Here is a 459,171-nt window from a genome sequence, read left to right on the forward strand (position 1 = left end):
CCTTCAATTGGGCCAGCTGGCGGTGAATCGAGGAAGTACAGTACATACTGACGAAACTAAAATGAGCTCTAACATGGAAATTAAGCGTTTCCGGACACATGTCCACATAACATCTTTTCTTTATTTGGGTGTGAGGAATGTTTCCTGAAAGTTTGGCCGTACCTTTTTTAACACCCTGTATACGCTAGCTGCCGGCTGTGACGTCACCGGTGCCCGTGACATTGCCATATATGGGCACGTTTTGAGTCGGCGTTCGATGTTCCCTCTTCAACCGCGCGATCGCTGGATCCAACGCAGCGTTGAGCTGTAAGCCACCGTCTCTATTCCGGGTGTTTGCGGTAATTTTTATTTCAATAGCTTCCTTTATTAAACTGTCCCAGAAGCCTTTAGTGCGAGCCACGACAGAGGTATCGTCAAATTTTACGTGGTGACCGTTTTCTAACGCATGCTCAGCTAACGCAGATTTCTTTGGATAGCGTAGGCGATAATACCTCTCATGTTCTTTCCTGCGTTCTTCCACAGTATGCACTGTTTGTCCGATGTACTTCGGTATTTCGTAGACTCCAGGTGTTCTGAGACCTACTACAATCTTCAGGCCTCCAACGAAAATCCGTCAATTACTGAGACCAGTTAAAGACGCAGTAGGTCTCAGAACACCTGGAGTCTACGAAATACCTTGTGAGTGTGGCCAGAGCTACATCGGACAAACAGCGCGTACTGTGGAACAACGCAGGAAAGAACATGAGAGGTATTATCGCCTGCGCTATCCAGAGAAATCTGCATTGGCTGAGCACGCGTTAGAAAACGGTCACCACATAAAATTTGACGATACCTCTGTCGTGCCTCGCACTAATGGCTTCTGGGACAGTTTAATAAAGGAAGAGATTGAAATGAAAATTACCGCAAACACCCGGAATAGAGACGGTGGCTTGCAGCTCAGTGCTGCGTGGGATCCAGCGATCGCGCGGTTGAAGAGGGCACAGCGAACGCCGACTCAAAACAAATATACGTAGCGTGACCTAATCTCAATATGCACGCAAAACGTTATTTATTATTAATGGAAATTTTACGCTCTTTTTCAATGAATAAAAACGTAACGTAACCTGCAACTAACCCAGTGGCAATATAGAGCATGGAATGATTTCTTTTCCAAGAAAATTAATCTAATTTTACACGGAAAGAATGAATGGTACAAACATCTGTGTATTACTGAAATAATTGCAAAGAAATTCTTTAACTTATCTCTGTAAGAGCTGAGTTACTTTTAATCCTTTGAATTCGCTGAAAATATTTGAAACCAGAGGTTAAGCCTCACTTAAGCACTGCGGTGTTAAATCGCTGAATAATTTTCTCAATAAGAAAATATTAACTAACTTAAATATTGAAAACTGACTGTAAAAATTAATTAAAGCACTTAGAATTATTGTTTCGTACACGTAATGGGGACTCAGCGCCACCGAAACAGTCGAAGCCAGATGGACAGTGGACGGCAATATTATTATTATCTTTAAATAAATTTCGCCGGCCGCGGTGGTCTAGCGGTTCTAGGCGCTCAGTCCGGAACCGCGCGACTGCTACGGTCGCAGGTTCGAATCCTGCCTCGGGCATGGATGTGTGTGATGTCCTTAGGTTAGTTAGGTTTAAGTAGTTCTAAGTTCTAGGGGACTGATGACCACAGATGTTAAGTCCCATAGTGCTCAGAGCCATTTGAACCATTTTTAAATAAATTTCACGTGGCGGGAGAGGTATTTTTGAAAGGAAACATAAGATACTTTCAGTTGACAATATATTGTAACTTTAAAGCTCATACAGACAGCTAGTTATACATACATCGATCCACAGGAGAAAGAGAACAAACAGGCGAAAGACAGAGAACAAACAGGGGCGAGCAACATGGCTCTTGTTTATATACGAGGGTTGGAACTTCAATAGTGGCAACCATTTATTTACAGCTCATACAAAATAGATACGTGTCTCAAAGTTTTCCTGACCTTCTAAGTAGTCACCAGCATTGTGTATAACCCGCTGGCAGCGAAGTGGAAGTCGTAGGATACTCTTAGCAGTGCCAGCTGTGTTGACAGTTCGAGCGGCGCGGTCTATTGCCAGACGAATTTGTGGAAGTTCTGAAGCGAATGCCGTGAAGTGTTTCCTTCAGTGTAGAAATCGGGTTGACCTCATGAGGGCTTAAGTCAGGGGAGTGCAGTAGGTGGTATAGCACTTAGCAGCCCCATCAGACAAACATATCAGTAACAGTTTGCACTGTACGTGCTTGAGCATTGTCCTGCAAAATGGTGGTCAGGTCTTGGAGAAAGTGTCATCACTTCTGTCTCTATGCTGTTCATTTTTGGAACACAGCGTACGACCTGCTTAGAAGTGATGACACTTTCTGCAGGACCTGACCATCATTTTGCAGGACAATACTCAAGCACGTACAGTGCAAGCTGTTACTGATTTGTTTGACTGATGGGACTGCTAAGTACTATACCACCTGACTTAAGCCCTCGTGATTTCAACTCGAATTCTAAACTGAAGGTAACACTTCACGGCATTCGCTTCAGAACTGTTACAAATTCGTCTCGCAATAGACCGCGCCGCTCGAACTGTCAACACAACTGGCACTGCTAAGACTATCCTACGACTTCTACATCGCTGGTAACGGCCTATACATAATGCTGATGACTAAATTGATGGTCGGTAAGATTTTGAAACACGTATCTATTTTGTACGATCTGTAACTAAATAGTTGCCGCTATTAAAGTTCCAACTCTCGTATTTTAGACTTGAAGTTCCATGCTTTCATTGAACGTATTGAACTGTCGTTTTTTTTATCCTTGCGATTAATGGAAAATATTTTCCATATTTGTCACAAAATATTATCAGACTCGTCGAAACGACTCATAATATTACAAGCATAATTTTCTTGTTTCGCATTATATTCATATCGGTTGAATAAATCGCGTCATAATTAGATGGGCTGTTAAGTGACGCCACAGTGAGCAAGGCCATATGTAGAATCTCTAAATCCAGGCTGAACCTGTGGTGCGGGCACTACCAGGTGAAATTATGTGTAGGTTTGTGTGAGTACAACGTAGAAATGCTAATCATCTATGGACAATGTGCTAAATTAGTGTGCTGCATGTACCCGTATTATAAATAAGAAAACATTATTGCTATTACTGTTCTACTAACTTACATTCTCCATACATGAGTAGCAGTCTACCTTCTCCTCGTTGGTGTACATCGTATTCACACAATCTTCCAACTGAAGATGGTTGACTTAATGTGAGGGGGCGTGCATTTCTCATGTTTGTTTACTGTCAGCTCCCGCAAGTATACGAGCTAGAGTACGTCGAGTACCCACACTGTCGGCTAGTATAGGGCAGCCAAAGTCAGTTTTGTTTTAACGTGTCCAATAACGCCATGTTTATCGTCTGCCTCAGCAGCTGCGGGGTCAGCGCCACAGACTGCTAACTGGAGGGGACGGGTTCGATTCCCGGCCAGGTTGGAGATTTCCTCCTCTCGGCGATTGCGTATTGTGTTGTCCTTATCTTCATGTTGTCATAACTGACGTGAAAAATCACCTGCATGGCATCACATGACCAGTCAGAGCCTATGTAACTTCGCACCAGGGTACGCTTTGACTCTAATAAATATTCTGAAGTGTCGAAACTCACTGTCGTATCGTCTTTCCACTGTTGGGGTGGCTGTATGATCACGTACCGGAAGCCAGTGAAATTTTAAAAAATCGTGTTTACGTGCATGGTAAATTGTCACACGTTTCTGAAAAGGTCTTGAGCAGAGGAAGTGGAGTACCGAATGATGTCCTGCTCTTCATATCTTCGTAACGAACGACGTTACAAGAAAGCCAGACATGTTGGTTAATGTCCCCCTGGTAACTAAACAACATTTGCTTGATACATTTTTTTTTTTTTTTTTTGCTTCAGGACAAGAAATGTTACTTGGGATGGGCAAGATAAATGGGACACGTATTGCAGTCGCTGACGTTATTCGAACCTCAATTCTTGCTACATTCATCTAGGCATTACAAATAATAATGAGAATGTGATCGAAAACTAATCTGTTTAATAGATAACAAGAAAAAGGCGTTTTAATTTGTAAAACGAATGACTAGTCTCTTTACTTATTCGGTATGGTAAATGCTACGTTCTTCCAGTTCAGACACAGTGGTTCACATGGCTCTGAGCACTATGGGACTTAACATCTATGGTCATCAGTCCCCTAGAACTTAGAACTACATAAACCTAACTAACCTAAGGACATCACACAACACCCAGTCATCACCAGGCAGAGAAAATCCCTGACCCAGACACAGTGCCAATGGCAAATGGTGTAAGTAAAGCGTAGGTGGTTTGCATATACTGTACATCAAAAAGGTCAGCTCCGTCGCATTACCTGCCGAGATCTGATGACCTGCAATACCGACAGCCAGAGGAAAAGCGGCTATCGCCTTGCTGGTTCAAGGACAAGTCCACAGCTATTGCAGCTGTAGGAGCAGTCGGGCAGGTAAGGGAATGTTTGAGGAACCACAGCCGGAGTCGTAGGTCCGTGCTGAGTGGTGGTGACGCGTCAGGACTGCAGGGCTGGTGACAGGCGGGGGGCATTGTCTGATCGTGCCAGATAACACCTCGCGTCAAGCAATTCAGAGCAGACACTTTCTCCTCTTTGCCCCTCTTCCCTCTCCCTCGTTCTAAAGGTTACATGTAGCCTGGCACCGTCCGATACATCACGCGCTCGAATCTTAAACATGCATTGCAAAACATGGCGATCAGCGTATAATGTCAACAACTGCTGGAAGGTGTTATTCGCTGTGAAAGTTCACTGTTAATTTGACTAAAATTTATCTTCTTCGGAATGTTCATTTCGCTGAAAAGTCATTATATAATATACGGGGTGTTCATAAAGTCTCTCCGCAGTGCCGTATGATTGTTCGCCTGCCTGGGTAACTTCCCTTCAAGTGGACTCTCCCAACATTCCACTGTTTCGTTTATCTCAGCCAGCGTCAGTAGTATCGTTGGTGTGTGTCGTTATGTGTTGACGTGAACGTTTTAGTTCCTTTGTTCGTTTGTTTCGTTTTTGTCACTGTTAAAATGCTAACAATTGAAGAATGTGTGTTCAAAGCTGGCGATAAATACATAGTTTCAGTTCGTCAAACATTTAATTCAGTTTTCCCGGAGACAACACTCCCACATCGCGATACTGTGCGAGATTTGATTAACAAACATCGAAGTACGGGTTCAATGACAGATGCACCGAGAAGTGGTCGTCTTAGCGTTTTGTCTGAGGATAAACTACTCGATATTTCCGATAAAATGTCCATGGGTCCGAACAAGCCAGTAAGAAAACTCGCCCGGGAAATGGATTTTAGTGTCGGAACGGCCCACACAGCTGTAAGGAAAAAATTTGAACTTTTCCCATACAAAGTGACAGTCGTACAAGAACTGAAAGATACTGATCATGGCAAGAGACTGCATTATTGTCAATGGTTCAAAAATTTCGTTCAACAAAATGGAAGGGATATTCTAAATGAAACGTTTTTCACTGATGAGGCGTGGTTTCATTTATCTGGGTACATAAACTTTCAAAATTCTCGTATGTGGAGTACTGCAAATCCATTGTGTATTCATGACAAACAACTTCATTCTGTGAAAATAGGAGTTTGGATTGCAATTTCTAGACGTCGGATCGAAGGTCCCATATTTTTCAACGAAACAATAAACTCGCAACGATACTGCAGTGATATTCTGTACCCATTCATAGGAAAACTTGTGTTAAGTGAAATACTGAGCGGTTATTTTCAACAAGATGGTGCAACTGCGCATACAGCTCGCGTTTCAATGTCCCTGCGTGCTGATGTTTTTGGTAATCGCATAATTTCACAGGGACTTTGACCTCCACGATCGCCTGACCTAACACCACCTGACTTTTTCTTCTGCGGTGCAGCGAAAGCAACCGTCTATAAAAACCGTCCAATATCCATAGATGAATTGAAAACTGCAATATCCACTTTCACTGCTTCTGTTACAGAAGAAATGTTACAGCTTGTGTTTGGAGACATGATTAGACGAACTGAATTGTGTATTCAACAACAGGGGGACACTTTCAACATTTAATGTGAAAATTGTAAGTAAAAATGAATATTGAATAACTTGTATTTCACTGAGTTTCATTTCGGTATATTCACTGCGGCATACGGCACGCGCGGCTAACAATCATACGGAACTGCGGAGAGACTTTTAGAACAACCCGTATATTTAATATATATTATGTATAATAGATAAATATTTGAGCAGCAATCAATGGATCGTGGCTTAACTTACAAAGTATTGAGCAGAAATAAGTTTTTTCTGGTAAATGTTTCCGCCATATTTTGTTTAGAATGTTTCTGGTTGTCTGGAACTCGCGGCAGCGCATCTTTCATGCGGATAATTTTTAACGCTCTGGCTCTCAGCGTACAGCTTTTCGCTGGTTCATGTGCTTGATGTTTTACCTCGCTACAAAGTATCTTGCTTCCTGCAAAAGCGAAGTTGTACTGTGATCCAATCTTTAGTCGTCATATACACCTGAACTTCACGGTTCTAACATTCAGACGTTTCGAATGCGTAACCTTACGTCATAGAAGCACCGTTGGGCAGTGTTCATCACAACACCATGGGTTTCATCTAGGAAGTTTTATGAAATAATCTATGTCATAGATAAATGTATACATTTTGTTCGTACAGTATTACAACGTAGATTGCCTAGTGAGTGAGACGGTGCGCCATTTAGGTGAAGCGACCGAGTATTATACGAGGGTTGTCCAAAAAGTAAGTTCCGATCGGACGCGAAATGGAAACCACTGGGAAAATCCGGTAAAGCTTTGCTCAGATGTGTTGGGCAGTGTCTCTAGTATGCCCGTCGATCGTGTCACGTCGCTCTTTTAGTTCTGAGTGAACAGTGAGCACGTAAAGATGCGTAAGGAATACCGTCTCCCGCAAAGTATGAGTGCGCGGTTAGAGATTTCGCCTGTGTTACGCAGCCCACATAACACAACTGTCGAGCAGTTCCTTCTTCATACCAATTCTCGGCCGCATACTGCAGGGGTAATGAACACGCTACTGCAGCGTTTCCGATGAGAAGTGTTTGATCACCCACAATACAGTCCGTAATTGGCTCCCACTGAGTCTCATCTCTGCTCACAAGAACCGCTGGTTATGAAGACAAAATTTTTCCACGGACAACGAGCTGCAGACCAGTGCAGATAACTGGCCGAAAGCACAGGCGGCTGCTTTCTATGTCGAGGATATTGGAAGGTTGAAACAACACTATGACAGAACTCGAAGTTGGAGCGGCGACTATGTTGAGAAGTAGGTGGAAGGTGTGGAGTTATTGTTAGATTTATTTGTTTTCGTCAGGTTGATTTAAAGTCTTTAATTTAATATTCTGTTGCAAATAAAACGTTTCTGGTTTTCACTGTGGTTTCCATTTCGCGACCGATTGGAACTTACTTTCTGAACAACCCTCGTATATCTGATGGAAGGATGCGTTAGAGAGACGAGTAGACGTCTTTTCGGGGAGATTTCACGCCTTAATATCGATTATGTCATACAAACAGTAGACCAAACTCCGTAAGGTTCCTTACACAACCTTTTGGTACGCATTAGGCATTGCCAGTTATCGCTCTCTCGATCCTATTTTTCAGAGGGTGTGTGTGTGTGTGTGTCTGTGTGTGTGTGTGTAACTGACACTGTGCACCATGTCATGGATCAAATGATCGTTGTGGGCAAAGTAGCTTGTCAATCAAAAGAGTGTTGCGGGCGAAGTAATTTGCTTATCAAAACATTGTTGTGGGCAAAGTAACTTGCCTGTCAAACCGCGGTGTGGGGAAGTAAATTATCCATCAAAATAGCGTTGAGATTACAGTAGGCCGTCAGAGTGACCGAGCGGTTCTAGGCGCTTCAGTCTGGAACCGCGCGACCGCTACGGTCGCATGTTCGAATCCTGCCTGGGGCATGGATGTGTGTGATGTCCTTAGGTTAGTTCGGTTTAAGTTCTAGGGGACTGATGACCTCAGATATTAAGTCCCATAGTGTTCAGAGCCTTTTGAACCATTTTTTGAGATTAAAGTAACTTAAAAATGTATAAAATGGTCCCTCTATCTCTCTGAAAGGCTACATAAAGTGCAATAACACTCCATTGCAAGTTCTTGGCCCCACATAATATTCTGTCAAGGAGTCGCACTTCGGAAATGAATGTAATAGTAACACTAAATATGGTTAATTGTGACCCAGACGTAGCACTAACACCAACATATGTTATAGGAGTTTCCTTGCAATGAAAATATTGTTGCAGTTGCTTGTAGAAACATACCTGTTGTGCAGCGTAAGCTGCCTGTGCAACAGTTTTTTCAATATTTTGAAGTTTCCAATATTTACTCCTAGCACGCCGTTAAACGTCTTTGGCTCTGCTGTTTGCAGCGAAGTCTCACCACCGATTTGATTGGTCTCGCACGCACATAGCCCGTCTGGACAGCCTCTTTCTCAGTTATGCACTTTGCATTGATAATCAAATACGTGCCGCCAGCTCATCGGAAAGCTTCGTTGTGACCTTCTTATTGCTATAAAATGGTTTTGCATTACGGGTTGCGCAATGCTCGTTTCGTGAATACTGGCGACTTCAACGATCGCACAGAAAGGAAACCCGAAATTGAGCTAGAGTCGTATGTACGTCTGCCAGAAATTCTGTAAAACACATCAGCAAGAATTAATGTAAGAGTTAGCGAAACAGCGAATCAAGTGCAAACAGTCTGATGCCGTTTTGCGTTTTTTTTCTCAACTACATTTATATTTGAAACGATCAAAATTCGATAGGGATAACCATAAATTACGCTACAAGCACGTAGACTGCCGAACGCTTCGTGCACTTGCGAGTGGTGTAATACGCATCCAGTTGGCGTAGGTTCGCTGCGGCAGTGATGCTGGGCGACAGGAATGTTGTCTCTGCAACCGGCACATTAGAGCCTACAGCCGCGCCTCATGAAAAGTCAAGTGTGCGGCGTGTAGGCGCTGATGGAAACGTGCGGCGTGCTGCAACCACTGAAATGGCTGCATGCCGAACCTACACTCGGCCATTGTTAAACGGTCTTTTCAGGCAGGGAGATTAATGAGGAACAGTAGCAAAATGCTCGGAACAGGCAAGGTGAAATATTCTCGTCCTAACGAAACGCCACAAGTGTAAAGTGGTCATGGTGGTAAAGGCCACTCATTTGCCAGTCACCCTAAGTAAATATGGTTTCCTCTGCCATCCTCCTGTCTAACCTCACTCGACTTCGTTTCCACTTGGGAGATTGCGGTTCCGAGTCGTGACATTCGTATTATTTCAAGTTTCTACTTTCCAAGAACTGAGTTCATTTGGCCTTGGCAGGAAAGTACGAGTAGATCAAGCGCCGTGCACTCGCCTCTCCCACACGGGTTTTTGCTCAAGACATCACAGGTTGGAGTCTCAGTACTTTTGTTGGTTTCGCACTATAGTGTGATTTTTACATATTTCGCGTATTGCGCATAGATCGAAAATTACTTGATTCCAAGTTGTTCGGTGGAGCTCTTGTGTACTGAGCAGACTGTAACACGGTGTTGCCTTCGCAATTTAAACGGAAACAGCTGCGCGTAGCACCTTTCGCTATTTCGTTTAATTTCGGTAGTTTATCAAATTATTTTCTGCAGTTTACTGATATAATTCAGTCGTGTCTCGAAGTGTAACTCTAGATCACTTGCGCCTTTCACAGAGTACAGGCGCTGAGTGCTGCTCATGTACAGCAGTAATTTATACAACACTTTTACTTTCCTATTACCGAGATAACGTTTAAGTGCCTTTTAAGCATAGTTTCAGCGCGCATGTTACATTGAATTAAAATAATAATAGAATTCTAACTGTGACTTGACATCATGTAGGGTGGCAGTCACGTTTAAGGAGGTGGACAACGTCCTAAATTCGAAGCAACAAGCAACAAAGATTGCATAGCAGCCGTGCTCGACGCTGTAGAAAATATCATCAACAACGAAAACAATAATACGCCTACCAGTAGGCCCTTAGCTATCGGAGAAATTATCTACTATAACGTTGGAAGCTGAAGAAGTGAATTAAAATTTGTGCTAAGGCTGGGACTCGAACCCGGGTCTTCTTGCCCTTTTTTTTTTTTTTTTTTTTTTTTTTTTTTTTTTTTTTTTTTTTTGGTCGTAGCGGACGCCACATGACATCCGTAGAAGTTCGTTGTTGATCCTTTCTCTCTGTTTTCTTATTACAGACACCAGCCAGCGCTCTTACCGAATACGCTTTATATATATATATATATATATATATATATATATATATATATATACCGGTGGGGGCTCGGGGGGCAAAGTGGGCATGGGTCGAAACCTGAGGCCTGGCCAAAGTGTCTCCCTCACCACCACCGAGCCTGTGGTGCTTAGGGAAGTGGGAGAAACAGGAATCAACAGTAGTGGAAGGCGTTGTTATTTATTTATTTGCATGTGTTTTTGTAATATTCACTAATAGCATGAAATTATGGGAACACATATGCGAAAGAGAAAAGATAAATTCTAGGTAAAGAAAAAGAAAGGAAAAAGGAAAAGCAAAAAGAAATAAAATCCGCGCAATCTGCGACGCGCTCTCCCATCCGCGGAGGTCAGAAGTAGAATAGATCGTAGGCGGTTGAAACTCAGACACCGCCGGGGAAGGAGCCAGGCACCCCCCAACTCAGTGGAGGTCTAACAAGAACCGCTCGAAGATAGTTAGCAAATAATGTTCGGTAACGTGGCGTGTTTTCGAGAGCTGCATGGGCTGTTCGTAAATAGGTCCAGTAGTCGAGGCGGGATTTAGGTCCCTCATTAAAGAGATAAGCGACCGCCCACCCTTTGACCCACGTAATAGCATGACATTTGGCGACGGGAAAATGTCGGTCCTCCGGGCATAGAAACATTCGAGGCTCGACTGTGTCTGGTGGCACCCGGAGATAGCAAGCAATGATTTGCTGCACGAAGCGCCATACATCGTGCGATGAGGCGCATATCAGACGGTGTTCATCAGTGTCCAGTTGCTGGCAAAGGAGACAAAGAGGGGATTCTGACAAGCCAATGTTGTGCAGGCGCTGCTTCGTGGCAAATTTCCTGTTGACTATGTGATACCACAGTGCCCGGACGTTCGTAGGGAGGAAGGGCTGGTGGACGGTAGTCCACACTATGGGCCACTGGATGGTGTTTGGTCTCCATCACATTCCGGGGAACACAGCGCAGCAACAGGCTGTAAAAATCCTTAGTCCTAGGTGGGCGTGTATCTGGGAGACTGGTATGTATGTAACTGTAGTCGACGAAAAAGGTCGAAATATGGGACAAATGAGGCACGATATGGCCGACAGACACTGGTAGACGCTGAGCTACTGCGCCGGCTACGTACTAGGCAGGTATGCTGACCATTACACCACCACAGAATTATGGTCAACATAGCTGCACGAACTACCCAAGTCAAATACCCTCCCCAACACAAACTCCAATATTGTCACTGCTACCAGGACTCTTCGACATTGGAATAGCACCCCAGCATTGTACGTAATGGGCAAGACTTGGGTTCGAGTCCAGGCCACAACACAAACTTTAATTCACTTCTTCAGTTTCCAGCGTTATCGTAGATTAATTACAGACTTAAATGTCTCAGGAAAAATTTAATATAAGATCTATACGATCACTTGTAATACAGCACTTCCCCATTACGTCCAATGCTGGGGTGCTATTACAATGTCGGAGAGCCCTGGTAATAATGACAATATAAGGGGAGAAGTGAATTGGAGTTTGTGTTGGGGATGGCATTTGAATTCGTGCAGCCATCTTGACGATAATGCTGTGCTAGTGTAATGATCAGCGTATCTGCCTACTAAGCAAGGAGACCCGCGTTCGAGTCCTGGCCACAGCACAAATTTTAATTCACTTCTTTAGCTTCCAACGTTATCATAGATAATTTACAAACTTAAATGTCTCAGGGAAAATTTAATGTAAGCAGAAATTATCATTTAGTAGCGAGAGAGGCAAACGCAAAAACGATTACTGTCGGAACAAGAAGACACTGGAAATCCCAGTAGATCAGACAGAGTACAGTGTCTATCTGAAAGACGTACTGACCACGACAGGACAAAAACTCCCTCAGTTAACAGCAGCACATTAACTAGTACAGTCGCAAATACTCATTTTTGAAACTGTATGAAAGGGAGGCAGTGAGACAGGTTTGTAGCCTATCCCCGATGTTATTCAATCTCTATATTAAGCAAGCAGTAAAGGAAACAAAAGAAAAATTCGGAGTGGGTATTAAAATCCATGGAGAAGAAATAAAAACTTTGAGGTTCGCCGATGACATTGTAATTCCGTCAGAGACAGCAGAGGACCTGGAAGAGCAGCTGAACGGAATGGACAGTGTCTTGAAAGGAGGATATAAGATGAACATCAACAAAAGAAAAACTAGGATAATGGAATGTAGTTGAATTAAGTCGGGTGATGCTGAGGGAATTAGATTAGGAAATGAGACACTTAAAGTACTAAATGAGTTTTGCTATTTTGGGAGCAAAATAACTAATGATGGTCGAAATAGGGAGGATATAAAATGTAGGCTGCCAATGGCAGGGAAAGTGTTTCCGAAGAAGAGAAATTTTGTTAACATAGAGTGAGATTTGGGTGTCAGGAAGTCGTTTCTGAAAGTATTTTGTATGGAGTGTACCCATGTATGGAAGTGAAACGTGGACGATAAATAGTTTGGACAAGAAGAGAATAGAAGCTTTCGAAATGTGGTGCTACAGAAGAATGCTGACGATTAGATGGGTAGGTCACATAATTAATGAGGTACTGATTAGAATTGGGGAGAAGAGAAATTTGTGGTACAACTTGACTAGAAGAAGGGACCGGTTGGTAGGACATGTTCTGAGGCATCAAGGGATCACCAATTTAGTATTGGATGGCAGCGTGGAGGGTAAAAATCGTAGAGGGACACAAGAGATGAATACACTAAACAGATTGAAAACGATGTAGGTTGCAGTACGTACTGGGAGAGGAAGAAGCTTGCACAGGATAGCTGCATCAACCAGTCTCTGGACTGAAGACCACAGCATGATAATGTACAGATTTCATATTTCAATAGTGCCGCTTGACCGAATAGGGAGAGAGTAAACCTATGCGATCCACAAAGCTATTTTTTTAATACGGGTAGCTCAGAAGAATTGACAAGTGCATTTCCGTGCGTGGGCGTGGGATTGCGATTAGCCCTTTCCGGTTTTAGGGGCGTACATGTGGTTGGTAAGAACTGGTTACATACCAAACAGTGTATCCATTAGCTAGCTACAGGTGGTGGTTGGAAGATGTGCACTTGGCGAGGTGTAATTGAAGCCAATAAATTACATTTGGCGCTGTCGAAGCTTGAAGTGTGACGGTTCTCTACTCGGGTTGGTGCTGGATCCTAAAATCAACGTGACTCGATATTCTGTCAGTCAACCTGCCCGCCATCTCCAGGAGACACGCTGCTGCTACTGCCGAGTTCTTCTGAGAAGGCGGGAAGCTGCCGTCCTGCGTAGGCCCTCGTACCGTACAAGGCGCATGCGCCGCCCACCATAGATTCTCCCCCAAGGTTGGCTTGTGGCGCAGCTCTTTGTAGAACACCGGCGCCAGAGACGTGTCGCACTCGGAGACTATCGTCAAACACTCGGACCGACTGCACCAAATAATGTTGTGTATTTATGCGAGATAGTATATGGTGTCACGTGTGCGGTACGAAGACCCTCGTCTCTGTTAAGGAAGCAAGTGAAATTAGGTTGGCAGACAACTTGACAATTTGTTTTAAATTGAAAATGAAACTCCTCTAGCTGTATATAAGATTTAATATTTATTTGGCTACCAGTTTCGTCGTTGCGTAAACGTCATCTTCTGGCCCTATATAAAACATCATACATAAAACAAACAATGTGAGAGATCAGTAGTCTATGTGCTATTGTACAAATTAAATATATTATAAACATATTATATAAAGTCTGTGTAAGTTATATGTTTTGTCAATCATGAAATGAAGACCCGGTCTGGATTGCGGTTGTCCATATACAGGTATGTATACTCCGCCTAATGTCGGCCCCCTCTGGCATTACTGCACACCTCATTGTTTTATTCCCCTTTTTAAGTTTTGATACGATGGTAATGACCAATGTTTGACTTAATAAGTATAGCAATATACATTTGCATTTGGTGAGAGAGACATGCATAGATAACTGGTGTGTCGTTGTAGGTGAGAAGTACTTACCCACTTCTCTACAGGAGGTGCCGAAGGCGAGAACACGTTGCTACATTATACACATGAAGTCGCATGTCACAGTACTTCTTTCAATATGTCTTCATCTCTGTATATGTCGCTATGATTACGACTACGACAAATGTACCCGTACATACGTCCACTTTGTTAGACCATTCCGTCTTTTGCTCCCTCGGTCACTATTTACTAGTCTAACGTCACCCCCTCCCCCAGATTAGATTACCTGCCGTTTTGCTCGATCTCAACCATTTTTTACATAAGTCTACTCGCACAACGCAACCCTAGCTTTCTAGTATACAGTTTACATGTGTTTTATGTAAATAGCACTGGTTTTCCCACCCACCTTTCACTATTTATAAACAGTGGAATCATGCCTTACATATGTCTGATTGGCAATGCATTTTTTCCTTCTTGTTAGTTAAATTGTGAACACAAAGAAGTGTTTAGGGTATCATTATTCGCTTGTAACACAATTTTAGTACTGTTTCATGCATGTATTATTATCCCTAAGAGTAACTGTTTGTCACATAGACTTATATATACCCCCACTTTCTTCAAATATCAGGTATTGATATGTAATGGAAATAACCGTGTATGTAGAACCTCATTTGTACTCGTTTATACCATGTAAATTGCTAATGTCAAGGTAAATTGCATCTTAATGAAAATGAACGAAATGTAACTACTTTAAATGAAGTCATCCTTTATATAATATGTTTATAATATATTTAATTTGTACAATAGCACATAGACTACTGATGTCTCACATTGTTTGTTTTATGTATGGTGTGTTATATAGGGCCTGAAGTTGAGATTGACGCAACGTCGAAGCTAGTAGCCAAATAAATATGAAATCTTAAATGCAGCTGGAGGAGTTTCATTTTCAATAAAAAAAATTATACCAGCTGATGTCCCACCATCATCAAATTTAGATATGGATATACGAAGAACTCGATAAATAGAATGACAAGTTTTGCTCTTAGCAGGACGTGGAACCTTGTACTATCTTCACATCAAAACACAACATTCTATGGCGCAGATGGCCCGAGTGCTTGGTGATAGACTTTGAATGTGATACATCTTTGGCAGCAGTGTTCTACTATGCCCTGCGTTTGTGGTGGGCAGCGTTTGCGTCGAGTACGGTACAGGAGCCTGTATAGGACTCTGGCTTCCAACCTTGGAACCACTTTTCAGCGGGACTCGCAGCAGAAGCGTCTCTTACGAAGATGGCAGACAGGTGGATCTCTGAAATACCGATCCATGCTGACTTTAGGACACGAGAGATTACTAAGAATTATTACGCCGGAAAAGCCTACCCAGTCACTTTTAAGTGTGGCGTTTTTGTGTTTATTTTGACCTGTTTGCTTTCAATTCTGTTCCTGTTTGCTCTACGCGAACAACAAGTTGCCAGTAATCACCTGGAGGCTTGCAACTGGCTATTAACCACTGCAGTGGAAATAGAAAGCAAGGCTGACGACCTTCACTTACACTGGTTGTGATAGCGTAGCTGTGCGTACACTGGCACTCAGGTTCTCTGAAAGTCTGTGGCAGGTCATCAGCTTTACTGAGCATATCCGTAAACAAATTTCACATACTTCCGTCTGAGATATATTATCCTAGAATTTAAGTAAAAGCAGTTCCCAGCCACTCGTTCTGACCAAAGTTTACGGGATGTGTTTCCTTTGTTGTAAGGCAGATTCGGCAACTGTGAATCCCTTTACCAGCCCCCCCCCCCTTCCCCCCAATTGGGATTCCTTCTACTCCAATACCAGTTTTCTCGGTACTTGGCCCAAAAGTCTCTGACTCTCTTCCATTAGCAGTAGAGTACGAAAAACTTTAGAAAAAGTGTGTATCAGTGGTGATATAATTCTATTGCATTCGCCAGTCCTTTCATAAATCCGTGATGGACTGCCATCACAGGATCTATTCCAGATCGATTGCTTCTTAAAAAAACTTCTTTTACACCATATTCAAAAATTCTGCATGATGAAAGTTACTTCCGATGTAGCATAACACACACTTTGTGCTACTACACAAAATAGCTTGAAATTATCCGCCCCTTTCAATATAAATCTTTTTAGTAATATTTGTTTATTAGCTTTCTTCGTGTGGTTCAAGTTTTCGTATTCTTGTAGAAATTAACACCAGCTTCAGTACATGTGTTGGAAGTCAGAACCACCTCTTATATGCAGTGACGTAATAGGATTGTGATGTATAGCTTCCATGAGGTAGCGCTGCAAAGCTTGATGGGCGAACGCTGCTCATCTTAACTTTCACACTTTTGTGTAGAAGCCTTTCGAAACCATTATTGTATTTCATCGAAGCACGAAGGCAAAATACCTCCATTCTGGACAGTACATTTACTTAAAAGTTGATGTTTTAATTATAGTGAATTAACTAAAACATCGATAACTCTTGTAATTCTTAGCCTAAGCAAAATCTAATTTCAGTGTAGTAATCCTCTGATCGAACGAAATCATTTGATATACGTCGTAACATTGTTTCGGATTTTTATTTTGGCATTTCTTCTGCGATTTTCTTTTCTGTGTGCTTTAGCCCTTCCACTCCCTTTCAGCCTGGTTGAGTTAATATACTAAAAACACGATTTGCATGCGAACGCCAAAACGCAGTTCGTAAGCGACTCAGATTGTCATTCGGATACATTAAATTATCTATATGTCACTTGGATGCACTAAACTATCTATATAATTAACATTGCTTAAAATTACTTGAAACTTGATTCGATTCATAGGACACATCGTTATTTCTGACTTCATGTGAGTGAATGAAGTAGTAGTAGGAGTTGAGGGGGGAATCCTGGCACGCTACTGGCGGGCGTAGCTTACACGACAGCAGACGTCCGTATTTTTCGAGAATGATGCTACGTTATTTTGCCTAAGTCTGATGCAGCGAAATGGTAGAGTGAAATTCATTAGACTGTTTTTATTTTGAAAGCCAAATAAAGAAATGTCACAATCTTTTTTCGTTGTTTGTAAAGCTGAAAAATAAAATATAGGTACGCTACGTGATCAAAAGTATATGGGTAGCTATTGGTGTACATTAATGTGGGGTGCGTCCACACTTAGTCTTTGTAACGGCTTGAACTCTACGTGGGGCACTTTCAGTGAGGAGTCATAATATCTACGGAGGAGTCGCAGTTTCTCTTTCTCAACAGCCAAAACCAGAAAAGGCTATATGCTGGGGTCTGGAGCAAAGGCGACGTTCTAACTCATCTCAAACGTGTTTCATTGGGTTCAGGCACAGACCACAGTACTAGAGTGGCAAAATCGCTCTGAGCATTATGGGACTTAACTTCTGACGTCATCAGTCCCCTAGAACTTAGAATTACTTAAACCTAACTAACCTAAGGACATCACACACATCCATGCCCGAGGCAGGATTCGAACCTGCAACCGTAGCGGTCGCGCAGTTCCAGACAGTAGCGCCTAGAACCGCTCGGCCACCCCGGCCGGTTAGACTGGCCATGACGTAGGTTTTACTGAAGCCTGACGTTTGGTGAGGTAAGATGGCGGCGTCTGAAAGTTTGTGAGTGGTCCTCACAAGATTTTCTGAAACGAAATGGCGTTGTAAGCTTTACAAGGAGATTTAAAGATTTTCTACTGTTGAGCAAATATTTGCGTACTAGTTGAGTTTAATACATATAGTGTAGAATCGTGTTATGAGAAGAGCAACAAGTTACATATATACACGTTTAGAGCAGACTGTAGTTTTCGTAAAACCACTCAAATGAACAAAGACACGAACGACAAAGAGCACGTACTATTTATAGGAGCACTTTCATAACGGGCATACTGTTCGAAGAAAAGCCAAAGTTTATCAAAACTAGTTAAAAGTGCGTCATTAGACTACGTCTGTTAATGTTAGATTATTAGACCTCCTAAAACATACATAAACTATTTAAATACTATCGTTATTTCGGATAATATTCTCTTTGGTAGAGTAGAGACTCCTGATGAAAGCTATCCCACGTGTGCCAGTGACAAGGACTCCACAGTAAATGCGCCAAGGAAATCTAATACTCTTTTCGCAGTGGTGGGGCGTGAGGATGGCGGTAATGTGTCGTCGAAACTAGTCGTGTGTGACAATAAAGACGTCTCAAGATACAGCTGTGGTGGTACTTTTTCTCATATACAGAGTGTAAATTTTAAGTTGACAAACCAGAATAATTCTAAAAATACGCTTCGCACGAAAAAATGTGTACTATTCAAAGTTGATTATTTTCGAGGGGGCGGGAGGTAACTTTAAATTTCAAATGGGAACCCCCAACTTTTTCTGCAGAATCAGATTGTACATAAAAAACTACGTACATTTAGTCTCAAACATTTGTTTTGATTTTTTGTAATTGGCTCTGTAATTCAAGAAAATCAATGTTCTCATTTCTGCGTGGAATATGGTTACGGATAAGTAAAAAATGCTTATTTACTTCGTAAATTTTCATTCACTAAAACTAAAACTCTCCCTCTTTTGACAAACTGCCTATTGGCTTCTGTCTCGGGTTCTTCGGCCGACGTTCATCTAATGATTTTTCTGACGTTTCGCCAGCACGAGTGGCTGGCATTGTCAAAGCTTCACCCTCCATTGCCGGTGGTGAACTCTCCCTCTTTTCCCATAGGGTGACGTTTGAGAGAGAGGAATTAGAGTTTTACAAATGTTGACCCAAATATTAATTTTTCCCGCAGATTCGGATAAGCTTTGTTTGTTTCGTGGTCATGAGGCCACACAACTTTTAATTATCAAGCAAATCATATGTCTAGCTAACTAACATCCTACTTACTAACGAGTGAACTCATTAACTAACAGAGTAAACAAAGTAAAAGACTAACTGAGGAAAAGACTAACCCACTCGCTAGATAAAGATGAACGTATTCCCGTTTAAGATTTGGTGGTCCTGAAGAGGAACGATTGGTTTCGTTTTAGCGAATCAAAATTTACGAAGTAAATAAGTATTTTTTATTTATCCTTAACCATTTTCCACGCACAAATGAGAACATGGATTTTCTTGAATCGCAGCGCCAACTACCAAGAATCAAAACAAATTTATAAGACAAAATGTACGTAGTTTTTTTTTTGTAGAAATTCATTCTGCAATAAAAAATGGGGGTTCCCATTTGAAATTTTAAAGTTGCCTCCCGCCCCACACCCAGGGGCGGGCTAATTTTAGCTCCAGCAGAATACCTCATCGAAAATAATCAACTTTGTATTCTACACATTTTTCGTGTGAAGCTTATTTTTCGAGTTATTCTGGTTTGTCAACTTAAAATTTTCACCCTGTATATCATCAGCTGAAGTCCCTCGTCGCGAATGAGAGTTGGCGCTGCGCCACGGAAGCTCCGTGGAGGAGACGAACGAACGCATGAGTAGTCGCGTTCGCCTTCGGCTGCCAGCTCTGAGCTCGTGGACCGGTGTCGGCGTCGTCCCGGCGGCGGCGGGCGTCGACCCCTTGGCCCGCGACGCAGGCGGCCGACCAGCCGCTGCACCACTTGCTCCTCTTCCCCCCCCCCCCCCCCCCCCACACTCGTGTATCAGCGAGCCAGAGCGACTGAGGCACGCTTTACAAGAAAGACGCCCTGGTCAAAACCGACCAGTCGTTGCGCGTGCGTGTCACGTGCTCGCGCGTGAATCAGCCGCCAGCCAAGTTGCGAGCGGAGAAGAGACGTCAACGATCACCTGTCTGTGCTGAGTGTGGAGTTCTCAACTCTCGAATGTGCTGCAGGTGGCGCAGGCGCAGATCCAAAGGGCCGTGGCGTTGTGTGCCAACATCCGAAATGAACCTATTCCCACCGAACTCATTGCTGTTATAGTAACCGATTTCCTATTTTTGTCTGTTCTTAAAATTTATTTTGTCCTTTGCTTTGTTTTCAACAAGAAAGACGAAACATCTGAAAACACAAAGGTCTTTACGTTTTACTGTACCTTGACAAAGAAAAAAGCCTTTGTACATTTCAGAAAGTTAGTAGATAAACACGTGTGAACGAAAATTGTTTCAGTAGAGAAAAAAAATCAGAGAAAAATGTTATATGGGATAACGTAAAACGACGTTATTTATTTCCAAGTATTGTTTGATATTACACTACTGGTGATTAAAACTGCTACACCACGAAGATGACGTGCTACGGACGCGAAATTTAACGGACAGGAAGATGATGCTGTGACATGCAAATGATCAGCTTTTCAGAGCATTCACACGAGGTTGGCGCCGGTGGCGACACCTACAACGTGCTGACATGAGGAAAGTTTCCAATCGATTTCTCAAAGACAGCAGTTGACCGTCGTTGCATAGTGAAACGTTGTTGCGATGCCTCGTGTAAGGAGGAGAAATGCGTACCATCACGTTTCCGACTTTGACAAAGGTCGGATTGTAGCCTATCACGATTGCGGATTATCGTATCGCGACATTGCTGCTCGCGTTCGTCGAGATCCAACGACTGTTAGCAGAATATGGAATCGGTGGGTTCAGGAGGGTAATACGGAACGCCGTGCTGGATCCCAACGGCCTCGTATCACTAACAGTCGAGATGACAGGCATCTTATCCGCATGGCAGTCACGGAGCGTGCAGCCACGTCTCGATCCCTGAGTCAACAGATGGGGACGTTTGCAAGACAACAACCATGTGCACGAACAGTTCGACGACGTTTGCAGCAGCATGGACTATCAGCTCGGAGACCGTGGGTGCTGTTACCCTTGACGCTGCATCACAGACAGGAGCGCCTGCGATGGTGTACTCAACGACGAACCAGGGTGTACGAATGGCAAAACGTCATTTTTTCGGATGAATCCAGGTTCTGTTTACAGCATCATGATGGTCGCACCCTTCTTTGGCTTCATGGCGGTGAACGCACATTGGAAGCGTGTATTCGTCATCGCCATTCTGGCGTATGACCAGCCGTGATGGTATGGGGTGCTATTGGTTACACGTCTCGGTCACCTCTCCTTCGCATTGATGGCACTTTGGACAGTGGACGTTACATTTCAGATGTGGCTCTACCCTCCATTCGATCCCTGCGAAACCCTACATTTCAGCAGGATAATGCACGACCGCATATTGCAGGTCCTGTACGGGCCTTACATAAATTGTTCGACTGCTGCCCTGGCCAGCACTTTCCCCAGATCTGTCACAAATTGAAAACGTCTGGTCAATGGTGGCCGAGCAACTGGATCGTCACAATACGCTAGTCACTACTCTTTATGAACTGTGGTATCGTGTTGAAGCTGCATGGGCAGCTGTACCTGTACACGCGATCCAAGCTCTGTTTGACTCAATGCCCAGGCGTATCAAGGCCATTATTACGGCCAGAGCTGGTTATTCTGGGAACTGATTTCTCAGGTTATATGCATCCAAATTGCGTGAAAATATAATCACATGTTAGTTCTAGTATAATATGAATTCCGGTTTATCATCTGCATTTCTTCTTGGTGTAACAGTTTTAATGGCCAGTAGTGTAATAAAATATCCTCTGGTTTCAAGACTCGTCAGGTGGTTAACTGCCCACAAGCTTTCGGCAAAGACTTCCAACGTTAAACAGACCAACGGCTTCTGCGATAGCGTAATAAACTAGGCGATAGAGATTAAATTGTCGTTCAACACCCTCAGTGACGGCGGTGGATTGCAGCTCATTACGGCCTGGGTCCTGTGATTGGGATATTGAAGCGGATGCGGCGGTTGCTCCTCTAAAAGATTACCATATATGGAGCGGGAATCAGCATCAGTGACGTCACTGGCGACGGCGCGGCAGTATAAGCGCGGCAGTGGCACCCACACGACAATCGACCACTTGACAATGGCAGAGGACGTCTATGCCGAAGGTGGGCGGTTACCTACGTGACGCGGCTTGAAACCTAAGAATACTGTATTTTAAAAATCAGATTTAACAGTACGTAGTACGTCTACAACGAACGTCTAAATATAAATTCCAGCAAGAAAGCATATTGCAGCGTCGCCATTACACGTAAGAACATCTGACTATGGCAATATCCAATTATGAGCTCATTGTTTTTTAGGCAGTAAGACTCCTATAAGAAATAGTGTAACTGGTGTATCATTTCCCCCTCCCCCCTACTTCGTTTTTCGTCTCCTTCCCCCCTTTTCTTTCCCATCATCTGTCCAGGTTCCCCCCGTCTGCCCTCTGCTGTAGTATGTCATATTTGTGCCAACTTTTTAGTGCAGTATTCAAGTGAGTGTTCAGTGTTGTGCGTCTTTCCAAAGTGTTGCGAAGAGAAATCATGCTGTCGCTGGGTGTGAATTTTATATCTCTTGCAAACAGAAACCAGACTGTCGCCGTGTTTTTTAATTGTCTATTATTTTACCTGTCTGCGTCCTGTGTATTTTATTAGCATCATCAACCCTTTGTTTTATGTTTAAGTTCCACAATTTTCCCCCATTTTACCATTTAAGTTACCGAATTTATAGCCTGCTTTTATTATTTATTATCTTCATCTTTTTAAAACAAATTGCCGGCCTGTGTGGGCGAGCGGTTCTAGGCGCTTCAGTCTGGAAGCGCGCGACCGCTACGGTCGCAGGTTCGAATCCTGCCCCGGGCATGGACGTGTGTGATGTCCTTAGGTTAGTTAGGTTTAACTAGTTCTAAGTTATAGGGGACTGATGACCTCAGATGTTAAGTCCCATAGTGCTCAGAGCCATTTGAACCATTTTTTTAAAACAAATTCTGTAGGCTGAAGAGCGGCGTACTAAGCTGCTGCCTGCCCGCCCCCTTCGGGGGGAATCAAAACTCGATGAAGGAAAAAAAAGTGTATCATTATCATGTGTGTGTGTGTGTGTGTGTGTGTGTGTGTGTGTGTGTGTGTGAACTCCTAAGGGACAAAACTGCTGACGTCATCGCTCCATAGTCTTCCGCACTACTTAAACTAACTTACGGTAAGAACAACACACACACCCATGTCCGGCGGGAGGGGCCACGCAGTCCGTGACATGGCGCCTCGAACCGCGTGGCCACTGCGCACTGCTGTCATTATTGTAATCATGTCTCTGGCTTGTAGTTCACCGAGAGGCATTGACTGGCGTGGAAGCATTCTATTTTGAGCACAGTGTTATTTATAGGGTTTTAGTTTGGAACCAATAAATCCCCCGTCCCCAATTCTTCAAAGAATGGGACTCCCTGAGCAGAAAACAGGTTTCTGATGCACAGAATATCTAATAGTAGATCAATAAACATAAAACTGGCAGTATATTTACAAAGTGCGGCCGATATATATATATATATATATATATGCAGCCAATATTATTATAGATAGGTACGTCGATATATTTTTCGTCTGTATATCGATTGTATCGATTGTTTACCTCGATGTATCGAGAGCGAATAATGATGGTTATAAATATTCATATATCGGATTCCCGATATTCTTAACAATATCAACAGTGCTACTGACAACACACGTCATTTTGGCACTGATGTGTAATCGAAAACGACCACTCGTGACGAGAGAGTCTGAGTACAGGTATGAACCGCCAGAGGCGCTGCAGCAGACTTAGTTAACAATGAATAGTTACATGGGAGAAGAGAGCCGCTCTCGTAAAAAGAGCTGTCTCCGCGGCGCGAGCTGGTCTTGTCTCGGTCATTCTGGGGAATAAACGGCTTGGCCAGAGGGCTCTAACGCTCGCTGTTCGCGATCTTGCAGGATGCGCGGCTGCGGGGTAGCGAGAAACTTGTGAGTCGAGTACGAGAACTCACGAGCGGCGCGAATCAAGCATACTAGCAGAGGTAGGCAGATGGGCCAAGCGTGGCAATGTATCACGTGTAATGCAAACTGTACGCATTGTAACTAGGCGTACACGTTAATGAATATATTAGTTCGTCATCTCAGTAACGTGACGTTTGAATTTTCTTCCCCTTTTCCTTACAAACATCTAAGTAGCAGAAAACAGCGACACGTTTCTTTCGTTGAGCAAATGCCCGGAAGCAAAATTTTCATGCACTAAAATTACACTCAATTTGTGTGGTTCAAATGGCTCTGAGCACTATGGGACTCAACTGCTGAGGTCATTAGTCCCCTAGAACTTAGAACTAGTTAAACCTAACTAACCTAAGGACATCACAAACATCCATGCCCGAGGCAGGATTCGAACCTGCGACCGTAGCTTTCTTGCGGTTCCAGACTGCAGCGCCTTTAACCGCACGGCCACTTCGGCCGGCAATTTGTGTGGGTACTTCATGACTGTGTAATGGAAAGAATGATGTTCGGTTAGATGTGACATATGGGTAGCCTCCGCATCCCCCTCTTTGACTCTGAACGTATTGATTTCAGCGAGTGTCAGAGTTTAAAAACTACTTCCCATCTCTTTCTCTTGCGACTTCAAAATAATGAAGCAAATGTTTGGAAAGTGGAGGGCGAGAAAAGAAGCAATGACGAAAATATTACGCCGATTATTTAGATCATTGTCTCGAACTGACACTTTCTGGACAGAACGTTGACCGGTTCGGCATAGCGAACTGCTGCTTACGACCCAGTACGTTGTACGATCTGTGTTCGTGGTCCGTGTCATCAGCTTGTCGGCAGTCCCTGTGGCCATTATTGCCTGTAGGTGAATCCTGATAACGCCGCTGCTTCTTTGTTCAAGCAGCTCCTCATCTGTTTGTCAAAACGGCTTGGTGCACCTAGTACATCTCAAAAAATTCTGACGAGGTACCGAGAATCGAACGTCTGGCGTTCCGCACCTATGGCAATGTCACTAATCATGCGACTACAGAGGCGACAGTCCTGAGGTAAATACGGAATATATATATACACTCCTGGAAATTGAAATAAGAACACCGTGAATTCATTGCCCCAGGAAGGGGAAACTTTATTGACACATTCCTGGGGTCAGATACATCACATGATCACACTGATAGAACCACAGGCACATAGACACAGGCAACAGAGCATGCACAATGTCGGCACTAGTACAGTGTATATCCACCTTTCGCAGCAATGCAGGCTGCTATTCTCCCATGGAGACGATCGTAGAGATGCTGGATGTAGTCCTGTGGAACGGCTTGCCATGCCATTTCCACCTGGCGCCTCAGTTGGACCAGCGTTCGTGCTGGACGTGCAGACCGCGTGAGACGACGCTTCATCCAGTCCCAAACTTGCTCAATGGGGGACAGATCCGGAGATCTTGCTGGCCAGGGTAGTTGACTTACACCTTCTAGAGCACGTTGGGTGGCACGGGATACATGCGGACGTGCATTGTCCTGTTGGAACAGCAAGTTCCCTTGCCGGTCTAGGAATGGTAGGACGATGGGTTCGATGACGGTTTGGATGTACCGTGCACTATTCAGTGTCCCCTCGACGATCACCAGTGGTGTACGGCCAGTGTAGGAGATCGCTCCCCACACCATGATGCCGGGTGTTGGCCCTGTGTGCCTCGGTCGTATGCAGTCCTGATTGTGGCGCTCACCTGCACGGCGCCAAACACGCATACGACCATCATTGGCACCAAGGCAGAAGCGACTCTCATCGCTGAAGACGACACGTCTCCATTCGTCCCTCCATTCACGCCTGTCGCGACACCACTGGAGGCGGGCTGCACGATGTTGGGGCGTGAGCGGAAGACGGCCTAACGGTGTGCGGGGCCGTAGCCCAGCTTCATGGAGGCGGTTGCGAATGGTCCTCGCCGATACCCCAGGAGCAACAGTGTCCCTAATTTGCTGGGAAGTGGCGGTGCGGTCCCCTACGGCACTGCGTAGGATCCTACGGTCTTGGCGTGCATCCGTGCGTCGCTGCGGTCCGGTCGCAGGTCGACGGGCACGTGCATCTTCCGCCGACCACTGGCGACAACATCGATGTACTGTGGAGACCTCACGCCCCACGTGTTGAGCAATTCGGCAGTACGTCCACCCGGCCTCCCGCATGCCCACTATACGCCCTCGCTCAAAGTCCGTCAACTGCACATACGGTTCACGTCCACGCTGTCGCGGCATGCTACCAGTGTTAAAGACTGCGATGGAGCTCCGTATGCCACGGCAAAGTGGCTGACACTGACGGCGGCGGTGCACAAATGCTGCGCAGCTAGCGCCATTCGACGGCCAACACCGCGGTTCCTGGTGTGTCCGCTGTGCCGTGCGTGTGATCATTGCTTGTACAGCCCTCTCGCAGTGTCCGGAGCAAGAATGGTGGGTCTGACACACCGGTGTCAATGTGTTCTTTTTTCCATTTCCAGGAATATATATATATATATATATATATATATATATATATATATATATATATATATATTGTTATCAAAATTTATTTTTCATTCGAGCGTCCGTTTTAATCATTTTCAGGACGATATCTGACGATATTCGCTAAACTTCGTCCGCAATTGAGCCTTTCCGCTCGCTGTGGCACAGCTATAACTTAAATCAGACGATGAACGACATAAAGCCATCTACAATTTTAGCACAGCACTGTTAATAAAGTGTGATGGGTGTGAAAATAAACTTACGCACTCTCATTTCATTTGGTTGTCAGACTGAACGAGGAAACCGTAGAGAAAATGCGGTAACATTGCCTTGGGCACCTCATTCGTGTAACATTCCCTGAAATCGAACAACCGGTTCATTGTTCAAGGGTTTAATGACATTAGTCGCATTTGCGCATTGAGATGAATCAATGGTAACAGGTGAAAATTTCCACCAGACACTATCTCGAACCAGCTCGGCCATCCGAGCATGCTTCTCGTTCCACCAAAACTCGCACTCTGTTACACACCACTGACCAAGGAGCTCCTACCAATGAACCCCTTACCTGCAGTTCCCGATTCTCATAAGAGATCCAGGTTGGTGTGCATCTTTGTTGTGCACTTTGTCGTCGTCACCTTACATACATACACGGTGATCCAGCTGCCTCTACCTATGCGTGTTTTATGCAACCCGCAATGCCTTCATAAACCACGTACGAGATTTCTATACTCTCTCGTTCGCAATGCTCAAACTACTCCATTATTCCTAAAGAAAAAATGTACAGGACCTTTTTGTAGGAAATTTAATGTATTTAAATTTTGCACAGTGATAAGTTACTGCTGGAAGCCACAGTTTTCGAGTTATTCAAGAAAAACATCTTTGAAAGTCTTTTTAGTGCATTTTTCATGAATAATTCGGAGACTATGGCCTCTATCCCGATACAAAATGTAACTACATTTACTTTCACAAGCCGCGACATGGTTGCGAACTGAACAGTGACCTGAATGAAGAATAAATTTCCTTTAATTCACGTCTATGGTTACGAATTTTGCCGGCCGTGGTGGCCGAGCGATTCTAGGCGCTTCAGCTGGAACCGCGCGACCGCTACGGTCGCAGGTTCAAATCCTGCCTCGGGCACGGATGTGTTTGATATCCTTAGGTTAGTTAGGTTTAAGCAGTTCTAAGTTCTAGGGGACTGGTGACCTCAGATGTTAAGTCCCATAGTGCTTAGAGCCATTTGAACCATTTGTCACAAATTTCTTGTTGTCAGACTACTGGTTTCGGTCTATAATGACCATCTTCAGATCTCTTTTATAAAAAAACATGTTCTAGTATATTGGAGCCATATTGGCATCGTGAGATGCTAATGTGTTTAGCATTTGACGATGCCACTATGGCTCCAGTGTATTAGGAAAATGTGTTAACTGCTAAGGTCGTCAGTCCCTAAGCTTACACACTACTTAACCTAAATTATCTTAAGGACAAACACACACACCCATGCCCGAGGTAGGACTCGCACCTCCGCCGGGATCAGCCGCACAGGTGTGTTAGGACATGTTTTTATAAAATAGATCTGAAGATGGTTATTGTATACCGAAACCGGTAATCTGATGACAAAAATTTTATGACCGTACACATCAGTTAAAGGAAATTTAACTACATTATATTTCCTACAAAAAAAGTCCTGTTTATTTATTCTGAAGGATTAATAGTTTGCATGAAGTTAGGGAGAGAATATGAAAAACTTGCTCGTGGTATTTGAAGGCGTTCTGGGGTGCATAAAACTCGCGTGTAGCGGCAGGTAAATCACTGTATGTAACAAATAGCTCGAAATTACCACAGTTCGATCTGCTTCGGCTTATTTCGGGTCTTTTTAGTAGAAAGTAGACCCTTGCCACTGTATACGAAACCGGTATTCTGATGACAAAAAAATTGTGACCATAGACGTGAAGAATAGGAAATTTTACATTATATTTCCTACAAAAAAGTCCTGTTCATTTATTCTGTAGGAATAACAGTTTGCATGAAGTGAGGGAGAGAATATGAAAACCTCACTCGTGGTATTTGAAGGCGTTCGGAGTTGCATAGAACTCGCGTGTAGCGGCAGGTAAATCACACTATATAACAAATAGTTCGAAATAATCACAGTTCGATCTACTTTGGCTTATTTGGAGTCTTTCCAGCAGAAAGTAGTCCCTTGCGATGACTTTCGTAGAGCGCCTTCCTTCGCCATCACAACTCTCGATTATCAATGAGTTTTACAGTGGGAGCTACTAACAATCCTATCACAACAAAGGGCAAAATTTAATAATGATTGTGGTGTTGCTCACGCTGCTAAATACTGCATTTTCGGGCAACAACAAAGTTATTATTTGGCTGGTGTCATTAGAGCACAGTTAATAAAGTCATTTCATGTAATAATGAATAAACTAGGCACTCATCTTTTCGTGTTTCCCACGCTGGTCTCGTTGTAAAATAATGGCTCAATCGTCGATAATGTAGGTGGTGATGATTACAAGCTCGGATGCAAAGAGGCCTAGGTTTTATTCTGCGATATTCAAAAGTTTTATAGATGTGTTTCACAAACCATTCTTGAAGATTACACTTCTGCAGGACAATGGTGATGTAAAAAAGTAATCAGCACTTCGAATTTAAGTTACACTTCTTTTTTATTACTTTTGCTGCAATATCACGTAACACACAAAACATCACTTCACAATACAAAACATACTTTAAAACATCTTCCTCACTGTTGAAGTTCACATTTTATAAACTGGCTACAATATGCGTCTTTCCAACATGACGTCCAAGACTTGACTCTCTCAAGGTCCGACTCTCTAACTAACTGACCGCTTGCGCGCCGAAAAATCAAGAGTTACAAGTACATCAAAGATCATAGTGACAAAAGAAAGAATACACATACGAATAATATCATTGCAATATAAACATATCGATATATCAAAGTACCTCTACATTAATGAAATCAAATCTGAGTGTTGTCTCAGAAATATGTTAACTACTTTACACAAATACAGTAGAATATTGCTGGTATCGAGAGGTTCAGGTGAGCTGCCGTAATGATTACGTAATTCAAGTACCATTACAAGCTCCTCTTGCTCCTTTGCACCTCACATATCACGGCCGCGAGTTTGCGACAGGGCGGCGACGGTCTTATGAGCGTGTCTGAAAGGCGCAGCCTTCACCGAGCTTTGCACCCGTCGAAACCGCGGTCTTCCTCGGGCTGGTGTACCAGTGGGTGCAGTGGACAGTGTTTGGCAGGAGGGGGAGTTACGGGTGGCTGTGCTGTGCGGTACGCCACCGCTGGCCAGGCCGGCCCTTGACCCCGGCGTGCCGCACATGCCTGTGACGTCAGCACCAGACGGCGGCCATCTCCCGCGCCGCCCCGGCAGCCAAACCGGACCGCACAGTAGCGGCCAGCGCCGGCGAGCTGGCGTGTGCCCGTAGTGCAGTGCCGATGCCGCATTAGCGTGGGACGCTGGTAGGCGACACGAGAGGCATCGGGGCGGCTGCAGTGGCCGCGCGGAGATCCTGCAGCTGTGTCTCACGCCTGGAATACTGGCGTGTTGCTCGTAGCGCCGTACACTGTATACCTGTCACGAACAGACGACACGATTCGTAAAAATTAGACAACTTAATAACTCAACCGTTGTAAGCAGGAGGCCTTCTTCTGATCGGGGAGAACTCACTAATGGAGTTCCACAAGGCTCAGCCTTAGGTCCACTATCGTTTCCGATACATGTAGACGACACTCCATCTCATATACATAACTGGCCATTAAAATTGCTGCACCAAGAAGAAATGCAGATGATAAACGGGTATTCATTGGACCAATATACACTCCTGGAAATTGAAATAAGAACACCGTGAATTCATTGTCCCAGGAAGGGGAAACTTTATTGACACATTCCTGGGGTCAGATACATCACATGGTCACACCGACAGAACCACAGGCACATAGACACAGGCAACAGAGCATGCACAATGTCGGCACTAGTACAGTGTATATCCACCTTTCGCAGCAATGCAGGCTGCTATTCTCCCATGGAGACGATCGTAGAGATGCTGGATGTAGTCCTGTGGAACGGCTTGCCATGCCATTTCCACCTGGCGCCTCAGTTGGACCAGCGTTCGTGTTGGACGTGCAGACCGCGTGAGACGACGCTTCATCCAGTCCCAAACATGCTCAATGGGGGACAGATCCGGAGATCTTGGTGGCCAGGGTAGTTGACTTACACCTTCTAGAGCACGTTGGGTGGCACGGGATACATGCGGACGTGCATTGTCCTGTTGGAACAGCAAGTTCCCTTGCCGGTCTAGGAATGGTAGAACGATGGGTTCGATGACGGTTTGGATGTACCGTGCACTATTCAGTGTCCCCTCGACGATCACCAGTGGTGTACGGCCAGTGTAGGAGATCGCTCCCCACACCATGATGCCGGGTGTTGGCCCTGTGTGCCTCGGTCGTATGCAGTCCTGATTGTGGCGCTCACCTGCACGGCGCCAAACACGCATACGACCATCATTGGCACCAAGGCAGAAGCGACTCTCATCGCTGAAGACGACACGTCTCCATTCGTCCCTCCATTCACGCCTGTCGCGACACCACTGGAGGCGGGCTGCACGATGTTGGGGCGTGAGCGGAAGACGGCCTAACGGTGTGCGGGACCGTAGCCCAGCTTCATGGAGACGGTTGCGAATGGTCCTCGCCGATACCCCAGGAGCAACAGTGTCCCTAATTTGCTGGGAAGTGGCGGTGCGGTCCCCTACGGCACTGCGTAGGATCCTACGGTCTTGGCGTGCATCCGTGCGTCGCTGCGGTCCGGTCCCAGGTCGACGGGCACGTGCACCTTCCGCCGACCACTGGCGACAACATCGATGTACTGTGGAGACCTCACGCCCCACGTGTTGAGCAATTCGGCGGTACGTCCACCCGGCCTCCCGCATGCCCACTATACGCCCTCGCTCAAAGTCCGTCAACTGCACATTCGGTTCACGTCCACGCTGTCGCGGCATGCTACCAGTGTTAAAGACTGCGATGGAGCTCCGTATGCCACGGCAAACTGGCTGACACTGACGGCGGCGGTGCACAAATACTGCGCAGCTAGCGCCATTCGACGGCCAACACCGCGGTTCCTGGTGTGTCCGCTGTGCCGTGCGTGTGATCATTGCTTGTACAGCCCTCTCGCAGTGTCCGGAGCAAGTATGGTGGGTCTGACACACCGGTGTCAATGTGTTCTTTTTTCCATTTCCAGGAGTGTATTATACTAGAACTGACATGTGATTACATTTTCACGCAATTTGGCTGCATAGATCCTGAGAAATCAGTACCCAGAACAACCACCGCTGGCCGTAATAACGGTCTTGATATGCCTGGGCATTGAGTCAAACAGAGCTTGGTTGGCGTGTACAGGTATAGCTGCCCATGCAGCTTCAACGCGATACCACAGTTCATCAAGAGTAGTGACTGGCGTATTGTGACGAGCCAGTTGCTCGGCCACCATTGACCAGACGTTCTCGGTTGGTGAGAGATCTGGAGAATGTGCTGGCCAGGGCAGCAGTCGAACATTTACTGGATCCAGAAAAGCCCGTACAGGACCTGCAATATGCGGTCGTGCATTATCCTGCTGAAATGTATGGTTTCGCAGGGATCGAATGAACGGTAGAGCCACGGGTCATAACACATCTGAAATGTAGCGTCCACTGTTCAGATTGCCGTCAATGCGAACAAGAGGTGACCGAGACGTGTAACCAGTGGCACCCCATACCATCACGCCGGGTGATACGCCAGTATGGCGAAGACGAATACACGCTTCCAATGTGCGTTCACCGCGATGTCGCCAAACACGGATGCGAGCAACATGATGCTGTAAACAGAACCTGGATTCATCCGAAAAAATGACGTTTTTCCATTCGAGCACCCAGGTTCGTCGTTGAGTACACCATCGCCGGTTCTCCTGTCTGTGATGCAGCTTAAAGGGTAACCGCAGCCGTGGTCTCCGAGCTGATAGTGCATGCTGCTGCAAACATCGTCGAACTGTTCGTGCAGATGGTTGTTGTCTTACAAACGTCCTCATCTGTTTGCCTCAGGAATCGAGACGTGTCTGCACGATCCGTTACAGCCACGCGGATAAGATGCCTGTCATCTCGACTGCTAGTGGTACGAGGCCGTTGGGATCCAGCACCGCGTTCCGTATCACCCTCCTGAACCCACCGATTCCATATTCAGCTAACAGTCATTGGATCTCGACCAACGCGAGCAGTAATGTCGCGATACGATAAACCGCAATCTCTATAGGCTACAATCCGACCTTTATCCAAGTCGGAAACGTGATGGTACGCATTTCTCCTCCTTACAGGAGGCATCACAAGAACGTTTCACCAGGCAACGCCGGGCAACTGCTGTTTGTGTATGAGAAATCGGCTGGAAACTTTCCTCATGTCAGCACGTTGTAGGTGTCGTCACCGGCGCCAACCTTGTGTGAATGATCTGAAAAGCTAATCATTTGCATATCACAGAATCTTCTTCCTGTCGGTTAAATTTCGCGTCTGTAGCACGTCATCTTCGTGGTGTAGCAATTTTAATGGCCAGTAGCGTACAATAAGCAGGATTACATCATTTTGGAGACGACCAAAACATACAAAACACCATCAGACTAAATGGTAAATAATGTTCTTAAAAGAATGATTGACTAGTTTTCTGCAGATGGTCTCATCCTCAGTGCCAAAAAGGCACAACAAATTCTGTTGGACACTTCCACAGGTGCTGCATCAATGATAAGTGTAACAAATGGTGAGGAATTGATAACTAAGGTGGAAACTTCAAAAATTGTGGGGTGTCCATATTTATCAGAATGTAAGCGGGAACAAAAATATATTCTGAAAATCATACAACTACATAGTTCAGTCACCAGATGCACTCAGAATCACTGCAAATCTTGGGAAGGGTGAAATCAGTAATTTACTACTATGTTGTTGTGGTCTTCAGTCCAGAGTTTGGTTTGATGCAGCTCTCCATGCTACTCTATCCTGTGCAACCCTTTTCATCTCCGAGTAACTACTGCAACCTACATCCTTCTGAATCTACTTACTGTATTCATCTCTTGGTCTCCCTTTACGATTTTTACCCACCACGCTTCCCTCCAGTACTAAACTGGTGATCCCTTGGTGCCTCAGAGTGTGTCCTACCAACCGGTCCCCTCTTCTAGTCAAGATGTGCCCCAAATTTCTCTTCTCCACAAATCTGTTCAGTGCCTCCTCATTAGTTACGTGATCTACCCATCTAATCTTCAGCATTCTTCTGTAGCACCACATTTCAAAAGCTTCTCTTCTATTCTTGCCTACACTGTTTATCGTCCGTGTTTCATTTCCGTACATGGCTACATTCCACACAAATTTTTTCATAAAAGACTTCCTGACGCTTAAATCTATACCCGATGTTAACAAATTTCTCTTCTTCAGAAATGCTTTTCTTGTAACTGCCATCTACATTTTATATCCTCTCTACTTCATCATCACTTATCATACTACTCAAATAGCAAAACTCATCTACTACTTTAAGTGTCTCATTTCCTTATCTAATTCCCTCAGCATCACCTTATTTAATTCGATTACATTCCATTATCCTCGTTTTGGTTTTGTGGATATTCATCGTATATCCTCCTTTCAAGACACTGTCCATTTCGTTTCACTGCTCTTTCAAGTCCTTTACTGTCTCTGAGAGAATTACAATGTCATCGGCAAACCCCAAAGTTTTTATTTCTTCTCTGTAGACTTTAATCCCTACTCCAAATTTTTCTTTTGTTTCCTTTACTGTTTGCTCTATATACAGATTGAATAACACCGAGGATAGGCTACAACCCTGTCTCATTCCCTTTTTAATCACTGCTCCCCTTTCGTGCCCCTCGACTTTTATAACTGCCACCTGATTTCTGTACAAATTGTAAATAGCCTTTCGCTCCCTGTATTTTACCCCTCCTGCCTCTAGTATTTGAAAGAGAGTATTCCAGTCAACGTTGTCAAAAGCTTTCTCTAAATCTATTTAACATACTTTTTGTATTTTCTTTCAGAAGCGTCATACGGAATAATGTTCTGGGGTACATCATCTATAAGAAAGAAGATCGTCACTACTCAAAAACGTTCATTAATAATAAATAATATGTCGTGCCCACCCACGATCATCTTGCAGACATCTTTGAAGAAGTTAGATATTTGACTTGTGATTTACGGTATATTTAGCCTCTCTTGAAGTTTATTGTAAATAACCCACTACACTTCTAAACGAACAATGATATAGGGCACAAGTACACTACCGGAAATAAAAATAATATTAATGATTCCACATCAAGTTTGCCTTAGCGCAAAGAGGGGTGCACAATGGTGCCACCAAAATTTTTGATCATTTACCCAATGATAAAAAATGACTGACAGACATAAAAACTACTTTGGAAAATAAACTGAAAAAAAGTTCTCCTTGACAATCCGTCCTATTTTTTGTAATGTGTAAAAGTTGGTAGGTCGGAATTTCTACTTGAAATCTGTACTTTTTTAAATAATAAATGGAAGAAAATGAATCTTGTAAATTATCGACAGGTAGCCATACGAATATGTAATGCGCATACGAAATGACTCCCTGTCGCTCCAAATCCTTACAATTATTCGAAAAATTATCCATAGAAAACGAAACTAACTTTCTTGACTGTCGATTTCGTTGTCACAGTGACCCTTCTCGGTCCATAGAAGACGTATTTAACCGTACATTCCACAAATGCGTTATTTAGTCATTCTTAAAGTGCATAGCATGTGTTATGACAGTTATGTACTTTCACATACTGGAGCTATAGCAGTACACTAGGCATTAAGGTTGTTCCAGGCGCGTAAATGTGAAGAGGTTCATCCATCACGGAGGCGGCGGCACATCACGTCTGCACTCTGACGCTGACTGTGAACAAGTGGGCTCGTGTACCAGCACCAAAACCGTTGGCCTGTCTTCTGCGATTGGCTTCAGAGAATCTCTTGCTCTGACCCCTCCCAGGTCACAAACACAGGTTCTGCCATAGATATGCTCCTCCCCTAGCAACGACACAATTTTTTTTTTCTGTTAAGTTTACTGGTCAGGTCGATCTTGGACGAGGCCTGACAAGAAACTCCTTGAGTGCGAGGTCGCAAGTTCAGTGTTTAGTAAGGCTCATTTGAAAGTGATGTGCATCAGGAGAGCGACAGAAAATGAGTGTCCGGAAGGTGCAGAAATCACTTATCAGACATCTTCGACATTCAAGAAATGTTCAAAGCAAACCGTTCACTTGCACCATGAACACCGAATGAAAAATGGCGCGCCGCAGCAATCGCATAGGTTCGTTCCATCAAGATCATAGGCGAAGACGGAAAAAATAAAGACCTAAAGGATGAATTTGTCGAATGGTTCAGATGGTATGAACTGCAACGTCACACAGTTTTCAGGAGGGTGGTATGATTTTTGTTGGCAAACCAGGAATTAAAAAGCATGTTATTTTGACCAGTTATTGGTCAAAAACAGTACTCAAACCATAGTTGTAGTTCTCTTACGCCCAATTTCCCACTCTTGCTAGCTGTGAGGAAAATAGATCACAAACACGAGAAAGCTCACCTCCAATTCTCGCAGCACAATGAATAACTTTCCAGCTAATTTACCATCTAGATTAACAGTCGGCATAATTGTATACGAATGCGTTAAGGCACTGGTATTAGTTGATCTTGATACAACGCTCTAGGTACCTTTAATTTGCAGGTTTCCTTTCATATACATTTTCTCTTGAACTCGCGACTCGTCGAAGTTGAAAACAAATTCCTTACTGGACGATGGGATAAATTTGTTTCTCATCTACAAATTTTCGGACCGATTCTGCAGCTCGCTGTGCATCGCCATGTTGACGCTTTGTTTGAAATTTTGTTGTTTTACGCCTTTCAGTTCTGTAGCACTTTCAGAAGTTGTGCAACCATCCGCTGCTTCCCTTGAAATCACTGTAATCTATTTCCCTAGCAACTGGATGAGCATAACATAGTACATCACTATCGTACACGTCCTGTGTTTGAAACGCACAAACACCAGTTTTTGTAACACGAGCGCCTTGTGCTCGCATGAATATACGTAGTTTTTCTTATGCGCAACATGGTCGTATTGATGCGAACTTACTCGAAATCAGTTCGTAATTGTTGTTTTACTATGCTGCGGATGGTCTTCCATGTACGAAATTATGTTTAGTACCCGCTCCTTGTGCTTTCCAAACGGTTCACTGGAGACGGGATTTGTGGCCCCCTGTCCGACAAGGGTGATGAACTACATACGTGGCTCGACACCTGTTTCGGTATGATTGTCACTTAATAAGCACGTACCATCATCAGCCGGCCGCTGTGGCCGAGCGGTTCTAGGCGCTTCAGTCCGGAACCGTGCTGCTGCTGCTGCGGTTCTAATCCTGCCTCGGGCACGGATGCGAGTGGTAGGTTAGTAGTTCTAAGTCTAGGGGACTGATGACCTCAGATGTTAAGTCCCGTAGTGCTTAGAGCCATTTGAACCATTTTTTGTACCATCATGTACATTGTCCGTACAGTCGAGCGTATACGACACCACGAATTCCACTGACTCATTTTGTAGAAACGCTAATATTTCATGTGTTCCTTCTTTCTCCTCATGATGTCCTCGCCATTGGATACCTCCAGTCCCGCCCGCTGTTGCCATGAGCAGCCAATAATGTGGTTTTATAGTAGACAGTATGTGGGGCCTCGAATACCGTAAACGTTGTTGTCGTCTTCCGACCTCGCATTCAAGTCTTCCCTGTGAGACTGACAATAGCTCTGTCTTGTTCGCCGAATTCCAGGTTCACTGCATCGCTCTCGCCTCCTGTCCCGAGAAGTTAACATCGTTCAACGTTTTCCCAACACGCGACCATGAGCCAAGTGCCGCTAATACACTATTTGTGCCAAAGTTCCGAGAATTTTTATATTCCTGGCGCAAGCGACGTCAGAACAGAAACTACAGGCTTCATCTAACAACTGTAAGCCGGCCGGAGTGGCCGTGCGGTTCTAGGCGCTACAGTCTGGAGCCGAGCGAACGCTACAGTTGCGGGTTCGAATCCTGCCTCGGGCATGGATGTGTGTGATGTCCTTAGGTTTGTTAGGTTTAAGTAGTTTTAAGTTCTAGGTGACTGATGACCTCAGAAGTTAAGTCGCTTAGTGCTCAGAGCCATTTGAACCATTTAACAACTGTAAACAACAGATGTGCATTCAACCAGTCAGTTATGAGCAGGCCGTGGTGTGTCTTATTGCGTCAGAAATCGCAGTGGAGCAATACCTCTAAGTCAAATCTTCAAGACATTTTCGAGAATGATCTGAAGAAGAGAAAAATATGCGAAGAGTCCGTCCAGCACACCTTGACTCCCGTACAAGGACGACGAAGCGTCGGCGCCTGCCGCGAGCTGATTCAAATGCGATACGCAGACAATTCTTTTCAGGAAAAATTCGTCACAGGTGACGAGAGTTCGTGTTATGAATACAACCTACTACAAAACAACCAAGTGCAGAAATGCAGATGACCGTCCGAAGCTTTGATGGCGTAACGGACACGCAAGCAGATGTGATGCGCGAGTTGAACAACATTCAAGAAAAGGACTTCACGCGACAGTTGTACGTGGTTTTTATGCACGTTATGACTATTCAAGCGGCTAAAGGTGGGGGGGGGGGGGAGAGACTATGTAGAACACGTGGTGCATTACAACCACCGTCTTTGTGGTACTCTCTTTTTTTTTTCTTACATATGTCTCGATACTTCTTGGAGTGACAGGGTATGTATCGCGTTGTTTTTCTGCCATCGCCCTTCCTCACGCCATTGACAGATTAAAAAAATGCATCCAAAAATATCAAAATTACTTCTCCAGCTTAATGGTGTCGAATGAAATATTCGTATCACTGCAGATTAGTTTTACAAAACTTCTTTATCTCAGAATATTATTACATCTGCTGTCAAAACATAAATATTTTTTAGGTGTGTTAATAGGGAGATCGGATGTATGGCAGCTTTTCGAAAGAGTGGAAGGCCAAAAACAAGCTATTTGTATTTTGTGTGGGTGCTCGTGTGGCACAGGTGGAGTAACTTTTAATCTCCACAGTTATTTAAAACGACGCCACAATAAATGTTGTAAAGATGGCTCAAATGGCTCTGAACACTATGGGACTTAACTTCTAAGGTCATCAGTCCCCTAGAACTTAGAACTACTTAAACCTAACTAACCTAAGGACATCACACACATCCATGCCTGAGGCAGGATTCGAACCTGCGACCGTAGCGGTCGCGCTGTTCCAGACTGTAGCGCCTAGAACCCCTAGGCCACGAGACTTGATCTTCGAAAAGGAAACAACGTACATGAAACTTTCTGAAAATCATACGCAATATTTTCATTTGGGGAGACCACCATGCTTTCGATTCCTGCGTCTCGGTTGTCAATAGCGGTGTGATAAGCCGCTGTTCGCTATTTTATGTGTGCGTAGCTACTGCCCATCAAAGTGAAAATAAATTATCAATATGTCTAGCCTATGATAAAGAATGTAAATTGACGCAGATTCCTCGGCCTATATGGGGGAATTGGAGGCAGCGGCACTAGCTGCGTGCCCGCTGTTTGAAATCCCTCGCTCCCTGTTCAGAATACAACGGAGTACCACAATTTGCACAGGCAACGGTGGACATTTTTCTGGAATGCGCGTTGTAATAGTCCCGTATCAAAAGCCACAGATATCACGTTTATTGTAAATGTTGTATGTCAACATTAATATTGAATTAATAATGCATGGCAGCGAAACTTGGTAGATACGCTAATGCGTTAATGCAGACCCGATTTACGCTAGAGACACGATCAGTTTCAATAATGGCCACCAGGTGCAAATCTGGCACTGTGTACTGTTTATAATGACGGTATGACATCCATCCACTCATTTGACAATCCATAACGTGAGTCAACAGTATGGCGCTGTTAGTGAAACTGGTTTTTGTGAACGGCAGCAATTACAGTGCTGCATCGAGGGGGTATCGCCGACTGAAAGGTCTGAAAAGAGGCCCGATGTCAGTAAATAGTTTAAGATGATAGTGAAAAACACAAAATTTTCGCATAGCTTTGTATCAGCGGATTTTTGGTTTTTACGTCTTCACCGCGGTATCGTTCACTTCATATGAGCCAATATCGGATAGTGCATTTATCTCAGCATAACCTGTTTTATTACGCTATGCCACTACGCTTTCTATTGGCGGACGACGTTAAGACAATTATCAAAACGTCTGCTGTCTCCCAGATGGCATATGCCGTCGTCTTTCCAGGTGTACTACACTACTGGCCATTAAAATTGCTACGCCACGAAGATGACATGCTACAGACGAGAAATTTAACCGACAGGAAGAAGATGCTGTGATACGCATTTCAGAGCATTCACAGAAGGTTGGCGCTGGTGGCGGCACCTACAACGTGCTGACATGAGGAAACTTTCCAACCGATTTCTCATACTCAAACAGCAGTTGACCGGCGTTGCCTGGTGAAACGTTCTTGTGATGCCTCGTGTAAGGAGGAGAAATGCGTACCATCACGTTTCTGACTTTGATAAAGGTAGGATTGTAGCCAATCGTGATTGCGGTTTATCGTATCGCGACATTGCTGCTCGCGTAGGTCGAGATCCAATGACTGTTAGCAGAATATGGAATCGGTTGGTTCAGGAGGGTGATACGGAACGCCGTGCTGGATCCCAATCGCCTCGTATCACTAGCAGTCGAGATGACAGGCATTTTATCCGCATGGCTGTAACGGATCGTGCAGCCACGTCTGGATCCCTGGGTCAACAGCTGGGGACGTTTGCAAGACAACAACCATCTGCACGAACAATTCGACGACGTTTGCAGCAGCATGGACTATCAGCTCTGAGACCATGGCTGCGGTTACCCTTGACGCTGCATCACAGACAGGAACGTCTGCGATGGTGCACTAAATGATGAACTTGGGTGCACGAATGGCAAAACGTCATTTTTCGGATGAATCCAGGTTTTGTTTACAGCATCATGGTGGTCTAATCCGCGTGTATTCGTCATCGCCATACCGGCGTATCACCCGGCGTGATGGTATGAGGTGCCATTGGTTACACGTCTCGGTCACCTCTTGTTCGCATTGACGGCACTTTGAACAGTGGACGTTGCATTTCAGATGTGTTACGACCCGTGTCTCTACCCTTCATTCGATCCCTGCGAAAGCCTACATTTCAGCAGGATAATGCACGACCGCACGTTGCAGGTCCTGTACGGGCCTTTATGGATACAGAAAATGTTCGACTGCTGCCCTGGCCAGCACATTGGCCAGATCTCTCACCAATTGAAAACGTCTGGTCAATGGTGGCCGAGCAACTGGCTCGTCACAATACGCCAGTCACTACTCATGATTAACTTTGGTATCGTGTAGAAGCTGCATGGACAGCTGTACCTGTACACGCCATCCGAGCTCTGTTTGACTCAATGCCCAGGCGTATCTAGGCCGTTATTGCGGCGAGAGGCGGTTGTTCTGGGTACTGATTTCTCAGGATCTATGCACCCAAATTGCGTGAAAATGTAATCACATGTCAATTTTAATATAATATATCTTTCCAATGAATACCCGTTTATCATCTGCATTTCTTCTTGGTGTAGCAATTTTAATGGCCAGTAGTGCACATTTATCTTCGTATAACCAGTTTTATTACACTATGCCACTTTCTATTGGCGGACGACGTTCAGACAATTATCATCTGCTGTCTCCCAGGTGGCATATGCCGTCGTCTTTCTAGGTGTACTACTGTAATCTTTTCGCCGGCAGTGTAATAGAGAAACGGTATCTTCTTATAGACACGAGTGCGTTCTTCAAATTACAGGGGTATTTCGATCGTATAAAGCGAACACAATCCTGCGTGTTAAGAGGGAGAGTGAAAAAATGGTCTGTTAGGAACCGCACAGCAGTTGCTGCTAGGGCGACAGTGCGCGCCTACGCACCCACAACGTCGCCCGCTTCCACGCTAAACTGTACTCGGCTTCAGTGGCTCTGTTGTTCCGGTGCAGCTATCTATGTTCAGTGTGAGCGTCTGGGCCGCGACCGCAGCCACGCCCGTCGTTGGCTGCGGGGTGCGGCGAGAGCAGCTGCGGGCTGGCGCGGCCGACGGATGACCTTTCTCCGCCTGCAGCTCCGCTAGCGACCCAAGGCCGCTCTCTGCAGTCGCGGGGAGCGTGCGAGCGCCGCTATCTCGCCTGACAGCTATGATTCCTACCGCCCACCGGCTCGGCATCGCAAGTGAGCTGACGTCTGGTGTGGCAGATACATGGCTGTGGCGTGGCACGTGTGCGTCGTTCGAGAAATAAATTTGGCGTTACTGACTTGGTGCCATGTCTTCTTCAATCGATGATGGTGCTTGGCTTCAGTCAACTTAATTACACTGACGTGAAGGGGAAAAGAATCATGGGATAGCTATATGCACGTATACAGATGGCGATAATATCGCGTAAACAATATATAAAAAGGAGTGAACACATGGTGTGTCGTGGGGCGATCACTCTGTTTTTAAAATAACTGAAAAGCCACAATCGCTTCAATATCGTTTACTAGATGACCTGTTTCAGCACTCTGAAGGTGCCATCATCGGGTCTGTGAAGGTATAACATAACAGGTTTGAGGGAGGGCTTACATGAGTTAACTATATACTCATGTAAGCCCTCCTTGAGGACTGTTATGTTATACCTTCACAGATCCGATGATGGCAACTTCAGAGTGCTGAAACCGGTCATCTAGTAAACGATATTGAAGCGATCGTGACTTTTCAGTTATTTTAAATATATAAAACGGCAGCGCATTGGCGGAGCTGTCAGTTGTAGTCAGGTAAAGTGTAAATATCGCGTGACTAGGGCCTCCCGTCGGGTAGACCGTTCGCCGGGTGCAAGTCTTTCGATCTGACGCCACTTGTGCGACTTGCGCGTCGATGGGGATGGACAACACAACACCCAGTCCCTGGGAGTCGAAAATCTCCGATCCAGCCGGGAATCGAACCCGGGCCCTTAGGATTGACATTCTGTCGCGCTGACCACTCACCTACCGGGGGCGGACTGTAGTCAGCTGAGTCATGTGAAAAGGTTTTCGACCCGATTATGGCTGCACGAGGGGAATTAACACACTTTGAACGCGGATTGGTAGTAGCTGGAGGCATGGGACATTCCATTTCGGAAATCGTTAGAGAATTCAACATTCCGAGATCCACAGTGTCGAGAGTGTGCCGAGAATAACAAATTACAGGCTTTACCTCTCTCACCGTCGACAACGCTGTGGCCTTGACTTAAGGGGACCACACTGTGGTTCAGGTCGAAAAAAAATCGATTTTCGGTTTTCATCATATTTAGATAGATTAAGGTTTCATTTAAGTACTCTGAAAAGGATTCTGCTGAAAAAAATTTTTTTTTTAGCATTTAAAGAGCATTTTCGTACCTCCTGTGTTTATGCGCCACGCCCACTTTTCTGTCACCCACTGTCAACCCACCCACTGTCAACTCTAAGCCATATGGAGATGCCATTATTAGCAAAATAGAATGTGTCGGTCATGTTCAAAAACGTTTGGGAACAAGGCTGAGAAAACTAACGATGTGAGAGGAAAAAAATTGGAAAATTGTTGACCGGACAGGGTCGGTTAACTAAAGCTGAAATAGAAAACTTGCTGGTATACTATGAGCAGGCAATAAGAGGATATAAAGAAAATCTGGAGGCAATGAAGAGAGATGTTTGGGCCATATTCTTCCTTACGTTCTCTACTGATGATAAGCCATGTCACGTATTGTGCCCATGAGGAGAAAATTCGTGGTGCAAATACAATAGGGCTCAGACAACTGGAGAATCTTATTCTCACCAGCATTCTGTTCCTGCTGCTGTTATTACAGCAATTAAACCTATTTTCAGAGACTTGGCTCATCCTGACCTGCTAAGGAAATGTCTGCATGGGCAGACACAGAACCCAGATGACTGTTTCAACAGCATAATTTGGAACCACCTTCCTAAAACTGTATTTGTAGGCATGCATACAATGAAACTAGTAGTTCATGATGCTGTTATTACATTCAGTTGTGGTAATATTGGAACATGTTGGGTACTGAAAAAGCTGGGAATTAATCCTGGTGAAAATATGATCACTGGGCTGAAACACTGCGATAAAATGGGGATAGCTGATGCAGACAGGTCTGCATTTACTAATATGGCCAAGAAAGTAAGACAAACATCCAGGAAGGTGAAGAAGAAGCTGGAAGACCTGCTAGAGACCAAAGAAGGGCCATCATATGCAGCAGGACAGTTTTAATTGACTGTAAGTAACGAATTTCAAAAGTTTTTTCTTTAAAGTCAGTTTCCCGCAAATTAAAATTTTCAGTACATGTTGTTGTTGTGGTCTTCAGTCCTGAGACTGGTTTGATGCAGCTCCCCATGCTACTCTATCCTGTGCAAGCTTCTTCATCTCCCAGTACCTACTGCAACCTACATCCTTCTGAATCTGCCTAGTGTATTCATCTCTTGGTCTCCCTCTACGATTTTTAGCCTCCACACTGCCCTCCAATACTAAATTTGAGATCCCTTGATGCCTCAGAACATGTACTACCAACCGATCCCTTCTTCTGGTCAAGCTGTGCCACAAACTTCTCTTCTCCCCAATCCTATTCAATACTTCCTCATTAGTTATGTGATCTACCCATCTAATCTTCAGCATTCTTCTGTAGCACCACATTTCGAAAGCTTCCATTCTCTTCTTGTCCAAACTATTTATCGTCCATGTTTCACTTCCATACATGGCTACACTCCATACAAGTACTTTCAGAAATGACTTCCTGACACTTAAATCTATACTCGATGTTAACAAATTTCTCTTCTTCAGAAACGATTTCCTTGCCATTGCCAGTCTACATTTTATATCCTCTCTACTTCGACCATCATCAGTTATTTTGCTCCCCAAATAGCAAAACTCCTTTACTACTTTAAGTGTCTCATTTCCTAATCTAATTCCCTCAGCATCACCCGACTTAATTCGACTACATTCCATTATCCTCGTTTTGCTTTTGTTGATGTTCATCTTATATCCTCCTTTCAAGACGCTATCCATTCCATTCAACTGCTCTTCCAAGTCCTTAGCTGTCTCTGACAGAATTACAATGTCATCGGCGAACCTCAAAGTTTTTATTTCTTCTCCATGGATTTTAATACCTACTCCGAATTTTTCTTTTGTTTCCTTTACTGCTTGCACAATATACAGATTGAATAACATCGGGGAGAGGCTACAACCCTGTCTTACGGCCTTCCCAACAACTGCTTCCCTTTCATGTCCCTCGACTCTTATAACTGCCATCTGGTTTCTTTACAAATTGTAAATAGCCTTTCGCGCCCTGTATTTTACCCCTGCCACCTTTAGAATTTGAAAAAGAGTATTTCAATCAACATTGTCAAAAGCTTTCTATAAGTCTACAAATGCTAGAAACGTAGGTTTGCCTTTCCTTAATCTTTCTTCTAAGATAAGTCGTAAGGTCAGTATTGCCTCACGTGTTCCAACATTTCTGCGGAATCCAAACTGATCTTCCCAGAGGTTGGCTTCTACTAGTTTTTTCCATTCGTCTGTAAAGAATTCGCGTTAGTATTTTGCAGCTGTGACTTATTAAACTGATAGTTCGGTAATTTTCACATCTGTCAACACCTGCTTTCTTTGGGATTGGAATTATTATATTATTCTTGAAGTCTGAGGGTACTTCGCCTGTTTCATACATCTTGCTCACCAGATGGTAGAGTTTTGTCAGGACTGGCTCTCCCAAGGCCGTCAGTAGTTCCAATGGAATGTTGTCTACTCCGGGGGCCTTGTTTCGACTCGGGTCTTTCAGTGCTCTGTCAAATTCTTCACGCAGTATCGTATCTCCCATTTCATCTTCATCTACATCCTCTTCCATTTCCATAATATTGTCCTCAAGTACATCGCCCTTGTATAGACCCTCTATATACTCCTTCCACCTTTCTGCTCTCCCTTCTTTGCTTGGAACTGGGTTTCCATCTGAGCTCTTGATATTCATACAAGTCGTTCTCTTATCTCCAAAGGTCTCTTTAATTTTCCTGTAGACAGTATCAATTTTACCCCTACATTTCAGTACATATGCCCCATTATATCAGAAACTATCGTAGATAAGTGAATGAAATTTTCAGAGACTCTGTATAACATATAAAGCCACCTCTGGTTCTACATTCATTAATATTCCCCCATTAGGAAGTTAACAAAAAATATTTTCTGCAGAAAAACTTAATATTTTTTGTTAATAAATTTAAAAAAACTATTTCTTAAAAACTGTAAAATGGATAAAGTTGATTTTAGTACAGTTGACTCTATTAGCATTTTGTAACATACAGTAAAAATATTAAGGTCCTGAATCAAATAGTTTTTTCAGAAATACTAAATTAACATGGGTTAGATAGGCAGGGTGTGGTCCCCTTAAGGACTGAGAGCAGCTGCGTTTGCGTAGAGTTGTCAGCTCTAACAGAGAAGCAACACTGCGTGAAATAACTGCAGAAATGAATGTGGGACGTACGGCGAACCTTTCCGTCAGGACAGTGCGGCGAAATATCGCGTTCATGGGCAAAGGCAGCAGACGTCCGACGCGAGAGCCTTTGCTAAAAGCACGACATCGCCCGCAGCACATCACCTGATTTCGTGACAATATCGGTCGAAGCCTAGACAACTGGAAAGCAGTGGCCTGGTCAAATGAGTCCCGATTTCGGTTGGTAAGAGTTGATGGTAGCGTTCGAATGTGGCGCATACATACCCCTATGACGCCATGGACCCAAGTGGTCAACAAGCCACTGTGCAAGCTGGTGGCGGCTCCATAATGGCTTGGGCTGTGTTTACGCGGAATGAACTGGTTCCTCTGGTCCAGATGAACCGATCGTTGATTGGAAATGGTTATGTTTGGTTACTTGGAGACCATTTGCAGCCGTTCAAAGAACGCCATTTCTGTTGGTGACAATGCGCCATTTCACCAGGCCACAATTGTTCGCGATTGATTTGAAGAACATTCTGGAGAATTCGAGCGAATGATTTGGGCACCCAGATCGCCCGACATAAATCACATAGAACGTTTATACGACATAATCGAGGGATCAGTTCGCGTATAAGATCCTGCACCAGCAACACTTTCGTAGTTATGGACGCCTATAGAGGCAGCATGGCTAAGTATTTCTGCAGGACTTCCATCGACTTGCAGAGCCCATGACATGTCGAGTTGCTGTACTGCCCCAGGAAAAATGAGGTCCGACACGATATTAGGAGGTATCCTATTACTCTTTGTCACCTCGATGTAATGAATGTGAATCAACAAGTATAAAACACTCTCTAAGTCCATCTTTGTAGAGATGGTGTAAGATGGCAAGAACTATGCCCCTTACATGAAGTCATTAAAGATCACCTAACTCAAATTTGAGCGAACAGTAGGGCTGAACAAAATGACTGACAAGGCACAATGCATCTTGTAGAGGGTATAGTATGGACGTATTGGAATAATTAATGTCGGGTGATGGTTTTAAAGTAATTCACACGACATGAAAACTTTGTGGAAACGAGTCGATTTACTGGACGCTAGTTTACCCCAGGGAAGCATTTAGAGTCGACCATGGCCGGCTGGGGAACGGCGAAGGGAAGCGACAATAGGCTTATTTGGGCAGCTCAAGCACTGAGAAAGCGGTATCGCGGCGCGGCCTCCAGTCGCCTTAAGATGAGTGACAGTGAGTGGGTGGTTGACCCTGACTCCATGCTGGTGTACCGGGAAACAGACGGAGAACTTGTAGGCCTGTTGATAAATGTCCGTCGTCCTGTCTTCTGTGAAACATGCGAGAAAGCCGCGCAAAGCTACAGTGGAGCGGTCAACAGAGGTCAAAATATGCGTGTTCGTGACTATAGCAACTTCACGCTGAATTCACAGTCCGCAGAGTCTGAAGCAAATCAGGTGAAGAGCGATAGAATGAAATACGCCAGCCTCCGACGGGAATGTAGGACCAAGGAATTTGAAGTACTCTCCTGGGAGTCAGAATTCCGGAAAACTTGGTGTTGTGCAGACGCTAACCTTGATGGGTGGCCTGGCAGGAGCTAAATAACAGAAGTTGAGAGGAAGGGAAATTTTGTAGGAATTTATTCACTTCCCAGAGCAGGCATTGGTTGGCACTGGCAAGTGACGCATAATTAATGCGACTTGCGCTGCAATTGGCGTAAGTGATTTTGCTGGAGGGGAAACCGAGGCGAAGAGCGGACTGTGAGGAGTCTCCGTAGAGGTCTTTGGTTCCCGGCTTGCCTAGAGTGCGGATGTGGCGTTCTTTCTTCACCTTGCCAGAGAAAGAGTGAGCATCTCTGCAGTTTAGGACGTAGCAAACGGAACGATTGCTTGGAGATAGGAAGTTTTGGTTCAGCTATGTACTGAGCAAGATAGCTAGGAGTGAATAGAGGAGCGCAGCCTTGCAGCACCACGAGGTCGGCCGACGTCCACATAACGACGCCGCTCCGCCATGCTGTATTCGGTGATATTGCGCCCGCTCCGGCCACTGATTAATTCGTTGGATCACGTCGGCAAAGTTTCCACGAGGGTTTCATGGACCGTGTATTGTAGAATTCTTCTCGCACTTCGCATTACGCCTGGGTCAGTTGATAGGAATTAATTTTGAGTTATCGCACTTTACTCCACGCAAACGCAATTTATTACCACTGCCCGATAGGAGAGTCTTGTAATGTGATGATTGAAGGTCGGGAGTTAAAATAAATTTGTGCTAATCGAATGCATCTGTTTTCAGTCAAGTAGTTGAAATCCCAAGTCACTTCCTTAATTAATTTTATGTTCAACATTTGCATCTGGTGTTCAATAGCTGAATACAACATCAATGTGCACCCCTTTTTAATTAAAAGTGATCAATTCTGAATAAATTAATGTCAACACTGCCACCGCAGTTCAGTCAGGAGTCACAGGGCCATATTACTTTTTTGCGTTATCCGATATTGCGGCAGTTTTGCACTCTCTGTTGATCTGTTAGTCAATTAGTTGGGGGAACACACCCCAAAACCAGCTAAGTGACGGGTGGGGTGTTACAATGGTTGTGGACCTCAACTGTTCAGTATAGAATGTTGACTCAAAACACCTTTCAGCCGTCTAAATCTCCATCACGCCATTTTTAAGTGTAAAAGATGTCGGGTACATCCTTGTTCCTCTCCTTTTGTCTTGTACCCTTTTCCTACAGAGTCGGCATTGTTCTGCGGGGTTGAGGCCCAGTGTTATTTACAGTTGTTGGATGGACGCTCTTCCTGACGCCATCATCCCCGCCCCGCCCCCTCCCACCCACCGGGACGCAATCACCCAAATTTGAAATATATGCTTCGTAAAGGGAGATAATTACGGGGTTTCGAAAAACTACAAGGACGTCCCGAATGCAGTCACAGATCTGTCCGATTCTCAGTAAGCTCGTATTTTCTTTGTTAATGGACGGTGCGGAACTTTTCCAAATGATCGTGCCTCCCGCAGAACGTTTAGTATTTCGTCACCCGATAACAGTCAACATTTGCCATGCGCCGGGTGTCATCTATGTTTCCTCCAGCAGTTTCAGTTTTCCGACAGTTTTTGTGCCTAGAGATTACATGCAACGCGAATATTAGTATTCTACTAGTGTGATTTGTTTTATTTTTTTGTCACCTTGTTCAGAATCTTTTTTTATGACGCACCTTCTAGGTGGTAAAAGTTACAGGTGTCTTGACAATATTGCCGATTATTTACTTTGTATGGAAATTAATCAGAGACTTTGTATTAAATTTTGCTATAAGGACGGAATAAAGCACAGCAAACTTTTAGATTTGTTATGTACAGCTTTTGGAGAGTCAGCTACGAGTATAATAACGTTTTACGAGTGGTATAGGCGTTTCGAAGTAGACAGTGAAGACGTTGAAGAAGCCCTGGACGCAACAGCACCTCATCGGCCGATGAAACCGTGGAAAAACTGAAGAAAATGATTATGAATTATCGCCGGCCTGGGTGGCCAAGCGGTTCTAGGCGCTACAGTCTGGAACCGCGCGACCGCTACGGTCGCAGGTTCGATTCCTGCCTCGAGCATGGATGTGTGTGATGTCCTTAGGTTAGTTAGGTTTAAGTAGTTCTAAGTTCTAGGGGACTGATGACCTCAGAAGTTAAGTCCCATAGTGCTTAGAGCCATTTGAACCATTATGAAGTATCGCTGATTTATAATAACGGAAGCCGCTAATGATGTTGGTATAGAAACTGCATCATACCACGAAATTTTTGGTATGTTCTCGCTAGCAAACGTGTAACAGCAAACTTTGTTCCACAACTATCGAATTTAGAACAAAAACAGTAGCGATGCAGGTTGTTCATGAGTCGCTAGACAAAGTCACCAACGATTCAGAACTACTGAAACGTGTCATAAAAGATGATGAAATACGAGTCCGCAGATATAGTGTCGAAATAAGGCTCAACTGTCCAAGCATTCTGGATCGCCAAGAAGGAATGAAGCTCACGATGTGGGGACAGATGTGAAAGTTACGCTCGCTGCGTTCTTCGATTTTAACGGCGCCCTGTACCTTGAGTTCTTGCCACGAGGTCGAACGTTCAGTTAGGAGTACCACTTAAATGTTCAACGCCGTTTGAGGGCAGCAGTCAGAAACAAAGGCGCTTTCCTTTTTGGCGATACTATTTGTGGTTTTCGCGTTACAATAACGTACCACCTCACACTTCGCTCCTCGTTCGTGAATTCTTGTCCAAAATCAGTAACCTACTTCAATGACGGCCCAGCCTCCATGCTTGCCACACAAAGCCCCATGATACATTTTTTTGATCCCAGAAATAAGGAAACATTAAAGGGCTATCGTTTTCGAAACCAGACGTCAATTTCAAAATTCATCACTGAGATATTTGTATGTATTTAGTAGCGAAAATTGCATGAACTTGTACTTACAGTTTTCTTATGGTCCATTTATGCAGAGTCTCACATAGGTACAACATCACTAACAACTTTCAGTGCACCGTACACATCGGGAATATCTTACGTAAACAAACAGTTACAAAGATGTTTTTAGATGTAGTTGACAGAGATAATGTTACAGGTCCTCCACAGATATGCTTTTGTGCAGAAGGTATTTAATTAATTTCCCTTCATTCACGTGTATGGTCACAAACGTTTTTGTTATCAGACTACCGGTTTCGATCTATAATGACCATCTTAAGACCTAGTTTATAAAAACATGCCCTAATATGTTTTAATTATAAAACAGGTCTGAAGATAGTCATTATAGACCGAAACTGGTAGTCTGACGGCAAAAAGGTTTGTTACCATACACGTGAAGCAAAGGAAATTTATTCTATATGGGGGCCACAGTTCAGTGCACGACCATGACGCAGCTTGTCCAGAATTATGAGTCTTAACAATATCGATTACAATTTGCGTAAATCGTTTGACTGTTCAGAGACGTCACTAAACCCGCCAAAAGAAGTAAACAACAATTCATGAGCAGCGCCTATCAGAAAGAGGGGATCCGACAGCCGCTCAGTTCCAGTCATTCCACTAGGAAGGAGTTACACGGCTCATGTTGTCTGTAGTTAAACCATGCCCAGACGGCCAATACCGCGGTTCGATCACGTCCGCATTGTTGCTTTGTGCCAGAAAGGGCTCTCAACAAGGGAAGTCTCCAGGCGTCTCGGAGTGAACCAAAGCGATATTGTTCGGACATGGAGGAGATACAGAGAGACATGAACTGTCGATGACATGCCTCACTCAGGCCACCCGATGGCTACTACTGCAGTGAATGACCGCTACCTACGTATTATGGCTCGGAGGAACCCTGACAGCAATGCCACCATGTTGAATAATGCTCTTCGTCCAGCCACAGGACGTCATGTTACGACTCAAACTGTGTGCAATAGGTTGCATGATGCGGAACTTTGCTCCCGACGTCCATGGCGGGGTCCATCTTTGCAGCCACGACACCATGCAGCGCGGTACAAATGGGCCGAACGTCATGCCGAATGGACCGCTCAGGATTGGCATCACGTTCTCTTCGCCGATGAGTGTCGCAGATGCCTTCAACCAGACAATTGTCGGAGACGTGTATGGAAGCATACTGAACTCCTTAGACACACTGTCCAGTGAGTGCAGCAAGGTGGAGGTTCCCTGCTGTGTCGGGGCGGCATTATGTGGGGCCGACGTACGCCGCTGGTGGTCATGGAAGGCGCCGTAACAGCTGTGCGAACGTGGATGCCATCCTCCCACCGATTGTTCATGTCGGTAGAATATTGGCGAGGCATTCGTCTTCATGGACGACAGTTCGCGCCTCCATCGTGCACATCTTGTTAATTATCTCCTTCAGGATAACGACATCGCTCGACTAGAGTGGCTCAAAAATGGTTCAAATAGCTCTGAACACTGTGGTACTTAACATCTCAGGTCATCAGTCCCCTACAACTTAGAACTACTTAAACCTAACAAACCTAAGGACATCACACACACATCCATGCCCGAGGCAGGATTAGAACCTGCGACCGTAGCGGTCGCGCGGTTCCGGACTGGAGCCTCTAGAACAGCTCGGCCACACCGGCCGGCACTAGAGTGGGCAGCATGTTCTCCAGACATGAACCCTATCGAACATGCCTGGGATAGATTGAAAAGGGCTGTTTATGGACGATGTGAACCACCAGCCACTCTGAGAGATCTACGCCGAATCGCCGTTGAGGAGTGGGACAATCTGGACCGGCATGCCGTGATGAACTTGCGGATAATATGCCACGACGAATACAGGCATACATCAATGCTAGAGGACGTGCTACTGGGTATTGGAGATACCGGTGTGTACAGCAATCTCGACCACCACCTCTGAAGGTCTCGCTGTTTGGTGGTACAACATGCCATGTGTGGTTTTCATGAGCAATAAAAAGGGCGGAAATGTCAATGTTGATCTCTATTTCAATTTTCTGTACAGGTTCCGCAACTCTTGGAACCGAGCTGATGCCAAATTTTTTTTTTTATGTGTGTAGCTTTATTAAGTACATTGTCGAAGCATCTAAAGAAATTCACCGGTCCATTTTCAAGTTTTTCGTTCACCCTTTCGTCTTCGTATTTTATGCAATGTGTATATATCTGTAGTTCCTCTAACAAACCCATTTCATGCCCTTTACTTAGTCGGTGGAATTCTTCGACATTTTGCTCTACTTTTCCACATGGGTGTCCTCTGTTGTGTATGTGTGTAGCTATTGCTGATGTTGTGCGTCTGTTCCGTGCTTAGGCTTTAACGTTCTCTGTGTAGCTGGTGTTGAAATTTCGGCCTGTTTGTCGTAGGTAGATCATGGAGCATTCCTGGCGTTTTACTTCGTATATTCCAGAGTCTGAGTGTGGGTCACGATCACACTTTATTGGAGGGTAAAAATCGCAGATGGAGACCAAGAGATGAATACACTAAGCAGAATAAGAAGGCTGTAGGTTGCAGTAAGTACTGGGAGATGAAGAAGCTTGCACAGGATATAGAGTAGCATGGAGAGCTGCATCAAACCAGTCTCAGGACTGAAGACCACAACAACATGGTAAAGTCAACAAAACGCAGCAGAATCTCACACATGTAAAACATTACGAAAAAAGTGTCATAGTACAAAGAAATATACACTTGAAAATGGGAATCATTTCCCGAAACGTATCGTGTAATACATGAATAAAAGAAAATCGTGACTGGTAGCAGAAAATTATTTATAAACAAATGGCTTTGAGCACTATGGGACTTAACTTCTCAGGTCATCAGTCCCCTAGAACTTAGAACTACTTAAACCTAACCAATCTAAGGACATCACTCACATCCATGCCCGAGGCAGGATTCGAACCTGCGACCGTAGCGGTCGCGCGGTTTCAGATTTATAAACAAAGCCAATGTTCTCACAATCGCAGGATTTTTTTAAAAAAACATTAAAAAAAACATTTTTTTTAAAAAACAACATTTATTATAATGGACACAATCAGATCATCACTGAGAGCTGGAAGCTACCCATAACTTCGAGTTCCAGAAGTGTTTCGTGGATTAGAAAACGGGCTGGCTAAATATATAATAATTAATGGTGTCTACTGTACACGAATGAATGAAATTCTTTTAACAAATCCCCGTTTTTTTTACACATGGCACGTCTCGACGTCGTGCATTCCAAAAAATGTCTCCGAAACTCGGCCGAGAAGTCGTCGAACACCATCTGCGGTGGCCTTTTCGCGACCCGCGGGACGCTACCTAAGCCGTGCCCTTCCTTCCCGTGTAACGCGAGCCTACCGGCGCGCCGGCGAGGTTGGCAGCGCGCGCGCGTGTCCCCGCAGTTGGCCAGCCTGCTTGCCCGCCGCCGCGGCCGTCAGTGTTGCGGGGTCGTCGCCAGCGGCCGCACCTGGGTTCAGTCCTCCTCTGCGCTGCTCGCATCGCCCCAGCCCGGCTCACGTAAGTCGTGTGTGCTGCCCTTTGTCTGGACGTCCTCCTTGCTGGGAGCGTTCAGTACTGTTCACATGTTACGGCACCACCGCGGACTCGCATACGATTACTTTTAGAGGGGGAAGGCGGCTTAGAAAAAGTTAAAACTCACTCGAGGCTGCAGTGTGTAGAGTGCTAAAATTTATAGTCGTAATGAATACTAATCATCTCGATATCGAAGCTCCATCGACGGCCGTGTTTTGCAGACTAAATTATAGTGATTCAGTGCCGATTAATATTCAAACAACTGTTGCTTATAAATGCCCGAACATGTTTCAGCGTCATTGTGTCATCTTCGGGGGATAGTTTCGTTCAGTTCTGTAAAATAAAACCTTGTTTCAAGTACTAATTATTCTAACGAAATTTGTGCTCATAACAATTTATGTCTTTTGTGGTTATTACCTTATTCTCCACATCATACCGGTAGCTTTTCATCTGTAACTAAATCAAGTTACTCTCACTTTAAACGTAATTTTGTTGCGCGAAAATATTTCTCAACTAAGTTCCTGATTACTTGCAGTTATTTTCGAACTATACGTCATGATCTGCACGCTCTTCTGCATAATACTAATGAACACTGCTTGATAATTAGCAGTTAAATAACTAGTACGACTTTTAATGATTTAAACAATAAAATTCTGCACCATTACCTTTTTCACGCATAGTACGACGCGTTTCAGAAATTTATTAACATTTTTCTGCTATACCGTCCACATTAGTCGGGAGACGTAATTCTCAATGACAATCAAGTTAGTGAAACGATTAATTTCTTCAAATGTTTCTCTTGTATACAATATCTGTAGTAAATCCGCAGATATGTTCATTGCATCATACGTTCTCCACGTATTTGAAACAAAATAGTATTAAGTAGAATATAAAGCATGACTATTAAATTGAACAGAAATTTTTGTTACTGAGAGAAGTTATACGTGGCAATTTAATGTAAATACAGACGTAATCCACTAAAACAGAACACCTCTAATTGCTGCACTGCATTCCCCCATCACTTTGTCGTGTTAAGGTTTGAAACCAACATCACAGTCATGAACAGAGAACAAAAGTCAGAGTTTCTGTCATTAACCCGCTATACGAAGTGGCGCTGACATTTGCAGTTTTTCTTATTTATAGCAGAAATTAATCATTAATTTTAACAACTGAACAACTTTTGTATTAGTATTACGCCTTTAACAACACAGTTAACTTAATTTGTCCGATATTCCCGTTATTAATGGAACGGTTATCGTTTTTACATTCGGCCAGGTGAAAGGGTAACGAAAAGTTTGAAACATTGCATTGACAGCTTTTTTTTATTTTCATTTTACAAACACAGTGATTTCCAGTATTTGTTCCACAGAAGTAGAAGACTTTATACCACCTTGGCAGGAAGCATTTAGTTTTCTGACGATGTTTCAACAGTATGTGTAAAATGTTTTATTATGCTTTTACAAGAAATGATATCCTTTTATGTCCACAATGGCAAGTTTCTACACAAAATAAGCGTTTATGTTTTATGACTGTTGTCATTCTCCTGGAAGCAATATTGTCACAATATCTTCGTTCCATGTTATGATTTTATGTCAAGCAAGCAGTGTGAGTAGTGCTTTGCGTGTGTGTGGCTTTCTGCGGAATTATGGAGGCACAATGCTTGTAAGCAGCCACACAAGAAATACTCTTTCCAACATTAGTGTCTAAAAGTTCCAGGATTTACGCCTTCCATAAAGAGACAACTACAAGGCAAGGGAAGGAAAACAATACACATGCAGGTGTCACGTTCAATGCTAACTTGGAAATGGGAATACACTTTTGGAAAGGCGTCGTACTATGCATGAAAAAGTAACTGTCGCAGTCGTTTATTATTGAAGCATTACTGACGTAGTTGCAGACCTTCGGAAATTATCGATTATGATGAATGAAATTAAAGCACTTATTTAATTTACAGGTTGCATCAAAACTGAAATTTCTGTTGTATCCGACAAATTATTTTCAATATAAATACGCCAAAAAACAGCTGCTGTAGCTGAGGATAAAAACTGCCATAGAAGTTTAGTATTAAATGTTAGAGGCTACATAAAACCTACATTTGAAATTAATTAAAATCTTTTGTCAAATTTCTGTGGTGATGCTTACGCTTCAGTAAAACAATTTAAATTTAATATTCAATGAACGTTGGGGCACATTGTGATGGAACAGCTCATTCTCACCAACACATCAGGTAATTTCACAAAACGCAGACAAAACTTCTAATGTTTCTAGAAAACTTACCAACTACTAAATATTTCAAATTCATCTCTTATATTCTTTCTCATCGCAGATACTAATCATATGCCAGCAAAATTGATTTCACTCTACTATTGAATCCGCAAATAAATATGTATGGTAAAGTGCCGTTATCGAGGAGACAAATTGGACGATGTAACTGTTTCGTTGACACGCCAGGTAATTACTGACTAGATGTGGATTGAGAACTGAGATTTCCTGTTCTTACGATGGGTTTCGTGGTGCTCCACCTGAAAGTTTATTCCTCTCTTGACGGCGAAGTACTTTGCCAAGAAAGCAGATCGGTGTATTTGGCCGAAGTGCTGTGTTATCAGCGTCGAGTTTATGTTTGTCTTACAGGTGTAAAAATACTGGGCCATGCTGACGGAGGGGTTAGGAAGGGGGGAGGAGGCGAAGCCCTTTCCAGTCCCTCTTCCCCGATATTTGCATCTGTAGTTACTGACGGTATGCCGAAATGCTGTTATTACCATCCCACTCCACACGAAGTGGCTTTCACTCCTCTTCTGCTGGAGTAGTACAAAGAGGGACGCCACGTCATCTGCATGGGGAGAAACTGCAATGGGAATCCCTCAGGGTTCGATCTTTGGACAGTTACTGTTCTTGCTTTATCTTAGTGATCTACTGTTTTAGTTGAATAAGGAGGCAGAATTAGCCTTGCTTGCAGATGGTACAAGCACTGTTGCGAAGACGAACAAAGAATCATCAACAGAGGAGATAGTTAGGTTTTGGTTAAGTTACTGTCTGGTTTTGTAGAAATTGGTGCTTTACACTATATGATCAAGTTCACCTTCTATTAAGCTTGTATATGAAAAAAGTAATAATAAATAGTGCTGAAAGTTGTTAAGTTTGAGTAAAGATGAAAATTGAAGCTGGAGAAAAAGATATAGTAGGAATGCTGAAACGTTTAATTTCGGTTACTTGTGTCTGAAGAATAACTTTGGGGGTGTAGAAGTTAGTAAGTTAACTACTTTCACATATTTTAATTCACTGATATTTTATGGGATAATGCTCTGGAATAACTCCTGACTTTGCCAAGAAGTATTCATTGCACAAAAGAAGATAATGAGAATTATGTATAGGGTTGGCATACATACATCGTCTTTAAGCAAGTGGGAACACCCACAGCCTCGCATTGTATTTATCCACTTATTAAATTAGTGATCAATCATCCATTTTCTCTGAGAGTAACAGACATACTTACAAATACAATAGTATAAGGAGAATAATGACTCCAACCTTGGCACGGAAAGGGATGAAATATGCAGCCTTCAAACTCTTTGACAATCTAATATAATTTCTGACAGACATAGAGGAATTCTAGAATGGGAATAATAAGTTGTTTATACAGAAAAGAAATTGTAAATGGACAGCTTGTTGCCATATAAATATGTTCACTTTTTTTACAATATGCGTTCTGTGTTTGCTCCGTTGACACGCTGCACATCATAACGTTTGTCGTGACTACAGTCAATGGAAGACGTAGCCAACTAAACCAATTAACTTCCTTTTTAAATGTTGCGTTGTGGTTCTAAATGTTTTACTGTTATATCTTGATTGGAATATCCTTGAAAAGTGCAAGAAGTCTTATTTATGCCAGACACGATCCGATCTGTTTTAAAACAACAGCAGGGTATAGAAAACACTGGCATCTGTTGATGCAGACACAACGACTGCTGTAATAAGTGTTCAGACAGAACCGCCCAGGTTGCGAGTATTTTGATTTATTTAGCCAGTTACGCCCAACTGACGAGAGCGTCCTCAGATATTGTGTAGATAATGGTGCCGAGCGGCTCTGAAAACCTCCTGCGTGTCGCCACTAGGTAATGAATACCTGAGGATGTTCGCTCTGATTATCAAAACTAGGCGAATAAATCAAATGACAACAGGACCTGTGGCGGTTAGTTAGTTATTTACACGTTCCATAGATGATTTGAACAATTTTTTCAGCAGAATAATGTGGAACGAGTCAAATTACCGGATGTGTATACACCATTAGTTTCAATGGATGCCTACATGCTGGCCATTTACAAGTTCCTAAATGCCACACTGGCCTAAGTTTAACATTAAAGAACATATCAATTTTCAGTCCTACTCATGCAGCTACATTTAAAACCAGTTTTCTTAACAACCTACCAGTTTTTAAATAAAGTACCTGTATGGAATAAACGGAGTTGTCCAGAAGAAATGATTTTAGATACATTTAAAACTTGTTTTACTACCTGTCTGGTATTTTATGTCATTCGGAAAACAACCACAAATTCTTGTTGATGCATACTGATTTCCTCTAAGAGTCACTGTAAGCTTTAATAACGAACGATAAAGGTTTTTTTTTTCCTGGTGTTATAGGTCTGGCTATCGCTATTCTAATATCATGAAATTTATTAGCAAATATGCTTGGTGAACCAGAATTCCACCACCAAATTGTCAGACGCGTTAATGTGGACCAAAACAAGTAAAAAAGTGCAGTAAACATGGGTTCTAAAATGCATACCATAAGAACGATGAGCACTTATTGAGCAGAGGTGGTGTGTTTTGCAGTAGCGAGATGAACAAGTGTTCATAGCTCTTAATGTATGCATTTTACAGCACAGATTTAGTGGACTTTCTAATTTTGGTCCACATTACCACTTCTCAAAATATGGAAAACAAAGGGCTTTTAATAGAATATGTTGTCTCACAGTGGCGAAGGTATGCATTTTAGAGCCAAAATTTATTAGAAATTTTGTTGTTGTTGTTATTGTCCATTTTACCACCTCTGAAAATTTGTGGTTGGAGTTCTGATACACCCTGTATGTGTTGCGAATTTGCAGTTTAAATGCCTAACTCCTTGGAGAGATAGCTACAAGATGACTGCAGGTGAATACTAAATATTATTCTTGTTGCTAGATTTAGTATAATAGATACTTCATTTTTAAGTGATAACTTAGCTCAGAAAATTGTTCCATAACACATTATTGAGTAAAGACTAGCAATTATACCAAGAGAAAAAGATGTTGAACTTATTTATTTCCTAGATTAGCAATTATTTCCTAGATCAGCAATTACACGAACAGCAAAAGTTACTGAACTCAATGATTCTTCCATTTTTTTGTCGATAGAAATTTGGAACATTCTGTCCTATTTACTAACTGATGTTCTGTTGCTCACATCAATTGTTGGTAGGACTCTTTATTTGTTGCACATAACTGAATATGAAGAGTTTTCTCAAAATTAAGGTAAAGTCCATTTTTCATGGAACCACTTAATAATTCAGTGAAAAATACCGTTAACAATTTTTTTTGTTGAATTTTCTAAAATGAGATTTATTATAACACTAGTATTGTTTAAAAAAGTACAGAATGTAAAGCAGACGGTCATTAAGATGTACGAGGTGCATTCAAGTTCTAAGGCCTCCGATTTTTTTCTAATTAACTACTCACCCGAAATCGATGAAACTGGTGTTACTTCTCGACGTAATCGTCCTGCAGACGTACACATTTTTCACAACGCTGACGCCATGATTCCATGGCAGCGGCGAAGGCTTCTTCAGGAGTCTGTTTTGACCACTGGAAAATCGCTGAGGCAATAGCAGCACGGCTGGTGAATGTGTGGCCACGGAGAGTGTCTTTCATTGTTGGAAAAAGCCAAAAGTCACTAGGAGCTAGGTCAGGTGAGTAGGGAGCATGAGGAATCACTTCAAAGTTGTTATCATGAAGAAACTGTTGCGTAACGTTAGCTCGATGTGCGGGTGCGTTGTCTTGGTGAAACAGCACACGCGCAGCCCTTCCCGGACGTTTTTGTTGCAGTGCAGGAAGGAATTTGTTCTTCAAAACATTTTCGTAGGATGCACCTGTTACCGTAGTGTCCTTTGCAACGCAATGGGTAAGGATTACGCCCTCGCTGTCCCAGAACATGGACACAATCATTTTTTCAGCACTGGCAGTTACCCGAAATTTTTTTGGTGGCAGTGAATCTGTGTGCTTCCATTGAGCTGACTGGGGCTTTGTTTCTGGATTGAAAAATGGCATCCACGTCTCATCCATTGTCACAACCGACGAAAAGAAAGTCCCATTCATGCTGTCGTTGCGCGTCAACATTGCTTGGCAACATGCCACACGGGCAGCCATGTGGTCGTCCGTCAGCATTCGTGGCACCCACCTGGATGACACTTTTCGCATTTTCAGGTCGTCATGCAGGAGTGTGCACAGAACCCACAGAAATGCCAAATCTGGAGGCGATCTGTTCAACAGTCATTCAGCGATCCCCCAAAACAATTCTCTCCACTTTGTCTATCATGTCGTCAGACCGGCTTGTGCGAGCCCGAGATTGTTTCGGTTTGTTGTCACACGATGTTCTGCCTTCATTAAACTTTCGCACCAACGAACACACTTTCGACACATCCATAACTCCATCACCACATGTGTCCTTCAACTGTTGATGAATTTCAATTGGTTTAACACCACACAAATTCAGAAAACGAATGATTGCACGCTGTTCAAGTAAGGAAAGCGTCGCCATTTTAAGTATTTAAAACAGTTCTCATTCTCGCCACTGCTGGTAAAATTCCATCTGCCGTACGGTGCTGCCATCTCTGGGACGTATTGACAATGAATGCGGCCTCATTTTAAAACAATGTGCATGTTTCTATCTCTTTCCAGTCCGGAGAAAAAAAATCGGAGGCCTTAGAACTTGAATGCACCTCGTAGAAGGAATATGAGTAGACCCAAAATTGAACCCTGTGGGACTCCCTTCGTGATTTCCCTGTGGCTACTAAAATTTTCTCTTCTTCCAACATTGTTTGATTTATTCAGCAAAAGTTGTTAAGTATGCTCGCAAAAAGTTGTTTGTAAAGCCAACAGTTCCACAAAAGTTAAGTTTCTCTAACAGAGTATCAGGATCTACACCATCATACGCCTTGAAAAGACCACAAAAATACAAACTGACAGTAATATATAATATTTTAGGCTTGTAATATTTGGCGAGTGAGTATATAATAAACATTCCTAGGCGAGAGTCGCTTTTGGAATTGAACTGTGATGTGTTGAGTAAATTGTTTCTACCTAAGTGTGGGTGTTTTATTGAGTAAACTATTTTTTGGAATGTTATGAAAAAAGATGCCAATAAGGAAACTGGATGATGATTGTTTAAGTCTTTCTTATTAAGAGATTTAACAGTGACATGTTTTAATTTGTCTGGAAGAAAACCTGGTGCCAAACATTACCCATTTTACTGAGTACATTATTCAGTAAGTTGGAACAACTGTTTACATTTCTGTTTGAAATCCCGTCAACACCGTGTTAGTTTTTCTTTACGAGAACTTTACCATCGGTAATGAATAGTTAGATTTTCGTTTTGCTAATATCGCTATAATATGTAACGGAAGACACGTTCATCAACAGCTCGTCAATTGATAGCATTAGACAACTCGAAAGCTCTGCAGTTAGAGTTTCGCTCTACTACAACTACAGTTCGGTAGTTTTGGTAGCCTACATAAATGACGTAGTAAATTGTTGGATTACCGGTAGGATTGGTAAGAGGGAAAATGCGACCTTCGTGTTTTTTTTGTTTGTTTTGTTATTTGTTTTGCGCTTAATTAAAATCACACATCATTCAGTGTTAGTCCATTTTGTATTTTACATCCCTACAGAATATAAACTGCATTTTATACAAATTAGTTGCTCACATAACTTCTGCATTTTAATGTAATAAAAGCAATTAGTTTTGATGCAAATACAGTTTACATGCGCAAACTAAGAAAAATACTTATAACTATTGTTGTTATTTTGTACTCCGAAGAACGTTGTTCACCGTGATCAAAGGCATGAGTTTCCTGTTGTTACTGATAAACGCGAAAGCTATTTATGGATAACAGAAACATGTTTTATATAGGTTCGACGAAGTATTGAAGCGATTTTTGATATATTTTTGTTTTCCGCCCCCTTTTTTCTAAATTTTTACCTTTTTATTGAGAAAATAGCGTTTTCTAGCGCTATATGACAAACCTGTATTGTCGTCTGTATTTTTACTGCGACGTTCTTTTGTTTCACGTTACAGATCAACAACTTTCGAATAAAACCTGAATTAAACATTGGCAGTTTCAGTTTTCCTATAAATACTGTTTGTTCTTAACTGGCAGACAGGACGATAAATGTGTAGAACAAAAATGTTCTGCAGGTTACCCGGCCCTTTATGTATCCCCATTCACTTTGCAGACAGTTCACAGCTTCCGGTTTTTAGGGTAATTCAGTAAGATACTAATCGCATACATAAAGAAAGTGATCGTTGTGAGGTAACGACCGATAGGTATGCGTCACACACAAAGTTTAGGTGAGGCAGCTACGACCGTAACCCTTTCAGACCTCAATTTTCTTCTGGAGGAAGAAAAATTTTTCTTCATTTCTTCAGTTTCAACATTTCGCCTTAAGGGAAATTTTTCTTTGTGCTGTAATGCTCTTAGATTTTCTTAATGATTTTAGATGCAAGATTTATATAAAAATATGTATCCGTTTTCAAAATATGCTTTCTACATTTCGCTTCTTTTTATGGATCAAAATAACTAATTTTGAAATATCCACTGTTGTAGTAAATAAAGTGTCAATAATTATCAAGCAAAATAAAAATAATAATGTTCATTTATACAGTGGAATTTACACTAAAGAGGCAAATAAACTGATACACGCAAAAGTGCCGCAGCATGACGTGGCATGGACTGGACTAATGTCTGAAGCAGTGCTGCAGGGAACTGACGCCATGAAACCTGCAAGGCTGTCTATAAATCCGTAAGAGTGCGAGGGGGTGGAGACCTCTTCTGAACGGCACGTTGCAAGACGTCCCAGATGCTCAACAACGTTCATGTCTGAGGAGTTTGATGGCCAGCGGAAGCGTTTAAACTCAGAAGAGTGTTCCTGGAGCCATTCTGTAGCAATTCTGGACGTGTGATGTGTTGCATTGTCCTTCTGGAATTGCCCAAATCCGTCGTAATGCACAATGGACATGAATGGATGCACGTGATCAGACAGGATGCTTACGTACGTGTCACCTGACACAGTCGTATCTAGGCGTAACATGGGTCCAATATCACTCCAACTGCACATGCTCCACACCATTACAGAGCCTCCACCAGCTTGAACAGTGCCCTGCTGACATGCAGGGTCCATGGATTCATGAAGTTGTCTCCATATCCGTACACGTCCATCCGCTCGTTACGATTTGAAGCGAGACTCGTCCGACCTGGCAACATGTTTCCAGTCATCAACAGTCCATTGTCGGTGTTAACTGGCCCAGGTGAGGTGTAAAGCTTTGTGTCGTGCAGTCGTCTAGGGTACGCGGATGGGCCTTCGGCTCCGAAAGCCCACATCGATGATGTTTCGTTGAACGATTCGCGCGCTGCCACTTGCTGATGGCCCAGATTTGAAATTTACAGCAATTTGTGGAAGGGTTGCACTTCCGTCACGTTGAACGATTCTCTTCAGTCGTCGTTGGTCCTGTTCCTGCAGGATCTTTTTTCAGGCGGCAGCTACATCGGAGATTTGGTGTTTTACCGAATTCCTGATATTTACGGTACACTCGTGAATTGGTCGTACGGGAAAATCCCCACTTCATCACTGCCTGGGAGATACTGTGTGCAATCGCTCGTGCGCCGACTATAATATCACGTTCAAACTCACTTAAATCTTGATAACCTGCCATTGTAGCAGCAGTAACGGATCTAACAACTGCTCCAGACACTTGTCGTCTTATACAGGCGTTGCCGACTGTAACAGCATATTCTGCCTGTTTACATATCTCTGTTTTTGAATACGCTTGGCTATACCTGTTTCTTTAGAACTTCAGTTTAACTGTCCGCCCCCGGTAGTTGAGTGGACAGCCGGCACGGTAGCTCAGCGTGTTCGGTCAGAGGGTTGCGTGCTCTCTGTAAAAAAAAAAAAAAAAAAAAAAAATGAATCAAGGAACAAACGATCAATTTGAACGGATGTCTTGTGACATCCGCCCCGACGAAACGCAACGAACTGTGGTGTCACCGCCAGACACCACACTTGCTAGGTGGTAGCTTTAAATCGGCCGCGGTCCATTAGTACATGTCGGACCCGCGTGTCGCCACTGTCAGTGATCGCAGACCGAGCGCCACCACACGGCAGGTCTCGAGAGACGGACTAGGACTCGCCCCAGTTGTACGGACGACTTAGCTAGCGATGCACACTGACGAAGCCTCACTCATTTGCAGAGCCGATAGTTAGAATAGCCTTCAGCTAAGTCAATGGCTACGACCTAGCAAGGCGCCATTAACATTACATAGCTCGTATCTAAAGAGTCTCACTTGTATCGTCAAGAGCGATGTACCACAAGGATAGATTAAAGTTAAGTATTCCACGAGCTACGTACTTTTCTTTATAGCATTCATTACGTATCCTGTTTCAGACCTATCTACTAGCCTGCGTGAGTTAACGCGTGCCTTTCGGCTACTTCCGAGTGGCGTGGCTGTCTTGTTACGCCACAACACGAACTATATCGAACAAAATGAGTTGTTGTTGATGTTGTTGATGTTGTTGTAGTCTTCAGTCCTGAGACTGGTTTGATGCAGCTCTCCATGCAACTCTATCCTGTGCAAGCTTCTTCATCTCCCAGTACTTACTGTAACCTACATCCTTCTGAATCTGCCTAGTGTATTCATCTCTTGGTCTCCCTCTACGATTTTTACCCTCCACGCTGCCCTCCAATGCTAAATTTGTGATCCCTTGATGCCTCAAAACATTTCCTACCAACTGGTCCCTTCTTCTTGTCAAGTTGTGCCACAAACTCCTCTTCTCCCCAATTCTATTCAATACCTCCTCATTAGTTATGTGATCTACCTATCTAATCTTCAGCATTCTTCTGTAGCACCACATTTCGAAAGCTTCTTTTCTCTTCTTGTCCAAACTATTTATCGTCCATGTTTCTCTTCCATACATAGCTACACTCCATATAAATACTTTCAGAAACGACTTCCTGACACTTAAATCTATACTCGATGTTGACAAATTTCTCTTCTTCAGAAACGCTTTCCTTGCCATTGCCAGGCTACATTTTATATCCTCTCTACTTCGACCATCATCAGTTATTTTGCTCTCCAAATAGCAAAACTCCTTTACTACTTTAAGTGTCTCATTTCCTAATCTAATTCCCTCAGCATCACCCGATTTAATTAGACTACATTCCATTGTCCTTGTTTTGCTTTTGTTGATGTTCATCTTATATCCTCCTTCCAAGACACTGTCCATTCCGTCCAACTGCTCTTCCAAGTCCTTTGCCGTCTCTGACAGAATTACAATGTCATCGGCGAACCTCAACGTTTTCATTTCCTCTCCATGGACTTTAATACCTACTCCGAATTTTTCTTTTGTTTCCTTTACTGCTTGCTCAATATACAGATTGAATAGCATCGGGGACAAGCTACAACCCTGTCTCACTCCCTTCCCAACCACTGCTTCCCTTTCATGCCCCTCAGCTCTTATAACTGCCATCTGGTTTCTGTACAAATTGTAAATAGCCTTTCGCTCCCTGTATTTTACCCCTGCCACCTTTAGAATTTGAAAAAGAGTATTCCAGTCAACATTGTCAAAAGCTTTCTATAAGTCTACAAATGCTAGAAATGTAGGTTTGCCTTTCCTTAATCTTTCTTCTAAGATAAGTCGTAAGGTCAGTATTGCCTCACGTGTTCCAGTGTTTCTACGGAATCCAAACTGATCTTCCCCGAGGTCCGCTTCTACCAGTTTTTCCATTCGTCTGTAAAGAATTCGCGTTAGTATTTTGCAGCTGTGACTTATTAAACTAATAGTTCGGTAATTTTCACATCTGTCAACACCTGCTTTCTTTGGGATTGGAATTATTATATTATTCTTGAAGTCTGAGGGTATTTCGCCTGTTTCATACATCTTGCTCACCGGATGGTAGAGTTTTGTCAGGACTGGCTCTCCCAGGGCCGTCACTAGTTCCAATGGAATGTTGTCTACTCCTGGGGCCTTGTTTCGACTCAGGTCTTTCAGTGCTCTTGTCAAATTGTTCACGCAGTATCTTATCTCCCATTTCGTCTTCATCTACATCCTCTTCCGTTTCTATAATATTGTCCTCAAGTATATCGCCCTTGTATAGACCCTCTAGGTACTCCTTCCATCTTTCTGCTTTCCCTTCTTTGCTTAGAACTGGGTTTCCATCTGAGCTCTTGATATTCATACAAGTGGCTCTCTTTTCTCCAAAGGTCTCTTTAATTTTCCTGTAGGCAGTATCTATCTTACCCCTCGTGAGATAAGCCTCTACATCCTTACATTTGTCCTCTAGCCATCCCTGCTTAGCCATTTTGCACTTCCTGTCGATCTCATTTTTGAGACGTTTGTATTCCCTTTTGCCTGCTTCATTTACTGCGTTTTTGTATTTTCTCCTTTCATCAATTAAATTCAATATTTCTTCTGCTATCCAAGGATTTCTACTAGCCCTCGTCTTTTTACCTACTTGATCCTCTGCTGCCTTCACCACTTCATCCCTCAGAGCTACCCATTCTTCTTCTACTGTATTTCTTTCCCCCATTCCTGTCAATTGTTCCCTTATGCTCTCCCTGAAACTCTGTACAATCTCTGGTTTAGTCAGTTTATCCAGGTCCCATCTCCTTAAATTCCCACCTTTTTGCAGTTTCTTCAGTTTTAATCGACAGTTCATAACCAATAGATTGTGGTCAGAGTCCACATCTGACCCTGGAAATGTCTTACAATTTAAAACCTGGGTCCTAAATCTCTGTCTTACCATTATATAATCTGTCTGATACCTTCTAGTATCTCCAGGATTCTTCCATGTGTACAACCTTCTTTTATTATTCTTGAACCAAGTGTTAGCTATGATTAAGTTATGCTCTGTGCAAAATTCTACCAGATGGCTTCCTCTTTCGTTTCTCTCCCCCAAACCATATTCATCCACTATGTTTCCTTCTCTCCCTTTTCCTACTGTCGAATTCCAGTCGGCCATGAGTATTAGATTTACGTCTCCCTTCACTACCTGGGGGACTGATGACCATAGATGTTAAGTCCCATAGTGCTCAGAGCCAGCCTTCACTACCTGAATAATTTCTTTTATGTCATCATACATTTCATCAAAATTCTTCATCTGCAGAGCTAGTTGGCATATAAACTTGTACTACTGTAGTAGGCATGGGCTTCGTGTCTATATTAGCCACAATGATGCGTTCACTATGCTGTTTGTAGTAGCTTAACCGCATTCCTATTTTTTTATTCAGTATTAAACCTACTCCTGCAAAATGAGTAAAAAAAATGTGGTCAGCGTGACAGACTGTAAATCCTTAGGGTTCAAATGGTTCAAATGGCTCTGAGCACTATGGGACTCAACTGCTGAGGTCATTAGTCCCCTAGAACTTAGAACTACTTAAACCTAACTAACCTAAGTACATCACAAACACCCATGCCCGAGGCAGGATTCGAACCTGCGACCGTAGCGGTCTTGCGGTTCCAGACTGCAGCGCCTTTAACCGCACGGCCACTTCGGCCGGCGTAAATCCTTAGGGCCCGGGTTCGTTTCCCGGCTGGGTCGGAGATTTTCTCCGCTCAGGGACTGGGTGTTGTGTTGTCCTAATCATCATCATTTCATCCCCATCGACGCGTAGGTCGCCGAAGTAGCGTCAACTCGAAAGACCTGCATCAGGCGAACGGTCTACGCGACGGGAGGTCCTAGCCACACGACATTTTCTTCTTTTTTTTTAGTGTAACCAACCAACCATTTGCATGTATTCTGGCGGTCATAAGGAGCTGGGCAATGCTATCTTGACTTGCTGATAGGCGCTGCAGTCATGGACTGTGCGGCTGATCCCGGCGGAGGTTCGAGTTCTCCCTCGGGTGTGTGTGTTTGTCCTTAGGATAATTTGGGTTAAGTAGTGTGTAAGCTTAGGGACTGATGACCTTAGCAGTTAAGTCCCATAAAATTTCACACACATTTGAACATTTTTTTTAACTTGTTGATATTTTTATAGTGAAACGGAATAGTCAGCAGCACTTGTACTTGACAAAAAGGTGGAACATTCAGAAATGTTTACATGAGGTTTCGACTCTGGAAAAATATGTCGGTAAAATTTAATGTACACAGCTGTAGTCTGTGGGTCTGCAAGGGTTAACTGACCATATCTACTAGGAAAGCTGTCGTAGTCTGTGCTTATATTTGGTAGCCTACGGGAGCTTACGGTAGTTTTACAAGTCCACGTGCATTGATGCGAGTAGTGCCTCGCAGAACAGACGTCAGGAGGTGTAAGGAGACGGCGAGGCAAGTGCTTCAGAAAAGCCGGGAAACGGCCCGGGAGGAATAAAGGCGTACTGCTAAAGTGGTCGTAACCGAGCCGGCCGAGACGAAGCCGCGTGTCCCGGCGCACAGAGAACTGCTGCTGTGGCGGGCGCGGAATAAAACTGGCTTTGTGTCCCCGCGAGGGCGGCAGCCCGGCACATCGCGGCCGCTCGCCCGCTATCTCTGCCGGCAGGCTGCTCTTCTGGCTCTCAGCCGCGCCTTTGTAGTCCTCTGCAGGCTGCGAGCGCGTGACCTTTACTCGGCCGATAGTGCAAGTCGGCGTGCAGTGAACTTTTGTAAATCGGGCGGCAATGGATCGCGCGCATGACCGATTTATGGATCGGTGGGGCGCGAAATGTGGGAAAACAGAGGACGAAGAAATGAAACGGTTAGAAACTCCAGAAAAGTGGTCATGCAAGAGAGTGTTGAAGGTCAAAAGTTTCAAATGACTCTGAGCACTATGGGACTCAACTGCTGAGGTCATAAGTCCCCTAGAACTTAGAACTACTTAAACCTCACTAACCTAAGGACACCACACACATCCATGCCCGAGGCAGGATTCGAACCCGCGACCGTAGCGGTCGCGCGGTTCCGGACTGTAGCGCCTAGAACCGCTTGGCCACTCGGGCCGGCGTTGAAGGTCAGATGGATTGACCAAGTAAGGAGCGGAAAGGTCTTGCAATGAGTGAACGAGGACAAAAACAAAACAAAAAAAAGTTTCTGAGTGCGTATTTCGGGTCTGTACAGTAGATTTTTTCGTGAAAATATCAGGATAAAATCGTGACAAGTGTTTCGTATTAATATGTAATTTAACTATGAATCTACACTGAAGCGCTTAAACCGCTCGGCCACAGCGGCCGGCGCTGTTCATAATCCGAACGATCAATTCGTCTCTTATGCTCAATTTTTGTTTGTGGACCCCGACAATGAACCATCCCCAGAGAGTAAGATCTATTGCCGGTAAGGTCTGAGGATCTTAGTGACCAAGAATCGTGAGCATTTCTGCCGATATGCCTTCCAAGCACGTTAGGTTTAGATGACGTGTCACTTGGCGGGTGAAACATGCAGGTGATCTGTGACGCTGGAAGGACGTAACCATCTTTGTAGGCAGAGGAATCTCTTTCAATAAAAAATGGTTCAAATGGCTCTGATCACTGTGGGACTTAACATCTATGGTCATCAGTCCCATAGAACTTAGAACTACTTAAACCTAACTAACCTAAGGACATCACACAACACCCAATCATCACGAGGCAGAGAAAATCCCTGACCCCGCCGGGAATCGAACCCGGGAACCCGGGCGCGGGAAGCGAGAACGCTACCGCACGACCACGAGCTGCTGACACTCTTTCAATAACGCTGGAAGCGCGTTTTCAAGGATTTCTAGGTAATGGGGTGTAAGATGATGCGGTAACGCAACAGGCCTAGTCAACTCGTACCGCACCACATATTCACACAGAAACGTCCTTTAAAACGTGTCACCGCAAAGGTATTTGGGCTTCAGTGGGAAAATTGGCCAACAAATCGCAATCGCAGCTGAAATAGTCAGCTATGTAAACTCATGCACAACTTCAAAACTTGTACTACAAAATTAAAACCGATAAATAAACGCGTAGCAATTGGAGTATCAACACGTGAAATGAAAACTGTAACTGAGAAAAATTGGACAGATGTTATATGGAATGTTTTATTCGAATCAGTCTCTTCTACCACCAACTACAATACTTACTATATCTCTTGAAACATGTCGAGTAAATGAATAATCCTGTTCTGTTATGCATAACGAAGTCGGGGGCGATACCCTCTTAAGTAGTACGAGTATGCATTGACACACTTCATAGCGAGCTGTTACTTGAACAAAAGCAGAAATTGCGATCGTAAATTTAAAAAAAAGTAGTCGCACTGAATACGTTGTTAATTCTGAACTACTATAGAACTGTGGACTGAAGTACGAGTAAAGAGAAATATCAGTTGAAATTCGCCATTTACTTCACCCACATTTGCGCCTATGTGAACTTTCAACTCGATGTTATGTGAATTGGTGGTGGAGGCGGGCGAAAGGAAAGGAAAGAAACTCATGACGTCAGCCGCAACGGGACATTATGCGGAATCAGAGACGCCGAGTGAAAATGTTTGTCGGACCGGGATTCGAACCCTGGATCCCGTCCATGTCCTTCATGCTCACTGCTCTGAGATTCCCGCAGGAGGTCGAACGTAACTGTGCATGCGCAATGAAGATGGTGGTTTCATAGTCCATCGAGGTGACTCAATTACATGAATGCGTGGTGTCTGTTCAGTGGGACATGCCTGAAAGAACAGACACCACACGTTCATATAATTTCCCTGTGGTCTCTCTGTATGTTGTTTACCTACAGATATTTGTGTGACGTCACTGTCTCCCATTGGCACTCATTGTGGTCAAAGGTTATTCCGTTTTTAAGTTCCGTGAAATGCACAAAGGCACGGAATCGACTGGTCGCCAATATTTCCACCACACCAATCTTTTTGCGACGATCTACTGTAATCGAATATAAATCAGATTACTTTCGGATAACGCCCACTGGTACATACCCGTGTAGTATGCGAAAATTCTGACGTTCGATTTAGTTCTCCTCCGTAAGACGTTAATATACGAACGTGTTACGTGACCGGTGACGTCACCGTAGCTCTTATCTGGTGTACAAAATTACTTCGCGGCTTTGGATGACAATCCAACGCGGTAAATTTGCGACGTTCTTGCTGTCTACAGCCGCAAACCTTGTTGGACCTCCAGTATGAACAAATTTCCTGGAGTGCGCTCCAATGTGGCAATGATTGAAAGTTTTTCGGAACTCGGCAAACACCGACTGTAGCCGCCGCCGCGGCAGAAAGCGCCGAGGATCGCCCCCCGCGCGCGTCCGAACGATTCGGAAAGGAACACTTTCACTAGAGACAAAGAAACGTGAGAAACACTTTCTGTGCAACTCGTAAGCGGCGAGAATGAGGTCGTCAGGCAGTATCCAGTTTGTCTTTCAGCGTGTGGCTAATCCTCCGCTGGCGCTGTACTAACTGTGGGTTCCACCAACACAGTCCGGTGTGTACCGAGTCCACAGTTTTCATGGTTTCCACTCATCTCGTAATGTTTCCAGTCCACCTCAAGCCGACAATATACGGGGTGTACATACAGTCCAGGAACACTTTCAATTATTTATTGCACAAGAACCAAACACTGACCGGATGTCATACATACGTCATTTTGAAGAGAAACCCTGAAAGGGTTTTTTTTTTCATGTATGCCGCCACAGCTTAGTTTGGTAATTTACCGATATTCACCGCTAGTCGCAAACATAGCGAGTTCAGGTACGGAGCGAGCTTTCTGTGTGTTGGGGTTCGACAAAAACAAGTGTGCTACAGCTGTTCGACGGATGTTTAGAACCAAGTTCGGTAAGAAGGCACCAACAAGGGAGGGCATTTACCATTGGCACAACAAATTCGTTACGACGGGTTGCTTGTGCCCGGCAAAGAGAAGCGGACGTCCCAGTGTGAGTGAACTGAATGTTGAGGGCGTACGAGAGACATTCATAAGGAGTCCAAAGAAATCGGTGCGTCGTGCTTACCGTGAACTCGAAATGGCTCCAATGACACTGTGGAAAATCTGCATCTACATCTACATGGATACTCTGCAAATCACATTTAAGTGCCTGGCAGAGTGTTCATCGAACAGCCTTTACATTTCTCTATTATTCTAATGTCGTGTAGTACACGGAAAGAATGAACACCTATATGTTTCCGTACGAGCTCTGATTTCCCTTATTTTATCGTGTTGATCGTTCCTCCCTATGTAGGTCGGTGTCAACAAAATATTTTCGCATTCGGAGGAGAAAGTTGGTGATTGGAATTTCGTGACAAGATTCCGTCGCAACGAAAAACGCATTTCTTTTAATGATGTGCAGTCCAAATCCTGTATCAGTTCTGTGACACTCTCCTCCATATTTCGCGATAATACAAAACGTGCTGCCTTTCTTTGAACTTTTTCTATGTTGTCCGTCAGTTCTATTTGGTAAGGATCCTGTGGTGTCACCGCCAGACACCACACTTGCTAGGTGGTAGCTTAAATCGGCCGCGGTCCATTAGTACATGTGGGACCCGCGTGTCGCCACTGTCAGGATCGCAGACCGAGCGCCACCACAAGGCAGGTCTGGAGAGACGTACTAGCACTCGACCCAGTTGTACGACGACGTTGCTAGCGACTACACTGACGAAGCCTTTCTCTCATTTGCCGAGAGACTGTTAGAATAGCCTTCAGCTAAGTTAATGGCTACGACCTAGCAAGGCGCCATTTGTACCATTGCGTGTATCTCAAGATAGTCTCACTTGTCTCATCAAGATTGGTGTATACCAAAGGACGATATAAAAGTTAAGTGTTCTAGTAGCTACGTCCTTTTCTTTATCACATTCATCACGAATCCTGTTCCAGACTTCGCGCCAGTCGGCGTGTGTGTACGTGTGCCCTTTCGGCTACCCGTCACTGTGGACTGGTTGCCTTGTCAGTCCACTACAGATCCCACACCGTGCAGCAGTATTCTAAAAGAGAACGGACAAGCGTAGTGTAGGCGGTCTTCTTAGTAGGTCTGTTACATTTTCTAAGTGTCCTGTCAATAAAACGCAGTCTTTGGTTAGCCTTCTCCACAACATTTTCTGTGTGTTCCTTCAAATTTAAGTTGTTCGTAATAGCAATACCTAGGTATTTAGTTGAATTTACGGCTTTTAGATTAGACTGATTTATTGTGCAAACGAAGTTAAACGAGTTCCTTTTAGCACTCATGTAGATGACCTCACTCTTTTCGTTATTTAGGGTCAACTGCCACTTTTCGCACCATTCAGATATCCTGCTACAAGCTCCGGTAGAGAATACGGGAACCGACTGCCACAGTCGACGATGCCATACTGGGACGGGTATGGTAAGAACTCTATTACCGTAGTGACGTGTGCCGGGTCACTCATGGTTCGTGTATCGAATGTTTGTAAAAAAACTTTCAGAGTTTCTCTTCGAAATTCAATACGTATGACATTTGCAAAATGTTTAGTTCTTGTGCAATAAATAATTAAAAGCGTTGCGGGACTTTATGTACACCCTGTATTATCGCACCTCCTGCAATGTTACGACGAGATAGAACTTCTTAATGAGGAGCCCACTGCCGCAGTGTTTTCCATTACACTTGTGGCCACGATTGATTATTTGTACGCGTCCGATGTTTTATAAACTAAACTCCGTTCGAACAGGCCTTGAAGGCTCAACACTACCGACCGGCCGCCGTGTCATCCTCAGCCCACAGGCGTCACTGGATGCGGATATGGAGTGGAATGTGGTCAGCACACCGCTCTCCCGGCCTAATGTCAGTTTAGAGACCGGAGCCGCTACTTCTCAATTAGGTAGCTCCTTAGCTTGACTCACGAGGGCTGAGTGCACCCCGCTTGCGAACAGCGCTTGGCAGACTGAAACGTCCCCTTTGAACAATTATACAAGACTGTGCTTAAACTGACGCACAATATTTTTAGCGCAACGCAATCTGACTTTCAATAATCTCTACAAGAGAATGGCCCTGACTAACATTAACCTGTACTTTTCACAAATCACTTACCTCACAAAAATGTTGGTTACTCCCACTACTGCAATAGAACAAGCGCCACTACTGCCAGCTAAATAAAAGATTCAAACTATGGAAGGCACTAACTACTGATAGGGATAGTTAGCAAATGAAAGATATTAATAGAGAACAACCAATGTATTTACCTCAATAGTCATCTCATATATATATATATATATATATATATATATATATATATATATATATATATATATATATATATATATATATATATGTGTGATGACTATTGAGGTAAACACATTGGTTGTTCTCTATTATATATATATATATATCTCAGTTCATGACAAATTTCAAAACTCCGCCATCTCTCTCCCCACATCCACCTCTGCTGGCGGCTCACCTCCAACTGCCCAACGCTACGCGCTGTTCACAGCCAGCTGCCTAACACTACAATGGCGAGTATTACAACAATGCAAAGCAGCCACAGACTGCACACAGCACAGCCAGTGATTTTCATACAGAGGTGGCGTTACCAAAAAAAACCTAAACAGCCTACTTACATAGCCCCCATGCTCCCCACAAAAAAATTTTACAAATTGGTTTGGGCAGTGGCCAATACAGATTTGAAAAATTTTTTCATAATTACAATAACAAAGAAATCAAATGCACACACTTATTGATACAATGTTGGTCAAAAGCTAAAATTTTCTCACAGTCCATAAAGATAGTCCTGATCGTCTGCCTAACACTACAATGGCGAGTATTACAACAATGCAAAGCAGCCACAGACTGCACACAGCACAGCCAGTGATTTTCATACAGAGGTGGCGTTAGCAAAAAAAACCTAAAGAGCCTACTTACAGGACCGGATGGTCACTCACCCTGGTGCCGGCCCAACCCGACAGCGCTTAACTTCGGTGACCTGACGGCAACCAGTGTTACTACTACGACAAGGCCGTTGGCTACGATATTTTATAGGCACCACAAAACTGTGCCGATGTGATTCGGAATGAACGTTTGATAATTATCAAAGACAATGCTTATTGGATTCTGCGACAGTACAGAGAGTAAAAAATGTTCTCATTATGTAAAGCAGGATGCGTGGTAAACGAATACAGCGGACTTTAGGAAACGTACAGAAGTAGCTTATAACAAAAACACACACTTTGTCGGTGCAAGTAGTTTCTTCACGAGCAACACATTCCTTAAATGATAAAAGCGCATCCCAGTCTGCGATCGACTCGAACCAGTGTCGCCAATAGGAATTGTATTAGGCACACTGCAGTCAGATCGTAAGCCGCCACGTCCCGCTCACTACAGCTGACGTCTGCCGCGTAGACAACATCCCAAAAACTACACCAACAACGGATCCCGCCAGTACGTCTGTTATGGTGATACTCGTTTCAAATAGAATAACCTGGGAAGGTTGGACACTGAGAGAGTCCCGAAACGTCCCCTTGAATAACCTAGTACTGGAAGAAGATTAAATAGTCATCCCGTGAAAATACGGTCTGAAATCCGAAGTGTGAACAGTCTACAATCACCATGTAGAGAAAGTCTCAAGAGAGGATTTCGTTGCAGGCAGAAGATTAATGAAGAAAGGAACTTTCTTGACTATCTCCCCTGAAGTTCTTTAAAAAAATGTTCAAATGTGTGTGAAATCTTATGGGACTTAACTGCTAAGGTCATCAGTCCCTAAGCTTACATACTACTTAACCTAAATTATCCTAAGGACAAACACACACAGCCATGCCCGAGGTAGGACTCGAGCCTCCGTCGGGACCACCCGCACAGTCCATGACTGCAGCGCCTGAGACCGCTCGGCTAATCCCGCGAGGCAGTTCTTTAAAAGGAGCGTGGATAAAATTCGTCATATTACTGGATTTCGGAAGTGAAGGGGAAAGGATATGGTGTCCTTTATTTGTTGAAAGTTGTTGTTGTCGTGTTAGTCTGAAGATTACGGTAGCGTACATCCCACCTGAACCTGCTTATTGTGTTCGTCCCCCTTTACAATTTTTACCTCTCAAACTTCCCTCCGATACCAAACTAACAATTCCTTGATGCCTCAGAATGTGCGCTGTCGATCAGTCACCCCTTTTACTTAAGCTGTGCAATGAATTTCTTTTCTCCCCAGTTCGATTCAGTTCCTCCTCATGAGTTACGCTATCTACTCATTTAGTCTGTAGCACCACATAGCGATAGCTTCTGTTCTCTTTTTGTCTGAACTACGTATCATCCATGTTTCACTTCCGTAGAAGTGTGCACTGCAGACAGATACCTTCAGAAGAGACTTAGGTCTTAACTAATTCATCTTTTCTTTCCAGGACTGTTTTCCTTGCTCTTATCAGTCTAAATTTTATATCCTCTCTCATTTCGGTCATCTGTTATGCTGCTGCCAAAATAGCGAAACTCGTCTGCCGCTTTTAGTTTATCATTTAATTCCCTCAGCACCGCCTGATTTTATTCGACTACATTCCATTACCCTTGTTTTATTTTTGTTGATGCTCACCTTATATAACCTCCTATCAAGACACTGTCCATTCCGTTTAACCGCACTTCCAAGCCCTTTGCAGACTGTGACATCGGCAACCCTCGATGTTGTGGCGTAACAAGCTAGCTACGCCACACTGAAGTAGCCGAAAGGGCACGCGTCACACACACGCCGACTGGCGTTAACTCTGAAACAGGATACGTGATGAAAGCTATAAAGAAAAGAACGGAGCTTCTCGTATACTTAACTTTTATTCACTTCTGCGGTACATCGCTCTTGATAATACAAGTGAGACTCTCTCCAGATATGGTTAATGGCGCCTTGCTAGGTCGTAGCCATGGACTTAGCTGAAGGCTATTCTAACGGTCTCTCGGCAAATGAGAGAAAGGCTTCGTACGGGTAGTCGCTAGCAATGTCGTTCGTACAACTGGGGCGAGTGCTAGTACGTCTCTCGAGACCTGCCTTGTGGTGGCGCTCGGTCTGCGATCCTGACAGTGGCGACACGCGGGTCCGACATGTACTAATGGACCGCGGCCGATTTAAGCTACCACCTAGCAAGTGTGGTGTCTGGCGGTGACACCACACTCGAAGTTTTCGTTTCTTCTCCCAGAACTTTAATTCCTTCTCCAAATTTTTCTTTCGTTTCCTTTACGGCTTGCTCAATGTACATAGTGTCCGCCCCCGGTAGCTGAACGGTCAGTGTGACAGATTGTCCATCCTCTGGGCCCGGGTTCGATTCCCGGCTGGGACGGGGAATTTTCTCCGCCCAGGGACTGGGTGTTGCGCTGTCGTCATCCTATCATCCTCATCGACTGGAGGTCGCCGAAGTGGCGTCAAATTCAAAGACAGGCACCCGGCGAACGGTCTGCCCGACGGGAGGTCCCAACCATACGAATAAATAAGTGTACACAGTGGGTGCAGCCCCGTCTCCCTAGTGCGAGGTGGAATTTTATTGTCCTACAGTGGCGAGTCATTTGTTGTGAGGCGGTGGCGGTGCCGGTCCCACGGTTAGGAACTTGAGTCGCGCCTTCCCTTCTGCGGAAGTGTTTGTTCCGCGCGGCTGGGCAGCACGCGGCCGCACTCTTCCCTTATGCTGGAACTACTACTGGCGGCCTAGGAGATGGACAGTCAGTAACTGCCGAAGTGGCTCAGGTTGGTGGCCCGCTGCACTGTCAACATGCCGTCTCGTTACTTTGTTCTGACGACAGGCGCCTGCCCATTTAGCACGTACCTTCCACGAACTGTAATTTTTGCGGCATTCATTTTGGTATACATTCCTGCCAATGTGTGAGAATGAGAGCGATCTGCAGTGTAATGAAGTCAGAAGAAAATCTTAAAAATGCCAGGGTCGCTTGTAAATCGACGCTATCTCCTCCATACGCGATACATAGACGATACATAACACAAATGGACGAGATTACACTGATAAGCCAAAACATTATGACCACCGCCCACCGCGACGTTGCATGTCACTGGCATGTGACACGGTAACCAAAGGATGTACAGTACTGGCCATTAAAATTGCTACACCACGAAGATGACGTGCTACAGACCCGAAATTTAACCGACAAGAAGAAGATTCTGTGATATGCAAATGATTAGCTTTTCAGAGCATTCACACATAGTTGACGCCGGTGGCGACACCTACAACGTGCTGACATGAGGAAAGCTTCCAACCGATTTCTCATACACAAACAGCAGTTGACCGGCGTTGCCTGGTGAAACGTCGATGTGATGCCTCGTGTATGGAGGAGAAATGCGTACCATCACGTTTCCGACTTTGATAAAGGTCGGATTGTAGCCTGTTGCGCTTGCGGTTTATCGTATCGCAACATTGCTGCTCGCGTTGGTCGAGATCCAATGACTGTTAGCTGAATATGGAATCGGTGGGTTCAGGAGGGTAATACGGAACGCCGTGCTGGATCGCAACGGCCTCGTATCACTAGCAGTCGAGATGACAGGCATCTTATCCGCATGGCTGTAACGTATCGTGCAGCCACGTCTGGATCCCTGGGTCAACAGCTGGGGACGTTTCCAAGACAACAACCATCTGCGCGAACAGTTCGACGACGTTTGCAGCAGCAAGGACTATCAGCTAGGAGACCATGGCTGCGGTGGCCCTTGACGCTGCATCACAGACAGGGGCGCCTGCGATGGTGTACTCAACGACGAACCTGGGTGCACGAATGGCAAAATGTCATTTTTTCCGATGAATCCAGGTTCTGTTTACAGCATCATGATGGTCGAACCCGTGTTTGGCGACATCGCAGTGAACGCACATTGGAAGCGTGTATTCGTCATCGCCATACTGGCTTATCACCCGGCGTGGTAGTATGGGGTGCCACTGTTTACACGTCTCGGTCATCTATTGTTCGCATTGACGGCACTTTGAACAGTGGACGTTACATTCCAGATGGACAGCACATTCTCCAGATCTCTCACCAACTGAAAACGTCTGGTCAATGGTGGTCGAGCAACTGGCTCGTCACAATACGCCAGTCACTACTCTTGATGAACTGTGGTATCGTGTTGAAGGTGCATGGGCAGCTATACCTGTATATGCCATCCAAGCTCTGTTTGACTCAATGCCCAGGCGTATCAAGGCCGTTATTACGGCCAGAGGTGGTTGTTCTGGGTACTGATTTCTCAAGATCTATGCACCCAAATTGCGTGAAAACGTAATCACATGGCAGTTCTAGTGTAATATATTTGTCCAATGAATACTCATTTATCATCTGCATTTCTTCTTGGTGTAGCAATTTTAATGCCCAGTAGTGTAAGTGGAGCAGGCACGGAAGGGGGGCCACCCTAGCGAAGATATGGCTGCAAATTGTGAAATCCGTTGAGATAAGCTGTAACCTTCCCGAATAAATAAAACAAACATAAAATTAAATTTGGTTAGTTAAATTCTGACGTATTAAAACTGATAAATCTTAACTCATGAAAAACTGATAAACCTCGACGTAAGCAGCGCTGCGCAACGGCCCTGTGAAATCAACCTGAATCTGTCCATGAGAAATAAACTGAAAAATTCTTACCTCGTGATGGTGTCGCCGGATAACGCTGTCCACATGTCCCAGAAAATATTAGAAACAGGCTCCCAGGTAGATGCAATTTTCCTTGACTTCCGGAAGGCGTTCGATACAGTTCCGCACTGTCGCCTGATAAACAAAGTAAGAGCCTACAGAATATCAGTCCAGCTGTGTGGCTGGATTGAAGAGTTTTTAGCAAACAGAACATAGAGCATGTTGTTCTCAATGGAGAGACGTCTACAGACGTTAAAGTAACCTCTGGCGTGCCACAGGGGAGTGTTATGGGAACATTGCTTTCCACAATATATATAAATGACCTAGTAGATAGTGTCGGAAGTTCCATGCGGCTTTTTGGGGATGATGCTGTAGCATAAGAGAAGTTGCAGCATTAGAAAATTACAGCGAAATGCAGGAAGAAATGCAGCGGATAGGCACTTGGTGCAGGGAGTGGCGACTGACACTTAAGATAGACAAATGTAATGTACTGCGAATACATAGAAAGAAGGATCCTTTATTGTATGATTATATGGTAGCGGAACCAACACTGGTAGCAATTAATTCAGTAAAATATCTGGGAGTATGCGTACGGAACGATTTGAAGTGGAATGATCATATAAAATTAATTGTTGGTAAGGCGGGTGCCAGGTTGAGATTCACTGGGAGAGTCCTTAGAAAATGTAGTCCATCAACAAATGAGGTGGCTTACAAAACACTCGTTCGACCTATACTTCAGTATTGCTCATCGGTGTGGGATCCGTACCAGGTCGGGTTGACAGAGGAGATAGAGAAGAGCGGCGCGTTTCGTCACAGGGTTATTTGGTAAGCGTGATAGCGTTACGGAGATGTTTAGCAAACTCAAGTGGCAGACTCTGCAAGAGAGGCGCTCTGCATCGCGGTGTAGCTTGCTGTCCAGGTTTCGAGAGGGTACGTTTCTGGATGAGGTATCGAATATATTGCTTCCCTCTACTTATACCTTCCGAGGAGATCACGAGTGTAAAATTAGAGAGATCTGAGCGCGCACGGAGGCTTTCCGGCATTCGTTCTTCCCGCGAACCACACGCGACTGGAACAGGAAAAGGAGGTAATGACAGTGGCACGTAAAGTGTCCCCCCCCCCCCCCCCACCGGCCACACACTGTTGGGTGGCTTGCGGAGTAATGTAGATGTAGATATATCTGCTCGTAAATGGCACAGCTTAATGCAATGCTGGCGTATCTACTGATGCTGGATGACATTTGTCTGAGATCTGAATTACGAGAAGAACTGACTTTAGTTAGTTACACAGCTGCACAGCTGGTCGTCTGATTTCTAAAGAGCACATGTCTATGATCTGACAAAAATTCTGGAATATTTTAATTTAGATAAATGACTGGATCGGGACTGGCAATGACTTAACGGAAAATTATAGTTGACTCGTAAAACCAATTATATTCTGAAAATTTTTTACGTTGTTGATAAAGATCTACAATCCATTACACGGGAAAATTGAATACATCACAAATCTTGGTCAACCTGTGCTGACGAATCAGAAAAGAAAAGATTGAAACAAATTGATATTAACGTCCCAGACAAGTGACTTAACTACGTGCATACCAATAAAAATAATAAAATTTACCTCACAATAGGTGGTTGATTTAATTACACTGTTGATTTCATTATATTAACAATTATTCATTTGTTAATCATCATCTCATTCCATGCTATCATTTAGCTCTGCGGCTGATCACAATTATTATTCAGTTCCATTTAATAAAATTTTACAATTTGTTCTGCACTGTGACTTTAACAGATACTAACTATAAGCTGCCCTGCACCAGCGACAGACTACAACTACACTGTAGCAGCGAGCGACTCCAACTGCGGCAGAGACTGCTCTGACCTGCGACTCTATTGCAGCTCTCTTTTGACAGGGGCAAAGATATTTCATGTCTCGGGCAGCGCCTGTGAGTTGTCGTTCTAGCATGTGAGCAATAAATCGAGATTACATTTGCTCCAGTATGGTGGTGAATCCCTTACAAAGCGACTACGACAAAGGGCAGATTATTATGACGCAGTGCCTGTGAAGGAGTATTTCGAAAACGGCGAAGCTGGTCGATTTTTCACGTGCTACTGTTTTGACCATGTACGGAAAGGGCAGAAGGACAGTGAAACAAGCAGTAGACGCTAAATGCTTGACGTCCACGACTCCTCACGGAGGTTTGTCTGCTTTGCAAAGGGGGGTAGAGGGTGATTTGTAACATCTCTGCCGAAAGAGCACAATGCTGGTGCACGCACGAGTGTTTCGGAGCACACCGATCATCGTAGGAGCTCCGCTGCACACCATCCCTAAGTGCTTACATGTAGACCCGACGACATCGGCCGTTACGATTGCAGTGGGCAGGAGTTCATCGGGTTTCGACTGTCGAGCAATTGAAACGTGTCCGCCCCGATAGCTGAATGATCAGCGTGACGGACTGCTCCCTAAGGGGCCCGGGTTCGACTCCCGGCTGGGTCGGGGATTTTCTCCGCTCAGGCACTGGGTGTTGTGTTGTCTTCATCATCATTTCATCCCCATCCGGCGCGTAGGTCGCCCAATGTGGCGTCGAATGTAATAAGACCTGCACCAGGAAAATTAAAGAGACCTTTGGAGAGAAGAGAACCACTTGTATGAATATCAAGAGCTCAGATGGCAACCCAGTTCTAAGCAAAGAAGGGAAGGCAGAAAGGTGGAAGGAGTATATAGAGGGTCTATACAAGGGCGATGTACTTGAGGACAATATTATGGAAATGGAAGAGGATGTAGATGAAGACGAAATGGGAGATAAGATACTGCGTGAAGAGTTTGACAGAGCACTGAAAGACCTGAGTCGAAACAAGGCCCCCGGAGTAGACAACATTCCATTGGAACTACTGACGGCCTTGGGAGAGCCAGTCCTGACAAAACTCTACCATCTGGTGAGCAAAATGTATGAGACAGACGAAATACCCTCAGACTTCAAAAAGAATATAATAATTCCAATCCCAAAGAAAGCAGGTGTTGACAGATGTGAAAATTACCGAACTATCAGTTTAATAAGTCACAGCTACAAAATACTAACGCGAATTCTTTACAGACGAATGGAAAAACATAGAGGCCGACCACGGGGAAGATCAGTTTGGATTCCGTAGAAATGTTGGAACACGTGAGGCAATACTGACCCTATGACATCTTAGAAGAAGGAATAAGGAAAGGTAAACCTATGATTCTAGCATTTGTAGACTTAGAGAAAGGTTTTGACAATGTTGACTGGAATACTCTCTTTCAAATTCTAAAGGTGGCAGGGGTAAAATACAGGGAGCGAAAGGCTATTTACAATTTGTACAGAAACCAGATGGCAGTTATAATAGTGGAGGGGCATGAAAGGGAAGCAGTGGTTGGGAAGGGAGTGAGACAGGGTTGTAGCCTCTCCCCGATGTTATTCAATCTGTATATTGAGCAAGCAGTAAGGGAAACAAAAGAAAAATTCGGAGTAGGTATTAAAATTCATGGAGAAGAAATAAAAACTTTGAGGTTCGCCGATGACATTGTAATTCTGTCAGAGACAGCAGAAGACTTGGTAGAGCAGTTGAACGGAATGGACAGTGTCTTGAAAGGAGGATATAAGATGAACATCAACAAAAGCAAAACGAGGCAAATGGAATGTAGTCAAATTAAATCGGGTGATGCTGAGGGAATTAGATTAGGAAATGAGACACTTAAAGTAGTAAAGGAGTTTTGCTATTTAGGGAGTAAAATAACTGATGATGGTCGAAGTAGAGAGGATATAAAATGTAGACTGGCAATGGGAAGGAAAGCGTTTCTGAAGAAGAGAAATTTGTTAACATCGAGTATAGATTTAAGTGTCAGGAAGTCGAGTATTTGTATGGAGTGTAGCCATGTATGGAAGTGAAACATGGACGATAAATAGTTTGGACAAGAAGAGAATAGAAGCTTTCGAAATGTGGTGCTACAGAAGAATGCTGAAGATTAGATGGGTAGATCAGATAACTAATGAGGAGGTATTGAATAGAATTGGGGAGAAGAGAAGTTTGTGGCACAACTTGACAAAAAGAAGGGACCGGTTGGTAGGACATGTTTTGAGGCATCAAGGGATCACAAATTTAGCATTGGAGGGCAGCGTGGAGGGTAAGAATCGTAGAGGGAGACCAAGAGATGAATACACTAAGCAGATTCAGAAGGATGTAGGTTGCAGTAAGTACTGGGAGATGAAGAAGCTTGCACAGGATAGAGTAGCATGGAGAGCTGCATCAAACCAGTCTCAGGACTGAAGACCACAACAACAAGGCGGCCGGACTTGCCCCGTAAGGTGCCTCCCGGGCCAATGACGCCAAACGCTCATTTCCAGTGGAAACGTGTGGGCTCTTTGAGTGAATGACATGTTTGTTACACTAGTTCGCTGGTCGTCTCCACAAACACCATCATCGAGGTGAACGGCGGCTGGAAGCGTGCAACGCGCCACGGACGCAGGTTGATGGGAGTATTACTGCGCTGTGGGACACATTCTCCTGCGTTTGCATGCGGCCTGTGATAGTAACCTAAGACAGACTGACAGCTGCGAACCACCTGCATTCCTTCATGCTTGATGTCTTCTCCGACTCATCTTTCAGCAGTATAATTGTCCGTGTCTCGGAGTCGGAACCATGCTACAGTGGTTTGAGGCACTTCATAGTGAATTCGCCTCATGTAGATCCTTTGGAACCTATTTGGGTCGCTATCGGGCGTCATCACAGCGTACGCAAATTAGCGGCCCATTATTTTTCGCGATTTACATGACTTTTGCGTCGACATCTAATGCCACATACCTCCACAAACCAACTAACAAATTATCGGATCCCTGATACGCAGAATCAGTGATGTATCTCGTTCCACAGACGGACAAACAAGCTATTGAGCAGATGGTCATAATGTTTTGGCTCAATAGTATATGTGAATTTGTAGAGCATCAGATCCAAAGATGGTAATGAAGCTTTGCCGAAATCGGTATCGCAATAAATGCTTTACTAGCGACCTTGGCTTTTTGAAGTCCTTCATCTTCCGAGTGTATTCATTTCGGTATTGTGGCTCCGCTCATATATCGTTATCCGATCCGCATGTGGACGTCGTGCCCACTTAGCCGTGACTTCGCCTCTCTGACAAGAGATAATTTGCAGGTGGCATCGTAACTTCCAGGGTGTCGCAGTGAGTCGACAACGGCTTTGGCGCTGGTCATCAGGTATCTAATTCTGTTGTCGCTGAAAAAGATCTTTTTAATGGCCACGCGACGATCGGTGACTTCCTGCTCGTGTGGAAGAAGATCGGTTGTTGCGCCTCTTCGTTACTGTCGCTCTTCCTCTTCGCACAAATATCTTTCCGATAGCTTCTTTGCTGCAACTGTTATGTGTGAAGGTAGTACACAGCTTATGAGGCTGCAGTTCAAAATTGTCAGCATCCCAGGTTTGGTGAGTCCTCACATAACATGAGCTAAGTGGTCTACGACCCAGAAGAACTTCGGGTTCTGTTGGTTCAAATGGTTCAAATGGCTCTGAGCACTATGGGACTTAAAATATGATGTCATCAGTCCCTTATAACGTAGAACTATTTAAACCTAACCAACCTAAGGACATCACACACATCCATGCCCGAGGCAGGATTCGAACCTGCGACCACCGGCGCTCTGTTGGTGGTGTGATAAAAAGGTACAGTCAAGTGTTTTGGATAGCCCTTAGGTTAGGGACTATTTGTATACCCAACAGAAGGATCGTCTTAGTGTGACAATCCTACCGTACAGGGTCAAAGTATGAATATTACACACTTCCTCCTGCTTAAGCAAATGGAGAAAATCGGTTGGTTCTCTTTGCGTTTGATGTTGTCTACAGTGGGCTTTATGGCACTTATGTAGACATATTAGTTCATGGGCGCTTCTTCGGAAAACCGTAAAAAAGTATTTTTTATTATTTTTTCACCGTCACGAGCGGACGAAGACCCAGCCGAATATCCCAAGACGGCTATGCACAGCAAGTGGCTGAAATTGTTACGGTGTGTACCAAAGATCCCGATCTCAAACTAACTTGAAAATTTTCTCGATATCTTTATCCTTTTACAAGATAAAGAGGTTCAAAGTTACGCTACTACTACACGTAAAATCCTGTATGAAGCGAAATCTAAATAATAAATAACTGCAGCAAATAATTACTCAAATTTTAACGTTACACTCTCTAGGCATTTATCTAAAAGAGTCATCTCCTCATTTTCAAACGTCTTTTATCCGTTATCGAGAACAGCCCCAGAAGTGTTTTTTGGTTACGAAAACCCAGTGATGGATTCCGAGACTGCTATGCACAGCAAATTGCTGTAATTTTTGCAGTGTATTCCTAAGGTCTCCATCTCGAATAACCTTGAAAATTTTCTTCATATTTGTAGACGTTTCCGAGACCAGAGGTTCGTAGTGTCCCTAGCTGCACACACAAAATACGGAAGTAAAATCCGGTGTGAGGCGAAAACGTAGTTCATGCAGTGACATAGCACGGATAAATATGCTGCAAATTTCTCCGTTATCATCTGGGATCCCCATGTTGTAGTTCTGAAGCATATGCAAAACTTTTTTGCGCGTTAAGTCCTCTGTAATGTGTAATATTAGTTTTATGTTATTTCAGTTTCATATAAGTAAACTATGTAAATTTTTCTGGCCAGTACATTTCTTCTCACGCCAAAATTATTGGGAAAATTTTTAAAGGTGCTGAGGAAGGTAGCACGAGGCAGTTGGTACCCCACTTTTCACACACTCTTTAAATAAATAGGAACATATCAGCATTATTGGTACCCCACTTTTCACGCAGTGTTTAAATAAATAGGAACATATGAGCATTTTTTGTGTTTCGATACGAGCATTTTTCCGCTGGTACACTGATGAGGCAAAATATTATGACCACTGCCCACGTCGTGAGTCAGTGCCGCCTGCTTTCTCTGCGGACACGTCAGCACAGACGAATGGGGGGAGTCATTCTAGCGGCGATGTGGGCCGCAAATGGGGAAAAACCTCTGATTCTGACTAAAGCGCCTTTGACCGAGGACAGATTGTCATGTTCCGGCGCGTGAGAACGAGAATTTCGAAAACGATGGAGATACATGGCAGGTCAGGCGCCAGAGCGTTACCTGTGTACGCCAGAAAACTCGCCACTTTCTCACTCTATCTTAGCAAAGGTATATTTACTCGTTCTGATTACATTTTAGGTGGCCTCTCGCAGCCTACTCTATACGCGAGGGCTGTACAGTGGAAGAAACTTGTCCAGAATACTTTCGGAAGGCGAGAGGTTGAGAGGCAGTGTTACAGGAGAACGTGGAAGATTAAATGCGGAGATTGGATAAATAACAGCGAGTTACTAAATCGTGTCGGGGAGAAAACAAATACGAGTAAGGGGCAGAAGGTGAAAGAGTGGGTGAGCTGATGGGAAACGTGCTGAGACATCAAGTAATAGTTAATATGGTACTACAGAGAAGTATGAGGGCTACTATTTGTAGCGGCAGACCAAGGTTTGAGTACAGTAAGCAAGACCGTGTTAATGAAGGCGCAGTAGTTCTCCAGAGATGAGCACACTTCGTCAGGATGGAGGAGCGTGCAGACCTGCAGCACACCAGAAGACCACAACAACATCTTATCTAAGTCACGTAAAGCAGGGGTTTGTTATCAAAATATGCTGCAGAATCCACGACTTCGCCGGCCGTTGTGGCCGAGCGGTTCTAGGCGCTTTGGTCCGGAACCGCGCTACTGCTACGGTCGCAGGTTCGAATCCTGCCTCGGGCGTGGATATGTGTGATGTCCTTAGGTTAGTTAGGTTTAAGTAGTTCTAAGTCTAGGGGACTGATGACCTCAGATGTTAAGTCCCATAGTGCTCAGAGCCATTTGAACCATTTTCCACGACTTCACCCTTAATTCCATAGTTTTATGCGAACAGATTGTACTGTTGCTGCAGTAGACCCATCGACTGCAAAGTCATAAGGTGGTTCAAAAAATGGCTCTGAGCACTATGGGACTCGACTGCTGTGGTCATAAGTCCCCTAGAACTTAGAACTACTTAAACCGAACTAACCTAAGGACATCACACACATCCATGCCCGAGGCAGGATTCGAACCTGCGACCGTAGCAGTCGCACGGTTCCGGACTGCGCGCCTAGAACCGCGAGACCACCGCGGCCGGCTCATAAGGTGGTTCCATCTTCTATGACAGGGTGCGTCCGTGAGATTTGTATGTACCAGGCTGGAGCGATAAGTTTGCCAGTGACGTACAGCAAGCAGCAACATGTGTTTTCCAGAGTGGACTTTTTACAACATATTGCCCACTCCACTCCGTCTAACGAGAAACATTCCAAATAAGTTTTTTTTCGTTTGCCCTCGTAAAATATATTCATTTGAAACTCTACCTAACATTCGTTTACAGCACACATAATGCATTGATTAGACCACAACGTGTAGCACTTGCACCCAACGTTCCCAGTAATTTGTTGGATGCATTCCAGTCTCTGCCTTCCCCTACAGTTTTTAGCCTTACGGCTCCCTCTAGTGCAAAGTAACTTATTCGCTGATGTCATAATACATGTCCCATCATTCTGTCCCTCCTTCTTGTTAATGTTTTCCACGTGTTCCTGACCTCATCAATTCTGCGGAGTACTTCCTCACTCCTTATGTTATCTGTTCAACTAATTTCCAACATTCTCCCATAGCACCACATTTGAAACATTTCCATTCTCTTTTTTTACCTCAGCCATGATTCACTTTCATACATTCATCTGCTCTGAACTTACATTCTCAAATTTTCTTCTTCAAATTAAGGCCGATGTTTGAAAGTAGAAGTCTGTTCGTCACGAATGCCCTCCTTTTCTGTGCTAGTCTGCCTTTTACGTCCTCCTTGCCTCGTTCGTTATGCGTTATTTTGCTCCCAAGGTAGCAGAATTCCTTTTGATGTTAAGTTTATTGCTTCTCTCATTTTTACTTCTTCTCGTTACTTTTGTTTTCATACGGCTTACTCTAAATCCATAGTGTGTGCTCACTAGACTGTTGATTCCGTACAACAGGTCCTGTTAATTCTTTCTCTCTTCCCTAAGGATAGAAATCTTACCAGCGGACCTGATCATTGATATCCATTCACCGTGAATTTTAATTCAGCTCCTGAACCTGCCTTTTACTTCCGTCATCGTTTCTTCGATGTATATCTTAAGCTGTAGGGACGACAGACTGACTCTCTGTGTTATGCATTTTCTAATCCGAGTACTTTCTTCTTGGTCTTCCATTCTTATTGTTCCCATTCGGTTCTTGTACAAGTAGCATATTATCCTCATTTACCTAGCGCTTACATCTACACTCCTGGAAATGGAAAAAAGAACACATTGACACAGGTGTGTCAGACCCACCATACTTGCTCCGGACACTGCGAGAGGGCTGTACAAGCAATGATCACACGCACGGCACAGCGGACACACCAGGAACCGCGGTGTTGGCCGTCGAATGGCGCTAGCTGCGCAGCATTTGTGCACCGCCGCCGTCAGTGTCAGCCAGTTTGCCGTGGCATACGGAGCTCCATCGCAGTCTTTAACACTGGTAGCATGCCGCGACAGCGTGGACGTGAACCGTATGTGCAGTTGACGGACTTTGAGCGAGGGCGTATAGTGGGCATGCGGGAGGCCGGGTGGACGTACCGCCGAATTGCTCAACACGTGGGGCGTGAGGTCTCCACAGTACATCGATGTTGTCGCCAGTGGTCGGCGGAAGGTGCACGTGCCCGTCGACCTGGGACCGGACCGCGGCGACGCACGGATGCACGCCAAGACCGTAGGATCCTACGCAGTGCCGTAGGGGACCGCACCGCCACTTCCCAGCAAATTAGGGACACTGTTGCTCCTGGGGTATCGGCGAGGACCATTCGCAACCGTCTCCATGAAGCTGGGCTACGGTCCCGCACACCGTTAGGCCGTCTTCCGCTCACGCCCCAACATCGTGCAGCCCGCCTCCAGTGGTGTCGCGACAGGCGTGAATGGAGGTACGAATGGAGACGTGTCGTCTTCAGCGATGAGAGTCGCTTCTGCCTTGGTGCCAATGATGGTCGTATGCGTGTTTGGCGCCGTGCAGGTGAGCGCCACAATCAGGACTGCATACGACCGAGGCACACAGGGCCAACACCCGGCATCATGGTGTGGGGAGCGATCTCCTACACTGGCCGTACACCACTGGTGATCGTCGAGGGGACACTGAATAGTGCACGGTACATCCAAACCGTCATCGAACCCATCGTTCTACCATTCCTAGACCGGCAAGGGAACTTGCTGTTCCAACAGGACAATGCACGTCCGCATGTATCCCGTGCCACCCAACGTGCTCTAGAAGGTGTAAGTCAACTACCCTGGCCAGCAAGATCTCCGGATCTGTCCCCCATTGAGCATGTTTGGGACTGGATGAAGCGTCGTCTCACGCGGTCTGCACGTCCAGCACGAACGCTGGTCCAACTGAGGCGCCAGGTGGAAATGGCATGGCAAGCCGTTCCACAGGACTACATCCAGCATCTCTACGATCGTCTCCATGGGAGAATAGCAGCCTGCATTGCTGCGAAAGGTGGATATACACTGTACTAGTGCCGACATTGTGCATGCTCTGTTGCCTGTGTCTATGTGCCTGTGGTTCTGTCAGTGTGATCATGTGATGTATCTGACCCCAGGAATGTGTCAATAAATTTTCCCCTTCCTGGGACAATGTATTCACGGTGTTCTTATTTCAATTTCCAGGAGTGTATTTTCCTGAGAATTCCGAAATCTTTCTACTTTTTACATTGTCAAACGCTTTTTCTAGGTCGACAAATCGTATGAACGTGTCTTAATCTTTCTTAAGTCTTGCTTCCATTATCAATCGGCACGTCAAAACAGCCTCCCTGATGCCTTCACATTTCCTAAAGACAAACTGATCGTCATCTAAAACATCCTTAATTTTCTATACTATTCTTCTGTATATTATTCATGTCGGCAGCTTGACTGCATTAGCTGTTAAAACTGACTGTGCGACAGCTGTCACACTTATCTGCCCGTGCTATCTTCGGGATTGTGTGGCTGATATTTCTGTTTATGTCTGGTGGTACATCTCTAATGTGACAGATTCTACAAACCATCTGGAGTAGCGTGATTGTCATTACCGTCAATTATTTCAGAAATTCAGAGAAACTGTTACCTACACCTTGTTCGATCGCACGTCTTTAAGAGCTCCATTAAAGTCTGACTGTTGTACTGGATCCCCTATGTCTTTCTTATCGACAGCCATTTCTTCTTCCATCTCGTCAGCAGTCACTTGTAGATACCTTCGATATGCATTTCCTATGTGTCCGCTCCCTCTTCTGCGTTTAACAGTGGAATCCGTCTTGCAATCTTAACGATATCGCTTTTGCTTTTAATTTCACAAAAGGTTGTTTTGACAGTTGCTTGATGAAAGAAGGAAGTACAAAAATATTCAGGAAAATTCAGTAATACAGAAATGCAAGTCGCCGAGAAATGAAATAAATAAGGAATGCAGGGAAGCTAACACGAAATGTCTGCATGAAAAATGTGAAGAAATAGAAAAAGAAATGGTTGTCGTAAGAACTGACTCAGCATGTACGGAAGACAAAATAACCTTCGGTGAAATTAAAAGCAAGAGTGGAAACTTAAGAGTGCATCGAGAATTCCACCGTTAAATGCAGAGGAAAGAGCGGATAGGTGGGAATAGCACATTGAAGGCCTCTATGAGGGAGAAGATTTATCTAATGTGACAGAAGAAACAGGTGACGATTTAGAAGCGAAAGAGGAATTAGTATTAGAATTTCAGTGCTTTGGAGAATTTAACATGAAATAAGGCAGAAGGGATAGATAACATCCTATCAAAATTTCTAAAATCATTGGCGGAAGTGGCACATCCACACAATTCCGAAGTCTGCAAGAGCTGACAAGTGCGAGAATTATCCACAATCAGCTTAACAGCCCATGCATCCAAGTTACAAGAATACTATGAACAAGGATGGAAAAGAAAATTGACGATGTATCAGAATACGATCAGTTTGGCCTTTAGGAAAGGTAAAGGCACCAGATAGGCAATTCTGACGTTGCGGTTGATAATAGAAGAAAGACTAAAGAAATATCGAGACACGTTCATAGGATCTGTCGAACTGGAAAAAGCGTTAGACAGTGTACAGTGGTGCAAGATGATGGATGTAGTCTTTCGCTCCTGCTGTTCAATCTGTACATCGAAGAAGCAATGATGGTAATGAAAGAAAGGTTCAGGAGCGGAATTAAAATTTAGAGTGAAAGGGTATCAATGATACGATTCGCTGATGGCATTGCTATCCTGAGTGAAAGTGAGGAACAATTACATGATCGTCTGAACGAAATGAATAATCTAATGACTACGGGATACGGATAGAGAGTAAGTCGAAGAAAGACGAAAGTAATGAGAAGTAGCAGAAATGAGAACAGCGAGAAACTTAAAATCAGGATTGATAAGTAGATGAAGGAGTTATACAATACAGGCAGCAAAATAATCAACGACGGGCGCAGCATAGAGGACATCAAAAGCAGACCAGCTCTGGCAAAAGAGAAGTCTATTAATATCAACCACAGGCCTTAATTTGAGAAAGAAATTTTTTGTACGTTTGAAGAACAGCACTGTATGGTAGTGAAACATGGACTGTGGGAAAACCGCAACGGAAACGAATCGAAGCATTTGAGAGGTGGTGCACAGACGAATGTCGAAAATTATGTGGACTGATAACGTAAGGATTGAGGAAGTTCTACGCAGAATCGGAGAGGAAAGGAATACGTGGAAAACACCGACAAGGAGAAGGGAGGACAGAGTGATAGGATATCTGTTAAGACGTCAGGGTGTGACTTCCATGGTACTAGAAGGAAGCTGTAGAGGAGGACAGAGATTGGAATATGTCCAGCAAATGGTTGAGGACGTAGGTTTCAATTGCTACCCCTGAGATGAAGAGGTTGTCACAGGAGGGGAATTCCAGGCGGGGAGCGTCAAAAGGAGTCAGAAGACTGATGGCTCAAAAAAAAAAAAAAAAAAAAAAAAAATGCTGTATCAGTCCATCTGACAGCCACTTCGTTCTCGATTTCTTCGCGTTTTTGCTGCAGGCATTCGCCTGGGCTTCCCTGTATTTTAGATTAGTAGACTGAGAAACGGTGGAAGGGGGTGAAAGCTTGTAAGTGCGCTGTAGGCTACATTAACCGCAGAGGAGCGCAGAACCTGCCGGCTGTTACGACACGCGCGTGGGCTGCTCATTGGCAAACACCTCCCTCGGCGCCCGTCATTTAGGCCCACACTGCACCTCCTCAGCTTAATGTCGCCGTTATCCGCTTACCGACCGAGGACACGGAGTTCTTAGGAAAGCGGACGCCACATTCTTTCAGAACCGAGCCACAGATATAGTATGTAGCAGTATAATCCAACGGTAAAAGTTCTCCTCGAGAGAAGACAGATACTGTTCAGAGTATTCTCCTAGAGAAGCTAAAGTATTGTATCAGAGATTATGTTATTAACTCTGTTTGAAACGCAGGGAGTATACACAGCGACCAGAATCTTTAGAGTGGCAATTAGTCACGTGTGCTGTACCACAGGGATCAATATTGTGACCGCTCTTTTTCTTGTCATATACGAGGGTCACTCCAAAAGAAATGCACGCTATTTTTGTAAAAATACAGTTTTCATTCTGCATGTGTGAAAGTTTTACAGTGTGTAGATACATCCTTCCCGCTTGTTTTCAAACTTAGTTCAACCCGTTCCCGTGAGTGGCGCCGTCACAGCATGTCTTCAAGATGGCTACTACACTTGACGTTCGTCAGCAGCAACGTGCTGTCATAGAATTCCTGTGCTGTGAAAACGAGACAGTGGGAAACATCCACAAAAGGTTGAAAAAGGTGTATGGAGATGCTGCTGTCGATCGCAGTACAGTTAGTCGGTGGCATGCAGGTTACTTAATGAAAGCGGGCACGGCAATACTGAGGACTGTCCTCGCAGCGGCAGGCGTCGTACTGCACACACTCCACACAATGTGCAGAGAATTAACGAATTGGTGACTGCTGACAGACACATCACAGTGAACGAATTGTCACGGTACATTGGGATAGGGGAAGGAAGTGTTTGCAGAATACTGGAAGTGTTGCCGTTAAAAAAGGTTTGTGCCCGGTGGATTCCCAGGATGTTGATAGTGGCTCACACAGAAACAAGAAAAACGGTATGCAGCGAACTCTTGGAACAGTACGAGAATGGTGCAGATGAATTTCTTGGAAGAACTGTGACACGTGATACAACATGGCTCCATCATTTTTCACCAGAGACGAAGAGGCAATCAATGGAGTGGCATCATGCAAATTCACCCAAGAAAAAAAAATTCAAAACCACACCTTGTGCTGGAAAAGTTATGGCTACGGTGTTTTTCGATTCCGAAGGACTCTTGCTTGCGCACTTCATGCCGAGTGGAACCACCATAAATTCTGATGCATATGTGACGACATTGAAGAAACTTCAAGCTCGACTGAGTCGTGTTCGACCACATCGGCAAAAACAGGATGTTTTGCTGTTGCACGACAATGCACGGCCACATGTCAGTCAATAAACCATGGAAGCGATCACAAAACTCGGATGGACAACACTGAAACACCCGCCTTACAGTCCTGACCTAGTTCCATGTGACTATCATCTCTTTGGAAAACTAAAAGACTCTCTTCGTGGAACAAGGTTTGAAGATGATGACTCCCTTGTGCACGCTGCCATACAGTGGCTCCAGCAGGTTGAACCAGAATTTTACCGTGCGTGTATACAGGCGCTGGTTCCAAGATGGCGTAAGGCAGTTGAGAGGGATGGAAATTATGTGGAGAAATGAAAATATTGTTCCTAAAGGATGTATCTACACACTGTAAAACTTTCAAACATGTAGAGTAAAAGATGGATTTTTTAAAAAAAATAGTGTGCATTTCGTTTGGAGTGAAACCTCGTATAAATGATCTTCCATCCCACATCTAAGAAGCAGAAAGTGTTCTCTGTGCTGACGACGTAAATATTATCATCAAACCTAGTGGAGTATCTTTGACATTTGAAAATGTAAATAATATTTTCTTGAAAGTTAATTACTGATTCTCTGCAAATAGACCGTCATTCAATATAGATAAAACGTAATACACGCAATTCAGTGCTGCAGAAAGCCTATTACGTGTTTATATTGACGAGGACCTGAACTGGAAGTAAAATATTACATATATTCTCAAGCATCTTATCTCTGCATCTTTTGCGTGCGAATGTTAAAAAGTTGACTCATTTTTTATATTTGCATACAACAATGACTTCACGATATCACATTCTGGGGTAATTCTTCATAGTGAGTAAAGGATCTGTTGCACAGGAGTGAGAAGCACGGACAATGTGGAGCCCACTTTAAAACCTTTTGTAGATAGCTCATGAGAATGTTGGTCATACTAGCAACAGAATTACAGCACATTTACCGCCAATCTGTTACAGATTGAAAAAAGTAGCCTTTCCTTCTTTTGCCGTTTCTTCTACAGGGTCGGCATTGTTATATCGTATTTGGCAGTGTCGGTGGCATCTGGTTGCCGGATGTTCTTTCTGACACCACCACCGACCCCGGGAAGGAATCTGGGCCGCCCCGTCTGTCTGCGTCCAACGTAGCTCTCATGGTCACGTGTGCTAACAGTTGCTAGGTGTTTGCGTAGTGCTCATTTGAGACGGGACGTGTGAACCAGCGCGTTTATTTTTATTTATTTATTTTAAATTTTTTTTGTATTGGCTTTCGGGACGAGCTCATACTGCCATCTCAACAATGGAGATATGATTCTGTTGTTTGGTTTGGCAATGCAGAGTATATATGAGTTTAAGTCGTAACCTGGTATGATGTTACGTAGGCCTGAGAAAGGACAGATTCGGATATAAAACAAATTATAGATCCGCAGTATGCTGAAAGGAGTAAAAGGCTGGTATTTACCTACTTGGATGTGGAAAACCGCCCAAAAACCACGTCCAGCGCTCTCGGCGATCCGGAAGGGTAGTTCGAAAACAACATTAACATTCGTAAATATAGTACTAGAAGGAGAAATGATTTACGCTGTCCATCATCAGCCTTAGTGTGGCACAGAAAGGCGTGACGTATTCAGCCATAAAAATCTTCGGACAAGAAGTTACTTCTCCAGGAAAGTGTGATAGGACCGCTGTTACTCTCTACATACATAAATGATTTGGCGGAGAGGGTGGGCAGCAATCTCTGGCTATTTGCTAATGATGCCGTCGTGTATGGTAAGTTGTCGAAGTTGAGTGACTGTAGGAAGATACAAGGCGAATTAGACAAAATTTCCTGTCGGTGTGATGAGTGGCAGCTAGCCATAATTGTGGAAAACTGTAAGTTAATGCGGGTGAGTAGGAAGAACAAACCTGTAATGTTCGGATGCAGCATTGGTAGTGTCCTATTTGACGCAATCAAGTCGTATAAGTATCTGGGCGAAACGTTGCAAAGCGCATGTGAGAACTGTGGTAAGGAAGGCGCTGGTCGACTTCGGTTTATTGGGAGAATTTTAGGAAAGTATGGTTCACCTCTAAAGGAGGCTGAATATAGGACGCTGGTGCGACCTACTCTTAAGTACTGCTCGCGTGTTTGGGATCCGTACCAGGTCGGATTGAAGGAAGGCGTCGAATCAGTTCAGAGGCGGGCTGCAAGATTTGTTTCCGGAAGGGTCGAACAACACATAGGTGTTACGGAGATCGGGAACTCAAATGAGAATCTCTGGAAGGAAGGCGACGTTGCTTTGAGAAGCACTGTTGAGAAAAACTTAGAAAACCGGCATTTGAAGCTCACTTCCGTACGATTCTACTGCCGCCAACATACATTGCGAGTAAGGACCGCGGAGATAATATACGAGAAATTAGGGCTCATACGGAGGCATATACACTCCTGGAAATTGAAATAAGAACACCGTGAATTCATTGTCCCAGGAAGGGGAAACTTTATTGACACATTCCTGGGGTCAGATACATCACATGATCACACTGACAGAACCACAGGCACATAGACACAGGCAACAGAGCATCCACAATGTCGGCACTAGTACAGTGTATATCCACCTTTCGCAGCAATGCAGGCTGCTATTCTCCCATGGAGACGATCGTAGAGATGCTGGATGTAGTCCTGTGGAACGGCTTGCCATGCCATTTCCACCTGGCGCCTCAGTTGGACCAGCGTTCGTGCTGGACGTACAGACCGCGTGAGACGACGCTTCATCCAGTCCCAAACATGCTCAATGGGGGACAGATCCGGAGATCTTGCTGGCCAGGCTAGTTGACTTACACCTTCTAGAGCACGTTGGGTGGCACGGGATACATGCGGACGTGCATTGTCCTGTTGGAACAGCAAGTTCCCTTGCCGGTCTAGGAATGGTAGAACGATGGGTTCGATGACGGTTTGAATGTACCGTGCACTATTCAGTGTCCCCTCGACGATCACCAGTGGTGTACGGCCAGTGTAGGAGATCGCTCCCCACACCATGATGCCGGGTGTTGGCCCTGTGTGCCTCGGTCGTATGCAGTCCTGATTGTGGCGCTCACCTGCACGGCGCCAAACACGCATACGACCATCATTGGCACCAAGGCAGAAGCGACTCTCATCGCTGAAGACGACACGTCTCCATTCGTCCCTCCATTCACGCCTGTCGCGACACCACTGGAGGCGGGCTGCACGATGTTGGGGCGTGAGCGGAAGGCGGCCTAACGGTGTGCGGGACCGTAGCCCAGCTTCATGGAGACGGTTGCGAATGGTCCTCGCCGATACCCCAGGAGCAACAGTGTCCCTAATTTGCTGGGAAGTGGCGGTGCGGTCCCCTACGGCACTGCGTAGGATCCTACGGTCTTGGCGTGCATCCGTGCGTCGCTGCGGTCCGGTCCCAGGTCGACGGGCACGTGCACCTTCCGCCGACCACTGGCGACAACATCGATGTACTGTGGAGACCTCACGCCCCACGTGTTGAGCAATTCGGCGGTACGTCCACCCGGCCTCCCGCATGCCCACTATACGCCCTCGCTCAAAGTCCGTCAACTGCACATACGGTTCACGTCCACGCTGTCGCGGCATGCTACCAGTGTTAAAGACTGCGATGGAGCTCCGTATGCCACGGCAAACTGGCTGACACTGACGGCGGCGGTGCACAAATGCTGCGCAGCTAGCGCCATTCGACGGCCAACACCGCGGGTCCTGGTGTGTCCGCTGTGCCGTGCGTGTGATCATTGCTTGTACAGCCCTCTCGCAGTGTCCGGAGCAAGTATGGTGGGTCTGACACACCGGTGTCAATGTGTTCTTTTTTCCATTTCCAGGAGTGTAGATTGTCGTTTTTCCCTCGCCCTGTTTGCGAGTGGAACAGGAGCGGAAATGCCAAGTAGCGGTACAGGGTACCCTCCACAACGCACCGTACGGTGGCTTATGGAGTATCTAGAATCGCACCAAAGAGTATTGGCACAACTGCATTTTAGTGGTTGTAGGTTAAACGAAACATATGTTCCAGAACAGAACCCAGACACGTGCCACCTTACATTACATAGGTTACAAATATGTGCAAATCACCTGTCCGTAAAGTAACATACAGTGGTATGTTACTGCATCCATAATGTATTGGCACACGCTTATGAATCGGACAGTGTGTTCGTTTTCTTCATTGATGTTCACCTTCTAATAGCTATTGTGCATCCCTTTAGCATCTATAACAGCACGTAAACGCCTAGGAATGCTTTGTATTAAATTCCGGGTGATATCGGGGGTAATTTTCTACCATTCCTCCAGGAGCAATTTCTCCAAGTCGTTTTTACCGGACGACGCCTTTTTCTGACTTGTGTGTCAAGATGGGACCACAGGTTCTCAGTGGGGTTCAAAGGGCTCTCAGGTGGTGTTAGAACCCTTCTGGGGGCATTGTACAGTAACCACTCCCGGGTTTTCACGACGGTATGTTTTGGGTCGTTGTCTTACTGTAAATGAAACATCCCAGTAAGCCCCCATGTCTGTGCACTAGCGTGCAAATTACTTCGCAACGCGTCGATGTATCTCATATGATCCATTGTACCGTGGGTTACAGCTGTATTTCCAACGCCGGAAGCTGCCGTACAGCCCCAGACCACGATACCGCCCCCACCGTGTTTGACTGTGGGATGCATGTGTTTGATGTCGAGGTGTGTATTCGGCTTGCGCCGAACTTTCGTTGTTGGATCAAATCCGAAGACAATGAACTTCGATTCGTCGCTAAATATCACAGTGTTCCAAAACTCCATCGGCTTGCTGATGTAGTCCTTGGCAAACTGCAGGCGTTTCTGCCCGTTAATTTCCGATATGTTTGGCTTTTTCCTGGGAGAACGTCCATGCATGTCAGCCTCATTTAACACATTTCGTATAGTTTGAACACTAACCGTGTCATCGGACGTTGTCTGAACAACCTCAGCAAAAGCTGCTGCACTTGTAGCAAGTTCCTTCCGAGCAAGTGCGATGATACGGCGACGCTCTCTGGTTGTAAGCACTTTTGGACGTCCAGGACGATACTTATTCACTGTTGCTCCAGTCTGTTTATATTTATGAATGATGGCTCGTACCGTGGTGTAGCTAACAGACGCCTCTGCTCCGATTTGTCGATAGCTTCTCCCTTTTGAATGGAGCAATACCACTCTCTCACGCAACGCCACTGAATGTTCCTTCTTCTTCGGCCCCATGCTGACCACTGTTGCGCGATACAGCAACGTACTAGCGACTGCGCCATCGACAGTATCTATTGCGTCAGCAGATGGCGTTCCGGTACCTGAAAACTCAACAACATACCTAGAAGCCACGCTCTGTGCCAATACTTATTGTGTGCAGAAGAGATACATGTTTGCCCTTAAGGGGCTCCGGAAAGGCTCAAAATCATGAAAAGTTCAATTTTTACTTTTTTGCGTTTTCTGAATCTGCAGACTATTACCTTTTAATAGATATACAATTTATTCAATTCCGAAGACTACAACTATTTTTAAAATTTTTTTGAAATGTGTTCTACATGGGCGTGACCCACTGTGGCGCTGTTAAACTGCTGTCAAATGGTGTTATTATTAACGTCCGTGTTCATCAGGTACATTTTAGTGATGTGAGATAAAGTATGTGTTGTGGCTAACCTGTGATGGTTCAATATATATCGCTGGTGTGATTGTCGATCGTTTCATGTTTATTTACTCTGTCGTTATCTCGAAAATATTCGTAATTAATTCTGTTTCTTGAGTCTCTGTTTTGTTGAAGTATAATAATGAGTAAAAGTAAAGTTATTAGAAATGCTCTGAAGGCTTTTAAGAAAAGGAGAAATGTTGGAAAGCCAAAGGTATTTAGAAATATGGGAATGAAGATAGGTTCTAACAAGGTACGAGCGATGCTTGCTTTAGACAAGGAACGCCTTCGGGCTGCAGACAGGGCTGTAAAGAGTCTAGAAATACAAGCAAGAGTAAACAGGAGGAGGAACAAGAGGAAACTGGAGGAGTTTGCAGAGGATGAAGATAATCCATCCTATGGACCTGGAATGCACTAAAAAGTTAATTCAATCTTTGTCGCTCGATTCTCAAAACTTTTATTTTCTCATACTAATTACATGTTTTCTAAGGATCTTCCAAACATATTTGTTTCAAACTTTCAGTAAATGTTACACAGTACCTTCTGCATAATTTAACACAGCCTTTTTCCAAAAAACTGTATATTTTTGAATATATAAATAAAAAATTGCAAAAAAAATGTTGTGAATTTTCATTACAATTGAAAAAAAAATCATCTTTAATAACTGAACTAAAATTTTGTAAAATCCCTGTGTTAAGTTGTAGCCCATATTCCAATAAATAATCTGTAAAAAGTTCAACTTCCTACCTCAAATACTTTGTGAGGAAAGATGTAATTTATCAGCGTTATTTTAACATTGCAAGTATAGGGCGTTCCGGAGCCCCTTAACACTGCATTTCTTTGTTAATGGTAGGCACTGTGGGCAGAATAGTAATGTCTGGTATGTGAGGTAGCACGTACAAGTGCTGAGTACCGGAAGGTGCGGCGTTTGTAACCAGCAACGATAAATACGCACGAGTGCCAATACTTTTTGGTGCGATTGTATCTAGCTGTAGATGCAGAACAACAACATGTATCATATGTTTGTTCCGTTGATACGATCCACATTGTAACATCTATGGTGAATACGACGTGTGAAACACGTACGAGACTACCAAGGCGTCTGGAAGCATCTGCCCGCTGAACGTCGTCCGCTCCGCGTCGCGTCGTGTCGCGGGCAACCGCCTCCTCCGCCGCCGCCACCCCCGCCCCCACCGCCCCCGCATTGTCTGCGTGCGGCAGACCGTGGCCGCGACTGCACACAGCAGGGCCCCCAGGCTCACTTCTGTACGCGCCGTGCGTAACAGAACCGTACCCACAGACTTTCTGAGGCTGTGGCGGCTGTCTCAAGGAACGAACTGAGGATGCGAAATCATTGCCGCAGACGTCATCCATCGCTGCAGAAAGCGAAGCTAGGGCAGCACACTGACGACAGGTCATCGCTGTTATAGAGCGGCGAAAGTAGGAGGTCAAGAAAGCCGCAATACGCTTGAGCAATATTTATGACAGGGACGCGTCAATTACACACCTGCCGTTACAGCGAATATGGCGGCGCTCGACGATGTGGAACTCGCTTTTATGGCGACTGAGTTGCTTGCTTTGCAGAACACTCTCGGACTTGCTACGCCCGTTCTGCACGATTTCTGTTAAAGTTTCTGTGAATATTTCATGGTGGCATAGGTTCCTAAACTAGGGTTGTGTTTGAACTAGAGCTGTTCGAACAATTTACTTCACAGTTCGGGAAATCTCGGTTCCTTTCGCTCTTTTGATAGGCCTGCCATCTAGTGACTTTTGTTGGTACCAACACAAGGACCTGACATTGCGTTTTTAATGCACTGTGGATTTTAACAATAAAAATCACTAAAACACAGACTGAAATATATTCTAGGATGTAGGTCGTGCATAACAAAGGCAACTAATAAATAAATGAAAGATTTCAATCATAATTCTGTGCAATTCTCGAGCTTCCGCTCGTCCCGCGATCTAGTGATTTCTGATGGTACTATTTCCCAGACCATTCCGTTGTAATTTATTCTCGCGATAAAATTACAGTCACTTTATTACGATAAATTTTGGTTGTTCGGTATTTAATTCTTGATTAGTTGTCTTGAGTGTCGCCGTCTTGTTTTTCAAACTAATTAAAATGTGGTAAAGTTTTTATCTGATATTGTAATTTATAAACTGGGATTGAATTGCTCGTTTGCAACTTGCTTCATGAAGCATTACTGCTTGTCATAATGAAATAAAGTATCATGCTAGGTTCACCCAAGCAGTACTTCTTTGCAGGAAAACATTTTGGGCTTTGTTACCTTTACTTAAATCGGCATAAATGTTTACATGTACGTACGTACTTTGTTTAAACATAATAGAAGTTTGCGCAGTGGTAGAATTTAATGCTATTTCCACCACTGCATCACGAAATTGTAAAAATTATGCAGTCATAGTTTATTGTTGTGGCAAGTTCGTAGTTTCTTGCGTATCCCTTTCATTCGCGCGACGCGAGTCAAATGTCACGTCGGCAAATCTTGATGCCGTTCAAACGCGAGCGTCGTTTGTCCAGCCCCATCTTAAAGCTCAACAACAACTAATTATAAATTTGTTCGCTTGTATTTGCGCGCACAACGGCCTGATTGGCTAAGATCAATGCCAATTAACCCGGAAACGGCGCAGCGTATCGAATTTTTGTTTCATTACATCTATATGGAGACCCTACAAATCACACTTAAGTGCCTGGCAAAGGGTTCATCGAATCACCTTCACAATAATTCACTATTATTCCAATCTCGAAGAGCTATATCTTTCAATGCTCTGATTTCCCTTATTTTATTATGATGATCGTTTCTCCCTATGTAGGTCGGCGTCATGTAAATATTTTTGCGTTCGGAGGAGAAAGTTGGTGATTGAAATTTCGTATGAAGATTCCGCCGCAACGAAAAACGCCTTTGTTCTAATGGTGTCCGTCTTAAATCCTGTATCATGCATGTCGGTGACACTCACTCCCCTATTTCACGATAATACAAAACATGCTACTCTTCTTTGAACTTTCTCGATGTTCTCCTGTAATGATCTCACACTACGCAGCAGTACTCCAAAAGAGGACGGACAAACGTACTGCAGACAGTCTCTTTAGTAGTTCTATTAAATTTTCTATGTGCCACGTCAATAAAACGCCGTCTTGCATTTGCCGTCCCCACAACATTATCTATGTGTTCTTTTGAATTTATATTGTTCGTAAAATACAGGGAGCGAAAGGCTATTTACAATTTGTACAGAAACCAGATGGCAGTTAAAAGAGTCGAGGGACATGAAAGGGAAGCAGTGGTTGGGAAGGGAGTAGGACAGGGTTGTAGCCTCTCCCCGATTTTATTCAATCTGTATATTGAGCAAGCAGTAAAGGAAACAAAAGAAAAATTCGGAGTAGGAATTAAAATCCATTGAGAAGAAATAAAAACTTAAGGTTCGCCGATAACGTTGTAATTCTGTCAGAGACAGCAAAGGACCTGGAAGAGCAGTTGAACGGAATGGACAGTGTCTTGAAAGGAGGATATAAGATGAACATCAGCAAAAGCAAAACGAGGATAATGGAATGTAGTCGAATTAAGTCGGGTGATGCTGAGGGAATTAGATTAGGAAATGAGACACTTAAAGTAGTATAGGAGTTTTGCTATTTGCGGAACAAAATAACTGATGATGGTCGGAGAGGATATAAAATGTAGACTGGCAATGGCAAGGAAAGCGTTTCAGAAGAAGAGAAATTTGTTAGCATCGAGATTTAAGCATCAGGAAGTCGTTTCTGAAAGTATATATATGGAGTGTAGCCATATATGGAAGTGAAACATGGACGATAAATAGTTTGGACAAGAAGATTGGATGCGTAGATCACACAACTAATGAGAAGGTATCGAATAGAAGTGGGGAGAAGAGGAGTTTGTGGCACAACTTGACTAGAAGAAGGGATCGGTTGGTAGGACATGTTCTGAGGCATCAAGGGATCACCAACTTAGTATTGGAGGGCAGCGTGGAGGGTAAAAATCATAGAGGGAGACCAAGAGATGAATACACTAAGCAGATTCAGAAGGATGTAGGTTGCAGTAGGTACTGGGGATGAAGAAGCTTGCACAGGATAGAGTAGCATGGAGAGCTGCATCTAACCAGTCTCAGGACTTAAGACCACCACAACAACAACAACAACAACAATAACACTGTTCGTAATTGTAACTCCTAGGTATAGTTGAATTTACGACCTTTAGCGTAGATTGCTTTATCGTTTAACCGAAGTTTAACAGATTGCTTTTAGCAGTCATGTTGATGACTTCACACTTTTCATTATTTAGGGTCACTTGCCAATTTTCGCACTATTCAGATATCTTTTCTAAATCTTCTGATGAGGTTACCAGACGATACGCGACCGCATCATCTGCAATCTTAGCAATTATTTCCCAGCACGACCTACCCTTGAACACCCTACACTGTTTCTGACCACCTTTGTGTGAAGACCACGGCGCGGGCGTTGGCCAGGCAGGTACATCTGTGTATAGAAGTGCCGTCTATTGAGAATCAGGATGGAACAAGGCGAACATTCACCACTGTGCCATTTGTCTGTTAGACGCGTTCACGTGACGTCACCGACTTGCGTGTGCTTCGGACTTCACTGCGGAGGTCGGGAAAGAAAAATAACGAGATGTAGTGCGGTTTTTGACTGCGGAGGAAGTGTTAGGAAGTGAGATTCAGTACCGATAGTTTGCTGCGTATGACGAACACAGTACATCACGAGCGCGTGTGTTTGCGTGGAATAAACGATTTCGGGAAAGCACGATGTTAAAGACAGCAGTTGACTAGTCGTGCCACTATGTCTTTTGTCACTGCTGCGGTGGGCGCTGCCGTCAGAAATGACTGACGGCGGACGGTGGAAGACATTTGGCTCATCTTGGGCATGAGTCATACAGTACCGCTCACTCCACCATGACAGAGCCTCTGAAGTCCCGGGAAATGTGTGCAGATCGTGTTCCCCACAGCCAGACGGAGAAGCAGAATTTGGACAGATTGTATACATCACTGCAACACCTGGAACGTTGTCGCGATGAAAAATATCGTCTCCTGTCCGTAATGTCGCGGGAGGTGAAACATGGCGTCATCGTTTTGAGCCAGAGAGCAAGCGTCAGAGACAGTAGCTTGGAGTTTCAGGAACACGGCGCCATAATTAATGCACTGCGGCACGTGGATACGTGACGGTCAGCATAATTCTGCCACAGTATAATGTCCACCCACATGTTGCCGAGCTTGTTTTGACTAAGCTGCAGAATTAAAATTGAGACAAATGAGGCCTCGGTCACAAGTTTTTAGTCTTCAGGTTTCAACACTTCTAGGAGTGCCTTCATCGGAACTTAGACATTTAAAGTGGGCTATGACATAATTACAAATTTATGGGAAGAAAAAAAAAATTTATATAAAAAAGTGTAAGTTCTGACTAGCAATACAAGACAGAGACAGTACTTACATGTCACGTACAAAATAAATAACAGGCCAGAACATAGTCACAAAATATTTAAAAGGAGTGTGTGAAGGCGAGTCTCTGAGGGCTGCTCCTAACCGTACAGCCACAGTATAAATTCTGATGAAGGCACTCTTAGAAGTGTTGTAACCTGGTTAATAAGACTAAAAAATTGTGAGCGAGGGCTCATTTTTTTTTCAATTTTAATTTATAAGCGGTCACTGAACCAAGCAGCAATGTTCCACATCTACATGGATACTCTTCAAATCACATTTAAGTGCCTGGCAGAGACTTCATCGAACCACCTTCACAATTCTCTATTATTCCAATCTCGTATAGCGCGCGCAAAGAATGAACACCTATATCTTTCCGTACGAGCACCCTTATTTTATCGTGGTGGTCGTTTCTCCCTATGTAGGTCGGTGTCAACAAAATATTTTCGCATTCGGAGAAGAAAGTTGGTGACTGGAATTTCGTGAGAACCTTCCGTGGCAACGAAAAATGCCTTTCTTTTAATGATTTCCAGCCCAAATCCTGTATCATTTCTGTGACACTCTCTCCCATATTTCGCGCTAATACAAAACGTGCTGCCCTTCTTTGAACTTTTTCGATGTACTCCGTCAGTCCTATCTGGTAAGGTTCCCACACCGCGCAGCAGTATTCTAAAAGAGGACGGACAAGCGTAGTGTAGGCAGTCTCCTTAGAAGGTCTGTTACATTTTCTAAGTGTCCTCCGAATAAAACTCAGTATTTGGTTAACCTTCCCCACAACATTTCCTATGTGTTCCTTCCAATTTAAGTTGTTCGTAATTATAATACCTAGGTATTTAATTGATTTTGCAGCTTTTAGATTAGACTGATTTATCGTGTAACCTAAGTTTAACGAATTCCTTTTAGCATTCATGTGGATGACCTCACACTTTTCGTTATTTAGGGTGAACGGCCAATTTTCGCACCATTCACATATCTTTCCTAAATCGTTTTGCAGTTTGTTTTGATCTTATGATGACATTACTAGTCGATATACGATAGTTTCATCTGCAAAGAATCTAAGACCGCTGCTCAGATTGTCTCAAAAAATGGCTCTGAGCACTATGGGACTTAACATCTGTGGTCATCAGTCCCCTAGAACTTAGAACTACTTAAACCTAACTAACCTAAGGACATCACACACATCCATGCCCGAGGCAGGATTCGAACCTGCGACCGTAGCAGTCGCGCGGTTCCGGACTGAGCGCCTAGAACCGCGAGATCACCGCGGCCGGCTCAGATTGTCTCCCAAACCGTTTATATAGAGAAGGAACAGCAAAGGGCCTATAACACTACCTTGGGGAACGCCAGAAATCACTTCTGTTTCACTCGATGACTTTCCGTCAGTTACTACGAACTGTGACCTCTCTGACAGGAAATCACATAACTGAGACGATATTCCATAAGCACGCAATTTCACTTCAAACCGCTTGTGTGGTACAGTGTCAATAGCCTTCCGGAAATCCAGAAACACGGAATCGATCTGAAATTTCTTGTCAATAGCAGCCGACACTTCATATGATTAAAGAGCTAGTTGTGTTACACAGCAACGATGTTTTCTAAACCCCTGTTGACTGTGTGTCAATAGACAATTTTCTTCGAGGTAATTCATAATGTCTGAACACAATATATGTTCCAAAATCCTGCTGCACATCGACGTTGACAATATGGGCTTGTAATTTAGTGGATTACTCCTGCTACCTTTCTTGAATATTGGTGTGACCTGTGCAACTTTCCAGTCTTTGGGTACGGATCTTTCGTCGAGTGAACGGTTATATATGATTGTTAAATATTGAGCTAATGGATCAGCATACTCCGAAAGGAACCTAATTGGTATAAAGTCTGGACCAGAAGACTTGTTTTTATTAAGTGATTTAAGTTGCTTCACTACTCCGAGGATATTTACTTCTACGTTACTCATGTTGGCAGCTGTTATCGATTCGAATTCTGGAATATTTACTTCTTTTGGGAATGCATTTCGGAAGGCTTTGTTTAGTAACTCTGCTTTGGCAGCACTATCTTCGATAGTATTTCGATTGCTATCGCGCAGAGAAGGCATTGATTGTTTCTTGCCGCTAACATGCTTCACATACGACTAGAGTCTCTTTGGATTTTCTGACAGGTTTCGAGACTAAGTTTCGTTGTGGAAACTATTATAGGCATCTCGCATTGAAGTCCGCGCTAAATTTCGAGCTTCTGTAGAAGATCGCCAATCTTGTGGATTTTGCGTCTGTTTAAATATGGCATATTTGTTTCGTTGTTTATGCGACAGTGTTCTAACCCGTTTTGTGTACCAAGGAGGATCAGCTCCGTAGTTTGTTTGGTATAAATCTCTCAATTACTACCTATACTATTTCTTTGAATTAAAGCCTCAGTTCAAAACTTTATGTTGCAGAAGTTTCGATGGGAAGCCCTTACACATCGTGCACGCAGTCCCGATCTCCCCCTGTCCGATTTCCATATTTTCGGAGGCCCTCGAGAAAGAGATTCGTGGCTGTCAGTGTGCTTCGGACGAAAAGATGCACGCATGGGTAGACTCGCGGTTCCGTAATAATCGCAAACATTTCTCGATGAAGGCATTGGTCGTCTTGTCTCACAGTGGGATAAATGTATTAACAGTTGTGGCGATTACTTTTGAAATAATAAATAGTTTACTCACCTTTTTCCCATCTGTCTCGTTTTCATTTGAATGCTCCCTCTATATTCTTCTGTCAGCAACATTTCGTCGTATTCAGACCACTCCATCTCTCACGCAACTCGTGCTAACAACCAAAACAGACTAGACAGCAGACGAATGCTTTCTGTGCTGCTATGGAAGTAGTGGAGGGGAGGCGAAATTCCTTTGATGGTTCGTAAAAGATAACAAAACAGCAGAAGGCGAGCGGATATTAGCGAATGCGAACGGAACGCGACCGAATGCGGTCCGCTTGCGCTCGCCTTGCGTTTACACCAAAGACAATTCTCGTCCGCTTGTGTTCGTTTCTGTGTAAACCAGGCCTGATGCGTCCGCTCTTACAACAGCACAGGGACATAGAGATGGCAGAGGCGGCAGCGTTGCAAACTGATCTAAAAAAAGGAAAAAAAAGATGTGTGGTGTACCGTCGCCTTCTCACCGGACATGGTACTCAACGTGCAACGTGCTGACGTGCTGTCCACCGTGCTGTTGAACGCTCGTACGCGATCCGGCTTGTTCACACGGTGCGTATATAGTCACGCGATCCTATGCGACTGCATTGCGCTCCTACGGCAGTCGGGTGCTCCAAATGAACAAGCAAAAATCAGGCTTTCACTTTGTCAACGACACGACGAGAACCTCCCCGCGATTACGTCTGTGATGAAGGCTCGTACTTTTGATGTAGTTTACACACATTTTCCTTCCTTAAGTGCATCTATCGATGTACACAACTCATCCTGTGCCAAAAACAGCCGTAATGCTCTCTCCATGGAAACGGGAAGCGACCGCCATGTAACGTAGGCCGGCCGCGGTGGTCTAGCGGTTCTAGGCGCTCAGTCAGGAACCGCGCGACTGCTACGGTCGCAGGTTCGAATCCTGCCTCGGGCATGGATGTGTGTGATGTCCTTAGGTTAGTTAGGTTTAAGTAGTTCTAAGCTCTAGGGGACTTATGACCACAGATGTTGAGTCCCATAGTGCTCAGAGCCATTTGAACCATTTTTTTGTAACGTAGGTCGCATTTTTCTGCTTCATTCCTCTACATTCGAATGCGCGTTCAGAGTATCTGACGTACTTGATAATAATCTGCCAGGACGTTTCATATCAGCGCACATTCCGCTGAAAAGTGAAAAATTCATTCTATATCCTTGATATTGTTCCTCACAATCGGAATGACTTTTAACTTCCCTCTTATTAAACTGAAGTTAAATTATTGACTGAATAATATCTAGTTACTTGAACGGAAATTTCGTTTCTCCAAAATTTTAACACAACACCCCCAGATATATTTAATTCCTAATGGAATTCTCAAGTCTATAAAACAAAATGATTAGACAGTTACAGTTCATAATCATATTGCCTCTCGATGTCGAAGTCAGCAATTAGAATAAAATCTCTATGGCTCTGAAGAATTCCGGCGATCGTCTACTCTGAAAATTCTTAAAAGAGCCAGAGGCACAATCATACGCCGTGGGGAAGCCGTCTTTGGTGCTATGAGGTACTCACTCTGCAGCATAGGGATCAGTGGCCAAGTTGTGAATTAAATTCGATTTAAGTCCAGAAATCAATCTCTCAAAATAGAGCATAAACGACCGCGGTGCAGGCTTTACTGATTTCCTGGGATACAAAGTTCCCTACGAGGTCCGATACACCAAATAATGTTCCGAGCCACAGACAAGGGAAAAGTTAAAATAATCAAAGAATTAAACGTACCTTTGCCATTCATGAAATTATATTTTTCCGTAAATGATCTTCATAGCTACATTTCAGGATAAATCATCCTCTTGTATGAGATGAAACGTTATCATAATTAATCTAATTACATTACATATTCAAAATGGCGTTGATTACATTTCCGATGCGATCCACGTGCACAATTGCTACATCAGATGTACACGTTATGTTCCACATTATATACAAAGAGTTTTCGTAATAAGTCTTTTGTCCATGTAGATCACTTGGGCAGTTACGCATAAACATTTGCGCTAAAAGAGAAAAAGCGACGGAAATAGGATGATAGTACAGACTCTGCAACATGAGTTTTGCACGCAATGACGCAGAGAGTCTTCACAGAGCATGTTGACGTTAGAATGCACGACCCAATTTTGAGGGCAGCTTTAGATTCAAGGAGAGCAGACAAAACCTATCCAAGATATACGTTGCCTGTTGGAAATGGCACTCAAATTTGCACCTGTAAAATCAAAATTTCAGTACCGTGTTGCTCCTCCGCCTGCCTTTTACTACGGCTGGATCGTCCTTGGCCTACTACCGGCAAGACCGTCGACACTTTGCTGAACAAGCCCGTCCATTCGTCGTTGGCGATGCTCATTAGGCCATGTTGTGTGCATGCGCCATCGGGTGAGTCGTAACAGATAATGTTAAAGAAGATCCATCTCGTTAGGTACCTCAGGACAGTCCATTCGGTTGACGCGGTGAGTGCAGAACTCTCGGATGTTCTCCTGAAACACGAACCATCTCCGAAATGTTAACTGCTAGGGCTGGAGGGGATTAGCGATGAACTTATCATCAAAATTGGAGCAGACGAAGTGAAGGTATTGTACTACCTCGGAAACAACATACGACGGACGAAGCAAGGAGGAGACAAGATATTGACTAGCATAAGAAAGAGGCGCTTTCGTGAAAAAAATAAAGTCTGCTACTATCATATATAGACCGCAATTTGAGCAAGAAATTTGCGAGGATGGACGTTTGCATGACAGCATTGCACGGTTGTGAATCGTGAACCGTGTGGAAAATCGGAAAAGAAGAGAAACGAAGCGTTTGATATACGTTGGTATGGCAGGATTTTGAAAATTTGGTGGAGTCATAAGATTAAAAAATGGTGAGGTTCCCCGCAGAATGAGTCAAGAAAGAACATATCGAAAACATGGTAGAATGATAAGACATGTGGTAAAAATTGGGGAATAACTTGCCAGGTAGGTGGGGAAATTGTGGAGATTAAAACGTTAGGCGAAGAGAGAGACTGGCAAATATCCAACAAGTAACTGAGGACGTAGGGTGAAGGTCCTTCTCTGAGATGAAGAGGTTGGCGCAAGAGCGGAATTCGTCGCGGACTGCAGCAAAGCACAAGGCTAATGACAAAAAAAGTCTGGACTACAGGTAGGACGATTCTGTCCGCATACTGCGCGCAGTTCAGTGTGACCTCGGTAACGATTAGAGGCGTCACACTCACGTACTGATTTGTCGCGCCGCTCCCTGAATAATTTACTCCCCTGTGACCACCTCTTCATCTCGCAATAGCCCTCGCATCCATTGTCGTCAATTATTTGTTGGATATATTCCATTCTCCGTCAGTTTCTACACTCTAGAACTCTTTCAAGTACTGTGCAAGCTATTCCCTGATGTCCTGTCATCCTGTCCCTTCTGTCAGTGTTTTCCACGATACTCTCCTCGTTGTTTCTGCAGAGAACCTCCTCATTCCTTATCGTACCAGCCCACCAAATTTTCAGCATTCTTCTGTGGCATTGAAACGCTTCCAGTCTCTTCGGGTTTTCCCACATTCCAATATTCACTTCCACGCAATGTTGTGCTTCAGACGTACATTCTCAGAAATATCTCCTTCACATTATGGCCATGTCCGATACCAGTAGACTTTTCTTGTGCAGGAATGCCATCTTTGTGTGTACTAGCGTGCTTTTTTGTTTCGTCCGCCACGGAAATTTTGCTTCCGAGGTAGCAAACTTGCTTAACTTCGTCTACTTTTTGATCATCAATTGTGATGTCCAGTTTCTGCTACTTTCACGATTTTCCTGTTTTTTTATTTAGTCTCAGTCCATAGCCCGTTGCCAGTATACCGTTCGTGCCATTCGGTAGAACCTGCAGTTCTTTATCACATACAGTGTGCTTAGCGGTATCATCAGCGAATATTACCATTGATATCCTTTCAGCCTGAATTTTAATCCCATTCCTAAAATTTTCTTGAACAGTGGGGGGTGGGGGGGAAGGACTAAGTGTTTGCCTTACACCCCTTTTAATCCTAATGTTTGTCTCTCGGTCTTCCATTCTTATAATCTCCTCCTGGTTCTTGCAACTACTGTATATTATTTGTCTTTCGATTAAGCTTATACTTGTTTCTATAAGGATTCATGTTGCACATGTAACCTTGTCGATTACTTTCTCTAATGCCACTAATCATATTCTGGAGGTTATAGCGTGGGTGGCTCGTGCATGTTTGTCTAGCGATCGGCCAGCCACGTACGTGACATGGTCTTTCAATCACTACATTGTTTTGTCTACACTGAAGTGACAGAAGACATGGGATAGCGTTATGCACGTCTACAGGTGGCGGTAGTATCGTGTACATAAGGTATAAAGCGCGGTCCGCAGCTCTTGGTCGTGCGGTAGCGATCTCGCTTCCCACGGCCGGGTTCCCGGGTTCGATTCCCGGCGGGGTCAGGGATTTTCTCTGCCTCGTGATGACTGGGTGTTGTGTGCTGTCCTTAGGTTAGTTAGGTTTAAGTAATTCTAACAAGAGAACCTCCCAATCGCACCCCCCTCAGATTTAGCTATAAGTTGGAACAGTGGATAGGTCTTGAAAAACTGAACACAGATCAATCGAGAAGACAGGAAGAAGTTGTGTGGAACTATGAAAAAAATTAGCAAAATATACGAACTCAGAAGTCCACGCAACATATGCAACTTCATTCAAGGGTAACATGCAGCCAGGAGCGCCGTGGTCTTGTGGTTAGCGTGAGTAGCTGCGGAACAGGAGGTCCACTGTTCAAGTCCTCCCCCGAGTGAAAAATTTACTTTCTTTATTTTCGCAAAGTTATGATCTGTCCGTTCGTTCATTGACGTCTCTGTTCACTGTAATAAGTTTTTTTGCGACCGCACCGCAAAACCGTGCGATTAGTAGACGAAAGGACGTGCCTCTCCAATGGGAACCGAAAACATTTCATCGCAAGGTCATAGATCAACCGATTCCTCCACAGGAAAACACGTCTGATATATTCTATACGATACTGTTGACGGCATGTGCGTCACATGACAGTAATATGTTGTCGACCCACCTAACTTGCACACTTGGCGAATGGGTAAAAAGATTCTTCTACCTTGCGCGATTTAGGTTTTCTTGTGGATGTGATTATCACTCCCAAAAAAGTGATCGCATCGGACGGACAGACGGACAGATAATAACTGTCTGAAAACAAAAATTAAAATTTTCAGCCGCGGGAAGACTTGAACCGTTGACCTCTTATTCCGCAGCTACTCACGCTAAGCACAAGACCACGGCGCTCCTGGCCGCATGTTACCCTTGAAGTTGCATATGTTGCACGTGGTCTACTCATTTTGTATATTTTGCTAATTTTTTTCATAGTTCCACACAACTTCTTCCTGTTTTCTCGATTGATCTGTGTTCAGTTTTTCAAGGCCTATCCACTCTGCCAACTTAAAACTAAATCTGAGGGGGGTGCGATGGGGAGGTTCCCTTGTAAGTTCTAGGGGACTGATGACCATAGATGTTAAGTCCCATAGTGCTCAGAGCCATTTGAACCATTTTTTTATAAAGGGCGGCGAAACGTGGTGTTAACAGGCTTTGACAAAGGACGACCGACGCGAGTGCCGTTGCTAACAGCAAGACATCGCCTGCAGCACCTCGTGACCGTAATAGTTGCACCCTAGACGACTGGAAAACGTGGCCTGGTCACATGAGTCCTGACTTCACGTGGTAAGAGCTGGTGGTAGGATTCGAGTGTGTCTCAACCCCACGAAGCCACGGACCCAGGTTGTCAACAAGGCGCTGTGCAAGCTGGTGGTACATCCGTAGAGGTGTGGGCTGTGTTTGCATGGAATGAACTGCGTCCTCTGATCCAGCTGAACCGGTCGTTGACTGGAAATGGTTATCTTCGGGTACTTTCGTCGATTTGCAGCCTTTCATTGTCTTCAAGTTGCCAAACAGAGGTGGAATTTTTGTGGGTGACAGTACGCTATGTCAGCAAACCACAATTGGTCGCAACTGGTTTGAAGAACTTCCTTGACAGTTCGAGCGAATGATTTGGCCCCCCAGATCGGCCGACGTGAATTCCATCGAACATTTATGGAACATCATCAAGAGGTCACTTCGTGTACAACATCCTACGTCGGCATCATTTTCCCTATTACGGATCGCTATAAAGGCAGGATGGCTCAATATTTCTGCAGGGGACTTCCAGCAACTTGTTGAGTTCATACCACGTCGAGTTTTTGCACTCCGCCGGTGAAAAGAAGGTCCGACACGATATTAGTGTGTATCCCGTGTTTTTTGTCACGTCATTGTATCCGTGTTTAAAGCTTAAGTTTTAAGAATTGAAATAGGTACGTGGGTGTTTAAATTTGTACGAAACTACTTTATTTTTTATTTCAGTATACATTTTTTTTAGCTTTAAGCCACTTCAACGACAGTCATTACAGTTTAATACGGGTGCTAAAGACTTTTAATGTTATGTGTGCCTCACTGCTAGTTTTTCTTTAATTTGTGCCTGATTTTATTCTGAGAAGCTCAGTAATGTATGTAAATACCGTAAATGTAAATGTGATACACTTGAAGTGAAGTGAAGCGCAGCTGGACAGCAAAAAAGTCTAGCGCGCAATCCCCGCAAAGATAGTATTAGAGAATCTTTGAGTATGGACTCTAAAAAAAGACAATTGATTTATTAAAAAAAAGAGGACTGTTGATCTGTATCTTGTGGAAAGAGGGCGTGTTGCTGGGCCGTCGCTCAGAAGGTATTGTTACATTTAATGAAAATTGATACTTTAGTGATAAAACCGAGTACAGTGTGTGTAAGAGTTGCCAAACATTTATGTATACAAATTTTCTGGACGTGAAGAATAGAAATATCTTGTTTTTGGAAAAGGAGGGCCGGCCGCGGTGGTCTCGCGGTTCTAGGCGCGCAGTCCGGAACCTTGCGACTGCTACGGTCGCAGGTTCGAATCCTGCCTCGGGCATGGATGTGTGTGATGTCCTTAGGTTAGTTGGGTTTAAGTAGTTCTAAGTTCTAGGGGACTGATAACCACAGCAGTTGAGTCCCATAGTCCTCAGAGCCATTTGAACCATTTTTGGAAAAGGAGGTGAACATTGTCATCGCCGTCTATCAATCGACAGAATTTAATTGGATAATGTTCTCGTACAGTAGTATGGTGGCCGCTGAACTCCACTGATCAATTTTGATGTAGCAGGATGTGTAGTTTGAAGGATGTTTCTGTGCCAAGAAATCTCCTTTTCTCACGTAAAGCAGATTGCTGTTTGATTTTATTTACTTACAACAGTGGTCCCTTATGTATTAAAAGCTACGAAAACTTGGGCTCAAAGCTATCCGCAATACGGCCAAGTAACTAACAGAGTCGTATTTTAAGCCTTAAAGAACAATAACTTCCTCAAAATTGTAATACGTCACCAACTAGTGCAGAAGCTGATGATTCAAGGAGGCAGCAACCAAAAATCAGGTAACAGTTACGAGTTAAAGTAAAAATCTCAATCAAAAATCAATCTGTCTCTCTCTCCGAACACATATATAAATATTCATATTATTAAGATAAAAGTCATTTTATAGACTTAGGCGCCGTGCGCCCAAACAATGACATCGTCATCATCATCATCATTATCGTACAGGTAATCAGTTTAGCAGACAACCTTTGTACGTAGGGCAAGTACAATCTCTTATTTACCTGATCAGTATGTCAGGGCACGCGGCCACGTTCTTTGGCCGCGAATCCGTATAGACCGGAGAAGCGGAATGCCGTCTTTTGGCTGTGTTTCGTTATGACTGACAACGACTGTTAGGTAATCAAGTTCCGAGCTTTTCCGCTCCAGCGTTTTAGTCATATACGTTCACCTGAAGATGAGACTTTCAGCGCCACGAAACCGGCAGCGATCCAGTAATAAAGGACTAAATACATATGAAACGGCTAATAATAGACTAGGATAATCAGTTGAGGATCGGTAGCGAACACAAGGCGCGAGACGCGCTGTACACACGGAGAGGCGGTGTCTGCCGGCGCGGGGCTGAGGTTGCGGAACAGCCAGCCGTGTGGTTATGGTAATGGCGGCTGCGATCTGCAGGGCGTGCCCCGCCGCGCCGCCGCGGCGCGCTTTGCATGCAAACTGCCGCGGATAGCGGGACGGCACGGCCGGGCGGGGCGCCCGCCACCTCGCCGCGGTTGGCAGCCCTGGCAGCGGCGGAGACAGCCGAGCAGCGCAGCGCGGCGAGGCGTCGCGCCGAGTCGCCGGCGCTGCTCACTTTCTCAAGGTCCCGCCGCTGCCGCTGCCAGCTGCATTCTTCCGCGAGGTCACGGGTTCGAATCCGGGCGGGCGGCCTCCCCTCCCTTCCCTCCCCCCACCCCTTCCCTCTCCCACTTTCTCGGCTCCTGCTGTAGGCCGCCTGCCGAGCAGTCCCGCTTACGTAGCGCCCCACCACTCCAGTTCTCAGAAGCGCTCGACTTTCCGCGGAGCCTCCCCCAGATCGCGCGGTTACGTCCCTTCTCCGCTCTGCCGCACTTCTAAACTATGACCTATATCCATTCAATCATACTCTTTATTTTTTCTCCGGCCTAAAGCTGATGGTCCATTATTTCCCAGATCCTTGTCCTTCGATTGTGACTAGTGCCTCTAAGGCGGGCTTTGGTGAGGTTGGCACTAAGACGATACCATAAATTATACAATATGGCTGTTGACAAACTATCGATGTATCAGTACTTCTTTAAAACGTTTAGACATATCGATATCGAAATATCAGTGTCGAGTGCCAATATTTTCGTGTTGTATTATATTTTTCCGCCATTTTCGGTAAATCATTGAAATTGTCCTTTTGAAATTCTAGTAGAACATAATTTTACCTCCACTGTGTGAAGGAGCCTTACTACTTTTTGACCTTTAATGACGTTCAGTCTTTCTCTTTGACTGTGAAGTATAGATGCCACAGATAAGTCGATTTGCACTGCGAGTTGGCGGTGTGAATGCAATAACAAATATCCGATGTGAGCCGGCGTAGGTGACCGAGCGGTTTTAGGCGCTTCAATCTGGAACCACGTCACCGCTACGGTCGCAGGTTCGAATCCTGCCTCGGGCGTGGATGTGTGTGATATCCTTAGGTTAGTTAGGTTTAAGTAGTTCTAAGTTCTAGGGGACTGATGACCTCAGATGTTAACTCCCATAGTGCTCAGAGCCATTTGAACCATTTATGTGACGGAACCGAACGACGCACCCATCAGACACCTGTTACTGTCCACTTGCATGCAGTGACCATTGTTAGCAATGTTGTTATGGCCAAGCGTGAAAGTGCATCGTTTTCCTTTCAGTTCTTGCTGTAAGGCGGTTAAGCAGGCTGCTAGCTTGTTGACGTACAGAATATGTAGTAACAAATCTATACTTAAATATAGAGACACGTGTTGGTGTCTAGGCTCTAGCTACCGAAGTGCACCTCCCCTAGTGCTCTGCGGCCGTTATCAGAGGAGCCCTCACCACCCCCATGTTCCCGGGTCATCTGCGCGGAATTTGCAGGTACGGGCTAAGTTGCGAGGGCTGTTCAAAGATTAACATCCGACTGGCTATTAAAAGTAAACAAATGCACGTAGCTTCGTGGCACTTACGTGATTGGAAAAGGAGACTTTGAAGGTCATGTTGCGTCCGTCAGCTGCCTTTTGCATTCGTCAGCGCGTAAGCGGCAAGCGATTCGAATGGGCGCTGTTATTGCGTACTCTGCCGGTAGCAATGCCCATTTTGTCATTCACCTCCTGCAAGTAGCAGTCAGTGCTGACGAGATTCGCCGTCTATTGTGTCGTGTGTGTGGGGGGGAATGAAGTTATGAGTCATGGTGTCGTGATGGAGTGCTACAGAAAATACAAGACTGGTCGCGCAGGCGTGCGTCATGAAAATGGTCGCGGAGGACATTTAGATGTAAAAGATGAAAACGTGCAACATGGCGAAGTCATCATGTGACGCATCGGTTCACAGTTTCCGAACTCTGAAAAGGTACTTCGGTGTTTTAGAACAACCTTCTTTTACATTCTCACAAAGAGGTTAGCTTATCATAAGGTTTGTGCATGGTGGGTACCAAAATATGTAACCGATGCGCACAAAACTGAAAGAATGGGTTCGGCTTTGACAGTCCTTCGGCACTACCATGAAGGGGAAACGACGTAGTGTATAACCATGTTGATTCGTGGACGTAAGCTTCTCTGTCTCCAGAAAAATTCTCTTCAAACTGAGAATATGTTCAAGGATTCTGCAGCAAATCGAAGTAATCACGTGGCCTTTTTTTATTTTTTTTTTGTCCTATTCTGTCCAGGTTTTGAAGCGAGTTGGCTCACTGTGGGCCGGGCGAAAGAATGCGTACTTGTCGCATTTGTGCCTCGTTGTTTCCTCCAATTTCCATTAGCAGTCTGCTACGATGCCCGCGTGTACACTACTGGACATTAAAATTGCTACACCACGAAGATGACGTGCTACAGACGCGAAATTTAACCGACAGGAAGAAGATGCTGTGATATGCAGATGATTAGCTTTTCAGAGCTTTCACACAAGGTTGGCGCCAGTGGTGACACCTACAACGTGCTGACATGAGGAAAGTGTCCAACAGATATCTCATACACAAACAGCAGTTGACCGGCGTTGCCTGGTGAAACGTTTTTGTGATACCTCGTGTAAGGAGGAGAAATGCGTACCATCACGTTTCCGACTTTGATAAAGGTCGGATTGTAGCCTATCGCTATTGCGGTTTATCGTATCACGACATTGCTGCTCGCGTTGGTCGAAATCCAATGACTGTTAGCAGAATATGGAATCGGTGGGTTCAGGAGGGTAATACGGAACGCCGCGCTGGATCGCAACGGCCTCGTATCACTAGCAGTCGAGATGACAGGCATCTTATCCGCATGGCTGTAACGGATCGTGCAGCCACGTCTCGATCCCTGAGTCAACAAATGGGGACGTTTGCAAGACAACAACCATCTGTACGAACAGTTCGACGACGTTTGCAGCAGCATGGACTGTCAGCTCGGAGACCACGGCTGCGGTTACCCTTGACGGTGCATCACAGACAGGAGCGCCTACGACGGTGTACTCAACGACGAACGTGGGTGCACGAATGGCAAAACGTCATTTTCTCGGACGAATCCCGGTTCTGTTTGCAGCATCATGACGGTCGCATCCGTGTTTGGCGACATCGCGGTGAACGCACATTGGAAGCGTGTATTCGTCATCGCCACACTGGCGTATCACCCGGTGTGTTGGTAAGGGGGGGCCATTGGTTACACGTCTCGGTCACCTCTTGTTCGCATTGAAGACACTTTGCTCAGTGGACGTTACATTTCAGATGTGTTACGACCCGTGGCTCTACTGTTCATTCGATGGCTGCGAAGCCCTACATTTCACCAAGATAATGCACATCCGCATGTTGCATGTCCTGTACGGGCGTTTCTGGATACAGATAATGTTCGAGTGCTGCCCTGGCCAGATCTCTGACCAATTGAAAACGTCTGGTCAATGGTGGCCGAGCAACAGGCTCGTCACAATACGCCAGTAACTATTCTTGATGAAGTGTAGTATCGTGTTGAAGCTGCATGGGCAGCTGTACTTGTACACGCCATCCAAGCTCTGTTTGACTCAATGCCCAGGCGTATGAAGGCCGTTATTACGGCCAGAGGTGGTTGTTCTGGATACTGTTTTCTCAGGATCTATGCACCCAAATTGCGTGAAAATGTAATCACATGTCAGTTCTAGTATAATATATTTGTCCAATGAATACCCGTTTATCATCTGCATTTGGTGTAGCAATTTTAATGGCCAGTAATGTATAACCATGCTGATTCGTTGACGTTAGCTTCTCAGTCTCCAGAAAAATTCTCTTCAAACTGAGAATATGTTCAAGGATTCTGCAGCAAATCGAAGTAATCACCTGGCAATTTTTTTTTTTTTTTGTCCTGTTCTGTGCAGGTTTTGAAGCGAGTTGGCTCAATCTGCGACGGGCGAAAGAATGCGGACTTGTTGCATTTGTGCCTCGTTGTTTCCTCCAATTTCCATTAGCAGTAGTAGTATATGAAGTATTTGTTAGTGCAGCGGAGCTGGCGCTCGCTGTCACCGCAGTGTCTCCTCTGGCTACGCTGTCAGCAGGAGGTGCGCAGGTTGTGGATGTCCGCCACCTGTGGCTGCCGTTCTCCGTGCGCCGCCTCCAGTCCGCTGGCAGAGCACCTCTGGCGTGCGCGGACTCGCTAACGCCCGCCGCCTCTTCCGCAGTGGCAGCCGCCAGCTCTGGTGCGCATGCGCCAGCAGCGGTCTGCCAACCCGGGCCGAACGTCCCGCACGTATCGCGCTGACGGCTCCTGGTTTCGCTTCAGTGGGGGAGGCTGAAAAAAATAAGCACTCTGTCATCAGGCCACAAGTGGCCCATCGGGACCATCCGACCGCCGTCTCATCCTCACAAGGGAACCTCCCTATCGGTCCCCCCTCAGATTTAGCTATACGTTGGCACAGTGGATAGGCCTTGCGAAACTGAACACAGATCAATCGAGAAAACAGGAAGAAGTTGTGTGGAACTGTGAAAAAAATAAGCAAAATATACAAACTGAGTAGTCCATGCGCAAGATAGGCAACATCAAGGATAATCTGAGCTCAGGAGCGCCGTAGTCCCGTGGTTAGCGTGAGCAGCTGCGGAACGACAAGTCCTTGGTTCAAGTCTTCCCTCGAGTGAAAAGTTTAATTTTTTTATATTTTCGGTTTATGTGACAAACTCTTATGTTTTCAATGTTTTCATCACTTTTTTGGAAGTGATTATCACATCCACAAGAAAACCTAAATCGGGCAAGGTAGAAGAATCTTTTTACCCATTCGCCAAGTGTACAAGTTAGGTGGGTTGACAACATATTCCTGTCATGTGACGCACATGCCGTCACCAGTGTCGTATAGAATATATCATACGTGTTTACCTGTGGGGAATCGGTTGACCTATGACCTTGCGATCAAATGCTTTCGGTTCCCATTGGAGAGGCACGTCCTTTCGTCTACTAATCGCACGGTTTTGCGGTGCGGTCGCAAAACACAGACACTTATTGCAGTGAACAGAGACGCCAATGAACGAACGGACAGATCATAACTTTGCGAAAATAAAGAACGTACACTTTTCACTCGAGGGAAGACTTGAACCAAGGATCTCTCGTTCCGTAGCTGCTCACGCTAACCACGGGACCACGGCGCTCCCGAGCTCACACTATCCTTGATGTTGTCTGTCTTGCACATGGACTACTTAGTTTGTGTATTTTGCTTATTTTTTTCATAGTTCCACACAACGTCTTCCTGTTTTCTCGACTTATCTGTGTTCAGTTTTTCAAGGCCTATCCACTGTGCCAACTTACAACTAAATCTGAGGGGGGTGCGATGGGAAGGTTCCCTTGTCAGTAGAGGATGCGGATAGGAGGGGCGTGTGGTCAGCACACTGCTCTCCCGGTCGTTGTGATGGTTTTCTTTGACCGGAGCCGCTACTATTCGGTCGAGTAGCTCCTCAGTTGCCATCACGAGGCTGAGTGCACCCCGAAAAATGCCAACAGCACATCGCGGCCCGGATCCAAGTGCCGGCCACGCCCGACAGCGCTTAACTTCGGTGATCTCACGGAAACTGGTGTATCCACTGCGGCAGTGCCGTTGTCCCTGAGGGAGTCTGAGGCAGTTTCTTACTGCCTCCTCTACCACAACCAAACATGACTGGGGTGCCCAGGATTTTAATTGGAGTAACAATGTCAAAAATCAGCTGAGCTGAGAAAGGAACTCACCCCCCCCCCCCCCTCCCGTCAGATTTAGTGGTAAGAAGGCCCAGTGAAAAACTGAACACAGGAAGAAGGCGTACTGAACTGTGAGAAAGAGAAGCAAAATTGAAACAGTCCACTATTCGAATGGAAGTGCAACATCAAGCGAATTCAAGAACCATGGCTTGGCAGTCGTGTGGTCACAGTGTTGGACGGCAAAGCGGCAGATCCTTGCTCGAATCTCCTAGTGCCATTTTTTCATTTTGCTTGATGCAATAATTTACCAACAGCCGTATGTATTGTAGAAATTTATTTTATGAACTTCTTATGTGCTACCAGTTTCGGCATTACATTGAAGCCATATTCGGGCCCTTGTACAATGAGTAGACCAAATGTACTATTATAAAAAATATAGAACGTACGTTAACAGTTGACAGGTATCATGTTAACTATGTAAGTGGCTTCTCCTCCGTCTCCCCCCCCCCCCCCCCTCTATCTCTGCCATCGCTCTGCGCGCAGTAGGCCTGCGTTGTGATTTGTGATGACATCAGGCTGTCAGAGAGATGAAGTTGCCGACCCACAACTTTCCACGTCAAGGTGTTGCGGAAACATTTTCACAGTCGTTCGAGTTGGGTTTAGCTGTTGTCCGGAGTGGCCTTGGAGGATGCTGCGGGTAGCATAAGGCGCGCGTAATTCGGCTCCAGAGCGAATACTTCAAGGTCCAGGCCTTGTGCAGACTTAAACGCTGCGGAGTTTCATTCATACGTTGCGGTTAAAATGCAGACAAAACTTGCCGTATTTGACACGTGTAGATCGCGAGCCGTATGCGGTGCTACAGCGATTCCACCGCTGTTCCGACACTCTGCTAGCCATGGTTCCTTTCTTCTGATCCTCAGCATGAATAAACTATTTAATCTTCAACAGTTACACTATGTAGCCTTCAACATTTAGACTATTTGCCCACCAAAAATTACAAAAACGTTTTTGACACATAACTGAACAAGTTACTTTAAAGCATATAAACAATATTTCTTCACTGTTAGGAAAAAAAGTAAAAGCTTCTGCATTTCTAAACAAGAACTGATAAATAAACATTTCTCTACAAGAACATTTACAAAGAAATTTGTAAAATCACTACTGTTTGAGATACAAACAAATTCATAATTACCCACTAAAATGGGGATTGTACATTCTCTGTATGTCTGAGGTTATATTTTAAAATCACTGACTACAATAAATCTTATCAGACATTTAAGAACAGCCTGTTCATTCCTTATAAGAAGACGTGTGGTCCGTCTGCTCACTGGCTATGTGCCTCATTCAACGGTAGCTCTGTGTATTGTTCCGTAAGCCACGATCTGTAAAGTATCCAGATCACTGTATGACATAAAGAAGCAAATGGTACGGGATCCCAAACGATTGAGATTGCTTAGCAACTCGCGCAGAACATCCACAGTAAAAAATCAACCTACATAAGTGCAAATATCATCAATACACCACTGTAAAAAGACTTCAAGCGCTATATCCAAGAGAACGTACTGTTTTAACCAGAGAAGAAGAAACGGAGAAAATACAGAAGAAGGAAAGGAACATTCTTCGAAAAATTCTGGGAACAAAAACAGATCAGTATGGGAAATAAATACAACTTTCAGTTGCAGTTTGAGAAAAAAGTGTCACTATCTTCGGAAATAAAGGATGGAGAAAAGCATAGTAACTAAACGATATTCCGATATTTCTACAGTAAAAAAGGGAAGAATGGGTCAACGAACTCAAACGTACCTATAAAAATGAATATTGGTAAATAAAATATCTGAAATAGAGAAAACATTAGAACTAAAAATTAAGAAGTTAAAGTGTTTTCAAGAGAAAGAAGAAAAGCCAGCGCAGAGGAATCTACTACGAGGATAAAACGTTTTGAACTAAAGTTAACTTTACTTAAATGATACCAACACCCTCTTCTGTAAATATCACCGTACATGAACAACTGAAAAGGGGGCTAGCTATGGAGATTTCGCACCGCAGAAAGTGCAGTCGTAGAGGAACTTATCCTTAAACTGGAGGAAAAAGGAACAATACGTTTAGTGGAACATATCCAAGCCTCATTCACTTTGCCAATAACACTGTGTACATTAGCAAAATCTCGTAAATTTTCTTCTTCGCTATAATTTGTTTCTGGTGATTATTGAATGCTTTAAGCAGTTGTTAAATGACTGCATATGACACATAAGAGTTTAATATTCATTCAGATTATTGTTAGCAAAGACACTAGATGATCTGATTGCTTGCAATGAATTACTTGTATTTGGAATTAAAACACAGTTCAGTAAAGCTACATAGGCTATAAGCATCCTAACAAGAGTCCAATAGTGGTAATTTATACTAACACAGATGACTAATAATCGAGTGAATATCTTGACAGGTCAACCATGATTGGCTGAATGAATGAACTGACATAGGGTACTAGCTGCTGACTGGCAGATCTGCACATGTCTTTACACACGTACACTAATCTATACACATCTCCTTACATCTCCACAACTGTCCACACGTCTCTGCACAACTCCACACAACCCCATACACCATTACAGATCTCCATGTGCCACCACACATCTCTATTCGTACATCTCAACAATTCACCATGCATCTTCACATACCTCCACATACCTCCTCACACCTCCACACAGCTTCACACACCTCCACATACCACACATCTCCACAACTCTCCACACATCTCCACAGGTACCTGGATATGTCGAAAATCTTCACACACCTCGGTGCTTCTTCACACGCCTCGACAAGTCTGCACACATCTCCTCACTTCACTACACGTCTCTACACATCATTGCACATCTACGCAAACCATCACACATCTCAACACAATACCACACATCACTACACGTCTCGAAATGTCTCCACGCATCCTTACATGTCGCCGTACATCTCTATCAGTCTTCATATTCCTACACAAGTCTACACACGTCTCCTTACATCTCCACAACTGTCCACACGTCTCTGCACAACTCCACACAACCCCATACACCATTACAGATCTCCATGTGCCACCACACATCTCTATTTGTACATCTCAACAATTCACCATGCATCTTCACATGCCTCCACACAGCTTCTCACACCTCCACACAGCTTCACACACCTCCACATACCACACATCTCCACAACTCTCCACACATCTCCACAGGTACCTGGATATGTCCAAAATCTTCACACACCTCGGTGCTTCTTCACACGACTCGACAAGTCTGCACACATCTCCTCACTTCACTACACGTCTCTACACATCATTGCACATCTACCCAAACCATCACACATCTCGACACAATACCACACATCACTACACGTCTCGAAATGTCTCCACGCATCCTTACATGTCGCCGTACATCTCTATCAGTCTTCATATTCCTACACAAGTCTATACACATCTCCACAACTGTCCACACGTCTCTGCACAACTCCACACAACCCCATACACCATTACAGATCTCCATGTGCCACCACACATCTCTATTCGTACATCTCAACAATTCACCATGCATCTTCACATACCTCCACATACCTCCTCACACCTCCACACAGCTTCACACACCTCCACATACCACACATCTCCACAACTCTCCACACATCTCCACAGGTACCTGGATATGTCCAAAATCTTCACACACCTCGGTGCTTCTTCACACGACTCGACAAGTCTGCACACATCTCTTCACTTCACTACACGTCTCTACACATCACCACACATCTACACAAACCATCACACATCTCGACACAATACCACACATCACTACACTTCTCGAAATGTCTCCACGCATCCTTACATGTCGCCGTACATCTCCACAAGTCTCCATATTTCTGCAAAAGTCTTCACACATCACCGTACGTCTTCGTACATCAGCACACCTTCTCTCTTGTCCTCTACTCTCGTGTCTCCGCCATTCCTCCGTCCTTCCCTGGGAGCGCTGCAGAAGAGATTCAGAGTGACGGCGAACGCAGAGAGAGCAGGGCAGAGGCGCTGCCGGGGTCAAGGGCGCGCCGGCCGCCGGTCAGCGCTCGGCAGCACTCTCCAGGCACTCACTGGAGCCAGCGGCCGGGCTGCGCTGCCGCCTCCAGAGCCGCGGTTTCGCTTTCTTGGGCGCCCGCTCCCACTCACAGCTGCAGCTGCAGGTGCTGGGAAAGCGTGCACAGATCGATCTTCTCCGCTCCAGCGAGTGCGCGAGTTGCCTCCCGCCACGAAATTGCAGTACTTACACGGCTGCGAAAAACTTACGGACGACAGTTACTTTCACATGATGTGTCAATGCTGAGTAACTTAACACCATCAACCTCGGACTGTCCGCAGACAGAACTCCTACAGTATAGTACAGAAGGCAACTAAAAGAAATACGCGAGAACTGATACACTAATTCCCATTAACATTGCTACACCACGAAGATGACCTGCTACAGACGCGACATTTAACCGACAGGAAGAAGATTCTGTGATATGCAAATGATTAACTTTTCAGAACATTCACACAAGGTTGGCGCCGGTGGCGACACCTACGAAGTGCTGACATGAGGAGAGTTTCCAACCGATTTCTCATACACAAACAGCAGTTGACCGGCGTTGCCTGGTGAAACGTTGTTGTGATGCCTCGTGTGAGAGAAGAAATGCGTACCATCACGTTTCCGACTTTGATAAAGGTCGGATTGTAGCCTATCGCAATTGCGGATTATCGTATCGCGACATTGCTGCTCACGTTGGTCGAGATCCAGTGACTGTTAGCAGAATATGGAATCGGTGGGTTCAGGTGAGTAATATGGAACGCCGTGCTGGATCCCTACGGCCTCGTATCACCATCAGTCGAGATGACAGGCATCTTATCCGCATGGCTGTAACGGATCGTGCAGCCACGTCTCGATCCCTGAGTCAACAGATGGGGACGTTTGCAAGACAACAACCATCTGCACGAACAGTTCGACGACGTTTGCAGCAGCATGGACTATCAGCTCGGAGACAATGGCTGCGGTTGCCCTTGAGGCTGCATCACAGACAGGAGTGCCTGCGATGGTGTACTCAACGACGAACCTGGGTGCACGAATGCCAAAACGTAATTTTTTCGGATGAATCCAGGCTCTGTTTACAGCATCATGATGGTCGCATCCGTGTTTGGCGACATCGCGGTGAACGCACATTGGAAGCGTGTATTCGTCATCGCCATACTGGCGTATCACCCGGCGTGATGTTATGGGGAGCCATTGGTTACACGTCTCGGTCACCTCTTGTTCGCATTGACGGCACTTTGAACAGTGGACGTTACATTTCAGATGTGTTACGACCCGTGGCTCTACCCTTCATTCGATTCCTGTGAAACCCTACATTTCAGCAGGATAATGCACGACCGCATGTTGCAGGTCCTGTACGGGCCTTTCTGGATACAAAACATGTTCGACTGCTGCCCTGGCCAGCACATTGTCCAGATATCTGACCAATTGAAAACGTCTGGTCAATGGTGGCCGAGCAACTGGATCGTCACAATACACCAGTCACTACTCTTGATGAACTGTGGTGTCGTATCGAAGCTGCATGGGCAGCTGCACCTGTACACGCCATCCAAGCTCTGTTTGACTCAATGCCCAGGCGTATCAAGGCCGTTATTACGGCCAGATGTGGGTGTTCTCGGTACTGATTCCTCAGGATCAATGCACCCAAATTGCGTGAAAATGTAATCACATGTTAGTTCTAGTATAATATATTTGTCCAATGAATACCCGTTTATCATCTGCATTTCTACTTGGTGTAGCAATTTTAATGGCCAGTAGTGTATTTATGTTCAAATAAAGTAATTACACTGCATTCAGCGCGATTAGTGATTGTTCCCTGGACATTACAAAGGCGGGACATGGTTTTTGGTAGGGTGTGTGATCACCACCAACGTGCTCCTAAGCTGACCAACAGGTTGACAAAGAGTTTTCGTGGTTCGGCGTTCCATTTGTCCACCCACACGGTTGATCCTTGGGGACGTGCTGCAGTATACCTCTCAAGGGGTGGGGGGTGGGGGGGTGGGGGGGATGGGCAGGCCAGTTTATTCGCCGAATATCCTAAGATCTCCTCCACCAGTGCTGTTAGACGCGATCGTGCATCACAATGAAGTCTCAACTGGGGAAGAAGTTACTAATTGGATTGGCAACCAATGCTGTACAGTCGCAGTAAAGCCATGAGATGTTCAATTGACACTTTTATTAGAAAATGTTACGCGTTTCGGGATTACACCCATCTTCAGACATCACAAACTTCAACTCCTTCCTAACCAACCAGGCGTACAACCTTGACAAGTCAAAGATAGTGTCGAATAACATATGACTGCGATAGTGTCAAGGTTGTACGCCTGGTTGGTTAGGAAGGAGTTGAAGTTTACGATGTCTGAAGATGAGTGTAATCCCGAAACGCGTAGCATGTTCTAATAAGAGTCAGTTGAACATCTCATGACTTTATTGCGATTGTGCAGCATTGGTTGCCAATTATTAACATAAAAATGATCGCAGGCCTCAGACGGGATTTTATGTCCTGTATATCATGGGGAAGAAGTGCCGTCTCAAAATAACGTTGAGCGTTGATGGTACTGACCATGACACCTCGACTGCCAAAACGATCGTGTTCGACAATGTTGGACGTGCCCTCATATGAGAGACTGGAACAAGTAATGCACTGAGGATCATTGTCGAGACCGCTACAGTCGCAGGTTCGAATCCTGCCTCGGGCATGGATGTGTGTGATGTCCTTAGGTTAGTTAGGTTTAAGTAGTTCTAAGTTCTAGGGGACTGATGACCTCAGATGTTAAGTCCCATAGTACTCAGAGCCATTTTGAACCATCATTGTCGAACGTGATCGTTTCATTGGTCCAGGTGTGCTGGTGTTGGGGAGACATGCTGTGGCATGGTCGTACTGACCTCTAAATCTCTGAACACGGTAGTCACTGGTCGATGTTAATGTGACACGGTACTCTTTCCACATGTGTGTCTCTCCAGGGATGCATGCATTCGTTCCCACTTCTCCCCCCCCCCCCCCCCTCACTTCGTTGTTATGGATTACACTGCGTGACCGCATCGAAGTGCGCAGGTGGGGGAATTCGGCGAATTGACTACCCTGCCTGTTACCCTGGCTTATATCCCATCGAACACATGTAGGATGCGCTGGGGAGGTGTATTGCACCACGTCCGTATGCACTAATGACCACGTAGCAGTTGTCAAAAATGGTTCAAATGGCTCTGAGCACTATGGGACTTAACATCTAAGGTCATCAGTCCCCTAGACTTAGAACTGCTTAAACCTAACTAACCTAAGGACATCATACACATCCATGCTCGAGGCAAGATTCGAAACTGCGACCGTAGCAGCAGCGCGGTTCCGGACAGAAGCGCCTAGAACCGCTCGGCCACAGCGGCCAGCTAAAAGTAATGCTAGAGGAGGATGTCCCGTTCAACTATTCTGTGGCAGTTTATTCTACGTATCGTCGAGGTTTCACCGAGCTATGTTGCTTGATAGTGACGTATCGTGCGAAAGTTACTTTACCGAGCGAGGTGGCGGAGATGACTCGCATTCGAGAGGACGACGGTTCAATCCCGCTTCCGATCATCCTGATTTAGGTTTTCCGTGATTTCCCTAAATCACTTCAGGCAAATGTCGGAATGGTTCCTTTGAAAGGGCATGGCTGGCTTCCTTCCCCTGTCCTTCCCTAATCCGATGGGACCAATGATCTCGCTGTTTGGTCTCCTCCTCCAAACCACCCAACCAACAGAAGTGACTTTCGTCCTTAAGTTTTGTAGACCATTGTCCTTAATTTGTAGACGGTGCTTCCGAGACAGTGCTACAAACTTCTGTGAATTACAGAGAAGCAGAAATGAATCCATTTCAGCTGGGGAACTCTCGTACGCGAACTACGGAATCTATCGTTTTATACGAAAATGAGAACATTTCGCATTTATCGTTGGTTGGCTGGTTTGGGGAAGGAGACCAGACAGCGTGGTCATTGGTCTCATCGGATTAGGGAAGGATGGGGAAGGAAGTCGGCCGTGCCCTTTCAGAGGAACCATCCTGGCATTTACCTGGAGTGATTTAGGGAAATCACGGAAAACCTAAATCTGGATGGTCGGACGCGGGATTGAACCGCCGTCCTCCCGAATGCGAGTCCAGTGTCTAACCACTGCGCCACCTCGCTCGGTATTTATCGTTGGTCCACTGGCATTCATACAAATCCAAGTGGACACATTTTTCTAATGATTTTATTTATCCGCGCGACTGGCACAAGGTATTACATTCACACGGTCGTTAAGGGGAGGTTTACTATCTTTGGCTCGAAAAAAGCATATTTTTTGAGATTTTTTTCTCGGGATGTGTTATAGATATCAATGTCAAATTTGGTCAAAATGTTTATTGATATTTTATCTACAAACTGAAATTTTTTCGACCGGAAATGTCGAAGAGCAAAGGCGGAAGTGCCGTCGGGACGAAACAAAATTTAGATGTAGACCTCCACGCGCGGTATGTCACAGGTCAGCCGGCTGGTCTAAAATCAAAACTGAGTTGACGTTAGCGAAGTATTCTTTAGGAGTTGTACCTCGCTTAAGTTATATGGACTATAGGAAACAAAATGGCGGCCATTTGAAGAAAAATAGGATTTTTTTATCGATTTTTCGACTGCGTCGGCCAAGTAAAAATATTTATAGTTGATGGATCGGAATAAAAGTGGTACAACTCCTAGACAATATAGTTAGCTTTGTCAGAAACGAAGAATCATGCCAATCGGTTCAGTAGATTTGAAGTTACCATACCGCGCGATAAAAAAACGTCATTTCAAGAAAAACGACTACATGTATAAATGCAATATTATGCAACGTACTTTCAATATGCTATTCTGGGTCCATAAGATAGTCCTTCCTGTTCCTCATAGAGGGCGTTCTGCTCGATCTGGGCCATCCTGCGCTGCTCCAGAGCCGCTCGTAAGGCCGGTGACAAGCGGTTTTCGGGCGCTCGAAACCGGTGGTCGTCCGAATGCTTGGCGAACTGCATTGAATAATGTCCCAGGTTGACGTCCATAGTTGTCATGATCTTCAGAATTGCTGAATACCCTTCGTTGAAGCTGCTAGCTGCCAGGAAAGTTGCAATCTCCCCACAGTCTTCGCACCAGAATGCAAATGCTTGGGGGCTAACTTCCAAACACACGCGTTCAAACTTTCATTTGAATTTTGTATGTTTCCTCCCAAGCACCGCTACAATAACTCGTCCTCCGAAAGAAAAACAATGGGGCGTGAGAAATGCCGATTTCAGGCAGGTGCATTTTTTTGTTCAACCGCGAATAACAAACATTTCCGTTCCGTATTCGGAAAAACCGTTTCAGGGGTGGATTCTAAACACTTTTTTTGGATCCAAAAATGCAGTTTAAAAAAAATCGATTTTTTGAACCAAAAGATAGTAAACTTCCCCTTAAAAGTGACGCCGTAACACAAAATTATTCAGACGATGTCTCAGGCAACGGGAAGTCTCACCGTGATGTTTCACGTCACAGAAGGAACCGAGTGTCGTCAAATCAGGTGAACCAGCTGCCTGGAAAAAAGCACTTCCTCTTCTTCTCCGACGTGTTGAGTTGTATCTGCATGGGCGCGGCGAATGCAGTTGCAAATCTAGTCCGATCCACGTTAAGCTGGTAAAACGTTCGTTCAGTGTCTGTGCGAAACTGTGTCGAATCGCTTTCGGAAGTGAAGGGACGCGTCGTCAACATGGCCGCCGTTGTCTGCAGCGCCCTGGACGTCACGGACGAAGAGACCTAGCCGCGTTTCGCGCGATCTCTGTTTACCAAATGCGCGTTGATTTCTACAAAGATTTTCGTTCTTCTGTCTGGTGTCGCATTAAATTTTTTTCGGGCTGACACCGTTTACACAATCCGGAAAGCGAAACTGCAAGTGTGTGACGGAACACCGGAGAACATGATCATTACGATTGCGGGGCGCGTTTTACACGGCCGATTACGCATGGAGGGCGCGCGTCACGCACTTGCATGTAGAGCAGGAGACGAGCGCACGTAACGCTGGGTCAGCGATGCCGGTGAGTGTGCGATTCTAACAGCCTGAGTATACTGCAAACTGCGCGTAATTCCTTGACGAAGAAAAGGCGTACACTGTACGTAAACAATAGCGTAAATAGGTAAACGTTTTGTAATTGAAATGTTTTCAAGATTTTAAACATGGCTGAAACAGCAACTGTTGAAATTCTTCACGGTAAATGATGACAGCCAAAACAGTTGCGGGATAAAGATTTATTCAAATTCTTGACCACGGTTTCGGTATATACAGGGTGTTACAAAAAGGTACGGCCAAACTTTCAGGAAACATACCTCACACACAAAGAAAGAAAATATGTTATGTGGACATGTGTCCGGAAACGCTTACTTTCCATGTTAGAGCTCATTTTATTACTTCTCTTCAAATCACATTAATCATGGAATGGAAACACAGCAACAGAACGTACCAGCGTGACTTCAAACACTTTGTTACAGGAAATGTTCAAAATGTCCTCCGTTAGCGAGGATACGTGCATCCACCCTCCGTCGCATGGAATCCCTGATGCGCTGATGCAGCCCTGGAGAATGGCGTATTGTATCACTGCCGTCCACAATACGAGCACGAAGAATCTCTACATTTGGTACAGGGATTGCGTAGACAAGAGCTTTCAAATGCACCCATAAATGAAAGTCAAAGTCTCTACATTTGGTACCGGGGTTGCGTAGACAAGAGCTTTCAAATGCCCCCATAAATGAAAGTCAAGAGGATTGAGGTCAGGAGAGCGTGGAGGCCATGGAATTGGTCCGCCTCTACCAATCCATCTGTCACCGAATCTGTTGTTGAGAAGCGTACGAACACTTCGACTGAAATGTGCAGGACCTCCATCGTGCATGAACCACATGTTGTGTCGTACTTGTAAAGGCACATGTTCTAGCAGCACAGGTAGAGTATCCCGTATGAAATCATGGCGGTGAATCGAGGAAGTACAGTACGTACTGACGAAACTAAAATGAGCTCTAACATGGAAATTAAGCGTTTCCGGACACATGTCCACATAACATCTTTTCTTTATTTGTGTGAGGAATGTTTCCTGAAAGTCTGGCCGTACCTTTTTGTAACACCTTGTATAAATATACCTTCATCAGAAGTAAAATATCTAAAATTACATCCTGCAACGGAGAATAATAAAACGACGTCTTTGGCACAATTGTTTTATTAATATCCATTGCAGGATGTAATTTTAGATATTTTACCTCTGATGAAGGTATATTTATATATACCGAAACCGTGGTCAAGAATTTTAATACATCTTTATCCTCCAGCCCGCATCTCGTGGTCGTGCGGTAGCGTTCTCGCTTCCCACGCACGGGTTCCCGGGTTCGATTCCCGGCGGGGTCAGGGATTTTCTCTGCCTCGTGGTGGCTGGGTGTTGTGTGCTGTCCTTAGATTCGTTAGGTTTAAGTAGTTCTAAGTTCTAGGGGACTGATGACCACAGCAGTTGAGTCCCATAGTGCTCAGAGCCATTTGAACCATCTTTATCCTGCAACTGTTTTGGCTGTCATCATTTACCGTGATGAAATGTTTTCAAAAAAGAGAAGAAGTCAGATTTATTGAACGAAAACGTAGTTTTCGATATTATTTTTTGACTTAAGAATGAAAAAGATATAGTAAAAAAACCGCTCTTTAATGCTTTCTAAAACTCATTACTTAATTTGAATGAAATCGTTCGCGACTGCACTATTTTATAAAACATTCTCGGACTTCTTGCCACGTCATTTCAGGGTGAAACCTCGAGCTTTCGAGGATTTCCTCCATTATCCTCGTCAGGAACAACTGACTTTCTAAACTGTTTTTTTTTTCATTGTTATTTCAGTTCTTCACAACGGGAGCAGGCTTGCAGAAGACAAAAACTGCTCTTCAGCCAAAGGTTAGAAAAACTGTACTTAGAATGGTTAAAACTTATAAAAAGGTGACAAAAAGAGATGATTTTGTTAAAAATAATAGGTAGCGTATAGTGACGATTTTTACAGAAAAATGAGTGACAATAAACGAGGATTTATATACATAGATGAAAATACTGATGGTTTTTAAAATTCGTTTGACGATTTTATATTACAGCTAAGATACAGAATGAGATTTTCACTCTACAGCGGAGTGTGCGCTGATATGAAGCTTCCTGACAGATTAAAACTGTGTGCCGAACCATGACTGAACTCGGGACCTTTGCCTTTCGCGGGCAAGTGCTCTACCAACTGAGCTACCCAACCACGAATCACGAACCGTCCTCACAGCTTCAATTCTGCCAGTGCCTCGACTCCTACCTTCCAAACTTCATAGAAGCTCTTCTGCGAACCTTGCAGAACTAGCACTCCTGGAAGAAAGAATATTGCGGAGACATGACTTAGCCACAGCCTAGGGATGTTTACAGAATGAGATTTTCACTCTGAAGCGGAGTGTGCGCTGATATGAAACTTCCTGGCAGATTAAAACTGTGTGCCGGACCGAGACTCGAACTCGGGACCTTCGCCTTTCGCGGGCAAGGTTCGCAGAAGAGCTTCTGTGAAGTTTGGAAGGTAGGAGACGAGGTACTGGCAGAATTGAAGCTGTGAGGACGGGTCGTCAGTCGTGCTTGGGTAGTTCAGTTGGTAGAGTACTTGCCCGCGAAGGGCAAAGGTCCCGAGTTCGAGTCTTGGTCCGGCACACAGTTTTAATCTGTCAGGAAGTTTCAGTTAAAATACAGTCACAGATGGTGTCAGCGTCTGCGTTGGTGCCGGCACCGCTCCTGAAGGAACGTAAACATTGCAACCAATATCTCTGCCTCTTCTCTGAATCGAGAGCTCAGTTCCATTTATCACTAAGGTTATATCTGATGTCACGATTAAAGTTTTTCAGACACATTCTTATTTCTAAACGCTCTTTAATTACACAAGGCCAGTATGTAGGAGCCTGGGATATAACTATTGTTTCGTCAAACTGTATTTTATGTGTGTTTCGTCAAACACTATGTCGTCTTTGTTTGTAAGGCGGTGCTAGAAACTGAGCGTTTCTCCAGTTCTCGATTTGCAATGTGGCGTTGATATTCTGGGCAGCGGCCGGAAACGGCACGGATGGATTGACCGATGTAACTGCTTCCGCATTCACGAGGGATGTTACAAATCCCAGGGATCCTTCTTTATCTAGCCCTCCCAAGACTCTGCCTATTTCTCTGCATGTAGCGCCGCAGAAAGGAATGCATACAATGGGTGGCCCTCATCACGTGAGTGTTCAACATTTTCACGTTTTCTTTTCTCGTATATTGCCCGCATCTCGTGGTCGTGCGGTAGCGTTCTCGCTTCCCACGCCCGGGTTCCCGGGCTCGATTCCCGGCGGGGTCAGGGATTTTCTCTGCCTCGTGATGGCTGGGTGTTGTGTGCTGTCCTTAGATTCGTTAGGTTTAAGTAGTTCTAAGTTCTAGGGGACTGATGACCATAGTGCTCAGAGCCATTTGAACCATTTTTTTTTCTCGTATAACGTTGACGCCCTATCACGTGAATCGTATCCTTTCTTTTGGAACACGCATTTCAGATGATTAATTTCGGGATCCAAGTGGTCCTCATCAGTTTTTGCTCATTGTACCAATGTTTTAATACTGCTCTCTGGTCGCCAAGATATAAATCAGTCTGCGTCGACTTGCGGTACGGTGAGTGACAGACTCGTCCATCCGACTTCGGTTGTACCAAAACATCTATAAATGGCTGCATTCCTTCTTTCTCTGTCACGACAGTGAACTGAACGTGTGGGTGTCTGGTGTTCATATGTTTACGGAAGCGCTCAAGAGCTTCTACTCATCGTAGCCAGACCACATAAACGTGTAGTCAATATTACGTCCGCAGCGTTATGTAGTTACCACCAGTCAAAAGTCGCCTATGGACTTAAGTAGGCCACCAGAGCAGCAGTTTAGACAAGTCAGTTGCTCCTGACGAAGACGATGGACATAATCGACGAAAGCTCGAGGTTTTACCCTGAACTGACGCGACTAAGAGGCCGAGAGAGTTTAATACAATTTTTTAATTGTCCGCACTAGGACTGATGATATTTCTAAAAATGGTGGGAATCCGATATATCGATATTTAAAAAAAGGTAACTGTCGTCTCTCGATATAGCGATATACGGAATCATTATATCGACATTCGACGGAAAAGATATCGACGTCCCGGTTCATATAATATTGGCTTCACATTGTAAATATACTGTGGATTTTAGAGCTGTATTTTTGAGTATTGATTTATTATTAGATATACTGTAAATCAACAAACTAGCAGCCTGTCTATCCTCCTTAGAGCAAGAATTGAAAGGAAAACTATGCAATAACTACTTGATAACAATGGTAACTGGATGTAAGTGGCACAATAAAAGGTATCCGATAGCTCCGTCGTTCTGTTTCATCACGTATCGGATTTTTCTGGAACGCTTTATTTCGACTTCCCTGTCCTTTCTTTTTCTGCCAACGCCAGCGACCTAGCAGTTTCCATGTCAAAATTGAGTCCTGAAACTAAACGTTGCAGTTTCTGTTGGTAGCACCGAGCGCCAATTACGTCAGCATTTACCCTTACATGTGTCCGTCCACCACAAGGACCAACGCTGTCATTTAGATTTTAGTTCATCAATTCCAGCAGCTGTTTTTGAAGAATACCAGTGTGAAGAAATGGCACACTACTTCGTCAAAAATTGTTTTTTGACTCAAACCCCCCCCCCCCTCCCCGTCACCAGTGCAATCGGACTTCTTTTGTGCCACATATGCTTGCTTAACTCCTGGACGTGTTGAAAGCTCAAAAAGTAGTAAGACTCCTTCGCACAGTGTAAGTAAAATTATGTTCTGCTACAGTGTCAAAAGAGCAACTTTAAAAAAAAATGGGTCTAAGCACTATGGGACTTAACCCTCTATTGCCCAAATTATTATTTCCTGTAGAAAAAAAATATTTATATGCACAGAATGTTAGAGAATAATGTATTTAACACATATCAGGTGAATTTTTGTTTTTGAAAAAAATTATTTTTTAAAAATAGTTCTGTGACTCTGAGGTCACAGTGGGCAGTTACATTGTTTGTGTATAAAGCAGCCATATTGTAACACTCAAGTCACACTGGTCAAGAAAGAAATAACGATCCTAATGCGAAATATAACGATAAAATTTGACGTGACTTCAGAGTCACGGTGGGCAGTAGAGGGTTAACATCTGAGGTCATCAGTCCCCTAGACTTAGAACTACTTAAACCTAACTAACCCAAGGACATCACATGCATGCCCGAGGCAGGATTCGAACCTGCGACCGTATCGGTCGCGCGGCTCCAGACTGTAGCGCCTAGAACCGCTTGGCTACTACGGCCGGCTAAATCCTCAGTAGTGGAGAATTTGCCATCCGATTTTTTCGAGGACTTCCGCTATGAATTTCGCTCTGGTCATACATAAACTCTATCGCCATTGTTACTTCCTTCATTTTGTTACTACAACTTTCTGGAAAAACTATGGTCTCTCATAACCTCACATCCTCCGTTCGGGTGCCCAAATGGCACAGCAGATAGCCCACTGAACACACGAAATTTTGGTGTAAATGCGTAAATGAAAACAACCACTCCTGACAGACGAGATTCTTATCAGTAGATAAGCCAAGGGTGCTGCAGTAGGCTCACTTGTCGCGATTACTCGATCGATACAAGAAAGTTGCATGAGAGAACTCGATGGATCACGCGCCATTTGGTAAAGAGACTGCCTACTTTAAAATCATGTGCCGCACCACATGGAGGATGGCTTGTAACGAATAACTTCGTGGCTCCACCCGTGTGCTCATCAGGCGGCTGTTGTGTCCGCCTGAACCAGTATCCGGGGGCAGGATGTGTTCTACGGGATAGGGGTCGTCTACCGGTCTGTCCTTAATACTCCTAAATGGGTTCTGGCCGGAGCCGACATGGCAAGCGTTTGTGGTTTCCCACGACGGTCAGTCATTTTGGATACCTATCGCAGGCCCTGATCGTGATTGGCTGGAAGGCCTAAATGTTAATTAATTTCCTGGAGTGGTTTGGGATCTCCGAAATGGCGGACACTGCTAACAACCCTCGAGGTTACAGGTTGTGTCGTGTATTCTCTGGGGCAGAGGTAGTATTCTAAACTGAGGTTTTGAAGACAATAGCTGATGATCTTGAGTGAATAGCAAGTAATTTTTCCGATACTAGACGTCTACTGGAATCGAAAATGAGTTTGCGTGGCCACTTATCGATTTTTTAGACGAGCGTTGTTTTTAAATGCCCGGTAGGTAGAGTCCTTGCATTAGATCGCAAAGCCAATAGCTAGTTCGACGCTGGTGTTCCACTTAACGGAACGAACTTGACCAGGTTAAATTGAAACAAACAAATTCCATTGGTTTCCTTGGAAATCAGAGAATTCTCAGCTTGTGAGGCTTTTACGTTCATTAACATATAACTGGCTCTGAGCACTATGGGACTCAACTGCTGTGGTCATAAGTCCCCTAGAACTTAGAACTACTTAAACCTAACTAACCTAAGGACAGCACACAACACCCAGCCATCACGAGGCAGAGAAAATCCCTGACCCCGCCGGGAATCGAACCCGGGAACCCGGGCGTGGGAAGCGAGAACGCTACCGCACGACCACGAGATGCGGGCTTAACATATAACTGCCAGCCTGTTTAATTACTTGGAGGTAATCGGTGGCAATTGGTAGGAGCTGGAGGTATAGGAACTGTAAGCGGTATACATGTTCCAGCCGAGTGGTCGGATCTTGAAATATTACTGAAAGTAACTGCATAGTTAAAGTGCTGTTGTATGTGTGTGTTCAAATGAGTGTGAATTCTTAAGGGACCAAACTACTGAGGTCATCGGTCGCTAGACTTACACACTGCTTAAACGAAGTTATGCTAAAAACAACACACACACCCATGCCCAAGGGAGGACTCGAACCTCCGGCGGGAGGGGTCGCGCAATCCGTGACATGGCGCCTTAGACTGCGCGGCCTAAATTGCTGTTGATTATTGACGTTGGAGTACTGAGAGGTTTAACCCTGTCTCGTGGATCAAGGCGTGGTTCTCCGTCCGAACAGGCGTCGGATGGTCCAACGGTACCGACCGACCGCTTCGTCATGCTGAGCCGACAGGCTTCACTGGATGCGGATATGGTGGGGCATATGCTCAGTACACCGATCTGCCGGCCGTACGTCAGTTGTGGTGACAGGAGCCGCTACTTCTCAGTCAAGTAGCTCCTCAATTGGTATCATAAGGGCTGAGTGCACCCCGCTTACCAAACACTGCTCGGAATACCCGAACGGTCACCCATCCAAGTGCTACCCTAGCCCGACAGCACTTAACTTCCGTGTTCTGGCGGGAACGGGTGTTACGACTGCGGCAAGGCCGTTGGGAAAGCGAGGTTGGCGACCTTAATTTGGACTTTTGATACTGTATCAGCGCGAAGAATTAATCCGGATCCGGTAGTAAACGTTTCCGATTAAATCGGCGGCGTCGTGTCAGCGCACGTCACGTCTGCACGAGTGCGTGGATTCTAGCGTGAGTGACGTCACACGACGCCACGGCAGCTCCGAGGCACTTTCCAAGGAGCGTTTCAGCGCTTTTACTGAGATGCTCTTTGGGAGCTGCAGGTGGGGCCCATGACCTGCCCGTTGTCTCGGATACGCGGCTGCCTGAGCCCCGATGGCTTTAATTACGACCCTTGTAGGGGGGAGAGGAGGGGGGGCAGTTCGGACGTCACACTCCAGTATCCAGGATACCGGGGACCAGTTACAGCGCGGTTTTGTCGCTACACCAGCAAAAGGCTGCCGCCAGAAGGAATGTGAGGCTGGCACGGCATACCGCGGGCGGTCTACTTGCGAAGCGGAACACGGAGCGGGCCCGGCTGCCCGCTTCTGGCCAGGGAAAGCTGGCCGCTGGTTGCGCCCTCAGCCGCCAGAGGGCAGCGGCGCGGCCGGGCCGCGTCTGCGGCTGTGCGCGGCGGGCGGCCGGCCCGCCAGTCAGTACTGCCTGCGATGCGAGCGCTGGCGCCAGCATGCTGCCGCTGCCTCTGCCGCGATCACTGGCGCGCCACCACCACCCGCAGCAGCAGCAGCCGCAGCCGCGCGTCGTCTCCCTGCAGCGCAAGAGGGCGCCAGGTGAGCCTCAGCAGTTGCAGACCCCACGTGGGCGCCCGGGAGCCACGCGCTCGCGCTGTATGACGCGGGCCTCCCTGGTTTCACCGACGCGGTCCCATCGAGTGCGCTAACGCCGCTGTTTTTCTTTATTAAACCCCAAAAAAGCCATCATGCACGAAAGATTTACTAGTCACAATCGACTACTCCGGTGCCTGCCCATTATTCGCCACGCCGCGCTTGGGTCGGTGACGTCAGTAACCATTGCTTGTACCGAGTGTTGATTTCTAAAACACTATGATCAAGGCTGCGCATGCGCGAAAACTGGTCTAGTGGTGTCCTCTGGTACCATCGGAAGTTTCGGTGCGTTTCCTCGTGTGATACTGATGGAGTTTGTCTCTGCGTGTCCTAATTGTTTACCTTGTTTTCGTGACACATTGAGAAGGCTGCACGAGGGTTTGACATTTTTCCTCCGGGTGTTCTACAAAACACACAAAATACCTGAAAAAATTGGTTTCAAACATCGCTGAAGAGAAAAAGCTTGCACTGAGGGTATATAAGGACGTAAATAGGTAAAAGTATTGAAGAAAAATTGTGACAGCAGTGAAGAAGTTCTGCTATTTTGAAGGAGTAGTTTTGGATGTTACATGGCACATAAAAAGAAAACGAGACAGAAATGATAAAGTAAAAAGCCGCTATGTACTGCCTTCCGAACAGTGTTTCGTGAGTTTGTATGTATTTTCTCGAGTAAATAAATGTTTTTCGTGTTTGGATAACACCATTACTATTCTTTCAGTTTTGAACAGTGTGGAGGATTTACCACACAACTTTGTTGATAAGTTTTCAACTTTTTTTAACCAGTTCGGTCCCTCACAGCCTCACTTTGACAGAAGACAGGACGCAGTTTTGGCGTCCAAACAGAAAGGACCACTCTTCACAAGACAGTCGCAGTACAAGAGCGCTGTGGCAGACCCACTTGTTGCCGGTAGTTGCCTGAGTAAACAAAGTCGTCTGTATAAAAGGGGCTTTGTACTGAATACTTTACTTTTCAATCAACTGCTCACGGCAAGTGAGTCTGAAGCAGCGACCGTGACGCATTATTCCTGTACTGAGTTTTGCCTGTCAGGACTCGTCTTTTTTCACTCCTATTGCGTCGCGCTGTGAGGGGTATTTGCTGTGCAGTTTGGCGCCTGAACCATGACAGTGGGGTTAGTGAGGGACGCTCCTTATAAAACGTCGGAACAAAGCGACTTTTATGAAGAAACTAGCAATGATAGTAGGCTTTATTAATGACGAAAGCAGCCGGCCGCTGTGGTCGAGCGGTTCTAGGCGCTTCAGTCCGGAACCACGAGGCTGCTACGGTCGCAGTTTCGAATCCTGCCTCGGGCAAGGATGTGTGTTATGTCCTTAAGTTAGTTAGGGGACTGATGATCTCAGCTTGTAAGTCCCACAGTGCTTAGAGCTGTTTGAACCATTTGAATGACCAAAGCGTAGTTCGTAGTCCATGTCGTTCTATGAGAAATCTTCAACACTGTTGAGAACTGAAACAATAGAAAAGGTACCGTAAAAGGAGTCGTCGAAACATTTCAGAACAGTATGTATTTGCCCGAGAAAATACATACATACAAACACAGCAATACTGACAAAGCAGGACGTAGCACCTCCATGTTTTGCTTTCTTTCTCAGTGCCAAAAAGAAAAAATCAAAAACCATTTTCCCCTTCAACAAAGCTGACTTTTTGACTGTGTAACCTATATACATTTAAAAAACTGTTTTGTCTGTTTATGCACGTTGTAGACCTCTTCTTCCTGCAGGTAGTGTAAAAGCTGCATTACTTCAATCGATTTCCTGCGTCAGGACACTCGTAGGAAAAATAGTCAAGCCCTCAAAATAGTCACGCCCTCGTGCAACCTTCGTCGTGTGTTACGAAAACGTAGAAGTGAAAGGACAAAATTCATGAATAGCTTGAGGCAGGAGATGGTCAATATTAATAAAGGAAATAAATTTCCTGTGTGTGTCAGCGATCAATGTGAACTCGAAAGTTATTTGACGCCACGATTAGGCATAGTTTTTTAATACTGACGGTGAACCCTTGTTTTGCAAATTCTGAGCTTTTCGACGAACGATGCCAGAGTAATAAAGAAATTTCATTAAGCGATCTAGACGCTTTTGGTCATAAAAAATTAGTTGCTTAGCTTGCGATATGAAGAGACGACACCATCGCCCCCGTTCCTATGCATGCACATTCTTCAGCGCACTCTGGGCTTTAGAACTCTACTCTCGACACAATCGATGCATCACTGACGTGACCGACCCGTTCGCGCCTTTGTTGACGGCTGATATGTGCAGCATGCCCGCCATCTGAACGATAAAGTCGCTCGTGTAAAGCGGGACTAAGGCCAGTGCGTATTGCGCGTGGAGTAATGTTGTCAGCAAGGCTGACAGACACACGAAGGCAAGCAGGCCTGCTGTGTGTCGAGGTATGTTCACACTATCGTCTCTACTTTTCGCATTTGTACGGATGACGGGTCATTTCACCCCACTTGAATCCCACTTGCGAATGTCACGTGATAAAAACGATTTCCGATGCCGCTGTGCACAACAACTTCCCCACACTTAATGTCGTGCTCATCTCGTGAGAAATGAATATGCCCCTGATTCGTTCTGGAGTGTGGGTTCATCTACATCTACAGGGTGTTTCAAAAATGACCGGTATATTTGAAACGGCAATAAAAACAAAACGAGCAGCGATAGAAATACACCGTTTGTTGCAATATGCTTGGGACAACAGTACATTTTCAGGCGGACAAACTTTCGAAATTACAGTAGTTACAATTTTCAACAACAGATGGCGCTGCAAGTGATGTGAAAGATATAGAAGACAACGCAGTCTGTGGGTGTGCCATTCTGTACGTCGTCTTTCTGCTGTAAGCGTGTGCAGTTCACAACGTGCAAGTGTGCTGTAGACAACATGGTTTATTCCTTAGAACAGAGGATTTTTCTGGTGTTGGAATTCCACCGCCTAGAACACAGTGTTGTTGCAACAAGACGAAGTTTTCAACGGAGGTTTAATGTAACCAAAGGACCGAAAAGCGATACAATAAAGGATCTGTTTGAAAAATTTCAACGGACTGGGAACGTGACGGATGAACGTGCTGGAAAGGTAGGGCGACCGCGTACGGCAACCACAGAGGGCAACGCGCAGCTAGTGCAGCAGGTGATCCAACAGCGGCCTCGGGTTTCCGTTCGCCGTGTTGCAGCTGCGGTCCAAATGACGCCAACGTCCACGTATCGTCTCATGCGCCAGAGTTTACACCTCTATCCATACAAAATTCAAACGCGGCAACCCCTCAGCGCCGCTACCATTGCTGCACGAGAGACATTCGCTAACGATATAGTGCACAGGATTGATGACGGCGATATGCATGTGGGCAGCATTTGGTTTACTGACGAAGCTTATTTTTACCTGGACGGCTTCGTCAATAAACAGAACTGGCGCATATGGGGAACCGAAAAGCCCCATGTTGCAGTCCCATCGTTCCTGCATCCTCAAAAAGTACTGGTCTGGGCCGCCATTTCTTCCAAAGGAATCATTGGCCCATTTTTCAGATCCGAAACGATTACTGCATCACGCTATCTGGACATTCTTCGTGAATTTGTGGCGGTACAAACTGCCTTAGACGACACTGCGAACACCTCGTGGTTTATGCAAGATGGTGCCCGGCCACATCGCACGGCCGACGTCTTTAATTTCCTGAATGAATATTTCGATGATCGTGTGATTGCTTTGGGTTATCCGAAACATACAGGAGGCGGCGTGGATTGGCCTCCCTATTCGCCAGACATGAACCCCTGTGACTTCTTTCTGTGGGGACACGTGAAAGACCAGGTGTACCGCCAGAATCCAGAAACAATTGAACAGCTGAAGCAGTACATCTCATCTGCATGTGAAGCCATTCCGCCAGACACGTTGTCAAAGGTTTCGGGTAATTTCATTCAGAGACTACGCCATATTATTGCTACGCATGGTGGATATGTGGAAAATATCGTACTATAGAGTTTCCCAGACCGCAGCGCCATCTGTTGTTGAAAATTGTAACTACTGTAATTTCGAAAGTTTGTCTGCCTGAAAATGTACTGTTGTCCCAAGCATATTGCAACAAACGGTGTATTTCTATCGCTGCTCGTTTAGTTTTTATTGCCGTTTCAAATATACCGGTCATTTTTGAAACACCCTGTACATACATACTGCTCAAGCAACCGTATGATGCGTGCCTGAGATTACCCTGTACCACTGCTTGTCATTTCCCCTCCTGTTCCGCTCGAAAGTAGAGTGAGGGAAAAACGACTGCTTGTAGGCGTCTATGCGAGACCTAATTTCTCGTATCTTATCTTCATGGTCCTTACGCGCACTGTGTGTTAGCGGCAGTAGAATCGTTTGGCAGTCAGCTTCAAATGGCGGTTCTTTAAATTTTCTCAATAGTGTTTCTGGAAAAGAACGGCACCTTGCCTCCAGGGGTTCCAATTTCAGTTCCCGAAGCATCACCGTAAACTTACGTGTTGTTCGAGCTTACCGGTAACAAATCCAGCAGCCCGCCTCTGAACTGCTTCGATGCCTTCCTACAATCGGACCTGGTACGGATCCCGAACACTCGAGAAGTAGTCAAGAAATTCTCCCTATATACCAAAGTCGAGCATTCGCCTTCCCTGCCAAAGTTCTCACATGTTCGTTCCACCCCCTATCGCTTTGCAGCGCTACGCCCAGATATTTCAACGACTCGACTGTATCAAACAGGACACTATCAATACTGTATCCGAACATTACAGGGTTGTTCTTCCTACTCATCCGCATTAACTTACGAGTTTCCACGTTTAGGGCTAGATGCCATTCATCACACCAAACGGAAATTTTGTCTACGCCGTCTTTCAGAAACTTGAGATTTACAAGGGTCTGCAAAATGCACGCCGTTTTCCTTGTAGTGTTTCCCAGTCGAGTTCTCTGAGCATTTCCATGAGTCTTTCTTGCTGACTCGACGAAGCTGTGTGACGAGCAGTGCGACACTTTCTTGAATCTTATCCGAGTAGGCGTATATTTAGGATTCGATTTTTCTTTGGAGGGGCTAACGTTTGTTATCACCACCCCGCACGTTAGGTTAAGTTAGCCACCACCCCCCCCCTCTCCCCCACAGTGACCCGCTGGAAATACGTATACTACTGTATTTTATATAGTTTGTTTACACCAGTCTTTAATAGACCTAAATCTGCTCGGCATAACTTCGAAGAAATTGGAGTTCAAATAAATATGTCGTCTGAAAAGCATTTTTCTATATACGAGGTGTGGCTGGAAAAAAACCGGACTAGTACTGGTGAAACAATAAAACGAATGCAATAAGGCTGAAAGTCGCGTGGCCTGTCACGTGACTCTCGCTCCGCCTACTGCTCGAGTTTCATCTGCCTCCTGCACTCAGTCTGCCCGTGGCGTCTGTTTTAAGTAGTTGACGTTTTGTCTGTGCGTCGGAAAATGTTGAGTGTACAGAAAGAACAGCGTGTTAACATCAAATTTTGTTTCAAACTAGGAAAATCTGCAAGTGAAACGTTTGTAATGTTACAACAAGTGTAAGGCGATGATTGTTTATCGCGAACACAAGTGTTTGAGTGGTTTAAACGATTTAAAGATGGTCGCGAAGACACCAGTGATGACACTCGCACTGGCAGACCATTGTCAGCAAAAACTGATGCAAACATTGAAAAAATCGGTAAACTTGTTCGACACTTTCCTTGTCAACTCCTGTTAACTCAGACACTGCTCTGATTGTTAAACGGCGATCTTGTCGAACAAGTTTACCGACTTTTTCAATGTTTGCATCAGTTTTTGCTGACAATGGTCTGCCAGTGCGAGTGTCATCACTGGTGTCTTCGCGGCCATCTTTAAATCGTTTAAACCACTCAAACACTTGTGTTCGCGATAAACAATCATCGCCGTACACTTGTTGTAACATTACAAACGTTTCACTTGCAGATTTTCCTAGTTTGAAACAAAATTTGATGTTAACACGCTGTTCTTTCTGTACACTCAACATTTTCCGACGCACAGACAAAACGTCAACTACTTAAAACAGACGCCACGGGCAGACAGAGTGCAGGAGGCAGATGAAACTCGAGCAGTAGGCGGAGCGAGGGTCACGTGACAGGCCACGCGACTTTCAGCCTTATTGCATTCGTTTTATTGTTTCACCAGTACTAGTCCGGTTTTTTTCTAGCCACACCTCGTATTGGTGAAGTAGCAGTGTCAAACACTCGTTTTAAGACCTATAAAAGTAACAAACCTTCACAGCTTTTGACAACTTCATAATTTATACGGTACAGAAACGAAGGGTGGACTCACCATTGTCCGTCAGTGTTTCACTCCGTCGTTATGAGGTACTGTACACAGATCTGAAGTTATGTAAACTCTGTATCTTTCTATATTGGCCACTTACATTCTGGAAAGTTAGCATTTATGTGATTTCTCCTTAGCGGAGTATTTTCCTCTCCTGTCTTCCCTGGAGGAGTGGGAGGAGGAGGTTAGTGTTTAACGTCCCGTAGACAACGGTGTCACTAGAGACGGAGCACAAGCTCAGATTAGGGAAGGAAATCGGCCGTGCCCTTAGAAAGGTACGATCCCGGATTATGCATGAAGTGATTTAGGGAAATCACAGGATGGCCGGACGCGTGTTTGAACCGTCGTCCTCCAGAATGCGAGTCCAGTGTGCTAACCACTGCGCCACCTCGCTCGGTTTCTGTTTTGCCTACCCTCAACTGCCTGTAGTTTGCTGGTAACAGTATGGACTCACGAACCGTGTCAGATTTGTTGTTGGGAACAAGTGTGATCATCCTGTGAATGTAAAACTATGAACGCTTTTGTGAAATGTTGTTTTGGGGGTGGGGGGTGTCGTGACAGCCATAAGCCTCAAGCCCCCCCTCCCCAGTCCCTTCCGTTGTATTCGCGGCTGTATTCAAGTTTTGTGTCCAAATTACTGAACAACCAGGACAATAATCTTTTTATTAAAAATGAAACTCCTCCAGCTGTACTTAAGATTTTATATTTACTTGGCTACTAGTTTCGAGGTTGCGTCAAGGCCATCTTCAGGCCCGTACACTTTGATGAAATCAGTTGGGTGCGGCTCAGTCTAGAAGTCCACGGTGAGACCGACACGTGCTCCACATGGATGCTGCCCGCCATCCATATGGAGCACGTGTTGGTCTCACCGCGGACTTGTAGATTGAGCCACACACAGCTGATTTCATCAAAGTGTGCGGGCCTGAAGATGGCGTTGACGCAACGTCGAAACTAGTAGCCAAGTAAATACACTCCTGGAAATTGAAATAAGAACACCGTGAATTCATTGTCCCAGGAAGGGGAAACTTTATTGACACATTCCTGGGGTCAGATACATCACATGATCACACAGACAGAATCACAGGCACATAGACACAGGCAACAGAGCATGCACAATGTCGGCACTAGTACAGTGTATATCCACCTTTCGCAGCAATGCAGGCTGCTATTCTCCCATGGAGACGATCGTAGAGATGCTGGATGTAGTCCTGTGGAACGGCTTGCCATGCCATTTCCACCTGGCGCCTCAGTTGGACCAGCGTTCGTGCTGGACGTGCAGACCGTGTGAGGCGACACTTCATCCAGTCCCAAACATGCTCAATGGGGGACAGATCCGGCCAGGCCAGGGTAGTTGACTTACACCTTCTAGAGCACGTTGGGTGGCACGGGATACATGCGGACGTGCATTGTCCTGTTGGAACAGCAAGTTCCCTTGCCGGTCTAGGAATGGTAGAACGATGGGTTCGATGACTGTTTGGATGTACCGTGCACTATTCAGTGTCCCCTCGACGATCACCAGTGGTGTACGGCCAGTGTAGGAGATCGCTCCCCACACCATGATGCCGGGTGTTGGCCCTGTGTGCCTCGGTCGTATGCAGTCCTGATTGTGGCGCTCACCTGCACGGCGCCAAACACGCATACGACCATCATTGGCACCAAGGCAGAAGCGACTCTCATCTCTGAAGACGACACGTCTCCATTCGTCCCTCCATTCACGCCTGTCGCGACACCACTGGAGGCGGGCTGCACGATGTTGGGGCGTGAGCGGAAGACGGCCTAACGGTGTGCGGGACCGTAGCCCAGCTTCATGGAGACGGTTGCGAATGGTCCTCGCCGATACCCCAGGAGCAACAGTGTCCCTAATTTGCTGGGAAGTGGCGGTGCGGTCCCCTACGGCACTGCGTAGGATCCTACGGTCTTGGCGTGCATCCGTGCGTCGCTGCGGTCCGGTCCCAGGTCGACGGGCACGTGCACCTTCCGCCGACCACTGGCGACAACATCGATGTACTGTGGAGACCTCACGCCCCACGTGTTGAGCAATTCGGCGGTACGTGCACCCGGCCTCCCGCATGCCCACTATACGCCCTCGCTCAAAGTCCGTCAACTGCACATACGGTTCACGTCCACGCTGTCGCGGCATGCTACCAGTGTTAAAGACTGCGATGGAGCTCCGTATGCCACGGCAAACTGGCTGACACTGACGGCGGCGGTGCACAAATGCTGCGCAGCTAGCGCCATTCGACGGCCAACACCGCGGTTCCTGGTGTGTCCGCTGTGCCGTGCGTGTGATCATTGCTTGTACAGCCCTCTCGCAGTGTCCGGAGCAAGTATGGTGGGTCTGACACACCGGTGTCAATGTGTTCTTTTTTCCATTTCCAGGAGTGAATAAAATCTTAAGTACAGCTGGAGGAGTTTCATTTTTAATAAAAATTACACTAGCTGTGTCCCAACTTCATCCAATTTAAAGATTGATGTACGAAGGAAAATAATCAGTTAACATCATAAGGAAACCTTGTTCAAGAAAAGATATTTACTGGTCTTAAACATAGAAGAAATCGTGACTTTTAGATGTTACGATAAGGGATGAACGGGGTAAATATTAAACAGGCAGGCAAAGTTAGTGATGACTGGGAAATAATTGTGTGTAATACGTCTATCAGAATCGTGCACGAAGCACATCTTAAAGACGCGTTTACACCTGTGCGCCTTGCGTCTAGTCGCCGTAAGAATATAGCTTGTCCCACACGCAATCGGAGTCACGCGTGTAGGTGCATTCCTTTTCCTCAGTACGTGCGTGCGAGTGATTCCATTCACACCTGTGTTCTCACTGGGCGTCCCTACTTCCGTGTTGGGTGCAAGCTGCAGCCGCGCGGCGGCTCACGCGTGTAAACGCACCTTGACTCTTGTACATCTGCGGCATCCATCCGGGAACAAGTGCGTGAACTCCCTGTTGTCATCTTGTACCACTGGTTGGAGAGTCGCAGCAGCAGGACTAGGAAATTACCGTCCCATGCGTAGGCTGGCGACACAAGCGGCTGCGTTTGAAATAGTGCCCTGCCTGGCAAACATGGCCTGCTGACTAACGGCGCCGCATTGTGCTGAGTGACGGATCTCGGTTCTGCCCTACCTCACACAATCATCGCCGGCGACCTGGGAAAAGTTCCATTCTTACGGTGTTTCGAAGAGGCGCAGGGGTGTTATTGCTGGCGTCATGGCACCGGGACCCGTCGTCAATGAGTTCATGCCACGTTAAATAAATAACTGTCGTGTGACTAGGGCTTCCAGTCGTGTAGACCGTTCGCCGGGTGCAAGTCTTTCGATTTCACGCCAGTTCGGCGACTTGCGCGTCGATGGGGATGAAATGATGATGATTAGGGCAACGCAACACCTAGTCCTAAGAGGAGAAAATCTCCGACCTAACCGGGAATCGGACCCGGGCCCTTAGACTGACATTCTGTCGCGCTGACCACTCAACTACCGGGGGCGGACCACGCCACGATGAGAGATGCGGACGGCACAGACGCTCATCCGGACGTCCTGCGTCCTCGTGTGTTGCCTCTCATGCGACAGTATGGTGGGGCCAATTTTCAGTAGGATAATGCTCGACCAGACATGGGACGCGTCTGCGTGAACAGTCTGTGTGATGTTGAGGTATTCCCGTCTCCAGCAAGACTGTCCCCGATAGGTTTAAGGAACACGTGGGGAACAAGCTCGGACAGAAACACAGCCTCGGTACCAGTATATATGGCAAGCCTGTTGATATTTTTAAAAATACCGGAAATCCGATATATCGATACTTAGAAAGTACCGGCATACCGCCCTGACATATCGATAAAAGTATCGATACATCAGTGAAATAATATCGACGTACTGGCCCATAAAAATATCAACTACACATTGTGAATATACTGCCGGTTTCAGAGCTCTATATTTAGGTATTGATTTAATATTAGATATTCTATACATCAGCTACATCGGTTCCCGTGAGATCACCGAAGTTAAGCGCTGTCGGGCGTGGTCGGCACTTGGATGGGTGACTATCCAGGCCGTCATGCGCTGTTGCCATTTTTCGGGGTGCACTCAGCCTCGTGATGCCAATTGAGAAGCTACTCGACCGAATAGTAGCGGCTTCGGTCAAGAATACCATCTTACGACCGGAGAGCGGTGTACTGACCCCACACCCCTACTATCCGCATCCTCCACCGAGGATGACATGGCGGTCGGATGGTCCCGGTAGGCCACTCGTGGCCTGAAGACGGAATGCTTTGAGCGCTATACATCAGCAATCTAGTAGCCTGACTATCCCCCTTAGAGCAAGAATTGAAAGGAAAAAACGATGCACGTTCACGCTTGGCGATAACAACATTGCCAGCAATTGTAACTGCACGTAAGTTGCTGAATAAAAGATGTCCGATGGGTCCATCGTTCGATTTCGTCACATATCGGATTTTTCCGGAACACTTCATGTGAACTTACCTGTTTCTTCACTTCTGCAAACGGCAGGGAACTAGCAGTTGCCGCTCCGTATTAGCCGAGCGGTGTGAGGGGCTGCAGTCATGGACTGCGCGGCTGGTCCCGGCGGAAGTTCGAGTCCTCCCTCGGGCATGGGTGTTTGTGTTTGTCCTTAGGATAATTTACGTTAAGTAGTGTGTAAGCTTAGGGACTGATGACCTTAGCAGTTAAGTCCCATAAGATTTCACACACACAACTAGCAGTTGCGCGGTGAAGCTAAAAGTTGCTGTTTTTGTTGGAAACGCCGAGCGCCGATTACGTCAACACTTCCCACCGCAAAGACCACTGTTGTCATTCATATTTTTGTTCATAATTTTCAGCAGCTGTTTTGAAGAATGCCGATGCTGAGAAATAGCATACTAGTTGTGTAAAATTGGTTTTTAACGCAACTGGTGTTCTGTTTCTTCACATCGGAAATCTTGTTATTCCTTTCACACCGCCACCACCAGCGCCTCCTCCCCCAGTGCAGTCGGACTACTTGTTTTGTCCCACCTATACTTGCTTCACACATTCAAAGAGAAAGATAGGATGTGATGAAAGCTCAAAAAGTAGTAAGACTCCTCTACACAGTAAAACTATATTCCACTACAATTTCAAAAGAACAACTTTTGCTCAGACGTTTTAAACCATGGTGTTATTAGATGTATTCCATATAACTTTCTGTTCTGATGAAGATTGCCCTAGTGCAATAGAAACCGTGGTCAGTTTACTGATTTTTGAGCAACCGAAGTGGCTGTAATACGTCCCGTAATTAAATAGCGTACGATTGCTGGATCACAGCTAATTAAATGTATGAAATTTCAAGAACAGTTTCAAATATTTGTAGAAAATTGTCAAAAAATGTAATATAAAATATATAACGGCACTCGATAATACTATTTTGATTTTGAGATGTCGATATATCGGTAAAAGGTATCACCAAAATTATCGATACTTTTTGGAAAACATTTCGGTATGTCGATATATACGTATTTATTCAACAGCCCTAATCCAGAGTATAGAGAGTTAGTTACAATAGTCGTAGGCTACCTTGCCTGAGGAGACGATACAAACCGAATCACTGCATCCATCCAGCCCAGACGGGGTGCAACGTCACACTAGCAAGTGTGATTATACTGCCAAATTCCGTGTAAAATAAACTCCGTTTCGTAATCTCTGAACAAACGCCACCTGTACTCTGTACCCGCAAAGTTTCACTTAGTTTTCTCCACCGTTTGTGGATGCTTCGCAGTGTCAGCCAGTGGCTGTGTTGAGTATAAGCAAGCGAGGCAGAGCTTTGGAGAGCGGCTTGTCGCTGTGGGCCGCTAGCGAGCCCTCCACCGGCTGCCAGCAATGCGGCCAGAGGCTCGCGTTCCCGCGTCCTTGGGCCGTGGGAAAGGCGTCCACGCCTTCGCTTTGTTCCTTGCCGGAGGCGGTCCGAAACGCATACCGCTTGCTTTCTGACCTACCAATGAAACCATCTACAACAGCCGCCTTTTACGTTTTTGCGTTAAACCTTTTTCTTATACAAACAGTGCTAACAGTCTGACGTGAAGTCTCTTGAGGTGTGCGCTTATTTTTACGTAAGTTGAAGGTTGTATCTGTGCTATGGTGGACGCTATAAAAATACGTGTAAGTCACAGGTTGCGTAGTGACTATGTTATTCGACGACGCGTTTCGATTTATACACACGTAAAAAAAGTTTTACATTACCTCGCTTCCGAGAGTTCCGGAACGTGTACAGAAAATTGGAGTAGAGATAAACTTCATTTCCGCCCTTTTTATTGCTCATGTAAACCACACATTGGATATCGTACCACCATACAGCGAGACATCCAGAGGTGGTGGTCCAGATTGGTGTACACACCGGTACCTCTAATACCCAGTAGCACGTCTTCTTTCATTGATGCATACCAGTATACGTCGTGGCATACTATTCAAAAGTTCATCAAGGAACTGTTGGTCCGGATTGTCCCACTCCTCAACGGCGATTCGCCGTAGATGCATCGGAGTGGTTGGTAGGTCACGTCGTCCATAAACAGCACTTTTCACTTCAAAATGGTTCAAATGGCTCTGAGCACTATGGGACTTAACATCTGTGGTCATCAGTCCCCTAGAACTTAGAACTACTTAAACCTAACTAACCTAAGGACATCCATGCCCGAAGCAGGATTCGAACCTGCGACCGTAGCGGTCGCGCGGTTCCGGACTGAGCGCCTAGAACCGCTAGACCACCGCGGCCGGCTAGTCCTTTTCACTCTATCCCAGCTAAGTTCGATAGGGTTCATGTATGGAGAACATGCTGGCCACTCTATCCGAGCGATGTCGTTATCCTGAAGGAAGTCATTCACAAGATGTGCACGATGGGGGCGCGCATTGTCGTCCATGAAGACGAATACCTCGTCTATATGCTGCCGATAAGGTTGCACTGTCGGTCGGAGGGTGGCATTCACGTATCGTACAGCCGTTACGGCTCCTTCCATGACCACCAGCGGCTTACGTCGGCCCCACATAATGCCACCCTAGGGAACCTTCACCTTGCAGCACTCGCTGGACAGTGTGTCTAAGGCGTTCAGCCTGGCCAGGTTGCCTCCAAACACGTCTCCGACGATTTTCTTGTTGAAGGCATCTGCGACACTCATCGGTGAAAAGAACGTGATGCCAATCCTGAGCGGTCCATTCTGCATGTTCTTGAGCCCATCTCTACCGCGGTGCAAGGTGTCATGGTTGCAAAGATGGACTTCGCCATTGACGTCGGGAGTGAAGTTGCGCATCATGCAGCCTATTGCGCACACCTTGAGTCTTAACACGACGTCCTGTAGCTGCAAGAAAAGCATTATTTAACATGGTGGCGTTGCTGTCAGGGTTCCTCCGAGCCATAATCCGTAGGTAGCGGTCATCCAGTGCAGTAGTAGCCCTTTGGCGGCCTGAGCGAGGCATGCCATCGACTGTTCCTGTCTCTCTGTATCTCCTCCATGTCCGAACAACTTCGCATTGGTTCCAGAATGAGATTTTCACTCTGCAGCGTAGTGTGCGCTGATATGAAACTTCCTGGCAGATTAGAACCGTGTGCGGGACCGAGACTCGAAATTGGGACCTTTGCCTTCGCGGGCAAGTGCTATACCATCTGAGCTATGGGGGACTGATGACCTTAGCTGTTTAGTCCCCCTTAAACATCCCAACAACCACCACCATCTGAGCTACCCAAGCACGATTCACGCCCCGTCCTCACAGCTTTACTTCTGCCAGTATCGGTTTTAATCTGCCATGAAGTTTCATCGCTTTGTTTCACTCCGAGTCGCGTGGACACTTCTCTTGTTGAAAGCCCTTCCTAGCACCAAGTAACAATGCTGACGCGATCGAACCGCGGTATTGACGGTCTAGGCACGGTTGAACTACAGATAACACGAGCCATGTACATCCTTCCAGGAGGAATGACTGGAACTGATCGGCTGTCAGCCCCCCTCCGTCTAATAGGCGCTGCTCATGCATGGTTGTTTACATCTTTCGGAGGGTTTAGTGACATCTCTGAACGTCAGAGTGGGTGTGTCTGTGATACAATATCCACAGTCAACGTCTAGGAACCGGGTGGATTCAATACTAAAAATGGTTCAAATGGCTCTGAGCACTATGGGACTCAACTGCTGTGGTCATCAGTCCCCTAGAACTTAGAACTACTTAAACCTAACTAACCTAAGGACATCACACACATCCATGCCCAAGGCAGGATTCGAACCTGCGACCGTAGCAGTCGCACGGTTCCGGACTGTGCGCCTAGAACCGCGAGACCACCCCGGCCGGCTGGATTCAAAACTTTTTTTAATTTGTGTACATCAGATTAATCAAAGTTAAGAAGAACACGTCATACATAGGTATGGAGTCAAATATCTTAACCATAAGACAGTGTGAGTGTCTTATAGCTAGGATATTTGATTCCACACCTTTGTATGTATGACGTGTTCTCCTTAACCTTGATTAACCTGATCAAGTATAAATTGAAACGCGTCATTAAAGAACATAGTCTCCACGTAGCTTGTGACCTACATGTATTTTTTATGGCGTCCACCATGCGCTGTGGAGGAAGAAATGGTCAGCTGCGTAAAATTCAAAATTCAGATTCGTTGGCGCGCGGGGTAGCCTGCGGTCTAGGGCGTCTCGAACCGGTTCGCGCGGCTACGCCTGCCGGAGCTTCGAGTCCTCCCTCGGGCATGGGTGTGTGTGTTGTTCCTTTGTGTAAGTTAGTTTAAGTTAGATTGAGTAGTGTGTAAGCCTTGGGGCCGATGATCTCATCACTTTGGTCCCATAGGAACTTACCACAACTTTTCCAAATTTTTTTCGGATTCGTTCGTAATGTGCATTGCTGCGAAAGGGAGGGAAAAAGTTGTAATGCAAATAATGTTGTAAGAACTAAAATACGGAACATAACCTTAAACTCGGGCTAGTAATATCTTGAACCTCAGAGACATACTTTTTAAGAATGGTACAATTTGTGCACCCACTGATACAGACTACAGATTCCTAATTTTGAGAATGCGGGCTTTTTCGGCGAATCTCTATTATAAAGTCTTCTCTTGTTGACAGCCGAGTCAATGCGTTGTTGTCCGCCAACGTTTCAGCAAGTTTCTCACTTGCCGACTCCAGGCGAAATACCCGACACTTCGCTTGAAGATGGCAAGTAAGAAACTTGCTGGAATGTTGCCGGAGAACAATGCATTGATTAGGCTGTCAACCCGAGAACATTTTATCGTGGATTCCAAATTTGTAGTACTTGCAGGTGTTTAGAAGATTATATGTAGAACAACATCCTACAGTCTAGGACGACGTTGTTTAAAGAATTTTGTAGCTTGTTGTTTAGGCTGTAGTAATTGAAAATCTGAAAACTGGTGTAGTTTAGACATCTCTTCTCTATTTGGCCTGCCATAATAATGTGTAACTTGCTTTTTGAAGCCCACTTGTATGTATGAAAGGGGTTTTTAGACTTTCTTTCCCGTCTCGTTTCTCTCTTTCTCGTGGTGCCATGCCTATTTTGTATCTTTATTAATATGGATTTATTAATATGGGTGGGGGGGGGGGGGTGCGTTGCATGAAATAATTGTAGATCTCTTCTGGAAATCCACTCGCAGTAACCCTTCAGCCAACCTGCTGCATTTACAACAGCTGCTTACTCCGCGCCCTCGTATTTCGTCAATAGCAGAGGTAGATGGATGAATTGTCTGCTGAGTTATCGTCTACATCTATATCTACATTTATACTCCGCATGCCACCCAACGGTGTGTGGCGGAAGGCACTTCACGTGCCACTGTCATTACCTCCCTTTCCTGTTCCAGTCGCGTATGTTTCGCGGGAAGAACGATTGCCGGAAAGCCTCCGTGCGCGCTCGAATCTCTCTAATTTTACATTCGTGATCTCCTCGGGAGGTATAAGTAGGGGGAAGCAATAAATTCGATACCTCATCCAGAAACCCATCCTCTCGAATCCTGCACAGCAAGCTACACCGCGATGCAGACCGCCTCTCTTGCAGAGTCTGCCACTTGAGTTTGCTAAACATCTCCGTAATGCTATCACGCTTACCAAATAATCCTGCGACGAAACGCGCCGCTCTTCTTTGGATCTTCTCTATCTCCTTTGTCATCCCGACCTGGTACGGATCCCACACTGATGAGTGTGTATAGTATAGGTCGAACGAGTGTTTTGTAAGCCACCTCCTTTGTTGATGGACTACATTTTCTGTGGACTCTCCCAATGAATCTCAACCCGTCACCCGGCTTACCAACAATTAATTTTATATGATCATTCGACTTCAGATCGTTCCGTACGCATACTCCCAGATATTTCACAGAAGTATCTGCTACAAGTGTTTGTTCCGCTATCATATAATCATACAATAAAGGATCCTGTGTCGGGACTCTCAGACCAGCGCTTGTCTAGCCTCGCCTGTCCGGTGTTTCTCATTCTGTTATTTCACTGGTAAACAAACAAGAGCAGGAAAACCACACGTGGTCTGCTACTAGATACATCGCTAAGCGTCCTTCCCGGTGGGGCGGAAACCCACTTCCTCACTCCATTGCTGGCAGCTTGCCGGAGCGTGCGTTCCAGGCTACCGCGCACACACTTCCCAACGAAGAAACGATCACCGTAGGACTACACATATCGTCGGAGAAAAGCGTTCTTACCCGAAAATGTTACCTGAAATCAAAGGCTTTCCCTTTTCAACGTTAACACTGGGAACGGCAGCAGTGAACGAGAACGGTGGAAAATCATCGCCGGCCGCTGTGACCAAGCGGTTCTAGGCCCTTCAGTCCGGAACCGCGCTGCTGCTACGGTCGTTGGTTCGAATCCTGCCTCGGGCATGGATGTGTGTGATGTGCTTAGGTTGGTTAGGTTTAAGTAGTTCTAAGTCTAGGGGACTGATGACCTCAGATGTTAAGTCCCATAGTGCTCAGAGCCGTTTGAACCATTTTTTATGAACAGAAACTCAGAAAGCTCTTTATCATACCTTTTCATATGTGCTCGACACGCCCGCCTTGCGATGCACGACATTCAAATTGTTTTCACATCGCAGCGAGCATGCCTTGAATTACAGCTTCCACAGTTGCTCTTATGCGACTTCTCAATTCATTCACTGTTGTTGGTAACGGAGCCACATAAACAGAGTCTTTTATAACCCCGCACAAGAAATAATCACATGCAGTCAGGTCTTGTGGTGTTGGAAGCAAATAACGTAAGGCTAAAACATTTGGTCCAGTTCAACCGATCTATCGTTCAGTAATCATTTGATTTAAAAATTCCCGCGCTTCCAGCGCACACTCCTGTACCTAGCGGGATCCATGTGAAACTCTAGAGTTTGCTCTCTCCAACAGTACGTTGTTCACGCACATATCTCAAATAACATCATAGTTATGATATTTTTAAAACTGATGATTCTTTTTGATACACTCCATATTAATAGACATCCTTGAGTCCTTCCATCCAAAATCGTTGCAGTACGGGTCACAGGAAAAGCATAACTTTGAGTAACTATTAAGAATAGCTTCCGTGGGGAAGTTAGTAGAGCGTTCGATCGTCGTATCAGCAATACTGGGTTCTAACACTTATGCGTAGAAGTGTTATATCGAAGCCGGCCGTTTTCGCCGAGCGGTTCTAGGCGCTTCAGTCCAGAACCGCGCTGCTGCTACGGTCGTAGGTTCGAATCCTGCCTCGGGCATGGATGTGTGTGATGTCCTTTGGTAGTTTTAAGTATAGGGGACTGATGACCTCAGATGTCAAGTTCCATAGTGCTTAGAGTCATTTGAACCAATTGAAAATCATCCTGACTCCGACTTAATCCAGTCAGATAGAGTGCGAAAACTCTTTCTGCTTTCGCCACCACCCATTTCTCGAAATCACGGAAAACCTAAAGCGGGATGGGCGGACGAGTCCTCGCGGAGCATGTCACCCTGTTAAACCGGCTGAGGGAATAAAGCAAGTTGGGGCGGTGAGGCGAAACAAAGCGAATATAACCTTCCCCCCAGCACCGTTCGAACTGAGCTGCACAAACTTGTTTTGTGCCTGCACGTCAGTGTTGCCTGCGTTATGCATGCTGTAGGTTGAAAACTCTTTGCAGATGGAGTTTTAAAGAAGGAGCTACAGTTGATCTTCAGACAACATTAAAAGAGCTTCCTTATGCTACTGGCCTTAATCTGATTTCTGCAGATTGCTGCTGCTGGACTGAATAAACTATGCTACGAATCTGGTCTCAAAATTTCGAAGCAAGAAACTAAAACCATGTCTTTTATAGATAAACACCAAGCTCAGATAAAGAAACAATTGTTACAGAGCCGGCCGCAGTGGCCATGCGGTTCTAGGCGCTACAGTCTGGAACCGTGCGACCGCTACGGTCGCAGGTTCGAATCCTGCCTCGGGCATCGATGTGTGTGATGTCCTTAGGTTAGTTAGGTTTAAGTAGGGGACTGATGACCAAAGTAGTTAAGTCCCATAGTGCTCAGAGCCATTTGAACCATTTTGAATCGTTACAGAACAAGTAAAACACTTCATATACCTTGGCTGTGCGGCCGGCCGCGGTGGTCTCGCGGTTCTAGGCGCGCAGTCCGGAATCGTGCGACCGCTACGGTCGCAGGTTCGAATCCTGCCTCGGGCATGGATGTGTGTGATGTCCTTAGGTTAGTTAGGTTTAAGTAGTTCTAAGTTCTTGGGGACTGATGACCACAGCAGTTGAGTCCCATAGTGCTCAGAGCCATTTGAACCATTTGAACCTTGGCTGTGCTATAACGTATCGTGTTAAAGATGTACAAAATGAAGCAAATAAGATTCGTAGTATTTGCCGAACACTGAGGAGATATTAAACGAAGTAATGCTCTCACATAAACGCAATTAAACTTTCTGAAGACAGTTTCTGTACCAACAATTAGAGAGGCAAATAGCGAGAAATTAAAAAAAAAACTAAAATCCGTCCGAACAGGCCATGAAGGCCCAACGGCACCGACCGGCCGCCGTGTTATCCTTAGCCCATAGGCGTAACTGATTGCGGATATGGAGAGACATGTGGTCAGCACACCGCTCTCCCGGCCGTATGTCAGTTTACGAAACCGGAGCCGCTACTTCTCAATTAAGTAGCTTCTCAGTTGGCCTCACAAGGGCTGAGTGCAGCCCGCTTGCCAACAGCGCTCGGCTGACTGGATGGTCACCCATCCAAGTGCTAGACAGCCCGACAGCGCTAAACTTCGGTGATCTGACGGGAACCGGTGTTACCACTGTGGCAAGGTCGTTGGGTAAATGGTTCAAATGGCTCTAAGCTAGGGTGTCCATTCGTCCCGTTTTTCCCGGGACAGTCCCGTTTTTTACCAAAATGTCCCGCTGACCCGAAAGTTTTTTTGGGGACGCTCAAATGTCCCGTTTTTTTATGATTCCTCTTGGCTAGAGTATTTTACGCTACTAGTTGTTTGACTTGCTATTAACTGCGCAATTATTTACGCTAGGAAGCTTGTGATGACTTTCAGCATACTCCAAACATGTGCAGAACTGTCAAAAATCGCAAGTAATTTTAAACACACTATAGGTTACGAATAACAACGAAGATTCTTCTCTTCTAAATCGATCCACTGAATCCGTCCTTTCGGTCCAGACATACTCTACACCACTGATACGTGCTCTCTGGCTTTCGCCGCCACACTGTCAATGTTTTGCACTGTGCAATCACTGTTTCATTATGCCAAAACGAAGTGTAATTTTAACAGCAATATAAAAAGCGAGTTTCATTTTACCACTGGTAGTGAAGAAACTGTAGAATGTACATAGTGCTGATCAAAATTTGCTATTGGTCGTGGCGGAAGATCTGACATTGTGAATCACATTAAGACGAAGAAACATCGCATGAGTGATCAAACGAAAAGAGCAAATAAATGCGTGAGTGACTACTATGTAAACTTAAAATCAGTAACAGAAATGGACAGGCAGTTGGCAGCACAAGAAGCTACGTTTGCATACCACAGTGCAATGCATAACCATAGCTTTAAAGTCAATGGACTGTACTGCAGCAGTTGTTAAAAAACTTTTCAACCCTAAATTCACATGTGGACACACAAAATGTAATGCAGTCATTTCAAATGTTATTGCGCCGTATACAGCTCAGCAGGTTTTAAATGAACTGAAAAGTGCTCGATTCATTTCTGTAATGATTGATACATCGAATCATCTGAAGTTGGTTCCTCTCCTTATCAGGTATTTTCAGCCTGAAAATGGCATCACGGTGAAAGTGCTCGGATTGGTTAATTTAGCTGGAGAAACTTCAGATTTACTTCAGTATTATGTGCTGGAGGTTTTAAAGAAATATAATTTTGAGGGAAAGGTGATTGCAGTTTCTGCAGACAACACTAACACCAATTTGGGTGGTAAGCAGAGGAAAGGAAAAAACAATTTGTTCTATAAACTGCAACAGAACACAGTGAATAATATAGTTGTGTTGGATGTCCAGCACATGTGGTGCACAATTCCTTACAAACTGGCTCAGATTGCCTACCCATCGACTGCCAATTAATTGTAAACAAAATCTACCAGCATTTCCACATATATACAGTAAGGGTTGAATCTCTGAAGTCATTCTGTAAGTTTACTGAAACTGAATACAAAACTGTACTTGGGCACAGCAAGACAAGGTGGCTATCTCTGCTACCAGCATTGGAAAGAATTGTAAAGACGTTTCCTGCTTTGAAATCATGTTTCATTTCCTTTGATAAGTGTCCTGTCATCCTTAAACAATTCTTTGATAACCCTGTGTCTATTGTTCTTCTACAATTTCTTGTTAGCCAGCTAAAACCTTTCTCCACAACAATTAAATGTATTGAGAAACAATAAATCACAATAGTGGAAGTTTATCAAGTAATAAACAAATTATTGGGCAAATTACAATGTAGAAAATCTGAAAGATTTCTCACATCCTTTGTACATGAGACTCTAAGAAAACTGGAAGAAGAGGATGAAATTACTGTAGAACAATTTCATATTTATGCTGACATCTTCTATGACTCTTGCATTGAGTATATTAAAGAATGTTGTTTACCATTTCTCACACCTTTTAAAGCATTTGACCGGGTTAATACTGAAAAGGAGCAGCTACAGTGGAAGGATATTCAGGACTGTTGTGTTTTTGTTAAAAGTATTGTACCAGATTTTCCTGTTGATCAAGACGAACTGTTCGATGAATTTTCATGTGCACAGAACTTCATAAAAAGTGAAGAAGGAGGCAAAGAAAGTGTTAGTGCAACGTGGTGTAAAATATTTGCTTATTTCAAAAGTAAAAACGTTAATATGAAAAACATGATTCATTTGGTGGAGTTTTGTCTGGCAATTCCTGGGGCAAATGCTGCTGTGGAACGTGTTTTTTCGTTAGTGAACTCTTTGTGGTCAGATGAAAAAAACAGAATGAAAGTTGAAACAGTGAGGGCCTTGCTCATTGTCAAAACACACTTTAATGGTGTATCGTGTAATGACTTTTATGATACAATTTCAAACGAAGATGCACTTCTTGATAAAAAAGTACATAAAAGTGAAAAGTACGGTGATAGTGTGGCAGAATAATTGTAAAAAGTGATCTGGGAACATCTGAGTGCACTTTGTAAAGGTAAACTTGTATGTGTATTTAATTTAGTCAATACAATATTTATGTCCCGTTTTTTTTTCTTCATTGTCCCAGGTTTTTCTCTAATTTATTTGAAATGTCCCCTTTTACAATGAAAATGAAATGGACACCCTACTCTAAACACTATGGGACTTAATATCTGTCATCAGTCCCGTAGACTTAGAACTACTGAAACCTAACTAACCTAAGAACATCACACACATCCATTCCCGAGGCAGGGTTCGAACTTGGTTACGTAGCAGCAGCGCTGTTCCGAACTGAAGCGCCTAGAACCGCTCGGTCACAACGGGCGGCGGTCGTTGGTAAATAACGACAAATGCGTATATGTAATACAGTGATAAGGTTTTCAAGAAGTGTTCAAGGAAGGTAACAGAACAGACACAATAGGAGTACTGATTTCCGCAGTGAACTAAACATGAAGCGTAAAAGGAAAATGAGAAGAAAATAAGAGCAGGTAGACTGAACATACAGGTTGGAGAGTCACCGATAGATGTATATGACGACTTCAAGTCGAGCCCCAGGGAAATGTGTTGGGAACCTTGCTGTTAATGTTGTGTATTATCGACCAGGCATGTTATATTAACCGTAACGTCAGATTTTTGCAGATGTGACAGACGCAGAGATAAACCTGCTTCTCGCCCTCGCTTAAACCTACCGGTCATGGGGTTTGTCAAGTCGTGCACTACGCACCTCCCAAAATAAATAAGTACATATACATTTTTATTTAGAGAGAGAGAGAGTATTACGATAGTCTGACAAACAAGTAAAAAAGGAATTAATGTACTCTTGATAACATTGTATGTTATTTTCACTGTTTATGGTTAAAACGGCTCCGAGCACTATGGGACTTAACATCTGAGGTCATCAGTCCCCTAGACATAGAACTACTTAAACCTAACTAACCTAAGGACATAACACACACCCATTTCCGAGGCAGGATTCGAACCTGCGACCGTAGCAGTCGCGCTGTTCCGGACTGAAGCGCCTTTAACCGCTCGGTCACTCCGGCCGTCGCTGGATTCGAACCTGCGACCGTAGCAGCCACGTGGTTCCGGACTGAAGCACCTATAACTCTCGGCCACAGCGGCCGGCCACTGTTTATACTTAGCTACTAGTACTCCATCTCCATCTTAGTTCATAGCAACTGTGTGTAATATACACATGATTGAAGAAAGAAGGCCGGCCGTGGTGGCCGAGCGGTTCTTGGCGCTACAGTCTGGAACCGCGTGACCGCTACGGTCGCAGGTTCGAATCCTGCCTCGGGCATGGATGTGTGTGATGTCCTTAGGTTAGTTAGGTTTAAGTAGTTCTAAGTTCTAGGGGACTGATGACGACAGAAGTGGCGCAGTGGTAAGACACTGGACTCGCATTCGGGAGGACGACGGTTCAATCCCGCGTCCGGCCATCCTGATTTAGGTTTTCCGTGATTTCCCTAAATCACTCCAGGCAAATGCCGGGATGGTTCCTCTGAAAGGGCACGGCCGACTTCCTTCCCCATCCTTCCCTAATCCGATGAGACCGATGACCACGCTGTCTGGTCTCCTTCCCCAAAACCAACCAACCAACCAACGACAGAAGTTAAGTCCCATAGTGCTCAGAGCCATTTTAACCATTTTTGAAGAAAGAAGACGGTGACCACTGAAAAGTATTTGTTTTTCTAGTACTGCTGATCAGTGCGATCAAAGCATCCACATAACTAATATTCCGAATCCGTGTATTAAAATAACTCGTTTTTGTAAGTGATCCATGGTACGTCTGTAGGTAATATTTTGATTAATGTGAGCGGTTACTGCCACTGAGGGATCTTTGACCGTCTATGATCCATTTATCTCAATGAGGCACAGGCCCGGGTTATTAATCAGTCCCAGGCAGAAACAGACGGGGGGTGGGGGCTACTGCAGTTGACGAGCCAGAGTGGCGCAGCCGCTGGGCCGCCGTGACGTCAGACTTGTGACGTGGCGGGGTCCCCGGCGCTCACTGATCACTGCTCGGCTTCAGCTGGGGTCGCCGCCTCACGCCCTCTGGGGCGTAAATACAACGTAATGGACGCTTCCTCCCGCCGCAGCTGCAAGCAGCCACCGGTCAAGTAGGGCACTGGCGGTGCCTGCCTCCCAGCTAAGCCCGCACGGTCGCTAACACCTCACAAAAACAACAGGAACTCAGAGCTACGTGCGTGGTCCAAGTTACGTCACACTTACACGCGCTTTTCCATTTCTGCTCAGCTAGATCCAGTCCACGGCGCAACTTTGTTATTTCTTATACACACAGCGGTACTAGATCCATGTAGACCCTGATCCACAATGGACGAAAGTGCCATCTTCGATTTCATCAAAAAACTGGAAAATGTTTCTTATTTAGCAAAGCAACCGTCCTCCAAGCTTCAGCTTGTTACCGCTATGGGAATAGTCTTCATAATATTTTCCTGTTTGCTATTTTCTTTGTCCTCTAGTTTCGAAAAAACAATTGCTTCATTCTTATGAAGAGGTAAGAGAAGGCGGTAGGACATTTACTCGACAGAACAAATGTTTTTAAATGCGAACATTTTAGGTTCGGCTTTACCGTGACTGTTATTGACATTAAATGAAACAACAAGTTTACTGTTACCAGTCGCCGTTTTATTTATTTCCATGACGCGTTTCAAAGGTGTAAACCTCCATCATCGGCTGGGTTTACATTAGGTAGTATGACATTTGTGTGTGTGTGTGTGTGTGTGTGTGTGTGTGTGTGTGTGTGTGTGTGTTGTGTTATGATTTTTTGGAGGAACTTGTGGCACTGCCTAGTGGAGAAACAATACACTATTTCAGAACATGGTTTTGGATTTATTCTGACAAAAAATTAAACTGATATCTAATGGTAAACATAAAATAAGTAAAATAGAGTACCTCCAGTGCTCACGTTACATGTATACTGTCACATTTGTAAACAAATATGGCGTCTGGAATCTGCTGGGTGCAAGGTTCGTATAGCAGAAGAGAAGACATAATCGCAAAGTACGAAGAATATACATCGTAAAAATATTATTGCAGAATAATTATTTAAAGAATTTGGAGGTGTTTGTTTTGAGGTGTCGAATATATGTGTGTGTAGTTCAGGTGGCTTATAAATCCGATTTTGACAATTTAAAATAGCTTAACCTTCGTACTCGGTTATACAATCAGGTGAAATGTTAAAATGGCTTAAACTTCATACTTGTTAATAACAATCAGAACAAATCCAAAACGATGTTCCGAAATACCGGCAACGGCATTGCCGCAGTGAATACACCGGTTCCCGTAAGATCACCGAAGTTAAGCCCTGTCGGGCGTGGTCGGCACTTGGATGGGTGACCATCCAAGCGGCCATGCGCTGTTGCCATTTTTCGGGTGCACTCAGCCTCGTGATGCCAAATGAGGAGCTACTCGACCGAATAGTAGCGGCTTCCGTCAAGAATACCATCGTAACGGCCGGAAGAACGGTGTGCCGACCCCACGCCCCTCCTATCCGCATCCTCCTCTGAGGATAACACGGCGTTCGGATGGTCCCGGTAGGAAGTCATTTCAACCATCTGAGGATGTCACCAGAACAGTTCCATGTTGTTCGTGAAAGTACAATTAAAGACACACACACATTCACGAAACAATTGAATGCAGAAAACTGAGAATGTTGGTAACACTTACAAAAGACACAGTGCTTTTTTTATCTTCCAATATAGTGTCTTGTTTCTCCACTAGGCAGTGCCGCAAGTTCCTCCAAAAAATCGTAACACAACACACACACACACACACACACACACACACACACACACACACACACACACACACACAAATGTCTTACTAACTAATGTAAACCCAACCGATGATGGAGATTTAAACCTTTGAAACACGTCGTAAACTTGTTGTTTCATGTACTGAACAAATGATTATTATTGCAATTTTTAATTTCAGATTGTTACTGAAAGGGATTCTTATTCGAGTGTCACATCTCAAGAAATGCTCACTAAAATCATTAAATGAGTTCGTAAATTGAATGTGATTATAGGAGACTGTAATTTTCCTTCTAGGGACAAGCTCACGAACTAATACTGTGGCTTTTTTCTGATAATATTATATTTGTAAACAAATTGACGAGAAAATGCTGAGAATGTTATGATGCTGAAAGAATGGACACATTAAACATGTTCTTGTGATACAAGTAGTTTTCATTGCAGCTAATTTATTATCACACTCCGTCGATTTCTTTCCCGCAACGATTACGACCGAGTCGCCTTGCTCGTGAAGGTTGACGCGAGTCCTGATAGCCTCTAGTACGCATGGAAACCGAGTTTAAACGAACAAAATACGAAACTTTCGGTGCTAGCTCTTGACGAACATGTCCTCGCCTCTGTATGCCGGAACCACCAGACAATGGCTTAAAAGCAGGACCATCCTATAATCGGTCTGCAAATTTAAAGACCTGGGGTCGTACATACAGAGGGACGGAGGACTGGAAAGCGAGATACAACACCGAACAAATTGCGGTTGGAACAACTGGAGAAAAATGAATGGAGTGCTGTGTGACAAGAAGGTGAACATTGGGTTGAAAGGGAAAGTGTACAAGTCGATGGTAAGGCCTGCTATGATATACGGGGCAGAGACATGGGTCCGCAGCTCGCGGTCGTGCGGTAGCGTTCTCGCTTCCCACGCCCGGGTTCGATTCCCGGCGAGGTCAGGGATTTTCTCTGCCTCGTGATGACTGGGTGTTGTGTGCTGTCCTTAGGTTAGCTAGGTTTAAGTAGTTCTAAGTTCTAGGGGACTGATGACCATAGATGTTAAGTCCCATAGTGCTCAGAGCCATTTTTGCAGAGACATGGCCAATCACAGTAGCCCAGGAAAGGAAGATGGAAGTGGCGGAAATGAGGATGCTGAGGTGGATGTGTGGGGTAACAAGGAAGGACAGGATTAGAAATGAATTTGTTAGAGGAGCGGTGAAAGTGGGACCTATGGGGAAAAAGATACAAGGTGGTACGGACACCTGCAGAGAAAAGGGGGAAGAGTATATCGGAAACAGAGTTGAAGAGATAAAGATTGAAGGAGCGGGAAGGATAAGATATCCGGGGACCTAAGGGAGAAAGAATGGAAAAAGGAAGAGGCAATGGATTGAGTACTATGGAGGAGAAGGATCCAGAAGAGCAACGCCGACCCTACTTGACGTGGGACAAGGCGACGATAAAGAAAGAGAGAAAGAAAGAAAGATTACAGTCCTGGTGAAATCAGCGTTTTGGCCTTCAACAAGCGGCAAGTATTGTTGCCGTCCGTGTCCGTTGTGTTTCGATCTTCCGGACAAATGTCCCGGGTCTGCGCGCTTAGCAGGACAGAGCGTGGTCACAGACAGCTACTCGGCCGCTCCGGAAGTCGGCGTCTCGCTAATTAACAGCCCCAGGGCTGCACAAGGCGATGGCTGGCGACGCCTGCATCACAGATCCCCGCCAGCTGTCGATGGCCGGTGTCTGCTGTCTGCGAGTCGGAGCGCGAAACTATGAGCACACGGCCTGTCGACAAAACGCGAATAGCCACTCGCTCGCACCACGTGCCTCCCTAGGGTAGGACTGTAACACGGCTAGATTTTGTACCAAACGTATCCGGTATTGTGGAGACGCATACCCGTTACAACCATTCGTTACTATTCACTTTCGTTGCTGAAATCATCACCCAGTTTTTTTTTTATTTTTATTTTTTGTGGACTCTTTGGTTCAAATGGCTGTGAGCACTGTGGGACTTAAAATCTGATGTCGTCCGTCCCATAGAACTTAGGTTTAAGTACCTAACTAACCTAAGGACATCACACACATCCATGCCCGAGGCAGGATTCGAACCTGCGATCGTAGCGGTTGCGCGGTTCCAGACTGAAGCGACTAGAACCGCTCGTTTGTGGACCCTCCTCTGACTTTAGTTTACACGGTGATATTAGGTTAAATTCATTTAGTGAAAGTGGTTTAGGATATGGCTGGAGACAATGTACACTTCGGTTTCGTTTCGTGAGTGCCGTTTCAGGTCTGAAATGAAAGTTTTGGCAGCTGCACGACTTGTGACGCAATAAATGCTTGTCTGCCTGAAATCTCTGCATAAGAAAAGGAATAAGAGACCAGAATGTGTGTTCGTGATTTGGATAAAAAGTAGGTCAGCTTCGTTCCTGATCGGTCTTACTAAAATAAATTATTGTGGAAGACGCGTGAAGTCGTTTCAGCAAAAAAAATGTTCAAATCTGTGTGAAATCTTATGGGACTTAACTGCTAAGGTCATCAGTCCCTAAGCTTACACACTACTTAACCTAAATTATCCTAAGGACAGACACCCATGCCCGAGGGAGGACTCGAACCTCCGCCGGGACCAGCAGCACAGTCCATGACTGCAGCGCCTGAGACCACTCGGCTAATCCCGCGCGGTCACGTTTCAGCTATCTGAGGATGTCACCAGAACAGTTCCATGTTGTTCGTGAAATAACAATTAAACACACACACACACACACACACATTCACAAAACAATTGAATGCAGAAAACTGAGAATGTTGGTAACAGAAGAACAAATGAAACTCACTATTCAAAAGATGGCAGTTACAGTGATGTGTAACGTAAACAGTGAAGTGAAAGTAAACTGTAAGATGTCCACCTGGTTGCCAGATGAGAAAAAGCACTTTGCTTGCAAGCAATGAATTAGAAGTTACCTGTAAGTACCTTTCCATTCCATAAATAAAACGTTAAGGAACTGTTTTTAAATCTATAACCTAGATGTGAAACCATAACCTATGTGTAAAAATGGGCAAATCATGTAATATTTCAGAACACGCACTGAAGATGCCTTGTAAAAAAGGCAACAAGCGTCTGGGTGCATAAATAAAAAATAAAAATTTCGATGTGCAGCATACAAAGAAGATATTTTCTTTGAAACAACTGAAATTTACACTACTGGCCATTAAAATTGCTACACCAGAAGAAATGCAGATGATAAACGGGTATTCATTGGACAAATATATTACACTAGCAGTGACATGTGATTACATTTTCACGCAATTTGGGTGCATAGACCCTGAGAAATCAACACCCAGAACAACCACCTCTAGCCGTAAGAACGGCCTTGATACGCCTGGGCATTGAGTCAGACAGAGCTTGGATGGTGTGTACAGGTACAGTTGCCCATGAAGCTTCAACACGATACCCCATCTCTTGACTCAGGGATCGAGACGTGGCTACACGATCCGTTACAGCCATGTGGATAAGATGCCTCTCATCTCGACTGCTAGTGATACGAGGCCATTGGTATCCAACACGGCGTTCCGTATTACCCTCCTGAACCTGATACGAGGCCATTGGTATCCAACACGGCGTTCCGTATTACCCTCCCGAACCCACCGATTCCATATTCTGCTAATAGTCATTGGATCTCGACCAACGCGAGCACCAATGTCGCGATACGATAAACCGCAATCGCGATAGGCTACAATCCGACCTTTATTAAAGTCGGAAACGTGATGGTATGCATTTCTCCTCCTTACACGAGGCATCACAACAACGTTTCACCAGGCAACGTCGGTCAACTACAGTTTGTGTATGAGAAATCGGTTGGAAACTTTCGTCATGTCAGTTCGTTGTAGGTGTCGCCACCGGCGCCAGCCTTGTGTGAATGCTCTGAAAAGCTAATCATTTGCATATCACGGCATCTTCTTCCTGTCGGTAAAATTTCGCGTCTGTAGCACGTCATCGTCGTGGTGTAGCAATTTTAATGGCCAGTAGTGTAAATTAAAAAGAGCTGGCGCCGCGCACGTTTGGAACACATTGTGAAATCTGCCGGAGAGGAAGACCAGGACATGGATTTTAATAATACACGAGTGCTAGACAAAGGAAGTAACATTTACAGAAAGCGAGACCAGGAAGCAGTTTGGAATTTCTAAGAATGCAATTTCAGTAGAGATGACGGCTACAGTCTTCCGGCTTCGTGGCTGCCCTCTGTCAAGGAAATACGAGGGCCATTCCGAAAGTAAGGTCCGATCGGTCACGAAATGGAAACGACTATGAAAATCCGATAAAGCTTTGCACAGATGTGTTGGGTAGTGTCTCTAGTATAACCCCAGTTAGCATCACGTCGCTCTTCTCATTTCTGAGCTCGCAGTGAGTGCGTAAAGATGTCTAGACAATAGTGTCTGCCGCCAAGTACGGGGGCCTGGTGAGAAATTTCCCCTGAAGCTATGCAGCTAACATTACATAACTGTCGTGCTGTTTCGTCTTCAAGACAATTCTCAGCCGCATTCTGCAGGGGCAATGAAGATGCTCCTGCATCGTTTTCAAATGGAAATGTGAGATTACCCACAATACAGCCCGTAATTGTCTCCCTCTGAGTTTCAGCTCAGGTCACATGAACCGCTGGTTATGAAGACAACATTTCGGCACAAGACAACGAGCCGTAGGCCAGCGTAGAGAATTGGCGGAGAGCACTGGCGGCTGCCTTCTATAGCGAGGGTATGGGAAAGTTGGTACAACGCTACGATACACGTCTAAGTCGGGTCGGCGACTATGGAGATAAGTAGCTGCAAGGTGTATCTAACTGTTGCAAATAAAACATTTTTGATTTTTACCGTGGTTTCCATTTCGCGACCTATCGGACCTTACTTTCGGAATAGCCCTCGTATCTACCGAGGGACGGCCCACGAGAAACGTCAACGATTAGCAAGCCAGCTGGGCCGCACGACAGCAGTAGTATTTTGATAGCAATTTATTTATTTGACTTTCACCATCTCCTGTCACACTTACACAGTGATGTCGGCTTACCAGTGGTAACCTGAAGAATATTACGCTAAAACTCGTTCGCTAAAGCGCAGGAGCCAGCCGTTGTGGCCGAGCGGTTCTAGGCGCTTCAATCCGGAACCGCGCTGCTGCTACGGTCGCAGGTTCGAATCCTTCCTTGGGCATGGATGTGTGTGATGTCCTCAGGTTAGCTACGTTTAAGTAGTTCTAAGTCTAGGGGAGTGATGACCTCAGATGTTAGGTCCCATAGTGCTCAGAGCCATTTGACGCATTTGAAAAGCGCAGGAGAACATCATTTTACAAGGCACTGGTTTCCGACAGTGTTCGGTGACCACCCGAAAGGTGTTTAACTAGATGCCAGGAGGCAGGTCGAACGTCGAGGCTAGAAGTTTGATGAGGAGTCTGTGGCGGCTTAATCGCCCATAAGATTTTATCTGCAAGGAGAAAGCCTTCGGGCTTATACTATGAATTTTCTGCCAACCAGTGCTGTAACCGCAAGTTGATAGTCGCTATGCTACACTCCTGGAAATTGAAATAAGAACACCGTGAATTCATTGTCCCAGGAAGGGGAAACTTTATTGACACATTCCTGGGGTCAGATACATCACATGATCACACTGACAGAACCACAGGCACATAGACACAGGCAACAGACCATGCACAATGTCGGCACTAGTACAGTGTATATCCACCTTTCGCAGCAATGCAGGCTGCTATTCTCCCATGGAGACGATCGTAGAGATGCTGGATGTAGTCCTGTGGACCAGCGTTCGTGCTGGACGTGCAGACCGCGTGAGACGACGCTTCATCCAGTCCCAAACATGCTCAATGGGGGACAGATCCGGAGATCTTGCTGGCCAGGGTAGTTGCCTTACACCTTCTAGAGCACGTTGGGTGGCACGGCATACATGCGGACGTGCATTGTCCTGTTGGAACAGCAAGTTCCCTTGCCGGTCTAGGAATGGTAGAACGATGGGTTCGATGACGGTTTGGATGTACCGTGCACTATTCAGTGTCCCCTCGACGATCACCAGTGGTGTACGGCCAGTGTAGGAGATCGCTCCCCACACCATGATGCCGGGTGTTGGCCCTGTGTGCCTCGGTCGTATGCAGTCCTGATTGTGGCGCTCACCTGCACGGCGCCAAACACGCATACGACCATCATTGGCACCAAGGCAGAAGCGACTCTCATCGCTGAAGACGACACGTCTCCATTCGTCCCTCCATTCACGCCTGTCGCGACACCACTGGAGGCGGGCTGCACGATGTTGGGGCGTGAGCGGAAGACGGCCTAACGGTGTGCGGGACCGTAGCCCAGCTTCATGGAGACGGTTGCGAATGGTCCTCGCCGATACCCCAGGAGCAACAGTGTCCCTAATTTGCTGGGAAGTGGCGGTGCGGTCCCCTACGGCACTGCGTAGGATCCTACGGTCTTGGCGTGCATCCGTGCGTCGCTGCGGTCCGGTCCCAGGTCGACGGGCACGTGCACCTTCCGCCGACCACTGGCGACAACATCGATGTACTGTGGAGACCTCACGCCCCACGTGTTGAGCAATTCGGCGGTACGTCCACCCGGCCTCCCGCATGCCCACTATACGCCCTCGCTCAAAGTCCGTCAACTGCACATACGGTTCACGTCCACGCTGTCGCGGCATGCTACCAGTGTTAAAGACTGCGATGGAGCTCCGTATGCCACGGCAAACTGGCTGACACTGACGGCGGCGGTGCACAAATGCTGCGCAGCTAGCGCCATTCGACGGCCAACACCGCGGTTCCTGGTGTGTCCGCTGTGCTGTGCGTGTGATCATTGCTTGTACAGCCCTCTCGCAGTGTCCGGAGCAAGTATGGTGGATCTGACACACCGGTGTCAATGTGTTCTTTTTTCCATTTCCACGAGTGTAGAATCCTTTTGCCTTTCTACAGTTCCTTTTGCTTGCGTGCTAATGTACAGAAATGTTCCCACTGCCATCAAGGGACACGCAATGAGGTCACGTGGCAGCCCGGAAACTCTCTGCCGAGTCCACTGGAAACCTAAACTTAGCACGCTGCCGAAGCCGATGCTTGCGACCGGAAACTCCTCCCACACGCATCGCTAACCCACGGAAAAAGCTGCCGAGCTGTGCATGGCTGATGTTCCGTACCATCTGTCAGGCCGACTTTTCTTAACCCCCCGGATTGAAGCACCGTTTGGTTAGCCGTTTCTAGGTAACCCTGTTGTGTGAAGGCACAGAAACGCTTTGTTAACTGACGACTGAAGGGTTTGGCTTTTTATTATTCGTGTCAGAACCATCAATGCAAAGGTAAACAAAAAAGAAATTACAGAATGCATAAAACCACTTAACCCTTCCAGCACCAATTTTATTTCTGTGAGAAAGACGTTAATGTCAAGTTATTTTAACTAACTATACCCGGTGAACTTCGTTATGCCTCTGAATATCTTTATATGTCATAGCTGACCCGGCAAACGTTCTTTTGCCATATAAATTGTCTCTAGTCTATGAGAATAATGTATACGTGTAACACAACGCATACCTGGCGAACTTCGTTCCGCCTCTGATAATCTTTATATGTTATAGCTGACCCGGCAAACGTTTAGCCATATAAATTATCTCTAGTCTATAGGAATAATGTATACGTGTAACACAATGTGTACGTGTAACACAATAGCTGTTGTTGGCGGGAGCTCGTGACACAAACAACAATAATGGCCGAAAACTGTGTATGGAGTGAGAAAAGGCTTTGGGGGAAGTCCGGCAGTATCGGCCACTTTTAGTTCTAGCGTTTCTACCGTAGTTCGCGCGGATTTAACAATTGCAGCTGATACACGGCTCTTCCATGAGCATACAAACATAGCGGCAATTTCGTCTCGAAACGTGTTCGCCAGCGTTATGAATAAGGCCAAGCGCACACGCATCGATTTTTATCGTACGTAAAAATATTGTACGATTAAATTCTTTTAGAGGAACAAAGGAGAGCATAGGAACTTGTTTGTTCCACTAAAAGAATTTGATCGTACGATATATTTCCTTACGGTAAAAATCGATGCGTGTGTGCTAGGCCTAAATGTCGGTTTGGCGAATGATGCGTGCTACCTGGTTAAACTACTCGGTCTAGTTACGTCGATTCAAAGAGGGATATTCGAGTCGTTGCTTTTGGTGCGTTTTCTTCAATTATCTATCGAATAGTGAAAAACTATCACCAGTAGACACCTGTCGGGGATAACTGATCAAGTGATTATTGATCAGTTAGCGACTGGGGTTGAAAATTATTAAATTACTAAAATCGCTATTACAAAATACGGGTTGGTGGTAGAAGGGTGCATATTTAGGGTTGCGTGTATTTTGTAATGCCACATCATAAAAAAATGAAAAGTTCTGTCCAAAAAATAAGAAAAAAATTTTGGGGGAGACCACCCTTTATCACTTAGGGGTATGAAAAATAGATTACGAACGATTGTCAGACCTACCGCATATACATGTAAAATTTCATCAGAATTGATCGAACCGTTTCGGAGGAGTATGGCAACTAACACTGTGACATGAAAGTTTTATATACACTCCTGGAAATTGAAATAAGAACACCGTGAATTCATTGTCCCAGGAAGGGGAAACTTTATTGACACATTCCTGGGGTCAGATATATCACATGATCACACTGACAGAACCACAGGCACATAGACACAGGCAACAGAGCATGCACAATGTCGGCACTAGTACAGTGTATATCCACCTTTCGCAGCAATGCAGGCTGCTATTCTCCCATGGAGACGATCGTAGAGATGCTGGATGTAGTCCTGTGGAACGGCTTGCCATGCCATTTCCACCTGGCGCCTCAGTTGGACCAGCGTTCGTGCTGGACGTGCAGACCGCGTGAGACGACGCTTCATCCAGTCCCAAACATGCTCAATGGGGGACAGATCCGGAGATCTTGCTGGCCAGGGTAGTTGACTTACACCTTCTAGAGCACATTGGGTGGCACGGGATACATGCGGACGTGCATTGTCCTGTTGGAACAGCAAGTTCCCTTGCCGGTCTAGGAATGGTAGAACGATGGGTTCGATGACGGTTTGGATGTACCGTGCACTATTCAGTGTCCCCTCGACGATCACCAGTGGTGTACGGCCAGTGTAGGAGATCGCTCCCCACACCATGATGCCGGGTGTTGGCCCTGTGTGCCTCGGTCGTATGCAGTCCTGATTGTGGCGCTCACCTGCACGGCGCCAAACACGCATACGACCATCATTGGCACCAAGGCAGAAGCGACTCTCATCGCTGAAGACGACACGTCTCCATTCGTCCCTCCATTCACGCCTGTCGCGACACCACTGGAGGCGGGCTGCACGATGTTGGGGCGTGAGCGGAAGACGGCCTAACGGTGTGCGGGACCGTAGCCCAGCTTCATGGAGACGGTTGCGAATGGTCCTCGCCGATACCCCAGGAGCAACAGTGTCCCTAATTTGCTGGGAAGTGGCGGTGCGGTCCCCTACGGCACTGCGTAGGATCCTACGGTCTTGGCGTGCATCCGTGCGTCGCTGCGGTCCGGTCCCAGGTCGACGGGCACGTGCACCTTCCGCCGACCACTGGCGACAACATCGATGCACTGTGGAGACCTCACGCCCCACGTGTTGAGCAATTCGGCGGTACGTCCACCCGGCCTCCCGCATTTCCACTATACGCCCTCGCTCAAAGTCCGTCAACTGCACATACGGTTCACGTCCACGCTGTCGCGGCATGCTACCAGTGTTAAAGACTGCGATGGAGCTCCGTATGCCACGGCAAACTGGCTGACACTGACGGCGGCGGTGCACAAATGCTGCGCAGCTAGCGCCATTCGACGGCCAACACCGCGGGTCCTGGTGTGTCCGCTGTGCCGTGCGTGTGATCATTGCTTGTACAGCCCTCTCGCAGTGTCAGGAGCAAGTATGGTGGGTCTGACACACCGGTGTCAATGTGTTCTTTTTTCCATTTCCAGGAGTGTATACGGACAAGGATGTCGCAATCAGAAGCAATAATATGAAAAGGTATTTCTCGCCGTTTCGTTTTCCAACGCGGTGAGGGGTGGGACACGCAGCATTATTTACGAGTCTCAGGAGATGACTGCGCAGAAACTACAAGACGTACGGGAAAGAGACACACGTCAGTGGGCAGTGTGTGTCTCCAAGTTTGTAATGCACGTTACAGGTTCTCAGCATGGACGCCGACGGTGGCTAGGCGAACGTCAATACGTGCGTGCAGCGTACTGGCACGAATTGGCCGAGAAGGCGCTACCGCAGCCCGCTTTGCAAATCTGTTCGTCGGGTTGTGTATCTGCAGGCGCGAACTAATTCGATGCCACAATACACAACGTAGCGGAACAGAGCAGAGGGTTAGCGATGAACTTTGAAGACAGCACAACCGACAGGTGGAAGGTGCAATAACGAGAATTTTGCAAACCGTTAACAGGTTTCCCTTTACAAGTGGGACATTGGTTTATAGGTAAACATGCAGCAAGTTCCCACAAGTTCTCTAATAAAGTATCGTGGGAGGCGTACGTTCCCGTGGTAGTGATGCTGTTAAGGTAGACATGTTTGTATGTAAGTGCAAGGTAGACTTCTCGACGAATAGGGGGAAACCGAAGAGCAGTTGGGGAACCTCCTGAAGCAGATCTGGCAGCACAAAGAGCGGTCCACGGTTCGCACTTCTACGCAGTGGTCGTTGACATTGGCGACTGCAAGTCCCCGTGTTGGGAGATTTCATCTAGAGCTGCCGATTGCAGAGCGAACGTGATTCTGGACACGCAACAGAGTTCACTTCTCTTAGCCTCCATGCTCATTTCGTAGAGGCTTGTACATTCCACGTTTCCATTCTCGCTTTGGAAAGAGTAATTTGCAATGTGTTGCTGCTTTTCTCAAAGATTTTTCTGGGTTTCAGTGTATGGACGGTTAGTGGATAATGCTGTAATGGAGGACACGTATTGGTGACCAAGTCTGTTCTGTAGCAACCTCACGGCGGATGTCTGGGGAATCTCCTAGCCATCCAGCAATAATTACCGACCACTTTGACGTGGGGAGACTTGTACCAGAGAGGAGGCATGTATTCTGCTGCTGAGTAGCGTACTAATAAGGCCATCGTTCTCGAAGGTCGTGACTTATAGAGCCCGATGTACAACCTGTTATCTCCTAATAACGCTGTTCCTGGCTTCCGCTTTCAGCCTTGCCTTACTTTTGGTCTTTATTTAACGCTTACAAGAATAACGCCGCCACTACCCTCTCTTACATCTAACGAGGCGTTCTACGCGTTCTACACTCATAAATGAAGGGTAATTGCAGAATATGGTGCCACACAACGTGGGACTACACAAAACTGGCGCTAATAGCATAGGCACATAGGGAGCACACACGATACAGAACTGTAAGTCCACGGTATTGGTGATAAGTTGAGAAAACCGTCCCGAAACACATGCGCTACAAAACGCCACTGTTTCCTGTGCATGTACCGCGACATCAGTATGGGATATGATCACCATGCACACGTACACAGGCCGTACAACGGGTTGGCATACTCTGGATCAGGTGGTCGAGCAGCTGCTGGGGAATAGCCTCCTATGCTTGCACCAGTGCCTGTCGGAGCTCCTGAAGTGTCGTAGGTGTTTGAAGACGTGCAGCGATATGTCGACAGAGAGCATCCCAGACGTGCACGAAGGTCTGGAGAACAGGCAGACCACTCCATTCGCCTAGTATCTCCTGTTTTAAGGTACTCCTCCATGATGGCAGTTCGGTGGGGCCGTGCGTTGTTATCCATCAGGAGGAAGGTGGGACCCACTGCACCTTTAAAAAGGCGGACATACTGGTGCAAAATGACGTCCCGATACATCTGACCTGTTACAGTTCCTCTGTCAAAGGCATGCAGGACTGTACGTGTACCAATCATAATCCCACACCAATCCCAATCCACACCATCAAACCAAGACCTCCATACAGGCCCCTCTCAAGGACATTAGGGGGTTGGTATCTGGTTCTTGGTTCACGCCAAATGAAAACCAGGTGAGAATGACTGTTCAGACTATACCTGGACTCGTCCGTGAACATAACCTGGGACCACTGTTCCAATGAGCATGTACTGTGTTCTGGACACCAGGTCTTACGGGCTCTCCTGTGACCAGGGGTCAGTGGAATGCACCTTGCAGGTCACCGGGCGAATAAACCATGTCTGTTCAGTCGTCTGTAGACTGTGTGTCAAGAGAAAACTGTTCCAGTGGCTGCGGTAAGGTCCGGAGCAAAGCTACCTCCAGTACCCCGTGGCCGTCTGCGGGCACTGATGGTGAGCTATCGGTCTTCTTGTGGTGTTGTACACTGTGGACGTCCCGTAAAGTAGCGCCTGGTCTCGTCTGCTGGAATCGTTGCCATAATCTTGAGATCACACGTTGTGGCACACAGAGGGCCCGTGCTACGACTTGCTGTTTTTGACCAGCCTCCAGTCGCCCTAGTATTATACCCCTCAAAAGATCATCAATATGTGAGCCATTTTCAACACACAACCACCATTAGCACGTCTGAAAACGTCTGCACACTTACTCGTTGCGCCGTACTCTGACATGCACCAACATTCCTCTGCGTATGTGGACTGCTGCCAGCGCCACCGTGCGACGACCGCAGGTCAAATGCACCGCATGGTCATACCTCGAGGTGATCTAAACCTGCAAACCGCCCATCAGAGCGTTGTTTAACCATGTATCAGCATTAACCTTAATTTATGAACATGATTGTAGATCAGGGCTTCACAACATACGTGCTCGCGGAGCAAGCTGTGAGCAGCAAGGCGCGAGCACGGAGCAGCGCGACCACGCTACCCCCACTACCGGACCAGAGCGGAGAGTGGGGAAAGTCACGTGGGGCACACAACAGCTGCCGCCAGTCAATGTAAATCCGCGGCCACCTGCAGGGATATCACTCACGAATTATTACTGCGACAAATGAAACAAATAAAGGAGAACGTACACATGCCACATAATTTTACTAGCTTAGTGTATGCCTCTACATTCGCATTAATTTGTGAACTGTTACACAATAAAAGGTGTCACTGAAGTGTGGGATTCTCGGTGATCTTGTACTTTTTGCCCTTTACAATTGCATCTATGTTCGGATTAATTGTTCTTGTGCATTTTAGGCGCAGCGTGCAGTTTAAATTTCGATCAGACAATGCGTTTCTCAGGCGTGTCTTGTTACATTTCATCACAGAGAACAGTTGTTCACAAACACACGTGGAACCGAACATTGATATTATTGTAGCCGCCAGTTTGTGCAAACGAGGAAATCTATCCTGAGGGAAGTGTCTGTAGAATTCCAAAATGTTTTTCTTGTTCTGAAATTAGTCTCTGAATTCTCTGTCACACTGCAGGTCAATAATTTCTTGCTGCAGCTCAGGACGAATCTCTTAAATATTCGCTGAATATGGAGAGAACAGATCAAAATCACTGTCTAGTGCTGTCAGATCTTGAAAGCGCCGATGAACTAAACTATGTGAATAACGTTCACAGTCTTTGTGAACATCTTGCATGGATGATAATTTAGGTTCAAATGGCTCTAAGCACTATGGGACTCAACTGCTGAGGTCATAAGTCCCCTAGAACTTAGAACTACTTAAACCTAACTAACCTAAGAACATCACAAACATCCATGCCCGAGGCAGGATTCGAACCTGCGACCGTAGCGGTCACGCGGTTCCAAACTGTAGCGCCAGAACCGCTCGGCCACCAGCGGCCGGCGATAATTTAGGAAAATGAGCTATGTTTCCTATTTCGAGCTGACTCAACCAAAGTGTCAATTTCATTTTAAAAGCTCGTATTCGATATATGAAATGAGTAATTAGCAGATCTTTACCTTGTAGTAAAATGTTCAAAGCATTCAGATGGCTAGTTAAATCTGCTAAGAACGCGAGATCACATTCAAACGTGCGCGCGCATTTCCCCTCCCTCCCCTCCCTCCCTACTCCGCGACCTTGCACCTGCTCGCGAGCACGTGCCTGAGCAGACGCGAGTACTCGGGCTCAAAACCGGCCAGTTGTTAAGCCCTGGTGTAGATCTAATATGCAACATTGTACAACATTTAGAAATAATTTTAGAGCAGAAAGAAAAGAGAAACACAGCTTACATTCGATCATAGCGAGTAAACTTACGAGAACGTAGATTTCATTTCGCTGGTAGCAGTAGACGTGAGAGAAGGGCAGCAAGAGGGAGAGAAAGAGAAACGTGGTATACACAGTTAATGAAGGTAGGGGCAAAGAAAGTTGCGTGATTGATGGAGGAACAGGGGAGAAAGAAGCGTAACAGAGAAGATGGGAGCATTTGCTTTACCGCTCGACGTATTGAAACGTGACGCGTTAATTTTGAGGGAAAATTTGTGGGAGTGACATCTTCTTCTTAAAGGCAGCAGAGCACAGAATTGTGCGCAGAGTGCTCTGTTGCGTGTAAACAGAGACGGCAGCAACGGAGAAAGAATTTGCTAATGTGTTTGTTTTATGGGTGGAGACACTTAGGGAACAAGATAAGAGAGACTTTGTGTTTGGACTGTGACGAGATGACAGGCATTTAATCTCTGACGCAGGGTACTGTGGTGCATGCGCACTCAGCAGCCTCTGAAATGGACACAGCCTAACTTGTCTGGCCGCCATCAACCTATCTGGGAGCATAAGCCAATGAAATAGATGGGCGTTGCAGACGTAACGCGCACAAGCGTTCACGGTTACTTCTAACCGTCTAGTGTTCTCTCACCGCTCGTGCCGTATTGGATTACGTCGCAATAATGAGAATTCGTTAGAAACTGTTTCAAGGAATAGAGGCAAGCGGAAGTGGTCCTGCATGCTCATCCATACACCCAATTTCTTCATTATGTTTTGATAAGGTATTGGTACACAATAGAGAAGAATAGAATTATTCCCGGAATTCAGAACTTTCTAGTTTATGATGAGATACTAAAGTTAGCTGGGGCTTTTTCACATGTAGTTTTGAGTCCCAGGCGATCGGGCAGCCCAGGGAATGAACTGGTTGACTGGCTAGAGAAGCAGATAGTCATCCCCCATGACCTTTCATGGTTCCAGCTGCAAATATGCGATTCTACATCAAACCACTCTTTGCCCAAAAGTGTAAAGATATCTGGAGCGCAACTGCTCTTAGTAATAAACTGCGCACAATCAAGGAGACTACCGCGGTTTGGCGCTCTTCCTCCCGCTCCTCTCTCAAGGATTCCACTGTCCTATGCCGTCTACGCATCGGTAATACCAGACTCTCCCATGGTTTTCTCCTGCGTATCGGGCCACCACCGCAATGTGACTGTGGCGCCAGATTGACGGTATCCCATATAAGTTTCCTTTAATTTACATCTATGATCACAATTGTTTCTGTTTAACAGATTACCGGTTTCGGTCTTTAATGACCATCATCAGATCTGTCTCATAAAATCAAAGTCCTAATGCACTGCAGCCATAGTGGCACAGTCAACTATTAAATGCGGAATCAGCACCAGCATCGTGACTTATACATATGATGTGATTTGTATGTATTGACGATGCCGGTGCTGATTCCGCATTTAATAGTTGACTATGCCACTATGGCTGCAGTGCATTAGGACTTTGATTTTATGAGACAGATCTGATGATGGTCATTAAAGACCGAAACCGGTAATCTGTTAAACAGAAAAAATTGTGAACGTAGACGGAAATTAAAGGAAACTTATTACATATACGGGTCCTGTGTTTTTTCGCGACGATGTCACAGCTTGTGAGGTATCCCATATATTGGTGGACTCTCCCCTTCTTTTGGCCCTTCGTATTAAGTATAGCTTTCCAGATTCCTTATCTTTAACATTAATAGACGATTCGCGGGTGGTTGACCTGGTCCTCAGTTTCCTCCGTGAAAGTGGTTCAAATCGCTGTGAGCACTATGGGACTTAACTGCTGTGGTCATCAGTCCCCTAGAACTACGAACTACTTAAACCTAACTAACCTAAGGACACCACACACGTCCATGCCCGAGGCAGGATTCGAACCTGCGACCGGAGCGGTCGCGCGGTTCCAGACTGAAGCGCCTAGAACCGTGAAAGTGGTTTTTATTTTCAGGTATAAAGTTTTGCTTTACTCCTGGAGCAGGGTGGTTGTGGTTGAAGCCTTTTCTTCATGTTTTCTCGGTCTGGGTCCCATGACCACTCCCCCATGCAAAGACTGCTCTTTTATCCCTCTGTTTTTCCAGTTTTTAGATTTGGTCTACCCTTTTATGCCTTCTGCTGTGTGTGTTTTAAGATCCTCGTTTTATAGATTGAGCCCTGTGACTGGATCCGTCCACTTTTAGCGGGCGCTCTCTCTTCCGCGAGTAACCTTGGAATCGCGGGACTGATGACCTCGTCGTTTAGTCCCACAACTCCACCTCAATTAATCAGTCAATCAATTGTCTTGGCGATGGCAGTGTTGAAAAATTTCGGGTCTGGCTGTCCTGTAGTTCTGCGAGGTCATCGCCATAGAAATAATACTTACAGGAGGACACAACCGACCAGATATAAAGATAGAAGGAAAATAGTAGAGGTCCCAGGAAAGACACTTGTGGCACTACTGTGCTATGGCCGGTTATTTGAGTGCACGTCGGTCAGGACGGGCGAGGAAGAGGGGGGAGGAGAAGACTGGTGTTTAACAGTGCGTCTACAACGAGGTCCTTGGATCCGTAGCACAAGCTCGGATAAGGTGAGCCTGGAGAAGGAAAACGGCCGTTCTGTTTCGAAGGAACCATCCCGGCATTTGCCTTTTTTTTAAACGTATATAAACTTTTATTTACATTTTCAACAATTACATACACACATACAGGGTGAGTCACCTAACGTTACCGCTGGATATATTTCGTAAACCACATCAAATACTGACGAACCGATTCCACAGACCGAACGTGAGGAGAGGGGCTAGTGTAATTGTTTAATACAAACCATACAAAAATGCACGGAAGTATGTTTTTTAACACAAACCTACGTTTTTTTAAATGGAACTCCGTTAGTTTTGTTAGCACATCAGAACATATAAACAAATACGTAATCAGTGCCGTTTGTTGCATTGTAAAATGTTAATTACATCCGGAGATATTGTAACCTAAAGTTGACGCTTGAGTACCATTCCTCTATTTTCGAAAAGGATAGGACAGTCATGTCATTTTTCGTATGCGATCCTGGAAACGGCTTTTTGTTATAAGAGATCAACAAAGCTCACCTATTTGCTTAATTTTCCAGTTTCCTTGCACAGATATTTAAGTTATTCGATGTTATTTTCGTTTATTGATAGTAGAATTTTCATGTAGTTGTATTAAAAAAGTATATTGCAGCATCATTAATTTTGCTGCTTTCTATCATAGTACTTCAGTTGGGGTATTATTGAAGCTAATCATGTGAAAGAGTGTACAGTCTTGTACCATGAAAGCAAGGGAGAGGATGTTGATATGGGTGGCCAGTATCCTCTTTGCACAACACAAATCCATACGTGGATTAACACGGTTCTTTATTTACATGAACTGTATGTTTTTGCTTAACTGGAATAGAGTCCATGAGTTGTGGTACAAGCTCTTCAGCCATTGTCCTCTTGCAGACAGTATCGGTTATCTTGCTATTACAGTAATCTGATCCCACTGTGTATTGTCGTAGCCTAAGCTCACTCTGTGAATGAATGACAGACGACAAACTGGAATGATTCAGTGAGTCAGTGACTGAGATAGTGGCTGAGTCCCCATCGGTCAGTGGCGGCGGCCTAAATACTTGCGGTCGAGAGGGCGTTGGCGGCGTGGTGCTTACGAGCCTGTCTCTGGTCTCTCTCGTGATGGGCGCGCTTGATCGACCGCCTATTATCGATCTTTGCATTACCTCTTTGCTGAAGGGTGTGCTGGTGACAGCTTACGCCAGCACAAAGAGAACCACAATAGTGATTAAAAACAAACTGTGAAACAAGATAATTTTAAAAATCGGAGTATGTATGAACATATATACACTATCTGATCAAAAATATCTGGACACCCCCAAAAAGATACGTTTTCCATATTAGGTGCATTGTGCTGCCTCCTACTGCCAGGTACTCCATATCAGCGACCTGTCATTAGACATCGTGAGATAGCAGAAAGTGACGCTCCGCGGAACTGACGGACTTCGAACGTGGTCAGGTGATTGGGTGTCAATTGTCATACGTCTGTACGCGAGATTTCCACACTCCTAAACATCCCTAGGTCCACTGTTTCTGATGTGAGAATGAAGTGAAGGGACACGTACAGCACAAAAGCGTACAGGCCGACCTCGTCTGTTGACTGACAGAGACAGCCGGCAGTTGAAGAGGTTCGTAACGTGTAATAGGCAGACATCTATCCATACCATCACACAGGAATTCCAAACTGCATCAGGATCCACTGCAAGTACTATGACAGTTAGGCGGGAGGACAGAAAAAAAATTCATGGTCGAGTAACTGCTCATATGTCACATATCACGCCGGTAAATGCCAAACGACGCCTCACTTGGTGCAACAAATGTGAACACTGGACGATTGAACAGTGGAGAAACTGTGTGTGAAGTGACGAATCACGGTACACAGTGTGGCGATCCGATGGCAGGGTGTGGTTGTGACGAATGACCGGTGAACATAATCTGCCAGTGTAATGCCAACAGTAAAATTCGGAGGCGGTAGTGATATGGTGTGGTCTGTTTTTCATGGAGGGGGCTTGCCCTCCTTGTTGTTTTGCGTGACATTATCTCAACACAAGCCTACATTGATGTTTTAAGCACCTTCTTGCTTCCCACTCTTGAAGAGCAACTCGGGGATGGCGATTGTATCTTTAAACACGATCGAGCACCTGTTCAAAATTCACGGCCCGTGGCGGAGTGGTGAGACGACAATAACATCCCTGTAATGGACTGGCCTGCCCAGAGTCCTGACCTGAAACCTATATAACACCTTAAGGGGTAAGGAATGAGGAGGTTCTACGCAGAATCTGAGAGGAAAGGAATATGTGGAAAACACTGATAAGGAGAAGGGACAGGATGAGGAGAAGGGACAGGATGATAGGACATCTGCTAAGACATGAGGGAATGACTTCCATGGTACTACAGGGAGCTGTAGAGGGCAAAAACTGTAGAGGAAGACAGAGATTGGAATACGTCAAGCAAATAATTGAGGACGTAGGTTGCAAGTGCTACTCTGAGATGAAGAGGTTAGCACAGGGGGAGGGGGGGGGGGGGTGTTTTGGAACGGCGACTTCGTGCCAGGCCGCAGTGGCCGACATCGATACCTCTCCTCAGTGCAGCACTCCGTGAAGAATGGGTTCTGTTCTCCAAGAAATCTTCCAGCACCTGATTGAACGTATGCCTGCGAGAGTGGAAGCTGTCATCAAGGATAAGGGTGGGCCAACTCCATATTGAATTCCAGATTATGCCGAGGGTGCCACGAACTTGTAATTCATTTCAAGACAGGTGTCCGGATACTTTTGATGACGTAGTGTATATGCATAGTTAAGGCATTCTGTAAGGTGTTCTATAGGACTCAGGTCAGGACTCGGGGCAGGCCAATCCATTACAGGGATATTACTGTCGTGTATCCACTCCGCCACAGGCCGTGCTTTATGAACAGGTGCTCGATCGTGTTGAAAGATACAATCGCCATCCGAGAATTGCTCTTCAGAAATATAGATGTGAACTTGAGGTGAGCAAGTGATTTAGGGAAATCGACGAAAGCCCAAATCAGGATGGTGGTACGCGGGTCTGAACCGTCGTCCTCAAGAACGCTAGTCCAGTGTTCTAACCGCAGCGCCATCCTGCTCGCTCGGTGGATGGACAAGGACGTATCTGCCGGTAGCTGGGGCCGTGCCGTGCCGGTCAGAGCGAGGGCGAGCAGCTGGTCAGCGTTTGAGGTCAGCGCGCTTCCCGCGGAGACTGCCAGATGAGAGAAAACGCGACCCCGTTCTGTGCCGTCTCTCTCTGTGTGCAGTGCTGGCCGGCAGTCCAGCGAGCGGCCCCCTGCGTCACGTGGGCGTCCTTGTAACGGGACCAGGCCGCGGCGTGTGGCGTACTGCACTGTAGCGCACCGCACGCCAAATGGCGCTCCGCTGCACTCCACAGCTCCCTGCCTGCCTCGCCTTCAGTAGCGGCTCCTGCTCCTGTGTTACACTTCTGACTCCGCGGCGTCTTCTGCTCTGCCGCGCGCTGTGCTGCTATCCTGCCTGCCACACGCAGCGTTTTACGACTTTGTGGTCATCAGTCTTCTGACTGGTTTGATGCGATTGGCCACGAACTCCTCTCCTGTGCTAGCCTCTTCATCTCAGAGTAGCGCTTCCAACCTACGTCCTCAATTATTTGCACACGCGGCTGCTACAATCGCAGGTTCGAATCCTGCCTCGGGCACGGATGTGTGTGATGTCCTTAGGTTAGTTAGGTTTAAGTAGTTCTAAGTTCTAGGGGACTGATGACCTCAGCTGTTAAGTCCCATAGCGCTCAGAGCCATTTGAACCATTTTTACTTCTGTTATCAAGCGCAACGTCAGAATTGCCTCTCTACTGCCTTTACCTTTTAAAGCCTAATTGATGATCATGTAGCAGATCCTCGACGATACATTTCACGTTATCCTTTAATTAATATTCAAGTTTGTAAGTGACTTATGCTTCACCACTACCGTTGCATATCTGTACGGTACACGACGTCTTGTGGCTGCACGAAAAGTGTGGTGTCACCGCCAGACACCACACTTGCTAAGTGGTAGCTTTAAATCGGCCGCGGTCCATTAGTACATGTCGGACCCGCGTGTCGCCACTGTCAGTGATCGCAGACCGAGCGCCACCACACGGCAGGTCTCGAGAGACTTACTAGCACTCGCCCCAGTTGTACGGACGACGTAGCTAGCGATGCACACTGACGAAGCCTCGCTCATTTGCAGAGCCGAGAGTTAGAATAGCCTTCAGCTAAGTCAGTGGGTACGACCTAGCAAGGCGCCATTAGCATTACATAGCTTGTATCTAAAGAGTCTCACTTGTATCGTCAAGAGCGATGTACCACAAGGATGGATTAAAGTTAAGTATTCCAGGAGCTACGTACTTTTCTTTATAGTATTCATTACGTATCCTGTTTCAGACCTATCTACTAGCCTGCGTGAGTTAACGCGTGCCTTTCGGCTACTGCCGAGTGGCGTGGCTGTCTTGTTACGCCACAACAAAAAGCATTATTCAAAATGGTGGCGTTGCTGTCAGAGTTCCTCCAACCCATAATCCGTAGACAGTGGTCATCCACTGCAGTAGTAGTCCTTGGGCGGCCTGAGCGAGGCATATCATCGACAGTCTCACTGTATCTCCTCCATGTCCGAGCAACAACACTTTAGTTCACTCCCAGACGCCCGGACACTTCCCTTGTTGTGAGCCTTTCCTGGCACAAAGTAACAATGCGGACGCGATTGAACCGTGGTATTGACGGTCTACTCATGGTTGAGCTACAGACAACACGAGCCGTGTACCTCCTTCCTAGTGGAGTGACTGGAAATGATCGTCTTATACGCGCTGCTCATGCATAGTTGTTTACATCTTTGGGCGGGTTTAGTGACATCTCTGAACGTCAAAGGGAGTGTGTCCGTGATAAAATATCCACAGTCAAAGTCTATCTTCACGAGCTCTGGGAACTGGAGTGATGCAAAACTGTTTTGCTGTGTGTATTATGATTTGTTGTATCTGCAGACACTGGACACTGGTGCCCAGAATTAAAGCAACAAACGGAATTTTTGCAAGGTTGCGTTTGTTTTGCCGCAAAACACTATAAACAGTTGATAATATAGTCAAAACGATGTAGTGAATACAGAATGTAAACAATTGCTACATGCATAACGGAAGACAAAAATGGTCTTCGTTTTTTTCCAACTTTACATACTTGCACATTCATTCCGAGAACTGGTTAATAGCCGGTCGGGGTGGCCAAGCGGTTCTAGGCGCTACAGTCTGGAACGGCGCGACCGCTACGGTCGCAGGTTCGAATCCTGCCTCGGGCGTGGATGTATGTGATGTCCTTAGGTCAGTTAGGTTAAAGTAGTTCTAAGTTCTGGGGGACCGATGACCTCAGAAGTGAAGTCCCATGGTGCTTAGAGCCATTTGAACTGGTTAATACGCTCTGTATGGGGTGTGACCACCTCTGGCAGCAATATAGGCCAGACAACGACGGGGCATGCCGCAAATGATGTCATCAATCTCAGGCTGAGGTAGTAACGCCCATTCTTCCTGCGGCGCTTCTCGAGAGTCTTGGAGAGTAGTTGGTGGATGCTGACGTGATGCACCCCGTCTCCCAAAGGCACCCCAGACATGCTCCATGCAATTTAAATCGAGAAAACGAGCAAGTCGCGCCATACGCGCAAAATTTACCGTTTCCAAGAAAACATCAACCACCCATTCTCTACGACGTCGAGCACTATCGTCCATTAGTACGAAGTCTGGGCCCTTAGCGCCTCGCAACAACCGCACATGAGGTCCCAAGATCTCGTCACATTACCTGACACCAGTTAAACCTTGCCGGTTCACCCACACAATTTCATGAAGGGGTGTTAGAATGGTCACTATAATCCCCAGCCCCACCGTTAGGGACCCTCCTCGATATCGTTCACACACACTTCACGCGATCAGGCCCAGAGGACCGCGCGCCACCACACTTAGAGCTCTCCATCCGTCTCTGTCTTCTGCTATCTGCCTGCAGTTTTCCGTGACTCCCAGCTGCAACAGGTCTTCTCTCACTCCATCGATCCACCTCTTTCTAGGTCTTCCCACTGGTCTGCTGCCTGACGGGATCCAGTCCATTGTGATTTTGGGCCATCTTGTTGCCTCCATTCTAACAACATGTCCAGCCCATTGCAGTCTTTTGCTTCTCATCACTCCCAAGATGTTAGGCTCCTTGTACAGCTCTTCTAATTCAATGTTATGGCGTCTTCTCCATTCTCCAGTAGTCTGATCTCTGACTGGTGCAAATATTTTCCTGAGGACTTTCCTTTCAAATGTTATCAGTCGCTTAAGGTCTTGTTTTCGAGTGCTCCAGGTTTGAGAACCATAAAGTACTACTGGCATTATTAATGTCTTATACAACCGTAGCTTTAGTTGTTGCGAGACACTTCTACATTTTAATATAGGGGCTAGAGAGTGATAGTATCTGTTTCCCGCCTGCAGTCCTGCTTTTATCTCTGCTTCAGTTGATGTTACTTCTGTAAAAAATGATCCAAGGTATTTGAACTCTTCCACATGTTTATACCTGGTGTTGTTCACAATTAAATCTTGAGAGTTCTGGATCTTTCTTCCTATGGTCATATACTCTGTCTTTTCAGAGCTAATTTGTAGACCGATCCTAGCTGCCAATAACTCCAAGGTCTGGATACTTCTCTTCAGATCTTCTTCTGTGCATGCTAATAGTGCAATGTCGTCTGCATAGGCCAGATATGTAATGTGTTCATTACCAATTTGAATGCCCATTATGTTTTCTTTGTTGAAATCCCGCATTACCTTCTCAAGTTCTGTTTTCAAAATGTTTAGGTCCCGAAATCGTGTTCCTCGTTCCCTCCAGATGCGAATCCGTCTTCACAGCAAACCGGGACTCATCCGTAAAGAGACTATTGGCCCACTGTTCGACCGTCAAGGTGACATGTTGACGGCTCCACTCTAGACATTCCCTTCTGTGAAGACATGTCAGGGATACACATACATCACATCTCCGACAACGAAGGACACTCTGCCAAACCTTCTGTACACCGTTTGCCTCTATACAACACGTGCAGTGGATGCTGCGAGGTCAGATGCCAGCTGCAGTGCAGTACTAAGGCGTTACCGTCGTGCCAAATAACAGTCCTCTCTTCTGACGTCACACGTGGTCGGCCCTGCCCTTGTCTTCGAGATACTGTTCCGGTCTCTACAAACTATCGCCACATCCGAGAAACAACAGAAAGATTCACTTTAAGCTATCGGGCCACATCAGATTGCTTCCAGATTTCCTGTGGGCCTTTTCTTCAGAGAGCCTGGTAGGCCACTTCTCTATTCCATAATGCTCCGCCTATGTGTACACAGCGATTGTGGATGTGGGGGTATCCGGCGAACACTACCCTGTTTGGTGGGTGCCCTGACTTCATCGTTGGCGTGGTTGCCCGATGACTGGACTGCCATCTTCCGTGCAGAACACGATCGTACACACATCTGTTGGCAGTTTGTATGAGTATATCGTGAATTAGACACAGAACGGGGAAATAGCGGTTTTTTGCTATAATTGTGATATACAGGACATAAAATCCCGTCTGAGGCCTGCGATCGTTTTTATGTTAATTATTGGCAACCAATGCAGTGCAGTGTTATTCGACTCTTTCTTTGAGTTGTCAAGGCTGTACGCCTGGTTGATTAGGAAGGAGTTGAAGTTTGTGATGTCTGAAGATGGGTGTAATCCCGAAACGCGTAACACGTTCTAATAAAAGAGTCAAATGAACGTCTCATAACTTTATTGCGATTGTACAGCATTGGTTGATAATTATTGCTATAATTTTGGAAACCACTGTGTATCGGAGTGTATAGCTAAAGGAAGTCCTCGTTACAGCGGCCAAGGCATTACACTACCAAACTTCTAGTCCATATTCGATTCTTGGTTGTGGTTTTATTTGATTCGATGTCTTCTTCGGAGTGTCCGATAATATTCTGCTGATGGGACTGCCCTTCTTTCCTTTTTTTGAAGTAAAGGACGTGGTGTAGGTAGATAGGACTTTCGTAGATGGTGATGCTCAGCAGACATACACAGTGAAAGTACGCTACTGGCCATTAAAATTGCTACACCACGAAGATGACGTGCTACAGACGCGACATTTAACGGACAGGAAGAAGATGCTGTGATATACAAATGATTAGCTTTTCACAGCATTCACACAAGGTTGGCGCCGGTGGCGACACCTACAACGTACTGACATGAGGAAAGTTTCCAACCCATTTCTCATAGACAAACAGTAGTTGACCGGCGTTGCCTGGTGAAACGTTTTTGTGATGCCTCGTGTAAGGAGGAGAAATGCGTACCATCACGTTTCCGACTTTGATAAAGGTCGGATTGTAGCCTATCGCGATTGCGGTTTATCGTATTGTGACATTGCTGCTCGCGTAGGTCGAGATCCAATGACTGTTAGCAGAATACGGAATCGGTGGGTTCAGGAGGGTAATGCGGAACGCCGTGCTGGATCGCAACGGCCTCGTATCACTAGCAGTCGAGATGACACGCATCTTATCCGCATGGCTGTAACGGATCGTGCAGCCACATCTCGATACGTGAGTCAACAGATGGGGACGTTTGCAAGACAACAACCATCTGCACGAACAGTTCGACGACGTTTGCAGCAGCATGGACTATCAGCTCGGAGACCATGGCTGCGGTTATCCTTGACAGTGCATCACAGACAGGAGCCGCTGCGATGGTGTACCCAACGACGAACCTGGGTGCAAGAATGGCAAAAAATTTTTTCGGATGAATCGAGGTTCTGTTTACAGCACCATGATGGTCGCATCCGTGTTTGGCGACATCGCGGTGAACGCACATTGGAAGCGTGTATTCGTCATCGCCATACTGGCGTATCACCCGACGTGATGGTATGGGGTGCCGTTGGTTACACGTCTCGGTCACCTCTTGTTCTCATTAACGGCACTTTGAACAGTGCACGTTACATTTCAGATGTGTTACGACCCGTGGCTCTACCCTTCATTCGTTCCCTGCGATACCCTATCAGCAGGATAATGCACGACCGCATGTTGCAATTCCTGTACGGGCCTTTCTGGATACAGAAAATGTTCGATTGCTGCCCTGGCTAGCACATTCTCCAGATCTCTCACCAACTGAAAACGTCTGGTCAATGGTGGCCGAGCAACTGGCTGGTCACAATACGCCAGTCAATACTCTTGATTACCTGTGGTATCGTGTTGAAGCTGCATGGGCAGCTGTACCTGTACACGCCATCCAAGCTCTGTTTGACTCAATGCCCAGGCGTATCAAGGCCGTTATTACGGCCAGAGGTGGTTGTTATGCGTACTGATTTCTCAGGATCTATGGACTCAAATTGCGTGAAAATGTAATCACATGTCAGTTCTAGTATAATATATTTGTCCAATGAATACCCGTTTATCATCTGCATTTCTTCTTGGTGTAGCAATTTTAATGGCCAGTAGTGTAATGCCATCGAAATTTGCCTCTCTTTGTCGACATGTGAGGTTCACTTTTTCCAACAGGAAAAAAATTCTGGTAGTTTTTCAGCATAGCAGTATTAGCCAACTCTGTCTGCTCAGTAAGGAGATGGTGTGGGGAGCAGCTTTACTGCTTGTTTCCATTTCTTGTAATAGATTGACAGTGGCTTTTTCATCTTATTCTCAATGTTTATTGAACTCAGAAAAATCACTGAAGAACCACCGAAATTTCGTCTGTGAGTTCCGGTTTAGCTTGTACTGACTACACAAGGCTATTCAGTGAGCCACTCAAAGATGCTGCCGTGGCGTATTCTTGGGAAGAAACGGGAGCACCGCTTCGCCCGCTTGCGGGATGCGTCCTCCGCAGAGCTGCGAGAGAGGCGGGGTCTGTTAAGGAGGCGAAGCCAGAGAGAGTGGAAGGAAGCGGCCTGTGACGTCGGCTGCCGGGAAAGGGGCCACTGGGACCTCGGCGGCGCCGCTTCCGGACCGCAGCGGCAGAAGAAGCGGGCGCCGGCGGCCGGGCCCCGAGGTTGGCACTCCTGGCCGCGACGCCAAGGTCGCGCCTTAATACGGAGCGCCGCGCCGCGTCGGCCGGCCGCTCTGACCTTGCCTGGCCTGCCATCTGCACTGCGGGGATTACCGGCACCTACTATTCGCGACATCCTCACCCACTGGTGGCAGTCTTGCTGCTGGGGTCTTGCTGGTCCCGTCTGACGCCAGCTTGGCTGGTTGGGCGACCTGATGGAAGGGACCGAACGGCGAGGTCATCGGTCCCGTCGGATTAGGAAAGAGTCGGGAAGGAGATCGGCCGTGCCCTTTCGAAGGAACCGTCCCGGCATTAACCTGAAGCGATTTAGGGAAATCACGAAAAAGCTAAACGGGGTTTGAACCGTCGTCCTCCCGCCAGCTTCGTCTGACAGCGTGTCCAAACTGTCAGGCGGGGAACGCGAGTTTTATGCTCAGTCACTGTGACTCATTAGTGTGTTTCGAATCGATAATGAAGTGTTCACTTTATGTTGAGAAACACACACACACACAAAAAACCGTTTCTGTATGTCCATCTTTCCAGAGATGGTTGCGGGAATCGGCTGTTCAGTACAGAATGTCACATCAAACACCATACAGGCATCTAATTTCCAAACTGTTATTTTATTGGGCTACCAGTTTCGACGATATATTACACCATCTTCAGGCCCCTTCATCAAATGGTTCAAATGACTCTAAGCACTATGGGACTTAACATCTGAGGTCATCAGTATCCTAAACTTAGAACTACTTAAACCTAACTAACCTAAGACATCACTCACGTCCATGACCGAGGCAGGATTCGAACGTGCCACCGTAGCGGTCGCGCGGTTTCAGGCTGAAGCGTCTAGAACCGCTCGGCCACAGCGACCGGCAGAAATAAGCAGAACGGTGTCAGTGGCAGTAGCTCACGCAACACATTCTGTTAGTATATTAACGTTTGGTGAATCTGTTCTTCCACACACGCGAAATGCGGGACCGTGATAGACATTATGTAATTTGAAGGTGGATGGGAAGAAAGGGAATGGAAGGGGAGGAACTGACGGTATAAGCTGCATTTGGGGTTTATGCGGAAATAGCGGCGACGCGTGAAAATGCGTGCCGGATCGGGACTCGAACCCAGGATCTTCTGTGTACTATGCAGTTGCGTTAACCACTCCCTCTCCTGGACACAGTATTTATCGCGAATGCGCGGACCATCTCCGGACGCCTCTCGGCCGAGTCACTTTCCTACCCAGCGCCACCTGTGCGCAGTCCTTGTCCGTGTGTTCCGTGCTCGCTAATTTTCGATACCCGCTGCGGGTCGAACGTAATGTCCCTCGGCACTGAACGTAGTGGATTCGTTGCCGATCGAGGCGAATTAGCTTTGGGAATGTGTGGTATCTTTTCTTTCGGACATGTCCGAAACAAGAGACACCACAAATTCGTATACGACTTTGTTGTTAAAATCCAGCGGCGGCGAAATGGAATTGTGTATGAAGTAAAAGCACCGGTTTGCGCCATGAGAAGCGGCGGAAACATCCGAAAACGCGTTCTGGGCGGAGTACGATACGTGCACCTCGTACCCCCCCCCCACCACCACCACCTCCACTCCCACCTTCCACTCACGAATTTCTCCCCCCCCCCCCCTCCCACCACCACCGCCCACGAATTTCTCCCGCGGTCCGCATTGGAAACAATCGCGGGTCGGCGGTCCGCCAGTTGAGCACCTGCGCGATATCTCCGGTGTACCGAAGAAATCAGCGATCATTTTCTTGGGACCGGTTCGCGAACGAACCACGTTTCTTGATTCCGGTTCATCTTGGAACAAACCAGTTGCTGGTTGCTTCTTAGTTTCAGACTCGTTGAAATATACCCAAGTTTGGCCTCCTGTTAAGGTGTTGTGTACGGATTCGTATTTCCTTCACACAGCTCATCATCATCGTCATCATCTACATCTACATCTACATCCATACTCCGCAAGCCACCTGACGGTGTGTGGCGGAGGGTACCTTGAGTACCTCTATCGGTTCTCCCTTCTATTCCAGTCTCGTATTGTTCGTGGAAAGAAGGATTGTCGGTATGCCTCTGTGTGGGCTCTAATCTCTCTGATTTTATCCTCCTGGTCTCTTCGCGAGATATACGTAGGAGGGAGCAATATACTGCTTGACTCTTCGGTGAAGGTATGTTCTCGAAACTTCAACAAAAGCCCGTACCGAGCTACTGAGCGTCTCTCCTGCAGAGTCTTCCACTGGAGTTTATCTATCATCTCCGTAACGCTTTGGCGATTACTAAATGATCCTGTAACGAAGCGCGCTGCTCTCCGTTGGATCTTCTCTATCTCTTCTATCAACCCTATCTGGTACGGATCCCACACCGCTGAGCAGTATTCAGGTAGTGGGCGAACAAGCGTACTGTAACCTACTTCCTTTGTTTTCGGATTGCATTTTCTTAGAATTCTTCCAATGAATCTCAGTCTGCCATCTGCTTTACCGACGATCAACTTTACATGGTCATTCCATTTTAAATCACTCCAAATGCGTTCCATCGACATCATCATCATCGTATTTCCTCGGTCGAAGTTTTTGAGCATTCACTTACGCGAAACGACACGTGCGCTGCTTTCTCACACCTGCGTCACGCTGAATGCCGTGGTGGACCTCTTGAGTCGTGCTGTGCACGGTATCGATGTTTTGTGCAATAACACAGATTTTGGTGGACCTTCACAAAATACTCCTGCGAGAGGAGCTTAATCACAGCGAAATTCTGCAAGCCCACGGTTCAAAATGGTTCAAATAGCTCTCAGCACTATGGGACTTAACATCTGTGGTCATCAGTCCCCTAGAACTTAGAACTACTTAAACCTAACTAACCTAAGGACAGCACTCAACACCCAATCTTCACGAGGCGCTGCAGTAAGACATCTCAACATCTCAGTCTAGTAGTTGTTTGCGAAGATTTTCACATTAACCTTGAGATGTCGAGTCGCGGAAATCAAATTACGTTGATTAAATAGTTTACTGAATGCCTTGTAGGCCAAGGCATTGACAGGAGTTGATGTAATGTGTCGGCGCTCTACCCTGCAATAAGACTCTTTACGAAGTGATTTTCCTGCCGAGGCGACGCCAAAGGAGGCGACTTGTCCGTTTGACGCTCACCAGTTTGTTTGATGGCTGTCATGAGACGTCCTTAGGGAATAAAACAGAGTGGTGGCATTGTTCCTGGAGACGCGTTTCTCTCGCAGCGGTTGGTCGTGGCGACGAATCCGCCCTAGTGAAGCACTCACGATAGAGCTAAAAGTGAAATTGAATGGCATGGCTACGATGGAAAGCATTGAGCTGTCTTCCGGTGAACGTTAACGTGAGGGTCACATATGACGCCGACCAAATGCACACACGAACCGCCTACCCGACGAAGATGCTGTACTAAGGCTGTAGATAAAATATCGATATTTCACTCTAAAGAACATCGATATACATCGGTGACAATTATTTCACCGACATATCGAAATGCCAATATCGAATGCCGTTATTTTTATTTTATATTTTTTCGCGATTTTCGGTAACATTTGAAATTGTTCTTTTGAAATTGTAGTAGAAGATAATTTTACTTTCACTGTGTGAAGGAGTCTTACTACTTTTTGAACTTTCGTCACGTACAGTCTTTCTCTTTGACTGTGTGGAGCTAGTATAGGTGGCACAAAGAAGTAGTTCAACTGCACAGGGAGAGGGGGGGGCGGAGGGGGTGAATGGAATAACAAGATATCTGATGTGAAGAAATACCTCAACAGCTGCGTTAAAAAACAGTTTTTAATGCAACTAGTGTGCTATTTCTTCACATCGCCATTCTTCAGAAACAGTTGCTGAAAATGATGAATAAAAATTTAAGTGACGAGTTTGGTCTTTGCGACGGGTGCAGACGTGTGACAGGAAATGCTCACGTAATCAGAGCTCGGATCTACCAGCAGAGGCTGCAACGTTTGGCTTCGCCACGCAGTTTTCCTACATTACCATGAAGAAAGATTTTTTTTCGACATGCAGCCAATGACAAATTAAGAAACTAAAGTATGGCAGGTTAACTGGGATGAAATACTGCGTAACAGAGCACCATGTACACAACAGTCGACCGAAAAAGGATTGTAACACAAGCTTTTCATCTGCACCAAGTCCCGTTATTAACGTACAAATTTTCAGATGAACTGTTTTTCTTTCAATATATTTAAATATACAACACTATTTACAATTGCAGCCGATGTTTTTCTAGGCCGACATCTCGATACTTGTTTCTTCCTTATATCGATTCTTTGTCGATTAATCGAGGAAAGATGTATCTACCTCCTGATACTTTTATAAGTATCGACAGTTCTATGTTGTACCCACTCCAGTTGTACGCGAACATCGATAATCAACTGAAGTGTGTGAAACGTATTATATGCCAAGGAACAGCTTATCCAGGAAGACACCAACATCTTGCTGAAATTGCTCGATTTCCACGACGTGTAATTAACACTCTTTGTAGCGTACCAGGGAAGGAAGATTACGGTTTAACGCTCTGTTTACAGCCAGGTTATTAGAGATGAAGCCCGGATGAGGGAAGGACAGAGAAGGAAATTGATAGTGCCCTGTACAGACGAACCATCTCGGCATTTACCTGGAGCCATTAGGGAAATCATGGAAAACCTAAATGTGGATGGCTGGATGCGGATATGAACCGTCGTCCTTCCGAATGCGGGTCCTGTGGCATATTAAATCATGTTAATCATGTTCGACAGGTCATAAAAGCATGGGCGTCTCGCAGGTGGACAAACGTCAAAGACGACGATAAAGTGACTTAAACTTCCTGGCAGATTAAAAATGTGCCCGACCGAGACTCGAACTCGGGACCTTTGCCTTTCGCGAGCAAGTGCTCTACCATCTGAGCTACCGAAGCACGACTCACGCCCGGTCTCACAGCTTTACTTCACCAGTATCTCGTCTCCTACCTTCCAAACTTTACAGAAGCTCTCCTGCAAACCTTGCAGAACTAGCACTCCTGAAAGAAGTTTCATATCAGCGCACACTCCGCTGCAGAGTGAAAATCTCATTCTGGAAACATCCCCCAGGCTGTGGCTAAGCCATGTCTCCGCAGTATCCTTTCTTTCAGGAGTGCTAGTTCTGCAAGGTTTGCAGGAGAGCTTCTGCAAAGTTCGGAAGGTAGGAGACGAGATACTGGCAGAAGTAAAGCTGTGAGACCGGGCGTGAGTCGTGCTTCGGTAGCTCAGATGGTAGAGCACTTGCCCGCGAAAGGCAAAGCTCCCGAGTTCGAGTCTCGGTCGGGCACACAGTTTTAATCTGCCAGGAAGTTTCATATCAGCGCACACTCCGCTGCAGAGTGAAAATCTCATTCTGTAAACATCCCCCAGGCTGTGGCTAAGCCATGTCTCCGCAATATCCTTTCTTTCAGGAGTGCTAGTTCTGCAAGGTTTGCAGGAGAACTTCTGTAAAGTTTTGGAAGGTAGGAGACGAAATACTGGCAGAAGTAAAGCTGTGAGACCGGGCGTGAGTCGTGCTTCGGTAGCAGTCTGTTTCGGCCGGTGAGCGGCGAGGACGTCTTGTTTACGTCCCGTCCGCAGAGTCGCGAGCGCGCGTAGTTTGTTTACTTCCTCGCCGCAGCTAATACTCGCGTCCGTTTACACCGAGTCGCCATGGCTCATTCGTACAGAAAAGCTACCATCAAGATCAGCTTCCAGCCCGACTACGCACGACCACGAGCCTTTGAAGTCGAACGATTCATCCGTGACGAAGTTCAAATACCAACACAGCACATCATCGGTATCCACCTATCCATCACAAGTAGCGTCGTTTACGTCAAGATGATCGATGACGAGTTATGTCACGCAGTTGTGAACAGATGCGCGAACACTCTCAAGTTCAAACACTCCGATGGTCACATCGGAGAGGTTACTGTTGACCATGCTGGACTAGGATTACGCACACTAAGAGTCTTCGAACTCCCTTTCGAAGTACCACCGGACGTCGTTACCTCAGCTTTCCGCCCTTATGGGACGGTAATTAGCCACGTGGGCGAAAAATGGAACACCTTCGAGACGTACCAGGTTCTCAACGGCGTCCGACAAGTGAAAACTGAATTAAAGAAACATGTGCCGTCCTACTTAGTCATAGGTGGCTGTCGAGCAATAGTAATGTACGACGGACAACCTCGTACTTGTTCTGGTTGCGGCCAGGAGGGTCATGTGCGCTCGGCGTGTATTCAACGTCGGGTTACACAACTTCCATTGCATGACACGACACCACCTCCTACGCTCACGGCCCTCCCCCTCAATTACGCAGAGGTGACACGATCGACCGTCATGACAGACGACAACCTCCCCGGAAGACAGAAAGCGTTAGAATGCGCACCTGTCGCCGGTCCTGGATTGACCAACCCCATTATGGTGTCTGCAGAGGTTGAAGAACACCGCCCATCGACTCCACATGAAGATTCGGACGAGAGAATGGAACTCGACGCTAGGGTTGTACCGACCTCTGCCTTTATACCTGAGGGGGATGCTATACGGGAACCACAAACTCTTTCGGACACAGAAACCCACGTCCGCAAACAAAGGTCACCGAGAAAACATACAAAGCGACGTCGCACACCCTCAGACGACTGCCTCCAGCGGACGTCTTCTCCAGTTGACGACCGGACGGCCGACGAAACGACGAGGAAAATGGATGACACGAAATCGCCCTCACCTGTCACTTTGTCTGATTTTGACAAACCCGATTCCGCTCTCTCGTACAAACGGATGGCCAGCACAGCGCCCGCCGTTGGTACGCAACCGGAAACAACTGCGGATTCACCCTCAGTCACTCAGCCCACAAGTGTTCTACCGCAGCCACCGTTAACTTACGGACCTTGGGCGGATGACATTGAAGACGATTCTACGCCCCTTGTGGTGGACGAGGAGAGAGTTCTCTCCCCTCCCACACCTCGGCCCCTCCCGAGTAGCAACAGATGATGGCGCGGACGCGGCCAGAAGATCACAGGCCCCACCTTTTACGGCGACACTGACGGCGGCCCCCACCGCAGGAGACGATCTACAGACCTATCGCTTAACGACCATCAACATTAACACCATTCGGACACGTACGAAGTTGTCGCTGCTCCAAGACATGCTCAATGCAGCAGACGTTGACATTGTCTTTCTCCAAGAAGTCTTCGTCGCCGATTTCCCGGGTATGTATGGTTATACGGCTCATGTGTCCCACGCCTCGCCAACTAACAGTGGAGTTGCAATTCTCCTCAGAGAGTGCCTCGAGGCGGACGAAGTCCGATATCTCCCCGACGCTAGAGGAATGGCCGTAACGGTGCAAGGCGTCCGGCTTATCAGTGTGTACGCCCCTTCCGGAACGAATCGCCGTCGTGACCGATCGCTCTTCTTCGCAGAAGGAATAGCACCGCTTTTTCAGAGCAGGCACGATGACTTGATATTAGGGGGCGATTTCAATTGCACCCAAGCACCTAAAGATCAGCTGCCACGCCATTCACCGTGCCCCGAACTTGGGACACTCATCGGCGATCTCCAGCTGGTAGATACATGGGAACATGTCCGAGGAAATAGACCGGGATACACCCATTTCACGAGTCACTCGTCTAGTCGCATCGATAGGATTTACGTCTCCCGTTCTCTCGCGGCAACGGTGAATGACGCGGAGGTGTGGCCAGTAACCTTTTCTGATCACGAGGCCTATATATGTGCCGTCACCCTTCGTCGCCAACGGGTGTGGCGCAGCCGACATCCCTGGAAATTAAACCTTGCTCATCTCGCTTCTCCGGATTGTCGACGCGCCATCGAAGACACGTGGAGTTTGCGCGTCCGCCGCCTCCCAACGTATCCTACGTCGATTAGTTGGTGGTTAACCTGCGCCAAGCCGGCCCTACGGCGAACCTTTATTACGTATGGTCGTGAGACTGCTGCTTGGAAGCGGCAGACCTTTGATTTTTATTTCACCGTCCTTCGCGAATGCGCCTCCTTGCCACCCACACCGGAACGACAGTTGACAGTTCAGCGTGCGAAAGCACAGATCGTAGCCCATATGCGCCGACACCTCGAAGGGACGATCGTCCGAGCGCGAACACAAGACAGACTCGCAACGGAACGACCCACCATGTACTACGTCATCCGAGAACGTACACTGCGAAGACGGGCGCTGATACATGCCGTCACCTCTGAGGACGGCCGTCATCACACCACACAATGCAATATTGCTGCAGCCTTCTTCGACCATTACGCACGACTTTATTCTGCTCAATGTTCCGACCCGACGACGGTGACAGCAGTCTCACAACTGGTTTACGGCATTGTCCCACAGGATTTACAAACTGAATTATTGATCGACATTACGGAAGACGAAGTTATCGACACCATCGGTAAATGAGCGGCGAATAAGTCTCCTGGCCCCGACCGGCTCCCTGTGGAGTTTTATAGAACTTTCCAGTATTTACTGGCTCCCAAGTAAACAGACAACTGTCGGAAGCTTATGTCCCCCGTGGTGCCGCTCCCTGCGATCTTCGTAGAAGGAATAATTATACCGGTTCACAAACCTAAAGGTGGGGCTCGAATACAAGATTACCGCCCGCTAACACTCGTCAACTGCGACATGAAGATATTCACCAGACTATTAGCAAACCGTCTACGACCGACCCTACCTTACGTCATCTCGCCAGATCAGACTTCCCTAGGGGGTGTCAACAACATCCACACAGCACTGTGTCGATACCGTGACTTAATAGCCCTAGCCAGGGCACGCCGCATCCCGGGAGCGCTGGCATCACTAGATTTTAGCCAAGCTTTTGATCGAGTGGATCACGTGTACCTAACGTCTGTTCTCCAGCACATGCAGTACCCACAGCAATTCACAGACGTCGTGATGCGCCTCCTCCGAGGGGCGACTTCCAGAGTGCTCGTTAACGGGCGTCTCTCGCAGTCCCTCCCGATCTTCCGCTCCGTGCGTCAAGGCTGCCCCTTGTCGACGTTACTATATGCTCTGGCACTGGAACCGCTCCTCTGTGGCCTCCGTCAACGCCTCACCGGTCTTACCCTACGTGACGTCACATTTCGCTGTACAGCATATGCAGACGACCTGGTTCTCGTGTTCCGCAATCGCGACGGTGTCAACAGAGCACTAGAATGGATTACCGCGTACGGTGTGGCTTCGGGCAGCTGTCTCAACGTCGCCAAATCGGTCGCCATGGCCATAGGAGACGGGTTGACCCCAGCGTGTGTCGAACCCCTACAGCTTCGTGGCGCTATCAAATGTCTCGGAATAGAGTTTCACGACGACATACGGCGCACTGCGGCTCTTAACTACCGCCGCTTATTACAGCAAATTCTGGTCCAGATCTTCAACCTTCGTCTGCGGACCCTCGACATTCTACAAAGGACACACTTCGTCAATGTTTACCTCGCCTCGCGCCTTTCACACATAGCGTGTGTTCTTCCAATACCGTTACTGATGGCTCGACGTCTATTAGCGGCATTCGGAGCCTACGTCAGTACAGGCATGCTCTTCAGAGTCAGTTATGAGTCACTGACCCTTCCCCCAGAAAGGGGAGGTCTTGGTCTAGTCCATGTCCTCGACAGAGCTGTGGCCCTGTATGTCAGCTCACACATGAAGCTGTGGCGCCACCACCCGGAAAGTTTGACAGGTTTGCTGTTGGAGTCCCTAGCTCCGCCCTCCCTTATGCCCCCACTGACGACGCAAGACATACCCCCACCCTTCTACTACTTCGGGAACTTTTACATTGAACACAGCTATGTCCGTATCGCAGTACCACCGACGAAACAGGCGTCGGCGCGGGATGTATATCATGTCCTACAGCAGAGGCGCCCACCAAACATCGTGGAGACCAAAAGCCCTCAGGTTAATTGAAAGGTGGTGTGGAAGACGATTCACACGGTTCCACTGGACACTGCCGTCCGCTCCACATGGTACATCACAGTCAATGGTAAACAGATCACCCGATCACGCCTCCACAAGGTAAACATGGCGGAATCGCCTCTCTGCGTAGACTGCGGGATACCAGACACGGACGAACACCGTCTCACATGTGGCGCGGCAGAAGACGTATGGCGCTTGGTGCGACAAATTTTGTCGTATTTTCTACGAGTGACTCCGGAACACATTACACCTCGGTTTCTACTATTTCCGGATCAACAGTATTTCCCGCGCGCCAAGACCAACGCTGTCACGTGGATCCGTGCGTATGCGGTACACTGCTTATTTCACGATGGACCTAAAGATGTATTCGACTTTTGGAACTACCTACAAGAACGTCATTGCAAGATCGTACGGAACCCAAAATACAGACAGTATTTTTCTAATTACTTAGGGAGTGCCCTACGCGACCCTCCACGCAGCTGGATCATCAACAGGTAGGAGAAGACACCCATTGAGTGAGCTGACAAGACTAAGTTCGATTCTCGGTGTAATAACATGATATACGTGAAGACGTACCTGGATGATGAAGCGTAAGGAGAGTAGCGACACACCCTTCTGCATCCTGTATGAAGCACTTTTTTTTTCGTTTTCCCCATATACATTACCTCGGTATATGAACGTGCCGAGATATTGTTTTCTTTTTCTCAGAGCACGATGCGGTGCTAGATACATTTATTTTTGTTGTGGTATAAAGTAAAACAACATTAAGAATGTATTAAAAACAGTAAATAAAAATAAATAAATAAATAATAATTCCCACAAAAGATTTCCCCTTCCCATCCCTGATTCCTTGATTCCTTGACGGACGAGGGGGACACTGTGACCAGGCCTCGGGTTACGGCCCCTGATCGCTCTGCCTTCCCCGCCCTCCCTCACCTTCTATTAAAAAAATAATAATAAAAAAAAAGCGCCGTGGGAAAAAAAACAAAAAAAAACGTAGCTCAGATGGTAGAGCACTTGCCCGCGAAAGGCAAAGGTCCCGAGTTCGAGTCTCGGTCGGGCACACAATTTTAATCTGCCAGGAAGTTTCATATCAGCACACACTCCGCTGCAGAGTGAAAATCTCATTCTGGAAACATCCCCCAGGCTGTGGCTAAGCCATGTCTCCGCAATATCCTTTCTTTCAGGAGTGCTAGTTCTGCAAGGTTTGCAGGAGAGCTTCTGTAAAGTTTTGGAAGGTAGGAGACGAGATACTGGCAGAAGTAAAGCTGTGAGACCGGGCGTGAGTCGTGCTTCGGTAGCTCAGATGGTAAAGCACTTGCCCGCGAAAGGCAAAGCTCCCGAGTTCGAGTCTCGGTCGGGCACACAGTTTTAATCTGCTAGGAAGTTTCAAATCAGCGCACACTCCGCTGCAGAGTGAAAATCTCATTCTGGAAAGTGACTTACAGTTATGAAATATTGCCCGCATCTCGTGGTCGTGCGGTAGCGTTCTCGCTTCCCACGCCCGGGTTCCCGGGTTCGATTCCCGGCGGGGTCAGGGATTTTCTCTGCCTCGTGATGGCTGGGTGTTGTGTGCTGTCCTTAGGTTAGTTAGGTTTAAGTAGTTCTAAGTTCTAGGGGACTGATGACCATAGATGTTAAGTCCCATAGTGCTCAGAGCCATTTTATGAAATATTAAAATGAAAATGCTCGAGATTTTTAGGACCGTTAATGAGATACTCTTCAATACATGTAAATTACACCGTATTACCGGCAACACATTTAACATCGTGCAGCAGGTTTCTCATGAGGTGTGTATACCTGGTATCTGGCTCAATTCGATACTAATGCTGTACTCCTAATCCATTAGTAGATTTTGCACTGAGTGCTGCTATTGCAATCAAACAGTTTTTACCTTGAGAGAAAAAGAATACAGATAACACGGAAGGACATTCGGCTCTGTCTGTAAATATCGGCGTCGCTTTCCCCTCGGTGTATCCAAGCTGCGATTTCTTTCCTCCTATAGAATAGGAAAACTGTATCTCTGTCACACTGCAAACTACCTGTCCTTTTCTCATCCATTCCTATTTCTGTTTTCTCCCTTCCATCTCATCTGCTAATCTTACCTCATTACCTCCCGCACTTCCTCCGACCTGTCAATTTCCTCTGACCACTGACTGTTTCTGTACTGTTGTCATACGTTTCTGTCAAACGTCGTTACTTATATTCGACAAGGATACAATGAAGATATTGCTTAATGCAGCATTAATAAGACTGACATCTCTTAAATTCCTATATTGTCATTACCGTCATTTTTATTCCACCTGTTATTATCACAAGTTAACGTTTACTGTACTAATTGTAACGTTTACTCAACATGGTTCAAATGGATCTAAGCACTGTGGGGCTTAACATCTGAGGTCATCAGTCCCCTAGAACTTATAACTACTTGAACCTAACTAACCTAAGGACATCACACACATCCATGCCCGAGGCAGCTACGTGGTTCCGGACTGAAGCGCCTAGAACCGCTCGGCCACAGCGGCCGGTGGATTATTACATTTCTGACACAATGGCTCTTCTGAACAATGTTTAAATTCTGTTGCTAAATACATATACACTGAAAACGGCAAAGAAACTGGTACAGGCATGCTTATTCAAATACAGAGAGATGTAAAAAGACAGAATACGGAGCTGAGGACGGCAACGCCTATATAAGGCAACAAGCGCCTTGAATAGTTGTTAGATCGGTTACTGCTGGTACAATGGCACGTTATCAAGATTTAAGTGATTTTTTACGTGGAGTTACAGTCGGCGCACAAGCGATGGGACACAGCATCTCCGAGCTAGCGATGAAGTGGGGATTTTCTCGTTCGACTGTTTCACAATTGTACCGTGAATATCAGGAATCCGGTAAAACATCAAATCTCCGACATCGCTGCGGCCGGGAAAATATCCTGCAAGAACGGGACCAACGATGACTGAAGAGAATCGTTCAGCGTGACAGAAGTGCAACCCTTCCGCAAACTATTGCAGATTTCAATGCTGGGCCATCAACAAGTGTCAGCGCCCAAACCATTCAACGAAACATCATTGATATGGGCTTTCGGTGCCGAAGGCCCCCCTCTTGTACACTTGACGACTACACGACACAAAGCTTTACGCCTCCCTTGGCCCCTCAACACCGACATTGGCCTGTTGATGACTGGAAGCATGTTGCCTGGTCGGACGAGTATCGTTTCAAATTGTATCGAGCGGATGAACGTTTACGAGAGTGGTGACAACTTGATGAACCGATGGACCCTGCATCCTATCTGATCACCTGCATCCACTCACGTCCATTGCGCATTCCGACGGACTTGGGCAATTCCAGCAGGACAATGCGGCAACCCCACACGCCCAGAATTGCTACACAGTGGCTCCAGAAACACTCTTATGCTGTTCAGAAGAGGTCTCTACCTTCTCGTACTCTTAAGGATTATGGCCAACCCTGCAGGATTCATGGTGTCAGAAATTAGTCGAATCCATGCCACGTCGTGTTGCGGCACTTCTGCGTGGTCGCGGAGGCCCAACAAGATACACGCAGGTGTACCAGTTTCCTTGGCTCTTCAGTGTATTTGATGTTATGTAGAGTGGACCGAGCGAGGTGGCACAGCGGCTAGCACATTGGACTCGCATTCCGGAAGACGACAGTTCAAACCCGCATACGGCCATCCTGATTTAAGTTCACCGTAATTTCCATAAATCGCTTCAGGCAAATGCCGTATTGGTTCCTCTCAAAGGGCACGGCCAATTTCCTTCCACATCCTTCCCTAATTCGAGGTTGTTCTCCGTTTCTAATTACATATGTGTCGACGGGACGTTAAACACTAATCCCCCCTCCCGCTTAATGGACAGTGGGATGGAGCATGGTGTAACCTATGTACCCATATCAATGCTATGATTGAAATACAGGGTGCCCATAAAGTAAGTATCCATTTTCATTCTCCAGATGTGCTACAACAAAATAGACATTATTTTTAAAGAGAGTAGCTAACACTGTTCAGCATGTCCACCTTCATTGGCAACACACTGTTCCCATCGCCGTGTGTTTGCGTGGAACATACGCTGTAACATTTGAGAGGTTGTTAGCAAGCATGCCTCTCGTATTCGCCGTTTCATTTCATTCAGGTGTGGCACACTGGTAGTATAAACTCGGCTATTGATGAAACCCCACGCGAAAAAGTCCAGGGGAGTGAGGTCGGGGAAGCGAGCAGCCCACATACGACCTGCAGCTCTTCCTATCCACCTGTTAGGAAAGGTCTCGTTCAGGTACTCCCGGACAATGTTTGCATGGCTGGGGTGGTCCCCATCTTCTTGATTCATGACAGTGGCAAGGATACCTTCCTGTTGCAACTGTGGCTCCAACAACAACTGCAGCGTGTCCAGGTAGGTTGCTCCGTTAATTGTGTTTTCAGCAAAGATAAACGGCCCATAGATCCTATCTTTCATGAGACCAAGCCACACATTCACTTTGGGAGAGTCCCTTTGCCACTCAGTGCATTCATGGAGTTGCTCCTCTGCCCAAATCCGGAAATTGTGTTTGTTGACGACGCCACAGACATGAAATGTCGCCCCGTCGCTGAACATAAGATGATTCATCAGGTCCTCCTCGGCTACAGACTCCAACAGATCGTGACACATGGCTGCTCGTGCCGCATGGTCTTCATCCTCTAGATGGTGAAGCACCTGGATATGATATGCTTTCTTTTTAAGGGGCTCCGGAACGCCCTATACTTGCAATGTTAAAATAACGCTTATAAATTACATCTTTCCTCACAAAGTATTTGAGGTAGGAAGTTGAACTTTTTACAGATTATTTATTGGAATATGGGCTACAACTTAACACAGGGATTTTACAAAATTTTAGTTCAGTTATTAAAGATGATTTTTTTTCAATTGTAATGAAAATTCACAACATTTTTTTGCAATTTTTTATTTATATATTCAAAAATATACAGTTTTTTGGAAAAAGGCTGTGTTAAATTATGCAGAAGGTACTGTGTAACATTTACTGAAAGTTTTAAACAAATATGTTTGGAAGATCCTTAGAAAACATGTAATTAGTATGAGAAAATAAAAGTTTTGGGAATCGAGCGACAAAGATTGGATTAACTTTTTAGTGCATTCCAGGTCCATAGGATGGATTATCTTCATCCTCTGCAAACTCCTCCTCCAGCTTCCTCTTGTTCGTCCTCCTGTTTACCCTTGCTTGTATTTCTAGACTCTTTACAGCCCTGTCTGCAGCCCGAAGGCGTTCCTTGTCTAAAGCAAGCATCGCTCGTACCATGTTAGGACCTATCTTCATTCCCATATTTCTAAATACCTTTGGCTTTCCAACATTTCTCCTTTTCTTAAAAGCCTTCAGAGGATTTCTAATAACTTTACTTTTACTCATTATTATACGTGAACAAAACAGAGACTCAAGAAACAGAATTAATTACGAATATTTTTGAGATAACGACAGAGTAAATAAACATGAAACAATCGACAATCACACCAGCGATATATATTGAACCATCGCAGGTTAGCCACAACACATACTTTATCTCACATCACTAAAATGTACCTGATGAACACGGACGTTAATAATAACACCATTTGACAGGAGTTTAACAGCGCCACAATGGGTCACGAGCATGTAGAACACATTTTTAAAAAAATTTAAAAATAGTTGTAGTCTTCGGAATTGAATAAATTATATATCTATTAAAAGGTAATAGTCTGCAGATTCAGAAAACGCAAAAAAGTAAAAATTGAACTTTTCATGATTTTGAGCCTTTCCGGAGCCCCTTAAGGGTGTAGTGAAGCAAATTTCCGCACTGTGGATTTCGGCATGGATTGTTCACGACTCAGCCGGCGGGTAGATGCCTTTGGACTTATTTCGATAGCTTCCACACACGCTGTACAAATTGTGGGCCGACCGGTGGTCACCCAGCGCGTCTCTCGTCCGCTAGAGACCCCGTACGCTGGATTCTGTTGACGAGCTTCCAAATGACAAGTCTTGTAGGGTCATCCTTCCGATACTTTCTCTCAAACAGCCTCTGGATCTCAGCATAGGTTTCGCCAGGTAAACGATGTTTCAGAGTTGTGATTCTTTCGGAAATTGTTACCATTGTGATCTCTCTTCACGTTACCTGTAACATAAATAATCCACATCCACATTTTCCGCAAAATGGTTACTTACTTTATGGGCACCCTGTACTTCTTGTGTCTGATCAGGATAGTAAAAATCGCAACTGACAGCAATAATAGAAGCGCTAATAGCAGCGGACGGCGGTACAACACGGTTTTCGATAGACAGAGAAAGTCTTTACGGGCGGGAGTAGGTCAGGTTCGCGTGTGCTAGAAAGTAGCCCCGCTCGTATGCGCGCGTTGAACTTTAAAGCGGCGGTAGCGCGAGGACTTGTAACGGGGTTCCCGGAAGGGGCGTGGCACGGCGCGGCCGTGATCTTTGCGGGCCGCGGGTCGAGCCTCTGCTGTGCCAGGCACCCCGTACCCTCTATCGCTGTCTCTGTGGACGCGGGACTCCCACTGCGCATGCGTCTCTCGCCTCGCGCGCGCATGCGCCCTTTCGGCTCGCTGGCCGGAGAAGGCCGAGCTTACTGTAGCTGCCGACTCGGTTGTAGGGGAATCGTTGTGACGCAGCGAAGGTGTCATTTCAATCGAAGGGCAAGCCACTAGTATGCGTATCCCTATTCTTGTTTATGTTGATTTCGGGCATAGCCAATCTGATACCAGATACAATTCTGTGACACAGGAGCCAATTCAGGAGATAAGGTGGTCGTTACGGAAAAAAAAATTCAGTACAAATGTTTGTACATTTACATATACAGGGTGTTTCAGAAGTGATTGTCAATATTCAGGGATATGACAGCAATGACCATTCGAAACAAAAAAGTCGAGTAAACATGGGTACTAAAACTCGCACATTAAGAACTATGACCAGTTCTTGGATACTGTCAAGCAAATCTCTTCTACTGCAAGCTCTTTGCTTTCCCTATTTTGGGAAGCGGTAATATGTGGACCAACACAAGAAAAAAAAATGTTCACTAAATATCTGCCCTAAAATGCATACCTTCGAAGTTTTAAGCACATGTTTATCTTCGCTACTTTGAAACACAACTCTTCTAATGGAGAAGTGCTCATAACTTTTAAGGTATGCATTTTAGGGCACATATTTGCTGGATATTTCTTGGTTTGGTCCATACTACCACTTCCCAAAATATGGAAAGCAAAGAGCTTGCAGTAGAAGAGATTTGTTTTACAGTATCGAAGAATTGGTCATAGCTCTTGATGTGTGAGTTTTAGTACCCATGTTAACTCGACTTTTTTTGTTTCGAATGGTAATTACTGTCATATCCCTGAATATTGACCATCACTTCTGAAACACTCTGTACATATTTTCAAATTTCCAATTAACTTTCGGAGAGAAAAGTAGCATCTACATTGTTGTTGTTGTTGTGGTCTTCAGTCCTGAGACTGGTTTGATGCAGCTCTCCATGCTACCCTATCCTGTGCAAGCTTCTTCATCTCCCAGTACCTACTGCAACCTACATCCTTCTGAATCTGCTTAGTGTATTCATCTCTTGGTCTCCCTCTACGATTTTTACCCTCCACGCTGCCCTCCAATGCAAAATTTGTGATCCCTTGATGCCTCAAAACATGTCCTACCAACCGATCCCTTCTTCTAGTCAAGTTGTGCCACAAACTTCTCTTCTCCCCAATCCTATTCAACACCTCGTCATTAGTTATGTGATCTACCCATCTAATCTTCAGCATTCTTGTGTAGCATCACATTTCGAAAGCTTCTATTCTCTTCTTGTCCAAACTATTTATCGTCCATGTTTCACTTCCATACATGGCTACACTCCATACAAATACTTTCAGAAACGACTTCCTGACACTTAAGTCTATACTGGATGTTAACAAATTTCTCTTCTCATCTTTAGAGCAAGAACTCAAAACGATGCACTTTCACGTTTGGCGATAAGCACTTTTCTAACAAGGATAATTGCTATCGGGCGCCCTCACCGCGTACGCAAATCAGCGGTTCGTTACTTTGGCGAATTACATGTCCCAGGCGTAGGGGTATAGAATGCCACATACCTCCACAAACCTACTATCAAACTATCGGATCCCTGATACCTAGAATCAGTGATATATTCCGTTTCAAAGACGGACAAACAAGCTATTAAGCAATTGGTCATAATGTTTTGGTTCATCAGTGTACAGTCTGGGCAAAATGCGCGCCATGATTTACGCTGCCCTACATTACTATCTACATTACTAAGGGTTAAAACATTCACGCAGTTCCAGTTGCAAGTTGCCTATGTAACGGCTTGCGGGGGCAATATAACTTTCATTTTCAGTATTTCATATAATTATTGACCAAATTTAATAATTGAAAATGATGTCGTAATCTACTCATTAAAAACTATAACCTTATGTTAAAAGATTTCACATAATAAAACAAGTATTAAAGGAAGAAACTCTGTGTACTTGTTGGGCCAGCCGGCCAGAGTGGCCCAACGGTTCTAGGCGCTACAGTCTGGAACCGCGCGGCCGCTACGGACGCAGGTTCGAATCCTGCCTGGGGCATGGGTGTGTGTGATGTCCTTAGGTTAGTTAGGTTTAAGTAGTTCTAAGTTCTAGGGGACTGATGACCTAGAACTTAAGTCCCATAGTGCTAAGAGCCATTTGAACCATTTTGTTGGGCCAGCGTAGATCATGGCGCGCATTTTGCCCAGACTGTACACTGATGAACCAAAACATTATAACCAATTGCTTAATAGCTCGTTTGTCCGTCTTTGAAACGGAATATATCACTGATTCTAGGTATCAGGGATCAGATAGTTTGATAGTAGGTTTGTGGAGGTATGTGGCATTCTATATTTACGCCTGGGTCATGTAATTCGCCAAAGTAACGAACCGCTGATTTGCGTACGCGGTGATGGCGCCCGATAGCAATTATCCTTGTTAGAAAAGTGGTTATCGCCAAACGTGAAAGTGCATCGTTTTGAGTTCTTGCTCTAAAGAGGAGAGGCAGGTTGCTGGCTTGTTGATGTACAGAGTATCTAATAATAAATCAGTACTTAAATATACAGCTTTAAAACAAGCAGTATATTTACAATGTGCAGCCGATATTTTTATACGACTGTACGTCGATATCTTCCCCGTCGATACATCGATACCTTTCTCGATATATCGGTGCTAGACTGTACCTGCTGTCGACAGCGGAATACAAACCGCAGAATGTTGAATAATGGAAGACAGAAAGGGAAAGACGCTCAGTGCGGAAAACAGTAAGGGAAAGGGTGACCTTCCAGATGTAGACGGAAGCGCCTGAAAGAAACACCACGACCTTCGTTGACACGCTCACACAGCAACGTTCTTCAGACATGTATTTTGAGTGAAAAATTCAGAGCCTAACAGACAGGCGGTAGGACAGACACATCTCCGTATTTGAAAATCACCTCTATTCGGTTTTAGTTGTTCTAGTTGGAGGAACTTCCGCAGTTGGGTTTCCGCAAAGCAGCCGAAGGCCCGGCAGCAAGCACCGCCCCCGCCACCCCCGCCGCGGCAACCACCGGTCCCTTCCGCGTTCCCGTCCAGCCCAGCTGGAGAGCTGGGCTGACCCAGATGCGTCCGCGGTGCCTGGCAGTGCGTAGCCTTGGTGCCTGTCGTCTTTATAAGGCCGGCCTGCGTCGGCGCCAATCAGTGGAGGCCCTGCCTATTAAGGCAGGCGGGCTCCATTCCGCGGGTATCGGGCCGCTCGTCTGCGTTCCTGCCCCACAGCGGAAGTCTGGAATTCTCTTCCAGGAAAAACTGTCAATACCTATTCTGTTGCAGGAGTCTAGACTTCTTCGTAGTAAAAAGGTTTCTTGTGATTAACTCGCTGACATGATGAGCTCGCATCAGAGAGAGAGAACAGGCCACGAAGTAACTAGCTGGCCAAGGTTCTCTTAGAACAGTAGCTACCTCCTGTAATGCCAGCACGTCACAGAGGAAGTGACGCGCCATTTAGGACGCAGGAGGCAAAAACTCGTCCGACCATCCAGATTTAGATTCAACATGATTTCCTAAAATCATTTCGCTTGAATGCTTTGATGGTTCCTTCGAAAATGCCTGCTCCATTCTTGCCCAGTCCACGATCGTGCCCCGTCTGTAATATCCTCGTCGCCGACATCTAATCATATATATAAAAAAATAAAATAAAAGAAACACACAAAAGAGGAACAAAAAATTAGCAAAGCACAAGGAACCGTTTGTGCGCTATTACGTTTCAGACTGTGTATCCATCTTCAGCTCCTGTGATTCTTACATCGCCTACATGTGTCTTTCTATTTGATTTCTTTCCGCTGGAGGGCAGACGACGTTCCTATTGACAAAGTTTAGAAGAGTGGCATTTGCAGCTACCTGCACAACGATTCTACTGCCACCAAGGTACATTTCACACCAGAACTGGGAGGACAAGGCAAGAGAAATTATGGCTCGTAGGGAAGCGTATAGACAGTCGTTTCCCCGCGCTCCATTTGTTAGTGGAACAGGGAAGGAAATGACGTAGTTGTGAGACAAGGTACCCCCTACCATGCACCATATTGTTGCTTGCGAAGTACACTATGTGATCAAAAATATCCGGACACCGGGCTGAAAATGACACAAGTTCGTGGCGCCCCCATCTGACATTCAATATGGTGTTAGCCCACTCTTAAACCTTCATGCCAGCTTCCACTTTCGCAGGCATACGTTCAATCAGGTGCTGGAAGGTTTCTTGGGGAATGGTAGCCCATTCTTCACGGAGTGCTGCACTGAGGAGAGGTATCGATGTCGGTCAGTGAGACCTGGCACGAAGTCGGCGTTCCAAAACATCTTGAAGGTGTTTACGGGATTGAATTCCAGATTACCCCGAGGGCGCCACGAACTTTTAAGTCATTTTCAGCCGGGTGTCCGGATACTTTTGATCACGTAGTTTATATGCACTGTTAAGGAGAAAATGTTTCATTCAGTAAAGCATTCTGTTGCAGAAGGCATTCTGTAAGGTGTTCTATAGGATTAAGGTCAGGACTCTGGGCAGGCCAATCCATTACAGGGATATTATTGTCGTGTAACCACTCCGCCACAGGCCATACATTATGAACAGGTGCTCCATCGCGTTGAAATATGCGATCGCCATCCCCGAATTGCTCTTCAACAGTGCGAAGCAAGAAGGTGCCTAGGACGTCAATGTAGGCCTGTGCTGTGATAGTGCCACGCAAAACAACAAGGGGTGCAAGCCCTCTCCGTAAAAAACACTACCGCACCACAACACCACCGCCTCCGAATTTTACTATTGGCACTGCACACTCTAGCAGATGACGTTCACCGGGCATTCGCCATACCCATATACTACCATCGGATCGCCACATTGTGTACCGTGATTCGTCACTCCACACAACGTTTTTCCACTGTTCAATCGTCCAACGTTTACGTTACTTACACCAAGCCAGGAATCGTTTGGCATTTACCGGCGTGATGTGTGGTTTAGGAGCAGCCGTTCAGCCATGAAATCCAAGTTTTCTCACCTCCCGCCTAACTGTCGTAGTACTTGCAGTGGATCCTGATGCAGTTTGGGATTGCTGCGTGTCGCTCTGGATAAGTGTCTCGCTATTGCGCATTACGACCCTCTTCAACTGTCGGCTGTCTCTGTCAGTGAACAGACGAGGTCGGCCTGTACGCTTTTGTGCTGTACGTGTCCATTCACTTCATTCTCACATCGGAAACAGTGGACCTAGGGATGTTTAGGGGTGTGGAAATGTCGCGTACAGACGTATGACACAAGTGACACCCAATCACCTGACCACGTTGGAAGTCCGTGAGTTCCGCGGAGCGTCCCATTCTGCTCTCTCACAATGTCTAGTGACTACCGAGGTTGTTGATATGGAATATCTGGGAGTAGGTGGCAGTACAATGCACTTAATATGAAAAACGTATTTTTTTGGGGGTGTCCGGATACTTTTGATTACATAGTGTGTGCATGTAGATACAGAGCGGTTACAGCTCAGCACGACAGAATTGTAGCCGAGGAGGACATTCCGAGAGTAAACGCGCGAAGGCAAGAGTAAGAGATGAATCTGTGTAACCGCATGGAGGTGCTGGGTTGGCGCAGGGTACGGGAGATGAAGCAGAGCTCTGTGAGCAGCAGACGGCCAGCCTAGTTGGGGCAGTATGTGGCGGCGGGTGCTACCGACGGCGCGCCGGCCGCTGGACAAGGCGGCCGCTGTCTGCAGCCAACAGGGCGGACGCGATGACGTCACACAGTGGGCGCAGGCGACGAGGGGCCCAGTCTGTCTGCCCAAGTGCGTTCATCGTAGGGCAGCGCACACTTCTTCCGTGCAGCGCGTTTAAAAATCGTCCCATATTCTTAGAGAAGAAACTAATGGTTAACAGGGGACCTAAAGTCCAGGCCACATTTCTAGACTGTCAGAAGGCTTTTGGCGTCGATCCTCACTCACTACTTCTAATCAAGTAGAGTGCCTGCGGAATATCGTCTCACTTGTGCGACTGGATTAGTGATGTCTTCTCAGAGATCACAATTCGTAGCAAGTGAAGGCGAGTCATGTGGTGAAGCCGACGTGATATTTGCGATTAACGAAGGAAGTGTTAAGCTCCTCTGATGTTATGTTTGCAAATGATGCTGTCATTGGTGCAGCGAATTATCAAAAACACTGGTGTCATAGACGCATTGGTGTTGTGTGCACTTACATCGTCCTGCGTGAAATAACTGTATTTCTAATATAAGTCTTCGAGGTTTCCCGGCGAGGCGTTGTCGTGTTGATTAATCGGATTTCTGCCGATTATTCGCGTCTTTCCTGGACGTTATTTCAACCTCGTGGCTCGCTGTCTTCTTCAGCTGCTGCCTGATACTGATTCCATTGTAGAACGAGTCCGGCATTTATGCCTACGTTGTGCTAGGCGTTCCCTCTGCGGTCCGCGCCGGGTCTGGCGCTCTGTCCGTGGTCTGCGCCGACCAGTAGCAACGGCTGTAGCATTTTCTTCTAACGGCTGCTGTTCCGAACGTTGTGCGCGTAATTTGTGGTTATTATCCGTTGTCAGTATAGCTGAAATAAGTTCTGAATGGCGTCCAAGCTGTGCTAGACGTTTTATCTTTGTCGTCATTTGAGTCCTTCTGTTACCGTGCTGTGTCGTGTTACCCGTTCCGTCCGAAGTTCTTGCCTCCCAGGAGCCGCTGCAGCGTCATTTTCAGGCCGATTGTGTTCAAATTGTCGCTCGAGACTCGGAAGAGCGTCCTCAGATGCCATTTCACGTACGTCCTTAGTTACATGTACTGGGCTGTCATCTCTAATTCCATCCTTGTGTCCCTCGGAGTCTGGATGTTGTCTACGTTGCGTCTTCAGAAGATCGAGTGCTCGGTTCCAGGCCGAGCTCAGCTGGAAACCGGTGTCTCGTGCAGGAAAGACGCGAATAACCGGCATAAATCCAATTAGTCGTTATGACAACTGTATTTCTATTTGCTTAGGTGTTAGAGCCCGAAAACCACGAAAACAAAGTTACAAATGATTCTTCTGTCGCCTATAGCTCGAATAAAGTTACTTTATGATCGGTAAATTGCAGTGGGGATGAACAGTGTTGCCATTGCGTGTTTTCTAAGTACTGCCTTTGAGAAAGAGAACACCACAGTTTCATTCGGTTGCAACAAGAGATAAATTTCAAGAGTAAACAATCCGATTCTGAGTCGACCACAAAAGGTGCCCGAGATCGCTTATCCGCTTCGACCTCTTTCCCCCTTGCCTGCCAAATGCTAGCGACGAAAATTTCTTTCGCCACCGGGATTCGGCCGGCCGCGGTGGCCGAGCGGTTCTAGGCGCTTCAGTCCGGAACCGCGCGACTGCTACGGTCACAGGTTCGAATCCTGTCTCGGGCATGGATGTATGTGACGTCCTTAGGTTAGTTAGGTTTAAGTAGTTCTAAGTTCTAGGGGACTGATGACCTCAGATGTTACATCCGATAGTTCTCAGAGCCATTTTTGAGCCACCGGGATTCGAACTGACGCGTTTTCCTGGACTACTTCATCTTCGTTCCTGGATGGATGAATATTGGGACGTACAGGTTGGTGGGAAATTTCCGTTACAGATTTCTAGGACCTGAAGAGGGGAGTGAGTACATCGTATTTTGAATAGGAACCCATGTCCCGAAACGTCACCCTACGAGACTACAGAGCGTCAAAGTTATAGGCGCGGGCGTCTGTAAATATACGTATACACGGGGTGATTCCTTGATGATGTTACAGACTTTCTAGGATGATGGAGAACGATGAATGTATTAATTTGAAGTAAGGATCCCTGTACCGGAAACGAACGAGGCGAAAGTTATAAACGAAAACCGTTCTGATATCTCTGACAGTTGAAAACATGTACCGGTTCATGTGTTGCGAAGAGTGTAGGGCTGGTAACTTTCAGTCGTGGTAGTGTGGACAAAAACGAGAAAAATGTCCGATAAACGTGGGCTCTAAAGTGCGTACCTGAGGAGCTATGAACACTTGCTTGCCGGTCGGAGTGGACGAGCGGTTCTAGGCGCTTCAGTCAGGAACCGCGCGACCGCTACGGTCGCAGGTTCGAATCCTGCCTCAAGCATGGATGTGTGTGATGTATTTAGATTAGTTAGGTTTAAGTAGTTCTAAGTTCTAAGGGTCTGATGATCTCAGAAGTTAAGTCCCATAGTGCTCAGAGCCATTTTTGAACACTTGCTTACAAGGGAACCTCCCCATTGCACCCCCCCTCAGATTTAGTTATAAGTTGGCACAGTGGATAGGCCTTGAAAAACTGAACACAGATCAATCGAGAAAACAGGAAGAAGTTGTGTGGAACTATGAAAAAATAAGCAAAATATACAAACTGAGTAGTCCATGCGAAGATAGGCAACATCAAGGATAATCTAAAGTCAGGAGCGCCATGGTCCCGTAGTTAGCGTGGACAGGTGCGGAACGAGAGGTCCTTCGTTCTAGTCTCCCCTCAAGTGAAAAGTTTTTCTTTATTTTCGCAAAGTTATGATCCGTCCATTCGTTCATTGACGTCTCTGTTCACTGTAATAAGTTTAGTGTCTGAGTTTTGCGACCGCACCGCAAAACCGTGCGATCAGTAGACGAAAGGACGTGCCTCTCCAATGGGAACCTAAAACATTTAATCGCAAGGTCATAGGTCAACCGATTCCTCCACAGGAAAGCACGTCTGATATATTCTATACGACACTGGTGAGGGCATGTGCGTCATATGACAGGAATATGTTGTGGACCCACCTAACTTGTAGACTTGGCGAATGGGTAAAAAGATACTTCTACCTTGCCCGATTTAGGTTTTCTGGTGGATGTGATAATCACTCCCAGAAAAGTGATGAAAACATAAGAGTTTGTCACATAAACTGCAACAAATGAATGCAACAGTTTCACAGTCGCACAGTTTTCCCTGTGCTCTGTCAAAACATATGTTTTTAACGTTTTCAAATTTTTCCGTGTGTAGACCGTCAAATCCTGCATACGTCCAAGCAAATCTGAACATGTCCTGGAATTTTGGAGGGCGAAGTTGATTTTGTGTGAGTGCCTGAACTTTGATAATTGTCTGGAAATAAAAAATTAAGCTTCTAACTCGACGGAAGATTTGAACCAAGGACCTCTCGTTCCGCAGTTGCTCACGCTTACCACGGGACCGTGGGGCTCCTGCGACCACGCTATCCTTGATGTTGCCTATCTTGCGCATGGACTACTCAGTTTGTATATTTTGCTTATTTTTTTTTCATAGTTCCACACAACTTCTTCCTGTTTTCTCGATTGATCTGTGTTCAGTTTTTCAAGGCCTATCCACTGTGCCAACTTATAACTGCAGCAAATTAAAGAATCTGAGTGAAATATTTAATATTATAGCTTTGTATACAACTTGTAGATCTGAAGATGACCACAGCAGTGGTCGAAACCGGTCAAATGGCTCAAATGGCTCTGAGCACTATGGGACTCAACTGCGGAGGTCATTAGTCCCCTAGAACTTAGAACCAGTTAAACCTAACTAACCTAAGGACATCACAAACATCCATGCCCGAGGCAGGATTCGAACCTGCGACCGTAGCGGTCTTGCGGTTCCAGACTGCAGCGCCTTTAACCGCACGGCCACTTCGGCCGGCTCGAAACCGGTCAGCTTGATAAATAAATCGTGATCAAGACTGTTTTTAATAGTAAATATTTAATGAGCCGTCTTTATCATTTATTTACCAACGTTTTCCGCAGATGGTTTTGAAAGGTGACATTCTATTTGTTACGAAATAGGCGCTTCAGTATCCAGTGTTGCTGAAGCAGATGGCGCTGGTAGTCCTGTATACAAGGGTGTATTGACATCAGTCCGTGGTAACGCTCTGTAAGATATTAGGTGAGAGCCGGACCCAAGTTGTTCTTATTACTATGCAGAACCTGTCAACCAGATCACCCGAACGCAAGGTATGGATGTGAATGAAGACGATGGGCACTCCAGAAATTCCGGAAACCTGACAGCTGCTGACAATTCCGTGGAGACAGAATGAGAATGGAGAGTGAACTGTGACCAGACCGGTTTCTGGAAGAGCGCCGAGGAAGACGCGGCAGTCGATTTGTTCGCGGAAGAAGCAAGTGGCGGGAGAGAACGGCGCCCCAGTGGGCGAGCAGTGAGTAAGTTGGCGCTAACGCGAACCAGATGTCTGCGTCCGCTGACCCGACCTGACCCGACCTCGGCAGCTGTTTGTTTCTGCCGGTGCGGCCAGACGTCTGCCCGCCCGCTCGCTTACACTCCATCACAGATGCGTCGCCTTCTTGCACTCGCCGCACCGCTTCTGTAATCGCCAACAGATGTGTCCGCAGTACAGGGTTATTACAAATGGTTGAAGCAATTTCACAGCTCTACAATAACTTTATTATTTGAGATATTTTCACAATGCTTTGCACACACATACAAAATCTCAAAAAGTTTTTTTAGGCATTCACAAATGTTCGATATGTGCCCCTTTAGTGATTCGGCAGACGTCAAGCTGATAATCAAGTTCCTCCCACACTCGGCGCAGCAAGTCCCCATCAATGAGTTCGAAAGGATCGTTGATGCGAACTCGCAGTTCTGGCACATTGTGTCTGTTCACTTCACCATTAAGAAAAAATTTTGCTTCATCATTGAAAACAAGTTTCGCACTGTACGCATCCTCTTCCATGAGCTGTTGCAACCGCGCCGAAAATTCAAAGCGTTTGACTTTGTCATCGGGTGTAAGGGCTTGTAGCAATTGTAAACGGTAAGGCTTCTGCTTTAGCCTTTTCCGTAAGATTTTCCAAACCGTCGGCTGTGGTACGTTTAGCTCCCTGCTTGCTTTATTCGTCGACTTCCGCGGGCTACGCGTGAAACTTGCCCGCACGCGTTCAACCGTTTCTTCGCTCACTGCAGGCCGACCCGTTGATTTCCCCTTACAGAGGCATCCAGAAGCTTTAAACTGCGCATACCATCGCCAAATTGAGTTAGCAGTTGGTGGATCTTTGTTGAACTTCGTCCTGACGTGTCGTTGCACTGTTATGACTGACTGATGTGAGTGCATTTCAAGCACGACATACGCTTTCTCGGCTCCTGTCGCCATTTTGTCTCACTGCGCTCTCGAGCGCTCTGGCGGCAGAAACCTGAAGTGCGGCTCCAGCCGAACAAAACTTTATGAGTTTTTCTACGTATCTGTAGTGTGTCGTGACCATATGTCAATGAATGGAGCTACAGTGAATTTATGAAATCGCTTCAATCATTTGTAATAGCCCTGTATCTGCGATACTTTTGCGCAGGCTGTTTAACAAGGCGTTGCACAATAGCCTACAGGTAGGAAGAGGCGGGCTGCATTCGCCGCATACGCTCCAGCACGCTCTTCGGGCTCTGGGCGGGTGGCACTCGCGATGCAGTGCGAGAAAATCGTAGCAGCATTTAGTACGCCAGTAGCATCGGCCCACAGAGCTGTGCGCAAACTCGTATTGAAACCGCTCAAAGGATCGGGTGTGCGTCGCCTGACCAGACACTTGTTGCCGGACGTGAGTATTCTGCAAAATGGCTGTGAGCACTATGGGGCTTAACATCTGGGGTCATCAGTCCCCTAGAACTTAGAACTGCTTAAACCTAACTAACCTAAGGACATCACACACATCCATGCCAGAGGCAGGATTCGAACCTGCCACCGTACCAGTCGCGCTGTTCCGGAATAAAGCGTCTAGAACCGCTCGGCCACCGCTGCCAGCTGAGTATTCTGCAACTAATTATTGCAGACTCTGTGCATGGTGGAATAGTATATATGGAAATTCTGCATACGAATTTGCAGAGTAGTCTACTTGGATTCCTGAACATTCTCTTTATTTACTTTAAAAGGCTCTACATGATACGAAAACACACGTGTGGGTCCAATTAGTGCAGCTGGAATGACTGGACGCACCTCTTTCCACCAAATCATAACGTCAAGTAAATTTTGTTGTGTTGACGTTTCGCCGCGCGGGATTAGTCGAGCGGTCTAGGGGGCTTCAGTCATGGGCTGTGCGGCTGGTCCCGGTGGAGGTTCGAGTCCTCCCTCGGGCATGGATGTGTGTGTATGTCCTTAGGATAATTTAGGTTAATAGTGTGTAAGCTTAGGGACTGATGACCTTAGCAGTTAAGTCCCATAAGATTTCACACATACGCACATACACAAACACACACAAGTTAAGTCCTATAGGATTTCACACACATTTGAACATTTGTTCGTCAGCGAGTCGAGTGATGGGACATAGCTGTAAGCCAGTCGTAGTTACTTATTGAGCGCCATGACTTCAACACTCTGTTGCTTGTTTTATAAAAGCGTACACAACATTTTCACGTATGCCTGACTGGATATTGGTAGCACTGTCCCCCGCCACAGTGATCAATCCATCACAAAGTTTTTTTTATTCAAGCTAAATGAAAATGTAGCCTTTTTTCGGAACTGGTAGTTGTTCGAAAAAATTCGCTGAAAAAGGCGCATGCTGAAACTATTCCAACGTCGAGTGCAAAGATTGTATGCTTATCCACGTGCGAATCCCAATGACAGGAGCATGACATTAGTGCGGTCGGTGGTGGATGTCATCAGTTGAAGGAAATTATTCAGCCTGACGCACCGGGAGGCAACAGACAGGCTTGGTAAACCTGAAATACACTCGTGTTTTGTCGTATAATGAAGGTAAAAAATCGCAACACCAAACGATAATTAATGTAGAGTAATGAATTTTCGGGAATACATTTGTGTAGGCAACATACACTCCTGGAAATGGAAAAAAGAACACATTGACACCGGTGTGTCAGACCCACCATACTTGCTCCGGACACTGCGAGAGGGCTGTACAAGCAATGATCACATACACGGCACAGCGGACACACCAGGAACCGCGGTGTTGGCCGTCGAATGGCGCTAGCTGCGCAGCATTTGTGCACCGCCGCCGTCAGTGTCAGCCAGTTTGCCGTGGCATACGCAGCTCCATCGCAGTCTTTAACACTGGTAGCATGCCGCGACAGCGTGGACGTGAACCGTATGTGCAGTTGACGGACTTTGAGCGAGGGCATATAGTGGGCATGCGGGAGGCCGGGTGGACGTACCGCCGAATTGCTCAACACGTGGGGCGTGAGGTCTCCACATTACATCGATGTTGTCGCCAGTGGTCGGCGGAAGGTGCACGTGCCCGTCGACCTGGGACCGGACCGCAGCGACGCACGGATGCACGCCAAGGCCGTAGGATCCTACGCAGTGCCGTAGGGGACCGCACCGCCACTTCCCAGCAAATTAGGGACACTGTTGCTCCTGGGGTCTCGGCGAGGACCATTCGCAACCGTCTCCATGAAGCTGGGCTACGGTCCCGCACACCGTTAGGCCGTCTTCCGCTCACGCCCCAACATCGTGCAGCCCGCCTCCAGTGGTGTCGCGACAGGCGTGAATGGAGGGACGAATGGAGACGTGTCGTCTTCAGCGATGAGAGTCGCTTCTGCCTTGGTGCCAATGATGGTCGTATGCGTGTTTGGCGCCGTGCAGGTGAGCGCCACAATCAGGACTGCATACGACCGAGGCACACAGGGCCAACACCCGGCATCATGGTGTAGGGAGCGATTTCCTACACTGGCCGTACACCACTGGTGATCGTCGAGGGGACACTGAATAGTGCACGGTACATCCAAACCGTCAACGAACCCATCGTTCTACCATTCCTAGACCGGCAAGGGAACTTGCTGTTCCAACAGGACAATGCACGTCCGCATGTATCCCGTGCCACCCAACGTGCTCTAGAAGGTGTAAGTCAACTACCCTGGCCAGCAAGATCTCCGGATCTGTCCCCCATTGAGCATGTTTGGGACTGGATGAAGCGTCGTCTCACGCGGTCTGCACGTCCAGCACGAACGCTGGTCCAACTGAGGCGCCAGGTGGAAATGGCATGGCAAGCCGTTCCACAGGACTACATCCAGCATCTCTACGATCGTCTCCATGGGAGAACAGCAGCCTGCATTGCTGCGAAAGGTGGATATACATTGTACTAGTGCCGACATTGTGCATGCTCTGTTGCCTGTGTCTATGTGCCTGTGGTTCTGTCAGTGTGATCATGTGATGTATCTGACCCCAGGAATGTGTCAATAAAGTTTCCCCTTCCTGGGACAATGAATTCACGGTGTTCTTATTTCAATTTCCAGGAGTGTATATTTATACAAGCAGGTCATCGCAAACATGGTTGAAATTATTACACCTGAGAAACATTTCTTTCTTTTATCAATAAGCAGGAACATGAAGGGCGTATAATGTAATTCTATGAGCTACACTATCAAGTATAATGATCTGATACGTTTCTGTTTATCCAAAACACTCTTGCAGTACTCAAGAATAGGTCGCACCACCGTCCTATATGCGGCCTCATTTACAGGTGAACCACTCTTTTCTAAAATTCTCCTAATAAACCGAAGTTGATCACTCCCCTTCCCTACAACCAGTTCTCACATGCTCGTTCCATCTCATATCGCTTTGCAACGTAACGCCCACGTACTTAAAAACTAGTTGACTGTGTCTCTAGCAGGACACTAGTAATACTGTATCCGAACATTACTGGTTTGATCTTCCTACTCATCACAATTAACTCATATTGCTCCACATTTAAGACTAGCTGCCATTCATCACACCAACTGGAAATTTTGTCTAAGTCGTCTTGTAGTAAGGCAGGGCTTAACAACTGGCCGGTTTTGAGCGCGAGTACTCGTGTCTGCTCAGGCACGTGCTCGCGAGCAGCTGCAAAGTCGTGGAGTAGGGAGGGAGGGGAAATGCGCGCGCACGTTTGAATAGGGCCGCAGCTTGCCTATTGAAATAGCGCTGACTGTGTAACGTTTAAAGTACTACGATCAGCTCCAACAGTCACTTCGCTGGTTAAAAATCATGTCAAGTCGCCGTTGTGTAACCCCTACCATGCTTTCGTAGTTGGGAGGAATTGTATCTGTTTACAGAAAAAGATGGTGTTGCAAAATGTTTTGTATGTCACAAAACGCTGAATTCTTTTAGGAAATTTAATTTGCAGCGACATTATATGTCGTACCACGCGAAAGACTACGGAAGTGGAAAATGTGATGGACCAGATCGTGCACAGGAAGATATTAAACTTAAAAGAAAGCTATCCGAAGAAGATCTGGACGACGAAGGAAAATCAACTGAGGCAGCTCTCAGAGTGAGTTACACAATTGCTTTGCTTTTAGCAAAATCCCTGCGCCCCTTCACTGATGGCGATTTAATAAAAGAATGTTTGGTAGTTGCAGCGGAACATTTGTGTCCATCTCAAGTTAAACAGTTTCGGATTGTGCCATTATCTAACATGACCATTATGCGTCGCATACAGGACATGGCAGACGACGTCCAGTGCCAGCTTGCAAATATCTGTATAGATTTTATGGCTTGATTCGTCCTGAGCTGCAACTAGAAATTCTTGACCTGCAGTGTGACAGAGAACACAGAGACAAATTTCAGAACAAGAAAAACATTTTGGAATTCTACAGACACTTCCCTCAGGATAGATTTCCCCGTTTGCACAAACTGGCGGCTACAATAATATAAATGTTCGGTTCCAGGTATGTTTGTGAACAACTGTTCTCTGCAATGAAATGTAACAAGACGCGCCTGAGAAACGCATTGTCTGATCGAAATTTAAACTGCACGCTGCGCCTACGATGCACAAGAACAATTACTCCGAACATAGACGCAATTGTAAAGGGCAAAAAGTACAAGATAATCGAGAATCCCACACTTCAGAGACACCTTTTATTGTGTAATAGTCCACAAATTAATACGAATGTAGAGGCATACACTAAGCTAGTAAAATTATGTGGCACGTGTACATTCTCCTTTATTTGTTTCATTTGTCGCAGTAATAATTCGTGAGTGACATCCCTGCAGGTTGCCGCGGATTTACATTGACTGGCGGCAGCTGTTGTGTGCCCCACGTGACTCTCCCCACTCTCCGCTCTGGTCCGGTAGTGGGGGTAGCGTGCTCGCGCTGCTCCGTGCTCGCGCCTTGCTGCTCACAGCTTGCTCCGCGAGCACGTATGTTGTGAAGCCCTGATTTACAGTGTCTACATTCCTGACAAGTCTTCTTGCAGTATAGCAGAACGGACACCCAGGTTCTCGTAGCCGTGTTACATGACTTCGTTCAAACACAGTGAGGTGTTGATACTGGCGTCTTTCTCACCTTAAAGGCATTCTCATCACGTCAGATCTCAAAGGTAACTAAAGTGCGCGTCATTTAAGACGGCGGCCGAGTTTAGGTTCGTTCTGCGCATCTGACGTCACAAAACATAGTCAGCCAATGAACAGAGAACGACGTTGCCAGAGCTCGACTGCAGTGCAGATCACGGACGAGTGTCTTCTGTTTTAGAAACGTTCAGTCATAAATAAAGTAATTGAACAAAAGCAATGTCTTGATAGCAGACTTTCTTTTATAGAAAGTTTGGAGAAAGCATTCTTTATACCAATTGCTTCATATTCTATTAATTAATTAAACTAAACAAGCAATAAGCCTCCTAATTCAGGCGATAGCAAGGAAAGGTGTTTGTTTCTCACTAACCGCTTTTTCGCAATAAAGAATAGCGATAATTGTTTATTTCCTATTGTACTTCGACGAAACGTGAGTAATTCATACTCATACCAACAGTATTTTGGGTGACATTATAAAGTCGTCCGGGAGTTTTATTGGATGACGAGTTGCGTTAGCGTAATGGTTAAAGTGTTTGGCGTCTGAGCGAAAGGTTCTAAGTTCAAACCTTGACCAGTGCTTAATATTTTCTTTATTTAAAAACAATATCGAAGTGTCTTGCTTCATGAATTTTATTCGTTTGAATGTAATTTTTTGAAATTTCTGGTGGCAACTAAAATCGACCATACGGAAAGTATACGCTATGGACTTTCGCCTCTGCAAACTCTTCAAAATTTCGTGCAATGGTTTACTACGTCTAATGCTGCACAATAACTGCGTTGAACATCGAAACAAAATTAAGTCATTTGTGGGGGGAAGCTAACAGTCAAGAAAATGTGTAAAAAATCAAATTTTTGGGCCAAATAGTTTTTGTGAAATCGAATGATAAACTGTGTCAAAGCGGTGTGAAATCGAATGATAAAGTATGTCAAAGCAGTCCAAACTCCATGTGTCTGCACAGGCCAGCAATGCAGTGATGACATAATAGCGCACAGCGCGGAATGCGGGAAGCACGTCTCTGTAACAGCGAAATGGTTAATGCGGCCGTGGTGGCTTTACTTCATAAACTGCGCGCTCACCCCTAAACGTAAGTTGGCGAACTATACTACGACGCCGCTTCTCTTGGCGCGTGCGTCGTTTGCAACTGGCAACGCAGCAATCTCCCGCGTCTGGGCGGGCATGCGCGAACCGCCAAGATAAAAGGATTGAACTATAACACTCACGACCGCTACAACAAACTTGATTTGCAACCTCATAGTGACGCTGTCACCGCCAGTCTCATGCGGCTGGCGCGAAATTTGAAGACATCATGTTTCAGATGTAGAAACACGCCTACCAACTTTCATTCACGTCGCACAACTCCTTTTTGATGTTGCGATTTCTTCCGTCAGCGAATGCCCGCCTGCGTTCCCCTGAAGCGCTCCAGGTTTCCGTTCTACTCCCCTGCTATACAAGCCAGTAAACCCGTAAGATCAGTGGATATCGACATGAACCAGAGCGGCGGGCTGCTACGGCGCCCCGGCTATACCTGCGCTCGCTAGTCTCGTAACGGCTCGCACTGCACTTGACTGCGCTCGCTCTATTACCGGCGACCTACTCGCACGGTATGTTCCTAGCGACGCGCTCCCGACTTCGTCCTCCTTCCCTGCTCGTATACACTGCCTGCCAGTTCTGCTCACATCCGTTCTGTATGTGCGCCCACTGTGGCTGTGTGTCAACACATTCCTCACGTCCATACTTCATCGCTGTTATTTATAATTGAGCATCAAATAAAACTGCAAGTTTAGTGGTTCAAAATGGTTCAAATCGCTCCGAGCACTATGGGGCTTGACATCTGAGGTCATCAGTCCCCTAGAGCTTAGAACTACTTAAACCTAACTAAACTAAGGACATCACACACATCCATGCCCGAGACAGTATTCGAACCTGCGACCGTAGCAGTCGCGCAGTTCCGCACTGAAGCGCCTAGAACCGCTCGGCCACAGCGGCCGGCTGCAAGTTTAGTGTCCGCAATCACTGTTTACTTATTTCCACGACGCATTTCGGAGGTTTAAACCTCCACCAGGTGAATTTAGTGGATTAATACTACATGTATCTGTTGTCTTAATTTTGAATTCTTTCTTAATAAGGCCTTCAGCCGTTATTGTAGCTTGTGTTACAGTCAAATTTTTTTTTAAATGATTGTTTTTATAAAAATATTTCCTTAAATAAAGTCTATGTTTTTACTATGCAACTAATTAGGCCCCGTTCGCAACTTTTCCTAAGTCTCACGTTTCACTTTCCTAGAAATGTTCACATTTAAAGCTAGCTGTACTGTTGTCATCGTTGTGGTTTCCGGTCCGATTATTGGTTTCATGCAGGCCTCTGAGCTAGTCTACCCTTCATCTCTGCATGACTGCTGCAACGTATATTGAGGTGACAAAAGTCATGGGATAGCGATATGCACATATACAGATGGCGTTAGTATCGCGTACACAATGTACAAAAGAGCAATGCATTGGCTCTGAGCACTATGGGACTTAACATCTATGGTCATGAGTCCCCTAGAACTTAGAACTACTTAAAGCTAACTAACCTAAGGACAACACACAACACCCAGTCATCACGAGGCAGAGAAAATCCCTGACCCCGCCGGGAATCGAACCCGGGAACCCGAGCGTGGGAAGCGAGAACGCTACCGCACGACCACGAGCTGCGGACAGCAATGCATTGCCGGAGCTGTCTTATGTACTTAAGTAATTCATGTGAAAGGTCAGCCGCTACTTCCCTTCCATGTCCCTCGCTTCGTAATTTCTGTACGTGTTTTGAGAACATTTGGCTCCCTGTATTTATCTCTGTTACCTTCTGAATTTCATACACTGTTTGCGAGTCAACATTATCAAAAGCTTGATATGCTGTTAATGTAGGTTTCTTTCTAAACCTATCTTCTAAGGTAAATTATAAAGTCAGTATTGCCCCGCGTGTTCCCACATTTCTCCGGAACCGAAAATGATCTTAACATAAGTGCTGCAAAATTTCAGAATTGGTCTCTGAAATTCCACTAGTTAAAAAAACCAATGGCTTTATCTGAGACGTTTCGCTAGATACAGATCATCAGATAGTCATGATCATGTAGATATTCAGATTAATAAAGACACGGTGTAACTGATACAGCTGATAGTCTGCCATGACCGCTGTAATAGTTACAACGTGTCTTTATTACTCTGGATACCTAGATGATCCGCCGGCCGGAGTGGCCGTGCGGTTCTAGGCGCTACATTCTGGAACCGAGCGACCGCTACGGTCGCAGATTCGAATCCTGCCTCGGGCATGGATGTGTGTGATGTCCTTAGGTTAGTTAGGTTTAATTAGTTCTAAGTTCTAGGCGACTGATGACCTCAGAAGTTAAGTCGCATAGTACTCTGAGCCATTTGAACCATTTGAACCTAGATGATCATCACTATCTGATGGTCGATATCTAGCGATACGCGTCCAATGAAGTCATTGTTTTTTTTTTAACTAGTGACATTTCATTTAGCGACCAATTCAGCAATTTTGCAGCACCCATATTATTCTGCAGTATGCTTGCATTCTTGCTGCGTGACTGTATGTCACAATTACAGTCTAAACTGATTTTCCTCAGGGGGAGCCTCCACCATTTCTTCCATTCTTATGTAATTCGTGTCAGTATTTCGCATCTATTACTTACTGAACTGATGGTTTGGTAGTATGCATATCTGTCAGCCTTCTTTGGAACTTGAGCTGAATACTATTGCACTCATATTCGTCGTGTTCAACAAACGTCTTTTTACTTTTGATCTAACGGAAAAACGCACTTGCACACATACCCACCCATCCAACCCCCCCTCCCCCCCCCCCACACACACACACACAAAACTACATAAGATTATTTTAGTATCCGCTAAATTGCCGAATTTTATATCAGCACGTGCCCGACCCGCAATTTTAGATAGCCAGTTGCTTCTATACTAGAAGACGGAAAGGCGCGTTTATGAGTCGTGACGGAGTACATCGCCCGTAACTGCTACACACAGACGTAGCACCACTGCAGGGTCGTAACGGGGAAGTCGCGCTGCTGCGACCTTTTGAGAGGCGTGACGTGTATACGAAGAACCGTAAACCAGATTTGCGAGTGCCTTCATAACGGCCAAATAAACGTTTCCGACATTCTTCTTCACGTAGGCGTTCACTTTATGTACAGAGGATGACGAGACGAGCAATTTTCCCTGCGACACAACGCTGCGCTAAAATAAGCAGAGCACGTACCGGCACGTTTCGCTGCAGGTAACGGCCGCCGGTAAGCTCTTACTGCAGTGAGGGCGACATCCACAGTCCCTTATACAAGTACACGGCTCACGCTTCGTGCCTACCTCACCGACAGTTTCATAGCGAAACGTCATTCGTATTAATGTCTGATATGCTTTCATGAAACACTGCTCGCCACTGTTCCATAATATGTAAACCGTTTCACTGTACTTGGCGTCGATAGTCAACAGCATGATACGATCACTAGAGACGCACACATCTATAGAAAATAAATAAATGCCATTTTGTTTTCATGTAACAATTTTAACGAAAGCGCCGCTTCGTCGAAGCGACCAGCCTTTACTATTTCATACCACCAAGATACCGAAGTAAGCGTTTCAATGCTGATTGTATACAAAGTGAGTCTACTTCATAATTGGTGGGATGTATTCAAAATCTACGCAGATTTTAAATGATCATAATAATGTGATTCGAAATGACCTGTTATTGATACCTGTGTAGTAAAACGCTTCGCAATAGAAGAAAATGTGCTAAATAGCGTCTGTAGCTGGCACCTTGCGATGAAACATTTATGTGACAATAGAGTTGAAACTGCTCAGTCTGTGCGTTTCTGACCCAAATTATGATCATGTTCTTGGTCTCTTTGTGTGGTACCTGGTGCTGCAAATGTTAACAATGCCGACGACACCATATCTTTCTTTTCGGTAGCTCTGATGTCGTTGAATAACACTGATTGCTTGGTTGATTTGGGGGAGGGTCCCATCGGATTACGGAAGGATGGGAAAGGATGTCGGCCGTGCCCTTTCACAGGAACCATCCCGGAATTTGCGTGAAGCTATTTAAGGAATTAACGGAAAACCTAAATCAGGTTGGCTGGACGGGCTTTGAACCGTCGTTCTCCCGAATGCGAGTTCAGTGTGCTAACCACTGCGCCACTTCGCTTGGGTTGAATAATGTGCGTAGTTCTTTAAACAATACTTGCTTTACCATCCCGGTATACGAAAGCATCAAGAGTGTCTGCTATGTGGCAAACTACTCGCCCGAAAAATTACTCTCATTATTATCATTCATGCCTTTCAACCAATCAAGCTTAGGAGGAAATCCAGATCATTTCATCAGCTCATTCCTGCTGCCATCAGCAGCATATTGTGCGTCCTGTCAAATCTACTCAGAAGTTTGTTTCCGTGCTGCAGAATACCTGCCCCCCCCCCCCCCTGACAAAGTCGCTAGCCCTCAAAGGCACCCAAATAGAGTCATATCACGAAGCACTTTACCCACTATAGAGAGACCAACCCATCCTCCCCAAGCGGGACAGGACCCCGTGTCATTCGTCACAGCAGCAAACAGAATTACGCAACCGTTATGGCAAAAATAGATGGCAACACAGATAAGCAACAATATACAATGATTTAGAGATAGAAGTTTTATGGCACTAAACTGGAGTTTGGAGATTATGTGTGACAATGTAGTTCAATTTCCACTTGCACTGATCTGTCTTTAAACCTTAGTGTAGATGCAGTCAACGATCACTTACGCAATGTCCAATTTGGCTCTTCTTGGAAACTGTAGATGGGCAGAGTTGCGCTCTTCGAAACTACGGTTCCGTGGTTTTGGTACAGTACATAAATGACGTAGTAAATTGTAGGATTACCGGTAGTATTGGTAGCATTTTTAGCGAAGGAAATGAACGTGTAAAACATCCCCTTAGAAAACTATGAAAAATGATTGTGCTAGTAAACTTCTTACGTTGTTTGATTTTCAAACAGCTGAGCAAAACTCAACGTACTCAGGTTTCTCTTTACATATTCTGATCATCACTAAACTGACACTCAATATTTTTAGCGCAATGCAATCTGACTTTCAATAATCCCTACAAAAGAATGGCCCTGACTAACAATAACCTATACCTTTTATGAATCACTTACCTCACAAAAATCTTCGTTACTCGAACTACTGCAATACAGCGAGCGCCAATACCGCCAGCTAAATAAAAGATTCTAACTACTGAAGGCACTAACTACTGATAGGCATAGGTAGCAAATGAAAGATTTTGATAGAGAACAAACAATGTATTTACCTTAATAATCTTCAAAAGAGCACGACCTCCATCTTCACAAATTTCATTTTTCTGGCAGACACACGTCCAGATCGTCGGCTTATAGTAACCTCTCAAAACTCTGGCATCTCTCTCTCCACATCCAACACTGCTGGCGGCTCACCTCCAACTGCCCAACGCTACGCGCTGTTCATATCCAACTGCGAATATTCCAACAATGAGTCCAACCAGCCACAGACAGCACACAGCACAGTCAATGACTTTCGTACAGAGCGCTACGTGGCGTTACTAACATTAAAATCTAAACAGTCGGAAACGTGATGGTACGCATTTCTCCTCCTTACACGAGGCATCACAACAACGTTTCACCAGGCAACGCCGTTCATCTGCTGTTTGAGTATGAGAAATCGGTTGGAAGCTTTCCCCATGTCAGCACGTTGTAGGTGTCGCCACCGGCGCCAACCTTGTGTGAATGCTCTGGAAAGCTAATCATTTGCACATCACAGTATCTTCTTCCTGTCGGTTAAATTTTGCGTCTGTAGCACGTCATCTTCGTAGTGTAGCAATTTCAATGGCCAGTAGTGTAGTTACAGCTTGTAACTATGTTGCGCCTGAGAGGTAGGCAGCTCTGCCCTCTTGTATGTAGGCCGTGTCCCGTATCTTGCGGAGAACACAGCACTCGCTACCACCAGATGGGTTGTCGCTCTAATCCGGGGAGCCCACGAACGGTATGTCACACACCGTACCGGCTGACGTACGACCGCGTGGGACCGCAGCGTTCCCGGTAAACGTCTGAGTGCCGCTGGCAGAGCGTGCGCCGCCTCATCCCGGATGCCGGGTGTTTCCCGCCCGTGCGTTGGAGGAGCGCCTGGCGGCGGAACACGCGCGGTCGGCCGCTCTTGGCAGCCGCCAGCTGCGCCTGTTCCGTGCCGAATACGCAATGCCCGCTGACCGGCCCACGCCGCTTCCTGGTGGGCTCCACAAACAGTTGCTGGCGCCTCTTTCTGAACCGTCCCCTAGTACTGCTCGGTAGAGCGAAGCGTGTATCCGGCAGTAGTGGGAATTATCTCGGTCACGTGGCTAGCTACAACTAGACTCCAGTCAAAGCAGTGCGCCTCGTTACCTGGCAGTGTGAAAGCTTGCCGGTAATGTCATTAGATATACTGTGGATGAGAATGGGAACTCAGTCACAGTTTCAGACGAAATCATTCGAGCAGAATGTTGAAGCTGAATAAGTCGATGCTCAGCAAATTACAGCAGGAGGGACTCTATGCGGACCTGAGTGGACTATAAACTATTTCTACATCTACATCTGCGTGATTACTCTGCTATTCACAATAAAGTGCCTCTACCGTTCCACTCTCGAACGGCACGCGGGAAAAACGAGCACTTAAATTTTTCTTTGTGAGTCCTTTTTTCTCAAAGTTTATCGTGATGATAATTTCTCCCTATGTAGGTGGGTGGTAACAATGTTTTCGCAATCGGAGGAGAAAACTGGTGATTGAAATTTCATGAGAATATCCCGTCGTAAGGAAAAACGCCTTTGTTGTAATGATGGCCTCTCCAATTCACGTATCATGTCTGTGACACCAACTCCCCTATTTCGCGATAATACAAAATGAGCTGCCCTTCTTTGTTCTTTTTCGATGTCATCCGTCAGTCCCACCTGATGCGGATCCCACACCGCACAGCAATACTCCAGAATAGGACCGACAAGCTTGGTGTAGACCTGTTGCACCTTCCAATTGTTCTGACAATGTATTGCAGTCTTTGATTTGCTCTACCCACATCATTATCTGTGTGATAGTTCCAATTTAGGTTATTTGTAATTGTAATCCCTAAGTATTTAGCTGAATTTACAGCCTTCAGAGCCCGCATCTCGTGGTCGTGCGGTAGCGTTCTCGCTTCCCACGCTCGGGTTCCCGGGTTCGATTCCCGGCCGGGTCAGGGATTTTCTCTGCCTCGTGATGGCTGGGTGTTGTGTGCTGTCCTTAGGTTAGTTAGGTTTAAGTAGTTCTAAGTTCTAGGGGACTGATGACCATAGATGTTTAGTCCCATAGTGCTCAGAGCCATTTGAACAGCCTTCAGATTTGTGTGATTTATCGCGTAATCGAAATTTAGCTGATTTCTTTTAGTACTCATGTGAATAACTTCACACTTCTCTTTATTCAGGTTCAATTGCCACTTTTCGCATCATACAGACATCTTATCTAAATCATTTTACAAGTCATTTTGATCATCTGATGACTTTACACGACTGTAAATGACCATAATCTGTAACAATCTAAGACGGCTACTGAGATTGTCTCCTGTGTCGTTAATATAGATCAGGAACAATAGAGGGCCTATAACACTTCCTTGGGGAACGCCGGATATTACTTCTGTTTTACTCGATGACTTTCCGTCTATTACTACCAACTGTGACCTTTCTGATAGGAAATCACGAATCCAGTCGCACAACTGAGGCGATACTCCGTAGGCACGCACTTTGGTTAGAAGACGCTTGTGAGGAACGGTGTCGAAAGCCTTCTGGAAATCTAAAAATATGGAATCAATTTGACATCCCCTGTCGATAGCACTCATTTCTTCATGAGTATAAAGAGCTAGTTGTGTTTCACAAGAACGATATTTTCTGAAGCTGTGCTGACTATGTGTCAATAAATCGTTTTCTTCGAGGTACTTCATAATGTTCGAATACAGTATATGTTCAAAACGCTACTGCAAATCGACGTTAGTGATATAGGCCTGTAATTCAGCGGATTACTGCTACTTCCCTTTTTGGTATTGATGTGACTTGAGAAATTTTCCAGTCTTTAGGTACGGATCTTTCTGTGAGCGAGTGGTTGTATATCATTGGTAAATATGGAGCTATTTTATCAGCATACCCCGAGAGGAATCTGACTGGTGTACAATCTTTACCCGAAAGAAGAAGACAGAAAAGAGTACTCAATAAATTTAGTTATTGACGACATATGTAAATGCGTTATTCGGCAGCAATTTCTCCGATGTTATGGACAGTACAAGGAAATATCGACTTTGCACGAATAACATCGTACAGAACTCGACTACAAAGCTCCCGAGCAAACTCTGACAAGGACAGGGCATGGTATCAGAGATGGACATCGGACAACAGACTGCGTGGTAATGTGGCTTATGGTACTCAGTACATTATCGTAAAACCGTGCGTCTGGTTCGCCTTCGTTGAAGATATGAGGATGCGATGGATTTTCTGGGTAAGCTTGCTATCTGGTACGCTAAATGGAGTAGGTTGGATTCGATAATTCTTTTCTCTTTTCCTTTGTTTTTCCTCTACTTTCACTTTCGATGACAGCTGAAAAACGCCTTCATTACAAAAGTGATTTGATTCAGATTTAATAAGCAGCAGCGGCGTAGATATTTATTAATTATGTTAAGATTTATAATTTTCAAAGTGATAGCCGTCATAGAAACATTGTAATATAATTTGTTCTGGCACTTAAAACATTGTAAGGACAACTTGCCACATGGGCATGTGATTTGCAGTACATTTAAGGAGAAATATACGTGGTAAATGTTCTGCAATATTCGTTTTTCTGTATTAATTGTATCTCCTAAACGACCGTCTAACTTCAGTTGAGTAGTCTTCTCCCTTATTTTCATGCATATACCACCGCTTCTCTTTAGTACGGGCATTATTATAATGGTGACCGTGCCGATCTGGCGTGCAGGCCGCTCTAGGCCGGCCGCTGTGGCCGAGCAGTTCTAGGCGCTTCAGTCTGGAACCGCGCTGCTGCTGCTGCGGTCGCAGGTTCGAATCTTGCCTCGGGCATGGATGTGAATCATGTTCTTAGGTTAGTTTAAGTAGTTTTAAGTGTAGGGGACTGATGACCTAAGATGTTAAGTCCCATATTGCTTAGAGCCATTTGAACCATTTCAAATTGAGACCGCAGCACTTCGGCTCTGGAAGTCGCGGGTTCAGTCCCAGGTAGGGGTGGGGAATTTTCGCTGTCCAGGACGGCCCCAGGTTCCGCTCAGTCTGTCATCAAAATTAGTACCGGGACGATGGGCGCACCGTGCCGCCCGCTCCCCCTCCTTTCCCCCCGCCCCCGCCACCCACCCTAGTGCCAGGCCGAACGAGAGGTCGCACTCCACCTGCAATCAGGCCAGAAGCACGATGATGGATTGAGCGCCACATACTTCACATTTTATATTTTTTTAATAGGTGGTAGGCAATTGCACGTCGCGCAGTTATTGAAGATGCTATCTGCTGTACGAAGATCCACTAGTGCTAACGACTCTATTGTGAGGTAGTTGACACTTTGAGCTATATCGCTATTCAGCCGATTTTTTCTATCCCCACCCCAAAACCGTCAAATAAATATAACGGTCAAATAAGAGAAATTCGAACTATCAAGGGCCTCACCTACAGTTGTTGTGCCCGCACGCACAATTCGAGCATGGAACAAGAAGCTGGAATAACTACTAGCAGCGTTTCCATTGCAAAAACCGTACACGGAGACAATATCCATGTACTCAGCATTCGTGAATACGTGCTGTATGGGTAAACGATACACTAGAATTGACGAACAAATGACAACCACAGATGAAAAATTCAATTTTCTAACAGAAGCATAGCTTCAAAACTTGAAAAAAAAAACTGATCATAAATTAAGAAAGCGTCCGGACTTGTTTCGAATCTGAATGACGGAAAATGGATGTCAACAGGCACTAAAATCAGGCACTAGAACACAGTAGTCAAACCGACAGTCACATATGCTAGTGAAACACACTCACTGAATGGAAAACTAGATTTATAAGAAATTAAGAAAGCAGAGAGAAAGACTTTTAGACTAGAATTGACGAAGTTCTGGGACCACGATACACACGAGATGGATACAGACTGCAAACCATATAGACAACAGAAAAAGTATCAGACATCAAAATTGACATCAGAAAAAGACGAACGAAGTTCTATGGACACCTGGACAGAGCACCTGGAAAGAGACTAACTAAACGTCTATTGGACTACGTGGCATCACTTAAAGCACGAATACCGTGAGTAACTGAAGTTACGAAGGATTTGACAAAACCAAAAATTGACGCAACAAACACATCATACAGGGATACATTCAGAAGCAAAATTAACAAGTGGAAGTGTAATCCAGAGACGGAACCAAAACCGTGCTGACCAAAGTTGACTGAAGGAAGAAAGAAGGGTTCGGAGAGAAAATGAAGAAATATTGGGAAAATAAGAAGAACCGTAGAAAAGATTGAAAATCGCCTGCTTATCGTTCTCCAATGGGGACATTCGCTGATAATAATGATAATGATAATGATATACAGCTGAAAAATAAATGCATAGCAACAACACCCGAAATGAAACCCTCTGTCTGTAACCCACAAAAAGCGGACATACGTTGTATGGAATGTGTTTTTTTTAAGAAAAAAAATCTTTATTCAATCCACCTTATACATTAGTGGGTCTTAAATCTACAGTACATTTTAATAATAATATTAGCAGCATTTTTACTTTTTATTTCTAGTTTTTAGTGAACTTACATGCTACAGGAAATGATGAGTTAGTATCTTAATGGGTAAGATCTACTGTCTACTCTTAACTAACTATTCTAGGGGCTACTTCCTGCAGCGTTACAGGCGTGCCAGTTGTTGTATAAACCTACTATGTGGCCGTGCGCACTGAGCTAATCCCAGTGGGCATGCCCCTGGCACCTGACTGGCCCTTTGGAAAATCGCTGCAGGTCCTGTTTGGGATGTTCTTTCTACTATCTACTGAAAAGAAATTAACTAACTACTAGGTCACTATCTGTGCGCAGTTGTCAAATTCGGGTGTTAGCGCTCCCTCCTCCTATTCCAGAGCGTGGCGGATTCCTATCGTCACGGCGATTGGCCAGTCCACGCCCTGGCGGAATGGGATGGGTCGCCTTGAGTCATGTCATGTTTAGTGGTTCATGTATTTTCCGTTCGATATTCTCGCAGGACTTTTGCTGACACCTCGCTGACAAGTCGGTTTATTATGTCGAATGTGGTCGGGTCTCTTATTAGCTGATAGGTGTCGTTGTTTGGTAGCTGGTTTCTTAAATCTCTGGCTACGTCATCGAAGATAGACACTCGTAGATCACGTGATCTGGAGTACCCTGTTCGGCTCCGCAGTCACACGAGGGGGTAGCCCTTTTCCCGAACCGGCGAAGATATGCCGGATACGGTCCATGACCTGTGAGGAAGTGCAACAGTCCCTTGCTCGGTTGGAAATGCGGAAGTTGGAGGCGTTCTTTGATGTTTGGGAGCAGTTGGTGAGTCCTTCTGCCTGTTTCCTCTGTGTCCCAGAGTTCTTGCTATAGCTCTTCTCCTCTTCTTTTAATTGCAAACTTGTCCCCCACCCGCACGCCCAAGATGCTGTCAGTTTTTTCTACATCTCCCCTTTTCACCCGATACCAGGCCGCCTGTTCCTGCGCAGAAGTGACTGCGAGTCCGAAGAAGGTCTTGCTTATCGCGGCCGCTGCGCAACTCTTTTGATAGCGGCGTCGGCGGTGTCGGCCTCTGGCCCAGTGGCCGGCATCCGCGGCGCTGGCGCAAGTCGCCGATAGCAGCCGCCACTAGCGCTGGCGCTGCTTCTGGCACTGGCGCGCCTCGCCTCGTCTCGTATCGTCCACGTCTTCAGAAGGGCCCCAGCATGAGGCCAGCTCACTTTGCCACCAACGCACCCGGCCTACACCTCATCGGGGCCCCCGACACAGCCCAAGAAAGCTACGTCAGGGTTCAACGCCAGGTCACGACAGTCATATCCACATGTCACCTGATATCAAATTTCTCTCAGCACTATGGGACTTTACGTCTGAGGTCATCAGTCGTCTAGAACTTAGAACTACTTAAACCTAACTAACCTAAGGACATCACACACATCCATGCCCGAGGCAGGATTCGAACCTGCGACCGCAGTGGTCGCGCGCTTCCAGACTGAAGCGCCTAGAACCGCTCGGCATCTCCGGCCGGCTTACCTGTTATCGTATCCGCGGCAGGGCGATTCATAAAATATCAATATATCGATATTTTTTTCCAAAAACGTCCATATATAACGATGACATTTTTCCCCCAATATATCGATATCAAAACGGCAAATTTGAGTTCCGATATTTTTATTTTTCATTGCATATTTTTCACGATTTTCGGAAAATAGTTGAAGTTGTTCTTTTGAAATTGTAGTTCCACATAATTTTACTTTCACTGTGTGGACGAGTCTTGCTATTTCTTGAGCTTTCATCAGGTCCAATCATTCTCTTTGACTGCGTGAAACAAGTATTCTGTTTTCTTCACATCGACATTCTTCAAAAGCAGCTGCTAAAATTGATGAACAAAAACCTAAATAACAAGATTGGTCGTTGCGGTAGGCGGAGACGGTTATTTACGTTGCAGCGCCGCAGTGTCCACAGGGTAGGGTTGAAACGGCCTGTTGTGACTTGGCAAGACAGCCAAGTCACTATGAGCGGAAGCCGAAAGGCACGCGCTTAAGCTCACGCAGACTGGCGTGAGGTCTGTAACAATTAAAGGAGTTGAGTCTAATAAGAAAAGAACGTAGTTCTTGGAATACTTAACTTTAATCCATAATTGGTGTACATCGCTCTTGACGGTACATGTTTTATAATTTCAATATTAACTGGTAATGGCGCCTTGCTAGGTCGTAGCCTATGACATAGCTGAAGGCTATGCTAACCATCGTCTCGGCAAATGAGAGCGTATTTGTCAGTGTAGCATCGCTAGCAAAGTCGGCTGTACAACTGGGGCGAGTGCTAGTAAGTCTCTCTAGACCTGCCGTGTGGCGGCGCTCGGTCTGCGATCACTGACAGTGGCGACACGCGGGTCCGACGTATACTAATGGACCGCGGCCGATTTAAAGGCTACCACCTAGCAAGTGTGGTGTCTGGCGGTGACACCACACGGCCAGCAGATGGCAGCAGCGGCCAAATTTGTCAAGAAAGTCGTCGTATTGCTCGTCGCACTGCCAACTGTCGTTTTCGACTTCGAAATGTTTGGGCATGAACGCGCAAAGGAAAGGGTGGTTTCGTTGACGTCCTTGATGCCAACCCCCAATATCTTTTGAGCGGCGGTGTGTCTGAAATGTTTTCCTCGGCCACCCATAAGAAAACCGCGTAATTTCGACGCTGGATGTCGCGGTTCTGGCCTCCATCGTGGAACCGTCAATAGAAGGGGTGGAATGTGCGTAAAGAGGAGATTTGACGACCTTCCCATCGTGTGGCGCGTCCACGGTGGTGTTGAGCGGGGTTGTGGTTAATTTTGGTGCCGATGTGACATCATCAGCGTACCTTACAACTCACATGAGCTCCCGAACAGTGACCTTTTTTTTTCGCATATGTCGATGCTTTGCTGTTTGAAACGTCATCGAGCCTGAGGGTGACGTCACAGGGCGCCACGGTTTTTCATCGTTACAGAGGAGGGTTGTATGCAGCTTGGAGCCCAATTTCAAACTTATGCGTCACAGTGGGAGAAAATTTGGTAGTTTCGTAAAAGTGTTCCTTAATTTTGTTGCGCGATGCAGTGACTTATTAAGTACAATTTGGAAATTGGAAATTTGTGGTAAGGTCTTATGTGCCAAACTGCTGAGTTCATCGGTCACTATGTTTACACACTACTTAATCTGACTTAAAGTAACACACACCCATGCCCGAGGGAGGTCTCAAACCTCCGACGGGGGTGCCGCGCGAACCGTGACAAGACGCCCAAAGACCGCTCGGCTACTCCGCGCGGCGTGCAATTTAATTCAACAGTAATGTATGTCTTCGCCTATTTACACGCAGTACATTACATTCATTTACGTTCAAAGTCACACGTTTAGTGCACCAGTTTCCGGTCCTCTGCACGTCTTCCTGCATTTCGCTACAGCCATCTGTCGTCGTAACCTTCCTACAGACAGCAGCATCGTCCACGAACAACCTCACACTAGAGCATCAAATCAAATATGTTTTAAGCAGTAACGCCTCGATGAAGCTCACGTCGTGTACTCCAGAAATTACCTTTACATCTGTCGATTTCGTCCAGCAAAGAATTACGTATTGAATTCTACCTCTTACAAAGTCGTGAATCTGTCCACAGATCTGGCACTACACTCGGTAAGTTCGCGCGACACTGTATCCGATGATTTCCGGAAGTCGGCGGAAACGGCTAATGCCTGGACGCCGTTACGAACAGAGCGATCGGATTCCGGGAGATGTCACCTTGCCGAATCTGTGTTTATTTTTATAGAAGAGATCTTCGTCCTGTAAACAACAATCATTCGGAACATCTTCTATACCAGAGAAACATTTACAATCTCTCTGTTTGCTTGATGCCTCTTGCTCAGCACTGAAAACAGATGCAGGGTGTAGAAAATTTAGCCGGGAGTACGCAAGTCGGCTAGCAGTGGAGAGAGATTCTCTTGCGATTCGAGCCACTTGCGATGACGAAACGTCAGGAGAGTGACGAATCGTCCGTCGAGAATGGAGATGAGAGCGTAAACAGAGCGACCAACACATCGCTCTCCATGTTCATTTTGTTGTTAGCGAGGAACTTGTTCTGATAGGCGCCGGCCGCCGGACATGGGAGGTCATAGGACGCGCTTGCGTCATGGCGTCTGCGCCGCTGTGTGTGTGTGGCTGGTTGCAGCCTGGACAGGCGCCGTGGCGGATACGTAACGCCTGCGCGTGTGTACAGTACCAGCTGTCTGCGGCCCGCTAGTGTATATAGTGTACAGCAGACAACGGACTTCTAGCGGCACCACATGCGAGACTGTGTTCAGGCCCCTCGAGCAACAGTTTGTCTGTCACGTGTTGTGAACTTCTTAAATGCTATATTCATTTTTCGGATCTGCAGCACTTGTCTTTGTTTTCTTGGTATTTGTAGTTAAATTATACTATATAAGTTCCCGCATTTTTGCAAACACAATGTTTTTCGTTTTTACCCAAACGTGTTTCAGCACCTCTGTGCTATCATCAGTCGGTTTTTATCCCTTGAAAACTGTGAAAAGAGATCATATTTTAGGTTCTAACTGTTCTTACAAAGCGAGGCCTACAGAAAGTTTTTGTTTGCGTTTTACTTCTTACCGTGATTTTACATTATACGGTTTTTCAGGACTAACTGTATGGCGTATGCACCGATAGTTTGCCATCTGCAAACAAACGATGTACTCGTAAATATGAATTTCATCGGCGAGTTAGCACATTCCTTGATTTTCACAAAACGTGATTTTAGCGTCTCAAAATGCTTTGCGTATATATGTGTTACTTCTCAAGTTTTATTATGACTGATCTTTTTCTTTTTATGTTCTGAGGACACTCCACACATATTAATGTACTTTGTCTAGCTTCGGTTTTTAAAGGAACTTTACAGAAAAGGCAACACAAACGGTTAAAATACCTTACACACTCGCGCGCGCGCGCGCACACACACACACACACACACACACACACACACACACACAGAAAGAGGGAGAAAAAGTGAACAAAATTCAAATTCGGCACCAAACTCTCTCGGGAACAAATGAACACCGACGGGATTAGGAAACACAACGACATAGCGCTAGCCACGTTTTGCGAAGTAAAAAGACGTATATAAAAAAAAATTTCAATAAATGAAAACCTTCTTATACCGGGACAGAGGTGCTGAAACATGTTTGGGTGAAAAGGAAAAGCAGCGTGTTTATACGCTGTTGTACGCTGTCTACACAGACTCGCACACGGTAAGAATTCTCATAAATGTCACTTTGTTATGCCAACACGGTGTCGTTTGTGTTTAATCTACGCAGTTTAATTGATACTATTTATGAGAACTTGCACAAACATTTCTCATATTCCATACAAAAGGATCCCTAGGCTTCCATAAAACAGCAGCACAAATTATTTGTATACACTCCTGGAAATTGAAATAAGAACACCGTGAATTCATTGTCCCAGGAAGGGGAAACTTTATTGACACATTCCTGGGGTCAGATACATCACATGATCACACTGACAGAACCACAGGCACATAGACACAGGCAACAGAGCATGCACAATGTCGGCACTAGTACAGTGTATATCCACCTTTCGCAGCAATGCAGGCTGCTACTCTCCCATGGAGACAATCGTAGAGATGCTGGATGTAGTCCTGTGGAACGGCTTGCCATGCCATTTCCACCTGGCGCCTCAGTTGGACCAGCGTTCGTGCTGGACGTGCAGACCGCGTGAGACGACGCTTCATCCAGTCCCAAACATGCTCAATGGGGGACAGATCCGGAGATCTTGCTGGCCAGGGTAGTTGACTTACACCTTCTAGAGCACGTTGGGTGGCACGGGATACATGCGGACGTGCATTGTCCTGTTGGAACAGCAAGTTCCCTTGCCGGTCTAGGAATAGTAGAACGATGGGTTCGATGACGGTTTGGATGTACCGTGCACTATTCAGTGTCCCCTCGACGATCACCAGTGGTGTACGGCCAGTGTAGGAGATCGCTCCCCACACCATGATGCCGGGTGTTGGCCCTGTGTGCCTCGGTCGTATGCAGTCCTGATTGTGGCGCTCACCTGCACGGCGCCAAACACGCATACGACCATCATTGGCACCAAGGCAGAAGCGACTCTCATCGCTGAAGACGACACGTCTCCATTCGTCCCTCCATTCACGCCTGTCGCGACACCACTGGAGGCGGGCTGCACGATGTTGGGGCGTGAGCGGAAGACGGCCTAACGGTGAGCGGGACCGTAGCCCAGCTTCATGGAGACGGTTGCGAATGGTCCTCGCCGATACCCCAGGAGCAACAGTGTCCCTAATTTGCTGGGAAGTGGCGGTGCGGTCCCCTACGGCACTGCGTAGGATCCTACGGTCTTGGCGTGCATCCGTGCGTCGCTGCGGTCCGGTCCCAGGTCGACGGGCACGTGCGCCTTCCGTCGACCACTGGCGACAACATCGATGTACTGTGGAGACCTCACGCCCCACGTGTTGAGCAATTCGGCGGTACGTCCACCCGGCCTCCCGCATGCCCACTATACGCCCTCGCTCAAAGTCCGTCAACTGCACATACGGTTCACGTCCACGCTGTCGCGGCATGCTACCAGTGTTAAAGACTGCGATGGAGCTCCGTATGCCACGGCAAACTGGCTGACACTGACGGCGGCGGTGCACAAATGCTGCGCAGCTAGCGCCATTCGACGGCCAACACCGCGGTTCCTGGTGTGTCCGCTGTGCCGTGCGTGTGATCATTGCTTGTACAACCCTCTCGCAGCGTCCGGAGCAAGTATGGTGGGTCTGACACACCGGTGTCAATGTGTTCTTTTTTCCATTTCCAGGAGTGTATTCATAATCGAAATATGATTAAGTGCGATTACGTATTTTTCACAAAAATGAGCAAATAATTTAATACTGTGTTTTAATGGAGCCTATAGACGCACATATTTTTACATTGATTACCCATTGCGTTCTTAACTAGATGTCTTCAAACATACAGGGTGTTCCACAATTCCTATTGCAGACTTCTAGGAATCGTGGAGGGGACTGAGCAATCATGAACTATACTGTTTGGATGTAAGATAAGTTTGAATATCGGGTCACTCTCAAATCTCGCGCTTCAAGTGGACACAATGAGGTCTGACTTATGCTTCGCACAGGACCCTATAGCGTGGGCATAGTTTCCAGGACTCGCCGTCGGCCTCTCTTCTACATGACGAATGGCGGTTACGAAAGTACCACTTTCTCGCAGCCGTTCTCGTAAGCGGATCAAAATCGTTAAATGAAATCGTAACCACAACAGTCACTCTTCTCTGTGTGCGTACCGTGAAGCGAGAAATTGGAAACTGATCGAATCTTCGAAGTTGTTTTACACTCAGACGTTACATTTCCAGACAAGGGTTCTTTACCAAAACTTTATCCCTTCCAGGCTGTAATTGTGAAACATCCTGTATATTATATACACGCTATAGCCTGTAGATAATGTATCAATACATCTATGTCCTTTTCAAAAGATATCGATAACCATAGGTGAAGCATAATACACTCCTGGAAATTGAAATAAGAACACCGTGAATTCATTGTCCCAGGAAGGGGAAACTTTATTGACACATTCCTGGGGTCAGATACATCACATGATCACACTGACAGAACCACAGGCACATAGACACAGGCAACAGAGCATGCACAATGTCGGCACTAGTGCAGTGTATATCCACCTTTCGCAGCAATGCAGGCTGCTATTCTCCCATGGAGACGATCGTAGAGATGCTGGATGTAGTCCTGTGGAACGGCTTGCCATGCCATTTCCACCTGGCGCCTCAGTTTGACTAGCGTTCGTGCTGGACGTGCAGACCTCGTGAGACGACGCTTCATCCAGTCCCAAACATGCTCAATGGGGGACAGATCCGGAGATCTTGCTGGCCAGGGTAGTTGACTTACACCTTCTAGAGCACGTTGGGTGGCACGGGATACATGCGGACGTGCATTGTCCTGTTGGAACAGCAAGTTCCCTTGCCGGTCTAGGAATGGTAGAACGATGGGTTCGATGACGGTTTGGATGTACCGTGCACTATTCAGTGTCCCCTCGACGATCACCAGTGGTGTACGGCCAGTGTAGGAGATCGCTCCCCACACCATGATGCCGGGTGTTGGCCCTGTGTGCCTCGGTCGTATGCAGTCCTGATTGTGGCGCTCACCTGCACGGCGCCAAACACGCATACGACCATCATTGGCACCAAGGCAGAGGCGACTCTCATCGCTGAAAACGACACGTCTCCATTCGTCCCTCCATTCACGCCTGTCGCAACACCACTGGAGGCGGGCTGCACGATGTTGGGGCGTGAGCGGAAGACGGCCTAACGGTGTGCGGGACCGTAGCCCAGCTTCATGGAGACGGTTGCGAATGGTCCTCGCCGATACCCCAGGAGCAACAGTGTCCCTAATTTGCTGGGAAGTGGCGGTGCGGTCCCCTACGGCACTGCGTAGGATCCTACGGTCTTGGCGTGCATCCGTGCGTCGCTGCGGTCCGGTCCCAGGTCGACGGGCACGTGCACCTTCCGCCGACCACTGGCGACAACATCGGTGTACTGTGGAGACCTCACGCCCCACGTGTTGAGCAATTCGGCGGTACGTCCACCCGGCCTCCCGCATGCCCACTATACGCCCTCGCTCAAAGTCCGTCAACTGCACATACGGTTCACGTCCACGCTGTCGCGGCATGCTACCAGTGTTAAAGACTGCGATGGAGCTCCGTATGCCACGGCAAACTGGCTGACACTGACGGCGGCGGTGCACAAATGCTGCGCAGCTAGCGCCATTCGACGGCCAACACCGCGGTTCCTGGTGTGTCCGCTGTGCCGTGCGTGTGATCATTGCTTGTACAGCCCTCTCGCAGTGTCCGGAGCAAGTATGGTGGGTCTGACACACCGGTGTCAATGTGTTCTTTTTTCCATTTCCAGGAGTGTATTATGATGTAGCGATATATCGATAAGGGATGGCAATATCGATAGACGATATTTTTATTTTACATTACACACATCAAAAAAAGTTTTTCATCACCTCTGTTCCCAGATTTCCGGAACCTGTACAGAAAATTGGAATAGAGATCAACATAAACATCATTTCAGTCCTTTTTTTGCTCATTAAAACAACACATTGCATGTTGTACCACCATACAGCGAGACCTTCAGTCCCCTAGACTTAGAACTACTTAAACCTCACTAACCTAAGCACATCACATACATCCGTGCCCGAGGCAGGATTCGAACTTGCGACCGTAGAGGCAGCGTGGTTCCGGACTGGAGCGCCTAGAAACGCTCGGCCACAACGGCCGGCTATTATTTTTCTGTCGGAAGTTAGATCTAAATATTTTGCTGGTGAGAGATGTCAATTGGGTGTAGATGGTGACGTGAAAACTGAATGGAGGATTTGCGAGTTGGTGCGGTGAATGACGGTGCCTCCTATTTTCTATGAATTTACCTGCAGTTTCTAGGTATTACAACACTCCACCAGAAGATTCAAATGATACGGAGGGAGGCATGAGAGAGTTGGAGGGTATAGAGGGTAGTTAGGTTGTCGGTGTCGTCAGCACATAGCATGAGGTGGGCGGGGGAGGTGTGGATGTTCGGGAATGCGGTCAGTGTACAGGTCGTAAAGGAGAGGAGACAGCATATACCTCACAAAACCTGATGCCCATAAAAGTCAACTTGTCATCCTTTGGCACAAAAAATTTACAAGAATAAAAAGGAAACACCCGAAGACTTGAAACTGAGATGATGCGGTCAATAAATAGTAGCAAAAACGGAAGCTAAGACTTGTTATAGATGCTACATCATCAAAAGCGTAACGAAGACTTATAGATGATTAAAGATCGCATAAACGGTGCTTCAAACGAAAGATCAGTTCATAGATACGAAACCCATATCAGACCAGTTTTCGAATACGCAGATCCGTCTGGACGGCTAACAAAAACCAAACAAAAAGATTATTCAGCAGAGAAAGAAGAATCCTAATAACACGTACACCAAACAACGCCATATACGAAATAGCTAATACAAAACCTTCAAAATGCCGGCTCACCGCACGTGCTAGTAAAATCGGATTGAATAGCCTAGGAATATACAGACTACGGAACTACTTGAGGACAAAATCATTATTTTCGGTTTTCTAAGATTTCAGTACAATAGCGCAATGCATTAAAAGAATAGTCGAAGTATACAGCGAAATAGAACCGCAAACAGGACTAGCCAACAACATCAAACATCCATAACAACATAAATACGACGGTGTGTTTGTCTGTTATTAAATTGCTAGACCGATTTTGATGAAATTTGGCATGGAGATAGCTTCAACTCTGAAGAAGAACGTGGGGTGCTTTAGAAGTAGTGTAGAACAATATATTTATTGATTTGAAGAATATAACACGAATTAGGGAAAAATATTTACTGAAAGTTCCTGGCAGATTAAAACTGTGTGCCCGACCGAGACTCGAACTCGGGACCTTTGCCTTTCGCGGGCAAGTGCTCTACCATCTGAGCTACCGAAGCACGACTCACGCCCGGTACTCACAGCTTTACTTCTGCCAGTAGCTCAGGTGGTAGAGCACTTGCCCGCGAAAGGCAAAGGTCCCGAGTTCGAATCTCGGTCGGGCACACAGTTTTAATCTGCCAGGAAGTTTCATATCCGCGCACACTCCGCTGCAGAGTGAAAATCTTATTCTGGAAACCTCCCCCAGGCTGTGGCTAAGCCATGTCTCCGCAATATCCTTTCTTTCAGGAGTGCTAGTCCTGCAGGTTCGCAGGAGAGCTTCTGTAAAGTTTGGAAGGTAGGAGACGAGATACTGGCAGAAGTAAAGCTGTGAGTACCGGGCGCGAGTCGTGCTTGGGTAGCTCGATGGTAGAGCACTTGCCCGCGAAAGGCAAAGGTCCCGAGTTCGAGTCTCGGTCGGGCACACAGTTTTAATCTGCCAGGATGTTTCATATCAGCGCACACTCCGCTGCAGAGTGAAAATCTCATTCTAAAAATATTTACTCTTTGAAAGTCTTTGACTTTTCAACTTCATCATATTTGGGAAAAAGCCTTGATTGGTTGGCACTGAGAAGGGCACTCTATTCAAGATACCTCATTATACACTATGTGATCAAAAGTATCCGGACACCCTCAGAAAACATACGTTTTTCATATTAGGTGCATTGTGCTGCCACCTGCTCCCAGGTACTCCGTATCAGCGACCTCAGTAGTCGCTAGATGTCGTGAGAGAGCAGAGTGGGCGCCCCGCGGAACTCACAGACTTCGAACGTGGTCAGGTGATCGGGAGTCACTTGTGTCATACTTCTGTACGCGAGGTTTCCACACTCGTAAACATCCCTAGGTCCATAGTTTCCGATGTGATAGTGAAGTGGAAACGTGAAGGGACACGTACAGCACAAAAGCGTAGAGGCCGACCTCGTCTGTTCACTGACAGAGACCGCCGGCAGTTGAAGAGGGTCGTAATGTGTAATAGGCAGACATCTATCCAGACCATCACACAGGAATTCCAGACTACATCAGGATCCACTGTAAGTACTATGACAGATAGGCGGGAGGTGAGAAAACTTGGATTTCATGGTCTAGCGGCTGCTGATAATCCACACATCACACCGCTAAATGCCAAACGACGCTTCGCTTGGTGTAAGGAACGTAAACATTGCACGATTGAGCAGTCGAAAAACGTTGTGTGGAGTGACGAATCACGGTACACAATGTGGCGATCCGATGGCAGGGTGTGGGTATGGCGAATGGCCGGTGAACGTCATCTGCCAGCGTGTGTAGTGCCAACAGTAAAATTCGGAAGGGGTGGTCGTGTTTTTGATGGAAGGGGCTTGCACCCCTTGTTGTTTTGCGTGGCATTATCACAACACAGGCCTACACTGATGTTTTAAGCACCTTCTTGCTTCCCACTGTTGAAGAGCAATTCGGGGATGTCCATTGCAGCTTTCAACACGGTCGAGCACCTTTTCATAATGCACGGCCTGTGGGACAGTGGTTACACTACAATAACATCCCTGTAATGGACTGGCCTGCCCAGAGTCCTGACCTGAATCCTACAGAACACCTTTAAGATGTTTTGGAACGCCGACTTCGTGCCAGGCCTCACCGAGCGACATCGATACCTCTCCTCAGTGCAGCACTCCGTGAAGAATGGCCTCCCACTCCCCAAGAAACCTTCCAGCACCTGATTGAACGTATGCTTGCGAGAGTGGAAGCTGGCATGACGGGTGAGTATGGGGTGAAATCATATTGAAATCCAGCGTTACCGATGGAGGGCGCCACGAACTTGTAGGTCATTTTCAGCCAGGTGTCCGGATACTTTTGATCACATAGTGTACCTACGCGCTCCCGACCACGCCCATCTGCATAGATCACTTGGCAGTCATATAGCGCGCACTGTGCAAAATCATAAGCGATTCAGATGAAATGAGAAATAAGACACTAGATTTGATACTTTCGTATTTGAAAATAAATGAAGGAAAAAAACCCATATGCCTGAAAAAAGTATAGTTCCCTCCTCAGCCCAGTGTCCCTCTTCGCCGGCGGAAGTGGCAGAGCGGTTCTAGGCGCTACAGTCTGGAACCGCGCGACCGCTACGGTCGCAGGTTGGAATCCTGCCTCGGGAATGGATGTGTGTGATGTCCTTAGGTTAGTTAGGTTTAAGTAGTTCTAACAAGGGAACCTCCCCATCGCACCCCCCTCAGATTTAGTTATAAGTTGGCACAGTGGATAGACCTCGAAAAACTGAACACAGATCAATTGAGAAAACAGGAAGAAGTTTTGTGGAACTGTGAAAAAATAATCAAAATATACAAACTGAGTAGTTCATGGGAAGATATGCAATATCTAGGACATTAGGAGCGCAGGAGCGCTGTGGTTTCGTGGTAACGTGAGCAGCTGCGGAACGAAAGGTCCTTGGTTCAAATCTTCCATCGAGTGAAACTTTTAATTTTTTATCTTCAGTTTATGTGACAAACTCTTATGTTTTCATCACTGTTTTGGGAGTGATTATCACATCCACAAGAAAACCTAAATCGGGCAAGGTAGAAGAATCTTTTTACCCATTCGCCAAGTGTACAAGTTAGGTGGGTCGACAACATATTCCTGTCATGTGACGCACATGCCGTCACCAGTGTCGTATAGAATATATCAGACATGTTTTCCTGTGGAGGAATCGGTTGACCTATGACCTTGCGATCAAATGTTTTCGGTTCCCATTGGAGAGGCACGTCCTTTCGTCTACTAATCGCACGGTTTTGCGATGCGGTCGCAAAACAAAGACACTAAACTTATTACAGTGAACAGAGACGTCAGTGAACAAACGGACAGATAATAACTACGCAAAAATAAAGAAAGTAAAATTTTCACTTGAGGGAAGACTTGAACCAAGGACCTCTCGTTCTGCAGCTGCTTACGCTACCACTGGACCACGCCGCTCCTAAGCTCACACTGTCATGATGTTGCCTATGTGGTCCATGGACTACTCAGTTTGTATATTTTGCTTAATTTTTCACAGTTCCACACAACTTCTTCCTGTTTTCTCAATTGACCTGTGTTCAGTTTATCAAGGCCTATTCACTGTGCCAACTTATAACTAAATCTGAGGGGGGTGCGATGGGGAGGTTCCTTTGTAAGTTCTAGGGGACTGATGACCTCAGCAGTTACGTCCCATAGTGCTCAGAGCCATTTGAACCATTTTTTTGTCCCTCTTCAGGAGTGAGAATCAAAGGAAAAGAAACGCGTCAGCAGAAGGATGAAATACAGTATGTGGGAGGAGGCACTGTTGATGGTGACATACGTTGGACGCTGGTGGAGGGTGGATGCTATAAAGCAGCTGCGAGTAAACGGGAGTGCTCAGGTCTGCAGCTTCACGAGGAGCTCGTGAGCCGACAGTGGCTTTTAGTGGCCGCGTGACGTGGGCCACGCCCACCGTACGTGGAGTGCCCTGTCCCGCTGCAGTGAAAGCTGCACGTTCGTCCGTGTCTGGTGCGATGCGGATACCGTTACGCGACAACATAAAAGACAATAGGGAGGAGCAGGAGCCCGCTGGTTTTCTGCAGAACTGGCAGTGTCGACCAGGGGACGACGATAACTTGGCGGCGGCACGGGTGTCAGGGAATCCCGGCTGGAGAGCGGCGGCGTAAATGTCAGCGGCGGAGGCGCATAGCTCGCGGGTCACGGCGCAGCACAACACAGCCCGTGCAGAACCGCGGCCACGGTGCGCTCGCCGCTGGAGGGCAGACCGGGCTTCTCAATGTGACGATCCGTTCGTAATTAGAGGCCGCCTGCTGCACAGAAATTACACCGAGGTGACACTCATGGGACAGCTGTGTGTATGCGTACATATTTATGGTAGTATCGCGTAGACAAGGTACTCTACTGGCCATCAAAATTGCTACACCAAGAGGAAATGCAGATGATAAACGGGTATTAATTGGACAAATATATTACGCTAGAACTGGCATGTGATTACATTTTCACGCAATTTGGGTGAATAGATCCTGAGAAATCAGTACCCAGAACAACCACCTCTGGCCGTAATAACGGCCTTGATACGCCTGGGCATTGAGTCAAACAGAGCTTGGATGGCGTGTCCAGGTACAGCTGCCCATGCAGCTTCAGCACGATACCACAGTTCATCAGTAGTAGTGACTGGCGTATTGTGACGAGCCAGTTGCTCGGCCACCATTGACCAGACGTTTTCAGTTGGTGAGAGATCTGGAGAATGTGCTGGCCAGGGCAGCAGTCGAACATTTTCTTAATCGACAAAGGCCCGTACAGGACCTGCAACATGCGGCCGTGCATTATCCTGCTGAAATGTAGGGTTTCGCAGAGATCGAATGAAGGGTAGAGCCACGGGTCGTAACACATCTCAGATGTAACGTCCACTGTTCAAAGTGCCGTCAATGCGAACAAGAGGTGACCGAGACGTGTAACCAATGGCATCCTATACCATCACGCCGGGTGATACGTCAGTATGGCGATTACTAATACACGCTTCCAATGCGCGTTCACCGCAGTGTCGCCAAACACGGATGCGACCATCGTATTGCTGTAAACAGAACCTAGATTCATGCGAAAAAATGACGTTTTTCCATTCGTTCAGCCAGGTTCGTCGTTGAGTACACCATCGTAGGCGCTCTTGTCTGTGATGTAGCGTCAAGGGTAACCGCAGGTACGGTCTCCGAGCTGATAGTCTATGCTGCTGCAAACGTCGTCGAACTGTTCGTGCAGATAGTTGTTGTCTTGCAAACGTCCCTATCTGTTGACTCAGGGATCGAGACGTGGTTGCACGATCCGTTACATCCATGCGGATAAGATGCCTGTCATCTCGACTGCTAGTGATACGAGGCCGTTGGGATTAGCACGGCGTTCCGTATTACCCTCCTGAACCCACCGATTCCATATTCTGCTAAGTCATTGGATCTCGACCGACGCGAGCAGCAATGTCGCGATACGATGAACCGCAATCGCGATAGGCTACAATCCGACCTTTATCAAGGTCGGAAACGTGGTGGTACGCATTTCTCCTCCTTACACGAGGCATCACAACAACGGTTCACCAGGCAACGCCGGGCAACTGCTGTTTGTGTATGAGAAATCGGTTGGAAACTTCCTTATGTCAGCACGTTGTAGGTGTCACCACCGGCGCCAACCTTGTGTGATTGCTCTGAAAAGCTAATCGTTTGCATATCACAGCATGGTCTACCTGTCGGTTAAATTTCGCGTCTGTAGCACGTCATCTTCGTGGTGTAGCAATTTTAATGGACGGTAGTGTATAAAAGTGCAGTGCATTGGCGGAGTTGTCATTTGTACTCAGGTGATTGGTTTGGAAAGGTGTCTGACATGGTTATGTACGCACGAGTGGAATTAATAGACACTGAACACGGAATGATGGTTGGAGGTAGACGCATGGGACGTATCACTTCGGAAATCGTTAGGGAATTCAGTATTCCGTGCTCCACAGTGCCAAGAGTGTACGGAGAGTAGCACATTTCAGGCATTACCTGTCGCCACGGACAACGCAGTTGCCGACGGCCTTCACTTAACGACCGAGAGCATCATCATTTGCGCAGAATAGTCTGTTAATCAAGAACCAACATTGGTTGGATCCTAGACGACTGGAAAACCGTGGACTGATCAGATGAGTCCCGATTTCAGTTGGTATGAGCTGATGGTAGAGTTCGAGTGTGGCGCAGACCTCTTGAAACCATGGACCCAACTTGTCAACAAGGCTCTGTTAAAGCTGATGGTGGTTTCTTAATAGTATAGGCTGGTTTGCATGGATCACTGGCTGAAAATGGTTATGTCCGGCTACCTGGTGAGCATTTTCACTTATTCATTGACTTAATGTTTCAACATAGCATTATACAGTCAACCGGTTACAAATTGCTGCTTTGTACGTCGGTCAAGGTTTCGACACCTACTAAGGGTGTCTTCGTTAGAATGAAATTTTGATAAACCGTAAATTACGGTTCATTATCATGAATACACCCTTAGTAGGTTTCGAAACCTAGATCAATGTACCAAACAGAATTTGCAATCGGTTTCATGTATAATCCTATGTTCACTGGTATACGCTTATTGAGTAAGAGCCATGTTTAAAATTGTAAGACTTCATCTTTTCAAACAGCGATGGAATTTTTATGGATGACAACGCGCCAAGTCGCCGGATCACAATTGTTCCCGATTCGTTTGAAGAACATTGTGGACAATTCGAGCGAAGGACTGGGCCACACAGGTCGCCTTATATGAATCCCATCGAACATTTATGGGATAGAATCGAGAGGTCAGTCCATGCAAAAGATGTTATACTGGCAACGCTGTCGCAATTATGGAGGCAGCCATGGCTCAGTATTTCAACAGGGGACTTCCAATGACTTGTTGAGTCAGTGCGACTTCGAGCAGCCGCAATACGCCGGGCAAAACGAGGTCCAACATAATAATAGGAGGTATCCCATGATGTTATGCCGGAGCCAAGGTAGCCCCTGAGGGCCGGCAACCCATATTACACCACAGAGGACGAGGTTGTCTATGTCCAAGGCGTACCAAAAGCACCATGGTAAACACTGGCTTATTACATACAAGATAATGGAAACAGACATTCCGAGGACTACTTCCTGCAGGGGGAGCTCAAGCCACGGCCTGCAGGAAGTATCACTACTCCAAAACCTGATTAGCTGGAGACTGCTATTTAGGAGCTAGAACCAACCCCGAAGTTGAGTTCACTCCGGATGCAGACCTCGTGTACTTCGACAACTGAAAAATTACGTCGTCTCTGTATTGGACTCTTACTACTGTGTGTGTGTGTGTTACCACAAACCTTTGTGGAAAATTAGAAGTGAACTTTTGTTTGCCTCAATTAAGAGACTTTTACTGGCACCGTTATTGTTACCTTTCGTTTGTTGTTCAGTCATAGACCTTGTGAACTTACATCAATAAAAGTTGTGTTTGTGGAAAATTGCGAATTGTTCAAATGGTTCAAATGGCTCTGAGCACTATGGGGCGTAACATCTGAGGTCATCAGTCCCTAGACTCATAACTACATAAACCTAAATAACCTAAGGACATTACACACATCCATGCCCGAGGCAGGATTCGAACCTGCGACCGTAACAGCCGCGTGGTTCCTTACTGAAGCGCCTAGAACCGTTCGGTCACAGCGGCCGGCTATCCTCCCATCACTCAGCAAGAATTTGGAATCAATGTATTTCCTCGTTTATGTTTGAAATTAATACTTAACTGAGGAATTAAAAAACCGCTACGGTCGCAGGTTCGGATCCTGCCTCGGGCATTGATGTGTGTGATGTCCTTGGGTTAGTTAGGTTTAAGTAGTTCTAAGTTCTAGGGGACTGATGACCACAGATGTTAAGTCCCATAGTGCTCAGAGCCATTTGAACCTTTTTTTTTTTTTTTGTTAAGTCCCATAGTGCTCAGAGGCATTTGAACCAATTAAAAAAACGTACATTACTGGACTGTTACTAGGGCCACGGCACTTTTCTTAAATTGGCACATTTGATCTACTTCAACTCAGAAATTATGTAGGTATCTTCACCTCGGATAGCAGAGGGACACTTGGCCGATCAAAGGAAAGGTGCGAGCACGGAACAAAAACGGCAGTTTTTGTTTGTGAATGAGAGGAAAACGGGAGCCCCACTGTCCAGCGTTGGGCAGCGAAATCTGCCAACGGTTGGCGGCCGTGGCTCGGTTCGCAGATAATGCCGCCAGCGATAACATCGCGGCAGCTGCTGATTGCTGACTCCCGATTATCGACATCCATGTCGAATCTATTGCTCTATCCAGCCCGGTTGACGTCACTTCAACTGAACTGTTCCGTGTTAGATTAACGATAGGTGCTCGCCTGCCTTGGCAAAACTGCAGATTCTTTTTTAATTTCTTTGCGCAAACATATTTCGATGCTTTTGTGACACAACCAGTCAGTGGTTTCTGTATTTCACTTTTCTTTCTTGTTGCTGCGGTCTTCAGTAACAAGACTTGTTCGACTAGGCCGCAACCCACGTCCATTTGTACCTGCTTGCACTAGTCAGTCCCTGACACACACACACACACACACACACACACACACACACACACACACACACACACACACACACACACACACACACACACAAACTCGTCTAGCTTGAAAGGGGAGACCAGATGGCGCTATGGTTGGCCCGCTAGATGGCACTGCCATAGGTCAAAGGGATATCAACTGCGTTTTTTAAAACAGGAACCCCCATTTTTATTACATATTCTTATAGTACGTAAAGAAATATGAATGTTTTAGTTGGACCACTTTTTTCGCTTTGTGATAGACGCCGCTGTAGTAGTGACAAACGTATAAGTACGTCGTATCACGTAACATTCCGCCAGTGCGGACGGTATATGCTTCGTGATACATAACCCATGTTAAAATGGACTGTTTACCAATTGGGGAAAAGGTCGATAATGTGTTGATATATGGCTATTGTGATCAAAATGCCCAACGGGCGTGTGCTATGGACGCTGCTCGGTATCCTGGACGACATCATCCAAGTGTCCGGGCCGTTCGCAGGATAGTTACATTATTTAAGGAAACAGGAAGTGTTCAGCCACATGTGAAACGTCAACCACGACGTGCAACAAATTATGATGCCCAAGTAGGTCTTTTAGCTTACGTCGCGGGTATATACTTCCCTCCATAAACACATTGATGATTCCTTCATGCCTCAGGACCTTTCCAGTCAGCCGATCCCTTCTTTTAATAAAGTTGTGTCGTGAATTTCTGTTGTCTCTGGTGTTACGTACCGTAGGTCTTCATCTCTTCAGTAGTCATTCGATATCTCCATGTCATCTTCAACATTTGGTGTCGTGCTACTTTTCAAAAGCTTCTGTTCCCTTCTTTTTGGACTGCTAATCGTCCACGTTGTAGCTTCTGAAACATCGTCGATTACATAGATGAAATAGCTAACGCCACGGACACATCTCCAGAAAAAGTACAGTACATTTTGTGTGAAGAATTGAGAAATTTTATACTAACCTCATTTTTTTTGTTGATTGCTGACCAAATTCGAAGGCTAAAATAACTTTTAATTTATCACCAATGTTTCCAACGTTCTGAAAAGAATACAAATGATTCTACGTTGGTATGTTTACCGGTTTACGAAAGCTAGTTCGCATGCTTATTATCTTTCAACGGCGTGAAACAATAACTGCATAAGACTGTTAAAGTTTTGTGGTACGGCAGAATGAAAACGAACGTGAGAAGTGTTCTGGACTGCAGAAAACGTAAAAATGATTGTCTACGAAGTCACTGCATTTTCCCACCTACATCTTTTAGCTACAGGAAAACGGAAGTTCTTGACACACTAGAGGTGAACGCTGGATGGGGATTCGAATCCAGGACCTTGCCTTACGCGGGCAGCAGTCTCAGAGGCAGAGCTGCCCAGGCACCACTGTAAATTCAGTCTCACAGCTTCGCTTCCGACAATTGCAAAAGAGCGCACTCCTCGCTACAGGGTGCGAGAGCTCACCCTGGGAGCAATTCCGAAAGCTGTGGCTTAGCCGTCTCTCCTCAGTACCCCTTCTCGTTGGAGTGGCTAGTCCAGCAAGGCGTGCAGAAGGGCGTAAAAAGTTCGAGAACTACGAGTGAGAGTCACTAGCAGAAGGGAAATTGCGAAGGCGAGTCTATGTAGCTTAGTCGGTAAGAGCATTGCCAACCATAGGCAAGGTTCCGGGTACGCGTCCTAGTCCGGTACACAGTTTTAATCGGCCAGAAAGTTCCAAAAGAACGAACATTCCTGTGCAGGGTGAAGAAATTCATTCTGGAATGTGAAACAAAATTATTGGAACAGTCATCGTACTCACCAGAGAAACGTTTCTCCAGATAAACGTTTCTCTGAGGAAGGACTGTCGCCTAAAATTGGATAACTGGTAAAAATATATGCTTGAAGACGAATGTAGACGACGCCATTGGGTTGAAGCCAGTTTTACGAAACTGATAGCGTCTATGATTGTAGACACCAGTCTCCGCTTCACGTCGGTCGTTTTGTGTGCCACGGAATCCTGTCTGACCTGAAAGTCTTGGCAGCAGCGCGAGTACTGGTAGAGTTAATATTGGTCGGCATGAAATCGCTGCGTAAGAAAACAAGAAGCGAGTTTGGGTTCCTGACTGGATAAAAAAGGGCGTCAGCTGCTGGGTTCCTCAGCGACCTTGAAACAAGAAACTGTTGCAGACGACCCGGGAAGTTATTTCAAACACCTGAGGATGTCACCAGAACCGTTCACGTGTCTTTTTAATAAAGTTAATGCATGAAAGAAAGACACTGCGATGCGTGAATCATAGTCGCCAGATATGAATTTGGGGCTCACATAACCTTTTTTGTTTAGTGGGGATTCATATTTGTGTCTACAGCGGATGTCTGCCAGGTGTTTTATCTTGTAATTTTCATTATTCATTTGCGTAGGGTTTCTAATTATTGATTTACCGAGCGAGGTGGCGCAGTGGTCAGCACAATGGACTCGCATTCGGGAGGACGACGGTTCAATCCCGTCTCCGGCCATCCTGATTTAGGTTTTCCGTGATTTCCCTAAATCGCTTCAGGCAAATGCCGGGATGGTTCCTTTGAAAGGGCACGGCAGATTTCCTTCCCCATCCTTCCCTCACCCGAGCTTGCGCTCCGTCTCTAATGACCTCGTTGTCGACGGGACGTTAAACACTAATATCCTCCTCTCCTCCTCTAATTATTGATTTCTCGATGTGTTCCTAATGGAATGACTTCTGGGTTAGGCTCAGATGTCGTCAGACCATTTGTGTCGAGTTTGCGTCGGACGACCTCAAGTGAACACTTTTCTGCTTCTTTCTGTAGTCAACGTGACTGAAATACCACAAACAGCTACCTGTAGCACAGATGTCCAACAAAGGAACGAAATGTTGCGTGTCATATTTAATTTTGTTGACACCCTACCGACACGAAACCCAACCTCAAACCACTCGCAGTGTTAGTTTCGTGTCCCCAAAGATGTGTAACCTCCCCATTATATTTGTTCCTGTCTCAAATTTAGCTGTGACTTTACCTCCCACTCTATAGAAGTCTACGTATTACCCAAACTGTTTCCTGACAAACAGTTATCCACCTTAAACTCGTGTGCTAACCGTTAACTAAACAGAACCTAATTTGAACTGAACTGTAACTCATTCGAATGCAGCTTGTCTTTATATAAAATACACAACGGAAGTGAAACAGTTATCCGGTCCTAATCAAAATCTTCGTCCCCGCCGCAGCCGCAGTGGTCCACAACCCCACGACGATTACCGCGGCCCACTTCACCCCTCCGCCGCCCCACACCGAACCCAGGGTTATTGTGCGGTTCGGCCCCCGGTGCCCCCCCCCCCCCCCCCGCCCCACAGGGAACGTCTCACACCAAACGAGTGTAACCCCTATGTTTGCGTGGTAGAGTAATGGTGGTGTAGGTGTACGTTGAGAACTTGTTTGCGCAGCAATCGCCGACATAGTGTAGCTGAGGCGGAATAAGGGGAACCAGCCCGCATTTGCCGAGGCAGATGGAAAACCGCCTAAAAACCATCCACAGACTGGCCGGCTCACCGGACCTCGACGCAAATCCGCCGGGCGGATTCGTGCAGGGGACCAGGCGCTCAATCCCGCCCGGAAAGCCGTGCGTTAGACCGCACGGCCAACCGAGCGGGCTTAAATTTCCACCTACCTCTCGTCTTGACAACAATGACGCAGATTTCTCGAAAGCACAACAGCAAAGAGCAACCAGGCAAAGGCTAAGCTAGATTTCTGTTTCTAAATACATATTCAAGCTGTTGCTTGTGGTAATGCATGATGATAAACGGTGGGGGTGGGGAGAGTAACTGTTCCTATGAAATGAGATGCCAAGACAACAATTTTAGAATGAAGTGCGTGTTAAAAATAAAAGTAATACTTCGCGTGATCTTCACACGTAACATAGGTCTGAACAATATTATGATTAACAAAGTGAACAATGATTTAAAGAGGGTGCAATGTTAACAGAGAATTTCTATAAAAACGAAACAGTTTAATCAGTCAATATGTTAATGCATGACACAGGAAAGTGGGGTGTTCATTCTCTCAGCTCAGAGCAAGTTAACTAGCTGACAATAAAAATTCTTAGCTGTGCAGTGCTGCAGTCTTAACTCAAACTACTTCTGTTCAAAAGCTCAAATTATATATTCTCTTCGCTTTCTAATATATCTATATTGTATTCATCCTTGCTGTCCTTTACAATCAGTCTTTCCTCATCTAACAGATACAATCACAAGTCCAGAGAGCAGTACAGAATACGTCAATCACCTGCCACACTTCAACTAAGAATGTATCAGACTGCGCAGAGGTAGAGACGGTGCCACGACGAGACGAAAGATTGTTTAACAGTAACGTAACTTGCTCTCTCTCTCTCTCTCTCTCTCTCTCTCTCTCTCTCTCTCTCTCTCTCTGATGTGCACATCGATGACGTACAAAAACCAATTGTTATGACCACTTTACAGTTGGAGCGAGTCGAAACTGTTTAGTTCTGCAAGGCATTTGTAATGGCCAGTACCGCAGTTTTGAAGCTTGGTTTCGCAACCTAGTGCCATCGTGTAAACTGGCCATAAGTAACAAAACATTTTCTGCTATAGATCATTACCAACCGAAGGAACGTTCGCCATAACGTCAAGGAACTTTCGCCATAACGTCAAATAGTCAGCGTCTTGTATAAGTCAAGTGGAATTACAAATGTGACCATGCGTCTGGTCGTGAGCTTGTCGTATTAACTCCGGTAACAGTGCAATTTGCTCTGAATAAATTCCAAGTTTTAGCAGTGGTTGAGTGGCTGCTTGCTGCTTTTATTCTTTTTAGAAGACTCAAGCCGCATTTTTTCAAAGCCGCAGTTAGAGAATATCAATTTTTGAAATAACGCAGTTGTTCATTAGTAGTCACGATTATTTTTGTTGCCTGCTTATTTCGTTTTATTTTTAAGAAGTGTTGCTCAGCTGAAGGTTGGGCAAAATAAGGCTCAGTTCTCGCTTAGGCGACACGATACGCGATACAAGTCGCGATGCGACTCGCAGTGTGACGCTGGAGAAGCAACTCGCCTTGGTGGAGCGCATACAAAACTAGATGAAGCCATTTAACGGGTTCCCACTGGGACCATAGCGATACGACACCTGTATTGCCCAGCGCAACAGAGAGTTGCACTGCGCAACTGTATCGTACGATACAAATTTCGATTCATCACAAGGGCCTCAAACAATTGTTTTAGGTGAATGTTGCAAAGCTACATCCTTCCCTCTACTTAGTTTCTCAGTAAAGCATTTCATTTATGGATAAAAAAATTAAAGTTGGCAGTGAAGAATGGGCCAGTTTATGTTAGTTGCTGTGTACGAAATATGGCTAACGTATGAAAGAATTTTTAATGGTTCAAGGAGAGCAATACTTGATTCCATTCTCGAGAAAATACGCGAAATGTATCGTAGGTTGTCTGCGACAAAGTTGGCAACTACCCACCACCCGGAAAGCTTTTGTTGCATGTTACGACCTGTTGTGCGGTACATGGAACGCCTTTGTGTTTCTCTTTTTCGTAAGCTGAAGTTGGAGAAAGATTTTCCTTGTCATGATGGGCTGCTTCCATTTCTTCAGTTACAATGTCTACCCCTACACGACGTTCCTCACCCACTGCTACACCACCGATGGTGACTGACTGCTCTTCAAATCTAGCAACGTTTCTTCTCAGTGCTGCTCAAGCTCAATCATAGACTACTTTGCGAAACTGAAGAGTTGTAGAAATACTATCCTAGCTTTTTAAAATTTGTAACCATTTTTCACATGTATATGTACTACATTGAATGAAATAAAAAATAAACTTTTCGTAGTGATATTTTTTACGTCGCTAAAGACTTGTACCAACTTAACTTATTGTAATTAGTAGCTTCTCAGCAGAAGAAGCACCAGGTCTAAAATTTGTGTCCTATTTTGTCAGAGTAGCCGACACTAGTCGCTCCAAAAAGTGGAACTTGTGTGGACTCATTCTGTAGAATCCGTGGAATTCGTGTTCGTGCTGGGGAAGCTGACGAGATACCACAGCCAAACTATGTTTGATATTAATAGCCGTATCTGGGTGGACCCATATTTTCTTTTTCAGTTCTTTGAGCTTTAAGTAAGGACAAACAAAAATAAAGTTCTCTCCAGAAGAATCCACGATTGCATTTGGAATGAAACAGAAACATGGTTCGTGCCATCTCATTGCTTGTCGTATGCTGAGTCGCATCGTGTATTGTACAAGGTGATTCAAAAAGAATACCACAACTTTAAAAATCTGTATTTAATGAAAGAAACATAATATAACCTTCTGTTATACATCATTACAAAGAGTATTTAAAAAGGTTTTTTTTCACTCAAAAACAAGTTCAGAGATGTTCAATATGGCCCCCTCCAGACACTCGAGCAATATCAACCCGATACTCCAACTCGTTCCACACTGTGTGTAGCATATCAGGCGTAACAGTTTGGATATCTGCTGTTATTTGTCGTTTCAAATCATCAATGGTGGCTGGGAGAGGTGGCCGAAACACCATATCCTTAACATACCCCCATAAGAAAAAATCGCAGGGGGTAAGATCAGGGCTTCTTGGAGGCCAGTGATGAAGTGCTCTGTCACGGGTTGCCTGGCGGCCGATCCATCGCCTCGGGTAGTTGACGATAAGGTTTCATAACTAACCTTTTTCGTAGGACTCTCCATACAGTTGATTGTGGAATTTGCAGCTCTCTGCTAGCTCTGCGAGTCGATTTTCCTGGGCTGCGAACAAATGCTTGCTGGATGCGTGCTACATTTTCATCACTCGTTCTCGGCCGTCCAGAACTTTTACCTTTGCACAAACACCCATTCTCTGTAAACTGTTTATACCAACGTTTAATACACCACCTATCAGGAGGTTTAACACCATACTTCGTTCGAAATGCACGCTGAACAACTGTCGTCGATTCACTTCTGCCGTACTCAATAACACAAAAAGCTTTCTGTTGAGCGGTCGCCATCTTAGCATCAACTGACGCTGACGCCTAGTCAACAGCGCCTCAAGCGAACAAATGTACAACTAAATGAAACTTTATATCTCCCTTAATTCGCCGACAGATAGTGCTTAGCTCTGCCTTTTGTCGTTGCAGAGTTTTAAATTCCTAAAGTTGTGGTATTCTTTTTGAATCACCCTGTATTATGTATAGTGTGATCCCAGTGGGAACACAAGTGTCGCACTTTTAAGCGTCGCATCGCGGAACCTTCATTAAAGTGTGCTGCATAGCATATTGTATCGTCTCAGTGTGAATTACGTGTAAAATTGGCTCGGAAAAAAAATCGCGCCCCTTAAGGTAGGCAACTTGAGGGTGGGAGATGTAAGATGAGTTGCCTATCTGAAGGAGCGTGAAATATGTTGCAGGCCAATTCTATTCTGTATACCTGGTGACGTGTTTCTGGCTTGCAACACTTTGCCCGGCTCGCCTGGCTACTGCCGCATCTCCCACAGTGGTGGGGCTCAAGCAGTGACGGGAGCAGAGGAGCCGCTCGCTGACGTGTTCCCTCTCTGTGTTGCAGACGAGTGGCGGCCGGCCCAGCAGTGGGAGGGCCACGTGAGCGCCGCCCCCGCCGCCGCCGACGCCCCCCGCAGCCGCGCAGGTGAGTCCGGCTCAGCGCTATCTCGCCGGCACCGCCCGGCTGCCTGCCTGTGTGCGTGCGTGCGTGCGTGGGTGGCTTACACGGGCCGCGCGTCATGCCTCACTCGAAAAACGAGCATACACTGTAGAGACAAAACATTATGACCACTGCCTATCTAGACACGGAGTGCTGCCCAGAGGTGCTGCAGGCGCGTGGCGGGATAAGGATGGGATGTACGAGGGCAGTTAAATAAGTAATGCAACACATTTTTTTCTGAAACAGGGGTTGTTTTATTCAGCATTGAAATACACCAGGTTATTCCCCAATCTTTTAGCTACACAACACTATTTTTCAACGTAATCTCCATTCAATGCTACGGCCTTACGCCACCTTGAAATGAGGGCCTGTATGCCTGCACGGTACCATTCCACTGGTCGATGTCGGAGCCAACGTCGTACTGCATCAATAACTTGTTCATCATCCGCGTAGTGCGTCCCACGGATTGCGTCCTTCATTGGGCCAAACATATGGAAATCCGACGGTGCGAGATCGGGGCTGTAGGGTGCATGAGGAAGAACAGTCCACTGAAGTTTTGTGAGCTCCTCTCGGGTGCGAAGACTTGTGTGAGGTCTTGCGTTGTCATGAAGAAGGAGAAGTTCGTTCTGATTTTTGTGCCTACGAACACGCTGAAGTCGTTTCTTCAATTTCTGAAGAGTAGCACAATACACTTTAGAGTTGATCGTTTGACCATGGGGAAGGACATCGAACAGAATAACCCCTTCAGCGTCCCAGAAGACTGTAACCATGACTTTACCGGCTGAGGGTATGGCTTTAAACTTTTTCTTGGTAGGGGAGTGGGTGTGGCGCCACTCCATTGATTGCCGTTTTGTTTCAGGTTCGAAGTGATGAACCCATGTTTCATCGCCTGTAACAATCTTTGACGAGAAATTGTCACCCTCAGCCACATGACGAGCAAGCAATTCCGCACAGATGGTTCTCCTTTGCTCTTTATGGTGTTCGGTTAGACAACGAGGGACCCAGCGGGAACAAACCTTTGAATATCCCAACTGGTGAACAATTGTGACAGCACTACCAACAGAGATGTCAAGTTGAGCACTGAGTTGTTTGATGGTGATCCGTCGATCATCTCGAACGAGTGTGTTCGCACGCTCCGCCATTGCAGGAGTCACAGCTGTGCACGGCCGGCCCGCACGCGGGAGATCAGACAGTCTTGCTTGACCTTGCGGCGATGATGACACACGCTTTGCCCAACGACTCACCGTGCTTTTGTCCACTGCCAGATCACCGTAGACATTCTGCAAGCGCCTATGAATATCTGAGATGCCCTGGTTTTCCGCCAAAAGAAACTCGATCACTGCCCGTTGTTTGCAACGCACATCCGTTACAGACGCCATTTTAACAGCTCCGTACAGCGCTGCCACCTGTCGGAAGTCAATGAAACTATACCAGACGAAGCGGGAATGTTTGAAAATATTCCACAAGAAATTTCCGGTTTTTTCAACCAAAATTGGCCGAGAAAAAAAATGTGTTGCATTACTTATTGAACTGCCCTCGTAAGACTGAGGACTCGTTCTAGCGGCGATGGGGACCCGCAAATGGGGGAAGTCCACTGACGTGACCGACTTTGATAAAAGGCGGAGTCTTATGGCTCAGAACATGGGAACGATCGTCGCGGAAACGGGGAAGCTGGCCTGCAGTGTCTCTTACCACTTTCGTCAGCGTCCAAATTGGTTGAAGGACGATGAAACCACGTATAGGTGTGGACGTCCACGCCGCGTATAGGAGGATGCCCGCCGTGTAAAGGAAGGACAGGCGGCGACCTGTAGCAGATCTGAACACACGGTACAAAGCTAGTACAGCTACCAGTGTTTCGGAGCACACTATTCGGCGCACTTTGTTGACCGAGTGTCTCAAAATAGATGATCCGTGGTGACCAGACCCAGAGAGATTGTCAGTTACGGTGGCAGTCATCGATGTTAGACCGTGGATCAAAGAAAGAGGGCCGCCCAGTCGGATGAGTCACTTTTCCTGTAACACAAGGTCGATGGTCGTGTCCGGATTATATCTGTGGACAAAATATCGATATATCGATATCTATTCCGCGTATTATTTATAGTCATAAGCGATACTTGCACCACCGATATATACTCGTAGATATCAAAACGGCAACATCGAGTGCCGATATTTTTATTTTGCGTTCTTTTTCTTGCTATTTTTGGTAAATATTTGCAATTGTAGTAGAACACAATTTTACTTTTGCTGTGTGATGGAGTCTTACTACCTTTTTGAGCTTTCATCACGTCCAGTCTAGCTCTTTGACTGTGTGAAGCAAGTATGGGTGGCACAAAGGAGAAGTCTGATTGTGCTGACCGGTGGCGGTGTGAATGGAATAACAAGATTTCCGAAGTGAAGAAATAGCACAACAGTAGCGTGAAAAAACAAGATGAACAAAAATCTAAATGACAAGATTGGTCTTTGTGGCGGGCGGAGACGTGTGAGGCGAAATGCTGGCGCTACCAACAGAAACTGCAACGTTTAACTTCACCACGCAGTTTTGACACTGCAACTGCTGGTTCGCTGGCGTTTGCAGAAATGAAAAAAACAGGGTACTAGACATGAACTGTTCCAGGTAGATCCCGTACGTGAAGGCACACCTTTTACTGTGCCACTTACACGTAGTTACCATTGTTAAGCCGGCCGGAGTGGCCGAGCGGTTCTAGGCGCTACAGTCTGGAACCGCGCGACCGCTACGGTCGCAGGTTCGAATCCTGCCTCGGGCATGGATGTGTGCGATGTACTTAGGTTGGTTAGGTTTAAGTACTTCTGAGTTCTAGCGACTGATGACCTCAGAAGTTAAGTCCCATAGCGCTCAGAGCCATTTTTTGAACCATTGTTAACAAAATTGGTGATCGCCAAGTGTGAACGTGCATCGCTTTCGTTTCAGTCCTTCCTCTTCCTCTAGCAGGCTGCTAGCTCGTACAGAATATCTAATAATAAATCAGTATTTTTTATAGTAAAGACAGCCCACTGGTTGCAATGAATTTTATAGTCGAATTGACCATGGTTTCGACTCCTAAACTAAGAGAGTCTTCATCAGAATGTATATTACATATGTAAGAAGTTGAGCATAACAGCTCTCGTCATACAATTTTAACGCCACCCAGTCTGATGCCACCCTGTTTCAGTATACAAAAGTAGCCGTTAGTGGCAATCTTTAATTTTTAACTGGAAAGGACAGTAAAACTTTTACGTAGGATATTTTATTATGTGACGTGGCCTTTTTGGCGTTAAAATTGTATGACGAAAGCTGTTATGCTCAGCTTCTTACGTATGTAATATAAATTCTAATGAAGACTCCCTTAGTTTAGGAGTCGAAACCATGGTCAATTCGACTATAAAATCCATTGCAACCAGTGGGGCTGTCTTTACTACAAAAAATATTTTCACGGTTGCTGCACACACAGCTATGTTTAAAGTTGTAATAAATCAGTACTTAAATATACGGTTCTAAAACTGTTAGTTTTTTATATTTATAATGTATAGCAAATATGTTTTTAGTCCGATATGTCGATACTTTTTTCGTCTATATATTGATATATTGGTAATTTTTTTCGATGCAACGAGGGCTGATAACGAAATTTTTTTAAATATCGATGTATCGGATTCCCGATATTTTTAAAAATATCAGCAGTCCCGTACGGATATGTCGTCATTCCACGCGAACGGCTTCCCTAAACACGTCGCCACTGATGCAGGCCGATAGGGGTAGTATATGCTATGGGGGACTTTCACCTGGGCTCCCATGGGGTCTGTGGTGGTGATCAAAGGGTCCATGACTGCTGCTACATACCTCCGGAAACCTGCCAAGGACTCATTGGCACGCGAACCGAGCGAGGTGGCGCAGTGGTTAGCACATTGGACTCGCATTCGGGAGGACGACGGATCAATCCCGTCTCCGGCCATCCTGATTTAGGTTTTCCGTGATTTCCCTTAATCGCTTCAGGCAAATGCCGGGATGGTTCCTTTGAAAGGGCACGGCCGATTTCCTTCCCCATCCTTCCCTCACCCGAGCTTGCGCTCCGTCTCCTCCTCCTCCTCCTCCTCCTTGGCACGCGAAACTGCTGCGTACGTTTCAAACGAGAATCAGCACGCTATTACGAAGGCGCTCATAATGTTTTGCCTCCTCAGTGTACCCGGAGGTGATGTTGACCAAAATATGCAGACAAATAGGGGACTATTAAATCCTCATGACCCAGAAGGACTCATCAATGCTTGCGCTAATCATCATTTGATAGAGCATTCTTTTCATATTTACACGATTCCAGCACTTCATTTTGATCAGCCACACCTCCGGCACTCCCATCAACTGTAAACATCAAAGTGATTAAACTTGTCAGTGTAACAAAATGACGGCTTCATAAACCATCTACGTGAAGAGGACATTCCAGTGGAACTCGAGAGAAATACTGTCGTTACGAAATTTATTGACTACTTCGAGTGCAACTTGATGCAGAAAACAGAGATTCCAACGATATAAAATTTACAGAACGCGCTCGATGCAAACCATTAACCATATTCCCAAGTTTTGAAACTGTAGCACATCTGCTCACTGAAATACAACACTTCAATTTTTTCACGCCACGTAGAGACATTTTATCGTCCTTAGCTGCAGAGGACCCTACTCACTGAGTACTAAAATTAGTGGAAATATGCGAATATCTTCATTTACTCGTTCAGAAGGTCTGCGCAAAAAATTTGAACATCATCTGAGATGGTCAACTGGGGAACTCTAAATCACTTGACATGCAGTCACCGTAACAAAAGTTGTTGAAATACGCCTAGAATCACTGAATGCGTCAGTGAACATTTTGCCTCTAACAAAAGTTGCCTCTAACAAAAGCTGGGCTGTTCTCTTATATGTTCTTCCTGACTATTACGGAACTATAATCTTCTGTTCAGATCGCTTCCAGCAAAACAACCGCAGGACGTACCACACCTTGTAGCTGATCAACAGCTAGAGTAACCTTTTATTGTTATTATTGGAGGGATCATTTTTTGCGTGAACTGTGATGTCGCTGGTTCATCCTGCACTAACCGGCGGTGGAGATTTCAAGTACCGCTTCGAACAATGGTGTGGATTACAAATGCGCAGTTGTGTAGTTGTGGGATCTGCGATAATGAACGATAAGCAAATCCACTGCAACAAGTAATCGAGCGATACACTTTTAATGTTTGTGATGCGTCAATGTGAATGACGAATGACTCTATGGTCTAATAGCCAATCGCTAGTGCCTCGAAAAGAAAAGAAAAGTAATTAAGGTCTCGTTCTGAAGTAGTTGGACGTTATACGGGTAAAGTGACAGAGAACCGAGTTCGCAAGTTGAATTTGGACTCCGCAGGTTAGATTAGTGTGTCCTTCGGCCTACTATAAATCAGTATATCTCTTTTTTTGCTAAGGCGGCTTGTCAAAACAAGAATTTCTTTTATCAGATCGGTCTGAGTGATTGACGGACGTAGAAGCTCTCGAGAATCCGAGGCATTTCTGGGGGAGATTAAGTCTCAAAACAGAGTCCATTTATAGCAATTAGATGCGTGTCTTTGACAGTCGTGACATGTGTGATAGCAGCTCGCTGTAGGGAGCAGGCTGTCTTCACCTGTAATGAAACTTTGTGTCGGCAGCCGACAGATTAAAACCGTACCACGCCAAGATTAGGGCCCGGGTATTACTTCGAGCAGACGACATCAAAACTTGCAAATCTATTTTCCGCCCTGTAGAAATTGTGAACCTCAATTGATTTTGCTGTCTCAATCAATATCGGGCGTGAAGCGTTTGTTACTTATGTGTTATATTTATCATACGATAAAAATCACGATGTGGAACATGCAAATGTACAAACAAAGAACTTGTACTTCAGTAGATGAAAAATATTTATGCTGACTATTTACACTTCTGTTCTGTATTAATGACTAATTATTTGTGTTCAAAGATTCCGTTACGGTGTATAAGGAGTTGTCAAAGAGAAACTTGTTTAATCTAACTTTGAAAACGGTTCTGATATCTTTCAGACAATTTATTTCCATGCGTGGATTGACAAAGAGTTTTATAGATGCATATTACACCGCTTTTTTGCCAAAGTTAGATTCACTGTAGGGTAATGCAGATCATTTTATCGTATACTGACGAAGTCGTGAATATCTCTGTCAGATGGATTCTCCATAAGAAGTTTCATAAGTGTATAAATATGCTGTAGATTTTGTTGATATTCCCAGCTGCTTAAAAAGATGCCTGCAATTTATACGCATGTGGACCCGACACGTAAGTCTAATTACTTTCTATTCTGTTACGAATACGTGTTGCCTAAGGACATAGCCCTGAGTATTATCCCATAAGACACCAGTGAAGGAAAACCGAGCGAGGTGGCGCAGTGGTTAGCACACTGGACTCGCATTCGGGAGGACGACGGTTCAATCCCGTCTCCGGCCATCCTGATTTAGGTTTTCCGTGATTTCCCTAAATCGTTTCAGGCAAATACCGGGATGGTTCCTTTGAAAGGGCACGGCCGATTTCCTTCCCAATCCTTCCCTAACCCGAGCTTGCTCTCCGTCTCTAATGACCTCGTTGTCGCCGGGACGTTAAACACTAACAACCACCACCACCACCACCAGTGAAGGAAAATATGCAAACTATGTTAACCTACTGACTCCTATAACACAGAGTTGACAGTTACTCTTATCGCAAAAAATGGTCGAACGTGGACGTTTTAGTTCGTCTATTACATGCTTTTCCCAGTTTAAGTTTTCGTCAATATGCACACCTAGGACCTTAGAACTTTCTACCCTGTTCATTATTCTTTGTTGGTATAGTAGATTAATAGGAAGTGGGATATTTCTGACAGTACAGAACCGGATGAGCTGAGTTTATAGATACCTCCGTAACACACATTTTTTCCTTGTGCCATTGCCCCGCCACGCCGCAGATTCGGCATGTTTATTACTGGATTTGCCACGGTTAGTTTAAGGGGTGGCTGGATGCCATCCCTGTCACCACCCCGTTACCCACCGGGACGGAGTATCTGTTCAAATGGCTCTGAGCACTATGGGACTTAACATCTGTGGTCATCAGTCCCCTAGAATTTAGAACTACTTAAACCTAAGGACAACACACACATCCATGCCCGAGGCAGGATTCAAACCTGTGACCGTAGCGGTCGCACGGTGGAGTACCTGTACCACAGCTCTCTGCCTGTAGTATTATTCTAGTCAGAGTGAGCGAAAGTTTTCCTTGAAACGTATAACTGAGGCGGGACCTGGCTATCATCAGCTCGGTATTCACCTACTGAAGTGACCGAGCCAGGTGGGGCAGTGGTTAGGAAAAAGTGGCTCTAAGCACTATGGGACTTAACATCTTAGGTCATCAGTCCCCTAGACTTAGAACTACTTAAACCTAACTAACCTAAGTACAATACACACATCCATGCCCGAGGCAGGTTTCAAACCTGCGACCGTAGCAGCAGCGCGGTTCCGGACTGAAGCGCCTAGAACCGCTCGGCCACCAGGGCCGGCTAGTGGTTAGCACACTGGACTCGCATTCTGCAGGGCGACCATTCCAACTCGCGTCCGGCCATCCTGATTTAGTTTTTCCGTGATATCCGTAAATCGCTTCAGGCCAATGCTGGAATGGTTCTTTTAAAAGGAAGGGCACGGCCGATTTCCTTGTCCCTCCTTGCTTAACCCGAGTTTGTGCTCCTTCTCTAATGACGTCGCAGTCGACGGGACGTTGGACACTAATCTCCTCCTCCTCCTCCTCCTCCTCCACCACCACCACCTAGCGGGATGTGGAAAACCGCCAAAAAGACCACATCCAAGCTGGCCGGCACAGCTACCCTCGTCGTTAACCTGTAGGGCGGATTCGGTCTACGGCTGCGCATCTGCCCGTCCCGGAAATGGCGCTTTAAGACGCATGGCTATGCGGCAGAGAAGAGAAGCACACAGAAGACGTGGTTGGATGTAGACGTACACATCATCGGCTGCTATGTGAATGATTAGAACTGCTGTTGTCTATGACAGCCGCCGGACCGGTTTAGTGTTGTTCGTGTTTAGTGTTATTACCAGGTCTGGAAGGACATATAAGGGACGTGAACAACGTCAGACGTTGAGTGATCACTTTGAAGAACACGGAGAAGCTGCGTACTCAGGTGACACAGCGGTATCAGTAGGGCTATTGACTAAATATCGATATATTTACCAAAAAGTTCGTTGTATATCAGCGATTCTCTTTCCCTCAATATGTTGATATCAAAATGGCATATCGAGTGCCGATTTTTTTTTCATTTTTTTTCACAATTTCAGTAAATACACTCCTGGAAATTGAAATAAGAACACCGTGAATTCATAGTCCCAGGAAGGGGAATCTTTATTGACACATTCCTGGGGTCAGATACATCTCATGATCACACTGACAGAACCACAGGCACATAGACACAGGCAACAGAGCATGCACAATGTCGGCACTAGTACAGTGTATATCCACCTATCGCAGCAATGCAGGCTGCTATTCTCCCATGGAGACGATCGTAGAGATGCTGGATGTAGTCCTGCGGAACGGCTTGCCATGCCATTTCCACCTGGCGCCTCAGTTGGACCAGCGTTCGTCTGGACGTGCAGACCGCGTGAGACGACGCTTCATCCAGTCCCAAACATGCTCAATGGGGGACAGATCCGGAGATCTTGCTGGCCAGGGTAGTTGACTTACACCTTCTAGAGCACGTTGGGTGGCACGGGATACATGCGGACGTGCATTGTCCTGTTGGAACAGCAAGTTCCCTTGCCGGTCTAGGAATGGTAGAACGATGGGTTCGATGACGGTTTGGATGTACCGTGCACTATTCAGTGTCCCCTCGACGATCACCAGTGGTGTACGGCCAGTGTAGGAGATCGCTCCCCACACCATGATGCCGGGTGTTGGCCCTGTGTGCCTCGGTCGTATGCAGTCCTGATTGTGGCGCTCACCTGCACGGCGCCAAACACGCATACGACCATCATTGGCACCAAGGCAGAAGCGACTCTCATCGCTGAAGACGACACGTCTCCATTCGTCCCTCCATTCACGCCTGTCGCGACACCACTGGAGGCGGGCTGCACGATGTTGGGGCGTGAGCGGAAGACGGCCTAACGGTGTGCGGGACCGTAGCCCAGCTTCATGGAGACGGTTGCGAATGGTCCTCGCCGATACCCCAGGAGCAACAGTGTCCCTAATTTGCTGGGAAGTGGCGGTGCGGTCCCCTACGGCACTGCGTAGGATCCTACGGTCTTGGCGTGCATCCGTGCGTCGCTGCGGTCCGGTCCCAGGTCGACGGGCACGTGCACCTTCCGCCGACCACTGGCGACAACATCGATGTACTGTGGAGACCTCACGCCCCACGTGTTGAGCAATTCGGCGGTACGTCCACCCGGCCTCCCGCATGCCCACTATACGCCCTCGCTCAAAGTCCGTCAACTGCACATACGGTTCACGTCCACGCTGTCGCGGCATGCTACCAGTGTTAAAGACTGCGATGGAGCTCCGTATGCCACGGCAAACTGGCTGACACTGACGGCGGCGGTGCACAAATGCTGCGCAGCTAGCGCCATTCGACGGCCAACACCGCGGTTCCTGTTGTGTCCGCTGTGCCGTGCGTGTGATCATTGCTTGTACAGCCCTCTCGCAGTGTCCGGAGCAAGTATGGTGGGTCTGACACACCGGTGTCAATGTGTTCTTTTTTCCATTTCCAGGAGTGTATTTGAAGTTGTTCTTTTGAAATTGTAGTAGAAAACAATTTTACTTTCACTGTGTGAAGGAATCTTACTACTTTCTGAGCTTTCATCACGTGCAGTCCTTCTCTTTAACTATTTGAAGCAAGTATAGGTGGCACAAAGAAGAAGTTCGATTGCATTGGGGACTGGCGGTGTGAATAGAATGACAAGATTTACCGATGTGAAGAACTAGCACAGTAGTTGCATTAAAAAATAATTTTTAAACGCAACTTTCTTCAAAAACAGTTGTTGCAACTGATGAACAAAAATCTAAATGAGAAGATTGGTCCTTGCGGTGGGCGGAGACGTGTGAGAGTAAATGCTGACGTAATCTGTGCGCACCGCTACCAGAAGAAACTTCAACGTTTAACTTCATCACGGAATTTTGACATTACAACTGTGCGGAAATAATAAAACAGGGAACTCTACATGAAGTGTTCTGTGCAAGTGCGATATGTGGCGAAACCGAACGACGGACCCACCGGACACCTTTTATTGTGCCACTTACATGGTGAACGTGCATCGTTTTCCTTTCAGTTCTTGCTCTAAGGGGGATAGGCAGGCTGCTAGCTTGTTGAACAGATTATCTAATAACAAATCAGTACTTAAATATACTGGCAGTATATTTACAATGTACAAATGATCATTTTTATATGCAGGTACGTTAATAACTTTTCCTTGGTTATATTGATATATTTTTCGATATATCTAGGGCCACTAATTATATTTTTTAAATTTCGATATATCGGATTCAGGATATTTTTAAAATATCGTCCTAGTTATAGGCTCCTAGTTATCAGCACCAGAGCTTGAAAAGGACCTCGTTATGGGTCGGCATTTCTCCGGCTGGTTGAATCGTGCAATATACCAATTTTTGCGGCTTCGGGTGTGACAGTGTTCTGATATTGGAATGTATGGGAACGTGAAGGCAAGCACTCGATGTTAAGTTTCCAGTCGACGACTTCGAACCACAGCAAGGCAGGACCTTCGTACTGTTCACCGAGCACATCGTAAGCCCCTTCACATTTGCGCGTGCCACCCGAGAACAAGTAATGGGCTCGCCGCAACATTCTTTGTCATTCCGCGCCATTGGGTGACTAGCAGGAGCCGGAATAGGCAATTATTGTCCGTTGCGTGTGCTGTTGTTAACGACACAACACGAACTTCTGCGTTTGGAGTGGAGTTGGAAGCACGGACTGCTGGTGAAAGGCGTCGAATTGTGTTCAGCCATTTTACACTATCCCCAGATGACTGTCGTTGGCGAGTATGTCGGCCACCTGGGAAAAGGTCCTGTTTTTTAATGTTTTGTACAGTAGTAGGGCGACAGGGGCATCTGCATTGTTGTCAATTTTATTCAAAATGGCTGTTCCAACATGACGGCCATAGATGTGGCAATTTCACACTGACATCATGGCGGGAAGTTCAAAAATGGTTCAAATGGCTCTGAGCACTATGGGACTCAACTGCTGAGGTCATAAGTCCCCTGGAACTTAGAACTACTTAAACCTAACTAACCTAAGGACAGCCGGCCGCGGTGGTCTCGCGGTTCAGGCGCTCAGTCCGGAACCGCTTGACTGCTACGGTCGCAGGTTCGAATCCTGCCTCGGGCATGGATGTGTGTGATGTCCTTAGGTTAGTTAGGTTTAAGTAGTTCTAAGTTCTAGGGGACTGATGACCACAGATGTTAAGTCCCATAGTGCTCAGAGCCATTTGAACCATTTTAACCTAAGGACAACACACACATCCACGACCGAGGCAGGATTCGAACCTGCGACCGTAGCGGTCGCGCGGTTCCAGACTGTAGCGCCAGAACCGCTCGGCCACCAGCGGCCGGCGCGGGAAGTTCAAATTTTGGAGGGAGACTAGGTCAGTCTCCCCTCCTCTATCTGGAAATTGGTGGAAAAAGAGCTCAGTCTGTGCTGGGCTGCTGGATAGTACTCACGTAAATCTGTATTATTTTGTATGCAGTGTAGTATCTCGTTTATTTAAACAATCTGAGCTGCAATTGTTAAAGTACTAGACTCTACCTCCATCCAGTTTTGTCAATAACTGCTGGACTTGGACTGGATATTTTCGCTGTTATTCTAGCGCTGAAGAGTTGCTCCAACCAGTCTAGCCAATAGCCCTACCTGGGAAATAATAATAGGACAGCAAGCTATCACTGAAGTACAGGGGAGTACCCTGTTATTCCTGGCACCAGGGTGTGGTGAGCCACTGGGTACGGCTTCAGCTCACAGCTGGTACTCATTGAGGACACAACAGTACAGGGTGATTCAAAAAGAATACCACGACTTTAGGAATTTAAAACTCTGCAACGACAAAAGGCAGAGCTAAGCACTATCTGTCGGCGAATTAAGGGAGCTATAAAGTTTCATTTAGTTGTACATTTGTTCGCTTGAGGCGCGTCAGCGTCAGTTGATGCTAAGATGGCGACCGCTCAACAGAATACTTTTTGTGTTATTGAGTACGGCAGAAGTGAATCGACGACAGTTGTTTAGCGTGCATTTCGAACGACGTATGGTGTTAAACCTCCTGATAGGTGGTGTATTAAACGTTGGTATAAACAGTTTACAGAGAATGGGTGTTTGTGCAAAGGGAAAAGTTCTGGACGGCCGAGAACGAGTGATGAAAATGTAGCACGCATCCAGCAAGCATTTGTTCGCAGCCCAGGAAAATCGACTCGCAGAGCTAGCAGAGAGCTGCAAATTCCACAATCAACTGTATGGAGAGTCCTACGAAAAAGGTTAGTTATGAAACCTTATCGTCTGAAATTGGTTCAAGCACTGTCTGCAGCTGATAAGATTAAAAGAATCGATTTCTGTGATTTTATCCTTGCTCAAATGGAAACAGATGAATCTTTCGTTTCAAAGATTGTGTTTAGTGATGAAGCAACTTTCCACACTAACGGGAAAGTCAACCGTCACAATGTCTGTATATGGGGCACTGAGAATCCGCGGGAAACAACTCAGTATGAACGTGACTCGCCTAAGGTGAACGTTTTCTGTGCCATTTCAGCCAATAAAGTTTTTGGTCCCTTTTTCTTCGAAGGTGCTACTGTAACTGGACTACAGTATCTGGAGATGTTAGAGAATTGGCTGTTCCCTCAGCTCGAACAAGAAGCACAACAATTCATATTTCAGCAGGATGGAGCGCCACCACATTGGCACTTATCTGTCCGTAACTACCTGAACGTCAACTACCCGAGGCGATGGATCGGGCGCCAGGCAGCCCGTGACAGAGCACTTCATCACTGGCCTCCAAGAAGCCCTCATCTTACCCCCTGCGATTTTTTCTTATGGGGGTATGTTAAGGATATGGTGTTTCGGCCACCTCTCCCAGCCACCATTGATGATGTGAAACGAGAAATAACAGCAGCTATCCAAACTGTTACGCCTGATATGCTACAGAGAGTGTGGAACGAGTTGGAGTATCGGGTTGATATTGCTCGAGTGTCTGGAGGGGGCCATATTGAACATTTCTGAACTTGTTTTTGAGTGAAAAAAAAAACCTTTTTAAATACTCTTTGTAATGATGTATAACAGAAGGTTATATTATGTTTCTTTCATTAAATACACATTTTTAAAGTTGTGGTATTCTTTTTGAATCACCCTGTACATCACACAAATTTGGTGTCCTCATGTGTAACCTCACTTGCTGTGGTGATAGAACAGTGCTCACCAACATGTGGCACTTGTCTCTGTCACCTGTGTGATTTGATGTGTTTCCATGGCCGGCATGATCCCCCCCCCATATGTCCCCGATTGAATATGTGTGGGAGGCCACTTCGGACCTCAGTTCTGTCCCAGTGCCGGTACTATCGAGGTTCAAATGGTTCAAATGGCTCTGAGCACTATGGGACTTAACTTCTGAGGTCATCAGTCCCCTAGAATTTAGTACTTAAACCTAACTAACCTAAGGACATCACACATACCCATGCCCGGGGCAGGATTCGAACCTGCAGCCGTAGCGGTCGCGCGGTTCCTGACTGTGGCGCCTAGAACCGCTCCGCCACACAGACCGGCCGGCTACTGTCGAGGTCCGGTTGCAGCAGTCGTGGGCCAGTTTGCCTCAGGGGAGGATACGACGGTTTTATGATACCATTCCCAGCTAAATCAGGGGTTGCGCACAGATCAGGGTGTTTGCAACGCCATACTGATATGGAAGCAAATACTGCCTAGTTTCTATAAAGATGACTCGATTTTGTAATCACTGAAATAACACCACATACCCTCTCACTTCATGAAGTTTCATTTCGTTTCGTTCTCCCCTTTTGGGATCTTCTCTTTTATTTTTGTCAGGCGTTTTATGTACAAGAGGCAGATGATTCTGGAGGGGAGCGAATTGTTCATGAAGAGACAATAAAAGTTCTTTTTCTCGCCGACTGATGCACGCGAGACTGTTTTATTATGAAGAAGATGTGTATGTATATGCATACGCTGACGACATAGATATACAGATATACAGAAGCTGCAGAGAATCATTGAGAAAATAGACAGATGGTGCAGTGAACACAAACTACACATAAATATAACAAAGACAGAAATGGTAATTTTCAGAAAAGGAGGCAAAACACCCAAGAATGCGGAAATCAGTATCAAAGGACAAAAAATAAAAATCTCATCAGACTTTAAATACCTAGGAGTGACATTGCAACCAACAGAACGTGCAGCCGAAGCAATAATAGCAATACAGGACATCAAAAACATCCGCCTACTCAGTCTAGAAACAGCCATGAAATTATTCAACAGAAAAATCTTGCCAATCCTGGCCTATGGGATGGAGGTTATATGGGACCACCTGACAGAAAAAAATCTAGAAACACTAGAAAAGGTAAAATCGACCTATCTGAAAAGAGCACTAGGTCTCTCAAAGACAACAAGATCTAGACTAGTGTACCTGCTAGCGAGAGAGACATTCCTAATTGAACACATCAGACTTCGATATATGATGCCACACACCAGGGCTTCCAGAAAGCAACTGAAGATCATGGAGGACAAACGAGAAAAAATATGGCCGGAGTTTTATGGCACCGAAGCAATGACGAACCGCTCATGGACAGCACCAAACTTCGAACAGCGACATGTCGTAACTATACTTTCTATTCACGGCTTTCATCATCTAATCTGCAAGAACAAAACTTATCATGACCCAACCACAACATGTGTATGTGAACTGTGTAACGAAGCCTGTGAACGATATCACATAGAACTGTGCAGTAAAAGAGTGAAATCGATAAATTAATATGCAAAAATGTAAAATGTAAATGTAAAATGTTAAGAAAAGTAACTGTATATGGCTATTTGGCTGCAATTTTATTAAATAAATTATGTACACTTACATCACGCGCGTCGGAAAAATAGCAGATCATTAGTACACCACAGCACTTTACCGACTTGGAATTTTAGGATACTTTCTCATGGCCGTTTGTTGTTTTTAATTGTTTATTTATCCGGTTCTTTGGGAACAGCGAGCAAAAACTACTTAGTGCCAGGGGACGAATCAGTACATGGTTTACAGAATACTGACTGGAAAATTCATAAAAGAAAGAAGTAAAGAATTGATAAAGCACGACTAATTATGAAAGAGTTTAGTTATAAGCAACGCATCACAGAGGAATGTTCCCAATTGCTGCGCAGAACTCCTGTTCAGAACACAAGAAGCATGCTGCGTGGAATGCGGAGTTCTTGCCAAAGCACATCAATTCTGCCAGTTCAGTAAATGAAACTTTCTGGCAGATTAAAACTATGTCCGCAGCTCGTGGTCGTGCGGTAGCGTTCTCGCTTGCCACGCCAGGGTTCCCGGGTTCGATTCCCGGCGGGGTCGGGGGTTTTCTCTGCCTCGAGATGACTGGGTGCTGTGTGCTGTCCTTAGGTTAGTTCGGTTTAAGTAGTTCTAAGTTCTAGGGGACTGATGACCATAGCTGTTAAGCCCATAGTGCTTACACCTGTTTTTATGTTGAATGCCTTCGATATTTCACACCGAAACTTTACTTTTGATTTGGTGTCTGTGAGCGTTCACGAATAAGGTTTGCTAATTTAGATTTGATGTCAAATTCTCTGATCACTTTATCTAGTGTTTCCCTATCAACCAAGTCAAATGCCTTTTTTAAAATCTATTTTTAGTATTATTATTATAATTATTATTACACTACTGCCCATTAAAATTGCTACACCACGAAGATGACGTGCTACAGACGCGAAATATAACCGACAGGAAGAAGATGCTGTGATATGCAAATAGTTAGATTTTCAGAGCATTCACACAAGGTTGGCGGCGGTGGCGACACCTACACCGTGCTGACATGAGGAAAGTTTCCAACCGATTTCTCATACACAAACAGCAGTTGAACGGCGTTGCCTGGTGAACGTTGTTGTGATGCCTCGTGTAAGGAGGAGAAATGCGTACCATCAAGTTTCCGACTTTGATAAAGGTAGGATTGTAGCCTATCGCGATTGCTCGCGACATTGGTGCTCGCGTTGGTCGAGATCCAATGACTATTAGGAGAATATGGAATCGGTGGGTTCAGAGGGGAATACGGAACACCGTGCTGGATCCCAACAGCCTCGTATCACTAGCAGTCGAGATGACAGGAATCTTATCCGCATGGCTGTAACGGATCGTGCAGCCACGTCTCGATCCCTCAGTGAACGGATGGGGACGTTTGCAAGACAACAACCATCTACACGAACAGTTCGACGACGTTTGCAGCAGCATGGACTATCAGCTCTGAGACCATGGCTGCGGTTACCCTTGACACTGCATCACAGACAGGAGCGCCTGCAATGGTGTACTGTACGACCAACCTGGGTGCACGAAAGGCAAAACGTCACTTTTTCGGATGAATCCAGGTTCTGTTTACAGCAACATGATGGTCGCATCCGTGTTTGGCGACATCGCGGTGAACGCACATTGGAAGCGGGTATTCATCATCGCCATACTGGCGTATCACCCGGCGTGATGGTATGGGGTGCCATCGGTTACACGTCTCGGTCATCTCTTGTTCGCAGTGACGGCACTTTGAACAGTGGACGTTACATTTCAGATGAGTTACGACCCGTGGCTCTACCCTTCATTCTATCCCTGCGAAACCCTACATTTCAGCAGGATAATGCACGACCGCATGTTGCAGGTCCTGTTCGGGCCTTTCTGGATACAGAAAATGTTCGACTGCTGCCCCGGCCAGCACATTCTCCAGATCTCTCACCAACTGAAAGCGTCTGGTCAATGGTGGCCGAGCAACTGGCTCGTCACAATACGCCAGTCACTACTCTTGATGAACTGTGGTATCGTGTTGAAGCTGTATGGGCAGCTGTACCTGTACACACCATCCAAGCTCTGTTTGACTCAATGGCCAGGCGTATCGAGGCCGTTATTACGGCCAGAGGTGATTGTTCTGGGTATGATTTCTCAGGATGTATGCACCCAAATTGCGTGAAAATGTAATCACATGTCAGTTCTAGTATAATATATTTGTCCAATGAATACCCGTTTATCATCTGCATTTCTTCTTGTTGTAGCAATTTTAATGCCCAGTAGTGTATTGTTATTGACAGCGGCTGAAGTTTTATAAATATCTTTACAGGCATAAACGGTATACAGCAGATGCTATTAATTTCGCACTCTCCTATTTATCTGAATTTATAAATTTGTGAACACCCAGAATGTATATCTAAGTGCGAAAAGCCGGCAGCCGGAGCCGCAGTTATAGAACTAATATTGCAGTGTCTCCTGGACTTGACAGAAGCGGAAATGAGAAAGTCGGCTGATTGGGAACTTCGTCTGTGAGTCGCACGTAAACGTAGTGTATGCCTCAGCAGAGGCGCTGGGCGCCAGTTCCTGTCGCTTCCTGTAGGTTGCGTGCGTCCCTCGTTCGAGGGATTCCGTTAAAAAGCAGAGCGCCCACAAGAGTGACGTGGTAGAAGGCATGCAACTAGCGTGCAACACAAGTGGAGCGCGCACACACACACACACACACACACACACACACACACACACACACGGTCTAATGGAGCTGCGCATAGCGGACTGCAGCTGCGTGACTGAGTCATATGGCGGGCCATGTCACCGCCGGACGAATGCTGCTGTTTTGCAACGCGCATATTCTGTCCGGCTGACAGCTCACACAACGTTCTGCTTTGGTTATGCTATCGTCTTTGTACCCAGGAAAATGACAGACGATTTCTGAGTTCACTGTACATTTCCTTGGTTTCCGTAGAAACATTCATATAATTACGATCATAGCGACCGGAATACAGCAACGAGAACGCTAAAGATAAAGCGTGAGAAAGATTGCAAATTAAATATCAGACGCGAGTACAGCAGTTGAAATTCATTTAATTTATTTGTGGAAGATAAGTAAATTTAGAATAGAAGTACGTAATGTGATTTTTCTATAAAAATGTTTGCGAATCTCTTTACTGATGGGCTGGATGTAGTGTAATATCAGGTCCTATCAGTATGAAGTGCGTACATACTTTATTCTACCAATACAACGTTTCATTTTACCTAAGAAAGAAAATACAAAGCCAACTTCCTAACTCAATAGAATTGATTGTACACTGAAACGCCAAACAAACTGGTATAGGCATGCGTATTAATATACGGAGATATACGGCGCTGCGGTCGCCAACGACAACAAGTGTCTGCTGCTCTTGTTAGATCGGGTACGCCGGCCGGTGTGGCCGAGCGGTTCTAGGCGCTTCAGTCTGGAACGACGCAACCGCTACGGTCGCAGGTTTGAATCGTGCCTCGGGCATGGATGTGTGTGATGCCCTTAGGTTAGTTAGGTTTAAGTAGTTCTTAGTTCTAGGGGACTGATGACCTCAGATGTTAAGTCCCATAGTGCTCAGACCCAGTTTTAGATTGGGTATTGCTGCTACAATGGCAAGATATCAAGGTTTAAGTGAGTTTGAACGTTGTGTTATAGTCGGCGCACGACCGAGGTAGCGACGAAATGGGGATTTTCCCGTACGACCATTTCACGAGTGTACCGTGAATATCAGGAATCCGATAAAACATCATATCTCCGACATCGCTGCGGCCGGAAAAAGATGCTGCAAGAACGGAACCAACGTCGACTGAAGAGAATGTTTCAACGTAACAGACGTGCAACCCATCGCAAATTGCTGCAGATTTCAGTGTTGAGCCATCAACAAGTGTCAGCGTGCGAACCATTCAAGGAAACGTCGTCGATATGGGCTTTCTGAGCCGAAGGTCCACTCGTGTACCCTCGATGACTGCATGGCACAAAGCATTACGCCTCGCCTGGGCACGTCAACATTGGACTGTTGATGACTGGAACCACGTCGCTCGGTCGAACGAGTCTCGTTTCAAATTGTATCGAAGGGATGGAAGTGTACGGATATGAAGACAACCTCATCAATCCATGGACCCTGCATGTCAGCAGGGGACTGTTCAGGCTGGTTGAGGCTCTGTAATGGTATGGGGCGTGTGCAGTTGGAGTGATATGGCATCCCTGATACGTCTAGATACGACTCTGACACGTGACACGTATGTAAGCATCCTGTCCGGTCACCTGCAACCCTTCGTGCCCATTGCGCTTTCCGACGGACTTGGGTAATTCCAGCAGGACAATGCGACACCCACACGTGCTGAATTGCTACAGAGTGGCTCCGGGATCGCTCTTATGAGTTGAAACACTGCCCAACAAACTGCCCAGACGTGAACATTATGAAGCATACCTGGGATGGTCTGCAACGTTCTGTTTAGAAGAGATCTACACCCCGTCATAATCTTACGGTTTTATGGACGCAGGATTTCATGGTGTCATTACCTCCAGCACTGCTTCTGACATTAGTCGAGTCCGTGCCACATCGTGTTTCGGCACTTCTGCATGCTCGCGGGGGCCCTACACGATATTAGGCTGGGGTACTAGTGTCTTTGGCTCTTCAATGTATAAGCCCAGATCACGTAAGAAACAGATTGCCCAATCGCTTGGTCTAGCAGGCAACCCTTGTCAGGGAACGGCCACCAGGCGGCAACAGCGTCACACCCTTACTTGTGGCACCAACCACTAGATGGCACTCCGTTCTGTGAAATATGTGGCAACATCGACCGAACGCGTGCAGCTTTCCACTATTTGGCGTCTGTGAAGTACAGCTGTTTCTGACATACCGGTGGTAGTGGATCGAGTCATCATGCCGAGGGCCTGCGAGTATATCAACTGTGGAAGGAGTAGACGAACAAATCCTGAACTAAAAATGTTCAGATTCCCGTCAAAAATAAAGAAAGGTTACGCGAGTGGATTTTAAATTCAGGTAAATCTATAAATTAGTTACGAGTAAGAATTAATAAAGATCCCTAAGCATTCGATCCTATCTAAATTTTGTCGATCTTATATTCTGATATAACGTGGCAGCCCTGCCTGTACAAGAATCATATCATATAATTTTTAAATGAAATCTTTGCTGCGATTTGGACTTTTTTTAAACTGTTTATTCACTTCACTATTGTAATTTTGGCTGTAGAGGCGTTTTTGTGTGCAATGTGAATATAAGATATGGGTAACAAAATGCAAAGCATAGTGTGGTAACATTTGGTAAACAATTTAAGAAGCATTACCTTACAAGACCTTTCCCTTGGTACTTGAAAATGGCTCTAGAGCTGAGATGGCAACAGTGAAATAAATGAATAATAGCCGTCATCTAACTGCTAGGTCATCGGTCCCTCTAAATCCTGGTATATACTAAAGCGAACGAAGTGAACGAGTGTAAAACCTCGTTTACACTGCTGCAAATGAGTATTCATAGATAATTCGCCAATGTTCACTGCCATTCGTTTATACATGTGAACAAACGTTTATACTGGAATGAAGGGAGGAGGATAGAAGAGGACGAGCGTAGCATGCAAACTATAGACGCTGCCTATTTTAATTTTTTTTCATCTGTGCGCTAACAATCCTCTCACAGCTTTCAGTCGAAAACAACATTGCTTATAGTAACAGGTCTGCGCGAGTGCAGATTGTGTATTACTTTTCATTTCGCATATGATTGTGAGAAGTATCCCTACAGTAGAAATAAACTTGGTTTGTAGAATTACAGGAGCTAATCTACATTCTTCGATTGAAAACTCGGGAAAAACATAACCGATCATGGTCTACAGTCAGCTGTGTGACGAATGCATTTTGCGCGCAGCGCTCTAGCCGAACACAAATCAGCGTCATTCACGTCACCGAAGATACTGCGTTGCCAATTCCGCGACATGGACAGGTTAGTTAGCATTGTAGCGTCGCCTGCGACATCTGTTGACCGACGGGAAAACTATTTTTACGGTTGCCTGTTCCGCCGTAAGGACGGTCAATCTGTTTCTTACGTGATCTGGGGTATAAGGTTGCCTATCCTCTGACGGCATAATACATCTTCTCCACAATCTCTGAAGATTTCAAAACATTTTCATTGATGTGGTTGGTAACACATAATTAAGTACTGCGGCCTCTTTGGTTAACCGACAGGTTTCTAATTACGCGAAATTAACACCTACACACACACACACACACACACACACACACAGACTGAACAGCTAAAATTTAATTTCAATTTTTAATAAGAATTCCACAAGCGGTTTATAAATATCTATGTCTCCATATCTCTACACGTTCAATCGCTCAATACAATTCGAAACGAGACATCCGACCAGGCAACATGTTTCAAATCATCAACAGTCCATTGTCGGTGTTGACGGAATCAGGCGAGGCGTAAAGCTTTGTGTCGTGCAGTCATCGAGGGTACACGAGTGGTCCTTCGGCTCCGAAAGCCCAATATCGATGATGTTTCGTTGAACGGTTCACACGCTCATACTTGTTGATGGCCCAGCTTTGAAATCTGCAGCAATTTGGGGAAAGATTGCCCTCCTGTCACGTTGAACGATTCTCTTCAGTCGTCGTTGGTCCCGTTCTTACAAGATCTTTTTGCGGCCGCAGCGATGTCGGAGATTTGATGTTTTACCGGATTCCTGATATTCACGGTACATTCGTGAAATGGTCGTTTAAGGGAAAATCTCCACTTCAGCGCTACTTCGGAGATGTTGTGTCCCATCGCTCGTGCGCCGACTACAACACCACGTTCAGAGTCAGTTAAATCTTGATAACCTCCCATTGTAGCAGCAGAAAACGATGTAACAACTGCGCCAGACACTTGTCTTATATAGGTGCTGCCGACCGCATCTCTGTATTTGAATAGGCATGCCTACACCAGTTTCTTTGGCGCTTCAGTGTAAGTTTAGACTTGCTTTATAGGTGTGTGCAGAGACTGGTAAAAAAGTAAATAAATACGAAAAGGCGGCACGCGTCCTGTGTGGAGACGTCGGGGAAAAGCCGTTTTGTTCTCGGTTATCGTGTGATGCCTGCCGTTCCTTCCCACGCGATTGCCGCGCTGTGTCGTGTCTCTTTGTAATGGCAGCCTGTGACGCAAAAAGTTCGCAATGTACCGCCGTTAACTTCCTCAAAAGAGGCTGCAAAGACGCAGACTGACTCGCTCCACTGTCACCGTTTTCTACTGCAAAGGAGTGTACATTCGCCACCACTCTCTGTCGCATTGTGAGTGTTACTTACATACCAAATACGTGAAAAGTTGGTCTCGTCTGTCCATGGCACTTCTGACGCGCAGTCTGAATACCTTCGTAGAAAGTTCACTTTGCTGATTCCCGATGTCTCACTAAATCGATTTGTCTCGGTTGATTCTCAACGTCTCATTAAAACGATTGGTTGCAGATACAACAGTCTGTAAAGAAATAGGCCTCGTATCGAATGCTTCAATAAAGAGTTGTACTCTCAAATGTCGTTAAATAAAACCAGTAAATAAACAGAAACGTATCAGATCATTATACTTGATAGTGTAGCTCATAGAATTACATTATACGCCCTTTATGTTCCTGCTTATTGATAAAAGAAGGAAATGTTTCTCAGGTGTAATAATTTCAACCATGTTTGCGATGACCTACTTGTATAAATATATCTTCGGAAGCAATTTTATTGTGGTTAATACTTGATTTACTTCGCTCTTCGACAATCACCACGTCTCGTATATGAAACCGGAAAGTCACCGAAATTAATGAGAAATACGCTGGTGAAACGCTTCTTCGAGATTTACACATTTATAAAACGTTGTTACCCTTCGATAACTCATACCTCAATTAAAAGCATATACGAAACAGTACACGCAGTGGAGTTCAAATTTAGTCAACGCCGATGAGCCTGTTATAATTCAGGCATTAAATAAGTTAAGCAAATTGCGTCTGAAACCGAATTTTAGAAACATCTTAATTCACGCAAATGTTGTTACTAACGTTACTTTTGGAATTTTATAATACTAAAACAGTATTTAAAAGTTAAAAAGTCGTGGTCGGAAAAAACATTCAGTTGCAATGTTTTCGTTAAGAGAATCAGCAGAACTTCTCTCATCAAAGTACTTGGGCTACTGCAGACAGGAATACTAAATTTCGTTTTTATAGATGTGATCATTACAGGGAACTAGAGATATTAATTTGAAGCTACCAAAATCAGTTCGATATTTAGTCTACATTTGAATAATGATCAGTGACCAAAGTAAAAAAAAAGTCCACATGTAAAAAACTGAATAGACTCTGGAAAAGAAGAGTCATGTTTGACACCGATAAAAATAGGAAGGGAGTTGCTCCTTAAAGGTGTGGCAAAATTCCTTCCTTTCATCTGCTTCGAGACCTCCAGTTTTGATGGTAAGTTTGTCACTAATCTCATTTCTGCAACACCTGATTACTTTCGTCTTTCTTCGGTTTACTCTAAGTTACATTCTGTGCTCAACAGACTGTTGACGTCATTTAGTACGTCCCATAATTCTTTCTCGCTTTGACTGAATATTCCACTATCGTCAGCGAATCTAATCATTGATATTCTTTCACCGTTAATTTAATCCCATTCCTGATAGATACTTGAACAGTATGGTGCAACCTTGTTTGCGCATAGCGAACAGTTATGTTATTTAATGCACGACAACGCAATACCAAAGACCAATCCGTCTAGTACGAGTTGTTATATTAGTATACTTCCACGATCAACCGCTTCAAAATGTACAGACTGTAATAGCAAAGTTGCATTACTGACGTCGGGAAACAATATATAATTTGGTCAGACTATGCACCACCTCTACCCTGTGACATTTCAGTTTGTCCACAGCTCCGCGACCAGATACTACTATACATTAGCCTGCGAAGTGCTAAATGGCGCAACAATTTCTCTTGGGCTTCTTTCCAAAGCCGCTCACAACTCGTCTAGTTCTAGAGCCAAAGGTCATGCGTGAAATGATGTAACCTACTATAATTTACAATCTCTCCACGAATAAACAATCCTAACATTGCATATAACTGCAACATATCGCACTGAAGGCTAGGGGCCGGCCGGGGTGACCGAACGGTTCTAGGCGCTACAGTCTGAAACCGCGTGACCGCTACGGTCGCAGGTTCGAATCCTGCCTCGGGCATGGATGTGTGTGATGTCCTTAGGTTAGTTAGGTTTAAGTAGTTCTAAGTTCTAGGGGATGGTTCAAATGGCTCTGAGCACTATGGGACTTAACATCTGTGGTCATCAGTCCCCTAGAACTTAGAACTACTTAAACCTAACTAACCTAAGGACATCACACACATCCATGCCCGAGGCAGGATTCGAACCTGCGACCGTAGCAGTCGCGCGGTTCCGGACTGAGCGCCTAGAACCGCTAGACCACCGCGGCCGGCTATTCTAGGGGACTGATGACCCCAGAAGTTAAGTCCCATAGTGCTCAGAGCCATTTGAACCATTTGAAGGCTAGGGAATAGAAACACAGGGAATATATCCACAAAAACATTTATTTCTGTTGCTGGCTGTTCTTATGAGCACTTTTTTCGGCACGCAGTAATTTTGCGCAAAGTTTGAAGATATGCTCGTTGTTGCGTATCACCAAACTTGCTCAAGACACTCTCTCCGCCTTCAGGCCACGAGTAGTCTATCGGGACCATCCGACCGCCGTGTCATCCTCGGTAGAGGATGCGGATAGGAGGGGCTTGGGGTCAGCACACCACAGTCCCGGTCATAAGATGGTATTCTTGACCGAAGCCGCTACTATTCGGTCGAGTAGCTCCTCAGTTGGCATCACGAGGCTGAGTGCACCCCGACAAATGCCAACAGCGCATGGCGGCCTGGATGGTCACCCATCCAAACGCCGACCACGCCCGAAAGCGCTTACCTTCTCATCTCTGATCTCACGGGAACCGGTGTACCCACTGCGGCAAGGCCGTTGCCTATCAAACTTTCTCGCTTTGTTTAATGTCATTATTTCTTCAAAAGACGACTGTGTTGAAAAATTCTCATATTTGTGGCTCTGATGTAGCAACAATTGCGGAATTCTTTGTTCCGTAAAAATCTCTTTATTCTTTTTGTCGTTTCGTTATCACACCTGTGTGGTACATTTCTCTTCAGCTACATCTATGCTTGCTTTACTGGTAGTTTAAATTATGTAGGTACTGCGTTTCGTACCAGTTTCATATTTTGCACATTTATAAACTGGTTTGCTACGAAGTGTAGTGAACAGAACTTCGTTATTGTGTAGATGAATGACGTCGCATTATCAGATATCGTATTGAACGGCGTAGTTTACTGTCCGCTTGGCGCGCTGCTGTCGCGGTGCTTAACGAAAACGAATTGCAATGTCGCGACTGTGTCATAGACTGGAAATACATCAAATCCTGAGTGTCAAATATTCATGACAACATAAATATGCGTCACTCACAGCTGGCTAGTTTATTAGTTTACTGGAACCACAAACTGTACGAGATTTAGAAAGTGGCAATGGTGTAGCTCGGTGTTGCAGCACTGACAGGCACTAATGATTCAAATGGCTCTGAGCACTATGGGATTTAACTTCTGAGATCATGAATCCCCTTGAACTTAAAACTACTTAAACCTAACTAACCTAAGGACATCACACATCCATGCCCGAGGCAGGATTAGAACCTGTGACTCTCGTGGTCGTGCGGTAGCGTTCTCGCTTCCCACGCCCGGGTTCCCAGGTTCGATTCCCGGCAGGGTCAGGGATTTTCTCTGCCTCGTGATGACTGGGTGTTGTGTAATGTCCTTAGGTTAGTTAGGTTTAAGTCGCTCTAAGTTGTAGGGGACTGATGATCATAGATGTTAAGTCCCATAGTGCTCAGAGCCATTTGAACCATTTTTGAACCTGCGACCGTAGCGGTCGCGCGGTTGCAGACTGTAGCGCCTAGAACCGCTCAGCCACTTCGGCCGGGTGAGAGCCACACTACCGATTTAAAGGTTCACGGGTTCGACCCCTGATTTTACAGCACCAAATACGGTAGCCAAAAAATTTCCTTCGAAAAACAGTAGACAATAATGTCAACTGCAAAATGATACTATTAGAGATAATTACTATTAAAAACAGTCTTGATCACGATTTATTTAACAAGGTGACCGGTTTCGACCACTACTGTGGTCATCTTCAGACCATTGAGTAGGAACCTCTTTCTGTTGGAGAATCACTCCAACAGGAAGAGGTTCCTACTCAATGGTTCAAATGGCTCTGAGCACTATGGGACTCAACTGCTGAGGTCATTAGTCCCCTAGAACTTAGAACTAGTTAAACCTAACTAAGGACATCACACACATCCATGCCCGAGGCAGGATTCGAACCTGTGACCGTAGCGGTCTCGCGGTTCCAGACTGCAGCGCCAGAACCGCGCGTCCACTTCGGCCGGCTCCTACTCAATGGTCTGAAGATGACCACAGTAGTGGTCGAAACCGGTCACCTTGTTAAATAAATCGTGATCAAGACTGTTTTTAATGGTAATTATTTATAAGACATTTATCACTGCTGTTCCCGTAATGCATTCAAAAGTAATACTATTAGAGAATTTATTTCATTACCATAGAAAACATCGTGTAATTTTATTACTTTTTATGTCAAACGCTACGCGATACAGGCGACCATTTTCGAACTATTGCTTTTTAACTACTGGATCACCGGCACGTACGCAAAATTTCGAGGTGTAAAATCTGTCTCTATTTTTCCCGTTTGTTATCTTTCGGTTTTCGCCCTTCAGGCGAACGCAGTTGACGAGAAAAGCCTGCAGCCATTTTCCTCATGCCGTGAGAGAGATTGACCGCAGTGTTTGTCCCGAGCAGCCAACGGCGCAGCGCAGAGAAGCCCAGGTGTTGGCAGCGAGGCGGACGACCTTGCGCGCCCATAGCGCTATCACTCCAGATAAGGTTGCCTATCTGCCTGCGCTGCTGCTGCTGGCGGGCCGTCAGTGTTGTTGCTGGCTCAGCGGGCAGGAGATCTGGCGGAAGTGCGCAGCTACGCCAAGGGGGAAAAAAAAAGTGTTAGTTCTATATCGAGACTGGAGCGAGACATTGGTAGAAATGCAAGTGAGAAATGCGATAAAGTTAGGAAGATGTGGGAGACGAGAGTCCAGATGTTGTAAGAGAAGATACAGCCGATGATGCGAAACAAAACGTGACGTAGACCTTACAAGGGAACCTCCCCATCGCACCCCCCTCAGATTTAGTTATAAGTTGGCACAGTGGATAGGCCTTGAAAAACTGAACACAGATCAATTGAGAAAACAGGAAGAAGTTGTGTAGAACTTTGAAAAAAATTAGTAAAATATACAAACTGAGTAGTCCATGCGCAACATAGGCAACATCAAGGACAATGTGGACTCAGGATCGCCGTGGTCCCATGGTTAGCGAGAGCAGCTACGGAACGAAAGGTCCTTGCTTCAAATCTTCCATCGAGTGTAAACTTTAATTTTTTATTTTCAGTTTATGTGACAAACTCTTATGTTTTCATCACTTTTTTGGGAGTGATTATCACAACCACAAGAAAACCTAAATCGGGCAAGGTAGAAGAATCTTTTTACCCATTCGCCAAGTGTACAAGTTAGGTGGGTCGACAACATATTCCTGTCATATGACGCACATGCCGTCACCAGTGTCGTATAGAATATATCAGATGTGTTTTCCTGTGGAGGAATCGGTTGACCTATGACCTTGTGATCAAATGTTTTCGGTTCCCATTCGAGAGGCACGTCCTTTCGTCTACTAATCGCACGGTTTTGCGATGCGGTCGCAAGACACAGACACTAAACTTATTACAGTGAACAGAGACGTCAATGAACGAACGGACAGACAATAACTATGCAAAAATAAAGAAAGTAAAATTTTCACTCGTGGGAAGACTTGAACCAAGGACCTCTCCTTCTGCAGCTGCTCACTCTACCACGGGACCACTGCGCTCCTGAGCTCACGTTCTCCTTTATGTTGCCTATGTGGCCAAGACTGATGACCAGTTTGTATATTTTGCTTATTTTTTCACAGTTCCACACAGCTTCTTCCTGTTTTCTCAATTGATCTGTGTTCAGTTTATCAAGGCCTATCCACTGTGCCAAGTTATAACTAAATCCGGGGGGGGGGGGGGGGGGGGGTGCGATGGGGAGGTTCCCTTGTTAGAAATCAAGTATGGAATAATTAACAAGTATCGAAATTTGACGCCTACGGAAATGCATAGTACCAACAGAGTTACCAGGGACAGTAACATAGAGGATACTCAAAAAACGATGGAGTAGCCTCCCGGTTGTGCCGAAATATTTATGGCACAAAATGGAACTGAGTCACTGCAAAACTCACCGTGATGAAGTAAGAAGTAGCCTGTATGCTGTTGTATGCATCTCAGGGAAGAAGAAGGGGTAGCTGGAGAACTGATGAAACAAAGGAAATTTCGGAGGGAAATAATTAAGAACGAGAATTTAGTTTTTTTGTAAACAAGAAATCATCAGAGAAAATTTTAAAAAATGACAACGTAACAGCCGGCCGGTGTGACCGAGCGGTTCTAGGCGCTTCAGTCTGGAACCGCGCGACCGCTACGGTCGCAGGTTCGAATCGTGCCTCGGGCATGGATGTGTGTGATGTCCTTAGGTTGGTTAGGTTTAAGTAGTTCTAAGTTCTAGGGGGCTGATGACCTCAGGTGTTAAGTCCCATAGTGCTCAGAGCGACTTGAACAACATAAGAAACGAGTATGAGTTTCTACACAAACGTCAAAAGGATTACACAAAACATGTTACACAACACAAGAATTAACTCAGAGAAGGAAACACAAGAGATAACGAAAATAAATTTAACACAGCGAGCAGTATACAATAGCTCATACGAGAAGTAGTCCATAACTGCAACGAACGATTCCCAAAGCAGAACTAACGCAAAAAAGTTAAAAACAGAAGAAATTGTTTGGTACAAGAACAAAAACCAAAGATCCCAGTCAATAGAGTGTAAAAAAAAAAATAATGCAGTGTTACGCGAGGCTGCACTCGCTTCGCCCACACAGCACACAGTAAATATCGGAGTTTGTATACATCAAGTTCTGAAACGTAGATTGCTGCCAATTGCGCTTAGGTTCTGGTATATCAGTAGTATTGTAAATTTTCACTGTCTCAGGAATCTTCCCACTGCGTATCATATCTCGTAACACCACCATTACACAAGATGTAACGTGCTGTCATTCACATGCTGAGTCTGTCGTGGACTGTCTAAAATTACCACTCGTACGGACTGGCAATTCGAAAATAAGCCCACTATAACAAGCTTATTGCCAGAGGAAATCTGTTCCAAAAGCGTGGGGAACCGCAAAATGCCCTTCATCTCGAAAGTGCACTGAGCAATGCAACTTCCCCAACGCCTCTGGTAAATTCGATAATATTTAGTTGATCGGAGTGAGCTGCAATGTCTTTGCAGTTTCAATACGCTGACTAAAAGCGACGCTGTCTTTAAACCTATGACTCGCGCAAACCACAAAATCTAAAACTATATAAAAAAATTAATACTACGCGCAATAATACTAAAATACGCGGATCGGACGGAAGGCAAAGAAACTATTATTAGGTTTGTGCGCAAGTTCGTAGCGTGGTATTCCGGATGCCGTGGATTCATTTATAGATTGTTTTATTTTATTTGTAATTCACTGTTGCTATTTGAGTTCACATATTGACATTTTGTCATTTGGAGATGGTGAGTTCACCTGTGGACGCTAAAAACTGGAGTGCCAAGTGGAGAATTCGGAATACTTCCGACATATTCTTTGAGTTTGGTAGAGGGTTGACAACAGCGGAGGCAGTCATAAACATTTGTGCCCTGTATGGGGATAATGCCGTTGGACAGAGCACGGCAAGAAAATGGTTTTATCGTCCTATCGTTTTGACTTTAGTCAGTCTCCACGTTGAGGAAGACCTTTCGGGTTTGATGAAGATTGTTGATAAACGTCAACGCACAATGATCCACGTCAGTGTACGCGAGAACTGACAAATGTGACGAACTGTGTTCATTCCACCATCGTGCGACATTTGCATGCAATGGGAAAGGTTCAAAAGTCAGGTGTATGGGTACCACGTGCTCTAAGCCAAAATCACATAAATCAACGAGTCGTCATATGGTTCATCTCTGCTTGCTTGTCATCAATTGGTTCGTGAGGCAGCGCGGAGTGGCCGCTCTGAGAAGCCGCGTGGTTTGAGGCTTCATGTCACGGACTGCGCGTCCCTTCCTGCCGGAGGTTCGAGTCCTCCCTCGGGCATGAATGTGTGTGTCGTTCTTAGCATAAGTTAGTTTAAGTAGGGTATCAGTGTAGGGACCGATGACCTCAGCAGTTTGGTCCCTTAGGAATTCACAGACATTTGAGCATTTGAATAGGCTCGTGAACAATATCCTCTATCGTTACTGGTGACGAGAACTGATACCTTTACGCTAACATAAGGGAAAGAAAGGAGTGCCTGAGTCCGAATAAAGAAACAACTCCCCATACAAAGGCATGCGCTCATCAACAAAAGGTAATGCTATGCATGTAATGGAACAGCGACGATGTGGTGTACTACGAATTGCTTCCCCGAGGCGTAACCATCAATGCTGACATTTATTGCCAGCAACTGATACGTCTTGCATACGCAGTCCAAGTATAACGATGAGGAAGTCTGCGTGAACTGATGCTACTCCACGATAAAAGCCGGGCACATTCTGCTAGACTGATAAAAAACAGCGTACAGGAGTTGCGTTGGGAACTCATTCCGCATGTGCCCTATTCACTTGATCTTGCGCCCTCAGGTTTTCACGTTTTCCGCCCGAACAACATTCAAGGAACTTCCTTTGTGGATTTTTCCTTTGTGGATGAAAATGCGCCCCGAACATGCCTCGGCGAGTTCTTCGCCTGAAAACCACATGATTCCTGCAGTCGCCGAATGGAAAAGCTACCCCAGACTGTTGTAATTAGCGAAGGAGAATATATTATTAATGACTAAAATCTCTGATATGTTTAAATTGGCTCTGAGCACTATGGGACTTAACATCTGAGGTCATCAGTCCCCTAGAACTTAGAACTACTTATACCTAACTAACCTAAGGACATCACACACATCCATGCCCGAGGCGGGATTCGAACCTGTGACCGTAGGAGCCGCGTGGTTCCGGACTGAAGCGCCTAGAACCGCTCGGCCACAGCGGCCGGCTCTGATATGTTTATCTGTTGCTTATTAAACTTGCGGGAAAAGGCTACCAACTAAGAAAGCGATTGAGCAACAGTGCATACTGCTTCTGATGAAACGCCGTAAATACAAAATACGTTGAAATGCACTGACTTTATTCTATCCAACATTGAGAAAATAAAAAAAAAAATACTGAATTCATGAATCTGCAGTCCGGAAGGGTGCGTAACCTTCAGTGTGGATTATTTTAGAAGTTTGTAACAAATTTTCTGGTCATGGCTTTGTGGTTGATGGCTCACATTTTCGTATAATTTTGGTATTCATTCCTTCTACTTTTGTTCAAAGATAGCAGAAAAAGCTGCGTAAAAATAGCGCAATAATTGGGATCCATCAACGACATGGCACTTAATTGCCGCCGGTCCCTGTGGCCGAGCGGTTCTAGGCACTTCAGTCCGGAACCACGCGGCTCCTACGGTCGCAGGTTCGAATCCTGCCTCGGGCATGGATGTGTGCGATGTCCTTAGGTCAGTTAGGTTTACGTAGTTCTAGGTTCTAGGGGACTGATGACCACGGATGTTAAGTTCCATAGTGCTCAGAGCCATTTGAACCATTTGAACTTAATGGCCAACTTATATTGACATATGATTGTTCTATATACATAGATATTTTTCAGGCTTCATTCTTAGATTGCCGGTCACGACCTGTCTTCTCTCACCAAATTATTGTAGTTTCCCAGATGCTATTCCTTGCCATAGTTATTTTGCTAGTTACTCAAAGTATTAGCTCTGAAAAACAGCGTATTGTGCTAGGTTTAAAACTTATAACTCTTCAGATATTTTAGTATTTAACGTCACTCACCATTTATCTTAACAACGTTATGTACCGTAATAGCAGCAAATACGGCGAGCAAATGAGTTCGTGTGTTGCGTAGAACGCTTTGACCCAGAGTCCTCTGTCATGGATTATTCTTCATTTGTCTCTTTCCTGCGGACAGTCGAACGGGCAGCGGCAGTAAAGATCTGTCGACCGAATAAGGCATCCCAGGCAAATATGTCGCAACACGTTAAATTATCGCGTGACGAAGCGGAAAAATTCCTGTCAGCGCCTGGCGCGCAGTAAAGATGATAGCAAGTGAAGACAAAACACTCCTGAAACTGCAGAGAAATGAGGATGGCAACGATGGTGGTGGAAGTGGTTGAACCATTACTGCGTAACAGCGGCATTCGCGAATCGAAAATTGGGACCGCCGAAGTGATGAGAAACTTATGCAATATTCGCTTAAAAGAATAAAGTTTCTGGTAAGACATAAATGGAATTATTGGAAAATGTCAGTGTTGGGAGTGAAAGCGGAATTTGTTATGTTTATATGCAGTTGTGTAATGCTTACAAAGTCGTAAACATTGAAATCTGCAATATTTTTCGAAGTTGCCGTCGCCAACATCTAGAGCGCTAAAACGGACGGATGAGACGAGTAGTAGTCAGAAACTTGGAATTCTACATCTACATCCATACCCCGTAAGCCACCTGACGGTGTGTCGCGGAGGGTACCCTGAGTACCTCTGTCGGTTCTCCCTTCTATTCCAGTCTCGTATTGTTCGTGGAAAGAAGGATGGTCGGTATGCCTCTGTGTGGGCTCTAATCTCTCTAATTTTATCGTCATGGTCTCTTCGCGAGATATACGTAGGAGGGAGCAATATAATGCTTGACTCCTCGGTGTAGGTATGTTCTCGAAACTTCCAGAGTCTTCCACTGGAGTTAATCTATCTTCTCCGTAACGCTTTCGCGATTACTAAATGATCCTGTAACGAAGCGCGCTACTCTCCGTTGGATCTTCGCTATCTCTTCTATCAACCCTATCTGGTACGAATCCCACACTGCTGAGCAGTATTCAAGCAGTGGACGAACAAGCGTACTGTAACCTACTTCCTTTGTTTTCGGATTGCATTTCCTTAGAATTCTTCCAATGAATCTCAGTCTGGCACCTGCTTTCCCGACGATCAACTTTATATGGTCATTCCATTTTAAATCACTCCTAATGCCTACTCCCAGATAATTTATGGAACGAACTGCTTCCAGTTGCTGACCTGCTATATTGTTCCTAAATGATAAAGGATCTTTCTTTTTATGTATTCGCAGCACATTAGACTTTTCTACATTGAGATTCAACTGCCATTCCCTGCACCATGCGTCAATTCGTTGCAGATCCTCTTGCATTTCAGTACAATTTTCCATTGTTACAACCTCTCGATATACTACAGCATCATCCGCAAAAAGCCTCAGTGTACTTCCGATGTTATCGACAAGGTTATTTATATATATTGTGAATAGCAACGGTCCTACGACACTCCCCTGCGGCACACCTGAAATCACTCTTACTTCGGAAGAATTCTCTCCATTGGGAATGACATGCTGCGTTCTGTTATCTAGGAACTCTTCAATCCAATCACACAATTGGTCTGATAGTCCATATGCTCTTACTTTGTTCATTACACGACTGTGGGGAACTGTATCGAACGCCTTGCTTAAGTCAAGAAACACGGCATCTACCTGGGAACCCGTGTCTATGGCCCTCTGAGTCTCGTGGATGAATAGCGCGAGCTGTGTTTCACACGATCGTCTTTTTCGAAACCCATGCTCATTCCTACAGATTTCTAGTCTCCAGAAAAGTCATTATACTCGAACGTAATACGTGTTCCAAAATTCTACAACTGATCGACTTTAGAGATACAGGTCTATAGTTCTGAACATCAGTTCGACGTCCCTTCTTGACGTCCCTCTCCTTCCCCCTCCCCCCTCCCTCTATCCAAGGACAATAGACTTCCATCCACGTGGGAGAGGAGGCACATCCTTCGGGATATTATCCATAGGACAAAAGGACAAGGTAGGCTATTATTTTCACATGACAGTGTGCCTAAAAGTGGCGTCCTGGGTGATGATATCAAGAAAGTGAAAAGAAGGTGGGAGGAGGGGGGGGGGAGGAAGAGGGAGAGAGACACCATCTTTCTTTTTGAGCAACAGCTTTCATATTAAGAATATTATCCATAACATGTATGTATCGTGTGGGATCAGGAATGGATGGTGGCAATGACTGAGTTTACGGCCGTTGTGTTGCAAAATTAAAAACAGCCCATGTACTGTGATCGTGGCGCTCCTAGAAGAGTATTGTCTATGTTAAGGCGTGTAAACTCGAACCCATCAAGAGAACGGATACTTTTAACATGGCGTATGAAACATTCCTTACTTTTCATTTTGCAATCTTCTTTCCTGTCCCTGCCAATGCTTATCATAAATATGAAACACATCTATACAGTTAGAGCGACACTCATTAGCACAATTTGGAAAAAATTTTACCATTAGACAGTGGCATGGAAATCACAGGCAAGTTGTAAATCATACAGTTTCTGGATTTATTCTGTAACTCTGAGCCACCGAGATTTTTTTTTTTTTTTTACGTCTCGAGTACCGTCAGAAATGTCTGCCCCGATAGCAGCGTGACGGATTGCCGTCCTACGGGCCCGGGTCCGATTCCCGGCTGGGTCGGGGATTTTCTCCGCTCGGGGACTGGGTGTTGTGCTGTCTTCATCATAATTTCATCCCCATCCGGCGCGCAGGTCGCCTAATGTGGCGTCGAATGTAATAAGACCTGCACCAAGGCGGCCGGACCTGCCCCGCAAGGGGCCTCCCGGCCAATGACGACAAACGCTTAAAAAAAAGCGTTTGAAGTAAGTTTTATTCTCTGTTGTTGCTGTTGTCTTCAGTCCTGAGACTGGTTTGATGCAGCTCTCCATGCTACTCTATCCTGTGCAAGCTTCTTCATCCCCAGTACCTACTGCAACCTACATCCTTCTGAATCTGCTTAGTGTATTCATCTCTTGGTCTCCCTCTATGACTTTTACCCTCCACGCTGCCCTCCAATACTAAGTTGGTGATCCCTTGATGCCTCAGAACACGTCCTACCAACCGATCCCTTCTTCTAGTCAAGTTGTGCCACAAACTCCTCTTCTCCCTACTTCTATTCGATACCTCCTCATTACTTGTGTGATCTACGCATCCAATCTTCAGCATTCTTCTGTAGCACCACATTTCGAAAGCTTCTATTCTCTTCTTGTCCAAACTATTTGTCGTCCACGTTTCACTTCCATACATGGCTACACTCCATACAAATACTTTCAGAAACGACTTCCTGACACTTAAATCTGTACTCGATGTCAACAAATTTCTCTTCTTCAGAAACGCTTTCCTTGCCATTGCCAGTCTACATTTTATATCCTCTCTACTTCGACCATCATCAGTTATTTTGCCCCCCAAATAGCAAAACTCCTTTACTACTTTAAATGTCTCATTTCCTAATCTAATTCCCTCAGCATCACCGGACTTACTTCGGCTACATTCCATTATCCTCGATTTGCTTTTGTTGATGTTCATCATATCCTCCTTTAAAGACACTGTCCATTATTCTCTAGTAGAACTAAATAAGCCAACAACTTTGAGCAAGTGGCAGCTTCTAGTGCCTTTCTGTCATTGTCATTCAAGGCGCCTTCAGGAGAACACGAAGCTAGCAACAGTGTTAATTACACGCGACTGCGCCACAGCGCGCTGCGAATGCCAGTATAAACCCTCGCAACGACTCTTGCTGGTACGGCGCTGTTACTGTCTTTTGCCATCTTCTGGGAAGGATCGTTAATGTCTGAGTTACCCCTCTGCTCTTTGTTGCGACGCTGGACCTCACATGAAGTCCGAGTTGCAGGCAGCTTATAATTTTATCAAATGGCTTCCGCTGTAAAGTCTCTAGGAGCGCTCCTAGAGTTGCTGTTGGTGAGGCTAGGCATATCCACCGAGTTCTAAAGCGGCGAACAAACAATTCTGCAAAAGGCTAAACCGCCTGCGGATTGTACACCTGTCGAAAAAAGTGCAGATTCTTCTCACAAAGGCGTTGTGCTTTTCAGCATGTATAAGCTACTACCACAGGCCAATTTGTCGGTAACTCCTGTGCTCCCTCACGAACAAGTTTATAGTTGTCACACGTGTCTTTTTCTTGACCTGTGCTCTACAAACCACGTTCCTCTGCAGCCAAACTCTAATGTAGGTAAGTCTGTTGCCCTGTTTCCCCAGAAGGTATTTGCCGGCCGGAGTGGCCGAGCGGTTCTAGGCGCTACAGTCTGGAACCGCGCGACGTCTACGGTCGCAGGTTCGAATCCTGCCTCGGGCATGGATGTGTGTGATGTCGTTAGGTTAGTTAGGTTTAAGTAGTTCTACGTTCTAGGGGACTGATGACCTCAGAACTTAAGTCCCATAGTGCTCAGACCCATTTTTGAAGCTAGAAGGTATTTCCTGTACATGAGTTCACTTCTTGGTCACACATCGAAACAAAAGGTGAGGTGAAACAAGAGGAGAAGTTAATGTTTAAGTGTTTTCACACAGTAGTTGGTTTTGCCGTGTCCATGCGACGAGACTGTGCGATGAAAACGCGCCGTGAGCAAACAGTTATGTAATCTTTTCTAATCCACAACGCTTATCGTGTTGTGTTGAGGTTTATTTACAGCAAGTTGTACATATATTTCTCATATTTTTGTTGGTAGAACCTTCCTCAGACTGCTTTGGCAGATCATAGCAAGGAACCTCAAAGGAACTGCGGCCCCTGAATATGGACAAGTTGCTCTGAAATACATGTGGTGGCGAATAAAATACATGTTGCACACATTTATAAACTAGTTTCTTAACTAAGGCGCAGAAATTTTCTGGTCACTCAACTCACAGAGTGACAATCATTGAACTACGAGGGTTGGAACTTAAATAGTGGCAACTGTTTATTCACAACCGATACAAAAGAGTTACATGGTTGCACCTGTTATTCTCCTCCAAAGTAGTCACCAGCGTTGTGTGCAACCCATTGCCAGCGATGTGAAAGGCGTAGTACACCGTTAGCAGAGCCTGTTCTGTTGATGGTGCGAATGGAGCGGTCTACTGCCTATCGAATTTCTGGAACAGTTCTGAAGCGAATGCCACGAAGTGGTTCCTTCATCTTCGGAATCAGATCAAAGTTACAGGGACTTACGTCCGGGGAGTATGGTGGATGGTACAGTACTTCCCAGTCCCATCGACCGAACAGAGCAGCCCCACCTTGTTATCCTAACGCATTACGCTCCACCACGGCAGACCGTCAGTGCACAGTATTACTGTTAGTTTTTGGAGCATCACCTGCGACCAGCTTTGCGAAAGAAGTGGCGACACTTTATGCGCAACCCTCCCATTATTTTGCACGACAATGCGCGGGCGCATACAGCGCCATCTGTGGCTGCTCTGTTCTGTCGATGTAGGTGGCAATATTGTGGTGAGGAGGAGCTAACAGTGGAAAACAGGTAATGGCGGTATGATACAATTCTAGTCACTCGTCACTCTTTTCAGATATTCCAGCCCGATCGCGAGCAGTCGACGTATTTCAAGCAAGAATTGCTTCAAATTATCCGTCTCTTTCCATATCGATCTTTTTACTTATATTTACTTTACAAGATTCCTTCGCGTGTTTAAAGTTTTCGTATCTGGTTTGTCTTTCAGAATTTAATCCTAGTTTTACTAACATATACTAGAAGTCAAAACCAGCTCTTATTCTCTGTTGTATAATTTTGTGCAGATCTATCAACTAATCCTACAAAGCATGCTTGATAAGAGGGCACTACTCATCTTAATTTTGACTCTTCTTTTTAGAGAAGCCTTTTTAAGCAATTGAGGAATTTTACTCGAAGCAGGAGGTCAAAATGTCTCCATCTTGGCAAATAGTTTTCCTTAAACGACGATGTTTTAAATGCTTCTAATTAAATCTCCTGATCCATTGACAACTTAAGTTAGATTTTGAATAAATACATTTTTGAATAAACACTGATTGCAGTTTAGTAATCATTTCATCAAACGAAATCGTTGATATACGTCAATACATTGTGTTTGATGTTTATTTTGACTTTCTTGTGTGTTTTTACCCTTTCCAACACCTTTCAGCCCGGTTCAAACAGTAGAGGGTGATTCAAATAGAAAGAACAGATTTCAGTTGATTGTTACAGGCAAACTATGAAACATAGAGCCACATTGCCCATGTCACTGGATAGAGGAAGGTTCAAAGTTTTATATAAGCACAGACACTATACCGTACACTCTTCATGAACACTATGGGTTGCTCGAGAAACATGAAACAATTGTCTATTTCCTTCCATGCACGAATCAACGGGGTCCCTGTTTACTGAATCGACAGCTTCAGCAATTCGATTTCACAGTTCTTGAACAGTAGCTGGCATAGGTGGGACAAAGACCCTGTCTTTTATGTACTTCCACAGAAAAAAGATCGCAAGATGTGAGGTCTGGTGACCTAGGAGGCCAAAAGCCATGAACAAGATCTCTGTGTCCACCTCTACCTATCCAACGTTGTGGGATTGTGTTGTGAAGGTAACACCGCACCTCAAGGTGAAAGTGAGGCTCAGCGCCGTCATGCATAAAAATGAAATCATTGGAATCTTCGTGAAGCTGAGAAAACAAATAATTTTTGCAGCATGTCCAGGTATGACCTTTCTCTGACAGTTTCCTCCGCCTAAAAGACAGGTCCATAAACTTTGCAAACAGAGACGGCACAAAACACATTCCTTTTCGGTGAGTCTCTTTCATGTTCGACGACGAGGCCAGTATTTCGCGATCCGCTAATTCTTATTTTTTATCGCGGTGTACTTAACCCGACAGATGAAACGTCGTTCGGAAAAAGTGTTCTCTGCCATATCCTGGAGAACTGAAACACAAAATTCGTACCTTCTGTTACGTTCTGTTCTAGGCTCTTCAGTCCGGAACCGCGCGACTGCTACGGTCGCAGGTTCGAATCCTGCCTCGGGCATGGATGTGTGTGATATCCTTAGGTTAGTTAGGTTTAAGTAGCTCTAAGTTCTAGGGGACTGATGACCATAGATGTTAAGTCCCATAGTGCTTAGAGCCATTTTAATCATTTTGTAACGTTCGGCGGATCGAAATTGCTATAATAACTGCAACTTGTAAGTCTTCATATGCAGGCGTCGTTTCAGAATACGCCGCACCGTTGTTTGAGGAAGGTCAGGTTTCTGACCTGCCCGTCTTTTGGACTTCCGTGGGCTCATGTGACCGCATCTCGGATACCATCGACATTTTCATCACGCATGCAGCGTTGCCAGTGATTTTCCATTTGCATATGCAACCAAACCCCGGAACTTTTTGAAGGAATACACCACCATTTGACTGTATATTTCTGTATATTTCCTGAGTACAGTCTAGATTTCTGCTTTCACGCCATTATCGAGTCCAATTTTCTTGGAGTATTAACATCATTTTGCTGTGCACTGTGCAGGATGACATATTAACAGTTGATCACATTTACTTAACGTGACGTAAATGGAACAAAATTAACGTCTTGTCGGTATGCAGATTATCGTACAGCCAGACAGTCTTGTGTCCTGCCGGCCGAAGTGGCCGAGCGTTTCTAGGCGCTACAATCTGGAGCCACGCGACCTCTACGATCGCAGGTTCGAATCGTGCCTCGGGCATGGATGTGTGTGATGTCCTTAGGTTTAAGTAGTTCTAAGTTCTAGGGGACTGATGACCTCAGCAGTTAAGTCCCATAGTGCTCAGAGCCATTTTCTTGTGTCCTGTTTTGGGCTGGTTCTGCCACCTGTGACGTGCTTGTACGATAATGAGCTGCATTCTTACAAGGCGTTAATTTCGTGCCATTTACGACATGTTAACGAAATTTGCTGATCTGTGTATATGCCCATATTGCGCAGTACCCAGCAAAATGTCGTTAATGATCTACGAACAGCCGGCCGAAGTGGCCGTGCGGTTAAAGGCGCTGCAGTCTGGAACCGCAAGACCGCTGCGGTCGCAGGTTCGAATCCTGCCTCGGGCATGGATGTTTGTGATGTCCTTAGGTTAGTTAGGTTTAACTAGTTCTAAGTTCTAGGGGACTAATGACCTCAGCAGTTGAGTCCCATAGTGCTCAGAGCCATTTGAACCATCTACGAACATTGTACTCGAAACTGGTGTGCAAGTCTGAAATCTAGATTGTACACAGGAAATATATATAAACATACACTCAAATGGCGGTGTATTCCTGCAAAAAGTACTGTATAACTGTGGCTCGCCGGCCGCTGTGGACGAGCGGTTGTAGGCGCTTCAGTCCGGAACCGCGCTGCTGCTACTGTCGCAGGTTCGAATCCTGCCTCAGGCATAGATGTGTGTGATGTCCTTAGGTCAGTTAGGTTTAAGTAGTTCTAAGTTCGTGGGGACTGATGACCTCAGATGTTAAGTCCCATAGTGCCCAGAGCCATTTGAACCATTTGACTGTGGCTCAGCAACATCGAACACTTTTTTCCAGAATTTTCTATGCTAGTCATAAATCTGCTTGTGCAGAGGCGACTTGCTGGATCGACGGCGGAATGAAAGTTGCACTTGAACAATGGACTGACTTCGCGAAAATTGCTACAAACATATAACAGCGCAGCTGTGACAGAACTTTGAACTCTCCTCTATCCTGTTACGTGCACAACATCTTTCTATCTTTTGTAGTTTGTCTGTAATTTGTTCTTTCTTTTTGAGTCCCTCGGTATATCATAAACGCGATTTTCGATCAGAACTGGCAGTTTGTGAAAATCTCCCAATGTCATATAGATTCACCGAGTTAACTCTCTGATTGACCCTCAGTACAGCTTGGAATTGCACGAAACTTAATTTGATTCATGAGACACGACGTAATACTGCCGTAGGTCTTGTGTGACAGCACGGGAATGACGTCGAAAGCCTCTAGAATAAAGGCAATAACCTCACATAAAATTGGAGGGGGGGGGGGGGGGGGGAGGAGGAGGCACTTGGGCAGCTACGGTGGGTGACAGTCTTTGCACAGTAATATCGACGGGAGTAGCAATCGGCTGCAGTTGTGCGTATGTCTCCAACACGGCGCTGTACTGTTCTTATTAGGTCTACAACGTTGCTTCCGCCGTTTTGCGACAGATAGAAACAGCGGTAATGATGGTGCACGTGGTAGATCGTAAGCGTCATACAATAAGCTTAGGCATTTGTAGTTATTCTCGAATGAATACGTCAGTTTACTAGCCCAACTCTCGTTATTTGCGGTAAGTTTTTAATTTTCTGCTGTAACGTGAATAAATCTTCGGCTGAGGCTCATAAACTGCTGGGTAAGTCGTATGATGAGTCACTTATTAGTGCAGTGAGTGATTTCAGTGCTTCAAGAACGGTGATTTTGACGTCGAAGCCCGGCATGGCGGTGGAAGAGAGACTGTTTTCAAACCTACTGAAAGCGACGGAAACATTCAGAGATCGTTACAAAAGCAGTTGAGGCGAGCACGGAAAGACAAACGGCCGGCCACAGTACAGAGATAGACAGGAAAAGGTGATTTTCCAGCTTGACAGTGCTCATCTCCAAGTCGAAAAAACCTGTAAACACACACCTGCAGACCTTGAACTGAGAAGTACTACCCACCCGCCGTTTTCTCCAGACATTACTCCCTCTGACCACCATCTTTTTCGATAAGTGCCACGCTGCCTGGGTGGCCAGCACTTCCGGTCACATGAATAAGTGCAAAATTGGATCGATTCACGGATCTCCTCAAAAGGCGCCCAGTTCCTCCGGCGTGGAATTCGTATGCTGCGCGGGAGATGTGAGAAAGTAGTGGACAGCGGTGGCCAAATGGTTCGGATCGTAAATGTTTTTTTAATTTTTTCACAGTAAAATCTGTAACTTCGAGATAAAACGGCGGAAGTAAAGCTGTAGACATACTTAGGGTGAACTTGGCAAAAAAATCATTCCGGGAGCAGTGAGATGTTTTAGTGCTTTTTTTTCATAAGGCGGGGCCACAGTCATAATATATTTCTTTAAAGTCAGTACCGCCATCAGACTGTTGTTTATTTGCAGTGTTACATTTACACTTACACAATCATGATTTTGGCTTCAAAGTGCCATTATCAACTTAAAACACTTGATAATGGCACTTTGAAGCCGAAATCATGATAGTGTAAATGTAACACTGCAAATAAACAACAGTGTAATGGCAGTACTGACTTTAAAGAAATGTTTTAGTGCAGGACTCTTGTTACTTTTTTGTAGAGAACAATTAAAGCAAACCTTATTCGAAGTTCTTGTTCGTTATTTCTAAAGCTGAAAAGCATCTCAATCGACGTATGATGCTTTGAGCCTGCAACTTGGGCTATTCATGAAATATCGATATATCTATATACTTTCCAAATACCAATAAACAACAGCTGCTTACATTTTTCTGATATATCGATGCCACAATGGCAATATCCAGAGTTGGAATTTTCATTTTTGCTGTTTTCGTTAAATATTTCAAGTTCTTCTTTTGAAACTATAGTAGAACTTAATTTTACTTTCACTGTGTAAAGGACTTTTACTACTTTTTGAGCTTTTATGAGGTCCAGTTGAAAGGTGGCTACACTGAACCACAGCGCCAGAGATCGCTAGAGAGCATTGTTCCGCCGCCTCCACTGGCAGTGATTATTGAGATGTCGTAGTGGGCAGTGCTTGTCGAGGACTCGTAGTAGTCAGTTCGTGTTCAGATGTGCTAGTAGGGAGTGCTTGCTGAGATGTGATACTGAAAAGTTCTTGCTGAGATGTGGTAATAGCGAGTCGGTGTGGAGATATATTGTAATGATTAGAGTGATTTTGGTCAATATATGAAGGTAACGAAACTTGATTTATTTTTCATTATTTCCATGTCGTAAATAATGCTTCATTACAGGTTCAGTCAACAAAGCATCTGGCTTGTGTTCTGGGATTAGAGTGTAATTCTGGTTTTCTTGAGTAATTATGGTATTTCTATTTCCTTTAATTAATTCAGTATAAATGATATTTAAAATTTCTTGTGTTATTGAAGAAGAACCGTGCCAGATGCGTACGTTGAGTCATACTTCCAGACACAGAACAGTTACACTTGTGCTTTGGTTTCGTAGGTTTTATAGTTGCTGGGGACTTAATTAATTAATTAATTGTGTTAATGAAAATTTCCATTTCATTCTTTGTTATTGTTCAAAGCAGCCAGATTGCGTAATAATACTAGTCAGGGCCAACCGTTACGAGACTTCGTAATCGGACAAACAGCTACAGCTACCAAAAATTAAAATTTATTTGCATTCTTTTTTAATTAAGCCCCCATGCACAGTCTTTCTCTTTGACTGGTGAAGCAAGTATACGTGGCACATAGAAGAAGTTCGATTGCACTGGGAGCAGGCGGTGTGCATGGAATAACAAGATGTCCAGTGTGAAGAAACAGCACATCAGTTCCGTTAAAAAGCAATTCTTAACGCAACTAGTCTACTCTTTATTTACATCGGCATTCTTCAGAAACAGCTGCTGAAAGTGATGAACAAAAATGTAAATGACAAGGTTGGTCTTTGCGGTGGGCGGAGGCGTGCGAGGGGAAATGCTGAACGCAATCTGCGTTCCGCGCAGCCAAAAAATGTTCAAGTGTGTGTGACATCTTATGGGACTTAACTGCTAAGGTCATCAGTCCCTACACACTACTTAACCTAAATTATCCTATGGACAAAAAGACACACCCATGCCCGAGGGAGGACTCGAACCTCAGCCGAGACCAACCGCACGGTCAACGACTGCAGCGCCTGAGACCGCTCGGCTAATCCCGCGCGGCTTCGCGCTACCAACAGGAAATGGAACGTTTAGCTTCACCGCGTAATTTTGACACTATAGCTGCTAGGTCGCTGGCGTTGGAAAAAAAGGGAAAAAAACTGGGAAGTCGAAGTGTTCCGGCAAATCTGATATGTGACGAAACCGAACGGCAGACCTATCGGACACCTTTTATTGTGAGACTAAGAACTACTTAAACCTAACTAACCTAAGAACATCACACAGATCTATGCCCCAGGCAGGATTCGAAGCTGCGACCGTAGCAGCAGCGCGGTTCCGGACTGAAGCGCTTAGAACCGCTCGGCCAGAGTGGCCGGCTGTGACGTGCAGTTACCATTGTTAGCAAATGTTTATCGCCATGCCTGAACCTGCATCGGTTTCCTTTCAATTCCCTCTCTAATGAGGATAGACAGGCTGCTAGCTTGTTCATGAGTACGGAATATCTAAATATTAAATTATACAGCTCTGAAACCGGTAGTATATTTACAATGTGCAGCCGATGTTTTTACAGGCCGGAACGTAGATGTTCTTCGTCGGTATACCGATACATCAACGATCTTCGATATATCGAGGGCCGCTATTAATTTTTTTAAAGACCGATATTTCGGATTTACGATGTTTTTAAAAATGTGAATAGTCCTACTTGCAACGCTGGGCAACAGATTGCCAGAAAAGTATAACAACGGGAGTTGTGGATTTAGGAATCTACGTGAGTACTGAGAGCTCGTATAGATGCCATTTAAAACCGCCGCCGACGCCGTCAGGGGACGTGCTGGGAGTGGCTGCACATACGTGAGGCCGCGGGTGACGTCACGCCGGCCCAGCTGAGCGCAGCGCCTTGATCTTTGCGGAGGAATGCCGGGCCGGAAGTGCGGGCTGGCGGCGGCCCGCCTCGGGGTGGGGCGTGTTTAGGTCGCGTGCACCGGCTGCTGGCAATGAGCTCTGCAAAACTGTACACTACCGGTCACACATAACTAGACAGGGCCTTCCACGTTTAGCTTACGTTGCTGTAGGCACGATGACGACGAACTCTTCGATATACTATCACAGCTAACGACTAAAATTTCAACGTAAGGTAGGATGCGGTTTGTTGTGTTGGCAGAAAACACCGTGTAACGAATGGAGGCCGGCGCTGGCGTGAGGAGGGAAGAACTATACTGACGTGAGGTCTGGAATATGACAAGGAATTAGACTTCAGAAAGCGAACGCAATTAGTTTGATACTTAACTTTAATCCATTAATGATGAACGTCGCTCTTGACGGTACATAATTCACAATATTGTCTGTTCAGAATACATTCGTAGTAAGTGAATATGGCGCCTTGCTAGGTCGTAGCAAATGTAGCTGAAGGCTATGCTATGCAAATGAGAGCGTATGTAGTCAGTGAACCATCGCTAGCAAAGTCGGCTGTACAACTGGGGCGAGTGCTATGGAGTCTCTCTAGACTAGACCTGCCGTGTGGCGGCGCTCGGTCTGTAATCACTGATACTGGCGACACGCGGGTCCGACGTATACTAATGGACCGCGGCCGATTTCAAGGCTACCACCTAGCAAGTGTGGTATCTGGCGGTGACACCACACACTTCTACTTACCGCGCCTGTACAGAGTGAGTTTTTCCGCCGTGTGGAACTCTCTAGGCATTGATCGATGAGAGAATCCGGAACAAAAAAAAGTCTGATGAACATATGTCCGGAAATGCATGGTTTCCGCACTAGACAGCATTTGTTCAATTCTACATTGTTGCAGAGACTGCGGTCTAACACGCGCTGTCCCATGCAGCCACAGTTACAGTATGTGTTGAAAATGGTTTCGTGATAAACTCCGGCACGGAATGACGTAGCCGTATCTGTCACGGAAGCTCAGTTCGACCCGATGCCACAGGTGGTAAATGTTGTACCCTGTATACCCCCAAATCACCTGCCGTACAAATTTAATGTACTGTACCTACTGACAGTGCAGATTTTTTCCACCGTGTACAAACTCTAGGGATAGATCGATGCGAGGATACGAAACGAAAATGACCTAATGAACTCACGTCGGGAAATGCATGGTTTCCATGCTGGAAACCATTGCTTCAGTCATACTTTGTTACGTAGACTGCCGTGTACGCGGTGTACCGTGCAGGCACAGTTACAGTAACCACGGCTTCCGCGTAGAGGGTGGTACTATTCCTCATACGAGGGCAGTTCAATAAGTAATGCAACACATTTTTTTTCTCGGCCAATTTTGGTTGAACAAACCGGAAATTTCTTGTGGAATATTTTCAAACATTCCCGCTTCGTCTCGTATAGTTTCATTGACTTCCGACATGTGGCAGCGCTGTACGGAGCTGTTAAAATGGCGTCTGTAACGGATGTGCGTTGCAAACAACGGGCAGTGATCGAGTTTCTTTTGGCGGAAAACCAGGGCATCTCAGATATTCATAGGCGCTTGCAGAATGTCTACGGTGATCTGGCAGTGGACAAAAGCACGGTAGGTCGTTGGGCAAAGCGTGTGTCATCATCGCCGCAAGGTCAAGCAAGACTGTCTGATCTCCCGCGTGCGGGCCGGCCGTGCACAGCTGTGACTCCTGCAATGGCGGAGCGTGCGAACACACTCGTTCGAGATGATCGACGGATCACCATCAAACAACTCAGTGCTCAACTTGACATCTCTGTTGGTAGTGCTGTCACAATTGTTCACCAGTTGGGATATTCGAAGGTTTGTTCCCGCTGGGTCCCTCGTTGTCTAACCGAACACCATAAAGAGCAAAGGAGAACCATCTGTGCGGAATTGCTTGCTCGTCACGTGGCTGAGGGTGACAATTTCTTGTCAAAGATTGTTACAGGCGATGAAACATGGGTTCATCACTTCGAACCTGAAACAAAACGGCAATCAATGGAGTGGCGCCACACCCACTCCCCTACCAAGGAAAAGTTTAAAGCCATACCCTCAGCCGGTAAAGTCATGGTTACAGTCTTCTGGGACGCTGAAGGGGTTATTCTGTTCGATGTCCTTCCCCATGGTCAAACGATCAACTCTGAAGTGTATTGTGCTACTCTTCAGAAACTGAAGAAACGACTTCAGCGTGTTCGTAGGCACAAAAATCAGAACGAACTTCTCCTTCTTCATGACAACGCAAGACCTCACACAAGTCTTCGCACCCGAGAGGAGCTCACAAAACTTCAGTGGACTGTTCTTCCTCATGCACCCTACAGCCCCGATCTCGCACCGTCGGATTTCTATATGTTTGGCCCAATGAAGGACGCAATCCGTGGGACGCACTATGCGGATGATGAAGAAGTTATTGATGCAGTACGACGTTGGCTCCGACATCGACCAGTGGAATGGTACCGTGCAGGCATACAGGCCCTCATTTCAAGGTGGCGTAAGGCCGTAGCATTGAATGGAGATTACGTTGAAAAATAGTGTTGTGTAGCTAAAAGATTGGGGAATAACCTGGTGTATTTCAATGCTGAATAAAACAACCCCTGTTTCAGAAAAAAATGTGTTGCATTACTTATTGAACTGCCCTCGTACATCGTGTCCCAGCGTCCTCTCCTGTCACAGCAATTGGTAATGTTGTGTCCGATTCAGTTCTGTTGCTTGCCCGCCCTGTAGTGGACGTGATAAAGCGTTGTGCACAATAATTTCTTACCCTATGGAGAGCTTGCCGACATCGTGTTTACTTACGGGAAGGCAAATGACAACGGACGGCGGGCAGCAAGATTGTACCAGGAAACCTATCCCCGCCGCCAACAATCACAAAAGTCAATGTTCACAACAGTTTTTCGAAGTTTGTCTGAGATAGGGTCGTTTCAGGAAGCAGGATATCATGAAGGACGTACTCGAAATGTTCAGACACCAGTCTTGGAGGAAAATGTGATTAACACTTTGGAAGGCGACTGCCTTGTCAGTACCAGGCAGTTGGTCCGCCAGTACAGGGTAAGCCAGACGATCGTGTGGAACATTCTCCATGAACACTGTGGTACGACCCATGGCTCTACCCTTCAGTCGATCCCTGCGAAACCCTACATTTCAGCAGGATAATGCACGACCGCATGTTGCACGTACTATACGGGCCTTTCTGGATACACATGCGCGTACGCGCCCTAGCACAGTCTGTCTCACATGTTCACATCGGCCAGGCTGCATCCGAACAGTGTCAAAGGCAGCGGAATACGCTGATCCAGTGTCTCACATCTGGAATGGGCTCTGCATACACGATACTTTTGAGATGGCCCCATAACTAGAAAACGCATGGGTTGAGATCCGGTGAACGGGCAGGCCATGCGAAAGGTCTCTTTCGTCCGATCCGTCAACCAGAGAAGACACGACTGAGATGCGTCGGGACGTTAACGGTGAAGTGGCTGGAGCACCATTATGTAGCAGCCACATAACCCTTCGAATCATCAATGGTGTTGTCCGGCCCCGGTAGCTTAGTGGTCGCCCGCACGGTAGCTCAGCGTGTGCGGTCAGAGAGCTGGTTGGCCTCTGTAATTAAAGAACTGAGAGGAAGGATGGACAAACGGACTTGAACGGAAGTCATGTTACGTCCGCAACGGTCAACAACGAACAAAATTGAAAAAAAAAGGAAAAGAAAAAGTGGTTAGAGCGACAGAATGTCAGTCCTAAGGGCCCGGGTTCGATTGCCGACTGGGTAGGAGATTTTCTTCGCTCAGGGACTGGGTGTTGTGTTGTCCTAATCATCATCATTTCATCCCCATCGAGGCGCAAGTCGCCGATGTGGCGTCAAATCGAAAGACTTGCACCAGGCGAACGGTGTACTCGACAGGAGGCCCTACTCGCACGATCAATGGCGCTTCCAGCGGAGGAGGCAAAGCCACCTGCAAGAAACGCCGATGTTTCCGGCCTGTTAAGCGACGTGGAAGGAAGACTGGTCCAAAAATACGGTCGCCAGTTATCCCTGCCCACACATGGGGGTTCTGCATACTATTCCACATATGACTTATCAAAGCTGAAGATACCACTCCGCGTAAAGGTGGCCTCATGTGTGTATAGAACGGATGACACAAATACCAGAATCGTGGCGAAGAAACAGTGACAAAGCTGCTCTAAATGTGGAAAGTATGTCTCTAGTAAGCCCTGCACACGCTGCAAGCGATTAAGGTGGTAACAGTTGTCATGGAGAATGTTCCACACGATCGTCTGGCTTACCCTGTTCTGGCGGACCAACTGCCTGGTACTGACAAGGTAGTCGCCTTCCAAAGTGTTAATCACATTTTCCTCCAAGACTGGTGTCTGAACATTTCGAGTACGTCCTTCATGATATCCTGCTTCCTGAAACGACCCTATCTCAGACCAACTTCGAAAAACTGTTGTGAGCATTGACTTTTGTGATTGTTGGCGGCGGGCATAGGTTTCATGGTACAATCTTGCTGCCCGCCGTCCGTTGTCATTTGCCTTTCCGTAAGTAAGGATACAGAAAACGTTCGATTGCTGCCAGCACATTCTCCAGATATCTCACCAATTGAAAACGCCTGGTCAATGGTGACCGAGCAACTGGCTCGTCACAATACGCTAGTCACTATTCTTGATGAACTGTTGAATCGTGTTGAAGTTGCATGGGCAGCTGTACCTGTACACACCATCCAAGCTCTGTTTGACTCAATGCCCAGGCGTATCAAGACCGTTATTACGGCCAGAGGTGGTTGTTCTGGGTACTGATTTCTCAGGATCTATTCACTCAAATTGCGTGAAAATGTACTCACATGTCAGTTATAGTATAATATATTTGTCCAATGAATAAGCGTTTATCATCTCCATTTCTTCTTGGTGTAGCAATTTTAATGGCCAGTAGTGTAGATGTGGATCTGTAAATTTGAGTGAATGAATAGCTGACGAAATAATGCTCGCATTCAGTTTGCAGCTAAAATTGTACAGACAGTGAGACGTATTTTAGAGAAAACAAATGGAAAAGATTTACGTTGAGGAATGTGACAACTCATTTTAACTGTCAACTTTGTTTATAGCCAACGAAAAAAAGAATTCAATTCAGCTATACGGTAGGCTTCTGTGTATAAACCGCACAAATGAACGAACAGGGGGCGTTGCAGTTGTAATGTTACCTGTACTGATCGGAAAACGGAAGGAAGTGGTAAGCGAAATGCATGGCGCATGCGCGCTTCTAATTGCCAGTCCGTGCAAGTGAGCGTGAGCGCGTGACATCTACGTGGCTGTGGACAGCACTCACTCGGATGTGTCATTGGGCGAGCGAGAGTCCATCATCGTCGGCAACTTCCGCCGAGCTGTGCAAAGTTTCGTTGTTGAGTCACTGTAGGAGGATGCAGGATGACACACACAGGATTTCTGTACTCTGTAATGAATTACAGCTTGTTATAAATGTGGAAAAATGCAAGTTAACGCAGATATGTAGCAAAAACAATCGTGTAATGTTCGAATGCAGTACTACTGGTGTGCTTTTCGAGGCAGTCACGTCGATTACATATCAAAGCTGCGAAGGGGTATAAAATGCAACGAGCACGTAACGTGGGTTGCAGGAGAGGCGAATGGTCACTTGCTTTTGTTGGGAGGCCGTGTGCGGAAGGCTTGTCAGCCATTCTTGACCACTGCTCGAGAGCTTCGAATTCGCGCCAGGTCGTATTAATCGAAGAGATGGAAACATTACAGTGGTGTGCCCGCTAGATGTGTCCGATCTCTACGTATTACGGAAATTTTCAACGAACTCGAATGGGAATCCCTGGAGGAAAGAAAACGTTCTTTTCTCGAAACAGTGTTCCGTTTGTTTAGAGGAGGAGGAGGAGATTTAGTGTTTATCGTCCCGTCGACAACGAGGTCATTAGAGACGGAGCGCAAGCTCGGGTTAGGGAAGGATGGGAAAGGAAATCAGCCGTGCCCTTTCAAAGGATCCATCCCGGCATTTGCCTGAAGCGATTTAGGGAAATCACGGAAAACCTAAATCAGGATGACCGGAGACGGGATTGAACCGTCGTCCTCCCGAATGCGAGTCCAGTGTGCTAACCACTGCGCCACCTCGCTCGGTGTTTGTTTAGAGAACCGGTGCTTACGACGCATTGCAGAACGATGTTACAGCCACCAACGTACATATCGCGTAATGATCGCGCGAAGACGAGAGGAATCACAGCTCGCATAAAAAAACGCAAAAAAATTATCCGAATAGGACGGAGATCTTTAGGTCAGTAGATGTGTAAATGTACGAACAAACGAATGATTACAATTTCAGAAAAAAAGTTGTATGATTTATTCAAGAGACATAGCTTCACAAATTGAGCAAATCAGTAAAGCGTTGGTCCTCCTCTCGCCCTTATGACTTTGATTGACAGAATTGTTGGCTGTCATTATGGGTATCGCTCCAAGTTCTCTCCAACTGGCGCGTTAGATGGTCAAAATCACGACCTTGTTGGAGGGCCGTGCCCGCAATGCTCCAAACGTACTCAGTTGGTGAGAGATCTGTCAATCCTGCTGGCCAAGGCAGGGTTTGACGAAAACAAGCAGTAGAAACTAAGTATCATTCATCTTTCACCATTCTAAAAATAAAAGTGTTCCGAGAAAAGTCTTTCATTCTACAGTTTAGTTAGGTGCTTAAGATGGTGATAATATGGAGAGGGGAGGGGGAACGGATGGAAGGGGGGCGGGGGCGGAGGCGGAGGTACCAAGGTACCAGATGATGCCTGATTGCATTCAGGGGTAATGGTCCAAGAGAGGTTGGGGGCCACTGGTGCAAAGTGACCCGAGGATGTCGGGTCCATGACTGGAGTCGATCGCCGCGAATAAACATAAAAAATTTGGTATACAGTAAACTTCCATTTATCCGAAATGACCGGGATGGCGGCCGGTTCGGATAACGAAAATTTCGGATAAACCGAAGTGCCCCTGTTTTCGAGCGTGAAACTCTCCGAGTTACGTCAGTACCGCGAAATAAGATCGTAAGACGTGCCTGGGGTACGTAGAATGTTATTGATATGTTTGTGAATAAGCCTGCGTGTTTTTGACTGAAAAAATTGTGTTGACGTGTTAAAAAGGCGCCAAAGTATCATTGAAATTTTAATTTTTTAATACTGGATAACAAAGCTCGTTTTTTTGCGTTCTTACAGAAAAAATCCACCTTATTTGGCAGCAGGATAAAACAGGAGTTTTAATTTTATTACTTACTCTTTTGAATAAAAAATAGACTACTGTACAAAATTATGAAATAAATGTGGAGATTACTCAAAGGAACGAAAAATTGGTCTAGAGGAACTTTAAAAAGACAAAAAAGTTTTAACTGATGTACGTTGAAGTTCTAGGACGCTTCATTAAAATTTTTTTTGGTAAAAACGTCTGTAACGGTTTTTTGTTTTTCGGCTGAGAAACTTTTGTTGTGGCAACATATCTCCAACGTTGGAAACAAACAATTTCGGGATAAGTCGCCTCCTTTTGTTGGCTGATGTACTCCAGGGCTGTTTGGTTAGCTTCGTAACCGACTGTGTGAGGAATCTTTTTCTCTGCTTCGTCATCAGAGACATATTCTTCTGACACTTTCTGTTTAGTCGCAATTTGGACGATTTCTTCCTCAGTCAAATCAAAAAAGTCGTTTTCCATCCACTTTTCAACGTCTTCGAAGTTCGCGTCTTCACAACCCAATAGCTTCTCCAGTAAATTCACCAAAATTACGTCATTTTCATCTGTTTCTGGCACGCCAGCTTCAGCTTCAGTTTCGGTGTTTCCTCCTTCTTTCCACCACTGATGACTTGCCTTATGATCTAAGAGTTTTTTACAAGACCTAACGAGTGAAATTGGAGGAATTAGATTCCAAGCTTCAGCAATCCAATGAATAACACTTAAAACATCGATTTTTTTAAGAGCTTCCACAAAATCTTCTTGAGCATCAATCGCACCGATTAAGTATTCCGGCTGCTTGCGTCTGTAATGGTTTTTCATCGGCTCAAGAACACCTTGGTCCATCGGTTGAGATAGAGACGTGAGGTTTGGTAGGAGAAACACATCTTTCATATCCCCATCTTTTAGATCACTGGGTGAGAAGGAGCGTTGTCCACAAGAAGTAGCGCTTTTCGGGAAAGTCCATTTCCCTCCATGTATTTTTCTAAAGCTGGAATAAACTCTGCCCAGAGCCACTCTTTGAAGATGCCTTTTTTATATCGGAATGCCGTTTTTTCTTGTTTAGAGGCAAGATTTTTTATTGGCAACATTTTGTAAATCTACCAGGTTTCATCACAGCTGTAAAGTTGATCGTCAGTATAACCTCCTTTATGGATGACTGTGTGCAGTTTCTTCCCCGGATAATGATTCGCCACTGATGGAAATTTCACGAATGCCATGCTGCTTCTTGAACCGATCGAGCCAGCCATCACTTCCGAGGAATTTTTCCTCCTTTCCTTCAAAACAAAAAATAAATTAATTAATTAAATTAAAATAAATTAAATTAAAAAATTAAAAAGAATCAGATGGCTGAGAGCACTATGGGACTTAACATCTGAGGTCATCAGTCCCCTAAAACTTAGAACTACTTAAACCTAACTAACCTAAGGACATCACACTCATCCATGCCCGAGGCAGGATTCGAACCTGCGACCGTGGCGGTCGTGCGGTTCCAGACTGAAGCGCCTAGAACCGCTCGGCCACACCGGCCGGCACCTTTCCTTCAGTCAGCTCATAAAAAGTCATCGCTTTTTGACGCAGTTGGGGACCTGAACCTGGCACGGCACACCTTTGGTTCTTATTTGTTCGTGCTACAAAAATAATTGAGGATGTGCACCTTTTGTCATAATTTTTCGAGATTTCACTGCGCTGCCTGGTACTTGGATGGAACAAAATTTTTCAATTTCTGATCGATTTGTCTTTGAATCAGTAGTCGTACTCCTACCGACGTTCAAATCCGCAGCAACTTTCGCGGGTGGCTCATCAGCATCAATTCTCTGCAAAGCGCGAAGCTTTTGTTCCAACGAGATGACATTCTTTTTTCGTTTGGCACCCTTAGTCACGTTCAGCGTTTTTTTACCGCCACACAGACGCACGGCTTTAAAACACTCGAGACGAACTAGACAAAGCATTTGACTTTCGAAACCAGGCTGTGGCAGACATAGATTGAAAACATTCGATACATCTATCTATCCCCTCTCCCCTGTCCTACCCAAGCCCAAGCGGCAACAGAACAGTGCGTTGTACGTTCACTGTTACATTGTTAAACGCTCGGCTTCGTCTGATGGACGGACAACAGGCGGCGCCGCACCCTCATTGCTGGTTTCCACGGAGCTACGTCACGCTGCATAGAGCAGTACTGTACGTACTGTACTTCCAAGGAGTTCCACTTGATTGCAATGGCATGGAACCACACAATACGAACAAGAAACTCGCTAAAACTTCAACCGACACACGCACGAGTTGACGACTCCTGGACTTCTGACACCCGCCAGTGCACTGATTAGCAGCAGACTGCCGAAAAACACCAGCTCCAGGCTCAGACATGTTGAAACTTGCCAACCAGCTAGCGAAAAGCTTAGCCGCGCAATGCGTCAGACAGCGCCAATGTGAGCGCCGAAAATGGGAAATATTCGTTTGGATAAACCGGATTTTGGATAAACGCGATTCGGATAGGCAGCAGTTTACTGTATGTGTTACGTGACGACTCTAGATTCCAGAGTATTAGGGGCAAGTGTGAAAATTACCGGAGTTTTATAAGCCACGGCTGCAAAATACTAACACGAATTCTTTACAGACGAATGGAAAAACTGGTAGAAGCCGACCTCGACGAAGATCAGTTTGGATTCTGTAGAAATGTTGGAATACGTGAGGCAATATTGGCCCTACGACTTATCTTAGAGAATAGATTAAGGAAAGGCAAACCTACGTTTCTAGCATTTGTAGACTTAGAGAGAGCTTTTGAAAATGTTGACTGGAATACTCTTTTTCAAATTCTGAAGGTGGCAGGGGTAAAATACAGGGAGCTATTTACAATTTGTACAGAAACCAGGTGGCAGTTAAAAGAGTCGAGGGGCAAGAAAGGGAAGCAGTGGTTAGGAAGGGAGTGAGACATGGTTGTAGCCTCTCCCCGATGTAATTCAATATGTATGTTGAGCAAGCAGTAAAGGAAACAAAAGAAAAATTCGGAATAGGAATTAAAATCCATGAAGAAGTAATAAAAACGTTGAGGTTTGCCGATTACATTGTAATTCTGTCAGAGACCGCAAAGGACCTGGAAGAGCAGCTGAACGGAATGGACAGTGTCTTGAAAGGAGGATAACAAAAGCAAAACTAGGATAATGGAATGTAGTCGAATTGAATCGGGTGATGCTGCGGGAATTACATTAGGAAATAAGACGCTTAAAGTAGTCGTCGTGTGCTTACTGTAAGACCTTCAGTAGACACACCATCGCCGGCCGCGGTGGTCTCGCGGTTCTAGGCGCGCAGTCCGGAACCGCGCGACTGCTACGGTCGCAGGTTCGAATCCTGCCTCGGCATGGATGTGTGTGATGTCCTTAGGTTAGTTAGGTTTAACTAGTTCTACGTTCTAGGGGACTGATGACCTAAGATGTTAAGTCCCATAGTGGTCAGAGCCATTTTTGAACACACACCATCAGATTATTTGACTTGTCGCTCTAACGAAGTAGGCGAGCGTCAGCAATATGTCTCGTGGTCTTATCGTGGCGTGTTTATCTTCAGTCGTTAGGTCAGCCGATGGAAATGCCACTTGCACGCTTAGAGTAGCAGATTGACGGTGACCAACTTTAAACAGAACTTGATTAATTCTCACACACATTTATTAAAATAATAACAAGCATAAAAATTACTTAACTTGGTTCTGGATGCTATTTACAATTGACAATCTGAAGTTCCTTTGGTATTGGTACGTTAATCTTATTCTCACATATATCTCTGATACTTGACAAAAGCGTCTATACATTTATCTTCATGGCTATGTACAGGGATATGGTAATCTTATTAGGCGCAGACTGAAACTTGACTATAGACTGCTGCAGACAAATGTAGAACTCCTACAGACTGGTACAGACTAATGCAGACTGGTGCAGACAAATGCAGCCTGACTAATCGGAGGTCTGTACACTCGTTATAATACCTCGCACGTTCATGTACCACTGCGCGAGTGTGATCCGCGAGGAGAAAAGGTTCTAAGTTAGCAGCAATCTCATTGTCTGCGTTACATATTAATACGCGGATCGGCGGAAGCAGAATTTGGTCCGTCTCTATGGCAGCGCCATATCGTAGTGCGGAGACGGACGAGCGCTGCGCCTGCGTTGTTGTGCTTAGCGGGGCGCGCTCTAGTGGGACAGTTGTGTACGCGCTGACTACGCGGAACTATGTGCACAACAGTAGTAAATGAGTTTTGCTATTTTGGGAGCAAAATAACTGATGATGGTCGAGGTAGGGAGGATATAAAATGTAGACTGGCAATGGCAAGGAAAGCATTTCTGAAGAAGAGAAATTTGTTAACATCGAGTATAGATTTAAGTGTCAGGAAGTCGTCTGTGAAAGTATTTGTATGGAGTGTAGCCATGTATGGAAGTGAAACATGGACGATAACTAGTTTGGACAAGAAGAGAATAGAAGCTTTCGAAATGTGGTGCTACAGAAGAATGCTGAAGATTGGATGGGTAGATCACATAACTAATGAGAAGGTATTGAATAGAATTGGGGAGAAGAGGAGTTTGTGGCACATCTTGACTAGAAGAAGGGATCGGTTGGTAGGACATGTTCTGAGTTATCAAGGGATCATCAATTTATTATTGGAGGGCAGCCTGGAGGGTAAAAATGGTAGAGGGAGACCAAGAGATGAATACACTAACAAGGGAACCTCCCCATCGCACCCCCCTCAGATTTACTTATAAGTTGGCACAGTGGACAGGCCTTGAAAAACTGAACACAGATCAATCGAGAAAACAGGAAGAAGTTGTGTGGAACTATGAAAAAAATAAGCAAAATATATAAACTGAGTAGTCCATGCGCAAGATAGGCAACATTAAGGATAATGTGAGCTCAGGTGCGCCGTGGTCCCGTGGTTAGCGTGGGCAGCTGCGGAACAAGAGGTTTGTGGTTCAAGTCTTCCCTCGAGTGAAAAGTTTAATTTTTATTTTCAAACAATTATTATCTGTCCGTCCGTCCGTCCGATGCGATCACTTTTTTGGGAGTGATTATCACATCCACAAGAAAACCTACATCGGGCAAGGTAGAAGAATCCTTTTACCCATTCGCCAAGTGTACAAGTTAGGTGGGTCGACAACATATTCCTGTCATGCGACGCACATGCCGTCGCCAATGTCGTATAGAATATATCAGACGTGTTTTCCTGTGGAGGAATCGGTTGACCTACGACCTTGCGATCAAGTGTTTTCTGTTCCCATTGGAGAGGCACGTCCTTTCGTCTACTAATCGCACGGTTTTGCGGTGCGGTAGCAAAACACAGACACCAAACTTATTACAGTGAACAGAGACGTCAATGAGCGAACGGACGGATCATAACTTTGCGAAAATAAAGAGAGTGAACTTTTCACTCGAAGGAAGACTTGAACCAAGGTCCTCTCTTTCCGCAGCTGCTCACACTAACCACGGGACCACGGCGCTCCTGAGCTCACATTATCCTTGATGTTGCCTATCTTGTGCATGGACTACTCAGTTTGTATATTTTGCTTATTTTTTTCATAGTTCCACACAACTTCTTCCTGTTTTCTCGATTGATCTGTGTTCAGTTTTTCAAGATGTATACACTGTGCCAACTTATAGCTAAATCTGAGGGGGGTGCGATGGGGAGGTTCGTTTGTAAGCAGATTCAGAAGGATGTAGGCTGCAGTAGGTACTGGGAGATGAAGAAGCTTGCACAGGATAGAGTAGCATGGAGAGCTGCATCAAACCAGTCTCAGGACTGAAGACCACAACAACAACAACAACAGTTGCAAGTGCCACCTCGCGTGCCACCACCCCCGTCCTTTGGCAGTGGCGCGCGGTTCCCACCGCCGTGCACCGTTCGGTGGGTTGTGGAGTAGTGGCTCTGAGCACCATGCGACTTAACTTCCGAGGTCATTAGTCCCCTAGAACTTAGAACCACTTAAACCTAACTAACCTAAGGACATCACACACATCCATGTCCGAGGCAGGATTCGAACCTGCGACCGTAGCGGTCGCTCGGCTCCAGACTGTAGCGGCTAGAACCGCTCGGCCACTCCGGCCAGCCGGGTTGTGGGGTAGGTACAGAGAGGCGGTCGGGTGGCGGGAGCAAGTAGTGCAGCTCCGGGCGAGCGCAGACAGGCGGTCGGCCCTGAAGCGCGCGGCCGCTGTGAGTCACGGCCGGTGCTGCGCGGCCCGCAGCACAGCTCAGCGCCGACACGGCCGCAGTGCTAGCGCGGACGCCGGCGGGTCGCCACTCTGCTACTGTGCTACTGCTACTGCTAGTGTGCCGCACGCGCACCCCGCCAGTCTGCCTGCTGCCGCGACGCCGGCCTGACATCTAATCGCCTGCTCCGACCGTTTCCAGGTACAGTGTGTGCTTCGTATCTTTCATTACCCTACTCTTGCGCCGAATCACGCGGAGAATATACGCTGCAGTCTGGTCGACTTCGACGAGAAAAGTGACGCGCGTTTACCGACGTAATGCTGCGTGTGTGGTCCGCGAGTGCCCCCATCGTACACGCAGCCGCCGATTCTCGAGTTACCTCCGGCAGCTGTACGGACTGCCTCCGCGCCGACTCCCGCTCTTCGGCAGAGGTGACGTCAGCTCGCTCCGTAGAAGGAAGGTGACAGTGCCCGGGCGGCCCCCCTGCAAGAGGCGGCTGCGCCTTCGCTGCTTTATCAGCTTGCTGCCAGCGAGCTTGTGTGCCGCTATCACCAACGGGAGCCGCCTGGGGTCACCGAGAGGCGGGGCGCGGTCCACATCTATCTCGCCTGTCTCTCTCTGCGCCCGCGCCGCTTTTGCGACGCACTCTTCACTGGCTCCACTGTAGATTCGTTTCATTAATCTGTCACGTGCTACAATATGTATCTTTATTCACCGAGTTCGTTCACAGTCCGACACACACACACACACACACACACACACACACACACACACACACACACACACACACAGCCCCGGAAGGAAGGAAGACTGGACTTTATGTCCCGTCGACATCAAGGTCATTAGAGACGGAGCTTGGATTGTGTCAAGGACTGGGAAGGAAACCGGCCGTGCCCTTTCAAAGGCACCATCCCATCAGTTGCCTGGAGTCATGTAGGGAAATCACGGAAAACATAAATCTGGATCTTTAGAGTGAGTACCGCCATTAGACTGCTTTTTTATGTTGTTGTTGTTGTTGTGGTCTTCAGTCCTGAGACTGGTTTGATGCAGCTCTCCATGCTACTCTATCCTGTGCAAGCTTCTTCATCTCCCAGTACCTACTGCAACGTACATCCTTCTGAATCTGCTTAGTGTATTCATCTCTTGCTCGCCCTCTACGATTTTTACCCTCCACGCTGCCCTCCAATACTAAATTGATGATCCTTTGATGCCTCAGAACATGTCCTACCAACCGATCCCTTCTTCTAGTCAAGTTGTGCCACAAACTGCTCTTTTCCTCAATTCTCTTCAATACCTCCTCATTAGTTATGTGACCTACCCATCTAATCTTCAGCATTCTTCTGTAGCACCACATTTCGAAAGCTTCTATTCTCTTCTTGTCCGAACTATTTATCGTCCATGTTTCACTTCCATACATGGCTACACTCCATACAAATACTTTCAGAAACTACTTCCTGACACTTAAATCTATAAACGATGTTAACAAATTTCTCTTCTTCAGAAACGCTTTCCTTGCCATTGCCAGTCAGCATTTCATATCCTCTCTACTTCGACCATCATGAGTTATTTTGCTCCCCAAGTAGCAAAACTCCTTTACTATATATTTTTTATATTTTTTTTTATTTCTACATCTACATCTACAACCATACTCCGCAAGCGACCTGACGGTGTGTGGCGGAGGGTACTTTGAGTACCTCTATCGGTTCTCCCTTCTATTCCAGTCTCGTATTGTTCGTGGAAAGAAAGATTGTCGGTATGCCTCTGTGTGTCCTCTAGTCTCTCTGATTTTATACTCATGGTCTCTTCGCGAGATATACGTAGGAGGGAGCAATATACTGCTTCACTCCTCGGTGAAGGTATGTTCTCGAAACATCAACAAAAGCCCGTACCGAGCTACTGACCGTCTCTCCTGCAGTGTTACATTTACACGATGATTATTTCGGCTTCAAAGTGCCATTATCAAGTGTTTTATGTGTTACACAGTGCCTAAGATGGCATAGTGTCGTATCTAAAATACACTATTAGACACATTGTCTAACGGCCGATATTTCTGGTAAAGCCTACTGCTTTGTTTCATCATTGAGTATACCATATTGACTGAATGACAGTATAAAACGAAGCAGTAGGCTTTGCCAGAAATATCGACCCTTAGACAATGTGTCTAACAGTGTATTTTAAATACGACACTATGCCATCTTATGCACTGTATAACACTTAAAACACTTGATAATGGCACTTTGAATCCGAAATCATGAGCGTGTAAATGTAACATTGCAAACAAAAAAAATTAAAAAAAAACAGTCTAATGGCGATACAGACTTTAAGATCCAGATTTATGTTTTCTGTTATTTTCCTACATGACTCCAGGCAACTGATGGGATGGTGCCTTTGAAAGGGCACGGCCGGTTTCCTTCCCAGTCCTTGACACAATCCAAGCTCCGTCTCTAATGACCTTGATGTCGACGGGACAGAAAAATGGTTCAAATGGCTCTGAGCACTATGGGACTTAACATCTGAGGTCATCAGTCCCCTAGAACTTAGAACTACTTAAACCTAACTAACCTAAGGACATCACACACACATCCATGCCCTAGGCAGGATTCGAACCTGCGACCGCAGCGGTCGCGCGGTTCCAGACTGAAGCGCCTAGAACCGCTCGGCCACACTGGCCGACAAAATGTATATTACTTGTGACTTTTTTTCACAGCATTTCTTTCTCATTTGGCGTATACAACCGGAAGTGTCGTCCACTTACACATTTCCCACGTGTTCTTGTATTGAGCACTCGTGCTTTTAGTCTGCTATCACATTCTCTGGCAGCAGGAATGAACACAACGTATTATTGTTGCTGTTCGATTTTCACAAAGAAATACTTCCTTCGTTAGTGACGCTTTGACCCAAAAAGTTATGCGAAAATAGGCAAAGTATGTTAGGACATAGATTTGCTTTCCTCGAAAACTAGCAATTATGCAACGAGCAATATATGCTGACCTTAGCCGTTTGAGAAGCTGAATAACATGTTTCTTCCCGTTCAGATTTTCAGTAGTATGTACAGTGAAAAATTCTATGCTACTACCATCAGCTACATTAATTGTTTTCGTTATTCTGTTTGTTGTACAACACGGAATACATTGCATTATTTTTTCCAAAAGTAACAGTAGAGTCCATATGCAGAGAACTATTTATTAATTCTTTGCAAAACGTTATTAAAAATGAATTGTGCTGCTGTGTCTTTAAACAGATTAATTGTAACACTCGTGTCAACTGCAAAATTGCGAACCGAACTGGACTATGAGTCATTGCCCAGACAGAATCACGATTACTCATGTGTGTGTGTGTATGTGGGCGGGGAAGACAGATCTAGCTGTGTGTCATACGGAAAGTATTACGCATCAACTGTCCAAGATATGTGATTTATTGAACACATCATAATGCGTAATATACTCACTGTTATTCGTCGCCGGCCGGTGTGGCCGAGCGGTTCTAGGCGCTTCAGTGTGGAACCGCGCTACCGCTACGGTCGCAGGTTCGAATCCTGCCTCGGGCATGGATGTGTGTGATGTCCTTAGGTTAGTTAGGTTTAAGTAGTTCTACGTTCTAAGAGACTGATGAGCCAGATGTTAAGTCCCATAGTGCTCAGAGCCATTTGAACCCTTTTTTTTTTTTTTTTGTCATAGTCTTGCACAATGGCTTCACAACAGATAAACGAGCAATGCGTACTACCGTTATTCGTTGCAATATTAAGGCCCGACGCGTAAATCAGTAACAAGTTCGACATCAGCGTCATGTCACATTGAACTTTTAATTAGTGATTGTTTATGGGGAATGTTGTGGCTCTTTTCTTGAACGTCTGCGGTGACTCGACCAGGATGCGGTGCCATGTAAATACAAATTCCTTTAATCACTGTTCTTCATTCGTGCGATACGTGTACGTAAATTATAGAAACGCCTTCTTCGTGACAATATAGCCAGCATTGTTGTGCGGCAACACCGCTGGCCACAACGAATCGCAGCCACGTGTACGGCAACATTCCCGGACATTGTTGTCCGGCAGTGTCAGCTGCAGTAAATTTCCGCGGCAGTAGTGTTTACGAGGGCCACAGTTTGGCCGCGAAAGGGACGGAGGCGAAATACTGGTAGTGAAGGTCGCTCTGAAGTAGTTGGATTTCTACAGATGAAAAGTTAGCAAGAATAAGGGAAATCTGGCTTTATGGATGCGTTCCTTTTTAAGTAAGAGGTTCTCGAGACTTTAATTCGTGATCTTTTGCATAATGTTAAAAGACGATTTGAAATATGTTGTTAGAAAGCAGTTTGTCCGAGAATTGTTAAGACCAACAGCAATATGGAAGATCGTATACCAGCTACAACCAGATCGGCCATTACTTCAGCTTTAGGCTGCTAATGATTTTTGCAGAGGTTTGATGTACCTCTTTTCGAGTACACTTGTCATCGGTGTTCCTTTTGGTACTGCAAGGATTTTGGAGGGCACTCAAGGAATTAAATATGTATGTTATAACGGGGTGTATCAAAAAGAATCGTCAGATTTAAAAATATCGTAACTGTGATGTTATTTGAGACATGTGCGTGAATAATGTACTGTTGGAGAGAGCTAACTCTAGAGTTTCACATGGTTCCTGCTAGGTAGCAGCAGTGTGCGCTGGAAGTGCGGGGATTTTTAAATCAAAGGATTACTGAGCGATGGATCGGTTGATCCGGACCAAATGTCTCAGCCGTACATTACTGGCCTCCAAGATCACAGGGCCTGACTGCATGTGAATATTTGTTGTGCGGGTTTATAAAAGACTCTGTTTATGTGCCTCCGTTACCAACAACAGTGAATGAATTGAGACATCACATACGAGCAGCTGTGGAAACTGTAACTCCCCCGCCCGTCTCCCCCCATCTCCACCCCTCCCTCCCTTCTTGCCAACATCTCCACGCCCCTGGCAAATCCCGTGTTTGCTCATCGTCTTCATTGTGCTACGTCAGTGACGTGTTTGGTGCTGTTCTCCAGTGCGTCCAGAGCTGTGGTTTTAATTGTGTGCTGGACTTGTACAAAGTGTTACTGTCAGTGATCGTTGTGCTACGCCGTCCGTCGCGACTTTTATGCTCCAGCCATACTTCGCCTTGTGTTCTTTTAATTGTCCTAGTGTGAGGTTTTTTTGTGCGCAATACTTTTTTAAGGTTTTTATCTCCATTTTACAGTCGTCCCCCTTTTGTCTGTCCTCTTCCATTATGTTCCCCCCTTTTATGTTTATGTACGCCGTATTTTCTCCTTTGTAAATATCTTCTATTGTATAATTACTGTCTTTCGGCCGAAGAGCAGCGGATATGCTGCTGCCAGCCCGCCCCGGATGGGGAATTGAAGTACAATAAAGAAAAAAACTGTAACTCAAGGCATGCTCGCTGCGGTGTGGAAACAATTTGAAGGCCGTGCATCTCAAGGGGGGCGTGTTGAACACGTATGAAAAGGTGTGAAAAAGAGCTTTCTGGGTTTCCTGTTCATCAAAAAAAAGCAAAATACATTGTATATGTTTAGTAGTTTCAGAAATATATAGACATACCAAAAAAATGGTTCAAATGGCTCTGAGCACTATGGGACTTAACATCTATGGTCATCAGTCCCCTAGAACTTAGAACTACTTAAACCTAACTAACCTAAGGACAGCACACAACACCCAGCCATCACGAGGCAGAGAAAATCCCTGACCCCGCCGGGAATCGAACCCGGGCGTGGGAAGCGAGAACGCTACCGCACGACCACGAGAGTCACAGGTTCGAATCCTGACTCGGGCATGGATGTGTGATGTCCTTAGGTTAGTTAGGTTTAAGTAGTTTTAAGTTCAAGGGGATGCGGGCTATAGACATACCAAATCGGATGATTATTTGTGATACACCCTTTATTGTACTGCCGATCACCATTAGAGTGAGAGAACTATGAATTTCATAAATACGATACGTCTATGACCTGTATTGTGGTACGTGAAAAACGATGTATACAAAGACTCTTATACACCATGGTTTCCCAGACAGTGTTCTGCGGAACAGAATAATTGCTCCACGGAAAATTGTTGCTAACAACACGTTTTTTTTCGACATTTTGACGATACTAATTATTTTTTTAATTTTAATTATGATTTCTATATACTAGTTATGATTTAAAATTAAAGTAATCATTGCATAAAACAAGTTTTTCGAACGTTCTACAATTTTATGAACCTTCAAAATAAACAAGGTGTTCCATCAGAGTACCTAGATTCTCACAGTGTTCGGTTAGAGGCCGGCCGCTGTGGCCGAGCGGTTCTAGGCGCTTTAGTCCGGAACCGCGCTGCTGCTACGGTCGCAGGTTCGAATACCGTCTCGGGCATAGATGTGTGTGCTGTCCTTGGGTTAGTTAGGTTTAAGTCTAGGGGACTGATGACCTCAGATGTTAAGTCCCATAGCGCTTAGAGCCATTTGAACCATTTTTTCCGTTAGAGGAAACGTGTGGGAACCCCTACTGTAGACAACAAACAAATCGAGTAGCTCCACATACGTGCGCCGTCTTTCGAACTAAGGCGTAATAATATTGTTTCGCCGCTAAATTACGGGACTTGACACCGCAGCGCTGTCGGCTTGAGAAGGAGGAAGCACGGCTAATTGTGAGAGTGGGAGGGAAGTATTTACAGACACGGACAGAGGTGGATACGTCCCGGCCGTAAGAAATATGCTCCACTCTCGGTAGACAACACCTCAGCCACACCGCGCCAGCTATCTGTAATGGTTAACCCCATTAGCGGGTCATACCGTGATATTGCCGTGCACTGCAGCCACATTGCAGCATTATTGACGGCGACACTTGCGGCCCACATGCCTGTAAAGTAAGTCCTTTGTAGTTGCCACGGACTGGCAGCGACCGGTTAGCGGTCGCGAGCGGTTTGTGGTATCCAGTGAGGGAGGCCCGGGAGGTTCGTAGCTCCCCCTCTGTTCCAGTAGAGCACCAGACATAGGCCGTCCTGTGTGGTGCAAGCTGTTCCTGTGCTATCAAGTTTAAGGGGGAGGAAAGCTGAAAGTTCACTGCCCAAACCTATGGACCGGCTGTACTGGTGTTGTGCAACCCGAGAATCGCGAGCTGACAGGTTCTCGATTCCAGTGTGTGCTCTTCGTTTTCGAACAATCATCTTTATTTACATACTCACTATCCAAGCCACCACGCAGCGCACGGCTGGGGGTACCACAGCTAGCCACTCTCTTTCATGTTCCCCTCGCAGATGGAGCAAGGGAAAAACGCTTCCCTATATGCTTCCGCACGAGCCCAGGTTTTTCGTACCTTGTCTTCGCGGCCCATGAGCGAGATGAATATTGCTGCCTGTACAATCTTTCTGTAGTCGGCAGAAAATTCCGGTTTTATTTTCTCAACAGTGCTTCGCGAAAGGAACGTATTATTCCCTCCACGCATTCCCATTTAGAGTTTTTCCGTAATCTTTGCGCTTTGATCGAACCTTCCGGTGACAAATCTAGCAGCCCACCTGTGAACTGCGTCGATCTATTCCTTTAATCCAATCTCATGGAGATCCCAAACACTCGAGCGGTACTTAATAATAAGTCGCACATGTGTTCTGTACGCGGTCTCTTTCGTATAGTTTTACACATTCCTGGAATTTTCCCTACAGCCCACGTTTCGTGTTCATTTCATTTATTCAGATGGCTCTGAGCACCATGGGACTTAACATCTGAGGTCACCAGTGCCCTACAACTTAGAACTACTTAAACCTAACCTAAGGACATGACACACATCCATGCCATTTATGTTGCTTTGCAGCGTTACGGCTAGATATTTAGTCGACGTGCGTGTCTCAAGCAACTTATAACGTACTTGTATTCGAACATTACAGGAATTTTATTCCTACTCATCTGCGTTTACTTATATTTTTCTACATTGATAGCAGGCTGCCATTCATCAAATCAAACAGATATTCTAAGCCATCCTGGATCTACACTCAACGAAGACATTTTCCCGTATACTGTACTTTGTTCATTATAAGAATAAACCTGATGTAAACAAACACAAACGTGATGATTGGTCAGCAGCCGTAGCTCTCGTACACTAATGTTCGCTCTTGGAAGTACTGTAGGTCCAGCTTACGTCTTAGATATCTTACTACTATGTCACTGTAAAGGAACCTTTAAAACATTCTGATGTATTAACAGCCATGAACGTTTTTCTTAATCATACTTTAGCTACATAATTTTTATTTCAAAAACCGTGTACAGTCACAATCTCTGTAAACGCTGCTTGTGCTCTGATTGTGTCGCTGTTCATATGTACCGTGAAAATGAATGACACTGTTTCCTGTTCAGTAGTGAAACACGCGAGCGGAACACCGTTAATTGCGAGAAACAAGTTGTTGTTAATGTTTTTCACAAGATTACAGAGAAAAACCAGCTTTGACGTTTTTCGAGATACTCTATACAATAAATATAACGAAAGATGTTGAAAATATATGTGGGGCGTCAAGAGTAGCGTCGTAGAATGACAATCGTGTACGGTAGTGGGTGGCGGTTCGAAACACACTGTGGTCCATAATTTTTTTGGTTAGTTTTGAATATCTAAATCATTTAAATACTAAATTCATCGAATCAACGCACACTTGACCATCATTTTTCAAGAAAAATGCACGTCTCCTAGTTTCTAATTACATATCGCACGCAGATTTCTGGTTTTCATTGCAAATACACATTCTTAAATATCGATATTTTATAAAAGATTGTAAAGATTGTCGAAGTTAAGAAAACATTACGCAATTAAATTTTTAGAAGAAAAATGAAAAATCAAACACTTTATTTGAATATGCCCATTGTTTTATAGGACAGATGTGGTCTCACACTAGCTAGAGTGGTAACCGCCGTAGAAGCATAAAAAATAATTTTCTCGGAGTCGAGCACACTGTACAAACGCTGCATTTTTACAGTTGTCACAGTACCACTGCTATATGAAGCCAATAGAACTGATGTGGAGCTGTTGCCAAGTATCGTCGCACAGTCGACGTACGCGTAACGCACATCGTAGAACATGTCACAGAGCGAGGTGGCGCACTGGTTAGCACACTGGACTCGCATTCGGGAGGACGACGGTTCAAACCCGCGTCCGGCCATCCTGCTTTAGTTTTTCCGTGATTTTTCTAAATAACTTCACGCAAGTGTCGGGATGGTTCCTTTGAAAAGCACGGCCGGTTTCGTTCCCCATCCTTCCCTAATCCGAGCTTGTGCCCCGTCTCTAATGACCACGTTGTCGACAGAACATTAAACACTAATCTCCTCCTCCTCCTCATAGAACATATACTTGTTATGGTACTTGAGAGTACTCGAGACAGCTTTGGCTTCTATTCCACGTGAAACGAAATCCAATGAAATTCCAACAAACGCGGAAGAGTACATAGTGTAATGTTTACATCACGTTTACTATACGTCGGATTATGTATGTAGTAGTGAACAAGGGTGGCCGTATCACACTTCCCTCGTCTCTGATGAACGCTCGGTGGTCTATGATATAAGAAGTTTCCAAACTACTCACATATCGGAGAACAGGTACAGCGAAATAAAATTCTGTTTGCAACTGACGACTTAATTGTATTCTAAAATGTCTGAGGACCTCTTCCGTATTCCAGAGAGTGTGTGAGACGCTTTCACGAAATCTAGGAGTATGGAATCTGGCTGTTGCCATTTGTGTATGCTTCGCAGGATATCGTGTGAGAAAAAGATACCGTAATGACTCTCGCACGAGTTATGCTTTCTAAATACGTACTGACTTGTCGACTCACGTGGAGTATTACAATACCACATCCGAGAGCAACGCTTTTGGATCGACTCGTGCCGGTAGCACTCGAAAGAAAAACGAGAACGCTTGTTGGATGTTAATGTGAAATCACTCGCTTCTCCGACAGTTTTTTGTCATTTATTTTCAGCAATGTGTCAGTTACAGAGTGACAATTATTGAACTACATGAAAAAAACGTAAACTAGTTACAAACTACGGCGTGCACGCACTTTATTCAACATGTAAACGTAACTACAGATATTCGAATTTAGGTTATGGCTTGTTCGATATGCCTGCCATCATTGACGATGATGTGGCGCAGACGAACAGCGAAATTCTGAACGACCCGCTGAAGTGTCGCAACATCGAAGCTGTCGACGACTTCCTGAATGACTGCTTTCAGCTCAGCAGTGGTTTTGCGGTTATTGTTGTACACCTTGTCTTTAATATAGCCCCACAAAAACGAGTCGCATGTGTTCAGATCGGGAGAATATGGCGGCCAGTCGAAACGCATGTCAGTGGTCTCTGGGTACCCCAGAGCCAGAATACGGTCCTCAAATTTCTCCTCCAGGACATCAAACAGTCTCCTGCTTCGTTGGGATGAACCACACGTGGTCGAAATCAGGGTCGCTTTGGATAATGGGGACGAAACCATCTTCCAAAACCTTCACGTACCGTTTGGTAGTCACCGTGCCATCAAGGAATATTGCACCGATTATTCCATGACTGGACATTGCAAACCACACAGTCACCCGTTGAGGGTGAAGACACTTCTCGATCACGAAATGCGGATTCTCTGTCCCCCAAATGCTCCAATTTTGCTTATTGACGAACTCATCCAAATGGAAGTGGGCTTCGTCGCTAAACCAAAACATACGCGCGCATACTAATTCCCATTATGCCCCGCGGCCAACCGTGTAGTTTGAACGTCCTAACGCAAACCGTTCAGGAGTTATGACGATTTTATTTCGTATAGTTCAGTAGTCATAAAGACGTACTTGTTTATTTTCTCCACATGCTATTCGGGAGCGGAACGGTAGGGAAATTAATCTGAAGGTGTTTGGCTTTTGTATCGGAATCTTCGACTGATGTTTGTTTTAATGTTTTTTTCTGACGTATCGTCAGCAGGAGCGGCTGACATCGTTAAAGATTCACCGCTGGCGGAACCCGCGACCGGAAGTTATAATTTCTCGGCTTGATTAAATAATTGTGTTCTTCAGGGTGCTCTGCCGAGTTGTTATTTCCATTTCGTGCATAACATTTGTGCATAAAATGGAAATAAAAAGTCAGTAGACCACATGCAAGCACATCATTAATTGTGTACTGGTTGTTGCGCCAGCCTCTGATGACTTTTGCCGGATCATCACCGGCACGGTTCTCTTTTTGTTGCCTTCAAATGGTTCAAATGGCTATGAGCAATATGGGACCTAACATCTGAAGTCATCAGTCCCCTAGAACCTAGAACTACTGAAACCTGACCTAAGGACATCACACACATCCATGCCCGAGGCAGGATTCGAACCTGCGACCGTAGCGGTCGCAGACTGAAGCGCCTAGAACCGCTCGGCCACACCGGCCGGCTTGTTACCTTCCAACGGTCGTTAGCTGCAGCAGGGGAATGCAGGATCCGTTTATCTTGAAGCATCCTTCTTTCTTGTTAAAACTACTGTCATGCTTACGAACGTCAATGACTTTCCTGAACATACGAGTTTGTTAGCTCCTCTGCACAATGGAACCCGCGTGTCGGCGAATTTTATTCCGTGGTCGGTCTCTCACAGCGTGTATTACGCCACGGCCGATTTCTCCACCTGCCGCAGGCTGCAGTACCGTTTATTCTCTTATGATCCTGGTATTGAAGGATCGTTGGTCATTCCAACTTAGACTTTTCCACACGTACACAGTATGCCGTATACTCACGTCATGGTGAATGGGATCCTTTTAATCTCTGCGGATCTAAGACTCCCTGATCTTCTTTGTCGGGTAGTATTGGACACGTTTGCCTTTTAGAAATTATAATTTGCTCTGAAGGTTATATCGGAACATTATTCACGCTAAACAATACTGTGATACGTTTCTTAATAGCATTATAAAATTTAATGTCATAAAAATTTAGATTTGTTACTTTTTTATATCTTTCCGCAGTTTCCGTCGTTCCAGTTTTTGGAGGTTGTATGGAACATAAAGCTGGTACGCGTGAAAAAGTCATTTTCGTTACAAAAGTTTTGAACCTTAAATGGTTATAATCATTAAACTAAAGTAAGTACAAACTATACATCTCAGTACTTAGTTTCTGTGTTGAGAAAAAATTGACTCAAAGAAGAAAAAAATCTTGATAAAGTTAGTATTTTACAATTTTGGACACAAAGTGCCTAAATCACAATATTAGTTTAACCTACAGTGAAATATTTGTTACACATCTAGCAACGACTATTCCGCTCTATATGGGCACAATTCGTAGGGGCCCAATCCTCTCACAAGTCTGGCGCTGAATCGAGTCTTCTTCGAAGGTTTCACCGCTCGTACAATATTGGTGGTTCCTGTTCATTACGGAATGTTCTGGAAAAAACTTGTTGTTTGAAAACAGGATTTATGGCTATCTCATTGTATTTCCGCAAAGTTTTTAAGTCTTTCGTTTAAATGGTTCAAATGGCTCTGAGCAGTATGGGACTTAACTGCTGAGATCATCAGTCCCCTAGAACTCAGAACTAATTAAACGTAACTAACCTAAGGACATCACACACATCCATGCCCGAGGCAGGATTCGAACCTGCGACCGTAGCGGTCGCGCGGTTCCAGACTGAAGCGCCTAGAACCGCCTGGCCACTCCGGCCGGCTCTTTCGTTTAATTTACTTCTTGGAACCGAGTATTTCTCACTCACTTCGCTGATTGTCATGTAGAGTAGTGTGACTTTTTCTGTCTCTTCCTTAGTGTTATTTTCATCCCATTTATAACGTCACTTCTCCGTTTTGCCTGTTAAAGAAAAAAAGTAAAAATATTAGATTTATGTGATACCTGTTGGGTCTGGAATAACCCAAATTCCTTTATCCGGTACAAGTTGAACACACGGCTGTAGTAGTTTTAACATTTCTGTCGTTATTTCTTGGGTTAGACATTTTCACAGCCTACAGTATAAAGAATAGTATCTTTTGTATCCAAAACAGACAATGAAAATGTATAGTTACATGACAGCTTAAAGACAGAACACTCCAATGGGAAACAGGTGCACCGAAGCGTCGCTAGAAACGGAGAACTTGTTGCTCTCCGAAACGCACTGCTGTTCTGGTTCAAAATCGCGTGTGCGGCCTTGGTCCTCCGTAGCTGACTCTACAGTGGCGCTACAACTGCTTACACTAGCGCTAGAGTTTAGAAACACCTCTTATCCGACAGAATCTGCTGTCGCATACTACCCGACCATCACGTATGGCCGATTATGTCCTGTCCCATGACAGAAAGGCCTTAGCCAACATTTCTTCTTCTGCCATGTCACTTCGTCGCGTGTTAGGTTTCATGAGAGTTCTTTTAAGACTGGTGGAGTACCCATTGTTCCTCAGAAAGCATTCCAGCGGTAATGAGCGGAGAAAGACACTCACGTGTAAGCGCAGAGAGTACGTGTAGACGTGACCTCCGATTCCAGCCCGACACCGGCAGTGGATGGAAGAAATATTTGACAATGCCAGCCACTAGCGCTGGCGAAACGTCACAAAAATAATTAGGGTGGAGTTACGTGGCCCATATCTTTCGGCAATGGGTGGCTGCCAGAGTATTCAACATTGCTGCAATGAGGCTACTTTACACAGCAGTATTCCTGTATGACACGGCAATATTGTGGGTGGAGCAGTCTGTTGAAAATAGTTTTCGAGGTAAGGCAGACGTCTTGTCCACCAGAGGTGAGGAATATTTCGTGTGGCCGGGCGACATATGCCTATGTCCTTGTCCGTAGATAGTTGCCTCTCAGTCTCAGCCGTGCTTCCTCTTTCTCACGCAGAGAGCGCAGCAGTGCCAATTCACGTAATCGGAGCGGTGAAACAATCTATCTCGTTTCAGTTCGAAAGTTGACGCGCGAACTTACAGGCACTCGATTTCTTCGTTATCAGCAAGAATACGGGAGTGGGGAAGTAAATTTGATACGTAAAATTACGGACGGAGTTGTGGAACAAAAACGTAATACATAAAAAGTCAGCAGTCTGAAAAAGGACATTCCAGCAGCCACCGCGGTAATAGAAGATCCGCAGTAGTGAGGCAGTTCTATTTTACACAGGTTAAGACTTCTTTTTTTAAAAGCTGGATAACGTTTGTTGCGGTGTTCATCGCATCTACCTCCCAATTGTCCTGTTTTTTGTTGCTGTCTTCGTGTACATTTCTTTTTCACGTCCGGTAACTTTAATTCGCAGATGTATCGGATTTCAAATGGTTCAAATGGCTCTGAGCACTATGGGAGTTAACATCTGAGGTCATCAGTCCCCTAGACTTAGAACTACTTAAACCTAACTAACCTAAGGACATCACACACATCCATGCCCGAGGCAGGATTCGAACCTGCGACCGTAGCAGCAGTGCGCTTCCGGACTGAAGCGCCTAGAACCGCTCGGCCACAACGGCTGGCTGTATCGGATTTAAGAGATCTATATTTCTCTCATTGTACTGGGGAACCACAGTAAAATATTAACATCAACGTTTAGGCTGTTGTTTCAAACTCGATGAATTCATTGAATCTTTCCACCAAATCGTAGCGAACTTCTAGTACCAAGAGCCGTACCAATGAAAAGTACACGTTGAAGAAGTGCTTCAACCTTCTGTATGAGCCAGCAGTAGCTAAAATTGGAAGGATGATCGCAAGTCCGGTTGTAAACCTGTATACAGTGTTCCATATTGGTACTAGTCTTACCCGTTCTCGGACGAAGTGCTTTTGTGATAAATTCCAGATCGTGTTTCACTATTCTGGAAGAGGTGTTTGCCCAATATCAGTGCAGAAGTCGAGAGTTTCGAAAGTAGTTCGCTTAGTAGGAAAATTAGAACGCATCCACAAAGCTTTTCCTTCCTACCTTTTTTCGTTGTCGAATGCAGAAACAAGAGAGTCGGGCTCGCTTGCAGTAGCTCGCTGTCGCCTATTTCGCGGCAGAACTGTGGTCCGTGTAAACACTTCTGACCCGGAAATGTAGTAGTAAGTTCCTGTGGAACAAAACTGTAGAGGTCATCGGTCCCTGGGCTTACACACTACTTACTCTAACTTACGATAAGAGCAAGATACACACCCACGCCCGAGGGAGGGAGGCCTCCGACGGGGGGAGCGGCGCGAACCGTGGTAAGGCGCCTGAGACCACGCAGCTACCTCGCGCGGCACCCGGAAATGTATTGCGGAATAGACTGCCGGATGTCGGCCAGGGTAGCTACACGGTTAGCGCAGCGGAATGCTCACAGAAGGGACCCGGGTTGTATTCCGGCCCTGATTAGACATTTTCTTCTCTCGGGGACTATGCGTTTGCCGTCCTTACGTCTGTAACTGACAAAAAATCGTCTCCAATACGGTATCGTGTCGTGTTTGTTTCCATTACTGACAACGGAAACTCCCCATCGCACCCCCCTCAGATTTAGTGCTAAGAGATCCCAGTGGACAACCCGTCAAAAACTGAACACAGATAAAGCATGATAACAGGGAGGTGTACTCAGCTACGAAAAACAGCAAAATAGAAACAGTGAACGATGGAAGCGCTAGAAGGGCAACGTAGAGGAATGTGGAAGAGCCCCGGCGGCGTTGTGGTCAAGTGGACTCGCTGATGGACTGCAAAGCGGGCGGGCCGTATTCAAAGCTCCCTCGTGCCAGTATTGTTAATATTTTCGCTATTCACTGTATTCAAATTTGTGTCTGTGTCGCGGTGAACATCCGTTTGCAACAGCGAAACGTAAGGAAGGGAGCTATAATGAAAGTTGATTCTGCACAGCTACTCTGTTAGCAGCCGGAAAGAAGTGACTTTCGAATGAGAAATGCAAACGGCAAACGGCAAGTCAACTGAATCCTTCACCGGAAAACACGTCTGGTGTGTCATACACGGCATAAGTGACAGCACGTGTGTCATATGATAGGAATCTCTTATCGACGCACCTGACTTGTAAGCCAGGTGCGTGAGTGAGACAGATATGTCTCCTTGTCCGATTTAGGTGTCCTTATGACTATGAATGTGATCACTCCCGAGGAAATCACACAGTTTCTCTGTGCTCTGTTAAAAACATATGTTCGCAACGTTTTTGAAGCTGCGTTCCATTTTGAATTCCTTTGTTGTAAGATAGTTCACAACCGTTTATTTGTTGTTCTCATTTCTGTTGGAGGTCTATGCGGCATTTCTCACTGTTTATCACGTTTATTTGTACCGGTAGTATATTCTTACCACACGAGTGATATTCTATAACGAATGTATGGTATGACAACTGCCTAGACTACAGAAACAGGACATTTCAATGGATGCATGTGAAAAAGGAAGGTAAATGGTATGAAGGAGTCTTGAACACGGCTCGTCCACGTTGCAGTTCAGCACCGTGATCACTTGACCACGACGCTGTGGCTCTGCCACTTCACTCAATGCTGCACTTGGACTGTTTCTATTTTACTTCTTTTTTCACAGTTCACTACACCTTCTTCCTGTTTTTGTGCTTGATCTGTGTTTAGTTTTCGACCCGCTATCGACTGGGCCTTCTTACCACTAAATCTCAAGGGGGTGCAATGGGAAGTTCCCCTTGTGAGATGGCTGAATGGACACGACTCGAAAGCCAGTAATAGTAATAATAATAATAATAATATCCAAACAAATTCAAATAATATCACATCACAGCCAATACAGGTTAAGCGTGGAATATACCAAGGAGGCTCATTAAGTCTTTTCTGGTTCTGCCTTGCTCTGAACCCACTATCCAACATGCTAAATAATACAAATTATGGATACAATATTACTGGAACATACCCACACAAAATCACACATTTGCTATACATGGATGATCTAAAACTACTGGCAGCAACAAATCAACCAATTACTGAAGATAACAGAAGTATTCAGCAATAATATAAATATGGCTTTTGGAACAGACAAATGTAAGAAAAATAGCATAGTCAAGGGAAAACACACTAAACAGGAAGATTACATATTGGATAACCACAGCGACTGCATAGAAGCGATGGAGAAAACAGATGCCTATAAATATACAGGATACAGACAAAAAATAGGAATAGATAATACAAATATTAAAGAAGAACTAAAAGAAAAATATAGACAAAGACTAACAAAAGTACTGAAAACAGAATTGACAGCAAGAAACAAGACAAAAGCTATAAATACTTATGCTATACCAATATTAACCTACTCATTTGGTGTAGTGAAATGGAGTAACACAGACCTAGAAGCACTCAATACACTTACACGATCACAATGTCACAAATATAGAATACATCACATACATTCAGCAACTGAAAGATTCACATTAAGCAGAAAGGAAGGAGGAAGGGGATTTATCGACATAAAAAACCTACATTATGGACAGGTAGACAATTTAAGAAAATTCTTTATAGAACGAGCAGAAACTAGCAAAATACACAAAGCAATCACTCATATAAATACATCGGCTACACCACTGCAATTTCATAACCACTTCTACAACCCTTTAGATCACATAATATCAACAGATACGAAGAAAGTAAATTGGAAAAAGAAAACACTACATGGCAAGCACCCGTATCATCTAACACAGCCACACATCGATCAAGACGCATCCAACACATGGCTAAGAAAAGGCAATATATACAGTGAGACGGAAGGATTCATGATTGCAATACAGGATCAAACAATAAACACGAGATATTACAGCAAGCATATTATTAAAGATCCCAATACCACAACAGATAAATGCAGACTTTGCAAACAACAAATAGAAACAGTAGATCACATCACAAGCGGGTGTACAATACTAGCAAATACAGAATACCCCAGAAGACATAACAATGTAGCAAAAATAATACATCAACAGCTTGCCTTACAACATAAACTTATAAAACAACAGGTTCCCACATACAAGTATGCACCACAAAAAGTACTGGAGAATGATAAATACAAATTATACTGGAGCAGAACCATTATAACAGATAAAACAACACCACATAACAAACCTGACATCATACTCACCAATAAAAATAAGAAATTAACACAACTAATCGAAATATCCATACCCAATACAACAAATATACAAAAGAAAACAGGAGAAAAAATTGAAAAACACATCCAACTGGCTGAGGAAGTCAAGGACATGTGGCATCAGGATAAAGTTGACATTATACCAATTATACTATCAACTACAGGAGTCATACCACACAATATCCACCAGTGCATCAATGCAATACAGCTACATCCAAACTTATATATACAACTACAGAAATCCGTAATTATTGATACATGTTCAATTACCCGAAAGTTCCTAAATGCAATATAACATATACCGTACAGTTAAAAGGAAGTCACGCTTGATGAAGATCCGCGTCACTTTCCATTTTTAACCAGACATAACGTCTGAGAAAGAAAAGAAATAATAATAATACATAGGCTGACAATGTTGTCGATATATGGCTGCGAGTCTTGTTGCTGCTAATGTTGCTGGGCAATGTAGCCCGGCTATACTGTCAGCGTCCGCAGCTCGTGGTCTCGTCGTAGCGTTCTAGCTCCCCGAGCACGGGGTCCCGGGTTCGATTCCCGGCGGGGTCAGGGATTTTCACCTGCAACGGCAACCCACCTCCATTCAGAGCTTGTCTAGTACTGCGGTGCGGATCTCCCGCATCGTTCCCCTACGCTCTGTAAAAAAGCATGGGACTTCGTTTCCATACTGTCAGCAACATGTGATATCCGTTGCTCGTGTAGAAGTACCTTTAAACAAAGTCAACAGAAGACCGCGAGACGTAGGCAACAGGTAGCACGTCAACAGGTGACGGCGGGAGGCGCCTGTGAAGCCCCTACCAAACCCTTAGGGTAGTGGCGTGGATGCAGAAAGGCGCCGAGCGGGAGCGCTGAGCTGGGCCGGCGTGCACGAGGCAGGAGGAGGCAACGAACCCGCCGCGCCGGCTGACCGCGCACCAAAAGGACAGCCAAAGCCGCGCCACTCGCCTCGGCCAGAGCGCGGGCCGTGCTGCCAGCTGCCGCGGCCGTGGCGTTCCCTCCACACCTACATCTGTATTCCGCAGGACACCTTACCGTGTGCGGCGGAGGGGACTTTTTGTATCACTGTCACTCGCTCCGTTTCCTCTCCCAGTCGCGAAACATTCGCGGGAAGAACGATTGCCCGTGCCTCCGCATTTTACTTTCGTGATCTTCTCGCGGCGGGGGATGTATGGGGGGGGGGGGGGAGGTCAATATACTGTTTGGCCCTTCTAGGAACGTACGCTTTCCGAATTTTAACAGAGAAAAAAATCGTGAAGCAGAACACCTTGCTTGAGGTGCCCGTCAGTGCAGTTTGAGTGAGCAACTCTGTATGATGTTCTTGCGTTGACTAAAAGAACCTGTGACGAAATGCGCTGCTCCTCTTTGGATCTTCTCATTCTTTTCTATCTGGTACTCATCCCACACTGAGCAACAATGTTGAAGTATTGGTAGAACGAGCGTTTCGTAAGCTATCCCGTTCCTGGATTAATTACAAAAAAATGGTTCAAATGGCTCTGAGCACTATGGGACTTAACTGCTGCGGTCATCAGTCCCCTAGAACTTAGAACTACTTAAACCTAACTAATCTAAGGACATCACACACATCCATGCCCGAGGCAGGATTCGAACCTGTGACCGTAGCGATGGCGCGGTTCCAGACTGAAGCGCTTAGAACCGCTCAGCCACACCGGCCAGCCGATTAACTACACTTCCTGACGATTCTTCCAGTGAATATCAGTGTGGCACCTGCGATGAACTTAATTTTGTCATTCCACATTAAATCGTGTACGCCTTCCCCTACATATTTTCTGAATATGGCTGCTTCTAGTGGTGCTTCTGAAATCGTGTAACCGTAGAATAAAGGGCTTTTCTGCCTATTTGTGTCCTATACGCTATACTTGTTTATGATTAATGTCAGCTGCCAATCCTCTACGGCTCTTCCTACATTTCGCTGCAGTTTTCTAGCATTGCTAGTTATCTATATATAACGCTACCATCTGCGAAAACCCTCGTGGAACTTCTGATGTTAGCCGGCCGGGGTGACCGCTCATTCTAGGCGCTACAGTTTGGGACCGCTACTGATGTTATTAGGTTAATTAGGTTCAAGGAGTTCTAAGTTCTAGGGGACTGATGACCTCAGAAATTAAGTCCCATGGTGCTCAATGCCATTTTTGAACTTCTGATGTTATCCTCTAAGTTATTTACACGGTGTAAAGGCTACAAGAGCAGATATTTCTATTTGTGACTCAGGATGGTGTACTGAATAACATTACATCAGTGTTTACATCATTTACAGACTAATAATTATAGAAATTATAAGTCAGTTCGAGTGGCAAAAGTAAGCCAGACCCTTACTTCCCATGGGCAGCAGGTCACATGTTGAATTGTGGATGATGTAAGCGCTAAAAGATTAGCCTATAAGGACAAAAATGGTTCAAATGGCTCTGAGCACTATGGGACTTAACTGCTCAGGTCATCAGTCCCCTAAAACTTAGGACTACTTAAACCTAACTAACCTAAGGATATCACACACATCCATGCCCGAGGCAGGATTCGAACCTGCGACCGTAGCGATCGCGCGGTTCCAGACTGAAGCGCTTAGAACCGCTCAGCCACACCGGCCGGCGCTCGGATAGTACCAAACGTTGTATGACGATGTAGTATCGACCAAAACATAGATTATTTCGTGATATGTGCTACCGTCCAGTAGAACATGCATAAAAGGCAATTAAAAGTAACACCACAAGTACGAAGCAAAGGAAAAGCGTATCTGTGAGTACCTGTTCGCATATTTCGCGTGGGTGAGTTGGTAGAGCGTGAGGTTGTCGTACCAAACCCCAATGATGACAATTTTTTAAAATTGTTTACGCGTGAAACTGTTATAATTTATTTTCTCCTCATTCTTTTCCGTATGCAGCCATTGTTGTGAAGCGTTTGTTCCTCAATGAATGACACTGTGTGTGTGTGTGTGGGAGCGGGGCGTCCTGTTTACATTGATTTTTGAACGTTATGTACTTATTATTGATCATATTACTTTGTTTATTATTACTACTATTACTTTTATTACCTGTATTTTATTATTATCATCATCATCAATATCACCATTACTTCCGTACATGTGATGCAATTGTTTGTTTATTTTTCTGTTCTGATGGTATATTCTGTGAAACTAGAAAAGTACGCCGCAGTGGCCGAGCGGTTCTAGGCGCTTCAGTCTGGAACCGCGCGACCACTGCTGTCGCAGGTTCCAATCCTGCCTCGGGCATGGATGTATGCGATGTCCTTACGTTAGTTAGGTTTAAGTAGTTCTTCGTTCTAGGGGACTGATGACCTCAGATATTAACTCCCATAGTGCTCAGAGCCATTTGAACCCTTCAGGAAAGTACTCTATATGTTTACTACTTTCAAAGAAACGAAGCGACAGCAGACTGCGAATAGAACATTGCTGTAAATTCCGAACATCTCTTTTACGTGTCATAAACGTGTTGTCCCACGTATCACTTCCACGCGCAAGTGTTCGAACCCAGTACTACTGCTACGACTATCCAACTCTCTACTAACTTCCCCATGGAAGCTATTCTTAATAGTTATTCAAAGTTATGCTTTTCCTGTGACCCGTAGTTCTGGTGTTACTTTTAATTAACGTTTACGCCGGTACTGGTGGACGACACCACATAGTATGAACTAAATCGGAGTTCCGGTTGATATTCTATTGACATACAACGTCTGGTACAGATGTGACATCTCGAGGTTTGGGTGCAAGGCTTTAGGCTTTGGTGGCCGTTGTCACTGGTGACTTCCGGCATAAGAAGTCAGCCTCATTCTGCCAACGGCCTTGTCAAAGAGGGCGGAGGAGCGGATAGAGGTTCAGGGCACTCTCTTGTCCTAGGGGTGGGAAATTACCCCTAAAGGCGGAAGAATCAGCAATGATCAACGACATGAGGATGCAGAAGGCAATGGAAACCACTGCATTAAAAACACGTAACGTGTATCCACAGGACATGTGGCCTGTAATTGAAGAAGTGTCATGATGATCTCTCCATTGGCAAAAGATTCCGGAATAGTCCCCCATTCGGATCTCCGGGAGGGGACTGCCAAGGGGGAGGTTACCATGAGAAAAAGATTGAATAATCAACGAAAGGATAACGTTCTACGAGTCGGGGCGTGGAATGTCAGAAGCTTGAACGTGGTAGGGAAACTAGAAAATCTGAAAAGGGAAATGCAAAGGCTCAATCTAGATATAGTAGGGGTCAGTGAAGTGAAGTGGAAGGAAGACAAGGATTTCTTGTCAGATGAGTATCGGGTAATATCAACAGCAGCAGAAAATGGTATAACAGGTGTAGGATTCGTTATGAATAGGAAGGTAGGGCAGAGGGTGTGTTACTGTGAACAGTTCAGTGACCGGGTTGTTCTAATCAGAATCGACAGCAGACCAACATCGACAACGATAGTGCAGGTATACATGCCGACGTCGCAAGCTGAAGATGAACAGATAGAGAAAGTGTATGAGGACATTGAAAGGGTAATGCAGTATGTAAAGGGGGACGAAAATCTAATAGTCATGGGCGACTGGAATGCGGTTGTAGGGGAAGGAGTAGAAGAAAAGGTTACAGGAGAATATGGGCTTGGGACGAGGAATGAAAGAGGAGAAAGACTAATTGAGTTCTGTAACAAGTTTCAGCTAGTAATAGCGAATACCCTGTTCAAGAATCACAAGAGGAGGAGGTATACTTGGAAAAGTATACCTGGAAAAGGCCGGGAGATACGGGAAGATTTCAGTTAGATTACATCATGGTCAGACAGAGATTCCGAAATCAGATACTGGATTGTAAGGCGTACCCAGGAGCAGATATAGACTCAGATCACAATATAGTAGTGATGAAGAGTAGGCTTAAGTTCAAGACATTAGTCAGGAAGAATCAATACGCAAAGAAGTGGGATACGGAAGTACTAAGGAATGAGGAGATACGTTTGAAGTTCTCTAACGCTATAGATATAGCAATAAGGAATAGCGCAGTCGACAGTACAGTTGAAGAGGAATGGACGTCTCTAAAAAGGGCCATCACAGAAGTTGGGATGGAAAACATAGGTACAAAGAAGGTAGCTGCGAAGAAACCATGGGTAACAGAAGAAATACTTCAGTTGATTGATGAAAGGAGGAAGTACAAACATGTTCCGGGAAAATCAGGAATACAGAAATACAAGTCGCTGAGGAATGAAATAAATAGAAAGTGCAGGGAAGCTAAGACGAAATGGCTGCAGGAAAAGTGTGAATACATCGAAAAAGATATGATTGTCGGAAGGACAGACTCAGCATACAGGAAAGTCAAAACAACCTTTGGTGACATTAAAAACAACGGTGGTAACATTAAGAGTGCAACGGGAATTCCACTGTTAAATGCAGAGGAGAGAGCAGATAGGTGGAAAGAATACATTGAAAGCCTCTATGAGGGTGAAGATTTGTCTGATGTGATAGAAGAAGAAACAGGAGTCGATTTAGAAGAGATAGGGGATCCAGTATTAGAATCGGAATTTAAAAGAGCTTTGGAGGACTTACGGTCAAATAAGGCAGAAGGGATTGATAACATTCTATCAGAATTTCAAAAATCATTGGGGAAGTGGCAACAAAACGACTATTCACGTTGGTGTGTAGAATATATGAGTCTGGCGACATACCATCTGACTTTCGGAAAAGCATCATCCACACAATTCCGAAGACGGCAAGAGCTGACAAGTGCGAGAATTATCGCACAATCAGTTTAACAGATCATGCATCGAAGCTGCTTACAAGAATAATATACAGAAGAATGGAAAAGAAAATTGAGAATGCGCTAGGTGACGATCAGTTTGGCTTTAGGAAATGATCTGCTGAACGGAATGAACAGTCTAATGAGTACACAGTATGGTTTGAGAATAAATCGGAGAAAGACGAAGGTAATGAGATGTAGTAGAAATGAGAACAGCGAGAAACTTAACATCACGATTGATGGTCGCGAAGTCAATGAAGTTAAGGAATTCTGCTACCTAGTCAGTAAAATAACCAATGACGGACGGAGCAAGGAGGACATCAAAAGCAGACTCGCTATGGCAAAAAAGGTATTTCTGGCCAAGAGAAGTGTACTAATATCAAATACCGGCCTTAATTTGAGGAAGAAATTTCTGAAGATGTACGTCTGGAGTACAGCATTGTATGGTAGTGAAACATGGACTGTGGGAAAACCGGAACAGAAGAGAATCGAAGCATTTGAGATGTGGTGCTACAGACGAATGTTGAAAATTAGGCGGACTGATAAGGTAAGGAATGAGGAGGTTCTACGCAGAATCGGAGAGGAAAGGAATATGTGGAAAACACTGATAAGGAGAAGGGACAGGATGGTAGGACATCTGCTAAGGCATGAGGGAATGACTTCCATGGTACTAGAGGGAGCTGTAGAGGGCAAAAACTGTAGAGGAAGACAGAGATTGGAATACGTCAAGCAAATAATTGAGGACGTAGGTTGCAAGTGCTACTCTGAGATGAAGAGGTTAGCACAGGAAAGGAATTCCCGGCGGGCCGCATCAAACCAGTCAGTAGACTGATGACCAGAAAGAAAAAGAAGTCACTGGTGGTAAAATGAGTCGTTTGGCTGCACGGTTTGGCTGCGCCGTTAGGATCCGTCAAGGTCTTCACTTCTCGGCGTTTCGACCGCGCCGCTGGGATCAGCTTTAGAATTGGTCTGGTGTCCCGGTATGGCCGAATGGACAACAGTAGAATCCTAAAGGAGGTCTCCGCAGAGGATGCCGAACATCGAGAATTGAAGATGTCTGAAGACGAAATTGACGCAGCCTGACAACTCGCAAGATTTAACGTCTAAGTTGTTTGCCTAACGACCTACTCACGTGGTTGGGTTTGCGGCCTGACCGCCTCCAGAGCGCATCCCAGCCAGGTTGTTTGTTGTTTGTTGTTGTGGTCTTCAGTCCTGAGACTGGTTTGATGCAGCTCTCCATGCTACTCTATCCTGTGCAAGCTTCTTCATCTCCCAGTACCTACTGCAACCTACATCCTTCTGAATCTGCTTCGTGTATTGATCTCTTGTTCTCCCCCTACGATTTTTACCCTCCACACTGCCCTCCACCCAGCCAGGTAAAGGCGCTCATTCACAAGCTGACCGCACCTACTGCTCGAAGGCTTTTTTAGGCCTCACAGTCATTCGTTCGACACCCAATTCGTCAACGAAAATCCCCAGCTCGTAGTCTGGTGCTTAGCGTCGTAACCTCCAGATCGTGGGGTCTTGCGTTCAGTTCCAGGCCGCATCAGAGATTTTATCTGCTCCGGAACTTGGTGGTTTGCGTTGTTATCATTTCACTCATTTTCATCACTTGACGCGCAAGTCGTACAAGTGGCACGGCACAGAAAGACTTCCACCAGGCGTTCGAACAACCCCAGACGGGGTCCCTCGGCCAATAATACCATATCATCATTTCATTTCTTGGATAGAAAAGGGCGGAAAAGATGGTGGTAACTAGAAATACCTTCCGCAACGCATATAAGGTGGCTTGCGGAGTATAGATGGACCGGTTGGACGAGAAGTCCGCGTACCTCGTAGTTCTTTCTTTCGCTACCGCCTTTATCCCGCATTGTGCGCAGGGTCGGCAGGGTTAAGTACGGACTTGGCATGGTTAATTGGAAGGGGTGGCCGGATGCCCTTCCTGCCGCACCCCCATACCCCCCGGGACGGAATTAGTGTAGCTCAGCTGACCGTGTCAGGTGTAAATCGTGAAATAGTGTGAATGTGTTTCAAATGTCTGCGAGTCGTGTAACTGAGGCGGGACGTGGGGGACCAGCCCGGTATTCACCTAGTAGTATGTGGGAAACCGCCTAAACCCACATCCAGGCTGGGCGGCACACCTGGCGTGGTCGTTAATCCGCCGGGCGGATTCGATCCGGGGCCGGCGCGCCTAGCCGAGTCCACGAAGCAGCGCTTTAGCGCTCTCGGCTAACCTGGCGGGTACAGTCCGCGTACCTCGTAGTACCAAACGCTAATTTGATTTCAGTGCAGGTACTTTCTTACGTATTACGTGTCCAGTAAATCGGTATGTTTCCCATCATGCTGTAAACATATTTCCAAACGCTTCCACCTTTCCCTTGGCGTGTTTTTGAGTGTGTCTGCTCTTATACGAGGTGTGGCTAGAAAAAAACCGGACTAGTACTGGTGAAACAATAAAACGAATGCAATAAGGCTGAAAGTCGCGTGGCCTGTCACGTGACTCTCGCTCCGCCTACTGCTCGAATTTCATCTGCCTCCTGCACTCAGTCTGCCCGTGGCGTCTGTTTTAAGTAGTTGACGTTTTGTCTGTGCGTCGGAAAATGTTGAGTGTACAGAAAGAACAGCGTGTTAACATCAAATTTTGTTTCAAACTAGGAAAATCAGCAAGTGAAACGTTTGTAATGTTACAACAAGTGTACGGCGATGATTGTTTATCGCGAACACAAGTGTTTGAGTGGTTTAAACGATTTAAAGATGGCCGCGAAGACACCAGTGATGACACTCGCACTGGCAGACCATTGTCAGCAAAAACTGATGCAAACATTGAAAAAATCGGTAAACTTGTTCGACAAGATCGCCGTTTAACAATCAGAGCAGTTTCTGAGTTAACAGGAGTTGACAAGGAAAGTGTTAGGCAGATTCTTCATGAAAGTTTCAACATGAACAAAGTGTGTTCAGAAATGGTTCCAAAGTGTCTCACAATTGAACAGAAGGAACGCCGAAGAATGATTTGTTCTGACATCCTGGAAAACATTGAAAGTGATCCCACCTTCTTACAAAATGTTATTACTTGCGATGAATCGTGGTTTTTTACTTACGATCCCGAAACTAAACGCCAATCGATGCGTTGGAAAACTCCTGGTTCTCCACGAATGTCAAAATCGAAATTCAAGGCAATGATGATTGTTTTTTTTTTGACATCAAAGGGATTGTGCACATTGATTGGGTACCAGAGGGACAAACAGTGAATCAGCATTACTACATTAGCGTCCTGGCTACCCTATGTGAGTGAGTACGGAGAAAACGGAACGATTTGTGGAGAAAAAAGTCATGGATCCTTCGCCAAGACAATGCCCCAGCTCACAGTGCGTTGTCAGTGAAGACGTTTTTGGCAAAACACAACATTCCCATCTTAGATCATCCACCCTACTCACCTGATTTGGCCCCCTGTGACTTTTTTCTTTTCCCTAAAGTCAAGTCAGCTTTGAAAGGAACTAGATTTGAGACTGTTGAAGCAGTAAAAGAAAAAGCGACGGAAGTAATGTATGGACTTACCGAAAATGATCTGCAGCATTGCTATGAACAGTGGAAAATTCGTATGGAGCGGTGTAGAGACCGAGGAGGAGAGTACATTGAAGGAGATAACATGAAATTGTAAATAATTGTAAATAAATGTTTTTTCCAGCATCAGTCCGGTTTTTTTCTAGCCGCACCTCGTAGTGCGGAATGCACGCTTAGCAGCTTTGCGCGGCTCTTTGTTTGTAGCATAATGACGTGCAGATACATGTGCCTTAGTGACTCCCCGTAACGACTTGTCAGGTGTGGTGACGTCAGACTTCTCGGTGGCCGTTTTTAAGGGAGGTGTTGTTGCTGATGAACCACGACCTACCTACCGTACTGGACCGTGTCTATCTAGGAATTCGCGCACTACGAGAGCATAGCTGCAAGCGTTTGCGTTCTGGGAGGCTCCTCTCCTCAAGCTGAGGTATTAACCATCTGCGCCATTCACAATCCCTTCAAACAAGCACGGTCCAAGTAGATGTTGTCACGTCATCGCTGCCCGTGGCATTAGGTCAGGTGGGTTCCTTTCTGATTGTGTAATGATGATTCTCTTTGGCCTAAACGACAATATCTCTAGCACGCGATTTGTGATAAATAGTAAATTCGTATGGAAACATAAACTAGGCACGGCTCACGTGGGATGCTTAAACGCTCTCCTTTTGCTCTGTATCCGGTAACTCGTTTACGAACGTCGATCTAAAATGTCTGACGTTCACGTGTTTTCTCATGTGCTCTCGCGTTGTTGTCCTCGGCATACCGAGTTCCAAAGCGCGTTTGCGTGTCGACTCCATAAGGAGCTTGTTCAGTCGGCTCCGGCACACGTTTCTTCTCGTGTCTTCTTCCTTCCACTCCGTGGCCTGTCTTTACCACTGCCAAAAGCAAAAGTATGTCTTCCCCAATTCAGAAGTTTTGCCTTTCGCCGTGGAGCCTTGTTAAACCTTTCCCGGAATGCTCCCATAATATTTCTCTTGCACTGTGTGTTGTCATTCGAGCGCCCACACACTTGTCACTAAGCGCCCCTAAATGGTGTAACTGTGACCGCACACATCTGCCATGGCTACAAATTAAAATTTGACTGCGACTACGAAAACATGTAAACACAAATTCCAGCAATTGATAAAAAGTAACATAGCTGCCGACCTGCATAATAACATTTGATACTAAACAGGTGTTACAGGGGTACGGGACGCCTGCTAGAATGGCGGGAGCTGTTTGTTTATATTTTTTCATATTCGCAAGATGTGACTTGGTCGCGAATGGAAGAGTGACCCGAAAACGTAGAATAAATTTCTTTTATTTTACGCCTATGGTCACAAACTTGTAGGTCCTCAGACTGCCGGTTTCGATCAGCAATGACCATTTACAGGGCCGGCAGGTATGGCAGAGCGGTTCTAGGCGCTTCAGTCTGGAACCGCGCGACCGCTACGGTCGCAGGTTCGAATCCTGCCTCGGGCATGGATGTTTGTCTTATCCTTAGGTTTACTAGGTTTAAGTAGTTCTAAGTTCTAGGGGACTGATGACCTCAGATGTTAAGTCCCATAGCGTTCAGAGCCGTTTGATTTGAACCATCTTCAGATCTGCAGCAAAATATGGGAAAAACACAAATACAGCTAGCAGATTGTCTGCAGGATAAAACAGTCAAATAGACCATAATGAAAAGTATTACTGGCATACATGTGAAAATTGTGAGCTTTAAGTATAACAAGGCACACCTGCATTATATACAGGGTGTTACAAAAAGGTACGGCCAAACTTTCGGGAAACATTCCTCACACACAAATAAAGAAAAGATGTTATGTGGACATGTGTCCTGAAACGCTTAATTTCCATGTTAGAGCTCATTTTAGTTTCGTCAGTATGTACTGCACTTCCTCGATTCACCGCCATGATTTCATACGGGATACTCTACCTGTGCTGCTAGAACATGTGCCTTTACAAGTACGACACAACATGTGGTTCATGCACGATGGAGGTCCTGCACATTTCAGTCGAAGTGGTCGTACGCTTCTCAACAACAGATTCGGTGACCGATGGATTGGTAGAGGCGGACTAATTCCATGGCCTCCACGCTCTCCTGACCTCAACTCTCTTGACTTTCATTTATGGGGGCATTTGAAAGCTCTTGTCTACGCAACCCCGGTACCAAATGTAGAGACTCTTCGTGCTCGTATTGTGGACGGCTGTGATACAATACGCCATTCTCCAGGGCTGCATCAACGCATCAGGGATTCCATGCGACGGAGGGTCTATGCATATATCCTCGCTAACGGAGGACATTTTGAACATTTCCTGTAACAAAGTGTTTGAAGTCAAGCTGGTACGTTCTGTTGCTGTGAGTTTCCATTCCATGATTAATGTGATTTGAAGAGAAGTAATAAAACGAGCTCTAACATGGAAAGTAAGCGTTTCCGGACACATGTCCACATAACATATTTTCTTTCTTTGTGTGTGAGGAATGTTTCCTGCAAGTTTGGCCGTACCTTTTTGTAACACCCTGTATATAAAACATAACATATCCTAGTATACATTGCTGACCGAAACCGGTAGTCTGAGGACCTACAAGTTTGTGACCATAGACGTGAAATAAAAGTAATTTATTTTTTCATATTTTTTCCCACGATGGACATGAGCTCCAGGAATGCAAAAAGCTGTTTTAAATAATTTCAGTCGGTTACCGCGCGCTTAGGTAAGAAGTGTTTTCATTTCATGAAAATGTGGGGCAGGGGGAGCAGGAGGTATAGACACTCATCCGTACGTAAGTGTTTTGTTATCCACTTCAACGTACGGATAAGGAACATCTGTTAACGCTAAGGTCGCCGGCCGAAGAAAACGTTTTGGCTCTAATAAGATCGATACCGATTATTTTAAAAAAAATTAGAGATGTAGGAATTTGGCAGGAAACGCCTAGCGGTATAGACGCATAGTAGCGCAACTACTGCGAAGAAGACAGGACTCTTGCGTTCGTTACCTGGGCGCGGTGCTGGCGGCGGCGTGTCCGCGCTTTTTAATCTCCGCGGCAGACGTAACTACCCCAGGCTGCGTAGACAAAACTCACTCACCGCAGGCATGCCGCTGATATATCGCCTGAGGGTTACGACCGTCGGACACAGACTCCTGACTGCAGCACAGCACCTGCCGACAGGGGGTGGGGGTGGGGGAGGGGTGGGAGTGGGGGCAGCGTCCTCTGCACCCTGCCCTTCGCCTACCCGCTCCGTACCGTCACACCTGTTCTGTTCTTCAGTCCATTAACTGGTTTGATGCAACTCTCCACGCTAATATAACCTGTGCAAGCGTCTGCATAACTACTGAAACATACGTCCATTTGAATCTGCTAGTTGTGTAAGGTAGGTGCGTTCTTATGTAATTCCAGTAAACACAACAGACACACGAGCGGTTCTAGGGGCTTCAGTCCGGAACCGCGAGACTGCTACGGTCGCAGGTTCGGATCCTGCCTCGGGCATGGATGTGTGTGATGTCTTTAGGTTAGTTAGGTTTAAGTAGTTCTAAGTCTAGGGGACTGATGACCTCAGATGTTAAGTGCTCAGAGCCATTCGAACCATTTTTTGGGACTGGCTTTCTACAGTGTTGCATGATGATGAGTACGCGGACAAGTTCACAGACGAAATCATCTGTCAATCTCATTAGTCCAAATTCAGTCCATTTTCTAATGCACAGTACGTTTTACCAACATATTACAAGCAAATTACACTCCTAAATTCGTAATATAACTTGCATTGCTCGCAGAGATGCGTGCTTAAACTCACACGTCTTAACGGCGTATCATCATACTTAGCACCGCCTGCTTGGCGCGTATCACTTGGTTGGCCGGTCACTAGTTACATTGAAGATGATGCACCAAGTGATTCGTACCTCCTTAGTATCTCAGTTGTCTTTATTTTTGGGTCATCAGTCTTCTGACTGGTTTGATACGGCCCGCCACGAATTTCTCTCCTATGCTGACCTCTTCATCTCAGAGTAGTACTTGCAAACTACGTCCTCAATTATTTGCTTGACGTATTCCAATCTCTGTCTTCCTCTACAGTTTTTGCCCTCTACAGCTCCCTCTAGTACCATGGAAGTCATTCCCTCATGTCTTAGCAGATGTCCTATCATCCTGTCCCTTCTCGTTATCAGTGTTTTCCACATATTCCTTTCCTCTCCGATTCTGCATAGAACCTCATCATTCCTTACCTTATCAGTCCACCTAATTTTCAACATTCGTCTATAGCACCACATCTCAAATGCTTCGATTCTCTTCTGTTCCGGTTTTCCCACAGTCCATGTTTCACTACCATACAATGCTGTACTCCAGACGTACACCCTCAGAAATTTCTTCCTCAAATTAAGGCAGGTATTTGATATTAGTAGACTTCTCTTGGCCAGAAATGCCTTTTTTGCCATAGCGAGTCTGCTTTTGATGTCCTCCTTGCTCCGTCCGTCATTGGTTATTTTACTGCCAAGGTAGCAGAATTCCTTAACTTCATTGACTTCGTGACCATCAATCCTGATGTTAAGTTTCTCGCTGTTCTCATTTCTACTACTTCTCATTACCTTCGTCTATCTCCGATTTACTCTCAAACCATACTGTGTACTCATTAAACTGTTCATTCCGTTCAGCAGATCATTTAATTCTTCTTCACTTTCACTCAGGATAACAATGTCATCAGCGAATCGTATCACTGATATCCTTTCTTGTATTTTAATTCCACTCCTGAACCTTTCTTTTATTTCCATCATTGCTTCCTCGATGTACAGATTGAAGAGTAAATGGAACAAAATTAACGTCTTGTCGGAATGCAGATTATCGTACAGCCAGACAGTCTTGTGTCCTGCCGGCCGAAGTGGCCGAGCGTTTCTAGGCGCTACAGTCTGGAGCCACGCGACCTCTACGATCGCAGGTTCGAATCCTGTCTCGGGCATGGATGTGTGTGATGTCCTTAGGTTAGTTAGGTTTAAGTAGTTCTAAGTTCTAGGGCACTGATGATCTCAGAAGTTAAGTCCCATAGTGCTCAGAGCCATTTGAACCATTTTTGAACGGTGTAGTACAGTACTGAGAGGGCCTCCCATGCTATAATGGAATGTATGTGAATAATTATTTAGTTACTCTTAGTAAATTAAAATCGGCACCTCGTGGTCTTGCGGTAGCGTTCTTTCTTCCCGCGCACGTGGTCCCGGGTTCGATTCCCGGCGGGGTCATGGATTTTCCCTGCCTCGAGATGACTGGGTGTTGTTGTGTCGTCTTCCTCATCATCATTATCATTCATCCCCATTACGGTCGGAGGAAGGCAGTGGCCTGGTACTCTCCTCGGAGTATGGGACCTCATCATCATCAGTAAATTAAAGACAATATGATAACCCACCCTCGTGCTGTGTGCCTCGCCCTTGCCTTCGGCTCGAATTGGCACAGGGCCCGAAGGACTCAGTCCCTCCGGTGGCCTTCCGCCGCCGCTTTTATTCCATCCTAGCCATGTATCAGGCTTTTATTATTATTATTATTATTAAAATGGCTCTGAGCACTATGGGACTCAACATCTGTGGTCATAAGTCCCCTAGAACTTAGAACTGCTTAAACCTAACTAACCTAAGGACATCACACACATCCATGCCCGAGGCAGGATTCGAACCTGCGACCGTATCAGTCGCGCAGTTCCTGACTGAGCGCCTAGAACCGCTAGACCACCGCGGCCGACCCATGTATCAGGGCTCTGGCGTGTTTTACACTGACGGTTCGATGGTTGCTGGTCGTGTCGGTTATGCTCTAACTCTAGGGGACCATTACGAACAACGATCCTTGCCGACTGGCTGCAGCGTTTTCACTGCTGAGCTGGTCGCCATCTTCCGTGCCCTAGAGTATATCCGCTCCTGCTCAGGTGAGTCCTTCGTTATCTGTAGCGACTCCCTGAGCAGTTTACGAGCTATCGACCAGTGTTTCCCTCGCTCTCGTCTGGTGATGGCTGCCCAGGACTCCCTCCATGCTCTTGCCCGTTGCGGCCGCTCTGTGGTCTTTGTGTGGACCCCAGGCCATGTTGGGATACCCGGCAATGAAAATGTTGACCGCCTGGCGAAAGAGGTCACCAGTAAACCATCTCTGGACGTTGGCCTCCCGGAGACTGATTTGCGAGCCTTCTTACGCCGCAAAGTTTTTGCGCTATGGGACGCTGAATGGCGCAATCTGACCACACCCAATAAACTCCATGCTATCGAGGAGACGACGACTGTGTGGCGGTCATCCATGGGAGCCAATCGCAGAGACTCAGTTGTCCTTTGTCGGCTCCGCATTGGCCACACCCGGCTGACGCACAGTTATCTACTGCGTCGGGAGGACCCTCCTCTATGTCGCTGCGGGGCGGCTTTGACAGTGGCCCCACATTTTGTTGGCCTGTCCCCTTTTAGCCGTTGTTAGGCAGACATTTGCGCTGCCTGATAGGCTCCCTGCCCTTTTTACAGATGACACTGCCATGACAGGCTCAGTTTTACGTTTTATTCGGGCAGGGGGGGCTTTTATAACTTAATCTAAGTGTTTGTACTTTTTTGTGTTGAGTCTGGCATTTATCCTACGGTTTTAGACTGAGTTTTTAATGAGTTTCTCGGTGGTTAGCTTTTCCTTTTTTTTTTCTCTGGTCGGCCAACCACCGTCACACTCTGTGTGATTTTAATTCGTTTTGTCTGGTCTTTGTCTAAGTTTCTCTTGTCCTGTGTCGTCTGTCATCTTTTCCTTGTTCGTTTTTATTCTGTGTGGGTGTTTTTAAGTTTTTAAGTTTTGGAAAAAGAGCCGATGACGGGAGCTGTCTGGTCCCTTTCATCCCACAAACCAACCAACCAATATGATAACCTTTCTAGCTTTCACTACAGCAACCAAATCACAGCGCAAGTGGTTGCTGTTGGTGGAACATCCCACGACAGCCTACAGCTTCGCTCAACTCTTCTGTAATCTGTAAGAATAAAGCAACGCTTCCAGCAGTGAGAAATGCTACAAGGTATCGTGGTGCGTGTTGCAGGCGGGCACGCGATGGAGGCGGCGCCGGACGCGACCCGGCCGCCCCCAGCGTCTCCCGTGCCGCCCCCCAGCGCGTCGCGACTGCCCCCGGACGGGGACGAGTTCCCCGCCTCCTACACCGACCCCCACCCACACCAGCACCCGCCGCCGACGCCTCCGGCTCTGCTCGACCACAAGATGGACAGGTCAGTACTCGCCAGCTCTCGCTCGATGAAGGCCCATTCAGCCGTGCCATAAATCAAACGCGCAGATTTCATCAATGTTCTGTGACGAATTTTAATGGCTGCAGATTTATGGCCACAGTGTTCAATTCTGCTATCAATTTTTTTTTTCTAACTGTATGTTACGTAAATGCCGATAAGTCAAAACATGTTTTCATAGCACAATATTTATTACGAAAACAACTCACAAAAGAATTTCACAGTAGAAACTGACATCGCCCGTGTTTTTGCACTGTTGCCAATAAAGATGTGAAGAACATTCACACAAGTTAAAAATATAGCTGCTTTGGACGACCTGCCACGGCATCAGCTCAAGACCTGCGACGTAACCAGTTGTAATGGATAAGTTAGTTGTAGTGAGAAATTACGCAGTAAAGTTTCAATAAAATATGACAAGTATATACAATGTGATTTTTTTTATTGACATACGTTATTCTTTTCAAAATTTTCGTAAGTGACGACATGTTTTTAAACTCTTAAATTCTATTCAAACTTTAAGTGATAAAAATACTTGAATGTGTTCTTAACATTATTTACTTACAAACTGTGTGCACTTAACGTCAGTCAGCATTGACTTACCACTGTTTACTTGCAGGGCTAATAAACGAAACATTACAATGGAACCTCTGAAGAATACGAATTTAAAATGTACGAAATGTTTCAGTCTATGATGCTAGGGTTTGCATTGCCAACTTTTGCAATAATAAATTATAATAACCTCAAAAATTAATCTATGACTCACCGCAATATAAAATTAATTTTATAGTCGTCTTGCTACAGCACGTAAACAAGGGCGCCCTTACGATAGTTCGCTGGAGGGGCGGTGATAGAACTCGGGGGGTATGGTATATTTTTAATATTTTGGAAGACGAATGGCGACTTCTAAGTAGCCATAAAAATTTTTCTGTTCCAACCCTTTTAAAAATATACGCTAATGCCGACTTTTAAATCATTTTCTTGAAAGAAAAACACCAAACTACGTTTTTTCCTTTCCCCTTAGAGGTGGGCGCCGCCCCCCCCCCCTTTCCCCCCGGTCAAGGGCGGCCTTGTTAACGATGGTCCTTAACATTTCTGCCATCATACTATGAAATAAATTCACATAACTATGGTAAGCGACACAACGCTGTATACTTGATTAAATAATTATTCATATCTACTGGGAGTATCAAAGAGAATCATCCGATTTGGCACGTCTATATATCTGAAACTAATAAACATATACAATGATTTTTGTTTTTTGATGAACGGAAACTCAAAACGTTTTTTTCACACCTTTTCTTAGGTCTTCGATATGTCCCCCTTGAGATGCACGGCACATGTCAGTGCAGAATTCACACACTGCAGCGAGCATGTCCTGAGTTGCAGCTTCCAGCACTCTTGCACGTCTAATCGCCCGTACATCTCTCTGCAGCTGCTCTAATACGATGTCTCAGTTCATTCATTGTTGCTGGTAACGGAGGCACATAAACAAAGTCTTTTATAAACCCCCACAACAAATAACCGCACACAGTCAGGTCCGGTAACCTTGGAGGCCAGTAATGTAAGTCTGAATGAATCATTTGGTCCAGTGCGACCGATCCATCGTTCAGTAATCCTTTGATTTAAAAATTCCCGCATTTCTAGATGCCAATGAGACGGTGTCCCATCCTGTTGGTAAATGAAGTTGTTCGAATCAGTCTCCAACTGTGGGAAAGGAAAGTTCTCAGGCATATCGAGATAGGTGCTTCCTGTAACGGTGTTCTGGGCAAAGAAAAATGGACCATACTCCTGTACCCGTGATACTGCACAAAAAACATTAAATTTTGGAGAGTCCCTCTCATGTTGTACAATTTCATGTGCTTCTTCCGTACACCATATTCTCATATTAGGACGGTTCACCTTCCTTTTTAAATGGAATGTTGCCTCGTCACTAAACATAAGCGTGGAAGATAACTGTCATCCTCCATCTTGCCTAGAATGAAATTACTGAACTCCACACGTTGTTGTGTGTCACCTTCACGAAGAGCGTGCAATAGCTGAGTTTTTTGTCGTTTCATGTGTAAATCTCGACGCAACACACGCCAGACGGACATCGGGGGCACGTTGAGCTGTCGAGCTGCACGACGAACGGATTTCTGCTGACTTGTGAAACTATGGCGGATGCGTTTGACGTGTGAGTCAGACACTCGGGGACGGCCCTGCGATTTGTGTTTACACAAACAACCTGTTTCCCGGAATTGTTCATGCCATCGTATACTGCTATGTGCTGTAGAAGGATTCACACCATGCCTAGTACGAAAGTCACGCTGAACAATTATTACTGACCCCCACGGCGTTGAACACGAAACTTTTTCTGTTATCCCGACACCACTTTTACTAGAAATGAAGTGGGCGCACACTGCTGTTGTCTAGCTGGAACCATGTAAAACTCGACAGTTCGCTCTTTGCAACAGTACGTTGTTCACGCACACATCTCAAGTAATTTAATAGCTATGATTTTTGAAAATCAGATGATACACTCTGTAATAAAAAAATCGAATTCACGTAAAATAAATTTTGATTACATTAAAAGAGTTTGATGATAGGTGTCGCAATCGACTTTGCTTTGATAATGGATGATCGATTATGTAAGTCACTAACCTACACCCTTGGCCAAAAGTGTTGAGCACCCTAGGTAACTTTGAGTGTCATGAAGAAAAAAGAAAATTAAATAAACAGAAACAATTTGTTCGAGTTTATAATGTTTATTAGTAATACAAAGTCAATATTTCGTGGGCCCACTTTTTGCCCTTATTACAGCACAAATTCTTTTTGGTAGAGAATACACTAGCTTTGTACAGTCTTCGGCACTTATGGCGTTTCACTCAAAGCACAGACCGTCTTTTAATTCTTCTTTTGATTGGATTGTGTGTCGCCTAACTTTACGCTTCAATAAACTCCGTAAGCACTCTATGGAGTTCAGATTTGGTGATAGAGTACACCAGTACAGAAGCTCAATATTATTTTCCCAATGCCAGGTCACTGTGTGGACAGAGTTATGGCAGGCTGTAATGTGCTGGATTTTAACGTCGTCCTTGTTTGTATCGCCAAAAGGATTGCAAAAGAGGACAGTAAAGTAGATTCTAGGACATCTGTGTACTTTGTGGTATCCATGCGGCATTCAGATACGGCGATTTGTCCCATTCCTGCAGCGCTCATGCAGTCCCAGGTCATGACGATCCCTCCGCCGTGTTTTACTGTAGATGCCACACACTCTGGGTTATATTCCGGCGAGTCCTGGTGACTTAAAAATCTGAAATTTGAATAAATATTGTAGAGAATTCGCTCATGGGATTTTAAATTAATACGTTTTGTTCTCTACCCAAATAGGTATTTGTTTTTAGAGCATCACGTTGACAAACTTAACTGAATATTTGATTCGTCAGACCGTACAATATTTGACCAGTCTTGTTCGGTGAACGTTTGGTGTTTTAGAACCCACTGATACTGTGCCTTTCTATTCTTGTCAGAGAGCCGTGGCTGCTTCCTGGCTTTACAACCTTTTAGACCACCTTCTTGGAGTCGTCTACGAGTGGTGCGAGCAGATATTGTTTTGTTAAAACTTTGTGACAACTCAGCAGCGATGCCTAAAGAGGTTTCCTTCCTATTTTTAATGACTCTTATTACCACCATTCGCTCTTTACAGTCTGTAGTGATCTGCTTACGCTCAGTTCTGGGGTTATTAACATCCGACTCGGTCATGGCAAATCACTCAGTAGCACGTTGTAGAGATCGGCGCGAACATTACACAGTTTTCGAAATCGCCAGCTGCAATTTCCCTTGCTCATGCAAAAGCTCTATCTGCACTCATTTTTCTAAACTATGTTCATTTCTTTTAGGTAAAACGCAGCAGTAGCACCGATCTCATAGATCTAAACAGGAAAAGAGCACTAGGTTATCGATATCTGTCCACAACGAGCGAATGTAGCGAAATGATTAGTACACAGAAAAGCATTCAAATGACAAATTTTACTACGCCAGATGCCTTATTGGTAGCTTTGAGATGGCTCATTCTTTTTGGACTTTTTCGATGCCGACAAACTAATTTTCAGATAAAAGTGTCTATTTACTGTTACGTATGTGGCAGACGTGCAACATTTCTAAGGTGTCCAAGACTTTTGGCCAAGAGTGTATTTCCAATCAAAAATTAATTGTTCATTATATGTTGAAAAACTCAAAACCTTTGTATGTTTCATTAATACGTCGGCTCCATTCTCAGATGTTAGAAAAACCAAGACAGAAGAGTTGTTTGGTACATATCGTTTTCTCCTGTGTACTAAGGACAATTGTTGCGTTAATTCTTCGTGAAAATTGTCATCGTCAAGAAAGAAGCTGACCTTGGTAGGATGACAGTGGTCGCAGTGTGTTGGCTCACCGGTGAATATTGGCAGGGGGATGAGGAAGATATCCCCACAAGTGCACATCTGGAGCAGAGGTTTGTCTGGAAGGGAGACGTGAACAACGGGAAACCTGGAAAAAAAGAACCTGCGAAGCTCTTACGTGTGGTGTTACAGAAAACTGCACAGATAAGCTATTGAATGAAGATATTGGGAAAGGAATACGAAAGGAAAGAAGGTTACGATAAATTTCGTGAGAAGAAAAGACAAAGTAACTAGGTGTTGGAGAGAGCAGAGGGCTGAAAATTGTAGAGACAGTCAAAGAGCAGAATCCCCAAAACACACGATAGATGATTTATTTAGCAATTGTTCGATGAACCCTTTTCCCGACACTTAGGTGTGATTTGCGGAGTACCCAAGTACATGTAGTTATGTAGAGATGATAATATTACCTCTAGAGGGAAAGAGACAGAAAGAAAACCAGTCGCGAGACTGATTACTTACAAGAGCAATGAAAAACAAAAGATACTACGTCTTCTTCATAAAGGAATTATTATTTAAAGAATGATTGCTTATTTTGAAGTTCATTAAATTTTTTTTCACATTGCTGTCACGCTGCACTTGTAGGCGAAGACTCAGTGGCTAGCGGCTTATACTTAGTGGTCTTTCGATGATGTTATACACTACAGGCCATTAAAATTGCTACACCAAGAAGAAATGCAGAAAATAAACGGGTATTCATTGGACAAATATATTATACTAGAACTGGGATGTTATTACATTTTCACGCAATTTGGGTGCATAGATCCTGAGAAATCAGTACCCAGAACAACCACCTCTGGTCGTAATAACGGCCTTGATACGCCTGGGCATTGAGTCAAACAGAGCTTGGATGGCGTGTCCAGGTACAGCTGCCCATGCAGCTTCAGCACGATACCACAGTTCATCAGTAGTAGTGACTGGCGTATTGTGACGAGCCAGTTGCTCGGCCACCATTGACCAGACGTTTTCAATTGGTGAGAGATCTGGAGAATGTGCTGGCCAGGGCAGCAGTCGAACATTTTCTGTATCCAGAAAGGCCCTTACGGGACCTGCAACATGCGGTCGTGCATTATCCTGCTGAAATGTAGGGTTTCGCATGGATCGAATGAAGGGTAGAGCCACGGGTCATAACACATCTGAAATGTAACGCCCACTGTTCCAAGTGCCGTCAGTGCGAACAAGAGCTGACCGAGACGTGTAACCAATCACACCCCATACCATAACGCCGGGTGATTCGCCAGTATGGCGATGACGATTTACGTTCACCGCGATGTCGCAAAACACGGACGCGACCATCATGATGCTGTAAATAGAACCTGGATTCATCCGAAAAAATGACGTTTTGCTATTCGTGCACCCAGGTTCGTCGTTGAGTACACCATGGCAGGCGCTCCTGTCTGTGATGCAGCGTCATGGGTAACCGCAGCCATGGTCTCCGAGCTGATAGTCCATGCTGCTGCAAACTTCGTCGCCGGCCGGAGTGGCCGTGCGGTTCTAGGCGCTACAGTCTGGAACCGAGCGACCGCTACGGTCGCAGGTTCGAATCCTGCCTTGGGCATGGATGTGTGTGATGTCCTTAGGTTAGTTAGGTTTAATTAGTTCTAACTTCTAGGCGACTGATGACCTCGAATTTAAGTAGCATAGTACTCAGAGCTTTTTTTGCATACTTCGTCGAACTGTTCGTGCAGATGGTTGTTGTCTTGCAAACGTCCCCATCTGTTGACTCAGGGATCGAGATGTGGCTGCACGATCCGTTACAGCCATGCGGGCCGGCCGCGGTGGTCTCGCGGTTCTAGGCGCGCAGTCCGGACCCGTGCGACTGCTACGGTCGCAGGTTCGAATCCTGCCTCGGGCATGGATGTGTGTGATGTCCTTAGGTTAGTTAGGTTTAAGTAGTTCTAAGTTCTAGGGGACTGATGACCTCAGAAGTTAAGTCCCATAGTACTCAGAGCCATTTGAACAGCCATGCGGATAAGATGCCTGTCATCTCGACTGCTAGTGATACGTGGCCGTTGACATCCAGCACGGTGTTCCGTATTACCCTCCTGAACCCACCATTCCATATTCTGCTAACAGTCATTGGATCTCGACCAACGCGAGCGGCAATGTCGCGATACGATAAACCGCAATCGCGATAGGCTACACTCCGACATTTATCAAAGTCGGAAACGTGACGGTACGCATTTCACCTCCTTACACGAGGCATCACAACAACATTTCACCAGGCGACGCCAGTCAACTGGTGTTTTTGTATTAGAAATCGGTTGGAAACTTTCCTCATGTCAGCACGTTGTAGGTGTCACCACCGGCGCCAACCTTGTGTGAATGCTCTGAAAAGCTAATCATTTGCATATCACAGCATCTTCTTCCTGTCGGTTAAATTTCACGTCTGTAGCACGTCATCTTCGTGGTGTAGCAATTTTAATGGCCAGTAGTGTAATTTATACATTGACCAGTAGCAAAAATTATCTTATCTACAAGGTAAATAGCATTGAACTTGCAACTGATAAAATATGTCGTGCACATTGTTGTATGAGAGATCTACCCAAGGTGATTATCTTCGTAGAGTTAAAGTACCTCGGTCCTGTTTAATGGTTGGCGCTCGAAGAAGGCCATACAAGAAATTGCGCTAACGAACGATACTTGATAATGGAGACAGAGATGAGAGAAAACATGATGGCTATACAGTGACTTATCAGCGAGGCTGTCGCCCTTATCACTATACAAGGGAAATCCTCTCGTCTGACGCTGCTCACAGGCAACACTGGCTCACGAGATAAGGGCTTAGGTAGCGGATCAGTGGCGACCGTCTATTTTATTACGGTACCACACCTATTTTCTGACATTCTGAAGACATTAGTAATGTCATCGTTTTTACCTTTTCTGTCGTTTCTTATCTCCTTGTATATTATATTATTATTATTATTATTATTAATGTTTGGTCCTGATAGGACCACGCGACGTACAATCAATCACTGTCGCATTTGATGGTTGGCCTTCCTTTGTGTCCAAATTTGTTTCATCCTTTCAGAATGAAGTCCTTTTCTTTCATCAGACCACGGTGTTCCAGTCCGTTTTCTAATTTGCCTCTGACCAGCTTTTCAATCAAATATCTTTTGTCTGAATGTTTCTCTACGTGTAAAGTCCCCTTGAGCTATACCGGCTACTTTAAGATCTTCCTCAGTCGCAGCGATCCATTTAATTGGCCTTACTTCTGTGTTCGTAGAATACTGCTGCTGTTTAGCCAACCTAGGGGGCGCCATTCTTGTAATGTGCCCATAAGTCTTCGTTTTCTCATGTCACCACATATGTCTGTGTATTCTTCTATTTCCTTATTACTTCTCAGCCTATAAGTTTCACCATCATCAGTAATTTTGGGGCCTAATATTTTTCTAACAATCTTTCTTTCTTTCTTTTAAATTTGTTCAATATCCCTGTTTCTGTTTAAAATTAAAATTTCTGCTGCACAAAGACATTCAGGTTTGATTACAGTGTTGCAATGCCTAAGTTTACTGAATTTAGAAAGTGATTTTTTATTATAAATATTTTGTGTTAATCTGAATGCAGGTGCCATTTTTTGACAGCGAACTTCGTTTGCAGCTTTTTCCAGACGGTTTTCTTGTATGATTTCCTCGAAGTATTTAAATTGAGGAAACCCTTTTATTTTTCCATATTTCGCGACCAAAAACTTTGGTGCTTGTTTGTTACATGTCATATATTCCGTTTTTTTCGAGAGATAGTTGTAGTCCTACTTTTTCCACAACTTCTTTAAGAATTTCAGTTTGTTTTTGACCTGTCCCTAGTCAAAATTCCCGGATCATCTGCAAAGGCAATCTACTCTAGCATTAGTTCTACCTAAGTTGATCGATTGATCTATATTGTCCTCGCCATTCTGTAATTATTATTGTTTCCAAAACACAGTTAAACAATGACAGTATTTTAGTGCCAAAGTTTTGCATTTATGGAAGTAGATTTCTTGTTATGCGGGTTTTTTGTTAGTTGAAAAGCCACCTCCATTTTCCTTGCCCTTACTAGGTTAGCTTCTTTGTCTATTATTTATTATTATTATTATTATTATTATTATTATTATTATTATTATTATCTTAGACATTTAGTCCGTCAAGGCATTTATATAGAAGACTGTTTTTATGCCATACGCGTTTGGCTTCCTTTTATTTACGAAGCAGCCTCACTTGTAATACATGCTTGTTATGTGTATACACTATCTGGTCAGAAGCATCCAGACACCTATTGGTGGACATTAATGTCTGAAGCGTCCACCCATCTTCTAAACGACCGCTTGAATTCTGCTGGTGCCAGTTTCAGTTAGGTGTCTGAATGTCTCTGGAGGAATGGCAGCCCATTCTTCGTCAAGAGTCGAACCCAGAGAAGGTTCTCATGTTGGACGCTGGGGGCTGGAACGAGGTCGACGTTCTAACTCATCCCTAGGGTGTTCCGTCAAGTAGGAACTCTGTGCAGCAGGCATGTCATAAATTTTATTGTTCACGAACCATTGCCTTTATGACAAAGTGCGTTGTCCGTGCTGATACTGAGACACATCGTCTCCGGCCTCTTTCTCTACTGTACGGAGTACACAATGCTGTAAATTGTGTTCATATCCTTCCGCGTTTAGCGTTTTCTCAAGTGCAATAAGAGCATCACAACATAACCACGAAAATCACCCCCGTACCATAACAATACCTTCATTGTACTTCACAACTGGCATTACACATGAGGGCAGGTAACGGTCTCCAGCCATTCGACAAACCCAAATAGTGCCATCATCCCAGTGCCACCAACTACAGCATGGTTCATCACTCCAAATCATTCGTTTCCAGTTACCGACTTTCCAGTGGTGTCGTTCTTTACACCATCTCAAGCGTCGCTTACCGCTGGCGACAGCAATGTGGAGCTGCCCGCGCCTATTGTACTTCTTTCTCTCTAACTCCCTACGCACAGTACTTGTACTACCTGGACTGCTGATGCACTCTGTAACTCACGATTGATTCCTTCCGGTGATTTCATGCGATTCCTTACGACCACCCTCTGCAATGCTCGACGGTCCCTACCACTCAGTAGAACTGTCTGACCTTAGTTTAGCTGAGGTTGTTCATTCGCGTTTGCACTTAATAATCACATCTTCGACAGTCGATTTGGGCATCTTTATAAGAGCTGAAGTGTCCTTTATGGATTAGTTTCTTAGTGACATCCACCGACTAGTCAGCGTATACATAAATGATTTGGCCTACAGGGTGGGCTGATGATGCCATGATGTACGGTAAGATGTCGAAGTTGGGTGACCGTAAGAAGATACAAGACGACTTAGATAAAATTTAGAGTTGGTGTGATGAATGGCAGCTAGCCCTAAATGCTGAAAAATGTAATTTAATGCCGATGAGTACGAAGATCAAACGTGCAATGTTCGGATACAATATTGTTAGTGAAACTTCCTGGCAGATTAAAGCTGTGTGCCGGACCGACACTCGAACTCGGGACCTTTGCCTTTCGCGGGCAAGTGCTGTACCATCTGAGCTACCCAAGCACGCCTCACGCCCCTCCCTCACAGCATTACTTCTTCCAGTACCTCGTCTCCTACCTTCCAAACTTTACAGAAGCTATACTGCGAACCTTGCCATGTCTCCGCAATATCCTTTCTTTCAGGAGTGCTGGTTCTACAAGGTTCGCTGGAGAAGTTTGGAAGGTAGGAGACGAGATACTGGCAGAAGTAAAGCTGTGAGGAGGGGGCCTGTGTCGTGCTTGGGTAGCTCAGATAGTAGAGCACTTGTCCGCGAAAGACAAAGGTCCCGAGTTCGAGTCTCGGTCCGGCACACAGTTTTAATATGCCAGGAAGTTTCATATAAGCGCACACTCCGCTGCAGAGTGAAGATCTCATTCTGGAATATTGTTAAGTGTCCTGCCTAGACACAGCCAAGTCGTTTAAACATCTCGGCGTAACGTTGAAAAGCGATATGAGGTGGAAAGAGCATGTGAAAACTGTGGTAGGGAAGGCAAGTGGCCGGCTTCGGTTAACTGGTGGAATTTTAAGAAAGAGTGGTTCACCTGTAAAGGAGACCGCTTATAGGACGCTGGTGCGACCTGTTCTTGACTGCTGCTCGAGTGTTTGGGATCGTGGCCGGCTTCGGTTAACTGGTGGAATTTTAAGAAAGAGTGGTTCACCTGTAAAGGAGACCGCTTATAGGACGCTGGTGCGACCTGTTCTTGACTGCTGCTCGAGTGTTTGGGATCCGTACCAGGTCGAATTGAAGGAAGACATCGAAGCAGTTCAGAGGGGGGCCCTAGATTTGTTACCGGTAGATTCGAACAACACATCTGTTAACGGAGATGCTTCGGGGACTGAAATGGCAATCTCTGGATTTTATTTTTAGAAACGATGTTGAGAAAATTTAGAGGACCGGCATTTGAAACTGACTGCCGAATGATTCTACTGCTGTCAACATACACTGGGCGTAACGACCACGGAGATAAAATACGAGAAATTAGACCTCATACGGAGGCGTAGAGAGAGTCGTTTTTCCGTCGCTCTGTTTGTGAGCGGAACAGGAGGGGAAATGACAAGTAGTCGTACAGGGTACCCTCCGCCACGCACCGTACGGTGGCTTGCGGCGTATCTACGTAGATGTAGAAGTCCATTGATGACAGATTAAATTGGAAGAAACACATTGATGATCTGCTGAAACGTTTGAGTTCAGCTACTTATGCAATAAGGGTCATTGCAAATTTTGGTGATGAACATCTTAGTAAATTAGCTTACTACGCCTATTTTCACTCATTGCTTGCGTATGGCATCATATTTTGGGGTAATTCATCACTGAGGAATAAAGTATTTATTGCACAAAAGCGTGTAATCAGAATAATAGCTGGAGTCCACCCAAGATCATCCTGCAGACATTTATTTAACGATCTACGGATATTCACAGTAGCTTCTCAGTATATATATTCTCTTATGAAATTTGTTATTAACAACCAAACCCAATTCACAAGTAATAGCAGTATACATAACTACAATACTAGGAGAAAGTATGATCTTCACTATTCAAGATTAAATCTAACTTTGGCACAGAAAGGGGTGAATTATACTGCCACTAAAGTCTTTGGTCACTTACCAAATAGTATCAAAAGTCTGAGATAACCAACAGGTATTTAAGAAGGAATTAAAAAGAATTTCTGAGTGACAACTCCTTCTACTCCATAGAGGAATTTTTAGATATAAATTAAGAAAAAAAGAAGAAATCAAACAAAAAATTAAAAAAAATTAAAAATAAAAAAGTTGTTATATTAACTTAATTATGTCATGTATTGGAAAATTTGACTCGTTCCACATCATTACGAAATATCGTATCCATGATCCATGGAACTAGTATTCCCCTTCTTTTGTTCTGAATACTGTTTTTGAGTTTTCTTAGGGTCTCGGACTGTCGTTGTACATTGATGGTCTCTCCCTGAGGCAGAAATTCTACCATAATGACGTCTGTTAAAAACTATTCAGAAGCCAAGATCGCACAAAATATTTTGTATTCAATACAACCGGTTTCAACAGTCTTAGCTGTCATCTTCAGGTCTTAAACATTTTTCTTTTTTAGTTTAACATGATCGTTTTACGCTGACCTCATGGACAAGATGTCAAGTGGATAAAACTCAGTTTTATCTATTTGATATCTTGAGCATGAGGTCATCATGAAATGGTCATGTTTTACTAAAAAGAATGTTTAAGACTTGAAGATGACAGCTAAGATTGTTGAAACCGGTTGGTTTTTGAATGGTTTTTAACAATTAAAACAGATGGCTCTTCAATACTCTCATAATGAGAAAATTCAATCATAACGATGTCTTTTCGGTCCCAAAACACCGAGGGGCGTAACATTTTCGCCAAAAATTGAGCTTTTGAATTTTTTGGTAGATGTGGAATTGGTATGACGCCACTGTGACATCTTTCTCCTTCTCTCAGGCGTGTAATGTGCGCCCCACGTTTCATCTCTAGTCGCACTCCAAAATCCACAATTTCCAATCCAAGTCGCCCAAGAAGCTCACGAACGCTACTGACCTAATTTTTGTTGTGTTGCTGTATCAGCTGTTTTGGGATCCTTCTTGCCTACGATTTCCGGTATCCTGGCGTTTCTCTGAGCGTCTCGTACAAGCGAGTTCCAGAGTGCTGTGGAAACATCGGAGAAATTTCTTCCACTATCAATCGGCGGTATTCATGAACAGTTTCCTCGATTTTTGCACCAACCCACCCGTCAGAATCGAAGATATTCCACTCCTCTGTCCGTCGTGAACATTGTTCTGTCCGTACTAAACTCCCTACATCACATAAACACAGTCATTCATGATATTTTCGCGGTAAAACATTCTGATTTGGGAAAAAATTCCGGTAGGAAAATTGGAAATTTGTGGTAAGGTCTTATGGGACCAAACTGCTGAAGTCATCGGTCCCTAAGTTTACACACTACTTAATCTAACTTACGCTAAGGACCACACACACACACACACACACACACACACACACACACACGCATGCCCGAGGGAGGACTCGAACCTTCGACGCGGGGAGCCGCGCGGACAAGACGCCCCTGACCTAACGGCTATCCCGCACGGTATTCCGATAGGTGTTTTGTAAAGTTTTTTTTTAAATACCGCTACCAGTCACAAACTTTGTCAACTATTGTATTACTTATTTATTTAGCGACATGTTTCGAGGTAAACCTCATCTTCAGGCTAAATGGCATTACAAAAATAACTTTAAAGTAAGGCCATACAGAAGTTACATATTCTTTTCGTGAATGCTGGGGTCATCCTGTGGAAGAAGAGAAAACTTGGTAAGGGCTGATGTCACTTGGGAAACTGGACTGATGTCTTCTCTTCTTCCACAGGATGACCCCTAGCATTCACGAAAAGACTATGTAACATCTGTATTGCCTTATTTTAAAGTTGTTTTTGTAATGCCGTTTTGCCTGAAGATGAGTTTTACCTCGAAACATGTCGCTAAATAAATAAGTAATACAATAGTTGCCGAAGTTTGTGACTGGTGACAGTAATTAAAAAAAAAAAACCTTTACATATTTTTTGAGACAGTCACGGTCGAAAAATAGTCAAAACGGCTTCAAATTCCGGTAGTTGTTATTGCTTCCGCGTGTATGAAGCAGGTCACAGCATATGGCTGCCACTTAACAGCCACTTACCGACATCTTTCACGCAACTGGACACTACTACGCGAGTTTACGTACTACCAAGTATCTGCAGTGCCCCTTATGGTCAGGGGATCCCCTGTACCACACAGTGTTGCCAACTTAAAAAAAAAAGCAAAAAAGTGACAGCCCGTTATGATCACAGTACACTTACTTTCTGAACGTGCCTCGTAACTCCGTGTCGAACGGCATCACATGGAGGCAGTGTGTTCAGTGAAATTTTGTAAAGGTCAAGCGAAATAAAACAAAAATGCGTCATTTTGTCGTGAAGAACCCTCTGGACTCTCTAGAGGCTGACTGTGCTGAGCGCGCCCGTTTCACGTCTGTTGCAGCAAACAACCGCAGCCGCCGCCGGTGCCCAGCAAATCGTGGGCCGCGCCTGCCGCCCCCGCGCGGGACGCCGCCCCCGCACGGGACGCCGCCCCCGCCGGCCGGCGGCCGCGAGACGACGCCAGCGAGCGCAGCGTGCGCGACAAGATAGCCATGTTCTCCCAGCCCGGCGCCGCCCCCGCACCGGTGAGTCCCAGCAGTTTGGTCACTGCCCCCCTCTGTCTATCTTGCCTGGTTCACAGACACAGCAACGGCTGCCGTGTGTTTACACAGCTCTCTGATGACCGTCACGCATTACTCATAAAGTTCTACACAGGGTGATTCATAAGTTTGCACGCAAACTGAAAGAGGTGGTAGAGGAGTCCCAAGTGCGAGTACCACAACATTGGAATACGAACTCCTGCTCTTTAAACCCTGAACCAGTGAAAGCTTTGCAATGTCATGAACAACAAGATAATCAGTCCAGATGGGCCTTGAGTTTAGAAAAGATAATGTACTTATTTACTCAACAAGTGCAAGTAGATAGAGCACGTGCACGCTTTTCTGTGCAAGTACGTGATGTACTCAACGCGACATATTCCGGGCGTTGCATCTAAAGAGGTATATATATATATAGGATGGTCTATTTGATACTGATCGGGCCAAATATCTCACCAAATAAGCGTCAAAGCCTCAAACGAAAAAAACTACAAAGAACGAAACTTGTCTAGATTGAAGGGGGAAACCAGATGGCGCTGTGGTTGGCCCGCTAGATGGCGCTGCTATACGTCGAACGGGTATGAACTGCGTTTTTTAAAATAGGAACCCCCATTTTTATTACATATTCGTGTAATACATAAAGAAATATGAATGTTTTAGTTGGACCACATTTTTCGCTTTGTGATAGATGACGCTGCAATAGTCACAAACACATGGCTCACAATTTTAGACGAACGGTTGGTAACAGGTAGGTTTTTTAAATTAAAATACAGAATTTAGGTACGTCTGAACATTTTATTTCGGTTGTTCCAATGTGATAGATGTAGCTTTGTGAACTTATCATTTCTGAGAGTGCTGTTACAGTGTGTTTACATGTAAATACCACATTAATGCAATAAATGCTCAAAATGATGTCTGTCGACCTCAATGCATTTGGCAATACGTGTAACGACATTCCTCTAAACAGCAAGAAGTTCTCGCGCGACAGCAGTTAAAACACCTACTTGGGCATCATCATTTGTTGCAGGTCGTGGTTGACGTTTCACATATGGCTCAACACTTCCTGTTTCCTTGAATAACGTAACTATCCGGCGAACGGTCCTGACACTTGGATGATGTCGTCCAGGATACCGAGCATCATATATAGCACACGCCCGTTCGGCATTTTGATCACAATAGCCATACATCAATACGATATCGACATTTTCCGCAATTGGTAAGCGGTCCATTTTAACACGGGTAATGTATCACGAAGCAAATACCGTCCGCACTGGCGGAATGTTCCGTGATACCACGTAGTTATACGTTTGTGACTGTTACAGCGCCATCTATCACAAAGCGAAAAAAGTCGTCCAACTAAAACATTCATATTTATTTACGTACTACACGAATATGTAATAAAAATGGGGGTTCCTATTTAAAAAAAAAAACGCAGTTGATATCCGTTTGACCTATGGCAGCGCCGTCTAGCGGGCCAACTATAACGCCATCTGGTTTCCACCTTCAAACTAGACAAGTTTCGTTCTTTGTAGTTTTTTCGTTTGATGTTTATTTCGTGAGATATTTGGTCCGGTCACGATCAATGGAGCACCCTATTCACCGCCAGTTGGCCCAATTCAAGGAAGGTAATGTTGACTTCGGTGCTTGTGTTGACATGCGACTCGATGCTCTACAGTACTAGTATCAAGCACATCAGTACGTAGCATCAACAGGTTAGTGTTCATCACGAACGCGGTTTTGCAGTCAGTGCAATGTTTACAAATGCGGGGTTGCCAGATGCCCATTTGATGTATGGCTTAGCACGGGGCAATAGCCGTGGCGCGGTACGTTTGTATCGAGACAGATTTCCAGAACGAAGGGGTCCCGAGAGGAAGACGTTCGAAGCAATTGATCGGCGTCTTAGGGAGCACGGAACATTCCAGCCTATGACTCGCTCCTGGGGAAGACCTAGAACGACGAGGACATCTGCAATGGACGAGGCAATTCTTCGTGCAGTTGACGATAACCCTAATGTCAGCGTCAGAGAAGTTGCTGTTGTACAAGGTAACGCTGACCACGTCACTGTACGGAGAGTGCTACGGGAGAACCAGTTGTTTCCGTACCATGTACAGCGTGTGCAGGCACTATCAGCAGGTGATTGGCCTCCACGGGTACACTTCTGCGAATGGTTCATCCAACAATGTGTCAATCCTCATTTCAGTGCAAATGTTGTCTTTACGTATGAGGCTTCATTCCAACGTGATCAAATTGTAAATTTTCACAATCAAGATGTGTGGGCTGACGAGAATCCGCACGCAATTGTGCAATCACGTCATCAACACAGATTTTCTGTGAACGTTTGGGCAGGCATTGTTGGTGATGTCTTGATTGGGCCCGATGTTCTTCCACCTACGCTCAATGGAGCACGTTATCATGATTTCATACGGGATACTCTACCTGTGCTGCTAGAACATGTGCCTTTACAAGTAGGAAACAACATGTGGTTCATGCACGAAGGAGGTCCTGCACATTTCAGTCGAAGTGTTCGTACGCTTCTCAACAACAGATTCGGTGACCGATGGATTGGTAGAGGCGGACCAATTCCATGGCCTCCACGCTCTCCTGACCTCAACCTTCTTGACTTTCATTTATGGGGGCATTTGAAAGTTCTAATCTACGCAACCCCGGTACCAAATGTAGAGACTCTTCGTGCTCGTATTGTGGACGGCTGCATCAGCGCATCAGGGATTCCATGCGACGGAGGGTGGATGCATGTATCCTCGCTAACGGAGGACATTTTTAACATTTCCTGTAACAAAGTATTTGAAGTCACGCTAGTATGTTCTGTTACTGTGTGTTTCTATTCCATGATTAATGTGATTTGAAGAGAAGTAATAAAACGAGCTCTAACATGGAAAGTAAGCGTTTCCGGACACATGTCAGCATAATATTTTCTTGCTTTGTGTGTGAGGAATGTTTCCTGAAAGTTTGGCCGTACCTTTTTTGTAACACCCTGTATAATCATCAAGTCAGGGAAGTGACTTTTGTCACCCCAGTATCATCTGACCAGGCCACTTTTTTGCAGTCCTCTAGGGTCCAACAGATGTGGTCATAGCCCAGGAGACGCGCTGCAGGCGATGTCGTGGTGTTAGCAAAGGCACTAGCGTCGCTCGTCTGCTGCCATAGCCCATTAACGCCATATTTCGCCGACTGTCCTAATGGGTACGTTTTGATTTTTGCGGTTATTTCACGCAGTATTGCTTGTCTGTGGACACTGACAGCTCTACGCAGACGCCGCTGCTTTCGGTCATTATGTGGAGGTCACTGCGTTGTCCGCTGTAAGAGGTAATATCCGTAATGTCGTTACACGACACACTCTTGACACTGTGCGTCTCGGAATATTGACTTCCTTAAAGGTTTCCGAAATGGAATGTCCCATGCGTCTATCTACATCTGCCATTTCGCGTTCAAAGTCTGTTAATTCTCGTCGTGTGGGTATAAACACGTCGAAAACCTTTTCAGATGACTCACCGGAGTACAGATGGCATCTCCGCCAAATAACTGCCCTTTTGTACCTTGTGTGCGCGATACTACCGTTATCTGTATATGTGCATATCGCTATCCCTCGTCACCTCAGTGTATACATATTGTGTGTATGTGGGGCCACATCCGAACTCTTCTGTACGTCACGTCAGTTGCCGGCGAAGAAACATTTTTCGCCAGCAGTCTTGCAGCGCCTGATAGGGTCCTTGCGATGCCCGGTGTTTTTGGTTGAGTGCGCCAGAATTTTCTACGGAGATATTGTACCAGTATTCACCGTGATGGTCGCCATTCTAAACCCCTTCTGTAATGTCCAAGCCGGCCGAAGTGGCCGTGCGGTTAAAGGCGCTGCAGTCTGGAACCGCAAGACCGCTACGGTCGCAGGTTCGAATCCTGCCTGGAGCATGGATGTTTGTGATGTCCTTAGGTTAGTTAGGTTTAACTAGTTCCAAGTTCTAGGGGACTAATGACCTCAGAAGTTGAGTCCCATAGTGCTCAGAGCCATTTGAACCATTTTGTAATGTCCAACAGTGTTAACGCAACATTATTTCTGGCTCAGGATTACGTGTAAGACCGTGAGTTCCAAAGCTTTTGTATTGTTACTCAATCAGCTTCTTTAATTTGTGCACGACGTTTTGAATACCCTGTACAAATTGATGCCGTTTTGAAGTGACAGAAGTAACAACATAAATTGCTAAACGACCACTTTAAAATATATTATGTTCACAAAATGTTTTATGAAAACAAAACTGTTACTTAAATATACCTATCGTACGTCCAGAACCGCGCGACTGCTTCGGTCGCAGGTTCGAATCCTGCCTCGGGCATGGATGTGTGTGATGTCCTTAGGTTAGTTAGGTTTAAGTAGTTCAAAGTTCTAGCTGACTGATGACCTCAGCTGTTAAGTCCCATAGTGCTCAGAGCCATTTGAACCATTTTTTTGAACCTCTCGTACCTCAAGACAAGTGCGTCAGTTCATATATAGCACGTCACTAGCGGAGAAATGCTCCCATCGGAGCATAAAAATGGTTAAAATGTTACTCTTTAGAAAACTCTGACTGAAAAGTGGATATCAGCTGCCTCAAAAATGTTTCAAATGGCTCTGAGCACTATGGGACTTAACTGCTGAAGTCATCAGTCCCCTAGAACTTAGAACTGTTTAAACCTAACTAACCTAAGGACATCACACAATCCATGCCCTAAGCAGAATTCGAATCTGCGACCGTAGCGGTCGCGCGGTTCCAGACTGTAGCGCCTAGAACCGCTTGGCCACCCCGGCCGGCTCAGCTGCCTCATTCTACGTTTCTAAGCACTTTAGAATTTTTCGCAAACATTTTGGCATGCGAACATATTCGCACTGTCTTTAACATGTTAACTCATCTCTCACTACCACAAACTCCCCTACCTGTAACTCGCTCAAACCACTAGTCCATCGCTCTTAGTCGCTCATACCTATCCGCTACCAGTTGCTCTTTCTCACCCACACGTTCAGCCCATCTCATTGCCATTATCTTTCTGTGTCTCTTTGTCAGTGTTTCCTCTTTCACAGCAACAGACGCCTTCGTTCTTTCCTACTACTACTGTGTCCTACCACTGTATATGTTTCGCTCTTGCTCTTACTGCTACTATCTTATTCATACCTTTCCACTGCTGCTCTCTCTTCTTACTATCTCCCTCTTTCCGTCGTTATTGTCACAGACTTCGCCTCTTATTTTCACAGCCTCTCACTAATTTCCATTTTCTCCTTCCCTTTATCGAGTGAGGTGGCGCAGTGGTGAAAATGAAATGCCGTGTGGCTAGGGTCTCCCGTCGGGTAGACCGTTCGCCTGGTGCAAGTCTTTCCAGTTGACGCCACTTCGGCGACCTGCGCGTCGATGTGGATGAAATGATGATGATTAGGATAATACAACACCCAGTCCTTGAGCGGAGAAAATCTCCGACCCAGCCGGGAATCGAACCCGAGACCTTAGGATTGACGTTCCGTTACGCTGACCACTCAGCTACCGGGGCCGGACGGCGCAGTGGTTAGTACACAGGACTCGCATTCGCGAGGACGACTGTTCAAACCCGCGTCCGGCCACCCTGATTTAGGTTTACCGTGATTTCCCTACATCGCTTCAGGCAAATACCGGGATGGTTCCTTTGAAAAGGGAACGCCCGACTCCCTTCCTTATTCGTCCCTAATCCGAAGCGACTGATGACCTCGCTGTTCGGTCCCCTCTCCCAAATCAACAAACCAACCTTTACTTTATTCCTCCTCACAGGCACTGTCTTCTTCACTTTTTTCCTGTTCTGTCACTGTCAACTGTATTCCACTGCCACTGTGTCCCTCTCTTTATCTCACACTGCAATTGTCTCCTTCGCTCTTTCTATATCACAACCACTGCCTACTCTCTCTCAGTATATATTTATTACTTTCCTGTCTCTTTTCACTCCCGCGCCCGGGTTCCCGGGTTCGATTCCCGACGGGGTCAGGGATTTTCTCTGCCTCGTGATGACTGGGTGTTGTGTGATGTCCTTAGGTTAGTTAGGTTTAAGTAGTTCTAAGTTCTAGGGGACTGATGACCATAGATGTTAAGTCCCATAGTGCTCAGAGCCATTTGAACCATCTCTTTTCACTGCCACTGTCTTCTTCTCTCTCAGAATGAAAAAGCGCGAATATGTTCGCATGCCAAAATGTTTGCGAAAAATTTTAAAGGTGCTGGCGAAGGTAGAGAGAAGGAGCCGGTACCTCACTTTTCACTCATGACCTTTTAAACAGGAGAAATATTCGCCATTTTCCAAGCTGCGATACGAGGACTTTTCCGCTGCTTCCCTTCTTTTCCCTGCTACAGCAGGTCATGTCGCTCACATGGAAAGTATTTTACGGGTCAGTAAAATTTTGATAGTTTACTTATGGGAATTGAAATAACTCAAAACTAATTTTAGACCTCAGAACAGATTTCACGTGCATGACAATTTTGCATGTGCTCCAGTACTACAACATGAGATTCCCAGAACCCTTCTGGTGATAACGGAGACAATTTACAGCACATTTGTCCATGCTACGTCACTTAATAAACTACGTTTTCGACTCCCATCATATTTTACGAGCATATTTTCCGTGTACAAGGAGGGTAACTTTGAACATCTGCATCTCTAATACAGGAAAAGATGTCAAGGTAATTTTCAAAGGTTGTTAGAGATCGAGATTTGAGGATATATCATAAAAATTACAGCCGTTTGCTTTGCATAGCTGACTTGGGATCCGCGGCTCAGTTTTCGAGTCCGAACACCAAGTTTTTGGTGTGTTTCTCGATAGCAAATCAAGATTTTTGAAAACGGGAAGATAGAACTTCTACATAAATGCCTAGAGGATCTGCGGCTAAAATTTGAGCAATTTGCTGCTGTTAGTTATTTAGATATCCGCTGCTGACAGAGAAGCAATTGTAAGAAACGCTTTTCTTGGGTTTTCTCAGGAACTAAATAGTCTCTCCATACGTCACTTAAGGCGGACCATAGACCACGTCTGATGCAGAAAGAACCAACCGATTTGGTCCATTTGCCTGAGCTGGGTGAAGTGCGCAATATTCAAACTTTGACGCTTACTGTAGGATAGTTACAGTAAGACGAGCCTTCTGTCGGGTTTACAAATGGTCCCCAGTGCAAACGCTGTGCGAAACACTTGACCCTACCTATCACCAATAGAATTCGAGGTGTGAGCCCCGGAAGAATCCAGTTTTTACGCACGGCGTTCTGAAGCATATTTGTACCATATGGTAGTTTTCTTTATTTCCGTACCCAGTTGTAAAAATGCCGTTGACAAGAGCGAGGTGCAGCTAAGGTTCTAAACCCAGTGTAAAGCTTCAGTTCTGTGCAAGAGTACATAAAACACATGCGTATAAAAACTGACCGGAAACATGCGCGCCCTAGAAATGAGAGCTGTCGTTTGTGATTTTTTTTTTTGCAGTTTCTATGGATCCGCTTGTTTGCAGCATGGGAAGCAGTTCACTACCAGTTAAACAGTACCGAAGGAAAAATCCTAAATGTGTGTGGGAAAGACCGCACGAGCCCAAGTAGCTACCGTAGTATTGCCCTCACTAGTTGCATAGGGAAGACCTTGGAGCGGATGGTCAACCGCCGCCTTGTCTGGATGTTAGAATCCCGGCAACTCCTTAGTCGCTTTCAGTGTGGGTTCAGGAGGTTTCGTTCCACCTTCGATAACCTTGCCCTCCTGGAGGCGGCTATACAACAAGCTTTCCTACGCCGTCATCACCTTATAGGTGTATTTTTCGACATCGAGAAGGCCTACGATACCACTTGGAGGCGTCTCATCCTGGAGCAGCTTCACGAATGGGGTTTTCGTGGTTGTCTTCCTCTTTTTATTCAGTCTTTCCTCTCGCCACGATATTTTAGATACCGAATTGGTGACGTCCTGTCTGATCGCTTTGAGCAGGAGAATGGTGTCCCTCAGGGTAGCGTTTTAAGTGTGACTCTCTTTGCCATCGCTATTAATAGCATTACGTCCATAGTGAAAAGTCCTGTCCAGTGTTCTTTGTTTGTGGATGATTTCTCTTTGTTCTGCTCTTCTTCAAGCCTTGCAACGACAACTCGTCAGTTGCAACTTACGATTAGGCGTTTGGATGACTGGGCGCTGAAGAGTGGATTTAAGTTTTCCACCGAGAAGTCTGTATGTGTTCTTTTTAACCGTTCTCGTTCGATTTTCACCTTTCCTGAGTTGCGCTTGAGGGACACTATTCTGTCTTTTAAAGACACGGCGAGATTTCTGAGGCTCATTTTTGACTCGAGGCTCACGTGGTTACCTCATCTTAAAGACCTGAAACGGCGGTCGCTTCAGGCTTTAAGTATTTTAAAATGTCTTAGCCACAGTACATGGGGAGCTGACAGGACTTGTCTGCTCCAGTTTTACAGGGCGTTTGTGCGATCTCGGCTCGATTATGGGTGCACGGTGTATGGGTCCGCGAGGCCTTCTTACTTAAAGATTTTGGACGTTGTGCACCATGAAGGGCTTCGGTTGGCCACTGGGGCATTCCGAACTAGCCCCATACCAAGCCTCTGTGCAGAGGCTGGTGAACCGCCACTTCATATGCGGCGACAGCTACTTACGGTCCGCCAGGCGTATAAAACTTTGTCCACACCATACACCCCTGCATACCATACCGTTGCTCAGCCTCCCCTGGCACGGTTATTTCATAACCGGCAACGTGCGACGCAGCCCTATGGGATTCGCGCACAGGATTGCCTCGCTGCAATGTCTATGGCTGGTCTTCGTGTTTTACGTCGCGGTTGGAGCAGATCTCCACCTTGGCTCCTCCGAAGACCCAAACTTATTTTAGATTTGACTCGTTTTAAGAAGGATGGCACGCCAGATTTTACATTCCAGTCACTGTTTTTTAACATTTTAGATGTGCATCACGGTTTCACTGTCGTTTATACTGATGGCTCCAAACAGGAGACTTCCCTTGGCTGTTCTGTGGTGTTCCCTGATCATGTTACCCGGATTCGCCTCCCTGCTGAATATACCGTTTTCGCAGCGGAGCTCCACGCGATCCTGAAGGCACTGGAGCAGATGAATCGTGTTCGGGGCGATCGATTTCTTCTCTGCTGCGATTCTCTTAGTGCCTTACAATCACTGCAGAACCTATACCCGACTGAGGAGATGGTCCAGCTGATACATGACCAACTGTACTTGCTCCAACGGCGGGGTAAAGAGGTATCCTTCTGCTGGGTGCCTGGTCATGTCGGCATATGGGGCAATGAACAGGCTGATCGGGCTGCCAAGGCGGCCTGCAGAGAGCAGGATGTGGTCCAGTGTCCTATCCCCTTGCAGTCAGTCATCGCTGCACTCCACAGGAAGAGCATGAAGTTGTGGGAGGACGAATGGCTGGCGGTGACGGCCAATAAACTGCGGTCGGTAAAGTCAACCACTCGGCCGTGGCGTTCCTCCTGCCGGTTGCTCAGGCGGGAAGAAGTGACCCTCACGCGTCTTCGGACTGGGCACTGTCCTCTCATACATAGTTTTCTATTACGGCGGGAGGATCCCCCGTTTTGTGGTGCTTGTGGTGTGCACATCTCTGTCCGCCACATTTTAACAGACTGCATTTTATACCGTGATGCAAGTGCAGAAGCACAAGTTGATAGTGATCTGCCCTGTGTTTTAGCTAATGACGAGACGTGTGTGTCTAGGGTTTTTAAGTTATGTGATGTGTCTGGACTCTGGCCTAAACTTTTAGGCTGGAGGTTTTAGTGTATTGCAGAGTGGCTGACTCCTCCCTTTTTTTCCTTGCGGTCAGCCAGCCACTTCCATCTGCTACATTGTTTTAGCCCCCTCTCTCGTTTTCTTCCTGTGTTGTCCATGTTTTACTGCTGACGTCCTGCTTCATCCCACGCTTCGGTGTGGGTGAGCACATCTTTTCCAATGATTGTTTCCCGTGTTTTATGTTCCGTTTTATGTAAATGTTCTTTTTTTCTTGACACCCGTCTCACTATGATACTGAACGGGCGCTGAAGACCTTGCTGTCGTGCGCCCACAAAACCCCTCTACTACTACTACCCCTAAATGTGTGACGCTGCGCGATAGAAAGTGATGCTGGGGTTTGTTTTCTAATGTCTGTTCAATTTCTGGGAAGATTTGCTTTTCTGCTGAGAAACTTGGGTACGTGTATCTCTGAGCAAGATACAGGTATGAGTCATGCAATTTCTGCAGCGATAAGTATGCCAACAACGTTACGCTTACCTAACGACCTGTTAGTCATGCATGAGTTTCAGCTATTTATTGCCAGTGTGAAAGTAATGAGTGGTTGTTCCAGAAGCAGTAAAATGCATAAAATAGATTATGTGAAAGTTAGTTTTATTCTGTTACATTTTTTATATTGCGAAACCTTCTTATTTTGTACTTACTGTGTAAAAGGATGGAGGGGTTCGGAGATGACGATAATGTTTCCATGAAAAATGAAATGTCGTGTGGCTAGGGCCTCCCGTCGGGTAGACCGTTCACCTGGTGCAGGTCTTTCGAGTTGACGCCATTTCGGCAACCTGCGCGTCGAATGTTTCCATAATAAGACAGAATGCTAATTAATTAGGGTATTTGCTGCTGGGAATCGCTCTAAAGTTGTGAAAGTCTTAAGTTTTATAGACATCTACCACGGCTTCCGTTCCCAGTAAGACATACTTGTGCCAACGGAATGGCTTCGTTGTGTTGTCGTAAGCTCAACAGGAAAAGTCGTCGCGTGAAGGTTCGAACGTTCCTGTATTCAGGTGAGCCAACATTAACGCTGCTCACATAACTCGACAGCAACCGCGGGAAGCTCAAATAGGCGCATCGAACTGACTGCTTTCTGTTCTCGCCACATATTTCCAATACGTTTGGATACCAAAATCGTCCGCTGTTACCGTATTTGTGTGCGTTATGACCTATTGCTATCTTTCGAAATCATAGCAAGAAATCGCCTAAATTCGTACTAGTGAAAACTGGCTTTATGTCTAGTAAAATATAACTACATTCTGTTTTCTGTGATGAAACTGTTGTAAGGAAATGGACGGGTCTGAAGTATGCGGCCCGTGCTGCCCTCGACAACGTCAGTATCGGCTCTCGAGCAAAAACTATTGACGAGAATTGCTTTAGGGTGTCAGGTATTTGGGGGGGGGGGGGGAGTTTATTGGTTACCATCCATTGTGCGCCAAACTTAGACAGTTCTACATCTACACTCCGCAAGCCACCCAACGGTGTCTGGCGGAGGGCACCTTACGTGCCACTGTCATTAACTCCCTTTTCTGTTCCAGTCGCGTATGGTTCGCGGGAAGAACGACTGTCTGAAAGCCTCCGTGCGCGCTCGAATCTCTCTAATTTTACATTCGTGATCTCCTCGGGAGGTATAAGTAGGGGGAAGCAATATATTCGATACCTCATCCAGAAACGCACCCTCTCGAAACCTGGCGAGCAAGCTACACCGCGATGCAGAGCGCCTCTCTTGCAGAGTCTGCCACTTGAGTGTATTAAACATCTCCGTAACGCTATCACGGTTACCAAATAACCCTGTGACGAAACGCGCCGCTCTTCTTTGGATCTTCTCTATCTCCTCCGTAAACCGCATCTGGTACGGATCCCACACTGATGAGCAGTACTCAAGTATAGGTGGAACGAGTGTTTTGTAAGCCACCTCCTTTGTTGATGGACTACATTTTCTAAGGATTCTCCCAATGAATCTCAACCTGGTACCTGCCATACCAACAATTAATTTTATATGGTCATTCCACTTCAAATCGTTCCGTATGCATACTCCCAGATATTGTAATGGGAGAACTACATAGGCTATTTTAAGCACGACTTCGGTTTAAATTTTCTCCGTATAATGTTTAGTTTATTTAGAGTGCCCTGTCCTTTATGTAAGGAAAAGGTAAACACGATATAACATCGAAAAAAGTTGCACAGTTCGGTAATGAATTAGCGGAAGTGGGCGAGCGCTGCATCTGCTTAGCATGGTCTGACGTGAAGCCTCATAATCTTATCTAATCTAATCGCCTGTGCGGCTGATGGCCGGGACGTGGTGCAGACAGCGCACATCCATGGAGGTTCGCTGGCAGGTAAGTAGGATCTCTCTCTCTCTCTGTCTTTCTGTGTTCTCTGAGCAGCCTCTGCAGCGCCAGCTGACGGCGCTGTCATAACTACATTTATTCTCGCGCTATCTACTACTGTATCATGCTGCGCACTTTAATGCTTCTCCGCTTTACTGGTGGTAATATTTCTGCACCTTACTGGCGGTCTAAATTGGCGAGAGACGGCGACTGCAGTCGCGCTTTGACAAACTGTCGTACCACCGTTTTTGGCTCCGGTTGTTCCGTAGCGATTTAACCTGGCAGAACTTCTCACTTCGTGGTCGTCCTCTCTACGTAGAACGGAGAGGTGCGAGTTCTCTCTCTGCATTATTAAGTCATTTCCGCTTATCGACGCGAGTTTCTGTACAGATATCTGCTCTCTGCAAGCCAGCTACGGTGTGCAGCGAAGGGTACTTCGTGCATCAAAACAGCTCTCCACCCTGCTCTCACTGCTCCTGTTTCTGTTCCATTAGCTGACAGCAAGACTGTTTGTACCTCTATAAACGACCTAATTTCTGTAATTTCGCCTCGCGTTCAGTAAGCGAGTGGCTTATTGGCTTCCCCACGATGAGATACTTAACGGTTCCGGCGGATCCAGTTGGCTGGTCGATGATCCTGTAATCAAATGCTACGGAGTTTTCTCGCCCGTTTGTTTGCTTTTAGTACCAACTGTCAGACTTTGCGCCAAGCGCTGAACATCTTCAAATTTCGTTTCATTTATTCTAATGCAATATTCACGTACCATACGCTATCCAGTTCCCCTGTATTGAATGGTTCAAAATGGCTCTGAGCACTATGGGACTTAACATCTATGGTCATCAGTCCCCTAGAACTTAGAACTACTTAAACCTAACTAACCTAAGGACATCACACAACACCCAGTCATCACGAGGCAGAGAAAATCCCTGACCCCGCCGGGAATCGAACCCGGGAACCCGGGCGTGGGAAGCGAGAACGCTACCGCACGACCACGAGCTGCGGACCCCCTGTATTGAGTCTAAGTGGCCGAATCTCCAAACGTACACTTTTAGACGAAGGATCAGACCTAAAAATGTTCAAATGTGTGTGAAATCTTACGGGACTTAACTGCTAAGGTCATCAGTCCCTAAGCCTACAAACTACTTAACCTAAATTATCCTAAGGACAAGCACACACACCCATGCCCGAGGGAGGACTCGAACCTCCGCCGGGATCAGCCGCACAGTCCATGACTGCAGCGCCTCAGGCCGCTCGGCTAATCCCGCGCGGCGACCAGACCTAATTCGCTTCTCAATTGACAAAACTTAACGTTATACTGTGGTTCGGGTCTGCTTGCTTTTTTGTGTCATCTCGACAGTGTGCAATTAACTTTAACTGTGTAGATATGAGCTAGGTAGCACGAGTGACCTAACAGCATTCTCATGTCACCGCTGTAAGGCTTATCTGACTTGACAAGGTCGTCTCGATATGCGGGATTGAACGATAGCGGAATGCTTTTCTCTATCGTCAAGTGAGGCGTTTTCTAATTTGACCGTTGGTTGTCGGCGTCTGCCCTGACTCAACGCAAGAACACAATTGTGTGGACGTTCCCACTTTCGTCTACTTGTAGAATGGTGTTTTTCCCCGTTCTTGTAATTGTCAGGTACATGAGAGAGAGAGCTTAGTTACAGAATAACTTTTGGAGATCAACTACATTTAATATGAAAACAATTTTCGACTATAAAATTATACTACTAGCTCCAGCGATGACAGTGGAACCAGACTTAACTTACATGTACCAAGAGAAAGGAAAAGGAAGAAACAGAACGTGTTAATGAAACGTAACTCAATCTCTTTCGAATTGTACTAATGCCTCTAGTCAGATAAAATTCAACTCAATACAGAAATATGCAAATATGCCTGAAAATTCATTGCAAGAAGACTAAAATAATGAAAATGATCACATCCAAAAAACTAATTAACAATGATGTCATAGGTGCAGTAGATGCGTTTTCTAATTAGGGCAGCTCAAGGCAAGGATTGGATGAACAGCAAAATGATAAACAGTCGTGCTATTTCCAACTGATCTGATTCAGTGGCTGTTCTTTAGTCAATCAACCTACTCGTCTAATCTTCAGCATTCTTCTATGCGACAACGTTTTAAATTTGTCCATCTCGCCTTGGCCGTACTCGTTATCATTCACTCTTCACTTCCATGCAAGACTACACCATAAACAACTACTTACAAAAAAAGACTCCCCAAAATATAAATGTACGTTAGATGCCTACACATTTTATCTCTGTTAGAAAAGTTTTCCGTCCTATTTATAGTCTGCATTGTATATTTTCTTTACTTCTGTCGATGCCAGTTACTATGATGGCTAAATGGTAAAACTCATTTACAAGCTTCAGTGTCTCAATTCCTACACTAATTACCCCAGGATCACCCTATTTTATTCTACTACGCTCAATCAACATTGTTTTAAATTAGTTTCTCATTAATGAGATTTTCACTCTGCAGCGGAGTGTGCGCTGATATGAAACTTCCTGGCAGATTAAAACTGTGTGCCGGACCGAGATTCGAACTCGGGACCTTTGCCTTTCGCGGGCAAGTTTCTCCTTGTTTTACTTTAGTGTTTACTCAATGTACAAATTTAATAACAAGGGGGATATACTCCAACCGTTCTCATTTACTACCTCCCTTTTTGGCTTTCGACTTTTACGTCTCCAATTTTGATTTCTGTTTAATTTATAATCGTTCGACCCCTGTACCCTGTTACCTTCAGAACTGCAAACTGTATTTCACTCAACATTATCAGTAACTTTCTCTACATCTTCAAAAGCTATAAAAGTAGGTTTGCAAGAAAAATATGACTGTAAAAGTCAGTCATTGTATACGTTATGGACTGACCGATATATTCGCTCCCCCAGAGGAATGGTCTATTTAGGGACATGACACTCATTTGAAGCCAAAAATTTCGTATCGACATATGCCCTATTCCGAATGGTTTCCGCGATAGAACACCTTTAGTATACATTGTTCTTTATTTTCTGTGCCGGCCGAAGTGGCTGCAGTCTGGAACCGCAAGACCGCTACGGTCGCAGGTTCGAATCCTGCCTCGGGCATGGATGTTTGTGATGTCCTTAGGTTTAACTAGTTCTAAGTTCTAGGGGACTAATAACCTCGGCAGTTGAGTCCCATAGTGCTCAGAGCCATTTTTTTATTTTCTGTAATATTCGATACGTTGTCATTGTTTATTACGTACCACAGTAGTGTAGAGGAAATGGCGAGAATAGTTTGAAACTTGTGATATGTTAAACCGGGAAACTATCTCAGACTTGCGTACAAAAACTACCTAATCTACAGCGAATGAGCGTCGCGCAAGATTTTCAACAATGTCTCGTTCCCTTGGTGCAAACTAGAGAAAAAATTATTTGAACTTTTGCTGAAGGAAATTAAGTGTAGTTTAATTTTTTACTACGATGCGTTTTCGCTAGAGAAATAGTTTTTGATTTATTCAAGAAAAACGTACAAAAGTGACATTAAGCGTTTTCTATACCGGGAACCATTCGGAACAGGGCATATGGACATATGAAGTGTTTTGCTTCAAGTGAGTGTTTCTGTCATATCTCTGAATAGCGCCGTATTTTTCCTGTTTACATACCTCTATACTTGAATATGCATGCCTATACCAGTTTCTTTGACGTTTCAGTGTAAATAAGGGCACATGTTTTAGAGTTTGACACTAGTTCGGAACATATTATTATTTGTCCATTAAATTTCTGGCATACAAACGCGCAAATAAAATTTCTTCCACTGATATTTCGGCCGCGTATCGTCCGGCCATCCTCTGTCATTCCTCCTGGAAAACCATATATAATTTCGTCAGGACTACTGCAGTTGCTGTTAATGTTTTTAAAAAATGTTAGGCAGTTATTTCACAAGACGCAGCTTAATTCAGTGAACAATGGTATAATTTATGGAGCGAGTTTATGTAAAAACGTGCGTATATATTTTTGGTTGTTTTGCGTAGTGTGCAGTTTTTAAATCGCTGCGTGAAGCTGAGACAAACAATTACCTTTCGTTGCTATATTCTGTGTTCAGTTGTTTTAGGAGAAGCACCTGTGGTGACAGAAAATTTTTTAATGCAGTCAGATGCTAAATCATTTGTCCTAGTTATGATTCTTGTACTGGACCGAGCGAGGCGGCGCAGTGGTTAGACACTGGACTCGCATTCGGGAGGACGACGGTTCAATCCCGCGTCCGGCCATTCTGATTTAGGTTTTCCGTGATTTCCCTAAATCGCTCCAGGCAAATGTCGGGATGGTTCCTTTCAAAGGGCACGGCCGACTTCCTTCCCCGTCCTTCCCTAATCCGATGAGACCGATGACCTCGCTGTCTGGTCTCCTTCCCCAAAAACAACCAACATCTTGTACTGGTAACGTAATTTTTCCGGGGGTTTTTGTTTTGACCCCTTATTACGATGGTTAACCCGAGCAAAATTATGAAACGAACGAGCACTCAGGCGCAACAGTAGGGCCTAGCGCTTGGGATTGGAGGCCAATTTCGAACGACAATGAATTAAAGGCTCATTTTTTAGAAAGGGAGCTGCCGCCATTGTCCCACTGCCTCCTCATTCATTGCTTCCCTTTCGTGACCCTACTCATATACATACAGTCTCGTTTCTGTAAAACTTGTGGCTAAAATTTTGCTCCCTGTATTTTAACCCTAAGACCTTCAAATTTTCAAAAAAATTATTTAGCCAACACTGCTAAAAGCTTTCTCTAAATCTACAAATGCTGTAAACGTAGGCTTGCCTTTCCCCAGCCTATCTACCAGGATAAATCCTAGGGCCAGTATTGGCCTCTACTGTTGTTTCCTTCCACTCTTCTGTAAATGACTTCTGTCAATATTTTGCAATCATTACGTTTTCCACTGATAGCTCGGTAATACACATGTCAGCACCTGCCATCTTTGGAATTGGAATTATTACATTTCTCTCGAAATCTTAAGGTTTCCACCAGCATGCGGTGTATAAAGTAAACCAGGAACTAATTAAATATCTGCAGCTACGGATTGTTTAACGTTTATCCGCCTGTTCGCTTTGTGTTAAATTGATAATAGTGACGAAACAGTCGGCTTTATCTGATTTGCGGCCGTCATGTTGGCAGGCTCCCGCGCATGCGCAGCAGCCGGCTGCGGCGTCGCCGCTGCGGCGGCGCTTCAGCTCCGCGGCGGACCTGTCGGCGCCCTCCGCCTCCGCCTCCGCCGTCCCCGCCGCCCCCGCCGCCGCCCTTGCCAGCCCCGCGGGCGGCCTGTACTCGCGCGTGGGCGGCAGCCAGCTGGACGTGCGCACGTCGCCGCTGGACCGCTCGCAGAGCTTCCTCGACCTGTCCGCCACCCCCGCAGCCAGCGCCGCCCCCGCCGCCGCCCCAGCCCCCGCGAGGGAGCGCTCTGCCGACGCGCAGCAGGCCACGGCCTCGCTTCCGCGGAGGACGTCCTTCAGCGGCACAGGCAAGTAACAATGACCAAGAGTGGTCCGACGTAACGGCCTTGCGCTCTTGTTTCCAGGAGCTTAAAATATTAATAGGAAACTCTTTCCGCAAAATATTTATTTGGTTACACACTGGCTTTCAGCTTCTTAGGCCATTATCCGTTGATAGCTGAAAGTCACGAACACAGATAAAATGACGTCTGAATTGCACAGATATTATTTACACGGAGATACGAAAGATGCAAAAATGATTACGTGTAGAGTAATTACAAAAGAAAGTATTAATTTTTATGTCACTCAGAAATGGTTACATTTAACTAACAATGGACCTCAACGTGAGAGAAGCTGGAGATTAAGAAAGCAGATTCAACCTTTGACGCTCATCTTTCAATGGAAAACCACTCTTATTATGTACCGGGTGATCAAAAAGTCAGTATAAATTTGGAAACTTAATAAACTAGGTAAAAATACATTGATTTAAGAACAGATGAAAAATAAAGTTAAATTTACAGCTGTAACCCAAACAGAAACTTTATTTAACAGATGGGAAAAAGGAAATTGACTGCTTTTCTTAAAAGAATGTAAGACTTCACAATCTACCGGGTGATCAAAAAGTCAGTATAAATTTGAAAACTGAATAAATCACGGAATAATGAAGATAGTGAGGTAAAAATTGACACACATGCTAGGAATGACATGGAGTTTTATTAGAACAAAAAAAAAACAAAGTTCACAAAATGTCCGACAGATGGCGCTGAACAATAAAACGTTGGTGACTGCGCATGACAATCGTGTATAAAAGGAGCTGTAATGAGAGAGAGAATCAGAAGCGCCAGCAGTTGCAGCATGTTGACGTTACCTGAAAAGGCGCTTTTAGTAAAGCTGTTTTATCAGAATGGGGAATGTGCTAGTTCAGCGTTACGATCCTATCGCCATAGGAAGGGGATTCGAACGAGTAAAGGTCCGTTGACAAATGCAGCTGTGGCGAGGATGATTTCGAAGGTCGAAGCCACGGGTTGTTTAGACGATAGACCCCGTAGTGGCCGACCGAGCACAAGGCGTATTGCTGCTGAGGCAGTTCAGGAAGAAATGGAGACTGTAGCGGGTTTCGTCTATGCACAGAGAAGTCAGCGCTCGTGTAGTCACACGTCGCACCGGCATTCCATACACAACTGTTTGGTTGGCACTTAGGCGTCCCCTCCGATGATATCCGTGCAAAATCCATCGGCATCATCAACTGTTACCTGGCGATTTAGTGAAGCGGAGGGCATTTGCGGTGTGGGCGTTTCAAAAGATGGCGGAAGATGACGATTGGTTGAGTAACGTGTTGTGGACCGACGAAGCTCATTTCACGCTCCGAGGATCTGTCAACGCCCACAACTGCAGAATTTGGGCTACCGAAAATCCTAGAACTGTCGTGGAAACTCCATTGCACGACGAGAAAGTCACGGTATGGGTTGGATTTACCACATCTACCGTTATCGGGCCTTTTTTCTTCGAGGAAATGCGTGATTCTGGTTTTGTACCGTAACTGCTACCGTGACGGGTGAGAGGTACGCCGATATGTTACAGAATCGCATCATCCCCAGCCTGGCTGATAAACACCTGCTGGAACGTACGATGTTTATGCAGGGTGGCGCTCCACCCCATATTGCTAGACGCGTGAAAGATCTCTTGCGCACGTCGTTTGGTGGTGATCGTGTGCTCAGCCGCCACTTTCGTCACGCTTGGCCTCCCAGGTCCCCAGACCTCAGTCTGTGCGATTATTGGCTTTGGGGTTACCTGAAGTCGCAAGTCTATCGTGATCGACCGACATCTCTAGGGATGCTGAAAGACAACATCCGACACCAATGCCTCACCATAACTCCGGACGTGCTTTACAGTGCTGTTCACAACATTATTCCTCGACTACAGCTATTGTTGAGTAATGGTGGTGGACATATTGAGCATTTCCTGTAAAGAACATAATCTTCGCTTTGTCTTACTTTTTTATGCTAATTATTGCTATTCTGATCAGATGAAGCGCCATCTGTCGGACATTTTTTGAACTTTTGTATTTTTTTTTTGGTTCTAATAAAACCCCATGTCATTCCAAGCATGTGTGTCAATTTGTACCTCTCTATCTACATTATTCCGTGATTTATTGCCGGCCGCGGTGGTCTAGCGGTTCTGGCGCTGCAGTCCGGAACCGCGGGACTGCTACGGTCGCAGGTTCGAATCCTGCCTCGGGCATGGGTGTGTGTGATGTCCTTAGGTTAGTTAGGTTTAAGTAGTTCTAAGTTCTAGGGGACTTATGACCTAAGATGTTGAGTCCCATAGTGCTCAGAGCCATTTGAACCATTTTTGAACCGTGATTTATTCAGTTTTCAAATTTATACTGACTTTTTGATGACCTGGTAGATTGTGAAGTTTTACATTCTTTTAAGAAAAGCAGTCAATTTCCTTTTTCCCCATCTGTTAAATAAAGCTTCTGTTTGGGTTACACTTGTAAATTTAACTTTATTTTTCATGTGTTCTTAAATGCAAAGCTTTTTTTTCCAGCCTTCTGACTGGTTTGATACTGCCCACCATGATTTCCTCTCCTGTGCCAACATCATCGCAGAATAGCACTTGCATCCTACGTCCTGAATTATTATTTGTTGGTTATATTCCACTACCTGTCTTGCCCTACTGCTTTGACCCTCTACAGCCCCCTCAAGTACCGTGGAAGAGAGTCCTATCCTGCTTTTTGTTGCTGTTTTCGATATGTTTCTACCTAATTTTGTACATCCTTCATGAAACGTGTAATGATGCTCACAGAAAAAAATCATGTAACTACTTCTGCTGACACAAAAATGTAATACTTTCTTCTGTAAACACTCTGCATGTCAACATATTTGTATCTCCTGTATAAATTTTATCTATATTTGTGACATTCGGTTGTCTTCTGACTATGGCCTAGGAAGCTGACAGCCGTTTTGTGACCAAGTAAATATAATTTTGCGGATCCTTAGAAAATGTTTTCATTTAATATTGTTATGTTACGCCAACCACCGACAGGAAATTCAGTAAATGTTATAAAATTTTCCACATTCAGTAATTTTCAGACGGACATCTTGTTCTTAAAATGTGCAGTATTAATTCGTAATAACATAATGCGAACACTGTGTTGTTTATTCTCTGCAGACGTTCTAATATTCTGGCACGAAAGTTGATACAGAATGCTAAGAAAACGCCTGGTGGCGTTGCGGGCACGTGACGCGGTAGCAAAAGCATGTACGATGGCTTTTGAAAAGTCCGTGCGAAGTCCGAGAGATGGCACCACCGGCGCGTATCGAGGTCATGTTTAGTTAGTAGCATCTTTGGAAAGAACGCACACAAAGTTTCAGCCATATTGGTCTATTTCTTTGTGTTTGGCATTCGTGTAAATCGAGGAAGTCGAGTGATTGTCAAAGAAATGGACGGAAAAGAATTTCGTGTGGTGATTACACATTACTTTATGAAAGGCAAAACGCCGCAGGAGACTAAAGAGAAGCTTGATAAACATTACAGTGACTCTGCACCTTCGATTAGAACAGTTTATAAGTGGTTTCAAAAGTTTCGGAGTGGCCATATGGGCACAAGTGATGCTGAACGTTCTGGACGCCCTGTGGAGGTTACGACTCCAGAAATCATTGATACAATCCATGATATGGTGATGGATGACATAAGAGTTAAGGTGCGTGAGATTGCTAGTGCTGTGGCCATCTCGAATGAATGGGTACATAAAATTTTGCATAAACATTTGGACATGAGAAAGCTATCTGCAAGATGGGTTCTGCAATTGCTCACACTCGACCAAAAACGGAATCGTGTGAAGTGATGCAAGGATTGTTTGTAGCTGTTCGGGAAGAATCCGCTTAAGTGTCGTCTCGTCACTGTAGATGAAACATGGATACATTACTAGACTCCTGAGACCAAGGGAGAATCTGCGCCAAAAAAGGCGAAGAACATTCCTTCGGCCAGAAAGGCTATGGCGACTGTCTTTTGGGATTCGCAAGGGATAATCCTCATCGACTATATGGAGAAGGGTAAAACTATTACATGTACATATTATTCATCGTTATTGGACCATTTGAAAACTGAGCTGCAAGAAAAACGCTGGCGATTGGACGACAAAAAAGTCCTTTTCCATCACGACAATGCACCAGCACACATCTCAGCAGTTGTGGTCGCAAAATTAATGGAAATAGGATTCCAACTCGTTTCACGTCCCCCATATTCTCCAGACTTGGCTCCCTCGGACTACAATTTGTTCCCCAATATGATGAAACTGGCAGGACAAAGATTTTATTCAAACGAGGAGGTAATTGCAGCAACTAACAGCTATTTTGCAGACTTGTACAATTCCTATTATTCGGAAGGGATCAACAAATTAGAACAGCGTTGGACGAAGTATATAAGTCTGAGATAAGAGACTTTGACAAAGGCCAGATTATTGTTACGTAGGGTCTGTGAACGAGTAACTCGTAAAAGGCGAAGCTGGTGGAATGTTCACGTGCTACTGTCGTGAGTATCTATGGAAAGAGGGAGAAGGACAGTGGAACTACCACTAGGCGCTATATGCACGGACGTCCACTACTCTTCACAGAACGTGGGGTATGGAGGCTTGTGTGCGCGATAAAGCAGGAGAGATGGTGATCTGTGGCATCTCTGTGGAAAGAGCACAGTGCTGGTGCACGCACAAGTGTTTCGGAACACACCGTTCATCGTACGTTGTTGGAGCTGCGCTGCATACCACCCCTACGTGCTCACATGTAGACCCAACGACATCGTCAATTTTCACTGCATTGGGGACGGGACCATCGGAATGGTAAGTGTCGGCTCTTCGGGTTAATCACATTTTTAGCACACTAGGTCGATGGTCGTGTCCACAAACACCGTCATCGAGGTGAACGGCTGCTCGAAACGTGCAGGGTGTCTATTTAGAAAGGAACGCAAGGAAGTTTGTGACAGTAAGCGTAGTGACAGGATATTTGTGTACCAACTTGGTGGTACTACGGTTTGCTTTTATTCTCCACGATCACCACCTGTGAACTGCGAGTTTTTCTATCATGGTTTTTACTGTGGGTGGGGGGGAAAAGCCATCGCCTACCGCGAGAATGACGACAGTGCTACTGACCAAGAAGACAACGATGAAGCCAACGAGGATACAAGTGATGGCGGTAGTCCTTGATGCTATCTAATAATCTACGTCTGGCGTGTGGTGGAGGGTACTTTGTGTACCGCTGTCATTAACCCCCTTTCCTGCACCGGTGGCGAATGGTTCGCGGGAAGAACGATTACTGGTAAGAATCCCTGAACATGGATCTCTCTAATTTTGTGTTCATGGTGTTTTCTCGAAATTTACGTACGAGGAAACAATATCATTGTTGACTCTTGTAGGAAGATACGCTCTCGGAAACTGAACAGTAAACTAGCACGCGAAGTGCGATCTTGGTTGATCACTTCCGTGGCGTTTTCGTGCTTACTAAATGAACATGTAACGAAACGCCCTGCTCTTTGAATCTTCTCTGTTTGCTACATCTATTCCGTATGGTACGGATCCCATACTAACGAGAAATATTTAAGGGTTTTGTACGCGGCCTCCTTCGTTGACGGACTAAGTCTTCTGAGGATTCTTCCGGTGAATTCCTGCTATTAGTTTTAGGTGGTCGTTCGACTTCAGATCGTCCGTACGCATACTTCTAGGTATTTTTGGGAAGTAACTCGTTCCAGAGAGTGTTGTGCAATCGTGTAATCATACAATAACGTGTCTTTATATATAAGCAATACATTACTTTTGTTTATGTTGAGGTCCCCTGCAGAAACCGTCGATGCTTGCAGACCTTCCTGCATTCCGTTACAGTTTTCAAGAGTTGTGACTTCTCTGTGCACCACAGTTTCATCGTCGAAACGCCTCGTGGAACCAGAATGAGATTTTCACTCTGCAGCGGAGTTTGCGCTGCTATGAAACTTCCTGGTAGATTAAAACTGTGTGGCGGACCGAGACTCGAAATCGGGACCTTTGCCTTTCGCGGGCAAGTGCTCTGCCTGTCTGAGCTACCCAAGCACGACTCACGCCCCGCCGTCACAGCTTTACTTCTGCCAGTACCTCGTCTCCTACCTTCCAAACATTACAGAAGCTCTCCTGCGGACCTTGCAGAACTTGCACTCCTGAAAGAAAGGATATTGCGGAGACATGCCTTAGCCACAGCCTGGGGGATGTTTTCAGTATGAGATTTTCACTCTGCAGCGGAGTGTGCGCTGATATGTAACTTCCTGGCAGATTAAAACTGTGTCGCGGACCGAGACTCGAACTCGGGACCTCTGCCTTTCGCGCTACTGCAGCAGCAGGTATTACAGCTATCAACAGCAACATAAATCAAAGGACAAGGAGTAGAGGTACCGTCATAGCCATCCTCCTTAGATCAAAGAGCAGAGAGAGTAGCCAATTGCCTAATGACACTATTCAAGAATGGAGAGCGAAACCTTTCATACATCATTAGTTACCGGCGCCCATTTAGACGGCGTGTTCATTGCCTTTCGCGAGGAGTTTGATGCAGTTTCGCGCTGCCGCCTCACGAACAAAATACGAACATACAGAATATCAGACCATCTGTGTGGTTGGATTGTGGAGTTCCTAGCAACTATAACACACCATGCCATTCTGAACGGAGATGTCATCAAGTGTGCAAGTAACTTCGGGCCTGCTCCAAGGAAGTGTTCAAGGCCCATTACTTTTCACAGCGCATATAAACGACACAGCAAATCATGTCGGAAGTTCCACGAGGCGAAACGTCCTGGCAGATTAAAACTATGTGCCGGACCGAGACTCGAACTCGGGACCTTTGCCTTTCGCAGGCATGTGCTCTACCATCTGAGCTACCCAATCACGATTCACGAGTCACGACCCGTCCTCCCAGCTTCAATTCTGCCAGTCCGTCTCCTACTTTCCAAACTTCACAGTAGCTCTTCTGCGAACCATGCAGAACTAGCACTCCTGGAAGAAAGGTTATTATTGCTGTCTCATTCTGTATAGCGGCATATAAAAGTATCGGCTGCACAAGTAAATATACTGCCGGGTTTTAGAGCTGAATATTTAAGTAATGATTTCTTATTAGATATTCTGTAGTTCAACAAGCTAGCAGCCTCCTTATCCCCCTAGAACAAGAATTGAAAGGAAAGCAATGCACGTTCACAGTTGGTGACAACCACTTTGCTAAAAATGGTAATTGCATGTAAGTGACACAATAAAAGATGTCCGATAGGTCCGTCGTTCATTATCTCCACGTATCGGATTTGCTGGGAAACGTCAGCGAGCTAGCAGTTGGTGTCAAAATTGCGTGTTGAACCTAAACGTTGCAGTTTCTATTTGTAGCTCCGAACGCGGATTACGTCAGCATTTCCCCTCACACTTCTCCGGCCACCGCACAGACCAGTCTGTATAGCGGCATATAAAAGTATCGGCTGCACAAGTAAATATACTGCCGGGTTTTAGAGCTGAATATTTAAGTAATGATTTCTTATTAGATATTCTGTAGTTCAACAAGCTAGCAGCCTCCTTATCCCCCTAGAACAAGAATTGAATGCTTTCATTTCCTGAGACAGTGCAGAAAGGTTAGGAACTTAATCCAGGACATCAGTGCAAAGGTTGCTGATCAGGAACTCTACGCCGCCACATCGCTTCCAGCAGGGTTCGAACCGTCGTACCTCCGACTCGAGCGCCATAGCCCAAGTGTGCGTTAGGCGGGTATTACACTATCATATTTCTTGCACGCTAGTTGCGTTAAAAATTGGCTTTTAACGCCGTTGGTGTGCTATTTCTTCACATCGGAAATCTTGTTATTCCATTCACACCGCCACCTCCCAGTGCAGTCGCACTACTTCTTTGTGCCACCTGTACCTGCTTCACACTGTCAAAGAGAAAGACTGGACGTGATGAAAGCTCAAAATCTGTTAATACTCCGTCACACAGTGTAAGTAAAACTATGTTCTACTGCAATTTCAAAAGAACAATTTATAATATTTACCGAAAACTACGAAACAAATATATAAAATAAAAATATTGGCTCCCGACATTATCGTTTCGCTACCGATATATCGGGGAATAAATGTTGTCGATATACATCGTAAATTTCTGGAGAAATTGTCGATATATCGACATTTCTTCAACAGCTTTATCCCACACTCAGGGAATGAGCGTAGTGGAGCCAGGAATCCTGCATCTCCGCCTTGGTATGCCCCTAGTCGAGCTGGTTTGCTATTACCTTCCTCCGACCTGTCAACAAGTGTCAAGTGTGTATCTGTGTCGTGTGGATGGCTGTAATGAGCCCTTGTAGAGTGTGGTGTTGTGTTTGTGTTGTGTATGAAGGGAAACGCGTACCACCATCAGCAATGTGACATGCTTTCATTTCCTGAGACAGTGCAGAAAGGTTAGGAACTTAATCCAGGACATCAGTGCAAAGGTTGCTGATCAGGAACTCTACGCCGCCACATCGCTTCCAGCAGGGTTCGAACCGTCGTACCTCCGACTCGAGCGCCATAGCCCAAGTGTGCGTTAGGCGGGTATTACACTATCATATTTCTTTAACAAAGAAATAGGATAAAATATTCGCTATTTCTTTTGACAAAGATGTTTCGCGTAGCGCTAAACCGGGCTGTTACACTGTCATCATATTTTTCGTCGAAGTTCGAGATGGCGGAAAACAACTTGTTATTATGCGCTGCAATTGCTTGTGCCACAACTGCATTGTGTGTGCATTTGCAACAGAAGCGTCGGGAAAAAGGGAAACGTACTTGGGTGAAGCCGTGCGTTTTAGGTCGAGATAGTAAAATCATTCAGAAAAATTTGTTACCAGAGCTACAAGTGGAGGACGTCGAACGCCAAGTCTTATATAAAATTACTTACGAATAGATGCAACTGTATTTCAGTACTTGCTCCGCACTGTGGCTTCTCGTATTATAAAAAGAACACTCACTAGAGAAATGCTACGTGTTCCAGAAGACAGGCTCACCATAACACTACGGTTGCTCGATACAGGAAAGAGCGACTCTAGTTTACAATACAGCACTCGATTACCACAATGCGCTTTAACCAAAATAATTCAAGGAACGTGTGAAGCGATGCATAAAGCTCTGATGTGGGAAGATCGGACGGTAAATATTTGTTTAGTACACTATATGGGCAATAAGAAGTATGCCATATTTTTTCGAATAATATAGAATTAGTGAACCTACAACTACAACAGATGATACAGTTTTTAACCAGTGGTATCCAAAGTTTAAAAATAGACAAAATACAATGGAAAGCTAAGAAAAAAATTTGTTCTAGAGTGTGACCGCCTACTCTACTTTGGCTTCCTGAAAAGTTGCCTGGATGTTTCCAGATGTAGAGGTGGATGGCTGTAACTGTGTTTGTGGAAATAAAGTCGCTTGCAGCATATTCCACCTGCCCATCAACACACGTTTAATGCGCCCCTTGCTCACCTCCCATACCAGTCGAAACAAGGTTATTAGAAAGAGTCGAAGGAACACAGCAACTAAACTTCGAAGCCATATTAACAGACTACAGAGACGTAAAATAGCTGCTGCGATGCCAGCGCTCCAAGCGGTTACATTTCACATTTCAGTGAGCAGAAGACGAACCACTTTTATAATCAAATTCACGGCGAGGCTCTAGATTTGATCATATTTCTTTGACGAAAGGCCAGATTTGACAAAGTTCCCTGTTGCACTATTTAATTTCATTGACATAAATATTTGACATACCAGCTTTGACAAAGCAATATGATAGTGTAATAGCGACCTTGACTTCGGAGGCTGGTCATTTGAGTGTAATGATCAAAAATCCCATTCTAAGAAGACTCTTGGCAGAGTGATAGATGAGATTCGATTGAAATCGAATGTCGGTAAAAGTGCAGACTTCTGACAAGTCGCTACCGACATTTCACAGCAGACAACATTGTGTTTAACGGGACTAATGTGTAAATAAATAATTCCAAAACGTCAGCAGCTGTCAGAAATCCGTAATATCGGTCGACGTCATCTGCTATCGATTCAGCAGTCCCCTTAGCCGGCTCTCCGGGTATCTTCTTCGCCTACACTGTATTCCACTGAATGTGATTACCACAACAGCCGATCTACGCCTCGTAGTCAGCTTGAGAACAGCACGTCGGCACGCCACAAAGGAGCGGCTTTTTCACGCCTTCCTTTGTTGCGTCTTACAGAAGCGAACTCAAAAATCAGAGAGAAAGATTCACAAAGGAAGGAAAGCTGCGCTACACAATTGACTTCCGTGTTTTACCCTTTCTCACGACGGAGAGGAATATTCGTCACGCCATAAATTGAAACTCATACAAACCTTGCCTTTCTTACGCTCGTACATAAACAAATGTTGAACGAATGCGTGATGTCCGGATTCCCTTGGAGCACTTCGGGCATTGCTGTGCGGTGCACATATTCAGATGTTACAGTGTACAAGATAAAATCTGTTCTAAGTTACGGTAGGTTTGGCCGCTACAGAGCAACTAGTGGGGTGAAGTATATAACAAACAAAAATTTTGGTCTTGCCCCGAGCCCCGATAAATATTTCCAGACGCCCATGGGTACCTGTAAATAAAAACCGTTCTATCCACAGACGATTTTCTCATGGTGGTCAAGAGGCGGGGAGGGGGACTTGCCTCTGACCCCCCCCCCCCCCAATCTGGAGTACAGAGTTTTTACTCATTACAGAGTTACCATAAACCATGAGAAATGCCGCAGTGGGTACACTGGTTCCCGTCAAATCACCGAAGCTAAGCGCTGTCGGGCGTGGTTGGCACTTGGATGGGTGACCATCCGGGCCGCCACGCACTGTTGCCATTTTTTGGGGTGCACTCATCCTCGTGATGCCAATTGAGGAGCTACTCGACCGAATAGTAGCGGTTTCGGTCAAAGAAAACCATCACAACGACCGGGAGAGCGGTGTGCTGATCACATGCCCCTCCTATCCGCATCCTCAACTGAGGATGACACGGCGGTCGGATGGTCCCGTTGGGCCACTTGTAGCCTAAAGGCGGAGTGCTGTGTATGAGAAATGATCGAACCATCTCTATACAGGTTTTCCAAAGGATTCCTAGTTAAGCTCCCCGATAATTTATGTTACAATTTGGTGTTACCATCCTAGCAGTGCGCCTGGCAATTCATTCGATACCTTTCGTCTTGTCTGCTCGATAAGGAATCCAAACATTGGAACAATACTCTAGAATTGGTCGCACTAGCGTCTTGTATGGGATTTACAGATGCACAGCATTTTTTCAGAACTCTTACAACAAATCTAATGCTTCAGTTCGCCTTCTCTGATACTTAATACTGATTTCACGTTGACGTTCCATTTCATATCAGTTCTTTGTATTACTACTTAGTACTTATGCGCTGTGATGTGCCTAAGATGTTCATCATTTTGTAATCAGATGCTGTCGGTTTTTTCCTTTGTTGTAGGTATAATCGTACATATATCCACATGTAATCAGAAGCCTGTTTGAGCCAATCGAGTAGAAAACCTGCGGTGAAACCTACTATTTTAACTTTAGGCCGTATTTAACAACGGCGGATGGATGTAGATACTTTGGTAAGAGGTGGCGGCGGTGCGGTGTGTTGGCAGGCCTGCTGCACTCGCGGTCGCAGAGCCTGCTGGACGTGCGCGCGCACCGCAACAGCATCGCGGGGGATCCCCGCGTCGGCCAGATGATGGAGCGGCGGCAGCGCGGCCTGTCCAAGCTGCGGGGGCTCGTCATCCCAGAGCGCGTGCCTGAGCTGCCGGTGCTGCTGCCGGATCTGCCGGAGATCAAGTGAGTCTCACAGAGGAGCGGGAGTTAAAAGTGGGAGAGCACAAGTTTAAAACAAACAAGAGCACGCTGCCTTTAGTTTCTTGATAAAAGGGAGGGGTGTTACGGGAGTCATAAAGCTGACCCCAGCACCCCCCCCACCCCCCTCCAAAAAAGAAATACGAATAAAAGTGTTTATTTTATTACGTGTATCACATTTCTGAATTACACTACTGGCCATTAAAATTGCTACACCACGAAGATGACGTGCTACCACAGATGTGAAATTTAACCAACAGGAAGAAGATGCTGTGATACACAAATGATTAGCTTTTCAGAGCATTCACACAAGGTTGGCGCCGGTGGCGACACCTACAACGTGCTGACATGAGGAACGTTTCCAACCGATTTCTCATACACAAACAGCAGTTGAACGGCGTTGCCTGGTGAAAAGTTGTTGTGATGCCTCGTGTAAGGAGGAGGAATGCGTACCATCACGTTTCTGACTTTCGTCAAGGTTGCATTGTAGCCTATTGCGATTGCGGTTTATCGTATCGCGACATTGCTCTCGCGTTGGTCGAGATCCAATGACTGTTAGCAGAATATAGAATCGGTGGGTTGGAGGGTAATACGGAATGCCGTGCTGGATCCCAACAGCCTCGTATCACTAGCAGTCGAGATGACAGGCATCTTATCCTCATGGCTGTGACGGATCGTGCAGCCACGTCTCGATCCCTGGGTCAACAGAGGGGGACGTTTGCAAGACAACATCTGCACGAACAGTTGGACGACGTTTGCAGCAGCATGGACTATCAGCTTGGAGACCACGGCTGCGGTTACCCTTGACGCTGCGTCACAGACAGGAGCACCTGCAATGGTGTACTCAACGACGAACCTGGGTGCTCGAATGGCAGAACGTCATTTTTTAGATGAATCCAGGTTCTGTTTACAGCATCATGATGGTCGCATCCGTGTTTGGCAACATCGCGGTGAACGCACATTGGAAGCGTGTATTTGTCATCGCCATACTGCTGTATCACCCGGCGTGATGGTATGGGGTGCCATTGGTTACACGTCTCGGTCACCTCTTGTTCGCATTGACGGCACTTTGAACAGTGGACGTTACATTTCAGATGTGTTATGACCCGTGGCTGTACCCTTCATTCGATCCCTGTGAAACCCTACATTTCAGCAGGATAATGACGGCCGCATGTTGCAGGTCCTGTACGGGCCTTTCTGGATACAGAAAATGTTCGACTGCTTCCCTGGCCACCACATTCTCCAGATCTCTCACCAACTGAAAACGTCTGGTCAATGGTGACCGAGCAACTGGCTCGTCACAATACACCAGTAACTACTCTTGACGAACTGTGGTATCGTGTTGAAGCTGCATGGGCAGCTGTACCTGTACACACCATCCAAGCTCTGTTTGACTCAATGCCCAGGCGTATCAAGGCCGTTATTACGGCCAGAGGTGGTTGATCTGGGTACTGATTTCTCAGGATCTATGCACCCAAATTGTGTGAAAATGTAATCACATGTCGGTTCTAGTATAATATATTTGTCTAATGAATACCCATTTGTCATCTGCATTTCTTCTTGGTGTAGCAATTTTAATGACCAGTAGTGTAAATTACAAAGTAACATGAAAACGAAGTTTTTCGGAAATTACAAGCTATGTTAAACGCAGGATACTTTTCGGTTTCTTGCACACGTGGATGGACTTTTATCCTGATCGCCTGTGAAGAAAACTCCAGGGTATCAGTTTACAGGCTGCAAGTACCTGCAATCTATAAGAAATCTGACACAGTTTGAGAGCTCACTGACCAGGCAAAGGAAGCTGAATAAAGCAAGGCAGAAACGGAAAGATCCCCTAAAGCATTGCCCTTACTTACACGCTTGCAGAACCATAATATGCAGACTTGCATACACAGTCGCATACTGAGGCGGCACAAGTCATGAGATACCTCCTAACGTTGTGTCAGACTTTGTCTGGAGTGGACTCAACAAGTTATTGGAAGTCCTTTACAGAAATATTAAGAAACGCTAACCCTATAGCCGCCCATAATTCCTAAAGTGTTGCCGGTGCATGATTTTGTGCACTAACTGACCTCTTAATTATGTGTCATAAATGTTCGACGGGTTTCATGTCACGCGATCTGGGTGGCCAGATCTTTCGCTCAAACTGTCCAGAATGTTCTCCAAACTGATTGTGAACAATTGTGGCCTAGTAATATGGCGCATTGACATCCAAAAAATTTCATCATTGTTTGGGAATATGAAGTACACGAATGGCTACAAATGATCACCAAGCAGCTGAACATAACAATTTCGAGTCCATGATTGGTTCAGTTGGAACGGAGGAGGAAACGGTACTTTCCATGTAAACACAGACCACACAATTATGGAGCCACCACCAACTTGGGCAGTGCATTGTTGACAATCTAGGTCCATGGCTCTGTGCCCTCTGTGCCACACTCAAACTCTACCATCAGCTCTTACCATCTGGAATTGGGACTTATCTGACATGGCCACTCCAGTCATCTACAGTCCAATCAGTATGGTCCCAAGCCCAGGATAGGTGATGGGCTGGCAGGTGATGGGCTGTCAGCAAAGGGACTCGAGCCAGTCAACAACTGCCATAGCCCATTAAGGCCAAATTTCGACACACTGTCCCAACAGACATGTTTGTCGTACGTCCGACATTCGTTTTTGTGGTTATTGAACGCAGTGTTGCTTGTCTGTTAGAACTGACAACTCTACACAAACGCTGTTGCTCTCAGTCATTAAGTGAAGGTGTCGGCCACTGCGTTGCCTGTCATGAGGGGTAATGCCTGGAATTAGGTATTCTCAGCACACACTTGACACTGTGTGTCAAGGAATATTGGATTCCCTAATGATTTCTGAAATGAAATATCCCATGCGTCTATCTCCAACTACTATTCCGTGTTCAAAGTCTGTTAATTTCATCGTGCGGCCATAATCATATAGAAAGCTTTTCAAATGAATCACCTATGCACAAATGATAGCTCTGCTAATGCACTGCCCTTTTATACCTTGTGTATGCGATGCAACCACTAATCGTATATGTGTACCTCAGTGTAGCGCTCAGTGAATTACTTATAATGATGCATGGAAATTTCGACTTCGTCATGCAGATTTTGATGATGTCAGAGTTCTGAGAGTTTGTTGCTGTTACAGTGCACAAAACAATTAGATAACACATGTACTTATAAAATGTTTTAACAAACACTTTCCGAAGCTATATTCCTTTGAATTGCAATTTCTTTCAAGTTATGCAAAAGTCATGTATTAAGCACCGAAGTAAACAAATTATTATGGTTTTTTATAATTGGTATATTAAAACATTTTATATATTTTATTATTATTATTATTAAATGTGGGATGATATACAGGACTTAAAAACCCCTCTGAGGCCTGCGATCATTTTTATGTTAATAATTGGCAACTAATGCTGTACAATTGCAATAAAGTAATGAGATGTTCAACTGACTCTTTTATTAGAACATGTTATGTGTTTCGGGATTACACCCATCTTCAGACATCACAAACTTCAACTCCTTCCTAACCAACCAGGCGTACAGCCTTGACAACTCAAAGAAAGTGTCCACTTGGAAAAATAGGTTATAAGATAAATATCAACAAAAATAAGACACGTGTTGCAGTTGAATTAAACTAGGCAATGCCAAAGAAACTAAATTAGGAAATGAGATACTAATATAGTGGATGAGTTATGCTGTTTGGGCAGCAAAATAAATGACATTAAGAGAAGTAAAGGAAACATAAAATATAGCCTGTCAATAGCAAGAAAAGGGTTTTCTGAAAAAGAGAAATTTGCTGTCATGTAATTCAAATTCAAATTTAAGTATTACTAAGTCTTTTCTGAAAGTATTTTTCTGTAGTGTAGCCTTGCATGGAAGGGAAACTTTGGATGATAAATGTTAGAAATGAGGTTGCAATGAAGACCGTTGAGAATTAGATGGATGTATCGAATAAGTAATGAAAAGGTACTCAATTGAATTGGAATTGACACTTCTAACTGCAACAGTTGCCTTTCAACTGGTTCTTAGCTCCTTCCTCTGGCAGAAGTGTTGAAGAGGAAGGAAGAAGGTTGGAGGAAAAGGACTGGTGAGATTTAGTAAATGGGGAAAATCATGGAAAAGTTGGCAGAACCCCAGTTCAGGGGAGACTTACCAGACAGAATGAGAAGTATCGGAAAAACAGACTGACTGGGGACCGCCCAGTGCCAAAGGTCTTTCCTTCTCATTGTGTTTGGTAAATCTCACGTGACCTAGGGTTCTGGGTGACTTTTCCATAGTCTCCCCTTTTCTAAACCTCACCAGTCCATTTCCCTTATCCCTCTTCGTTTTCCTTCAGACTTTCTGTCAGAAGAAGGAGCCACTAGCTCTGAAAGCTTCCACATTTCCTAAGCTTTCATATGTGCTTGCTTGTACCATTGACTGGTGAGTAATTTCTTTTATCTAGCCTGTTGTGGTATTTATGTTATGCTAGTTAAAGGCAGACTTTGCAAAAATTCTGCATCCATTACAACTGTGAGAACTTTCCTTTCTCAAAATTGTTGTTTCCAGCATTGCTGATACACAAATGTGTCATATTACTATGTTAACATATTTCTGGATCGCCCAGTCACTAAATCAAGTTTTAAGTTGTTGTGTAATAAAGAATGGTTTACGCAAAATATGAGATATGAATTAACCAAAAAATATGATGTGTTGTTTCATTGCAACTTTGCTATATCCCATTAAAATTGTGCAAACTGGTAGTTCTTTCAATCTTATCATCTGATTGCCATCAATATACTAATTGCCAACTTTGCATTTTACCTAGCAATTTGAAAAACTTATTACTTAAAACTCGTTTATATGTAACATCAGCACTGATATCATGAAGTTATTTTTTTCCATTGATTCATTCAGTGATCATCTTTCGTAGATCCCATCAAGAAGGAGAACTTTCAGGGGTATGGGACACATCGAGGTATTCATTAACATAAGAGAAGCAAGCAACTCTTAGAAACTTCACCTTTTCATTGTATTAACAGTAGAGTATTGCTATACTACTTGTTATTATTTTTGTTTGCAACAGCTAACTGTGTTGTCGTTGTTGTTCTTGTTCTTGTTGTGGTCTTTAGACTGAAAACTGGTTTGATTCAACTCTCCACACTAATCTATCCTTTTCATCTCCAAATAACTACCATAACCTACATCCATTTCAGCCTGCTTACTGCATTCATCTTTTGATCTCCCTCTACAATTTTCACCCCCTGCATTTCCCTCCAATACTAAGTTGATGATTTCTTGGTGTCTTAGAATGTGTCCTATTCACAGACTCCATTGTAAATTAGGAAATTAGCAGGAGAGCTGGTACATTGAAACCAGTTGCTGCTTTTTGATTTGTATTAGATAACTGCTGTTTATCTCCTACTGGTAGCTTAATATTTACATTTATATTTTTCTTAGAAAGTAATTACCTTCATCCATAATAATAGAGGTCTGTCTACTATCTGTCACTCTTGTCAACCATCTTTATAATAAATGCTGCTTCTTTCCTGTATCTTACACGAGATTTCACTCCTTAATTACAGGTAATCCAATAATTTGTAGGAGAATTTGTTAGTGAGGTATTTTTTTTTAATTTTATTTTGATCTGGATGAAATTTCCAGTTTTTTATATTATGTTAGATGGGAAACAGCTGAAAATTTTTGTATCATTACGCCACACTGAACTCTAACAAACAGGAAGAGCCAACATTAAAATTATTTTTGTGTCTTGCATCATGATTGTCAAATCAAAGTTCAGCTGAAACTGTTTTTTATCATCAGTAAAAAAAATACCATTGGGGAGAAATGTTCTAAGAAGCAAGTGTCAGAATTTTAAGAGCCTTTGAGAGGCATCTGCAGGACATGCAGTTTCAAGCTGAACATAATATTCTTACTACTTGTTTCTAATGAACACATACTTCTTTTTTTACTGTAGGTTCATTTCCAGAAGATAGTGCCACAATACAACACTGAGTGAAAACGTGCAAAAAAGCGACATTGTTTCTTATACTTACATTTTTCTGTGTCAGATTGTAAATACTGTTCTACTTGCTTCCCTGCAGGTCTGTACCTCCACCACCTGTCTCTACAAGGAGCTCATGGACTCCTTCTTCCTCAACTCCAACCAAGAGAACGACAGCGACAAACTGGACCCGGTCAGGTCTGTCCACGGCACCTCTGAACAGGCCAACCAGCTGGCAGTCAGAAAACGTGGCACCTTTATCACAGAACCATTTCAGTGCTCCAAAACCATTAAGTGCTACAGCTGCATCTCCAGTAACAAGCTGGAACCCATCGACTGTGGCCACACGGTAAGTGAAATGTGCAGTATCTCTGGCATTTTCTGACACTGTTGACTTTTGTGTACATTTTGGAGAGCAGCTAGAGCACTGCAGTGAAACTCTACAAGAGGAACTTACATACATGTCTCAACAAGAACCCTTATGTTTTTCATGTACATATCTACAGGTTCGCGGAGACAAAGGTATTGCCAGGAGGGGACTGCTTTTGTTCTCTATTTACATAAACCATCTGACAGACAAGATGGGCAGCAATCTATGACTGTTTGCTGATGACACTGTAGTGTATCTGAAAATGTCTTCTTCAAGTAACTGGAGAATGATACATTGGTTTGGTGTGTGACAACTTACTTTAAATGCGAAAAAATGTATGTTAATTCAGATGAGTAGGAAAAACAATCCTGCAGTGATGTATTAGTGGTGTGCTGCTTCACACAGTGATGTTAATTACATACATGGCATAATGTTGGAAAGTGACATGAAATGGATCGGTCCCATAAGGTTGGTTGCAGGTAAGACAAATGGTTGACTTTCATTTACTGCGAGAATTCTAGGAGAATGTAGTGTGTCCTTAAAGTAGACCACATATAGAACACGGGTACGACCCATCCTTCAGTACAGCTTGACTGCTTGGGATCTCCGCCAGATTGGATTAAAGGAAGGCTTCGAAACAATTCAGATGTTTGCTATCAGATTTGTTAACATTAGATTCAATCAGCACACAAGCATTACAGAAATGCTCTGTGAAGTCAATAGGGGATTCCTTGGGAGGAAGAATTTATTAGTTTTGTGAGACACTGCTGAGAAAGTTTAGAGGACTGTCATTGGCTACGGACTGCAGAATGATCCTACTTCCACCAACATACATCTCACATAGGGACCATGAAGATGATGTGGTACAAATCGGTGCACATACGAAAGCATAAAGACAGTTATTTTTTCCTTGCATCATTTGTGAGTGGAACAGGAAAGGGATGACTAGCAATGGCAAAAGGTGTCCTCCACCATGCACCATATGGTGGGTTGTGGAGTGTGGGTGTATGTTTAGAAGGCTAAGTTTCTGGTGAAGCACGTTTATGAGCTGCCGTAGTTTTTCAGCGGTGTATTTGTTTGTCAAATTTTCATTTTTGTGGAGTTAACTTGTATCAGTAGCAAGATATAAAAAAATTGTCAACATAATGGATGGTTCAGAACATTCTGATGCTTTACTAGACGTAGTCTTATGAGGTGTGACATGTTCTTGCTTTCCTCTGATCTGAGGTCCAGCAAAACCAGAGGGGAATACAGTTTTCAGTGGCATCTGAAACACTGTGCAGCATAGCATTATTTGCATGCACAGAGCACTGCCTGAAGTGAAAATTGTGTTAAACGTGATGACAAAAAAATTTATAATGACCTGAGGATTTAACCTGCAGCTTTAGATTAGGTATCTGAACTCCTTACAGCTGCTGGGCAGCACTGTTACCATGTTACTGTGGAAAGATATTAATAGCCACTTGTACTGGTGATTCATGCTGGAACTTTGGGGGAATGGCAGTCATGTATGTCCTCGGTGGTAGAAGAGAGCAACTCTTTCTGGAGAGAACTCTCTCCAGTTCATCAAATGTTGCCACTTATCCTATGTTGTTCCTTAAATTTAGTTACTGGGTTGTCCTGGATTACCTTCAGGAGGCAAAATTTCAGTATTGATAGATACATATAACAGTATGTACACTATCCTAGCTTTCAGAGCTAAGAGTTCTGCCTCAGGAAGGAGAGAAATTTTGATTAGGGAAGGTTAAAATGGAAGGTCAGGTCACTCAGACAACAGGATGTGGGAAGAATTATGAAGACAAAAGAGAAAGAACAGTAGAGGAAAGTAAGATAAAAAAGGAGCTACATCTTTGGGCTCACTGACTTCTTAACAGAGTGCCATGCTCACATTAAATGTAACAGATAAGTGATATATTTTCCTATTACCTTGTGGGGTGACACACTCTGGCAATATCTGAGAACACTTGCCTTTTGGCCAGTCAAATAATATTCTGAGACTCTTTCAGAATTTCCAGAGTGATGAATGTGCTATAATTTGCCAAGGAGTATAGTTTTTCCAAAGAGTTAGTGTGGTAAGTGATTCCTTTGAGGATGGAATAAGCAGTGTTCATTTCCCTAGCAGTAAAAATCTGAAAATTGAGGAAATCTTATGAAGTAACTGATAAGAAGCCACAACAGGTTTTTCTCTTATCTCTGTTAATTTAAATACAGCAGAAGTATACTTAATTTAGCTCATAAAACATACACACACACATAAATAACTTAATTTTAATGTTGATGACAGAGTGGAAGTTTGTCACTGTAATATCATATCCAGTGTTTTCATCCACAGAGAGAATTCTCGTCCATCCTGGTCTTCATCAGCATCTGTTCCGAAGTATTCACCTGCCTTCAAGCGAAAGAGCCTCTCTGTAAGCTCTTCACTCAGCTCGTCTCTGTCCTCGAGTCGCGAGGAGCTGCGGCCATTGTTTGAGGGGACTCCTAACACCCGGCCACCACCGCTACCATCCTCCAGACCACCACCACTTCAGCCACCTGCAGAACCGAAGTCATTAGAAAGCATCGCTTCATCCCCTACACGCTCGGACATCAGCTTTGACTTTAAAGTCGGCGCAGTCCGGAGCCCTTCTGCTGCACCGGAGACAGATGTACTTACCCCTCACAGCAAAGGTAGGCTTTAACATGGTTTTATGGGTAGGGGGTTTGTGTTGTTAGAGGTATAATGTGTTTTTATCAAATTAAGTGCACATGACAATTTATAAAATGAAGATAGCCAAGCACTCAGCTGTAAATTGGTAGAATTTTCCTCATTTTGTAAAATTGTATTCCTCATGGAATTTTTATTATTACAGTGCAGATGACAGTTGAATTTATTCACATTAATATGAAGTAAAATTTGTTTTTCCAGGACTGAAAGTAAATGTTTGCATATTTAATAATAATGTTTGCTTAAGGGTTACACTGTGTAACATTGGTGGAGGAGCATTTAAATACCACAGAACAGAAGATCAGATGATAAGATATTAGGGTGAATAACAACGCAGAAGTGTGAATGTAGACATACCTTAATTAATGATCCTGTCATCAGAAAAAACACCAGAGGAGTTGTTATGTGAATGTTATAATAGGAATGACATGTTTGTGATATATTTCAGTAAACAGTTAACACAAGATCACTGTTTGTGGCTGTGAATTTACAAAAAAATTTCTATAACAGACTAGAGTACCATAAATGAAAAAATACATTTACTTTTTCAAGTTGAAGAATTTAATTAGTATATCATAGTTTTTCTCGGCACTGTAAGAAGTACTACTTGCAGTTTCTGAGAGAGGTTTTATGGTCCATTTTTCAGTTATATAAAGAGTTTTTTATGTACTGTTTCTAACAGGTGGTGGAGGAGATGATTCTGATGACTCAGCAGTCAGTTCGAGTCGCTCGAGCCAGTACTCCCCACCGTCATCACCACTACGTAGAACACTCGCTTCTGGCACTGACCAGTCGAGCCACACTGGGCGTGTGCTGAAGCCAAAGAGTGTGGAAGCCATAAATCGAAAAAATGTTTTGTCGTCAGCTAGACACAGCAGTGGAAGAGACCTCAAGGCCGGCTCACCCCTGATACAGCGAAAGATGCCTGAAGACAGTGCCACAGAAGTAAACAGTGCTATTGTTACACCTATTGAAGATAATAGTGCCATACACACACAAGAGGAGAAAATACATCAGTATAGCCAGAACACAGAAAATGTAAGCGAGAAGGGTGGGGCAGAAAATCTAGTAAATAAGGTAATTGTGCCAGAGAATTTGTTATACCTCACTTTGAGTGTCTCAGTAAAGCTGTTTCAGTGTTGGGGAACTGTTTTTGCTATTTCATCATCTCTCTGTCTTCTTTATTTATGTAGATACTCATATCTACTCAGTATTAATACTCTCAGGAAATATAATGGTATTAGCCAAACGTGCTCCTTATATCTACCCCTGTAAAAATAAAATCCTCTTCCCAGCCAGAACACAGTGTCACACACTGTTTGTGGAATTTTCTCTCCTGTTCGCCTGTAAAAATATATCATACCAAGTTTCAACTACTGGTTCAGAAAAGTTATTGCAATTCTGTCATTCCCTGATCCTCAACAGTGTTCTTTCACAGGAATACATCATTCCAGCACGAGCACCTATATTCCCCACACTAGATCCTTATGCAGTGTAATCTCAAATATCTGCACACCATTTCCCAGCAGGAAACCTTTCCCCTCCATAAACTTATACTGCACTCATCACACTACCTGAAACTGCTGTACAACCTGCTAGCCTCCTGCTTCTATCAGGAAATACCATCCTGTGACATAAAACATTTCAAGCAACAGGCCACAGCCTGTTCATGAATTTCAACAGGCAGTTAAGGGAAGATGTTGTTTTTTGGATTAGATCTCCTCCAAACTGTTCTCAAACCCTGTAGTTTTTAAATGTAAGTGCACAAATGATTCATTCTCTTTCTGGATATTTTCCCTTACTGTTACACAATTTGGATTTTAAGTTTTAAATTAATTTAGGCGTATTTCTGTTGCATACCACAGAAATAAAATGTAGAGTAGTTTTGTCTTAGTGATTAGAAAAATATTTGTATAACATATTTGATATATATGATTATAATAGAGGGAAACATTCCACGTAGGAAAAATATATCCAAAAACAAAGATGATGTGACTTACCAAATGAAAGTGCTGGCAGGTCGACAGACACACAAACAAACACAAACATACACACAAAATTCAAGCTTTCGCAACAAACTGTTGCCTCATCAGGAAAGAGGGAAGGAGAGGGAAAGACGAAAGGATGTGGGTTTTAAGGGAGAGGGTAAGGAGTCATTCCAATCCCGGGAGCGGAAAGACTTACCTTAGGGGGAAAAAAGGACGGGTATACACTCGCACACACACACATATGTGTGGATGGATATGTGTGTGTGTGCGAGTGTATACCCGTCCTTTTTTCCCCCTAAGGTAAGTCTTTCCGCTCCCGGGATTGGAATGACTCCTTACCCTCTCCCTTAAAACCCACATCCTTTCGTCTTTCCCTCTCCTTCCCTCTTTCCTGATGAGGCAACAGTTTGTTGCGAAAGCTTGAATTTTGTGTGTATGTTTGTGTTTGTTTGTGTGTCTGTCGACCTGCCAGCACTTTCATTTGGTAAGTCACATCATCTTTGTTTTTGGATATATTTGATATATAACTGTGCATCAACAACAAAATATTATTTTCAGATCTAAATAGTTGGTTTACATATAGGCAATCAACAAAGTTATGTTTACACAACTCTTAAAGATAATAGACCCACATTCGTGCAAACAAAATGTATCACTTAACTGTTGTTGACATAATTTTAGGTGGAAACCTAATCAAAATAGATTCTGTCCAACAACAAGTGTTAGAAACTATTGATTGCATTGTACATAGAGACACGTAACACAACCGAGAGTATCATTAGCTTCTGAGCTTTCTTGTCTGCTGGTGGCCATGCTTTTTTGTGTGTGTGTGTGTGTGTGTGTGTGTGTGTGTGTGTGTGTGTGTGTATTCTTAAAATAGAATAAGAGTGGTTGCTCAAAAGCTGGTGAAATACTCTGCACAACACAAATCAGCTATAGATGAGAAGTGGCCTATTCTCATTTTCGTTAATTGTTTCTGTCCTAAAATTTCTATTACTGTAATACATTCCACTCATAAATTACTAATATGTTGTGTAATATAAAATTACAAAGAGGCAGAGTGGCTGACCAATTCTTAGTTGCAGGAGACAAAATTCCAGCACTGCCTATAAACACATTTCAAAATGAAAAGCTATTCCTAGCTTTTGGGACTATTAATTCCTTTGATATTTGATCTTTATTTTCTCTTGTCCTCACAGATATGTTGTTCTCTCATATTGGGATGTGCTTGACCAACTCCTGCTTTCTAGCTTTTCCCAACGTACCCGTTTCCTCCCTGAGCGAGGCACTAATAGTTCTGAAAACTAGGAATAGTATTTTCACTTTAAATCTGTCAATAGTGCTGGAATTTTGCCATCTAGAAGAAAGTACTAGGCCACATATGCTGTGTCTATAATTTTATGGTTTTCTCAAGTGAAATTTGCTCTTGATATATGACATTTTATAGATAATTGTAAAATTTAATTATTGTGCTTCATTCTGATATTCTTGTTTCCAGGGTGAAAATAATAATGCCAATTTGTATGACAGACCAGATGATGATGCTACAATTGAGCACCGACATGTTGGAAAACAGGAAGTTGTTGAAGCTAACATTAGAAGAAACATTAATAGTACACCAGTTAGCCATTATAAGACTGAAGAAAGGTTATTCAGAGCACCATATTCCAATTTTGACCAGATGAACAGCACATTGCAAGGAAAAGTTGATGATAGGATTGCAATGGTGCATCACAGAACAGACAATAGTTCTACTACTGTCATTCGGAGAAGCATGGAGATCGTCACTTCAGTTGGACCAAGTAAATCAACTGGTGACAAACAAGCTCCACACTGGAGCACCTCCAGAGAGCGACATACTGGTTCTGTTGGGGACGATAACAGCTCTTTTGCAGGTCAAAAAGAGGGAAAAAATGATGAAGTAAGAAGCAATCTGGAAGCTCCTACTGACAGATTTGATACTAAGGAGAAAAATAATAGATTGTCAACCAATAATAATAAGTTTGAAGGTGATGAAACTAGTAAACACCAATTTGCAACTGCTCGAAGCAAGTTTGAAGACAGCTCAATTGCTGGAAGGCCAACATACCAGAAATTTGAGGAGAGCAAAGTATTTCCAAGGCAAAGGAAAAGTGATGAAAATAGTGCAGTCCTTCGGCGTCAAAATGCCATTGAAGACAACATACTGGAGTTGAATGGAAATGACCCCATCATGTAAGTTAGTTTATAATATGAGAAGAGATGCTTATGCAGTTTGTGTGTTTTGTTGAATGAATGTACTAGTATTTGTATCCAAGTATTCATATCTTTATGTCATACTGGCTCATAAATATGCCTCTGGGGAAGAAGGCAGGGGGAGATGAAAGTTGAGTGCATGACAGACTTCAAATCGAAATCGATTTCAATTCTCAACTGGTCCCAAGATTTATTCTTCCATTTATCACTGCTTTCACCCATGACAATGATTTGTGTGTGTGAAAAATGAAAAGTTTCACCTTGGTTTAAAGTCCATTTGAAATTATTGGCGTCCCTAAAACAGTTTAAGTGAGTCAGTTCAAAGATCAGAATGAGGCACATCAATTACAAATAAGACCACGTCTAGTAAATAATGGTGGTGTTCAAACCAACCTTTGCGTTAAGGACAAAATCAAAAACATAAGAAAACTGTTATTGGTGATGGCAAGGTATTATAAATGCTTAAACCAAGGAATCCTATTTGTGAATTGCTTCACATAAATTTATAACTCTTCTCAAAAACACACAATTTTTTCACTTGTAAATGTAGTGAGGAAAATTCTTGCAGAATGTTAATAATATAGGAGTTAAGGAGACTACTCACTGAACAGCAGAAGGGTTGAATCGTTGAGAGGCACACACACAAAAGAGAATAAAAACTTTGCTAGCTTTCGGGAGAAATCCTTTAACGAAGTACACACACACACACACACACACACACACACACACACACACACTCTCTCTCTCTCTGTTCATGTGCGCACGTGCATAGGTGTGTGTGGGGGGGGGGGGGGGGGCATGTGCGTGCATGCTTGCTGCTGGAAGTTAGCCATGTTTTCTTTCTCTTTTCTCAAGCATTGGCTCAATGCTTCAGCTGTATGTTGAGTGGTTTACTTCACTGCAAAATTTTATAGAATTGCCATTTATTTATAATACTTTTAGTTCCAAAAGATAAATCTGCATCTGGTGGTGTCTGTATGTGCATGATATATTTAACAGCACATACATTAAAAACCATAAAGTACTGACAAGAAACTCAAAAAGCCTATTAATGTGACCCTATTTATGCTTCTAATAAAGGGCATAAAATGTGTACCACAAATATAGTGCTTGTGAACACCTTCTAATGTGAGAAAGAAAACTGCTTCTTTTTGTCAGTTGCAATTAATGTTTTATGTTGCCATACTAATACTTGTGAAAGAAGAATAAGTATCCACAAAATTGTGAAAGCACATATTTATTTTAGTATGAATATCATTTCTTACAGTACTAATAGGAATTTACACTCCCAGAGCCCAGATTAAAGTGTGTGTATATTTTATTTTATTAAAACAAGAAGCTGCATTGAGTCCTTCAATAATGCAAGGTATGTGTTTGTAGTACCACTTGCATTATACCTCCAGTTGGGTCTTATAGTTTGTTCCCAGATTTACAGGAATTTTTTCTCTCTCTTCTAAAGTGTGGTATTCAAAACCTAGCTGTCATCCACAGTTTTCACAGTGATTGCTGGAGTTACTTGTAATGAACTTTATAGAAACATTCTTTTCGATTTCTTAGTGCTAGATTTACTAAGAAATTACAGCTATTTATGTTTGTAATATTTATTAACAGTTCTTCAATTGCTATTGATTCAGACCTGCTGTATGTATTTTGTACTGTATTTCAGTTTGACGGTATTTTCCTTTAGATACTTGGGGCTGGGTATATTACTATGACCACTGGTGATATTATCATTACTTTTATATCGATACAACACAAACACAATATTATTATCCAATAGGAAAACATATCAAACACAAAAATTGTGTGACGCATATTGCAGTGGCATCATAAAGACTGTATTTTATTACAGAGACAGCAAGTCTCCCCCCGTGGCAGCTCCACGCCGCTACGTGACTCAGTGGGAGGCTTCTTCCCCCGGCAACACGTCACCATTAGAGAGCCCATTATCACCTGTACCTCCTTCAGTTCCTCCTAAACCCACCTCCAAATTGTCAAATGGAAGTAATGGAAGCATCACGAGGCAAGACTCAGGTCCTACACTCGTAAAGCACTTCAGAGGTTCCTCTCTGGACTCTACAGCCAGCGATGACAACACTCTGCGAGATAGTGTGCTCTACGGGAGTGTCTCCTCACTTTCTTCAGCTTCGAGCCTCATAACACCACAGGTAACAATAGACAAAAGTGATATTGTATCTGATTAAGGGGGTGAATTCTGTGGTTTTAAATTATATGTCACTCCTCTTTCACATCTGTGCTAATCTCTTGAGACATTGTAAGGTCTGTATACTGTAGGATCTCTATTGGTATTTACTTTGAGTTGTGTGATACGTACCAGATGAGCAAGCTGTTGATGTAAGAATGGTTCCTGTTTAATGTTAATGTATGACACTGGATAATTTTCTATTTATATTCAAGGCAACAATTTGTTTTCTGGCTGTGTGTAGCAACTGTTCCTATCACAATTTGCCTAGTTTACTTCATTTAAATAATTTAACAATATTTGAAACAGAAGAGAAATGTGTACTTACCAGCTGCCTGTACAGGAGTAACTGAGGAGCTGGTTTGACTAACTCAAAAATTAAAAAGCGTTAATTGAATATCTCACTTCGAAAATATTAGGAATTCCTTTCTCACAAATAGTGTAAAGATCAGAAACAGAAGGAAAAAATGTACCTTGAAGGGAAGATGTTGGGTATTTCTTTTATCTCTTTATTTATTTATTTGTCCCCTGAATCAAAAGATGTTGGGTATTTCTTTTATCTCTTTATTTATTTATTTGTCCCCTGAATCAATCTTGTGCAAGACATGCACATGGTGATGTACAAAACATACATTTGATATTGGACAATTCACAGTAAGGTGTGATCATTTGATGATATGTAATGATGTGATGAAAATTTACAAAACATGATCATAGACACTTATTTTTTATTTCAATTTTATTTTAGTTTTTTATCCCTCTCACACACATACACAACAAGCATTTGGTTGGCATATTTATGGATTACAACTTATTACAAGGATAGCGCGTGCGCACCCACACACACCCACCCACCCACCCACCCACCCACACACACACACACACACACACACACACACACACACACTTAAAGTAGAGCATACAATTTGCATAGTTACATGTGGTGCAAATACAAGCGTTTCTGCACGTATTTTACATTACTTCTTCTGGCAACTAGCTGTGAAGTAGTCTTTTTCTAGAAATATTCAGATGCAGATCATTTTTGGACAGTAAGTGCATCAAATTACTAACATTTTTTCTGTGCACATATGAAAGGAAGCTATCTGGGCTCCAATTTTTTTAAAATGGAAAGTAAATTTTGGGTCATAACAGCAGCTCTGTAATAAATAAAAGCCTTGTGAGCCATCTTAAGTAAAATTTGTTATTTCTGAGTTTCCACAACTTTCAGTGTTCTGAGTTGAATAAATTGATGCAGCAGTGTCCATCTTTGGCTTGCTAATGTAGAAGGTGTCATTAAACCAGCAAAATGTGAAGTCAGTTCATTTCACATGTTTATTTACATATATAAGCCAACTTATGGCTTTTCCTTTGTATACGGTAGTGTTGCTGTATCGTTCTATTAAGGTGGCCCAAGTATAGTTTTATGTCATCAGGTTTTCACATTGCTTAGCTTACTTAAAGATAAGAATGATTTCTTTATCTGTGCAAGTGTTTTAAAGTTTTAAAACTTTTGCAAATGCAGCTGTTGTTTAGATAATCAAATTTAGATAGAAATCACTTGTACTTACAGTGTGAGAGGTAAAATGACAGTTGAAGTGCAGGGGGAACACAAGGGGCTACTGTAGAGTTAGCCCCACATCTAGATATTCGTTTATTATTCCCTTTTTTGTCTCTCTGTTTTGTGGCCTCTCATCTAATGCCTGCTTCTGCTCCACTGTTTGCATCCTTTTCTTTCCTCCATTATTGCTTTCATCTCAAGTTTATTTTTTCAGTCTACCCTCCTCCTGTCTCTGACCTGTCAAGTACCATTTCTACCAGACCATGCTTTTCAGGATTCATGATTTGTTTGTCGTCATAATTTCCTTAGTTGATTTTCCACTCACGCTATCCTACTGTGTCTCACTGACCCATGTTCCTTAATGACATTTGAGCACTGATTAGTCACATTCCTTCCAAACTTTTCTTCTCCTTTGACATGTCCAAAGATTAGTATTTCTTTATGATTATCTAAGTGTATGTTTTCTGTGTTGCTAGCAAATAAGGGGAAATGTTTCCTACCTGAATTTAACTGGAGTTTTACTTTGTTGGTTACATTCTTTATCAGTGCTACTTACATAACAATATTTCATTTTTAAGCCCACCACCGAACATGAAGCATATCAGATGTACTACATGCAGCTGCCAGAGCACATATATGGCCACGTTTGTTTTGAATCTCACTGGCTGACACCATATTTTTCATGCCTCATCCGCACAGGCCCTCTCATACTACTGGATAAATTTGCTAATGTTTATGTGACTTGTATGTTTTGTCATATGCAGTTAAGAAGCACCTGAAGAGGGTTAGTGTCCTGAAGCCTATTTGGTGTACATGCCTTTATCCAAACAAAGCAACTTGTAAATTATAACTGCAACAAATTTTATTCATCATTATGAAAAATTACATTTTTGTTAATTGAGTTTATTTCAGAGGGAATGAACCATATTTTTGTAAAATTTTCTAGGAACTACAGCAGCTGATGAATGAGGCAAATCAGAGTCTTGATGAAAGTGGTTTATGCAGTCCAGTCACATTAGAAGTAATAGTTTTGCATAGGGATCCAGCTGGCGGGGGTGTCGGTATTACACTGGCTGGTGGAGCAGACTATGAAGCCAAGGAAATAACTGTAAGTGACACATCATGTTGTGTGTGTGTGTGTGTTTTGTCACCATATAGTGTGAAGGATGACTGATTCTTGTATTTACAGATGTGTGCTTGAACAGAAGTATTATAAATTGTAAAAAATGTAGAAAAATACTACAGAAAGATAAATAAGCAATTTAACTGTGCTTCACAGGTACATAAAGTTTTGGCAGGCAGCCCTGCAGATAGAGATGGGCGTCTACAGAAAGGGGACCGCATTCTTTCAATTAATGGTCACAGCATGAAAGGCGTCACTCATCAAGAGTCATTGCGTATATTGAAGGTAACAATTTTATTTCTTCATATAAAAATATAAGAAAACAGAATGGCTGGTATTTACCTTTGGGAGAAAATTCCAAATATTTCCAGTAAAAAACTAGAAAAAAATATCTAGTATTCATATATGTTGTTGAGAGATGTTAAGCCCATAAACATTGCTCTGTTTATTTTTGTGAGTTCTTTGTCTTATCATTGAATAAAGGTTTTGGTTGCAGCTGTTGCATATACATCTTCTAGATGTATCCTATAAATTTGTCTAATGCTAACTGAAGCATTTTAAAAGTTCTTCTGTTCCCCATTCTTTGGATTGATTACTTGCTGGAATTTTTGCAATGGAGAAATTGTAAGGTGACAGAACTAAAATGCACTGAAGTCCATGGTTCAAAATTTGCCTCATGGTTGTGAAGTAGTTTAAGAAGTTTACGTAAATAACATTCTAAAACTGGAGTTATTTCAAAATGTCACAACTGCCAAACAAGCTGCACCTTATAACCTGAAACTGAAAGCATAAGATACAGCTAATAACTTGGCGTAACAGATCATTGTTAAAACATCAAATGCTAATGTAGTGACATTGTTTATATATTTTAAAATATGTCAAAGGGGAACTAGGACTTAGGTATAGAGAGGCTGAAATATCAGTTGAGCTGGTGATTATGCCAGTGGGCCAATCACTTGCTATAATATAAGTGGACTTCACTTCTCATGAAGTACATGTGTCCATATCAACAACTGAAACTGAGTTCATAGCTGCCAGTGGCATAGCAAAGGAAGTTATATGGCTGGCTTATCTCATCAGTGAAGTTGCACTTTTGAAAGTTGTATCCATTCTATGAGTGGACAATGCAAGCATAATCTGGCTGATTGGGAATAGTGAGTTTCAGAAATGTTTAAAGCATATCAATATGCATTTCCACTTTGTATGAATAGTAATTCTGGAAGTTAAATTACATATTAAGCACGTACAATGTGTACGTCAAGCAGCAGACATTTTACAGGCACTCGGGTACCTTGACATATGAATATTTCCAGTATTTATGTGGGATGATGTAGGATCAATCACGTGCCAGTCTTTGCTTTTGTTATGGAGTAGCAGTTTATGGTTGTTGCTGTTGTGTGCATGTTCTGTTTATCCTTGAAACTTGTGTAATGCTAACAAAAGAATGTTAACACTACACACTATACTACAAATACATTTGCATTGAAACTTAAAAATTTATTGCTGACTCAAACTCTTTCATGGATGCAAAACTCTGTTGAATAAAATCAGTGTAAAATGCTGTTCCTCTGATATAGACACAACAAAGGGTAGGATTTAATGAGAAAAGAAACAAGAAGTGCACAACATATTTCTTTTTGATAACTACTACAAGAGACAGTTTGTTTTATTACTTATTTATTCTTCATTTAGAAGATAGTTTTTGAGTCATTTACTGGAAACAAAGATTATTACATCACTTCATACTCGGCTAGTTTACAAACTGTGTGGAAGATTGACTTACACACACACACACACACACACACACAGCAGTATATTTTTTGGTCTTTGGGTAAATATAGTAACTGTCCATAACCAAAGCCTCCAGAAATAAGCTTAATATATTACAGGTTTTTGTAAGTGAACAGTCACCTCATATAGTAGTGTTAACTGAGCATGGATTAAAATCTGATGAAATTATTTACTGTAAACTAGAGGGCTACTCCTTAGCAAATAGTTATTGTAGACAGCAACATAAGGGTGGTGGTGTGGCAGTTTACATTAGTGAGAATCTCGAGTACAAGAAAATAAACTATCTAGACCAGTATAACAAAGAAGGCTTGATTGAAGTGACAGGCATTGAAGTCCACACCAAAGAGTGTAGAGAGGTTATGAGAAAACATAAAGTTATTGGGATTTACCATCCACCAAAGGCTGATGTAGTTAGCTTCATAGACATATTTAGTAGAGTAGTGGGACGTTGTGGTCCCAGGGACCTAACTATACTTGGTGATCTGAATATTGAGGCAAAATCTTCCAGTTTGTGTAATATGAGGCTAATAGATACTCTTAACTCATATAATCTCGTAAATGTAGTAAACAGTGATACCAGGGTAACAAAGTCCACATCTAGCAGAATTGATTATGTTATACTATGTAAACATATTAAAGACAGTGTTAGGTGCTGGAATATGGATTTTCACTACTCTGACCACAAATGCCAGCTTGTAGAGTATGTAAACACAAGCATCCCAAAAATGACAAAAGTTATCGAAAATAAAAGAATCCTAAAAGAGGGTAACATCCTTGCCTTAAGAAATAAATTAGCTATAGAGGACTGGGATCTGGTTTACCAGACTGAAGGATCTGAAAACAAATGGGCCAAATTCTATGATACTATGCTAAGACACTTTGACAGATGCTGCCCTGTTAAGAAAATACAAAGAGTGTTCACCCATAACCAAAGTGCAAAAACCAACAGACTGATACTTCCAGCAAATATGATAAAACTCAGGCAAAACATCCAGGACCTGGATGTGTTACACAAGTCAACAAACCTGCAGGTTTTTAAGGCCAAGTACAACGAAGCCAAGAAAATCTTTAAGAAAGAGCTTTCAAATCTAAGAAAACAGATATACAGCAGTGAAATAGCTCAATCAGACAATATAGCCAAGACCTCATGGAGAATTGTAAATCAATTTCGCAAAGCCACACCGAAGCCAGAAACTGAATTTTTAATTATAAGACATGAAGGAAACACAATTAAAGATCCTAATAAAGTCTGCAATGTTTTCAATAAATACTTTATATCTGCAGCTGTTAGTCCAATTAATAACACAGTTGTGAGTAGTGAGGTAAAGCTCTGCCCATTTGAAGAGCCGCCTTTTGAATTCAAACAAGTAAGTGAAAAAGAAATAGGCAGGATAATAAATAACCTAAAGAATAAGTTCTCAACTGGATGGGATGGTTTGAGTAGTATCGTGATTAAAAAGTGTAATAAGGAATTAGTTAAAATAATCACCCACCTGGTAAACTGCAGTATCAGAGAACATACATTTCCAAATGTATTGAAATGGAGCACAGTTAAACCAGTGCATAAAAAAGGATCCAAGGAAGAGGTTTCAAATTTCAGGCCCATATCATTAATACCTGTCTTCAGCAAAGTATTTGAAGTTGTGCTGCTGACACAACTTAGTGACTGTTTCTTGAAAAATAAGCTCCTAACAGAGACACAACACGGATTCCGAAAAGATCATAGTACTATGACAGCAATTACGGAATTTCTTCACAAAACGTATGGTGCCCTTGATCAAGGAATGCAAACAGCTGGCATATTTCTAGACCTTACTAAAGCCTTTGACTCGGTAAACCATGAGTTACTTTTAAGTAAACTTGAGTCATACAATGTAAATGCCGCATCCATGCAATTGCTGGCTACATATTTATTTAACCGCATGCAGTGTACAATGCTGACTTACAAAATCAATAATCAGATCATTAATTTTCAGTCCAAATATGAGACAGTCACACAAGGTGTACCCCAGGGCTCAATTTTGGGCCCTTTCCTTTTCCTAGTGTACATAAATGATATAGAGCAACCTCTCAACTCCCAATTGGTAACCTATGCAGACGATACCTCACTGTTATTTCTTGGTAAACAAAATGATGAGTTAACGTTGGTAGCCACTGAGGGACTACAGCAAATAACTACTTATTTCCAAGATCAAGGTTTGAAAGTTAATATCAGTAAATCTCAGTTATTGCCATTTAAACTTACAAACTCACACCAAACCTCTATCAGTAACATAGGTGGAATTGAAGTAGTGGACACAGAAGGCTGCAGATTTCTAGGTATTCACCTAGATGAAAATCTAAGATGGGTAAACCATATCAAATTTTTATGCAATAAAATCAGCAGTTCATTACATCTAATCAGCCAGTTATCAAAGGTAGTTCCACATCAGACATTAAAAACAATTTATTATGGAACCATTTTTCCACAGATTAATTACGGGATAGAGATATGGGGTTGTGCTGCCGACATACATATGAACAGAATATTAACCCTACAGAAAAGAGCAATCAGAATTATCCATGGATTAGGGTATAGAGATTCATGCAGGGAAATCTTTGTCCATCATAAATACCTAACAGTCTACTCACTGTATCTTTACAAATTAATTATATTTTTTGTGACACATCAAAACAAAGAAACAAAGTGCTCTGATATGCATGCCTATAATACAAGAAATAAAGACTGCTACTACAGACAAAGAACAAAATTAAAAACAACAGACCATAGTCCATGCATTAGTGGTCAAATATGGTACAACAGATTACCGAGCTCTATAAGGTGCCACAAAGGGAACTTATTCAAAGTGAAACTGAAACATTTCTTGATTGACAAATTTTTATACTCTTTAAGTGAATATTAATATTAAACTAAAATAAGTTATTGTGTATATATATATATATATATATATATATATATATATATATATATATATATATATATATATTGTACTAAACTTGTAAAAAAATGCTATGACGTTTGCAAAAGACACCAGTTGGTGTCTCCATGCAAAAAAAAATACAATAAATAAATAAATAAATAAATAAATAAATGTATTCAGACACATCCTATTTGAAGTGTGTTTGATGATCACATTGTACTGTGTTCCTGTTAGTGCCTCAAATGGATAGGTCTCGTGAGATGTATATAATATTACAGAAATTTTATGGTTATTGGACATGATTATGATGTGCACCTCAGTTCTGTTATGTTTATAGAGTTAGATTTCATTATTTTGTTGTGACAGCATTTATAACAGTGACAACATTCCTGCAATATATTTTATGTATAATGCTAAAACAAATATTAATCTTTATTCTGAGAAGGCAAGTTGCTACGCACCATGTAGCAGAGGTGCTGAGTTGCAGATAGGCACAACAAAAAGTTTTTCACACTTACAGCTTTCGGCCAATGGCCTTTGTCAACAATACACCCACATTCGTACACACACACACACACACACACACACATTCATGCAAATGCAACTCACACACACGACTGCAGTCTCAGGCAACTGAAACCACACTGCCATGGTGGTGGTTTCAGTTGCCTGAGACTGCAGTCGTGTGTGTAAGTTATGTTTGCGTGCTTTAAGTGTGAAAATCTTTTTGTTGTGCCTATCTGCGACTAAGCATCTCCGCTATATGGTGAGTAGCAACTTTCCTTCTCAGAATATTGCTACATCCCATCCTGGATTTTCCATTGTTTGATTAAATATTAATCTTTCCTGGTTAGCACCTAATATCTGCTACAGATTATCGATACTGCGTTCCTCTTAAACTGGTTCCTTCCTGAAAAGTAGCAGCTAATACAGTTGGTTTATAACAGAGATATTCAACACATAGAGCTCAAAAATCAGATAGATTAGTCAAACAATGATTTCTGACAAACTGACTTGAATCTCAAGACAGTTTTACACATTCATTCAGTATTTACAACAATCACATCATCATTGTTTTCTAAAGGAAAGGTGGAAGATTAGAGTTTTAACATCCAGTTGACAGTGAGTTTTTTAGAGATGGAGCACAAGCTCATATTATGGAAGGATGAGAAAGGAAATCAGTTATTAGATTAAAAAAAAGAAAAAGGGGGGGGGGCAACCCTTCATTCGCTGTAAGCTGTTTATGAAAATCACAGTAAACCTTAATCTTTATGGCTGGATGGGGGTATGATCCGTTGTCCTCTCAAATGTAAGTCCAGTGTGCTAACCACTGCACCACCTCACTTGGCCATTGGTTTTTATAGCTTACCTTTGTGTTATATCTCATGGTAATAGATTGTGCCAAACAATCTTGCCCATGGACTGGTAAACAAATACCAACAGATGGCTTTCTCTGTTAAGTTTGTTTCCTTAGTTATATTCTATGATGACAAAATGTGAACACTATGATTTAAAATAAAGGAAGTTTCTTCATCTACATCTACATCACATTCTGCAAGCCCCCTAATGGTGTGTGGTACTTTCGGTACCACAATCTAATCCCTTCAACCCTGTTCCACTCACAAATAGTGCGTGGAAAGAATGATTGTCGGTAAACCTCTGTGTTGGCTCTAATTTCTCGAATTTTCTCCTCATGGTAAGTATGCAAGATATATCTGGGGGGAATTAATATGTTATCCAACACCTCCTGAAAAGTGCTGTCCCAAAATTTCAATAGTAAATCTCTCTGTGATGCACAATGCCTCTCTTGTAACGTCTACCAGTGGAGTTTGTTTGGCATCTCCGTAATGCTCGCTTGCCAGCTAAATGATCCTGTGATGAAACGCACCACTCTTCGTAGGATCTTCTGTATCTCCTCTACCAGTCCTACCTGATAGGGATTCCAGATAGATGAACGATACTCAAGAGTTGGGCAAACAGGCACCTTGTAAGCTACCTCTTTTGTGGGTGAGTTACAATTCCTTAAGATTCTTCCCATGAATCTGAGTCTGCTATCTGCTTTTCCCACTATCTGTTTTATGTGGTAATTCCACTTAAGATTCCACTGGATAATTCCACCTAGATATTTTATGGCAGACACTGTCTCTAGCTGTTTGTCATCAATAATGTAGCTGTACAGTAGTGGATTTTTTCCCCATGTATGCACAGTATGTTACATTTATTTACGTTCAGGGTCAACTGCCAGAGCCTGAACCATTCATCAGTTCTCTGCAGGTCGTTCTGCAAATTCTTACTGTCTTGTGGCATTGCTACTTTGGTACAGACAACTGCATTATCTGTGAATAGCCCTAAAGAGCATCTAACACTTTCTACTAGATCATTTATATATATTGTCAACACCAACGGTCCTATAACATTTCCATATGGCACTCCAGATATTACCTTTACATCTGTCAATTTTGTTCCATTAAAAGCAACGTTTTGAGTTCTATCAGCAAGAAAGTCCTGAATCCAGTTACAAGTCTGCTCCGATACTCTGTAAGCTCATATTTTTTTCATTAAACGGCAGTTCAGGATGGTGTCAAATGCCTTACTGAAATCAAGGTGGACAGCATCAACCTGAGCACCATTGTCCATTGCGCTGTGGATCTCACGGAGGAACAGAGTGAACTGAGTCTTGCAGGATCTCTGTTTGTGAAATCCATGTTGATTTTTATGGAGGAGATGTTCATTTTCCAAAAATGTCATAACTCTTTAGCATAAAACATGTTCCATAACTCTACAACAGATTGATGTCAACAATATAGGTCTATAATTGTGTGGATCTGTCTTACAGCCTTTCTTAAAAACAGGAATGACTTGTGCTTTTTTCCAGTCATTAGGTACCTTCCGTTGCTCAAGCAATCTACAATAAAGTACTGCTAGAAGGGGAGGAAGTTCTTTCACATAATCTTCACAGAATCTTACAAGTATCTCACCTTGTCCTGATGACCTTGTTGCAACATGTGCTGATTGTTTCTCATTGAGGATGAAGCACCAATTATTACAGTATTATGAAAGATGTGATAACAAGATGAATAAACAATTTCTTTTGTCATAGTAATGTGGCAGATATTCTAACGAAAAAAAGAAACTTCCCATGACCTAAAATTTGCATATGGAGGAGAGACACAAATATGAGACAAGAACAGTTAACCATCGAGTGGGTGCACCATTTTTTGTAACATGAACAGGCATGTGTAATGTAGAGCTGTCTTTATGGCACCAAGGTATACATGCATCAGCAGAATCATAGTTTACTTAAACCATGGTAAAATAAACTTTCATTTTATGACCTAAATTACTTTTTAGTTAAACAATGGTAAAGTAAACTTTCATTATATCAGTCTGATGCCACGTAAGTGTCCTCCCACAGTAATGACACACTTGAAGCATTAAACAGCGAAGTTGCATCAGATCCCAGCCAACCATTTATTCAATTGCTAATTACCTTGAATACAACTGCCTCATTGTGGGACTGTGCCACTAGCTCAGAATCTGGGTCTTTTTTTTTTTTTGCATGGATCATACGTTTTTCCTCACCTCCCTCATTGTTTACTTTATATTACTGCTGCTCACTTTGACGTATGACAGCACAGCTTAGCACTGTGTTAGCTGAAGGAATAATGAAGGAATAGGCATGGGCTTGCAATTGTAAAACAACAATGCTCGAGGGTTAAGAAAGAACCAATTGAAAGGTGTTTGTAAACCGTCTGTGTTCTATATCTGTTGGTCGCTGTATGGTGTAAATGTCCTCTTCTAAGGGATTATCATTAAAAAAGTTCTATGAACTTCATCTTTGTGATATATTTATTCACCCCTTAGGCATGTACAAAATATTTATATTTTCATCACTGTAAAATGTAAAAGCAGTCATTGTGGTTGCATAAAACTATACCTACTGGGGTATAATTTTATCTTGGCATTAAGAAACAAAAATAAACAAAAATAATTACTTGTAGATTTTGCCTTATTGTGTAGGAGAGTTCATAGTTAGTTATATATTTTGGTGGAAAGATCCCATCTAACATAAATTGAGAAACTGCAAATACCTGTCAAATAAAAATAATTAAAAACCTATCTAATTAATGACATCATCTACAAATTATGAGTGAATGACTGAATGTTTAGTTTTGGTCAAAAGTATGTAGGCCTATTCATTACTATGAAAGAATTTGTCCATGTTAATTAACCAGTTGTAATGGTCTGAGTATAAAATCATGTCTGGCTACACGTGGCAGATTTGTTATTTACATTGTCTGTTTCGCATTACTGCATATTTTACAAACTAAACTTAAACATTTTTTGCCTTGTTTCACAAAACTTTATTTTCATATGGCCAAGTTTTCAGGCTGTAAGTCTCTTTTCCAGTACATTGTGAAACAAGGCAAGAAGTGTTTAGTTTATACAATACACAGTGTTTCGTGTAGAACCTTCACTTGAATCAGTTAAAATTATTACCATATTTCTTTAAGGCATTCATGTTATGCATCAGTTGTCCCACAACTGATATATGTACAATTTTCTTGTTCCTGTTTTGCAGTCTCCCTCAGCAGAAGTTGTGCTAGTTGTGATGAAGAAGGGATCAGAGGGCGTATCAAGTCCATCATATGAGGAACCCTCATTTGGCCGTAAAATGGCTCCATTTAGAGTACTTGAACAGTTGAAAGAGAATAGTGTTGAAACAGTAGTTACAAGTGGTGGTAAGTGATCTTTCATACTAGTGATATTAGTACAGTTATGAATATATGATTTGTAATGTCAGTTTGAAAACAAGGCTACAAAAGTTACTTGTATTAGCACACATGATGCAGTAAATGAAAAGTTGAAGCATTCATCACACATTTCCAGCAATTCTAAGCTTACGTATGCCATTTTCCTTTCTGTACTTGAGAGGTGAACACTACAGTTTCTTTTTAATTAAACTATCTTCCCCCCACTGGCAATTACCCATCTTGTTTAAAATGTTGTACACAGTCTTTCATACTTCAGCTCAGTTCTCTTATCTGTACACAGTTGCTGAAAATGTAACTTAATTTTATCCATATTTTGCTGCTTCAAACCTGACTGTACTCAATACACTCAAGGTATGAATTTAAAAAAGCCTTCAGTCACAGCTTTTCGTGTTTTATTCAGTACACGATGCATTTCGGACCCTGTGGGTACATCTTCAGGTGTAATTCATCTTAATACATGCTTTATTTCTTCTCTGGAATGAGATGAAATGCATATTCCTGTCACGAAAAGGTTTGATGTTAGGTTACAAATTTCGTAAGTGAAATGAGGAAAATATGTGCGAATTGTGGAAACGATGAACAGTGTAAACTAACCAAGTAATCCAAGAAAAAGCATTTTTAATGATTTAGTTAACAGCATACTTTTTTTCTCTCCATAGTTTTCAAACATATCACTTCTTCAAGAGGCACATTCACAAACACATGTTTGTTAACACTCACAGATGTTTTTGTGCATGGTCTCGTCAAAGATGAATTTTTCATTGTGCTTAAGATATAATTATTAAACAATTGACATATGCAGGAAACAATTGACATATGTGGAAATAACTTCAGCATAGGTCTTTAAAATTACTGAAATAGCTGTGGTTTGCAAAATCTGTTTGTTCATTTACCATCAATATTGGTCTTTTTTTATTTTGTGGAGGTATATCTTCAGTTGTTCTAACAGATTTAGGATCTTACCATTGGCTTCCTTATCTAATACTACCAAATTGTTTTCTAGATTGTTGATGACATGTTTCATTTTCAACATATGTTGTACAATGACTGATTTTTTAATGTGGTTGACCCTGAAAAAAACGGGTTTTGAAGTTTCTGCCTGGACAACTGGGGCATGATACTTTGCACACTCCACTGCTGTTGTATGTCTGCGTATTTGATTTTACGTTATGGATGAGTAAAGTTTCCTAACTTATTATTAGTTGAGAATGAAACTGTTACATTTGCTTTTTTCAAAAGGTTAGCTATTTTTTTGTGATATGGGGCCCAGGTATGGGATACTGGCGAATATTTTCTCTTCTTTCATAGTGTTTCCATTCGTTGTCTTGCTTTTGTGTATTTGTCTGTATAAACTGTCAATTGTTTTGGCTGTGTAGCCATTGCTTACGGCAATGCTCTTTATTGTATATGTCAGTTGTTTCCTGCATATGTCACACCATGTACAAAAACATCTGTGAAGTGTTAAAAAACATGTGTTTGCGAATGTACCTCTTGAATGAAGTTGTATGTTTGAAAACTATGGAGAAAAAAATGTATGCTGTTAGTAAATCATTAAAAATGCTTTTCCTGGATTACTTGGTTAGTTTACACTTTTCATCTTTACCACTATTTTGCACATATTTTCCGCCTTTGACTTACGAAATTCGTAACCTAACATAAAACCTTTTTGTGACAGGAATATGCATTTAATCTCATTCAAGAGAAAAAAATAAAGCATGTATTAAGACAAATTACACCTGATGATGGATGCACAGGGTCCGAAATGCATCATGTACTGAACAAAACACGAAAATTAATTATTTCAGTTTTATTTACTTATTTATAGACCTTTCTTGTGTTGGAAATATAATTGACACAGCCTTTGGTATACTAGCAGGCAGATCTTTGGTGTACTTTTGTAAATAATTTTAACATTATGGGCCAGACATGCAGCACTGTGTTGTGTTGACATCATGTAGGCTTATGATACCTGTGACGTAAAACAGCTCACATCAGCCATCTGAATACAGAACATTGACAGCTAATGATTAACAATGTAATTTATATTTGAGTTTCCTCTTTCAAAGTTTTCCATCTCTACTGTGGCTACTATGTCAAAACTTTTTGTGGTTAATTATGTGGAAATTAGAAGTATCACTTATAAATGCGCGTACCCACCACAACTATTCCATCACAATATATCCTTCTCCCTTCAATGAACAAGCAAAATCTAAGAAACCAATGTACATGCATTTGATTTTCATCAACAAATTTGAGTTCAACCACCTTCAATGCAGTTAACACACAACTCAAGTTTTTCAGTCTTGGAATTTGTTGAGGTATTCAAATATTGTGATGAGCTAGTGAAACAGTGGGCATTAAATGCATTCTCCTGTAGATGCTGGTATTAATTATACTAATGTATGCAAATTCTCATTGCTTTATTAAGAAAATAAAACCACACATACAAACCACTGTTCTGCCTTGTCACTTGAAGCCAACTGAAGTGAGTAGGAGTATTGGGGGAGGAGGGGCTGCTGGGGCCACGGAAATGGTGTGAGGAGCTTAATGAGTGGCAGTCAGCCCTCAAACACAAAACTTTACCCCTGCCTATATTTTCCACTTTTTCTTTCCCTTGCTTTATTTTTTAATTTTTTTCAGAGTAATAATTTGTCTATTGTTAATATTCCGTGTAAAAATTTGTGCTGAAGAACAATTTATTTGCCATTGCAGTATTGCTGGACGGTAATGAAGGTGGTCCCCCTGTGAATCTGGTACTGTGCAAAGATGGAGCAGGACTAGGCTTCAGTTTGGATGGTGGCAGAGACTCACCACTTGGTGACAGACCATTAACTGTGAAGAAAATATTCACAGGTAAACTTTCTTTATGTGCATGTCTCCACAAAATCATACCCTAAGTCCCAAGATTTTAAAGGATAAGGAATAATCAAGTGTGGTTGAAAAATACTATTTTTGAGATGTAAGCTCCTTCAGTTGTAAGGTATTTTGAAATACATAGTGGAACTCATTGCAAAATTTATGTGTCTTACAGATGCTGTCAAAAAATATTTGTAAGGAGGTTATACATGAAAATGATTGTATAATTTTGTCTTCGCGTAATTCAACCAAATTAGCTGTACAGCTAATATAACACACTGAAAATTTAGTTTTAAAACCAGATAAACTTGTTTCCACTTAAAGTGCTACTAGAATATGCACTGAAAGAAAAATGGGATCCCCCAACTTAACATGATTTCCTGGAGACAGATTGTGACTATTAATGACGCAGTCCAGTGTGAATTTCATGATCATCATGGCCTGTACTGAAATTAAGATTATACCTGCATAAATAAATTGAGTGAGAGTGAATGTAATTGCTGCAGGCATGAACTATAGTAATCTCTAGCTGCATAATAATCTTGCTTGTCATGAATGGAAAAGAAAGATATTCATGTTTCTATCAGTTTCTAGCACATGTAAAGTAACATTGACTTGTCCTACCCAAAATAAAATTAAACAATGGAAACTCCAGGTAGAAATGCCAATAAGTAGGAAAAGCTAGTTTGCTACTTACCATAAAGATAACAAGCTAAGTTACAGACAGGCACAACTGAAAAAAAACTTGCACATATCCTTTCAGGCACAGTCTTTGTTGGAAAAAGTGAACCACACACACACACACACACACACACACACACACACATACACACACGACCACCACAATTATTTGAGGAGAAACACATACACACACGACCACCACAATTATTTGAGGAGAATAAAGAATATATTTTTAGGAACTAACAGCAGAGGTATTCAGGAATGAAAAATGAGAGGAACACCTGTTTTTCAGACCAAAGTTTCCTTCAACTAGCAGGAATGAAAAAAAAAGTTGAAGTGGAAATGGGTTTAAATAAAAACGTTGTTCAGAACCCCAGATTACTTGTACAGCAGAGCAGCATGAAGATCAGCCGATAGTGAAGTCTTAAGAAATTCGAAGAAAATGAAAGATGAAAAGTAGTAGTAGCAGTAGTAGAAGTAGAAGTAGAGGAAGTAGCAGAGGAATATGGATAAGACAGTTTGGAAATAAAAGTGTAGGTCGTGAAGATTAGTTAGTTCCATGGCTCATTTTGCATGATAATCATTTCTACTGTTTCTATATAATCTGTCTCTTAACTTCTATATTTACAAATACACAATTGTTAAAATAGAGAAGGAGGAAGTAACATGTATTATTCAGGTGAGATTTAGTTAAAAAAACATTCATCTGATTGGCCATGCTGTTTGTTAGTTTAGAGGACAATAACATTAGATGTGGCTATGAAGGTATCAGTTATAAATGACTGAGTCAGATTTGCAATGGTTTCATTGTGATGTAATTCTGCCTAAACATCATTTAATTATAACATTTGCTATGCATGTACAATATTTCCATTTGAGTTTGCCACTCATTGGTCAGAGTGCTTATGGGTAATAGCACTACACTTTGTGGGCACTTTGCTAGATATGTTTTTGTAGCCAGGGAAATACTGCATTTGAGTGGTTCAGTAATTTTTGTAGTATCTTTACATGTTGTATTTTTGAAAATGTTGTCTTTCAGCCTGACTAAATCTAATGCATTCTATATTTTCTATTTCTGACAGGTATAATTCTTTATATTATTTAGTAATTGGTTCCAGTCAACTGTTATAGGTCATATTTGTAGATAAGGGATATGGATTTCTCTGGCCAAGAATATGCAGTCTGGTTAGAAAGTTTACACTCCGTATGTATGCCAGGTGTTACATGAGTTCAGGGTGCAGATGGCTGCAGCTTGTGGCTGTAAAGATGTCAGCTGACTGAAATCATTTCCAGAGTGGAATCATTAATTACATTTTTTGTATAGATCCTAAAATCTGATATGACCTTCCAGTTTCAAGCTCAGTGAAGGACTTGGACCAGAGGCTTTACCATTTTTGTGGTAACATCCGAATGAGATTTTCTGCTAGGCTCGTACTGGGCAGAGCACTGTGGCATCCTGTTGAACAGCTTGAACATGCTTTACAGAGTACATGTGACATCACCCTGTAGGTTTTTAGACTGAAGAAATCCTTCCTATGAGTCTAATGAGAATCCTAGTACTGTATTAGTCCTATTTCATTATCTTTTTTGTACGACACATGGGACAAGTCTATGAGAAATTATATGATAGATACACGTCTTTTGATGCTTCTAATGGGTGGATATTTTATAGGACAGTAACTGTGGTCCCACTATAGTAACTTGAAAAATAATATTTTAAAAGTATATTGCCATATATATTTTCAACTTTTTTTATATACTTTTTAAGAAGCAGCACCAGAAAGAGGTGTGTGTGTGTGTGTGTGTGTGTGTGTGTGTGTGTGTGTGTGTGTGGCTGAGAAACTCCTCTATAACACAGAAGCAGTCTTCAGTTAATACGTATATCACTCTCCAATGAGTCAGTCAAACAAACCTTTGACCATTTGCGCTGCTCTTCTGTGTATACATTCAATATCATATATTAGTCCCATTTGGTATGTGTCTCATATACACTGAAGTGCCGAAGAAACTGGTATAGGCATGTGTATTCAAATACAGAGATGTGTAAACAGGCAGAATATGGTGCTGCAGACATAAGACAACAAGTGCCTGGCGCAGTTGTTAGATTGGTTACTGCTGCTACAATGGCAAGTTATCAAGATTTAAGTTAGTCTGAATGTGATGTTATAGTTGGCATACGAGCGATGGGACACAGCATCTCCGAGGTAGCGATGGAGTGGGGAGTTTCCTATTTGATCATTTTATGAGTATACTGTGAATATCAGAAATCCAGTAAAATGTCAAATCTTTGACATTGCTGTGGCTAGAAAAAGATCCTGCAAGAACAGGACCAATGAAGACTGAAGAGAATTCTTCAGTGTGACAGAAGTGCAATCCTTCTGCAAATTGCTGCAGATTTCAATGCTGGGCCATCAACAAAACATGATCAATATGGGCTTTCAGCTGAAGGCCGACTCATGTACCCTTGATGACGGCTTGACACAAAGCTTCCGCCTTGTCTGGGCCTGTCAACACTAACATTGGACTGTTGATGACTGGAAAATGTTGCCTATTCGGATGAGTCTCACTTCAGATTGTATTGAGAGGATGGACAGCCTCATGAATCCATGGTCCCTGGATGTCAGCAAAGGACTGTTCAAGCTGGTGGAGGCTCTGTAATGATGTGGGCATGTGCAGTTGGAGTGATAGGGGACCCATGATACATCTAGATACGATTCTGACAAGTGACACGTACGTAAGCATCCTGTCTGATCACTTGCATCCATTCATGTCCATTGTGATTCCGATGGACTTGGGCAATTCCAGCAGGACAATGTGACATGCCACATGTCCAGAATTGCTACAGAGTGGCTCCAGGTTCGCAGGAGAGCTTCTGTGAAGTTTGGAAGGTAGGAGACGAGGTACTGGTGGAAGTAAAGCTGTGAGGACAGGTCGTGAGTCGTGCTTGGGTAGCTCAGATGGTAGAGCACTTGCCCGCAAAAGGCAAAGGTCTCAAGTTCAAGTCTCAGTCCGGCACACAGTTTTAATCTGCCAGGATGTTTCATATCAGCGCACACTCCGTTGCAGAATGAAAATCTCATTCTGATAAGTTGTAGCATTTCGGCTGTGAGACTTGTGATTGCACAACGTTATTCACTTCGTGTACTATGGAGAAGGCATATGTTTGTTGTGTTGGTGCTACTGTACATTTATGTAAGCGTTGCACCATCTGCAACAGTTCAATTGTATCACAGTCATTAAAGATGTTAAATGACATATACTGTATGTGGCATGTACCATTGTGTAATTGATGTACAACGACATACGAATAGCATATATTTCTCTGTGCAACCCTTTGACAGCCATTAATTTTGTTTACTCTGGCAGGTTTTATCAGCATTTTGTTACTGTTATTTCCAATGCAGTACTGTTGAAAAGTTCAATAATGCACATACGAATAAACCGTGTCCATCTTTTTATTGTTAGTGACTGGACATCCATATGTTTCCCGGGCCACACTTTAATAACAGCATCACATCACTATTACGAGCTATGTGCGGATCACCCTCATATTGCAGGAAGTGCAGTAGTGGCATGTTTCATTCGTTTCATGCGTCAACTTCGCATTCCAAGTTCTTGGGATGTAACTGACATATTGCAATGCAACCAGTGCCATTATTATTGTGATTCCTCATGTTAATGAATTTGTATTGAATAGCATAGGACGTCCGTTAAAAAAATAAAAAATAAATTTAAAAAAATGTGAGTTTGTGTTGAAACCAATACTTGCACACCATTTAGATTGTCTCATAGTATTTACTTTTGTGAGCCCCTGCCATACAGTCATACCCGTGAAAGCTGTTTGTCAGTATCTATTGCTGTTGCAGAGATATTAGTGATAAAAAGTTTAGGTGGGACATGCTGTGTGTGTGTGTATATATATAATATATAAAAGACAGAATAGTTTTTTGCACTAATATGGACCTAACACATTGTTTGGGGACATGTTGAACTTCATTTTGCTATTGTTGCCTCATGTGCATCTGAATGGTGGTGCAGTTTTGTAATTCCAACTTCAGTTGGAAACTCTCAGTATGATCATAGAAAAAAAAAACAGACATCAAATATTATTTCAGTTTATCAGTAGGAAGGACATGTTTACTTTTGACTCATTCTTTCAATTATAATAGTAAACAGACTTAACAAAGAAGAAATATAAGTAAAAATGAAATTAACTATATATTACTAAACAAAAATGAAATTGTACAGGAGGAGTGATGGTCTGAGGTGGCATTTCTTTTCATATGACCCCTTTGGTTGTCATCTGCAGCACTCTTACAGCACAGCAGTCAGCAGTACATTGACAGTAGTGCCCTTCATGCCTTTCATTGTACTGACCGAACATTGTAGCCATACAGATGTAGTTGTGTATGTGTATTCTTTAGTTAGCTCAAAAGGAGGACATAATTCAGAAGTTATCAATGTTTGTCTTGTTTATGTATCTGTTGATGACAAAATGCTTCAACTATATAATCAGTTGTTACCTTAACTACTTCCATTATTTATATTCCACCAAGGACTTCCCATTACATTAATATATATTCTGTTCCGTTGATTTACATATTATGCTCAGTAGAAACACAATAGCATAATTGGAGAGGTTCAGATAGCAAATTGTTTGTGAGGTCTACTTGAGCTTCATTTGCAATAGTCTTTCAGGGTTTTTGTCCTCCAACTATTAATGTCTGTTCTCTCAAGTCTTGTATATTGATGAAACACAGAGAATGTTGTAACAACTATATAGAGTCACATAGAGGTGCTTTCAGTGTTGGATAGGCTTAAAAAAAGTAGATGTTTGACTTCAAATTTTTGTCTGTAATGCTACAGGTGGAGCAGCTGAAAAGCAGGGGCAGCTGAAAGCGGGAGATGAACTTCTGGCAGTGGCTGGCTCTGATGTCACCAACATGACTAGGATTGAAGCCTGGACACTCATGAAGAAGCTGCCAAGTGGTCCTGTCACTATTTCTATCAGGCCAAAAGCTGCAGTGTGACACTAATTAGAATGTAGGTTGTGCCAAAAGTGTGAAATTGGGATTCCTAAAATAAAACTGTGGAAATGATCACAACATAAGGTATCATCTGCTGCTTCACAATGTTCAACGAGCAGCAGGTAGAAAAAAATGCTTGATGAATGTGTATCAACGTCAGATGATTCAGTGGTTTGCTAAAGTTGCACTGTAAGTGTTGTATGTAATATAAGTGACAGTTAACTGTCACTGTAAAATGCAGACATTGAAAGAAACTTACATTTCATAGGGGAATGTGTGCAATGTGATGTATGCATCAACATAGTGTATGTTTATTTTAACTACAGTATCTGAGTATCATACTACTAAATCCTGTAACTTTGTACGAAGGAATGGGAAAATTTATTTGGTGAATTAATCCAGCTATGTCTTCCAGATAGTGCTGTTAACCATAGTAAAGATGGTAGTGACAGTGAACTATCAACCAAGTGTTTTGCACTTACTGACCTGGAAGGCAACTGCACATAAAATTGTTATTGATAAATACATAGATAAATATATATTTTTAGGAGAAATGTTACTGTTAGCATGAATATTATTCATACTGTTAATACAATTGTGTTGTATGTAATAATTTATTGTTGTGTTATTTCTTCAGAATTTTATAGATACAGCTGCTTTAACTATGGCAGCTTCATCAATGTAGAAATGAAATATGTTAAAAGAATGTATATATTAAACATTTAACAGTGCTTTGTAGCTCATATTTTAATACTGTTTTCTTATCTTTCCTAGGAATATCTGAAATATTAACTAATTGTGAGAATATTTGCCACATTGCAATCATCACATACACCGATGTTATTTTTTTCAACAGGAACCAGACAATTGTAATGAGATCACACAAAATGTCTCATATTATGTTCAAAGAGCAATATGCAAGCCTCATTTTGTATCAACAAATGTCTATTCTGCCCTGCCAGTTAGCCATACTGAGGAAATTTTATATCAGTAGAGTGACAAAGAAATTAAATGTTTTGAAAGTTTTTTGAAATTATGTCATCTACAGTTTGAAACTTCCAAGCAGATATAGATGTAGATATGTGTGACAGGTCTGATTCTCGAACCTATGTGTTTATTCAGTACAAATTATTCTCTCCACAAAAAAAACACCCCACTGAAAAATTTTTCTCCATAAAAACACATCTGCACACTATCTGAGTACTGCTGTTTAGGTGTGACGTACTGTAATTTTTTGTATATATGGAAGGGCTGTCAACAATTTTTTGACAGAATGTAAGCAAATGTAACATTAATATTGATGTTCGTGGTGCTATTGACACTATAATTCCTGTATTGTGCCATTAATATAAAATTGTTGCTATTTTTAACACTAGGTGCATTTTGTAAAAAGTCAGTATTCTGTGATACTGAGAGGAAGAGTTTTGTAATGATCAAATGTTCCAGAGCAGCTTTTACAAAAAAAAAAGGAGCACTGTTATTTTATTGAACATAATCTGCATTGAAATTTGTTCAGTCCCATAATCATGCCTGTGGTATTAAGTCGGTATCTAAGGCAGATAATATTTGTTTCAGAATAGGTTGTAGTGAGTTTTATACTTATTCATTGAGAGTATGAGACAGTAAACAGTAAATTTCAAAACTGTGTTTATGGTATTTCCCCATTTAACAACTTGAAACACATTATATCTGTCTAAAAATAATTCTTCCAGAAAGTAGAGAGTAAAATGGGTAGTGCTATTGATTTGATTTGATTTGAATGGATTTGATAAAGCTGATATATTGTGACTGGTTGAATTGCTAAATGCTATATCACAATAGCAGTTGTTACTTTTTAAGAATTTATGCTCTGAATTTATGTTGTAATATATTTGTGCAGATTTTCATTGAAATAAAGACCAGTAAGTGGTTTCTATACATTTTTCTTTTCATTTTATACAACTCTCAAATATACATGGTGATTTTCTCCAGCTGCCAGAACCTACGTGTGATTTTGTCTGACATGAGCAGCAATCTGCTGGAATGGGTGGTGGTGGCAATGATGTGCAATGGACGGGAGAGGGAGACAGGTAACTGGGCATGGGGGAGGGGAGGGGGAAGGGGTTATTCTAGTACAGAAGGCATGTGTGTACCATAGCGGGAGTCATAGAAAGGTGGATGATGGACTAGCGAAGGCTGAGGCCAGGAGGGTTACAGGAATGAAGGATGTGTTGCAGGGAAAGTTCCCACCTGCACAGTTCAGTTATGTTATTGGTGGGAATAACCCAGATGGCACAACTGTGAAACAGTCATTAAAGTGAAGCACATCATGTTGAGTGGCAAGTTCAGTGAGTAGGTGGTATAGTTGACTGTTGGCCACAGTTTGGTGGTGGTTTTTCATATGGACAGAGAACTTGTAGGTAATCATGCTTGCACAGAATACAGCATACAGACACACATTCTAACACAAAAAAGAACAGTACACCCCAAAGGAATTATCTGAAAGGGATGTAAATCAGTAGATGTAAGTACATGTACAGACAAACAAATGATTACATTTTCAGAGGAACTCAATAATTTACTCAAAAGAAAGAGCTTCACAAATTGAACAAGCCAGAAATACATTGGTCCATTTCTGGACCTAATGCAAGCAGTTATTCAGCTTGACACTGATTGACAGAGTTGTTGGACATTCTCCTGAGGGATATCATGTCAGATTATGTCCAATTGGTGCATTTGATTGTCAAAATCCTGATCTGGTTCAAGGGTCCTGCCCATAATGATGCAAATAGTTTTAATTCTGGAGAGATGTGGTCAGCTTGCTGTCTGAGGTAGGGTTTGGCAAGTGTAAAAACAAGCAGTAGAAACTCTGTGTGCTGGGATGTAAGCCCTGGATGGCTTGCTGTGAAGGGCAACAAAATAAGGCGCAGAATATCATTGATAGACTGCTGTGCTGTAAGGGTGCTGCTGACAACCATAGGGGCCCTGCTATGAAAAGAAATCTCCCAACCATCATTCCTGGTTGTTGGGCCATATGGCAGGTACAGTCAGGTTGAAATCCAAGTGCTTTCTGGGGCATCTCCAGACACATCTTTGGCCTGAAATCTCATTGACTGGAGTAGAATTGTTTTCACTGATGAGTCCCACTTCAAACTAAGCTCCAATGACCAACAGGGGTGTGTCTAGAGATGCCCAGGATAGCAGTGGGATAAAAACCTGGCTGTAGTCTGCCATATGATCCAACAACAAGGAATGATGGAGTGATGGACAGGAGGGAGATTTCTCTTATTAGAAAACCCTTTGGTTGTCATCCACAGCACCCTTACAGAAAAGCAGTCAACAGTATATTGACAATATTCGAAACACCATTTTAATGCTCTTCATGGCAAGCCATGAGAGAGAGAGAGACAGAGAGTGAGAGTGTAAGCTCAGGATGGCTTGCCATGATGGGCATTAAAATGGGGTGTAGAATATTGTTGACATACTGCTAACTGATACACCATAAAGGTGCTGCAGATGACAACCAAAGAGGTCCTTCTAAGAAAAGAGATGGCACCAGTCCATCACTCCTCACTGTTAGGTCCCATGGTAGGTGACAGTCAGGCTGCTATCCCACCACTGTCTGGGCCATCTCCAGACATGTCTCTGTTGGTCACTGGGGCTCAATTTGAAGCGGGACTCATTAGTGAAGACAATTCTACTCTGTTCAATGAGATTCTAGATCAAAGGTGTATCTGGAGACAGAGAGAAAGGGAGAGAGAATGAGTATATGCATGTGTCTGGGATTCATCAGATTGATTTCACACAGAAGCAGCAGGCTTCACGAGTATCAGCGCTGTGGGCTTTATAACCTCCTAAATCTAACTCCAATAGTGGGCTACCCTGCATACCAAGCATATTGTATGGAAACAGAACTGTTGTGTCAAATCAACCTACTTTTGAGGCAGTCTGCATGTCAGTGGCAAGAAAGAGTTTTCCAGGCCCATATATGTAGGCTGCCCAGTATGAATATATGTAGGCTGCCCAGTATGACAGGCATGTTGTGTTGGACCACGATGTGAGCCTCACACCCTCTGTGCATGGACATCCACAACTTCCTTAATGCATTTTCTGCAATAGAAACTCTTGCCCTTCAACAATGGAACAGCATTCCCAGCATCATCTGAGGAAGTTGCCCCAGCTACTCCCGTCCTCTGCCTCCATGGGATTACCTGTAGCCTACCACTCTGGTCCTGCCCCCCCCCCCCCCCACCGCACCCCACCCCTCCTCCCGCACTGATCTCTCATAGCTTCCCAACCATACCTTGCTGACTTCTTCTTGTCTCCACATCCCTGAAAACTCATTCCACTCTCCATGAAACACACTCTTCCTGAATGTCTGTCCTGTAACACTATTGCTAACCTTTGTGCCAAAACTCTGAATTCTGCAGAAGTCTCAATACTTTCTAAAGGTTTCACCTTTCGCCTTAAACCTAAGTTAAACAATCCAGGACTTATAGAAGAACCATCTTTCCCTTACTCATTCTTAATCTGCAGTGGCAACATTTCTTGCCACATGCTCCTCTGAAAACAGCCAACCTAACCCCTCATTTCAAACAGTTCCAACTTCCCTTCAACCATGAGCCAGTGGATGCTGGTGGAATGGGATGAGGCTCCTTGGAACACACAGTTATTTGTAATCTGAAATCCAAGTCACATTTTATTGTCCTTCCCACAGACAAAGGCTCCACCACAATGATAATGAACCATAGCAACTTTGCATACAAATCTTATGACCATGATCCCATCCCATGAGACCAGCAGCTCCTCAAGGCCTTAGATCCATCTCAAAACCTGACACCTGAATCTGTTCCCCTCCCCACACCAGCAAACCCCCTGCACTCATACCTTTTACATATTCCCCAAACTTCACAAATCCAACGTCACTGGTCTCCCTCCTGATCGTCCCATTGTGTCTTGGTCCAAGGTACCCTTAGAATAAACTATTGTCCATAATATTCCATATCACAGTCAAGACACCACTCACTTCTTTCACTGTGTTTCCGTAGTTCCTGTCACTTTATCACCAGACTCCTTGTTCACCCCTGTAAATGTGATGTCCTCATACACCGATATCCCCCTGGCCTGTGGCCTTGCGACTACGGAACGCTACCATTCCCAGTGTCCTCCTGATACCAAACTCACCACCTCTTTCCAATTCTCTTAGCCAACAACATCCTGATGTGCAATTATTTCACTTCCAAAGGCAAACCTATAAACAATCCATATTACTTGTACAGGTACTCACATGGCCTCATCTTGTGGAAACTTATTTCTGTGCTGTCTGGAGGAAGTACTCTCATCTTGTCAACACCTACAATGGTTTTGTTTCATTGACGAAATTTTCAGGGTCTGAACTCATGGCAGGGACAAACTTTTCTCCATAGCCTCAAAATTCACTCCCAAATGCACTTCACCTGGTTCTTCTCAACTCAACTCTAGATGTCTATCTCCACCTCTTATATGGATTCATAAATACATTTGTTCCAATACCTCAATTTTGATAGCTATCACCCATGTCAAAAAGACTCTCTCTTACAGTCATGTCCCCCATGGATGCCACAAACTGCAGAAGAAAGCAGGAGTTGTCAAAATATACTGATAGTCTTACCAAAACCTTTAATGACTGACAGTATCCTTCCTAGCTCATCCATACATAGATCTACTGTGCCATCTCCTTCTCTGAGACCAGTAAACCTGTTAACCAGTCACTGAACAATACTCCTCTGATTGCCTAGTATCACCTTGGCTTTGAAAAGCTCAACCACATCCTTTACCAGAGCTTCTACTACCTCATGCCGTCCCCGAAATGAGGGATATCCCATCCACAATCCTACCCATATCACATAAAGTTGTGTTCCACCTCCCACTACAGATGGGCAGTGTGCTCCTGAATTGATTCAAAGAGCCAGAGCTTTCTAAGGAGTGGATGATGGACGATTTGGAAAAAATGAATGGTAGCTCATCTGATCTCAAAATGCATCTCTGGTGACTCTAATGAGCACGTTGAAAATTGTGTGCTAGGCGGTTGCAACGGTGTCCCACCCCATATCCTTCAGAAAATGTTGTCCAAGCTACAAAAATGTGTTATAGACCATGTGCACTTGTGGATTTGCATACCTTACTAGTACATGAAGGTTTCCTCACCCATGAAAACAGAAAATAATGAAAGCTCCATATATTTTTTTCAGTTTATTGGATGTTGAGCAATGCCCATTCAGCCATCTCAATAGTAATACTAATTATGACAATATGAAAGTAAGCATAACAAAACACCCAATCTCTGAGTGGGAAAAAAAAAATCTTTGACCAACTGGGAATCAAACCGGGCCACCTGCACTTCACAATCCACTGCTTTGACCGTGCGGCTACCATGGAAAATGAGAGACAAGCACTTCAGTATGATACATCAAGGCAAAAAACACTTCCAGCATCATGTTTCCACACTGGATTTCAAAATAATATCTCAGATTTCAGAAGCTCAATAAATATTTCCATACTTTTGAATGATTTGTTACTTCTTATCCTTTGACTTAGTATCACGCTCAGAAAGTGCTGCCAGTGATCATAGAAGGTGTGGTCTTCAGCCACCGTGTGGTTGTAGTGTATCGCAAAGTGATCCAGGCGTCACCCCTCTCCCAACAACTCAGGCTCCCCACAGTTATCAACAATCAGACCATAGGCCGTCTCCCTAGCTCACTGCTCCCCACCACCCTCAGAGATCAGATTGCAAAGTACCTCACTAGTCCCCACCACTCTTATGGATCGGATTGCGAACTAGCTCACTGCTCCCTGCTGCTCTCGCAGATGAGATCACATGGAGCAGACCACCCAGCGAGTTGATGTGTCACTCTGTTCTCTGCACTCTTGGCACACTGATGCAGTTTGAAACTTGCTTTCTTGACTGAGAATCTCTTCATCCACATTCAGCTCTTTATTCTTTATATCGTTACTTGATTTGTTTTAGTTGCCGTCATCTTGTGTTGCTCTTCTGTTTCCTTGTTGTGGGAGTGTTCTGCCTAAGTCTACTATTACGTCTTCTTCTATGTCTGTTGCATTTATAGTTGCTGTTGTTGGTTTGTTTTTAATTACTTTGGGTGGACAGGATATTAAATATAATGGTATGTATATCACACAATTGTTTTAACATACATGATAGTCCATAGTCCATGTATAAAGATTGTCTCAGGAGAAATGGTAAATATTCAGAGATGTGACAAGAATGATCATTTGAAGCTAAGAACTAAATATGGACATATGCCCTATTCCAATTGGTTTCTGAGCTGGAAAATATTTAAAGTTACTTTTATATCTAAAAACAAAGATGATGTGACTTACCAAATGAAAGCACTGGCAGGTCGATAGACACACAAACAAACACAAACATACACACAAAATTCAAGCTTTCGCAACCAACAGTTGCTTCATCAGGAAAGAGGGAAGGAGAGGGAAAGATGAAAGGATGTGGGTTTTAAGGGAGAGGGTAAGGGGTCATTCCAATCCCGGGAGTGGAAAGACTTACCTTAGGGGGAAAAAAGGACAGGTATACACTCGCACACACACACATATCCATCCGCACATACACAGACACAAGCAGATATTTTCGAAAATGTCTGCTTGTGTCTGTGTACGTGCGGATGGATATGTGTGTGTGTGTGTGCGAGTGTATACCTGTCCTTTTTCCCCCTAAGGTAAGTCTTTCCACTCCCGGGATTGGAATGACTCCTTACCCTCTCCCTTAAAACCCACATCCTTTCGTCTTGCCCTCTCCTTCCCTCTTTCCTGATGAAGCAACCGTTGGTTGCGAAAGCTTGAATTTTGTGTGTATGTTTGTGTTTGTTTGTGTGTCTATCAACCTGCCAGCGCTTTCGTTTGGTAAGTCACATCGTCTTTGTTTTTAGATATATTTTTCCCACGTGGAATGTTTCTCTCTATTATATTCATATCATTATTAAAATCATAGTTACTTAAAAAAACCATAGTATTTTTAAAATGATATCTCTTCTTTTTCTGCATGTGTATAGGCATTTTCCCATTTGTTTTCTTTGTTGAAACCGTTGATTTTCCTCGGTCTTCCTAAATATCTTCTGCCCATTGGGTAATAATTGCTTCATCAATTTTGGTAATCTGTTGTCTTACATTCTTGTGACATAATCCATCTAGGTGTTTCTGTATTCTTTAATCTGCTCACTTAAATTTTTCACTCTCATCTCTTTTCTGATGCCTACATTCACTCTCCTGTCAGGCAGAATGTACCCAGCTACTTTTCTTAGCAGTCAAATCTCTAGTGCTTGTATTCTGATGGGAATGAGTGTTTCTGCTGTGTTGTCCAGGCAAGAGCTTCAAGGTCTAGGGAGCAGTAGTTACTAAGAGCAGTAATTATTAAAAGCAGTGGTGGGTCAACAATAAGCTTGATCATTTGGACTTTGACACCACCTTGTACAGTAAATGCTGAGCTGAAGGATTTTTCGATAGCATTGTCAGCTCAAAAGAGAATTTTTTATGACTACTATCATTTACCTCCACAAAATAATCAGTAAGTCTATGTTTTGTTTACAGTTCAATGAAGGTTATCACAAAAGTCAAGCACTGGTTTAATTTCTTAGTTGGGACAATGAGATCAGCTGCAGCTTCTACTTTGCCTGCTCTTTCCTACATCACACACGCTTTTCCATAGAGCATCTGGTCTTTATGTTTTAGATTAAAGTATTGGCATGTCTTAGTTACCATTTCTCTCAGATTGATTGACTCTGTTTGCTTTCTGCTTGTAATCAATTTTACTTTGAAGGGTAGGAGGTCGTTTGTAAGTCTTATGTGTAGGCTCTTCTGTTAGACAAGGTGCAGGTTTTCCCTTCAGGTTTCTGGTCTTTGGGGGACCATAATTATTGTGTAATCAAGTTAGTTTGGTAGCAAATCCATGGAGCTGGTCTTTCACATCTAGGAATTGTGTGGAAGCTGTCTCCCGAATTATCTCTTGTGCCTCCACTGCAAGTTCAGGTACAGTGATACACTTAAAGACTCTGCATGTTGGCACAGTTTATTCCCTACATATTTTAGAGAGTAAGTCTTGAATATGATGTTGTGAGCTGATATTCCCAGGTACGAATTTCTTTGCTTGTGGATTTCGTAGCAAATATATGTATAGGGGACTGACTATAGGCTGCATTGTGGGTAGGTGCAAGTTGAAATACTGTTACATTCGAAGAAGAAACTACATATTTGAATTTCACAGTGAAGGGGCAGAATATTTATGTTAGTGCTCCTTGCATTATTTTTATCCTCCCAAGTCAAATCGAATTTTGAAAGGTCAGTTTTGAAACAGGTTATCTTGTCTACTCTTGGAAGTCTGCAGAGGATGCAAATTAGACAAATTTTACCGTCAGTAATGAGTCAAAGTGTTTGTATACCACTACTCCATCAGCTCATCTGTCACTTCTGTGGTGTCTTAGCACAGTGGAATCTATATTTAGGGAACCGGAGAGCATGCTTGACTCGAGCCAGGCATCTACATTCATTAGAAGAAAGATTTGGATGTTGATACTCTGGAACATATGGTGGAGTTTCTCAAAATGAGTTGAAAGTGATGACTGACTATGTTCTACGGTAACAATATAGACACACTGGTAGAAATAGCGGCTGCCTGAGTTAAAAATTTCGTAGCTACTGTATCATACCCTTTAGGGTTCATTTGCACTGCTATTTTCCAGTCTTTATCTATACTGTTATCCTGCCATCTCTTGTTCACTAATTCGGATATCACATTATTCAAAATTTTTATCTTTCAGCAGTGAAATCCTCACATATTATCAGGCTTGTCTTTGTAATTTTCTTAATTACTGTGACTGTTTCAGACCTTTTTGTAATGATACAATCTTCAGGATTGTGGGTTAAGGTTTTGTAGCTCACAACGTTCTACATCCTACTCTATATCTTCCAAAAATAGAATGTGCAGCATTTATATTTGTTCTCACTTTAAGCTTTTACAGTTTAAAATGGCTATGTTAATAGTAAATATTTTAATTTTACCAGTGTACTTTTAAGTGCTGCACAACAATATGTCATTGACATTGCCTTTGCTGAGAAGAGTTACTTGTGATGTTCAGTATCATTTTACCAAAATGGAAGAAAAAAGAAAATGCGGCTACTGTCAGCAAATAACTGCCACGACTTCTGGCTCATCATCAAACCTGAAGAGACATCTAAAATCAAAGCATCCTACAGTACCTCTGGAACAATGTGGGTGGGAAATCTGATCAAGATTGCCATCAAATGATAGCAGAAATTTGAGAAATGACTTCTTATGGACCATCCTCATTGACATCTGCTTCCACCTCAGGTGAAAGTATCCTCCCAGAAAGGTAAATTGAGTCTCAAGCTGTATCCAGCCAGCCCATCAGTGTTGCCAGGTTCTAGACCAAGTCCAGATTTATTTCCTTTTGGGTGCCTTCACTCTCAACTGCTTTTCATTTACAACAACCAATAAGTATTTTTTTCAATATTATAAAGCCACTCACATTACATAAAAGTATGATATTAGAGGCACAGATTTTAAAAATGATTTGCGGAGAATGCCATCCTTTATCTATAGTTGAAGAGATGAAAAACATCACCTCCAAGGTAGCGATGAAGTGGAGATTTTACCATATGACCATTTCAGGAGTGTACCTCAAACATCAGGAATCCAGTAAAACATCAAGTCTCTGACATTGCTGCAGCTGGAAAACGATCCTGCAAGAACGGGGCCAATGATGGCAGAAGTATAATCCTTCTGCAAATTGAGGCAGATTTCAATGCTGGGCCATCAACAAGCATCGGAGTGTAAACGATTCAACGAAACATCATCAATATGGCCCACTTGTGTACTCTTGATGACTGCATGACACAAAGCTTTACGCTTTGCCTGGACCACTCAACGCAGACATTGGACTGTTGTTGACTGGAAACATGTTGCCTGTTCGGACAAGTCTCGTTGCTAATTGTATTCAGCAGAAGGACCTGTATGGGTATGGAGACAACCTAATGATGCCACGGACACTGCATATCAGCAGGGGAATGTCAAAGCTGGTGGAGGCCCTGTAATATTGTGGGTCATGTGCATTTGGAGTGATATGGTACCCCTGATACATCTAGATATGAATCTGACAGGTGACACATACATGACCATCCTGTCTGATCGCCTGTATCCTTTCATGTGCATTGTGCATTCCAACGGAGCTGGGCAATTCCAGCAGGACAATGCAACACGCTAAATGTCGAGAACTGCTACAGAGTGGCTCCAGGAACACTCTTCTGAGTTTCAACACTTCTGCTGGCCAGCAAACTCCCCAGACATTAACATTATTGAGCATATCTGGGACACCTTGCAACATGCTGTTCAGAAGAGATCACCACCCCCTCACAGTCTTATCGATTTACGGACAGCACTGCAGGATTCATGGTGTCATTTCCCTCCAGCACTACTTCAGACATTAGTCGAGTCCATGCCACATCGTGTTGTGGCACTTCTACATGCTCATGGGGGCTCGGCTCTACGCAATATTAGGCAGGTAGGCAGGTGCACCAGTTTTTTTTTCCCCTCTTCAGTGTGTGTGTGTGTGTGTGTGTGTGTGTGTGCGCGCGCGCGTGTGTGTATGTGTGTCTGCAGAAAACATGTCAAAATGGGTAAAGTCTGTTACCCCAAATACAATATCAATTTTAAAATTGCTTCAATAATAACAGAAAATGTGTCAACTATGAAATTAACTGGCATGCTTCTCAAATTTCCACATATCCCATGCTTTGCACATTTTTTAAACCTCACTGTATAATACATAATTCAGAAAACCATTGATGAGGTCAGATGAATTGTTATGCTTCTTAAGAAGAGACCCTTTCCTTTAAGCAAACTTTCTGAAATGCAAGAAATTTAAGGAAAGAGTGACTAAAACTTAAACAAGATGTCTCAACCAGGTGGAACTCTACCTAAGAAATGTTGCAAAGATTTGCTTTAAATAAAGATCCCATAATTTCTTGACTCACTGTTTTAGGTGGAAAATCAATCACCTTAAATTTAAAAGGAATGAACTGGGAGATAATGCAACAGGTTTTACAGATTTTGAAAATTTTCGATGGGGTAACCAAAGATGTGTCCTAAAAGAAAACAATCTAACTTCTAAAAATGAAAATCTTTCCCAGATTAATGGAACAGCAGCAAACACCTTTTAAAGACGAAAATAAAAAATATGCTCAAGAAATAGACTTATGGGATGACAATTTGCTTAAAAGGTTATAAGAGGGATTTGGGGTCATCTCCAGCAACGATCTGATTAGTCAGGCAACGTTACTGGACCCCCAATTCAAACGCAAGGAGTTTCAGATGACAGAAAATTTCAGGACTGCTAAATGAAGGCTGTTGCAGAAATGAAAGCGTTGGTTGTTCAACAAGAAAAAACAGAGCTCATTTCTCAACCAGGTACCACCGTGACTCATGAGACTTCTTCAGTCTGGGAGGAGTTAAATGAAACTATTAGTCAGCTTAAAGAAAGTCATGACCCAGAAAGAGCAGCAATTGTCAAACTGGATAAATATTTAGTGGGGGTATATTTGTCTTGAAACAGCGACCCTTAAAGTGGTGGGAAACAAGAAAATTGCTATGGTCAGTGCTGTATCAATTGATTTTAAAAGTATTTGTATCACAGCATCAGTAGTGGCCTGCGAACTAACATTTTCAAAAGCAGGACAAATGTGCACTAAGAAGAGAAGAGACTCACATCGACTAAAGTGGTTCAGATTTTATTTATGAAGGACAATACTGATTAATTTTTCCTTTATGGGAACATATGTGGTAATACTGACTGTAAATGATGACTGCAGATACATTTCAATTACAACTGTTACAATTTTTATTTATTTATTTATTTATTTTTCAATAAAAGTATCAAAACATAACAAGAATCAGTCTTCATTCTTGAAATTTTCCTACTTTATAAAAAATATTTAGGATTTCATTGTAATATTTGCAATTTTTACAGCAGATGAAATTTAAAACTTTTGTATCTGAAAATTGCTAGGGACATGGCACAAAATTATTACTCCTCTTCATACGGCCTTTCAAAGTAGGTACAAATTTGATGAAAATACAGGTTTAATGACGTGAATTTAAAAGGAAATGTACCTTCCTTTTAATTATTTCCGTGAGTGAATGGTGAGTGGTGAGTCATGAAAAAGATCTAGTTCATTCCAATGGGTGACAGCTTCTGATCTAATCTCTACCTCCCACCCAACGTACAGAATATCCCCATTCCGATCCTGCACCCAATCTGCACCCCGTGGGTCATTCCTTGTGCACCATGTGACCTAAGTGTAAGACCTTTCCCATACACCCACTCACTATTTCCTAACACCGTCCAGTCACAGGCATTTTCTGTCTTGTAAAATGAAGGGCCATGTGTGAAAGCACCCATGCTATGTATCAGTTATGTTACAATTACTGTGCAACATTTGATGTGGGCATGACAAGTAACCAGCGACCTACAGGCATGAGTGGCCAACACATAACTGCAGCAAACTACAAATTTGACCATCCAGTTTCCAAACATGCTGTGCAACACAACACAAATGACTGCAACAGCTGCTTCACTTTTCAAACAATTTGGATAGCTTACAGCCCTAGTCTCTGTGGACTACACAGGTGGGAATTGTCTCTCCAGCATGTCTTGCACTCTCACAAACTCCCCTCTCCCCCCCTTTCCAACCTAGTTACTCCCTTTTCTTCCCTCCAATTCTCCACTCCCCCCCCTCCCCCTCTTCCTCTCCCCACCTCTTATATGCTCATCCTCTGAACTCCATTCATCTTGTTGTGAAGTGACTGAGTCATCTGTTTGAGAGACCTACCTCACACTATCACACTAGTTCCTCCTCAACTCGTGAGCCCATCCCAATCTCCATCTGCCCAGGCAACTGCTATTGATAGTCAACTGTCAGTCATGTCATGGTCACACACGTGTACAGTGTGTGTGTGTGTGTGTGTGTGTGTGTGTGTGTGTACAAAGGCTATCCAGAACATACATTACATTTTTGCCTGCAGCAACAACAGGCAGGTATAGCATGACCATATCACTGCCTGAGTGTTTGTCTGTTCTGTTGACATCCAGTCGTACCAGTGTGAGGATTGCATCATTTCCCATTATTTCACAATAAAAGTTTTAAATGTGTGTTGCAAGTGAAAATCTTGTGTTGTGAAGTGCAGTCAGTAACAAAGTTTTTGTCGGCAAAAAAGAAACCAATCGAAATTTATCAACAGCTTTGTGAAGTGTATGGAAACAACATAATCACTCAAGGTGGAGTGCACCATTGGTGCATTATGTTTAAAAGTGGCTGAACTAATGTTCACAGTGAAGAGGGTGGTGGATGACCAACCATTCTGACTGTTTTTTGGGACAGGAAAGATGTACTTCTTGTGAATTTGTTGTGTGGCACAAGAATAAACTCTGTGAGGTATTATTAAAATTTGTAAAACTTGAGAACAACAACTCAGAATAAGTGCTCAGGAAGGTTGAGATAAAAAAATTTTTTGTTGCACGACAGCACCAGACCACACACAGATAATCACACTCAAAAAGTACCCTACACTTTCAAGTGAGATGCATTTCTGCATACACTTTACAGTACTGATCCTGCACCCAGTGACTACCATTTGTTTCTGATGATGAAGACCTGTCTCACCATGCAGCGCTTTGATGACAACATAGAACTATGGGAGGGCACGACTAACTGACTGGTCTTAGGTGGCAGAATTTTGTGACAATAGAATTTGAAAGCTTGGTTGCCACTATGAGAGGTGCCTAAATTTGTGTGGTGACTATGTTGAAAAGTAGTATACAAGTGCCACTTAATACCAAAACATAATTTACTTCTGGCTGGCCTTCATACTTCTAGAGCTCGGCAGCTAGAGTGAATACCATTTTCTGTTGCATGTTTCTGTGCACCACATGTCAGTCACCTATACGTGGATGGCTGCCTTTCCTTTGTCTTACATAAACTAGACCTTACATCAATGAAAATAATCAATTTCTGAAAATATAATGTAATTGGATGGATAAAAAATTTACTCACCAAGCAGCAGCAAGAGAAAACATGTATAGAGGTATTGAAATTTGCAAGCTTTTCGAGCCAGTGGATCCTTTTTATAGCAGAAGGATTGAAGGGAAAGGATGAGGGGTGAAGGCAAGGGACTGGTGTTAGGAAATTGAGAGAGTTCAGAAAAGTCACCCCGAACACCAGGCCGAGGGAGACTTACCTGACAGGGTGTGAAGGAAAGAGTGATTGTTATGGACTGGATCAGACAAGATGTGAAAATCTGAGAGCTTAAAGGTGGAAGATTGGGTAATATGCAAGATAGAGATTACTGACAAAACATTGTGCTCCAGTTAATGATAGCAGAAAGCTAAGTGCATTGTAAATGGTAGAGGTGGGGTGCAGAGAAAAATAGACAGGTCAGAAAATAAAAGATATAAGAAATTAAAAGGGAGTAAACAAAAGAATAGTTACTCAGAAGAAATACTGAGACTGAAGAAATCAATGTAAATTAAGACCAGGTGGGTGGAGAGAACAAACAACATGTTGTAACACCAGTTCTGAGAAACCAGTATCTGTGGCAAGAATTCAGATACCATGTGTCATGAAACAGGTACTGAGTTCATGACTCATGTTGTAGGGAATACTCTGCAACAGGATATTGTGTGTTGCCAATATACACCCTCCACCTTTACCCATTCACCCTAACTGATAACTTGGTGATAGTCAAGCCAATATAAAAAGCCAAACAGCATTTACATAACAGCTGGTACATGACGTGTTGTTTCACAGCACGTTTTCCCTTTGATAGTATTTCTTTTGCCAGTTACAGGGCTGGTATAAGTGGTGGTCAGAGGGTGCATAGGGCAAGTCTTACAGCATGGGCAGTCTCAAGGAGCATGAGCCACAGGGTAGGTAAATGGCTGCAGAAGGAGCATAGATTCTGAAAAGGAAATTGTGGGGATTAGGAGAGCAACAAAAATCTATTCTAGCTGTGGTGGACAAAATGTCAAAATGGACCTCATTTCAGTGCATTATTTTAGGAGGTCACAACGTTGTCAAAGTACCTGATTAGTACATGTAAGACCAGGATAATACTGACTGACAAGAGGTGTACTCCTACAATGTTCGCTTTTCCTTGCCCTCCTAATCTCATCAATTTCCTTGTCAGACCCTATGCTCCTCCTGCCCCCATCTTCCTTCTCTGTGGCTCCTATCCCTGTGACTGTCCCTGCTGTAAGACTTGCCCTGTACACCCTCCTACCACCACCTATACCAGCCTTGAAACTGGCAAAACTTTTGCTACCAAAGGAAGAGCCACCTGTGAAACGACATGTCATGTACGAGATGTTATGTAAATGCTGTTGGGCCTTATATATTGACATGACTACCACCATGTTATCAATTAGCATGCATGAGCATAGACAGAGAATTATACTGGGAACACACAATATCCTGTTGTAGAGCATGCTGGCCTCAATTAACATTACTTTCTTCAGTCTCAGAATTTATTTTCAGTAATTATTCCTTCCTTCACTCCCTTTTGCTTTTTGATATCTTTTATTTCCTGGCCTATTTTTCTCTCTCCTTCACTTTTACCATATACAATATACCTAGTTTTCCACTCTAACTTGTGCAGCAATCTCTGTCTTACATATCACCCTATTTTCCACCTTTAAGCTCTCTGGTAATCAAATCTCAACTGGCACACTCCCCAGCAACCATCTTTCCTTCTCATCCTGTCCAATAAGTCTCCCCTGAACATGGGATACTGGGCAACATTTCTGAACTCTCCATTTCATAAACGTCATTGATCATTTTCCTTCACCATTCTTCCTTTCCCTTTAAACCTTCTGCCAGAAGAAGAAGCCATTGGCTCTGAAGGCTTGCAAATTTCAATACCCTTATTCATGTTTTCTCCTGCTGCTGTTTGGTAAGTAGGCTTTTTTATCTGTCCAAGTGAACTAGACCTCAAATGTTTATGTTACAAAATGTTCAGTTACATTATAACACATGTAAAAAGTTGGTTTAAGGACAGTTTAAATAAAGTTGTGTTATTTTCATTATTGCTTCGATATGGCTGGGGAATTTACTAGTTTTTCCCCTGTTTGTAGGGGTCTATTTCATCTGAATGTTGTTTGCATGTAGTCAGTGTGGAGATTGTCAGTTTTGTCTGCTATCATATGAATGAAAATTGGTTTGGAAATTCTACACTGGTTTCAGTTTTTATAATTATTTTCATGGCTTTCATCATCTAATCTGCAACAACAAAACTTATCAAGACCCAACCACAACATGTGTATGTGAACTGTGTAATGAAGCCTGTGAACAATATCACATAGAACTGTACAGTAAAAGAGTGAAATCGATAAATGAATATGCAAAAATTTATAATGTAAATGTAAAATGTTAAGCAAAGTAACTGTATATGGCAATTTGGCTGCAATTTTATTAAATGAAAAAAATTCTCTTTATTTTTATTATCTAGAGGATATAAAAACATGGTAATAACAGAATACTGAATTTTTCAAATAATGGTTTGCATGAGTTTCTGGGTTTTTACAACCCTGAGCGGACCATTCGGCATGTTGTTACAATTTTCTCTTGGGCTGCAAAACAATTTTTATTTGTCAGTGAGCTATCCCAAAGAGTTAAGCCATATCACATTTAAGGTGCTGCCCATGTGTGGTATTTTTTTTTTTAAAGTTTACTTTATTATACATCCAGCAAGCATTTTTATGCAGTACCACATTATACTTAATTCCATGCTTATAAACGCATCAAAAAAAGTTTTACGTCACCTCAGTTCTGAGAGTTCCGGAACCTATACAGAAAATTGGAATAGAGGTCAACATAAACATTACTTCCACCCTTTTTATTGCTCTTGAAAACCACACATTGCATATTGTATCACCATACAGAGAGACCTTCAGAGGTGGTGGTCCGGATTGCTGTATACACTGGTACCTCTAATACCCAGTAGCACATCCTTTTGCATTGATGCATGCCTGTATTCATCGTTGCGTACTATCTACAAGTTCATCAAGGCACTGTTGGTCCAGATTGTCCCACTACTCAACGGCGGATCATCATAGATCCCTCAGAGTGTTTGGTGGGTCACATTGTCCATTTCAATCCATCCCAGGCATGTTTGATAGGGTTCATGTCTGGGGAACATGCTGGCCACTCTAGTCAAGTGATGCCATTATCCTGAAGGAAGTCATTCACAAGATGGGCACGATGGGGGCACAAATTGTTGTCCATGAAGACGAGCCTTGCCAATATGCTGCCAAGATGGTTGCATTATCGCTCGGAGGATGGCATCCACATATTGTACATCCGATACAGCGCCTTCCGTGACCACCAGTGGCATATGTCGGCCCCACACAATGCCACCTCAAAACAGCAGAGAACCTCCACATTGCTGCACTCGCTGGACAGTGTGTATAAGGCATTAAGCCTGTCCGGGTTGCCTCCAAACACATCTCCGACGATTGTCTGGTTGAAGGCATATGTGACACTCATCGGTAAAGAGAACATGATGCCAATCATGAGCGGTCCATTCGGCATGTTGTTGAGCCCATCTGTACCATGCTGCATGGTGTCATGGTTGCAAAGATGGACCTCGCCATGGAGGTCAGGGGTGAAGTTGCGCATCATGCAGCCTATTGTGCACAGGTTGAGTCATTACATGATGTCCTGTGGCTGCATGAAAAGCATTATTCAACATGGTGGCATTGCTGTTAAGGTTGCTCTGAGCCATAATCCTTAGGTAGTGGTCATCCACTGCAGTAGTAGCTCTTGGGCGGCCTGAGCGAGGCATGTCATTGACAGTTCCTGTCTCTCTGTATCTCCTTCATGTCCAAACAACATCGCTTTGGTTCACTATGAGATGCCTGGACACTTACCTTGTTGGGAGCCCTTCCTGGTGCAAAGTAACAATGCGGACACAATTGAACTGTGGTATTGACCATCTAGGCGTGGTTGAACTACAGACAACATGAGCTGGGTACCTCCGTCGTGGTGGAATGACTGGAACTGATCGGTTTGTTGGACCCCCTCCATCTAATAGGCACTGCTCATTTATGGTTGTTTACATCTTTTGGGTGGTTTAGTGACATCTCTGAACAGTCAAAGGGACTGTGCCTCTGATACAATATCCACAATCAACTGGATATAGTCCACTTCATAGTCTTCTTCAGGAGCTCTTGGAACCGGAGTGATGTGCGTATATTTTATTTGGATGTTCAATTTAAATTGCCCACAAGTAACATATTGTAACCCATAGTTTCTAGTGGTTTACGGAACAGGTTTACAATGGATGAACATTCTAGGTCCTCCCAGGGGACACCTTCTTATTGTAGGCACCTTCAGTGCTGGGCAGAAGGGTTTGAGTGCTTTGATGAGGTTGAGAGTAAGGTAGCTACTAGCAGGGAATCTCAAGCTGGAGTGGTCTTGACTGAGGAGTCAGATGAAGTGTGTCCCACACCATAGGGTAGGGGGACAGTATAGGCTAGGTTTTCAACTTCTCTAGGGAAGCTAACCCCAAAATGAAAGCCTGGTCCTCCAGGTTAGGGGTTGAGTGCAGGGTTGATACCCCTGCCTTGTAAAAAATCTACTATTGTGAATAATTCAACAAAGAATACTGTACTGCTCCTACAAAGACAAACTGTGCTAGGAAACTGGAATATGGATGTATAGGTGCTTAAATTTGGTACGTGGATCATGCATACGCTGTTGCAAACAGGAGCAATGAATAGTGTTGCATAAGAGGTGCTACGATATGGAATGGAAGTTGTTGCACTGCACAAAATCATGTGGAAGGGCAGATGAGAGATTCATAAACAGAACTTCTCCCTGGAAATTCAGGAAAAGATGAAAGGCAAGGAAAGTATGCAGTTGGGTTTATAGTCTCCAAGGATATGCATCGTTCTGTTATTGCTTTGACTCCACATAATGAAAGAATATGTTCTCTGCATGTGAAAGGCAAATTTCATAATGTGACCATTGTGAATGTTTATGCACCAACAGGAGAATCAGATGAAGATACTGTGGACATCTTCTATGATCAAACTAGAGGAGGTTTGTGACAGAATACCCAGATATGATTCCAGAATAGTTCTTGGTGACTATAATGCAAAGCTGGGAAAGGATATGCTTTCAGAAGTCTGTTTGGTAAGGAAAATCTGCATATGAAACTAATGATAATGGTATGTGGGTTACCCAGTTTGCTTCTGCAAACATGTTGAAGGCAGTAAGTGCCTTTTTTTCCTAGGAAAAATATCTAAAAAGGGACATGGAAAATACCAGAAACAAATGAAGCAAACCAAATAGACCATATATTGATATCAAAGAGGTGGGCATCTGATATGGAAAATGTGTGCAACTTCCGAGGAGCTAATTCTGATTCTGACAATTACCTAGTAGCAGCCAAAATGAGACAGAAATTTGCCATGGCTGTCAAAGGTAGTAGTACCAGAGTAAGGAAATTAAATATAGAACAACTGAAAGATAGGTCTACTGTTCAGGAGTACCAGAATAGATTGAGACAGTAGTTGCAAACAAAATATGATATAGACAAAGAATGGAACTCTATTAAAGATGCCATTAGGACAACAGCACATGAAATATTGCAGGAAACAAGGAGACTTTGGAATTAATACTGGTATGATGATGAATGCAGACAGGCAGTGGAACAGGAAAAGGAAGCAAGGCTGAAATTCTTGCAGCGGAATACTAGATCAAATCAGGCATTACATAATGAAAAGAGAATGGAAGCAGCAAGGGTATGCAGGAGGAAAAAAAGAGAAGCCATGAAGAGAAAGATACAGGAAATGGAAGAGCACTACCAAAGGAAAGAAAGCAGAAAATTAAGGAAGGAACTCAAGAATATAAAACGAAAAAAAGCTTGTAAGAACAAAGAGGGAAATTTGCTGACAGATAAACAAGATGTTCTGGATAAATGGAAAGGATACTTAAAGGGAATTTTGGAGGGCAATCCTACCAGGAATGAGCAGCCACTCTATTATATCGCAAATCCAGATATACTGGAACCATCAGAGGAAGTACGGAAGGTAGTGTCTGATCTAAAAAATTACAGAGCTCCAGGAACTGATGAAATAACTGCAGGACTGCTAAAAATGGGGGAACTGATATTCATAAGCGGGTACAGAAACTTATTAAGTTGATATGGAATTGGGAAAGAATCCCAGAGAAGTGGACCTTAGGTGTAATTCAACCAATACACAAGAAAGGAGACAAGACCTACTGTTCAAATCACCGAGGATCTCCTTGCTGAATGTAACCTATAAGATCTGCTTAGTATCATCTACAGCAGATTAGTAACATATGGAGAAGAGATTCTGGGGAGCATCAGTGTGGATTTTGGCCCAATCGGTCAACAACAGACCAGATATTTTTGTTGGGGCAAATACATGAAAAGGCATATTAGTATAACATTGAGCTTCATAACCTCTACATAGACTTCAAGCAGGTCTTTGATAGTCTTGATAGAGCACAAATGCTAAATTATTTGCTGTTGCCTGGTATGCCATCGAAGTATGTCTCACTTATTCAAGCAACATTGGCTGGTTCCAACACTGCAGTGCGAGTGAATGGAGAACTGAGTAATTGGCTTATCATTAGTAAAAGAGTCAGAGAAGGGGAAGCACTCTCTACAAAGAATTAAGTAAAGAAAAAATAGTGCAAACACCAAACCTTGTAAGCACTCGAAATGTTAGCAACATAGAAATTTTTGCTAAAAAAGCAAGCCTGAAAACTATTTGAAAAATTATGTTTTTGTATCTGAATCCTTTCCAATTAAAAACGACCCTCCGAGTTATTTATGTTTTTTACCAAGCCAGTTAAAGGTTTCAGTTATTTAGAACAATGGAAAGCTGTAATAAGTACCTGGGAGCCGATTATGGCACCTGAAGGAGAAAACAGAACACATGCAGTACAAAATCCACCACGTAACATTTTACTGTATGAAAGCCAGTTGTAATGGCTCATCCATTCATGCTTAAATCTTCGGTTTTTGCTTCCCTTCTAATTGAGTAGGAAACAAAAGTATATAGCGTTATTAACACATATGAATAATTTTAATTTATTATGACCACTAAAAAGTCACCATTTGTCTTCCAAAACATTAGCATTACCCCATATCCCTCGGCCTTGTCCCCTCCCCCTACAGACATTCGTATGGGCCCCGTCGGTAAACATCACTGAAATGGTCTTGTGTACTGACATGCTTAATGAAGGTACTAACTGCAGCAATTCCGTATGGTAATGACAAGGAAACAAGACTCAGAACAGTGAAGCAGTAAAGAGTAAGAAAGCAGACAACAATGGTTACTTACGACAGTGTTTCAGCTACCTAATGTTACCGGCAGCCCGGAACAAGTGACTGCCATCACCCGCCTATTACCAATTCAGGACTGTCAAGATACAGTTTACACACTGTAACTCCTATTTGTTTGTGAAACTGGTCCGTGAACGGTATTTATGAGTCCAAAGATACATAAAATCTAAGTTTCTCATAATTTAGTGGCCTTCGGAAGTTTTGTTTGCAAATGTTCCTACAGAAAGGCTTCAAAATTTAACACGGCATTAGCGATCTATGTCAGTGAAGGTCGTTGGTTGGTCCCACCCTGTGGCATCAGTCAGTCGCAGTCAGATTAATAACAGCAAAACCATGAAAGATTCCGCAGCACATTACTTTACGTTACTTGTTGGTTCACCAGCTTGCGTCCACTGTAAACTCAATCAGTACTGCGTCCCATCCTAGAATATTGATGAAGTGTGTGGGACCCTTACCAAATAGCTATAATAGCCGATATTGGATGTGTACAAAGAAGAGCAGCACGAATGACCACAGGTTCGTTTATCCATGGGAGAGTGTCACGGAGGCGCTGAAAAATGTCAACTGGCATGTGCTTATAGATAAACCTGAACTATTCCACGAAAGCCTAATCACGAAGTTTCAAAAACCAATTTCAAGTCAGGAACCAAGTAACAAACCAGAACTCCTTACTTAATCGCTACAGCATCGATGGCGAGAACGAAACTGTAATAATTATAACGCGTACAGAGACGTTTAAGCAATTATTCCGCCTGCGTTCCGTACTGGAATGGAACGAGAAGAAACATAATAACTGTAAAGTGGAAAATACCCTCTGCCATACACCTCACAATGATCTGCAAAATGTGTATGGTGGGATGTAAACGTAGATGTAGATATCACTGAGCAGCCGGCCAGTGTGGTCGAGCGGTTCTAGGCGCTTCAGTCTGGAACCGTGCTATCGCTACGGTCGCAGGTTCGAATCCTGCCTCGGGCATGGATGTGTGTGTTGTCCTTAGGTTAGTTAGGTTTAACTAGTTCTAAGTTCTAGGGGACTGATGACCTCAGATGTTAAGTCCCATAGTGCTCAGAGCCATTTGAACCATTTTTTTTA

At 44.5% G+C, this 459,171-nt stretch overlaps 1 protein-coding gene and 2 pseudogenes across 1 annotated transcript; 2 read left to right on the plus strand and 1 right to left on the minus strand.

Moving 5' to 3' along the window:
• Positions 1-139,182: 139,182 nt before the first annotated feature.
• On the minus strand, positions 139,183-139,301 carry LOC126263961 (5S ribosomal RNA; annotated as a pseudogene).
• A 25,960-nt stretch (positions 139,302-165,261) lies between these two features.
• LOC126263836 (5S ribosomal RNA) lies at positions 165,262-165,379 on the plus strand (annotated as a pseudogene).
• A 26,880-nt stretch (positions 165,380-192,259) lies between these two features.
• LOC126263528 (serine-rich adhesin for platelets) lies at positions 192,260-437,563 on the plus strand. Its single transcript, XM_049960622.1, has 19 exons — positions 192,260-192,673; positions 211,912-212,073; positions 214,559-214,748; positions 250,839-251,112; positions 262,912-263,147; positions 355,648-355,831; positions 369,800-369,983; positions 387,240-387,582; positions 399,204-399,390; positions 405,512-405,760; positions 408,114-408,451; positions 409,171-409,565; positions 411,975-412,690; positions 414,564-414,879; positions 417,419-417,580; positions 417,752-417,880; positions 426,890-427,049; positions 429,795-429,935; positions 435,486-437,563. Exons 1-19 carry the CDS (start codon positions 192,260-192,262, stop codon positions 435,647-435,649), a joined length of 4,944 nt encoding a protein of 1,647 aa, XP_049816579.1. The 3' UTR covers positions 435,650-437,563.
• Positions 437,564-459,171: the final 21,608 nt, after the last annotated feature.

Source organism: Schistocerca nitens, chromosome 6 (genome assembly GCF_023898315.1).
Source record: "Schistocerca nitens isolate TAMUIC-IGC-003100 chromosome 6, iqSchNite1.1, whole genome shotgun sequence".
Classification (NCBI taxonomy): Eukaryota; Metazoa; Arthropoda; class Insecta; order Orthoptera; family Acrididae; genus Schistocerca; species Schistocerca nitens.

Excerpts from the sequence above, each read along its gene's own strand:
- LOC126263528 (XM_049960622.1), top strand. The coding sequence starts at position 192,260 with ATGCTGCCGTGGCGTATTCTTGGGAAGAAACGGGAGCACCGCTTCGCC. Across the intron at positions 212,074-214,558 it reads TGCGTCCGCGGTGCCTGGCA|GGTACGGGAGATGAAGCAGA; the intron begins GTGCGTAGCCTT and ends GGGTTGGCGCAG. Across the intron at positions 408,452-409,170 it reads ACTTACCCCTCACAGCAAAG|GTGGTGGAGGAGATGATTCT; the intron begins GTAGGCTTTAAC and ends TGTTTCTAACAG.